The sequence below is a fragment of the Amia ocellicauda genome, chromosome 4 (genome assembly GCF_036373705.1).
Source record: "Amia ocellicauda isolate fAmiCal2 chromosome 4, fAmiCal2.hap1, whole genome shotgun sequence".
Classification (NCBI taxonomy): Eukaryota; Metazoa; Chordata; class Actinopteri; order Amiiformes; family Amiidae; genus Amia; species Amia ocellicauda.
In genome coordinates this window covers 4870231-5446946 of record NC_089853.1, presented here as the reverse complement: position 1 = coordinate 5446946, position 576716 = coordinate 4870231, and the positions used below count along the sequence as shown (strand labels likewise).

Sequence of the window (576716 nt, the reverse complement as noted above, 5' to 3'; positions counted from 1 at the left end):
TTAAGTAAGCAAGTCGATTTTCTATTTATATGCACCTGTAACTTGTTTTGTATTCAATGTAAATGTATATAATGTTTTTATTTCATGTTTAATAAAAACAGGAAGTAGATCAATATAATCTGCATGATAAAAATAAAGCTACTTCATGGCAACTACCAAAATATCACACACAGTTGCTTTCTCCATATTTGTATACCTGTGTATACATTTATTTACAACAACGAGAATACAAATGGCAGGTATTTACTTGTACAATGTCCCAAGGTTCAGCTTTTGTTATCATAATGGGATTGAATACAAATGACTGGACCGCTAGTTACTTAATTATCGTCTGTCCTGGTCCATTGTCCCTATTCAAAGCCTGGGCTCTTTCTGAACTTGTTGATTCTGATTGATTCAGAATAATCTGTTTTAATATACCCGGCACATTCATTAGATCCTGCCTTTGTAATCAGAGGATTGCAGTGTGGCCGTGATTCATTAATAAACCAGGTTCTGTGAGGAAGGTATTATAGTACAGCATTGATTTGGAGAGAACAAGAGGAGAGGCAGTCATTAAGGGACACAAACAGCTCGGCAGAGATAAGGAGGATTCCCAGCTGAGGTTCAAGTCCCATATTCCCTCTCTTTGTGTCTGTGTGTGTTCACAACAGCTCATTTTGCTGCAGGACATCAGATTTTTCAGAGTGATTTACGTGTTTTAGGGCAAAATTATATAATAATTATAGATCTATCTTCTATAAATTGAAGCTTCCAAAGGTGAAGGTTAGGTGAGTAAAATATTCCTAGTTTTGAGTTGTCTTCGGCTTGCTGACTTGATTTACGATCTACCGAGATTCCTTTACAGACGTCTCCAGACTTCTCCAGTGTCTTTGTGTATCATCCCTAATGTGAACACCAGATCTTGAAAAACGGAACAAACAACGTGGGGTCCGACGGTAAAAGAGGAAGCTGAGATGTTGCTGACAACCTATACTTCCTGGTATTGATGAATTGGGTACATACGTTATATATATCATCTTGGTTGATGATTTCCATGTCAAACCTGCTTTCAATAAGCAAGTCACGGTTCACGGTTCCTGGAGTGAGTGTCCGGTTTCTGCGCCATGTGTTGGAAACTCTTCATTGACAACCTGATTAAACGCATCTGATTTAAAACAGCAAAGAAGCACACATGGGGAGGAAAAAGTCTGGCTTCAACTGCCTCCAAAATAAATATTTAATTCTACCTTTGTAACAGCAAATTTACAACCCTGCAAAGCCCTGGTCTTCATGTCTTGTTAATGTCTCCCTCGGTGCTGAATTACCAGCAGAGTGGCCTGGCCTCCTCCTCTCCTGGTCCCAGCACGGTGTGTCTCAGAGACGGGCACTAAGAAAGATAAACTGCGCAGATTTACGTGCATTTCCCCGTCTGAAACCTCACATAACTCCCAATCCCAGGACCCGAGCAGCGAGGTATTTGTAATCCTCAGCGTGTGTTTATAATTCATTAATACCTTTTTTATTGCCGGGCTCCGCGATTACACATGCAGCAGCGATCGCCAGCCCTCCCTCCAACTCGCAGCCGATGTGGACTCTGAGGGCAGGACGTCGACGTGATTTAACACGAGGTTACTCTGGGCACGACTCGTCTCTTGGCAGATTCTTAACCGGGAGCGATTTCTCTTTTCTCCTTTTACTTGTGCTTAATAATTGGAGCAAAGTGTTCCAGCTTAGAAAGGGCAGAAAGCGTTGTACGTCTCACCTCTCCGAAAAAGAATCACATTGACTAAATTCCCGGGGTATTAAATGTCTATTTGAATGGCTTTCCATCTGTGGATTGACTGTAAAGAGCCTTTTCAACATTTAAACTGCCTGTGGGTTGTTTTTTGTACTTGGATGTTAAACACACAATCGTGCCGAAGGTATAGGTACTGCAAGCCCGTTACGCTCAGTATATCTTTGTTTTTCTGTTCATCATTATTTCTATAGAAAACTACTGAAATCAAGATCCATTTTCATTACAGATATTTTGCCATATTTTGCCTGTAACCCTGTGCTAAACCTGTATTGCGTTATGGCGTGCATCCAGATCTAATATGACAGTTTACACTAATTCTCAGCTGGGGAGACTCGACCGTTCCGCGCGCCGCTCTTTAATGACCGAGAGCAGTTTCAGCGCACTTTAAAAACTCTTTGAAGAACGAGACAATGTCCCTCCCGGGAACGGCCACCCCTGTCCCATCTCGAGGGGGGCGCTCCCAGGGTCTCAGCCGCCTGTTCCCCCAAGTGGGCGCCATCGTGACAGAGGCTGCTTTCTGCCGCCGCGTTTCCTCGGGAGACTCAGTAAAGTTACAGAGAGGTCATCTGCACGTACAGGAGAAATGAATGGCTGGGGAGTTTTACGACAGGGGTGAAGGAGATCGTCAATTCCTGTGCAGATTGGACGTCTCCCATGGGCGTCCGCATTCCACGGGTCCGAGTCACATTTTCAACTGAGTAATTTGCGAACGCTTTCCATATGTATCCGTTTATTTATTTATATTGGGGTATTATCGCGGGGTTGTGCTGCAGCCCTCTCCTCGGCCGCGGTCTCCGTGTTATTTAAGGCTGAGTACCCCGACGCTGAGCGCTGGTGGTGTTCCCGTCTCGGAGCTGTCAGTCTCCGTCTCTAATGAGCGCGGCGAGCTGCAGGAGGGGGGGAGCGGTGGCCGGTCATTAGCTCTGAGAAAGTACAGGCTGAGCTGCAGTCATCAGGAGAGGAGACGGCTGCCTCACTGAGTCACGGCTGCCCCGGTGTCTGTTTCCATCGGCAGAATCCATAGGAAAGCGAGGGATTTCTGTACTGAATGCAAAGCTGACGATCCTATTCATGTAGCAAGACTACTGTACTCTATTTATTTATTTATTTATATTTGTGCCTAATTTTTTCTGTCCCTTCTGAATGTGATATCGCAGTTTAACCTTAGTGCCGCAGCTCAGAGCGTGTGCCCATCCTCCGGCCACACTTCGGTCGTTTTTCACGGTCTGCCAAGGTGGCTCAGCATCACCTCGGACCGACCTCCACCCGAGCCATCTCTACCTGGCCTCTCCACGGTGCTGATTATTGGCGGTTTGCCGTGCTGTGATGGAGTGCATCCGCCCCGGCCAATTATCCCTCCCCCGCGCTGTCTTTGAGTGCAGACAACAATGTCGCACTCCCACCGGAGCCAAGGCTGTGAGCTCGGCACAATCAGGAGTCCACCGGACGCACGGCTCCTTTGATTGACACGGCAGGCAATTTATTACCGCACTATTGGTGTGATGGGGCTCCTGTGGAAGTGTCTCCTTGCGTTCTGCTGAATTTAAATGCGGACGATGCTGAAAATGAGCATCGTCCGCATTTAAATCTTGGTCTTGGCGCGTGAAGCTGTCGGACTCTGCGGTTGACTGTGGAGGTGAGCAGGCCGATGCGATGTCAGGTGTCAGGCTTTCACGGCACAGCCGGCTACCACTCGTATCTCTGACTTCCTGCTCTGAATGTCCAATGTGCCGGCGCACGTGTTTGTACTGCAACACCGAGAAACTGCCGCATCATATTTCCTTCAAGAAGAGTGAAAAATGCTCCCATGATGCATCGGGATCTTCGCTGGCCAGGCATACGTGGTTGTCTTTCACAATAAACGTGTCCTGCTTGATTGTTTCGCAGCCTTTTCCACCAGTGTCTCTATCCAAACCTGGTGATGCAAGATAAGAGCAAATTAGAGAGTTTTGGGTTTATGTTTTCTTAACTGAAGAAAGAGATGGTCACTCGCCTGGATGAGATGTTGAGCTCAGAATTAATTAAAGCCCGAAAGCCACCCCAGGACCGGAGGATGTAAACAGATATATCCATTAAGATACCAGACCGCTGATTCACACTTTAATTATCCTAACTGGATAAAGCTGGAGGAACTGAGAGTGCTTGCAGATGTGAAGGTGATCTGTAAGACTCCTCTTTGCCAAGATCAGGAATTCCTGCATGCGCTACGCTTTGTTGTGTGCACAACTTTGAAGTCAGACATAGTCCTAACGTGTTTTCCTCAGATAAAGGCTTTCGGTGAAACATTGTAGACAGCTAATGGTGGCGACACATTTTTGTGGGCTGTTTTAAAGTCTGATAACAAGGGTTAGGTCATAGATCAAGTTCAGACCGAGCTGAAATGCAGTTTATTCCGCCATAAAATTATGAACTGTAAACTGTTGCTTGGACTTTAAAGCATTCGCTTGCATATATCCTGTGAATATTGAGATACATCTATATCTTGTTGAGGTACTTTGGGTATTACTTTCATGATTCAAATTTGCAATTTCCCAGGAACGAATTCCAGGTGCTCTTGTTGTCCCTTTAACACATACTGTTGGTTGAATGTGCGGTAACTTGCTTTTGTCGAACAGGGCGAGCGTTCCTGACGTCTGGCGCAGACTAGACTCTTTTTTTTTACCCTGCGTTACAGCTGTGAGACGCGTTACTGCTCACTCGGAAACAGGCCCGGTTTACTGACCTCACGGTGTGAACATCCAATTAGCAGAACGGGTAAATCATTTACTAGCTATCCAAATTGTTAGGAGGAAATCCGTTTAATTTAAAGCTGACCATTATGAAATCCTGCTAAGCTTCTTATGGCGGCTGAAGAGAACTTAACAGAAACACTTGATGATAAGTACATGGAAACCAAATGTAATTACATATCAACTAAAATGTTGTCCTGTTCACTCAAATGTAATTAAAACATCCAAATATGTATTTTCACCAGATGCATCATATTCTCTGTCCTTCTGCATTTCAATTTTAACTTACTGTAAAACTTTTGTGTAAAATTTGCTTTTGTTTTGCAGTATAACTGAGAATTTGTATTGGCTGTATAGCAATACAAGCAGTTCCAGTTGTTGCACAGTCAATAAAGTGTTATTTAATCAAAGGAACTGAACCTGGACTGGTCATCTATACATTTATTAACAGTCACACAGCACTAACGTTCCCCATTAAGACTTTTGCTCACATTTTAAAAGAGAAAAATGTTGGCTGAGGCTGCAGTTCAGCATCCTGGGTTTGGGGTTTGATGTATTACCTGTAATGTTATGTCCACTACAATCTGCCCAGCGCTTTTTTTGCAAACGTACACACATTTTGTGATGAAGAACGCAACGCAACAGGAAGAGATCGTTTGCCCGGACAGGCGGTTCTCCCGGTCCCTAGGGTGACCTTTTCCCCGGTGCCTTCCCGGCGCCGTTTTCAGAGCCTTGAGACGCAGCAGTCCTCGAGACACTTGCCCGTCCGCTGTGCTGTATTCTCTCAGTGTCTGCTTAGAGGGGATTACTGGGAAATTGGATTCAATCAAGCCGACAGCAGGGCCTGGCGCAGCTTAACCGGCAGTGACAGAACTGTGTTGTAGCGTGGCCTGGTGTCGAGTCGGTAATCCCTCCCACGGCGTGATAGGGCAGCCGGGGGAGACTGTGAGACACCGCGGCTGACAGCACAGACTCCTGGCAGATCACTCCATCCCCAGGGCTCGGAGGAGGCTCGCCCAGGGCAGGGGACAAAGGGCAGGGGTGGCCAGAAACACGGGTCAGGACGCGCTTTCACTGGGGAATTAACCAGACAGGATTCCTTGGCGCTTTTGTTTCTGCCATCTACAAACAAAAGAATAAGTTCAGGGCCTCTTTTCTCTCTCTCTCTCTCTCTCTCTCTTCACGGTGGACTTATGCTACAACTCTTGATATGACATGGAAAGGTGTGTGCAATAGCAGCTCGGGGAGAAAATCGATGGTCTCCTATCAGAAAAAGTAAATAAATAAATAAAGGCTAGTATGTAATCTTATCCAGAAAGCACAGGTCATTAGAAATAGGTGAGTGGAACAGCCTGACAGCTTCGAGTTTCGAGCGAGTAAACAAGTTGTTTTCTGTGGTTTGATAAAATGATATTGTTGTGTTTATATCATTGATGGTTCGGTCTTTTCTGCCGTAACTATGTACACGTGTATTGTCCTCTTGTGACAGAAACCGAGGCGTTTTGATCTAAACACACCATCAGTAAGGAGATAATGAGAGCAAACATCTTAAACCTGTTTTTCTCTTGTGCCCCCCCAGGTCTGAGAAGACTGCAGTGTGCAACGCAGGCAAAGGTAAAAAGCAACATTTAAATGCTTAAAAGAAAGTGAAAAGAGATGTTGTGAAGTACAATTCTGTACATGAACTGCTAGGATTGCTCAGAGATGGTCCTGTGAAAATCCCCACTTCTTTGGGCAAAGTCTTCTTTGTTTTGCTCTGAATGCAAATCTGTAAATATCAAGTGTGCTTTTCTGTTTGACTTCCAGACAGATTATGAAATACATGCCTTTCTTGAATGTATTTTAATGATTCTCTATTAATTAACTTCTGCCAAGAGATGGTAGATGTTATTAAAGTCGCTCCTGATCTGAGATATTAACATGCGGAACATTTCCATTCTGCCGGGAGGAATACATTCGCCGGAGTTTTCTGAATTCCTGAGACACAACAATACCGTCTTCCTTTTGTTTGCCCGGATTGTATTAATTCTGTGTTCAAAGGAGGCATTGTAAAAATGACATTACGATTTCAGTCATTCAGGTATTGCTTTGCGTATCTCAGTCCCCTATCTATTCTATTTCCGGAGATTCAATTTGTTTTGTTATTTAAAAAATATACTTAGTGAGAGAAACCGGTAGGAATCCAAAGATAATTATCCTAATTATTATACACACAAATATTGCAATAAATATTGAGCTCACAGGTGGTGTTGTTTATGTTACAAAACGACACTTGTGTACTACTTAACACGAACCTGTTTGTGTCATTTTTCTTAGTTTCTGCAGACGCACTAATTGAATGTGTGAAGAACAAGGACCATCAAAAGGTGAGCACGAAACAGCGTAGCCTAGTAGTGTGAGTTTCTCGAGGCGCACTGTGATTTCTCAGGTCTGCAATGTAATTGGCACAGCTCGGCTGGTACACAACAGTTAAATCACCGTGTAAGAAGCAGTTTTTTGTGTTTCTCTCATCATGGAAAGATCCAGGGCGTCACGTTGAAAGTTACTCCATTTCCCAACTGAAAGACGTGGTTTAATGGACATTTGGAGGCCAGTCACTTGATAAATCTCCACCGACTCCAGTTGTCACCGCGGTAATTTGTTTTAATAAAAGGAAAATGATTCCGCGGTGACTGCTGCCAATGTCCTTGGCCGGCACTGTCACCGCACATGTATGTATTAAAGAGAGATAATATATGGCCTGTTTTGTGCAGCAGACCCACGGGGGGAAGAAATTGCCTACCGTGGCAAGTTCTGACAACAAAGAATTCCAGAACCTCTCGCGGTATAATAGCAGGGTGTTGAAAAGGTAATAAATTATACGTGCTGTCAAGTGACCTCAGATCAGATTCCCGATAGGAAATTAATGCCACGCACATCACAAACAGGCCCTGGAAGACGGGGACAAATATCTGCCATCACAAGTGGGTAAAAATAGTCAGTATTTCGATTCTCTCACACACACACACACACACACACACACACACACACACACGCACAAAAAGCATCACGCGGACAATGCTTCCTTGTTCCCACCCTTGCTCTTACTTTTAACAGTGAGGATTATGTTTCAGCAGAGGTAGGGAATTGTAATTTCTTGCTGTAAGCTGTACACAACAGACAGTAAATAAATGAAGTATGTGACCTTTGACAGCAGTTATGTTGTGTACAAGAGAAGCACAGTTTGGGTTCCTAGATTCAGTGAGTTGTTGGTGGAAATCATGGGGATCTTTATTTTGTGTTTATTCTACATTTGTTTTTGATCTGTACCCTTTGATTTGAGTCCTGGTGGACATGTGAGCTTAGCTTTACCAGCTGTGATTTGCCATTATTATTCTTACCACTTTGTGTTCACCCATTTAGCAAATATTGGTTTCATTAGATGAACCAATTAAAGCTATTCGTCCTATTCGGTGGACAGAAGATCCATCGCATCTCAATCGATGACCTTTGCTCAGAGGGTGAGGTGAGAGAAAGGTCCGGGTAGAGAACTGACGTGGGCGTTTGTTGCTGTTCTCCGTTGACAGCTCCGAGAGTTGCACAGGCTGGGGGGGGATCTGTCGGTGCAGGACTCGGCTGGGTGGACGCTGCTGCATCACGCTGCCGACGTCGGGAGTAAGGAGATTGTCAAGTACATCATCGACAATGGTGAGACCGACTTTCAGTCCGTTAGAAAACCTTCAGTACCTGATAACGTGTAAAATGCATTTCCTGTCAACAAACAGTCAATGGTCAACACAGCAGAAGAGAAATTGTACAAAACTGTTCCTTAGTGCAGAGTTAGTCGTATCTTTGTTTATGTTTGTTGTTTTTGTTGTTGCATTGGTACCTGGCTGCCACCTGTTTTCCGCCAAACCCCCAGCCGTACAAATATTGTATATATCAAAAGTGGCCAAGTATTTGAGCAACTCTCGAGTTCTAGCCACGTAAATAATTTATTGGTTTCAGGATAGATGCTTCTGGAAGATTAAGGACACAAAGGCAGTGCAGCGGCCTTCCTGGGAATGAAATTCATGCATTAAAAGATTTAATATTCTCAACTCCCCGGCAGGGCGATGTATGTGAAAGGAAGAAATATCCTGAAACTGATGGTCTTTTGAATTACTTTCAATCTTCAATAAATATTACGTCTTTGAGTTCTGACATGCACACACACACTGTGCACCGCACACACAGTAACTGTCCACTTTCAGAACAGAATTTGAGAAATTAGATGTAGATTGCATATGTTAAATATAAATAATTTGAAATGTATGAAAAGTGTTAACACACTGGGGGAAAATTAATGACTCTCCCATTAAAAATACATCTCACAGCACAAAGTATTTCTCATATGCAGTTTGCAGCAACGACATCAATCCCAGCCTTCCCTGGAACTCGTCCACTAGATAGAACAGACTGATTGTGTCTCCAGAGTTGTGTTGCCAATCTGAGCTAAATGACTGGAAACTATGACAAATTGATGCAATTAAGATGATAGTTTCTTTTTAGAAATGTAAGACCTACATTAAAACTATCAGGGTGTAAAAAATCACATTAAGGAAACTGAAGCAATAGGAAATGTAAAATCTAATCTTACACAGACATTCCTTCGATTAAAAGATCCTCTTGTTCCTATGCAGTTCTACAAACAATTGATTGTTCACAATGTTCAAACACTGGGATATTTCTATGCACATTTATATTAAAAGCAGTGTTGTGTGGGCCTTAAACAGACCTCTGAAGAACTGAACACATCCGCAGTGATAAATGACCTTGTTAAAGGACAGTGTGTGTTGTGTGTCCAGCTCACACAAGCCTTGCTTCTCATCAAGTTTCATTAACTTTCCTCTTCCTTGTTTTGTTTTTCCCCGCTCTATGAAAAGCAGCCAATAACCCCAGGCTAATATGATTTGTGTTCCTCTTTTTCTTAAAACAGCTCCACAGGAGCTTTTGGACTTAACAGAGAAAGAAAAGTAAGTAACGCCACAGTCATTTATCTTCTGCTATGATGCTTTAATGTTTTAATGGAGTTTCTGGGTGTAATGTTGTCTCGACAACTGGTATTGTAGCTAGTATTGTTTGATAAAGGTGTCTGTGATCGTTTACTTCTCTTGTTTACAATGGCATCCATTTTCAGCAGCTTTTTTAAGTGAATCAGGCGTTTACTGTATTGCTTATTGGTTACAATTCATGCACATTGTCTTTCTAAGAATTGACATTCCCAGACTGGGCCTTAAAAGTGTGTGCGAGGGGGTCATTTGAGAGTCTTAACTGTATAGTAAGAAAGCTGATCGGAGTTCTAGGTGCAGGATGGTTTCTGGTTCTCGACCCCTGATCAGCCCGTGCTCTTCTGTTCTAGTGGAGAGACTGTCCTTCATAAAGCTGCCTCGCTGTGCCAGAGGACCATCTGCCATTACCTGGTGGAGGCCGGAGCGTCGCTAATGAAGACGGACCTGCAGGTGTGAAGGGTTGGGGGGCAATGCAGCAGCTTGGCGGTCTGTTTTACGGGGGTGGGCGGTGTGTCAGACACCTAAGTCAATCTAGATGAGATAAGCCAAGAATTTGGTCTGTTTCCGTTTAAGAGCTGGCTACGGATTAGGGTGATGGAAGTGGCATGATATTGATAGAAAGCAAGAAAAAACAAATGTCTTTCTTCCGACTCCAATATGATATCTCTGGAGAAATGGAGATAACATTACCCTCAGAGGCATTTTGATTCACTTGACAGTCTAAAGACAGAGATAAAAGCCAAGCCATTCCCCTCCCCAGTAAAGATGATAACAATGTCACTAAGCACTGCCAGACATCGAAAAACTCTCACAAATAGTGTGAGACTAATACAAACTAATGTCTTCATATAGTTTAAACAATACCAGCAAAACAAGCCTGAAGGATGGATGGAGAATTTGTATAAACCTCGTGTTGCTTTTTTGTATCGGGAGTACTTGTCAATGTGTCTGTTGTGAGAAACGCTGCTTGGATTAAAATATAAAAGCACAAAATGCTTAATGATTGAAAAGGAGAAACTTGACATGAAAACGATAGGTTGCAAATGCAACCCCAGTTATCTGAAAAAGGAAGCACTGCCCAAGGGGGAGGGGGTTTCTGCGCACTTCCGTAGGAACCCGATCGAAACGTCTCTCTATCAAAGCTGCCATTGGCCCCTGCGCTCGTCACTCAGAACAGGTCCCTTCCACTTCCTGTTCTATAAAATGTGACGTCAGCGCAGGTTGGTCCTCTATTGCTGGGAGCCAGAACTCCTGCGCGATCTTGCAACCCTTGGGTAGTGCTTCCTTTTTCAGATAACCGGGGTTGCATACGCAACCTATCGTTATCTTTGAAGTCGGAAGCACTGCCCAAGAGGGAGGGGGTACAGTATTACAAAACCGTCGCAAGGGAGGAGGAGTGAGCTGATCAGGGAGCCTGCCCCAAGGTGCACCGCTAGGGGGCTTCAGCAACAACTCCAGACAGGAGGCACAGAGGCCCTTTGGGGCCAACCTGGGCTGCCCAGGAGCGAGGACCGCAGTCACCCTCTATCAGGAACTGTCTTCAATCAGCATATACAAAGCGGGGCTACAGAGGTCAACTCTTACGGCCTCCACTTACAAGAGCAAGGCCGGCATCTACGAGTGAGGCCATATATCTACTTGCACAATATATGGTGCGGGCAATCAAGCAACTTCTGCGCCCTCCACGCATTAACGTGGCAGTGAACCCCTGATCCTGCAGGAGCGGACCACTGAATAACACACAGCTGGCTAGTCAACTGAGTAGCCACAGCTGGACATAACAGTATAAACAGTGTGGCAGCAGGAACATTCATGCTGCCTCCGCGCAGCACAGGAGAACCACGTTCACTGAACGGTACAGAGCGGCCAGCCCCACTGTGCTGTCATAACAACTATACACATTGCGGTGTGCAGGGAGCAGATCATGCACCACTGCATAACACAGGAGCAGTTGTCACCTATTAGCGCAGCTAATGCAGGACAACAGCAGCCTCTACCATGACCATCAAATCATAAACATTGCAGTGTGCAGGAAAACCCTTCACGTACTCTCCGCATAACATGGGATCATTGGCCGCTTGCTCCACTAGCCCAGCTAGGACCGAGGCCACACCAGCTCTACGGTGTCCTACAAACGAACTATATACACCACAGGGCACAGGAACCAACTTGTGCGCCACCCGTGGGACAAAGGAGCAGTTGACGCCTGATGGTTAGACCGGCTAACGCAGGTCAACATTAGCTCTACTGTGCTGACAAATGAACTATGTACACATGAACACGAGAGCCGGCTCGCATGTTTACCGCTGAGGGCAGCAGCAGCGGACTCTTGCTCTATGGCACACAGCCAGAGCGGCCACAGACCTGCTGACCAAGGAAGTATACACACAGCGAGGCAGCGAGAATAACTCGAGTGCCATCAGCTGGGAGCAGAGGCAGTGAGCTCCAGTCTACACAAGCTAGAGCAGAGCCACAGTCCTGCTGTTTACACATGTTATATATACACATAGCGGGGTACAGGCCAGGCGCCTGCACCACCGCAACACAATGCATAATGAACTTTATACAGGGCGGCTTTGTAAGGCAATGTACCTGGAGGCTGCATGGCAGACCCTGCGACACATCGACAGGCTGTCAGCAAGTGCAGGAGCAGCTCGCGTGGGTGCTCGAGTAAAAGGCATAGTCTGGTGGAAGGGAAGACACGGTTCAATAGCTCCATCAGAATGTGCTTAACAGGGGCAGACTGGGAGAGGAAATCAGGAGCCAGAGCCTGTGGGCTACTGGTGCTCGACTGCAGCCAACACCGGGTTCCCAATGGAAGGGACCGGTCCCATCACATCCAACCTGTAGAACCAGGCAAATGTAAGCGGCGAGGCCCAAGCTGCACCCGCACAGATGTCTGCCATTGAGGGTGCCTTAAAAAGGGCCCATGATGTGGCAACGCCTCGAGTCAAGTGGGCCACCAGGTATTCAGGTACCGGTGCACCGCCACAATAGCTGGCAAGGAGCATCCGGTTGCCCTTGCCCCGTGAAACATCACATTGGCGCCCGAGCCTGGGCGGGGGCAATTGCCGGAAACTGAAACCGAAAGCGCAGCCAGAGCTCTGGTGCACAGACGGACAGGATCGAGATTAGCAATAAATATAACTGATAAGACACACAATAGAGACAGACATGTAGCGAAACGGTGGTGAACGACACTATTAGTGAAGCCAGCCAGACGAAATACACAGTTTTTAAGGTCTAATGCAACACACAGACACAGAGAGCTCATGTTCTCGGGTCCAGCGAAATGGCAAAAGAAGAATCTGCACAGGCGACATGTTTTATAGAACAGGAAGTGGAAGGGACCTGTTCTGAGTGACGAGCGCAGGGGCCAATGGCAGCTTTGATAGAGTGACGTTTCAATCGGGTTCCTACGGAAGTGCGCAGAAACCCCTCCCCCTTTGGGCAGTGCTTCTGACTTGAAAGATAACTAACTGAGCAGAGAAAGAAAAACACAAACGTTTACCTTGTAATAAGAGAAGAAAAAGGGAAATGTCTTCTATATCAGACTAAATGTGACCTTGTGAATCTACAGTAGGGGAGTGAGAGTGACATGCATCTCGGAGAGGTCTATGTCGGATAGGTCTAAATAAAAAATAAAATGCACCACAGCATGAACATACATGATGATGCAGAGGTAATGTCCCCCCTGCAGGCAATCAGATGAGCAGGTTATTAGGTAATTAGAGGGCACAGGAATAGCAGGGATGGCCATAAATGCAGGGGAATTCACTGCATCAAGCTGACCTGAAAGCTCACATGTTTCTCAGGTCCCCTCCAGTGAACATCTGGAAACAAGCTCCCCACTCTGTGATTAGTGATTCAGCATCTGAGAATCAGACTGGGAATAAAATAGAAGCAGTGACACTGCAGCCGCTGCGCAGTAAAGCTGCCCAGAGAGACGCCTCCAACATTTCCATGAGCTCAGCATTCCTGCGGAAATAAAACATTCAGAATAATTATCACATTAGTCATGATTAAAACAAGTGGAACCATAAGGTCTTGCTTCTTTTTCTTTCCTTTCTTTTTAAAAGCTAGAGCTTGAACTTAAAATACTGCAAAACCAGGCTAATTATATAATTTGAGCTAGTATGATAAACGTGCGTGATCTGGACAGGGGGGCCTGGTCTTTTATATCTTTCAGTCTGCCGGAGGGGTTTGGTGAACCATCGGAGATTCCCCCAAAAAATGTATATAGTCCTTTCTGTTTTCAGAGTGGGGGTGTTTAAGTATCGCTCCTTACTGTGGATTTAATACAGTCAGGGGATTTCTGTGAATCCCCCACTGAACAGAGCGACCTCAGTCTGATGGGAACAGCTGTCTCGCTTGAACACACTGCCACTGTTGTTCTCTCTTGTGTAGCACTAGTTTGGTTTGTGGGCATTTCAGGTCATCTTCATGTTAAAAAAAGAATAAAAACGTAATTCCCAGTTCCCCATTCTCAGTCCTCGGCCCAGCGCAGGACTGGACGTCCCTCGAGCCCGTGCCAGCTGTACTAACACGCTCTCTGATGACCATAGACGTCTGGTTATGTATGTATTAAGTGATCGCAAAGACTCGAGTCTCTCTCCCTCCTCCAGTAATCAGGCCTGCTGTCTACGCTGGTTAAAAAGCGTGCGCTCGGCACTTCCCTTCATTTTCTCTTCAGCAGAATAAGCCCCATCGCTGTTGCGCTCCCCAGCCTCTGCGCCGCTGCTTTCGCTCCTCCGTGTCCTACAGGAACGGCCCAGATGATGAATGTTAGCCATCAGTGAAAAATGTAATCCTGCGGTAGCCGAGACAGGCTGATTTATTCGCTTGCCGGGTCTGGATAGTGTAGAACCTGCCTCCCTAAGTGGCCAAAGAGGTGCGGGGGGGGAGGAAAATGTGCTCGGAGAGGAGAAGTTGTCTTCTTCAGGAAAGAAAGCCATTGAGTCAAGACAGTGTCCATTTCCCCCTGAGACAGGGTTTCTGAATGGGCTGAGACACAGTTTTTACACCCAAAATATTTGCCAGTAGCTGCGAATTGAGCTTAACAGACCTCGGTTATCCAGTAATGAAGTGGGACTTTTTGTTTAGGATTATTTTCCATGTCCGTTAGTTGTATGCTGTCTAAATTGATTTCCAGGTAGCCAGCAATAATACCACATTAGCTTTTTTTACTTCCTGGTCAGTATCTGTGTATATACATATATGATGAAACAATATATACATCAACATCCTAGTATGTAGTATTTACTTATTGTGAAATTGTTGACACTGCTGCCATTGATTGATATGATGACAAGAGAGACCAACCAGCCAATCACAAGGCAGGGAACATAACACAGTAGTTTTGAGAAACACTGGTTTTGTGGTTGTGTGTGTTTGTGTGTACAATACATTGCGAGGGTATAATAATACAATACTAGTGTATAATACGGAGATGATATAACACGTGTTTAATAATGTGACACGTCTCCAGTGCTCAGAACAAAGACGGTTCAGTGAAGAGCTCTTGTGAAAACCCACCTGGTTGCAGTTCCCCAGGTTTGCCTCAGTAAGTCAGAAACGAGACAGATCACAACAGGAGACCTGAAAGGAAGAAGCAGGGTGAATAGGCAGTGTGGTGCAGGGCTCGGAGGAATCTGTTCGACAGCTAGAGTCAGACTGAGTGCCAGGAGAGACAGCTTCCTCGCTATTAAGAGATGGAAAACGTAATTACTAGGAAGGAGAGAGGAGAGGGGGAAACGCAGCTGGCAGTGGGCTTCGGATTTGAGTCCTTTTAACTTTCTACCTCAGCTCTCTCGTACTTTATTGTATATCTGTGTTTATTCTAAAAAGCTAACCCTGACCCTAGCCTGACCCAAAGTCTAACCCCGGTAGGATTGGCTCAAACAAGCCCGAGTTCTGCTCATGGCTGCAGCAGTTTTTAATCCAGTTGTGAATGGGAATGTTGTGTGTGTGTGTGTGTGTGTGTGTCTCTCTCTCTCTCTCTCTCTCTCTCTCTCTCTCTCTAACTAGGAGGGGAAGAGAAATGACTGGCTGATTATTAATGGAGTCAACTTGCTGAGTAGGCAGTTTCCCAGAACTGTGTATCCATGCAGCAGAGACTGAGAGAGCCAGACAGGAATGACGTTTATAAAAGCAACGTTTTAAAGACCTGCCCTCTCTCCATCGACTAATTAGAGTTTAATTGTGGTTTATTTCTTTGTCTACGGTTTCACAAGAGTGTAGGAATGAATGAGGTAGAGTTCTTGAACAAAAAACATCTGGAAAAGGGACTCTTTCTCGACGGGCTCTGCTTAAGTGGAGAAAACTGCCTCGGTGCAGTCACAGTTTCCAGACGTTGTGCAGATTGTCCCCTGATAAAGTCTGCAGGCCTGTGTCATCTCTCCCGACTTGCTGCATTGGTTGTCGAGCTTTAACGCTGATAAAGACAAATTTGCATCGTGTCCTCTAAATAACTTGTGTAGAAGACAGAGCTGTTCCTTCCAGTTTTCTTTTTAATTCTTGGTCCGTTTTATCAATACAATCTAGTTTGCCTTTCATTTACCTGCCTGTGACCATTAGTGCTGTCTTTAACAACAGACCCAGGGCTGTGTTATTCATTTCGGTGAAAGCCTGACTGGACAGATAGTCTTATGAAAGCTTATTTGTTGACAGAATGAAAATCCCTGCTGGTGTAGAATATAACTGGACTACAATGCAGTTTTGGCTCTCGTTTTCTTGATTATAATCTAGATGTCCTAATTAATCTTTGAAGCACTTAAACATGGTGTCATCTGTCTGGCATCTTTGAGGAGTCACACGGTGTTGCATCATTCCCCCTGCTGAGCTGTGGGTGCAAAGGGGATCTCGTCCCGTACGTACAGTATTTTACTTCTTTAATAATAGTTTCTCAGTGCAGTTTCCAGAACTGTTAATATAGTGGGGGGGTGTCTTGTTATAGTGCCATTTGGATCTGCTTAAAACTGTCTGCCGATCATTAGTACTCAGTCCATTAGTGCTCCCGAGGTAGAATCCAGGAGCAAGGCGGAAATTTGTCATGTCTTGAGTGTTCGTGCCTGGAGGGGCTACAGGCATAACTCTGTATAACCTTCAAAGTCTCCCTTCCCCCTGTGAGTGTGTGTGTTTTATCTTCTCCCTCGGTTGTGAACTTTTTAAAGGGGAGACGCGCATAACTTCAGTGCTGCTCCTAAGAATAGGCTAAGCCTCGCTGGCAGCGCGAGCGCCGTAATTGAGTGCTGCTAACAGATTTTGTTTTTATGAAGTGACAGAGCTCATTAGTGGACACTGTCCAGCTGGCAACGAGACCCAATTAAAACCTGAGAAACTGGTGAGAGAAAGGAAGATGGATGGAACGGGAGTCAGCTGGTACCGACCGACACGATTGTTAACTCTTTAGACTCTCGAGAGCCGAGGGTTGTAGTGGAGAATTGGGCAGTGTCTGATGCCTTCCTTCAACAAGTTTAAAAAGTGAGGGTAGCATTCAGATTCTGTTGTTGAAAGTCTTAAGTTTGATCTTACACAACCTCAAAACATTTCTAACTTGATTGTAACTCTTAATGAATCATAAACGCTCACGTTTTTTTTACTAGGAATTGTGATTTTGAGACACAGAAGATGCCCATACTGTGTCCTGTGCTGATTGGGTGACAGTGATGGTTTTAAATGCCCTTGAAAAGGAAAGACAACCACAATCAGTAAATAAAGAAATTAATCGAATATTGAATCGCACAATTAATGTAGTAATTATTGTAGGTTTTTATCATTGAAGCCTATTCATCATTCTCCGTCAAGGATAAGCAAACTCAAACTCTGCCGAGTGGAATATATCCAGATGAAGACAACCATCCTCACAATCGATCTGTGTGGGGGGTGCATCTGATAGTCCACTGTCTTGTTACACATTTACATTATCGTTCTGTGGAGAATGCAAATACAACGCATTTTCACACCAAAACCCACCTGCCACAGAAAAAGAGAAAGAACAACAAAACGTGACACCTACACAGAGTTTATATTTAAAGGAGAGAAATGCCAGCGCTTTGTTTTAGCTACAGTGACGGTATCACAAACCGTAGGAAACAGGAAATAATATATATGAAGGGGGCTGCTGCTGGTTCTTAAAAGAAAAGGTGTTCGAGAGTTGAATATATTAGCCTCTATGCGCTGAACCTGTTGATGAAATCTCAGGTTGAGTAGTTTTTCCGTCAGGACTGATTCCCAGTGACATCTCCCTGCCGATCAATCAGTCACCGGGGTTCAGAAATTAGCCTGGGTCGGCAGAAGGGATCAACAGGTTGGGTGTGGAAGTGACTGTTATAAAGCTGTTGACTGCAAATAGACTTCTTGCTGCCTAGCAGTGTCTACCAAGCACCAGTTTCAATTTTTAGGTTTTCCACCCACATGATTTCACTGGTCACATGTTATCTTGTGCTGTCTTAATGTGTCCTGTTTATTTTGGACACAAGTGGTTGTTTGAAATTAATCATCCCAGTCTGCAGCCCCACACAGTTCTCACGGCGCATCCATCTGTCCGTGACATAAGAACATAAAGTGTACATAAGACATAAGAACAACATAAGAAAATGTACAATCGATAGGAGGCCATTCTCCCCATTGTGCTCGTTTGGTGTCCATTAATAACTGAGTGATCAAGGATCCTATCCAGTCTGATTTTGAATGTTCCCAAATTGTCTCTTCAGCCACATCGCTGGGGAGTTTGTTCAGATTGTGACGCCTCTCTGTGTGAAGAAGTGTCTCCTGTTTTCTGTCTTGAATGCCTTGAAGCCCAATTTCCATTTGTGTCCCCGGGTGCGTGTGTCCCTGCTGATCTGGAAAAGCTCCTCTGGTTTGATGTGGTCCATGTCTTTCATGATTTTGAAGACTTGGATCAAGTCCCCACGTAGTCTCCTCTGTTCCAGGGCGAAAAGGTTCAGGTCCTCAGTCTCTCAGTAGGACTTTCCCTTCAGACCTGGAATAAGTCTGGTTGCTCTCCTCTGAACTGCCTCTAGAGCAGCGATATCTTTCTTGAAGTGTGGAGCCCAGAACTGTCCACAGTATCCAGATGAGCTCTAACTAGTGCATTGTACAGTCTGAACATCACTGCCCTTGTGCTCAATTCTACACTTTTGACAATATACCCTGACATACTGTTTGCCTTTTTTATTGCTTCCCCACATTGTTTGGATGGAGAAAGTGAGGAGTCCACATAGACTCCTAGGTCTTTCTCATGCGTTACTTCATCTAGTTCTGTTCCTCCCATAGTGTCATTATAGTGGACATTTTTGTTACCTGCATGTAATACCTTGCACTTGTCCACATTGAATTTCATCTGCCAGGTGTTGGCCCACAACTGAATATTATCTGAGTCCCTTTGAATAGCCTGTGCTGCCGAGACTGTATCTGCTGAGTCACCTATTTTAGTATCATCTGCAAATTTGACAAGTTTGCTAACTATCCCAGAGTCCAGATCATTAATATAGATTAGAAAAAGCACAGGCCCTAGTACTACTAGTACCTAGTAGAACTCCACTAACAGCCTCACTCCAGTTAGAAGCGACTCCTCTTAGCAGCTCCTCTTGATTAGTTCAGTTATCAGTTGTATTTTCCTTCTCTGAAAGAAAAAACATTCTAATAACAAGAATAGTGACAAACCGAGTGTTTTTAACATTGTTGGTAAGTCAAGAATGGTGACTTTACTTATTTATTTAGTTTTTAATGTAATTAAATTTTGTCCCCCCCCCATTCTCTCTTTATTTATTTTGTATTATCTCAGGGTGACACACCGAAACACCGCGCCGAAAAAGCCCAGGACCAAGAGCTGGCCGCGTACCTGGAGAACCGACAGCACTATCAGATGATCCAGAGAGAGGACCAGGAGACGGCCGTGTGACCCACCACGAAGTGCCAAAACGATCCTGCACCAAAAGAACATACACGTAGTTAGATAGCAGATTCAGACATGGGCACAGAAGGGGTCGAGCAACGGCTTTGCCAGGCAGGCGGCATGTTCTTCAGGAGAGGAGCAGACGCCGCGGAAAATACAACCATTTGTGTGGAAAGCATGGCGGGGACGTTACTGTGCTTTCTGTATGATGAAGGAGGAGATCCCTGGCGGTCTTCTTTAGGGCTGGGGGGTCGGCACCGCGGTCGGAGCCATGGCGAAGGTTTGCAGATCAGGGAAGATTGTACAGAAGCGTTCAGCGCAGGCGAGGCGATGGTCAAAATTTCTAAGAAAAACGTTTTTATTTCATGTTTTATTACGGTTTTGTAGGCTCAGCTACAAAATGTAACCTGTAAATATATGAATAATAGTAATATTAATAATAATAATAATGCAATCTTTTCTTCATTCTCAAAAATGAAGAACTGTAATGGTTATTGTAATGCAGGGAATTAAGTTAAAAGTCTTTTAAATGTCAACCTCCTTATCGGAAGACGCATATTTTGCTTTATCTTTAAGAGAGGAGAGCGTCCGTGGTGGCTTATGTTCAAACGAATGCTGCAAATGGTTTTAAAGTAACGTTGTAGTGATTGGCTGACTTCTCGCTGACTCAAACTCAAGTCTGTTGGCTTTGTTCTAAGTTTAGAAGGGACAGTTTACAGTTTTTTTTCTATCATTGTACAATTTTAACTTTTAAGGACAGACGCTGTTTAGAGAGCAATGTGAGGCGTATTATTCAATGCCATTTTGTCTTTTTTATTTTGGTCCCACCCCCCCGCCCCCCATCAGACTTTTGGCTTCCGATACATGTCTGGTACTGTAAACTTATATTAGTAGCTTTGTGTCCAAGCAGGGTTTTTAAAACTAAATAAAAAAAACAAAAAGAAAATCCAACGAAAACGGGGGGGAGAAAAAAAAAACTTTGCTGCTCTGAATGCCTTGAAACTGTGTTTTTTGCTAATTGTTTGGATTTCAAAATGGTGTACTTTAGTCTTGGCATACTTCTTATTACACAATGGAGTACATAGATATTTATATAATGCATAGCTGTAAAATATATTTGACATTTTTGTGAATTTGTTTTGTGATGTTGAGACTTTGTAACATAAAAAATGTAAATTTTATATTTTTTTCAGACGTAAGTAGCGGTTTTCTTTTCTAAATTACTGTTACATATTATCCAAATAGCTTTAAGATGTACTTTCTTGTTTACTGCTTCTCCTTTTCTTCATACTAGTAAGACATACACTTCGGACGCATTGCTCAGAAAGGCAAGGGTCTTGTTTTCGCAGTTTCACGCGATTCCTGCCCGTTTATATTAGACTTCCATGTTTCAAAGCCAGGATTTTATCTTCCAATATCTTTATTCCCTTTCTCCATTGTACTGCAATTTTGAAAAGACCATAAAAGCCTATTTATTTCTCAAAATACATGCTGTGTATGACATTAGATTGGCATTAAAAACAACTATTTAATTAAACATTTTTAATTTATAAAAAGACCTTGTTGGAATGAAGTTCATGTTTCATTGGCGAATGTTTTTATTCTCTTTCTTTTCCCCCTCTCCTAGAGTAAATCATTTATTTTATGCACCTAAACTTGTCCGCTGAATTCTTGTGTGTTTGCTGGATACAAGGCCGTTTGTATCCCGTCCGTTGCTTGCATTCTGAGCGTGATGTTTGGGAAACCTACTGTATATTTAAAGTTTGAATTATTCTTATTAATATACTTATTTAAATGAAATGTTTATATACATATTTGTTTCTCCAAATGTGTTTCACTTTGAGCGATTCGACTGTGAACATGACCTTTAAGTACATCTGAGGTGTGTGTACTCCTGGGTTTTTGTGCAGTGTGTAATAAGTCTGCAGTGTTCAGACTGCGAGGCAGGATTCGTTTAGCGGGGCCGTGGTCAATTACAGCATCGTTAACCCATATTCCCAAGCAATTACAGAAACACAAAGGAATATAAATATATAATTGTCGTGCTGGTAATTGAGCCGGTAATTGACTGCGGACCTAATAAAGTTGGCATCTCACCGCGAATGTTTTTTTGTTTGTTTTTTTGAGATGGTTTTTTCCCTTCTGAATACAAAATGGTCATTTCTTTCAGCCAGTGAAATGTCTCGAGTGATGCCATCTTTTGTTTTTGTAAATGATTTGATAGTTAAGTGAATTTCATTTCTTATTTATTTTATTGTATAATATGTGTATGAATACATATATATATATATATATATATATATATATATATATATATGTGTGTGTGTGTGTGCTTTATAGTTATTCAGTTTCTTGCCTTTCTCATGAGATCCACTCATCAGCTCTTCTCCTTCCGTCTCAGACAGCCCTCTTATATATATATAACACCCTGGTGTACTCTGAGACTGTGTAAAATACGATCAGGCCACAACCTGCTGTAGTTAAATATCGATGTACAGTTTCTATCTCGGAACTGCAGTGAGTGTCTGATGTTTATACTAGATATACTGACTGAATATGAATACGTTTGTAATGAAACTAATAGCTTTACCTACTGTAACTTTTTTACTCTTTACTGTTTCTCACGGTGTGCGGTTCTTACACTTTTTGTAGGTATGCATGTGGTCTCCGCTGAACTTTTGTAACCTCTTCCTTGCAAAAGGTTTGGTCAAAGCCATAAATTTGACAGCGCCATTATACTGTTAAACAGCTATTTAAAATCCTTGGAATTAATATATATATATATATATATATATATATATATATATATATATATATATATATACATACATTTACATATATATATATATTTATAAATATCATATATATATATATATATATTAGATAGATAGATAGATAGATGTACATTTCTATCTATATATATTTTAATTTACAGCCTGTCAGTATTTTTCGATGTTCCCTTGACAGTTTGGATGGACAGTTTGGTTTGGACTTCTTGTTATTCATCACAAACACCCGGCAGAATTCCTCCCAGGGTTTCCTCCACCTGTATTTAGTCTTCAGTTTGCTTGAAACAGTTAATTTCACATTGTGCGCTTCTAATCATTGACGTTATGGGAAAGGACTACGGTCGAAATAGCTGTACTGCAATACCTTTCCCTACTGCAGCTTTCTGTCCGGTTGGGTTCTGTTTCTGTCTGATTGAACCCCCTGACAGGAAAGTCAACACGTGCTCCAGGTAGATGGAGACGGAGGCGACTTCTTCACGAGCCGCAGTCATCGAGCTCTGAGTTTGTGTTCCTCACAGAAATTATCCCGTGGGGATTTAGATGCACGTAGAAACACTTTTTTTTTTTTCCTAGTTTGGATCTATTGATACATTTTTGCAGCACACTAAATATTAAATGAAGTACTCGATTGAAATGTCCAAATAAAACAATACTATTGTTATCTGAAAGTATAACAGCTCTGGAACCTTTGACAATTCAGCCTCTAAAGTTTTTGCAGAAAATGCAAGTGTGTTTCAGGGTCAGGATTGTAATTTGCCATTTGCCATCAGAGTGTAAAGCTAGACTTCCTTTGGGAAGACCTTGAAAAGACCAAAACCAAACCCCAGTGATGCATCTGTATTATTATTAATAATAATAATAATAATAATAATAAAATAAAGCTCAGTTCAGATCATAACGTTTTCATCCAGGCAGTGTATTCCCACACGGTCAGCATTTCAGCAATAATGTGTGTGTTGGACACCATGGAGGCCATTGGACCATTGGCAACTGACATGTAGTCCTCAAACACATCATCATTTGAATCGTGTGCATCTTCTCTGTTCCTCCTCCCTTTTCTTTGACCTCTATCCCACGGTTCCTGATTGCTGCCGCACACAGAACACAGTATGGATAATCACACTCTGTATCACTATCCACTGTCCTGGTTCATGGGCTTAATCCGCCTCTTGCTTTCGGATGTGGCCGAATGTATCGCAGCTCTTGCCTCAGCTGGTCACAGAACCCACATTTCTGTGCCGTGCTGAGAGCGGGTCTCTGTGCGACCCAGTTTGCAGGTTTGCGTCAGATTCAGGTAACAGCGATTCAGTAAACCAGCTGTCCGTGCTCTGGTTTGCCAGTTGATTCTGGGATGTTTGGGAGAGATGATTGTGTTAGGACATGTGGAACAGGTGGGAATGATCCACTGTCATTCCCATTGAGATAAACCCGAGTTGTAAATACTGTATCTGCCCTGTAGGCCACTGTTTGCTTTAGTTCACTTGGTTAATCGACACCAGATCCGATCTGCAGGATGCAAGGCTATACTTTCAGAGGTTATTTATCTGCAAGTAATGTTGGGCTTATTGGAAACTGTGTAAAGCGGCCCAATTACATATAGTTTAGTACACTTATAGTCACAGAGAGTCATCTAAGATCTGAAGTTCTTGTGGAGTGAAAAAAAATATTTAACACCTTCAGCTAGTCATTACGGTTCTGGTTTAGTCCTCCAAATATCCAAATATAATCTATTATATAATCTAGTCGCACTGGATAAGGGCGTCTGCTAAGAAATAAATAATTTATTATTAAAAAGCAGCCACTTGAAAGACTTGTCACACCTAATTGGTAAAGAAGTATTTTCCCATCTGATAAAAGCTATTTCGCTGTAAATTTATTTGTCTAATTCTACACTAATAAATTAATCTACAGAGCCTTTTCTTCAAATATATATATTTTTTTAAAATCACTCCATCCCTTAAAGGCTATGAAAGCATGAATTGATGTGAATATCCTAACGCAGCTTAATCCATCCTTCATGTGTTTGTTTGCTGTTTTGAATCTTTGAGGGAGAAAATTGTATTTAGTCATAGAGCTTTTGTGAACATCCTTGTGAAGGCAAATTAAAACGTGGAAAGGCAAAGAGGAATGTGAGGATTTTATAGAGGAGCTTGTAGTTTGGGATCAATTGTAAATCAGGAGACACATATATTTGAGAGATCATCATTCTCAGTATCAGAATGTCAATTGAGTTGTTGGTTTCAGGGAGAGCAGGAGTCAGAGAGGTTTCCAAGTTTCACTACAATACCAGTAAGAGAGAGAAATGAACCATCACAGACTTTGAACCAGTGTTTCCAATAACCCAAGCAAACCGTAAAGTCCACGTCTGTGAATCAGTGAACTAACAGATCCACTTTTTATTCTAGATATAAAACTCAGATCAGTGAAGAGACATTTTCTGTTGTGTTTCTTTCCTTCAAACATGAGAGAAACACAACCTTCTGTCACTCATTTGCTCTCATGTTTGTCCCATGTTTAGCGTGTTGCCATCAGGTATAAAGACAAAGAAATACTGTATCATGTCCATTGATGAGGACATTTTGAGAACTGGGTGCTTTTCTCATAGCAAAACAAGACTGATTGAAAGCATGTGTTGAAAGCAATGGATGATAAAGCTATCTCAAGTAATAGCATTTCCATATGTGGCTTTTCACCACGAGGGATTCTTAATGTGAGTATAATGGCTATCGACCAAATCAGGTTAACATGCCAATGGAATAAGAATTATTTATCTGGGCACCTTTATTAAAGCATTTAAGGTCCAGTGGAGCCATTCATGTTTGAATACCATATACATCAGTCACCGTCCACTTCACTGAAAGACTCATATCCCTTCTGTTTCAAGATATTTGTGTCCAGAAATAAATAAATAAGTGGATTTCAGAATTTAAATTTCTGTTTATGAAAACTCTTTATGTTTTGTTTTGTTTTCTACTGGAGGAAATGAGTTAAAATTCTGTTGCATGAGAACATAACAGGCGTAGTTTTTAGTACCACAAACGCAGACGGACTATAATGTTTACTTACTGCCTCGTGTCTTACGTTTGGGGAGCTGTAGTCCTAACATTGGTTGTGTATATTTTCTGTGGTTAGTTTTGAGTTGCTGTGCAATTCAGGGTTAGTAATATATTTATCAAACATTTAAGGAGAATGTGTGGACTTTACTGTGCAATATACAGTTTCTGTAATTAGAAAGATTTAACTTTTTGTACTTATAAATAGTGACCAAAATTATAGACGAACTGGTGTGAGGTGTAAAAGATATATTTAATTAATGTTTGTTGTATGAGCTGGTTTTGTTACTGTATGCTTGAACAAAATAAATATTTTAAAAGTTGACTGTCTCTTTCTTTTCTTTCATCCTGTAGAAGAGTAGTGTGTGTTTATCAGCCCTGTTTCAAAGGTATTAAATCGAGAAGTATGTGTCACCAGCAATGCCATGTGATCTCTTAAGCCTTATATCAAACAATAACACATTTGTTTTTAGTTTTTTAAAGTGAAGTTACGCTTGTTCTGCATTTGACATCATGCACTGACTGGAAGCCTGTGTGGCACGAAGGAGGTTATCTGAATAAACAGGACATTACATGAAATGCTGTGTGGGTTTTCATCTTATATCCTTTGTCTGTTTTGACTTCCTGCTTCTCAGAAATGTAGCACTTGTGGCTGTGCATACAACCTATAGATAAGACCCCATTTCCCCCCTGTAGTTCCCCTGTTCCTACATGTTCTTTAGCTTATATTGACTTCAGTACAGTTTACAATAAAGTAACAAACTACGACCCCAATTCCCTTCCCATACCGCACACAAACATTGTTGTGGTCCCAGGGGTTAACTACAGCCCAGGTAGGGTCCCCACTGGAAAAAGACTCGCCCAGAAATCTGCCCCTGCACACACACACACACACACACACACACACACACACACACACACACACACAGTTTGGTTCAAGCTTGGATGGTTGAGCTGCAATTGTACCATTAAGTCTGCTGGTGGGAGAAAGAAGGACAAGTTTCCTGCATCATTTCAATACAAAGTGGGGCTCAAGGTTGGAGCACATGGGACTCAATAATGATTTTTCCTTGCCAAACCTCATAAATCTGCGTTTCTCACCAACACTGCCATCGAGTAAGTGACGGTGCAGGAGACCTGCTGTTGTGCTCATCGAGATGTTGTCAACACTAATAACTAACTACAGCCGGCTTCACTGGTAATCATTATTTAACTTGTGTTCTTTGTGGCTTTGAGATGATAATCTTGTCCATTTCTCTTGCAATGAGGCTTTCTAAATTTAACAAGTCTGTGACTGTAATTTTTAGCTGAGTAAGAGCCCCTATCACTGCTAAATATATATATATATATATATATAATCATACTATTGCATTGCTTTCATTTCATTCTTGTGTACAGTTCTGCTGTCATGTACACTCACCTAAAGGATTATTAGGAACACCATACTAATATTGTGTTTGACCCCGTTTCGCCTTCAGAACTGCCTTAATTCTACGTGGCATTGATTCAACAAGGTGCTACCATACCATATTGATAGGATAGCATCTTGCAGTTGATGGAGATTTGTGGGATGCACATCCAGGGCACGAAGCTCCCGTTCCACCACATCCCAAAAATGCTCTATTGGGTTGAGATCTGGTGACTGTGGGGGCCAGTTTAGTACAGTGAACTCATTGTCATGTTCAAGAAACCAATTTGAAATGATTCGACCTTTGTGACATGGTGCATTATCCTGCTGGAAGTAGCCATCAGAGGATGGGTACATGGTGGTCATAAAGGGATGGACATGGTCAGAAACAATGCTCAGGTAGGCCGTGGCATTTAAACGATGCCCAATTGGCACTAAGGGGCCTAAAGTGTGCCAAGAAAACATCCCCCACACCATTACACCACCACCACCAGCCTGCACAGTGGTAACAAGGCATGATGGATCCATGTTCTCATTCTGTTTACGCCAAATTCTGACTCTACCATCTGAATGTCTCTACAGAAATGGAGACTCATCAGACCAGGCAACATTTTTCCAGTCTTCAACTGTCCAATTTTGGTGAGCTTGTGCAAATTGTAGCCTCTTTTTCCTATTTGTAGTGGAGATGAGTGGTACCCGGTGGGGTCTTCTGCTGTTGTAGCCCATCCGCCTCAAGGTTGTACGTGTTGTGGCTTCACAAATGCTTTGCTGCATACCTCGGTTGTAACGAGTGGTTATTTCAGTCAAAGTTGCTCTTCAATCAGCTTGAATCAGTCGGCCCATTCTCCTCTGACCTCTAGCATCAACAAGGCATTTTTGCCCACAGGACGGCCGCATACTGGATGTTTTTCCCTTTTCACACCATTCTTTGTAAACCCTAGAAATGGTTGTGCGTGAAAATCCCAGTAACTGAGCAGATTATGAAATACTCAGACCGGCCCGTCTGGCACCAACAACCATGCCACGCTCAAAATTGCTTAAATCACCTTTCTTTCCCATTCAGACATTCAGTTTGGAGTTCAGGAGATTGTCTTGACCAGGACCACACCCCTAAATGCATTGAAGCAACTGCCATGTGATTGGTTGGTTAGATAATTGCATTAATGAGAAATTGAACAGGTGTTCCTAATAATCCTTTAGGTGAGTGTATATTGTTAATTTACTCTAACACTGCATGATGGGAGTCTAGCGCTATGATGCGTCTTCGTGAACTTGAAGTAAAAGTCAAAGCAAAAAAGTAATTGAAAGCTTAACCTACAGCTCTGATTAAATAATAAAGCCTTAAAACAGTAATTTGGTGCCATAAAGCTGAAAATGAAGTGCTCGGGTTTTCGAGGTGACCCTTTAAATTCAGCTGAATCCAGCAATATTATAATATGGATATATGTGAATAAGTTTTGCTGGGGGATATGCAGAAGACATTATGTAAAAGAAAAAAACGCACTTATTACACTTTTTTTGCAGTTGCACTTGCAGGCAATTTCAGATGGAATGAATATTACAATATTTCCCTGAATTACATGAAACATTTTCTTTCTGTGTTAGCGATTATAGATGAACCTACGGTCGATGATTAGACCTTGTGCTGATTCATGTATTTGATGGTTGTGAGAACAGCGCTTTCACAACTTTCAGTGTAATAAAAATATAAGTAGATGGTTTGTGAACTGGTTGAATAAAGAGAGAATGGGGGGGACAAAATCTAATTACATTAAAAATTAAATAAATAAGTAAAGTCACCATTCTTGACTTACCAACAATGTTAAAAACACTCGGTTTGTCACTATTCTTGTTATTAGAATGTTTTTTTCTGTCAGAGAAGGAAAACACAACCGATACCTGATCTAATCAATTAGAGGAGTCGCTTCTAACTGGAGTGAGGTTGTTAGTGGAGTTCCACAGGGATCAGTACTAGGGCCTGTGCTTTTTCTAATCTATATTCATGATCTGGACTCTGGGATAGTTAGCAAACTTGTCAAATGTGCAGATGATACTAAAATAGGTGGCTCAGCAGATACAATCTTGGCAGCACAGGCTATTCAGAGGGACTTAGATAATATTCAGTTGTGGGCCGACACCTGGCAGATGAAATTCAATGTGGACAAGTGCAAGATAATACATGCAGGTAACAAACATGTCCACTATAATTATACTATGGGAGGAACAGATCTAGATGAAGTAACGCATGAGAAAGACCTAGGAGTCTATGTGGACTCCTCACTTTCTCCATCCAAATAGTGTGGGGAAGCAATAAAAAAGGCAAACAAAAGTGTAGAATTGAGAACAAGGGCAGTGATGTTCAGACTGTACAATGCTCTAGTTAGAGCTCATCTGGATACTGTGGACAGTTCTGGGCTCCACACTTCAAGAAAGATATCGCTGCTCTAGAGGCAGTTCAGAGGAGAGCAACCAGACTTATTCCAGGTCTGAAGGGAAAGTCCTACTGAGAGACTGAGGAACTGAACCTTTTCACCCTGGAACAGAGGAGACTACGTGGGGACTTGATCCAAGTCTTCAAAATAATGAAAGGCATCGACCACATCAAACCAGAGGAGCTTTTCCAGATCAGCAGGGACACACGCACCCGGGGACACAAATGGAAATTGGGCTTCAAGGCATTCAAGACAGAAAACAGGAGACGCTTCTTCACACAGAGAGGCGTCACAATCTGAACAAACTCCCCAGCGATGCGGCTGAAGAGACAATTTGGGATCATTCAAAAACAGACTGGATAGGATCCTTGGATCATTTACTTATTAATGGACACCAAACGAGCACGATGGGGCGAATGGCCTCCTCTCGATTGGACAATGTCTTATGTTCTTATGTATCTTTCCTCATAGTTCGAGTGTCTCCTGGTTTTGTACTTACCCACCATTTTGGAGACTATTTCTCAATCACGTGCAGAATAAAAAAATCTGGAAAATGTAAATACATTTATATTTAAATAATGCTGTAGCTGGGATTGGTTTCTGCCACACTTATTTCACAGAAAGAATGAATGAGAAAACCCAGCAGAAGGAAAACAGGGCTCCACAAGCACGGCCCCAAATATCCAACTCCCTGGACTGTGTGTTTGGTGATTGACGAGGACATTTGCTGTAAAACTCACATGGAAATGAGAGGCAGAAGATTAGGACACTTGAGAGACGGCTCCTAATGTTCATCTCCAGGGCCTGTTTTCAGATGCTTCAAACACATGGGCTGGAGCAGAGAAAACAAAAAAGAAACGCAGTAACATGAAACAGCACGGCTCCCAGCTCTGCCTTCAATCTGTTAATAAGTTTGATGAAAATCTGTTAATGGCCTGAGGGAAGCAGCTCCACATTGTTAATATTAGTGTTTTTCTAACCGGCTCAGAGAGTAGTACGGATACCCTGAGGGGGTCTGTGGCTTCAGTTTAATGGTGTAACCCCTCTGTGGTGCATAGAAGGAACAACATCCGCTGAACAATGTGCAAACTGTTCATCTCGGTAAGAAAACTGCGCCCATTGAGGTGATGCTTAATTGCTTTCTCTTTGCCTTCATTCCTCCCCTCGTGCTCTGTGGTTCTGCGTTCGCTCAGATTACGCGATCATCCTTTTTACAATAGCCAGTGACTGAGGAAACTCAGAAGACTGCACGTTGGGTTTTCTGAGTCAGAGGTCTACGTCTGAGAAAAGACTTGAGCTGTTGTGATTGATCATTATGTATTCGAGGTAGTGCTGTGGTTTCAGCTGAGGACTAGTGAGTGTCTTTTGCACACACCTATCTCAAGATAAAGGCAGTTTCTTTGACTCACTTTTACTCATATACTATTATTTTTAAATGTTTGAAGACGTAAGGACTGTACTTTCATGAGTTCAAAAGTCTATGTCAGTATGCACCAACAACTGATACAAAAATATAAGGACCCTGAGCCCCAAAACCTCAAACTGTGCAAGTGCATCTTGTCCGAGTAAGGAACAAACTCTCGAGTGATAAGCTTTGCAAGTCCTCCAGTAATCCAAGCCACACAAAGTCGTTGTTCAGGAAAGCATAGCCATAAAAACAGACCAAGGGCTTTTCCCCTTTCATAGACTGAACCTTTTCACGGCTCTCGGGAACCGAAGCAGTGTGCAGCGCTGCGGAGAGACTTCCTCGCTTGGCTTGACCTCAATGTAAACTTTCCGGGCGGCAGGTTTTATGGATTTGGTAGCAGGGACTAACAATGAGACATGCATGACTGTCCCGTTCGCTCAGACGCTACCAGGCAGGGGGGGAGCCTAGTGGGGCAGCTTGTTTCAGAGGCCATGGCGCACAAAGCCAAAGCCAGCTAGGGAAGCACAACCTCTGCCCCTCGCTTCCGCCGCGCTCGGCTCCCATCGCTCCCGGTGCGCCGTTGTGTGGCTTCTGCTGGCGACGCACCGATGCTCTCGAAACTTAATAACACAGTGGAGGCACTGAAATTTGTTGGCTCCCAGAGTTGTTATTGTTGTGTTGATTGACTTTTCAATCAACATGAATCTTAACCCAGAAACAATTGCTGAGCTTTAACTGGTCATATGATTTTAGTCAAAGAAATCTCCACCGAACCAATAGTGACTGAGGTCTTGTCTGTCGGTCTATATAGAGGGAAAAAAAGAGGAATCAATTAAAAAGACTAAGCATTACAATGGTCTTGAGGCTTTCCTGTGAGTGATGTGTCTCCTGGCTGTTGTTCTATATGTTCCCAATAAAGCATCCGAGGGAAGGAGTTGATGAATGGAGCTGATGTTGAGGTGCACAGCAGGCAGTAACAGACGATCCCCATAATGATGTAAAAAGTCTCAAAATGGCCAAGATTAATTTATCTGTAACGAAACAGTCAGATCAACAGACTGTGCATCCTGTTGATCTCTATCAAACGACAACACAAAAGCACTTGAATCTTGATTCGCTCACGGGGAAACCATACATCACACGTGTAGTCTGTGCTGAGAGATGGTATCGTTCCCAGACACAAACAGAGTTTTAATCTATTTATCACTTTATTCACCTGGGACTCCTTTGGTCCTTTGTCAGCATAAAAAAAATACAATCCAGGTTGTTATATTTCTCTGTGTTTTTTGTCATTCAGGAAAGATACATTCATTATTTTTGTTTCTCCAAAAGCGTGTGAATTGTCACTTGAAAGGCCAGACTTAAATTGTTGTTTTAATTGCGAATGTTGCCAGTGGTCTAGGATACAGAGGCGCTGGGTTTCCGCTATAAGGAATAAACACAAAACATAAATGGGTGTTTTGCTGAGATTGGGATCGACGTTCTTCATTTAATTATTGCTTTTTCAGTTACCCACTTTTTCACCATGAATCCTGATGAGTAATGTTTTAATCATCCATCAGCTTGAATAAAACTGAATGAAAGGTTTTGAAATGCATTTTAAAGACATTCTAACAATTAAAATTAGGAAAACACAGATTGATTTATTTTTTATTAATATCAGTATAATTCATTTTCAAACATGGTCCACGAATCTCATTTTGCAGGGATTCATCTTCATTTCGAATTGGACCACAAGAAAAGCTCTCCGTCGCCCTTACAGACGAGATGATGAAAGTGTATAATTTGCATTTAGGAAGTCTGAATCATTCGCAGCACAAAGCAGCTGTCAAATATCTTTAATCATAGCTAACCTGCCAAAAGAGATACTCCTTTGTTCCCCGTTCAGATAGGACTGCAGTGTAAATAACAGCTGCACCTTAAATAAAAGTTCCCGGCGCATCGGACCTCCCCCCTACTTCAGCAACATCCCCGCAGCTTCCTTAGGGTTGATCGTTTGTTGTTGATTTCATTGGATGGCTGCTGAAGGAAAATTGATTGAACAGTCCTGTCACACTCTCATCACTGACAGCAGTAATGTATTCATAATTATTTCCAAGTCTTCGCTCTGCAGGTAATACTGTAACCCAGCTGGGTAATTGTGATTGCCAGTGAATAGCGCACTGCTGCGTCAAAAGCTGGTGAGATTCCTATTTTGTAGCCTTGATTCGCTGGAGATAAATTCTCCTACTAATCAGCTTCGCGAACAGATGCTGGGATTGCTGAGTGAGTCAATGCCTTTAATGAATCTCAACAGGTTTGAAGTCTCATACACTACTGCTAGACCCTCCCTGCAGACGATCGGCCAGCAATGAAAGAGCGCTGGGCATCAAAGCGACCTAAAGAAGATGACTGGGGACATTTGAAGGACTTGACATAGGCTCCAAAGCTGTGCCTTGCCTCTATTGGAGTGTGCCGTTGTGTTTTTACACTCATTTATAAATTACCCTTTGGTTTTATCATGCAAATACCATTGACTTACAGTGTCTGCCATCGTTTTGCTTTACTGTACCTTTCCATGCTTGGCCTGTCTTTTTGACCGTGGGTTCACTAGACTTCGCCACCTTTCACTGTGGTTGAACCCCAGTCTGTCACAGTAATTGTCAAGACAAGACAAGGCTGCACAAAGGGAATAACTCAGACCTCCAACGAGATGGACGAAGGCCTTTACTTCGTACTTTTCTCCACGTCTTGTGATTCTTGGTGCGCTCAGGGTTTGCCGGGCCTCGTGTGAATGTGGGTAAATCAGATTATCTAATGCAAACAGCGCGGGTGTAGCAAAGGTAGGTCTGTCAATTAGTGGCTACCAGCAGATTAGTTACATAGGTCAGGGCTTTAATGATACTGTCACCGCATACACAGCTGTCCCACTTACCACAAACCTTTGTGAAAACACCAGGCTTTTGTGTCGGCTCACATTAACAATGATGCCCTATTGGAAGCAAACAACGTCCAACACACATTCCCCCGCGTGTGTATTGGCTGGTCAATTATCCATTTAACAGGCGAGGTTGTAACAGGAGGTTGATTCAGCAGCCTTGGCCATCGTTGATAGTGGTGACCAGGTAAATGAAAAGACAAGGACAGCGAGCATTTTAAAATGGGCTGGGGGAGAAGCGAGTACACCAGAGAAGCAAAGCAGTGCTTGGTGGGCCTGTGAGAGGGTCTGTTGTTGTCGTGTGGGAGGAAGCTAGTAAAAAGAACAGCGAAGCCATTTGAGAACGCACAATTACGCGCACACCTAGCCATTTATGTATTTACTGGAGGCTGTGAAGATTTCCGACTGCTTCACATTCCAGCAGAAGCCAGCGCCGTAATCACAGGAAATCGCAGTCGGGGCTAAACTGTTAATGATCAGTTTCTCACATTTCACTGGTACACGTTAATGAGGGCTTTTATGGCTGCACAATGGCCATGGTTTGCCTCTGCACAGATTATAACCACTCTGGGGGGGGGAACAGTTTTGAGAATTTTGATCTGGGGAATACAGTAGGTACAGAGAAATATATTTCAAATGAGTCTAAGCAGTGGAGAGGAGAGGATATTGAAAAGTTACACACTGAGCACGTCTGCCTCCATGCTTCTGTTATATTGTTATCCCAGTATATACACTAGGAAAGGAAGTCATGATTGAAAACCATTCAGTTCGGTCATTGTCCTTCCAGATCATTCTTTCATCCTGAGTTAAGGGTTAAATGTATAAAAGGAAGGACATTATCAGGGGGGAGCTTCCCATCAAGAAAACCATTGTTCTGCAATATTGGACCTGCCTTTCTTACTCTTAATGTTCTGGTCCAAATGTAAGTACTGTGGACAATGTCAAGGTTAGGCTCTCTGTATTAGCCCCTGGTGCTTATATTATGTCAGCAACAGACACTAGCTTTTTTTTCAGTCTGTTGTCTAGATGGAAAGTATTGATTTCAGATGCAATGAAAAAGAAAAAAGAAAAAAAAAAGCTTAGCAACAAAAAGAACAAGAGAAAAATCATGTTCAACAAATTCTACCTTGGAAGAAAACTCCCCTATTAAACGATCATATTATTTATTTAATGTTATGTTTATTCAAGCCACTGGTTCTTTGTCCAGGGTCTAGAAAACGGAAAGAACATGTTTTAAAGTTATTGTCACGTGGGTCAATGATGTCACGGGGGGGGCTAATTTAAATGGTGTCCATATGTGACCAGCTCAAACTAGTTTGGAGAAACAAAGAGCTGGGTGAGAGATAAGAGAAAAGCAGACTGGAGGCTTGGTGAGGATCGGAGGAAGTGCAACAGAGCAAGAGCTGAAATAAGAAATCCGCAAGAAAACAGAAATCACCAAGTAAGTAGGATTGGATATTGCAGAAAGTGAAGGGAAATGCAGTTATTACTGATTTAAACTTTAGATTTTCCCTTTTCACTCCTGGTAAAGTGAAATAAAGATGCGCAGTGAGTTCTACATATAGAATAGTGTCAGCCGTAGTGTAGCTATTCATGATGCACTTGTATGAAGTGCTGTCTTTCAAAATGCATGCATATGTGTGTGTGTGTGCGTGTGTGGGTTTATATTTTGCTAAAGAAACGACGTTGTTCCACTTAAAACGTTAGCATGGGAAATATGTTGTATTCAAAATCCTGTTTTCTTCACTGAAAACAAATATATACACTTCGTTTTATTTAACCATGCGTGGGAGCATAATTGGATGCAGAGGAAAAAAAGAAAGACAAAAAACAAGTTTTGATGTCTTTCCCCCATAAGGTGCGTGGTGAATAAAATATGCAATACTTGATCTGCCTGACCTGCAGCAAAACCAATACATAAGTGACCGGTTTTGCAGATTGTTATTATTTTCTGTTTTAAAACATTACTATTCAATTAACAAAGGTGGAAACTTATATTAACTTACATTGTCTTGAGTGAAAACGGCTGAATGTGAGAGATGTTAAGGGGGGGTAAAGTGAAGCTACTGAAGCGAAAGACGCCCCCGACAAAGGCGCAAAAAACTTTCCCTAAAACACAGACTCTGGGCTGCGGCTGGTTTTAATACATGGTGCGTCTGCCAGGGTCTGCGCACAAACACACAGCAAACAGTTTCTGTCCAGTTTGTATCAAACTACTCAGTTCACTGGAATCTACAGAGCTTATTAAAACGAGGACTCTGTATTTCCGTTTCATGTTACATTGTAAGTTACAACAGATACATTAATGCAATTTCATAATTCGTAGTTGTATATACCGAACTGCACATTTATATTAGTGCGTTTATACAGCCTATTTACACAATATATTTGGTGGTTCGTTATTTTAATTGCTAAACTTCGAAAACTGATAACGATGGAATATGTATATACAATATAAAATATATTCACACACTCACGCACAGTGATTCAATGGCACTTTCCATCCCATTGTGTAAAAGTCGAAACTGACATTTTAGGAATAAATAGATCTGCCGAGGAGAGTCATTGTTTAAGGCATGACTAACATCAGCTGTGACAAAAACAGCAGTGAGGTGGCAGAACAATGGGCAGACAATGGGCAGGCTGGGCAGGGAACCCACTGGAACAGGGAGTCGGCACTTTACACGGCCGTGCTTTTCATTTCAGTTGATGGTTCAGTTTGTCACCAACACAAAAATAAAAACCATAAACTGCACCCTTAGAAAGAGCTGAACAGGGCGCTTACAGCAGCTCCGTCCGGATTATACCCGTTTGCGAGTTGCTTTTGCTCATGGTGACACAAATATGCGGGCATGGGCACTGTACTGTCTGAACAGCCCGTGATGGGGACGTGGCACCGCTCTGGGTGTGCAGAGATGCCCTTGTGTTCAGAGGACCCTGCAGTGTGCAGAGATGCCCTTGTGTTCAGAGGACCCTGCAGTGTGCAGAGATGCCCTTGTGTTCAGAGGACCCTGCAGTGTGCAGAGATGCCCTTGTGTTCAGAGGACCCTGCAGTGTGCAGAGATGCCCTTGTGTTCAGAGGACCCTCCAGTGTGCAGAGCAGCTTCACGGCCGCAGTAATGGCACCTTCTGTGGGACAATGCGCGCCGATTCACTAGCGCTGTCAATTCAAATGCTCAGACACCTTTACGTGGCCATTGTCAGTACAAACTGTGTATGTGCTGCTGCTAATCCCCTGTGCAAAACAGCCTCCCAGTGCAAACAGTGCCTGATTCAGAGGCATGCTCGGATCCGTCCCCCGAGAGGGCCGTGAAAGGGCTGAGTGTTAACACACTTCACTTCTTTCTGCCATGAACTGAGTGCGCCGACAGAAAGCGCCGGGTCACAGCAACACTGGCCAGCTCTGCACTGAAGGCTTTCGCTTTTCACCCGCCAGCGTTTGTGAGGCTGCTGTTGATTATGATGCTTTTATTTGATGGATATGAAAGTGTGTGATTGGAGAGGAGGATTATGATACAAGCATTAGTGCATTCAGAAGTATACATATATTTTTGTTAAGAGTCTTGATTTTAAATTAATACATAAATCAGTGTTTTCAGTTTCTGCCCCCTAATGTTTAGGGCACAATCTGGTACTATGGCTAGGCTGTATTTTGTTGTTGTTGTCAAGACAAGAACAAAACACTGAGCACTTTGCTTTGATGACTGAGAATCATGTGTCTCAGATGAGGGAGTAGCAAAGCAAATGCAGTCCCAGGCTTTAAAAGCACCGAGCATCTTCCGCCCTGTGTGATGTGCTGGCCGTGTGGTTTATGGACTGCTGAGTCCTGCATACTGGTCTTTGTTCCTCAATCAAAACTGTTTCAATACTGAAATTCTTTGGGCTGTGCAGGAGGTTGTTAAAGTTTCAACAACGGTCTGTCTTAAGGGTCGCCTGCTGTTTTACAGCCCCGATGCTTGTGAAGGGACTTTTTTGTGGCATTGCAGAGTCTCAATCCTACCTTACAATTTTATACCCACACATTAAATTGTTCCCAGTAATTAAATTCAATCATACCATCACATTTAATACATGATCCCATGTTTCCTTTTGATGTAAGTTCCTTTCCTAGGATTTTTTTTTCTGTTTGTTGGGATGTGTCCATGTTTCCTAATCTCCTTATGCTACAGGAGAGATTTAGTGTTGTTTGCTTGCAGTGTCAATATTAGAGGTTACTTCCTTGTATAACTTTATTTCTGTGTTTTCAGTGTCCACAATGCAGATGGCACTGTTGAAGGCAGTGTATTACTCTTGTTTTTCTCTGACCTTGTTCTATTTATCCAGAACATCTAATTTAACAATATGGTTCTTGTGTACTCAGTGCATGCATTTACTCTGCTGTTTCCACCAGCTTCACAATCGCTCTGCTTCTGGCCGTCTCGCACAAATGTCACAAACCACACAATGCTGATTCCTCTGTACAAATACCATTTCAAAGTGAACACAATTAGAAATACAAGGTTGTGCAGAACAGCAAAGACAGAAAAGGGCTTACTAACAATGTGTGTGACACTTCATTTTGTAAAAGGTACAAACCAAAGGCAGCGAAAGTAAATGTTTATCTCCCTGATTACCCTGCGCCCCATTTCGAGAGATTTAGACCGAGATGACAGGTCACTTCCTGAGGCTGATCAGGTGTGATTATCTCTGGAGCGCAGTTTGAATGGCTAAGAATTTCGCCCATCTAATTGTGTCTTAATTGCGAGGGCTAACTCAGCTAATAGGGGCTGACGGGATTAGCTAAGTGTTTGCCAGTGCTTGGCAATGCCACTGTCACTCGTAGTCAGAAGACCGGTGCTGAGGTAATTGACCCAAACTCTTGCCACTGATTGTTTTCAGGCAGGAGTTAATCAGCCAATGTAAATAAATGTGCCTCTAATATTTTAACAGCAAGAGTTCAAAGGGACTCCAGTCAGGAAATCGTTGCAGGTGATGCGACATCTCATGACCCACTTGTGTCGCCGTTCCACAGTAAACTAATCAATGCAGTTTGTATCACTGCGGATGAATGAGTCGAAATGAGATGGAGATGTGTTGAGATGGGAAATCCATCAATTACCCTGTGAGCAGGTTTATCACAGGTTTCCTACACCATTAAAAAAAGACAAACAAGAAAAAATGAAGACGTCAAGCATGTACAAATGGAAGTTTAGTGGATGTGTGTTTAGGTTAGAAAATGGTCAGACTTCTTGAAGGTAGGGTATGTTCTAAGCATGGATGCACATTGCATCGCCACCACATCGCAGTGCTGCAAAATGTATTTCGACAGAATCGGCCATGTACCTGAAACCATAAGCCTAGTGCAGGAAGGGGAGTTTTTTGTTTTATGGAAGGCGCAGGCGCTCCAGATCAGTTGTCAGGCACGGCCTCTCCTTCAGGCCTGGCTGGGTCCTGTCCAAGCACTGCTTCTCTTGGGCGACTGGATTGTCTTCAAAGATGAGGAGGTTTCTCCTTTGAATAATAATAAAGAAACACCGGGGTTCCTTTATTGCGCAGGGTTTGTTGCTTTCCTTTCCCATCGGATACATTACTGGGCTGAACATGTCGGAACAGGAAAGTGGCATTTCTGAGGAATCGTGGCTGTCAGCTGACACCAGCGGTGTGTCTTTTTTTTCCGATAATCCTTAATTAAAAAACAGAAAAGGAAAATAAAACATCAAAAGGTCAGTCACTCCAAATATGTTCATGGCACAGCGCTGATGTTTTTACCCAAATCTGAGTAACAATGGGGAAAGGAATTCAATTAAGTAGGTCTGTGTAAATCAATGCAACTTTATTGTGGAACGCTTCAGTTTGCCAGCACATTAAATTAGAAAACCCTTCGGTGGGTTTCAACCTCTCTCCCGACACGACCTCCCACCCCCTCTTCCTGGGAAGATATCTGAACGCACGTTTGTGTGAAGCAGGCGGAGAGGCTGGATCTCAAGACCGGAGCAGGGCTGGCCTGTGTTTGGCCCAGGGTCCCTCTCGGGCCCAGCATGGAGTCAGTCTTTGCCAAGGGAAACGGCCGGGCAGCCAAGTCTCCTGCGAGAGGTGGAGGATGTTGGAGCTCCTCATTGGTGGAGCGTGACTGAGAGTGGACCACAGACCTGGTTTCACCTGGAACTGACAGGTGAGAGTCACCCAGCACTGCAGAGAAACTCCCAAGGAGCGCAAGGAGAACTGGACTTCTGTAGCTGTTTCGTTGGGGAGGATATTTAGGTATGATGGCCTATTCTTCAATTATCTAATGCCAGGCTGGGGCAGTATTAATCAATAGTGCTTTTGTTGTTGTTGTTTTGTCAGAGGCTGATTAAATGATGGATGAATGGCAAGTCTAGTAATATATCTGATGTTGTTTCTGTACTCAGAATGGCATAAGTGTTTCTGCTCCTGAGGATAATGGCAGGAAAAAGCCCTTGACTGATGGGAAGCACTAGTCTGTGGTAAACATGGACAGATTGTGTAGCAGGGCAAAATGTTGAACATCTAACAGAGCAGACAGACTGAGGGTGAATTAAAGTTGGTGGGCATCATACGGGGGTCTCGAATATGAAGATATGAGGGAGACATGTACTGCCCATTGAAAAGGTAATTAATTCAGTAACTGAGGAAAAAGTTCAGTGTCAAAACAAACTAAACCGCAACATTTCAGATTTTTGATTTCTTTTAACCGTGCCATTTTTTGCGGAGGAGTTATTTTTGCTCGTGAATCCTGAGTTTATTGAAAAAAGTAAATACCATTGCATATTTATTTTCATGTAGGTATTTAATATAATAAAATATTTTAAAACATATATAATTTTAAAACTCACATTGTCAGTCATGGCTCTGTTGTAGTGTTTACAGTGTGTTGTTTTTCTCCTAAATCTCTAAGAGTGGGAGAAGACGTTTGTCAGGATCTATAACCACTGAAGCACCGCAGGAAGTTTTCAAAACGTACCCTGGCTTTTAAAAAAGGCTGCCTTCAGTTTTCCCAAATCTTTAGAGTTTTTTTTTCTTTTTCGTCTAAATATGCAAATGATTTTACATTCAGCCATGGGGAAGAAAGGCTGGGTTCTAAAGCACGGCATGAGATCTCTGTTGTAGAGCTTTTAAAGGAAATAAAAGGAGGTAAAAAGGCCTCATTTTAAACCTTAGAATCTGTATTCCTCTCCGAGTGTGATAAAGGCTGCTTAGACTCAGCTAGGCCTCAGTCATGGTGGCCCTGGTGTGTGAGATGAAGCCTGCTGAGCACTTTTTCTGCCCAGACAAAGGTGTTGCCTGGAGAAGCCCTCAACTTTTATGACTGGGAGAAGAATGTTATTGGAACTGTTAGCTGGTGCGGAAAACGGTTGTAGAGCTCGCCTTTTAAAATGGAGGGACACGTCCATAATTTTAAACCGCGGCACAAAAAAGATTTATGGAGTTGGAGTGTTTAGTCATGCTCCGCTGGGTCGCTGGCGGTTAATTATGTTAGGAACAGTGCAGCAAGATTTAGTGGGTCAATAGAATATTTTATGAACTTGTTTTAAGAGGGTATTAAGTGCGTGTTTCATCAGATTCAATGCATTCCCTTTGTTTGGTCACAATTTAATTTCCAGTGCGTTTTGTTTGACAAGGGCTCGCTCGAATCAAGAGTACTTTATAGCCGTCGGGCCATAAGGGTGTACAATAAATCAATGGCACTTCAGCGATAGGGAAGTTCAAGGAACCAAGCTGGAATAATTGTCCGCTTCCAACTGAAACTGAAGCAACCTGGTAAATTAAAGCAGGAAATTAATTACGCATTTAAATGAATTGCTGCTAGAAACATCTGTGGGAGGAGAAATTCTCCACCTGTTACAATTATACATTAAGAGAACAAGACCAGGTCCTTATTGACATAACTCTGCTGTGCTTAAATCGTAAGCTGGTAATAAAGCTTGTAATGACCTGAAATGGCTTAAGTGGTACCAGAACGTCCTGTGAAATGCCTCAACAATCTGAACACCTTTTTCTCATTTGACATATCTGAGAAATTGATCTTCCTGGTCAATGGCACACACACACACACATTAAATACAAGAACACCTTTACCAACCAGAACTCACTCCCAGAGTCGGCCAGCCACTAACCAGATTCATATCTAGCCAGCATTATCTTTTTAACTGGAGGTTACAACAGTTAAGTGTTACCCCGGCAGTAACCAAATCTAAACCTGTATTTGCATCCTATTCAGAAGGGAGCAATATCAGATCAAAGCTCCCTGATCTGAAACCAATGGTGTGGTTTCCATGCCGTGTCAAAGCATTGCCACCTACAGCCCCAGATTAATGGAGTGATGACTGTAGCTTTGTGCTCAGACGTTCCCCCGGGCTTCCTAAGAGTTTAATCAGGCAAGGTCACAGGTGTCATACCCGCTCAGGTCCCATGTTTGATTACATTGCTTTCATATCAGAGTGGTCGGCCAGGTCTGCATTACAGTGGTCTGCCGATCACCCGATTCTGGCTGCATTGAAGCTGACATGTTGATTAAATAATCTGAATTTCGCAAAAGGACTCAGACGTGATCTGGGACATCCGTTTGGCTAGTACTGTAGTAGTGGAAATACAAATAAGTCTCTTAATAAGACTGTTATTGAAGTATTTGTGCATTGTCTATGAAACAGCATTGCATGTGATCCCTGTATTCGGCTTATTGCTCACTACAGAGAATATTTATTTTAAATATGCGTATGATGTGTCCTAGTCTCTTGGCTTTACTAGTGGAGTTTTCCCGCTTTCGGACTGGATGCCAAACACCGCTGATAAAACTGATCATAAAACCATCAGGACTTCCGCGTGTCCCGCCCGTAGCTCGTCTCCTGTTTCCTAAGAGCTTGCAGATCACCTCTTAAGTACGGATAAAAACTTCTATCCGTATGGAAGTTCATGCTCCATTGGTACGATTACGGTTCTGGTGTAACATTTGCTCCGGATTTGATTAGCGTTCAACTAGCGCAACTGTGATGCACTGACCCATGTGCAAAGCAGTGCATTCCCCGAGGCAGGGAAAGTTCAATAAACGCTCTCTGATGTGTGCAGACTTCTTGATGACCGTGTCGATTGCCTCATGCCTCCCTGGACTGCACAACAGCCATCCAATATGTTTGTGTTCGTAACTTGGCTGATCGAATCCATTACGTAAGCGTGAATGTCATGCAGTGCAAAGCAGCACAGGTTACGCAGCAAGTTGGGGTTTTGTTCTTTGAAGGCACTTGTTTCCCATAGTCGGTTGGATCGATTTGTCTCCTTGTAATGCCCTCTGCAACTTTTAATTTGCCAATCCATTGGCAAACATCAGCTAAACCCCTTCGATTCGTAGTTGGGCCGTAGAGATTTCGAGTCTTAAATTTCATGTGATTCCAGAGCAGAGAAAAAGATGGAATAGTGGAGCGAATGCTCTTGGATAATACTCTCCAGTGACCTTTCTTCACTAAGTATACCGTTTGGATCTTGTCCAAAAGTAAATTGTTATATTTGAAGTTAATGCCCGAGTAGGAGGCATGGCATTTTAATGGCACTAAAGTTAAAGTGGATCTGTATATAAAAAGTATATATTATGAGCCAAGCATAACTCTTACTCTCTTACAAATAATATATTTCCATAATTCATGTTTTTCTTAAACAAGCCTCTTCTGGAAACACTTAAATCTATCAAAACATGATCTTTAAAAATCTTCCATGAGGGACCCCAGGGTCATGTGATCCTGTAAAGTGTAAATCCTGATTCACAGCTGACCCAATGATACTGACAATATTTTCTCAGACAATGCTCTGTAATTGTCTAATGGTCTCATGTTTTTTATTTTATGTTGGTTTACTTTATTTTAGTTTATTTAATCTGTTTATTTATGTATTTTGTTGTCTGTTTGTAACTCTGTAAAGTGCACTATGGCAGTAAACATGGATTGACTTTCTCCAACATAAGGAATAGCATTTTCAAATAACTGGAAAACATGTATTGCAATGTAAGGTGTCTTGCCAAAAGAGTAGCAATATTTTATTTTTCAAACCAGATGTAACAACACTAGAAAAGGGTGACTTCTTCTTGAAGCTTATTCTGTGCATGGCCTCCATTCATGTCGAGGTTTTCTTCACATTTCAATCTGTGAGAACTAGAACTATTTTTCCAGCACTCACAGTCCAAGTTAATATAGTTGGGTTTGCGATGTGAGCTGTAAAAGCTTGATTATAATCCCCTGGCAAGTGCTCCAGCGCAGTAATTACCGCGATGTGGGAGCTCAGAGATTGCTTTACCTCTCAGAAATGTGTTTTTCCAAGGCCACACATGGCTGGTAAAGCAGGGGATCGATTCTCCCCATTATCTCCCCAGTTCTCCTGCACAGCTTGGCTAATAGGTGCAAAGAGAAGGGATACATGGAAAAATCGATCCTTCTATTCAGTGCTCGCGTATCGATTGAGAATCGCCCCTGGTCTGTCTCGTCACATGTTGTGTCGATGGGTCACAGGGCCACTCGGAGTACCTGTTATATAGGCAGAGCGAGAGACGGCAGCCTGTGCAAAACGTGCAACAAAAATAAATCGCAGGAACTAAAAGCTTTCGTGCAGAGAGATATACATCTGCCGGCGTCCCATTGATTATGTGAAAATGAAAGGCACAGTATTTAGCAGAACGCTACTGTGGGGCGTGTTAATCCTTCACCGCCGTGCGATAACTCTGTCCCCTCATGCGTAAAGACTGGGAACTGAGCATGTGCTCTAGATTGATAGCAACAGTCTTTGTAGTTTGGTCTGCACAGTGTTTGCATAAGGTGACTTCTTTACCATTTCCTTATTATTTAAAAGCCAAGTACAGACATTTATGACCGGCTTGTTTTATAGCTCTAATGTTTACCAGTGTTTTTTTACAGACTAACGATGTACTGTACTTGGTTATTCAATGATGTTTTCCTGATTTCTGCTGTAAAATCTGTCCATTTGCTGAATGTCTGCCTGTGTATGTCGGCCTCATGGAAATTGGTCAAACCGCACTCTTATGAGAAGATGACTAAACCTGCACTTTCAACAAATTGACCTTGGAAGACATGTTTTCCAGAACGCGCTGCCAAAACCCCCCATGGGCGAAACTCGTTAATTAAAGGAATGCGAGAATTCCTGGTGCACTGTCTGCGTTTCTCCCTCGTGGCACTGTGCCCCTTGGCTGTGCGCTTTGTGTGAAGCTTGCACACCTGGATCATCCATCCTGGTGAGATATTCATCAGTCCTCGAGGCTAAGGTTTCCAACCAGGTAATTACTGTTTACATAATACAGAAGCTTCTCACGCCAACCGGGTGTTAACGAGAGGAGCTGTCAGCTTTCTGGCCAGGTCTCGTCTGTGGAATGCGAGACCCTTCTTGACCTCCTGACATCACCGCCCAGCAAATCGCTTCTGCGTCTCGCTGACAGATCTCCAGAGGTGTTGAAACTTTTAAGAAGACATCACTGCATCCTTTGCGGTGATATTTAAGTCGAAAAAAAACCCACACCAAACTAGAACTATGAGTGTTATCCTAGCAGTGCATTAATGCTCTTCTCAGCCTGGGAAGGTTGTTTTCAACTGGAATTAATGCCACGAACCAGCGGTTTTCTCTCCGTGCCAGTGCTTCTTCATGGTTAACCTTCTCTTAGTGGTCTAAATATTTTCCCTGGTGACACACGAGTATAACTCATGTCTTTCTTTTCCCTCCTCAGAATGCGTGGTCTTTTCGCGATGATTGTTATCCTGCTGGTGGTGCTGATGATGGCGACCACAGAAGCAGGGAAAGAGAAGAAAGGTAACTATGAAAAGTGTACATTTGTAATGAATACTCATACTGTAGCTTTGTATTAAAATTAAATTGGTGGATTTATAGGACTCTTGAAGAATCATGGGTTGTTATCTTGAATTAGATAACTATTATAGAGTGGCGGTCAGGGCTCTGGACAGTAAAGTGGAGGGTCTTGAGTTCAATCCCAGGTGGGGGATGCTGCTGTTGTACCCTTGAGCAAGGTTGCTCCAGTAAAAAGTCAGATGTATAAATGGATAATGGGAATAATAACATGATGTATTGTAACAATTCTTACAAAAGTCACCCTGGATTAAGGTGTCTGCTAAGAAATCTAACCATACTTGTTTCTTCTCCAGTAGGTAAGAAGAAGCCCAAAGGCACCTCTGACTGTGGCGAGTGGCAGTGGGGCGCCTGTGTTCCCAACGCCGGAGACTGTGGCACAGGGATGCGAGAGGGCACCTGCAAAGACCAGACCAAGAAGCTCAAATGCAAAGTCCCCTGCAACTGGAAGAAGGAGTTCGGAGGTAAGAAAGGGAAACGTTTTACAATACATACCAGCAAGAGTGTATCTTCATTAGAAGGCCATCACACAAGCAAAACCTAAATGTCATCAATGTTATATAAAATGCAGTGCTTTGCCTACTTTAATGGAAGCTTTCTAAACAGTCTTTTTGGATCGAAGTGCATCTCATGTCGTCTCCTGACATCAAGCGTTGTGTGCCTGCTTTCCAGCTGACTGCAAGTACAAGTTCGGGAGCTGGGGGGAGTGCGACACCGTGACTGGGGTGAAGAACCGCTCTGGGACCCTGAAGAAAGCGCTGTACAACGCCGACTGCCAGCAGACCATCAGTGTGTCCAAGCCCTGTCCCCCAAAGAGTGTCTCAAAGCCCAAAGGTCGGTGTATCTCTTGCCTGCACTGAAACTCACAGCCAAGCAGGTTTTTCCGTCGGCAATTCACTCACAGGCCCGCACGTGAATGAGAATAAATTGAGCCGTGTCAATACTCTAATGCCGAAAAGAGTCACGAATGATACGTCGGGGTTGCAGATTTATGCAGTGAGTTACTGTCTGTGAAGTCTGTACTTCCTGAATTCCTGCTCCGAGTTTGGAGTGTTTTTTACGAATGTTAGGAAAGAGAAACGGATTGGTAGGGTAATTTCCATAGATGAAAATAATTGGATACTCCATTTTTTTAATATATATATTTTTATAAAATCGCCACGTAGTAGAAATTAATGTTAGTATTAATGAGGAAACATCGAAATTAGGGAATAAAACATTATTGGGTTATTAAGCCCATTTAGTTTTTTCTGCTGCTGGTGGCTTCTCTCTGCTATTTTGATGTGTCACTTTACCATTTCACCTCCTGCAGGAAAGAAGGGACGAGGGAAGGAGAACTAAGGACGCCTGGATGACTTTGATGGAACAATTTCATCTCCCTCTGCTTCGGGCAATAGCACAATCCTCACCTCCCTGCTAGCCAAACTTCTGAGACAACTGTGTCACTGCAGCTTCATGGTCTGCCTCCTTTTATAAAACATAAATAAATGAGAATTTTGTAAGTCTTTTTATGAAACATTTGTTTTTAATGTACAGTACTTTTTTCAACAAATATCTTTTTTTGTAGGCTGATTTATTAAGGTGAAATGGGTGGGTTGGTGGATGCCTGCATCTGCTTATAACTGTGGTTAATGATAATAATGAAACAAAATAAATCTACAGAAATAGAGTTGGTGTGGCAGTTTGGATATTACGCAACACCTCAGTGGACAAACGTAAATCGAGTTTAGGAAAATTTCAGTGACATATGAAGTGTTTTTTTCACTACCAGTTAGTATTACTAACACATTTCAACAGGGTTTATTCACTGGATAAAGAAGATGGTTTGATACATCATGAATTACTAAGATTAGAAAACCCCACATTTATTTTGTGCCTGTTTATTTTAGATGGCTGGGGATAGTTGGGTATTTGTGATATAAACTATGGAAGAAAAATAAGAAAACTAGGGCTTTTAAATCCACAGGAATATCCAAATCTGAAAACTCAAAATTAAATGTAATTAGGGGAATAGATACTTTAAGGTGAAACCTTGAGAAGATTTAGAATAATCTGTTGTACGTGTGTATTTATACATATGGAATTTAGACACAGCCTTTGTATATACATACACACATTCACATAGTATATTTTTCTGATTCAGGTATGCTGTCCACGCAAGTTTTTTTTTTTTTTGACAGTTTTCAATAAAATAAACTTTCTTGAAACACTCTGGAATGGCGTTTTTATTCCTAATGTATTGTACAACATCGGCTGTTATTTAGATCATGTATGTAATTGATATGAACTGCACATAGACGTACAAAATCAAATAATAATCTTGTGGCACAGAATCACCGTGCCTACTTTTTACATGATACAATGTTTTCCCTTTCCGAAAAAAAAGTAGCCCCTAATGTTTCCTACATTTATTTCTTGGCAGGCTGTAGTTTTTTCATCAGTGTTACATCCATTATATTTCGGAGGGTTGCCATCTCTACAAAAATCCTCCTTTCCAGCCCAAACGAGCACAGCTACAAGTGCCCAGTCCCTTCGGTGTCAGATCGCATCACTTAGCTGAAAATGAAAAAGAGTAGAAGAAGAAGTGGTCTCCAAGATTCTGGGTTTAAAAGAGAGAATGTGCCTCAGGAGACGGAGGACATCCAAGACATCTAACTTAACCAAAGGGGACAAGTCTGTTAGTGTAGCATGAAATGGCCTAGTTGTTTAATGGATCATGGAGGCTTTCTGTGAAGCGCAATCCGGATAACTGGTCCTCGGCCTTTACAGAGCATCTCACGTTACTGTTAACTCTCGAATATGGAAACTATTGAACTGTAATTATGGACCCCCACCCCCTTAATTGCCTACTAGTGTGTATTATTATTATTTTTTTCTTCGCCATCAGATCTTTACACACAATGCAGTGCATTCAGTTCTGCTCTCTGGCCAGTTTCCATTCCCCTCTGTCGGGCACAATTTGGAAAAGACGGCTGCGTTTTCCTTAAACACCATCGGAGCTGCGCACACATGCAACTAATTTGGTGCTTTTTATTTCCCTCCAGTCTCCATAATGAATAGGATATTTGGAGATGTCAACTCATTCATTTGTATTATTCTGGAAACTGAATGGTTTTACCAGGGCAGCTAATGGCAGGAGGTCTGGGTTGCAGTTCACTTTCTCAGGGGACTTTTGGAGGTATATTAGATTAGTTATGAATTCATACAACATATTTTTTAACAGAGCTCATCATTGTGTGCATATATATTAACACAGGTATCGACCCCAGTTCCACATGGATCAAGCTGTTACTGCCCAACGTGGTGATCAATCTGTTGCAATAAAAATAAAACAATTCCAGTGTAACAGCTTCCACATGTAATATGCTTGACCAGTTGCCAGGAATGGAGTCATTGACAAGAGGATAATTAGAAGACAACTTGAAATGAAATATATATGAACTATAATATATGTACAAATACATAATGTTCAGACCTAGTCCTAGTTTACTAAACCGAAATCTTTTTTATATATGCTTGTCCAAGTGAGGTAATTAATCGTAAACAGATTTTGCTTTGTAAGTGCCAAGTCTCCCCCCATAATTTTTATATATATACAATGTGCTATTCTTCTGCATTCTCATTACAGCTATATCTCACTGCACATAAATCACCCTTACAACTCTTTGACTCAAGTTTTAAACAGCAGTGAGAGATGCCAGCGCTCATGTGCAGCGGACTGAAGTTACACAGCCTTCAAAACTGGGGAGACAACGGATTTCAATCCCGTTTGGGCGCCGGAGGAGCGGGGTCGAGGGGCCGCTGACGGCTGCAGACCCACCTGCAGGAGCAGATAGCGCCGCCGCATTGTGCGCTTTGTCCTGAGAGGTGCTGGCATCTCCTCCTCACTCAGACTCATTCAGTCAGGTCCTCAGAGCACTGAGTCTGGAGTACAAGGAGCTATTCAGTCACAGTGACTGACAGGTCCTGATCAATGAGGTTCAAAGATAACACATTGAGACTGGGTTTGAGCGTCTTATAGACAGGCTGTGCATAAAAAAACTGTTCATGTTGAATATGTATCTGTGCAACGCAAATATCCTACGAATGCTTTTAATAGCCGAGGCCAAACAAATCAGACGTCTTCTTCCCGGCACAATGTGCACTCATTACTGCAAAATCAACTATTTCCAGCACTTCATAGAAACTTTTCTTTCCAAAAGCATTGCACGCTGTAATTGGGGGCAAGTAGGCTGAGAAAGACTGATTAAGCAGGTAACAGAGGAGCACGGAGCCACAGCTTTGTTGAAGGATGAGCTTCAGGGATCCACTGACAATGCCATAATGACTAAAGCAGAAAGCAATCATTTGAGGTCTGGAGGGATAGTGGCGTCCTTCACAGATCCTGACAGTGATTTAAGCTCTGGGATGTGGGCGACGCTCACCCCAAATGACTAACTGGCTTTCACAAAGAAAACAGTGGTGAAGTTTCTGCAGCCATGTGTAGCTGCTTCTTGCTGTGTTTTACTGACGGCCACATCCATTCGAGCGCATACAGTTCCTGCACAAACACAACGCGCAGGCAGCTCCGTCCATGCGTGCGATGCCTTGTTTCCACATTTCCTTTGAGAATGTATTTTTAAATCACTTGCAAGGCACCTAAATCAACAAGCCTTGAGTTTAGAAATGTGCATGTGCTTCAATAACCTAGTGTTGATCTATAAATACACAAGAGCTTTATAAATATCTCCGTGCATTGCCAATACAATAGCAAAGTCAATCTGACTTGCTATGAGTTATTGTTCAGCTGTGAATAAATCAATACATCATACCTGCTTAGCACTCTCTACTCCTCACAAAACCACCAGACAATAAATATATACAGCGAGTCTGTCCTGGGCTGCTACTAAAGTGAGAATGAAATAAGACGGGAAAACAGCTGGCAGAAGCACTGCATGTAAACAGAAACAAATAGTTCAATTAGATCTCCGAGCAGTGATTGAATAGATCTTCTCCACACAAATACCCATTCACATCCATCAGCTAATTGGAAAGAAGGAGTTGTGCGGGGGGTGAGAAAATGTGAGCGATTTCTGCTGTGGGCAGCACAAGGAAAATAGGTGATTACGTGCTTCGTGTGTGTGGATGCAATCTGTTGTTTATTAATCTTGCTTCTCCTGAGAACTTGAGGAACTGCATTCACCACACCACAAAATGCGCATTTGCAAGATATTTATTATGCATTTAGGCAATAAAAAAACAAAACAAAGCAATCTTCTTCTACATTGCCTCTGGGTTTGTCAGATGTACTAACACAAAGTAATCGACTCAGCAATGACTTTAATATGGTTTATCGGTATCTCCTCGCATCCATACATTGGGGGTTATCACTTTATAATAAGTGAGAATAATTCCAGTGTCGTTATACATGGTTTTCTACCGAGTTTATATTGGATGCTTATGAAGTAGACGTGTATTTTACATATGCCTAATGTTTTCCCTTTTCCTTCATTCAATGTGAATCATTATGAACTTGTTATAAAGTATTTACGGTGACACTTTGCAATAATGGACACCAATTCTTGAATGAATGTATGAATCCCACACTGAGTTCTGCTGTTGATGACATGATGCATCAGCCCCAAACCCAAACCTAAGCCTGTCCCCATCCCGGACCTGAACCCTTTTATACATGTGATTAACAGCAGATGAAGTTCATAAGATATTAATGAGTTATTCCTGTGGTATTCATGCATTAATCCATTAAGACTTAATGCCCATTGTTGTACAGTGTGACCATATTCACATCTCTGCCAGGTGCTGCCGTTCATCCTGGCTACAATGAAACAGTCCTTACATGCAGTTATACAATTTTCACAATTAAATGATGGCTGTCTGTAAAATTTATTTAATTCAAGACAAACTCAAATTCAGGTCCTTGGCACAGTTAATTAAGGCAAAACTATGGCAAAAATATGGATCATGGAGATCAAAAAGTGGCTTTTCGTCTTATGTGAGAATTTGATTTGTCTGTATGTTATGAAGCTAATGCAACTTAAGCCACAAAAAAAGAAGGAAAACATTGAAATGACAGCATGGTAATCTGTGATTTTGCAAAGTTTAAGTCACCATAAGAATAGCTGGTGTTATTTAAAAGAAAATAATAGTTTGGAGTCTTTATTTTACTTGTCTTACATAATATAATTCCCACCAAGGTGTACATTTGTCATGTAATATGTATGACTCATCTACCCCAACCAAAACAAGCTGAAATACCTTTTCTTTTCCTTGCGTTAAATCATGGTTATCAGTAAAAAATTAAATACAATAAAATTTGAGATATATTTTCTTCATTACATTTTCTTTTACAGACAAGGCAACTTTACAATATTGTCAACTTGTGAAATAATATCACTTTTTGAGATAAAATACAATGAATGCGAAAACAAGAGAAGTACAAACATCCAGATACTTATACATCAGTGAAACTGTAGTAATTATTTATAGGCATGTAGGAAGGTCCTTATTGTATATATTGGCCTGATATTTACATATCCTTGTTGAAGCATGAAAGCAAAATAGAAAACAAATAACCTTTTTATGTTTTTCTGGTCCGTAAGACATTAGAATCGGCACATGCTTGAAACCTTGCTTTGCACTTTCATATGCTGGGTTTCCGAGAGTTAAAATTGTCTTGGAGATGCTGGTAGCTGACTGAAACAATCCTAAAGGTTATCAATTTTGAACATCCATTTTGAAGCAGACTATTCATGTCATATAAATAATTGAGATGAAATTAATATTATTTTACGGTTTGACTGCTTGCTTTCTTGGCTTGGGGTAAAGTCTGAGCATTTGAAAGGTCAACCTGGTTTGAGCGTATTTTTCACGAGAAGAGTTCCAGCAACTTGCAGTTTGTCAGACTTTTCTAGAATCGTGCTGGGGGTGGATTTGTACATCTGTAAATCTGTAAAGGAACTGGAGCTGTCATCCAAAATTAGAGAATTAAAACCTGAGTGTCACTTCGTAAATGTGATCGAGATACTGGATGGAGATTTTGCTGCCTTCCACCGTCTCCTTCCGCACTGGGAGTTGGTCTTAGCCGTGACTTCCTCTGTAAGTAACTCCACATCGTTGATAAAATCTACTTTTAGCAATAACCCATAGTGCTGTTAAACCTATGAAGCTTTTTTTCTTCCTGGTGCTTTTAAGTTTTCCTGCTCCGTTTTCTATCGGTTAATAAATAACCAATGCCTTTTAACAACACAGATTTTTCTGCGTCTCCAGAGAGGAGTGACATTGAGATACCCTGTTTCTTTTACCCAGGCAAGACTAAATAAGTTAAACCAGCAGATGGGCATTGGAGCATGGTACCTTGCTATTTGCTTGTATAAGTAAGGGGTATAAGTGATCAATTCCTTTACATCAAGCATTGAAGAAATATCCTTGAATTATATCCTATTAGATCTTTCTGTCTTTTCTAAATTCCCACCCTGGCTGTTTGATTTGGTTGTTCATTGTCTGATCATAGGGCGGCTTCAAAATGTGAGAGCTGAATGTGTTTATTTTGATATTGTTCTGCCTTGTGTGCCAACTTGATATTTTAGTAGTGAGGATTGTTCCGCAGTGAGTCCCCTTTAGATCTTCTTCCCTTTGTCAACAATTCATCTTAGACCAGTGACTGTGAGGTGAGTGAAGGCAGCTCCGTTGCTGTTAGCTCAGTTTCTCCAATATCAGAGGACGTTGCTTGAAAATGTTATTACTGGGCATTTCAAGATGTTTTACTGATACAAATCACATAGTCCTTCTCCATGATGTAAGCATCTCAGTTGTGATGGACAAAAGAATCACCTGACACACACCTCAGAACCGAGCTTTGTTCAAAAAGCACGTCTGGGAGGTTAAATCCACAAGCAGCGGCTGATACCATCAAACGTTTCAGCTTGGCATCAAAGACGAATCTTTCCTCCGGTTTATCTCGTGCCAATGTTTTTATAATGACACGTGAGGAGGTTCTTAAAGGTCTTTTTGAAAGTGACGTTGCAGAGGGCATAGCACGCGGGATTGATGGTGCTGTTGACGTAGCAGAGCCAGTAGCCGATGGCCCAGACTGTATCTGGAACGCAGGACTGGCAGAACGTGTTGATCAGAACCATGACGTTGTAAGGAGTCCAAGTTACAATGAAAGCCAGAAGGATGGCAAAGATGGTTCTGGTTACCTTTTTCTCTCTTGCTGCCATTTGTCGTTTCTTTCTAACTTGGCTTCTGGCAATGCTGGCGAATTTGCGTGCCACCGTGCCAGGCCGGCGCTCGGGGACAGCATTATTGGCAGAGCCTCGTCCCGGGACGATCTCAATGGCAGTGACGCATTCGTTCCCAGTTTGTTTGGTGACAATCTTTATCTTGGACCATCTGGAGGTGGGGTTAATCCTAACGGGGTTAAGGTTTGGCACATCAGAGATGACTTCACTGTTGGCTCTGTCCTTGGTGTCCTTTGGGGCTATGCTAGCTGTGCTGGAGTCATTGGAGCTTTCCTTCTCCTCCGTGTGGGCGGTGGACTCCACCTTGGTTGCGACAGATGGCTCCAGCTTGCCATTCTTCACCGTGTCCGTGCTGACCTCCGTGCTGGGCTTCGAGGAGTTGTTGTTGTTCTGTTTGATCATGTGGCTCTTGAGCAAGCTGGTGGACTTTGACGTTTTCTCTTTTTTCACCTCCGGGCGGTTTTTCCTGACGCGACTCCTGCTCGCCACGGAGACGTGGATGTAGAGGACAGTCATAATCACCACGGGGAGGTAGAAGGCCGCAATCGCTGTCCCAAAGGTGACGGCGGGGTTGGATAGGAACTGGATATAACATTGCTTGTCAGGGACGGTGCGCTCCCCGACTATAAACTGCCAAAACAAAATAGCAGGGGCCCAGAGGATGAAAGAGAGAATCCAGGCTGCAGCAATCATGAGCCCGGCCATCTTTGTGGTCCTTCTGGCTGGGTAGGTCAGTGGCTTGGTCACACAGAAGTACCTGTCGAAGCTGATGATGAGCAAGTTCATCACCGAGGCATTGCTGACCACGTAATCCAACGCCAGCCACAGGTCACACACCACCGCGCCCAGCGGCCAGTAGCCCTTGATGATGTACACGGTGTACAAGTTCATGGAGAACACGCCGATGATCAGGTCCGCACAGGCCAGGCTGAACAAGAAGTAGTTGTTCACAGTTTGGAGCTGCCGGTTGACCTTGATGGAGAGCATCACCAGGATGTTGCCCACCACAGTGACGAGACTCAGGGAGCCCGTCACAATGGCGATGAAGACCAGTTCCACGGCCTTGTAGGGACTGTCCGGTGGCTCCTGGACCGTGGAGCTGGACCCTCCATAGCCACTGCTGTTGTCCAGGCAGCTGAGGTTGTCCTTACCGAACCGCAAGGCATGGCCAGAGAGGTTGTACATGGAGCCTGAAGAGAAACACAGAAGAAAAAACAAAGCTGTTATCATACAGAAGGAAAACGGAGAAAAGCTACAGGATTGGTTCTGAAGTCTTCCAACGTTACAAATCACAAGACAAGAGCACCATCGATGTGTGCAAGATGTTACTGGCTCTACAAATGTGGGGATGTGGCTTGTTTGGAGAACCACAGCTCCATCGATCTGATTGAAAAGCAAGTCGTCTCTCATGCGTGTCTGAGCATCTGTTCAGATTCTTCCATCGCTATGCAAAAATTCAGAGTCGCTGAGAGTCTTTTTATTTAAATGCACCGCATGCGAGTGATAACACGCCCCACCTTGCTGTCAATGCTCGAAACGTGCTCAAAGTAATTTCAAGTTTAAATTGAATTGCTTATCATTGATTGATACAGATTAGCATTTAAACAAATACTCTTTACACGCAGAAAGCTCATTAATGGATAGAACTGGACAGCATTCAGGAAGAATTTAACTGAGCTGTGGTAGATTAAAGACTGTTCTGCCTAATTAAATTCCCACATATTTCTAACAAATCCCCTAATCTAAGTGGCTGGACATTCAATTTCCACCGAGATTTAGCTGTTTTAGGCTCTTTGATGGAAAGGCAAGCATTGTGTCAGAATAAAACTTTTTCAGTTAAAATGTCACCGTCTGTGTATCTGCTGATTCATCTGTTCACACATTATCTTGTAGGCTGTGAAGGAAGTGTGAAGAAAAGTTTTTTAAAAATCGAATTAAATAGAAAATAAAATAAAGTTTTATTTCTGTGAAAAATATCATTTCAACAAACTTCACATGGAAGGCGTCGATTAAATATATATTTCATGGCATTTATTTGACACGTTCTAAACTAACACACTGTTTATATTAAGTAAGTTAAATATCTCATATAAAAAAGGATGTATTCAATATTTAGAGTTGTATTTATTTTTCATCCCGACGGAGAGTGATAAGAGACCGAGCATATTTATCCTCATTGTGTTCGTACAGTCAGAGATTACTGTTCATTCCTTCACTTTCCATTTCATATGATTTATGTCTTCCTACGATACTGCACACAATTACTGTAATTCTTTCAAGGATACAGATTTGAGCGTCAAATAACACCTGACACACACAGCGTGCTGTAGGGGAGCGGAAATAGATGAAATGAACGAAACGTGACACAAAACCAGATCGATTTTGAACATCTTGTAGCGGAACATTTATATAAAGAAAGTATTTTACTTGTCAAGCACAGTGGCAGGGACAGATGTTTGTAATGTTTGCGTCTAAAAATAAGATGATGTCGAAGTAGAGTCTCCGTCAGGACTTGGTATAAGGATGCTGCAGAACTGCGAGATGAATCCTGAATTAATTTGATTTGGATTTTATTGTGAATTGTACATGCAAGGGTTTATTCTTGATTTGTGAACTGAGAATATCAAGTACATTTCTTAAACGTCCTCCCAGTAAAGATAATGAAGGATATTTTAAGAGTTTGCATTTAATAATCTAAGGGCTGGGCCGTGGACAAGCCAAAGAACGAGAAACAAGACCCAAGCGATCCTTTATTTTCTGAACCGTTTAGTAGGCGTCCCTCAAAAGAATTACGTCAGGTGAGCTGGGGTCAAGAAATACATTATTTTTTCCACTTTCAGGGGGCATTTTTATTATAGGCAGCTGATTTAAAAATGAAACTATTGTGTAGCAAAGGTGAGTCAGCATATTAATCACACACCAATTAAACCTGAATCCTGTCCACGTCATCTTTTTTCCCTCTCCCAAGTGTACTTTGTCATAATAGCTTGCGAAGTATAAAGGACTTCAGACTTCGCGGTAACACTTTAGATTGCGTGGAACAATTTAATATTAAATATAAAGTCAGTTGAAAATCTATTAACATTCAACTACTTGATAATTAAAGTTGAATAGCATGTTGATGTAATATCTATATACCAAAAACGTTGTCAATGTGAAAAAAATAACAATGGCTGGATATCTTCACTTTAGATGGTTGAGCGATTTTTCATGTTTTTGGTATAGAGAGATATTACATTAACATTGTATTGTTATTTATTTAGCAATTAGTTGAATTTTAATAGATTATCAATCGAATATCTAATTAATATAAAATTGGGCCACATAATCTAAAGTGTTACTGACTTTGCAATGAACAGGAGTGCAGGCCGAACAGTTTATTTGCTTTCCTGAAGAAACTTGGGTAGAAAAGATAAATTCCTTGGGATGGCGCCCTCTACTGGTAAAATAACCACATTGAACAAACTTTCACAGCTGCACGTAAAATCCTCTTAGTGAAAGTGTACCTTAAAAATACATAAATAAAACGTCAACATTCAAACAGTCTGCTGCGTTGAACTTCTGCCCTGGTGTAATCTGAAATTCAAACTTCTCTGGGAGATAATATGAGGCAGAATGATGTAATTTTAGTCTATAAAAAAAGACTGTGATTTATTCCAGACGTTTTAATTTGAAGTAGGGAATTTACTGCCTTTTAACTCAAGTCATGACCTACACTCTGTGTTTAAATGACTGTTAAGTCCAGACCGATATGTCTGATGTCTTTTTTAAGGATTGATCACTGCTTATTAGCAAAGAGGCTGTATGTTCTCTGTGAGGTTTGTGTTTTAATTTGCCTTAAATCTATCTGATAGGATTGTTTCTATAAAATTATTACATTGTGTTCTTAATGACCAATTATATATATATTTAGAAACGTGTATAATAATCCTTTATAAAAGCCAAAATGGTTACATAATGCTCATAATGTAAAGAGGCGGTGAAGTTTCACATTGTGTCATATTGGACATTGTGCCTGAACCTTACACAACTCTTTGTGGAATTGTTAACATTTTACAGCCTTAAAAACACTCAGGAAACAGCAACCAAACTGCATCCCTCCCCATCCTAGATCTCAGTTTGAATGTTGTGTTTTTTTGGACTTTGAAAGAAGATATTTATCATAGTTATCATTGTTTGTCCCACACCAGATATTCAGTGAGTGGCCTGTGTGTTTGAGCGCAGTGCAGTGAGCTTATCCACATGTGGTTCCAGGTTTGTTTGTTGTTGTGGAGTTTCTTTTAAATATCAAAAGATAAAGTGGAACTTTCAAGTTAAAAATACATCTAAAGAAGTTTGTCTTTGTGAATGTATATTTTATCCCAGCAGGCAGACTGGAAATAACAGAGTCTTTTTGATTCTCATTTCATATCAATACTATAGGCATTGGTTTATTTCATTTCGTGTTTGTTTCTTTCTTTGTTTATTTGTATGTTAGTCAAAATGGCCCGAAGCCATTCCAACCTCGATGGTTTGTTAGTTTAGGAGAACAAACCAGAATATCCTACAATGTCTGTGTAAACAGATGCGTCTGCAGCATCTGCACTCTATCTTGCTCTATGCGATACATCTACCAAACATTAAAAGTCCTGAATGCAGAAATAATAAATAAAACAATGAATAACTGACATTTAATTAGTTCTTTCTTCCTCCGTTCGGCGGAGGATGACACGAGGACGCATTTTGTTTCCTATCACATATAAATCTCTCCATTAGCTTTTTCAAAATTAAATGCTACTGAAAGATATATTACTAAGCAGATGCTCTTAAACAATAGGGCTTGCTCGGTGTGCGACAGGAGATGAATTACAGCAGGCTCTGGGAACTTCAGAAGTAAATCCCTGGTTATTATTAGACTCAAGGGCCCCATAACGTTTATCAAGCACACAAACGGTTCTCTGTTACAGGCACTTGGAAATTGAAGTTGTTTGATTTGACTAAATGTTGCAGTTTTAGCCTAAAAGGTTGCTTAGCAAACCATTCTAGAATGTGACAGAATAGAGCAAAGTCAACAGAGAACAATGAAAATGTGCAATTATTGTGATTAGTATTGGTACGATACTACAGCGGGGGATGCAATATCCTCGCTAAGCCAAAAAATAAGTCAGGCCAGTGCTTTACTCTCAGGGTTCCCACTGTCCAGCCAAACGCTCATGCAGATAAAATGTGTAAACACGATTTAATTGCCAAAACACAAATCAAAACAACAAAAACAAAACACACTAAAATCTGTCTTTTTAATTAAAAGAGACTAGGTTCTAGACTCTAGAGACTGAACAACAGGAAAATAGCTCATAAAATGTATTAAAACTAAAAGCACAGAGAGTTGGACAGTTAATACTTTCCATCAGAATTGAGCCAACAAGAACAAACACAGTGTACCCTGAATTTGCCCTTAAATTACCTACATTCGTTCAGCCAGGGGTCCCTGAAGGCAGCTGTGACAAAGGACTATTGTTTTGGCCTCTGTGTTTATGAAGGCCTTCACAGTCCGGGGGCCCAGCTCAACATGGGACCATTGCTTCCTTTCAATTTGGAATATGTTTACCAACAACATGGGAACGATACAGTGACCCCAGAAGAAGGCCATGACTCCACAGTGTCTGAGCTGCTTTCCCTGGTTGATTAAGGTTTGCCGGCAGCGAGGGAAGTTGAATCTGGAAACTACATTGCCAGCACGTTCACATCTTCTTCGGTGACATGACAGCCGAACAGAACGTCACCTCTTTGCCTTTGATTACTGTACGCCGGTGTATTTGGGCAGATAGAGGGATTGCTCTAACACATCCCACCACACTGACCTTAGAAGTAGGTGCTGCACACATATTGAACCTCAAAGCTGGATCCTAGTATGTCTCTCCCTGTCATTGCTTCACACCTGTCCATACAGGCTCAGAACTGGAGTGATCACAAGACCTTTATTCTTCACAGCGCCACAGCTGGAGACGAACTCCAAGAGATCAGCCAACTGACAGAAGTTGCCAAATGCGTCTGGGACTGTAACCAAGCCTTTCTGAAGCACTGTAACCCCCCCTACTGAGCAACTGTACTCATTAACTCATCTTATTATAATCCTTTTAAGCCAGATGTATGTTGATAAGCAAGTCTCAGCAGTATTGATGTTACTGTTGTTGTTTCGTGACCGCGGTGCTTAATTTACTTACGGGAGCCAAGGGTGGCCATTGTGCCGCAGATGAACAGAACTATTGTGGCATATAAAAGCAATACTGTACAGTACAGTAACTTGTCTTTGGAATCATGACAGAATGAAACCACACATCTCCCAATTAAGACTCTATAAAAGACTTTGATCACAGATTGCTGCTGCAGGGGCGGGATAACAGCACGTGCTCAGATAGATATTACAGATTGCGTGGATGTGCCTGGGGGTCCCTCTGGCATTCCAGCTCTCGCACACAGCCCCCAGAAGGACCACAATCCCACCATCTCCCTTTCTATCTGTCAAGGGCAAAAATGAACCAACGCTGTGAACAATACTCTTGTTCTGCATCTTCAGAAGGTAAACAGTTTAATGGGCATACTTCCCACTCCTTGATTACACCTAAGAGACTAATACATATTCAGTAAGACGCTCCATGACTCTTCACATTAAGGAGGCACAGATTTCCACCTCTGCCACACAAATGACAGGAGTCCCCGAGATATCATTAGACATGAGGGATGTTATTGGTTGTTATTGCTGAACACTGTCACTTGACACAGCCTGCCTCTCACACCAATCCTGTGTCATCAAGTCTCCTGGTTCTCCGAGGAACTTCCAATGACAAGCCAGCAATCACCCGTTAATTTCTGTGTCCCCACTGCTCTTGAAAAGTCCCTCGCTCCTAATTGACAGCATTGTCCTCCAGGGTAACTAGATAACTGCGGGTCCACTTGTATAACTCGTGGCAGTCCTTTAGGCCGGTCGGACAGCGGCGACTCTGTAATGAAACCGTGTTTGGATAGGGTGGCATCTGCGAAACCTACTTTGAGCGACGCCCGAAGCACAAAGCTCTGCAAATGCCTCACAATTGCATCAGAATGAGTTATAGTTTTCGCTCGGTAAACACAAAGAGCTGATAGAAGTATCACGAGACGACATATCCTGGTTACTGTGTACAGGTTTTTAATACCAGCCCTATGGAGTTACATTTACCTGTGTTTTTATTTGACGGTTTCCGCCGTTCCCCACCTGGATGTGGACGCACAGTAAAATATTTAACAGTTTTGCCAACAGTTAACAAATGGCAGCCGGTAGAGAAATGTACACCTGAAACCCCCCTCCCCACCATGTAGCGTCTCTGGAGAAGCAGCGCTTAGACTTAACAGACCTCTGAATTCAATAAGCCTTTATCTACGCCCGTTCAAGGAAAGGAACGATCGTGGCTTCCTGCCCAGTGTGTGAAATCTTTAGGTAGAGGTGCTTTCTCAGCATAAATAAGACTTAATAGGTTTCAGTCTTAAGAGTGGTGAAGCCGTCTCAGACATTTCAATGGCCGTTATGCACAGAGACCCTGCTTTAGTTTATTTAATGTTTGATAGATTTTTCCCATCAATATTCTGATTCTGATGCTCATCATTATTCTTTATTTCTTAGTAGATGCCTTACCCAGGGTGAAATATAGTGTCCATGGGCTTAACCACTCCTGTCTACATCCATGTTATTATTCAAAGTATCTTGCTGAAATGTGTCCAGTCTATCAGCCTGGTATTCAGCTCTCCAATATGAGATCCTGAGATCCATCGCAGGCAGTTGTTTGATGGATTGCCACTTCCCAAAGCAGGATTCGGTAAGAGACCCGGATTGTTGTCATGATTCTCCGGTCTACAACTGAAACTCTCTACTGCTCCCGGGTCATCTGTATCGGGGACTTGCGTCTCTGAGGAATCCAACTTAATTGAGCCAGTAAGATAGCTGAAGCTTTCCATCGCCCGGTTCATTAGAACGCACTGCCATGTTTGTTAATATCTGTTTTACTTTTCATGTACGACTTCAAAGCATAAACAGTTCACACTCATCTTCAATTGTTACTCGAACAGTGACAAACAAACCAGTGCACTAATACATATAACAGAGAATTAGACATGAAACACTTTTGAAGAAAAGAAAAAGCAGATTATTGAGATAAAAGGAAGACAAGGGGAATGGGGTTGAATAGCACTAATAACTGTTCAGCAGTAACTCCCTCCCTCCTCTCTTTTTGGTTCACACAATCTGAACTGTACAGCAACACACAGCAGATGCTTTATAAAGAAAAAAATACCATGGCAAATGCAAGAAGCTCTTCAAACTAAATATATATATATATAGATATGTGTGGCGTCGCTGAGGGCGGTGTAAGGGCCACATGTGTCTTTCCAGGCCCTGCATTTCAACTTCAAACCCCTCGGTGTTTGTACTACCAGGAGTGGGAGGTGTGCGTTTTTCTTCCCCTCTGTAAATGTGAAAGCATCAACCTAAAGCAATGCAGCCCAATATTATCATAATTGTTTTCAGCAGGAGACGTTCATTCTCGAACATGTTACGCAATGAGGGCACCGGCGGGGTTGAGTGAATTCTCATTGTGTCCGTCTCTTTAAAAGCCCGACACTGCCACCATGCCATCACAGCCTCGGCAAGATTTTAATTATCGCACTGATAGGGCTCGACTCCTGCAACTGAGAACCCCGAGAAATACAGGTGGGCCAAGCAAATTATTTAAAAATGCGTTTCTCTGAGAAACGTTCTTTTGATCCTCCAATTCTTTTTTTAACAGGGTGAAATCTGACGTTTATCCTCGACTAATATCCCGCCACACTTTCCGCGCTCGGCTCTCATTTGTCCTCATTAGCTGTGATCCCCTTTTCTGCACTGTATATATTTAGTCTAATAGATGTCTTTCTTGATTTTATGAGGCTCTGTTTTCAGTCGCTAATGAGAGTTGCCCACCTAGGGAAAGCGATGGCACAGCGAAGAATAAAAAGGACATAATCTGACAAGCTGGTGGCTGATCCTGATATCTGAGCTTTTGTAAACACGCTCTCTGTTGAGAAGGTTTGAAGATGACAAGAGATCGTTCAACTCAAGGTAAGATTTGTCACATTGATCTCGGACCTGCCATTAGTGACGGTTTGTTCAATCCACTGTCTTTATTTAAAGTTCAGCCTCTTCAACACAGAACATATTTTCGGTACTTAAAACCTAAAACCTCTTGTAAACAGCCCCATGCCCAGGTCATTCATATTCCTATTACTTCCCTTGCCATGTCTAAGTTTCCTGTAAGAAATGGCTTACTTGTACAAGCTAATTAAATTAATCCTCCTGATAAATAAAACTGCCCGGTATTGGTCTCATGTGATTTTATTAGTGGTAGAATTGGCTAGATTAATTTAGAAAAATCTTTAAAGACTAGTAGAGCTGTCAATGGATACTTAAAGAAGCATCCCAGGAGACCAGTCATTTCATCCTTTCAGGAATACAAATTCCCTCATGGACAGTCGCTGCTGTGTTTCTCTCTCCATCTCCTTCCACAAACAGACAAGGAAGTCGGAACGTGCCTTTAAATTCAGGGCTTGATTTTTTGTTTTGTGGCGTTCTTCTGTTCAGTTGCTGAATCACAGATGCGAAAGGACTTCAACCTGTCCCCCGAGAGGGTCTGTGTTTGTTTTTCCCCCTTTTTTTTTAATGTTTGTTCTTGTTTTGGGAAATTGAAAAAGACAGCTCCCTGTGCTATGTTTGGCTTGGCATTCTGGAAGTTGGGCAATGCATGGGCATCCGCTGAAGTCTCCTTTCTTTGTATCTTTTTAAATGTGTTTATAATTATGCAGGTTAAAACCCTTTACAGTATCAGCCAAAATAAGAAAAGAAAAGAAAAGTAAGAGGACAGTAATTGGTGTTGAGAGGCAGAAAGCATGAAGGTTATAAATAGAAACATCTCAGCGCAGCCTAGGTATGACAGTCATTTTGGAAGTATAGAGTTGTATGTGCGTTGGACGGCGCGGTGGGATGGATTGGCGCTGACACCTTCCATTACAGACACTGTTCCAAGGGCAGACAGCTCTGTGACATCCCACGACACGGCCTTTCTGTGCGGCTGAACCGGGTCAGCAGAGGGGATGAGAATCGGGCCCTTCTCATTTCATTTTGGATTAAAAAAAAAAGTCAATTTTTGATCATGCGTATCAACTAATTCTTCTTGTCAGCTCAGGAGCAAACACGGTAACCCAATGAGATAATTTCTGCTGATGCCATTGACACTGCAATTAGGATCATTCTGCTCGGCAAATCTTTTATGGAACCTGAGACTGTCCTCTCCTGTTGTTATCAACAAGCTCAAATGATCTTTATTTCCCCCAGTAATACAAGAAAAAAGGGACACTGTGCTTTAGATTGCTAAGTATATCAATGTATGCTTTTGCCATTGCTTCATCTATATTATATTAATATTATTTTAAGTTGAAAATGTGATTTTCAGGAATGCAACATTATTAATAATAATCATCATCATCACTGGTAAAAACCAGAAGGGGTGTTACGAACATTTGAAGTCTACAGTTGATGTCCGTTTGTTTATTTTTTATTAGGAATGTGAGCCGCACCCAAAGCCAAGACAATATCTTATAAACCGTTAAACAAAACTTGGTCATATTGTGGTTTCTAAGCAAGGGCATTAGGTGTTGGGGATATGGATGCAGTCAGGCACACAGCAGTGAAATAATAAGGCAGTTCTGCAGTAACTAAGGTGTTTGATTAAGTGATTCTCCAAAGGGGCAGTTAAGCTCATATCCCTCTAAAAACATCTGGTCACAGAGTGTCAGTTTGTGACCAAACAAGCCGATCCACTTGCTGCCCCAGACGGCATCTGCTGAGAGTGATAAAGACTGCAACACTACGGCAAACCGTCCACGGCGCCACGTCAGTGAAACACGCCTGGGTTTCTGTTTCTCGAGCCGATTCATCACAGGACCCTACGAGCGGGGTCTTTATGCAGCGTTTCTCACGTGCAGGATGTGCACTTTTTCATGCCACAATTAGATACATAATCTCTGATGGGAAACTGGCTGAGTCTCTTCTCAGAGAGATAGAGGACTTGGCTCACTGGTTATTATGTCGACCAGTGATACTCACTCCCGGTCCTGGATGGTCACTTTGTCTTCTAACATCCCTGACACTGGAGCCACCATTGATTTATTGACATAATCATTGTGGCTTGACGCTGTTTGCAGATCTTTATCTATAAGGGTGTTAAGTTATCTATTGAACCTACATTGGCTGTGGTTCACTAGAGCCCTCAGGATTCAGTCTCACTGGTCTGGACCCTTTCAACAAAATAAAATACGAGCCCCACAAATGTGCCGGCAGTAAAACACTTTACGGCATTTCTTATCCCTTTCAAAACGAAAATGTAGCAGAAAATAATTGGAGAATAGCAGTGTTAAATATATATAAATATACATACACACATCACCCATATCAATCCACTGCTGGACGAAGGCATACTTAAGATGTTTCCACTCTATCTATCTATATATAATATATATTATATCACCACTGGACTATAAAGGCGCCAGGCTAATGCCATTTAACCCAACAAAGGTCACTGCAGACTGCAGGACCTTAAAACTGATTAGACGCTACAATAATAAGCATTTAAACAATTTTTCCATCACATTCTAGTTTATTAATAAGCCTTATCGTGCCACCAAGGGATTTTAATTTGCCTAAAGGCCATTACACTGTGGTTTCCCTAGCTTGCAACATCTGTGGCTGGCTACTGCAGAGCCTTTGAGTGGCATACTTTTCACAAATTGGGTTACTGCAAAGGCAGGGCGCTCTGTGTGCTGGAGGGTGAGCCGAGCATTATGGGAGAACCATGGATGAAATGAATTCTTCCACAGTTCTTCGTTCCCTGCCTGGCCTGAGTGTGGCGGGTTCAGCACACCGGCTGTGACTCCAGATATGCAAACACTTAAAGGACAGAAGGGAGAAAAGCACACACACACAACATCGGCATGGATTTTCCATCTAATGTTTTGCACTTTCATTTAAGGCAAGCTTCAAGCATAAATCATTAGATAAGCTATTACTATCATCATGTATTTATTCAAGAAAATGTGTTGTATCTGGGGATATCTAAAAACTATTTGGTTGTACGTGTTTAAAATATTTTGCCTTCTAAGGAATCGGAAGCTCTTTGTGGCAGGGATACACATATATATTTGTATTTATAAGTGTAAATAATGTATAACTCAAAAGTCAGACTTCATTCTTACTTCTGGTATGTCTCCATGGCATGCAATGCCCAGATGAGACATTCATCAGCTCGGGAAATACTCATTTTGCCATTTCATCTCACCTCTGCAAGCCTTATCACGAGGGAGTGGGATTTAGGATTTTGGTTTTCTTTCTGACAAGCTGGTGCCTTCAGACCTTGATGCCTCGTCAGATTCTCTTTAATGAGCCCAGTAACATGGGGACGCCCTTACCCGTCTGTGTGGGCCTCATCACACTATCCTCCCTAACAAACGTTTGGGATCTCTGACTGAGATGTGGCCGGCGGGAGGGTGGGGATGTGGTGGGCAAGAGCAGTGACTGACAGAGACGGATTTATGAGTAGGCAAAGAAAAGTGGGAGAGCAACTGGAGGATTGGGAGTTTTAGGAGAAATAAATGCTTCAGTCTAATGCGCTCTGACAGAAATGTGGCAGCACTTCTATTACTGGACTACATTTTTGAGTTAAAGAAAAATAATTTGCAGTGTACTAATAATGCCTGAGGTTGCCTCCTGCCATTTCTGTCACTAAGCAAAGCCTGGAATGAGAAACTCGCCTCAGAAACCCAAGTAATGGGCAGCTTCAGGTAGGAAGGTCGTTGACAACTGGGCTGGTTGAAAAATGTATGAAATTGAGGTGCCCAATAATTCCAAGCAGTTGAAAATGCCAGGAGCTGAAATGTTTATGCTTGAGGGGGAATCTACATTCCCCGGGGAGGTCGTTGTATTCCAATACAATTGTGAACCTCTTGATCATAGACGAACTAAAGCAACTGCCTGCCAAGCTATTAAAAAACCTTTTGGGGAAGGGATTAACTAAGTCATATGTTCAAAAGCATAGACCCACTGAGGGCGATAAAAGGTTATGAACTAATCCTGTAGAGAATTCGGTCATTCTCTGTCTTCCGTGGACACATCAGTGAAAAAAAAGGTTGATTTTAATTGTACACTTGTGAATTATCATGTGATCAAGTAGCATACGGCAGAACAATACAGATCATTCCAACAAGTGACTCTAAAATAGTTTTCATTAGTCATGAGTTTCCAATCTATTAATTAATTTAAAAGATATATATATATATATATATATATATATATATATATATATATACTTTACCAGATAATTGGGTACTTCTTGGTTTCATTGTGGCCAGAGTAGTTTGTTTGCCAGGGAAGTGAACATTTAAATTTGACAAGTGACTCACTCAGTTGGAAATCACTTTGCTGCACAGAAATGAATTCGGTTTTGTAATGTTTCTCGCAATTCCGTTGGGAATCAGGTGGTACTGTATATATACATACATATATATTCTTAAATAAGAACAAACAGAGTTCCTAACGAGCTTACAGTGATTTACAGACATCGTATGCTGTGCAAACCAGGCCCTAGACCGAGGCGATATGTGGGTCAGATCCCTGGTGTGCTCTTACCAATTATTGGCTGATATAATAACGCTGGCCTCAGACATTTCCTGTAATGGGAAGGCTGGGCAAAAGCTCTGTCTTTCTATTTCAAAGTGAATTTATATTAAATGCTTACAAAAGAAAAACACGCAGCTGCAAAAAACAAAAAAAATGTGTTTTCTTTTCAAAGTAATATAAATGTGCCCAAAGAACTACACCCCAGTTATTTTAATGATTCATTTCTAGGCTGTTTGAATCCTGAATACAGAAGATGCCATACATACATGGTTTATGTATGTATGTATTTATGTATGTATCTGACCCCACGTCGGCACTTCGTCAGCTGAAAGTAAGTACTGCAGAAATGTAAACCTCCAGATGAGCACCGTGTAGTAGCCTACTGTAGACAGGATTGTTTCCCATCCTTTTAATCCTTTTCCCTGGACTGACAACTGCGTCAGATCCTTCTCGCATCCCCCGTGGATGTGCCGGCTCGGATGAGCCTCTAAGTGCGGCAGTCCTGCGAGCCCGGCGGGCCTCTCTCCCTCCAGATACGCGATGCCGCATCTGACTAACAATTTGTATCTGACCGTGGAAGTCAGACATCCTCCTGGTCTCCTGCACTCTCCAGTGATCCTGAACCCGAGCCTGCCCACATGCTTTGTCCTTTCAGTTACTGGCAAAGTACATAAGCCACTGTCTTAGTTCCCTTTGCAAGACCTTTTATTTGAGGTGGAATATACATGTCTGCCTTACTTCCATCTATGAATTAGCACTGCAGTCAATAACGGTCAGTGCATGGATGGCTTATTATTACGCAGTTCAAGACGTGGCTTTGTTGCCTTTTTCTTCTTCTTCCATTTAAGTCCTAAAAGCGGCGTTGTGTTGAAAGCAGCAGACGGGCTCTGTTGAATTCCCAGAGCAGGTCATTAAAGTGGGGATACACTGCATTTTGATAAGTTATTGAAGATGTGTTTAATTCATTATTAATAAGGTGTTTAAACGGGAGTGTTGCTGCAACAGTAGAAAATGGTTATCATCAGCAGATGGATGCGCATCCTAGGAGCAGTCCGCCGACGCCGACAGGAGAGACACCAGAGGCGAATTCATTATTTAAGGACAATTTTGTTTAACCTCTCTTTAAATGATTCAGTGTCATTTTATTAGTTGCTACAAAACATCCTATTCCACTTGTTTTTGTTTTGCGTGAATAAATCTCAGCGAATATAAAGAACAATTCAGGAAACAGGCTGATGACCGTCTTATTCAGTCTCATACGAGGATGAAGAACTCATTTCAGTAGACGAAATTATTTAATTTTTAACATTATTTTAACAGTCAAATCTCCCCCACTGGTTATACTATATACAGGGGTGTCAGACTCCAGTCCTGGGGGCCCGGCTCCTTAATTGGTCTAATTAAACAATTAACTGAATGGATTCAACACCTCTCTCCAGACTCTGAAATGTTCCGTGTGTTCAATGTTTTGAGTCATCAACACGCCGCAGGTATAAAAATAAAATATGAAAGTTATAAGCCTACGTGAGTAAATAATGACATTAATTAAGTAATTGGGAGGGTCTCTTGGAACAAAACCCAGCAGACACTGCGGCCCCCCAGGATTGGAGTCTGACACCCCTGAAGGACAGATAATGCGGACAACACAACGGCCCGATGTCAAGTCCGCAACAGGCATGAATGGAAAGAGCAGAGGGCAGCACTGTTGAGGTCTATATACCCCGACCACACAGTATAGGTTACTGATAATTGTTAGCATCGTGTAAAAAACGTTTTTTTTTTTTAACTGTTATTCCTGCATTTGAAGGCAATGCCGCGTTGGCTCAGTTACTGAATAAAACTCACAGTGCGTTGTGTTAGTTTTCTCCCCCTACTTCGAGAGCAAACAATTACATACTGTGTCACATTTGCATGTATTTTAATATGATTATACAATTATAAAGTATGTGTTTTGTACACCTGCCAAATAACTCCCTCTCTCTCCTGTGCCAGAAGGTGCGTTGTATGCATGGCGATCCTGCCAGATTACTGTCGGGTTGCAGGCTGCGGGTTTTAGGAGACACTTTTCTTCAAAATTCCCCCAGGAGAAAACGTCACTCCACTATTCTGCACAGCAGTCCTTTGCATTGCTTAACACTCCCATTGTTGTCATTGTAACACACATAAATACCGAAATATATATATATATATATATATATATATATATATATATATATATATATATATATATATTGGATACATTCCACAATTGACATCTCTGTGGCCACCCATGCTTTTAAAAACCCTCCAAATTGTTTTGCAATACAAAGGTACGCCGTTATAACAGACCAAACATGTCAGTCAGTTAACATTGTGCAGTTTCTTGCATAATTCCATATCGATCCTGGGAAAACGTTTGTGAATGAGGAAGATGAAGCGCTTTTCTTCTGGTTGCAACACTAAGGAGAACTTCAGTTCTGTTTGACATATAGATATTTGAGCTCACTGTAAAAGTTGCACTGTCACACCTTATGGGAAATTATGACTTCTCAGTAAATATATAAAATTCAACCCCCTCCCTACCTTCACCTCCATCCCCACCCCTGTCACTCGGTCCTCCTGTGTCTCTTTCTATGTATTGATGTGTCCAAGTGTCTCCTTTTACACCAGTACAGAATGCTTCCCAGCAATATGAGGTTTTAATTGAAACTTCCCCATGCTTAGCAATGTATTAAAGGAAACAATTGTATTTGTTTAGGGTACATGGGTGTGTTTTTAGAGGTATTGAAAATGGTGCTCATCTCTTAGCTTTAGATTGGTTCACGTCTATATAAAGAGAAATGTGTTGAGGTTATTGTCGTATGAAAAAATAAAAATAAAATAAATTGCATTCCTAGTTCTGTGCAGCTATACATTAATTTTACTTATGTATTTATTTAGTTTCCATGCTTAGAATACAACTTCCCACATCAATGACAAATAAAACTGACTTTTATGTGGTGTAAGAGACTTCAAACGGCAACTTCACAAAAAACAAAGACACTCAATTCATTCAAAATACCTGAGAATTTAGTTTTACTTCAGCCTCCCAACCAGTCATTGACATTCTCCACAAACTGCTCGACACGTAGGATCCCTAATGATTTTAATTCCTTGGTAATTTAGTGATAATAAGTCCGACTTCTAACACTTAAGCTAATTGATTTCTATCTGGAGCGGCAGCAGAAAAGTCTCCAAAGAATCCCCTGATGCCCGAGCGACACAATTGCAAGACATTAATTAATTAATTATAATTAAATAATTAATTGTTTTTTTCATTCTATACATACATTATAATTATTTTTAGCATACGTTTGGAAATTTAAAATACGTGGGGATAAATTGTCAAATGAACAACCAATAGCTTTTAGGAAGTACAGTATAGTGCAGTATATCTTATTTATTTATTTGGTGATTGATGTATACGGAGTTGAACCCACATATTCAAGGGAGCAGTATGTTGAACCCAATGTAATGGTGTTTTGATTTTTCTCTCACTGAGCTGATCCTGCGCTGTGAATCCTCATCACCTCCGGTTTTAAATGTGTTTAATTGGGGTCTGTAATCCCTGCGCAAAAATGCGAATAACCAGCAGTATCAATACATTTACAATAGAAAGACACATGAGTAACTTACCGGATAAGTTCCACGTTGCCAGCCCGTCTGCTCCAGTCAGGTTATTGCAGCTCATATTGCATGGTTTTCCAGTGGCTTAACCAAGCAGAAATCCCCCTTTTTAACAAATAAAATAAATTATATTTTTTTACCAAAAAAGACGTTACCGTTCACGCGTCTGGAAAATTATCATCTTCATTTTAGGGATATAGTCCCCTTCTCCCTCTCTCGCACACAGCACAGCCTCTAGAACATGTCTAATTGTGTTTATATGTCCTATTTCATTCCAAATGATGGTGAACCGAATCGCCTGGAGCGGAATTACCAACTTGTTTTAAGAAAGAGCCCGTTCAGATCCTGCCAGATGTGCCTCTGATCTGCGAGGATCTGGGTTGTTTTACAGCTCTCAGGCACTGGAGCAGCCAAGTGCAAGTGATGTAATATAAGAGTAACCAATCACCTGGGACCTGGATCTGCGATCAGACCTGATGTTCATCCAGACGGGGGTGACTGTAGATTTCAGTACAGTTTCCATTACCCGTGTTGTGTGGATGATCACCTACAGTCCTCCAGGTGACGGGACACTGCCACAGTGTTACCTGAGCCTTAGGTTTAGCCCCGAATGATGTCCACTAGGGCTCAAGACGTGGAGAGCAATGCTATCAGAGCAGCAGTGATCTGATTTGTGATCTAGAGACGAGTGAGGTGTATTAAGACGCCTCCAAAACGCATGCATGCATGTTTTTGTCATCAGCAGAAAAAATAAAATGTGTCCGTTGGTCTGTCCCAGAGTTCAATATTGAAAGGTGTGTCGGTTCACTGCACTGTTCTCGGATTCTATAGATATGAGCTTATTTCCGTTTCTTTCATGTTCATTACCATGTTTTCAACGTCTGTTTAGTTTGACTGTTGTTTGTTTCAATCGCCCGGATATAAACTAAAGGCAGTGAATGAGCGCTTGGTAAGTTCAATATTTGTACTCATTACCAATAACTTCACCGATGAACTGTCTTTGTGTGTGTGTGCAATTGCTTGTAAAGCAGTGCCTCCGCATGACAAATATATTTCTGTTAGTTAATTAGGTTATACAAAAACAAGAAACTCTTGTGAAAGACAGGACTCTGTATGTTCAGCACCGGCGGGCGCTGGACAGCTCCACAGCCCGGCTCTGCGCCTCTCCGCGCAGCCGCAGACTGGTGACTGGGACCTCAGAACCGGTCCGGGACAACCCCCTGCCCTGCAGGTTTTGGTCCATACATCATTGAGTCTTATATTTTATATCTAGTTAAATTAATTATCCAATTAAGCAATTAAGATCTCCCTTTCCCTTAGCTCTTAACTTTGACATAACATATTCGCGTTCACAGGTAAGATGATTAATTGCGTTAAGTGATTATCTTGGACTACAATTATATATGTGCGAAAGAAATTCCAGCAAAGATTTTTAATTTTCCTGATTAAAATAATGCTATATGACTTTAAACCAGCAAGCAAAACACTTGCAGTTAAAATGCGCATCTCCAATATGTCATTTCACGTCTCTATACATGTATTGATATTCAATACACCTCAATCACTCATTTAATTGAACACAATCCAATGCCCCTGCAAGGTAAACTGGAATACCATTTAGTTACAATTCATCAGACAGTAACATTAGTAAATGTATATATTAAAAAATCATGTCTTTTGGCTTTTCTGTTCAAAGCAAGAAACTGGTAAATACCTTTAGACACACTATGCAAGAGTATGCAAGGTTTCCAGCTGGAAGACACTATGCACAGTATAGGCAGCAGACAAACAGCCTCCAGCTCCACAGCATTGAGCTTGTGTTCCTCACCTGCCTTGCACAGCACCCTGGTCACTTCAGTATCGGGAGCCATCAGACGTAGTCCCTATTAGGATGCTCGAGTCTGTGTCAGGCTGTCTTTTCATGCAATCTGTAATGATAACCCTGCCTTCAAAGGGGTTAAGAGGATTACCGCAAAAGTAGACAAGCACCAGAAACATTTAGTTAATCCCAATACTTTGCAGTGAAAATCTAATTTCTCTAGCCTGGTATCGAAGGCTTTCTCCCAATTTCACAGACTAATCCGTCCTCCCTTTGGCAAACGTTTCGCCAACAGTCTCATAGCAACAGAACATTAGATAGACGTCAGTCAGAGAGGGTACAGGGGGAATATTTTTAATATGAAGTCTAAATGCAAACCAGCCTGTCAGTAGACATCCCCCTGAACCAAAAATGAAAAGATAAGATAAGCTAATAGCCACTTCCAATGTCTCTTTTGAGCTTTTGTTTATTTAATGTGACAGGATGACTTTATGATGAAATGGAGAAGCACGAGCTTGGGCTATCTTATCTTGGGCATATCTTTTATGGGTTAAAATATTACTTATTACTTATAGTTATTTTATTTTGCAGTAGCCAAAAAAGCATGTCAGCTGCTCATACATTTCTGTCTCAGAGGAACACTAAGGTGTGTCTCATACTGACTTTTTCTATGGTCTGTGGCCTCATTATTAATCAATTTGTGTTCAATTGGTTTTGGGGTACATCTTGTTTTATATTGAAGAGGCCCTTAAAAATATGTTGGATATATTCTGTAGTATGCTTTGTGTCTATCCTATTGGAAACATATGTTTTGAAGACAGTTTGAAAACGCTTTTTAAGAAACAGCTGTCTTAAATGCCAAGTTACTTTCAAGACATGTATTTATTTATTGTCACTAACAAATGTGTCTCCAGTACAGTAACACTGAGAAATCTGGATGGGGCATCATTTAAGAATCATATTTTTATATATTTTGGAAATGTAAGACTGTGGGAATTGACTTTTTATTTGAAGGACATGAGTTTCTGGAAATACAGGCTGATGAATAAACTATCCTATAGTGCTACACAAGAAGTTGAACCACACCAAAGACTCTCCGGCACTGGCAAAGACATGGATGAGGGGCTACATTACTCTCTTTGGCTTCTCTGAGTACACTTTTGGTTGGCCTAATGTACAAAACCACAAATGACAAGACTACAACAACATTGTTAGCAACATCTTCTTTAGCCCTGAAGGTCGAACTCTATCTACGAGAGATAAACTTCACATTCTCAGCCATTGTCTCTTAGTTTAAAATCACTTCAACCCTAAAGACACATATATTGTATATATTACAATTATGTATTATTCAAGAGAGCTTAAATTCTCTTGCAGCTGAAAGCTCAAAGCCCCTTCCCCTACAGCAAATGTTAATATACACATATTTAATTATGAAGGTCTTGCAGTTTCACCTTGCCTACATACATTAGCCACGCAGCCTCCAACTGATTCAGATTTTATAGACATCCTGTCAGCACTGTAACTTAAACAGAAATATATAGTACATAGCCAAGTGGAATCACAACTAACAGATCTATTTCCATATTATCAGAGACAACAAATGACCTTCACTCGTTTGAAAATGACCTTACCGTAATATCTGAACTTATGTCACAGTTTGAATTTAACACAGAGATGAGTACAATTCTGTAAACTTCTGTGAGAGATTATAAATTAATATAACGTACTAGCTCCATTAATCCTTTTCTTATTTAGATGAATGAATATTGCCAATTACATTTTAATTATTTATCAATTATGTGTTCCAAGGTTGATTGAACACAGATTCATGCTCGGAAGAAGTAATGAAGATTGCAGGTAAATTATTTGAGTTCAGGCCGAGCGTGCCTCTACTTTGAGCTAAATTTAATCATTAGGAATCTGTATTACTGAAGTAACGTCACACAGATACGTTCATAAACAATATTAAAATTATATATATGTGAATGAAATTATTTATAGACAAACATGCCTGTCAATACTTATGTCTGTGACTACACAAACATAAAACCCCACTAGATCAATGATAATTACCAGAATCTGATCCCATTGGGGTTATAGGATGCATTCAATTTCTCTTGCTCTAAATAAGTTAATAATACAGTATCTTGATCGTTGCACAAGGTGACACCTGGCTGAACTGTGAAAAGAAAATGCAGCCAGAACAGCTGCAGTAGTGTCACATTTTTCAGTCACAGCAGAACTGTGTTGAATCAATATGATTGCATCTCAATGGCATTTGAGCAGGTTGAGGAAAACATGAAACATTAGCTGATGAAAGCAGTGTTGGAACGTAACTGTGTAATCAAGCATGTACTGCACACTAACCTTCTAACTGGGTGCTTTAATTGTTTTCTGTGTTTGGGGAAAGTTTACAGAACATTTCGAATCCTAATAAGCCAAGGGCTCAGGAGCAAGTGTGTGATGAGACAATAGTCAGATGTGCATTGGCGTTAAGCTGAGCTGGTGCTTAGAGACAGAAAGGTCACTGGATTACAGGGACTCCAGGAATCAACTGGTTTAAGAGACGAGCCCATGTTGTGAGTGCGCTGCGTCAGATTCATTTTAACTGAGGCTGAAGAGAAAGTTCAGTGCTTTACAGGAAAGCAGACAATGTTTTGACAGGCTGAATGGCCATTGCCTTGTTTACATCGTTTCTCATGTTCTCGAGCTGTATACTAGCAGAACAGTCTGTTATCCTGAATTGAGACCAACAACAAAGCAGCAAAGGAGTAGGAAACCTAACCTGTAGGGATGTAAAGCACAACTCATAGGAGTGAATGCATGTTTATAATGTATATATGCATCTTTACCATTCAGAGGGAGCTGTCTTTTGTTTAAGCGATGCAGCTGTTGATACACAGCAACTATGTCCTGTAATCAGAGTGTGATATTTAATAGGAGGCTTACAAAGCTTTGTCTCTCGTAGCCAATAGATGGCATTATCTTTCTAGCAGGGGACTCTATTATATGTCAGCCCCACTATTATTTAAAATCATCCTGGATAATGTTCTAAATGTCAATCCTAGGAGGTACATTTTCCACCACCTTTATTAAGTGAACACAGGCAAACTGTGCCATGTCTCTAATAGAGCAGTTTCTGGTGACATTGATTTGCTTTTTCAGTCTGTGCTCTGTGGGATTTAGTTAAGTACTCTGAGCAAGTCACAAACGTATTTCTCCTGGAACTAATATGAAATGAAGCAATTTGAAACATGCATGGTGCATGTATGGGTCCTCACTTGATCAACTCTGGCAGGGAGTGTTGTTCAGCGTTGCACAATGTAGCCCCAAACCAAAAACGTTGTGCAACATTGGGGAGAACTAGATTAAACTGGATTCATACTTAGATGTATACTGTACACAGCTCCGAGATAAATGGGATTTAATCTTCAAACACTACCATTGTATTTTTTTCTGATGATAATGAATAAATTGCCCATTTGACCTTATTTCTCCACGTCCTACACTTCTCTTAATTATGTCTATTTTTAAATGATCTACAGTGAGGTAACTAATGTGCACGAGCGAGACGTAAGACTGAGTTAGCCCTGGGTCAGATTGGGTATTCTGTGTAATTTGTGTTGATAGGCTGAAGCTGGTGAGCAAGGATGCTTTAAAGATCACAAGTCTCTGAACCTGGGTTAGGAGACCCCTGGAGGCTCCTGGAGACAATCCAGAGTCTCAGACAGAAAAGCCTGGAAACACTTCAACGAAAGAGGAGAAGTGAGGCCAGTCTTTTTCCAAAGCCTGTAAAGTTTGAGGTGCAATATCCATCAGACAGCGGTTTGCTAGGAAAATACAAACACTACGAGGTTTCTACTTAACCAAGTGAAGTCTCACATCTGCCAGGTGTCAACAACGTTACGGGAAAGCTATCCCCGAAGGCAGTTATAACACCGAATTAAATGAATTGTAGCTGGAAGGCAAACTGATTATACTCCAATCGTTTAACCTGATTTAACCATTCCCCTGCTGACGCTTTTTTAAATGATGGTTTTCTCTATGACACATGGTTTTATTTTTTATTTCAGCAAGAAGGAAAACAACCAACTGACGAAAGAAAGGATACAAGGTTTGCAATCTTGTCAGTCCTGTATCCATTTGAATGGTTAAAAGTCTCAATCAATGGTGTTCAATCAGAAAAATAAATATGGGAGAGATATCGGGATGGAGGAGGATAAAAGCTATACCCTAGGCAAGGACAACATAGTGCCCATAGTGTTCTGTGGTCATTGATTAGCTATATCAAAATAATTTAACCAGGCTGTTGTGATTCATTAAATAATTGGAAGCAAATCAGAACTTAACTTTCTAAACCAGACTTCACTGCAAATTTAGTGCTTTATATAAATAAGATGGATTTGCAAAAGCTAGAGTTAATTAATCCCATACAATATATATGCATCTTCACAATAAAGAAGCTTATTATGCTGCCACTGGGAATTTATAAAGTTTACAATGTCACTTGCATATAAAGACATAAATATCATCTGTCTAACTGAATAGGTTTTGCATTTTCAGCTACCTGTCGTTAGCTGTTTACATGACGGACGTGGTTGGAGGCTTAACATTCCCAGGCCATGTCTCTCTGACTCCTATCTCTTGGCACCAGGAATGTTTTGGATTGGTTGGGGTAGGGGGGGATAAACCAAAACAACCAATAAACGATTCAGGAATGTAATTTAATCGAACATAGTAAAATACAATTGAATACAATAGAGCAGAATGGAACTATACAAACAGCCTGGACCAAGATATGTGATACATTATATTCCACTCTCACTCACACAGAGAGCTTGTTTACAGCTTCCCGTTGGATTGTATTTTCAATGGTCAGGTTTAGAGTGACAAACTTGCACTGTAATTTAAAGATATATCTCAATCACCCGTCTGCAACCTACAATTTCCCTCTTGCATTTCAATCTCTCTTGTAAATTATAGCAATTTAGAGGAAGCGAAAAACATTGATCAGGCCAGGCTTTGCATCTCACGCTATGAAAAGGCATTCACTCCAAAGGGGCACTTGATTCGAACTCCTGCCATTAAACAATCCTGAACCCGTTGCTTTAAGATGCAATTAACATACTGGCGATCACTCTAAATATTTATTTCATACGCGGAGATCCTTTCACTGGGCCGGTTAGTCTTTGATAACGTGTTCAAAGGTAGAGTTGAGAGACATGATGGATCTCAGATGTACAACTAGGGGCTGCATGTTTTATTCAATTAAATGTCTGTTTAACTGGGGCTTATCAAAGACAGCTGTGCAGTTAGCTTTCCAAGCTGCAAGTGACATTTAGTAAAGGACTAAAGTGTATTAGTTTCAACTCAAGAGAAAGGTCTTGGGACCTGTGCTATTACACTATACTGTGATTCAAGCTTAATAAAAGACAACAAAGAAGAAAAAACATGTTAGATAAGAAGGATACTGTTTGCTCTTGGTCAAACTAATTCACCCTTCAGCTGTTTAGAGAGGCTTTCGCTGGCATATAAATGAAACACTGGACACAAGTTGAATTTTGTCGATTGAAATATCTTTCCTGACAGGGTACACATGCAGTAATGCATTGCATCCTCATACTGAATATGAAACGACGTGCTCGGACTCTTCTGAAACCTAAAGGATCACATGACTCTACCACGCCCATGAAGCGCATAGCCGACTGCGATGGCCTTTGAAATCTGACCTCGGGTTCACGCCAGCGCTCCAAGCTCCCGAACTGAGTCTGACCATGGGTCACGACCTGTGAATTGGGTGGCGAGGGCGAGCGATACAGATGTAAAAGGTACTCTCCACACCATCAAATCCCATTTCGACTTCTTAAAACACAAATCATCATGTGTGCCTACATGCGTGAAGCTGAATCAATGATAACATGTTAATGAAGGAGGTGGGTCTAATGGATATATTATTATTATCATTATTATTTATTTCTTAGCAGACACCCTTGTCCAGGGCGACTTACAAAATATACACAGTTGATTCTGTGGGGCCGAAAGCAGAAAAGGATTTCTGGAGGTTTGCTGTGAGCAGAAAGGTAACGCTGGGTTTTTACAGCTCACTGTGAACCATCCTGGCTCATGCCCAGATGTTGATTACAATGCCTTTCTATTTCTACACTGCGCGCTGATGTTACGGCTCTGTTGTGTATTGAGGCTTTAATTCACTGCCTTTCCCTATTCCCCTTGTGGCCAACAATAGGACTTGAACAGCCCTCGATGTCTACATGAAAAACAAGGGAATGCGTGCGCTATATGCTGTATATGTGGCAGAAGCTATAATGAAGCCCGTTGATGTACGATCATTCATCTTGAGGCGGTTCTACACAAAACAGCAAAACCTTTTGTGTGTCACATGATAGATTGCACAGTATATGGCTTGGGGGTAATTCTATACATTTTTACTATGGTGTCTATAAGCCAATGAATGGGAACAGCGCATCAGTAACTTTTATATACTACTAGGGGAGCCCAAAGCCAAAGACTGCCATCACACAATATTTCACAGTAAACTCAAAAACATTGTCAGTACAGGCTGTAATTGGTAAGAAATGCAGAGCAGCCAGGGATATCGGGCGAATGTGTCTTTATATGTTTTAAGGCCAATTATTTGAGCGACCAATGCCAGTAAAGAGGTTCAACACCATATTTTGGGTGTAAAATAAGCTATATTCTCTGCGTTGTCCCTGGGCGTTGACTGCTGCTTATTTAGAGTGATTTCTGTATGCAGTGTTTATTCTTTCTCCATGCGTCACACTCAATTACTCTCAGAAGTCACTTTGGTAATTTCTGAAACCAATTAGTTATGTTGATGTAGGAGTGAAGAACATCAGACCTAAAAGAGATTTTCCTCTGTTCTAGCCCGAAGTCAAAGCCACAAGATTAAGTAGTTCCTCGTCTCCGTTGTGAGTTATGCCCGCCGACTTGATTGCAAAACCACAGAAACAACAACCAAGAATGTCACGCTGAAAATGCACTACACAATCTCATTAAGAGAAAAGGTAGTTGAATTCTAAGTTAAACACAAATGTGTGACCTGTCATGTGTTTAAACCATAGAAAAAAGCAACATAATTCTTCCTTGAGACACTTCTTGGAGAATTGGCCTGATTGGAGCACCTATGCTTCTTTGACAATACTGGTGGATGCAATAAAACAATTTGAAAGTGGAGTAAACTAATGCCATGCAAAGTGAGTCAACCACACACAGGAGAACTAAAGCTTAAAGCTGTGGGGTGGATGATTCAAGAAAAGCCTAGTTTTATGATTTCCAAGATCATACTGGCAGTGAGATTCATTTAATCAAAGCTGAAAATGTGTCGATTTGGCACAAAAACCCCAACAGGATGCGACTGCTTTAACGGCTTCACTCAAGAGCCCCTTGATCAAGACCCCATGGACCGCTCTGTGACTGAACTGGAACCGTTGGCCGTGTTGAGACTTTCCAGTTTCATTGTTGTGCCCAAAGTTTGACATAACACACATGGCTTCTAATTACATTTCCACTAAATAAAAAGTAACTCTGCTGCCTCTAAATGAGGAAAATATGCCGGCATGTCATCCTGACACTGCCACTCTCTTCCATCATGGAGAAGTGATTCATTTATAACTCAAATGCCACGGGTGGCTGTGGTCCCTGCCAGTACCCCCAGCAGAAGCAGATGGTGGGGAAGCCAATGCAAGCCATCATCTGGAGGTTTGGGAGCTCGTTGAAAGCCCCCAGTGCTCTGATCATCAAATCAAAGAGTCACCAGCCATCCTTCCTACCCTGCAAACTCATACCTTTCCAAAGATTAATACAATATCAAAAGACTGCTCGCCTTCCTGTGCAATCCTGTGGGTGCTGTGATCTGATAGCGTTCATTTATAATCTCCAGTGAGCCCCATATTTGATGTCTCACAGGTGGTAGACTTCCTAAACTCTTATGGTTGACAAAGCCTCTTCCACGTGTGTGGCCTCACACTTTGTGAAGGTGTAAGAGCAAGAGTAAACACACAGAAGCCATTCCAATATGCGTGAGTATAGTGCAAGGGTCTCTGGTTATCCGTGGGTCTCTCCATACTTCCAACAGTTCCTTTTCTCTTCAGTCCCTAATCTACCGGGAATGTGGAGCTCAGGGACTTCATTATTTGAGGCATGGATGTGTCAGCTCGTCACTTATACTGTTGAGTTAGGATCTCTGCACTGTGCATCCTGTCGGCTTTAATAGCCATGCGGAGGGAATCAAGGACATTAAAAATATATTACCAGTAAGTCATGCTTTCTAAATGTCTAGTGCTGCACAATTACACTACTGTGGGATGGCCTCATTGTGTTCTTCCTGAGTGAGATAATCATTTCTGATTAAATTAGATATCCCTGAAGCGACTGGGAAAAAAAGACAATCTTGAGATAAATCAGTGTAATTTGGGGAATGGCTTGATCTGGTCATTTCACAGCAGGGCGTCTCTGTTGGAGATACAAGTGAAAAGCAAATGAGAGTAAGAGAAAAAGATGACAAGGAGTAAAAACTCAATGTTTCATCTGTGTCACCACTATCATTTGTTTGATTATTCACCCACTGACTTGCAGAGTCAAGATACAGGGCAAACACCAGCCCAGCTAACCAAATAATGTGGCGGCAACGTTAATATAATGATAAAATTATATAAGGAAATAATCTAACTGTATATATACATGCTAAATAATAAAGTTGTGCTTGATATGTATGGTTGCAGAAAGGGACATTTGATATGTGCACACAATGTTATTGTGCAGCAAACAGAGCACATCATGTCTCAGTCTGGTCAGGGTAATACATCCATACAACATTTTCTCACATCGTCTTGAATAACCAAAATACAACCAAACTACAACTTGACACAATGTTGCCAGAACTAATTGTGTTCGCAGGGCACAGGGGGAACCCTGGCCTGTAGAAATAAGTGGGTGACAGCCTTTCTTGTCTTACAGATATTAATAAGAAATCCTCCTTAAGCTACAAGCCCCGTTGTTTTGTGTAACATGTCCAAAAACAGCGGGACAGGTTCTCAACAATAAGAACTGAAAGCAGGGTCTAATGTAGCAGGCTGCCAGGTAAAGGCAAGAATACAATACAAGTATTGGCATGCTACGATGGTAACCGCATTAGCATGGAGTAAACAGCCAAGTGGTGTCTGTAGTACAGTGTAATTAAAATGAGAGAGTACCTGTATTACAGAGATACAGTAATACATTTATCCGAGCTTAGCCACAAAATGCACGTGGTTCTGGTCTCTTTTCAGTTCAAGTGATTGCAAGGAAAACAAACCGTGCAGCCAACTTTGTTTGTGAGCTACAGTTGCCTCAGACACAGCAGGAACACTCACCGTACGTCTTCAGAACCGGGACTGGCTTTGGGGAACTTCTTTATGTACATAACTCGTCTTTCATAAAGGAAGATTACACAGAATACTTCAGTGCCAGAGAGAGAACCTGCACTCAGCTTCAGCTAATGGACAAAACAAAGTAAAAAAGAGACACGAGTGTATTTCAGCACCGAAAACCTTCTTAAAAGGAATGCGGGAGAAAAGCATATTAAGCTGAAAGGATGTTTATAGCATGAATTACAAACATCAGATTAAAAGTGTCCACAAACTCAGAGCAACACAAGCGCAGCACAGCGAGAACCATGTGAGCATTTTCCAACGTCAACTCTTTTAAAGTTGATACTTTCCTTGCTTGTATTTAACAGAAAAATGTAGTATAACAATATTATAACCCTCCTAAAACATACCTTAACATACAGAACAACAAGGTCAAGAAAGTTCATGTTTTGCAAACTGTTCATTGTGACACAATGAGAGAGAATTAATGTTGCCAAACAATATGATAAAAAAATGCATTCACTATACTTTCATTAATCTCGAGGGTACTAGCGATCACGTGGGATTGTGCTACTCTTATTCAATTGAGGAACAATTTTATCATTTAATATGCATTTCAAAGAAATATCCCCTTTCCAGGTTTGATGGATAGCGGAGGCTTCTGGCCCGAAGTGGTTTTAATTCCTGATCTCTTTGCAACGTTTTTTAATTCTATCATCTGTGATGGGAACCAGGTTTGCTGCGACCGTCCCTTCGAGGCCGCCGTGATGAAAACAAATAGTTGGCGAGTGTGTGACGACCTCCTGAATCCCATTACAGATGGGAGAGATGCAACAAGAGTGATAACAACAACAACAAACAGTGACATTTCCTCTGAAACAACATCCGAAACTTTCAGGAACAGCTAAATGGAAAAGAACTTCAGTTACAGCATTAATCCCTCCTCCCCTTAAAAGTCCTGCAAGCAAAGACCCCTGGGATTCAGTAACAGCCCTCTCAAGACCTGAATGACCCCTCTGCACCGCAGCACATCCACAAAGCTTTCATCCCCGCAGCCCCTTCCCATCGACACACACACCGAGAGCTCTCCGGCCCGGCCTGGCAAAGATCAGACACAGAATTGCATTAAATATCGTAAGGGGAGCAGGAACCTCTCTGGTACCCAGGTCATGTGCTCCCCGTTCTCGCCTTCATCCTTGTGCTCCTTTCTACTTCTGTCGTCGGCTCTCGCAGCCCCGGGGGGCTCTCTGCTGCAGTCCGAGCAGGGGAGTTTGAACTCGGGAGGAGAAGCCAGGGCGCTTTGAGGTCTTGATCAGGGCCTGTCGGTGGATTATCCTTGCTATTCGTGGATAAAGTGGTTCAACCCTGTTTGAAGGTGCAGCATCCCACATTGGCAAAGTTAAAAAAAAAAAAAAAATGATTGGATCTTAAAAATAGGAGTATTTTTACAAAGTAAATACGTCTGCAGTAAGTTATGCGTAAATATGTTTGAAATATATTACATATGACTTGCAAGTGCATTGAAAAGTGTTAATCTATCTGAACAGAATTGAAAGAAGACGTATATCATCTTAGACCTTCCTGCCATGGGCATTTATCCAGCAGGTTAAGTTTATTTAAGTTTATTTTATTTAAAGCCTTACAGCTTGAGATGTGTGTTGCATTCCCATTTGGTTTCGTGTGTCCAAACCAAACAGTTTCCATCTAAAAACTGGCTTGATTTTAATCTGTGCTGGGAGTTTTATTTTATTCAAGTCATTATTTATTTATAAGTAATTGCCGTCTATTTGTAAAAGTGTTCGCTGCCGAAGCCCTTTGACAGGTTTTGGCAGAAGTGTGTCTTTACATGACGTGTGGGAGCTTTCCAACAGGAACCTGCTGCGCTTCTCCCTGGCTGCCAAAACAACTCCCACACCTCTCGGATGTGCCGCACACGCGCTGAAAGTTAAATCAAGTGTTTGGACAGAAAATGTCAAGCCTGGTCAAATACAACACCGTCACGGATCAGGAACCCCAACCTGGGGTGTGAGAGAGTGAGTTTCTCCACCTGATGCTGCAAGAGTCACTGATTCATTATTCATTATTACAGTATCATCCTACCCTCAGTTTCCCATCACTGGAACATCTATGGCTCGATGCCTGCCGAGGTGGCAACCCTGTTTATTGGTTGAAAACAAGGTCTAGTCTCCACCCCTTTCAAAAACCAAAACAAATATTCTAAATCAACCACCTTGCTCAGGATTTAATAGATAATTAAATAAATGAAATCAGAAGAGTATTGTAAAACTGGAAGGATCCCATAAATACTGTACTGACTTGATTTGGCCGCAGTAATGTGCAGTGAAGGGGTAGAAAGACCAGCGGCAGTAGACGTATGATAACTGAGAACAGATGTAAACAGGCAGAGGATAAAATCAGTCAGTCGTGTCAAGTTAAGGTGGGTAATGTAGGTTTCTGTTACCTGGTAAAGAAAGAATGAATAAAATAAAACAAACACAAATCCTAAGTTATAAAACAAGCCCATTAGACCATCCAGTAGCACATTTGAACTTCCTCTGTGTGGGTACAGCTCATAAACATGAACGTAACAGAACCTGCCAAGTTTCCAGAGGCAGTTTATTTATGAGAGTCATGATTCAAGAGGGCGCGATGTTGGGAGCTGAGGTTGGCCACCTAGCATGTTATTCTGCCAGAGAAAAGCACACTCCTACATCAGCTCAGCATGAATAGCTACCCCAGGCTTATTTTGCCTGCTTCCTGCATGGATCCATGACATTTCCCTGCCCCTAAAAGGTAGCTCCGTTTCATTTAGTTTCTTGTCTAATTGCAGAAGAGTAGGCCGCGGATCGCAGCTCGATAAGGAAAGGAAGGCGCTCTGTTAATTGAAAAACCTAGCTGAGTTATTTTTAGTCGAGGGGCGAGTGTGGATATCAGGAAATTAAAAATAACTGTCGTGGAGTTTTCTGTTTTACATTTCAAAATCGCATTCCTGCGACTCTCAGATCATAGTTTTCCTTCCGCTCCAGAGAACTCCCTTCGCTTTATGGCAGTGGCAGAAACTGTACCGTACTTCCCATCATGATCGGCTCTTCGAAAACTGTGCTATACTGACCCACGGCTGCTGTGCATTCGTTACATGAACCCAGCATTTGTGTGGAGACTGCGCGGGAATCCCAATTAATGAAAGACACGCCACACTTGTTAATTATGATCTTGGAAATCGTTAAAATAAATTAAAGACTAAGAAGAGGATGGGAACCGAAATGTAATGATCCATTGATGGAAGATGTCAGTTGGACATCATTCAAAACTCATCTCCCGCTCCTAGAAACAGATATGTGTGATACATGGCCCTTCCTCGATCATGTGGGATGGATGGGGGGCGGTGTGTGACAAAGACAGGAGAGACCGACAGCCCAGCATCGCTCTCAGGATGGGACACAACCACATTCAGTTTGTTTTTTATTGTCGTGAACAGTATCTATGTTTTTGTTCAGCAGAAAAAAGACCTTCAGTTTAGTGTAACTCCACTGACCAGAATATCAAGCAGACAATTATGAAAACAAATGACATATTTAATTATTTAAACTTTATTTAATTTATATATATTTAAACTTGTTGAGGATGTTTTTTTGTTTTTATTGCACAATGATGTCATGGAATTTGTAGTGGTGTTTGACAGGCAATCAAATGGAAATCAAAAACATAGACAGATGTAGTTAAATTGGTGTATGCACACGGGATTGTACAGGACTAAAACAAAGGCATGCAAAAACATAACCATACATCAACTGAAAAAAGCAGTTTCAACTTAAAAAAAAAAAGATGGATCGCAACACTGCTGTATTTATTTGCATGCATTGGTACTTACTTAGTTATGTGACAATTAAAACCCCAAATATAATACATAAATTGACTTTATTGTTCAAAGTCTAAAGGATCTGCCAGGCATTTCAGCCACAGATGCTTATGCTTGCCAGAACATGCACTTATTTCCTGGGTCACGATTCTAAGACACTGAGACAGATGAGACAGCAACTGGGAAAATAACTCACTTTCGTCTCGTCTAATTGAATCTTAATGTGATTAAAACCCCAGCCGATCAGGTCAGGGGGAGTGCAGATCTAATTACATAAAATTGCCTGGCTTTGAAAGCCATGCAGAATACATTTGAAAGGTGAAAGGTATGCTATCTGTCCATCAGAAGGCGACCAGTTGCATGAGACAATTTTGCAAATGGGAGAAATTGGGTTTGTGGTCCTTCCTGGTTTATGGGATTCCATATTTGAGAAGCCATTCTGATTGTATATATGTTTTAATGAGACTGGCTGGGAGGCTTATCAGCACAGCTTACTTGGATGCTTATTTAGTCTGGACAGGAAACTTTCAAAAGCAAAAGTGAAGAGCTTAGGGCTATGATTTCAGATCTCCTGTCTGTTCTGTAAAGCACCGGTCCCCTCCCTCGTAGTGCTGTAAGATAAGGGGTCAACGTGTCAGTGATGGTGCCGTAAACCTTATGGCCATAAACGACAAGAATATATATGTAACTATACCAAGAGACCGGAGATTGCCGATCTAACCCAGCTGTAATCAGTTATTGTTTCTGTTCAGAGAGACGTGTTGCTCCGGCTGCAGTTCGAACGAGATCAATGGCAGTTTTCTCATAGAATGTAAATCTCGTCTGGAATCAATATTTGCCATATTTCTTTGGTTAACAGAGGTTTTGTCGGCGTGGTTTGAAATGGCACATCAATGAGGGTCCAGGTGAGGCAGCGGTCCTTCTTAAGCATCTTAAGAAGTTTCTATTTTTTTAAATGTATTTGAATACAAAGTTGGTTTCCACTCACAGATTCCAGTCATGTCTCTCCCACATCAATGTGGGGAACTGATCTGTTTTTTCCACACTTACAATAATTAACATTGATGGTTTTGCATTAGGTTGTTGTTGTTTGTTTTTCCCACCTACTCTTGATTTTACTTTCAGTGTATCTTCCAGGCTGTAGAATGTTGTATAAATGTTTACATGCAAGTTTAGTCTAATTATGTGTAACATTTAATATTATTTATTAAACTATAGCATGCATTTCCCTTAGGGTTGGCTTAATAAAGATGTGGGGGAGGCCTGTTCACTATTACTGCTAACTGAATAATGAATAAATCATAAACTACAACTTCTCCTGGGACCAGAAAATCGAAAGCTCACTTTGGATTTCCAAACCCAACATCGGATGGCAGTATATATATATACAGGGATGGGCAGTATTTACGATACATGTATTTAAAATTGGTATTTCAAATACAAAATAGGATTTTGTCATTTGTATTTGATAGGGTTGATGAAAATGGCTTCATATTTTGTATCAAAATACTTTAGTATTTTGTAGTTTAAAAATACTGTAAAATGCTTTGTGAGAAGTCTAAAAATGCTGCCTCTGATTGGTGCCTACTCAGTAATTTGACCAGACTTGTTGGGATCAGAACAGAAAATTGATCCATTTCCGAAGAAGGTGAGAAACATGTAGGTTCCCAGCTTTCCATCGATTTTTAGCAGAAATTGATACAATTTTTAACAGTTCATGTTAAGTTTTGGTGTTTGTTTTAGTAGCCTAGGCTAAATCGTTTAACACAATGATCCCATCCTCAGCTCCAGTAGAGAGTTTATTTTCCTTTGCTGGACTGATTATCGATGACGTCTAAATGCCACACATTTTGAAAAGTTAGTTGTGTTTAAAGGCATCAGTAGCTAAAGAGACCTCTGCAATGTAGGACACAGGGCACACACTCATTCAATACACTCCCTCTCTCACACACCACACACTCACTCAATCACACGCTTACTCTCTCACCCACACTCACACATAAGTTTGACTGTTTTTGAACTATTTTGGAATACCTGGTCTGTAGTATTCTCTGTTGGAGTTTAAGTAATTGTTCTTACTACACTATTAATGTGTATGTGTCGTCTATACCTATATACTGAGGCTCTCAATAGATTCAGTGGTTGGAGTTGGGTTAATACTCCTTGACAGGTTCTGTTGTTACTTTCTGATTATGTTTCTGGCTACATTTAAAATAAAAAAATATTGATAATTTAATAATTGATGACAAAGTGCTAAAATGTTTATTTTCCACTTCCAAATAGGTGTCCAATGATTGATAAATAATTGATTGCTAAATGATTGTACCCTAATTGAAGTAGCTGTTTAGTAGGATCATGATTTTGCATACCATTGCATGAATGACTGCCTGACACATAATTTATTATTATATTTATGATTAACAATCAAATGAATAATTACTTAGAAAGTAGTTGCTATGAATAAAGGTGTCGTCAGTTGTCTTCTTATGAAAGACTGGTTTGTCATTGAGTCAGTGTTGCTGATGCAAAGTAGGCCCTTAATAGTACATTGCATTTTCAATAGAGCATTCTTTTTTTACAACGGTAAGTCACTTACCTGTAATTAATGCCTACCATTGTCAAATTTGCATCGATTTCAGGGTAGGCAATATCCCTGGATATCTTGTTCATACCGGAGAAAATGGTTAATTTCCTTTAGCATTCCCCTGTCTTATCATGAGTAAATAGCTATGCAGCCGCTCCTTAAATACCCCTTTGGGTGCATTTCTGAGGGTTAAGTATGAGGTGTCAAATAAATTAGCCAGGCCTCTCGGGTGAGAAATGAAGATAGTGTTGCATATTAATTTCCTCGGGTCTGAGTAATTGAGGTCTACCTTGCCACTGACTGAGACCTGGCACAGTCCCTCAGGGCAGAGTCGTTCCCCGGCCATTAACACACAGCCACACAGACCGCACACCGACAGGCCTGCTCTGCCACTGATCGCGTCATCCGCTCCTCCTCCATTTATACATGAAAACAGCAGATCTCTGATCTCGCTGGCCCCCCTGTTGTTAGGGGGGTTTCCCACTGAAATGATTTATATTCTAAGGAACGCTTCCGTCTCATTAAAAGCCTCTTCACAACAGGACTGTGTTTGTCATATGGATCATATGCTCGGCTCAATTAAATTAATAGACACTCACTGTATCCCTGTATCCCTTCAAAGACCTCATGAATTAAGTTATTGTAAGAAATGGGGGTTCAGGGAAAAGGAGGAATGTATATATGTGTGTGTATGTATGTATTAATGATAATAATAATAATATAACTTTTACTGTAACTTTTTAGAATAACGATTATGTGGTGCCATCTTCTTGTGTAATTAACGGCGGGTTTAAATGTATTAAATGCCACATGCCCTGTGTCATTATCTAAGCACACCGAATTAAATGTCACCAGGGCACTTTCCGAGTGTCCAGAGAGGTGATCAATTGTTTTACAGCGCCAAACGCTGCTCTTTGTAAAAAACATTAAAATGCCAATAAAATCAATGACATTAAAAGCGTGCACAGGCTGAGAAAGGTCACTTCCTCCCCTTGGTGTTGTGGGTAAAGCTCACTCTCTGAGGGGCGGCAGACCTGCAGAAGAAAGTATTCATCCAACAGAGTGATCCTTTCTTCCTTTTTTTTTAAGGCTCATAGTTTACTTTTTAATTTCTGTAATACAAATGTGTCATTTGAAATACAAGATTTGCATAACAGATAAAAATGTCTGAGCTGTAAATGTAATTTGCAGTTCATTGCTTTGAGTGGTTCGTGATAATTGCTTGTATAATTGCTGCTCAAACAGAAAGGAGTGCAGCGAATCAATAAGCTATGCTGAGTCCAAATTATTCCTATTATTATTTCCTGCATCTCTTTAAGCACCATACATCTAATTTAAGAAAAGTTTCTATTTAATTCGGCTCTTTCAGCAACTGCTGTGAGTCACAGTGAAACACCCGGAAAGGCAAATCAAATCTCTTTCTATATCGTGTGCTCATCACAAGCAAGAAAGAAAACAGGCACGAAAAATGATATTCATTGATTTATACACACACACACACACTCACGCACACAGAACACACAGACAGACATCCAAACACAGAGACATTCACAAACACACACATTCACACACACAACTTTACTTACGTAGCTTGAAAATGAATAGATGCATAAATAAATTATTCTATTTGTCAAGGAAGTGACCAACTCAGCATCAAGTGGAAACCGGTAATGTTTTCAGTACTATTAACTGAACAAAGACACAGAAAGCAAATGACTTACAAATCCACAAGTCTTATCTAAGAAACTAATCGCCCCAGAGAATGCAATGCATATCTTTAGAAACAGACAACATGTTACACACAGGTGTCAGGCACACTTCACATGTGAGGAAGAACAGCTACTTCGTGTCACAAAGGGTTAACTCGTCTGTTCCGTGATTTCTAGATTCCCAGTTGAAGGTTGAAAAAAAATCATATCTGCTACATGCACAGTGTGTGATTTAAGTTGCTCTTAATTTCCTACAGGGATTAAGTGGTTGGCAATTCTGTAATCCTTCTCTATGAACCATGATACCTTATGCCCTGATGTAACCAAAAAGCCAGTGTCAGCAGGGTATCATGTCAAGAGAGAAGTTATTTAAAGTCATACTGGCTGTAAGCTCCACATACGATACAGTGTAGGTGCAGTACTGAACAGAAAGACTTATTGATGTTCAGTTCATGCCTGCATCTTTAATAATGACAGATTACAGCACAAACAAACACACACGGACATCTAAATAATATTAAATAAAGCTACTGTTTCATATAAAAGGGAGAGAAAACAGGCTGCACAGCGGGGTCTCAGTAACAGGAGAAAGAAAACAGGCAACCAGCTCCCTTAATCCTTCAAAATGACAGACCATGGTGCATTTATTGAAATACTTCTTCATCCTACTACATTGAATTAAGGATAAAAGGGCTGTTTTAGAACAAAAATGATTCCAAAAGAGCTTTCATCGTCAGTCTTTCCAAGGTGTTAACACATGTGCCTGTCGTAGGAGTTTCTCCTTCAAAAATAACTGTGCTGCATGAGCAATGCCTCGAAGACAGTTCACTTCAGATGCAGATTTCTTCTCTTTTCACCTATTACTCAATCCTCCCGTCTCTCTCTCACAATCCCTCGGGCAGGGCTGCGTTTTGGATGCTCGGATATCTGTGCATTAAACATTTTCCATTGATGTGGTTACTAACAAGGCCATAACGTTCGTACCTTTTTCTTTGTCAGGGAAAAGCATCCCAACACAAGGATTGTACTGTTAATTAGCCAAGGTTCACGCGATTCTTTTGGTCCTCATTCTGGTCCCATCTGTGGTATCCGAGATGAATTGCTACATTTAAAAAACCCTTATCTAGGTTGCACGATGTGAAGAATACACAACAGAACTGGCTTTTTCAAGTACACATCTACTAGCAACAGCAACATGAAAAACGCTTTGGCTGTGGAAAAAGTGAAAAACGGCTTTGAAGTCCTTTGGGGTGAATCCAAACACAATGTTCCTTATCTGCCTGACATGGGCACAGCATCCTCTATCTCACTGCTAAGGTTATAATAACACATTTTTCTTTCTTTGGAAATGCACACATAAAGGACCCAATAATAAGCATCACCCGAAGGTTTTACAGCAATGCTTTCAAATGTCTCACAATTCTGACAAAAGTCTTGAAATAACCAAATCAAAACTTTAAACAACCCGCGAATCACAAAGTACAAACCTGCATCCTATCAAGGTTTAATTTATTGTCAAGAGCTACTTTCTACAACCTATACATCACAACGAGATAGGGAACAAGTCTGTCATTTACGTTTTGGTCTAGTCTTTTGTGAAACAGGAACTTCTCCAGAAACCGCTCAGAAAAACCCATCCAATAACCCAAAGTTATTCTTTCCGTTGAGTAGCATAACAAACAGTATATTTATTTTTAACAATTCTGGTATGATTGATATTTTCTCCTGTCTTGCAGGCCAGAGGAATATGAAACTAATGATCACAATATTTTGTATTGTGAACAAATACAGCTTGACTACAATACCTGACACTGACATAAACCCCTTTGTTGCCAAGTGCAATTTGTGCATCACTGTATCTTTTCAAGGAACGGTTCAATAATGGAGGGTGTCGATAAGAGGAGCTGCTTCTAACTGGAGTGAGGTTGTTAGTGGAGTTCCACAGGGATCAGTACTAGGGCCTTTACTGTTTCAAATCTATATTAATGATCTGGATAGTTAGCAAACTTGTCAAATTTGCAGATGATACTAAAATAGGTGGCTCAGCACATACAATCTCGGCAGCACAGGCTATTCAGAGGGACTTAGATAATATTCAGTTATGGGCCAAAATCATGAAAGGCATCGAGCACATCAAACCAGAGGAGCTTTTCCAGATCAGCAGGGACACACGCACCCGGGGACACAAATGGAAATTGGGCTTCAAGGCATTCAAGACAGAAAACAGGAGACACTTCTTCACACAGAGAGGCGTCACAATCTGAACAAACTCCCCAGCGATGTGGCTGAAGAGACAATTTGGGAACATTCAAAAACAGACTGGATAGGATCCTTGATCACTTAGTTATGAATGGACACCAAACGAGCACGATGGGGCGAATGGGCTCCTCTCGATTGGACACTTTCTTATGCTCTTATGTTTCTTATGGTGTTGCCAACAGGAGCTAATAACTAAGAGGTCAAATGGCAGGTCAGGTATCAGTAGAACGTATTTCCTTGATCTTGAATCTACATGCCGTTGCTTTTGAAAAAGTCCGGAACAGATTGATAGGATTCTCTCTTCAGACACCGCATGCTTTGCAGGTACTTTGTGAGAAACTGCAGTGTTGGCTCAGCAAAACACACCCAATTCTGAACCGCCGGGTAATCTGTCACTGTCTCCTTTAATAGCGCTAAGGGGGGTTAAAGTAGTTTTCCTCTGTTTATTGAACATGGCATCATAAACGCTGGGTCACCGTCAGCATTAAACAGGATGCGCCAAAGTGACAACCTAATTAAGATGACAACTGGGAGCTCTCAGAGCAGGTTCAACTAGACAGCTTTTGTTAATATCATTACATTTCTTCTGTGAATTCTGTGCTTATCTTATTTTACATTTAATACAATTTTTCTTCTGCAAAAGAAACCAGGACCTTTGCCAATGGATTATAAAACATATAGAGAAACAGCTAATTTCATATTATCAACATGCATTCATTATTTGAACTAATAGTCTACCCAGAGAAGGTACTCATTAGCTGTACATTGTAAGTGCCTCTGAATAACACAATCTGTTTGGCTTTTGTAAATTGAAAGCTTTTGCAACCTGTTTCTAAGTGTTACACCAGCAGTGGAGAGATACAATGTGTCGACACGCTGGTCCCTGGTGTGGATATTAGGGTAGCTGGCAATGTTAATCATTAAACCAGCCGGGGAGCTGACACTGTTCGGGTTTTCCCTGTGTCCTGACAATGAAAGTAGTCACCCCTTGACCTGCCTTCAGGGGTCAGACTCACAGGCCGGTTAATGAGAGCGGCGGCTAAGATCTCCGACTTCCTCTGCTCTTGTGTACAGACACTAATAACTCTCTGTGTAGCCATGTCTGCTCTCCCCATCCGGCTCTGCAAACCCGAGGCTCCTCCAACAATTATCATTACTGAAGAGCGGCCCGCGTTGTCACTTGTGAGACACTTTCGATACGTTAAAGTGACATTAGCCCTCTGACCTGCTTGGATTCTCTCAGAGGCGATATCTGATTACCTAGAAAACACATCAATTACTGTTGAGACGTTCTGGCACCTGACACAATAAAGCATTGCCATTTAAAAAGACCACAATGTACACCGTGGAAACCGCGCAACACAGTCAAGAAGATTGTGTGACTGCTGCACATGTTGCGGTTGTTATAATGTGTTGTTTTATTGCAAAGTTGAGAAAAAGCAAAGTATAAACACCATGGTTTTCTCTGCAAATTGGCGATTTACTACACAATACCCTCTATAAAAGAATACACTGATGTATCATGGTAAAAGCACAGTAAAGAGCATGGCAAACCATGGAAAGAGGTTTTGTAAACCATAGAGATACCACTTTTATGACTGTTATCTCAAGATGTTTTAAGTTGCATAAAAAAATATGAAACTTAAAAAAAATCTAACCTGCAAAAACACTGGCATGTGATATGTATATAAAAAGGTTAAATGATACACTTGCAGTTTCTCAAAGTTTGACAATAATCCAAGTTTTGCATTAGGCCACGGGATGAAAAATAAGACATGTCACCAGCTGTCCAGATGATCTGCAAGATATACAAGAGCATGCATCGTCGAGTGGACACGGCGCATACGAAGCACAGCCACTCCGGCGATGTCGGCTCGTTTGCAGAGGATTTTATTCAATGACCAGTACAGATAAATGATAAAATAATCAAATATCCAATTAACATTGCCTAATGGAAAACCAGTCAGGGTTACGGGGAGAAACAGTGACATTCAGACTTAATGGGACATTCGGCTGAGTACTTAATCTAGAAAGCAACCGGGCACATAATCGATTATCTTTGACTCAGCGTTGGATGCCGTGGTAGATCCAGGATTGAAAAGGTATTTTACATGCTTGAATAGTTGATTCTAGACATAAAAAAAACAGATGGTAAACATCATTTTCTACTTCTGAAAAACATGAAAGCCTGCAGGGCAGAAGATAATTTGCCATTCTCTCCGAGGCTTTGATCAAATCCCTTGTCATCTCTCTCTCCACCCAGACAATTGCACATGACAGAACCACAACACAGATCCGGACCTTCATTAAACTGTACTTGTTTAGTGCCGGTTACACTTTCACCTTGTTGATATTACACTACAGTGAATATGATCTATAAGAGGTTTGTGTGAAGATTGGTGTGAACTTGTTTCCTCTTATGTCAGTCTTGCAATTTCCTAACTGTAATAGGTGTCCCTGTTTCTCAGATTCAGTGGGTAGAAGACTATAAAGATAACTGTATATGTCTGTACATAGATAGTATAACTAGTTTGTTAGCAGACTATATATATGTGGGTCTGTTTCAATTCTCTTGAAATCTGTACATACAATACTTGCCATTAAATTCAGTTAAAGTATGTTTGTTTTCCAAAATCAAATTGTGGATGAATTATAATTAAGCAAAGTTTTAATTAATTAATAATAAACCATCCACACTGCATAGCATGACAAACCCTTCTGCTGGTTATTACTACCAGACTGTGTTAAGAAAACTGTCTGCAGATAATTACATTTTCTGGGTGAGCAAAATACATTTTTAAAGACGCTGGAATTAAACTAATACCAAGTTTTCCCCGGAAATCATTAATTCAATGTTGAGAAAACATAGATTATTACTTTTTATGTTATTTTATTTAAATAGCCAATATTACAGTTATGGCCCCCTGCAGAGAGCAATTTGAAGAGAATACATTTCAATCCCCTGTTGCATGGGAAGTAATTTAAACATGAAAAGGACAAGTGCCATTCATATTGCTCTAACTTGGAGACTGATGGTCCTCTAGACAGTTTTAACAGCCATTATTTAATCCCCCACATCAATTTTAATGTATGAAGTCTTCGAGGTATTGAAGAATAAACTAATAGTCCACTACTAATTAATTAATTTTACCCGCCATGGCTGCTGAAGGACCCTTGTGAGTTATTATTTTCAGTATTTACAGATTGCTGTTCATAATCCTCCATCCCTGGCAGGTTATACTAGCATTTCCCATGAAAAAACGATAAACATGATTCACCGTGTGTAACACTAGTGCTCTTTGAACGGAAAATCTCGAAATGTGCGGATATAAATCCTCATCACGGCTAATGTGCAGCCCCTTATTAATGCAACCATATGGCTAATCTACGACGGCATCTGTTTCATAAAGATAAATACCGGAAAAGAAAAGGCAGGCAGGAGTATTTCAGTGGCGTTCCTGTCCTTTTAAGTATTTACTTGTTCTCTGCCACAATGTACAACGAACACATTTTGTGAAATCCTTAGTATTAATATTCACGATAAGGAAGGACTGTCAGCTTAATACTTTCAAATGCAATCAAGGCAAGACGGTTTGTGGTTCATGAGATGTCATATGGACCTTTTTAACTGCTTGAACACAAGGAAAACTAAAAAGAAAAGAAATGTAATACCCAGGACTGTACGTGTGTTTCAGGGGTGACCTTTCTGGGTAAATTTGTCAAAGAGAAAATGTCAAATACATTAAAGAGCCTTTCTGATTGTAGGAAAACAATTACAAGAATGGACAAGAAGTTATTATTAATCTCTTCCCTCCTATCAGCTTTGACCCCAATATCCCACTCAGGACCCAGGTCTGAATGCTCCTGGTGACTTTGGATCCTTAGCCGTGCTTAGCGGTATAATGCCCCCAAATCCCTTCTTGTGAGCCTGTACCTGTTTGTACCTCAATGCCAGGAGTTAAGGAACAAGATGTTAGACCTAGAAGCCACAGTGCTGCCGTGTGACTATGATGTTGTAGGAGTGGCAGAAACATGGCTTACAGATCAGCAGGGACACACGCACCCGGGGACACAAATGGAAATTGGTCTTCAAGGCATTCAAGACAGAAAACAGGAGACACTTCTTCACACAGAGAGGCGTCACAATCTGAAATAAACTCCCCACCGATGTGGCTGAAGAGACAATTTGGGAACATTCAAAAACAGACTGGATAGGATCCTTGATCACTTAGTTATTAATGGACACCAAACGAGCAGGATGGGGCGAATGGCCTCCTCTCGATTGGACACTTTCTTATATTAATATTATTGGCTTAAAAGAATCCAGCAGTACAAAGTCATAAACGAGACACTTCAATCTAATCCCAAACTTTTCTATCAGATTTCCGAGGCTTGTGTAATGACTTGTAATGAATAATGATCCATCTGGAAAAGAGGAAGTTTTCAAGGCTGTCTTTCTGTAGGCATTAAGAAAAGGGGGTTCTCGGGATTAACACTACTGGAAAAAAGTACTCCATGGAAGAATACAGAGATGAGGCATTTAATACACAGATGAAACAACAGACTGCCAGCTGAGGGACAAAGTGCTGTAAGATGTTTGCATTACAACGCTGCAGGGCACAAAAAGGCAAACAGTGCCACATGCCACCTAGACTGCGGCGCACGTCACTGCAGACTAATTAAATCCTCACCCCGGCGGGCAGGGAGGTGGCTGTTATCCTCACCTAGAGCAGGAGAAGAGGTCAGGCCATGACCGTGCAGCCAAACACCAGCAAATTAACAACAGTGTTACACAGACGGCGCAAGCAGACACTTTATTTTTTTACCTTTAAATAATTGGAATCATGGGATGAGAAGAAAACAAAAGTCCAGCTGGACGGGGGGTGGCAGGACCAGGTCTGAGAGATGTGGTTTGTTTGTTTGTTTGTTTGTTTGTGTCATATAAGAGCACATCATAGAGGAGTGGGAGAGACAGCTTAGCACTGGTACTGTATTATATCAAGACTTTTACTCCAGAAAACAACTATACAAAAGGCGAAAGTCAATGATTCGGGACACCAAAAGCTTGGCTCCTTTTCCCAATTGTTGCCAGAGTGAGTCCCACCCGTTACAAGGGCAGCACATCACTAGATCATGTCGTAACAATGTTATAACTCAATGAACACCGAGATTCTGAAGAAGCAGCTTGATGGACTGTTTCTGTTTCCTTTCACATCCCTTGACGTGTTTTCTTTCTTTTTAATTTTATTTGTGGGAAAACCGGCCTAGACCATGTTTCAGATGGCATCGTCACCAAATAAAGTCAATCTCGGTATTAAAGAGGTATCTTATTATGAGCTGTTGAGCTGCCCAGGAACTAAAATCAGACGAGAGCCGTTGAAAACCATCCTTTCATGACTTGAGGCTGAAAGAACTTCACTTTAGTCCCAGGAGTATCCAATCACAGCCAAGCAAGACATGGTATAAGAATCAAATAATTAATTCTGTCATTTACAAACCCTAAACAGACCCCGTGGCACGGATCTGTTTGTGTTCATCCTTTAATGAATGCACAAATGCTCAGCCTACGGTTTTCTTGTGAAACTAATAAATAAAATAAAAAGTGTAAGCATAACTGTAACAGTAACTCATCTAAATCAGGGGATTAATGTGTCTTAATCATCTTAAAAAACACAACAACCTGCAGAATGATTTTAGAATGATTTGCTTTAATGCAAAAAAATAAAAATAAAAAAAAATAATATATATATATATATATATAAATATATATATATATATATATATATATATATATATATAAATATATATGAATTGTTAATTCTGAAAGGAAAACATATTAATATTTCTAAATTGCATTCTAACACTCAAGATAATTAATGTAATAGTGTGCCATGGTTTGGAGGCAACAAGGAAGCCACACTCAATTCAATTCATTACAATCTGCAAAAGGAAGCCATGCAAGATGATTTTTCCCCAGTTGGATACAATTTAGAGATTAAACATTTCCTAGGGATTTCTAATAAGACATTAAACTGCCAATATTGGCTACAGTTTTATAAGTTACCTAATAGATATTAAGTGAGAAGTAATTTACATATGCAAATGTATATACAATATATATTTGTGATTGATTGTATCATGTGATAGAACTCATTATATTTAAATTACTAGTATTAGTATTTTAATATTTCTTCCAAAGTACTTTTGAAACGAAGAAGCACCTCTTTGTGATGGAATATTTTATACAGCACTGCAGCGTTTACTCTTGAAAGATACCAGATCATTGTGAGTTCAGACATGTCTGGTCTGTGACTTCCCAGCTCTCTGGTCTGCGGATTTATGCTGGAGTTTCCCATTTTAAAAGGACGTTGACTCAATAGAGATTTGCTTTCAAGCTCAGGTTAAAAAAAGGACGACCATTGAAATGGAGAGAGGGAAACGGTCAACCATTCAAATACATAAAACAGGAAGTAAAAATCATGTTAAAAACGATATACAAAGCAAAAGTGTATATTGCTGCCTAAAAGGTGAAATAATAAACCCGTTGTGTACTACAAGCTTAACGCAACTGGATGACAGAGAGCGGGGGGCCCTTTCTTTGTTTTATAACGCCTGCCTTTATTCCCAGTGTGAGAAGACCTCGAAAGGGCCAAATCCCGCCCTGATGTATCTCTTATTATGCCTCCAGAACAAAGGGCTGAACACAGTGATTTGGGATGACAGCAGCCATGTGGTAGTGTGGTGCTCGAGTAATAGAAAGTTAATACAGTGAGGGAAAAAAGTATTTGATCCCCTGCTGATTTTGTACGTTTGCCCACTGACAAAGAAATGATCAGTCTATAATTTTAATGGTAGGTGTATTTTAACAGTGAGAGACAGAATAACAACAAAAAAATCCAGAAAAATGCATTTCAAAAAAGTTATTAATTGATTTGCATGTTAATGAGGGAAATAAGTATTTGACCCCTTCGACTTGGTGGCAAAACCCTTGTTGGCAATCACAGAGGTCAGACGTTTCTTGTAGTTGGCCACCAGGTTTGCACACATCTCAGGAGGGATTTTGTCCCACTCCTCTTTGCAGATCCTCTCCAAGTCATTAAGGTTTTGAGGCTGACGTTTGGCAACTCGAACCTTCAGCTCCCTCCACAGATTTTCTATGGGATTAAGGTCTGGAGACTGGCTAGGCCACTCCAGGACCTTAATGTGCTTCTTCTTGAGCCACTCCTTTGTTGCCTTGGCTGTGTGTTTTGGGTCATTGACATGCTGGAATACCCATCCACGACCCATTTTCAATGCCCTGGCTGAGGGAAGGAGGTTCTCACACAAGATTTGACGGTACATGGCCCCGTCCATCGTCCCTTTGATGCGGTGCAGTTGTCCTGTCCCCTTAGCAGAAAAACACCCCCAAAGCATAATGTTTCCACCTCCATGTTTGACGGTGGGGATGGTGTTCTTGGGGTCATTCCTCCTCCTCCAAACACGGTGAGTTGAGTTGATGCCAAAGAGCTCGATTTTGGTCTCATCTGACCACAACACTTTCACCCAGTTCTCCTCTGAATCATTCAGATGTTCATTGGCAAACTTCAGACGGGCCTGTACATGTGCTTTCTTGAGCAGAGGGGCCTTGCGGGCGCTGCAGGATTTCAGTCCTTCACGGCGTAGTGTGTTACCAATTGTTTTCTTGGTGACTATGGTCCCAGCTGCCTTGAGATCATTAACAAGATCCTCCCGTGTAGTTCTGGGCTGATTCCTCACCGTTCTCATGATCATTGAAACTCCACGAGGTGAGATCTTGCATGGAGCCCCAGACCGAGGGAGACTGACAGTTATTTTGTGTTTCTTCCATTTGCGAATAATCGCACCAACTGTTGTCACCTTCTCACCAAGCTGCTTGGCGATGGTCTTGTAGCCCATTCCAGCCTTGTGTAGGTCTACAATCTTGTCCCTGACATCCTTGGACAGCTCTTTGGTCTTGGCCATGGTGGAGAGTTTGGAATCTGATTGATTGATTGCTTCTGTGGACAGGTGTCTTTTATACAGGTAACAAGCTGAGATTAGGAGCACTCCCTTTAAGAGAGTGCTCCTAATCTCAGCTCGTTACCTGTATAAAAGACACCTGGGAGCCAGAAATCTTGCTGATTGATAGGGGATCAAATACTTATTTCCCTCATTAACATGCAAATCAATTTATAACTTTTTTGAAATGCGTTTTTCTGGATTTTTTTGTTGTTATTCTGTCTCTCACTGTTAAAATACACCTATCATTCAAATTATAGACTGATCATTTCTTTGTCAGTGGGCAAACGTACAAAATCAGCAGGGGATCAAATACTTTTTTCCCTCACTGTATATATATATATATATATATATATATATATATATATAAATAATGTAGCGATCCAGGCCTGTTGGGGGCTGGGGCAGATTGTTTGGGGATGTGATTATTGTGGGGAATTATTGCAGTCTCTTCAAGGGAGGTTCAGAGGTTCAAGGGAACAGGGAGGCACTGTGACTGAGAAAGGGGGGGCGAGGAGATACACAGGGGTGCCACGGTTCCCACCAGGGAGAAATAGTTTGGAGCGAGAGCAAGAATAGAGCTGCAGCTTAAAAGCTACTCTGAGTGTAAAACCTGTCTCATTGACCCTGAATCTGAAATGGTCGGGACATTGAACATTTTTAAGGTTGAATTATATAATTGGTTGTTTATATTCTTACCGGGAAAGAGACTCAGCTCTCTATAAAAGTGGTTCTCAACCCTGATCCTGGAGGAGCTCCTACCCTGCTTATTTTAGTTTCAACCCAACTCTCAATTACTTAATTGAACCCTTAATTTAAGTAATTTGCTAAAATTTTACTTTTTAAACTGTAACTGATCAATAGTTGGTTTCTTAATAAGATACGTTCCTTATACAATTGTATACTTAATTGTAAACTTAAACCACCTACTATAATTAAAAGGCTCTGATTAAGGAAATTAGCAGTTCAATTAAGGGTCCAATTAAGTAATTGAGAGCTTGGTTGGAACAAATACCAGCAGGGTAGGGGCTCCTCCAGCACCAGGGTGGAGAACCACTGCTTTATAAGATGACATGACTGAAAATCTCAATTAAAACAAAGACTTTAGAGACAGTCTTCCCAGTTATTGAAGCAGGTTGGCAACCGTGCATTACCAGAAGCCAAACAGTTAAAACGCAGACGCACACGAGGCTGCCGCAGCGAGAGTGAGGGCCATGGTAATTGCTTCATGTTTCTATGACAATGACAAGAAGAGCAAATATCAAAAACGCTTCTGTCACGTCTCCCATCAGTGCTGGGCCAGGTCTGCCTGCCAGTGACATTTCCAGCAGAAAGTACAGATACCAATTAAAATACAGCCACCGCCGCCACATCCGGGCTTAATTAATATTAGTTTTTTGTTTGTGTTTTTCCCCTCTGTGAGTCTGGCTCTTCTGTCGTGTGAGCGGTGCCAGGCACTCAGCAGAGCCGCTGTTGGCCTGACTGGTCTATATTCAGCTGGCACAGATTTAATGTGACCCTCCAATTTTGTATTCTTCTTTAACCCAACCTTCCCCTAGACCAGGGGTGTCAGACTCCAGTCCTGGGGGGGCGCAGTGTCTGCAGGGTTTTGCTCCAGCCCAGCTCTGGGATACTTAATTGGTCTAATTAAATGTTCTGTGGGTTCAGAGTTTTTAATAAATCACCAAATTGTCAAGTATCGGCTATGAAAATAAAATGTGAGTGTGTTAGATAAGCCTACCTGAGTGAATAATGTATTTAATTATGTAATCGGGATCTCCTGTTGGAACAAAAACCAGCAGACACTGCGGCCCCCCAGGACTCAAGTCTGACACCCCTGCCCTGGACACTGGTCTGAGCGCTCTCCTGGTCCGGGGCTCTGCAGTTTAAATCTTATTGTCCTGGTAACTCCACATGAAAAACCAAAAGAGCAAAGGATGGCCTCACTAAAGTTCTCTCTCCCCGCCCAATCCTGCAGGGGAGTCAAGGGCTGTAGCAGTAAAAACATAAAGAATTAAACAGAACATAAATAGTTCCCTTTTGGGACAAATCGCCAAATATCGATGCTTACTGAGACTTTTTCAAGCCTCCTCTTAAAGAACAGATCAGCAGGAAATGATGCAAATCCTGAAAGTCAGGACGGCTCTCTCAGGTGCCCGAGGGTCGCCTGTTGCTCTTTCTGAATCAACACCAGAAGGCCAGAGCGGAGAGATGTTAAAATCCTGCAGCTCAGCGATGGTAATACACTCACCTAAAGGATTATTAGGAACACCATACTAATACTGTGTTTGACCCCCTTTCGCCTTCAGAACTGCCTTAATTCTGTGTGGCATTGATTCAACAAGGTGCTGAAAGCATTCTTTAGAAATGTTGGCCCATATTGATAGGATAGCATCTTGCAGTTGATGGAGATTTGTGGGATGCACATCCAGGGCACGAAGCTCCCGTTCCACCACATCCCAAAGATGCTCTATTGGGTTGAGATCTGGTGACTGTGGGGGCCAGTTTAGTACAGTGAACTCATTGTCATGTTCAAGAAACCAATTTGAAATGATTCGACCTTTGTGACATGGTGCATTATCCTGCTGGAAGTAGCCATCAGAGGATGGGTACATGGTGGTCATAAAGGGATGGACATGGTCAGAAACAATGCTCAGGTAGGCCGTGGCATTTAAACGATGCCCAATTGGCACTAAGGGGCCTAAAGTGTGCCAAGAAAACATCCCCCACACCATTACACCACCACCACCAGCCTGCACAGTGGTAACAAGGCATGATGGATCCATGTTCTCATTCTGTTTACGCCAAATTCTGACTCTACCATCTGAATGTCTCAACAGAAATCGAGACTCATCAGACCAGGCAACATTTTTCCAGTCTTCAACTGTCCAATTTTGGTGAGCTTGTGCAAATTGTAGCCTCTTTTTCCTATTTGTAGTGGAGATGAGTGGTACCCGGTGGGGTCTTCTGCTGTTGTAGCCCATCCGCCTCAAGGTTGTACGTGTTGTGGCTTCACAAATGCTTTGCTGCATACCTCGGTTGTAACGAGTGGTTATTTCAGTCAAAGTTGCTCTTCTATCTGCTTGAATCAGTCGGGCCATTCTCCTCTGACCTCTAGCATCAACAAGGCATTTTCGCCCCCACAGGACTGCCGCATACTGGATGTTTTTCCCTTTTCACACCATTCTTTGTAAACCCTAGAAATGGTTGTGCGTGAAAATCCCAGTAACTGAGCAGATTGTGAAATACTCAGACCGGCCCGTCTGGCACCAACAACCATGCCACGCTCAAAATTGCTTAAATCACCTTTCTTTCCCATTCAGACACTCAGTTTGGAGTTCAGAAGATTGTCTTGACCAGGACCACACCCCTAAATGCATTGAAGCAACTGCCATGTGATTGGTTGGTTAGATAATTGCATTAATGAGAAATTGAACAGGTGTTCCTAATAATCCTTTAGGTGAGTGTATATATACCGATCAGCCATAACATTATGACCACTGACAGGTGAAGTGAATAACACTGATAATCTCGTTATCATGGCACTCAGTGAGTGGGATATATTAGGCAGCACGTGAAAATTTTGTCCTCAAAGTTGATGTGTTAGAAGCAGGAAAAATGGGCAGCGTAAGGATCTGAGCGACTTTGACAAGGGCCAAATTGTGATGGCTAGACGACCGGGTCAGAGCATCTCCAAAACTGCAGCTCTTGTGGGGTGTTCCCGGTCTGCACTGGTCAGAACCTATCAAAAGTGGTCCAAGGAAGGAAAAGCGGTGAACCGGCGACAGGGTCATGGGCGGCCAAGGCTCACTGATGCACGTGGGGAGCGAAGGCTGGCCCGTGTGGTCCGATCCAACAGACGAGCTACTGTAGCTCAAATTGCTGAAAAAGTGAACGCTGGTTCTGATAGAAAGGTGTCAGAACACACAGTGCATCGCAGTTTGTTGCGTATGGGGCTGCGTAGCCGCAGACCAGTCAGGGTGCCCATGCTGACCCCTGTCCACTGCCGAAAGCGCCTACAATGGACACGTGAGCATCAGAACTGGACCACAAAGCAAAGGAAGAAGGTGGCCTGGTCTGATGAATCACGAGTTCACGGTGTTGACTTGGCCTCCAAATTCCCCAGATCTCAATCCAATCGAGCATCTGTGGGATGTGCTGGACAAACAAGTCCAATCCATGGAGGCCCCACCTCGCAACTTACAGGACTTATAGGATCTGCTGCTGACGTCTTGGTGCCAGATACCACAGCACACCTTCAGAGGTCTAGTGGAGTCCATGCCTCAACGGGTCAGGGCTGTTTTGGTGGCAAAAGGGGGACCTACACAATATTAGGCAGGTGGTCATAATGTAATGGCTGATCGGTGTATACACACACATAGATATATTCATTTGCATAGCAATTCTGTATCTCGAAAGTGACATCACAAAACAGAGGATTTGAATAGTTAACTTGAAATGTACTTTTATTTATTTTTTTGGCAAATTTGATCGATTAGGCTAACGGCTCTGCATCGTCGTTCAGGCCTGTGATATGGCATTGAATCGGCAGACTGGGAGATCAGGTATGATTCCTACCCTCCAAGTGAAATAGGCAGCACTCAAACACAGGATGTAGTTTTCATGACTTTTCACTCTTCCAATGGCTTGAATGAACTAATCAGGAACTGAGGTGGATTGAAAAGTTCACTGGGGACTCCTATCCAAACCCGAGCAGGGACCAACGTGTGACCCTCATTTGTTTGCTGAATTGAGTTTTAGTGTGTAAACAAAACTTAAAATAATATTCAGATTCTTTATTCCCAACTGAGAAACAGCCTGAAGCAGAACTGCAGGTAATAAGGCTCGTTTCACCTGCCCTCCCTGCTTGAGACGCCGAGATGTCAAAGTGCAAATATAATGTAAATGTAAAATGTAAATTTGTGTTCCATGCCATAAATGCCATAAACCTTAGATGCAATTATAAACACAGCAGATACATGTGTGTTATAATGAAATACGATATTTATAAACTAATTTACACAGATTTCACTGACTTACACAACTCTCACTCCATTCAACAAAAAACGGGGACTTTCTGATACCGTGGGCTCCTGCTAATTCTCTGTGCAACAAAGCGATTCACACCTCGTTCGGAGGCGATAAACTAACACTGCAGCCTCATATTGAGCTGAGCTGGGCGCAAGATTAATTCCCTCCTGAATATTCATGCTCCAGGTTCAGAGAGGCGTCGCAGGGGACGCGTGGTCATTAAACCGCTTGTCAATTTACGGTTTCAGTCTCTCCGGTTGTTGTCGAACAATAAAGTAAATAAAGTGGATGTAATGACTTTGCAAGCTCTGTCTCCTGTCACATTAAATGAGGAGAATGGGGGTTTTATAAAAGTGTAATGCTGATTAACAGCATCTAGCACAGCACATTTTAACAAAATACGCTGAGCAACATCAAGGGTTTTCCTACAAAGCCAACACACCACACTCTCGGAAAGCGAGACTTTTTGTCCATTCAGTGAATTCTGGTATCCGCAAGCATGTTGATGCAACTGTGCGTAATGTCAAAATCTCATGAGGTCAGCAGTCAGCGCAAATCTGGAAACGCGACATCCTCCTCCCCTCCAATCCATGTTTGATTTGAGGAAGGAGTAGACGTATGAATTGAACATGTTCTGCCAATCAGTTCCCTCAGGGCTGCAGTCTTCAATCCCAGTATTGGCCAGACTTCAATGTGTTACAGGGTCTTCACTCAGCAGCAAAAGGACCTGTTCATCCGGTCAAATAACCATCTCTATGAGGTATATGATAGATCGTACAGAATCAAAACCAGTAGACACTCGCTCTTCATGACCAAACTTTGTAACTGGGCACCATTTTTCCAAGACTTTTGACCCTTTGCTTAAAAATAGTCCCCCAACATGATCATTAAGTAAATGCATTGATAAAAAAGACTGATGTCTGCCTTTGAACTGAGATATTGATATTTAGAACAGGTGGATATTCCCTCAGGGCAGGTCTGTCCTCCAAAGCCATCCTTTACCAAAGTAAAAGCTCCGTCTTTAACCTGTGTGGTCGGAGGTCTCACTCCACTATATCCACTGCTCATGGAGACAGAGGTTCATGAGAAACACTGTAGCCTGGTGAAAACGTTGGCGGCTTGGCTGTGCCGGCGTCTCCGCTCCTCTGCCTGGAAGCAGGAACCCGACTGCCGTGAAAGAGTGAGTGGCCGACCCGGGGGAATCCTGACAGCATCTCCACCACGAGATCAGCAGCAGGAAAATGATTTCAAACAGGAGGGGTGAGAAGCTTTCAGGTGACTGGCTTCATTTTGATCTCTGTCACCATAATGAGATGCCAAGGCCTTCGCAGATGAGAGAAAAAGAGCGCGAGATACACGGGGAGGAGCGGTTTTGTTATAGTGACAGATGAGGAGAAAAACTAAACGATGTAGGGAATGAGGTCTCTTGCTGCGCCTTTTATCAGCCTGTAGCGCCCCGACATCATTCAGATCCGACTGAAGCGTCCTCGTGATGTCGGCGAGATAAAGGCGGCAGCGAATGAGAGAGATCTGTCAGACAGGCTGTGGATAACGTCAATATATCCATATCACGCCGGCATCAGGCTCTAACGAACGGTGTCGTCTCCTCTGTCCCAGCGGGAGGGAAATTAGCAGCGAACGAGACGAGAGCCACGCGCAGCGCCGTCGCCCAGATGTGCGAAAATCATTCCCGTGGCGTCGGGTGAGAAAACCGGTGGGAATCTCTCGTTAGAGCGAGCATTTTAAATTAAACTCCACTTTGAGCCCTTATAAAATATTAATGTCTCCTTTTAGACATGTACACTGTCTAATTTTCAGACAGGTTTCGTGTTTTTTTTTTTTAAGTCCGTTTACAATCCTGTGAAAGCATTATTAATTTCTCCTGGGGCTGTGCTAATTAAACATCGCTTTCTGCTTGAACACCAAGGTTTATGCAAATAAATATCTAAATGGCAATAACGCAGAAAAGCACAACAGCAAAGAAAACACAACAGACATTCACATATTCTTGTTATAAACTGTATATCTTGAACGCGGGAGGCTGAACTCCTAAACATTTTCGATCAGTCACAGATTATATAATGAAGGTTAAATATATTGTATTAACTTCAGCGTTGTATGAAGGAATGAAATCAAGCTCGTATCTTAACCATAAAGAATATGAAAATTAATTTGAGCTGAAGCCGAAACTGAAATGCACTTGCAGTTGTAATTGACTATATTAATTTAAACATGTATTCAGTTAAAATGGTGGCTGGTTTTATCCTTTGTCTGTTTGGTTGCACATTACAGTAATGAGATTTTGTGTCAGAGATTTCTCCTATCATTAAGCAAACAAGGCCCCCGATCATTACAGTTTGTGCAACAGACACGGAGCACAATTAACCGTCTTCCCGGTTGTATCACGAATAATCTGTTCCAACGATGGCAGCAAATGTGTGGAATGGAAGTGAGAAGCGGAGGCATCACTCGCTGTTTTTGTTACAGCCATTAGACTGTCAAAGGTGCGATGGATCAGTCAAGGTCACAGCCTCGGCAGAATCACAGCTCAAAATCCCTAAATATTCAGTCCTCCTGAAAAGATCTCACATGGGACTGTAGACAATAGAGCCCACGTGACTGTGCAGCAATTAAAAACACAAAACATTCTGGCAACTTTGTGCAACTTAAAACCACTGTGAATGATTTGCATATATTTAAAATACAAACCTCTTCATCTATTAATTGGAGATTTATTCAAAGCTCCTTTTCTTCTCGCTCACAGATGCTTCACTTTGTTATGCCAGTATTTCTTATTCACAAAACTACGGCACTACGTGTTATGTTGAAGCGGTTTGTGTAACACATTTTAGGATTGGTATGAAATTTCATTATAAGGATGCAAATAGTATCCAGAGGCAAATGTTCACCCCCATCAGCTGAAACAGTTCTTTCATCACCAGCTACCTAGGGTCGCTGCTTCAGCATCAACTTGGCTTTGTACACGTGTGTGTGTGTAAAACAGTCATGCGAGGAACTTCACATACATTATTTAGCAAATGATGTGATTTTAAAAAGTAAGGTATGACTGTTGCAAATCATATGCTAATTCCCACAATAAATGAATGTAGAGATGAAAAAACAAACCTGTTCAAACACTTAATCACCTATAATTTATGACAAACACATGCCGTTACACATAAAAAGCACCTGAGGTGTGTTCGTTGCCATCACTTCCACTCAAGTGCAAATGGCGTTTCCAACACAATCTTCAAGTCACTACATTATGGTGTGTAACACTGGGGTTTAAAGTGTACGTTCAGTCATTAAACGGTTTTGCACCTTCCTGGGCCTGTGAGCAACTGTGGGTTCCTGTGAACGAAGGCAGAAATGGTGCCGAAAGAGTTACAAATGTTTACAAAGGTTCCTAGGCCACACAACTTGTGCACCGTATGAAACACGCTAAAAGATCACGCTGAGGCCTGATCTTCTCCCATTGCATTTTGAAACGAGGCAGAAGATTTTAATTCCGATATGAGACACAGTAATGGAGTATCCAGGGTATTGCAGGGCTACAGTTGAGACACTGTGATTGTGTCTGTAACATCTCTCAGGGCCGCCCGTCTCCCTGCCTGTGACTCCAGTCTGACCTCGGGCCCCCGGCACAGGGGTTAACAAGCCTGGCATTTCCACAGGAGAGACCCGCGCCTCACACAGAGCGCTCCTGCCGCCAGCGCCGAGGAAACGGGGCCGTGCACATTCATATACCCTTCCCTCGTCTGTAAAGAGAGAGGTCCCCCACTGTATGACTGTCCTCCACGCAGAGATCAGTTCACTCTGTGGTTCTGTTGTCACACAGCAGACGACCGTGTTTCCAAGATTGAAGAACATACTGTCACGGCCAAGGATTATATGAAGACGTTCCTGTCAGTCACTCCATAAATGCCGACTCTACAAACATGAGGATGAAACGCATCGTGTTGCCGTTTACGGACTTGTTTATGCTGTAGTGTCGGTGTTACTACAAACGTTAACAAGTACAATGATATTTCAAAACCAACACAGGATGGGGGGATGGGGAGAGAGAGAGAGAGAGTGTGTGAAAGAAACACTTTCCTGTTGCATATCTTGGCCATAAATTCTTTATTATAGTACTCCTCTGTGACAGTGAAGAGAAACAACAGAGTCTTTGTTCTTCATGTTAAGGTACAAACCCCCCCCCAAGGAAACGCTTTGTAGAGGCCTCTCGCCTCCGAAGCCTTTGATATTTTCGAGACGGACACGCCTTGCCGTTGAATAAATCCCTTCGGCTTGTTGCAGGCAGGCGATCGTCTCTTCTTCAAAGTATCTCGGATGGCAGCTATCGTAGCAGAGACAATCCCTTTTCCACTCCCGGCCAGACGGGGATGTTTCTTTCTAGGCTGTGAAATTTGGCGGGTCCGGTGCAGCGGCGCAGGCAGCCAGAGCAATTTCCCCTCATGCAGTCCCGTGCAGAGGACATTAAGAGGGCGGGGCAGAACCTAATTACAGAGAACATACATTTCCAGACGTCAATCTGGTTTTCCCCAATGGCTTTCATTTTTAACCTTGGTTACTTGATTCTGGGGGGAGTGCAAAGTGAAGAGACATTTCTTCCGATTCCTGTAAACAGCATCATAACGAGCCGGGCCGTGGTGAGAGTCTCTGAAGACATGATGAAGACTAGTGATGACAGTGATTTTGGAGAGGTTGCCGTTATTGGTTGTAATTCAACTCAAGACATTGTAGCGTGTTTTAACTAACAGGAGGGTAAACCAGCACAGGGATACAAATAATTGCACATCTGTCTACCAGTAAGGGAAAAAGGGCAGTTTTCTCATCTGATATATAAGAGCAGAAATGTATATGATCTAAAAATAATAAAGATCATAAAAGAAAAAAGGTGCATATACTCAAAAGCTTTATTTATTTTGATTTTGTATGTTTACCACTCGGTAAAGTGCTTTGTGGCTACCTTGAGAAGGGCGCTATACAAACAAAAATGATGCAAAGATAACTATTTAATTTACTTACTAATCTGGTTCCTCACAACAGGAATAGGGCGCCTAGCTCTCTCTGCGTGAATGACCACAGCCTTATCCGTGTCTGCGGTCCTGTCCTCCCAGGAAAAGGCAAGCAAGGCCTCTAAACTCACCATGAACATATCTTTGCTAAACAGTGCTCTAGCTCTACTCAAGAAGCGGTAACAAAGGCAAGCTATATAGTGGCACATAAAATTGCAAAGCATGCTAGCCTTGTGTTGAAGGGGAGTTTGTGATCAACTGTATGGTGGAGACTGCTAGCATACTTTATCCTGATAGTAAAAGCCAATTTGAGAAAATTAGCTTATATATCACGCCGAACTATCACTAGGCTTGTAGATGGTGATGGGAGAGGAGTTAACCTCCGAGCTGAAAAAAAAAAAAAAGCAGGTGGCTTCAATCTTTTTTCTATTGCACTGGATGAGAGTACTGACATCAAAGACACTGCCCAACTTTTAATTTGTGTCAGAGGAATAAATTATCAATTTGAAATAACAGAGGAACTTCTTGGAATGGGATCGATGATGGGAACAACCAGGGGATCGGACTTACATGACAGGGTGTCTGCTTGCTTGGAAAAAATGTATGTACCATGGCGAAAACTGACAAACGTCACAACAGTCGGTAAGAACGGTAAGGTCTACAAAAAGATTAAAACACAAAGTAAAAGAAGAAAGTCCAAACTCAGAGGAATTGATATTTCTTCAGTGTATTATTCACCAGGAAGCCCTGTGTAAAAGTGTTTTAAAGCTCAAACATGTCGTCAAAGTGGTTGTGAAACTTGTGATACGGGCAAGGGGCTTAACCAGCGTCAGCTCATTCAGCTGCTCAATGACACGGAGGCAGAGCACCAGGAGGTGTTGTATCATTCAAATGTGCGCTGGCTAAGCCTGGGGAAAGTCTTTCGCCGTGTGTGGGAGCCGAGAGAGGAGATCTGTATGTCCATGGATACTAGTGGTAAAGCAGACGACTTCCCCGAGTTACAAGACACAGACAGGCTGGCCGACTTTGCTTTTGGTGTGGACCTACATAGGCATCCGAGAGATCTAAACGTGAAAGTCCAGGGAAAGGGTGTTTTTGTGCATGAACTGTATTGCAATGTGAAAGCATTCAAGGCCAAACTTATGTTGTTCTCCAGTTCTCTCTTGCTCATTTCCATACACTGGCAGCACTGAACGCGTCCCTGTCGCAATGCGCACGGAGACGTACAGCAGCACTTTGATCAATCTGCATGCCGAGGTTTCTCGCCGCTTCTCAGACTTGACCAAGATTGAGACCGAGCTGGAGCTTGTACCACGCCCCGTCTTTCGACAGTGAGAAAGCACAACTGGAGCTCATCAACATGCGTGACAGTGCATTGAAGGAGAAGTACAAAACAGCCACAACAGACCAGTTTTATGGGTCACTAAATGAAACACAGTTTCCAAACATTAAAAAGCACGCCCAAAGGATGCTTGTTTTATTCAGGTCCACGTGTGTGTGAACAAGCGTTCTCAGTCATGAACTACAACAAATCCCATCACAGGTCGAATTTAACAAATGACCACTTGTCAGCTGTTCTGAGGATCTCCACGTCACAAATGACACCCAACTTTGATGCCCTTGCCCAGAGAGGTTGCCAAACCCATTGCTCAAATTAAGATTCAAATCTCCAAGACTGGGGTAGGCAAGACTTACAGTTTTTTCTCTACAATGCATTTGGATACAGGCCGTTCATTATGAACCAAATTCTCTGACTATACAACTCAAACGGTTTGTTTTTTTAAATAGTGCTGTATATCAGTAATTTGCGGTCATATACAGTACGTCATATATGCCTACTTTTGTTTCCAGTCTTATAATCATCCCTTTAAGTTTGGACTTTTTGTGGCTGTGAGTTTAACTGTACTTTAAAATGGTAGAGATGTGAGAACTGCCACTAGGGATGGGGGTTTGTGTGTGTGAGTTTTATCATGCATATAGTATGTGGCCCTTCACTTGGTTTCAAAAACTCCAAAACGTTTGCCCACCCCTGTTCTAATGTGATACTTTAAACTATACATCGATTGCCAGGCGCCACAACATTAAATGTAGATTGAATAGGATGAAGAACTCTCAGAAACTCATAGGAAGTGTTTATCGAAGGGAAACAATTATCCTTATTTAAAGGACAAACTGGACTGAAGCCAAACATCTCTAATATCCAGCATTTAAACCACTCTGATGCAGGACATACAGTATCAGAACTTTTATTCCCACAGCATTTACTATATTCATCACATTTCAGTTTTCGTCATCAAATAATAACATGGAGCACTCTTTCCAATGAAGTCAGAATTGAACAGCATTTGAAATGTTGCGGTCAAATTGCAATACTGTAACAATTCACGATCGTCCCATTTCCAATTTAAAAAAGGGTCATAATCTCTAAAAGTATTTTTACTATATTCAGACATTTTGATTTTCACAAACCTTTCAGTACACAGATGATCAATAACCCAACTTAACAGGGGAGGAAAAAAAAAACGACCATTTGTTTTATGTTTCCCGTTTTTTTTAATTTTATTTTATTATTATATAGGATCTTTGGTGTTCCCACAGCACTTAGTTGCACTTTGACTATTATTCTCCGTTTTGCATCTAAAATAGTTACAAAAACCCTTAAATCACATTTTTTCCTACAAAAGAAAAACAAAACAAAAACAAGACACTCTCGTTTTCACTAGAAACTACACAGTCAGCTGTTTACATGCAGTTGAGGGATAGAAAGACACCAGGGACTTCGTCTGTCCTGCACAAAACACCGCCCCATCATTTGGAGGTACACAAGACTCCAAATGATGGCGCAATATTTTCTCTACTGATGTTTTAAGTCGCAAATATTTTCTCTACTATTACCTTTATCCTATAAGCAAAGTTGTGTGGTTAACTGTTGTAGACTTAAGCAATACCGGTGGTCTTTTCATGATTTAAAAAAACAAAACGAGTGGTTAGCATGAGATTAATGCTGAAAACCTTATGTTCAAGTTATGTATTGTGCAAATCCAATTACACACATTTTAAAACAAAAATTAAAAACCAGAAAAGAAAATAAAACCTTGCACATCCAACGCCTCGTGACAGGGTTCATCGCACAACCACCAGAGATCGTCTGTATACGTTTAACGTCATACAAAGATATGAGACTGGTAATGGTGTATTGGAAAGCAGTAGCAGAAACTTTAATTACACAATGTTTACCTGTTGTTATTTACAGCAATATGATGTGATGCAAAAACTAACCTTTATGACAATCGCAAACCTAACTGGCTGCGAGTGCTTTACTAAATCCAACCGTTGTGTCGTAGCAGTTTGATTGGGTTCGCTGGGGTCCAGCCTGGACATCCGGATGTATATTCAGTTCTCACTCTGAGCTGCTGTAACGGCTCAAGATGATATCAGATGATAATGCACTTAAATTCTGAAGCGTCATTGTGAATTCTGAGAAAAGACCGGGCTCAGATTTACACAAGAAAATAAATCCTGGGCGTATTCTGTAAACTGTAATTGGTTGAGTGAGAACAACTGTACAAGAAAAAAGGAAAATTAAAAACATGCTCGGGGCTGGATCTCCTCCCCTACCCCCAGGTGTATCCCGAGGGTTTGGGCTCAGAAATGAACCGCCATGTGGCATGAATGTGTCGGGTGTCCCGGTGTGGAATCGATCACGTCTCCTGTCTGATCGGGGGCATCTTTTAAATGTGGAGTGGTATTGTTTTTCCAATAGATTTAAGACTTGTAGACACATTTCAAGAGTAGGTTGCCCGTATTTCTGTCATGCGAAATCGCAGGCGGAGTGTTAGAGGATGCGAGAAGATGGGAGATTAATTGTTTATCTCTCAGGTGCACCCATTGTACCGGCTCTTTGCCATCAATATATTGCCTTTCTGACGCCATCTTCCAAAAGGTGCAAGATTCCCATGACAGTGGCCTAAATGTTACACAGACAGTAACCCTTACAGCATTACTCTGTCTCAGAGTGGAAGAGAAAAAATAAAATAATGATTTTCAGATTCATGCCACTCCATGAGGAACAGAAAATCCTCTCCGGCCTCAAATGTTACAGAAAAACACCAAACAAAGCAAAACAGGCTTTGAAATTAGCAGTGACCTTTGCTTCCAATGCCGTTGACGATCCAGACAACCGGTTTTTATGTCTGACAGGAACAGACGAGTGGAGCTGCCCGCCTCGTCAACGCCAGGCTAATGCAGTTAGTGTTCTCAAAACCTTCAAGTCCTCTGAAGGCCTGTCATGCAGGCTGTTGCACGCATCGCCAATGGGTTCAGCTCCCAGCTGCATGTTTAGGTATTCAAGGCTCGTCCACAAAAGATACAAAAAAGGAGGTCTGAGCGGTGCTGAACCACGGGCCTGGCTTCACGTGTCACAATGGTCCGCCGTGTGGGTAGTGCAACAAGAAAATAAGAAAGAGCGAGACTTATCCCCGGTGTCAGTGCCTGTTCACTGCTAATTTCCACACCAGAAAGCAGACCAAAGCTGGACAAGGTCATGCAGAACAGTTACATTTAACTTTCACTGAAGGCTTTGCCAACAATCAATCACTTTGAATAGCGGTACAATATTGACAAGAGCCTCGATCAGTGAGCTTCATCAGCAGGACACCCTCTCCAAGGACCCCCATCCTCCAAAAAAACTAAAAAAACTAAAAAAAAACAACTAAGTTATGGATTGATGTATAAATAAATGCTGGTGTGTTTTTCCATTCACATTGGGTGATGTAAACCCCTCATTTTCAGGAGAAGTCCCAAAATTCAGGCAACACCAAGGATACAAGCCAGGGGCGTTTAATTCAGCCCTGCAGGGGGTCACTCTGAGTGGGCATACAATTCACAGGGCCTGCAAATCACTGTCCACTCGCATTACAGATTAGAATTTTGTGCGGTTTTCCTCTGACAGTAATGTGACCATAATTAACAGCCGACTTGCAATACAAAACACTCAATTATTGAATAAGTCAATTGGCTTTATTCTGCATTCAAATTGCAGCCGTGCGCAGCTTGCGTGCGCTTTTCAGAACCGCAGAACTCCGGACAAGCAGACCAATCACAGCCTGAGCTGTTCAGAAACACACGGCACATGTACAAATTGACAAAAGATGACGTGTTCACGAAAGCGTACTGTGACAGCAAAGGAAAATGCATTATTGGCAAGATTAATACATACACTTTATATCTATTCTACAGTGCAAGAAATAAAGAGCAACGAATAAAACCAAAGAGTTATTTTTCAACATGGTTTAGCGTTCACCGTCATATTGTGTGTTGTGTGTGTATTGGTACAATGAATGTAGCTGGACCCACTATATGATCAATCAGGTGTAATTCCTCATAAAAACAGGAGAAAAGCAGTGATTAAAGAGCTGTATTTGAACAAGGTATCGCACGTACTGACAGAATCATGAGAAATTGTGTGTGCGTGTGTTTGTGTGCTGTATGTAAACAAAAGCTTTCATATGTACCTTCACAGTATGTGTACCCAGTATCCCTGTGCCAGTTTTGTTGCTTATCCTCCCTTTTCAAGCTAAACGACTGTTACACAGCATTATGCACGGGCAAAACCTGCCGTTTGCGTGTTCTCTTGCACTTGCTGTTACATGCCTTTGCTGTCCACACACTTTCCATCACAGCTGGCAGAGAAAACCACACAGGAGCACGCAGCCCGTCGCCAAAGCGGCCGTTTGGAATTTGCATACATCAAACCGAATTAAAAATCAATGCTGTTTATTTATTGATTGACTGATTGATAACGAATTGTATGGGTTATGCATCAGGATTTCCGTAAGGAGACTCGGAAGTGACACCCCTGACTGGCCTTACACAAACACACATAGAAGGAGGGGGGAATAAATAAAACAAACCTCGCGTCGAGATTAAGAAATAAGTATATGCTTTTATGCTGATATTTCACTATCCTACTCAAGTTTTTCTATCACACAGGCGTTTAATTCCGATTACAGCCCCCCAATAAGGTTGCGTTCTTCCCTCGTGACAGTGTGGGTCGCTACATTCTTGACCTGTCCATCTCTTGCCTTCAACAAAAGATAAAACCTTAAAAAAATCACCCCTCTGCCAGTACAGTAATAACATGGGAAACACGGTACAGTTCGGTGAGGCAGAACATCAATCAGCTGGGACAGATGGGTGTTGAAGATGTGTGAAGGGGGAAGACCGGGGTGATAGAACAGGGGGGTGACAGGGTTACAGCATTAACAACAAACCTACACACACACTACCTACTGGTTAAAACAATAGCCAGAGTGCTTCAAAAAGTATCAATAATCAAGTAAGGCCAGGGGAACATTCCAGACCAGTCCTCTCGCGTCGCCCCCCCACCACAACGAGGGTCTCTCGAGTCCTGGGGCATAAAGTCATACAGTCGACAGGTACAGTCTGCGTCCGTCTGTGATCGTTGAGATATGGAGCCATTGTGAGCCGTTCCTTCATTTGTTTGTTTATTTTGTCGTTTGTATCTTTAACCTGTAGGTACTTAGAATAGATGTTACAATGATATGGGCAGAATTAGCATCCGACTGTTTTACAATAAATAGTATTAAAAAAAAAATTAAAAAAATCAAACCTGAAACAGCCAAAAAAAAAAAAAAAAAAATACTTTTTATACCAACATACTACTTAACCGGTTAGCATAGCATAAGATCTGTATTACTCATTATTAGTGATAAGCAGTGTTGTGAGATTGTGTATCTGAAGGACGTGTTCACTCGTGGTGGACTTCTGTCACATTGTTCTGGAAATTAGTGAAGATGGATCGATTCAAGTCTGTGTCCGCTGCGGCATTGCGAGGTAGACCAGTCCGACCGCAGGCTGGACTCGGGATAGGTCGCCTAGGCCGAAACGCTAAAGTGCAGCTTGGACAGGATGGGATCTGCCGCCCGCCGCGAGAAATCGAACGGCATGATGGGAGTCCCCTTCTGTTAACTCTACCGCTCCGTCACCGCAGCTCCACCGGCCGGGCAGCGCGGAATTTAAAAACAGCAAAAATAAAAAAAACATGCTTAAATAAAATAAAATCGAATATGAATTCAAGTTTCTTTTTTTTCCACCCATCTTTTTTCGTTCTTTTTCAGCAGGGACAGGTTCGGTCTGTTTTCAGCGATTCGGGGGAACGGATGCCTTCGCCACGCGACGTTTAGAGACGGTGTCCGGCGTTTCCAATTTAGTTTTTGTTCCGTCTCTTCTGGTACTTGTGAGCGGATGCTTGCGTGTCTGAAATGCTCGAGGCGGGCTCTTCGCGCTCCCCCGCGTACCAGCAGACGCACTCCTACCGTAAATTAATACCGTGCTGCCGTTCGTCAAGTTTCTCCGAATTCTAGTGGTAATGAGGCTCAGGCAACCTGGGTTTTTCCAATCTCAAGTTTTCTCGTAAAGGACCAGTGGTTGGTACTCGGAATATACACGCGTTTGAGTTGTACAGTACGACGCAGGGCTACAGAGGCAAACTGCAGATCCGGGAAATGTCCTTTTAAAAATAGCATTAGTGCAACAGGAGAGGAATGACCATATTTTGTAGATGGAATAGACGCGATGATCGGGGCCTGTTTTGTTTTTTTATATATATGTTTGTTTTTAAACATATTCCCCGATTTCAAGTTCTGGTGATTAACGCTACTTGTGACGCCACATTCCGCCGCTAACCGCATGAAGCCGCGATACCTAAACATGCGCGAAACGTACTTCCATGCGAGTACCAGGGCAGAAATCTTCACAGACGAAAGGGACGTCACAGAATCGATGCTTCCAGGAATGCGGCCACGTTTTAATAGTCTGTACTTTGTCATGCTTTGCATCGACAAAAAACCCCGCAATGAACTCTTGGACGTTTTTCTGTGTCACCTTAAAAATTACAATAAGGGGCCGGGGGACACTCGAGAAATGGGGGTTTACCGTTCGAAAATTAAACTAGCACACACCCCTGGGACCCGAATTAAAAAGAAAAGAAGGCTAATGCTTTTTTTCAAGTGGCAACAACTGCTGTACACCTCAAACCTCTCGTTAACGTCTAGGTATTTTTTATTTCCCCATTGTTTTTTTTTGTTTTTTTAACAGAACCGTAGGTGTGATTGTAATATACTTACATGGCACTTGGGTCATAAACGACCCTCACATCAGCCTATGAGATACCACAGCGAGACTGGCACTGGTACCCCCAAAATTAGAACAATTCAAGTACAGCTCTGGACATGGAATGATCGTGGTAGAAGGTTATTGGTATCAGGTGGGTGGAAATGAATTGGGCTCTCAGTGCAATGTAAGTAAATTCATTCAACCGCAGGAACGAAACAGAATACCTTTGTGATCGAGGAGAAAACGTCATCGAACTCTAGCTGTGCCCCCTTGGGCATGGGACCCCTGTGAAACCGGCAACCCCGGCTGCAGATGTAAAGACTGCAGGCCGGCCGAGGGCCCAGAGGAGCAGATTTAGTGAAACACACATCGCAATCGCACACCGATCCCAGTCAGTCTCGCAGTGGAGTCAGTGTTCCTGCGCGGCCGTGTGCGCCGAGCCAGTCAGCTGGCGTCGCCCTCTCCCCCGTTGAATAAAGCACTGGCGGGGCGGGGCGAGCGAACCCTATCGGCTGTGAGGGTCTCCTGAGTAGCTGTGGTTATTGTTAGCAGGAGAGGAGGCGGAGGAAGAGGCGGCAGAGGAGGAGGAAGAGCCGCGGAGGTCCTCGTCGTCCGCCTGGATGTTCTCGAACACGTCATCCGTGTCCATGGGGGCGGCGGCCTCCGCGCGGGACATGGCCGCCCCTTCGGAGGAGAAGAGGGTGGAGAACTGCAGGGAGGGGAGCGGGGCGTCCGCTGGGGGTCGCGAGGGGTCCGTCGGGCCGGCCGGCTCGCGAGTTAATTGCAGCGTGCGCGCCAGGATGCGGCAGCGGCTGGGGCCCGGCTCCGCGAGGGCCAGGGTGGTGTGGGGAGAGAGAAAGGAGGAGGAGGCGGCTGAGGAGGTGGAGGGGATGGGAGAGGAGGCCTCCTGGGCCCCCTTGGCTGCCCGGGCCCCGGCTGAGTCGGAGCCGGTCTGTGAGCCGCGGTGGATGCGGTGGCTGACGATGATGTTGTTGCCGAAGCCGCCCATGGACGCCATCGTGGTGCTCTGCTCTCGCTGTACCACCGCTGTCATGCCACCCTCTGCGATCAGCCGACGGATGCGGGACAGAGCGTCCTCGCTGGAGCCGTACTCTGAGCCCTCGCCTGGGGGACACGGAGACACGGGGGGGCGTCAGGAGACAACATGAACTCATGTACAATTAAAGAAAAACAAAGAAGTAAAAGAGTCACTTACCAGTCCCTCATCCCTGACACTGAGTATTTTATAAACAGAGATAGCTCATGAGCTGCACAGTAGTTTCTACAGTATTCACACCAGAAAAAGCCACCAACAGCAGCCCGAAACCAACACCCGTCTCCTGTACTTCTGGAGTTTAGAAGGGAGTCATAAAGCAAAAGATAAGAGAGCCCACATGAATCACTCGAAAGAGAAACAATGTGCCGAGTTGGACGCTTTCCTTTCCTGTACAGGCATCTCCCGTGCTGTAGCGTACGACACACAGCTGCACCAGGGCAGATAAGCAATATGTTGGGCGGTTTAAAGAGGAGTATCCCAGAAGAGCGCAATTCATGAGGCGGGTCGCTCTTGAGCCCCTCCCGCTTGCCAAAGAGGTGCTCAGCAGGCAGCTCAAACGGGAGGTGCTCAAGAGCCTCATGAATTGCGTGGCTGGGATCTCCACAGCACGACTTTGAAATCTGGCACCCCAACCATTATCTAACCCTTCTCACATCTCTCCAGACAGAGGCCTTGCAGCGACCCACTCTTCACATCATAGAGAGAGAGAGAGAGAGAGAGAGAGAGAGAGAGAGAGAGAGAGAGAGAGAGAGATACACACACAGCCTTGACAACCTCTCTAACAGAGCAGTGGATTTCCTCCTCAACAGGGAAATCGAGAAGTCTGCTTTAGCTATGGGGCTGCTGGGTGCTGAGAGACTCCCACTCTTCATTATTATATGCACGGCACATAGTTTAAACACTATTTGAACTGCAGGCTGCGTCTTGCACCATAATTGCGGTTTTCATCTCGGCTGTGACAACGGCCCTCTCCTCCTGCACTCGTTTGTGTTGGATCAGGCGCTATGTAGCCAGGATGACTCTCAATGTTCACCTGCAATATTTAATCTGCTTAAACTGGAGGGAGATTCTGTTTTCCGTAACCAGGACACGCAAGAGAGGAATATTAATGTGTGATTATAAGGAATGCATGGAAACAGACCCCTGTATTTTAGTAGTTTAATTTTAGTCTCTGGTCCGCACTCAGGAGATGAGAAAACAATAATATAGCTCTTAACCAAATGTTTTGTACATCTTCTGTAAATATTAAACACTTTAAATTCTCAAACCGTTCCAGGACGTCTAAATAAAAATCTTTAGGCCCAATTTCAGAGAGTGAGGGCAAAACCCTTCATTATCACAAATCGAATCTGCCTGCCTAGCAAATTTAAAAGTGAAATCTTAAAAACTTCAATCCCTGTGGCAAATTGAGGAGAAACTATAGATTTGTGCGGCCCTGTGTTGCCTTGGTTAAATCATACAAGACACCCATTTAACTATAGCTATTGATTGTGTTAAGAATAAGTCCAAAGTACAACTATTTGTGACATTTAAATATAATTTGAAATCTGGTCAGAAGGTTAACCTAATTAAAAATGTGTAGTATACAGGAATTAAAGTCCAGTGCGTCATATTTACACCAGAAGACAAATAAATCCCGGGTATGGGCCTGCTTGCTACCAAGCAGACTTCCATTATATTAAAAAGTATAAGTGTTGGTACTGGATTACATTTATCAATCTGTTGGTGGGGGGGGTGGCTTGAAAGATGTTTGTACCTCTAATAAAAACCCTGGGCCATTATTGATTAAAAAAACAAAAATCTCACAAAGTCCTAAACAAATTACTGATCAACTAGGATTGATTTCAGCAACTTTCTATTAGTCTGCTCAACACTTGGTGGGAGTGTTACTGTCAGTCATGTCTTGCATGAGTCATTTAAGGATAACAATAATAAAACACAATGACATCATGGCTACTGCCCCGCTTACATCTCTGAGCCGAGGGATGCATTTCATTGCCGATCGGCACTTCAATTGTCACTTTTCCAATCAAATAAGTCTTAGTAGCAGTGCCCTCTACAAATACATGTCTAATACAATCATTAAGGCAGAAAAGCAAAATCCCTCCCGACTTCAGATGCAGCTGTCAGCTCCACAAAACCGGAGACTTGAATGTGAGGGAACAGGTAGGGATCATATCACCACTTCACCCACCCAGCCAACTGCACAATAAACACAGCGCTCGAAGGTGCTTCACTGCATCCAGAGGCCTGTTACCTCCGTCCAACGAAGGCTGCTGGTCTGGTCGAGGCTGGCACTGATAGTTGGGTACGTGGGCTGCAATTCCGACTTCAAAGAGGGATGATAAACTAAAGGACAGCGAGCGAGACACACTCAGTTTGACCTCAGGTAACACAGAGCAGAGGTCTGAATCTCACTGACCCACTGGCGGCACAGATCTGATTCACAGTTCAGATTCACTGCTATATAAAAAACAAATTCCTGCACAGAAACAATCATTCAAAAAAGCACTGCTGTGGCTCAATCATCCGCCGTCGAGTGCTTCCCACTCCAGTGCAAGGCCTCACTGAACCGGGTCCCGAAAGTCAAAAGAAGAGACCAGAGAGAAGGTACGTCTCTAGAAAATGGAAAGATGAAGTCAAGAAACGTGCTGGAGGCAGGCGGATGAGCCAGAGACAGGAGTTTGTGGAAGAAACCATTAAAGGCCTTTATCCAGCGGTGGATTGAAAGGGCTAATTTCCTTAGAACAACTGATTTCCAATTAACACATTGCCAGGATACTATTCCTCAAATACAATTTAATTCAGCGCCCACGACTTTCTGCCACCGTCAGATTTGCACTGGAATTTAAACTTTCCAAAATGCTTCCCTCGGATACAATGCTTCTCCTCACAGGTGTTCCCCAAGGCTCCGTCCTGGGCCCGCTCCTGTTCTCTCTCTACACTCGCTCCCTGGGCCCCCTCATCGCTTCCTATGGCTTCTCCTACCACTTCTACGCTGATGATGCCCAGATCTTCCTGTCTTTTCCCTCTTCTGACCCTCTCATCCCCTCACGCATCTCTTCCTGCTTGTCTGCCATTTCCGCCTGGATGCACTCGCACCACCTCAAGCTCAACCTCTCCAAATCAGATCTCCTCTTTTTCCCCCACTCTTCCTCACCTTCTGCTGACCTCCCCATCTCGATCCCCTTGGAATCCACCACACTCTCTCCTTCTTCTTCCGCTAAAAATCTAGGAGTCACCCTCGATCCTGCGCTCTCCTTCTCCCAGTACATCACCACGCTGACGCGCACCTGCAGATTCTTCCTGAGCAACATACGCCGGATCCGTCCCTTCCTCACCGACTACTCAACTCAGCTACTCGTCCAGTGACTGGTCCTCTCCCGCCTGGATACTGGATTAAATCCTGGCCGGCCTGCCTGCATCCACTACCCGCCGCTCCAGCTCATCCAGAACTCTGCGGCTCGTCTGGTATTCTCTCTGCCACGATTCGCACACGCTACTCCACTGCTCCGCTCCCTGCACTGGCTCCCGATAGCGGCACGCATTCAGTTCAAGACTTTGACCCTCACCTACCGCTGTCTCGACCACACTGCACCAAGCTACCTTCAGTCACTCGTCTCTCCATACATCCCCATCAGACCACTGCGTTCCTCCAGTGCCAGAAGGCTAACTCTGCCTCCTCTCCACTCTCCTTCCTCCAGAGCCCGCTCCTTCTCATCCCTGGCCCCTAAGTGGTGGAACGACCTGCCCACCGAAGTCGAAACAGCAGAGTCCTTGACCTCATTCCGGCGCTTACTCAAGACACATCTCTTCCGACAGCACTTGTAATATTAGTCCTTTTATCCCTGCTAGATAGCACTTCACAGTTTTATTATGCTTCTCGCGTTCTTGATCATTTTCCTCCTTGCTCCCTTTCCCGTAGCCCTCGTCTGTAACCCTACATCTTGACAGCACTTAGCTTTCACCGTCCAGGATGTAGGACCTCACTTACTGTACTTGTAAATTGGAATTTGTAAAATGTATTAGTTTGAATTGCTATGTTTTAGCTAAGTTGAATTTGTAATGATTGATGCCTTGTACTTCTCTGCATTTTTGCACTTATGTTGTAAGTCGCCCTGGATAAGGGCGTCTGCCAAGAAATAAAAATAATAATAATAATACAATTCATATATTACCGAACAAATGTTTAAAGCACATTTTCCAATCACACACCCAGGCCTCAAACTGCACATGCTTTCTTTGTTTCCCGCTTTTGACTAACGGAAGAGTAACTATGTTTAAATCCCACATCATCACACCGTTCAAACAATTCCACTTACAATTCCAGAAATACGTCTGTCCAGAGCATTGCCGACAATTAAAGAGATGTCCCAGCCCTGCGTGGCAGAGAAACACAAGGTCCTTCACAAATGTTTAACCACAAGGTGATTACATAAATAGAAAATTGTTTTTGCAATTCAAAGGCAGGACATTAAGCCATTCTCACAGGCCCAACAAAAAGCACACATATATAAAGGGTGTGGGGTTTCTCAGAAAGCGTTGGAAATAATTGGTATAAATCAGGCTGGCATCTAACTAGGGTGCTGGGAAAAGAAAATGTCTCATCTTACAATAAGGACGTCTTACACCCAAACAGATAATTAATGAGGAAATTACTTTGTGTGAGATAAACCCACGGCAGCGCTATGACGGCCGACAGGTGTAATTTATACCGTCACCACATTCGGATAAAGGCTCCTTATTAACGGGATTAATAAAATGCTCTCCGTGGTGCCCAATAAATAAAGTGTTGGGATTCGAGTCCACCCAGAGGCCCGACTCAAACCCACGCTTTTAATGCGGAAATATTCTGCACCTGAGCAGCTCGGTCGCTGATTAAAGACGCTCCTGGACTCCAACGACCGAGTGTAGACATTAAACCCATCGTAAGATTGTGCGGAGAAGTCGTGCGGTGAGATCAGCGCTTCTCAAAAACAGCGACTTCGGGAAAATAATAAAGCCAATGAGGATAATAAACTTTTTATTTATTTAAAGTAGATCCAGAAAGACAGAAATCGGTGTGTCTCCAGATAAGTTAAACAGGTGTGCCTTATTGTACAAAATCAATAGGTCACCGTCTGACATTTAACACAGAAATCACTTCACAGCGGGATAAAAAAAACAATACAACACAAATCAATGCATACACACATGGCAAATGGAATAATAATGAGAAGGCTAGTGCTGAACGGTGACCGGTAACAGAGAAGTTTCTCCTTTCTGCACTATGGCTTCACATCAATAGGTCGCTGCCCCCTCTAAAGGCCAAACCACAGCCTGGGCCTTGACCGTCAACTGTACCAAAAAAGCCAGGCAAAAACAAACGCTAGCCTTAACGAAACGCTACATTTACTAGGGACTTAAACCCTAACCCTCCCAGAACCAAAATGTAACCCTCATTTGATCATTACATTTCAATGCAGTGAATATTTTACATAAAATACACATGAACACACTCTAAAAAAAACCTGATTGCAACTGATAAGTCCATTCCTTCTTTCACTCTTAATTATGGGTCAATTTCCAATAATTAACTTAACGATCAAACCGTCTTACTGCGGGTGTGACATGGAACCACAACTACACACTCTGCACACATCAGGACGAGTCTCTCTCACACAGTTTCGGTGTGAAACTTGACACCGGGGCGGGCGGGCAGACGGCGCTGGTGAGACGCTCAGAATTTCACGTGAAGGGGGCGTGGCCTGGGCCTGGAAAGGGTATAAAGCACTGGTGCAAAACCCCTAGGAAGATCAAACCAGAAGTAAAGAGACATTAAACCTTCAACAGCCTATATTATTTGATGACGTCAGTAGCAGCAGCTCGAGTGAGTAATAAAGCCGGCTCTCTCTCTTGCACGGATAAGGCTGGGATTCCCGACACAGACCTTGATGTGTTCAATTTCAAATGACAACTAGACTAGTCAGTTTGTGTGAAAGAAACTATGATGGGAAGCCAGTCACCTGCCAGTCCTTATATCTATTTAATGGCTTCTTAGTTTTGAGGAAAATAATTCTCTCAATTCCCACTGATGCTTCCCACTTCCCAATTAAAAAACAAACCCTCCTCATTGCCAGAGATTTTAATTAGATATCATGGGCCATTTCTATGCTTTGGTACATAGAGGGGCTCCCTTAGCCCTCTACACCGCACAGTAGGGTGCTGCGTCTGAAGCACAGTGTCCTAGAGAGTTACCGGCACTGGTGCCCGCGTCCGCCGGCGCGTCTGCGATGCCTGAGTCCTGACTGGGGCTGGTGGAGGGCATCTCGGAGCTCCTGTCCGTGCTGGTGCTGGGGCCCGGCTCCTCCGATGGTCCCAAGAGCGCTGGGGAGAATAAAATGTGGGGATTTGTCATTTCGGACTTCAGGTTAATGAGGGAGAAAGTGATGTCAGACAAACTGTGGCCCCCGGCACCCCGCTACCGTCACCCCTGGAAAGATCAGCCTATATATGTAAGTGTTAAGAGATATTTCAACTGTAGGATGCCCTTCAGATGCAATATAGATCTGTGTATGTATTTAAGGCTGAAATTGAACTCTTTGCCATTGTGACCTAGCCAATTAGGGCCGAGGTTTAAATGAGCTAATTGAAAGCATTGTATTTGGCCTTTCAAGGCAGATAACGAAGGTGAAGTGGTCTTCACACCTAGTCCTTCTGTGATGTGGAATTAAGCTCACAATAGACTCTGTATAGATAATTAAACTCACGTAAGTACGCTTGACTGGCAAGACTGTAAAATAATTTAATTAAAAATAATAAATGTAAGAGCCGACTGGATATAAGCCCGCCATCTCCTCAGCGGCATGAGCAATGCTATTTTTAATTCAAACACAAGGGGACCAAATCTCCCGTCAATCCACAGACACAAATAAGTTTATCCATGTGTGGGCAGAAAATGTTTAACCATGTCTACAGAACACGTCAGGTAAAGATATAAAGTTTAATGTGAGCAATCAGTCTCAAGTCTTTGGGGAAAATAAGGGATATTTGCCAATGAAATCTGTGATTCACACGGGTTTCCTCTTAAAAATACGAAAATCCTGCTTCCTAATTCCTTAACTCACTGAAGCCTCTTTCATAACTCAGATCGTCAAGTCATATTAGCCTGTCTATGATTCACACACACTTTAATTCCTTCTCAGAAGTGGGATCTTCCCGGAAGAACCCAAAATACATTTCTTAACGAGAATGTTAAATTGTCGAGGAGCTGGACGGGCTTAATATAGACGGAAATCTTCCCAGTGAACAGTCCCTCGTGGTGATCGTTACTGAACCCACAGTAATGATCGTTTTACTCTAAAGTAAATTCACGGTGGTCTTTAAGAGCGGTGTCATTCTTGATTAAATCACATTCCTCAGCTTCAAACTGTTATTTCTGTTGAAATATCCACCAGTGAAGCATTTACAAAAGATTCCTCATGTTTATAAAAAGGTGACCAATTTAATAAACCATCTGTCATTTCCCCTAACTTCTGCATTTCAATTTCTCAGTGCTAGGTTTCCCAGTCCAACACCAAACCGGTTGTTATTTCACACGGGATCCCACTTCTTTAAACAAAGCCTCTCACAGGGCACCAACCCCACCTTTGTGTCAAGAAAGAGGAGGATGAGAAGTCGCGGAAATTAAATCAGACAAAAACTCCAGTGCCATCATAGCAACACACCAGAAGCCGTTCACACCCCACGCCGCAACTGACATACAAATCTGAAAGTGCCCATCTGTAGAACATTAATTGGATCTTTGTAGCTGAAGAAGCCTTTGCACTTGAGCAGTCAGCGCTCCGTCTGTGGAGTAATTGGATGGGGTGTCAGTCAGGCAGCGCCGGGGGACTCGGGCGATCTCACTCCTCCATTCAAGACCCCATCCCTATGGAGAGGCGGATAAAATCTCACCCAAGACTTTTACGTAAGGCGGTAAAGAGAGAATCCCCCACGACAGATATTCTGGGGTCTGCGTATTTGTGCTCCAGCGACAGAAAGCTGTGCTGTGCCACCTGTGGGCCGATCAGTTACCATTTCAAATTAAACTTCTCCCCTTTCCTTTCTTGCTGATCAATGTGTGGAAGCAATAAAAAAGGCAGACGCAATGCTAGGGTATATTGTCAAAAGTGTAGAATTGAGAACAAGGGCAGTGATGTTCAGACTGTACAATGCACTAGTTAGAGCTCATCTGGATACTGTGGACAGTTCTGGGCTCCACACTTCAAGAAAGATATCGCTGCTCTAGAGGCAGTTCAGAGGAGAGCAACCAGACTCATTCCAGGTCTGAAGGGAAAGTCCTACTGAGAGACTGAGGAACTGAACCTTTTCACCCTGGAACAGAGGAGACTACGTGGGGACTTGATCCAAGTCTTCAAAATCATGAAAGGCATCGACCACATCAAACCAGAGGAGCTTTTCCAGATCAGCAGGGACACACGCACCCGGGGACACAAATGGAAATTGGGCTTCAAGGCATTCAAGACAGAAAACAGGAGACACTTCTTCACACAGAGATGCGTCACAATCTGAACAAACTCCCCAGCGATGTGGCTGAAGAGACAATTTGGGATCATTCAAAAACAGACTGGATAGGATCCTTGATAACTTAGTTATTAATGGACACCAGACGAGCACGATGGGGCGAATGGCCTCCTCTCGATTGGACACTGTCTTATGTTGTTCTTATGTTCTTAACAAAATAGTCCACTAATTTGTTTGTGCTGTATGTTTTTTCTCATGTACCAAGATAAGCAGATCTTTGTTCATACATAGCTCCGCATGAAGCACATTCGCAAATTTTCCTGACAACAACTTATATTAGTGATTTGTACGCCATGTGTGTGGGTCTCTCTCTACCCCAGCGTTAAGTGCAGCACATAATAAACTAAACAGTTTCTGACAAAGGAAGAGCAGGCAGGTGTTCAGGTATGAGAACCTCAACACGGCCGTTTAGGAAGGAAACTGTGAAACTGCTCAGCAAAATTGATCTCTTTACTTTGTTTTTCCAACTCAAATGACCTACAGGGAATGAGTGAAAGTAAACTTAAAATCTTGACAATGAAATGTCAAAGTCAGCTGCTGGGGAGGGGAGTCGTGCTCCAAACCCACCTTCCATACATTTCTGTAAGCATCAGAAAGCATCTTATGCTTTCTTTCACTGCAGTAATTATGGAGCTCATTTAGAATTTGCAATAATTGTATTTGTTCTGCTCACCTTTCAACAGTGGGGGTGAAAGATGTTGCTCATTATAAAGTACACTGAGGAGAAGCCTACACAACAGATGTGCTGTTTAACTGTCAGTCGGATTTCATCTTAACAAGCGCTCTGCTCATCCATTCTCTTCAGATCGGCTGGCTGGCTTTCCCCTTGCCTCCCTTAAACAGGATCCCGACTTTCATGAGCGCAAACATGACGTGGGATGGAAACTGCGGTCTTGGATCTGTGTGTTTGGGCACAAGGGACTGGGGCCTTAACGTAGACACCAGAAGAGTCCGCAGTCAAAGAGCGACCGTTCAGTGTTGGCTTTTTCAGAACTCTCTGCCGCTGTTATTATAAAGTTAATGAAAGTGCTTCACTGAAGTCAGAGTGCACTTAATCTCTCACCAATACACTTAGTTAAATGCAATCTTTATCTACAATTGGTAGTAACTTAAAACACCATTAACAGAAAACTCCTTCAGGCACTGAATTCACTTTGTCCATCTAAAACCGGCCTGTCTGACAGGGTGGCAAGAAGGAAGCCATTACTAGAAATAATCCACCAGATAATAATAAGTCAATCCAGAGACTGGAAAGCTTGTTGGGATCGAAGGACAAACGGATGGAGCAAAGAACGGGCCATGAAGACCAAAGAGCATCTCAGGGAGGTCGTCATTCATAGGTGGACTGATACAGATGGATGGTGACGGTGATGATATACATATAGGCACAAAAAACACTGCTTCAACATCGTTGTATCCCAGCTGCTCATACAAGAGTACTGAACCGGCCCAGTGACGGTGGTGTTGACCGATGGGGTCTCTGAGGCCTGCTCTCGCTCCACAGCTCTGGATCCTGAGGTCCTGACATCACTGACACTCCTCCCTTCCAGAAATATGAGGGATGACCGTTATACCTCACATATCAATAATGGATTTTTGTCGTTTGTTTATCAGTATGACTAGTTTTAAAGCAGGAGTCTGAACTGGTTCTTTCTGTAAATATATTCCTGTTATAGTTCCTTTAAAAAATAAAATAAACGTCCTATTTAAATATATTTTTTACAACAATGAATAACATCAATCTAGAGGAGAACAAGACTCATTCTGACTGGAAACCAACAACGCTCTGTTACAAATGTCAACAAGCCTTGTGCCTCTTGCCTGATTTTCCAAGGTAGTTCCCCGCTACAGCAGGTATCGTTGCACCCCGTCTAGCCCCACGTGGGGGCGGACGACACCGAAAGCAATGGACGGTGAACCTGGGCTTCTGCCTGCCAGAGCTGCTGCCCCACCAAAACACTGACGTTTCCCCATCGGATGTTCACCACCACAGGGTGACATTCCCTTCGTCAATCACAAAGTCCCGCGACGCACCGACCGTGCAAATTCCCCAGGCGTTAGATAACAATTCCAACATGTTATTGTTTTACTTGCTCCTTTATCCTCTAGGCTGGATAAAGATAAACATTTCTGTTAATCTCTTTCTAGGTGAGAAATAGAAATGATTCACCTAACCTGATGTGGTTGCTCATGAGCTATCTTGCACTGTGGAAGATAAATCCTTCAGTTTTAGAAGGTCTTGGTTGTGTGTCAAGGTCTGACATCGTCGGTGTGAGTTTATAATGCTTCTTAACATAAAAATAAATTGTACTGGTTGAAAGTCACCTAGGATAAAAGTGTCAGCCAAATGCATAAATAATAAACTACCGAGTGCAAAGAACTCTGCTTGTAACCTGTACTGCCACCCTATTTCCATGCTTCACAAAAACACCTGCAAATATCAGCCAGGAAAAACGTTTCGATCGGAAAAAACGTGGAGGGCCACAAAAAAAAAAAAAAAAAAAAAACTCCACTTCCGATAGGTTTACCTTGATGTGCCGTTAAGGAGTTGGCTTTGTAAATTCAGCCACCAATTCAACACAGGCCAGAATAAAAAGCAGTCTTTCATCGAGTAATTTTGCTTTCCCCTGACACTTGGATGGAGTTCATTCATTCTGCCTTACATCACGCTGATGGCGTTTCACAGATCCTGAAAGGCTGCCAGCATCTCGACCCCTGTAAAGTGATGTGAACTTCATCATGCTCATCTCTGTGATTTAGGAAGGTACGAGAGACTGGGAACGTCAATTCCTGCGTCCGCACCGAGCGGAGATGAGCACAATGGCAAATATGAGGTTATGGCCACAGAGTCTTTACACGTGTTTAATGGCATCTTTAACAGCAGCCCAGCGAGTTGAGGCAGCAGCGAACAGTTACAAATGGATGTTCACACTCTGTAAACACTTTCAGCAAATACACCTCTCTCTCTCTCTCTCTCTCTCTCTCTCTCTCTCTCTCTCTCTCTCTCTCTCTCTCTCTCTCTCATTGGGAGAAAAGACAACAGACACTGGGAAGTGCATTATGGAAATAAAAGCTTTACAATTCAGCTAACAGGTAACGATTTTCTAAGGAAAGGTAGCTAATGCCTCGGTAGAGCATTCAGGGGAGAACCAAACAGCGCAGTCTGGAGTGAGTCGAGCTCTTTACACATTGATGACAAAACACAGCACAATCAGTGACACCAATTTTATTACCAATGTGCTAAAACCCTCAGGTTACAGCCAATGCTTTTCACGTGACTCTCCGGAGTTCAGACATAGATCAGTCTCCTGCAGTTTGTCTGCCCTTGGAATTAAATATTGGAGCACTTTATATATATTTTCTAAAGTATTTATTTATTGACCCAAATCCCTGAATCTTGAAGTGTATTTGACCTTACATTTCCACCACGGAGCAAAGGAATCGGGCAGTGAGATAAAATGAAAAGGGTGGAATGATACTTAAAAGGTCACAGCAGTTAACTTACACGAAGAAGACGGTGGGGGGGAAATAAGAGAAGAAAGAAAAGCTACAAGGCACTCCAAGACAAAAGGAAGGCCCACGCAAGTCAGGCCAGATAACCATGTCGGATCGGTAATCTGTACACAACTCGGACATGTTCACCAACAAATCAGCCATTCTTATTCATCATAATCGGAATTCATTAGACCACCGTACTAAAGAAAAAATGCAATCCGCCAACGAGGAGTAACAAAAACAACTCCAACCAACTATAGAGTCATTTCCTAAGTCCCCAAATCTCCTACTAGATGACTTCAAAAGATTGTGAATAATGCATAAGTGCACACCGACGGGTTTTGAAGAGGATAGTCTTGTAGCTCTTAATAAAGCTATTGAGTTCCTTGTCCATTTCTGTACGCAAGTTTCCTGGCATCCTGCTTATCCTAATATCCTCTGGCAATTGCTTCTGCATCTTATGTGTTTTATTTGCTCGACACCAAACAGTGGGAGATATAATAAACGTAGTCTATTTCAAAACCTTGCAGGTATCCTGGCTCTCACTGCGTTTTTCTTCCACACAAGTCACATCAATAACGCAGCGCTGAGTTTTCAAGCTCTTTGCCAACACACATCTCGAGTTGCTCGTTAGGGGAAAGGTTATGATTTTCTGTGGCCTCATAAAAAAGTAATCATTAGACAAGTAATTTGGCTCCAGCTGGAATTACTGTGCAATGTGGCAATAACATAAATCTGGTTTGATATTACCTCCGTTTGAAGAGGAACATTTGGTTTAGTGCATGCGAGAGGAATCGTATAGTCTGTAAAGTGTACGGCCGGCCTAATAACATTTCTAGGGTTCAAACAGTAGTATCTGAGAAGGAACAAGTATGAGTGTGTGTACAAAATGAATATTTCTGTATTTCCAAATATCCATTTTCCAAGTTAGGTTAGTCTATAATAGCTCGACTCAATTTGGATGGACGTGTGGCTCTTCTACTCACATTACTATTGAGGAGAACCAGGTACTGAATGTAATGAACAGGAGATCACTTCAGGTCATGCAGTTGCACTATCCCATCTGTGTTTGTTAAATAAAGGCCCAAGATTGTGCACACAAGTCATGCATGCTTGTGAAATGTGTGTTTTTTTAGGTGCAAACCCCCTAGGATTAATTGATCATTAGTTTATTTCCCCCTGTTTTAGGGTATTGGTTGATTGGTTCTGGAAGCGTAGGGCACAAAGCAGAGGATTTACAGTTAACGTTGTGCCAAATAGACAAAGGTTTCACACAGATAATCTAGATCCTGTCATTCTGAGGAGACTCTGTGGTGAGGAGGGGTCCTTTACAGTCACAAACGTTCGAGGTAATAAAGAGGCAGCTGGCTAAAGGCACCGGGCCGAGCCGAGACACGCGCCATGGGTCGGCTTCCCTCGAGATCGACAGACGCTGATCGGGCACCCTGGCCTTGCTGTAGGACATCCTTGTATTCGTGGATGAAGTCACTTATCTGTGCTACACTATGAGTAGACTATGGGATACAGGGGATGGGAATTTTCTCCTTTTTCTACCTCACACATACAGCACCCCCTTGCTTTCCAGGCACCAGTAAAGCTGTGCTGGTCCTCCCTATAACATCTCAGCCCTGCTACGATGGAGAACAAGCCACGGACTAGCACGGGTGTCAGAGTAGCAGGCCGAATTGAACTGCAATCTCCTAGAGCAAACTGTGAAGGTATTAATATTAATTAGAGAAACACTGCACTGCTCCTACCCTCAGTGGCGCGAGACGTGCTGGGCTCCTGCAGGTCGCGGTCGGTCTGCGTCTCGGCGTTCTGGAGCTGCAGGATGGGCGTCTGCGTGCCCTGTGAGGTCACCGAGGGGGCGGGGTGACGGGGCTGCAGGCCGATCGCGTTCATCAGGCCCATGTCCCGGTCTGACCGCCAGTTGGCCCGGCTCGTGCTGTGATATGAGGCGAGGGAACAAAAACAACAACAACTAAGCGAAGACAAAAAATGTGCATTCTGCCACAGGCAACAAAATTACAAACAATTCAGGGACATTTCTGTTCAAGGAGTGCATTAGCACAATCACAAGGCGTCCATTAGCGGAGGAGATGGGGAGACGGAGGCCGCTTCGGAGCAGATGAGCACAGTCGTCCATCACTCCGTCACACCAGCCCTGCAGCAGGATGGCGCAGGTATGTTGGTGGAAGCGGATGATAACGGCTCTGATTAAAAGTAATCCCTGCAGATTAGTGGCGAAAGCAGGGGAGGAAGGCAGGCTTGGGCTACAGATAACAGGCTTCACTAATGCCATGTTTACACAGCATAAACGCATCCCCGTTGCAGTGCCAGGGGCGGGGGGGCACGGGGGAGAGACAGGACTGGGCTGAGCCGTTTCAGGAGAAGGAAAAAAAAAAAGTGCACCCAGCTCTCCCTGTAAAGCAGATCATTAAAAAAAAAAAAAAAAAAAAAAAAAAAAAAAAAAAAAATCAAACAAATCACTCCATTTATCAGCCTGATGCTCGTCCACTTGGGTCGTTAGCAGCATTTGTACGCATTGTCGTTGCGGTGCCGCTCATTAGCTCTCAGGGCCTCAGTGCAACGGTTGGCATTAAGTGCAGATCCAGTCGGCCGTGCCTCTCCGGTGCCGGTCGAGTCTTACCCGGCTCTCTCAGCGCTGCGCCCCACTGTCCCACCACTGCTGTTGTTCACCACAAAGATGGGCTCGTTCGGGTGCTCTGATGGATTGTCTCCATCGGACCGGCAATCCCTACAATACAATAACATTACAATTATTTCAATACCATGGCATTTGATGTGCTTCCCAACTCTCAAAACCACGCAGACCCATTCTCCGGAGCACCAGCATTCATGCAAGTCCACACACATCCATGTTATCAGAACAATTTAACATTTACATCTGAACGACCGATTCACATTGAGCGGTAACACAATTATGAACCTCGGCGCAAACCCGAAGATACGAATAATACAACTTTGCTACTCCTTTTAGATGCACTCTGCAGAACTGCAACGACTCGAAGCGGGGCATTGTAAACTGCAGATGTAGAGAGCACACGTTGCGAGACTCTTAAAAGAAAGTCAACAGTTCAGACTAATCCCTCTCACCTGCAGCAGAATGCAGATGGAAATTAGTTTTTGCAGCGAAATTTCCCATCTCAAATTCTATTCAAATTCTTTTAATTTAAAAGGCGGCTTCTTTTGTTAATGTTACAACTAACCTTTTGTTAATAGCACAGTGGCTTGGAAATATCCAGGCGTCAGCAGTCGGGAAAAACATTTATTCGAGTATTTACAGATAAGACATGAATTTTATAATTTACATACACACACATAAAAAAATTGATTTGTCCATATTTTCAGGGTGTTTGTGTGTGTGTGTATATATATATATATATATATATATATATATATATATATATATATATATATATATATATTATATGTTATGTAAGATATATATCATCATCATCAGCCTATATCAATCCACTGTTGGATGAGGGCCTCCCCACTTGCTACAATCCATAGTTTCTCTTTTCCACGTCACACCTACAAAGTGTATTATTTAATCTTCCCATCTTGTTGTTGTTTGTATGCATCCATCCATCTCTACATTTAAACATATAGCACAGTAGGTGTAAGTGGTAGATAAAAAAAACTGAGAATACATTAGTATTGAAAGAAAAATGTGGATTTCAATATAATTATAATAATCTTGCGTTCTGCCTGCATGAGTACACAGTGGTTCAATTCGTTTGAGTAGTTTGTTGATGTAATAAAGGGGCAAGTTAAAACTGGATGAACTTCACTTGTTACTGGCCTCGGTTCCTTCACGGCTGCCACGAGCTCAGCAAAAAACTAATATTTTGACATTTTCGCTTTCTGGAAACCTTCTCCTGTCAACGCAACTGTAACCGAAGATCACTTACTGCACATCCGCACAGTGTGCACACAGAGAAACGGTAGCTGTACGAAAACCTTTTCATTCCCAGTCGATGAACAAAGCAATGTTTTTTATTCTCCTCCTCTCATTTACATAAGACTGACAGCAACACTCTCAACTTGGGTGGTTATCAAAAGCAGATCTCCAGCAGGACTGAAACAGTTCTGACGTTTGCTTTTCCCTGAGGAACGCGGCACCGATTTAATTTTCCTCAGCACGACGTGGCGATGTTTACCATTGCAGGTCGGGCCAGAAAATGATAAATCTGCTTAATTCGGGCAGGAATAAGCCGGGCAGCAACTGAAATGTAAATATGAGCTCTGTTTATCCCAAATGACCAGCTCAAAAAATCCTCAGGATCACAGCTCTGACACAATAAGAGACATGAGAGGAAAAGCTACAACATTTCTCCAACCTGTTTGTCATTATAAAGGGGTGGAAATATAGATCTGAATTAAAGAGAACGCAGGCAAGCCAAGAGGGCAAAACTTACTCTGTGTTACTAGAACTTCAACACAGTTTGCGAAATGTATTACAGGAGAGGGGAATGACCGTCATCGAATCTCTCCCAGCTCTCGTTCACTGTGCGTGTGTTACAGTCTCTACCGCTGGCGGTTGTCGTCCACAGTCTTTCAGAACTATTCAGAAAACTAAATCTTCACTTAGCGGTTTGAAAGCCGTTCAATTTAAACTGTATATTACAAAATTACTCAGAAAGGTAAATGATATCAAGTGAAGAAAAGGGAGAACCAGGTGAGTCATCACAATCTGGTTCACAGGCTACGGCTTGCTGGCTGTTCAGGTATTTTACTGCTAAAAAGATGTTTATTTCTCTTTTGAAGTCCCTTGACTGCGAACCTCAATGTCTAGGTGCAGCTGTAGGAGGCGTTCGGAGGAGTAGGAGTACTTTTACATCTCACTGTGCTCATGCCATGGGCGGTACGTTGCCTACAACAAACCAGACTTCATGCAGAACGATAGTAGCAAAACAAAATCAGAGAGAAAGACGATACTGGCATCTCTTTTTTTTGCTCGTCTTTAGGATTTTATTGCAATTAAAACCCTTGGCTCTGCGGGGCCAAACTAAGACCAAAATCCTTTAGCACAAGAGCTACACGGTCCATTAGACACTGATTGTATTTCAACAAAGTACAGCCATCTGTCCCAATGGCGTTTCTATCAGACAGGAGTTTTTTGCGCTTGCGAATGCCAGTAAACCACATTTTGCAGTTCTGGCCCACAGCTGCAGCCCTATTGGGATATATTTCAGCTCAGAAGATCTCCAAACCCTGTTTTGCTACAATTGGACCCAGGCAGTGTTACTTTCAACTGATACTCCAGCTTCTGGTGCACAAGGCGTAAATCTTAAGATGCTTAGCTACACAATCATTTCAAATGGAAGTCCAACTGGGAACAAACCTCAAATCTTACTACACAGGGAATGTGCTTAAACCTTCTTAGCTGTAATATCAGACAAATGCAGACTTTATATAAGAAAAAAAGGCTCCTCTTAAGCTACATGACATAAAAATAACTGTTTTTTTCCTCTCTCTTTCCCTAGTATGGGCATAATGAGGTAGGGTTCAAAATGAGCATGTGACTGGAAGGCTGCAAAATTAATCCACATTCAAGACCATTGCCTAGGTGTTTTAAGTTATCTGGATTTGACAAAGTGGAAATGCCTATTTCAGGAACCCCATGAAAACAAAAAGTGTTTATTTTAATTCTTTAGCCGATCAGCGCCCCTTTTATTAGAAACTGTATAAATTGAGTTTTAACTTATAGCACAAATCAAAATGGTAACAGATGAGAACACATGCAGACAGTTAATATCTTTCCCCCTCATTGTTCATTTTACTCATAATTTAAGCAAGGCAATCAAAAATACATAAACGCGGGGAGGGAAAGAAACTGAGCTGGCGAAATGAAGTCAGTGGTATTCATTACCTGCCAACTACAATGCTGACATTTTTATTCTATATACTCTCTACGTTTGAGCTTGAGTTTTCTAATTGGTTGGCAGGTCAAATCCCCTTGCTGACAAGCACGGACAATATCGCCTGCAGTGCCCTTTTGCTCAGGAGTGAGTCATGAAACTTTCACAATTTCACAATACAGAGGCAGAAACAATCAATTCTTTTTTCATCTTTCGCATTTTTTTTCGTCAGTCAGTTTTAGTGTCAAGTAGGGCTCCTCAGGCCCAGTATTCAAACAACTGAGACATCATGCTAAGTTGACCACTTCTAAAACAATAAACACTCAATATTAAGAAAGACTTTGATTACTTTGATTAATTTAAGCATTCTGAAAAACGTTATGAGACTTTTGTTTTTGTTTATTTCTCAGAACATTTCATACGATGCGTTTTCTATACTATTCCATGTGGTTCACATCTCAGTGCTACAAAGATTACCACGCATGAGCAATGTGTTATTTGTGGACTTTTAAATACAGTCCTTAAAGAGCACGGGGGGAAAGCAATTTCTTTATATCTTTCCCATTCATTATTTAATTAAAAAAGTAATCATCTCCGTGTGTCAGAAACGGCAGATAAAAATAGATTAGAGTAGCTTTTCAAATCTGCCTGCAGCAACAACACGTGGCGGCCATGTTTTGCAGCCAACCATAAAATTAAATTTCAGGAAAGTGTATTGATCCAGGATGAATTCCCCGTTCCCATCAATACCTGTGGTACTGGAGCTTCTCACCTGTAAACCTCTGAAAACAGCCCAAATCAACATGTATTTCTTCAACATTTAAACATGGCCTGCAAAACAAGTGATTGTTATCTTGTCTTAAGATTATGTTTATTTCAGCACAACAGTTAATCTTCCTGCCAGCGACGCTATTACAATACGTCGGATATCTTGTTTTTCTTAGGCCATTATTTATTTTTCACTTTCAACACTAATGTGTGTGACTATTTAAACACGTATCTTCTGTTCGCCTGCCACAACAATTTACTTTAATTGAAGAGTATTTAATTACAAGCTGTAAGCAACAAATTATTACAAAGGAGTGTTGACTGAACAATAAATTACCAGTACAAAATTGCAAGTAAAGCTTGAGAAGAGGAACAAAATCGACAGGATTTTAGAATCAGGCTATTCCCGCAGCTTGACAAACACAGCGTTCAGGGTGCTGTGAATGGAGAGTATTTGGACAAGGTTCACACGCTACCGTTTCACCAGCAGAGACCCTTAGCAGTCAAAAATCAAGAATCTTTATTCAGCTGCGCTTCTGGATAATTATTCTTTGCCCCCTAGTTGAGAAACATTAGCATTAACAAAATCTAACAAACTAAAAAAGAGGAAGGAAGGGTCAGCTGCTACAATCGTACAAACTAAAACTGTCATTTGTCACTTGTCGGTTTTGGAAGTTCAAGCTGAAGACGTTAAGACTGGAAGAAAGCGGAGAAGAAACAAGTAAAAGGTCCATCAGTGGAGCAGGTGGTGATCAGATCTCATTAAAGTACAACATCTCAATCAATGAAAAAGTGTTTTTTCTAATGACACCGGGACAACGGGGCTAGTGAGACTTAACAGCCTGAGAGCTGAAAAGAATCCCATTGATTGCACTAAACTGTGATGCTCATTAACACGGGGAAAAACGCTTAATCAATCAGGAGTCGCACCAGTTCTCATCTGAAAAAGCACAGCGCAGGAGAGAGGCCATTAAACACATAAATAAAACCTTTGCACGGGTTCCAGTACAGTTGGATTCTTATACACAGGGAAAGCAGGAATGTTTTGCATGTTTACACATTTAGAATCAACGTTCAGTAAAAAGATAGGCAGATACGAAGCACTGCCTTTAAGCCTTTTGTACTACATACATACTGATGTAGGAATTATCTTCAGAGGAAAGTTTCTGGAGAAAGAAGGGTAAGGAACATCACACTTACTTATCCATTTACAGTTCATTTTTCATTTTCCAGGCTAAGTTAATCTATTTAAACTGTTATGCTAAACTGACAAGAAAAGCAGCAGAAAGCCTTATCCCAAGCACCCAAAGTCAAACGACACATTATGAAACCACTTTCAACTACACGGTAATAAATAGCAAGACCCGAATCAGGTGACAGGGGAAGAATAATGCTTCGGCATGTGGTTTTAAACTCCAGACTGAAATTAGCACAGAAAATTCAGAAAAATAAACGAAAGAATAATTGAATACATTTGAATTCTAAGCAACTGTTAAAGCGCTGAAAGGTCGGTGAAGTCTCAGTGCCTCAAACACCGACACACAAAGGTGATCAAACCCAAATCTTTTGAACTGCTCCAAAATTATTAAAGCGCTGGGAACCTGCGATGGTGTGTGAATATCGGTTCAAAGATGCACCCCTGATCTATTATTTTCTTTGACAAATGATCAAGCCCAGGAAAAAGCTGCATCTCAGATCGGATAGTTGTAAGGCTTGCGGAGATTTGAGGCATGAGGCGGAGATGACTGGGCCCAAACCAGCCACCCACGTTAAAATAAAGCCCAAACTCAGGATTACTACAACTACATGGAGCTTTATTCCCTGAATGTTTCCTAGAAATGCTCACCAAGCCTACTGACCCACACCAAGGGGTCGAGAGTGTGGGTCACTTAGTCAGTGTGGGTAGTGTTTCCTTGCAAGTCCATTCTTAATACTCATAACTTGAGCTTAAATACTAATCAAAAGAGAATAAATGTCACTAGATATAGGCAATGAGGGCCAGATTAAGAGCTCGGCTAGACATCCTATCAACTGACTACTGTATGATCCATCTGGAAAGATAATTTAGTACTACAAAAATGTATTTGTGGTTCAGAATCCTATCAAAATGGAGCGGGGAGAAATATATTTCTGGAAATCTCTCGCTGTGAGCTGGTGCTGGACATTATACATGGCTTCTAATTTAAATTAAAAAAAAGCACATCAAAACATTCTAAACTGGGATTTAAAAAGCTTAGACAGATTAATCTTAACAGAGAAACTACAGATTCTCAAAAACAGGTGGAACCGATTCCTACATCTGTGCAACTACACCGAACTTACTTCTTGGGAAATGTGCCGAACATACATCCAGAATACGATGCACAAAACATCGCAATCCCTGATATTTTCCTTGGTTATATAAAGCAAACAATGCTTCCAGAGCACAGCGAGAGATCAGGTAATCGATGAGATGTTAAGATCTTCACATCTGTTGGGTAAGCGAGTCAAATACACAGGAGGCCGGCTGAACCCGAGGGCAGCAATAGCGAGTTCATTTAAATGTTGTCTTGAGCTCTTTTTTTTGTTTCGTAATGAGATTCAGAGAATGATCATAAGGCACAACAGCTGTTTTTCTGCTTTTTCCCCCCCTCGCAGACATTTTAATGAAGGAAGAAAAGAAAAACACATTTGCTAACAAAAGGGACGTGTAAACAAGGGCTTTCAGACGATCGGACCCCAATGCCAGCAGAGTTGTCTTTGGGGCACAATCCCAAGTAGAGCAAACTGCACCTCAGCAGAGGCTGAGTACTAAAGGTTAGGCACTTTAATTACACCGCGAACACACACTGTGCAAACGTCAAGACAAATTAGGAGGGGGTAAACAAGAGCCTCCTTGAGTCAATGTTTGCCTTTCCCCCATCGATTCATTAACAGGGATTATTTGCACTGATGAGGTTTAAAAGTGACCCTGTTTAGAGCAGAAACCTGAGCTACAGATTGTGTTACAATAATCTGATGAATTGTAACTTAACATTCACCACACACACACCCCCAACCCTCCATTACCAAAGGGGACACAGACAACACTGGGTGGGTCAACACTCATGATGCCAAACCGTCGTGCCGAACAATACAACGTTTGTTTTTTGCTTATTTTTACATTCAGGGACTTCAGACAGCCATCACCGCACTAGGGCTGCTGGTCAATCTCCCGATAGTGAGAGCTTGAACTTACACAGGCCTGCAGATGACCAGATCCCCTTTGTTGGTTCCGTAGGCCAGGCCCAGGCCCGGCTCTGGCAGCCATCGCGCAGAATTAATACTGACGTGCCTCCGCTGGTCTGGAGCCATGGGGTAAACAACGTTGAACACCCTCTGTGGGGAGAGACAAACCAACAGAGAAAGAGACGTTTAAATCCGCTTTAATAAAGAGCTTGACACGAGTTACACAAAACAGACAGGCAGGCAGGCGGGCGGCAAAAGCCGAGTTGGATAGATAGAGATAAACACAGAGAAAGAGGGAGAGAGGGAGGAAGGGAAGAGAATTGTAATTCAGTCTTTGCGTTAATCCACAACTGCCGGTCCTTCACAATTCTCACAGGTATAAGCAAACATCAACGGCTAATACCCAGCTGGAGGATAATGCCATAAACATTAACTAATACCAAACAGCTGCAGCCGAGCTAAACCCAGTCATTGTCTGAACATTAGGCTCATTATCAATGGTGCTCATTAGTATTGCCACAATCAGTGTAAGAACAACATGATGAGGGAGGGAGGGGGAGAGAGAGAGAAGGGGGGGATGCATCTTTCAACATGAATATAAAAGGAAAATCCAGCATCATGTTGAACAAGGCCAGCAGACAGCTCTGCTATTGATCACGCACACATGCAAAGGGCCTCACAGACTCCACTGAGGAGAGAGATGACATTTCAGGCTTTACGGGCCCCTGACTCAGGAGACAAACGGAGGACCCGTCCTCAGCACAATCTGACTGCACACGGCCCGGACAAGGAGGAGGGAAGTTGTGCCGGCCTTCTGTGATCCCTGCCTTTGATGGGGAGACTAAATATAGTTGTGGAAGCAAGTTAAAAGTGCCGAGCGATGCTGAGGCAAAGAGGTTTTGTAAATGTGTACCGACTTCACTCTGTACTCAAAAATAAAATAAACTCTTCCAGTAAGTAATATTGGAAAGAAATGTGTGTTAAAAAACCCTCCTCTCATCATAGTTCACCTCCCGGTTAAGTGAAAAGAAAAAGATAAATGAAAACCGAAGTCTGTGACAGTGGAGAAAATTATCTGGCTAAAGCAGGAGGGTAGGAGAAATCTATAACCCAGCAGCTGATGGGACCCTGCGTGTCGACGCACTGGGAGTTTAATCTCGAACACATCAATGATCCCAAGAGCCGAGAATTACAACTTCAGCCGCTCGGTAACTTCATACGGCATAAATGTTTGCATTTATTACAAACCTAGAGAACTACCCTAAATATTCAATAATTTGCGTGAACAAAGAGGGAGTCTTTCTTCTGAGGAAGTTCAAAGGCTTCCCCCCCACTCCCCTCACGATTGTGTGCACACACACTGAGGGGCATGTTTGTTTACTCCACATCTCAATGTCTATTAAAACACAAGCCTTCTCAGGAGCTGGAAAGGATTTTCTTAACGGAGATAAACAGTCATATCCTCTCTCACCACAGCTGACGAAATTAGTTCAAATACTGTACCAGCTCCCTCACTCCCAGCCTTCATAAAGCATGATCACAACTACACACACAACGCCGTACTGTGAGCAGACAAATTCTCAAGCCACTTAGCCACAGACCCCATCCCTTAATCCACCTCGATGACTGACTGCTCCTGCCGTTCTCGGTATTAAACACTTTGTAATGGAAATAGGCCATACGAGCGTCTGACAGAAAGAGGAAGGAAAACAGACAGAAAAAACGTTTTAACTCGTCTGGAAACAAGACGAAAAAGCAAGTCGGTTACATTTTCTATGGGGTGGAGGCAGCAATAAAAGCTGCTCTTGTTAATGGGGGGTGGAGGAGTACAGGGAGAGAGCCCTGTAGGTGTCCAGTTCTGTCAGAAACATCACCGCTTCAAAATGTTTTACTCTGCTGGGCACGAATGACACAATTACAAATCTACTACAAAAATCCCCCTTTCCGAATTCTTGGCCGTATCAGATTTCCTCCCTGGTGGAAATCGCTTCAGCGCCACGTTAGGAAAATGAGGGATCGTTTCCTCTTGGAACTGTTAAAACACATTATAAAAAAAAAAAAAAAAAAAAAAAAAAAAAACGAACGAACGAACTTCACGTGGCAAAACTGGCAGAAGAAAAACGCTGTAATGTCCCTTTAATACGTGACAGTGTACGGCAGGTCTAAGAATCATTAAAGGGCAATTTACTTCAGCTGCTGAAAGCATAAGAAATGAGGTCAATATCACAGCGGAGCAGATATAAATTGCAGAGGGTAAATTAGCTAAGCTGGGCCTTTGTATTATAATATAGCATTGTACAGCAGAATATACAGACTATAGAGAACATACAAAGAGGCTTGTGGTCAGTAATAGCTACGAGTATTGTCAGGGTGATGAAATTGATCTATGTCCGAAAATCTGCTCGTTAAACAGGATGTAATTAGCACAAATTCCCCAAAAGCCCAGTCACTGTACCTTGACTTGAAACATAATTTGGACTCTTACCAATACCGAGCCCATAGCCATTTCAAAACCAAAACCAAAAATAAATAAAAGCATAAAACAAAAAGCAAAACACAGACACAATGTAACTGCAGTTGCTAGTTACTATGGCTACAGCTGGAGAGGGGGAGCGATCTCAGGTGGCGGACTTTGCATATTTTATTAAAGAGCCGAGTTTTTATTAAAGCAACAACACAATAATCAACGCTTATTAAACCACAGCCAAGAAAAACTTAGGAACTGGGGCCACGAATGCACTTCGGGACACAGTCCAGGTACCCACGGTGTTTAATTGCTATCAGATCTTTAATACTAAAAAGGAACAGGAAAACAAGAAAATGCTGGATATATTTTAACGCGCAGTGAGGCGTAGTGGGTCGTGGGTTCAATCCCAGCTGTGGTACCCTGCCTAGAATCTGATTGATGTAGTAAAACCCAGCTGTACAAATGGGTAATTGTATGTAAAAATAATGTGATAACCCTGGATAAGGGTGTCTGCGTAGAAATATATTTAAAGGGAGCCCTTTCCTTAGGTTTAATTCTGTCATAAAATGTAATAAAATGCTTAATATAACAAAACTGCAGTTTCACCAGATCCCCCACACCTATTTTTCCAATAACAATATTTTTCGTAAGGTTGCATTAAAGATGGAAACTAATGAAAACACAATTACTACTGATAATGAGCATAAAAACAAACAAAAACTAAAACAAGCTGTGGAACAATTACTGACTCATTTAATAAATATGACATTTGCAGACAATCACCTACAGGACGTTTAATCTAAATGGAGATGCTGGTTTTGATTTTAAAAATAAAAATGGCACGTTTCAATAATGTCAGGACAGCGACGCTCTTTGTTAAGTCATTCTGCAGATACAGAGCTGCTGGCAATATACTGTATCAGCTGCTTGGCTGTTCACCGTCGGTTAAAGAGAGTAATGTTTTAATAACCACCTGCCAGCACCTGAAAACGGCCGCAGAGCCCAACACAGCCCGCCTTTATGCCTCTGTTATTAAATCTGTGAAAGCGAATTTTCAATATAGGATTAAAACCTCACACGTCCTGATCACTGCAGCAGGTCGGCTGGATTGGGAATGAGGTCCCCCAATAAGAAGAGATAAAGACCCCGAGCCACGTTCCCATTTCACTGCGGGATCGGCAGCATCTCGTCTCTCCACAGGTAGTGTGACGGCGAGACAAACGGAGAGACAGTGCGGCCTAGTGGTGACAACTGAAGGGAATGGGCCGTGCTAGTTCTGCATCAATAAAGGCCTAATGAGAGACTGTTTTACCTCACTGTACAAGAACCGAACAACCGAAACTAGCTTCCAGAGCAAACTCGGTCAAACAGAAGCAGCATCCTCTCGTCTCTCGACTTAAAAAACCTCTCCTGGTCTGTGTGACAGAAAAAGCCTCATGCAGAGAGAGATGCATCCCCTTGCAGAAATCTAAACAATTTGTTGTTTGCAAGGTGAAGGTCAACAAGGCTCTGTCTTGACCTTGGAAATGCTTCAAAACCGCCGAAATAAGGTTTAAGCTTGGCCTGAAAGCTCCAGTCTTAAATACTGAATACTAACACACCAATAGAAACATAAAAACACTGACATCAATGCAAAATCCCCTAAGTAACAGAAGCCAATATATCACAGTTTCACGGACTTATATTGTGGAGAGAAATCTACATATTATTAAAGGTTTATTTTTAGTTTGATTTAGTCAACATGAATATAGGTCACAAACCCTGAGAATAACCGATGAAGTGAATACAACTTATCTCTGTGCTGAATGAATAGATTTACTATCCGGAAACTTCATTACGACTGTCAGATCGTCAATGCATCCCTACACTGTGGTTTTACTGCCAAGACCACGAGCGCGGATAGAAAATCTATCTATTGAGCACCGCAACAAAAGGACTGGGAAATGCAGGAAAAACACGGCAAAATTATAATCTATGCATATTTATTTAAAAAATATACAATTGCCATAAACTCTTACAAAGGCAGAAACTACTTTTTCAGTGCCTCTTTCTTCAGTTGTGAAGTTCACATTTGTTTGTTTGTTTCTAAGATGTTCTAATTCAAAGGACTCCGAGTTTCAAATAAACATGAAGCTGCCCTGCAGGTACTGTTGTTTATGCTCAAGACTAGTTATTTTCAAATAGCATAACAAGGCGTCGGAGAGGAGAAATTACTCGGTGAATCTGTTTATTTTTTTTTTTTATAAGAAAGTTTTAGATGATTAAGGCTTTTGTGAGGGGGGAAATAAACAAGGCGAAAAAGAGAAACCTTTTAAAGGTGACAACAATGTATTAAATAATTCTCACCATCCGACTGAAACGCAGTGCGGTAATGGCGGCTGTTAGTGTGATTTTCAGCAGTACATTTTGAAGCTGAACCCCTTTCAAACTCACTAAAAGCACAGGATCAGCTATCACCCTATATATCTTCAATTGTGGTCTTGACTTAAAAATAAAAATAACTGTCAGCATTTTTTTAGCCGATCTTTGCAGTCTAGATGGTTGCACCTTTGTGGATTTAATTCCCTTTGAACGCAATCCAAGCATTTACACTTTTATACACCTAATTAGTTTCTGTGGCTCCAAACACCTGTAAGAGGACATGTTTGAAGCCAAACTTCTGACACTATCATCAATTCAAAGCTGAAGATTTCTGCACATCATTTGAAAATCGGAGGACACCTCCTCCTTCAATGGGTCATTTATTTTTCCCATGGGCGGACCAGGTACTTATTACAGATAGTTGTGGAGACAATGTACAAGGACAGCAAACTTTGAGAGCAAACCCCCAAACATTTGAAACGCATCTACATCCTCTACTGCTGTAAAGGTGATAACGGCATTTTTATTCACAGAGAATGGTGTTCACAGTTTGGGAAGTTCACAAAACTAATTCTTTTGGAACAGATCAAAGGCAGAAGTGAGGAAAAAGTCAATCCCACACAAGATACAAACAAAGAACAGATGTGGGGAATAGACCAGAGGAAGAGGGACGGTTGAGGAAACAGATCTCATTATGATATAGTGCGACAGAGGACATCATTTCCTTGGGCGGCCAGCACAGCAACAAAGGCAGGTGGTCCTCTCAGCCTCCCACGTCCCTTTGATGAAACGGTTCCTCCATTTCATCAAAGGGACGTGGGAGGCTGAGAGGACCACCTGTCCGTCCCGCCGACCAGCGCCTGTGGGAACGGAGGAGGACCACGGGGTCCTGGACTCACCCTCATGGAGGTCTCCCCGCCGTGGGGCTGCTGCAGGCGGAACACCTGGGCCACCATGTGGTCGGTGGTGGGGTGCAGGAGGATGCGTCGGGAGGCCAGGCCCACCATCACGTAGCGGCCCATGGGGGACAGGCTGACGGAGATTGCATTGGGACCTGCGGGGGAGAAGAGGAGGAGGTCTCTCACACGCGCGTGCCGGACAACGGGAGGTAGGAGATGAGGCACTTTAAGGACGCCGTGTCAACAAACTTCGAAGTCCTCGACCACCGCAAAGTATAAACCCAGTAGCTGATGTCATGACTATTTTTCTCCTTCTGCTTTTCATTTCCCGTTCGGTTTTGTCAAAACGCTTTTATTTGCATCGCTGTGGTATCGAGGGGTTGCCTTTTTCAAGCTCCGGGGTGGAAACCGAAGTCGGCCGGAGGCGCGGTTTATCCCACGTGGCGCAATAAAGTGGGGGTGTGGAAAAGCGATACTTTGCTCTCATCGTGAATGTCCAATCAGATTTCGGCGGTTTGTCAGTGACGCTCAAAGCGTCTTGCAATGTGGAAGGGGGATTAAAACGGGTTCATAAATAATGTATTGTGAAATTGATCAGAATTTAAAGCATTGCTTCAGCCACAGACTTCACAATGGGATGCAAAAGCACATAAAGAGCCTTAAGACAAAGAGATGGTTTTATTTTTAAGGGTTCTGTAACAGAACTGAGAGTGAGAGATAACGCACACCCCCCCGACCTGTAATAGACCCTGCTCTCTCTCCGTGCCACAAGTACTGCCTTTTCCTCCCCCGTCTGTATTTTCACTGCTTAATTAAGGCTTTTTCCCATGGCGACCAGCCTGGTGCTTCCAGATTGTGAAGTATGTGAAGTGAAGAGGGTGCCCATGGTACTAAAACAAGGTCTTAATTGGTATCGTCATCAATCTAGATCTTGTTAAGAGCCGGGCATAATAAAGCATGGTATTCAAAGACCACAACGTAATCTCAGCAGAGAAGGATACATTTTAAATGAACAGCGTTTTCCAGCCAGTTTTCTGCCCAAGTGAGGCATTTCAGCTCATTATGAATAGCGTCGAGCCCCTCAGTGCATCCTGGGATCTTCCTAGCTTCCCTGGTTAACCCACCACACAACGGTGCAGAAGCATTCTAGCCAGGGCTCGACCCAGAGGCCGGGCCACAGAGCACAATCACTATAGTATCCTTGACAGCAGCAGGCATTACATCGAGCATGTTTAAGTGTAGTGCCCGTGGAGGCTGTTATACCATCACACTGGAATTCCTGAAGCGTTTCATTTTGACAAAAGGCCTGATTTTTATTCTTTAAGGAGCAAAGACAAGTAATTTCATTGCGTGTGTGTGTGTGTGTGTGTGCGCAGTAAATTAAGTGTTCCCAACTACTGCTGCGAGAGTCTCACCGAATCTCTTGGAGTAGAGCATCTCTCCCAGGTTGTGTGGTGCCAGCGAGTACACGGCCAAGATGCCTTCGTCCGGGAAGCCCCGCTGACTGCTGGGAATGAAGACGGCCAACAGCTGCCCATCCGCAGAGATGTCACAGCTGGCGTCGTTGTAGATCTTGCAGTTCTGGACCAGGACATTAATGGAGGCTGCGGAGGCAGGTGGAGGGGGAGTGGGGTAACGAGAAATGTTAATTTGGTATTCCTCCGCATAACAAGACTTTCTACAGAATAGGCCACTGGCTTTAGAAACAGAAAATAGCAAGGCATAGCGATTGCTTGTGAAATTAAAGAGCTTGTGTGAATGATTATATGTACAAAAAGGGCTGGCTGATTTTAACAAGGTTTGTTTGTTTTTGATTAAATTCATTGCACACTGGAGCAAATTGCAGAGTCAATGGTCTTCTCAGTCTTGATTATGATCCTGGTTATGGATTGTAAAACCCTTTTACAGGAGCACCGGGTTCTCCTGCCTCTTTACAGCCCATGTTTATTACTGTGCACAGCAACACGGCGAGTCATGCAGCCGTGTAAAGGCTTCCACACGGACCGCACCTTGACACACATCAAAGACATGTGCATCGCTAACAACACCGTTTCACAGCATCCGACTATACTAGCACGAAACCCCGAGCTTCATTTAAAATTACCTATTCCCAAGTAGTTTTTAATTTTCCAATTCCCAGAACTATGCTGTCATTGATCCCACCAGAGGAAGTGGAGCTGTGAATGACACACTATAAGACCTGCTCACTGACAAAGCACACTGCCAACATCTCCGCACGTATTCGGATGATTTTGTTTTGCATATGCTCGAGAACCAGGAAGTGCAATTACAGGCATTCGGCATTAACGAAAGATGGCAGAGGGAATCACAGAGGTCTTTAGTGCTCCGCCTTTAATTTGAGCGCATTAAATGTACCCACACACTAGGGAAAAAGGTGGCTAGGTTTTTAAATGCACACAGAAAATAGATACAGCTACATACATGCTCTTTAGTTTCCCCGAGGATTACATTTCACAAATTGCATGTACGACAATGAACTGTAAAGGAAAATCTTATTGAACGCATTTGTTTTGAGAACTGTCAGCAGTAGAGTAAAGGATGCTTTAATAAAATGAACAACCCTAACCCTTTGTGAAACGGTTGCTTTTTTTAATAAGTCGATGCCACTGTCCTTATGATCATTTATATAATAAATTAGGTCAATTCATTTTAAAAAAACGAGGCTGTAACCGAAGACCAACGTCATCCACAGAAAGGCAATATTACGGTCAGGCCATTGAAGTGTCAAGCAGGTTACTCTCAAAGGAAATCTCTTCCATAATGTCCGCTTTGAGGTTAGGTTAATTAGGAAGAACGCCTTTCTGAAATGGTCTTCAATCTCCGCAGATCTGCTGTCTAACGAGAACTAATTTCTCACAGAATTGGACTTCAGGGACGGTGAGACAGACAGAGACAGACCACAGTTGGCTAAGCACTTCAAAGTTGACATCACACTCCCTCCGCCCCCCCACTGCAATCAGACTGAACCTTTAATCTTGGGAACTTTATTCTTGAGGCTGTGACTGGTACCTTGTTTATTATGGGTTATTATAGCAGCTACTCCATAATAATGGCTCTGAAGAAGAATATCAGTAATAAAAGAAAAGGGGGAGACGGATGGGGTGGAGAGACAGTTTATAACCAGCGTTTCTCCTGTTCTCTCAGATAAACCTTATATGTCAAGCCTAAGCTTTATGGAAAGAATGGACTCTATGGATGATTAATTTAGGGGTCTGTTAATTGCGCGGAACAACAAATTGCTCATATTCCTCACAGGAGCTGCCAGCCCTGGGGTTGTTCAATAGCTGGTTTATTGATGTAGCTGTCTTGGCATTAAAAAGAGCACAAGACAGAGATAAGCACACTGGACCTTGATAAGGAAGAGCACAGAAACCGAAATCTCCAGACTGGTGCTGACATGTGAATACCAGCAGTGATCGAACAAATAAGGAAATCTGAATTTGCCTGTGCAGGAAACTCATGAAACTACTCCATAACTAGTTGTGTCAGAGATTGCTCAAGTCTAACTGCTGGATAAAAAATAAAAATTATTAAAAAAACTGTGCCTTCAATCCCTGTGGAAGGGAAACAAATGTATACATGTAATTATAGCACATTACCTTTTGCAGAGATACTATGAAATGTTGAAGGTGCAAATTAATCTGTATAACGGTACACACACGAGTTATGGGTTGTGTGGGAACACACACCCACCGTCACGACAGACAGAACTCTGCAGGCTAATTACAAAACTAATGATCTCAACCGTTTTTCAAGCAAGTCTGTTTGATTGACATGTTGCTTTCTCTTCTTCTTGCATAAGCAAAAAAAGATCTGAACCGCTTCCAAGAAATTAAAAAATATATTTTTACTGTGTTTTAGTCGAGTTCTACATCTGAGCACAACACACACACGCACACACTAATTGCTCCATGCCTTACACTTCCTGATGCTGAACTCCTATGTTTGAGTAAACAGTTTATTTTCAGGGAACATAGCGAGGAACACCACTACAACGTCCCACTTATTGAGTGAGCGAACAGCACAGCGATGATGTTGAGTGTCCTGCTTTAGGACTGGCTGCGTTTACCCAGAGCGTAGTAATCCTGCTCCTCACAGTCTCTCTCCGTCCTCCAAACAGACTGCCCAGGACCTCGCGCAGACGCTGACATTTTCAATGGCATTCGTTGATGTCCTGGACACACACATCTGGCAGGATGCGCCACTGGACGGAGGGGTTTGTTTTCCCCACTCTCAGGCAGCCTGGGTAATGCGCTACTGTGCCACTGCCTCCGATAACCCCCGGCTGCCAATAAGAGCACAGCTGTCTGGGGCCACATCTGCTGCGGAGTGATCAGGGCTGGTTCTATGAGGCTGCAGCCTTCAAGTGATTATGCGATATCCCTTCTCCAATCCCTGACAGAGACTATGTGATTTATCAGGAGTGCAGACGCCTCCCCTGGACTCTCCCTCTTCCCACCGGCCCTTGTCCAAGTCACTGTAGCGTACGGTTCAACAGAGTCAGGGTCATTTCAACCTCGTCTGTGACCGTCTCACCAGGCCAGGATAAAACCATGCTCTCTGAAACTGCATCGAAACAAACTCTGGCAATTTGTCATGTAGTAGCATTGAAAACCCATGAGGGGTATATAAATGTGCTTCTAATCTGGCACAATTCACCATTTTCGATCCTGAAGGCTAGGCAAACTGTGGCGGTCTTACAAGTTACTGATCTACAGCATAAAATGTGGTCAGATTGAGATTTTACTACGCTAAGACAAACTTAGATGGGTTTAAAAGAAATATACATCTATAAGAAGGGTTTATTGTGCCAAAAACTTCACGGACAACATCTAGGTGTGTTTCCTTACATCTCTTCCCTGTTTAAATGACTCCAGCCATTAATTAAACTGGAGAAGACGGAGGGAAACTGCTAACTGAGGCCTTTGTTTGACTTTAAATAATATAATCCTAATTTAACAACAGATGTGTTCTTTGATTAAAAATCTGTTTACTTCAGATGGGGTGGATCTGACCCTCCTGCAGGCATTTTCAGAAGCAGACTGCGACGCCCTCGGAGAAACGAAAACCACCATGGTATGTCCGGCCGGGTTGCGAATTGCCGCCACCGCCTGCTAAGTACCCGCACACTCCGACAGTGCCAGGCGACGCGCCACATATTAAATCACTCCAACCAACTTATCTTATTCAGTTATAGAAAATACAGAGAGGCCTTTCAAGCATAGTGAAACTTGTAATGAATCCAGCGTACGACTGAATAAGGTGAGTTATACTATTTGGCCACAGTGGAGTAAGCAGCTATTCCCCCCCGTAATCGATTCGGCAGCAGCGATTCTGAACACAGATCATTTACTGTCCACAGCGGTGGCTACATAAAACCATCCTATAACCGCACACAATTTTCACGGAGGCCTTTTCAATTTACACTGGGGGGATCATTTATTTTCGTCCCTGTAGCAGTGAAACCAACCCCGGTGAGAAAGGGGTCAACACACCTTATTGGAACGAATTTATTAAGTGGCAGAAACTACTTTCATGCTTAAAAACCATTTAGACCGACTCTTTCCACGCACATTTCTCCCGTATTTATAACACTCGTTCCTGACAAGTCCTCGCCTCAAGACAATCTGTGCTGTAAAATCGGTGGGATTCAAAGTAACGGAGCTAATTTTAAAATACAACTATAAAAAAAAAAAAAAAAAAATGATCGCAGACACCCACAAAGCATGTATTATTAATATCCAGGCACACAATCTTAGTGTAAACTGACTAATCATATTCTACTACTGCCAGACTGCAACAACTCCTCTGGTGAAAAAACCCTGCCAAGCACGTTACTCTGACATGTGTTTAACTTGAATTTATTACACACACAATCAATGCACAACAACAAACACTAAAGGCGTACAGAGGCAGGGTGTCATTTAGGCTGACATACAGTAATGGGAGACTGTAGGCAGGCTGACTTGAGTGGCTGTTCGTAAGCCACACGCGCTGAACGAGGGTGCGAATATGAGTAAGCGAGATGATGTAATTAAAAGACACGCCTGAGCTGAACACTACACTGATATTGACACAGGAAAGTGTTTTTTTCAGAGCTCTGTGGCTGTTTCCAGTGATACTGAGAGGGTGTGCAAAACAAGGCATTTAATTTATGCTAACCCCTGACCACCGCAGTCACACCCCCCTCACCAATGGGGAAGGCCAGGCATCGGTCTCTCGTTATACAAGGTGAGCTTCGTTAAGTCACAGACGCCCCGTCATCCCAGACCTCTCCTCTCTAATCACAGACTGGATCGCCCAGAGGCACCACAACACATTTGTTATTGCTGTATTCCCCGACAGCTGTTTACCACTTCCCGTAAAGCGTTACCTGCATTCATTATGAACAGGCAACATGTTAGAGAGGTTTTATCTGTCAGTGTCTAATCCCTGAGATTATCAAGTGTCCTAGTTATCTGGATATATTATTCAAAATACAAAAAGCAAGAAAGCAGTGGACAGCCAAGAGCAGTTTGTGGGTACATCTCCAGTCGGAAACCAGCCGCCAAATCCAAACACTGCGGAAATGTCTTCAGGCGGAGAGCATATTGTTCACACTCGGCGGCAGCTCCGGAGTTGGCATTACTTCTCGACACATTGTGATGTCCACAGATAATACTTAAGCGAGTCTACACATTGGTTTTATTTGCTTCACAGGAAACGCACTGAGCTCATAACGCTGTCTGCACGGTGGGCAATTCTTTCAGGGCTGGAGAGAAACGTCGACTGTTCTCCGCGGAGGAACGTTAACCCGGAGAGTTTTACAGCTGTGTGGGACGAGGTGCCGAAACGCAGGAGGTGCTTTGGGGAGAGATACAGAGCGGTGCATCGTGGCAAAACAAATACCGCAGTGAAAAATAAATAACGAATGCAACAACTTATATAAAACAAATAAACTGCGACTCCCTGGGTAGCCTGAGAACTATAGAAGAGTCACCGTATTCATTCAGTGCATCTTCACAGATCGTTAAAGGTTGGCCACCACTGAGTGACTCTAAAACAGTGCCAAAAATAACAAGTTTGGAGCTCGATAAAGTATCCATCACAAGTTAATAAAAACTGGTTTAGAAAAGTTGGATGTCATACAAAATATGGTAACGGCATTGGACCGATACACAAATCACGACCACAAACTGAGATCTGATTTGTGCAATTAAAACCTGAGTGTGCAGGTGTGTTGAGACTGGGAAGGTGACGTGTTCAGATTGACTTTGTTGGATCACCTCAGGGCTACTCCATTACATACACACCCCTAACTGCATGCAGGCATGAACACAAAACACGTTCCTCTCTGTCAGAGCAGCACGTACCTCTTGTAACAATCCAATACAATTCACCCCTGGGATGCTCAGAACTAAGTTTCATCTCACATCCTACAAAATATCCCTGGGCTAAAACGGCTCTCATTGTTGTTTGGCTTTTAAATTTTGATTTTTTTGAGAGAAAGAACAATTTGCCAGGAGGGAATCGGTTTTAAAGGCTCGATGCAGGTGTCCTCAGCGCAGGTGGTTTGAGCTCGCTGGAAACAAACGTCTAAGACTAATCCTCAGCCAAAACGAGACTGACATTCGGATTTGCTCCAACGTTCTGACATGTTGATTTTTTGCAGTTTTCTTCAGAGAGGCTCTTGGTTTCCATGAGGCTTTTAGCACCTTGGATTGAGTCTGAGTTTTACGTGCTCTCCATTCAAGAGTACACATTAATCAATTTAGTGCGGCCGTTTTTTTTTTCTACACCACCATATGTAACTTTAGACACGTGTGTGTTTATATACATATTTTTACAATTCCTTTATGAACGCAAGTCCCACAACACAATCGTAAAAGCCAAATAGAAAACATACTTCATTTAAATGCATGAATTATCAATCAGTCAATCTTGACAGACATTGGCCTATAGGCAAAAAAAGAAATCACCCAGGCCTTTGGGGTATTAGACACAAGCCTTAAGCACCCAGCTAAACACCTCATTAGCTCCGGGAGTGAGTGGGTCAGGGAGCTCTCACCGTTCATCAGCCACCACTAATCACCTGGTGTTTTTATAATTTATACCCGGGGGAGAGCAGCTAAGACCAAGAAACCCAATTCATCTGTGATGCGAGTCAGTGTGCGTCAGTGTGCAGAGGTGAGAGTCCTGAAGGAGCCAGAGGGTACATCTACCCATATACACCAGCAATTCGGCCCTAAATGGCCCACGATCAAAACACTAGGCATCGCCCTGTAGGTCCCTGAACGGGCTTTAATAAGAGAAGGGGGGACTCGTTCCTTAAGAAGTACCAATAATGCATCCAGAAAGCTTGAAAGGGAATTATTAAAGAAATGGCTTGTGCTTGGCCCTGCATCAAATGTTATTTAAACTACTACACAAATTAATTTTAATTTAGGTAATTAGATTTAGAAACATTCAAGTCTACTGCCTTTTATTCAATCTTAAAAATAAAATATTCATACTGGGATTACAAACACTGCAGAAATCAAATACTTTTGCTTAAGCAAGTCATTCATGTCAGAATGACAATTGTAAATCAATTTTCAAATCGACAAAAACAAAAACATTTCAGCTACAGATCAATCCGGATGAGGGGGCAAGAATGTCCGACCCCGAGCCACTGATCTGCAAACACGACAACTCCTAGTCAATGTCTTTTAAATGAACGGGCCAATAACACAAGGCTGTATCGGACAGCATCGACCGTGGACGCCACTTTCGAACACGACAATAAGAGTCAATAACCGGTTACACACGTTTCCCGATGAACAACACACTCCCTCCTGCGCCTATGGATCTCAACCAGTACAAAATTAACATCTAAATATGGATTTCCTTTCTTGTTTTAAGGCACGCAAGCTTTGATACATCTGTGTGGATGATTCACGCCTTTCGCTCGAGTGTTTTCTCCTGCTTATTTGCACATCCCAATGAATTCAAGGAAATATCAAACAAATGTCATCAACAGAAGCTTTGAAATGTGGCCTGAACCAGCCTTAAACAAGCAGCCATTAAAAACAACTTAAACCTCAGTAGACTCTTTAAACGAGCACCCCGACTGTTTAAACCTACTCAAGATCTGCGGCACTAAACTCCTCTTTGGAAATCAAGAGGTCACCCGAGGTAGAATTACAGGATTTTGGTCCTTGTCACGGCCTCCGGCACCATGGAGCGAAGTAAATTATTCAAACAGAGCAGAGCACAAGCGTTTTCCGGAGAATGAGTCTTAACCTTTACCAAAAACAACAATCTGGAATTTCACTCGTCTGCCTCCCGAGAGGAGTCTTCAGTGTCGGGCATCTCATCTGTCCCTCAATACTTCTTCAACTTAAAGAGAAATGTTTTCCAGTGTCTAAAATAAAGATTACCACCATGCAATATTAAATAAAATAAATTAGGGTCAGTTTCAATGATCTGGCCTATTTGTGTGGCTTGCTTACAAGCTTCACGGCAGACGTATGGAGATGTGGCCGAGCTGTACTGGAGCGGAGAGTAATATTTGAACAATGGGTACGAATGTTGCGGCCATTCACTGAGCTCAGCTCAGCATGGGGGCGGCGCAGAACTTACCGTTGCTGATCTCCGGAAGATCGAACTTGGTGAAATCCCACCACTGCAGCCGGTAGGTTGTGTTTGCGATGTTGCTGGCCACCGCAGACTGCCCGTCCCCGATCACGGCACCTGTAAGACAAGGTCAAATCAATCACTGGAGAGGGAGATGGCAAAACGAGTCCGACATCGTAATTAAGCATCACTTTTTACTGCCGTTGTAACGGTGCGGCCAACGATTAACCGTCGACATTCATCACCACGAATATGTTAGTGCGCCACAAAACTGCTGTGGGAGTGGCAGACTTACGTTTCTATCTCCGTCTGGAAAACTGTTTATACCCAAAGATGCCCCCCGATGGTGACGGTGATTGAGGTGCAGAGGAAAAACTGCCCGAAAATTAAGGAGTTTTGATGGTTAGATTTCACTATTGGAAACCTGTTGCTCTGGACTGCTTTCTTAAGTCCTGTCAGCGGATAATCAGAGGGCACCAGAGACTGACACGTGAAAGATAAACAGACTGGCTGGATATCGCACAGGCAAGAGCTGGGGATTACAAGTCATGTTTCTGTACACATCTGACAGTGCGCAAGGATAATTAAATACACGGGCAGAAACAAATGATGTGCATTTAACGGTCTGCCTGGGTATTTTGACAAACCACCCAAAAAAAACAGCCTCCCACCATCTACCTGGAGGATCTAAATCCTATAGGAAGCAGATCTGATCGGGGGAGAAGTTAACTCTTTAAAAACGATTTGGCAGATCTCAATGAGAAGCAAGGTACTCTAATGGAGAGAATAACTTCCACCGGTCAGGGCAACGCGGGATGCTTTCTGCTCACCTACATGCCATTAAAGGAGAAGATGGAAAGCCCACCATGCAAAGAGCAACAACACTGGTGGATTTGGATACCCTGAGCCTTCAATAAGCCTCCGTCGTCCCCAGGCCCCAGGCACGACTTGATCGGGAGAAGTGCTGTGTGACAGGAGGGGAGCGGGAGTCAGGTGGGTTTCTTGATCATGACGATATCTACCGATCTCTGGGAGAGGCAATAACAATACCTCCACATCCTGTCACACGGTGTATCGAAATTATAGCGGGGGCAACAACATTATATATGAGCTACTTAAAAGTCCATTTACACCGCCGTGGACCTGATCTCAACCCCTCTGCCTTACATTTCTGCACTCTCGTTCGGCACTTTAAAAACACAGTGCCAACATAAATACCCATTATGTTGTTGCTTAACATCTCTCCATTGATTACCAGGGGAGATGGTAACTAATAAGTTCTGCTGTCAGGAAGGAGCCTACAATAATATCTGCCATTACACATTGTAGGAGCAGCTGCAATACATATAATGGACTTTTCTTAACCTTCGCTGCTGCACGCATTTAATTTCACCAATAACAATGCAACAAAAATGACATGTAATTATATTTCTGTATACACGCTTATCTCCATGTAATTTGATTTCCTATTTCATACCTAAAGCCACTCGAGTTAACTCTCGGACGTATACATGAAATCCCCATTGACTGGAAATAAAAACAACGCGGGATACACAGCCGAGGAATGAATACACAATCTTAATATGCGTTCAGTGGGTAGGTGCAGACTCGTGTCGCACTGAACGCTACCCGACAGCGCTCTGCACAGCCGACCGGGCTTGCGTTTGGACGACTTGTCAACGTCCGTGTTTACAAACAATACAAGAACAGCAGCCAGAGGGGCGTTCATATCTGAATGATGACAGAGCGGCGGACACAGACCCGTCCCCTTGCCATTACCCTCCCCCAGATACAACCACTGCATCCCAACCCAGTCGGCTTTATTCACAGGAGAACGAGAACGGCCTCTGCTAATGGCCAGTATCGGCCGCTTTTCGGTTTATCATTTATGGTGCGCAACTATTGTATGGGGCACAAAAGGGCTGTGCATTGAGCTACTGCAAATCAATCAGGAGCCAAACATGATCTCAACTACATTAAAATAAATAAATACTAATTGAGATGTGTGAGGTCGTTTAACCTGTTTTCAAAAATCCTAAATGTCCCCTAATATGCAACAACAACAGGCAGGTTTCTCTGCTGCCAACATGTAGGTAAATGTACCCTTAATATCTGTAAAGAGCAAATCAACGCTATCAGTTTAAACCACAAGGAGCTGATATGTTGGCAGATATCACCCATCAAACACCTCTGCTAGTTCGATCTTAGTCTGTATGATTACAGCAGCTGACAGATACGTTGGTTTGCCTGCAAACACTTACCAAATCACAATGTGCTTGTGAAGGTTTCTGTAGCAGGGAATTAACTTCCCCTGGTATCTCAGTGCAAAATTCGGTTTAAATTTGGAGAGTGCGGCTCCAAACGCAACCAGAGCACGAAACATTAACTCTTTGTTATTTTGCAAACTGTTCATTTGACATGTATGTAACAGCTGCTTAATCTCAAGGAAGAGAAGGAAGCCATAAGCAATAAAATCATAAGAAAATAAAATATCCAGAGAAAAGACATATTATAAAAGAACATAAAACAGTCAATACACTGGCTATTTTACAGATAGAATGTTCTGCTTACTATATGTAAACAAACATTACATCGATTGACAATAACGCCTTATTATTGCCATTATTAGTTACACTTACATGACAATATTATCAAAAAATAACAGACGCCGTAAACAGTTTGAGGGATTAAGTACTTTTTTTTTTTTATCTTCAGCACCATGTTAATGGGCTAAACCTCTTTAAAGACGGCTGATTTTTGGAGTAAAATGCAACTATAAAATCTTGTAAACCCATATTCTCACAATAGAGGCTTTGGTGCCCACCAGTGTGAAAAGCATATATTTTATATAAGTTTAGGGCAAATAAAGAATATCAAATCTCTAAGCACCAGAAGTGATTTGAAATTGGAAGATATTGCGGATAACATTACAAACACCATTAAAATGTACGAAGCAGCCTGTTTTTCAAGAAGCTGTAGCTACAGTCTCTTTCAAGTACGAGTGAAATGTTTAAATTGTATTTGAAGTGGATGAGAGTGTAGCCTCTACCAAGAACAGTATAAAGTCATTGAGAGAGAGAGAGTGAGAGAGAGAGAGGAGTGAGTGAGTGAGTGAGAGTGAGTTTAAAAGGTGGGGGGATCCAAATCACCGAAGAGGCGGCAATTCATGCAACAACTGCTTTTCTTTAAGATAAAAGCAAGCCTGGACAATTTGGGCTTAGAATGTGTTGCTATAATGGCTTCCATCATTTTTCTCATTAGACCAGGCTAATTTAACCCTAGAGATCCCAGTTGGTTTTGACACTTTGTGTACTTGCAGATTATATACAGGAATTATAATTTTTTACATTTGCAGATTCGTGGTAAGCATTGGCAGCAGGTTTCAGTTTCCATGTTGGTAAGGGGTACTTCTGCACACGTTTCTTGCCAAAACATGGAAGTGCGGACAGATGCCTCCTGAGCTTGAGACGGCGTTGAAATTGATGTGGGTCATTATGTGTGGGGCACCGAATGAGAGAACAGAAACTGCAGAGCAACGGCAAACAACAAATAGGACCCGAGGCCACGAGGCGTTTTGCGTAGTCTACCCAGCGGTGAGGTAAAAGCCAGTCAGTCAAGCATCTGGGAAAAACACTTACCAAGATTCAAATGACAGGTGGGGACAATGACCAGAAAACCCAACAAGAAGAATAAATTGATGCTTTAACTCGGATGAGGCGCCGCAACGCAATCGTGTCCTACAGAGCTCAGTGCCGTCAAGCAATTTCCTGACACACGCGATCCTCCCGCGTTCCCGGGCAGCCCGGTCTCTCTGACAGATTGAGAAGCGCTTCTCTACGCATGGCTAGGCATCGTGACAGAAGAAGGACGCAGGGCTGCAGCTCCTGAGAAACGGCCTACTCTGAAGCCTCTCCCCGCGCCGTGCTCCACGCGGTGGCCCGGCCCCCCGAGGAGCGGCACCCTGGCGGCCAGACTCGGCCGCCGCGTTACGCTTGACAGGCGGCTTACGGGAGGGAAAATAACAATAACGGAAGAAAAATATCAAGCGAGCCCCCTGTGTGAGGATAAGTCCTTTCTCCCGCTCACGCTCTGTGTTGGCGCCCCGGCACAAAGCTATAAATAAACATGGAAACACTCAATTTCTCTCAACTTTAATTTCCAGTTCTTCTCTGCTACGCCATATTAGCGGCCGTGGCTCCCACCTTTGTGAAGAGTTTAGCCTCCAGTCTGCATGTTGTAGATATTCTAATTTATCAGGCAGTGTGGAGAAATAAGAGCATTTTCCATGGATTCCAAGCACACGGACGGGCGGGGGGGTGGGGGTTCTTCCGAGCCGAAGAGGAAAAGCCGGCCGACGAGGAGTTTTTGGCTTCACAGTGACATTTATGAAATAATTTGCAAGCGCATTCTGCCATGATAAAGGTTTTAAGTAAACATGAAAAGCAATTAGAATGAAAGCTTCGAGCACCCCACCCCCCCTTCCCATTTATTCATTAATTTAATGATACATTTCGGCTTCGTGAAAACGAGATGGAACTGCGCACAGGTGTCAAGTTCCTTTTAAGATCAGTGGCGTATTTTTCCCTCGCTGCCTTTTAATTAGCGGCAGAGTCTTTTCTCAAGCTAATCCTGTTTTCCAAGGCTATCCCATCGCTCCAGAGAGTCTGCTCTGGAGGAGCGCTGGACGCCACGCGTTTAGCCATGCAGCTAAGGCCAAAACACGCGGTGACTCCTTCTCCACGGAGGTGTCGAACCAGAGGACAGAAGGGGGAACAGAAGGGAAAGCGACCCAAGGACACAGATAGACATGATTCAGGGCAGTCTCTCATTATATAAACTCCGCAGACTTAATTCACCAAGTGAGAAGAACTAAACGTCTTCAGTACAGGCGACAGACCAGCAACAACAATTGCAACAGATGCCTAAAAGCTTTTTCTGGAGCAATAATATGATATAAAGAGATGGTTCCAGTGTTGACAGAGAGGTGGTTTGCCAATGGACCATCTCCTGCTCTATTGTGTCAAAGCAGCTGCAGAAAGGAAAAACATTCAAAATGACCATCAGCAGCAGAAAACACGGCCACATGTCAACCCGTCATGTAGGTTAAGCAGCGTGGAGCAGGCGGCGGCGGCAGCTTGCCAAATATTTCGCATCGGGTCGCTTCCCTACTGCGGCTCTGGAACAGGCATCGCTGAAGAAAAGGGGTGCGTCTTTTGTGGAAGTTGTGCCACTGCCTGACAACTCCTCTAAGAGGTCCTGAAAACTGAGAGAGCTTATAAACACTCTGGTTTGGCCAATGTCTCATTTTACAACGGAGGAAGCTGGCGTTTTTAGATTGGGTTTAGAGTTAAGTTAGCGTATCTGAGACATTGGGTGAAGTAATAAAACCATACCTCCTTTCTGTTCTCATCCACCAGCGGACCAGTTAACGATGCTGAGGGGAGAACGATGCTCTGAAGCAGACGCGTTGATAAATAGAGGTCTGATGTTGTGTGTTATAGACAATACTGCAAAAACGTGCATGATTAATATTCACATAAAGCGAACACATGCATCCCCTTCACAGAAGACGACAGCGTTTTCCTCTGCTGTCGGAATAATTATCTCCACGAGCCACTTTATTTCTCAGACAACTCTGTGCTACACACTAACATGCAAACAAGGGCAGCTCTTGTAGTCTACAGATAAAAATAAGACTGAGGGATTTGTAATCAAAAGCAGGCAGTTTTGGCACAGAGTCGCTCAAAGCCCATTGCCTCTTCAAGGTTACGGCAGGAAAATTCTGGGCAACGTCGGGGGAGAAAACGCATTACATTGTGTTTAGAGATGTTAAAAATCCCCTCTCCATCCCAGCGCATACAAATCGCAGCACGAAGAGGGACTCAGTCAGTGCATTGTAATTTACCGCCAACAATATCCAGGCCCTCGCCACATTGTAATGATAGCGTGAGCGGTGGAAACACAGCACAAGTGTTATAATGGGTCTGCCATTCAGAGCTGTCCGTGACAGATACCATGGTGCCGATAAAGGACGCATCCTATCGAGGAAACTTCAAATACATATATTTTCCTCACTGGCAAAACTGAATCCAGAATATTACATCTTAGCAATGTCCCCAAGTTGTGTTGACAAGTGTAACCTTTTGCCATTACCACAATAAACAAAAGCCAATTCCTTGCTCTTGGAAGGAGGTTGAGGATCTGTCTTGCACCAGAGACAGCGTTCAGAGCTATGAAGGACTCTAATGATGTCTGGTGATGAATTTGATCGCATTACATGCTAATAAACCCAGGACACCATTTAATACTAGCCTTAAATAGGCTGCTTTAAAAGTGTGCATCTGAAAGTAATCCAGCTCTGAAGCAGCTGTCCAAACTAAAAACAGTGTGTGCGGATTAAGTGGGAAGAAATTGGGCCAAATTGGGGAGGGAGGGAGAGAGAGAAATCACGTGATCATGTTTTTGGGAAGCATCTCTCTCCTCCTCTATCACGAGGTGAACCCTCATTTCTACCCGCAGTGCCGACTGACCAATTCTAACTCCTCCAGCTCTCCCTTCAATCACCTCGTTTTAAGACTGTTAGAGGCACAAGCTCTCTCTACCAGAGCTTGACGTGTTCAGCAGATACACAACAGCAGTAACACGGTTTCTGATGATAATATGGCACATAAACACAAGAATGTGTAAGCAGACTAGAAGTGATTCTGTGTGTGCGTGTGTGGGGGTTAGGATAAGCAGTGTCAAAAAATGCATCCATAATGTAGAAGAAAATTGACTTTGTTACAACTGATTAGACACTGTAGCTTCTGTAACTCCATTTCATGTTAGCATAACGCTGAACTGAAAACAGGAGAATGTTTTTAATGCCGCGCCAAAGCAGTGAATAAATAAATAAGTCCGTCAAGACTCCGGCTGGACTGATAAGGACAGAAAACAAACACGGGGTACCAAGCGCACGCATGGCGGCACATTTCAAATCACTCGACCGGCGACAGGGAGGGTCACGTGGCGGGACACGGACACACCAGGCCTCCTAGAGGATTTGGCGCTCGACTACACGCCAGAAGAGCACCGTTCGTCTGCGAGGCCCAAACCAGCTCAAATCATGCAAATATATGCACGGCAGCCTTCTGCAATTTCACTGGTATTATTTATAGCATCGGGATGGATTTCAATTACATGCTGGTTGAGACTGCGATGGCCGGCTTCATTAAACTCTCTGCAATGACACTGTGATTCTGTGTAACTTATATAATACAGCGCTAATTTTGAGCGCTAGTTAAGGCGGACGCTGCCGTTTAACACATTGTGAAAGACGGCAAGATCGTTTGGGCAGCAATTAGCCAATTTTCCAGAGGCGAAAACCCACCCGATGTCCACAGCTTCTCATTAGGGCTCAGTAAAAGAGCAGCGAGGGAAAGATTCATTAAAACCATCGTTCACAAACAGGACAATATACAGCAACGCATGTTCATGGATTTCATCTGAAAGTCTGCACAAACAAAAACCTGTAACAATTCAGAACACTAGTAAATACTCTGACACACTGCCAGTCAGCAGGGGTCACGATTCCCACGGTTCAGCATCAGACTTTCATCATATTCGCCCGGTTTTATATTTGTATTTAACACACATAGTACATAGAACACACTTACAACTGGGGGGGGGATTAACACTAACACTAACACAACGTTTTCAAGAGGATGTCTAAACGGATAAAGGGACAAGACGTACGCTGACCTGCTTAGAGACACTCAAGCGCACTCACAAATGTGTTCATACAGGAAAGGGAAGCATCTATCGTCAGTTGACGACACAACCGAGAGATGTGATAATTCAGCGTTCGGATGCACCAAAACAAAGTGGAGTAGACTTGTAAAACCCACCTGTTCAGTCTCTGCCGTCCCACAGCTATTTATACTCGGCTAAGAATATTTACCAAGCAATTTAGCTGCTGAACCAAGGATACGAGTTCATTATCTGCCAAGTCTATGTAGGTTCTTACTTTGTTTTTGGCTCGTTAACATTGATTTCCCTTCACCTGCAGTGCTACTTTTAATACATCAGCATCCTGCGAGTCAAGCTTGTTTCCTAGATTAATGTCGACATGCATAAAATAAATAAATAAAACAATTGCCACTGCACTCTAATTATATTGGCAGCAATTAGGGTTTTGTTCTGTGACTGTGCTGTGTACATTGTCTCCAGACTCTGACGTTTATCCAGAAAGAGTAAGCCAGCACCCCACACTACACTTCTGTGGGCGAGATGAAGAACGAAAAGCAGGCGTCTAGTGAGACTGTCTGGAGGAGAGAGGTCTTCTGTTGAAAGAGGAGGAAAATGAAGAAAAGGCTTTCACAATAAACACTCAAAACGAAACTTCCCAAGGGCAGAAAAAGTAACCGTATTAAATGAGCACCTCTTGAGAAAATTGTAATTCTAACACACTCGCTAGCACGACCGTGAAAATAGGTTCTCCTTTTGATACTGCTCCGAGTTTGGTGAACAAAAGCACTCATGCTAAATGAGGGTCAGTCCATTCAAATAAATTAGGTTATTAGGTACTCTAAAAAAAAGTCCTGGAACAATAAACATGACTGATAAAACAAGATTTTGAAGAAAGACAGAACAGACCATGGGGGCTTGTTTTAGGCCTTTCGTGTCAGCTGTGTGTAGACGTACGCATACCAAAGTGAGTGACTTTTAGTTAAGGAGAAGCAGATTCTGCTGAGGGGGAAATAGAAAGGAGAGGCAATGCAGGAATAATGACATCCAGACAATAACAACACTAATGGCTTTTCCATTAGACTGTGTGCATTAGACAAGCATGACCTCTTTGGACAGGACATGTCTCTATCACAACAACACTTCCTCGAGACTCGGGAAACCCCTAAGGCCACTTCAAAACTTTTAACCACAGAAAAGGGACTACATTCCTCTCAACTGGGTGATGGGTAACATCAGTTTCATTAGCAAAAATGCGTAGTGTGGCGAGACACGCACAGTGGGCTAAGTAAAAAGTAGAGGAGATATCAAATAGAAGGACTGATTTTAAAATCACTGTGATCTCCTGGCCACCCCATTTTCCTACCACTGTGCTTCCCTGCGTCAAGGAACATATTCCAGTTAGGAACCTGAAGTCAGACGTCCAATATATCCCACACAGCACCAAAGCCTGACTGTAAACCATCGCAGGAGATTAAGCCTAGCTGTCGATACGGCTCACTCAGTTGTGCTGCGGCCTTGTGCAACTTTACAGCCAGATTTAGGAATACAGGCCTTTTCTCAAAGTGAAAATGTATTTATTTATTTATTTATGTATTTATTTAAAAGAACAATCTGTTCTTCTTTAATCTGAAACCTATACCTTGTGGGGAAAAAAAAAAAAAAACATACATGAAGGAAAGAAAATTGCTAATTAGCAAACCACTGTCAAAAATGCTTCCTCCCCCAATTAAATGTTGGGGTCTTGGGAATGGTTTCAGTCCAGACGAATCCTATAGGATTTGGAAGCTTTAAAGAGCGAACACAGCAAGTGAGGCGTGTGCGAGTCTTACGGGCGATGTTTGCGAGACACAGCGAGAGCTTAGAAGTAAAATTGTCTGTTTGTTTCCTCTGCATCACTGGGTGGGGAGGCTGGAAAGGTCAGGGAGACAACAAGCGATTCTGGTTTCGTGTTTTTACAATACAAGCATCAAGCTTCGGCTGTGAGAAAGCTCCCCGGCTCTCAGTTTTAATTACAAATGTGACAAAGATGACGCAGCCTTCCTCAAACCGTACAACACTGTCACTGCACTGCCGGCTGTTACAGAGCCAATACAAGAATGATAAATCAAACTCTGTATCTCCAGAGAGAAGCCGTCACAAAACAAATGGAAAACAGATAAGAAAACAGCAATTTTTTCGTGGATTGAATTTTGGCAACAGAAATGATCGAAAATGAATTTAAGGAACAAACCGCCAAGAAGTGCTTGTGAAGGGTGACGCTATCCTGTGGGGTGCTCTGGAAATTAATCAAGCTGGATATTGGCCTTGTCTGATGAGTTTTGGTGGCGTTGATGAATGGACACACTGTAAAAGAACCTCTTGTCCCAGTTTTCCCATGAGGTAACGGGGCAAGATCTGAGGTCACGTGTGTTCAGAGATCAATTCAAGTGGTTTTGACCCCCCATTTGCTTATTTGTCACCCTGCCAATTAAACCTAGATACCCAAAAAGTGCATTTCCTTCAAATTCCACAGATATCGAGTTGGGTGGGTTTTTATTTATCCTACGGTCTTTACCACAAATAATTAGATCAATTTCCAAACGCTGACATTGAATTACCATTGTTTAACCACAGACTGCTGCATGGTCAAGCGAGGGGAGGTGAGCAGTCTTTCCCGGGGTCAGTGGCCCGGCACCAGCAGAGAGGAGAGCAATAACCAGAACCCTCAATACATGCCCTTCACGGCACTGGGAGTCAAGGCAGTGAGGGAGGGTAAATAGTGATATCTTAAAATGAAGTCTGGGCAGTACAAAAATGATATAATTCAAGATTTTAATGCAGTGTCAGAAGAACAGCCCCTCAGAAGCTCACACTTACAGAGAGGGATAAGCAAAAGTATCTATAAGCAAAAGTATCCATCTCACAGTAAAACAGCTGGTAGAATAAGATTACTGTTCTCTTAAAATGTCTAGGACTATCAAGATTGAACAAATATAACCAAGCGCTTATGATCCATGAACTTCAATGTAATATACAGTCTCTCCTTCCTTCCTTAATTCAATTATAAACCACACATTACTACAGTATTCCAGCTGTAAATACTACACTGCCTGTTAAATCACCGCATTTCAGAAGCGCTTGGGCCCTTACATACGAAGAGCAAAGGTTTCAAAACTCTCGGTTTCTTTCCTTCAAGTGGTCTGATAATTTCTCGAAGCGAGATGAAAACAAAGACCTTAAAGATGCTGACAAAGTCACTGGGAGAAAACCCTGTTTCAAAGTCACAGAACAGATCTGCAATGTTTATGTCCAAAGTTTTCCAAAGGAGAAAAAAAGTAGCCTCTGTCTCAGACTACGGCTTCTGTATTTTGACTGAACAGGACAGACCCACTGTCAAGGGCCAGCGATGAGGTGGTGGATGGACATGCTACATTATTAACTAAACTCAGCTGCATATTACTCATTCATTTGGCAGCCGCCTCAAAACTGTGCAAGGGAACAAAACAAAAAAACACAGTCCAATCCACACTGTCCAGATGTGAATATTGTGCACGTCCTACGCAAGACTGAATCCATAAAGACAAACCCCAGCAGCACCCTCCGCAGACACGAACCCAAACGTCACGTCCATCAGCCCAAGGCGCCGATGAACAGTATAGGATGATTATGCCGCAGAGCCCTTCAGGGCACCCTTTCACAGCGCCCCCCCCCCCATCCCCCTCCCAATTAACTGACACATTCGTTGTTTCAGCACCACTGATGCTTCAGATCGGATCTCTGAAATCAATCCCACGGATAATCAATTATGGATCGTTTTGAAAACTGGGTGTCAGCCATCGATTCAGCGGGGTAAGTGTCGGCCGTCTGCGGGCATCGGTAGGAACAGAGCGACCGAGCCACGGTGCCAAGAGAAGGGGCTCGATTGCGGCTTTGATTTTCTCAAGAGATGCACACAGCACACAGCGTGACCCTGGACTCTGCGCAGTCTTCCTCCCACGCAAATCAGAGGAGACAAACTCACTGCTGCAAGACCACTGACATACGCAACACCGGGTATAAAAGCCTGTAAAATCGGCCGAAGATTATAGGACTGGTTTAAAAAGTAAGGCCTTGGGATCTACATATCACTGTTGCTTAAGGACAGGGAAGTTCTGTCACGAGGCCGGGTTTACCTCCTGAGCGAGACCCGAGACACAGAGACGGGGCTGGCATTTAGTCATCAGCTGAGGAAAGGAGGCAGGGCGTTGGGGGTGAACTGGGACGGTCTTCTAGTGTACTGAGGGGTCAGAGTGACATACCAGCTTGTACAAACAAACCACAACTGGGGAAATCCAAACCTCAAACCAGATTAGGAGAAGCAATACTACAGAAAGTCCCACAGGACACCCCCCCCAAAAAATTAAAAATAATAATTCAAAACAGCATATGTAAATGTGAAAAACTGTGCTCCACAAAGCAGCTAATTAATAACAACGGGATAAGATGTCTGCCGTGCAGTAAAGTGTTTTTACCACCCATCTCAGCTGTGCCGCCCACACCCCTCTACTTCGCTGCGTTTTGGCAGTTTCGTTCGGTTTTCCCTGAAGGGCCGGTGTTTTGAATTCAGTTTGCTGCGAGCCGGAGCAGAGGGCCAGCAGCCAGCGAGTTCTTGCCATCGGTTCACAATCCGCTCCGGGGAAGATCCGACCCCTAGCTCTCATGCTCAGATGAAAACAACAAACTCTCACCGCCAGCTTATCTTGGGTGCTACGATAAATGCAATATTTGCTTTAGAGGAAAATGGGATTAGTTATGTTTTTTGGACAAGGCCTTATGTATTTATTTTAAAAGCGATATGAAAGCCTGCATAAATCATCAGTTTCAGGTGACAACCAATCGCTATCGTACCAGCCTGTGCTCATTTCTTTCTTCTTTTTCTAAACGGTTGTTAGTTTGTATTAAGCGTCACCAAACCTGCCTTGATACACATCTTTACAGATGGTGCATTGGGTACATAAGTGCTCATCTACTAAAAGTCAAAATATGGAGGGGGGGGACAGAAACTTATTTATGATAAAAGCTGGATTGGACCCGTCTCTCCGCAGCTTTGTTATATTAGCAGATGCACCGTATCTCCTAATCCCGAGAACACGAATCTCTCACACTATCAGCCTCGCAAAATAAACACAACAGAGACAACGGCACACACACTAACGCACTCCCAGATCCCCCAGTGCTTAACCTCCTCCTGTCTATTCCACAATCCAGTTGTTGCTGTATTTGTTGATGACTTTTCTAACCTTGCTTTGTTTGTTTATTCCCTCCACCTTCCAGTGAGTTTTCAAAGCCTGGATCTGCCCCAAGCACTGCTTACATAGTTTCTGTGCACAAGGGGTGCAAAACTTGCTGAACTGAGCCGACGCAGGCAGACTATGTGCTTCCAGAGATGTGTGCAGGCGGAGCAGCGAAACGCCAGTGGGGCTGAGCAAAGGGAGAGCACAAGTCAGGAGAGATAATTAATTCTGCTGTAAAAACCTTAAAAAAAAAAAAAAAAAAAAAAAAGGTAATTTATATATTTCATGTATATAACTAAAACAAATTCAGATCTAAATGGGTCTCCTCTCCCTTTCCACTCAACGCACCAATTACATTCTCTTCTGTTTTCATTACGCAGATCCTAAACCCGTGATTAAACACAGCATGAACAAGCATAAAGTGTGGAAGCGGAGAAACGCCGGGGTTGTGAAAACCAGAACAGGGCCTATTTAATCAAGTGTGAGGTTTAATCAGCTGTGAGGAAGTCTGTATATTCCTGCCACGAAGAATAAGCTGTGCTTGTGTTCATCTGAAGAGAACTGAGAGGAGGAATGAAAACAGTGAAATGCTAATTTCGCTTCGACGAGCAAAAAAGGAACAGATTTTGAACAACACTGCATCTTGGGTAACATATGCATTGTTGTCTCCTGCCATTTTATTTAATTATGGAAAGACTATCTCTTCTTTAAAAAGGAAAAATAATTAAATCACAACAGCCAACAATTCACCATCTTGAAACACTGCAAAACTGGGTTTCAGCGGATACAGCGTCTGCAGTACAGTATTCAGGTGATGGGCGAATGGAGCAGCTGATTCTTGCCTAGACCAGTGTGCCCATACTCTTGGATCTAAAGCAGCTGAGAGTTTGTCCGAGTCTGGGCCAGGCGGAGTGAACATTAGGATTACATAGCTGAGATCTAGAGATTTCATTTTAGCATATTAAATGGGGCTCTGCAAGACTGGGGGAGACTTTACCAGTGAAATGCGGGGGCGCCACAGTGGCAGGAGATGAACAGCTGCGCAGGTGGGTCCGAGGTACATGGGGAACAGTGCGAGGTTCAAAGGGCAGCGGCCACCAACAGCCAAGGACAACGCACCGAGACAGCGGCACCGAGCACAGGAGGGCAAAGGCCAGAATGATTACGCTCAGAGGTGGCAGGACAGGCCAGGAGCTGCCTGGTCCCGTTCATTCTGCGAAGCCTCGGCAGCAAAGGTTTCAAGGAGAGTGATCGGGATCCATCACCATTCACACAAACCTTCCCACAGCACACCGCCAGGCAGCTGAGGAGAGACCGTACTGGCCAGCCGTTTCCGAGGGTCAAGGCACGTGCCAGGAGGGGCGGCCATTACAGTGCGACCCCGCTCGAGAGAACCAGCCTTCGCGAAGAATCAAACACGACTCCCACCCTCCCATCCAGGGTCGCACCGTAACTCCGATACAGCTGCCGCGAAAACACCGAGACACAAAGGCGGTGTCCGTTGCCGTCCGTGTCTAATCGCTCCGAGCCGAGAATATCCGGCAGAGGTTTCACACCCCCTTCACACAACACTATGGTCCCCGTGCGTTACCTCCCAGAGGAGAAGGGGAATGAATGGGTTGAATGCATGAGAGCAGGGAGGGTGGGGGTGTTTGGAAAAACAGCATTAAACCAGTTTATGGCACCGGGACGAGGGGCCTGACTACACAGATTTATCTCACAGGATTATTTCAGCGTTTTGAAAAGGATTATTTTGGTCACCTATTCAAATTGAGCAGCCAGTGTCACCCCTCTAATGGTACATTCGAGCAAAGGATTCAACCTGAAGAGCCCCCACCCCCAACAATTATATCAATAAAATATAGATTTATAATAATGACCCTCGTATTACACAACACCTGTTATCTGACATTAAGGCGCGCTGTGCCATTAATACAGTTCCCACTTTCACCAATGCCGAGGAATGACACCGTGGAGGCGTCGAGGTCCTTCTCTCTGACCCAGTCCCCCTCCCCCTGCACTTCTCAGAGCTACCCTCGGAGACGAGAGTCCTTAAAAACCCACCATCTGTGAAGACCGTACTTAATAACCACCTCTTAGACCCCGGCACGTTCTTAATCAACACTCACACAGAGCCAATTGCACCGTATGAATTCTGGAATAGAACACATACATATATATATATATGTGTTGGTATGTACAGTCACTCTCTGCCCTCTGCTGGATAAATTGATCCACAAAGAGAACGGAAAATGCACAGGTTTGAAGAAAGGTTGCGTTTGTGTTATTCTTTATTATATCAAGCCATTCTTGTTCACCGTAACAGGGAAAGAAAAAGATGCAGCTTTCTAATCACGGACTGAGTAACAAAGAGATCTAATGGTGAATATGACAAACTTGGGTGAACGGGTATTCGAAGAAGGCAGAGCATCAATAATTGAAAGGCACGCAAAATAAATAGCTCTTAAGAGAACAAAGCAGCCTACATTAACTTAACACTCCCGTGATTCCTGCGCTATGTTCAGAGGTTTTATTTCATATGGGCTTGCAGGGTTACAAGAATAATCAGTCCGGTTTATATGAACGAGAAAGACTGCATTTCAAAGATCAAGAATAATTAAAATGTAAAAACTGAGACAATAGAGTCCTTTTGTAAACCCTTGAATATGTGTTAGATTGTGTGTGTATAAAAAAAATATGACTAAATATAATAAAGACAAAATGAAAGCTGTCATCCATTCCATGTCAAAGTCCTTTGTTATTGTGTTCACTTGTAGCTCACACCATCAATCACAACTTAAAATGCAGGCGCACATCATTACGTTCTGCGCTTTTGTTGAGCTACTAAACATGTTGTTTTAATAAAGCTCTGTGCTTTGTTTCAAGATCGACGCCAAACTCAGCCTTCACACGATGCTACAGTTCATTTGTACTTTTTGCTTAATTGTCAGGGGCTGTCAAGCACTTCCCTGCTGGAGCCGTCAGTGGCCTCGGACTCGGCAGACCAGTATAGAAACCCCCCCCAGAGGTCAAAGATATCCATTTCTTCTCTTAACAGATCCATTCGGACATGAACTTGTTTAAAAGGAACGGTTTCAAAATGTTAGCCTGGGATGTGGGCATATAATATACATTCATAGAAAGGAAACACAGAAAATATAAAGAGAAGCTTAGTCCAGTCTCTTTCTACATCAAAACAAACACAGATGCGATTAGTCACAAACTCTGGAATCAGATCATTCCTACTCGTTTAGAGGTTAATAAACACTATTTACTAATACAAAGTAAACTTGCTCCAAAAGCATCATTTTGACCCATAAAAATGTGAACTTTTATACATATGTATATGAAGAATAAAACTGTATAAATAAGAGACACTTTAAAAGCCACTTATGAGCAGACGGCAACACTTAATTTTAATGGAACTTTCCGAGAGCACAAGCGACGCGTTGCTGAAATCGTTTTAAGGGCCACTTTATAGGTCTCTGCGATGTTTGGCCTCAGCAACTTCATCAGTGGGGAAACTTTCTCTCTCGCTCTCTGTTTTAATACATGTCCGGCGCAGTTTAATTCTCTTATCCTGGCCTCCCCTGTGGGTGGCGAGCAAACAAATTGGTCCTTATGCTTCCAATTTCCATTTAGATTGCAAGGTTGGGGATTTATAAAAGACGGGGTCCACTGCAGAAGCGCTGAACTCGCGGCAGAGAACAGCACTGAGGACCGCGCCAGGTTCACACACACAGAGTACAGCCTGTAATTAGAGACCCTTTAATGAACAAGAGGCAGAGAGAGAGATACAAGTACCATGGCCGTCTACACATCAAGAACCAGCCAGCTAACAGGCAGCAGGAAACCGGACAGCGTTACTAAACACACTAGAATCCCAGCTACTCATCTCCTATGGGCACCTCGGCTCAAAAAGACAACTTACACCGACACGGATCGTGAAAGTGCGCACGTTTTTCACTTCCAAGGCAGTTTCCCGGCTGCGTTCGTCTCCAGCCGCGGACGCCGGTGTGTCTCACGGCACCGAGAGTACGACCGGACAGACAAGGCGAGAGATCCTTACCTGCCAGGACTCGGTTGACCGAGGAGTGGGTGGCCAGGCCGGGCTGCCCTCTCTCGTGGAAAATCCCGGCGTACGGCAGGTACTCGGGTAACAGGAAACGCCTACAAGGGAGGGTGAACAGTACACATTCATTATACACACATTATTGCCACTTCATTAGCACAAAAGGGAATCTTGCTGTTCTCCCTTCATTTGGGCTCATTCTCCTCAGGCCTTTCGTTTTTCTTTGTCCCCAGAGTCTGTTAGTTAAATACTAGCTGACGAGTTATACGGCCTTACCGTTATCGTTCTAATAAATTGTTTGTGAACGGGTACCGGGTGGTCTCACTCACCGTGGAACGAAGCGGCCCAGTGAGGGTGCAGACATGCGGGCGTTGCGTGGAGTCCGGTGCCGTGCTCTGTCGCCGTTCTCCCTGAGAGACGAAACAATAAGAGCCGTTAGTGTTCGTGGGCATCGCAGGGTCACGATGGCTGCAAGCGCCATACTGGAAACATGTTGACTGTGTTTCTATTGCCAGTGATCCTGCCTTATTCAATTTATTTTAATGGACGCAGATCTCCTGCCCTGGCACCTGTGTGCATGGCCAATTTAAGTGCTTCTGAACCCTGTAAGAAGTGTAATGATCTTACAGCAGTTTCACAGACACGGTTTAGCATTCATCTACAACTAGAGTGAACATTTCCTAGGCAGTCTAAGATTACTAAGCGAGGTCTGGCGGGGCTGTCCTTAGCCCTGGAGAACTGGCAGTTTTGACCACGCTTAAACTAAATTAATGAACAAGAGCATATGGACCAGAATATAGAACGCAAACAACATTCCATTTCAACTTCCAATTCTTTTCCACGATTAATTGATTGTGTAAAACCCCTCCGACTGAAATTCACAAATAGCTTCACACAGTGGCCCAACAGCGCAAGTCGAGTTTTAACGAACTCGCAGAAGATGCAAACATTAACATTGCAGTGGTGGAAGAGTCTTGTCATTCCCACAGCGCTCTCCGTTTCAGGGAATCACTAACTTCTCCATGAAGTATTAAATGTCAGAGACTTTTAAATCACTACAGAAACTCCCTGCTTATGGACAATTTCTGGGACTGATTTACAGCTCGAGCAGCGCTGGCTCATCTGCAGCGAGGAGGGAAATGACCACAAATCTGCAGCTGAGACAGGATGACTCGACAAGACCTGGGTGTCTGAAATGCTGTCAAATCACAAATAAACTTCTTCTTTAGGACTTCACAGACAAATCAGCACAGAAGACGGTTCTGAAAGATGACAGCGAGGCGGGGCTACAAATGTTCAACACGCAAGACAGACAACATCTGGAGTAAAGCAACACAAGAGACCCCCAGATGACAGTGAGAGAGGAATTAAACATCTGTTCATACAAAGAACAAGAACTGTGCAGTTTAAAGTTGTATATTTTACACACACACACACACACACACACACACAGATGAAAACAGTTAAAAATAGCCTAACAATAAGGGAAACCTAAGTAAAACTATTTAAAGACAAGAAGCTTAAGAGGTCATTGTGATGCATCCTGGGGTAATAAACCTGCCACTGAGAGATAAATATAAAATCAATTGCCTAGTGAACTGGTACTAAATAAAAAAAATTAAAACTGGAAATGCTCGAAACCGAAACGAATTTGTAAATAATGCTTTGAGCAAAGCCGGTTCATTGCCATGCTAGTGCAAGTTAAGGATCCCCAGAGGACTTCAGAAAAACATGCAGCAAATAAGAGATTCTTCAGGCCAACTAGGAACCAAAATCAATATTAACCAACTGCGATGTGAGCTGTGGCAGCAATGCTTCATTTTAATTGCAAAATTAAACAACTTATTTCATGACCTGAAGCAAGTTAATGTTTTCCATTTAAGCATCATTGCTGGGAAAAAGCTTTGAAAAATAAAGTACCTTCTCGAGACTTTGTTGGCTTTAAAACGTGGCTTATGCATAATTTCGCTTGATTATAAATTTAAACATTTAAAAAACACAGCAGGGAAACAAAACACCAGTGTTAGTATATATTTTGCTTATGGTGAAATAATGTATAATAAAAGGTTTTCATCTATTAATTTTCAGTTAAATTTGTTAAAAGTTTTTGCTTGACCTTCATTTAACTTTTTAAGGTTTACGCTCTATTGTATTCAATTTCATACAGTAATGCATGAATCAAAATAAAGTAACATGCAAAATTCTGCACAGCAAAATGCAAAAGTGTGTTGTTTTTTTTGACACTTAAGTGGTCTGTGATAAACACTTAAAATTTTAAGAAATTAAGCTGTGATTAAAAAAACTGCAACATACGAAACCATATGACCTGAAAGATCTTTCCATATGAAAAACCATACATCATTCGAATTTAGAAGGAATTCACTTAGAAAACGTAAGGATGTCTTTGTTCTTAAGATACCTATGGTCGGAACTGATACGTAACTGAAACAAAGGGGTTAAAACAGGAATAATTGAAAGGTACTTAGGAAAGTAATAAGTTACCGGCCAAAGGAAAGCGGAACCAATAAAATAATAAGTGAAATAAAATGTGGACCGCATTCCTGGAGGCCCTGCATGATGAATGACAACCAATAAAGAGGAGGGAGATTGATAGTTTTTTCAAGAGCATCTTTGCATGCACTGCTAACAATGAGGTCAGACGCTGCCTCGTTTGTAAAATGATTATCCCCTTCAAAGCCATTACAGCGTACAGCGAGCGCCACTCGTTTCAGACGCTCATTTGCAAGTTACGCAACATCCAACTCTCATAAAAAGTTTGCGGTTTCAGTTCCAGCCAAGAGAAAAGTTGTATTTTGGCAACAAATGCCTGTTGAGTGACAAGACAGAAATTAATCGAAATCCGATTTATTTTTAGTACTGAAGGAGAGAGATCTCTATGGTCGGGCCGATGAACAAATACGAATCATCATGATCATGATCGTTCTGGTTGGGATGGGAACTCAATTAAATATAGAAAACGTCATCTCATTCAATCCCTGGTCACTATCTCTAGTAATGCAGAATTCACCCAGATCCACCCAGTCTTCGGCACAGCAGAACACACTTAACGAGAACGGCAGCGCTGCACAGTCAACACACACAACAGGTGAACAAATAAAACCATAAGAAAGTGTCCAATCGAGAGGAGGCCATCCACCCCCTTCGTGCTCGTTTGGTGTCCATTAATAACTAAGTGATCAAAGGATCCTATCCAGTCTGTTTTTGAATGTTCCCAAATTGTCTCTTCAGCCACATCGCTGGGGAGTTTGTTCATATTGTGACGCCTCTCTGTGTGAAGAAGTGTCTCCTGTTTTCTGTCTTGAATGCCTTGAAGCCCAATTTCCATTTGTGTCCCCGGGTGTGTGTGTCCCTGCTGATCTGGAAAAGCTACTCTGGTTTGACATGGTCGATGCCTTTCATGATTATGAAGACTTGAATCAAGTCCCCACGTAGTCTCCTCTGTTCCAGGGTGAAAAGGTTCAGTTCCTCAGTCTCTCAGTAGGACTTTCCCTTCAGACCTGGAATAAGTCTGGTTGCTCTCCTCTGAACTGCCTCTAGAGCAGCGATATCTTTCTTGAAGTGTGGAGCCCAGAACTGTCCACAGTATCCAGATGAGCTCTAACTAGTGCATTGTACAGTCTGAACATCTCTGCCCTTGTTTTAAATGAAGTCCCTTGAAGCAGTGAATACAGCCAATGTTATGTTAATTTCTCATTGTTGCTCTGAAAGACCAGGGTGTGGGGAAGGAGTTTATAAATGGCTCTGGGTAAGTTGGGCTATCTTAATGAGGTTCCCGTGAACTTTATATCTTGTCTGTGTGATGCATGGGCTTGTGTGTGTGAGGAGAATTGAGTTCTCTCTCTTTTCCAGGTGGCTACAGGAGGCAGGGACATCTTCACTGTGAGGGATTCCTCTTTAATGGGGACAACATGTAAGTGTGAGCAGGAAACTCTACATTTCTTAATACATATATATATAAATATAAAACATCTAATGATTTGCTATTATAAAGCAATCTCACTGGATGCCTGCCTGGGATGCATTCCCTCTATCCAGTGCAGGAAACGGTAATTACAAATTGCCCTGTGCTTTGAGACAACATGATGAATGGAGCAGCATTGCTCCACCGCGGCCCTCGGGGAGTGAATTTCAATTACGCGCGGCTCCACAGCCGCATACTGAGGGGACCGCCGTCCCACTGCTCTATAACCCAATTTACACAGCGTCTAATGCATCAGAAACCTGGTTTACGCAGGGCTTACAGTACTCGAGCAGTAGTCGAATAATCTGGGTCAATAAGTACAGGCTCAGCAGGTGTTAGCGTCAGGCACAGAACAGAAACGTGATTCGGTGGAGAGGGAACGTGTTCTGGGTGAACGTTTTCCGGGACACTCGCTGGAAAAGGGGCAAACGTTCACCCAGAGTAAAAGTCAGGGCACGGTGGCTCGAATCCTTCAATCTGAAAGCTGAGATATAGACCAAATAGTGAAAAATATATGTGTTAATATATAAACCAGCTCAAAGATTAAAAATACTAATCATAAAAAGAGAATAAAAGTCGTGGCGTGGGTCCTTTTCCTTCACTGGGATGAGGCGATAAGAGGCAAACGTCAAACGCTATTTCAACCTGTCAGGGACGGGCTGAAGTCTCTGTTGAGCGCTGACAGTTATGGTAGCATGAAGAGACTGAGAAAGCCTTCTTAGTAACAGTCTACTTGTTGTGCGTGGGCTTCTCCCCTGCATTCATAAGCCATCCCCAGCTTTTCATATTTAAATCTCTTCATACTCATCCTTCAGCCGATAACTGGCCTACAACCAAGAATCAAGACACAGAGCAGACCTAAATATTAAGTGCCAAATAAAAACAAAATACTAAAAACTGAACCACAGATGGAACACGTCCTACAATACTGATGTAGTTGAAAGAAAGAAAGCCATTGAAATCAAAACTCTTAAACCATTATTATATATATATATATATATATATATATATATATATATTTTTAAATCTGGCGTTTTGAAAGCGTTCATCTTTAACTAGAATCGAAAGAACAGCTTCTCTACAGGCTGCCTGTGCCGAGTGTCTTATCAAAGCTGCTTTGAGGACACAGACGCAGAAACCCCATTCCCAAGACCCTCGTGCTCTCGTTCGGACATGTTCATCGGGGGGACACCCGGGGGCGGCTCTGCAGAGACAACGGGGACCCGGAGCACCTGAAGAAATTCCCCTCTAGGGCCTAAACTTCGAAATGATCAGAGCTATACCTCATGGCCACACTTTCACCGATTATAATAAGCCCTGGTATTTTCATTTTCCACTTGGCGTTACAGACCGCACCGTTAGGGCTCATTATTGTTGCCATTGAATTCCTCTGATGTGATAGAATACAATTAACTGCAAAATGAGCGCTCCGGCTTCTCCCTGAATAGGTGTTAAGATAATGCACGATTTTGCTCCTGTCCGGCTGTAACAATAAGCCGTTTCGCAGAAAGTGGCACACTTGTGACCGGTGCCTTCTGAAAGGCACATGCGCTGAACGAGGAGCCTGACGAGGCACAAGAGGAGACCGCACTCACTCGAACTCCTCGAACTCCACCTCGTTGTTCTCCATGGACTGGGCGGGGTTGCTAGCGGGGCTGTCGGCCGAGGGACGCAGTCGGTTCTGCTGGTAGCGCAAGGACCGCTGGCGGATGCTGTCCCTTCGGGAGAGATATTGGATCATCCTCTGGGCGTAATAGGCAGCTGGGGACAACCTGCAAACAGGAGCAACAACAACCAGCGTTATCACTCGTCTCTCGTGCCAAGGCCGGTCCAAGAGCTGCACAGCTCAGTGAAAGCCACAAAACAATCAAAACAGAACAATATCTGTCGCAGTTACGCTTTGGACAAAGATTAAGACTAAAGCCTCTTCACGGAAAATTGGTTTATTTCAAGAACTCTGCAACGACTCACTTTTTCTCGAAGTATAAGTTTGTGTTTGTGAGAGAGAGAGAGTTTTCATTTCATAACATCCTCAGCCTTGATGTTGTCTGAAGCAGAATATCAATCCTGCTAGCTATTAAATGTTCTCATTATTTCTACAGGATGTTCCAATAAATTCTAACTAATTTCATATCTCCCCGCCTACACGACTCCAGCACAGATGTCCACGACACAGAGAAACTCATTAAGGTAAGAAATAAAACAGAAACAATTAAAAATAAAATGTTTATAGCCCGTTGGTGCCACTGCAGGACACAGAACACGATGAATCAAAACAAGGGGAAGAGCGATTTGGTATGCCACCCACATAGCAGCAGATTCATCTCACCTGCACCCTGGCAAAGGCGGCCAATTCTACATTGTCATCTGGGGCTTTTGGGTTACAAAGGTACAGAGCTTGACAGCACTGATTCTCCAGTGAGGATCTTCATACACAGAGGACTGCATCGGACAGCCCAGAGTGAACATCTCATTTAGTCAACAGATCACTACCACGTTACTGGCCATGAAGGTTTTAAATAAATCAGCACATCATCACGTAAAGCTGTCATGTATGACATCACTATTTCATGCACAGGATGTTACTGTTCTTCTGTGAATAGATCATAAGCTTTGTGATGCCGTGTGCCAAGTGGCCAGAGATGGACAAGTCACTGTGTGCAAAGTCAAAGCATATTATTTCCAGTGTTGGTTATTTGGTTCTCGTTAGATGCAAGAAATTAAAACATTTACACAAATGCTTCGCTTTAATTTATAATTTAAAATTAACTTTCTACTGCCGCTTACAAGTAAGGGAACAAAGCAGAACAGGGATCCTTTTAATCTCACTTAGTAAACAGAGAGAAGAGAGGCCTACTCCTTTTATTAATGAAAGAATCTCATTCAAATATTTCAACTTCTTTCTGGAGCTTAAATAAAGAAATTTATTTATAATAGGAAGAATGGGATGAAATACAACACACACAGAAGAAAAATGAAAACCATCAGAGGTTGTCATCTACAAAACAATCACATTTCTTCTGGCTCCATTTCCAAGAAAGCAATAAAGGATGCATTAGGGGAACTTGTTTCTCGCGGTCTCTATCCAAGACAGGTTTGTCCACGGGCTCTTCCTGGCGTTTGTGACGAGAGAATCCACAAAGCTACGGACTCGTACCCTGGCCGGAGGGCAGGCGCTGACGATGTAAGATTCGGACATTACAATTATTTTACTTGAAGCCATTTGCTCATTTGAATTTCTTCCTTCTGACAGTCACTAGCCTCCGGACACTCTGAAAGATTGATTGATTGACTGACTGAGGTAGTAAAAGGGACTTGCGATCCCAATTCGCTTTTTCCCTGTTGCCATTCACCACTTCTTCTCCTTCCTTGGAGGATTGAACTTAAAGATGGACACCTTACCGTAAAACACTTCTGCGATGGCAAGAAACACACCAGGAAAACAAGAAGCGCAGTGCATTTGTCTTCATTGCAGCCCGTTCTTTTTCAAACCATGTCCGAGGTACAGGTTGTGGAGTTGGCTGTCAAAAGCCAAGATGGCAAATCTGAGACGGGCAGAAGCCATGGTTTGTATTGCAATTATACAAAGGAACATAAGCATAGCTTGTGGCCATTTGTTATGTAGAGAAGGAGTTAAAAGAAACCTCAATGAGTGTTTTAATAATAGCAGTAACACTTATTTATACAGGAAGGAGGTAGTGGGGGGGTGGGTGTTGCCAGGTGCAAGTAAACTTTAAAAACAAGTTTACACAATTTCTGTTTATGAAAGCAGGAGAGACAGAAGGTCAGTTCTCATAGATCAGGCGAGACAATACTGAGTGATAGGGCAACAAGGTCTGTAATCAATTAGGTGCAAACATCCTGGGAGACGCAACCATTCAGAGCGCCGGTGATTTTAATACCATTTATCAAAAGCAATGGCTCCCATTAATGCCATCGAGGGCAGCCTGCAAGACAGCTCGGGAAAAACAGACGAGAAAGAGGATCGTCAAGCCCTCAGAGAGCCTCATTTACATAACAGCAATAAAATATAGATCAGGGTACGGATTAAATCGGGTCACTTATAAGACATGGGGTGTTCACACTAAAACTGACCTTGTCTTTTAGCAAAGCGTATAAGGAAGACTAAAAATAAGTGATCACTTATTCTAATCTCAAGAGTCTGAATTAACTCTCGATATGAAGCATGCTTTTAAAATCTCGTTCAGCTGGTTTATATTTTGAAGACCCATGAATACCTGCTGTCGTGAATTCTAGCTAATGGCACCAGTCCTGGAGAAAACACTTTACACAGTCCAGCTGACACACAATCCTGATGACACGTGTCCTTCCTGTCTGAGTGCTGTCACTTCCTGTGGTGAGCATCAACCACATCAAGATGGCCGGCACTCTCATGGGGCACCAATCAACTCCAAGGCTGTCCACTACCCTTGGCGATTAGGACTCTCAGTCTGGTATATGTTACTGGCGGTGAGTAGGGAATGAAGAATTAAGACTTCCACAATACTACAGGCACCATGTTGCTCCATTCTGGCTTCACAGTTATGCTTTATCGATACTATTTAGCTGTAGGCCTGATCTACTATACAAAATCACTGCGTGCTTATACAGTCACTGAAATATTCCCATTATGTTCTCGTGAATTTTAGCCTTTTGTTAAACGACTAATACAACTATATACTCTTGACAATGACAATGAAAAAAATATATATGTTGCATACATCTATGACTGATGATTTTTAGTGGCCTAAAAATTAAAAACCACAAAGGAACCGTAGAAGTAGGTGTGGATTGTGACAACGTTGTCAAGAGACATTGGGGGCTGGAATTCAAAACAGGAACAAATGAAAGGGGATCAAATAGTCTGCAGTCAGGGCTTCGTAGGAATCAAGCTGTAATAACCGCACACATGATCAATAGGGTTCAGGCCCAGATGTGCTGAACTAACAACCGACACTGTGCCACAGCGCAACTGCAAGTGTCCCAGGAGGGTCACCACACAGGCTGATGAACGCAGTTCCATCCACAGCTTCATTTTAACAAGGCCAGAGCAACGTGATGTCACAGTCTTCCAGGTGCCCGAATCTCGATGATCCGCGTGCTTTGGGATACGAGGAGGACGGTTCTGAAGCCAGGATTTGAGGAGTGAGGACAGGCCTGGACAAGGACTCTGGGTGCCTAACCTGGCCTGAGAAACGAGTCGCCAAATCATCACTCTCACTGAGAGGATGGCATCCACGGGGAGCACTGCTATTTACAGTAACTCGGTCTGTTGGGCTCCAAGACGCTGCTGGCGAGAGATCGACACAGGATCGATGCCAAAGCACAGACAGGCATCTCCCAATCAATCCCTCGGTGCCGTGCAATGCTGGATAACAATGCTCTTATCTTATATCTCTTGAGGACGGCCCATTCGCATACATCCACAAACCCGCCACCCCCCCCACCGTCATCAGCCCCAGGGTCTCTAATCCACACTGACTGGCCTGAAGGAGCGAGACACCTACCTTGCAGGATCAGGGTAAATGGGGTGATCTCGGGAGCCTGATATGTCATAGCGAGACAGCGAGATAAGAGAGGACTCCAGAAGCCTCCTGGAAAACAACAACGACAAGAAGACAGGACAAAGTGTTAGGAGGCACCAGGTCTGGAAGACATCACTGATGTCCGAACCACGCGTGGCACGTATGATGAGATACCTCTGAACAGGCCCAACCCTGAGAGGTGCTTTCTGACCTGTATCGAGTGGAAGGAGAAAATGAGGAGGACACATTCCCAGGCATTGGTGTGACACGCGGTGCAAACTTCACAGGTGCAGACTAAGCGTCTCCCTCAGAAAAAAAACACTGCAGATTTCACCTGCCACACACTGCGAATTATCACAGCTGAAAGAAAGTGTGTCACCCCTGAGCACACAGGTAATCTTCCCCAGCTTCCTCCTTCCTCCCGACTTCATTCCCAACATCAGCCAGTCCATTAAATGCGGCGCTGATTAGTTGAACGAGCCGCAGCTGCTGGCAGTCATGCCTGGCGTGCTCGCTACCTAATTGGCAGAACTTGCACTTGCACAACTGCAGAAACTTTAGCAGCCCGTCTCCCCCAATTGTGAAAACCCAATTCTCTCGGGGATTAGTCGGATTTAGTCTAATGGTTCTGTGGATTAATAAACTGCCATCAGGACTTGCACTCCCACAAAGATGATTTCTCTCTCTGCCTCTCTCTCTCTCTGCAGCACCTAAATTACAGAGGAAAATAGATACAGTAGTGTCCAGAACTGTCCAGACAAGTAATGCCATCAAGTGTGCTGTTGATACTGACCACAAAGTAAGAGTAGCACGATTAAGCAACAGACGAAAGGGGAACAGGCCTGTCCTGACCTGAGCTCAGGGAAATAACTTACTCTATTTATTTATCTATTCTATTAATTATACTTATCGTAGTATACCACTGTGGAGTAGTGGTTAGGGCTTGTAACCGGAAGGTTGTGGGTTCAAATCTCAGGTGGGGCAGTGCTGTTGTACCCTTGAGCAAGGTACTTCACTTAGATTGCTCCAGTAAAATACCGAGTAAAATACCCAGCTGTATAAATGGGTACAAAATGTAAGTCACCCTGGATAAGGGCATCAGATAAGCGACGATTAATGTAATGTAAGTTTATGAATGTATAGTTTATGAATTAGTATCCTACCAGTGTATGTCCTCAAAATGTGAACGATTTAACAAAGCAAACGCAGATCTTATTCTGGTCAGCAATGTCTTCTCAGATAAGACTAAATACAGCTGGAGCTGCAGCCTCACAACCAGGAAACTCAAGGTGGCATTATCTTGGGACTTCACTGCTTTATCAGTTTTTTTTTTATCTCACTTGAGAGCAGAGATCTTTAGTGAAATTTCCTTATTTGAGGGCTGGCTGTGATCAGTCCTCGGGAGATTATAACTAAAAAAAGACTGCGCGTCCCACTGACGGCTCTGAACAATCTTGTCCGTCAAGTAATGAACAGCGCTGACAGTTTCCCTTTCACTCGAGCAGTGTAACCGCTATAAAACACGCCTCTGTGGATTTCAAACGGCGCCCCATCAGTTTTCTACACACGCTAAGAAAGAGAGGCCTTAATTCTATTAACATCTGTCTCGCGTTGTAAGAATTTATCATTCAAATTCCGCTGCATCGAACAGTGCGTCAACTGGAAATTCCTAGACATGCAGTTTGATCTATACTGGCTTCAGAGACGTACTGCAGAGTCCATTAATATCTCGGCAGAAGATTTTCCCCAGTGAGAGTCACTTGGCTTTCCTCGACCTGCAGGTCTTACAAGTGAAATTTAAGATGAATACTTGTAATCCCACAGCAATATCGAATGCCTCATCCAGAGTCAAGAACATCAAACCGGTGCATAAGACATTATACTGTGAGATTAAACTATTTTAGTTAAAGTTCGATTCATGTTTCACTTCACTTTACTGACAGGCAATTGCAGTTGTGGGCAAGAACAGAGAGGACTCCCCGCCCAACACACCTCTCTGCGTTTGAAGTTTTAAGGACTGGATGCGCTGGTATATCTGGCAGCAAATGTTTCAACTTTACAATCCAAACATAAGCAAGAACACTCCACAACAAGAAATGCATGAATACAAATGCCAACTGTGCTACAAATGAAGATCAAGCCTCCACTCAAAAGGTGACCTATTCCAGTGACATTAAAACAAGTGGTGAGTTTAACCCATGTGTTGACTGGAGCGTCCCCAAGGAACCATTAAAAGCCAAAGCAGGTGTTCCACAAAACCCCAAGATTCGTACCGCACCACGGGCCCCCCGAGACGGCACTTAGAGGCGAGATATGGAGCCGGCAGCCAGTCAATATTAGGCTAAGTGTCATCAACTTTGACATTACCTCCAGATATTAAGCATTTCTGCACAACCACGTGACTGCAGCACATTAAGCTCTTATCAGGTTTCAGTCCTTTATAGTGAAATGTCAGCGAACACAAAGTGTCCCCGATGCCAGAATGAGGCTCCAGGTATCCCTATTGTTAGTGTTTTAAGAGACGGGTGCCCAGGGCTGCGACAGCCGGCTTAAATCTCTCCATCAGTCCAGCATTTAACAACAGTTTCTCATTAACATAATGATCAAAGCCACCAAATCACTAATACAGTGGAACTCCTCAGGTTTCACATCTTGGCAGAAACATTAATCTACGTCTTCTTTTCTGCTCAGCAGAGCAAAGTCCCTTTAAGCACCGTTAAAAGTCATTAAAATTGCTCATTAAATTCCATGCAGGACATTAGTTTGGCCATTATCTGCTGCAATGTAAGCAAAAACCCACAACGTGAAATGTCTCCAGCCTGAGCAACAACCCATTAAATCGGCCCGATCTGTAACTTCGTTTTGACTTTGAGGCGCACTCACAAAGGGATGAAGGCCATCGAAGGAAGGACCGCTCTCACCATGAAAAGAGCTCCGGGGCTTTTTAAGTTGCAGGCTGGGATATATTTGGAAACCGATCCTTTAAGAGTTCTATTGCAGCTAATGAAGACCTTCTGCTCTGTTCTTGGGTTGTTTTTTCTTCTGTCTTCTGTTTTTTTTTTCTTTTTTATACTCAAGCTACACCAAAGTTTGAAGTCACACCTCAAACCTAACTTAGTCCGGCTTTGTTAACCCGTCACTAAGAGAAGTCAGAAATCTAACCCAAACCCGGGGCCAAAACCCATATCTTCCCCTAGGGTGCATCCAAAACAAAACCTGTAGGATACATCCACGTCACTTATACAAGCACTTCCTGCATGCAGTACGGAGCATCGAATATCCTGCAACACCCCCACAATCTGCAGTACCGGCACGCACGGGCAAACAAACCACACGGCACACGCGTGGGTGTGAAGCCGAGGTTTCCATTCACTCGGGCGGTTGGCGTTTCTCACCAGAGCAAGGGGTCTCAGTTTTATTTCACAAAGCGTTCCATATACAGGCCTGCTTCTGTTTTTGCTGAAAAGCGCATCATGAGGACAATGCGTTTCCAGCCCAGCAGTTCCCATGGAGACAGGAGCACAAAGCTGCGGCGATGGATCGAGCCAGACCTTTCTGCACTGAAGACAGAAATAATTTCCTGTTCAGTGTTGAGGGTGCTGCTCAATTTGGGACTTTGCACCTTTCTGTGAGTCAAACAAAGACATGTTCAGGGTCTGCTTGTCAACCAAGGAACTTCTCTCTCAGTGAACAAACTTCCAATCAAATGAAGTAAAAAAATGAAATGGGGAAATCGTAAAGATCTTTTATGAAAACGGCAGTAACTATAATTTGTGTCTCGGTTTGATGTGGCTGTAAACTCGAGGGATGTCTTTTTCACAGCTATAAAGCTCTGCTGAAACGGGCGAGTCGGTGAAGGAGCCACAGTGCCGTTCCTCACAGGTCGACGAGAACTCTCTCTTATTTTACAAATGCAAGGGCCGTCGAAAATAAATTGAATCCGCAAGGCAAGCACAACTGTATTCAATGCTGCATTTCAGTTGCTGCCTTCACTGCCGCCATTAAACAAATAGGTTTTCATTTTCCTCTTGCGTCAGGAAGCTTCTCGGGGGCCTTTCAGCTAACCGGCCGAGGACCGACTGCCACAAAGAAAGAAATGCCTGCCTTTTGGGCCCCACGATTTGCTTGGCAGTCAGACTTCAAAGACGAATGCCTAGGCTTCTTCCATCCCTCACCCGCCCGCACCGAGCTCCCTGCGCTACCCGAGGACTCTCGCCTGCAATTCATTTCAAGGATCCTCTGGGGAAATGTGAAAAAGCAAAAAGCATAAAGCATTACAGTCACCTGTCTGCCTTAATTCAGATTAGAAATGAGTTAATAACTCTCCACTATCTCATAATTCAGGGATAAATACGTCGGCTGAACGGTTGAATGCTCGAGCCCGAGGTAAACAACGCGGAGTGCACTGAAAAGCCATTACCCAGAAAACTCTGCTAGGCGCTCCTAACTCTCCACTGTGTTTAGACCGCGTTCAGGTTCACAAACCATCAATTTCATGCTATGCAGAATAATAAGTGTCCCAGGTTGTGCGAGGGCTCCTGTGAAGTCAGGTCACTGCAAAGTCTCGCAGCACAGAGGAAACTTCTTCACTCAAACTAAACATGGATCAACTTCTGCAATAACAACAACCTTTATTTTATATAGTGCCTTTCATGTCAAGGACATCACAAAGCACTTTACAATTAAAAAGTAAAAATAAGCAACATGCATGAAGTAAAATCAAAAAGGACTTGACACTCTACTAACTACTCTACAACATGCACAGAGTTTGTAGAGAAAGACAAACAAAGAATACCCCCTACCCACCCCATAAAACGTTAATTTTGTAAAACGCACTTTTCTGTCTGGTGCAGACTGCCGAAGAAACACCTCATCATGTTTGTGAATCAATGCGGCACTTTCTTCTGCACAGCTGGGCACAAACCACCGTCCAGTATTGATGTGCGTACCTCACTGGAAGACATATGTTCTCATAGAATGCAGAAAGAATATAATGGTAGTATATACAATAATGTAATCGTAATGTAAATAAATAAATGTAATCTCACCAAACAATTAACGAAAAGATTTGAAGCACTGTTTTCATGCTCTTTGCCTGGGGGTTCTCCCACAACACTAGGGGGAAAACTGAGATAGGGAGTGTGCAATAAAATAAAGCAGTTTAAACTAACTTTTTCTATTTCACATCTCCTGAACTGCAAAGCCATTATAGACGCACACCTTCAGTCGGGACAGAGAGAGTCGTTATACTCAGAGGGACGGAGTCCATCCAGTCAAGTCACAATATCTCATAATTGGGTGGCCGATATGAAGGGCAGATATTTGAAATTGGGAAGACAGTGTCCACAATATTACCTAAATGCAGGGTTGGAGGGAGAGGCATGAAGTTATGATAAAATAAATAAGCACCATTAACGATGCTAGAAAGAGCTACCTGCACTATCTACAAATGCAAAGTAGACTTTAAAGTCACAGATGCAGAGTGATTTACATCTCAAATGCCAGAGATTAAGCACGAGAACACTGGCAAAATTACAGATGATTCTCTAATTACACCAATTTCTGTTGCATATCATTATGTATTGATTGTTATTTAAATGGGACTGACACCTGTATCTAAAATAATGAATCCAGGGCTTTTGGAATTATTTTAAATGTCTGAAATGAAGCTGGAGTTCATCAGCACCACTGAAATCGTTTTGGTCAGACAATACTGTTCAGTTATCGTGGCGTTTATAGCTGTCGGTTCTGAGATCTGAACAGCTGGACATTCTTAAACCGTGACAACGAAATAGTCTGCCCGTCTCTTGATAATTAGTAAAAACGCACAAACATATGGCTTTCAGACTATTTCAGATGCACCTCGTCTTTCCCCTACAGAACACCACTGTCCTCTGTGGCTTGCGGTGGAAAAAGGACTGCTGTTTCACCAATTAAATGGTTTGTACGGAGACTTTAATAAGGCAATCTATCCCAATTAAAGCCCCAGTCCCCGTGAAAAGGAGGGACTCGGCGCCCACAACCCACCGGCCTGCGTTACTCGATACTACTGCGCCCCCTGCTGCACTCCAGAGGAAGACAACTGCACAGGGTTTTCAAGGCAAATATAAAATGAAAAAAGCGAGTTAATTCGTCTTCAAAGATCACAAATTACTTCCTTCACTTCCTACCAACTCCAGGGGGCTCCGCCACACTCTCACTGCTCGATGACCAGACTGAACTGTAATTTCTCAGTCTGAACACTTCTATCTTGCTATTGTTGGGCCAAACCTGTCTGTTAGTTTAATTATTTCGTCATTCTTGCTCAATGGTGAAAAAAACATGTGAAATCAGAAGCTAAAATAAATTACTGGTCAATTTCTAAATGCTGGCCAGACACATACTGGCATTTAGACGCCTCTTCCGTGTGGGATGATTAAAAACATGATGATCTGGGGGGTTGTCTCCAGCTTTGTTCTCAAGGTGAAACACACACACAAAAGAGATTTAAAAAATAAAGTTGGAAAGCAGACACCAAGAGGCAAAGCAAAAGAGTTCGTTTCTGACATTTGAGCTACAAAGCAGCATGCAAACACCAGCAACGGCACCGTCTGCTGTTGCTGGAGTGGACATGAACAGCGGGGATGTGCGGGGGGAGAGACCATGAAAGACACCGATTCAGACACCCAGGACTCTTGAAGGCGGCAGGGAGAGACGACGTGATGAAGAGTATTGTGGACGGTTAATGGATGCAGATGTGAGCTTCCTCCCCCCATAATGAAGTGAGTTATTTCAGGGCAGCTGCAACCCACAGGTCCTTGCTGTACTGCGCTCAGTGTGAACGCTACGTCTGGTCGTCCCATTGCGCGTTCTGTGGCGCAGCTGTGAAATCGGGAAGTTTATTGTCTAATCCTAAACCACAGATTGGTGTTGGCCGCTCCTTTTGAAGTGGTTTCTGTTCATTTCTTGTGAGCATAACTGCCCACAGACATGCTATCCACATCCCTGTAATACCACCTTGCATGTACAATAACATACATGACACCTGTACTAAAGAACTCCCATGAGTTCAGAAGACTAACAAGTTTCTAAACAGATCTATATTACGTGCAACTGGAGTTACTTTTCACAGCAGAAATTATAGCTATTTAACTATTCTCTCCCGTAGCTATTGGGCATCTTAAAATCCCATTGTCTAACTTTGTAATGACACTGAATCGCAGAAAGGAGAGCCCCAAAACTGCCTGAAAGGCCAACAGGAGCCCTGCATGCTGCATACATACTGAAGTGGGATCTGTCTACCACTAAAGAGCCTTTTATTTTATCCATGGTTTAGGTGAACTTGTTCCTGAATAAGGGATGAAAATTGGTTGCACGATTTGTGCCACACATTTAGTTAGCGAGTTGAAACATCCCACAGAGCTATTTCCCCGTCCACAAAAGGCAGCAATATCTTCCAGCCCCAGGCCCGTACCAGTGTGATAGTCTCAAGATGAATTTAGCAATTTAGTAATGCCGCCTGGAGTACGCGACAGATATTAGCGAAGAGATACGAGCGGTGTTCGTCGGAGGGAACAGATAAGACGGACGGGGAAACACAAACTCCTGAAATGGAGCCGTGTTGTTCTACACGATAAGGACGCGCAGATACACCGTAATCAATCTTAAGGAGGGCGGGAAACAGACAGGCGTTTTCAAAGCGAACACGGGGGGAATTTTATTTGGCTTTAAAGAGATAAGGCAAACTTGAAAGATGAGTCAGCCTGTGGAGAAGACTAGAGCAGTTTACAAAGATGTCAAAGTAAAGAATGGAGTGCGGGACTGATGTACGGTTCGATTCGGTGAATATATATATATGCAAAGGAGCGATTTGAGATGTTGGAGGCAGCAGGGAGACCGAATTCTTCCCTTCTGGCAAAAAAAAGATCCTCCACGGCACACAACCCCCCCAGCAGGTTTTCCACCTGAGCGAAATGAAAATCGGCACAAGAGTTAACACAAACCAACGGCATTAAAAGGTCACTGAAGGCTGGAGCTAAATCACTTTGTCTTCACTTAAATGGACAATCAGCTTAAGGCAACAACTTTAAATGTGCTGAGGAGAAACCTCAGTGTGAGTGACACTTCTTACCAAAAAACATTGTTTGCAGGAATACTGAAGTTTACAAATGTAAAAAAAAAAAAAAAATCTAGAATATCAATTAACTACAGAAATAATGGTTAAATGCAGACAAATGAACAGAGATTATGTAATCGATTACTACTGTAAAAGAAACAAAGAATATTTTGAATGTTAAGATTAAACCTGAAAAAACCCTTTACAATCCCCCAATTTCATCTGGTGTTAAATATGGACATTATAAGGAGTACAGGTATGTGACACCTATCAAACAAAACTAGACAACCTGTACTATAGTATTCTGCTTAGTGGATCATGATTAAACAAACTATATTACAGTATACAAAAATGCATTTTGAAATAGAATTTTTTCCTCCATTATAGTTTATTCAAAATCTTTTTCAGAAATGTTGAAATACCACTCAAATTGAAATGTGTAGAATAGCATAAGAAATTAAGGAATAATTGGCATTTGAAAGAATGTTGCCTATGCAGAAAACTGAGAAAATGTGTACCACAAGATACTCACAAGAGGGCCATTTCTTCATTATAAGGGCCACAAGCATGTGGAGCCACTCAAATGAAAGCATATAAACTACAGAATCAGTTTCTGCATTGCTGATCATGATTAGACACACTACCACCTTCTTTCCTAGATAAATAGAATAAAGAATGACTGTCTGATTTTATGAAAATCTTACAAATTCTTACTGTTCCCGTAAAGTACTAGTCAAAAAGACAAACTGGGTAAAAGCTGAAGGAGTTAAGAACAAAGTGTCCAATCGAGAGGAGCCCATTCGCCCCATCGTGCTCGTTTGGTGTCCATTAATAACTGAGTGATCCAAGGATCCTATCCAGTCTATTTTTGAATGTTCCCACATTTAAAAATAGTTATGGTCATTTATTTAAAACTGACCCAATATTGATTGGATCTGAGCATTGTTATATTCTTTTCCCTGCTTTTCACAGTCACTGTCAGATCTTAATCTTGGTATCGTCTAAAAGCCTGGGGGGGTTTACGACAAACGAAAGCGGGGGGCGGAGCTTGTGCGTTTGCTTTTTTAAGTTGAAGTTTTTTCGGTTGTTCAATGGTGGGGGAAACACTGTCCCATAATAGACAATACCAGCCAGAGGTCTCTTCTGTAACATGTAACTGAGGCAAAGAAGTGAAACAGGAGTGTAAGTTCACTTTAGGACAGAAATCTAATCCCTACCTTTCTTGGCAAAGATTCTCACAAAGGGTAACATTTAACTCCTTCACCTGCTACCCTGCATCACCTGCTACCCTGCATCACCCTCTTTTCTCATCTGTGACAAGCTGCTGAATTGGCTCTTTTGAAGAATTCTCTTCCTCACAACCCCGTCTTTGCAGTGGAGACATCTCTGTCCTAGCGATGCTGACGAGACGGTGCTGTTGCCGACAGACTCGCACCCTACGTCAGTGTCCGGGCAGGTTTATTTATTCGTTCACGAGTGACAGTGGTCTTAAATTAGCTTTCAGCGTGCTCAGTAGACCCACACGGCTCCCTTATCGTGTGTTCCCTGTCAATAATTCAGCAGCAAAGTTGTATCGAGTGATTGATGCCACACAGACTGTAAATGAAGGCCCAGGCTGCTCAGGGAACCTGTTCTGTTCAGATTGAAAGCCTCAAAATCTTCCCTTGAATTAAAATGACTGTTCCTTACCTTCTCAGAGAATCCTCGTCCGAATTCTCCTCAGGCATTTCTTGGTTTAAGGCCTCTTGTGATACATTCCCAGTTCGGCTTGTAGCGGAATGCCCGTAAACTCTCTCCCACTGCCCCGTCTCCTGGTTGTAGACCAGTCCCACAGTCTGCTCCCCTGCGGGGGCCGAGGAGCCTGGCCTGGGGAAACCGCTCTCGCCGGTAGGGGGCGCGCTGCTTGGCTCGGTCCCCCCGGCCGGCGCTCTCCTCTCGGGGGGCTGGGGTTCCCGCCCGCCCTGCCCCAAACCCTCGTAGGCCGGGTTAGGCGCTTGCCACGAGGCGCCCTCCTCAGAGGCGGCGGAGGTCTGGCCGGTCCGCTCCCAGCGCTGCGTGTCGTGGTTGAAGGTTAGCAGGTTGTGGCAGGCCCGGCAGCGGTTCAGGTGGCCCCGGGACAGGTTGGAGTTGTTCTCGCTGCTGTGGGGGGGCTGATAGTGGGAGGGTCCGGGCCGCTCGGGGTCGATGTTGTTGTTGAGCAGCTCCTGGCTCTGCTGCGCCGGGCCGCCCTCGCCCATCGCCTGCTCCACATCCTGCATTCGGTCGTACTCCATGAAGTAGCGGCTCAGGTTGCACTGCAGGACGTTGCGGATGGAGGCCGGGCTGCTGGGACTTGGCTCTCCCAGCGGGTGGTGCCCGCTGCTGGTGCCGGGCGTGCCGGCGTTGCTGCTGCCGGCACCACCGGTGCCCACGCCAGTGCTGCCCGCCGCGTGGAAGCCCCGGCCCTCGGTGGCGGAGGTGTAGACGGGGGCCTGGGAGCCGCCCTCCTGCTGCCGGAGCACGGAGAGCAGGCTGACCGAGGACGCGCTAGTCCTGGGGGGGGGCATGCTGCCGCCACCGCCGCCCCCCGTCTCGGTGCGGATGTTCAACATGCTGCCCGTCCAGTCGGCACCCGCCAGACGCACAGAAGGGTCCCGGCTCATCTGCTGGTGGCCCAGGGGCTGGCTGGCCATGAGCCCAAGCAGGCCGCGGCGCCCGGGGCCCGAGGACAGGTTCCTCAGGGAGTTGCCCGCCGTGCTGCTGTGGACGCTGCTGAACGCCGACGGCCGCTCGGCGCCCCTCTGCTCGGGGGCCAGCCGGGGCTCGGTGCGGGCCGAGGAGAAGGTGGTGGCATGGGAGGGGGGATCAGGGGGGGCGGGGGGGGCACCAGCGGGGTCGTCGCTGGGCAGCGGAGAGGAGGGGGACGCGCGGATCACGGAGCAGCGGCTGCAGAAGCACACCATGCCCAAGTGCTGGACGCAGCCCTGGTAGGCCGGCCGGTCTCGCAGGGTGGTGTAGCGGCCCGAGGGCAGGCTGGGGGGCACGGCGCCGTCCTCGCTGGGGGGCTGCTCCCCCGCCTGCGTGCCCGAGCTGCGCGACGACAGCATGTGCAGGAAGTTGTGCAGGAGAGGCGTCCGGCGCACCGGCTGGGACTGCAGGAAGGAGCGCTGCCGGAAGTGGGGCATCTCCACGCTGTCCATGGGGATCTCGGAGTCGTCCTCGTTCTGGAGGAGAGCAGAGAGGAGACTCAGCACACAGTGAGGTGAGGAGCAGGTACAGGGTTTGAAAACTCTAACGCTACCATTCACTACACCAACTGGATGGAGTCTCAGATTTGCTTAAACTGGTGCCATACAATAAGAATATTCTTACAATAATATATTTTTGGATACTTCTCGTATAAGAGTTATATTTACCTGCTGGTTTGAAGGGTTTACAATCGCTGTCAAGAGGTTGTGGCCCAAGGGATCAAACCTCACCAATCTGAAATAAACACGAGTCATTTAGTCAATTGTTTTCAGTGCCAAGAGAACCTCCTTTAAATTCATGCTCTCGTCACCATTAGTCTACTCCTTGATGTACTTTTAGTTAAAATATTTTCTTTCACAAACCCTATTTAAAAATCAGGATATCGAAACGGAAACTAATAAACCAGCTTCCAATCATATAAAAGTGTCTCGTATCATATCCTGCTCCTTAAAAACAAAACGCCCGGCTTACTCTGCTTTAAAATTGATTACTACGCTTACGCCCCGAGGAAACACTGCACTCTCCTCGCAGGTGAACAAAGACAAAGTGAGCTTGTTTCACAGAAACCTAAAGTCCTTCAATGTTAACCATACACACCATTTTCATTATAGCATTAAGATTATTATTTATTATTAAAAGTAGAGCTCGAGAGATGATGAATTGTGTCACTGGCTCATTTGTGTGTGTGAAACCAGTCAAGTGAACATCGAATGGGGTTTCATTATGATCGGAAAACGGATGTGGATGAACGGAATATCGAGGAACTAGAACTGCATTCTTCCACAAAGATTCTTCAGAGCACAAACATATCAGGGTTTCCCCCAGAAATGAACACTGGCATGGCATGTTACTGAATCGTTGACTGGTCCTATTCTGCACCACTGGCTCCTGACCTGACTCTCTCCATCTCGCTGGCGGTCTTCACCACCGCAAAGGGCTCCCGGCGGCTCCAGTCCCAGAAGTGGATCTCGTTGTTGGTGGCGATGAGGAGCAGCTGGGCGGTGGGGTGGAAGGCCAAGGAGGCAATGGCCACGTTGCTCTCGGTGAACCAGCTCTCACTGCCACCCTGGGGGGGAGAAACACATTCATACATCGTTATTTTGACCCTAATTGAACATAAAGTCAACACAATAAGAAAAGGGATTTTAATCCGACATGTAGACAACTTATGCACGTCCATCTGTACTTGAATATTGTGGCCACCCTGCCATGTCCGGACGAGAAAGGCAGACACTCACATGCAAGTCCCAGATGCGAACTTCTCCGTCCAGACAGCCCGAAGCCACGAGCCCCGAGATGGTGGGGTGAAAGGTCACGCACCAGGGGGTCCGGCGGTGGCCCACCAGCGAGTGGATGCACTTGCCCGTCTTCACCTCGGTGATGTAGATGTTGTGATTGACGTGGGTGGAAGCCATTAAAGTCCTAAAGCGGGAGAATAATTCAATCTAAACTGCCCCGGACATGGCATAAACAAAGCAAATTAATTTACATCTCACCATTATGCTCAATTGTAAAGAAAAACATTTCAAAATAGAAATGTTCAAGGACACAGATGACAAGCCCAACTTCATTTGAATACAGTTAACTTCTCAGTAACCTAAACATAAAAATAAGCAATTCTTTCAATGCATCTGTTATCCAAGTAGAAATCTGCTCCATTGAATCCAGTCCCCGTCTAACCCAGACAGCCCAGATCTGGAGACACAGGACGCGTCTCTGAGCCAGATGGGAAACTAGAGCGCAACTCTTCACACTTTATTACCTGTCGGGGCTGAAAGCCAAGAGGAATGTGGACCGAGGGCTGTCGGGCAATTCCACTTTCTATATATGTGAGAAAGAAAGAAAAAAAGGTAAATAACATTAAACATATAAACATATAAACAATCCTTAAACTACATTTGAGATTCCTGGTGGTGAAAACTGTGCCCTTGGCCTCCCTAGTCTGAAGTGAGGTATATCCTTCAGGTTTAATCCATTCAAGTCCTCATAACCATAGGGTCACATTTAAAATTGCACAGTCCACAGCATTAGCTTCAACCCACGACAGAGACTCGGACACAGGCCGCCAGGAGAAGCCCCTCTCACCTGACTCTGCCATTTCATCCAGCGGGCCTTCTCCTCCACCAGCTGCTGCAGGAGGCGCTGCGAGCCGAAGCCCTGGGCTCCGCGCTCCCGGCCCGAGAGGATGCGCACCGAGTTCTTCTGGTGAGTGACCTTCATCGCTACTTGAGGGCCTCCTCGCCAGCCTGAGGACCTGGGCTGCAGATCAGGGCAGCTACACAGAGGCCATGCAGAACCTGCAGAAGACAACAGTCCAGACATGAGCAGGAGCCGCTGCCGAAGAGATCTCTCTTAAACCACCTGCGCAGGCTTCGTCATCAGACCCAAGTGAGGCTGGCGCCACCGAGATGATATGTCGAAGTGCGGTGATGTTCACATGGTTCCCTTTGGATCATGATTAGTATGAAAATAAACTAAAACAGTTGGACAGTGACAGTGCACTTCAGAATAAATGCCAGTTCTAAAAACAAAAACCTAGTTTCATTTTGGTTGAAATACAAAATAAATGTGTGCCGATTATAACAGCATGAAACCAGCTGTCAGTCAGCAGGGGAAGACCCCTGTAGTTTTGAGGAAACTACACCAATCTGACAATATAAAAGAAGGCGGTAAAGGGTTAAATCTAGTCTCTGAAAACAACTGCTTGTTTGACAGGATAATTTATCTGTAAAGAAACCACTTTCTCTAGGCTTTAATGAATCACAGCTCAAACATTATTTTCCTCACAGAGTTATACTTCAAATAATGACATTGTCTTTGGTTTCAACGGGTTTGGAGAAAAGGTATTTAATTTACAGCCCAGTATGTCTAAGCTGTGGTGCTGGCAGAAAATACACGTCTACACAATGTTTTTGGCAAGATCCAAGTGAGAGCTTGCAGCACACTCGCTTGATCCAGAGCCACAACCAAGAAACAACTTGCGCAGCCACTAAGAAGAATTTGTACAATCGACACAAAATGACTCGGCCTCTTTGCAAGTTCAGGCAAGGGATCAGCCGATTGTTTATACTCTGTGGCTGCATAGATCCTGAAACAACTGACTGGACGACAGCAAAAACTGAATTGACACATCTAAATGAAAGTTAGTTCCAGTTCCAAACGACGTTTTAAACACCGATCTCCCTTATGTCAGTTCTGCAGATGAGATCTCCAGGAATTTATAATTTCATCATACTGGCGTTTGATGTCAAGAATTGTTTGGGGTTTAGACTTTTTTTTTTTATCACAGTTAATGTAGTCTAATTATTCTCTAATTTAAAAATAAATGAATACAAAATAAATGTGCCAAGCTAAAGATAACCATAAGAGCATCCCTACTTTCATGTGTACCCCTAATTAAAACATAACTTGTCAAATTCTAATTTTGAACAATTTTCAATTGTTTTATTTTCAAATTGGGAAAGTTCCCTTTCACATCCACACCTTCAGTTCAAACAGAGATTATAATGATGTAACAGAACACCTGCATAATACTGCAAACTGTGATATAGCCTGTATCTTAGGGTGTGTTTTTAAACCTCCTCGCTCTCTCTTTCACTAGACTATTAAGGGTCAGAAAAAAGTTTTTAAATCACTTTCTGCACACTATCATGACAAGACAAAGCCTATAGGTTGACATCTGAAAGACTAAGATCTCAAATAGATTAAACCATTGATCCGAGTTTTCCTTAATTGTTTTTTGGATCATATACCTAAGTGTGCGGGTACTAATTTATATCTATTATCTTTATTTTGTACATGAGACCTTATAAGATTTGGGATGCGTGTATGTTTTATAACCTTTCAAAACATCTCACATGCATTTGTGCTAACTTGCTGAGCAGCCAGGTAAGAAGTCTAAGCCTAGTTAATTTGAGGCCGCTGTGTAAAACATGATACAGGAACACCCAACATATAACACGTCACAACATTGGTGTGGGGGGGGGTGACATGTAGAACAGATGCTGCACAACTACATCGTCCTCCAATCCACAGCTTCCAGCCACAGTGGGATTGTTTTTTATTTTTCCATTTGCAGTTGGATCCAGTACATATTTAACTTTCATTTTTTTCCCCCCCTCCTATGATGCATGACTCTCTCTGCGGCTGCACACAGATGAGAGACGGGGTAATGCAGTTTTGGAACTGTGAAGGGAACAACTCAAAGTCACTGCGATCAGTCTGTGCGCGTTTTATCGGACTGTCAGGAAGGAAAGAATACATAGATCTCATCTGGCACACATCATACAACATCAGGCCACAGCTGTAATAAAAGAAAAAAGAAAAAGGCTGATTTCTTAGAATATATTCTCAGAGTTTTTTGCCAGAGATTCAAGGACACATGGATTGGCAGTAAAAAACATTAAGCAAAGAGTATAATGGCAAGCTGAAGCATGGGCAATTTGCCTGTGTACATGCCAGTATCGCGGAGGTCGCTGCAGCCCTTGGAGGTAGAGTCAGCCTGTTCTGGGAAACTAGTCCATTTGGCACAGAGTACCCATTACGTGTTTTGCCAGATTCTCATGCAATGCTGCAACGAATAACATAGCTTTATAAACAGCTCTGGGATTACAGCAAAAGACAAAGAACTGACACTTTTTTAGCATAACATAAAAACAATTACAAATGATTTCCACAGTGCGGTCGAGGTGCTAGTCTGAATTCCACTAGCCTGTACCGAATAGCCCCCAAACAGTCCTGCTCTGATTATTCCCATATCTATCCACACACAAAACATAACGTTTCAGGCAAAGATGAGTTTAGGCATGGGTTACATGCTCCAATAAACATCAAATGTGACCTGCAGAGACCTAAACCTGAGAAATACTATATAATTAATGACAGCATACTCAAACACAGAATATCTGTTTTGAAAATGTACAGTTACCAAACTGAGCGCAAGAGGAGCATTTTAATTTAATTTTGTGGCTTAAAGTTTACCAGAATTGAAGGAAAAATGCACTTATTTTGTTTGTCAGACAGAAATGCAGCCTAAAAGACTGTAAACTTGTGAATATAGATTTTTTATGTCTATTACATGAGGTTATTCTTTAGCCAATAGAAAGAGTGATACAGATTGTGTAAAATAAAAATGTGTTTCGATACTGATTTTAGCCTTCTGTAGACTCACGTGATTTATAATAGTGCCCAATGCTGCCAGGCTATACAGACGCATTATTTAGATTGTGCCGACAAACTTTGACTAAGAATATCTGGAGAATACAATTAAAATTAATGAAAACTAATAATTTGGGTCTACACAGTGCAGGAGAGATTTACAGAGCAAATAGACACATTCAACAAAGACACATTTGCGGCGTAAATGTCTAACGTGCTTCACTTCATTATTAAAATAACACAAAATAATATGACTGTTAATCTGGAAATTGTAGAAAAGTGCAGCATCAGCCTAAAGGAAAACAGACAGAAACTAAATTGTTAACATGGAGTCTGTAAAATGCAAACCTATGTCCCGGACCTCTCAGTGCCAGTGGAGCCATCAGACTGTCTACCGTAACAATTGGCAACAATGTATCCCAAAACAAAGCCTCTGTGACTACACATGCGCGCTTTGAAGGCAATCACATAAAGGAAACAATTAAAAATAACGACAGTCTTTCCTTTCAATTATATGCGAGAGAGAGAGAGAGAGAAACTACTTCAACGTCAACATAAAATACTAGCAATATATTATTCCACACTTCTCCTACAATAAGCCGGTCAAAAATAATAAAAGCACGATATTAAACCGCATCAGTCCACGCCGAGCTCTGCGTGAGTGTTTAAAACATGTCCAAGTGCCATCGAGCTATTACAAATAATAAAGGAAATAAAACCAACCCACCCAAAGGCCTCGGCCTACCTTTTTTTCCTGTATTTTTTGTTGGGAGTTTCTCCTAGACGCTGGGTATCTAGAAAACGCTAATAAAATATATTTTCTGATACAACTGGATAAAAAAAATGTCGCTCTTGTTCTGTATCGCCTATGTGTCTATCGTCTTTACTGGCGATTTGTATTAAAATGTTTTCTTAAAAAAACATTGAGGTTACAGCTTGTGCACACAGAGACCAGAATACATTCAAATAGGCAGACAGCAGCAGCCGCCCCCAGATCCGCAGGCCAGGCAGTCGAGCGCCGAGCGCAGCGATCGGCTCAGCGGCTGCGCTGCGTTAAACAGGGTTACTTACACAGAAACACATCGATTCACTGATACATCACATGTCATTGATATCATCTATTGCAGCATCTGTTCATAAAGATGTATCTACGCAAAAAGTCTGTCTATGTATAGGAAATGCATGCCCGGGCCCCGTTAGGTCAGATTACATTATATTAACTAGCTAATATTCACCTTTAAATTGAATGTGTTTTCCTAACTCTATGTTAACGTGTAATCTAGTGTTAAGAGATTATTAATATCACAAACTGTGGAAATGGCCAAGTTTGCTTCCAGTCTAAATTTGCAAGGATAGGTTGTCACCGTTTTTAAAGTAATGTGTATACAATGCACTACATCACATGTTTAGTATGAATGTTTTTCATTGCACAACTCTGTACAGTTTCGTATATGTTAGCCATTTGTTAATGTGCTGATTGTCCTACATTATTGCAGAACATAATAACCTTTTTTCAATTGCATGGTTCCCTGTTTTGAAAATTAAGAAATAGCTTTGTCGACATAATACCTATAGCCCATCTTAATTTCCCCCCAGCCTGGTTCTAAAAATCCATCACATATTTCCCCCCCAAAAAATTAAAAACATTTTTTTCGTACTGAAACTTGGTTTTAGAGTGTTACAGGAATATACAGGGCTGCTGATTTGTATACCGGGGGGTGGGGGTGCTGCTGAATTGTCCTGCTGGGTGGAATAAAGTATCAATAAGAACCTAAACACTCAGAACATAAAATCCCCCCCATTTCAAGCTGACCCCCCAGGCTTCTCCCCACACGAGTGTTGCCCGCAAACCCGCCCCTCTGGCTACACTGTATCTCTGCGCCGCCGCACTCCTGCCTGCCTGACGAGTGACGCACATCCGGCGTGACGTCACCGCGCCCGCTGGCTCGTCTCTCTCGGGTCCGCAGCCTCTTCCGGTTTGGTGCAGCGATGGCGCTGGGGCTGCCGTCACCGTCTCTGTCCTCCAGGACGCCGTCGCTGCTCTTGCTCTTGTCGGCGGTCTCTGTCGCGTCGCACCCCGCCGCCGGAGACAGGACGCTGAGGTTCGTCACTCTGGTAAGTCATCGCCGGGGATCTGGATACGCGGTTAATGACAGCGGACAGAAATGCCCGAAGCCAGACGGGCATCATTATCAGGTGGCATTGCTCTGGGCAGCAGGTACGTCTTCAACAGCTTTTCCCAAGATGGACACAGTGTCACCATCCTACTGCAGCGCTTAGTCCACCTGTTACATTGAATCGTCTACGATCCACAAATCAAACGGTGTCTTTTCTGCATTGCTTCCCCTACCATATGTTTGAGTAAAATCACCACAAACTGCAAATGCGCTGCCTTTGGTCGTGAGACTGAACTGAGAAGCGACACAAACAATGTCATGTGACCTGCAATCAAGAGGAAAACTCGGGAAGTCGACTTGCACCAGGAAAGGTGTGGAAATAATGCGTTACCTGTTTGTACATTGTAACGCATTTAGGTACCTGGGTAAGGGTGCTTAACAGAATCAGATTAAATCGGTAATCTAATCTGAACAGTCAATGATATATGACTGACATTCATATATGGGAATAATGTTTCCCATATAAGACTCGTCACGTCCCTCTGTCACATTGAGTCTTATGCTGAGAACAGTTTGAGAGAGTTTTTAATTTGCAATCACAGCATCCATAGTATGTCTGTTTGCATGTGTTATTCTGTTTAGTTCCAGTATTGCGTATATTCACTTCTTCTTCTTCTTCTTCGTCTTCCTTAATAAAGTATTGAAAGTGTTGTGCATTGAAAAGGCAGTTCATCAGATGACCAGTTTGCAGCATCTCCCCCCCTGTGTTTAAAATACCTTGCAGGGTTTTCATTTTCCAGGATAATGAGTAGTTGCAAGACTGGTATAATTGAAGGGCTGGTCTGTTCAGATTCCTAGATGGGATACAGTTTCAGGCCACCCAGCTGCAGAGCCAGGTTTGCGTTTTGTGCTTTTACAAGCATATGGGGGGGGGGGTCTGCTGCTCGCCCTCCACAGCACGTCCAGTTTAGTTTCCTGCCGAGGGTATTTGCTAAGGCTTTCTTTTGATTGGATTAGGAGGAGACCTGCAATGACTCGGTTTTTTGGTGTGGAGGTCAGATGACAAGGGACAAGGGAGGTCCCAGGCTGTTGGACATGGAGCTCAGGGCAAACGTTTCTGCAGCACTGTATCTGACGGAGAGTTTCCTGACTGAAGAACACTTGTTTGGGAAAGCACATTGTGTGTAGTGACTGCAAGGTTTCTATCCATGTTGAGGCAGTTAACTGGTTTTGTTTGGAATTAGTCATAGGCCTAGACCAAAACAAAACGTTGACCACCCCGTGAATAACTAAAACGCAGTCGGGTACAAGTTTGTTATTAGTGATTCACAAATAGGTCAAAGTGTTGATGTGTTTTAGGTCATAGTGGTATTGTATAGAAACACAAATAACTAGAAGTTGCACGCAATTTAAGGCTTCCGAGCTGTATCAGCAGGTTTCAGATATTAGCAGGTGTTTGTAGTTTAAATGCATGTCTTATTAAATGTGTAATTTTCCATGTCAATCCAATATAGTATACATTCTTTTGTCATTTGAAGTGCGTATTGCAATGTCCGTGGACTTTAATATTAATGTATTGTTTGCATGCTTCAATTATGTAAGGTACCATTGTATTTTTCACTTAATTGTGGCATTTATGTGAAGTTTTCATGGTTGTGGCATTCAAGATGCAGAATGCAGTTTCCAGGTTTGGCCACATGATGAGGTAGAGGTCTACATAAGAAATGTCATGATGTGGCTGAAATTAAATGCTGTAATTTTTGTTGGTGTACAGCAGCCGTGTTTTATGTCCTTTCAACTTGGCTTAAGCAAAGTGGCAACCGCACCGTGACAACATTGCTGAGAAAACTCACCACAGTCAAGCATAACATTGTCCTTTATTATTGTACCAAGTTTGTTGAGTTTTTGAATATGGCTTATGGGATTTGTTTAGGGTCAAATTTCACATGTTTATAAACACAGATATTTTGCATACGTGTGGCTGCCATGTTTTTGCATGCAGTCACTTGCCTCTTGCAGATGTGATAGATAGCAGGATCTATGTAAGATGGGCTTTAGATTTTCGGAGCAGTAGCCTTTTTCATATTCGCACACAGACACGTTAAATCCAACATTACGGCTTAAGCATGTACCCCACAAACTTAATTCTCTGGTTTTATGTTCAAGGCACAGACATAAACATATGTGCAGAGTTTCATGTGTGTACTGCAATCCAGTGTGCAGGAAATGTGTAACATGTGTGACACTGCGCATATGTTTCTTCTCATTGGCCCACGGCACCCATGTTTTTCATTGGGGCAACTCGCCTTTAACAACCTTGGTAGGACTCTGTACTAGTGTCTTGCATGACTATTTGTGGATCAGTTGGGTATTAGTGGTCTGGAGTAGAAGGCACCACAGGTTGAATCAGAGAACGCAACATGGCGGACAAAGCGTGGGACCAAGCAACTTCAGATGAACAAGCATAATAGTGGGGCAGAAGGCATGCATGAGTATGAAGTGACATATGCATGCGTCAGTTGGTTTCGTAGCATTTCACAATTTTGAGGCTAAATGCAATATGGCAGCAGCATCGTGTGACCAGCATGTGTAGTTTTCACTGCATTTGTAGGAAAGTGGTTTCAACAAAACTTGCGAGTTTCTTGAGTTTTCATGCATGTGTGAGCTTTTTTTTAGGGGCTTTTGAATTATGTCGGAAGGAAAGAAAACAATAATTAAAATCCTAACAAAAACAATAGGCTTCCAGCACTTTGTGCATAGAAGCCTTAATAGTGACTTAAGACAATTAAATGACAACCTCTGAATGACCATCTTGAACATGTTTCTGTGCCTCATGACACACTTGCATCTAAACAGAGACATGGAAACCCCAGACTGGGAGGTCTACACTACAGTTCCAACAGGTTTTGTTTGGTTTTCCCTCATTTTCAGTTTCACACTCAGAATAATGAACAATAGCTTCGCTTTTGTTTCTGGTATGTTGTGGAGGGGGTGGCAGTGGGGGGAAGCAAACAGTGGTGAACAGGCTAGCATCATTTCCACCACAATACTTCGCAAGGGGCAGAATAATGTTGCTTTTAACAAGCCTATCAGCTGCCCTGGGAGGCCGGCATATTCTTCTCTGCAGGAGAGTGCGTCCACAGTGCACTGGTGGGTTCTACATTACAGTCTCTGGAGGCTTAACCAAACTGCTCATCAGGAAATAAGCAGTTCCTGTTGTTCCAGTTTGTTACCTCAGTGAAACATTGTTTACTTCTTTGTTTAGATAGTACTGTGTTACCTTTGTCAGCGGAGGGCAAATGCTTGTTGAACCTAATTCAACCATACAAGCTCAAATCGCAAATCGAACTGGCACCTTCCACAAATTCAGGGCCAATCTCTGTGTATTTTCACAGCTCTCTTTGTAGTTGCACGTTTTAGTTTCTCTTTGCAGATAACTTATTTCATGCTGATACTCTACTAGGCCTGCTTGTTTCCTTGTTGCTTCTATAAATGGCTTTGTGTTGTTTCTATCGTTTAATTTGAAATGGATACACAATGTTTTAATCTACAGGAAAGGACGTGCAGAATTCAGCTGGACAGAAAGTTCAGTTTTTAGACCAACCTAAACGCTTGCAGTCCGGTGATTAAAAAAGACTGGCAGCTGCTTAAAATAAACTGCAAAAATGTACATCAGCTTTCAGTTTGAGTTTCCAGTTTGGAAATATGTAATGTTTAAAGTCTAGACATACATAACATTCCTTGAACGTTCGATTATTTCTCTCACTATGTTAGATATTATACCCACTTATTCCCAGTAGCAGAAACTGGAATGGCGGCCACTCTTTAGATCATGAACTGTTAAACCCTTTATATTTATACCCATAGATTTTCTTTTTAAACTCAATATTAAAGTATGTGGATATGAATTGAGATTTGTACGCACGCATTGTAATCACACTCACACATTAATCCTCTTCGATATAAAATAACAGCTTCTGTTATTGGCATCCCAGGTAGATAATCCCACGATGCAGTGCAATTACAGTGTGTGTCAGTGGAGCGGCATTGCTCACAGGTTCCAGCCAAAGGAATGTTAATATATGTGTCGCTCTGTGTTTAAGCTTGTCAACACCGTTTTAATGGTTTCACACATTCATTAGAATCACACGGTTTGTTCATGGGTTGCAAACCACTTGCCTTATGTAAGAGGACATTTTTGGAAGTCATATGATTTACCACAAAGCAAGAAATCCTTCATCATTTTCTATTTTTTTTTATGCACGGTATAAGTTAATTTTCCTTTTAGTCTTATTCAGCACTTTTTTATTTATCAAAGTTAAATTTTAAAAGCACTTTTCCCCCCATGTGTATTGATGACATTCACATAACCAGACACTATTTCAGTTTATTGTTTTAAATGTGCATATATATTTCGTGTTTAGTTTCCCTGCGGTGGGATGTGGGCTCGAGCTCTTGGCCCTGGTCCTAACCGAGTTCAAATATTTCTCTTGTACAGGTGTATCGACATGGTGACCGCTCTCCAATCAAGGCCTACCCCAACGACCCTCACCAGGAGAACGCCTGGCCGCAGGGCTTCGGTCAGCTCTCGCAGGTACGGTCCTCACAGCAGCAGCACGGGTCCGATGCTGACTTGCATCCCAGTTTTTATTTAAACAAACCACTCATTAACTGATACATACCGTGAGTTTTCTATGACTCTTGTTAATTACTGGTTACCAATGACCTGTTAGAGATGATTAAAACCTGCATTGTAACAAGGAGAAACAGTCAGTTCTGATTCTGTACAAAAGGGTCATTTATACATTTGTTCAGGATCTTTTGAAGACCATTTTTCCATCGTGTTTTTCCAGGAGGGGATGAGGCAGCATCTTGAGCTGGGACAGGCCTTACGAAGAAGATACAGAGGTTTTCTCGATGAAAGCTACAACCGGAGAGAAGTAAGCGATTCTGGACAATAAAAAGTGTTTTCATTCTAAACTGATCTCTTGCGACCATTTAAGGATGTCGCCGAGAGTAAGAGGTGAACGTAGACTTTCCCATTCCCTGTCAGTGATGCCTTGCTCTTCGTATATGTGTCACTCCTGGGCTTTCTATTCTGCACTGCCACTGTAGTGAACAAATGCCATGAATTCATTGTCCTTCTGCCTTTTAATCGGGATCCTCCTTTCCTTTGTTTGTCCCTGCCTCCAGATTTCAGTCCACAGCACCGATGTTGACAGGACCCTAATGAGCGCCGAGGCCAATCTGGCTGGGCTGTACCCCCCTAATGGAAGTCAGGTCTTCAACCCCAACATCACCTGGCAGCCCATTCCGGTCCACACGGTTCCTCATGCAGAAGACAAAGTAAGTCTGGGTCTCTGCCTCTCTCTCTCTCTCTCTATTTAAAATCTCTCCAGATTTAACCAGTGTCTCAACCTCTCATCCTGCCAGATTTATTCCTTCAGTTCTCCAAGGTACTAAGTGATCTCCACTTTCATCTCTGTCATTGTAGCTCCTGTCGTTTCCACTGCTGGACTGTCCGCGCTATGATCTCCTGATGAACGAATCAAAGAAAACGGACATTTATGTGAACCTGATGAATACCAGCAAGGTAGGAGCCCAGTCTTATCCCTCCTTTTAATAACCCATCCTACACGTTGTGGACGAATGTAACCGTGATGTCGGCGTCCTCCCCTTCTTCTCTTCAGGAGTTTCTGGACATGGTGAGGAACAACACGGGACTGAAGGACGCCTCTGTGGAAACGGTGTGGAGCGTCCACGACACGCTCTTCTGTGAGGTGAGCACAGCACCCTCCCCCGGCACTCATGTGAGCCGTGACACGCCAGGGCCAGTGAGGGACAGGCAGCATCGCGTCTGTGTGGATTGATTCCTCTAGACTGTGTTGGTTTTCGTTGGAGGAAGCAAAAACAGATTACACAATTACTGATAAAGCAGAAGTGAAAAAGCTAGTTGGGGCAGATCTCCTTCCAGCTGATCTCATGATTAGAGGAAGGAGGGGCTTCATGTGACCGAAGTTGTTTGTCACTTGCAGTCAGTCTTGACTGGTTTATTAAATAAACAATCAAATAAAAGTTCTGTAACTGGTGTTCTTTTTGGTACCAATATGGAAACAAATGCAATATTGGTCAAATTAATGAGACAAAAGAAAAGATTATGCCCAAAAAAATGCTATGCCCCTCTTCTAAGTATCCCATCCTCTCATGCTGGAGGTGGGTCTGATGTGGTCGATGTTCTGAGGTCACATTTCGAGGTGTCTGTGTTTACAGACTAAGCACAACATGACTCTGCCTGCGTGGGTGACGCCCGACGTCATGGAGCGCCTGAGGAAGCTCAAGGACTTCAGCTTTGAGTTCATGTTTGGGATTTACAAGAGGGAGGAGAAGAGCCGTCTGCAGGGAGGTGAGGGGACCCGCTGGGAATTTTGTCATTCTTATTTTCCTTGGGAATACTAGTAGACCTGTGCAAACCCAACACTAGCACACTGATTCACTTAATGGTCTCAAAGTACCTGTGCTGAATATGGCATTGTCTCCACTGGACTTGCTTTAACAAGAGGGCAAAGTTGAGACACGCAGGCAGAGGACCGAGGACTTTCCCAATTAAACAGGGAATTCCCAAAGCAGTGATGCTTCACGTGGTCCCTGGCTTCTTCCTTCACTGTCATTTACTTTCTGTTCTCCTTTGTCGTTTGGATAGGTATCCTTGTTGGCCATATAGTGAAAAATATCTCGGATGCTGCAAACCTGTCTGCTGTGGACCCTCTGAAGATGATGGTCTACTCGGCGGTGAGTGGAACCCCCACATGCTGCGCTAAACCCTTTGACCCTGTGTCTGCTAGTACACAAGTGTCAGCTGTGTTTTACACCTCATTGTTACTTGCTGAGGGGCAGTACTCCTACAAAATGATCAGCTCTCCGCAGACACAGAGAACCTTAGATTCTGGTCAAAGTGTGAATGAAATGCTTTAAAAAGAAGAAAGTTAGATGCAATATTTATTTAACTGTTTGTTTGTTGTTTTTCCAGCACGACACCACGATTGTAGCCCTCCAAGCGGCGCTGAATGTGTTCAGTGGCATACAGCCCCCATACGCCTCATGCCACATCTTTGAGTTTTACGTAGAGAGTAATGGGTGAGTAAATCCGTTCCTGTGAGGATACACGTCCCGAGCTCGGAGTGCCTCCAGTGACCCTTCACCCACCTGCCCGTCCACTTCCGCTCACAGGCCTGGCGTGAGATCGTAGCTCTCAGACAGACCTTCTCTGCCAATTCCAGTACCGTCACATCCCAGCAGGGATTGCAAAACACGGAGCAGGAACTGTGTGTCGCCACATGCTTATCAGCCCTGACTGTTCCTGCCGCTCGTGTCACGAGCCGCGTGCAGCCGGCCTCTTTCCTCTAAATACCCTCGTTGTGTAATAAGTCTGTACAGATTGGAGCCCATCTGATTGAAGTGAGAGTTGGGGGCTCTGTAAGGAACGTATTATTCTTTCTGGTGGTTAGTTACATTGTAAACCATCACAGATACACAGAACTTCAGTTTTACTGATTCCAGGACACAGGCGTCCAGTGTAGGGTGACCACTGCACTGTAATCACACTCTCTTCCAATCCAAAGCACTCAACACCTGGATCTGGAAATCGTAGCTCCGTTTTCCTTAGCGCTTTCCCCCTGGTTTTGTTCCCAGGTCCTTCACAGTGGCGATGTTCTATCGAAATGAGACGGGGAAGGAGCCGTACCCCGTGACTCTGCCTGGCTGCACCCAGTTCTGCCCTCTGGAGGATTTTATCCGGATCACCAAGCCGGTCGTCCCAGAGGACCGGGAAAAGGAGTGCCAGATCTCGCGCACGCTGAAGGACACAGGTAATTGTGTTTTTAGAGCGTCTCTCATTAAAGTTGTCTGTTTCCCACATATGTTTACATTACCTACACAATTAAGCCGACACAGGCCGGAATCTGCTGCCCAGTGCTGAAATGCGTAGAATATCCGTGATCTAATGCATGTACTCCACTCCTGTCTCTGTGCACGGCATAGCAGAGGTGGTCGTCGGGCTGGCGGTGTGTGGGTGCCTGCTGTCCCTGCTCATCGCGCTGCTGTTCACCGTGCTGTGCCGCCAGAGGGACCACGTGCAGGGGTACCGCCACGTCATCAACGAGGGGGACGAGCGCTCCTGACAATCACTCGCGCTACTGGGCAAACAGGACTCCTGGGACAGCGAGGAGGACCTCTGACGGAGACGCGCTCCCTGGGAACCGCTCTGTTGGGGGAGCGTCCCCAGGTCTTGACACGGGCATCCCCCACGCGGCCGCTGCCACAGACGGACAGGAGCCACGTTTGCTGTTTGTTGAGTGTGGCGGCGGGCGCGTGGGAGATCGCCGCCGGGCATCGTCACCCAAGAATCGCCTGTTCTGCTTCTTTAAAGATCTGTAGTGTGGCGTTGAGGTTGAGGTTATGATTTTGATCATATGACTTTGTTCCAATCTAGTTTTAATGCAATGAATGTTTAAATTAAGGGACCTTTTTTATTTTAAGGCATGTGAAAAAATTGCTTTTTTACTGGAGGTTTTTATCTTGATTTTATTTTGATTTCAACGGAATAGATTCACAGGCCAGTAATGAGATCACCTTCCCCTAAACTCCAAAGTAGGAACTATGTTTGAAGGGGAAGGTGGAGATTCCAGGAGAATTGCTCAATCACTGTTTACAGTTTCATAGTGGGTTATTGTTGACGATTGATGAATACTGTTTTCTCCCTGCAGTTCTGGCACTTCTGCTCGCCTTATGTCAGGTTGTGGTAAAACCCCTAAGTGTCTGACATGAAGATATTCCAGTTTGTCGTAGAGAAGCGGCAAAAGCCCAGCGTTAAAATGTCAACGGCTGTGCGGCCAGAGCCAGGGAAAGACATTACACGCGTCTGCCTTTCTTTTAAAAAATGTATTTCTAAAAAAATTGAGGATTAGGTTCATTATTAGCTTTGGTATCACTGCTAGTACTGTACGGACCGTTCTTCTTTCAGTGAGAAAGTAAGGGGGCATTGGGACGACAAGATGGGGGGGGCGGATTAAAGCGGGACACGTCGCGGCCTGGACGTTTTTAACCTCTTCAGAAGTGCTTCTGCACGACACTCTCACACTGGAGACTGACACATCACTACAACGACTGCCCCCCCTGTGCAAACTTCACCAAATGTATACGCTCTTTTCTTTTTTCTAATTGATGAATGACTGACTTAAATAAAGAGGCTCTAATGATGTGTTTGGGGTTCACTTCCTCGATACTGCCGGTCCTGCTCCGTCATTCCTACAAACGCACCAGAGCAGAGGCTGACAGTGTTTAACAGCAGAGCCGGCTCCATTCTGCTGTCCTCTGCCCTGCATCGTCCTTCATCATGTTACCTGATCGTCTGCAGGTGTCACTCAAATCCCCGTTCACCAGACGGACGGGACACAGAACGACGCTCATTAACTTGTTCTTGTTTTCTCCGGTGTGTTTTTGCACATTTTTTGCCAACATGATTCGTGATAAAGATGCATTATGCTTGTGGTTTTGCAGAAGACACTGAATGCTACAGAATTATTAACGCTAAGGTCCCTATTTTTATACAGAATCCATCTAAAGTTCGTAGTATTTCCTGAAGTTTTTTTATTCTTGTCCTTGGAAAATATGGTAAACTTGCAATGGGTAACATGATGCAAAATCTTTAGGGGGTGACACTGTCATTTTTTTACACTTGTGTAGAAGCAGTGCTTGCATTTTAGTCCAGGTTGGTATTGGGTAGAGAGAGAAAAATCAAGGCCTGTGTGAAACATGATTCCTTTTAAATCGCATAACATTGTTTTGTAAATAAAATGCAAGTTTCTGTAAGATTAATATGGTCTGTAAGCTGTGTTTCTTGCTGTGTGTTGTCTCATTGGGTTTTCTAGGGAAGTGGGAAATTAATGGCCTTGGTGTGTATTTAAGGGGGCTGATGATGTAATGAGCTCTTTGCTCAGTCATCCTTAATAATGTCGTAATTAATAATGCATGGAATTTATCAAAGACCCAATGATGCTTTACTGCTCTTTTGACATTTAAAGAAAGAATAGAAATCAAGACAAAACCACTACGGGATGACCTCGCAATTTGTCGACTCCTTTGTCATTTCAAACAGACGACACTAATGCATTCAGGAAGTTTGTTTGTTGTCATTTTTTCGTCACCTGTCCTCCCCGGCGGCTTTTGACGTTAGTACTGCAAAATCACTATGTAAGTATCAGCCCTGGATGGTGTCCAGCAGCTATTATAAATGATGTGATTATATGAAAATAATAAAAGAGAAACCCGAGTAGTCGAGAGCGAGCTGCTTCTCACTGCTTCTCCATCTTTGAACTCCTAATTTGTCTCTTCCCATTCTTTGTCCAACTACCGAGACTGTGAAGGTACAAAATAAGTATTTTACACTAAATCTTGAAACTGTTGCTAGACTCACACCCCCATCGTCTCAGACTGAACACTGATCCTGTGCGGTTAGTGAACTTTCTCTCAAATGCTAAATAAAAAGTGTTGGTGTTTAGAAACGTTACGATACTATGTTAGGTTAATTCACTGAAGTCATACAGTAATGGTTACACATTTATTTGTTTGTAAACTAATTAGAATGTAATTAATTATAAGTGTGGTTTATGGTGCTTGAAAGACATTTGAATGGGTACATTGTTTTTAGTTTGGGGTGTTGGAACGCGTCTTGGACTATTACTATTATTTCTTATGGATGTCCGTTACCCTTAATTCGTTGCGATTTTCAAGAAAACATTCCCGAATTTTTTCAAGGACCCCCTTTACAGACTGAAACATCAGAAAGAAGAAGGGTGTGGATTTGGGGTGGATGGACGAGGGGTCACGGATGGCTGGAGGGAGGGAGTGCCAGAGCCCAGGGGTGACCCTCAAAAAGGCCCTGTCGCCGAAGCGCTGGAGTTGGACCTGGGGATGACTAAGTGCCCTGCTGTGGAGGAATGGAGTGAGCATGTGGGTTTATTGGGGTGCAGGAGGTCTGAGAGGTGGCGGGAGAGGTGATGGAGGGATTTGTTGGTCAGATCTGGTACTCAATGTGTTGGGAGACAGGGAGCCAGTGTAGTTCATGGAGGACTTAGTGTGGGTGAGAAGTCGGGCTGCATAGTTTTGGACCATTTGGAGTTAATGGAGGGAGCTTATGTTGATGCCAGTGAGTAATGAGTTACAGCAAGATGAAGATGATGAAAAGTTGGGCGCTCAGCACAGAGCCCTGGGGGCAGCAGCTGAGTCTGAGGTGGGTCCTATGAGGGAAATGTAGTGGGTCAAATTTATAAGGTATGATTGAAGCCGGGAGAGTGTGGTGCCCTCAACACCCAGATCTCCAACCCTGGTAAGAGTAATTGGTTCTGAGATCGGCTGACAGAGGCTGAAGCAGAACACTCCCTATTCGAAGCCATCATGAAAAAGGGGGCACTGGGCTCCTCGGCCGACCGGCCCGGACCACGCACGGCCAGCCCGGGGGCCACATCCAGCTGAACGAGGAGATCACCGAGATCATCATCCAAAACACGCACAATTCAAAGTGCATCATTGTGGTGGAGAAGAAGCCGGATGGCAGCGTGGTGATCCTTCAGGAGGACAAGGGGCTGAGCTCGGTGGCAGAGACTGTGGAGATCGAAACGGGAACGTGAGCGGGGTCTAGGATGTCAGCATTTGTATCATTAATAATAATAATTTTTTTTCGCTGGTGTTTTGCTGAAATGGTTATAAAATGTCAGGTCCTCCCCCTCAACAGAGTCTCGCAATATTTGCCCACAAATTACATCAGGACGAGTTGTGACACAGTCTCCTCTCCACTCTGGGTTCAATATTAACCAGGAGATCTTTGATTTGTGTGTGTTTTTTTTTTTTTTTGGAGGGGGAGAGATTAGTTTTCTCCTGACTTGTCCTCCAGGCATCAGCAGCAATGGGTGGAATCACAGCGGCTGTATTTCTCATCTTTCCCTTTTCATCTTTAATCCAGATATCTGTCTGTAAAAATGGTAAGAAAAATATTTCCCTCTTCCATAGTCCAATTTATATATATAATTATATCAAGATCGATTTTTGTTATCTGGTTGAAAGTCTGAAAGAAGAATGGGAGAAACATTCAGTAATCAAATTACTTTTTCAACTGCAAGACTACTGTTCTGTTCAATATTGATTGTAAAATTCACAATATTTGTCTCCTACATCTTGCTGATTTAGTGTTTTTTGTTTATGTTTTTTTAAGCACAAAAAGCAAAAAAACAAAAATCAGCTTCAATCATGGCACCCAGTCCTGGCTCCTGGACAGACACTTTTGATTCTGAGATTTTGATTTTGAGATTCATCAGGTCAAACCATAATCGCATTTGTCTTTCATTCTCTGTTCACCAACGACACTGTGGCATTCGCAAAACTCAACTTGCTAGAGATTAAGGAACCCAGATAGCCTTGAATCTAACGCCACAAAAAATAAATCTAAGCAGGAACTAACTAAATACATGTGTTGATATATAATAAAATTTAGAGGGTTTTTTTCTGTGAAAATGTATTTCATGATTGGGTTGCTCTTAGTATTTCTTGACAGCAAAACAGCCTCAACGGTTTTGAACCGTGTGCGCCGCGCAAATTCATTTTTTGAGGAGATGAAGCCAGGGAATCTGGAACGAGAATGTCTGGAGGAGATCTGTGACCACGAGGAAGCCCGGGAGGTCTTTGAGGACGTGGGGAAGACCGTGAGTAGTAGCAGACCATCATCTACAGTATTTCATGGACAGTCAGACTACACCTTCAAACCTTCAAACTCTGTCCATTTCCCTCGGGAGAGTGGTACATAGTGGATCAAACAATATTTTGTGAACGCTTACCTTTCCATAACCATTCTGTATTTTGCAAAAACAAAATTTCAAATCTGTACAAACCAGGGCACTCCTGTAATGATGGAGATACTATCGCATTTGGACAGACTCTCTAAACCAGTGGTCTTAAACTCATTTCCTGGAGGGCCGTGTGTGTGATGCTGGTTTTCATTCTAACCGAGTCCTCAATTACTTAATTGGTCTAAAAACCAACATCACACACGGCCCTCCAGGAACTGAGTTTGAGACCCCTGCTCTAAAGGCAGTCTATTTCATGCTTGACTTTTGAGTCACACCTAGATTTATGTCCAAATGCCATTTTAATCTTTCCCAGCTCTTGTCTGAAATATGTGAAATGTCCCAGTGCTGGACCATTGCCCAGTGTTGGCCACACTGATTTGTGGTTAAGCTTCATTAGCATTTACTCGTCTCTTCTTCTCTTTTCTTATTCAGGAAGTCTTTTGGAAGAGATACGTGGGTAAGGGTTTGTTTAAGTAAAAATGTATGTCATTCTGTAATGAACTCTAAATGCCTGCTATTGAACCTGGTGCAAAGTGCAAATGAGAGGAGCTGGCAACAGTTCTTGTGTTTCTCTTCCTGATATCGCCAATGAATGTCATGTGTAATACTGACTGCCACAACCTGAAATGAATTCTGTAATATACACGTGTCTGTCTGCTGACATTGCTGCTATTGTTACATTATTGATCAGGTGATGATCCTTCCAAGACTATATGAATACGGACTGAATAGGTCATGGTTCATAAGATAATAGGTTGTGTTAAAGGTGTCTCTAATTGTATGAAAGATATCACCTCAAGCAGTTGGGGAAAGAGGAGAGTGCTGGCTGCACAAACTGCAAATAACAATAAGATACAGCCCTTAAATGACTATTAACTTAGTATAAATAAAAAACAAGATTAGACACACAAATACCTTAACAGTGAATATATATATATATAATTTTTTTTGCTGGTTAAATTTAACAAAACTATTAAAAGCAAATGTACATCCTGTGAAACTATCACCACTAACATTAAGTGCCCTGAAGGCAACTGAACATTTTATAAATCCTGATGATTCTCTGCACGGGATGACATTGATACACAAGGTAGGAGGTTCAGGAATGTTTGGGAATGCTGCTGTATGATTGGCTGGTTTCTCACATGTGATTTATAATTAACGTTTGAAGGAGTGACCTCTCTCAAAGACCGGACCTTCAGCAGGAGCCATCCTGTGCAGAATGTATTGTGTGTTAACTCATTTCCATTTCCATTTATTTTCCTTTTTTCCAGCCTGTTACGGAAAACGAACCAAGACGAATATACAGCCACTGAGGACTTGTTTGGACGGTATTTGTGTTTGTTTTTATTATTGCCACTGTAATCAAGAGATTGCACTGCAACTAAATACTCAGATAAAACATTATTGTATTTGATCCTATTAAACCTTGGTAATGTGTAGGAAGGCAAAATTAAATTGTGATAAAGCATAAAGAGGTATATCAACCATAATGCAAAGCATGTCAAACCATGACAAAGCAAATGACATGTATGTTAGTCTGTAATCCATAGATTTGTTTTATATGTTCAAATTATATGTCAGGATTAATATCTACCTTATATTTGGAATATATATTGTATATATATATATTTGTTCCACAAGGGATGTAAGTGAAAAATGCACCTGTTTTTTTGTTTTGTTTGTTTTTGTTTTTCTCCAGGTCACTGTGCATCAGGAAAAGGTGAAAACTACAATGGCAATGTCTCTGTCACTGTGAGCCACAGAGAGTGTCAGTACTGGTCCAGTAACTTCCCACACAGAATCACGTAAGTGGGGGGGGGGGGGGGGAGGGGTTAAGATTAGTCTGTGTTCAGCATCGTATAATTTTATGGAATGTGTTACATATTGGAATACACACTTCCCAGAGTGACTGCGCAACACAATGGCTCTGGCCTGACACTGATCATGCTTTCTAATGGGCTGTCTTCCAGAGATGTGAACGTGTCCTGGTCAGATAACTACCTGACAGAGAACCACTGCCGGAACCCAGACAGCAGCCCGAAAGGTCCCTGGTGCTACACTAGAGACCCTGCAGTGAGGAGAGAGGAGTGTCTGGTCCAGAAATGCAGTAAGAAGTTGCCTCCAGCTCACAGAGAGCATCGGCTGTCTCTCACAGAAATTACAGATAGATATGCTGATAGAGCTTATGTTTCGTGGTTAAATTATGAGATATTGATGCCTCAACTATTATTATCTATAGATACTGAACCAAAGCATACAGCAGCTCTTATTTATTTTTTGAGTAAGATTCCCATCCTAAATACATAGTAACCAAGACCAATTTCACTCTCATGAATGCATTTTCTTCAGCGAATTCCCCTGATGATTTGTTCATGCTTCCCCAGGTGCACCCCCTCTTCCAGAGTCTACCCCTCCCAAAGTCAGGACTGTGTATGTTAAGAGTAACTGCCTGACTGGCGCAGGCTTGGAGTACGCTGGGAACCTCTCTGTCACCGTCACCAACAAGACGTGTCTGCCCTGGAAGTCACCCCGCGCTCAAGCTCTCAGCAAAGGCATGGAGTTCCTGCCCGAAATTAAGCTTGTAGAAAACTTCTGCCGCAACCCTGATGGTGACATGGAAGGCCCTTGGTGTTTCATTGACCATCCCAACACATTTGAGTACTGTGGCATCCAGCTGTGTGGTAAGTTAAATGCTTTTATAAATGCACGCAGGCCAGGCTCCCATGCATGGTGGCATTTGCACATGTCCCTTCAAAGTACTGCCAAGATGGCAAGATTAATTCCAAGACCTTTGTTTCGATGTGATCAGACTCACCTACATGGGGTCTTTTCCATCACGTCAAAACTGTCAAAAGCAGAGCAGCACACAGTCCAGAGGGTTTGGACCGAATTCAGTTCTCAAAAGGCAGGATTATAAATCGTCTCACCCTGATGAATGGGAAAACTCATGCCTCATCAGGCATCACAGATATGGTTGAACAGCTGAATGCATTCATTGAAGACAGGAATCTGGACATCAATACCAGTGACTGTGCACCTGTCAGGGATGTTGTAAAAATGTAACAGTGATTTCCTTGAACTCAATGAAGAACAGACAGCTTCTTATAAGTGGATTAATAACCCCTTTATTAAAGCACAGAGGTTTACACCCAGAAACCACCTTAGAACATAAGAACAAAAGAAAGTTTACAAATGAGAGGAGGCCATTAAATCCATCATGCTCATTTTATGTCCATTAATAACCTAAGTGATCAAGGATCCTATCCAGTCTGACTTTAAATGTTCCCAAATTTTCAGCTTCAGCCACATTGCTGGGGAGTTTATTCAGATTGTGACAACTCTCTGTGTGAAGAAGTGTCTCCTGTTTTCTGTCTTGAATGCCTTGAAGCCCAATTTCCATTTGTGTCCCCGGGTGCGTGTGTCCCTGCTGATCTGGAAAAGCTCCTCTGGTTTGATGTGGTCGATGCCTTTCATGATGTTGAAGACTTGGATCAAGTCCCCACGTAGTCTCCTCTGTTCCAGGTGAAAAGGTTCAGGTCCTCAGTCTCTCAGTAGGACATTCCCTTCAGACCTGGAATAAGTCTGGTTGCTCTCCTCTGAACTGCCTCTAGAGCTTTCTTGAAGTGTGGAGCCCAGAACTATAGTGGACATTTTTGTTACCTGCATGTAATACCTTGCACTTGTCCACATTGAATTTCATCTGCCAGGTGTCGGCCCACAACTGAATATTATCTGAGTCCCTCTGAATAGCCTGTGCTGCCGAGATTGTATCTGCTGAGCCACCTATTTTAGTATCTGCAAATTTGACAAGTTTACTAACTATCCCAGAGTCCAGATCATTAATATAGATTAGAAAAAGCAAAGGCCCTAGTACTGATCCCTGTGGAACTCCACTAACAACCTCACTCCAGTTAGAAGCGACTCCTCTAATCGACACCCTCTGTTTCCTAGACATCAACCAGTTCATAATCCATCTACTTACATGACCCTGAATGCCTACAGCTTCCAATTTGAGGATCCGTCTTTGGTGTGGAACCTTATCAAAAGCTTTTTGAAAATCTAAGTATATCATATCATATGATTTCACATGATCTACAGCTGCAGTTACATGTTCAAAAAATTCTAAAGACATGATCTGCCTCGTCTAAACCCATGTTGACTATCTCCAAGAATATGGTTTTCATTAAGATGCTCCTCTATTTTCTGTCTAATAATTTTCTCCAACATTTCACAGGTGATGCAGGTGAGACTGATTGGTCCGTAATTTCCTGGCTCAGTTTTTTCCCCTTTCTTGTGGATTGTTATGACATTTGCCGTCTTCCAGTTAGTCGGCACATCCCTGTTCTAAGTGTCATTTGGAATATTTGACTTAGCGGCCTATAAATAATTTTCCAAATTTCCCTCACCTTATCCAAACTCCTGGGATAACTCACAGACTTATCATCTGACGGCACACTTAGAGCTCGTTTCAGTGAAGTGCCACTGGATACATTCTGGTCTGAAGGTGCAGCTGAGTACCAACACTGTCATTGTGCAGCAGTGAGGGTGTTGACACATTCAGTACCACTTACCTGTGTGAGTCAGGCTTTTCAGCCATGGTTGGCAGACGTCAAACTCAAACATTTGAACATCAGCATCCTGTATGGTTCAGTATGTGTTCTGTATGAGTGTGTGTGTGTGTGTGTGTGTGTGTGTGTGTGTGTGTGTGTGTGTGTGTGTGTGTGTGTGAATTCTTTAACTCAACTGACAGAATCACACAGGTGAGGATAAGAAATGGAGAGCCTATTTATCTCTCCTTCTGGGTAGCAAACCTCTCAATTAACTTTGTACTGATCTCTGGCATGTCCTGTAGAGACAGCATGTCGTTCAATGACCTCTCTTGTTTGATCAACATTTATTTCCTAACCAAAATGGCAACAGCATTAATATAGAAATATATTATACGCCACCATCTAGTATGTCCAGGTGGTAACTGCATTTCTGCAATTCTGGCCTAAATCGTCACTATGCATGTTCATAAGCGGTCATCCTCTGCATAAAATGAGCATAATTAATGGATAGTTTGGACATGTGTGTCCCACAGTAGCCTGGAAAGATAAAGGTGCAACACTCAAACTCTTCCCATCCTGTCTTCTTACAGATGAACCACTTGACAAATACGATGTTGAACAGGAGACCCTTTCTGGCAGGACGGTCTCCTCCGGACCACGAAAAACCTTCTTTAGCCCCAGGAGTTTCGGGAATGGAGAGGCAGGTATGGATCTGATGGTTCAGGAGCCATAAGTATGTTTAAAACACGAGGAAGGCAGGTGGTGATGGACAAGCTGACAGGATCAGGCATGTTGTCACTGCTCAGGTAACTCAAGCGGATCTCATAGTGTCCGTTACATGACCTAGACGTCTTTCCCGCCAGAGGACGTGGCTCCTGATTACAGGGCAACATTTTTCAATATTGGGAACGATTTCCAATACATGAATGCGAGAGTAACACTGCTGTTACCACTGAACTCCTCATGCACTGTATCTGGGTTCACCCTGTAACCCTCTTCCCTAATTAACATCACGACTCAGAAGAAGTGGGTGTTATTCCGGTGGAACTCATTACATTAATTTGTTAGGAATTTGACCCCCCTTATTGTAAAACGTAACCAATTAGACTTTTAATGTTTTGGGGTCATTGCATCCCCCTCTCCTCTCTTTCAGAGTGTGGACTCAGGCCCTTGTTCGAGAAAGACAAAAAAGAAGATCAAACGGAGAGGCGGTTGTTTCAGACTGACCACCAGAGACTAACTGTGGATGGGGAACTGGGCAGTGCACCATGGTACACATTTCAGAGATCTTTACATCCGTAAAGTGTCAGGAGCTGTCGCCAAAGCAGTACCTGTCTCATTTCAAGCTTTTCATTTTGGTTGTTTTTGTTTGTTGTATATTTTGTTTCATCGGCTCCACCATGACTAGTTCTCATTTCATTTGCAGAATATAAATTGAAATAAGTTTTGCAGAAGTCAAAAACAACAAACAGCCTTATTTGCTTGCTATGAATTGGATTGGTTTTGCAAATATACTGATATGGCAGTAGAATATATTTCTGTAGCATGAGTCCGATTCATCGAAAGGTGGGTCCAGTATTTTGAGGTTAATTGCTGCTGCAACATGTTTGGTTTGCAGGCAGGTGATGTTATACATGAAGAACCCTCTGGAGCTGCTTTGCGGGGCCAGTCTGCTCAGTGACCAGTGGATTCTGACGGCTGCTCACTGCATTTTATACCCCCCTTGGGACAGGAAATACACTGCGGATGACATCCTTGTGCGACTGGGAAAGCACTCTGCTGTCGAGTAAGTAGGAGTCGGTGGGATGAGATTCTCAGATACTCCTGCTGTAATTCTGGGGTCTATTCTCAGTGCACCTCCTGCCTGGGACAATTCAGGTGGATAATAAGAGTAAGCAGTAGGGCAATGTAATTCCTTCCTCACTTGCTACAGAATAAGATTAATATGCAATAATAAAAAACACCTGAAAGGAAATGTGCCTTTTGGGGGGAGAAACACTGTGTTGTAGGAGCTTTGTTTCTTTAGTTATTCATATGATAATTTATACCCTTATGAGCAGGTTACATTTGCAGCAGAATGAACAAAGGCACGTAACAGTCATAATCATAACAATGGGGAAGATTACAATCAAGTGATGCATTCTTCACAGCTTTTACGCGATATGTTCATGTAAACGATTTCTTAGATGGAATCTTGTCAAAAAACAACTTTATCTTTATTCTTATTCCTGTGTGGATTCAACACGTTTCCCACAAGACTCATTAAAGACCTATATGCTACTCTCCAGTTTTCTGACTGGAAATAAGATCAGCTTTGTATTTTTGATAATGCCCAGGTATGAAGAAAACCAAGAGAAGATTGTGGCACTGGACAAGATCATCATCCATCCGAACTACAACTGGAAGGAAAATCTGAATCGTGACATTGCCCTTCTGCATATGAGGAAGCCAGTTACCTTCACTAATCATATTTCTCCAGTCTGCCTGCCCACACAGAAAGTGGCAAAGACGTAAGACAACAGCTTTACAATAACAACCGGGAAACTGGGAATTCAGATTCACTTTTAATGTAAATCATGTAGATTAAGGTTTTCTTTGTGGGAGGGGTTGCATCTCTTTTCAAAATAACTAAACATCCTTGGGGAAAAATACCAGCATTAATGCAATATATGTATTTGACCAGAGCACATTTTAACAGCTCATGTTACCCTGCTTGCAGTAGAGCAAATTATACTAAACAAAAAAATAAACACAACATGTAGTGTTGGTCCCATCTTTCATGAGCTGAAATGAAGGATCGTACAATTGTTCCAAATGCACAAGAACGTAAGACCATAAGAAAGTGTTCAATCGAGAGGAGGCCATTCACCCCATCGTGCTCGTTTGGTGTCCATTAATAACTAAGTGATCAAGGATCCTATCCAGTCTGTTTTTGAATGTTCCCAAACTGTCTCTTCAGCCACATCGCTGGGGAGTTTGTTCAGATTGTGACGCCTCTCTGTGTGAAGAAGTGTCTCCTGTTGAATGCCTTGAAGCCCAATTTCCATTTGTGTCCCCGGGTCCGTATGTCCCTGTTAGTGAGCATTTCACCTCTGCCAAGATAATCCATCCACATCAGAGGTGTGGCATATCTAGAAGCTGATTAAACAGCATGATCATTACACAGGTGCACCTTGTGCTGGGGACAATAAAAGGCCAGTCTAAAATGTGCAGTTTTGTCACACAACACAATGCCACAGATGTCACAGGTTTTGAGGAAGCGTGCGATTGGCTACTGGCTGCAGGAATGAGCTGCCAGAGATTTGAATGTCCATTTTTCTACCATAAGCAGTCTCCAACATCGTTTTAGAGAATTTGTCAGTACGTCCAACTGGCCTCACAGAGCACGTGTCCAACACCGGCCCAGGACTCCACATCCGGCTTCTTCACCTGCGGAATCATCTGAGACCGGCCGCCCAGACAACTGATGAAACTGGGTTTGCACAAACAAGGACTTCCTGCACAAACTGTCAGAAACCATCTCAACTGCAACTCATCATCCTCACCAGGGTCTTGAACCAGCTGCAGCTCTGATGGACATTCCTGTGGTCAGCAGGCCAATCGCACACTCCCTCAAAACTTGAGACTTGAAGTCCATAGATTGGGGCTGCATGTATTTATTTCAGTTGACTTATTTCCTTATATGAACTGTAACTCGGTACAATCTTTGAAATTGTTGCATGTTGTGAATTTTTGCTGAGTGTAGACCAACGGTATCCTGTGTGCAAGTCCAAGTGTTCGAGTCTGGCGGCAATGTATTTCTTCTGAGGAGTTTTCACACTTTCTCTGCAGTGCTCAGTTGTCATTTAAAATGAATTCTCAGAATGACTGAACTGCTGATGTTGGTTATGACTGATAACCATTAGCACAAAACAAAACATCCCTGATTACATTTAATCTCCTGTGGTCTCTCTAGATTGATGTCTGCCGGTCACAAGGGGCGTGTATCTGGATGGGGGAACCTGTTTGAGACCTGGACCACAACCCCCCACTACCCCCCCACAGTCCTGCAGCAGACTCACCTGCCCATTGTGAAGCAGGATACTTGTCAGGCCTCAACCTCCATTAAAGTGACCAACAACATGTTTTGCGCAGGTGCGGTGTGCCACGGTCTAGCACTGTAACATAAATATTCTGTGTATTGTATTTCTCAGCAGACACCTTAATCCTGCGCAACTTATTATTGGTACCACATTATGTTTACATACAATTACTCCTTTTTACCACTGGGTTTTTACTGTAGGTACAGTACCTTGCTCAAGGGTATAACAGCAGTGTCCCCACCTGGGATGTACCCCACGACCCTCCGCTCAGAGTCCAGAGCCCTGACCACCACTCCACACTGCTGTCATTTATGTAGTTTTCATGCATTCTCTTTTTCTTTAAATTGATTTAAAAAAATAAGACAAGAACAAGATGATTGGCTACTGCTGCAGAAAGATTTTGCCAAAACATTCTGGTAGCAGGTGGCTCCTCCTGGTGGCTTGTAGGGGTGATGATACTGCCAAGGGGTCTCATGAAGTGGAATGTCTAGAAAACAAAAGGCTACGATCCTCGAACAGTGAGGGAGAATGAAAAGGCTTTGAACATGCAAATTAACTACTTTAAAGTAGTTCCATTGTACCCTTAAGACGACTCTGTAAATGAACGTCCTCTTTGCTGCTGCACATTGCCAGGGTTCGGTCCTGACGACACCACCAGAGGGGATGCTTGTGAAGGGGACAGTGGAGGTCCGTTTGTCATGAAGGTAAGTGAAGCAGTGGCAGTAACTCTCTCATTTTGTGTTGTTGGCCGACAAATGCATCTAAAAACCTGCTGCTTCCCTAGGACATAGTATATATCTGTGCTACCATGGCAAGGGCTGAAAGGTCAGTGAGTCGGGCGTTGCCTGTCACATCGTTTTTCAGTTCTGTTTGACACTGCACTGAATCTTTTAACTATAGATGCAAATATGAATTAGATAATCACACAGCGTTCCCACAGTGGAGATTGGACTCTACATATTAATGGTGACTCCCAGCATCATTGGAAACAGCAGCAAATATGTGTTGGACTGGAATGACAGTAATAACCCTGTTTCACTATGGATGCTGTGCACACATGGGGACATCTACAGTATAAATGTCCTGTAGTACTAGTATCAGCTGCTTTATCTTTCAGAATCCAGAAGATAACCGTTGGTATCAGATTGGGATCGTGACGTGGGGAGAAGGCTGCGACCGAATCGGAAAATATGGGTTCTACACACACGTGTTCCGCATGAGAAAGTGGATGTTGAAAGTCATCGAGGGTTTGGGTACTGATTGAGCTGGACCGTTCATAAAAGGCCTTTCTTTGAGCAAACTTATGAACAAACCGAGGATGTCAGATTTTGTTAAGTTAGTAGTATGAACATTGATACATTGTTAGTATTGAAGTTAGTACACAACTCATCAGAGATGGACATGAAACCAACCATATCAGCAGCTCAACTTTTATCCAATCGCTGCACTTTCCCAGGTAAACCCACACCGATAGATATGGAATATAATGATTATTTTATAACATATATTTGCAAAATACTGTAGCGATCCTGGTGTGGGTCTGTGTTAGAGACAACCAAAGGGATGGAGGGGTTGTAAAAGTGTGCATGGAGGGTGGGTGTTCAGTTCGGGGACCCTGTCTGTCTGTGTGTGTGTGTATGGGGGGTAGTGTTGTGTTGGGTTAGGGAGGGATGTTTGTAGTTATAGGGGTTTTGTGGGTGGTACTGCCGGAGAGCAGTGATTGCGGGGTTGCGGTCACATGACATGGGGGTATGTAGAAGGTTGGTGCTGCGCCGCTCAGAGAGTTGGAGAGGGAAAGTTGGAGAAAGCAGCTGAGTGTCTTCATGAATGAGAGCATTGGAGGGAAAGTTGAGGTACCTCGCAATCCTGTTAATAAAATCTTGGTTTTGTTTGGAAGTCCTTGTTTCTTTTGCATTTATTTCAGTAATTATCTCAAAATGTTACAATACAGTTTGTGAACCCTTTTGAATTACCTGCATAAATGGCTCCTAAAATATAGTCGTATCTTCATCTAAGTCATAACAACACAGTGTGAATTAACATAACACACAAATGTGTACTTTTACATGTCTTTATGGAACACATTATTCAAACAATCAGCATTGCTTTCTGTCTGTTTTTAAAACAAAAAACAACAATATCCCAATCGCTCTGCTTCCAAAAAGCCCTGGAGCACGAGCCATGCTTGTGTAATGAGCTCCTTGCACTGATGTAAGCCCTCTGAATCGAGTACATAACCCTGGAGAGTGGTCTCTCGGCGTGGCGGTTTGTCACCGCCGGGTGCAGCCCAGATGTGCACCTGTGATGGTAGACACGGCCGGCCAACTCCTGCCTTCCCTGCGCCATAGGCGGACATCCCAGGGGGGACGGGGGGGTTGACAATGGTTTGATCCACTGCCCCTCCCCCCCAGTCCTCAGCAGTGGCCCATGATGCAGGTACAGCGCATGTGTGGGAATCTGACAGAGTCTGTCATTGCTGGCTGACCTCCAGTAAGTAGTTAAAACAAAGGATATGCTAGACATTGCTTTACTTCTACCACTCAATAAAACACATGTATAACCATCACCAATCTTCATTTTCGCTGCAATGAATTACAGGTCTCTATGTTAGCTAGCAGTTGGCTGCCGTTTGCTAGCTCGCTACAGTAACATCAACCAGTGTTTGCAGCTGTATGAATTAGAGTAATTGAGAGAAGCTAGCAATGCAATGTAGTCTTCCTTAGCTGGCAAGGTGACAGTGTTCGTGTCTATTGTCTGAAAGGCACTCAATGCACTTAGCTAACGTGAGCTAAATCCAGTCAGTTGCACCATAGTGAGTTAGTTTTATGTTGGCAGGGTTCACACACACAATAGCTGTTAGAAACCTATTCCATTTATGTGGCGTCGTCAGAGATGGAAACTTTGCTATCGTCAGTTTATTCAGTTTTATCAGCATGCAGCTGTAGTGCTTCGAGTCCCTGTGATAAGGTTAGCGATAAACTGAACTCCAAACTGAGCAGAACTACACTCTCTTCTACCAAGTCTTAAATATCTTTAATGGTCTTGTTGCAAAAGCTAAATTGTCTCTAGGGGACTTTGCAGCAGCTGTGTGCTGATCGATAGCAAAGATTCTAGCAAACACCACAGAAACGGAATTGGTGCTCGCTAGCTCTCCAAATTCAGCTATTGTGTGAAGCCAGCCAATATAAAATGAAAACATAAACTACATTAAAATTACAAAATTGTGTAAATGGTGAACTCAGACAGCTGTCAACCCTTGTCATTGCAATCCGTTTCACATTTTCTAGCTGACTATCTAGCTACCTGGTAGATCGAAGCCCATTATAGAATGATAGAAGATAATAGGTGATAGAAGCCCATCTCCTACTGTAAATAACCTGCTCAGTGTGTGTGTGTGTGTGTGTGTGTGTGTGTGTGTAGCCGGCCAGCCAGGTAGAAAAATGGCAGAAAAAATAAAAAAGACGGACATCAGAGAATTTTTCAGTACAAAGTAAGAACCCTAGTAGCCTAATATCTCAAAGACTAGTTGATAAAATGTTCCTAATAAATGCTAATGGAAATGTACATTTAACATATTACAATGTAGGCTCTGTGTTACAGCACTACTTTTGGTGTCCCCCTCAGGAATTGCTCTTGAGAAAATTTCATGTAATTGTCCCGTCCAAAGTTGATATCAGATTTTCGCCCCTGCCCTGCGCCCACTGCACCAAGACCTTATGTCAGAGAGGGAACCTGCTGGGACACCTCCGCATCCACACGGGCGGGAAGCCCTACAACGGCGAGGCTCTGACCAGAAGGACAGCACCGCCCCACCCAAGGAGCAGTCCGTAGTGTACATGCACGCTATCGAGGCCGTGGCGATGGGGCCCGGCGCTGACGAGAGACAGGTGGTGATCAGAGCCGCTGCCCCGTTCCAGAACAGCGTGGCGTTCGGAGCCGAGCACGTCCTCCACGGGGCGGTGGGCTCCTCGGACGAGCTGGCCCGGACCGCGCACGGCCAGCCCGGGGGCCACATCCAGCTGAACGAGGAGATCATCGAGATGATCATCCAAGACACGCATGACTCCAAGTGCATCATCGTGGCGGAGGAGAAGTCGCACGGCAGCGTGGTGATCCTTCAGGAGGACAAGGGGCTGAGCTCGGTGGCAGAGACTGTGGAGATCGAGACGGGAACGTGAGCGGGGTCTAGGATGTCAGGATTTGTATCATTAATAATATTTTTTTTGCTGGTGTTTTGCTGAAATGGTTATAAAACGTTGGGTCCTCCCCCTCAACAGTCTCTCAATATTTGCACACAAATATTTAGTCAGGCAGGAGCTGCAGGAGAATAAATAAGCATACCTGTTTGGAGCTGCAGTTCTCCGCAAACATTGAGTTTAACCTGTGATGTTCTTCTTTTCTTTTTCAAAAACAAATTACAATTTTGTTGCAAGGTGTTGTCTCCTAACCCCTGAGCAGCTGTGCCAAACTCCCAGCCTCAGGATCCATGGGAATGCTTTTTAAACTTAATTTCTTTTTGGCCCATTCATTACATTAAGATCCAGAAAAACATTACAGTAAAGTCATCAGCCTGGGCTGTAATAATTATATTTCTAAAGTTATATCAAAGGTTTCTAGCAATTCCTTCATACATGTGGTGCTTCAGCATTTATAGTATATAATAGTGAATATGGACTTCACAATTGTAATACACTGCATACGGCTTTAGATAACTGATCAAAGTGCTGTGGTACAGTATGGACATGAGGACCTTAAGGGAAGGGAGGGAGCAGTGGCCCTGACGAGTTGTGACACAGTCTCCTCTCCACTCTGGGTTCAATATTAACCAGGAGATCTTTGATTTGTGTGTGTGTGTTTTTTTTTTTTTTTTGGAGGGGGAGAGATTAGTTTTCTCCTGACTTGTCCTCCAGGCATCAGCAGCAATGGGTGGAATCACAGCAGCTGTATTTCTCATCTTTCTCTTTTCATCTTTAATCCAGATATCTGTCTGTAAAAATGGTAAGAAAAATATTTCCCTCTTCCATAGTCCAATTTATATATATAATTATATCAAGATCGATTTTTGTTATCTGGTTGAAAGTCTGAAAAAAGAATGGGAGAAACATTCAGTAATCAAATTACTTTTTCAACTGCAAGACTACTGTTCTGTTCAATATTGATTGTAAAATTCACAATATTTGTCTCCTACATCTTGCTGATTTAGTGTTTTTTGTTTTTGTTTTTTTAAGCACAAAAAGCAAAAAAAACAAAAATCAGCTTCAATCATGGCACCCAGTCCTGGCTCCTGGACAGACACTTTTGATTCTGAGATTTTGATTTTGAGATTCATCAGGTCAAACCATAATCGCATTTGTCTTTCATTCTCTGTTCACCAACGACACTGTGGCATTCGCAAAACTCAACTTGCTAGAGATTAAGGAACCCAGATAGCCTTGAATCTAACGCCACAAAAAATAAATCTAAGCAGGAACTAACTAAATACATGTGTTGATGTATAATAAAATTTAGAGGGTTTTTTTCTGTGAAAATGTATTTCATGATTGGGTTGCTCTTAGTATTTCTTGACAGCAAAATAGCCTCAACGGTTTTGAACCGTGTGCGCCGCGCAAATTCATTTTTGGAGGAGATGAAGCCAGGGAATCTGGAACGAGAATGTCTGGAGGAGATCTGTGACCACGAGGAAGCCCAGGAGGTCTTTGAGGACGTGGGGAAGACCGTGAGTAGTAGCAGACCATCATCTACAGTATTTCATGGACAGTCAGACTACACCTTCAAACCTTCAAACTCTGTCCATTTCCCTCGGGAGAGTGGTACATAGTGGATCAAACAATATTTTGTGAACGCTTACCTTTCCATAACCATTCTGTATTTTGCAAAAACAAAATTTCAAATCTGTACAAACCAGGGCACTCCTGTAATGATGGAGATACTATCGCATTTGGACAGACTCTCTAAACCAGTGGTCTTAAACTCATTTCCTGGAGGGCCGTGTGTGTGATGCTGGTTTTCATTCTAACCGAGTCCTCGATTACTTAATTGGTCTAATTGTTTAATTAGCTAGACAGATTTAAACACCTATCCAGGCCCTGGGATATTTTATAAGCAACTGTACCATGAATCAAATGCACTTTTAGACCATCAACCGTAAAATGCCTCGCAATATATTTTATAAATATGTGAAATTGACAAATTATGTAACTGAGGACTTGGAACGAAAACCAGCATCACACACGGCCCTCCAGGAACTGAGTTTGAGACCCCTGCTCTAAAGGCAGTCTATTTCATGCTTGACTTTTGAGTCACACCTAGATTTATGTCCAAATGCCATTTTAATCTTTCCCAGCTCTTGTCTGAAATATGTGAAATGTCCCAGTGCTGGACCATTGCCCAGTGTTGGCCACACTGATTTGTGGTTAAGCTTCATTAGCATTTACTCGTCTCTTCTTCTCTTTTCTTATTCAGGAAGTCTTTTGGAAGAGATACGTGGGTAAGGGTTTGTTTAAGTAAAAATGTATGTCATTCTGTAATGAACTCTAAATGCCTGCTATTGAACCTGGTGCAAAGTGCAAATGAGAGGAGCTGGCAACAGTTCTTGTGTTTCTCTTCCTGATATCGCCAATGAATGTCATGTGTAATACTGACTGCCACAACCTGAAATGAATTCTGTAATATACACGTGTCTGTCTGCTGACATTGCTGCTATTGTTACATTATTGATCAGGTGATGATCCTTCCAAGACTATATGAATACGGACTGAATAGGTCATGGTTCATAAGATAATAGGTTGTGTTAAAGGTGTCTCTAATTGTATGAAAGATATCACCTCAAGCAGTTGGGGAAAGAGGAGAGTGCTGGCTGCACAAACTGCAAATAACATATCTTATACAACACAGTAAATTCACCAGTGTTTAATTAACTCCAACAGTGTTAAAATTAACTCTAAAAAAGTGTTTATATAATCCACACTCACCAAGTAAAATTAACACTTTCAACAGAGTTGGCATTTTTACACTGCCTCAGTGAAACGTTATTACATTACATGAAACGTTCTGCTCTCAGGGAGTTAAATAAGCAACTCTTATAAGTGTTTATTTTATTTTATTTAACACTGCACTACTCTCACCAGTGTTAACTCTGTTACTCCATTAAATTGTTAAACCCCTGTTTACTCTGCTTTTATCAATCAAATGATAACTAGCATTACCACAAGATTTGCTTCTATACACTCTGGATGATCAGAAATGTGTGCCAGTGTATAATTGATACTGTGTATTAAAATCTAGCAGTCCTTTGTTAGAGAGAGAAAGAGAAAATATATATTGGTTTACAATGTACTTTTCAGTAAATAAATACCCAGACCCAATCATACACACAATCTGGTCAGACATACACAGTTAATGCTTACAAGCACCACCACAAACCGATAAATAGCCACACATTCTGGTCTGGGCTTGACTCAAAGACTTGAGTTCAAAATTAGGGTAGAAAAATCTGACAACACAAATATAAATACATTGGTGGGTAAAGATACATTTTACCCTCAAACAATAATTAATGTACAATAATTAACATTTATACAATTATTAAGAAAAAAATCTAATAAAATAACTTAGTATAAATCTATGGCAAGCCAAATTGTCATTTAGAGATATCTCAAAATACAATTCAAGATATCTTGAATTGACGTCCTGTTCTATTTCAGATATCTGAAATTGAATTTAAGATATCTCAAATTCAATTTAAAATATCTCAAATTCAATTTAAGATATCTTGAATTGTATTTTGAGATATCTCTAAATGACACTTTGGCTTGCCATATAAACCACACGTGCAGATTAGACACACAAATAGGTTAACAGTGAAAAAGAAAATCTGCATTTTCATTAAATTTACCAATCAACCTTTCTCTCCATGTGAAAATGTTTTGGTCCAGGATCCGCTGGTTCTGACCTACAGAGTTGATCTGTGTTGTGTTTTCATGCTGGTTAAATGTTACAAAACTATTAAAAACAAATGTAAATCATGTGAAATTGCCCCACATTTTATAAATCCTGATGATTCTCTGCACGGGATGACATTGATACACAAGGTAGGAGGTTCAGGAATGTTTGGGAATGCTGCTGTATGATTGGCTGGTTTCTCACATGTGATTTATAATTAACGTTTGAAGGAGTGACCTCTCTCAAAGACCGGACCTTCAGCAGGAGCCATCCTGTGCAGAATGTATTGTGTGTTAACTCTTCCACTTCCATTTATTTTCCTTTTTTCCAGCCTGTAACGCTAATGTAGGAAAACGAACCAAGACGAATATACAGCCACTGAGGAATTGTTTGGACGGTATTTGTGTTTGTTTTTATTATTGCCACTGTAATCAAGAGATTGCACTGCAACTAAATACTCAGATAAAACATTATTGTATTTGATCCTGTAAAACCATTAAATTGTGATAAAGCATAAAGGTATAATAAACCATAATACAAAGCATGGCAAACCTTGACAAAGCAAATGACATGTATGTTAGTCTGTAATCCATAGATTTATATGTTCAAAATATGTCTGTCATGTCCTTCTTTTTACACACAGCAGCTGGGAGAAGCAAGCTGAAATTTGTCACCCTGGTAAGTCAATGTTTAGGTATTTCTACTGAAGAAAAGTCATAGATCTTGACGTCGTAACCAGGACCTCGATGCTGTTGCCAAAGCACTAAGAGGCACCTAAAGCTCTGTTTTATTGCCTGAATGTGTTGCTTTTATTTATACTTATTTTAATATCTATCACACAAGTCAGCCTGTTCTGAAAGAGGTGAATCATGTCATCTGACCGTTTAGTCTCTAACCCAGTTCATTGTCCCTCTTGTGTCACTAGGTGTATCGACACGGTGACCGCTCTCCAATCAAGGCCTACCCCACTGACCCGTACCAGGAGAGCGCCTGGCCGCAGGGCTTCGGTCAGCTCTCAAAGGTACCGTCCTCTTATAGCTGACACAACGCGTCTTCATATCAGAAGGATGTGTAAAACTGCTGCTATAACCTAGTAAATACAACACTGTTGAGCATTGTGCTGTGCAAATCTTTGGAACATCACCTTAGCAGATGATGTGATCTTATTGATCCAAATATCCAGAGCATACCAACGGCTGTATGAGCTTTATTAGTTTTGTAGTAGGTTCTATAAATTAATGGACATGGTGGGTATTAAAATGAACCATGTATAATGGAAGGTGGAATTGTCTTGACCGTGTGCACAAGTTACCAGAGAACCACGAGGTGTCCCGAGCTGCCGTTAACTATTCACTATACATGTTCAGGTCTGTGTGACTTTTCCTAATGTTTTCCAGAAAGGGATGAAGCAGCATTTTGACCTGGGGCAGATGCTTAAGAAACGCTATCATGACTTTCTCAATGAAAGCTACAACCGAAGAGAGGTAAGTGCCTCTTTGAAACAACACTTGTTATTAATGCATGAGGTTGATATTAGACTTGTTCATTCTCTCTCATATAATCTATTCTAGTCTAAAACAAACATGAATGTAATTTTTTACTGTTTAAGTTACACAATATTATTATTCATAGTAAGCAGTATGTCACAATGAATATAATTGCTCAAGCCTAGTTTCATGTTCCTGGAGGAAAACTGGAAGTCCTCCCCATAATGTACAACTTTAAGACCACTGTCTATTACAAACTTTTTTTTGCCCTACCTGTAGATTTTAGTCTACAGCACAGATTATGACAGGACTCTGATGAGTGCACAGGCTAATCTAGCAGGCCTGTATCTGCCTTCGAAAGATCAAATCTTCCATCATGACATCAGGTGGCAGCCCATTCCTGTGCACATTGCACCCAAAAAGGTAATACTGAACTCACTCAATTAAGAGATAAAATATAAGCTTTTGGTTTGAAGGTATTATTGTCCAATGTTTCTACCTCATTACCTCATACCTCATACCTCATTGCTTTGCCGATCGTGTGTGTGTGTGTGTATATACACCGATCAGCCATAGCATTATGACCACCTGCCTAATATTGTGTAGGTCCCCCTTTTGCCGCCAAAACAGCCCTGACCCGTCGAGGCATGGACTCCACTAGACCTCTGAAGGTGTGCTGTGGTATCTGGCACCAAGACGTCAGCAGCAGATCCTTTAAGTCCTGTCCTTTAAGTTGGGAGGTGGGGCCTCCATGGATCGGACTTGTTTGTCCAGCACATCCCACACGTGCTTGATTGGATTGAGATCTGGAGAATTTGGAGGCAACACCTTGAACTCGTGATTCATCATTGTAGGCCCTTTCGGCAGTGGACAGGGGTCAGCATGGGCACCCTGACTGGTCTGCAGCTACGCAGCTCCATACGCAACAAACTGCGATGCACTGTGTGTTCTGACACCTTTCTATCAGAACCAGCATTCACTTTCTCAGCAATTTGAGCTACAGTAGCTCGTCTGTTGGATCGGACCACACGGGCCAGCCTTCGCTCCCCACGTGCATCAATGAGCCTTGGCCGCACATGACCCTGTCGCCGGTTCAGCGCTTTTCCTTCCTTGGACCACTTTTGATAGGTACTGACCACTGCAGACCGGGAACACCCCACAAGAGCTGCAGTTTTGGAGATGCTCTGACCCAGTCGTCTAGCCATCACAATCTGGCCCTTGTCAAAGTGGCTCAGATCCTTACGCTGCCCATTTTTCCTGCTTCTAACACATCAACTTTGAGGACAAAATGTTCACTTGCTGCCTAATATATCCCACTCAGTGACAGGTGCCATGATAACGAGATTATCAGTGTTATTCACTTCACCTGTCAGTGGTCTTAATGTTATTGCTGATTGGTGTACACTCACCTAAAGGATTATTAGGAACACCATACTAATACTGTGTTTGACCCCCTTTCGCCTTCAGAACTGCCTTAATTCTACGTGGCATTGATTCAACAAGGTGCTGAAAGCATTCTTTAGAAATGTTGGCCCATATTGATAGGATAGCATCTTGCAGTTGATGGAGATTTGTGGGATGCACATCCAGGGCACGAAGCTCCCGTTCCACCACATCCCAAAGATGCTCTATTGGGTTGAGATCTGGTGACTGTGGGGGCCAGTTTAGTACAGTGAACTCATTGTCATGTTCAAGAAACCAATTTGAAATGATTCGACCTTTGTGACATGGTGCATTATCCTGCTGGAAGTAGCCATCAGAGGATGGGTACATGGTGGTCATAAAGGGATGGACATGGTCAGAAACAATGCTCAGGTAGGCCGTGGCATTTAAACGATGCCCAATTGGCACTAAGGGGCCTAAAGTGTGCCAAGAAAACATCCCCCACACCATTACACCACCACCACCAGCCTGCACAGTGGTAACAAGGCATGATGGATCCATGTTCTCATTCTGTTTACGCCAAATTCTGACTCTACCATCTGAATGTCTCAACAGAAATCGAGACTCATCAGACCAGGCAACATTTTTCCAGTCTTCAACTGTCCAATTTTGGTGAGCTTGTGCAAATTGTAGCCTCTTTTTCCTATTTGTAGTGGAGATGAGTGGTACCCGGTGGGGTCTTCTGCTGTTGTAGCCCATCCGCCTCAAGGTTGTACGTGTTGTGGCTTCACAAATGCTTTGCTGCATACCTCGGTTGTAACGAGTGGTTATTTCAGTCAAAGTTGCTCTTCTATCTGCTTGAATCAGTCGGCCCATTCTCCTCTGACCTCTAGCATCAACAAGGCATTTTCGCCCACAGGACTGCCGCATACTGGATGTTTTTCCCTTTTCACACCATTCTTTGTAAACCCTAGAAATGGTTGTGTGTGAAAATCCCAGTAACTGAGCAGATTGTGAAATACTCAGACCGGCCCGTCTGGCACCAACAACCATGCCACGCTCAAAATTGCTTAAATCACCTTTCTTTGCCATTCAGACATTCAGTTTGGAGTTCAGGAGATTGTCTTGACCAGGACCACACCCCTAAATGCATTGAAGCAACTGCCATGTGATTGGTTGGTTAGATAATTGCATTAATGAGAAATTGAACAGGTGTTCCTAATAATCCTTTAGGTGAGTGTATATATATATATATATATAGCATGCTTCTCACACTTTATCTATCCCCTACATTTAACAAGTATCTCAGCATATGCACAGGTGACAAATTAAAGGAAAAACCAACATAAAGTGTCTCAGTAAGGTGTTGGGCACCATGAGCCACCAGAACAGCTTCAATGCTCTTGGCTCTGAACTCTACTGGAGGGATGAACACCATTCTTCCAAAAGATATTCCCTCATTTGGGGTTTTGATGACGGTGGTGGAGAGCGCTGTCTAACATGTCGGTCCACAATCTCCCATAGGTGTTCAATTGGGTTGAGATCTGGTGACTGTGATGGCCATAGCATATGATTCACATCATTTTCATACTCATCAGACCATTCAGTGACCCCTCATGCTCTGTGGATGGGGCATTGTCATCCTGGAATAGACACTCCCATCAGGAGAGAAATGTGTCACCATAGGATAAAGGTGATCACTCAGAATAACTTTGTCATGATTTGCAAGTGACCCTTCCCTCTAAGGGGACAAGTGGACCCAAACCATGCCAGGGTAATGCCCCCCACAGCACAACAGAGCCTCCGGACCCCCTCACTGTAGGGGTCCAGCAGTCAGGCCTGTCCCATTCTCTTGGTGTCCCACACATGCCCCCTTGATGAGAATATGGTGAAGGATGACTCATCTGACCAGATCACTTTGTTTCACATCTCTGTAGACCAGTGCCAATGGGTTTTGAACCACTGAACTCTCAAATGTGCATTTGTTTTTATAATGAGGGGTTTATGCACTGCAACTCTAGTATAATATCCCTCTCTGTGTAGTTCTTGACGGGCTCTTCTTGCTGACAGTCTGATCGTGTCCTGCATTGACATTCTCACTCACCTGGGAAAGACTTGCTCTTCTGTTGTTCCTTTCATATCGCAGTAATGCACGAGTATCACGGTCATCGAATGTGTGCTTTCCACCACAGTTTCCAACCCTATTTACTGATGTCTTTCCCATAGATCTAAATGCAGATGTAACTTCAGTCACTGTTCCTATTGAAACACGAGCCAGTTGAGCGTCTGTGTGACTGAAGCTCCTTCCATTCATGCCCCAGTAATGACCCCTCTTTCAAAGTCACTGAGATCCTTTCCTCTTGCCATCTTGATCCAAAATCGAGGTCAGCTGGGCCTGCTCAGCATTTGTATACATGCCACAGATCATGATAGGATGTTAAATGCTTAATTGTATCATGCAGTGCACCTGTTTGGAGGCATCTTCATTCGTTATGTTTCCCCACTCATTTATTCAGGTTTTTCCTTTAATTTGTCACCCGTCTGTATGTCACTGCATGTGAACAATACAAAAGCTCCCTATGGAAATTCAACGCTCTTCCCTTTGTTTCAGCTGCTGTTCTTCCCACTGGCAGGCTGCCCTTTGTTTGAGAACCTGAGAAATGAAACTAAACAAACCGATGAATATTTGAGCGTGGCTAATGATAATGAAGTATGTGCCGGTTTTATCCAATCTTTTTAAGATATTAAAACACTAGCGCTGCTTTTTGGCTCAATTTAACTCTCATTCTTCTTGTGCTTCAGGATTTTCTTAACGAGCTGATGAACTACACTGGAGCAAATAACCTCTCTATTGACAACGTCTGGCAGATCCACGATACTCTCTTCTGTGAAGTGAGCCTTACAGTTGATTCAGTTATTTAGGTGTTAAAGCACTAGGAAGTGACAGTTGTTTTTCCTTCAGGTTCACGGGGATCATTACACTATTTCTCTTCAAGAAAAAGTCGAATTACTGACAGGCAATGCTGCTGCACTGCTACTCATTGTTGCTGGGTTTTACTGTAGGACTAAAAGTTGTCGCTTCATGTAACTTACATTGTTGCTTGGTGTCTGCTAGAGGTATGCGAGGGATTCTCTCTGTGCTTGGGTCATGTGCAGTCTTATTTCTACAGAGGCAACACGGTAAGGAAACACCCGATTGGTTGACTGACGCCATGATGGACAAATTGTCAAAGCTGAGTCAGTTCAGCTACGAACTGCTGTTCAGAGTCTTTGATACAAAGATGAAGTCCCGTCTTCAGGGAGGTGAGAAGACTTGCGTCAAGGTGCCATGTCTATCAGCTCTGGTTGTTTTTGATTCTTCGGAAATAAAGCACCAAAGCATCATTTTCAGTATCGATTGTAACAGACATAAATCATAAGTGTCTCTCGTCAGATTTTTGGCTTTCAGCCCCTACCTCTGGTATGTAGTTGATGTAGCATATTTGACTTGCTTTAATGGGATGTAGGACATTTTTGTTTACAGAAATTAAGCCTTATAGCTGTTCTGTAACTTTCTTATGTTGTTTCCTATTATAGGCTTACTCCTTGGTCATATATTGAAAAATATATCAGACACGGCTGACAATTCTTCTCTGAAGATGTTGGTTTACTCAGCGGTGAGTCCTTCTTGTCGATGGTTCAGTGCTTTACTGCAGTGGGCTCTCTGACCCTGCGTATCTTTGTAGGGAAACGTACAAGTTGTCGGACATTACTCCTATGAGTTATCAGAGCTCCCAGCCCTCCACACACCACTTTTACATTAATGACTATATCTTTAGAGGTATGTAGTTCAATAAGCATCTCTAATAGGGTAGATGTTATAGTTTGCCTGTAATGTATGAATATGCTGGGGCTTTTTGTTTATTGAAATGCCTTTGCTAACTGATTTTGTTAATCAGGGAGGGATACTGGCAGCTAAACTAACCTATGAATGCGCACCACCAACCCCAACCTACATGGCAAACTCATGAGAGTGCTCTCCCCTGCTCTGTTTCCTCCCCAGCACGACACCACGATTGTGGCCCTGCAGTCAGCACTGGACGTTTACCAAAGAAAACCTCCCCCGTACGCCACCTGCCACATTTTTGAGTTGTATGAGGACGATTACGGGTGAGTGTGCCAGTGTCGGCTCCAGGTGTGTGTCTGTCTATGGGTTGCGGTGGCGAGGGTCAACTGTTCACTACACCCTGGATCCCAGGACACACCAGTGCATCGTGTCGCTTCACCTCACCTCAATTCTGAATATGTTTGTCTATGGACAGAGACACACCAGCGTGTCGCATCGCGTCAGATTTCTCCCAGAGCGATTTTTGATGTGGCACTTGAGAGCCACGCGTCTCTGGACCAATGGCAGTCCAATCCCGAGTAATGTGACCACTATGATGTTGTACATTATCGCACAGATGTATTAAGTAGTTTATAATTAGAATCATCATCATCATCACTGGTTTTCATAGTTGGCTATGGCTTTTGTATGCAATGTCTCCTTCATATTAGGAAAGGAAGTTGATCCCTATATAGCCTATAATTAATATAATTAATATATCTCCCATCTCCACAGCCATCCGAGTTTATACGTTGTTTAGCAAACTCTATATATCGCCGATTGGAGATTTGTTTTAACCGGGATGTGGGTCCTGTTCAAAACAGCACACGCATACATAAATATGCACATACAGAAAAAAGCACTTCATTACCCATGTTTAAACACACACAGTACAAATGATTATTAAATGTTCTTTATTTTTAGGACTGTAAAATTACGTATTTTTCTATTACAAATCCAAGCAAGATTACGCTTACTTTTTTACACGGTATGCGGTGAAGAGCATTTGTTCAGTACAAAGAAAACAATTGCCGAGCACCGCTACACCAGTATATTCAGGATCATACAGTGTATCCCTCACTCTTTGCGCTTGCATTTCCTCCCTGATTAGGCAAGGGATTCCCTGACAAAATCTCTTCATCTTCTTCCTCCACCTCCTCTTCATCAGTTGAGGATTCAGTGGAGTTTTCCCAAAACACTTTTAACTGTAAAATATAGTTCTGTAATTGTATTGTTCTTTTGCACAAAATGGGATCTCTGCCTTTTGATGCTTGGGAGACGCGTTGGTGTGACACTGTCCACAGTGCATCAAATCTGAAGCGATGCGCTGCTGTGTCCCAGGCTTCACACTAGAGGTCTGATTTAGAACAACCAACACTTTTCCAGGTGTACCTCAGGTGGCGATTTGAAAATAAATGTCCTTTCTCCTGGACTGCAGCTCCTCAGAGCAACATTGCTCTTCACAGCAGTTGCATCCTGTATCCATATTTGAACACAGATGTATTGAGTTGGGCCATACAGAATCGAGTGACTGGTAGGGGCTTTTTCTGTGGTTGTTTGCAGATTATTGACAGTGGAGATGTTCCATCAAAACAAGACCGGGGGGGAGCTGCTCCCACTGCGTTTGCCAGGCTGCACCCAGGCCTGTCCCCTGGAAGATTTTCTCCGGATCACCCAGCCAGTCATCCCAGTGGACTGGGAAAAGGAGTGCCAGATCCATTATTAGCACCAAGAGCTTAATTTAATTTACAAAAATGTGAGTCTGAGACCTTCACGTCATGTCCCACTACAGCGCTGAGCACCACAGCCCTGCTCCTCACAATTTATCAAAGGTTTAAAATGTTTAAGAATGGAAAAAAAATTATACATATGGATCTGTTATTAGCGTTTCTTTAAATTAAGAATATCATGAATACACACTTTGCCTTGTGCGGCTTCTCGTTCTAGATCTGCAGAGGCCATACGGCAGGAGAAACAGAAACAACGCATTTCACTAAATGTACTTCAGTCGCTGCGGGACAGTCTGTGTGTGTAGGTCCGCCGCACTCCCTTCTCCGCAGCCCCCCATTGCTGCTCCCCCGCTCACCTCTTTGTCATCTATCCCCAGCAGGAGCACCCTCCCTATGTTGTCCCCCGTTACCACCACCCCGCTGCTTAATGACACGTCGACACTGCAGTACCAGAAACTGGGATAGGGGTAGGGCAGACAGATGGAGGGGAAAAAAACATATTAATTGTGCATTTTGACTTTGATATATGGTATTGATTAAACATGGAGTCACTTTGGAGAACTAGACTAACACCTCTCCCCCCATTATCAAGAACGATCTTATGACACATACATACACTCATATATACTGCACTAAATGGTCATGAGGTTTGGACAGACCACGTCTTGCTTTTCATGGCCGTTACCACTTTAACATTGTCTTGGCAAAGGAGAATCAGTTGTAAGCTCTTGAAACACTACTCTTCCCTGACCTTTGTGCCGAAACACGAGTCCAGCTCACAGCTCAGCATGACATTTATCGAATGATCGTGGAGCATCTCTCATAAAGGCACGGAGCTGCAATATCATGAAAACCAGACCTTTTCTACGATTGCCAAAGTACGCCCGACAATGTAGAGATGTGGAATTATAGGGATGTGCTTAGATTACCAAAGCATAAATCATACTCTAACTCCACATCGTGCTTCTGAGAGCTTGTTGCAGGGATGACAATGATCCAACAAAAATCTCACGCTGAGCTGATTTCAGGAATCACACATCAAAGTGCCTCCACTGAACTTCCAAAATACTTTCTTACTTAACACAACAACTTCGCAGAGTTGCCAAAATTACATGCCTGTGTATTTTCCAGTGAATTGCATTTTGCATGTTGTCAATTTTTTGAATGAAATATTCTCCAATAATAAATTAACCACACACACACACACACACACACACACACAGATATGGGTAACCCCCTCCCCACACACATACAAACGTTCTTAAGGTCTGCCTTTCTTTTACCAAACATTATGGTGTTCATGGCCACAGGCTGGTGCTGTCGACAGTATCTGAGCCGGACCGCCAGCAAAGTCGTGTAGAGTGAGCCTGCCGTCACCGGACGCCGTGTAGACTTTGGACGAGTCAGTGGGACTGAAATTGATGCCCCCAATAAAATGTCCGGCTCCATTCTGCAACAGACACAGGCACGCCGGCTGAAAGGGCCACATCGGGACCAGGATGCATTGCACATCGCTTGATATAATGGACCCCAAACGCACAGCACAAGCGAACAGAGACACTAACTCGCGAGGTCGCCATCCCCGACAAACCCCAAGTGGAACATCCATCAGCGCATTCTGTACAGACAACAGGGACACAGCCTTCGTTTTTGTTTTGTCTTCTCGGTTATGATTAATTTATCCCCCCCCCCCATTTTGTCAATTAACATCATGGGCTGAACCACATGCAGGTGAAACGATTAAAGAAGTCCATGAATGTGTATAGATATGATTGTTATTCTTCAATATAAGTTACAAGATGTGACCTTGTTGTTTGGCAGGAGTTAGCCAATGAAGTGCACACAGTCAATCAGAAATGCACTCAGCCTCTCATTGGGTCTCAGTGTGTCGATGTTCGTCTGTGACCCACAGATCTACAGAGAGATGCATCCACCTTTGCGTCGTTATTATGAAAAACTATATGGAATCGGTTTCTATTTCGGTGTGGATTGAGATACAACAACAACAACTAAAACCCTTTGACAGCGAGCTAATTACTGAAAGGGATAAACCTCTTAATGCTGTATTCTTGTAACTGAAAATCCCCTCTTCTAGGGGAATCTTACTGTGACTAGACTACACTGACGATGAAGACTCTTAACTGTTAAAGACGACAACATTAAACAGAGACAGGAAACCAGATTGTTTTTTCATCAAAACACAAATTGGGACTAAACATTATTATTTTTCAAAACCCGCAGACAGATATTTTGACACTAAAAGATTTTTTAAACCTTATAAAAGTTTTACTGTTTTTTACAATACCATAGTACTGCCAGATTTAAGACATTAAGTAGCCAATTACCATTGTCATGCATTGTGCAGGTATTTGTAATTTGCCTCGAGAAGGACTGGAAGCAAACAACTGAATCTCCATTTAAAAAAACCTACAGCTGCCCTGATTATTCTGTTTCATGAGTTTCATATGTTTGAACTTGAGAAGTGCCACTATTGTCTACACTACCGGTCATAAGTTTAAGAACACACAGTTTTTATAGAAATGTAAGCAGTTCAAGTCCAGTGAATAACCTGCAATGGTACAAAGGTAAGTGATAAACTGCCAGAGGTTGAAAAAAGAAGTTCAGGTTACCAAAAACTGAAAAATAATGTACATTCCTTTGAAGCATTATTTGGCAATGTTACCGCAGCTCCTGTGCATAGAAGTGACACTGTATTCCTACAATGCACACATCGTTTGAAAGCTGATTCTCTTGACTCCCAGCGTGTTTCATTCTCAAACACATCCGATTCACAGTGTCCGTGTCGCCGCTGCCATTCAGAGCCCGAGGGGGAAACGCGCAGTCTGCTCAGGGGGGTCTCATTCAGACGGCCACAGAGCACTCCGTTTCGGATTTAGGCTTGTTTTGTTCAGAACAACCCAACGATGAATCCAGTTTATATTATTTGATGTTCTTTCATACACAGAGAAGTTCAGACCCAATTCTGTAAAGTCATTGTGTATTAGTACACTTGTAAACAGTTTTCCATCTTGACGTTTTGAGCTCTCTACAGGTGTGTGTTGCTTCTACCAAAACGTGGATGCTCTTGTTTTGATCTTGTTCCACAATATGTTATACTTGTCAATATTTTCTGAGATTTTGTATCCCCCACCCCCCCATTTCAGAATGCAAAATTGAGGTGTTAAAAAACTTTTGACCAGTAGTGTATATAGGCATTTTTGGGTAATAACTGTTACTTTATATGGATGATATTATTGTGAATAACAATTATATTCCTTTCTTTCCTCCTGCCAATTGAGCCTTTTTGTATTTATTAAAATATGCAGAGGTTTCTTTCTTACTTCGATAGTTCAGTGCTGGCAAAGACCTTAACAGTGCTCCCACTGAGATCCTGTAAGCAGGTGGTGCCTCCAACAGATGATGTAAACAGCTCACTGGGATTGAAAGGGTTAAACTTCATGTCTGTGATAGAGCCCCCAGCTCCCATCTAGACAAACAAAACCACAGGGTCACATGTCAGAACAGTCCACATTTCGTTTCCTCCCTCTGGGTTTAAGTGGCTTCCTTTCAACTCTTAAGGAATTCATGGCTGATAATCAATGAAGAAATACAGCTGTACAGACGGAGAGAGAAAGAGGGGAGAGAGAGGCTGGAGAAGAGGAGGAGATGAGGAAGAACAACCCTTCCTCCCAGACGAGAACAAACGCACGACTGGACTCGTCAGACAAGCCGCTGCGGGTCAGCCCCCCGTGACGATGCTCACCCCATGTATGAAACACGTTTGCTTTAACAGCTCGTGGTCCCACAGGACAATGTCCCCGCCCTAAAATAAAACACCACCACCACTCCAGGCAGGTCACCCTGCGGTCAAACGGGCTGGCCGTGTGGAAGAGCTTGTAGGAGCTCAAGGAGCGCAAGAAGGGCTTCTGCAGACACTGGAAAGAGAGAGAGGAGGCGAGACCCAGGAGAGTTTCACTACAGAGCTCTGTCCAGAAACATGCAGGGCATTGTTTTTCAGTATTTACATGTGTACTGCGTTCAAACCAGGAGCTTCCTGCTCATGACTGATATCCTTAATGATTCTGTACACAGTAGTACTAAAGGACCATGTAAAAAAGCAGCAACGTGGCCAGACTAGTGGATAGCCTTCATTATCAAATACAGGCTTAACCGTGAGATTTGGGGAAATTGGCAGCTATACCTGGCGCATCTGTGAATGGATGGTCTGACCCAGTGAGGTTTTATAAATAAGCTGCACGACCTCTGTGTGGCTGACTTCCGCAACCCCACACGATCTACACTGTTCGGGAGAGCGGATGTTGTAGCTGCTGGAGGGGGTTGGGGGAGAGAAAAGCATGGTGGAGGGGACAAGAGCGCCTGGACGTGCAGGAGCTCAGGTCGTCATAGTCGCCTGCTAGGGCTGACACGATTAAGCAAATTATTGTCACTAAAAATAAAATCATTAAGAGTGGTATATAGTGCTCAATTAAACTGACCCCCCCCCCCCCCCCACCTTATTAACAAAGAAAAAAAATCAGGAGGCATTATAAGTTTTAGTATTTTACTATATTTAGCTCATACAGAAGTTGTATTATTTAGCTCAGTCATAAGTTTAATCTGAGTTGTCATTAGCTCCACCCGTCTTGACAACCCTACTGACATCTGTCCACATCTGTGCACAGCCGGGTCACCGCGCCGGCCGCTCGTACCGTCTCTCTTCCTCCTGAGCTTCTTGCAGAGCGGCTCGGGTCCCGGGGGCCCCTCGGCTGACGTCACTTTGGCCCGTCTGGATCCGGGGGGCTGCGGCTCCTTCCTCTTCACCACGGCTTCACCCGACTGAACACTGTCGCATCAAACAGCGGGGTTGTATCTGAAAGTGTTGCGAGGACGTCTAACATCAGTGCAGTCAGTGCGGATTATTATTCCTCAAAAAAGCCCAACTGTCGCCGAAATAAACAAGAATGCAACCGATGAAACACACAACACACCAAAGCCACGCGTTTAGGCATTTTCACACGCGTTTAAGAGTCGGGTGACAGAAATGATGCCGTCAATCATCCCACCAGCAGGCAAGGACAGTGACTCTGAACACAGCTGCTCTTCTGTTCCTTCTATCCATGCGCAATAAAAACCACACACACACAATTATACATACATCAGCACAGGCTGAAATAAATACAGGGACGTTATCTATTTAGGTATGTATGTATTTCTTTCTCTCTGTGTATGTATTATTCGTGTATGTGTGTCTGTATTCTTTTCTCTGTGTATGTATTATTTTTATTTTGGCTCCATAAACTCGCAATTAAGCCTGGGAAAGAAATGGCTTTGAATGGACCACGGAGGGTTAAAAAGCACCCGATAGCAACGCCAGTGAATCAACGAGAACACAGTGAAGAACTGGGTTGTGTAAATGAGTCATTGGCTCAGCCTGCTTTCTGCCCTTTGCGTGCCTACAGTCGTGTCATACAACTTCGCGTACAATGCAATACATTAAAAGGCTTAACATTTAGTAAGTTAATGCATATATCACCTACATCCCCTGTGTGCGCTTTGCTGTATCCTCGATCTCCCTCGATATAGTGTTGAATCGGTTTTCACTCCTTCATCTCATCCCTCCTTCTTCCACACGTGGCTGGAGCTGTTGTGATGACGTCAGAGACATGGGGGTTTATAACTTTGTATTCCTTTGTAAGTAAACATTTAGTCCAACAGATGGCAGTAATATACCGTCTCTGGATTGTGTGCGAGGGATTCAGGGTCAATTATAGTAATAAATACTAAATTAAATATATGGACTGTCAAATGCGTGAATTAGGCTATAGATGCATAATAAATATTTTGTAATATGTTTTACAAATACAATGTTTTATTTTATGGAATGTCTTTTACTTATTTTAATGAGATCAGACTTTTATTTTTAAGTTTTTTACACTTATATTTCACTGTATATAAATTGATCAATTCCATTGACACTTTATAATAATGATATACAACTATTTGTGTCTTGTGCCATTATACTTTTAAGGGTCGGTAAAGCTTTACCATTATCCTGTTGCATGTAAAAACAAAATAATAAAAGAACGGCTGGTTCCACAAATCCAGATTAGGAGTAGTTTTAATTTAGAGTAGTGCAAGATTCGATACATGTAAATTATATTCAATTAATTATGTAAACTGGTATTTTTTACATTATTCACCAGTAAATAATCTATATTATATTATCACCTACAGATAAGAACCTTGTATCGTTCAAGTCATACTTTCTTCTCACCACACATGAGAAGGTATCCAATTCAAATTGTGCAGATGCAATGTCCCGCCCGCAGCTCCAGACCTCTCACCTCTGGCAGGACAACATCAAATCACAGAAACAAAGCAAACACATTCACCCTCGCCTGGGAGACGCTCACGCCAGGGACGTGGCCATTGCTGACCATTAGTCGAGTTTGGCGCAAAAAGCCCGACCCGGACCCGAGGATCCCTGGCAGTGCTTCCCTCAGCGCCGAAAGGGTTAACGTCTTTAATTGGCTCAGGGGCTGGAGCCGCCAGATCCAATTACAGCGCCGAAGACCCCCCCGCCCGGAGAGGCTGCCTGCCGCCTGCCTGCCTGCGGAAAACAAGGGGCACTGCCGGTTATTAGTTGTGTGCATTTATTTCTATTCTTGCATTGATGTCGGGCCGTCGTCTCCGGGTCGCCCTGCCCTGCCGGCATTAAATCCAGGCGCTGCCGCTGCTGAGTGCCCGGCTGCCGCACAGCTCGGCGGCTCGGACGCGCTGCTCCTGCTGGGACTCTTCCAGATCCGAGGCGATTAAGGCGGAAACATTTTCTCCACATTCATTTATCAGAAGGGAAATGGTGCACGTTGGGTGTTGCATTACGGGGGGAATCATCTGACTTTTTCTTTGTCAAAAGCGTGGCAGTGGTGAAAGTGCGGGATCTTAAAAGCGCCGAAGCAAAGGAAGGAGCTGGAGTGGCAACAGGTAACGTGCTTGTTACAGTGACGCTTTCTTTACAGGCGGCAGGGCTATAATGTAACCGCGTCCCGTCGACCATTAGTCTTATTAATAACAACACGATTCAGTTGCAACTGAATCCTTTAAAATGTGAATAATCTCCACATAGATGTGCTCCTGCACGGACTGTGCTTCAAATAATCTAATGATGTTGTGCAGCTGAACGTATTGCAGGGTCCCTGGCCATGTTTTTGAGGCAACTTCTAGTTCCTACAAAAGTACTGTAGGGATATATAGTAACAACTTCATTTGGCCCCATAGCGTATGGAGATGTGGAGCACAGACCAATGGCGGAAACGTCTTTATTTTCCTTGACGAGCTGGCTGTGTCGTAGTGTCGCAGATCTGCGCTCTCCGTATTGCCCGTATTACCGTTTAGTATGCAGATCTGCGACGCGTTTGCGCAGGGTGTTGAGTTATTAGTGTTGCACGCGTAAATGAGCGTGTGCGCATTACACAGGTTTATAACTGGATTAGTACTTGATTGCTGAGCAAATGATGGAGGTGGCCTCATCACAGCAACTTTGAAAAGTATCGCATATCATTGAAAGCGGTTCTGTAGAAAGTCCGTCCATGTGGGTGTCAGGACTGAGAAAAATGCTGTGAGTCAAGGATGGTCCAGGGATGGTGTCTGGTCAGTCTTCAGCTGTCTTGTAGCAACATGGAGATTTCATAAATCCTAACCCTGTTGGATGAAGCTGTTTCTGTTTTGCCCTAAAATTAGAGGAAAGTATTTTGTTCGTCCCGCTGATCACCTTTTCACCATTAGCCTGTGTGAAAATGCTGTAATTGGGACTAAGTTCAGATGTGTTGTGCAAGTGTGCGTTAGTCCTCATGCTGTGCGTTATCAGTGAAGTACACGCAAACGGTGCTATTGCTGCAATTGTTAATCAGCATGGGCGGAGGGGAGTTCTTCCACAAGAATACATTTCATTATGTCCTGCGACACAAAGTTAAGCAAAATAAATACAGGTCTTCTCTATTATTTCCATATGCTCTTGTACTCCTGCTCTTGATGGGTTTCATGTTCGCTTAGCCTCACTCATTCAGCAGAGCTCTTGTGGTGGGTTTATCTTCTTGCCTCTTCGGTTCAGTCCCTGGCCACCCAAGTCACTTCCAGTGTGCCACACCTGAGTTTCTTCCAGGGTGAACCGGTGAACCTGCGACCATGTCATGGTGGCTGTATGAGTTTAGGATCTTTGACCTGAGGTGAAGCATGCCAGTCACTCGTTTGCATTCCTGAAAGTTTCTGAACTATGTGGAATGGCCATAAGGTTTAATACAAAGTGAAACTAGTTATTTAAATGTCATATACAGTTCAGTTGTTTTAATGGGTACCAGGCATTGTTGCATCTCCAGTTTGTAGAAGGATAGTGTTTCACATTTGCATGTGGGAATGTTTGTATTTGAATGTATTCACTGTAATGACAATATTTGGTCATATGTGCTTCCAGCAGAAAGTACAGCCCTGTTTTACCTGTTCCCATTGGAGGTGGCAGTGTCTGAGAAACCTTTTTGCATACAATCCGTTTATGAATTAAATTTGCTCTCCAGGATATGTTAAATAATGCAGAAAGTAAGGTTTGGAAATATGTGTGATGGTCTTCTGTTTTATCATGCAGTTCATGTTTGGATGTGACTTCTCAACTATATTTCTCGTACAGATGGATAAATACTCCACACTCAAGTTATGTAGCAAGGTTATTTGGGTTTTTTTGTCCACAAGAGGAATGTAAACCCTTTGGTTGCTTCCTGGGGCCATGAGTTGTTGTCATGCACAGTTCAGTGTGCCTCTAGGACATGAAAACAAGGGCAATTTCTCTACTTATTTGGAAGCAAAGAAATCATAATTTTAAAGATCTGTGGATCAATAAATATGATTGACTGCCTCTTCGGATTTGCACCACTAGTACATCCTTGAGCAGCAGTTTGGAGTCGGCCATTTCACTCCTCGGACCTGGGATTACAGCATCTTGAACAGCTCGTCTGTGTTCTCCATTTAAAAAAAAATGCCCCAAGTAACATAAGCTGTTTCATTACCATAACTCATTATGGCAACCCTTGGGGCAAATCTATATTTTGTTAAATGATGTTTTAAAAAGGAAAGTTGATCCGTGGATGTTTGAGCTGGACGTTGCAGTGTTCGGGAGCTCTGAGATGAAGTGGAAAATGAGGTCCTTGCAGGAGCTAAAGAAACATTGTGTGCCTTTTTTGTGTGTGTCTGGCATACATTTGAGGGGAATGGGTGTGGAACAAGTGTCCCTTTGTTCCCGTGCCTACCGAGGGATTTCAGAGACAGTGAGCGTTCATGAGCTAGCTGTATTGAGCCGCAAAGGGCTCGGACAGAGGGTCCTTTTACCATGTCGGCATCGCGGAAGCTGCTATATGTGAGGAAGGGTTGGGGGGGGGTTGGGGACTCAGTCTTGCAAACTAAATGGCTCACTGGGGACACTGGCATTCCTGCTGGCATGGAAGAGCGTGAATGCTATTTTGTCTGTTTATTCTTCTGCCCATTTCTTTTAGAATAAACTAACTGTTCTAATAAATACAAATGTTTTATTTATTTTATTATAGATGATGTTTGTCTTCAGTTCATTGCAGGTACAGTAGATCTTGGGGGCGTTAAGGTTGAGTCTTGTTTGACACACAGTGCGTTTTGCTCCCACTGGTCACCACTGAAGTTACAGAAGCTGGTTTTTCCTGTCAGTTGTGCCCATTGAAACGTGCGTTAAAGTCTGTAATTAAGCCACCAAAACAAAATAATAATCCTATTGTAATAGAGTTCATCATTTTAAAGGAGTAAATCCCCGAAAGTGTTCTACAATAACGATGGAGCACATTTTCGTTTATGTATAGAAACGCACCTAGGAGGTCTATTGTTGGCGATGACTTGCAGCAGGAAGTTCCTTGTCGGACTATCAGGGGAGAACGGGAGAACTTTAAAACTCGTTTGCATAGGCTAATGCAGTTGTGAAACTAGTTTTGTAGCTGTGTCTCCGGTTGCGCGTGCTGCCGGAATACACTGGAATCCAGAACGGGGGCAGTGCGCTGTCTTCCCTCGGCCTGTGCTTTGGGAGGTTGTCCCAGGTTGGTGCCGACCAGGACCTCTGCTGAAGGGTTTGGTGGGCATTGGCAGGTTTATTGGAAGCTGGGTTTGCGGAGACGCCTGTAGAATAAGCCGGTCTCGCCCTAATTTGCAGCTGGGGCTGGCTGTTTCTGCAATGCCTGATTTAGATATTTTTCTTTATTGGGTGGACTAGAATTGGCGAGGCCTAACCTTCAGTTAATTGCACATATGCCAGCCAGTCGCACCGCCCAGCCGCCTATTTTAAGCGCACTGCTGCTTCAGTCATGCGAAGGTACCATGGCTCGAGTGAAAAATAGCCCGCTTGTTCTCTGTCTTGGGAACTGACGACTGGTCTCCCCTGGTTTCGTGTGTATCTTACAGCGGAGAGCTGTTTATAGACCTCTGTTCTTGCTCAGGTAGGACAGCCACCTCCTGCTGGAAGCTCCGTACTGTGAGAAGTATACAGCTTCTTGTACGAATGTGTATGTTTTGTATTTATCTTCCCCAAGACCGTATGACGGTTTTAATTGCCAAGAGTGCACTCTTATGGATTCAGTTTTATATCTGCTCCGCAGGCAGTAGTTATCTCTGGGAACATGTTATTTGAATGGTGAGCTGAAGTTGGAGACTCCCTGGTGTTGCACCTGCGTGTTTAAACCTGATAGGTGCTGGAATGCCTGACTGTGCTGTGTGTGATATCGCTGGCCACAGACACGCACTTCGCTGCTCTCACTCGTAACACAAGCGCTTCTGCTTTCTGGTGCTACAGGGACATGTATTACTTACAGCGCAACCTGAAGCTTTCTGCTTAACTATTGATATTCCTGACATTTTCCATGCTGTGATGTATATGCGTGTGTGTGTGTGTGTATATATAGATATCCATATATAGAGAGAGGTAGATATGGTTATGTATATAGATATAGATAGATATAATGTAGATGATATGCATTTTCTTTACTTTTTTCAAAGTGATGTGTGCATTATCTTTAGAAAGACATCTGCAGGGGCACTTTCAGGACAAAAAACAAAAGGCCGAAAGTGAAACCATATAATATTGAATGTGTTTTTGGTGTGACTGTCTCGGGGAGTTGCATAACTGTCTCTCCTGGGCTTGTCTGAACTCATCTCTACGTACATAGCACTTTTTTATTTCATCAAAGATGTCATTATTGAATGTCCCCTCCATCACCTACAACTTTTGTTTCTCTTGTAACCCTCATTGTATGTTTTTTGAATGAATTGTTCTGCATTGTTGTACAGATGTGGTGTTATGATCCCTCTCTCTTTGTAAATGACTGGGTGCACTCCTTTGCTGCAGGGACATTCTTGGTCTGCTCATGAGACGCGTGGTCTAGTTTTCTAGTTCCCTCATTAAGATTTTCCAAGGCTGCTCATACTTGTGGCATTTCACTGCCGAACCCAGAATCTGCCACCTCTCCGCTGTGCTGTGTATATTAACTGGGCCCTCTCTCGGCCCCTGGGCCCTGTTCAGAGGAACTGGTCGCGTCTGAGCTGAGCGTTCCTCCTTCACAGACTGTTTTACTCTGTTGCAGGAGCGGAAAACCGAGCCGGATCCATTTAGGGAAAATTTCCACTTCTTTCACTACAGCTGAGGTAAGTGGAACTGTTGAACCCCTTTCAAGATTTACTACTGCTTCACTACCTTCTAGTTTTAATGTATTTAGGTGTTTTATGTCTGAAAGTATTGTAGGTTTGTTAGATTTTGCACTGTGCAGAAGAGAGAGGGGAGGAAAGGCTTTGAATACAATTTTCAGATGCAGCCGTCTTGTATCTTGAGAGGACGGTCAATCGTTTCTCCTCGGCTGGCCGTGGGACGGTATAGGTTACCTCCGTGTCTGTTGCTGGCAGCAAAGTGTTTACAAAGTGGAAACCTGTTAACCACACGCAAACGCACGCACATCCTGGGGGATCACCGCCTAAAACCGAGACCAAGGTTCTCCTGCTCCGTGGAAGGTGGAAGACTGCTTACTTTAAAAAAAAAAAAAAAATTATCTTGCATAATATTGTTTAGTCTGGTCATCGAAAGGGGTCATTCATTCAAAATAGCGTGTGAATCGTTACTCTTGACTGCCACGTTTTCAAAGTGTCAGGTCTGCATCTCTCAATGTGTGTTTTAAGACCAAAGTCTGACATTCTTGCAAAGTCATCTTGTAGTTTTCCACCTTTCAATCCAGGCCAAAGAGGACAAAAGCTAAAATGATTCTTTGCCCATGAGATAAAGGAAATTTAACTTTTAAAGTTTTTGCTACAGACATTGTACAGACCAGTGCTCCGAGCTCAAGCCTGTGGATCAGAACCCGAGAATACTTTACAATTAAATTATGTTCCTTCATATTCCACCCAGCGAGTCTTGGGTAAGATACATAATCGTTTATTCCTTTCTATAAAAATAAAATCTGCAATTGCTGCTCAGTTCTAGCCAGAAGATAACCATGTGATCCCTGTCAAGCTCCAGGTTTTTCTCTGGCATGTTTACATTGAACGTGTGCTCAGCAATGTAAACACTGCCCTCAGAGGTACGCTCTATGCAATCATTAATACTACTCTTAAAACTTTCAAGTAATTGCGTACTTACATTAGTCTGATTGTAAATTTCACCAAGAAAAGTCACGGGAGCTTTTGGTATGTGGAGAAAGATGTTTGTTATGATGCTACCAATATAACCACATTGAATTAATAAAACACCTATAATTTGCAGCAAACTAATTTTAGTTAATCTATTTATGAATCGAAGGAAACGTATCTGCAGAAGACACGTTTTTAACATTAGTTTTGCTAAACGGATGAGTCAGTAGAGAAATGATTTTTCCAAAGTCTTGTTTACACTGACTGAGTTTGTGACGATAAGTTTCCACCACCATTATGCAATCTTTTGGCATCTGCACTGGACACAGCCATGGGACAGACGAGAGGGGGGAGCTGGGTTGTGATCTTGCTGCAGCTGTCTGAGCTTTTAGCTGTGGGGTTCGGTAATCATTCGCAGCCTGTTTTGGCTTTCCAATAAATGTTCGTGGTGGTGACTGGTGGTCTATATTTGAATTTATCCCAGTATACGCTGGTTCCCTGGCTGGTGGCCGCGCTGGGCATGGCTTTGTATAAACCAGATCCACATCCCGCCAGTCTTGTTTTTAAACCCACATCTAAGACTGGTAATAGTCCTATAATGACTTTCAAATGTGCTGCTATTTGACACACAGTCCATGCTGTGTACTGTATTGTTATGAGCCGTGAGCGCAACTTTCCCCTCCTGGTCAATGAAATGTCAGACACTGGCTTGATTATGAGCGTAGGGGTATGTTTTCCATTCTTCTTGGAACCCCTTTCACACGCAAAAGAATCTGTAATGTCGTCTGGGCTTGTCACACTTTTTAATATTTCTTAGCAGTTAAAAACGTTACACGATCACATTTACATACGATGACTAATTTATACAGCTGGGTATGTACTGGTGCAATCTAGGTACAGTCCCATGTTCTGTGGTGATTTTAGACCTAATTTTTAAAGAAAATTGAATGGAAACAGTCATGTTCATGCTTTATTTAATATATAAACAACACGGCAAAATAAATCCTAACCAGAATCAAACGGATGCAACGATAGGCCTCATATTCAGAGTTCTGGTTAGTTTATATACCACTGTTCCTGCCAGCACACTCCTACTCAAGAACAGGTCATTATCGGTCCCTTTTTAAATGGCTTTTGTTGTCTCCGGGAACTAAGGATTCAAGGGTCTTTTTCAAACATTTGTCCTGCATTTTAATTTGCACAGGCAGAAGATTTATACAATCTACCTAATTGTTCTTTGCGTGGCTTTGAGAATTTCTTTGCCTGCTTTTGGTGCTCATTTAACAATGAAATACCCATTGATGGCATTCTCATCTCGTTGATGTGGATGGTAACTGGAATGGAAGGGCCCTTGGGAGCTTCTGTAAAGATGTAAGCATTAAATAAGAGGATTTCCCTGCCGCGTCTAGACTGGCTACAGGATGTTAATAGCTTGCCTTAAAGCCACAGCTTTGTGTGCCTGTAGCCAGGGACCCACGCTAGCAGATAGCCCCAGCAGTCGGGCTCTATAGCTCTGTGTGGTGCGTGTTATTTGGCCAAGACAACCTGAAAACTGCCGTGACATGGGATTCGCTGTAAATATCTGAATTGCGCTCTGGGACGGTCAAGGTTAGTCTCGTCTTTCATTTTGTGGCTTTCAAGGGTACACTTTGTTCTGCTCTGATATAATGAATGATTTATTTTCCAGTGCTGCAGTTTTCTATTAGGATATAGTAGGAGAGAGAGAAAAGTAATTGTGTGCATCTCCAATAGCCTAATGTGTCTGTAAACCTGTTTTGGACGTCGTGAGATGCTTTTACTTTTATTTTTTCTTCCTTACAAATGGACATGCATCATCATTTCATCAAGTGATAAGTTTGAATCTGTCGGAAGCGCAGGGAAGTTCTGTAAGTGTTCCTGGGGCACACCCTGACTTTGCTCCTGGCGCAGCATACCTACCCAGTTGTGTCTCGTCTCTCCTGGGTGCAGCTGCCTCCCTACCGGGCTAACCTCCAGTGCCGGATTACACTTTGCTGACTACACACCTATCCCACTGTAAGCTGCTTGCTTTCCCTTTGTCAATGGTTTCCAGAGGATCGCTGTAATTGCCGATCCCATGCCTGTGTTTTTCAATATTGCATCTCCGCCCGTTTTTTTTCAGAGGTAAGAGTAGGAGGCGTCACACACCTTATTCGCTTGTTATTCACTGTTGGGTCTTGTTCCATGAAGTCTGAGTACCATCCCGTGCACCGCATCATGTGACTGCCATTCTCAGGAATGTACTTGCCTGACTACTTGGCCTGCAAAATGTAAATACCCAGTTTTACAGGGTTTTTGTTGTTGTTGTCATTTTGTTTTTTAAGTGGAGGAGATTACACCTAAATGCCTACTATTCCCACTTAGTTTTTAAGGATTTGTCTCCACCACAGACAAATACCTCACTCTCAAACAATTCCCCCGTTTCTTTGTTCTCGGTTTCATTTCTTGAATTCCTAAGCGTTTGGGCTGCAGGGTGCAGCTGCTGCCAGACGGTTCCCTCGTGGGAAGAGGCAGGCGATGACACGGCGCGCCCACTTTCTCACGGGCCTGACGATGGCAGAGTACTGTTCATCCTGTGATCTGCAAATGCCTTTTTTAAAAAGGTTCAATTCCTGTTGCTGCATAGGTGAAGGTCATTCAGTACAGTCTAAGCCTGAAGGCCATGGCTGTTTGTCCAGTGGTATTCAGTGCTTCATTCCTTCCTTCCTTCTCCTGCTCTCAAGAGCTGTGATGTCACCTCTATGAGATGTATTGTAGTGTAAGTCCTGCTATTTTGTTTGAGACATCTCTTACGGGCTTATTTTGCTTTGCACGTTAGACATGACATCATATTTCAAGCTTTCTCAGTCTGTAACTCAGCATCAAACCAAACCACTGAAAAAGTGCCCGGCACTCCTCCTAGAAGCCCGTAGCCTTTTGTGAACTGTTGGTTGGCTGCCTGTGTGGGGGGTTATGTTACTTGTACGGTTAGTTTCCAGGCACCCTTTCCATGCTGTGCGCTCTCTTCGGTGAAGGTTTGAGCTACTCAATTAGCAAAAGCAGGTCAAGCGAGTCATTTTTAGATGGCCCCTTCTTGGCACGTCTGTGAGAAATGCCCTACCCCACATACTTTCCTGCAACACTGTGCACTGTGTTGACGTGTGAAGCTGTGTCTTTGCTCAAGGCTTATTCATCTGGACCAATGAAACTGCCCTCAGTGATATGTGATCTCCTAATGAAAGATTGCCATGTAGTGCATTAAAAATACAGAAGCACTGCCCTGGGATTTGTATCGTCTCGAACCGCTAAAAGAATGTGAAGCCGGGCTGACGTCTCTACCCATGGAGGCCCAGAGGGAAGGGCTGTGCGGGGAGCCTGTGGATCAGAAGGAATTCCAACGTCCATTCAAAGTGGTTAACTTGCCTCTGACTAATAAGGTGATAAGCACACTTAATCGTTTTATAATCGTTGGGAGTGATTTGCTTTAACACCAGTACCTAGCCATAAAGCAGAAAGAGCCTGTACAAAATAAATATCCCTCTCTTCCCAGAGTTATTCCGTCTGTGGCAGGAAAAGGCACGAACAAAGACCTGACTGTCACATTTCGTGTCCGTGGCCATGTGCTACAGGGAGTACAATGAATTAGTAAAACGCCGCAGGGGATCGGGTTTATTTACATTCTGTGTATAAGGTAACGGGGCGAAGGTGGCTTCTGCTGGACTGGACTGTCAGGGGATTCGCCTTTATTCAATCAACGCTAGTTTGTAAAGATGGTAGCAAACAATGTTTCCACTGCTCGTTCCCGGGAAAACAGACACCAGGGATTATCTTGTATACCGTTTAGTTTTTGTGCGGGGAAACATTTTGAAGGTAGAACACGCTACACAGGCTATCAAACGTTTCCGCACACAGTAAGTCATGCGTGTAGCTGCCAGCCTCGGTGTTGTCAAACTTTAAATGAATATTATAAGTGGGCTTGACGAGAGGATATCTGTACCTGTAGCTTTGCTGTCGTGCCGCCCCACCCACGCGTCCAGACCCGTTTCTCTGTCAGCGAGCCTTCATTTGTCACAGGCGCTGAGAAGGGAGCACTGGCTTTCCTGCAGGGAGCAAGGCTTTCTGGGTGAGTTTAGATACTGATAATGTGGAGATAATTCAGCACAATATCTCAGGAAAACCTTGAACGTTGTGCTCTGTCAAAGCTCTCAAAGTGTGTGGGACAAAACTGGATGGCAGTGCTGTAGTTGCAGAAGACACAACAAGAAAACGAAACAGCTGGAGCCCTAGAAAAGAAACATATGTTTTAAATGTTTATACAAAAAAAATGTAAGGCTGCAGTTTGTAATTTATTACTGGGGGAGGACCCACTAAGTTCTGATCAGATATGTCAGTCCCCCAGGTGAGTCTAGGGTCTATAAAGTCGTCTGCTTTTAATGAGCTAGTGGCTTGATGTTCTGAAGTTGGCAAAAACACTGCAAGTAACCTTTGATGCAGTTATATAATCTTTGCCATCTTCATTTTGTACATTCAATTAAAGTGTGCTGATGCTTCGTAAATAAACTATTTTTTAAAACATTGCCAGGACTCCTTCAGTAAAATCTACACCAAATGGCCACCAAAGTTAAAAAGCCGGCGGAGCAGTGGTAATGTCTGTGCTAGGCTCTCGATCATTTCCTCTGCGGTGCTTCTGCTGCCTAATTGTACAGCCCGACTCCTGAGGAAAGCGCGTTGATAACCGTATGAGAACGCTGGCAACGCCTCTGTTGTGAGCCGCGCCGCAGACTCCGCGTGACTCATGTCTGCAGTGTTGACACAGTCGACGCACACAGTGATGTTTTTTTCGGTGTCGCCTAGTTTTCCAGAAAGCCGCCAACATTCCGTGCTGCGGGGAAGACCCCACGATGTCGTACGACGGCGACCTGAGGGACATCGGGAGCAGTGACAGCTTCTGGGAGGTGAGTGAGGGGCTGTGGACTCGGGGCTGAAGGGTCAGGGGTTCACATCGCATGTTAAGCTGTGGTAACCCCTAGCAAGTTACTTCACTTCGATACAAACTCATCTGCATTGGTAAAGGGGGAAAAAGCTTTGGCCAGAGACTTAATAAGGTAAGCTGTTAACAGCCAGCGTTTCTACAGCCTTAACAGGGAGGCCTCGCAACTTGGGTGTGCTCCAAAGTGCTCAGAGAGGTTCTGCACTTGGCATATTAAAACGCCACTCTGTTAACATTTGCATAAACGGACACGATACGCCCTGCCTCCAGTCGGGTGGGTTTTAATCCGGCCCCTTTTCCTTGCAGGGCTCTCCCATCAGTTCTTGGTATTCATTTTCCTGAAATTGAAATAGACACTCGTGTGTAACCAAATCCACCCCTGATAAGCATTTTCAGTGCTATAGAAATATCCATGTTCTAATGTATCATTTTTATATTTACTTTTAAAGTGTAACTGGGGAAAAAAGATTACTTATCTGACCTTGCATTTGTTTAGTTTCTCATACTAAATGAGTGTTGTTTGTATGTTGTTTCATGTTTGCTAATCTATGCATTTCATGGATTTTTGTGCTTCTCAGCCTGAAGTACAGTACCTGTAAAACATTTCCAGCTGAGCGTCTGAGGTAGATGTCCGTAAGGGGGGTGTTTCCCGGCTCTGTGTTTAAAAAGCTCTGACTCAATTTCATCTCCTGCTTCCTTGCACCATCAGCCGGGGCATTACAAGAGGACGGTGAAGCGCATTGATGACGGCCACAAGCTGTGCAGTGAGCTGATCGCCTGCTTTCAGGAGCGAGCGAAAATAGAGAAGAGCTACTCCCAGCAGCTGACGGACTGGTCCAAAAAGTGGAGGAGCGTGGTGGAGAAAGGTGAGCCGTGGAGACCGAGGTGCAGGTTTTTAAAGCCCGTTCAAATGAACTGATTGGATCCAACCGAAATCTGTGAGATACTTTGAGATTGTGTTTGCGAGGCGCTGTGTGTCCATGCAGTCTTGTGATCAGCATGTGGCTGGAGGTGCTGTCACAATGAATTGGAAACCAGTGTCGCTTCAGACTCACTCCCAGCAGGGCAAGGTGGAGTATGTGAGGCTCAAGGCCGACTCTATTAGGAGTGTGTGATAATCATCAGTGCAGGACAGAAGAAGGTGGTTAGGAAGGACACCTATGACACGTGAGATTTCATCTTCACGTTACAAACCAGGAAGGTAGATTTGATCAAAATCAAATGATTGTCTTCATAACGGAAACAAAGTGTTGCTGTTTCAGGGCCCCAGTACGGCACGCTGGAAAAGGCCTGGCACGCCTTCATGAACGCCGCCGACCGGCTGGGTGAGATCCACTTGGAACTGAGGAACAACCTAGGCATAGATGACAGCGAGAAGGTGCGCAACTGGCAGAAAGATGCCTTCCACAAGCAAATGATCGGGGGCTTCAAGGAGACCAAGGAGGCTGAGGATGGTTTTCGCAAAGCACAGAAGCCATGGGTCAAGAAACTGAAAGAGGTGAGTCTCCTTGAAACGTTACGGAGCATTAAACATCGCGTTTAATCCCCTCTAACCTTTAAGCGATGTGTCCGAATGCTTTGCCGCTTGATTCACGTGGCCGGTCTCCCCCTCCCAGGTGGAGTCGGCCAAGAAGAGCTACCACGCGGCACGTAAGGAGGAGCGCACGGCCGCCACGCGGGAGACCCACGCCAAGGCGGACGCCTCCGTGTCGCAGGAGCAGGTCCGCAAGCTGCAGGAGCGCGTGGAGAAGTGCAGCCAGGAGGCCGAGAAGGTGGGCTGGCAGGAAGGCTGGGGGGCCGCCCCTCTGACTCGCAGTTCTCTGCTCAGGTGTTTTCACAGTGATCCAAACGGGGAAACCACTTCGCCAAGGGGTCCTAATGCTCACGCTGTTAAAGCGGTTTATCGATTTTCCTGTTTTTGATTCACTTTGGGTTGTCGATCGAGCAGAGAATGCTATGGAGGGGTCTTCTTGCGGTGTTAAATACTGTTCATGATTTGCTTAATTACACTAACAAGGCAGTTAATTCAGCATTTTGATTCAGTTTCAGCTTGGATGGATAGATCAGAGCACCGATATTATCGGCCGATATTGGCCCGTTACAGAAATATCGGTATCGGCACATATTCCTCCGACAACACACCGATACATTTTCTCAAACTATTGGCTAAATATTTTTTCAAATTACCATAAAATTCTTTCAGACTTCTGACAAAAAGTAAATACATGTTACATACAATTATTATATTGATTTACTTAATTTATTTAAAAATATTTTTTTTTTTGCTGAAGATGTCTCTAAATGACGAGCAAGTTCAGATCAGATCACAGAGATCAATCTAAAGGAAATGAGTGAAAAAAGCACCTCCCAGACAATGTTGGATAAAACTGAAACTATACACGATGTTTTCAAATCCTACATCGTGTTTTGGCTGTGATTCGTATTGCAATACTTTTTTACAGGTGCCTTAAATAAGTTACTTTAGAGGCCATTTTTAAATGAATTCATAAAAAAAAAAAAAAAAAAAAAAAGTAGAAAATAGAGAAGCTGTGCGTCCTGCACTATAAGTTTAACTTGTCACTTTTGGATCGGCAGTATTGAGCACTGAGGAGGACTTGAAAAATGCTAATATAAGCCAGGCCAGCACTTAACACTATCTTATTTGCTCTAATGTATAGAACATGCATATTTTTATTTATTTTTTCCTTTGTCCCTTATTCTAATGTACTTGATTTGTTTTTGCAATGTAAAAATCCTACATGTCGCAATTTCTATAAGAGCCAAAGTTGAGGGATCTGTTTGAGGGATGTCTGTTTTGCATGCTATCAAAAAAATGTATCAATATTGGCAGATATATCGGTAATCGGGAGATTTTGCTCCCCAATTATCGTTATCGGACCCAAAACACCTGTATCGGTCGGGCTCTAGTAGTGATGGTAGTAAAGTGGATTTGGGGAAGTTGCATATAGCTGGTTTACTATGGTAAACATACAGAAAATACTTATTACTATTTATTTATTACTTATTATTTCTTGTGAAACCTGGGGTAAGGGTGTCCAAGAAACCTTTTCAAAGCGTTGCAAAGGGAAGTAGATACAATAAGTGCAAAATCCTCAGTAAACCCACATTAAAGAGAGTGTAAATATCCAACGGTATATTTCCCAGTTTTAAACTCTCCCAGAATGCCCACGGCTCATGGGCCCGTGAATTGAGCGCGAGACCCCGAGGTTAACGTGCCGCCTGTGCTGCAGGCCAAGGAGCGCTACGAGAAGGCCCTGGACGAGCTGAACCGCTGCAACCCACGCTACATGGAGGACATGGAGCAGGTGTTCGAGATCACACAGGAGGCCGAGAAGAAACGGCTCTGCTTCTTCAAGGAGGTCCTGCTGGATATCCACAAGCACCTGGACCTCTCCAGCATGGACAGGTAGCCCTAGCAGCCCATGTCTGTGCGCCGTGCCGGCATCGCACTCTGTACGACTCTGTGGCAGTTTGGCCCCGGCCTTCTGTGTTGCATTGTGGGAGGTTTTGAAGTTTCTGCACCTGGAACCACCCCCAGGTTGTTGTCGCACTTTTGAACCACCCTTTAGCAGCGCATACCTCAGATAAGGCCGTACAAAGCCTCGAGCCAGGCAGCCTTCTCACGTCTGTTAATTTTTTACTTTTAAATCAATGTGTTTGTTTTGTAGTTTTTTTTACAGAACAATACAAAATGACAGGATTTTCGCATTGTCAGCTGTAAAAATGTACACATAGCCACCCCCCCTTAGTTTTAGAGGATGTAAAGATCTAAACGATTGCTTTGCAGACCGTGTGCTTTTGAAGTCAATGTTTAACTGTTTTTATGGACCATTAACTTGACCCCCTGCCCCCTTTTAAAATCAGGAGAATGTGGTGAAATCTGTGTTTCAGTTCAGTCTGTTACTGAACTGTAGGTAATAGGGATGATGCATTAGTCTAGCTTCAGAAGGGAGCTTGCAACTCCCAGGAACTACATTTTTAAATATCTGTGCTTGATAGGGAGAGAGAGACTATCAAAACTTATCTCCCGTTTTAATGTTTGTTTTTATGGTCAGCAAAGCATATGAATTGTTATTTGTTTTGTGTGCCAAGGGTGTGCCGGTCTGTTTTAGGAATTTACTGCCCGTGTGATTTATGAACAAATACGCCCCGCTCTCCTCTGTGAGTGGCATTCGAATCCATGAGAGTGTAATCAAGGAGAATAAAATGACACCGAAAGATGGGAAAACTGATAAAAACACGTGAATGATCTGTGAGGGGAAGAAAAATAAGCCTATGTAGTAAAGAAACATTTTGGTAATTAAAAATAACGCTAAGACGCAGAAGAAGAGATGGCAGTGCCTGGTAACTTTGGATGGGGTGCGGGGGTGGTTCCTAATTTGTGTAATGAAGGAAAATATTACTCGGCTAAGATTTAATCCCACAATGCTTCAGGATGGCACATGCTCGGCCTGTTTGAAATGGTTGTACAGAAATAGAAATGTTTTCTGGGTTTCAGCTTCAGAAGTCTCTATCGAGATCTGGGTCAGACCATTTCCTCCGCGAATGACCAGGAGGATTTGAGATGGTGGAGAAACACCCACGGCCCTGGCATGATCATGAACTGGCCACAGTTTGAGGTAAAATAAAATAAATCTGTGTTTTTGTGGTTTTGTTAATGATGATTTTTGTATGGTTTGACTTTCTTGGCTTGCAGGTTGAGTTGAATTCCAGTTTGGGGGGTCGATGAATAGCCCCCTGTCTGGAGAGGCGCTGTGTGGGTTCAGGAATGCGGTCACAATCCATGCACCGCCAGATCTCTCCGGCCACCCCCTGCTTTCTGTCAAATCTCTAAAGACTGCCGACCAAACTAATCTGATTTTCCTTCCTCTCAGTGGGAAGGCGTCTGTAGCGGCAACTTTAAAAGCGGTCACGTGCTTTAGTACTTCAGTGCCCGTGCAATAACACGTCCGCAGCAGTTTAGTATTATGGTTCTAAAGCCAGGTTTGAGTGTCTGCCTCGGACAACCCATCCTAGATTGTCGTTGGAGTCCTGGGTTTTACTGTCGATCAACCGATGACACTCGGAGACCCAAACCTGGCAGATCGGGTGCTGCTGAAATCATGCCCATCGTCACTCTGTAACTGGCAGCGTGTTTTGGCCCCGTTAGGAGTGGTCCCCCGAAGCGACTCGCTCCATCAGCCGGAGGGACAGGAACAGCCGAGCGGAGGACGTTGTAACCCTGACCAACATTGTCCCCGCAGCAGGAGAGATGGCCTACACCCCCCAGGAACTCAACAGGTAACCGAACGGGAGCGAAAGCAGCCCCTCAAGAGTCGCGTTTAGTAGCCACGATACGATTGTCCTGTTATTTGTATTCATATTATCTGCAAGTGTGCGCAGTGCGTGTGTCTTTTCTCTCGTGTTTACCTCCGGCACAGTTCAAACCCCAGATGAGAAATTTCCATCCAATGTATTAGAGGCGTGAGTCCATAGAGGCCTAGATGTGACCGTGGGTCCATGGCTACCTGAAGTGAACCTTCACTCTCGCTCCACCCTGCTTAAACACTTAATTGTTCACAGTATCATATCGGTAAACTGCAGTTGAACACCTAGGGTTGAATCATTTGAGCTAATAAACGTTGAGGTCGCTTAACTAAGGTCAGTTAATAAAATCATTTAATTAAGCAACTCTCCACAAGTAGGTGCAAATTAGTTTTCAAGGATAGCTGTTAGAGAGACAGTTATGTATGAGGTACACTTTAGACCAGTAACAGGCCTTCACTCTGTGGGAGAGTATTTATTTAAATGTAGTGTTAATGACAATTAGTGTTATTGTGCCTCTTTAACCTTAGAAAGAATATTTAATGTATTTCATGGCTTCATATCTTTCAGAAATATAAAATTGAGATATTGTCGGTAATAGGCAGAAATGTCCCTTTGTACAAGCCTTCAATCTCAATGTTTAACCTGTTTCTCCCCCACAGCCATTGTTTGCTCACTGTGATTTCATTTCACAGAAAACCATTGTACCCTCGGGATATAACTTCCTGTTTCCTTGAGCAAAAAGATTATTAATTATTCATTTTTGCTCCAGACTCCAGTTTAGGTGACAGTACAGCAATACAGGGACGCATCAGTTTACAGTGTTTACACCGGCAAGAAAAGTCCAGCGGAAAAGTCCATTCGGAAATCTGATTTCCCAAAATGAAATGCAGTTTCAAAAGATGTAACGGAATATTACAAACCTCAATTTTCAGAAACCACCACCTAGAAATTTAGATTATATTCTGAAAACAAACTTTATTTAAATCATTTAACCCCCTGTAAAAGCACATGTATTCTGATACTAAACTGCACGTGTGCAAACTGATATTAATTTCTACTCCACGTACTACCTTGTTTGCTCAAGTGCACTAACCTTTGGAACTGGGCATGAAAACTCGGTGAATGAGAGTTTTATGCAACACCAAGATCTCCGCTCAGAAAGAGACCTTTTTTTAAAGGGGATTTGTCTAAATTAACTGTTTTAAATCCACAGGTCAAATAGAGAGGATGACCACTATGAGAGCATTTCTGATCTGCCCGATCCAACGTTCGTAAATATCTTGACATTCTCGTCTTTCAACTAATATCTCTCGCCTAACACTAGGACACAGAAATAATCCTGACTGGGTCACCTGGGGAGCATGTTTCTAGACTAGTTCTCGTTCTTTCACCTTTATGTCCTGCAGTAGCTTCCTCTCCAGCACGCATTTTTAATCCTAAAATTACTGTTCACTCGTCTATCTGTAATTTGAATCAGTTGTGTTCGACCAGTATTTGGGCTTTTATTTCCAGATTTTTCTACACTACTTTACGTTTTCCTCACAAAATTAACTTTTTCTTCATGTTCTCGCACCTGCTCTCGGAAGGTCCTGGTTTTCTGCATTTTGATTGATTAATGTCATTACTGTGGATTTAAAGTGTGCAGCTGTATAGGAACAACAGTAAAGAGATGGATCAGCTTAGATATCCAAAAGTATATATATTTTTACTTTTGCTTTAAAGTCTAATGGTTTCTGTGTGCATTTATTCACTATTTTGACCGCTGGTGTCCTGTTAGTGTTACAGAAGTGTGGCGCTGTCAAACAGGCTACAGCTGTCATGTATCAGAAGTATATTCGTGCACACATACATGACCACCTTGTGGGGGGGAAAAGTAAATAAAAAGGTTCCAACAGTTTACATTAATCAGATTCAAAAGTAATACAGCCACATATTCTAAGACATATTAACCCTTTCATATGCATTTCCAATGTGAAGATCATATTAATGAATAGAAAAGGCACCCCCCCCACCCAAATCAGCTTTTCCAACAGTTTAAAAACTATATACAATTTCTCCTTTAAAAAAAAAGTGCTTGATTGTTAAGACTTTCATTATATTTTCCTGGACCAAGATGATTGAGATGATTGTTAAATCAGATTGAATTGAAGCACCAAAGCGATATGCTGTAAATATATTCAGCAAAATCTTTTTTGTTTTCCCTTACTGTCTTTCAGGACGATGTGATTTATATGGCACTTCATTTTTGCTTTTTCAACATCATGGTGTATTGCTAAATGTGCATGTGTGTGTTGTGTGCCTGTGTGTGTGTGTTGTGTGTGTTTTTTTTAATAGAAGTGGCAAAGATTACTCCTCAGACTGGTCCGACGAAGAAAGCCCCAAAAAATACATTGCTGCCAACGGTGTGGAGGAGGGCGTCAAGGTACCAGGAGTGCGGGTTAAAGCATTGTATGATTACATGGGGCAGGAGGCCGATGAGCTGAGCTTTAAAGCAGGTATTAAACCCACTAATGCTTATTAATGCCACCGAGAGACACCACTGTGCATGATAACTACAGTAACTGTTGTTTGCATGATCTGTCACCGTGCAGGGGTATGTAGATAGTGGTCATTCATGTGACATTTGCATGTACCCTGCACTGGTTGGTATGTTGTGAGAAGGTGACAAAATGAAACCTCTAACGTAAACGCTGGACGTGTTGCTGTACAAACCAAGAGCCATCAAGAAAAGGGGTCGCGTCAAAGCGTTTTTTAAGAGAGGTTTGAATTTTCATTTAAAACGTTGCTTTTGTTTATAGCCGTACATTTTATGTCTGATCAGTTCTGCCATTGCTTAGAACGGTTTTGTTAAACAGTCCTGGAGAGATGCGGTGGTTTATAGGTTCTCTGCCCTTCAATAAGACTCGACGATTTGGGATGTGACCAAGAATTTTGGAAATGAGAAATGAATGTTAAATGTATGAATCATAGCAGCATCGTACAACTCAACATCAGGACCAGCTCGAGTTTTGGGCTGGAAGTAAGCTCTATTTTAAAGATTATAAAGGGGTTGGAAGGGTGGGCGTGTTGGACAAAACCTTATTTTAAGTAAGTGCGTCTTAGGCTGAATAAAGTTGGGAAATACTGTTCGGAAATCACAAGCCATGCATTTTACAAATCTATTCTGGTTTGTCAGTTTTTTCTTCATTAGAGGACAGTGTTTCTCAGCAACAGCCTAATGCGTTTGCTGTATGCAAACAGATGTATGAAGAAATCCATTTGGAGAAAATGGAGAATGCGTGCAGACACGGCCTTCATACACATTAGGTCTTCTGCATGCGATCTGCTTTTTATAGAAGGAGTGGCTGTTTTTCTAATGCAGATAACCTATCTTTTTAATTGCTGTTTATACCTCTTTATGACCCCTCGACAATCATACAATAATGGGCTCGGCACACTTATTTATTCAGAGCTTATTAAAGTTAGATTTTTATAGCAAGGAACTGATATGGGCAGAATGCTAGTATATATTGGTTCTCTGAATCTGTGGAATGTTGTTAATGAATACTCTGAAATAGTGTTTATTATTTTTCAACGGCTCTGTTTGATATGCAGTGTCATCCCAGATAAGGGGGTATATGTGATCCGTATGTAGTTTCCAAATCGTCATCACAGGAAAAACGAAATGTCCCTGAAGGTAAGTAGAGCAGATTCGTTGAGGTGTTTCTGAAAGAGGACAATATGACTCCATACCAGTCCAAATCCTGAGTAGTACTCCAGTGACCCAGGATTTATGAGCTTATCTTGTCTTTATTGTACAGCTTGTCGTTTGATTACAATCCATTTAATAACTTGGATTCAAAGTTATTGGGGGGGGGGGAAATCAGTATTGGACTAAGTAATACATTAGCCCTGATCTTCCAGAAACCGAAACAGGAAAAAATAGAGCTTAAATGGCTCGGGAAATTCCTTTACTGACCGTGGCTGGATGGCAATGCATGGGATCAGAGGGTCTTGTGGCTCCTCTTTTTGTATCCATAGGTTTGGAGGCACACAACCCTTTCACATTGGCTGTCTCTCCAGCAGATGATCGCTTGGTCAGTGGTCAGTGGTCACTGTGGGAGAATAGGACGGTTCAGTCCACCATGATTGTGTATCAATGAGCCTGTATTCATTCATTTGTATTTTCTCTGATTGAAAATGCCAAAGATGACCCCTGCCACTGGTGGTCGTGGATGCAGATTCAGTTTGTCCTTCTGTCCTCTTCTCCAGGGGAAGAACTGTTGAAGATGGGGGAGGAGGACGAGCAGGGCTGGTGTAAAGGCCAGCTGGACAATGGACAAGTTGGACTGTACCCTGCTAACTACGTTGAAGTCGTTGCGTCGTGATGACCGTTCCCCTTGTCTGGAGCCATTTACACGGAGGTCAATTGAAGAGCGGATGATTGATCCTCCAGAGGCTGAGAACATCTCCACGCCCAACCCTGACGCCCGGTGCCGGCCGTGTGGCGGAGGGGAGGATTTTCTGTGAATTTCAAGTGAAATAGGTTTTATTTTTTTATACAAGACAAGACTACTGTTCACAACGAGGATGCCTTGCGGACGAAATCCTATCTGCTGGGGTGGATCCTCGCTCTCTGTTAGAGATGGTTCGAGGATCAGTGCCTTGGGATGATCCCAGTACTGCTGGGACCGATGCATTTTCCCATACAGAATATTTCCCATTCTACACTACACTACACCGGCACTTTCAGGGTGTGGAGGCCTGGACACAGCCCTGGGGGAATCCATAGCACAGATAGCTTAGCTACCAGATCATTCAAAACCACACGTGTAATGTATACCACCTTTTATATATATATTTATCTAATATATATATATACAGGTCCCAGCTTGACATTTCGTGCCTATTTAAAGTATAAGCTGCAGGTTTTTTTTAAACGCTGATTTAAAAAAGGATTATTTATTGGCAGATTTAGAAAACGTTCATTTTCAGGTTGTTCAGCATTACATCAAATTTGTGAGGGGGGGCTTATTAAAGATTTGCAGAAATGTGTAAATGATTATTTTAATGATTTATTTTTTTCCTAACACATTTTATAGAAATATAGATTTGCTTAAAAACATTGAGAGACTGGTGTGCTGCGATTAGACGCTGGTGAAATAATTAACCTTGGATTAGAGAGGAGAGGTTGGCTGGCAGGCAGCCAGCGAGGCGTGTTTACTGGGCACCTTATCGGCAGGTGCCCCCAAGGGGTCTTTTGTTATTGTTTTTACAGAGATTCCAGTTTGATCTTTTTATATGCGTTGTGGGTTTATTCCCATGTAGTTTTGAATTGGTTCGAAGGGATTTATCACTGTACTCTTAGCAAGTTGTGCTTTTAAAGACAAAACTAAGGAGCCCCCATATAGCTTGTTATTCGCAGTGCTTTTTATAATTCTGCAAACAGGATTGTGATGTATGTGGGGTATTTCAAATACCAGGATACATTGGCCCGGCTCTTCTAGTTTGCTTGAATTGTGTATTTTTGTTTCATTTGTGCTTCCAAGCATTATTTTCTTTATTTGTCTTTAGGATCTCAGTATAACCAGGTGACTGACTAATTCAGTTGGTTAAACACTAAACGGACTAAAATGGGGCAGTTTGAGTTACGTGACCTGAGAGGGTTAATCCACTGAAACGTTTTGAAATCTGACGGGAATACGCAGATCTGTGTTTGCAGGAGTTGGGCTTCTGCTAAAGTCGCCACACCGATGTCTCCATCCTACTGTAAACCTGGCAATATACACCGCCCTGCTGTAACCTCCTTTGAGCTAATCTTTGTAAAAAAAAAAATATATATATATATATGTATGAAATAAACAAATTAGAATTAAGCAGGTTTTCAGAATTTTTCTTGTCTTTGGATTATAATCTTCCAGTGCCAATGCAACTTGGCTTCTGTGTTATTAAGTACAGACCTGGGACTTAAATTATTTCCTACTTCCTTTGGACCAGAACAGTCATGGGAGAGAAGAGAGAAGGAAATCGTCGGCTGCTCTTTGTCTTTGCCTTCAATAAAGTGTTTTAATTGTATAGTTCCAGTAGCCAAATTGGAGAATTCGATTTTGTTACTGGTTTAGACTGCACCAAATCCTGTTCCTAGTTTTCCAGGTTAAATGGAGTTGCTAGGACACAACAAACTGTCTGAAATACATCACGGCAACATTTGCGATTCTTAAGATTACAATCATTGTATTTAACCCATAAATTCATAACCCTGACATATTTGTATACCTACATACTGACTGAGCTGCAGTTGCTTGTGTTATTAAATCTCATGATCCTAAAATCTCTATTAAACATGACATTATTACTTGTAGACTAGTATATGCAAGAACAGTCCGTGTAAAAGACTGCCAGAGTTGTGTTGATTTATGGGCTTGGAGAAGTACCACTGCACATTTTGATGATCAACTCAATGTTTGCATTCATCATTATTGGAAACCTTTTCAGAAAATGTAAACCTCAAGCTGCCGGTCTGCTGAAGTAAGGACTTGGGCAAAGGCAAGAAAGAAGACCTTTATCCAAACACCCTCGCTGTAACGCGCCAAGCTGCCAAGTTGGGAGAATTTATAGAAAAATTTAACTTGACTGTGTTTGGCGTCCTGCGCTGTGGATAAAGGAGGTTTTTGTATTCGGGGTGTCTCGTGGTCTGGCACAAATCATTAAAGAATAAGCATAATGTTACAAATACTTGAATGTGTCGTTGATTTACAGGGTTGGGGACTTTCACACTAAGGAATGACACACCCACTGTCAGTGGTTTGAGTTAATATTAGTTATTTAATATAAACTGGCATAATTTATTTGGATTTGTTTTTTTCCCAGTTAATTTTGTTCAGTAGCTCAGATCTTCCTTTCTGGGTTAAAACAAATGGGGAGCCTTCTGTTTAAAACATGGAAGGTAATCTATGCTATGAAATATATAAATACTAATGGAACAGTATTGCAGTTTTCAGATGTTGCAATATCTTGTTTCAGCACCTCCGCAGAAACCATATAAAAGTTGAATTATTTAGACACTAATTGTAGTCTTGGTAAGGATTACTTAGGTCTGATTGGCTGATTTACCATTTTAGTTTCTAGTAACAAAAACAAGTTCATACGTTGTGGTGTGCAAATTAAACCGATCACGATTTATTAAGCAGCAGCGCCACTTAGTGCTTCAAGAAATGTGTGTGAATTATTTCAATTAGTGATCAGCGGTTTCATACATTTTCCTGAATCAATTAATTTGATTTTCTTTAGTCTATCAAAACGATTTAAAAGATTAAATCTTTTGTTTGACTGATTCACTGAAATTTAGGGATAGACTCAAAGGATTCTGAATTGATTATGGACAGGGTGGAAGTATTCCCTTCTTATACACTGAACAAAACATACAACAATTTCAAAGATTTTACTGATTTACATTTCATATAAGGAATTTAAATAAATGATGTCAGCCCTAATCTATGGATTTCCAGTCTCAAATTATGAGGGAGCGTGTGATTGGCTGCTGACTAGGGATGTCCACCAGAGCTGCAGTTGGGTCCAGACCCTGGTGAGGACGACGAGTAGCAGATGAGTTTCTCCGAGACGCTTTCTGACCGTCTGTGCAGTTCTTCAGTTGGCGGCTGGTCTCAGATGATCCCACAGGTGGAGAAGTCGGACGTGGAGTCCTGGGCTGGCCTGGTACACGTGGTCTGTGGTTGGACGTTCTGCCAGATTCTCTAAAACAACGTTGTAGGCGGCTTATGGTAGAGAAATGGGCATTAGGTTCTCAGGCAACAGCTCTGGTGGACATTCCTGCAGTCAGCAGGCCAATCGCACACTCCCAGAAAACCTGTGACGAACCTGCACAGTGGCCTTGTCCCCAGCACAAGGTGCACCTGTGTAACGACCGTACTGTTTAACCAGCTTCTATATACGCCACACCTGCCAGGTGGATGGATTATTTTGGCAGAGGATAAATGCTCACTAACAGGGATGTCAACAAATGTCTGCACAAAATTTTAGAGAAGTAAGTTTTTAGTGCAAGTGTAACATTTCTGGGATCTTTCATTTTCAGCTCATGAAACACGGGACCAACACTTTACATGTTCCGTTTATATTTTTGTTGAGTTTAGATTTGATTAATTTTGAAGGCTTGTTTGGACAGGAAGTCACAACACAAAATCAGGAAGTTTATACTTCATTAACACACCATTAAATGAGACATCAGGTTATCAATATCATTGCAGTCATGTCCTTAAACTGCACTTTCCAAAAGTAGTCAATATCTTAAAAGTAAGTAATTTACCCTAATTCACATGGAATAAATGTCTGCAAATTAACATATTCATGTCATTATTACTACTACTACTACTACTACTACTAATAATAATAATAATAATAATAATAATATAATGTGTGAATGAGATCCCCCCTGTCCCTACCCAATATCTGACACATCCTCAGTGAGGAGCATGAGCTCGGTGTAATACTAATACTACATTTATCCACACTAGTTTTTCCACAAATCAAAATGTGGTTTGAATTTGTATTATTATAACTGATCATACAGTGGCAATGTCCCCCAAGACTTAATTAACCTTTTTACATTGTAACTCCTTTCATAAGCAAATACAAGACCTATACGAGAAAGAGTGTAGTATAGGACAGTTCATACATGAGCAAATAAAGGAATACACAAAATGTCACCATATTGTTGCATGGTATGGGTGAATGCTTGTGATAGGCCCGACATCATGATTTAATCTGCACTGATCATCATAAAACAACCCGATCTTCAAGAAATGCAGCTCGATTTATCTAATGCTAATATGCTTCATTATAATATAGCATACTATCCAGTTTTTAAACCAGCAAAAGCTTGACAATACTTAGTCACAGCTAACCTGTATAGTTGTGTGTATATTTAATGTATACTATCAGTAAATATGTATCTAAAATAGAAGAAAAGCACATGACATGCTGTAGCTCCTACGTGGCTACCGGCAAGCGAAACACGCGTCACGCTGGTTGAACGCGGAAGTCGTCCGTCCCGGGGTTTGACCCGCACGGCTACCCGTAGTTCTCCTAGTGAGTTGTGTGGAAAGGTGGCAAGATGGCGTTGGAGCCGAATAAGACCGAGATTTTAACCATTTTTAAAAGGCTTCGGTCCATTCCGACGAATAAGGTAATATAAATATCTCTATATATGTCTAAATGCATGGCTGCTGTGTGTATGGGGTGTCGAGGAGCACATGTGGCTGTGAGTCGTGCTGTCCGTTCCCATCCGGTTGTTGCTCAGTAAGCCGGTAGGATGGACTCGGGCCTGGCACTGTGGTTTTTAAAATAAATTATATATATATATATATATATATATATATATTACTGGAGCAGCTACGTGTTAAATCCACTCAAGGCCACGTCCTATTTGATGTGACTCAATTGTGTACACTAGTTAACATGTTAATACTCTCGATCGCCATTATACTGTATGTAGTTTAATACTGTGTTTAGTTGTCCTCATGAACCACGGCGTTTTGCTTGTGTTGTGCGGACAGGTGAAGGTTTTCCACATGACAGATCACAACGACGTGTTTTTATTGTATTGTGTTTATGCTGTGGTCTGTGACGTCAGTTACGTCAGCTGTTTTTAGGTCAATTACAATTGGCGCTTCCTATCCTGCTCTGTGAGCTGAATACAGTATGATGTCAGACAGATGTGGGGCAGTGCCATCCACCCCGGTGCTGTGTGTGCGGCTCTGGCAGAAGCAAGCCCGATTGATCATTAATATTGATCATATTGCAATGAAGCAGCTGTTTGTGTCCGAGGCAGGGATTTGTGGTGTGACGTGTAATGATGTCGCCGGCCCACACAGTAAAGTCGTTTAAATGAAGATCAGAAGTTATGTTCCATTCATTGAAACAATGTAATGAAAGAGAATCCCTATTTCATGAATGTCATATCTGTGGTTTGCATTTAAATTATTAAACTGCATTTTGATTTGTAGGCAAATTAGTGTTTCTGCTTAAATGTATCATGATTTTTATTGTTATTGTTATTTTATCATTATTATCCATTTTAGGCTTGTTTTGACTGTGCGGCTAAGAATCCCAGCTGGGCCAGTATCCCCTATGGAGTCTTCTTGTGTATCGATTGCTCTGGGATACATCGATCTCTAGGAGTGCATCTTAGCTTTATCAGGTATGCATCAGCTTGCATTGATTTTCCATCATGAAACCTTTCTCCTGCGTTTTTTGAACTTCACAAAAGCAACCTGTGGGGTGCTTGTAAAAACTGATGCATTTCAATAGACCATACTGTAGCTGTATAGGGCCAAGGATATGAATTAAACAGCCACATTCTGTAATGGTTTAAAATACCTTTCTAATAAATGGACCTTGCATCTGTGTGCTGATTGTGAATTGTGAATACACTGCTTTCTTTTCAGATCCACAGAACTAGATTCCAACTGGAACTGGTTTCAGCTGAGGTGTATGCAGGTTGGAGGCAATGCCAATGCAGTAAGGGCGGCCTTTTTCTTTTCTATAATCTCTATAATGACCAGGGCAGCAGCTAAGAAGAATCTCCAGGACAGGCAGAACGACCGCAATTAAAAAAAAAACACGATCAAGATTGTTGATTATAAATGCCAACAAAAATAAACAAGAGTCAAGAGTTTTCTAATACTCAGAGATGAGTTATTTCAGGACAAGTATTATAGCTGAGATGTTCTCCTAAAGTGGTATATTGTGTCTGCACTAGTATACCTGTGCAGGGCTCCTAATAGGGAGGGAGTTTTTGTTTCACAGAGCTGTAATCTTGCAAAGAATCGGCCTCCAACTCTGGTCCTGGAGAGAGACCCGGTCCTTCTGGGGCTGCAGTCAGTGGCTGAAAATCATGTAAATCTGGAATTGGCTCGTTTAGGTAAAGAGCTCCCCAAGGCTCTCCAGTAGCAGGGTTTCGAGACCCCTCTTCTGAAGTCAAGCTGCATATCGTCTTGATCCTAAACTTTTTATTTTTTAGATGGCCTTCTTCCGCCAGCATGGCTGTACAACCAATGATACGAATGCAAAGTACAACAGTAGAGCCGCACAGATGTACCGGGAGAAGATCCGACAGCTGGCGAACGCTGCCCTCTCTAAACACGGCACTGATGTGAGTACATGGTTCATCGCAGCGGTGACGGTCCATGTGAATACCAACCCAGCGCCGTGTATTTCCTTTACAATCATTCTTATGCCCACTTTGTAAATATGTTGATTGTATATGAACGGACTGTGTTGCGGTTTAGGTTGCGATGATTTAATGCGGCCAATCTCTTTTAAAATGCGCTCCATCTTTGTGTTTAGCTCTGGATCGAGGGACAGAGCAGCACCCAAGGCCAGACTCCTGAAAAGAAGGATTGCGACTTCTTTGCTGAACACACTCAGGTATTTATGGAGTGTAATGTGTGCAGACCTTTGGCAATGTTAATGTTAGTGTCACCCTGCAGTCGCTCAGTGAAGGAATGAGCCAGCCTAGGCTGTCTGTCAGGTACATAAATAATGAGGAAGTAGACATTTTCTTGACGTAAAAGCTGAATTACAAGCTGTTATAATCCCTCGTGGAACACAGTTGGCAGCTGGGGAGGCGATGTGTGTTTTGTGAGCCCAACACACATTTTACAGGAGACCAAAATATTTGAGCTACCTATCATTGTCTGTTAATCTGTCTTGTCACACTGTAGCTCGCCAGCAGCTGGGATATGAGCCCGTCCTTATCGGATCAGAACGGCACCATCGCTCCGCAGGTTTTGGACGAGTCACCAAAAGTACCGGAGAACCCGAACAGCCGTGAGTTTGGGCTTGGGTGTCGTATGGCAACTAATTACCTTCAGGTGGGAGGGAAACTATAGGGCATGTGAATAAGTCGCTGTAGTTGGCGGGGAAGATGCTTTAAGAATATGAACCAAAGCCTTGTGTTTTTAATAATTCAGTCTTTTTTTTTTTTTATTAGAATCGGAAGAAGGGCCGAGTATTGAAGGCCTGAGCACGTCTCCCATCAGCACTATTGGTGAGTTGTAACCACTAGGTGTTTTATAAAAGTAGAATTTAAAGGTAGAATAAAATGCCTGGTGGAGGTGGTTGTGGGTTCGGGCCCGTGACCGCAGTTAAACACACACAACAGTGTGAGTTTCGGTCGGCCTGCTGTTTGTGCGGCGATGTTCGGCTCATCTGTAATCCATCTGTTTTTGTCGTGTAGAGGACTCGATGCGTTTGGCATCGGACCAACCTCAGTCTTCAACAGGTGATTTGAGAGCGTGACGCTGCTGCCGGCCGGACGCTGCCGGCCACAGTTTGAGCATGATGCTGTCCTTGGTTAACTCTGTCCTAGAACATGCTTGCTTCACATCCCTCACCCACGCATCCGTCCACGCTTCATGCTCTGTGGCAGGGTGGTGGTCTAGGTGGTCTCTGTCCAAAATGGTCAGGTTTCAGATACGTTCTGTAACGGCAAACTGCTTTGAATGTGTGGTTGATCACATTTTCCTCAGAAAAATGTAGTGTCCGTCGGCCTGAGGCATTCGAAGGCTGTTTGTGATGTCTGTGGGTGTGACACATTTCAGTGCTTCTGTTGGGTAGACATGCACATTATCCCAGTGACGGGACATTCCTGTGTTACAATTTGAGGGACAGAAGGGGTTTGACAGGGAGGTGCGGGATGTCGAGGACCGTTCGGGCTCTCTTGCATCTTGCTTTGCTGATGCATGAACTAAAAATATTCCTCCTATGAGAGCTGTGACTAAAGCTGTTGGTGTCTTGTTTCTTTAGTGCTCAGCTGTAGTTGTAAAATGTCATCCAGGAATGATATGGACGTGTGCATCTTAGCTTTGAAAACCTTGTGTGTTCAGCCTGGATTGTGTTTCGATGCCGTCTCTCCAATGTCTTTTTCTGTGTTTAGAGTTGAAGCCCTCCATTATTGGGAAGAAAAAGCCAGCAGCTGCTAAAAAGGGGGTATGTTTTATTTATTTATTTTCGTTTTTGTGGCAGGGGAGCATCTTGTTATAATGTTCAGCTCCCTTTCGGCAAGAATGTGACTGAACAAAGCTGCGCAGTGACAGTGCGGTGATCTGCGTTGTGGCCACAGGATGTCACTCTCGCAATGTCTGTTCATTTTGTAGACACGCTTATTTCTCAAGCTACCGAAATTCACCTTCAACGAGCAGTGACTGCAGACTCTGCCAAGGGGTGAATGTATTTCTTCATTCGTTTTGGGGTTCTTTCTCCAGCTGGGCGCTAAAAAAGGTCTCGGCGCGCAGAAGGTCAGCAGCCAGAGCTTCACAGAGATCGAGAGACAGGCCCAGGTGGCCGAGAAGCTGCGGCAGCAGCAGGCCAGTGAGGCCAAGAAGCAGGAGGAGGAATCCATGTGAGTCGGACCCGCCGGTGCAGCGCTGCGTCCCTGGCCACGCGGTCGCATTTCTCAGCCGTGCGCCGGCCCAGGCGGCAATCATTAAATGTCAGTTAACCCGTCTCTCTCTCCGACGCTCGCAGTGTGGCCTCCATGCGTTTGGCTTACCAGGAATTGCAGATCGACCGGAAAAAGGAGGACAAGAAGATGCAGAATATGGAGGGGAAGAAGAGAGAGCAGGCAGAGCGGCTGGGCATGGGATTCGGCAGCAGGAGGTAAAAAGGATGGATTATTTTTCACGAGGAGAGAGCTGTAGAAGTTGATGAAATCTTGAGGCAGAAGAATAAAGTCTGTGCTGTTTGAATCTCTTCTGCTCAAACGTATTTTCGTTTTTGCTCTTTTCTAGTGCGGTTTCTCACTCCGTATTATCAGAGATGCAAGTTATCGAACAGGAGACCCCGGCGGCTGCCAAGTCCTCCCGCTCCAAGCTGGACATGTTTGACGAGCCTGGATTCACGTCCGGACCACCGAAGTAAGACCCTGAAATGATTCTGGACTCGTTCTCCCTTGTCGGCTGGATGCTGTATCCAACGGCCGTGCAGGCATTTTTAAGAACTCCTGTCCTACCATAAAAAAAAATGCAAGTGCAGTCCTGAGCTCTTTAACCATGGTCTGTGTTCTCCTCAGGTACAAGGACAACCCGTTCTCCACGGGAGATGGCTTCGGCTCACATTGGGATTCAGACGGCAGTTCATCGTTCTCCTCTTGGGCTCTGGAGAAAGAGGAGCCAAAGGACAGCGAGGTGACGATCTCCAGCATCCAGCCCATCGGGGAGAGGTAATCACTCGGGGTTATCTAAATCAGCCGTGTGGGTTGGCCTGAGGCTTGAATGAAGGTCTGAGCTGGAGAATTAGGATGCGATTGCTGTCCCTCTTGTGTCGTATGGATGCGGTTTATGGTGACTAACAAAACCAAGCGTCCAGCCATTTGTACGATCCTGTGTGCCTTTCTGCGGCACCAGACTGCAGCGTCAATCCCATCTCTCTCTCTCTCTCTCTCTCTCTCTCGTCCCCACAGGCTCCCCAGCAGACGGAAGCAGGAGAGCGCCGTGACCATGGCGGAGTCCAGTGAGGCTCGGCAGAAGTTCGCCAACGCCAAAGCCATCTCGTCCGACATGTTCTTCGGCAGGGAGAGCGACGCAGAGGTGAGTGTTCGTCGAGTGTGGTGTGACATCCCCCCCTTTTCAGGAACGCCGCTGTGCCTTGCGTGGCGCCTCGCGGTCCTGGCGGTGCCGTAAACCATCGCGGTTCAATGACTGTTTCTGATCTTGCAGTATGAGGCCAAGACCCGTCTGGAGAGGCTTCAGGGCAGCACGTCCATCAGCTCTGCGGATCTCTTCGGGGACGGGAGTGACCACTCCTCGACAGGTCAGTGTGTGAATCCCATCTGAGTAACCGGCCAATCACAGAGCAGCCTTTCCCACCAGTCCGATACGTCTTGTGTATAAATATCACCGTGGGGAAAAATATATTTGTGTCTCATCCTGGTGTGTGTTTTATAGTATGTTAGTAGGTTGTGTAAAGCCTGTCTGTTACTGTGTAAGAGGTGTTTTGTGCAGCTCCACTTCACTGCGCTGTCCTCTGGATCAGACGCAATTAGAGACGCCCTTCACACGACCTGCCATCTTAAATTTGCTTTCTTTCATCAAGTGTTTAAAGGTTACTTTCATATTTTTGTCTCCCATTTATTGTTTTTAACTATTAAGACTACAACCAAATGTATACGTAGGCATGAGACTGCGTTGTTCTTATCTAAGACGAGCCCCTCGGCCTCGCGCGGCTCCTGTGTGTGCTGCTCTGAGCGCGTACGGGTGTTGACGTTCCTCTTCATCTGGTCCAGGGGCGTCCTCTCTGGAGAGCGTGCTTCCCTCCGGGCCGGATATCGCCCAGTTCAAACAGGGCGTGAAGACGGTGGCAGGGAAGATGGCGGTGCTGGCCAACGGGGTGATGAACACGATTCAGGCGAGTCTCGACAGGCCGGTCACGTGCTGCAGTTGTTCTGACTGCTTGAGACGTGTGTCTGAATCGCTGAAATGCACATATCTGTACCTGTGGCAAAGCTGTATTGAAAACCCCAGAGCTCGTAGTATCGATCAGCCTCCACCCGAGTGCGGTGTCAGATGCTGCAGACGCCCGGCCGCCTCACGCTCTGTTTTCTTCTCGTCCGCAGGACCGCTACGGCTCTTACTGAGGACGGACCCCCGCGCGGATCCGGGTGTCTTGCTGTACCTGCATTAAAACGAGCGAGCAGCGGGGGGGGGAGCGTGACTGCGATCTGGGGAACCTCGCGCCCCCTTCCCCGTCTACCCACCCGGCCTCTGTAGAGAGATGTGTTGAAACAGTATTTTTTTTTTCCGGAAACATTTCAGTTTTCTTTCCAGGGGATCGCACTGCTAGATAGTTGTTTCTCAGATCTGATCACTAACAGTTTATTCAAGCCGTGGTGCGTCTGTTCTTCAACGGTATTGTTTTCTATATGAAACGGTCACCATTTAAAAAACCTATATAATAAATTTGAAAATCTGTTAATATTTATATCCCAAGTTATTTCAACCTCCTCTCCTCTTATTACCCATTTTTTGTTTAGTTTTTTTAACCGAAGATCTTTCCAGCATGAATGTACCGCTCGGTCCCGAACGGGAATCCCTCACCGAAGCGTCTTGACAACTCTGACGATGTGTGTTTTAGTTCAAGGCTCTCATTTTGTGCGATCGTGTTTCTCAAGCTGCTTTTTGTTGTTTTTAGTCTCTGACTGGATAATATTGGATATTTATATTGTCTAGAATATATACAAGACAAAAAAAGCCTTTTACAGCTGAACAAATTAAGAATTAGCACTGAATTTTTTTGATTAAATCCTAGGACCTGATTTTTAACTGTAAAATGGTCTCTAACCGCAGATTCAAAGGAACAAAAGAACTGAACAATGAAAATAAAAGCCTTTTATTCACACATTTATTTAAAACGTTGGTGCAATACATCTGCTTTGTCATAAACCTCTTCCATCATAAAGCCATAAATCGCAGTGTGATGCATGAGTTTTATAACCTTGTGTGCGGCTCATTTACACGCATATTAATTTTGCCGTAGAGAGAGAGAGACATGATGACTGAAACCGTCTCGTTTTATTTACTGGTGCTTAATTGTCATGTACACGGGTGGCGCAGTCCGGCCCAGGTTGAGAAACGACCCTGTTCACTGAACTTCAGTGTCCCATATCGAAACTGCCCCCACCCCCCCCCTGGGCAGTGTCCGAGTTTGCCAAAGACGTGGAAGAATGTTTATTCTGTGTGTTTTGACTATTTCGGAAGCGTAGTGCTGCGGTTTACAGGCTCACTGTGGTTTTTACAGGCCGGCCCGATTCCCCCACCGCCGTCTGCATGAGTCTCCCGCGCCGGGCTGTGCCACGTGACGCAGAGCCGATCGAGTGATGTAAACCCTGGTCGGTCACAACACTGTCTGCACTATGCCCTGGCGTTGAAACGAGCTGCGGTCGAAAGCCGGATCTCTGTCTCTGTCTCGTTCTGTCTATTGTATGGTCCCAGGGAGGGCCGTGTTCGATTCTGGTCTTTTAACCAGTGCCTACTGTGGGCCCTGGGCCGTGGAACAGCCACCCCTGTATGTGACGAGCCCCCCGTATTATAACCTGCGTCAGTATATTTCATTATTTATTTTTCACACCAGAAACGGACCCCTTGAGGTGTTCTCTGGTCATTACAATCTGTAATTTCTGCAATACCACAAGCCTAACCGTTCACTGCGTGTACATGAATGAACCGCCAGCTGTTTGCAGTGTCATGTTCATTTATCGTTATGATTTTCAGGTCTCCTGTGGATATTTTGGGAGTTGTGGGAAGTGGTTCACAATAAGGACCCTGACGCACATTGATGGCTTACCGTAGAAAAGAGACTGTTTGGGTTTTAGGTGTGATGTTTTGTAGAAGGAATGAGAAGCACATAATCTAGGAGTAAATCAGTGTTGAGGCTTTGCAACTTGTAAATCTAAATGGCCTCAACGTTTTCTTCCTCACGTAATTCAAATGATAGGGATCCGTTCTTTAAAATATGAAGCCAAGGAAATCAACGGACATGTTTTTAACTGTTTTAATACGTTTACCAGCGTTGTCATGCGAACACGGGGATGGGTTTTGTGTCGTAGCCATGCCCTGTCGGTGTAATTATTGCCCTGCCTGTCTCATCTGCTCCCCATGTGAAAAAGTGATGATATAAATCCCCCCCCAGGTAAAATACAAGTCTATTGTAGGTAACTTAAGAAAATACAAAGAACTTTGTGTCAATAAACCTTGAAACCCAGCTGCGCTTTGAGTTTTCATTGCAAGGTGTCGGAAGACCTGAATGGCATCCTGTTCCATATGATTTTTTTTTTTGGTAGAGATTTAATGAGCACTTTAATATTTATATTGTATTTCATACTTCTGGTTTTATTAAGACTCTGAAAAGCAGTAGAGTGGATGGCGCCTTAATAGAGAAACCAGTGAAGCACAAATTCACAACAGCAAGGGCTTCAGGTTTCTCTACAGACTAATTGACTTCTTTTCTCAGTAATTCAGATGTATATTGTTTTAAAGCTTGTCTGATCGTGGTGCATTGTTGGCTTAATCATGAACACATTGATTAATTCAATATAAAGATGCAGGAGTTGTACAGTTCATTGGATCAAGGTGATATTTATTTCCTTTAATTGAAATTATCATGTACAATTAATGGTTTAAAGTGGTTACTTTAAGCAAGTTTAAGAAAATAACACTTTTCAAAACACATGAATGTTTAGACCATTAAACAAACACAATATTAATCTGTGCAGTTAGTGTAGAAAATATGGCGAATGCCAATAGATCATGTGCAAAAGAATCCCTGCAAATCGCAAGCATGTTGAAAATGTTTTACTAAATGTGAACAGAAGAGGTAGGTGAATAATAACAGCAGAAACACTTCGTCTTCTTGAAACTTAAGACTTAGCTTTCCCTTTTTCAGTTTTTTTTTAATGATTATCAAAGTTTTCTGAATACAATAATGATATAAAGTAATGGAAGTAAATTATTTGTCACTGATACCTTACGCTTTATTTTTTAATGAAGCTCAGGTATTAATCATCCCCCCCATTTTAACAAGATACAGATTTTCTTTCCTGAGAGGAACTTAAGAGTTGAAAAGATGAGGACATGATAATTGAAGACCTCCAGTAGTGTTTGAAAATATTCTTATAAGATTAGAAGTAGAAATAAAACTTCCCTTTACATCCTCATAGTGCATGCTTTAAAAATGCATTGAATGTATAGATCATAAACATTGAAAAACAAACAAGCATGGCTCTCGTGTTTAATATGAAAAGGTGAATCTAGGCATGTGTGCACGCTTTCAGAGCGTTTAGGAATAAATCCTCAATGAAGTGGTAAATCCAACTGGGTCAGTTAATCCACGCGTAGGAATAAAATCCACGGTCCTTCCAGAACTGGCAGCGTTCAGAAGAAAAGGCCTTTGAGAGGGAGAGGTTGTTTGAAAGCAGGGCAGTCTGTGTTGGGTACCTCGGCCAATCGCTGGGCATCTCCCCTGTAAAGCACAACCACAAATCACAAGACGGACACAAAACGATGGCGAATTTTCTAATGTATCAGTCTTGGAAAACATTTGGCATCTGTGATCTATTTCAGCACACAAATGTAAGATATTTACAAGACCTTTGTATCCTTCGACCTAGGACTCTATGTGGACTTCTCACTTTCTCCATCCAAACAATGTGGGGAAGCAATAAAAAAAGGCAAACAAAAGTGTGAAATTGAGAACAAGGGCAGTGATGTTCAGACTGTACAATGCACTAGTTAGAGCTCATCTGGATACTGTGGACAGTTCTGGGCTCCACACTTCAAGAAAGATATCGCTGCTCTAGAGGCAGTTCAGAGGAGAGCAACCAGACTTATTCCAGGTCTGAAGGGAATGTCCTACTGAGAGACTGAGGACCTGAACCTTTTCACCCTGGAACAGAGGAGACTATGGGGGGACTTGATCCAAGTCTTCAAAATCATGAAAGGCATGGACCACATCAAACCAGAGGAGCTTTTCCTGATCAGCAGGGACACACGCACCCGGGGACACAAATGGAAATTGGGCTTCAAGGCATTCAAGACAGAAAACAGGAGACACTTCTTCACACAGAGAGCCGTCACAATCTGAACAAACTCCCCAGCGATGTGGCTGAAGAGACAATTTGGGAACATTCAAAAACAGACTGGATAGGATCCTTGATCACTTAGTTATTAATGGACACCAGACGAGCACGATGGGGCGAATGGGCTCCTCTCGATTGGACACTGTCTTATGTTCTTATGAGTGTCAAGCGCTTATGGAGACTGTTGCTGGTGGAATTTTGTCACTTACCTTTTTTGGCAAATTCAATAAAATTGGTCTTCACCACCCTCTGGAAGTCGAGGTCTTCTCGACTGCTCTGCCCCAGGATGGACTGCAGGGTGCCGAAGAAGCCGAAAGCATCCAGGGCGTGAAACGCGAAGCGACTTGGAAAAGGCAGCAAGCTGGAGGTCTTGACTTCCCTAGAAGGCGTGTACGTCACCACGTAGCGGTACACCGGGCTCTTCAGAGCACCTGGGGAGAGGAACAGAGGTCTGTCTCAATCCACCGGCTCCGTCAAGCCTCTCTGTAAGCAGCCATCACACTGTAATCAATCTGGCCGGGGGAGTCATTTGTCTTAGAGTTCCTCAGCTGACAATAAATCATTTAGCTGGGTTTTTCCTCAGCCCAGGAGAAGTACAACCTCGATGGCATGTAAGCTTTGCAGCCCGATTAATTTATAACAGCCTTCTTTCTGTGTCCGCCGAAAGAGGGCAGGGAATTTATCAGAAGAGAGGAAGAAATAAAGCCATAAACTCCATAACAAAACATAAGACTCCCTCTGTGAGAGGACATCTTGTCCTGTAACACTGCAGCACAATCCATCTAACGATAACGATCTAAATATGGGGTTTTCATTTGATACACTTAATATACATTTATAATCTGGGTGTTTAAAAGTAAATAAGAAAAAAAATACAAAAACTTATGACAGAGGGTTTCTTATACAATGAATCAATTGGTATTAGTGAGGTAGAGGTTTCAAAGGATGATGGGTAATAAAATATATCCCTCTTACTGGCAGCTCTCCTGGCAAGATCGTTATTGGGACAGGTGACCCTCAGGTCAGATACCATGGTGGTGTAGAGCCGTTCTGGGCAGCGGTCCGGGGTGGGACACTTCTCTGTACTGGGGTACAGTTTCAGGGCTTGTGTGGCAACATCCTCCCCAAATGCCTTCAGTTTCTCTGCCACGAAAAAGTTTAAGCTTCAGCTGCATTGTCACTGAACACAAACATCACAGGTCACACAGATATACTTCGACCAAGTAAGGACATTTGATCAAAGTCTACTGGCTAATCAGTAATAATGATGAACCAAGTTTCAGTTCATAATATATGTGCTCAACAGCGTTCCAGCTTTTCTTAAAGTTTTATTTGGTCACACTTCGGTCTTTGGAAAGTGTCATGGAAGACTAGATTAAAACACGGTTGTTCCCACGAGGACATCCTGTATTTGACGTTTACCTTTCACAAACCACCGATAGTCATCCCAGCTCCAAGAAGAGATGTTGGAGTAAGCAGGGCTGCATTGGAATTTAAGGAAGAGTTACTTTATTGTTACTCTGGATCCCAAAGATAAGAATTGAAATCACACAGTGCTTGTCAATATACATGGCCTTTTTAGCTTTTGATCTGATCTGGTATTGTACAGTAGCTACTAGCATTCTACCAAATTTATTTCAAAGATGATCCCATGCCAAGCTAGCATGACTCAGAAGGATGAGGTCAGGCTGTTAAACAGGCCGGTCCGCTGCACACCAGGCCCCCTGACCCCCAACTACAGCGATTTCCTCCCACACACTTCCCGAGGCAGACAGCGGGCATAAATGAGTTGATGCAAGCCGGCCAGCGCAGGCAGTTATTTCAGAGGAGGAGATGGGAGAATTCTCATGGAAGCGTTACCCAAAATCAGCTTCTTGGTGTGTAGTGCCGACAACAAAGGGGACGTCATTATATAAGGATGTGTTCTCCCAGAGCTCGAACGGCGCCGCAGGAAGGACGTGGCCGTCGATTACCGCCACCGGCCCATCGAAGTGACCCTTCTCCGGCAACTCACAGAGGTCCTCAGCTGCCCAGTAGGGATATTCCTTCCATGGTATTGCCTGCATATTTCACAGAAATACAGCTTTTATGATTCTCTTTTTCCCCCCATGAAAGGTTTTACAGTAATTCTCATCAGAAAAACTGGAAATACAAGGCCGTGACTCTCACTGGTGAAGCCCTTCTGCCACATTTCTCTAAAATCTGAATCTAAACAGACCGGGACAGTCCCGTCTGAAGCCGTGGCCTGCTCAGCCTCACTGCGTACCTTCAGGATGTGCTCCTTGGAGAGCGAGCGCAGACAGTTGAGGTTCTCACACCCAGAGTGTTTCAGGAAGACCAGGTTGTCTCTCTCGGCCTCCTCCAGTGATTTGTTGTAAATGTACGAGCCGCTCATGTCGATGGCTCTGTGGAAGAGGCCCTTAGCCAGTGGTGACATCATAAGTGTCCAGACCGAAGTCCCACCTGCAGACAGCGAGGGGATCGGGATGTTAACTGCAGTACAACTGTGACCTGCTTTTCCCCTCCCTCTCTCCCTTAATCAAACACTGTACACTTACTCAGCCCTGAAAACAAACTCTTACATTTTCTTTTCAACAAACAGAAATCCACCTGGCCAACATTTCAGTCCAGTAAAAGTAAAATACTTTTTCCCCCCTTAACAGGAACCTGGACATACCCGAGCTTTGTCCAAATATCGTCACTTTCCCCGGATCTCCGCCAAAAAATTCAATATTCCTCTGCACCCACTTCAGAGCTGCAATCTGGTCCATGAAACCATAGTTGCCTGCAAAAGCAAAACGAAATGGCACACAAGGACGGATTGTCAGCGAGACACACATTTAAAAATCGCCCTCTCGATCGCATGGTAGGGAATGCCTCTTGCTTCACTCACCGTATTGTCACAACTGTAAATGCAATTAAACGACTTACCGACGGTCTGAAGTGCACCGCAAAGTAAGACTTTTAAAACGTAAGACTGCATCAATATCCTTCTCAGCGCAAGACCCTTAGAAAGGTTCAAGCAATACATTTCCCGAAGCATCTTCAGTCAATAACACACTATTAGTTGATGTATTTGCTGGGGCTGAGCTTTCTTTATTCCTTTCTGGCAGGCCTGTGGATAATGTCTCTGCTGGACAGTGGCTAATAAAGGCCAAAAATCCATTGCATCTCAGCGACCGGGAACATAAGATAGAAAGTGCCTCTCAATCTTCAGGCTGCGAGGCAAATGTGATCTCTTTAAAAGAAAAGAAAAAATGCCAAAAGAGCTTTTTGTTTTATGTTTCCCTTAACCAACAAGTTATTAATACCATCGTATCCCACGCGGCGTTTACCTGCCGCCTGCTGGGGCAATAAAGCTCCCTTTATAGTCTGTTATTGAGTCAGCTGTGGCCGAGTTATAGGGGATTAGAGATGGTTGTGATCCAATCTCTGGGCAACACCCACCTGTGCCAACCCACTGTCCCCAGATGAAGCTTCTCTCACCCAGGGAGGTTTGTTCTACTGTTATGAGTTAATATAGCTAATCTTATCAATCGATGGGGGTGATAAAATACTGTTGGGTCATTGTATGCCCACTCTGTTGCCAACCTGCACATTTTAAATATATATTCATTTAAGATGCGTCTTAAACTGTTTTTTATATTATTCTGAGAGTTAGAAAGTCTTACAATTGACTGCATTAGTGAGTTTCTAACCTAGATCAATGTATTTGAAATGGGACACTGCAGACTCTCCTCAGGGTCTCTCCCAGCTAACACACAACGTTGTAATAAGGTTGTGGGTCGATGGGGGGGCAACACAACGTTGTGACACCCTTAGAATTGTTACTTGACTCAAATCAAACCACACTTAAAACCGCTGTAGAAATGTTGATCAACGTTGTGGTAAGGCTGTGCTTTGTCTGTGAAAAAAGCAATGGTGTGACGTCGTTACATATAGGCCTATCATTTGTAGCAACATAATATTGTAAGCTGGAATCTTATGGTTAGCACTCACCATTGTGGACAATCAGTTTGTTTTTTCTTTCAAAAAATAATTAAATAAGAAGAACAAACGCTTCACACAAGAACCTGAAGTGCCTCCACATCAGCACACAATACCTGAAGTATTGGTGGGAGACCCTTCTCTGAGGAGCTCCAGGGCCAGAAAGCCGAAGGCATTGAGGCGGTAGTTGAGGCTGACCAGCACCACTTGCTCCTCCACCGCCAGCTCTCCCGAGGGTCGGTAGCCTTCCTGGGAGCCGCTCCACATGTGCAGGTACCCCCCGTGGATCCACACCATCACGGGCAGCTTGGCGTCCGAGCGGAGGGTCGGGGTCCACACGTTGAGGTACAGGCAGTCCTCGCCCCCCATCACCACCCCAGTCCCGTCCAGGGGCTGCACCTGGGCGCACTCCTCCCGGAACTGGGTGGCGTCATAGGTGCCCTTCCAACAGGAGCCACTCTGCTGGAGATCCACCGGGGGCTTCCATCTCAGGGCACTGACCGGGGGCACGGCGTAGGGGATGCCCCTGAACGAGAAGGCAGATCGGGCGTGGTGGCCCCGCACCACGCCGCAGTCGATGCTCACCTCCACAGAGGCCTGGCGGGGGGTCTGCGCCAGGTAGCACAGGTAGCCCGCCACCCCCAGCAGCGCCACCACCGCGCAGCCGATCAGGAAGATGCACTGGCGGGACAGGACCACGGCGGGGGTCACGTAGTTGCGCCGGATGTACCTCTCCTCTTCCTCGCCATCCTCTGGGACCAGATAGTGGTACTCGATGTCTTCTCTGGCGTCAAAGTGATCATCACTCATCTTGGATCTGCAGGCAGTGGCGCCAAAAGGGCCGAGAATAGAGGATCAATTGAACAGGAGTTGCAATGAATGAATTATCCTTCAATGAATGAGTAAATCTGTCATTGGCATTCAATTGGATTAGTTAACACCTGTCCAAGATGAGATCAATGCAATTGAAGTCAAAGCTTGTTTTGATTGGTTCTGTTAGCCAGGTCGGTGTTATAAGCGGTTTTAATATTTGCATAATAATGCCAGCCTCGACTGATAAACGATGGTTTTATTATTATTATCAGCTAAAACACGATCAGTGGGGCAGCAGTGTTTAAAACTCGGTATCTTTCTTAAGTGTGAGTCAGCAGGCTGGCTGTGGCGCGTCCTGTTTCGCGGCAGACAGACACGTTTATAATGCGTGTGTATGTATTATATATATATATATGGATACTGGATACTCTGGATACTGGATATATATATATATATATATATATATATATATATATATATATATATATATATGCGTGTTTATAGGCACTGCGGCTACAATGTTTCTTCGTGGTTTCTCTCCGACACATTTCACTGCACTCCTGCGCCACGGCGAGCCACTGAGCAAACTTTCACTTTCACTTTGAGTTCAGGGCAAGACGAGGAAAAAAAAACAACCTTCAAAACGATACAAGTTATTTAATTGAATAATGTTGCGGTTCTCTTTAATTAAAGCGCTAGAATTAATGCTGATTTTAATATAACTTGGCGATGGTGCTGCGTTATAAAGACTGCACACATGTAGCCTAGTAGTTACATAACCTCATCCACCTCTGCGCTGCAATACTCCAGTAAGGACATCTGACATTTCAGTTTTAAACTCACCATTATGTTTGCAGAGCTCCTTTGAACACCTAACAACACAATATCAACTGTTATTTACTGAATACAATATGGCTGCCCGACTTCCCAATGTCTCAATGCCACCTACTGCCGGTGAAAGTGATTAATTGATTTTCTCAAGCTTTAGGACGCCCCACACCCATTTATGGCAGGATTGAATTGAATGATCTTAATTTAATTCATTTGGCATGCCTTGTGGATGTGCTTTATGAGAAGTTTGTTTCTGTGACAAATGCAGCGTTACTACCGGTGCATGCGCAGTGGAGAGGCCACACAGACACAGCTGCCGCCGCTGTTCAGATAGCACGCTCTTTATTACAGCATCTGCACATCCTATCCCGTTTTCCCTAAAACATTCCGATACAAGCGTCTGGATACTTTTAAACCACAACAAATAGATTTCATTACATTTTCTTGCAATCAGCATTAACGAAAAAAAGCAATTATACACTTTTCACATAGTGAAAATAACGGAGATCCATAAATTCCGGGCTGGTTCTTATTAGCCTTCTAACCCTGTGGAAATGTCTCATTAGAATTTAAATGCATGCTCTTGGTTGGAAATAAAATGCTTATTAGCACAGACAGTCTTCAAAAACGTTGCTACATTTAAATTTGCAATAATAACGGCGGCTGCAGACAGAAATATCCATTTCATCATGTGACCCCAAACCCAGGGAAGAAGGATGCGCTTTGATTGAAGGTCTCCTGGGGGCTTTTCTTCAGATGAATTACCAGGTGTGTGTCTGGCATCATGCATGCGAACAGGTGTCTTTTCCACAGTGTACAGTCCTTAATAATCCACTCTCTTATCCGAGCTTTGGGTTCAGCCTGCAGTTGTGTGTCCTCTGACTGCAGCTTCGAGACGTGCACCTTGCCATTCGCTGGAGAGCGTCTCCCCACCCAAAAGCAAATTACAAATCAAGACCCCAGACAGACAGACAGACATCAGCCTGGCTGCCTGTGAGGATGCACAGTACACTGCCGAGTTTAAATTTAGGTGAGCAGGCAAGCAGGCGTTTTTTATACATCTGCGATTTCATTTAAGAAAAAAAAGAGAAGAAAATTGATCATATAGAATAGATTGTCCACCACCAAAGACCAGAGTAATAAAAAGGCTTTGAAGCCCAGAGACCCGATTACCTTCACAGGGAATTCAAAATAATAAGAGTTATTGCATATAGATTTCAGAGAAAAACAGACAGTGACTGACAGGGACTGCGTGAGATATTTGATCAGCGCAGGGAACTCGAAGGCTCTGGTGTGGGGGAGATGGTATCGAAGTAGACCAAAGAAAAACACAGATATACAAGTGTACAGAACAAACTAAACCCTTCATTAACAGCAGCCCGTCGCTCAGAAGGATCCTTCGTTTAAAAAAGTAAGTGGCACTGGTTTTGACCGAGTTCCCGCCAGTTCGACGCCTCGTGTCTCCGTCTTGGGTGCGGCCGGGTGTCGGACCCTCCGTCGACGGAGCCCCTGGAAGAGATGACTTCATCCCCAGTTGTAAAAATACACTTTCTGCCACACGGGTAAATAATCCATCAGGGGGCCTGCAGGAGACAACGAGCAGAGAAAGACGAGGGCTGATGCAATGGTAACAATCACGGTTCCAAAGCAGGTTATTGTCTGAATGAAAGACAGACTGACAGCTGGAACAATCAACATCAGGCTCAGTGCAGCTGCATCCAGACACCAAACCGGAGCGGACAACAGTCACGTCCGTGTGTTACCTAGGATCGCACTGAGCCTCAGCCCGTTTACTCTTCTCCCCAAAATACTCTATGAACACTCTACTTACGTGCGACTAACCCGACACCGGGGACGTGGTCTGCCAGTAACCGCAGCAGAAACAGGATCTTTGTTCTGAAAGCAACAGCAGAGATCACTTGGTCAGCACTGCGAACGCATCTCACCTGAGTCCCACCGAGAAGTCCGTTCAAAACTATTCCTTCAAGCTCTAAAATCTATCTTGTTACTGTTTGACGACCAGCAACAAGCAAAGAGAAGAAGCAGCACTGGCTCCCCCCGTTTAGTCCTCGACCCCCGAGCGCACAGCTCTTACTCTGAGTATCGGTCGTAGAAGGGCGACCTCAACAGGTAGTAGAGGAGCAGGAAAGCCCGGCGCCTCATCTCCGCCCGCTCCCGCCGGTTCATGGACCTCGTGTCACTCATCAGACTGAAACTGGGGGAAGGGAAGAGAAACACACAGGAGCAGGTGAGAGGCCTCACCACTCACACATCCCCGAGTGTCTGACCCTTTATCCGGCTCAGCACAAAATACAACACTACACCAGCCAGGCATCTTATTCACAGAACACAATCAAGTGGTTTAAGATGTGATATCCACCAGTTTCCTGTGGAGGTTCCTGTAGAAATGAAGTACTGAGCTGACTGGTGGTATTTGGGGTTTTACGTAACTGGGATAAGCAATAATAAGATATTCACTCGCTAGATGTTGAATTGTTACGGAGCTCGGGGACAACATGTGCTGTTCGAGAGCTTCAACCATAAACCGAAAATGAAATCAGAATATTTCTGTCAGAAACGGGAGTTTCCATCGCCTCCCAAATGACGCTGAAGCTAAAAGGAATTGGCTCAAAAACGTAAACTTAAAAATGACCCCCAAAAAGTGGTTTGTTTGCTCGTTTCACTTTGTTGATTAGACGCCAGCGCAGGATAACCCGTACCAGCGCTTTCTGGGTTATGAGACGCCACCTCAGCAGAGGGTTGACAGACGTGTCACAAGAACAGGTCTGTCGACTAGTTTTGATATGGCGTGTTTGTCTTCAGTTTTTGTTACTAGAATCTGACGATAGCTTCTAGTCAGGGTCTGAATTGAATCTCAAATTTTTACCAGCCACTTTTTTTTTTTAAATCTGCCACTCATGAAATCTGGTAAACGCTTTAGAACTGTAAACTGTTGGCTACCTGACATTTGAAACATGGTACCTATTGTGTAACCTTAATCCCTGATTATTCTTAGTTATTCTTCTATTAATATTATTATAAATTATCTGCCATGGTGACCTGAAATGTTTACCTGCCACAGCCAACACTGACCCTGTATTTAGCCGGTGTTAATTGCATTCCCTGTTCTAGCTAATTGATACAGAATATTTATTTTGAAAATATTAAACCTAGTCTATGTATCCCACTGGATTTACATTGCTTATTTGCAATAGAGAAACGTATGATAAACGCTATTATTAAGACACAGGGAGTTTAAAATGTTTAAAATGAATGAACGATGAAACAGTTTGTTTACTTCGAACCGGAAATAACGCCCATAATTCGCACATCATGGGACACTGGAAACTCGTGAATAAAACACTGCATTTATTTTCATGTTGTAGGGCTTATACAAAATATCCCGTAATACTCCTCTAGCACCACACAGCGAGGAGATTGAATTTCAGAGAGATCGATTTCAGCAGTTCGGTTCGGTGCTTCTTTACCTCGTTATGTCCAGGATTCCCGAAACGAGCCACGGCTTCCAGGACCTCGTTCCACACAGGCCGAGGCACAGCACTGAGGGAGGGAGGGGTTAAGGAAAAAACACATTCGTCCTAGACAGACAGACACTGACGGAAAAGGAAGGAGACGCAACTGAAGACCGACGCCGCGTCTCGCTCAACACCAGAGTGCCGAAGGGCGGCGCGTAGGATACAGTGCACCAGGGGCTGAGCGATGTGCAGGGACTCGGCCACCGTCTCCCTGGGGGCCAGGGGCGTCGGGCTGGGGTGGAACTCGTCCTGTGAGCTCCGGTGTCTGTCCTCGGAGCAGGGAGCTCCCCAGAGCCGGGACCGCAGAGACTGGGCTGAGACACAACGACGGCATTTAACCGACCTATCCGGACAACTTGGGCACAGGCGTAGGCGGTGCCGTCTGGATTCACAGCAACTTAAATACTGAAGAGAAGTTGAATCAATGCTTACTGGCACCAAGTGACCTCATGACCCGTCCAGACCGCTGGCCCACAAACGCGGGGTCCACCTGCGACTGTTCAGTGTCATTCTCTGGGGGAAAGAAACAATGTATCTGTGTAACAGCATACCTGGATACACACACACACACACACAGCAAACATCAACACACATCAACACACAGCAGCACAGCCCTTTTAAAAGGTGTGAAAAGGGAACAGTCTGCTACCACTCCGTCTAAAATTTTCCAGTGGTCGCTTTGACAGATCCTAGAGCCAAATTTAGACAGACACGAATAATTAAGCATTCGTGTTCGAGTGGTTGTCCACAGAGCCTGAAACGCAGCTCCGGACGGGAACGCTTCCCTTCCACGCACGAGGAGAAAGAACGGTTCCTGACCTCCGCCACAGAGCTGCGTCTCTCTGTCCAGAGGGATGATGGGAGGAGACGTCTGTATTCCTGACTTGTACCATAACAGCAGAAGGATTCTCAGGATGGCTCTGGGGGGGAGAAAGGGATATTCCCCAGTGAGCCCTTGTCACAACCGGCTGAATGGATCTCATCCAAACACGCCGCGGTCAGATATCACTCTGTCAAGCCTTGCCATTTCAAGCGTCTCAGTTTTCCCCGTGTCAGAGTCAATAAACCCAGGATGTGGCTCGAGAGCTTATCTCCTCTGACTGCTTAATGATTTGATGTTGACACAAACATTCAGCGTTTTCTGCGCGACTGAGGGATGAAACAGCAGGCTCAGCAAATAAAGAAACAAAAGCATAACACAGTGACTTAAAAGATTTGTGTGCATTTAATGACCGAAGTCCTGGAAAAGGCCAGGTCTCCAGGGAGTGATTGGGAACCCTAATGAGATCTGCTGAAGTAGAGCTTTTGGAGGTCAAAGGCCATACAGGGGGCCTCTAACTCCTGGTGGCCTCTTGTCGGCAGCTTTGTTGAACCTCCAAGTCTGCTTCAATGAGTCGGAGAACAAAGACCCTTCACTACTCTGAGGGAAAATGCATGTGACTAGCAGCGATTTAGAAAGCTAATGCTAGACCTTCCTCTCGCCACCTACGTCTATTCTGAGCTCTACCTCTAGAGAGAGCAATGACAATGTGAGATCTTGTCTGGCTCAGGTGGGAGGTGACTCTTCCACAGTTCGTGCTTCACCAAGAAATTATATTTACACCCTCCCACTTGGCAGTGGCTGGAAACACATCACGCTTTTCCCCCCTGGGCATCAAAAGACACCGCAGCCTTTGCCTTCAAACTACAAGATCTCATTCCCAGTCAGACCGAGGGGTTTCGGGTCACGGACTCCGAGGAGCGCCTCACTGTGGTCCGCAGCACGAGATTCAAGTTTACATGACAATATATCTTACAGCTCAACCTCCTGCTGGAGTCTGCGGCGGAACAGACGAATCCGGAGAGTTAGGGGAAAGTCTAACAGAAGCCCTTACTTGGCAATCTGGATGAGGACGATAACCAGCCAGCGAGCGCCTTCTCCCCACAACTTGGCGGCCCCCATCTCTGTGAAGACCTCCACGTACTCCAGGACCGTCAGCCAGGTGAGCAGCTTCTGCTGCGAGAGCGACTGCACAGACAGGACACAGGTGTTCAGGCAAAACAACATGAAAACAGAGAGACTTTTTTTATTTCCACCAGTGTGGGCACGGTCCCCAAGCATCTCTAAAGTCACGAACAAGATGGCACGCCACGCATCTCCGCCGGTTCAACCCCCGGAGGTTAAACGGATCCCAAAATTTCATCTCGATTGTCTCAGCTGTGAATCAGCAGCAGCAGCAACATGACAGGGGGAAAATGTCACGAATGCCCTGGAAGAATTGCGATCGAGGCGTGTTATGTACATATTCTTATTTATAGATCCCAGCTCACATTAAAGACCGCAGATATTATTGTGCATTTCTGTTCAAATCACAAAATGCTGTCTGTTGTTTGTTTGTGTGCGTTTTGTTTTTATAAAACATAGAATTGTGTTTATAAGATAAATAGGTTTCCGTGACCCACAGATCCAGCCAGCTCTGCTCTGAAAGAGCACAGCGAGTTTCCACTGACCACTAGAGCTAAAGATGCAGCAACTGTGATCAATTTGACATACCGAGTAAAACAGTGATTCGGTAAAGAAAATAAAGTGAGAAGAGATGTAAAAAACCCTGACTCTTTGGATTCAGCAAAGCAGAGATATTAAAAATAGCGGCAGGAGGGTGGTGGCGTCTCCTCGGGACGCATCAGGAATCAGATATGATTTGTGGAAGACCCTGACAGGTGTCCCCATCAGCCATGTCCTGATTTTACATTCTATATTCATACACAAGGATTTTAGGAATCCACCTTTAACTCTGCTACTGTAATCACTATGATTCTTTCTAGACTGGTTTTAAATTTACAGTATACTTGTACAGGAGCTGGATATTAATCATAATGACTGATTTTTGACAGGCAGTATTTATAGAAGAGAATGGTGCGACTGTGAATCACAAAGCATCTTTTCACTTCCAAACTTCAGTGTTTTATGCGCCGTCTGACGTCAGGAGAACTCCTGAAACAAGCCTCTGGCAGCGCAAGCTCAGTGGGCGTGAGAGAGCGACAGCTGAACTTTAAGCATTGTACCCCTGGCTCACGCAACCTGGGGCACGAACAGGTTCTGATTCCCAGTAAGGTGTGTGTGCTGTGCGTGTGCTGTACATGGGTGATGCATGAACCATTCTAGGTCACTGTTCTAGGTAGGCTCTATGAAATAACAGACAATAACATATAGATATTCAATGTAATTCCAGGGGTTACAAAGACTCTGAAAGTATCCATGTTAGTAAGAAAATATATACTTGTGTGCTTTACCCTGTAATGTATAGTGAAGCTCTCATATAGATCTGCTTTAAACACACTTCGGCACACTTACCATAGGCAGAGTCCTGCTGAGACCTTTGCGCAGTATGCCATCGTTCAACAGCACCAGCAGGTTAGAGGCGCTGTACACTGAAGGACCAAAAGAGGACGTTTACTCTCTCTGGAAATCAACACGAGCTCCGTCTGTGCCTCGCTGGCAGTGCATGTCATGAAAACACATCTTCCCGAGCAGGCACACAGAAACATCTTATTAACCAGCATGTGGGTGAATCTATGCAAAATTCTCCTGAACTATGTAGAGGTTAATGCACAAAATGAGTCCACAAATATTAAAGGGGTTTGAACAACTTTAGCAATCAGATACATTATTCCTAATATAAACAATGCATTTTCTATTTATAATTTATTTTAAACTAAAACCATTTATTTTGTTAAGTAGGCTGATAGCAGGACTTGTAAATATCCCGTCAGCAGCTCGGCTATGTGCTGCCAACCAGTCTAGTGTGGCTTTTGTATGTTTCTCAAAGAAACCATGATTTATCTATCGAGGGGTTAGACTTACCTAGTTCTGAAAGTTCGTGTGAATCAGCAAATCGTCCTTTAAAAAATAATATACAAAAAATTAAAACAATAAAAAAAAACTAAAAAATAAGTTCAAGAAATATGTACATCTTCAGAATAGTAGACTATGTCAACCCAGGTGGCAAGAATTTAACAATACTAATCATCATCATCATCATAATAATAAACTCCCTTGGCTGAGGTTTCATCAGATAGTAGTGTGGTACGGTACAGCACAAAGCTGTACATTATAATAATAGTCTACAGTGTATTATAGTAAAATACAATATAGTGTATTACAGTGCAGTACATAATATAGTACAGCACAGTGTAGTTTTATTCAACATGTAAATAACGATGTGTAACAAGCAAAACTAACTATATAATAATGTGGATGCATTTTGTCTGTGCACTGTGACACGTGTAGGCCACATGTGACAATTGTGACACCTTTTAGATCCGTATGGCATCGTTTGGTCACATTTTTTGATCCAGATTACACCTGTAACACAAATTTCTTACTGGACTTCTATGTGCACACTACAGGGGTTATGATGTAAAATCTCTGGAGCTATATCCACTGCATGATCAGCTATCATGAGCACCAATTATTAGTAGTAATAAATGCTACATATTATTATTATTAATAATACATATTGTACTGAATGTTTTGTAATGTAAATGCATGCAGTCTAGTTGTCACAAAGTCTAATTCTACACTTTCGATGCGTCACTTCAGGAAGAGGAGGTTTCGAAACCCTTAGAAATGACAGGAGCTTGTTTACATGTGGAGTGTTTAAAACGGCCCTGAGGAAGGAAACACTCTCACGATAAGTGTTGTGGAGATCCTAACAAATGACAACATGCATTTAACATTATATGAATCAGTTAACCCCGAACCACTGAACCCCATGATGATCAATGGCAGGTATTGTCTGGTTTGCCTGCCTGGAAATATGTTGCATAAGAGCAAGGATGCCCTTAATCCAGAACTGAGGGGCTGAGAGTTCCTTACCAAGCTCTGCACCGATAATGTGTTAGGAAATTAAATCAGAGCTAATCTTAACAACGATATTTATTAACAAACCAATATCAAACTTACACTGGTGAGCGACACTTTGCGACACAGTGCACCAATCTGCAAAGCAGCCATTGCTATGATATCGCAACATAAATAAACCTCCCAAATCACAGTTTCGCTTATAGACGGAAATGCACAACTTTCCTCCCGACCTGCGATGAGGTACGACAGCGTCCGCACGGAGCTCTCAAGCTGGGCCGTCGCCGCCGGGTTTTTGGTCACGTAGTCCTGGTATCGCTGGTAGAGACTCAGGAGCTTTTCCCGGCACAACAATACCGACATGGTGACAGCCGGGCATAAAGAAAACCAAAATCAAAAAAACAACACAAACACAACCGAGCTGATTTACAGGCACTTCCGCATGTGTGTTCCCTTCCGGTGTCAACGATTCCACTTCCGGTGCAATCGAGAACGGGGGGGGGGGGGGGGGGGGGGAACAAAAGCGTGAGCCCGATTTAAAGAGACAGGCATTGAAACAGTAACACGTCACTGCGGCCCGCGTTCATAACAGCGCTGCGGCAATGGCCTGTACATGCAATGCAATACACACATAAGGGGGTCTCTGTGTATGATACTGTATGTAACAGGTGTTAAAAACGCAACACTACTGTACTTTGGTGGCTACTAACTGAAAATATCTTATTATTTAATACACCCAAATATTTTTGTTCACATCCTGTTTGTTCTCAGCTGTTCCTACGCACTGGTTTACCACATTAAACATGTATGTTGTGTAATTTCAGAATAAACAGTGTGATATAAAGGTGTTTCTGTGTGTGTGTGTGTGCGTGTTGGGGGGTTACTGTGGCAGTGCATTTGCTGACCTTTCCCATCTTAATGTTTGCCAAAGAGGATTTTCAGATATCAGACATAAAACCAATAATCCCCATCGCTCCACTAATTTTCGGGATGTCATTTTCAGAAGCGATTTTTCATCCACTGTCACATGATCTTTGGAAATCTCCTTTCATCTGGGCTAAGCTATAGATTTTGAGGCTCATGATTTCGCTTTATTTTCTGTGTATTTTAGGATAATCAGCAAGAATGCTTTCTGATGAGGATTATGATCTGGTTAAGCAGTGTAGGGATGTTAGCCTAAACAAAGTATGGGTACAGTACCTTTTACATATATAATCACTCCCTGAGATATTCACTTGTGTTGTGTACTGATAACATTGTGTCTCTGAGTATTTTACACAAGGATCATACCCCTGTGCTATAATAATTGGTCTGGTTTGAGTTTTTCTCAGCATTGTGCACATGGCAATTTTCACTTTTAATATCGCTGATCATGTTTATTTTGTACATTTATTTCTTCAGATTAATTGCAGATTATTTTTTTCTGATGGGAATGTATGACTGCCATTTATATCATTACCAGATTCATTACTACTACTACTTCAGTCTTTCTAACACTTGCATGTAGTGTTAGTGAGCTTCTCCCCTTCAGATGAGTTTTCTTTGGCTTTGTTTTCCATCAGGTTAAAAGTTGCAGATTTGCTTCTTGAGATAAAACGGTCATCTTGGCAGACAGGGACACGAACACACACATCGAATAACCACAAGCACAGCCTAAAGGTTGTCATATAACCGTATGCATTCAAATATCACATCATCATCACTACAACTGAGTGAATGTGCGTAACAGTAACAGCTGGCTGGCAGAATAATGGAAGTACCTGGGCTTGACTGTAAGTGTTGCGAGATGCGCTGCTGTAGAGGCGGTGACATCACTGGCGCTGGTGTGTCTGTGTATCAGTTTCTGTGAGTGAAGCCAGTTGAATCCCACAGACACTAGGCGATGCGGCGGCCGCAGATGAGATTGTAGCCCCGCGTTTGGCCGGCTGCGCCGCGGCTCTGCGCTCCTGGAGGCCATTGGCGCACAGAGTGGCAGCGGCAACAGCTGCTGTTTCCACAGCGGCGCCGATAGCCGCTCAGTCGATGGATGCAGAATAAAACAGGTCGGTTGAATCGATTGCAGAACCAGATGGCGTGGGAGACTGGAAGCGGCTGTGTCAGAAAGCAGCAGCGTGTTTAAACTGGGGATTTAAACTGGGCTTCCCTGGGATTGTGACTGTCGCCGGGAAATAGTGATGGGCTGCCTGCGCAGGATGTAAAGGTACGTGGGCTCGCATCACAGTGTGGGGAAAAAAGCACCAACTTGCGGGTTTAGTGAGACACTTAGAGCCGGCCGGCGCGGCTCACACTGATCTGCGCAAATAAAACGCGCAGCTGGTGTTAGAAGTGGCCGCAAACAGACCGGCGCGTACCGCACTAAGTTGGGCTGCGCATCGGGCAGACTGGCGTGCAGTGCAAGTGCCCGGTTTCATTAATTAGGTTGAATCGGCATTGTTAAAGTTTTTGTTGTTTGCATGGGTTTATTTCAGCAGTTTTAGGAGGCGTCACAATTCAGAGCATTTCCCACGTATTCATGCATTTGTTTACTTAGTCTGTGTTTGCATGCACATCTTTAAAATGCAGTTTTAATAACTGTATAAAGTCTGATGGCATATCCTCTGTGTAGGCTATTTTTCCTCACACGGATCTCAATGCACAGTAACATAACAGTAACAGTAACAACATTGATCGATACTGTGGGGGGTTTAGAAAGGGGTACAGTCAGATACCAGGGGGGCTGTTTAGTGCAGGTGAAGACTGCTGCAGGTGTATTGAAATACTGCCGCTCCACGGACACAGTGCAGGAGTGTATCGCGCCGCTGTGATGTGAGTGTCCAGCCGCCAGTCCGCTACAGTGACCTCAGCCAGCGGGCTGTGCAGACCGTGACGCTGTTAATGTAGTGATATTAACACGTTACACCCGTTATATGTTGAAACGCATTGTTATACTCGCGTGTCTGAGCAGGCGATACATAACCGGGTCTGCATGCATGCGATTGGCAATTGTCTAGTGCAGGTCTGCACATTGTGCAAGTAACAGCATTGCCCCTGTAGCCCGACGGCTGTTCGCAAGTCGACACGCATCATGTATGTGTCATATTGGTTTCACTCCAACTAAACTTATTGAACTTCCTTCTTCTTCTTCTTCTTCTTCTTAATATTATTGATATCATTATTGATAATAAATACTATTTTGGCATCAACGTTTAATCGGGTCACAGTTTCATGTAATTGATTGCTTTACCGTTACTTCAATCAACTATCATTACACTAATTATCATTGAAATGCCCCTTGACCCCTTTGAAATAAAGACATGCCTGCCAATTGCATGTCAGTGAACACAGTGCAACCCATGACCAGTGCGGGCGGCGCAGGGATTAGCATTGTGATAGATGCCAGTGTAGACCTTTTCAAACTCTTTCTACATTGTTTGAATGTGTTGTGACCGGATTTTAGACTCAGTGAGCTCAAACCATCGCGTTTAAACTAATTCCCAAATTACGCGTGTTTACTTATTTGTTGAATAAACCAACAACTATCATTTTCCGAGTTTGTGTCGGATGCTTTTATTTATTCTTTTCTTACTGGAAATAGATTTGAGATGTTTTGCGTGTTTTCTTCCTTCAGTCTGATCATTAACTAAGCTAGCTATGCAATGCCTGCACGACGTATTAAAAATGAAATTGCACCATTTACAAAACAGCTTTTATGGCTTTGCGAGATAAACGCATTAGAGATTATGGTGATTTAAAGGCTGATGATAGATTAGCCCAGCAGTCACATAAAATGAAGAGAGATTCTCCTGAATATTATCAGTACTAGTGATTTCATACACACACGCACATATGTGTGTGTATATATGTGTATGTATGTGTGTGTAATATATATATATATATATATTATACACACACGCACACATTTGTAATCCCCTGCATTAAAGCCTGAAAGGTCTATTTGTATGGCATCAGATCCTCTCGATTGTACTGAAGAATTTCCACTTGCTGTCCACCACTGCTGTCCTCTTGCTGACCCTAGAAACTACATATTTTTCAGCTGCTTTCCCTTGGGGAGACCTCAGCAGTAATGTGTAACTTGCTTGGGACAAGCAGCGCAGTATATTGCCCCAGTGAAAGTGCATTTTCAATTTGCTGGATTTCTGATACACTCACAGCTCTTGTGTCAACCTAAAATGTATACTTGTAGGGAGTCAAAGTATAAGGCGTGCCTAACCAATATGTAAAAAGACAATATTTAAAGTGACAAAGCTTTTGGTTTATTAGTATAGACTGCCAGGCTTAGCTGATTCTGTACTGTATGAGGGATGCTATTATCAGGGCTTACGTATTTCCCATCCTATTTGTGTTTTACAAAGGATCAAGGATATACTGAATTTCAGTCAAATTATGCCCAAGCTTAACTGCTTTGGTCAAAGAGGAGCAATATATACATTTTTAAATACAAGAATGTTCATATTATATTTGAAGCAGAAGGATATTGTAGCCACCCCATGCGAATTTGTACTGGATTGTCATCAGAAGTGTGTCAGGTGGTCAGAACAGATGCACTCTGATACAGATCTCTGAATTCAGACTGAAGTCGTCAGGTTTTCTCCAGTAACCCAAGTTAGTGGCCTCCTGTTTGTGCCAGAGAGCATCATTAAAATAGTCTCTACACATACCCCCCCGCCAGTCATTTCAGAATAGTCCCACTGTTCGCCCTGAAATGAATGCATCCTTTTAAACGTGAAAGCAGAGATTGTGGTTGCCCCGGGCAACACAATTTCCACTATCTCTAAAGTGACATTTTTCAGGTAGAGCAGCACGGCCGGCTTTCTGTGCGGCGCCACTAAATCACCCCGTACAGATGTTAATTGATAATGGACATAATACCTCATTCAATCCAGTCCAATCCCAGGGTTAAGCAATTAATTTCATGAGTAGATGTGGTGGGTTGGGGGTGAGCAGGGTGGAAGCCAAGACTTGTCCTTCCCTGTTTTTATCAAAGCATTAGAATGAAAACAAACGATGACAGTTCCCTGGTTACCCTCACCGTGAAAGCTGTGAAGAGACTGGTGCTCTCACAACGGCAGTGTTAAACCACGGCTTTGAGTTTGCCGTTCCAATGCTGAAAAAGACTGTGGAACCAGGGGCTGAGGACAAAATAGTCTCAAAATAGTCTTTATTGATTGGTGTGAGTTTACCCAGACTCTGCATTACTGGAGCAGTTGACAGTATTGTCCAAGGCAGGCGGCTGTGTCGGGATCGGTGTTTCCTGCTGCCGTGGATGGTCGGCGCTGTGGTGGAAAGCTGGGTCACTTCTGGTTCATGTTTCAATACGCTTCATGCTGCTGGAGGAAGCCTGCATGTTCTGCCAGGCTTGCCAGCTGCTATCCAGTTTCAGTTTCAGTTTATGCACTGTTCCTCGATGTGAACAGTGTTTTTTCTGTTGTCCGCGGGCTTCCGTGATGCACAGAAACCGGTATGGTCAGCCTCCAGCGAATGGGACGGTCACAGACAGACCAGTACTGGTGTCATTCAGTATTCATGGATCCTGTGTCTTTGCCATGGCTGTCTTTAGACTGAGTCTTATGTTGGCCTGTGCCTGTTATAGACAACAATCATGTGCTTTCCATGGGACTGCAACAGCTTCGTCTGTTTCCTTGTGCCAGGTCCCCATCACATGTACAGGCCTGAATGTATTGTTACCAAATGTGTTACTCTTGTGTAACACAGCAGTCCTAATATAACACAAAGATGTCTAAAAGATGCATATGAAGCACTTAGTGAATTACACACTTTTCTGAGAAAATTACTGTAATTTAAGATGGATTATTAAATATATACATATATTTAAAATCATTTAATAAATGCTTAATTGAAAAGAATGAACATTTGCCTTAAAATAATACCCTTGATGCACTGTGCGCTTCACAAGCAAATTAAACCATGTCTCAGGCCGTTCTTAGTGATGCTGTCCAGGGCTTTGCGGTTTTGAAATTCAGAATGATAAATGTAATGCGTGACGAACAAAGAATGGAAGTTTTAAATGAGTAGTACAGTACTTTTTATAATGTGCTTTGGGGTCACAAACATATTGAAGGAGGCTTCATTTGGAAGAAAGTTTTAGATAAGCTGATTGAATGTTCACTTGGCTAAGTGAAGCAAGTCTGTGCTTGATCGTTTCCACATGCACAGGAGTGTCTGGCACTGAGAAAATGTGCTGATAAAAATGCAGTGCAAAACCGAAAAATGTCTGGTATCCTAGGGACATGCTGTTGGATGTGGGGCGCTGATGTGACGGCCGCTTGTGCCTGTATCTGAGATTAAGGTGTAATAAAACACATTGCATTCTCAGTACTTAATTTGATTAAATTTTCTACATTATTGAAAATCTTATTTCCTTTTGTATTAAACCTCAGGACAGGTGTCTCCAGCTACCAAAGAGCTGCCAGCATCTCATTCCAGGAGACTTCTCCATTATTGAACCAATTATTGACCTAGCTGCTCAAGATTGGCAGAGTCACTGATTGAAGACCACTATAAGACCTGAATGGGACCAAGGATTGGCGATTTCTTTCTCCTGCCCTGTAATCTATGCTCCCTTGCAGCTTATAAAGTGCAGGAGTAGAGATTTCGGGCTGCTCCACTAATGGAAGCTGGCTCTTAGCACTGTTCTACCAATCACACTTCTTCTGATGCCCAAAATCCTTCCTTCACTCCCGAGTTGCAACTTCTAGAGGTAGTGTTGAGTCACTCCATCTATTATTTCAGAGTAGAACAGAGGGCCCCACTTTACGCTTTGATTCCCTTTCTGTGACTCCGGCGTGTCTCGAAGCGGAGACCATTCTGTGACAATAAGGTTTCTGCTCTGCTGTGACCTCCGGGGATCCTACTTTTCACTGCAGGCATGCATTTTTCTATTGTGTTTGTCATAAGAGGTTAGTGCAGCTAATAGGAGGAGAAAAGCAGATTTGAAGATCTTTTAAATTGAACTGGAAGAAAAAATCCTCTCAATGTGTGTTCTGTTCTTTAACTGTGGAATTCTTATGAAATAGAATACAATGCTAGTTCTTCATAATAACCAGAAATCACTTGACGGCCACAAAAATGTACCCCACCGACGAAGCGGCAAAGCTCTCAACTGTTTCCTTCCAAAGAATGATGGAAAAAAGTTTTGTGGTGCAAGAACATCAGAATTAAACCGCACGTGCTCAGAAGGAACCCTTCTTGGGTGTTTTCTGCTCGAGCTGGCTGAGGACCAGGCTCGTCGTGAGGAAATCATTTTCCTGAAGGCGCAGAGGTCTTGATTTCTCTCTGAGGAGGAGGAGGGCACTTCATCTGGATTAGCATAACGATGCACTGCTCAGTCGTGTCGACAACACTAACCAATCCTAAGTGATCTGTAAAATTCATTAACATTACAAGCAATGAGGGTGAAATATGATATTGAATCCAAAGAATGCAGCTCACCCTTGACTACTTCCAATTCTGGTGAAATATTAACATTTTATTACAATTGCATCTCAAATGTTTCTAATTTATTTCAAAACTGATTGCCATTGCCATCATCATTCAAAACCAATAATTTTCAATGTGGCGGATCTCTGCAATGTTGGATCTATAAGCTGATGTGTTTATTTATCTACTTTAATCTTTTATATAAATCATATACAGTAGAGGTATTTGATGTGATTTTGCAGAAGATTAAAAACAAATCGCATTTTGGGGTTCCTTTTAGGTGTCGAAGCTGTTTTCTGATGCAGTGCGACAGGACACTTTATCTATTGTAGGTTTGATCCTGAGATATTAAGGTATGGTTTAAAGCTGAAGGATGGTAATTCAGATTGAACCGAACATTTTTATGATATCTGTGTCCCTTAGCCAATCCACCAAGGGGCTTCCATCAAGAATGATTGATTTTTAAGATCGGAGAAAGTACAATTTTATTTTTCCCTCTACAAGCAAGTTGACTCTTCCTGCCTCTCAGGACCCCAGTGCGTTGAAAGCGAAGTTCTTTCTGAATCACTTTTGAGGTGTTCTGATGTCACAATCTCCACATACCCGGTTCATTTTAAATTCCCTTTACCTTGTGCTTAAAAATGCCAATCCTGATTGCTGTGACCTTTTTTTTGTTCTTCAGATAAGCTCGTCAAAAAGAAAAAACTTTGGCTGGTTACAACAATATGTATGGTTTAACATTTGTACCTGAAGGTCACGTTGACCCTGTTTCTCTAAAACCTGATGTAATTGTGCTGGAAAACTTTGCATTTAGACTGTGATTTAAATTCCTACATCTGCTTGTTCACCCGAAGAAGAGGAAGTTCAAGCGGTCACTTTGTTTTATGCTACAAAAATACTGACACCCATTTCTCCCGTATCTGGTGTGACTTCCATGTAGTATAATATCCTCTCTGAATATGGAAAAACATTGACGCCCCGAGTCTTCTGGTTAATCAGTTCTGAGATCCTTTGTGTCCCTGAAAACCAAGCCCTCAAGTAAAAGACCGGGGGCTTCATAAATGTACGCTTTCACGGTGTCTGCTAAACAAATGGTGTGATCTCTAACGGGCGGTCTGAAACATGCAACAGGGAACTCCGTTTGACACCACCAGTGCGTACGGGTATGTGCTGAGTTGCAGCGCTGTTAATTATATACGCATTGCCCTAAATAATTGATCACTGTCTAACTAAGGTTAGGAAAATTTTAAAATATTAACTATCTTGGTCCTGTTTTCCCTTTTTATGGATTTGTGCTAGCATTAGTCTTATTTTCACGTGGTCTTTTAAAGGTGTATTTCTCCTCAGTGTGGAGAAAGTGCTAGTTTCCATGGTTTGGTACCGTTTTATTTCAGACACTGTGGGTCCTCTCCTGGAGAATAAGTAATAACCAAATGACTGCTTAACACGGGACAGCTGCTAATTCAGAACTTCATATTTATTTAAAGCATGCAGTGAGAATTCTTTAAAACCCAACGGACACAAGTAATAAGCGTAATATTGCTTAAAAATATTGCTTTCCAAACCCACAGCTGGTGCAGACCGCAGAGCTTGGGATCTGCACCATTGAAGGTGTCCGACCTTATCTTTAACTCCACAATAATATGGGTTTTGTTTTTATTGAAAACTGCAGTTCGCTGTTGCAAGTAATGGAATAGGAACATATGAAAGAGTTGACTGCAAAACCACATAACAAAATACTCTGAACTGGCATTTTAATTTTACTTTTTCATTTTGTAATGTTTGTCTTTGTCTTTTCCCCTACTGATTTGAGTGGATATTGGTAAATTGCATTCCAGTTCCAATAGGTATCAATCCTATTACTGTGGAATACAGAATATATACACAGTTTTTAAAAACTAATTTAGTAGGTTTGAAATTGAGTTCTGCCACTGAAAATGAGCTGTTATTTAAACACAGGTAATTATCCCACACAATGGAGAATTGCAATGTTAATCAAAAGTTGCCCCCGTTTTCTGTAGAAGAAAACCTATAATGAAAGCAATTGAATAATAATAATAATAATAATAATATAATAATAATAATGATGATGATGATAATCAATTCTGAAATGTATCAGGAATGCTAGTAATATAGTGTGTCATTCCTGTATTGCAATACTTTGTATTTTGCTGTGGTTGCATCCATGGCACACTGTGCTACTTTAACAATGTATATGTCCGTGAGTTATGTCATTTTAATCTGAGGACAAATTAAACCTGGGTATAAACTAAGTTAATCTTTTTGGTTTTCTTTCACTTTTTTCATGTACGGAGGCAGTTTATGCCCAGTCCTGCTGTGGCGGGTGGGTTTGATTATTACCTTATATTGATGCTGTCTTCCACACATTCAAAGTGCTGAGGGACCTTGACAACTGTGTCTCTCGCTCTGTGAATCTCAGCATGCACCACTGCTAATTTTAGCCTTTTTAACTTTCTTAGGATGGTTTCTGCATACTATTTGCCAATCTACTAGTACCTTGCAAAACCTTCAGGGCTTTATTTATGTATTTATTTAACTTTCAGTTATATATCATGTGCTTTACTTTCCTGGGAGTTAATCTATTTGATGATCTAATGCTATGTGATTCAATTCCAATCATGTCATGTACAACCTAAAAGCAAAGCCTGATTAATGGGATGGAATTCACCAACTGCAATGATACCCTCAATATCGATATGTATACGTTTTAATATTTCTCAAGTGTTTAGTTTATACTTTGAGATCTGTGGCTGCTCAAATGGTATCTGTCTGAATATTTCACCTGCTCTGTGAAAGTGCGCCTTCAGTGCAGGTGTTAATGGAGGTAACCGGCTTTTTGGAAGCCAAAAACAGCATCCCTTCTCTTTTAAACACAAGCAATGCTACACTGGCCTGTGTCTGTATCTATTTCTGTATCTATTACATTTTCTGCTCCGTCAAATTTAAAAATAATAGAGGGTATCAGACTGGGGCACAGTGTCGATTCTCTCAATTGTTTTTCCATGACGGTAAGAAAAACAACAAAACAAAAACCACTAAAGGGCTGCGGGGAAAAGTGACCCATCTGGAAACGAAAAAAACGGGGCAATACTGGTCCGTCTGCGAATGAATTGATGGCGTTTCAATTGAAGGAAAATGACTTCCAGTGAATGGTTTAGACTATTCTCACCTGGATCGATGACCATAACCTTTTCTGGCCTCAATAACCGAGGACTGGCGTTTCATTATTTACATTTATTTGCTAGAACCTCCGTCTTTCAGAATCGGGTTATAATTGCATTTTGAGAGACACAATCCTGAAATATGTTATAATTATTCTGTAACGTATGCACTGTGTCCCACCCCCATTCATCAGTGTTGCTGTTTACTGTGATTTGTTCTTTTCCCAGCACTTGATTTATCTGAGCCATTGGCCCCCCTCTTTGAGACAGTGTCATTATAGGAAAATCCTGAATGATGAGTGTCTCTTGTTAATAAGGTTAGATTAAAGTTCCAATACCAAAATGAAAGCTTTTGTGAATGGGATGGAAATCAGTCATATTGAAATGCATGTATTAACAACACAAAGGCGAATACCATCGAGAAATACAATGGATACAATATTTTCCCCTGTGTTCGTAATTTCCTCTCTGTGTTTATGCGCACATCTGTCTGAATGATACGGTTGTAGGTGTCATTAATAGTGGACTAATCATTAAGTTTTTAGACATGGAAGTCTGTGCTTTGAAATACAGTACAAAGCCTATTACCATCCATTACACTAGGTCCCACGCTGTGATCAATTTAAATAAGCTAATGTAATTTATTTCTAAAGCAGAAACTCTCGCCCCTCCCAACCCACCAATCCACATCTGGTAATGAACTGCCGTATATCAGCAAAAACACTGCCTTTCTCGAGGAGGAAGAGAAACGGAGCCACACTAGAGATTCAAGACAACACTCGCTCAATAATTTATAAAGTTGAGTAATTATTCACTGAGGGTTACATGCTGAATAACTATTTTTGTTGTTGTTGCCGCTGAAGCTCATTTGGCTGCAGTGTCTCGCATGTTGTCTTGCACACAGCGTCTCAACTCTGATGTGCCAGAAGCGAAGACCACGATCTTCGGTCCGTTGGTTAATTTTCGGTTTCTCTCGGTTTCTGTGGCGCACCGAGAATTACTCCAACCACAACCTAAGACCCTGTCCGTCCTCTTACCTCTCCCTAGCGCATTGTAAACTAAACTTTAAGCCTACCTTGAACCCTAAATAACCATAATAAGATCAGAGCAGATGAGCCCAATTCATTGTAACATTTCAAGCATGGATGGAACGATCTGGAAAGTGACAATAGGATACATAGAGTTTAATAGACATTAATATGATTCCTTGGATAGTTCTGCTGCTAACGGTTCTCTGGAGATCAGTTCATGGAGGGCTGGCAACTACTACCACTGTCAGTAGTTCGGCCAATCTGTAGTCATAAGTGTGGCACATAGTTTAATGGTATTCAAAATGTTTGGAAATGGTATTTGTCCACTTAGTAAAGTCTTGTACATAATTTTTCAGGAGCTGCATTTACAGTCTAATACTGGGACCGCTGGGATTGGCATATAAGATTTCTAGTTTCCCTATAATAGAGAGATTTATTAATGTTTATTTATTAATGTTTTTCCAGGTGCACAAACTGGAGTGGTGGCGCCAGTGAGCATGTGAACGAGACTCTTAATGTCTTATGTAACGACTTCATTCAGTACTGAGTGGCATTACATTGCCAGTGACTGGATGTTCTTGTTAAATATTTAAATGGATGAACTAAAGCATTAACCCAAGCACATCCTAGTTAACATGCCCGCAAAGAGATCTAACTGGGTGTGGTGGGACGCTGCATACCGAGTGGCAGACAGAGCTCACAGGTTGTCAGCACAGATCTGAGAGCAAAGAACTAGGATAACGGTGACTTGGCTGCGATTCATTTCTTGCATTAGGCACCTGAAAACCCGAGAACGTACCAAAACCGATGAAGCTGTTGAGGCCTTTGCCATTTAGAGCTATTCACGGTGTGTCTACTACAATTAGCATCTTCTGTAGGGTATTATCTTTGTATATTATTTTTAAATTGTAAAGAAACAAAAGAAAAAAGTTTTTGCACTAAGACTGTGTCCAGGCAATGTGTTAAAGCAGCAACAACAAAAGCAACGCTATTGAGTTTTTAATAAACAAGATGCCAGACGTGTCTCCACAGGGCAGGTCTGTCAACACGCTCCTGATGTGTTCCTTAGCGGTCCTTCACTCATTTCCTTGATGGGTTAAGAAGAATGACTGGATTTAAAAATTATAGGCCATGACCAGCTGCATTCTTCACGGTGAACTGGTGTTGCTCCATCTGCATTTCTAGCTGCGAAGCCCAGTTCATGAACTCCAGCAGGAACTCTCTTCCCACCAGAGAAAAAGCGCCACGATGTGAAATGGCAATAATACATCTGCCGTAAAGATGATCTGCAGTCGTGTCTGCCGCAGCTGACATATCCCTGTATGGTATCTGCAGTACAGATGGTACAGTACTGTATCTCTGTCTCTGTCGTGCAAAGAGTCGCCCCCTGGGATCTGTTGTCAAGCAGCTCGGCAAAGCTTTCAGACATCTTCAAACCTTTGTGTGTCTTGAGCTCCATTAAAAAAAAACAACCTTGCAGCATTTCAATTACTCTGACATTCCTTCAGGTGTTTTCTGTCGAAGGACGCTGCGTCCCTCCCCAGCTGGATCCTCGCACGCTATCCAGACGTGCCGCTGATGGAAGGAAGCAGGGACTGAACACACAAACAAACCACTCCTCTCCTCTGTGATCATAATCTGTTCTTAGCCGTGCTCACATTACCGTGCCGATCCCAGCGTTTAGCTCCCTGCCTTTGATCGTGTTCCCGTCTCTTGTCATATCCTCTCCTCTCCCGGGAATACTCGTCTCCCCGTGTACTTTATTAACTTCCCTCCTGCACCTCCGACTGAGAGCGCGGTGAGAAATTATCTCCATTGTCGACGGCGAGGCGTAGGAAACTGGCGTTCAGTCACTTTCGCGCAGAGTAGGAGATTAAAGTATTAACGGTTAAATTTTACATTTGTGAAATCACTGAGGGGAGAAAAAAGTAATAACATGCAGGATTTAATTTAAAAGGACAGCGGGTCCCCTTTGAAAGATTGAGGACTATACCAATATTATAAACCGTCTCTTTTTTTGTTATGCATTCAGCATAACTGGGTGTGAATGTATCAAAGGCATTCTCCACTTTTGCTGGAGAGATTCCTTTGGAGAAGCAGGTAGCTGGGAAGGGACATTAACATATTTTGTCTTCAGCAGCTGAAGCTCAGCTCTTCTCTCGTTCAATTTTGTGTCCTAAAAAAAGTTTGTGTTGCTATTTGTGACTCTAAGCTCCCACAGAAACGAGGTTTTCATCTAAATCATCCTTGCCTGACCGCAGGTACACTTATCTCTGTAGTTTATGATCTATGAGGGAAGCTATTGTCTCTGGGTAAGAATCGGTACTGTAAGCTGAAAAATCTGGTTATTTTTAAGGAGAGAACTGGTTCTATATTCAAGTAAATCATTAACTAAATTGGTCAATAGTACATTATATTCTCAGACTCCCTCAGCTTTAAGGTTTGTGAAGGCCATTTTATTTTGAGTGAAGAGGTAATGGTTTTATTTTATATGTTGCATTTGTTACAAAAGAACTTTCAAGAGCTATGAAGGAGTAGGATAATTGACTTTTCTTATCTAGGTGATAATGTTCTGTCCGTTATTATAAAAGAATAAGGTGCTACATCCTTCAACAGTGTACTAGCTGGCATGAAGTATCTTTAATGTTTCTAGTAGTTGACTAAACCGCTGTATATTTGGATTTTGACCACCATATTAACTACAGAGTTTTTGGCCATTTGCTGAATAATCGAAATCTTGTCTCTGCCCCAGTTGGTGAGATTAGGGTAGACTTTGGGGATAATGAAGGTAGACCAGCCCAAGGCAGATCAGTCTGAACAATGCCTTGAATGTTGCTAGAAATAAGCTTTCTTTAACAAAAAATAACAATCTGTTGTGCTGTGACCTCTGATCTTGACCAGAAAAATTATCTTGGGCTCAAATTCGATGGTACCATCATTCTGGGTTTGAAGAAAGGCAATAAAAAAAAATATACTATGTGGGCCTAATTTAGTATTGGTAAGTTTTCATATGAGGGATTTGTGATCTACCCTTTTCTAAGATACAGGTACTAAAATACTAAAACACAAAATACAATTGCTGTAAGAACCTTAGGTGTCCGTCCCAGATAGTGTTACTGTTGGCTTCAAGTCCACTTGGCTGCTTTAACAGATTTGGGCAGAAATGACTTCAGAAAAGGCTCTACCAAATCACACACAGATATTTTGGGATCAATGCAGATGAGCTCTAGAAGAATCAAGCTATAATATCATTTTTTTGGGGTGTTGGATTTTGGTTATGGTGGGGGGGGGGTCTAAGGTATCATTTGATCGTAATACATGCTGGCACTCACTCTGGTTGGCCTAAAATACAGCATAGGGTTGATGTTTTCTAGGTCCCAGCTGGAAGGGACTAACATTATACAAATTCAGTAGGTCTGTAAATGAAACCCCCAGGTGATCTTTTTTAGATAGTTGGACAACAAACTGTCCCTTTTTCTGGTTGAGCTGGCGCTGAGTGACCCATGCATTATTCATTCATTGGATACTTCATTTCAGAGCTCTGTTCTTCATGCATGGACCACAGACGCTGCTCTCTGTGAAGTCACAAGGCCTTCGTCTGCCCATCCCAGAATGACTCACTGGCATTGTGATGTTCTGTTTGTGTTAGTGAAGGTTACCCACATATCACTAGGACATGTTAAAAAACAAAAACAAACCTCAAGGTGTCTGCTAAAGGTCTCTACACTAGCTGGACCTTCCTGAGCCTATACAGATGTCCTGCAAACTGTATTGCTCCCTCAAAAAGCATGGCAGTGTTCCCACCCAGATGCACAGTTGGCTGCTTAAGAAATAAATAAAATAATCAATGGAAAAACGACAGCTTAATTGGGTGCTTTTCTCCCCAGGTTCTTGTCGTGCCGTGAATCAGCGATATTTTAAAGGCCATAAATATCAAAGTATAGAATCTGTAATGAACTGTGAATCTTCTCCCTGGCCGTCCCCATTTATATCTCATCGTCTCGAAGCGGCAGCAGTCCTTCAGTTAACGATATAATAAGAGCGTTCAGCACAAAGCCCTGGGCACGGCGGCTGATTGATGGGCATCGCGGCTCTGACATCCAAGAGGCTGTGGGTGTCTCGAGATGAACGCTTGCGTCAGACCTGAAATTATTAATCATTCATCGGGCACTCCTGCGACTGGAAAAGTTTGCCTGCTATAGGTTGTGGCATCGCAGGTGAAGGCGCTGCCTCGGCGGTGATTGAACTCGCGGGTAAGTGATCTCGGCTGGCTGTGTGGGGAGACTAATTGCACGTAGAGGAACGCTCGTGTCAAATTATGGTGATGGGAATGAAATGAAATAAAAAAATAAAACCGGTAATTATTAATGTAGGTCTGTAAGCCAGGGCTGCATTTAATTACGCGCGCTGCTGACGGGTTCCTGTCAGAAGTGGGCAATCCCAGAAAGGCCCCAGCTCGGCCTAGAAACATCACCTGAAAGGGAATGGCGAGTTAATTACCTCCCGGTTTCTACAGCGCTGGTATTCTGCACCGGCAGGAATTGTGAAGATTTATGGATTATTATTATTGAAGTTCGGTTACTTTTGACAGATTAGAGAATTATTTACCTGAGATCTGCCAGGGCTTGGTTGTGTACTATTCTTACCGTGGGGCACCAATTAGTTTACCTAGCCCAGCTGTGAGCACAGCAGTGTGGGAGAGGAGGATGGATGAAGGACCGGGTGTTTACCTGCGAGTGCAGCTGGCTGAACACCTGGAAGGGAGGTGGGGGATCGATTTTTGCTTCACCAATTAGCTTTTTACTACAAAGCGGTGTAGCGGAGTCTTTCACAGCCAGAAATGTTTGCTGGAGTCGTTGACGATGATGATGATGATGATACTAATGATAACATTTGATCTTGAAAGATGCTTGTACATGAAATAAGTACAATTAGGAGCCTTCATTTATATTTGCCTCCATTCTAATGCTATTAAACTACTTAACCTCTCTGTATTTGGGCAGATCAAGATGTTTAAGGTGTGCTATGCTAATTCCCGGCACAAAGACGTCTACAAATCACACAAGATGGATGACTTGACCTCTATAGTTAACATCATGTAATGTAGCAGACGGGACACTTGCCCAGCTGATGGGAACATTAGTTAACATCGCTGAAATCGGGTTGTTCTGTCTTGGTTTTTTTAACAGCACAGATTATAATTCCGTTTCCTGAGGTCAGTGTCGTCTCTAGTTTTGGCTGGTCTGACACTGTCTGACTGAACACAGTGTGATTGAACTGTATGTGTTTTTAAGGTGATTGTTCAAATTGTAGGAGCTCTGAGGGATTTACAGGTGGTCCACACGATGGGGGAGTAAGTTGGGGATGTGGGATTTCTGTAATTAAGTAAATGTCTAGGTGAGGCTTGCCCTGTTGTCCTCTATTCCCAAGGTAGTGAATTCTGACTGGGTCTGTTGTGTGAGCGCTGAGCATTGGCTCTCAAATATCTTCCCTTCTCTCTCTCTCTCTCCTTGACTTTTTCACTCACTCCTGTGGTGTTACGGCATCACACACACACGCATGCACACACACATACAGACACACACAGCCTGCTCCGATGTGATGCCGTTCGACTTAAGCAAGATTGTTTAAGTTGTTGCCTAATAGTCTTATTTATCAAAGCACTGAATAAAAAAAAGTGTATGTACATTTTTATTTCTTCTGTCATAAAAAAGCTTTTTTTTCCTCCTCTGGACTTGTCTGTGCAAATCACATCGGGCTTTTGAGCATCAGAATAGCCCGGGAGCCTGCAGGGGTGAGATCGTCCTTGCGTCAGTACGCTGGCGTCACAGTTCTCCAGCTGACCTCAATATGTTGAGCTTTGAGCTTAAATTGGATTGAGCAGAAGGCCCTCAGTGACATGTACAATTTGTCTGCTTTTTAATAAAAACTGTATTTGCCTTTGAAATTAGCTTTATAACAGTCTCCAATCTGTATTTTATTTTTCTCTCTCTGAAGATCCTGAAAGATCATACAGTAGCAAAAGAAAATGAAATAATCTTAAAATACTTCAATATAACTCTTATTTTTCCTTCTACATTTTTGGGAGTAGAAATGAACTGGAAACGACTCACGTAATAGTGTATATTAGGTTTGGCAAACTTGGCCATTTCTGTCACTTTTTTTGTGTTAATGCAATAAAACAAATTCCACAATTACAATTTATAATGCAATATTGATACATGTATATTAAGCGTATCAACTACAATTGAACATTTGGATAGAATTTATATTAAAGCGCATTCCGCCTGAAGGTATGAATATAGAAGTATATTAAATGTGGATTCGAGTTATAAGTTCTAAATCAGGTTGTGTGGCTGTCAGTGTGGTTTGGATGGTTATGGGTGTGTGACAACAGTATATTTGGTACCCACTGTAAATCAATTATGCCAAAAGGCCTATGAAAATGTGACATTGTAAAGAACTATGATAAGTAGTTTTTTTCCTCTGGAGATGTAGGTCAAATGGGAAGCATGGCTGTTACTGGGAATCAGTGAATTGTTCGTCGTATCAGCTGGTAAACGATGACAAAAAGCAAAATAAATCGATGCATAACATTTTAATACACACACACACACACACACACACACACCCTTATAGTCTTTCCTGGCAGCTGGAATAGCTGTGAGATCATTTCGGGAAAGCAACTGTTGATGAACCCGCTCTCCTCCCCTTCCCTTAGGAGGCACCTGGGAAGACACACTGTCTTATCCGTTGATTGATTTGTGAATTACATATATATGTATTTCTGTTTTAATTGGATTTCGCAGTCTTTCAGCTTTTCTATTATCACTCGCACTGTTCTTTTTACCCAGTATCACTAAAGAAAGAGTCTGGGGATCTTGTTAGCGCCGGTCTTGGCCGGACCGAGTGTGGAGCAGAGATCTTTTTAGATTTGTGTGTTGTACGGGGCCACAATGAGCTTGTTCACACAAATCGCAACACCTGCACTTATTTGACTTCTTCAATCTCAAAATAATTCTGTATTTATCGTTCATATTCTGTGTTTAGCGTTCGAGAGATGGCACGCTTCAATGTCATTGTAAGCTAAAGTTAACTGCTTTTCTGCTGAGTAATGGCCCACAAAATCGCCATAACAATGAACATTTTTGGCACAAAGAGTAACTTTTGAATGAATTAATCTCAAAACACAAGTGTTCCCACACTGTGGCACGGAAATCATGATGGATCTCGCAATTTGATTGATGAGAGCACCAAAATAGTCCAGTGGCCAGAGCAATTAGTCATTTTGAAATATTTGCCTGAATGTCCACCTTTTCATGGGATCGCTCATTTGTTACACTGCAACGTTATTAGTCATGTAAAATAAATAATGAAACGCATGCTTTACCTGAGATACGCGGAGGGAGAGAGGGAGAAAAGGAGGGAGGGAGAGACAGATTCCTCCTGAATACAAACCAATTGTTTAACCAAATGAGGAGATGAAAGGGGAGACTCTTTTTGTGATATTTAATGAGGGTGGAGAGGAATTCAGAAAAGGTATGGTTCTTATTACCCTTTATTGGATCTGGTCAAGCCCTGCAAAATTCATGAGTTAATTGAGTGACTTTCCACCGTCGCCCAACCCCCAGAAACCCCAAGACTTTAATCAAGGCCTTCCAATGAATGCTTAAGTAATCAATACATCAGCTGCTGGATAATTATAAAACACCCTCTAATGGTGTGAGGCCAGTTATGGTCCTCTTCCAGCGATGTGTTTAGGGAACGTTAAGCTTCACCTTCTTAACACTTTCTCCCAAACCTTTTTTAACTTCCCTTAAACACCTGACTTTAGAAGACCCTTAATTATCCCAATGGTTAGGTGATGTTTCATAAATAGTTGATAGCTCATGTGTTTATTACTTGTTTAAAATCTGTTTTAGTGGAGTGGTTTGATTTTAACATCAAGTTTCAGAAGCCATTCATTTTTTATGATCTTAGAAATGCTAATGTGGTTGTCAACCTCTGTGTCTATTTACTGTAAAAATCCTGTAAAACCGCTTCACGTTGGCTACATCCTGACTATTATGGGAGCCAAACACCAACCAAAATGAAATGTTTATCAAACTTTCTCTGTGACCGAGCCATGGGCACGAGCCAATGTATTAAACATGAAAGGTTTTATTTCTGTAGTTAAATGTATCAGAGGTCTGTGTAGGTCTGATTGAAATCATTGAAAGTAAGCACTGTCATTTGCATTTTCCAACAGAAGAAATCTTGGTGTAGAAAGCCTCCAATTAATGATCTCTTGGTCATTTCGTTCTCACTGTTAGTGAGCCAATAATCCATAGGGTTCCTCATAATAATTGTATTCTGGTCACCAATCTCCTTTTAATTTCACACACTTCCCAAGTAGCAAGTTCAAATGAATCTTCACAACCAGCGCTTCGCAGCCGAATGTTTGCCATCTTTGATAAAAAAAAATCTGTCATCAAAGTTTAGATCTCGATGGGGCTCATCAATTATCTGTTGACGCTGATAAATATCCGAATGCCGAACTGCCTCATTGACAAAGCTTTGTTTCCCCTCTCTCTCATGTTGTTGTTTTTAAGTTGTTCTTGTTTGTGCAAATTGATCACAACAGACTGCAGTAGCTCCCAACCCTGCTGGTCCGATCTGTATGATGTCCAATATGATTTATCTGCGAGGCTCGAATCTTAAAACGGAGTGATGTTTCGTCTGTTTACAGCGCCGTTTGTTTTCATCAATAGAAAATGGGCTTTCACGATTCCTTATCTGGGAGTTTTCTGCTAGAAGCATCCATCAACTGATGTTTATCACTTAGAAGGAAAAAAAAGACCCAAAGAAAACCTTTAAAACCTTAAGCAGAGTAGGCTATACCTAGATCTGCAGTTTGAGTCACTTTCCAGCCCGAGACCTGTGATCTACACTGTTCTTAATGCTTACTTAGAAATAAGGCTTCCAGATTTTTTCCAGCCACCAAAGCAAATAACCTAAGTCTGTCTGATTGTATCTGTCCAATTGACAGTCGGTCTCTGATGAATTAAAACTCAATTTCCAGAGGTTAATGATGAGGAAATACTCCTCTGTCTATCTGCGTCCGGCAAGTTTGCGATATCCATGTTTAATAATTTGTCTTGAATTGTTTGTTGGGTGTTTCAGGACTTAGATAGAGAGACTTTAGTGTTTTTAACAGATAAAAAATGAGACCCTTTTTTAAAAGAAGCTTGAGCAAATCCAATAAAGGGAGTTTATATGGGAAAATAAGGAGCAGAGATTATTAAAGACTGTGATGTTCACTGTAGTGGTGCCAAAGTGATAAATGTACCAGTGAATACAGAGGACAGAAAGTTCTGGAAGCGACTCTGGTCTTGTTAGTAATTTTCACAGCATCTCTTGAAGGAACCCCTTGGTGAAAAGTACCCAGTGAATTAATATTAGAAAGGTCAGCTGGTCACCTAAAACTGAATTTAGTCTCCGATTCCTCATTTGTTTACAGACTCGCTTGTGTGCTTTTTGTTGTTTGGTGGAGGGTAGACGTTATACACGGACCCCAGCATTGTTTCTGTCTTTTGTTCTAAGACAATTGCTAATTTCATCTTGATTCCTGATTGAAGTTTATTGATTGGGCAATTTTTTTTATGGTTAACGTGATATTTTTCTTAAAAATCCAAATCTTCAGTTCATAAATTCATGGCCATTCATTAACCTGTCACCTAAATAATGATTTTAATCTTTATCCTGGACTGTGATACTGCATTGCGGCAGAGGGAAATGGTGAAAAGTCTCTCCTCTCATTTTATTGCATCGGGTTAATTGCTCCAAACAGCCTGGACCTGAATCCGAACCCTAACCCTTACACTGACATTGTAAGCTACAAATGTACTCCCAGGTCAGTGAAGTTAATAGTAAACAAACACTGAGCAACACTATCTGTGGGATAAAGTGCTACTGTATTTCACTAGTGTGGGATTTGTGTGCTCTGCTATTAGCCTTCTTCTGCAAAGATGCATTACTTTCACTGGGAGCGCAGGTCAATTACAGCAGCAATATTGTGACGGCAGGTGACTACGACCTGTCCTTCGTCATTACTTTGATTTAAACTGAAGTAAAGCAGGTTGAATACTATCGTACAGTTGCATTTCTCATTTCCCTTCTCCATGCAAAGCCACAGCTGATGTTTTCTTGCCACAATCCACAGTTTGGGAAATCATGTCACACCGTTGGGATGCTTTTGGAAGTCATCTGATTGGCCCAATCTGCTTACTGAAAAAGTATGCCCAGGTGTGTGTGTGTGTGTGTGTGTGTGTGTGTGGGGTAGTTGGGCAATGGACGGACGACAATATTTCCCTTTCAAACCTCAATCCACTTGCCAAGATTTGTATTTCCCTTTGAAACAACACAAGGTTAAGTCTTCAACATGGAATGGAGTATTTTCCCATATTTATATATTTTCTCTGCCAACTGGAAGGGCATATTGAAGACTCCCCTGTGATGGTGTGAACAATGACAGGACAGCTGCAGTGGGTGGGACGTGTCGACCGAGAGTGAAATGTTGTCACCGAGATGAAGAGTGTGGCAGGAGCAGCGAGAGGGGGGGAGGCGCTCGGTGTTTTTGCTCAGTTGGCGGCTCTGTGGAACCAGGAGATAGGGTGTCATTGTCTCCTCTGCCAAGTGTATCATTAAAGTCTCCACTAAACCCTTTTAATTTCCGAGAATTATATCTGCCTTCTATTTCTGCTCCTTTTAAACCTGGCGGCTTAAAATAACGAGTCGCCACAGAACTCTAACCTCTCGTACGCACCTTGGAGAGATTGAGAGAGAAGACGGCAAACAAGCATCCTGGCACACGGGCACTGTTGGGCCATCTGCTCTGTTTTCCCCTCTTTTTCTCTCCCCCCCACCCCCACCCCCACCCACCGAAAGTCCAGAGAGCAAAGCGCACGTTGGATGGCAGCTCTGAATACTGAGAGCACAGACTCGCCGGCCCTGTTCGGTGACAGAGACGCTATAGCTCAGTGTGTAAATGACTCCCCAGCTACTTTCACTTCCCCTTGTCTCCCCCCCCCACCCCACCTAAGATCCCCTGAAAACGGGCAGCGAGTGGCACTACACAGCATCAGTTGCGTTGGGGAACGGGGGCTTCCTCTAGAATTCATTTGTGATGTGAAGATCCCGTTTGAGCAGAAAGTGGCAAAGACCCTCGGTGTGCAATGGGCCGTGACAGTAACTGCTTTCAGCGCTTCAACTAAAGAGAAATGAGGGGAAGGTTAAGCCCTGCGTTTGCAATCCAGTGCGCCGAAGGGGTAATGCTCTGAGATGGAGGTGGTTTGTGTGGATGATATTAGATTCAGCACCAGCGCTGTATATTATTCAGAATTATGGAAATTGCGCCGGTTGTTTTTTCATTGCTGACCCCCATGGGATTGCGGCTATACTTTATTCATGCTTTTGTTCCTGTGCTTTGTCTTGCTCCAGGTATATCCTGTTCTTTCATTAGGAGGGTCTGGCTTAAACTTCCTGAACTCCAACATGAGTCAAGGATGAGTTGGGCAGTTAGTCTTATATAAAAACACATAACATCTTCTATTATTTACATTGTGAAGTTACATTTATGTACTTTGTGATGTTACTTGTGTTATTTATGTGTCTGTGTAGGTCTGGTTAAAGTGAGTTACAGTCACAACACCTTTGCATTATAGCAATGAGTTGCCCAACTACTGACACCATTATGAGCCCAAATAATAGCAAGAACCTCCACCTTGGCCAACACTGAAAGTTCAAGATAAGCCAAATGGAAAAGCAACCCCAACTGCACTGAAAGTCATAGTGTACTGGAAACCCTGACCCAAACCCGAGCCAAACTCCAAGACAAATGCCAAAATGATGCAATGGGTATAGTTTCTAATAACTAAGGAAACAACCATGAGTGATATCACTGCTCTAGAGGCAGTTCAGAGGAGAGCAACCAGACTTATTCCAGGTCTGAAGGGAATGTCCTACTGAGAGACTGAGGACCTGAACCTTTTCACCCTGGAACAGAGGAGACTACGTGGGGACTTGATCCAAGTCTTCAAAATCATGAAAGGCATCGACCACATCAAACTAGAGGAGCTTTTCCAGATCAGCAGGGACACACGCACCCGGGGACACAAATGGAAATTGGGCTTCAAGGCATTGAAGACAGAAAACAGGAGACACTTCTTCACACAGAGAGGCGTCACAATCTGAACAAACTCCCCAGCGATGTGGCTGAAGAGACAATTTGGGAACATTCAAAAACAGACTGGATAGGATCCTTGATCACTTAGTTATTAATAGACACCAAACGAGCACGATGGGGCGAATGGGCTCCTCTCGATTGGACACTTTCTTATGTTCTTATTCCTATCCTTCGCCTGTATTTTTGATGATGCCTTATCCTAAACTCTGTGTTAGGTATAAGTACACACACAATCCTAACCATGAAGCATTATACATGTACTCTTAGGGAAATATAACCTTAACACCAGCTCCAGATAGTACCAGTATGATTGCCAGTAGGGAGAGTGTAGCTTAACTTACATCTCAAACATCGATGTGTGAAACTACAGAGAACTGAAAATGCCTCTGAATTGCTGCTCTATAGATCTTTTATACAACTCGTCCATATCCCTTTCCTCCCGGGTTGCTCCAGCTGTATCCCGGAGATTAATCTCTGATCCTGGACACTCCAGCACAATCCGGGAGGGCGATCGACGCTAGCAAGAGCCGAGCTGAAGCCAAGTGATTCGCAGAGGTCTCTCCGTAGGTACACACTTGATTGTAATTCATGAGGGGGGAAAGAAAGGTGAAATCTGTATTCATCCGTCAGAGCTGCAAGCCAGAACACGGTGTTTTTCCAGTAATATTAAGATTTGAAGTGTTTCCTTTGGGTAGCCGTTTGACCTTTAACGGGGAGTATATGTGGGGTGTCTGAAAAGGTCGGTGCGCCATGTAAAACTTCTCTTCCTTTCCTTGGCACTGACATCTTCGCATTGTTGCTCTGTTGCTGATTTTAACCCTGATGGAATTAATCTGAAACTCGGTCTGCTATACGGTGGACATTGCAAACAAAGCTTTCATCTTTATAGCTGTAAATCTCTTGAACTGAATTGATTTACTTATTTACCAATCCACTTCAGTGATGTGACGGTGATGCGTTTCATAATAATTCAGTCTGGTTTACTTCCCTTATTGTGTTCTGTATTCTGCTATTGTAATTATTATTATTGAAGTTGAGACAGACTAGTCCAATATTTATTATTATTATTACTGAAGGAGAGATTGAATAGTTAATTGGGTTTAATTCTTGCAAGCATTGTAGTGGGAACTCTGGCTGAGGATTACATTCCAGAAACAAAACCTTTTAGATGGTGCTGAAAATCAATACTGCAAAGAGGATGATTTTCTCATTAACTGAGCCTCAAAGTTATTATGTTTCCCTCTCAATGTTGCTGAAGACATCACCAGAAAGTGATGTAATTGAGTAAAAAGAAGATATCCATTCTCTCAGAACAGCAGGCTTCAGCTATTGTGTTAATAAAATAATACGTTTTAGCTTTCCGTACATTATATTGTGTAAGTGAGACTCTTCCCTGTTTTACAGTGCTTCTTAAACACTCTTCTCTTACTAAACCTGAGCGGACTACAATAACACAATCGGGTCTTACAAGCCATTGTGTGAAACAATTAGTGAATTTTGTAAAGAAAGAAATGAAAATGGTTTTGTGGAAGTTTTGAAAAAATGTATCTCTTCTATATGGATATGGGTTACAAAGTATTTGCAAGATGCCTTCTATAATTTCTCCAGGCTGTAGGTGTTGGGTTTCTAATCTTCCATGTCTGTGTAGTATATTGCTGTACCAAAGGGTCTAGTTGTTAATGTGAAAGAAGTGGCTTACACTCCTCGGAAACCCTGCGAATCAGGACATGCTTTCTCAGATTGCCTGCACACCACTGGCTCGCTGGGACGGACCTTGCAGTTGGCTGTTAATGGAGAAACAAATCCTGCAGGATGAATGAGGGAATGTCTTTCAAACATATTAACAGCTGCTGAAGACGGGGGGCCACCCAGGGATTTGGGAAGCCGTGGCATAGCGCTGGCGGGCAGGAGACGGGAGTAGCGCCACCAGACCGGGTTCGGGGGTGACTGCCTCTGCGAGAGTCTCCTCTGTGACTTGGGCAGGTGGGTTTGAAATGGGCACGACTCAGGAGTGGATGCTGTTGGCTGCTCAGTGGATTTGCTGTAGGCTCAGCTTCTGTGGATAATTTTACTGCAGGTTGGTGCCTAGTCCTGTTTCTGAGAGGTGGTGGGGGGAGAAGATTCACAGGGGATCTTCTGTGGCCACTCAAGACAATTTTATGGCAGCTTTTGCACGGTTTCCAGCCATGAGTTATGAGTTGCGATGTTTTCAACACACTAAGCCCTCTGTCACTGCCTCTTACAAAGCCCTGGTTCTGATGGGCAATCTACCGTCCGAGCTCCGAGAGCTGCTTCTCCCGCTCTTACTGTGGACGGGTGAGTGAGTTTCTAAAACCGCCGCAGCGATATTAAGTCTGGGGCCTTGATCAGGAAGATAGTTGTCTGTTTACACTGTGTTAATTGTGTTTAGAAGAAAATAAATATTCTGTGGGAACTTAAATTCCAATTTATTCATGGAGCTGATTAACATGAAAAAGCTGTGCTGTGTGTTTTTTTCCTAAATTAATTTTTAAAAGGAATTTCCATATCGTATCTCGTGGATTTAGAAATCTGTTCACTCGGGATTGCTTGGAGTTCACAACCCTGAGCGAAAGCAGATGCATGCTGCTGTTTTGTAAACTATATTAATAGCATCAAAGATGCAGCATTTGTTTGTGTTTTATTCTGGGGGCGGAAGGGAAACGATGCACACTCTTGTAAGAATGTGTGACAAATTAATTTGACTGGTTCGGGAGTGGAGTTGCACTAACTGTGCTTTTTCCGTTGAGGGTCAGAATGTTTTATTTTGAATTATGTCAATAGGGGTGACAATTACTGTAGTAGCAATTGTTGAAGCTATGAATAATATGTGCAATTTCCTCACTGTGTTCGAGGTCAGATTTACTTGTTAATATGGTAATATTGCACATTTGATGCACGACCTTTGGGGAATCTGATACACTGAGTTTGAAACTGTGTGTTGCCAGAAATGTTCACTTTCCAGACAAATCCACTCGATCTGCTGAGATTTATGATTTGTGTAGTAATGCTCAGATATCTCTCGAGATCAGCTTTGTGGGGCATTTAAACAATATGTAAAAAGCCTTTGAGATTCAGTGATCAGAACATGAGGGGTGGGGTGTGTTATCTTCCTCTCACTGTCTGTCTGTAATAAACATATGTTAGGTTTTATTTGTGTTTCATGTGGTATACTATTATTATTTATATAAAAATGTATTTATTAATTTGCAGAAGCCCTGACAGTTTTCATAATTAACCAGTTCACAGTGTTACATAGTACAGTAATCGCAATAAGTGCAAAATCCAATAAGCGTAGATTCCAGTGTGAACGAGCTGAAACGAGTTCAGAGCAGAATAGCGTCCCATCCCTGCTGTGTGCCAAGGGAGAGGGCCGTCAATAGTACACCAGTAGTTACAGTAGAATTATTAAAAGTGCTAAAAAGCAAAGGTAATTGGGAGCACAAGAGATCATATCAGGTGGCATTATGTGTGAGAGATGTTGGCTGTGGTGTTACAGGTACAGTCTGAACAGGTGCGTCTTGAGCCAACACTGTGTTAAGGCAACATAAGCATTCAGTCAACATTCGGCTTTCACTCAAATATAACTGGACTTAAAATAAAAGGAACTTACAATTCAATGGTGAACGTATTGTTTATAATGTTTCCAAGTGATTGAAGACTCCTATATCCAAATTTGTTTAAGAAATATTAAGTCATCGTTATTTTTCATTTGAGTGTTTTACTGCAGTATTTGTTGTACTTGATTCTTTGCTATTTTTTTCTTTGTCAAACTTTGTTCCCTCCAGCTCAGTCCATTAACTTCCTGATTCTGACGCAGCAATGACAAGGGCAGCCATTCACTTTATTTGTGCAGGTTTAATTAGGAGAGTGATTTTATTGCATTATAAGATGGGGACAAATTCCCCATTTAAATAACAAATATATAAATCCAATACCCCATACAGCTCTCCCAGATGGAAAAGGGGGAGTGTACTTTTAAAATTTTAATTAGGCATTTCTGTTTTTGCCTTGGGCTACAAATAACACCAAACTGCTTAGCATAATGAGTTGGTATGCAGCAAGGTGAACATTAATGGTGCCCTTTGAAATGAATGTACCGCATTCGTTACTTTCAATTAATATGTCAGTTTCAAGTCACAGAAGCACCAGAATCCTCCAGCGTGGATCACGTATGGTTTACCAATATTTTGAAAATGTTACGCTACAGTGTCGCCATATTTGTTTTCCATCTTTTCCAATAGATTGTTCTGGATCTTCACGAGATGTCAGTCAGAGATATAATACTTAAATCCTTTCATAATCTGAAACCTTGAATACAGACGGGCAATACAAGGAAAGAAGGAAGGGTGGGGGGATGTAAAGTTTTTAAATCATTACACCTCTCTGCCGTGTAGCTATGAATGATTCGCAAGATGCACCCAATATCCAATATTCAGATTAGCGTCTTCAATAACCGGTGCCATGACTTTGCCTATGAGCACGTATTGTTTAAAAGGCAGCCAAGGGCAGAGAGCCCCAGCAGCCTGACAGATCTCTTCTCCGAGAGTGGCAGATATTCATGTACTGCGTTTAATTAAGGTTTATTCCTCTCCAGTGAATCCTGAAGCTCCAGGTGTGATGCCCAGCCGCCGTGATATCGCGTTAGGCGCCACATCCTTTGTTCTTCTCTTAATTGGGAAACAATGGTTGATCGGTGTTGGGCCGCATCTGTAGACTGGTACGGTGCTGTGGGGGGGGACCTGGGCTCGCCTCGGACCCCTTCACAGCCATCGAAGTCCTGAAACTGAAGTGAACAACAAGTGTTGACTGAAATTCACACAGACTAGAAATGTGTCTGGAAGAAATAGATTCAGATCACGGAGTGGAAAAGGTATTTTTTTAAGAATACCTATCATTAACGTCAAGAAGGACATTCCACATTTGAAAGCAACTGAATAGTAAAGTTTTAACACATTCCGCTTCAGTTTTACCCCTAACAGCTAGAGTAGAAGCAGAAGGAGTTTTAGCACCTCAGCTGAAATAAACAAGTGCTGTCAAAGTGAGGGGAAAGCAAGGAAAGTCCATTGTGGTAGCTGTCCTACTCAATCGCCTGGAAAGTGTTCACAAATTGATACCCTGAAGCCGGGGCAGAAGCAGAGGTCTTGTGAAAGTGTGTAGTTTAGTCCCAGGTGTCCACGGGTTTTGGGTAAAGTGACATCCAGCAAAAATACAGCAATAAATATATGTAAGTGTGTGTGTTCTAGATAGTTATTTAAATATTGTTGAAAGGGAGATTGTCTGATTATGCTTATCAATGCGTTAAACTGACATGGACTGTCGGGCTTATTGGAGAGGAAACAGCCCTGCAGACAGAGAGGTAGTTATGTTCCTTGAGATCGGCGCGCCTGTAGCCTGCTACTGATTTGAGTTTGGCCTGTAATTCTTGGAAGCCTATTTGAAGGGATGACATGCGATTTCTTTCTGCTTAAATTCTCTCCTCCAACTTCACAGTTTGACAGCTCGGAGCACTTTACGGTGAAGATTTGGGAGTGTTTTTTTTTTTCAGTGGAACAGCCTTGTGACTTGCATAAAGCCAAGGTGGGCACGAGGGCAGGATGGTGTCTGAACAGAAGCTAGATCTATTCTGAGGTGATCGCTTTTGTGTTGTGTGAAAAACCTTCACTGCCACGCATTGTGTAGTCTGATGGATGGCTCTTAACAGCTGAAGATGTTTTGATTAGTATGAATAAGGCCTGTTGCTGCTCTCTCCCAATGAAGAGATGCTGCATCTTATTTTTTTGTGTAAGCAAAACAAAAGCAAACCTGTTTTTCCTTTATTTATCTTGTGCTTAGTTTTCTTTTGATTCATTTGTCTTAAATATGAAGGTATGTGTCTGCTACTAGTACTAATACTAATACTAATTAATTATGTATTTTATTTGTAGTGAAGATGGCTAGATTGGCCGTGGTTGGTACTCCACATGACTTGGGATCTGCAGAAGTTGCCCAGAACTCCTTTGTTGACATTCCTGAAGATGTTTCTTCTTTTCTTTCTCTCATTTCATATTCATTGGGGTCTGTACGCCTACCCAGGATGCACTGCAGGGGCTTTGTTTTTGCGTTCCTTCCTGTCCATGTGTCTTAGTCCTTGACTGCACTGTACGAAATTGCTACTGCATATCCATTCTGACTGTTAATGATGATGTGTTGTCCTTGAGCAAGAGTGGCTTATAAATGTACGGCTGTTTGAGGGTTATTTACGTATTTGCAGAGTCCCATCGAGAGGAATGAGAATGAAGTATTTATTTACATACTCAGAATAAGCCCTCCTAAATTATTACTTGCCTATTCCCCCCCTTTTCTTATGGCACTACATGAATGTGCTTGGAGGACACTTGAGTTTCCTTTCTAGAGTCGCATCCCTTGTTGGAGTTGATTTTGTGAGTCTCTTGCATAGAGATGACTCGACGGGGTGCAGTACTGTGGGCAGGGTTTTTATAATGCTTGACATAATCACACCCCGCACGATTCACTCTCCTAACCCAAGTGACTTGTGCTAAGGTACAGTGCGAGGCTGTGGGCACTGAGCTATGATGTGGGGCTGGAAAACTGCTTACCACTGGAAAGAAAAGCTGCTGGATCCATGACTACTTTCAGAAATCATTATCTAAACCCTTCTTAACACTCGGATCAAAATGCTGACCGCGGCTATTTATAGGTAAAAAAAAAAAAAATCTCCCCTGTTTGTTTTATCAAATAGGAAAAATATGTGATCTATATATTCATATGAAACATAGGCAGCATGTTTGTCTAGAGATAGAAGTACCATAAGCGCAGCAACAAAAGAAATCAAGATGGATCAGTCTGCGGGACTCGGAGGTTGTTGTCAGGCAACACAAAAGTATGAAATTCATTTTAAAGAAATGTGTTGAGTGGCACCTTGGTCTGGCTGCCCTTATTGGTCGACAAAAAGCTCCACAGATCGAGAGAGCTCTTTCTCCACAGGGCAGCTTCATTCTTCTTCCTACAGCAGTTCATATTTATGTATCTGTTTTATTCTTTGTGTGGTGCACTTTGATCAAATGGTATTCTGTTCTGTTATAAAAGCAAATTTCAGTCTCTGATCAGGCTGTTTCTTCCGCCCCCCCATGATTGTGTGACCCCAGAACGATCCACTACAACCCAAATCCATGACCTGGCAATTATTTTTAATATGGCCACTAATAGGCATTGGTTGCCATGTATGAACTATGTTGTTGCTTTCATCAGGCTTGAAAACGTCTAGTCTTCACCATATCTCTGTTCTTATAAGAACTGTTTGAAACTGAGGATGGACTCGATACAGTGAGGCCGACACACGTTTCCTTGAAAGTTTAAGGAGGGTTATAATTCAGGTTTAGTGCAAGGAGTAACATTCAGTGCAGTTAAATAACTCCTTTATTTCAACCCAGAACCTTAATAATAATCTCAGCTCAGAAAGAATATTCACCTTTTGCTCTGTGTTTTGTGGGCTATATATTTAGATTCAGTTTGCATCCGTATTTATCCTGTACTACAAAATGTGTTTTGTGTGATGCATTTAATAAGCCTTCAGTGCTTCGGAAAGCATCTATTTATTAGTCATTTTCCCAAGTTGATAATGGGTATCTCTGTGGAAATATGATGCATCGATCATCATCTCAGTTTTTGTTTTGCCTACAAATATCTGGTTGTTTCATTGATCCATGATTGGGAAATGGAGTTTCATTTTGTACCGCAAATTCTCCCAAAATCACATAAAAGCTGGTGATTTTCCTTCTTTTTTCTCCTTATTTTACATTTTTAAATCTTAATTAGACGTCCCTAGGGAAATCTGATGAAGTATTGACTGTTTTTCAGATGCATGTTATCTGAAGGGGGCTGTGTGTTCGGATTGGGGTGGAAAATAATTGATTTCACTTGAACTGGAAGATAAAAAGGTTAATTAATCGGTTGTACTGAAACCTGTTTCTTCAGCACTTTTTTTTTTTAAAAACAAGTCATTCACTCGTTGAGGTTTTCAAGCATAGTTATTTATAGTCTGATCTCCATAGGGGTTAGTCTCTGTCACTGCTAGCACACTGTGTTTTTTCACACTGGATAAATAACTAAATCTGGACAGTAAATGAGATTGTAATCTAGTCAATCCATGGATTTATTGACCGCTGTAGAGCGTCCTTTTTGAAATTGACAAAAAGCTATCGGGACATAATGACATGACACTTGTTCCCATGCAGTTAATTATGTGCTGGTTGTATGTGAATCCCCCCCTTGCCGGGACATAGTCAAATTAACAGCTTGTGAGCAGCTCAATATATCTTCACTGTGCAGTCTTCCAGATACTGTATATATTTATGGAATATACATTAGACTATAAGATATGGAATTATAGGCTTAGTTGCAAACAGATGGGGCTGTTTTTTTATTTATGTTTTGCCTAAGCTTAAAATACCAGTGTGGAGTAAGAGAAGCAGATTATATTTTACTTCTTGAAAATCGCATGTACATCACTAGCTGTTCTGCTACAATCCAAATGCGGTGGGATCCTGAGACATTTCTGTGTCACCTCTGTGTGTGTGTGTGTGTGTGTGTGTGTGTGTGTGTGTGTGTACACATGTACGTGTGTATATATACACCGATCAGCCATAACATTATGACCACTGACAGGTGAAGTGAATAACACTGATAATCTCGTTATCATGGTACCTGTCAGTGGGTGGGATATATTAGGCAGCAAGTGAGCATTTTGTCCTCAAAGTTGATGTGTTAGAAGCAAGAAAAATGGGCAGCGTAAGGATCTGAGCGACTTTGACAAGGGCCAAATAGTGATGGCTAGACGACTGGGTTAGAGCATCTCCAAAACTGCAGCTCTTGTGGGGTGTTCCCGGTCTGCAGTGGTCAGAACCTATCAAAAGTGGTCCAAGGAAGGAAAAGCGGTGAACCGGTGACAGGGTTATGGGCGGCCAAGGCTCACTGATGCACGTGGGGAGCAAAGGCTGGCCCGTGTGGTCCGATCCAACAGACGAGCTACTGTCAGGGTGCCCATGCTGACCCTTGTCCACTGCCGAAAGCGCCTACAATGGAAACGTGAGCATCAGAACTGGACCACGGAGCAATGGAAGAAGGTGGCCTGATCTGATGAATCACGAGTTCAGGGTGTTGACTTGGCCTCCAAATTCCCCAGATCTCAATCCAATCGAGCATCTGTGGGATGTGCTGGACAAACAAGTCCGATCCATGGAGGCCCCACCTCGCAACTTACAGGACTTAAAGGATCTGCTGCTAACATCTTGGTGCCAGATACCACAGCACACCTTCAGAGGTCTAGTGGAGTCCATGCCTCGACGGGTCAGGGCTGTTTTGGCTGCAAAAGGGGGACCTACACAATATTAGGCAGGTGGTCATAATGTTATGGCTGATCGGTGTATCTATATCTATATCCATCTTGTATTAATATAATTTTTATATTAAGGAGAAGGTTTAGATTTGTATTGAGTAGTTCATGTGTCAATGTTTTTCCAAGGAGTAGTTTGGCTACTTTGTTTCTTTATGTGCTTAGTTTTTAGTTACGAGTAAAGTAACACATATGGCTAAGTATAGATGCTGCAATAAAGAATAACTCGAGTCCAGTGGGAGTTTAGTTCTCACTGTTTTCTGTGGAATTATCACTTCACTTCACCCTTGTGTCGACTGAAGGATTGAACTAAGTGAAATGCATATTACAGTCATGTACCCCGGCTCCCTTGTCTATTCCACCCGTCCCATCACTGGTACCAAGCAAACTTAATGTGTCCACTTCAATTAAACATCAAAATGGCTTTTGTGTTTCGCAAGACTTACTTATGAACACCAGCGAACCGTCTGACAAACCTCGTTTTTGTCGAGGGGCGCGCATTTGTGGACACGTGTGTCCTAATAAGTCAAATCTGTGCTTCAGAAACGCAGTGACCTGTCCAATGCAAAAATCCAGCATTAATTAGCAGGAAAATTGCCAGAGGAAAATGGCCTTGGGGAAATTTTGGAGAGATGAAAGTAGACATTTACATGCTTAATTTACTTTAGCTCATTGTTTTTAGACTCCCCTGAGATGAATACTGCGTCTTACTCTATAGAAGACTGATCTTGATAACTTGTTTTAATAGTTTCACAAATTGTATTATTTCAGAAAGGCTATTAGCTATATTAGATGTATATATAAGGATATCGTCTGCCTCTGGAGAAAAACAAAGCCTATAGCAATCACTCGCATATATTTCTTGGTAATGTGTTCAGTGGGCAATGCCTTTGTATATTTCAGAATTCACAGCTAATGCATCTAAATTGTTAAAGTTCTGCAAGAGGATATTTTTATCCGCCACCACTGGGCTGCATCTGGAAATGGTATAGTGTTTCAGCTACAACAACCAGCGTTTTAAACGGAAATGCATCTCAAATAATATGTCTGAGTCAAGATCACATTTAAAAGTCAATTTTTGGAAATGGCATGGCGTCTGGGAAACGCTATTACTGGAACTCTCTTTGAAACACTTCAGGGACCATTAATTTTGAAATCAGTAAAAGGAGGCAACTGGTTGATGGAGATGGGGGTATAATTAAAAAAGGGATTTATGTTACTATATAATCTTAGGATTAATGCTTTTTTTCTTTTTCTTTTTTTTAAACTAAACCCATTTTAATAATTATAATGATCTTGTAAGGCAAGAAAGAGCTGTAATAATCAGAGGCCTTGTCCTCTGTTTCTCTGTGTAATCTTATCTCCAGTACACACAATCTAACAGTGTGATACAGCACTTTATATACAAACAGAAATGGCTTCTGAAAGAAATAGGATTGTCTCTCTATGAGCTGAATTTTCTAAGCGAGGCCTGCGGCTGAAATCCTAAATCTTCAGAAGGGTACTTTGTCCTTATTTGCTAATGGACTGTGTACTGTAAAATAAAAACACACTTACATGGTGTACTTTAAATTGTCCTTGGTGTGGCCATTACCAACAGATCAGTAAAGGTTTAAAGGGCCGTATGTACAGTGAAAACCTGTCCGTCATGCTTTGATGGACACTTTCCTCTCAGATTTCCTCCTTTGGTTGCTTTGATAAACAATGAAATGATTATAGCCTGTAGTATTAATGAAACACTGATTCTAATGGGTGAAAAACAAGAGTTTAATGGTGCGCTTCAAATGGACTCCATTTTAAACTAATTCTCTATTCGCTGTCCCTCGGAGAAACCTATTAGCATTTCATACACAACAGATGGCTAATAATAAAAAGGGGCGAACTGATCATTTTTGCAGAATATATTTGCTTAAATGACTGTTTCTCTCTACGTTGGGGACATGTTTTTAAATTGTTTTTTTTTTGTGTGTTCTCAGTGTATTGACATCAAAAGACAAAGTAAAAAAAAAAAAAAAGGTAATTATTTGCTAATGTATTTCATTTTTTAGTAAAAGATTCCTCACTCCGTATTTGACTACGGTTTACCATACTGTAATTTGTTGCCACTTGTAAATTGTCAACATGTTTATCAGCCCCAGTGGTAAAATATTGACATTAAAAAGATGAACCACAAAATATATCTTTCCCAAGTCATATTTTCACTGCCGGTGTCTGCAGAAGGCTTCCCAAAGCTTTCTCTCCCGTTTTATACTCTTGCTCGTTTCGGGTTTTATTTTTTCGGTGCAGCTTGAGTGACAGCTCAGTATTTTCAGTTGATCTGGCTGCAGGACATTGTGCAGCGAGTCTTGCTGAGTTGGCAGAAAAAACGTACAGTACAGCTTGAACACAGAGCAACACGAGAGAGAGACTTTCAGCAAGACTCCCCCGGAGAATTCCCCGCCTGGCTAAATGGGCCCTTAAAAAAGCTTAAAGGAGATCCGAACTGAGGCTTTAACAGTCTGAAGTGCCATGGAGGACCCAGAGAGAGGACTCACGAGGGCCAGCTGCGATTCAGGCGTGCGCTGTCTTTAAAGGCAATCTCTGTGCATTTTAAACAGAAGAGCGTCGTGCATGTGCCCGTGTGTTCATTTATTTATCTGTTTATGTGGTCTCCCTGCCTGAGCTTCTTTATCTTTGATCCGTTTAAGTCACTGTACCTCGTCATCTTCTTAAAATAAATCTTCATTTCTGAGAAACTGAATTTTAATTTGGCAGAGGAGAGGAAAATGAATGTCCTTGCAGCACAAGAGGTTCTGGATTTGGCAACGTCCTCTGATAGCGTTTTTTAAAGCTAAAGTGCAGTTTTCGGTATTCAAATGTAACTTATGTCTGGTGTAGTTTGACCTAAATAATTAACATGTCCAGCAAAGTGTGAATGTAACCGTTATTGCATACAAACATTAAGTAAGTTTGCTAATTGTCCCTTACATTTATGTATTTGTTGTTAACTTATCTTTTAAATAATACATATCTATTTCATCGAGCGCAAACATGAATTGCTAATTAGGCGAAGGTGGAGGAAAAGCATTGTTCAGTGTGGACAGTTTGGGTCACAAGGTTTGCTCTGGTCATACAATACAACCCACTCCCTCTTATTTATTTCTGTAATAATCCTCCTCATCGTAATATTACTACTAAAACAACAACTACTACTAATAATAGCTTTGTTTAGATCCATTGCCAGACTATGATTTGATAACTGTCAGTCACAGCACATTTCTTCCGATTGCTTTCTCTCCAACAGCCGACATACGACCTCCTTCACGCTTCACAAGATAAGGAGATCGACTCAAAGTCGCCCTCGGCAAGAACTCGCGTCATTTTAACCTTGTGACAACACTTGCAATATTAACAATGGGAAAACTCAATTTTCTTGGTCTCTTCCGTGTCTGAAACTGAATTACCTGGGCCGAGACCAGGAGCTCGGTTTGACATCTGCATTTCTCGTTTCTTACGAGAGACTCAAAGTCCCGACTGAGCCAAAGCAGCCGTCTGGGGTCTGCGGCCCTCCTGTGTGATGGAAACATTATTATTCCCCCTCTCTCTGGAATAGAATGAAAGACAAATTATGTTGCAGAAACTTCATTTATATATATAAAAATCAAGCCCATTACAGTGTTTTAAGTCAGGCTCCCTGCTGCGGCCGTGTGTGAATGGTACACATTTAAGCACTTAAGCAGTTCTCCCGAGCACAGGATAATGGGTGAATCCAGTCACAATTTTGGGCTGTTATCATGTAACCAAGTGAGGATAATGAGTTTGACCAATTTTTGGATTGTTTCTTAGCAATGATTTGGGAGCTGACATTAAGTATTTTAAAGAGGGGGGACAGTAGAAAGTTAGGCTGTTTTAGTTTGTTTTTGTCTTCCCTTGCGCCTTTCCGAACATCAAGTCTTAGATAAGAACATAAAGTGTACACACGAGAGGATGCCGTTCGCCCCATTGTGCTCGTTTGGTGTCCATTAATAACTAAGTGATCAAGGATCCTATCCAGTCTGTTTTTGAATGTTCCCAAATTGTCGCTTCTACCACATCACTGGGGAGTTTGTAACGAGATTGTGACGCCTCTCTGTGTGAAGAAGTGTCTCCTGTTTTCTGTCTTGAATGCCTTGAAGCCCAATTTCCATTTGTGTCCTGGGTGCGTGTGTCCCTGCTGATCTGGAAAAGCTCCTCTGGTTTGATGTGGTCGATGCCTTTCATGATTTTGAAGACTTGGATCAAGTCCCCACGTAGTCTCCTCTGTTCCAGGGTGAAAAGTGTGGTGGGATTCACAGGCGTTCCAGATCGAACCTCATGTTTCAGGGCTGCAGGAGGGGGGATATGATCGGTGCCCCCGGGCGATCACTCGACACCCTCTTTTGAAGGAACACAAGCGAATCTCCACTCCAGACACATTGAAGTGGTTTTTCAGCCTCGGCCCCCCTGCAAAGGCCGACCGGAGGCAGGAGCTCTATTGCCCGGTGCCTGTGAGCGCGTGCTAATAAGCCGCTCTTGTTTTCAGCAGTTTCACTAATGATATTTCACAGGAGATTATTTATGTCCACTGGAGGCATGTATTTATTTTTCATAAAGGCTTTATTTATAATAATGCTGATCTGGACGAATGTGCCGTGCTGGTCTTGTAATTTTGAAACTTAAGTTGTTACAATTGTTTTGTTTCTTTTTTTTGTTTGGTTAAATCCTATGGGCGGTGTGTGTGTGTACGGTGTGTGTGTGTGTACGGTGTGTGTACGGTGTGTGTGCGGTGTGTGTGTGTGCGTGTGGTGTGTGTGGTGTGTGCGGTGTGTGTGTGTGTGTATGTGTGTGTGTGGTGTACGGTGTTTGTGTGTGTGTGTACGGTGTGTGTGTGCGGTGTGTGTGTGTGTGTGTGTACGGTGTGTGTGTGCGGTGTGTGTGTGTGCGGTGTGTGGGTGTGTGTGCGGTGTGTGTGTGTGCGGTGTGTGTGTGTGTGTGCGTGTGTGTGTGTGTGCGTGTACGGTGCGCATGTGAGCGGTGTGTGTGTGTGTGCGGTGTGTGTGTGTGCGGTGTGTATGTGTGTGTGTGTGTGTGTGTGTGCGCGTGTGTGTGTGTGCGTGTACGGTGCGCATGTGAGCGGTGTGTGTGTGTGTGCGGTGTGTGTGTGTGCGGTGTGTATGTGTGTGTGTGTGTGTGTGTGTGCGCGTGTGTGTGTGTGCGTGTACGGTGCGCATGTGAGCGGTGTGTGTGTGTGCGGTGTGTGTGTGTGTGTGCGGTGTGTGTGTGTGCGGTGTGTGTGTGCGTGTGCGGTGTGTGCGTGTGTGTGCGTGTGCGGTGTGTGTGTGTGTGTCTTGTCAGGTTTTTTTCTCCAATGCTATGTGCAGAATATTAACTCACTTGAGTAAACATTGATATTTCTTGTTTCATTGTTTTTCTTTGTTCCAAATCATGAAAATTGTGCCATATATTCATATATACATAGTCTATAATTGGTGTGATGTATCATTCTCCAATTACATGTATGTTCAGTAGGTCTTCAAGGGGTCAGATCACAGTTCTACCTTTTGCGTTTTTTTAACCCCTTCTTTTCCTGGAATGAACCTTTTTTCCCTTGCTCAGCTTTGTCTGGGGTTTCATATTCATCGGAAGGATATGTTTTCAGTCCTGCAGTAAAATGAAGTGGCTTTTGGGAATATTGGAATAATTATACAGTTTTTATTTCAAATCTTTAGTAGTTGTTTCCAATTCTGACTTCAGTGTCAATCACCACCTTGTTACAGGTAGGAGAAAATAAGTCTGGGTCCCTTTCTCAACTACCTCCCTCTGAGGTAATGGTGGCGAAGATATTTAGGTACATGAGAAATGGGGTGGGAACAATATGATCTTGAGTGGTTTCCTGCAGACCTTTGCGGACATAAAAATGTATTTAAATCCGAGCCGCTTTGAATGGCTGTGGGGGGAGAAATCTTTGCATCGAACAGCTTTCAGACGCGCAATGGGATCGCAATAAAAATGTCAGCGTGAGTGCACTGGGTTTAACGAGAGTGTGTAATTAGAAGCTACACAGAAGTACAAATCTCCGAACATAAGCTTGTGGGAGAAAAAAAGAAACGGCAAACCCCAGCCCTGGGGGCACAGGCTTGGTTAAACAGAACTCTGTTTTGTTTTTTTCTCCCCACTTTATTAATTTATTTAAACAAATGTATCTGCTATTTTCACTTAATGGGTGAATGTTTATCTTCGAGCACACATTATGAGATATGATGGTTGATCATTTACGTAAGAACACTTTACTTGGTGTGCATTCCTATTAGGCATCATTTATAGGCAGTGAATTGATTCACCCGTCATGTTCTCTGTGCTGTTCTCTGCTGAATCAAAGTTGATGGGATTTCAGACCAAATGACTCTTCCTGGGAAACTGAATTTAATTATTTGTGTTTCCAGTAAGAGGGACCAAAATGGGGCAAACCATCTGTCTCCAAGGAATTCTGAGATGTGTTTTTTGCCCATAGTAATACATGGATCCTGAGCATATCTTGTGATGAATGGGTGTAAATTAAGGACTTCATAAAAAGGTATGTGTGCGGAGTCCTTGAACAGCAGAAGATCTGATGCTTTGTAATCTGTGCTTGAGGTCGTAAGCATTTCATTGCTTGATGTGCAGGCAGGCCCAGTTTATGCGAGGGGGGAAAAAAGATAAAAATAAATCCCTGAAACGTGCCTCTTCACTGAATAGTCCGACTACAAAAATCAGTAACCATCTCCGAGGTGTCCTAGAGATTTCGTGGTTGCTTACGTGGGCAATAATTAAGAAGGATGAAATGGACTACAATCAGGTGAGGATAACGACAATCGACAATGTTGCTTTTTGTAGTCCAACCCATCCCCCCCAAACATCTTAAAGCGTCTTGTGTCTATTGGCGATCAGAGCAGTCCGCTAGGTGAACCAGAAGGATTTGATACCTGTGCAATTGCATCATTTGACTGCTGAGCCGAACACATCACCTACCGATGGAACGACCCCATTAATCCACTGATTAACCTTTTCATATTTTCCATCCTTCGTCTGTTGCATAACCTGTGGAAATGGAACTGGAACTTGGCTTGTTGACGTACCGTTGAAATCTGGGCGTGATCTGTGCAAGGGATGCGTTTCTGTATCCTGTATTCCTTGGCCACATGTTGCTGGAGGTGTTTAGTCTGGTGGAGCCACATTCTGGTGAGAAACACTGAGGTTATCCAGCTTTGGTACCAATGGGTTTAATAAGGCATAGAGCCCAGTCACGTTTATTCTCCATTGGGATTTTTTTTTTTTTAATTGGGTAGGTCAAAGGAATGAGTGCCAGCTCTGACCTGCTGAAATCTTATCAAGATCTTGACCCGCAACTATGAATTTGTTGACCTGTTCTGTGCAATGTTTACTGCACAAATGGCAGCAGACAACAACAACATACTCATTCTTATTTAAATAGCGCTGTTGTGTGAATGGAAACAATTTGCGGCAGACGAACACTTGCGACTCTCAGCAGTGCCGTGGAATTGGGTAACATCAATATGAGCTCTAGAAAAGGATGCAGTGCTTGGAGATGAAATTAAAGTAGTACAACCTGAGGGAAGCTGAAGGATTCAACCCCAGGAAAAGATTACTCTCCCAAAAGCATTTACTTATCTGTCTCTCCTGCCGGAAAACACGGTCATATATTAATACTTTTCTTCTAGACTCAAAATAGCATCATTTTTATTTTTTCTTCTTTCTTTCAGAGGGGATTCGAACTTCTGGGACACGGCTGGACAAGTTGGGTTGGTCCTGAGGTGGACATGGAGCTTTTACCCTGAGTTGATATCCTTCAAATAGGTGAGTTCCCTCTCTTTCTCAAAAACACTCCTGCTTTTAAAACAGAAGATTTCAAAGAGGCAAACCTTACAGAAACGGGGTTGTCTGGGTAATTTGCGTGTGACCAACCACAAGGTCTGATTCATTCACATCGGTTTGAAGTGGAGGGCATTAAAGAGTCAGAAAGGAAGGTAGATTAATGCGATTTTAATTTGCTTCTTTCACTTTCTTTTGAATTTCTGTCCCTGCGTATTCTGTTTTTTTTCTTTCACAAGCTTTGTGTGGCTGAAATAAGCCATCGTGATTTATTGACAGCACTAATGCTGGCTTTTCAAAGATTTATTTTACTATAATCGTACACTGCCTCTTAAGAACAAGCTGTACACGAACGGCCTTTATGCATCAGAGAAATCCACAACGGCAGGTACTCACAATGCATCGAGAGACTTGGGGGGGGGGGGGGCACAACTGACCTCATAGACGGCTGCAATCCGTTTGATCGATGTTCAGCGGAAACCTGTGCTACTTTCCCAGCAGTGCAGTTTCTAGTGGATTGAGAGGAATGGGTCTCTGCAGCCACGTCATGTGATTAAGTCTTTATCTAGGGGGGCAGTAGACTGTAGTCCAAAATATATCTATGTGTATACTGGTGAACATGGTCTCCTTGTTACAGTCTATGTCTAATCACATGATGGAGGCTCGTCACATGACTTCTGGTAAAACCGTTTGCTTCAGAGCTTCTGGACATTGCTTAATGATTGTGTCTTTTTCTCCTAACCGTGAACGCAGTCTTAATGAAAGGGCATTGACGCTCCAGGACTTGGAAAGTAAATATCCAGTCGCCGGTTGAATGATTACACAGCAAACACGCCCACAGATGGTCTCTCAGCTCGGTGGGAATAAGGCACATGAAACTTCCAGGTCTTTCTTCAGCACAGTTCAGCAAGAGCCCCCTTTATATACACCCGTTTAAAGATTATTTTATGTTCTGGCTCATGGTCGGGAGTGATTTGGGTCTTAGCGTTTATTCTGGGGGGACCCTAAAAGACCAAAACTGCTGCTGCTGGAGTTTTTCTCTGGAAATTTCACTCCTGTTAAAGATGTAAAATAAATAAAGCAGGCAAGCGATCTATAAACCTCACATGGGGTTATTGTTTCATACATCCTGGGAAGCTGAAATTAAAGTGGTTTCATGTGGCTCAGCACTGTGGGGAAAAAAACTGAGATTTCTCTCTCTCAACACGTTACCTCGACGGCTGCACCCTTGCTAAACTGCTGTTGTGTGCATTAATTAAGGCGCTAGTTCAATTAACTTCCTAATTACTGGGATGCACTTTTGGGAAATCATAAATTCAGTCAACTAACGGGACAAACGTGCAGTGAGATTTATTTTGATTCAATGAGCGCTCAATTAGTGATGTATCAATAATCGTGACCAGCTTTGGCCTTGCGTCTCGTTTGCATTAGGCATGAAAGTGCACACTTCACTGCAGGCCTGCCTGGATTGTCAACCGAGGTACGGCCTTCTCTCACGCTGCTGTGCAAATAAATAAACAGTGACGATGTTCGGCGAGCGCAATGCGGGATAAATACGATGAACCACTGATGGAGGCGAATAGAAAACGCCTAGTAATCATTTGAAATGACAACGCAAATGTATTCCTTTTTGGCATTTTAAGTGAAGCATAAAGGTGAAAGTGGAGATCTGTGGCAGCCGGGTAATTAGCCCAGTGCTTGTAATTTATCCCACGATAGCGCTGTCTTTCTGTTGGGTCTTTATCGCACTCGTCTAATGTGTTTCAGCTGAACCGCTAAACATAGCATAAGGAATTAGGGCTGAGGAATATGCAAAAGAGATGCTAACAGCTTTAGTATTCCTAATGGCCAAAAGCTCTTAATTAACAGGAAAACAGACTGTAAAACTTTGTGTGAGCGATGTATCCTGCCCATTAGAGAGAGCAGCACTTTAATACAGAACAATGGTACACGAGAAAGTGAATAAATATATCCTGCAACTAGACGTATTATAAAGACATTAAATCGGGGGCTTACAGGGAAACTAATGTTTCCCATTCATTCTGCAAAGCAATTAGTGCAATGTTTATCATTATTTGTGGAGAAGTAGACATACAATGCTTTAGGTACATCTGGACTCTATAATTTGTTTATTTATGTACTGTATTCATATTCTGCTCCACATTAGAACCAAACCAAACGAAACACCCTAAAAACAAAACCTAGAAACTTAATGTTTGGTAAAGTTTTGCTGAAAAAATCCTGATTTGGTCCTCTGAACTGTCTGTAATTGTGTTCTTCAAATGTCTGAACTTTACAATTGAGTATCTGAACTTTTAAAGATATCTTGCGAAGCATCGAATGGGTATCAAGTCTCTGAGTGTGAGGAGTGTGGAGCATCTGGAATATCCACCCTGTCGCTCTGAAAGTGAAATATTTAGGGGTAAAAAATAATTTAAATGTATTGCCTCATTTAGTAGGTTTGGCAAATACAACACGCACAGCTGCAAGACGGCTACATTATGCAGTTTGGAGAAAGTCACGGTGTCCTTGGAATCCATGGGAGAGACGCAGAGTGACAGGTGAAAGTAAAAGGCCCGTTTCCTTACTGACTGCAAACATGTCGCTCGTTTTTTTCCCTTCTTCTCCTGAGTTCTATGCAAATACAGACACAGAGTCCGCACACATCCCTAACCTATATGCACTGCTACCAAGTCTCCCTTTAATCAACTTAGATGGGGATGTGAGTGAATTTAAGAATACATTACTGACTCATGTCTTGCACCTGTTTATTCTGCTGTTAATAGAATGCCTCGTCTCTCATGACTGCATTTGCTCAGAACTTCAGATTGCTTCAGTCTGAACACATTTTAATTTTTATTTTTATTTTTGCGTTCAACTTCCGTACACAGATTGCCTAGTTCGTAATTCACCCCGCTGTCTTACCAGATCTTGCCTTCACCCTAAGAAACATGATCCTTAGTTATTTAACCTGTGAGGAAGCAAACCTCTTAAGCCGGGGTCTCCTACACTACACTCCTACACTTCTACAGGAATAGAACTAGATGAAATAACGCATGAGAAAGACCTAGGAGTCTATGTGAACTCCTCACTTTCTCCATCCAAGCAATGTGGGGAAGCAATAAAAAAGGCAAACAGGATGTTATTGTCAAAAGTGTAGAATTGAGAACAAGGGCAGTGATGTTCAGACTGTACAATGCACTAGTTAGAGCTCATCTGGATACTGTGGACAGTTCTGAGCTCCACACTTCAAGAAAGATATCGCTGCTTTAGAGGCAGTTCAGAGGAGAGCAACCAGACTTATTCCAGGTCTGAAGGGAAAGTCCTACTGAGAGACTGAGGAACTGAACCTTTTCACCCAGGAACAGAGGAGACTACATGGGGACTTGATCCAAGTCTTCAAAATCATGAAAGGCATCGACCACATCAAACCAGAGGAGCTTTTCCAGATCAGCAGGGACACGAGCACCCGGGGACACAAATGGAAATTGGGCTTCAAGGCATTCAAGACAGAAAACAGGAGACACTTCTTCACACAGAGAGGCATCACAATCTGAACAAACTCCCCTGCGATGAGGCTGAAGAGACAATTTGGGAACATTCAAAAACAGACTGGATAGGATCCTTGATCACTTAGTTATTAATGGACACCAAATGAGCGCGATGGGAAGAATGGCCTCCTCTCGATTGGACACTTTCTTATGCTCTTATGCTTTTTTAACACACTCCAGTTCAGTTGGAATGGGGGCCCGTGCCCTTGGGGGTAGTGCGATCGGGGGTTGTGGCTCTGTGTAGTGAAGGATTTTAACCATGAGAGAAATGGGCATCCTGGCTCAAGGGATCTTCTGCACCAGTTCCTCTGTGTGCTTTACTGAGAATGTGAAATTGTATTCTTGTAAGAAGCTTGTATGCTTTCGATTTTGTCTTGCAGTGCCGTTAAGAGCTACAGACTGCTTACCGAGACAGTGCATGGATTTAAAACCCATGTTATTCCTCTGAGAGACGGTTGGTTTCATATCCGAGAAGTGAATTAGTTCTCGGTGTTCTATAACGTGTGCAACATGGAGCGCCAACACGCAAATCTAATGTTCCCGTGACGGTGGTCTGCTTCACTTTCTCTCTCCTCCGTTAATACACAGTGCACTGCGCTTACATCCTGATGCAGTGGAATTCATTTTACATGAAACAAGTTGGGTTTGTTTTCTTTTGTGCGAGTCAGTGTGTGTGCGGAGGGGTATTTCGTTTTTCAGTAACAACTAGTTGTCTAGAAGGGATACACTGTACATTAAATATAATGAAACCTACTCGACACATTCTCCTGTCTACTTGAACACTGATATTATAATTATCTTCTCACCAAGGAAGGGAGTAGCCGTCGGTGGCTTCATGGAGAATCTTTTGCTTTCAAAGAAACGTCCTCGATCACTGTCGCGCACTGCCATAAGAGCAGCTTTCCCCGCAGGTTCCTGCATCCGTCCATGCGTGCAGTGGAGTGTGCGCTGTACCATCACCAGGGCTTGGAGCCGACCCAAATGTCAACTAATCGGCCAACCTGCAAGGGGTGGAAACCGATAAAGGGCTGCTTCTAAAGACCCAGATTAACACTAGTCTTGGACTCCCCAATGTTATTTTAGGTAGGGCAGTCCAAGAGTTATGCTAATCAGGTTCTGTGAAAGCTGCAGTTAAAGTTTAGAGGGGTTTACAGTGTAGGCTCCACGTTATTCCCTTCATCTGGAACAATCTGAACAAACTCCCCAGCGATGTGGCTGAAGAGACAATTTGGGAACATTCAAAAACAGACTGGATAGGATCCTTGATCACTTAGTTATTAATGGACACCAAATGAGCACGAAGGGGCGAATGGCCTCCTCTCGATTGGACACTGTCTTATGTTCATATGTTCATCCTCCCTTGCGCATCAGATCTAAACCCTTGTAGCTTTGAAACAAATGCAGTTGGTGGGCCACTAGGTGTGTTCCCCCGAATCGCAGATATAGGAGAAGCTTTCTAAATCAAAGTTCATGAGCTGTAAGTATGTTAAATGAAGTTAGCGTGTTTGTTGGTGTGTCTATTTTGGAACAAACGCACATGAGAAAAATGAATTAGTTTAAATACATTAAAATTGTATGTGTATGAATGTATGGATGATATTTCTACCAGAAGAGAACAGCTTTGTGCAGCAAGGCAAGCTGTGAAAGTTACTTTTGTCTCCCCCCCAAAAAAAACATTAAAATCTTCAGACAGGGATAAGGATCAATTCTTAATTCTGAAGTGTGATGCCGCAATGGTGGCAGACCGAGGGAGCTGTACACCAGTTTCCCCACTACCGTGTGAACGGGCGGCTGTGGCAATGTGCAAGAAATGAAATGATAAGTATGTAAGGAATCAAATTATCATTCGTCAAAACTAGAACAATTTGAGTGAAGTATCTGCGCCCTGGGCTTTGAAAAGGGTTTGGAATCACTGATTTACAGGGAAGAAACGGTTACCTTTGTTTTCAGCACAATTGCACAGGAGATTAAAGTAATGGTCTGTGTAGGAGTCTAATATTCAGAATGAAAAACAAGCGGGCTAAATCACTCTCTTATATAATGTTTTTTTAAAATAACTTTTTGCGGTTACTTTATATTCACTCAGCTATACAGATGGTGCCATGCATTTATAATTTTTTTTACTGAGTTAAGGCACAGCATATGTGTTTTAATTATATCTGTACCACTGTCTTGTCACTGTGGAAACAAACCTATTGTTGGGTCTGTACCTGCGATGGTGTGACTTTAAATTAAACCCAAACCACGGCCCGCCGGAGAGAAACGCAGCTGCCGACCGCATTCGGGGTCCCTGTATGAGGATGAACAGATTGTTTATTTAAACTTTGAGACTTGAATATAGCCTTGGGTACATTTTTTGTTTGAACAGAGCAGGTTTCATGTTGGAAAAAAGGAGACGACCACATTCAGAAATGCATGTACAGTGACAGTTTGAAGGAGCCGCGGCGTTATTGTGCAGGTCAGCTCTTCTGGGCTCTTCGGTGTCAGAGCACCTGGCGCTTTTATGATGTGTTCGGCCTCCCTTTAGTGGCTCCTGAGGGGCACAGTTGGATGCGTTTCATTAAGCAACAAATAGGAAAAATTACGTTCCACTTCCTGTGCTAATATGCCTCTCCATCATAGTTCCTGCCAACTCCCCTCCTTGCTTTCTTTAATTGCACCTGAGGTTCTCGAAACATGTATTTTGTTTCTTTATTCTTCCCCTTTGTTTTTGCTGACACGGTATAACATTTTAATTAGTGCCGCCCCCCCCCCCCCCCCCCCCCCCATGGTCTCGGGTGGTTGTCTCAACACTTTTCCTGTAATCTGCAAATAGACAGCACTCTTAATGAAAAGGCTTTACTGGTGTTGATTAAAAGACCGGACCGCCCCTCTCCTGTCACAACAGCAGGACAAGCCTCTGTTCATGAGTACTGGACCCGATCCAGATGGCTAAAAGGAAGTGGACAGACTAAATTGGATGGACTAGTTGGATTCAGACCTTTCCTCAGAATATACCAAGTTTGCAAAAACAAAATCGAAAAGCCCTGTTACAGATTATATTCGTGAGCACTTGATAATTGCAGGGGCTGCCAAGAAAAGCAAGCTTATGAAAATAGGTGCATGTAGTCACAGAATTAAGGTTTTCTTTAATGCAAGGCTGTGAAGTTAAAAGGAGCAAATTGCCGGGCTTTATTGAAGGGCACTTCATGTTTCATTGAGGGCGTTTGATCTCTTTTCTAGTTTTTGAAATGCAATTTTATACTTTCGTCAGATGTAAGACATGCCAGAATGTGTGTGCCGTCTCCTGGAACTGTGCGGTACTTAAAAGGAGTTCGTTGAGTGCTAGATTAAGGTGTTTTCTGAGGTTGTTTGAGCAATTGTTCTCAAATGTGACATTTCTATTGTGCGCACTGCATACCTGATGGTAAAGGACATTTCTGTGATTTGGGACAAGGGTTTGCCAAATGGGAGAACTTGTTGTTGTTGTTGTTGTTGTTGTTGTTGTTGTTGTTGTTGTTGGTACATCACCAGGACTGTGTTCACAGGCACTGTGCCCAGCAGAAAGTATACATGGATTGAGTTTGGACACAGTGGGATAGTCATTTGTAAAGAAAGCCTTTGTCAAACAAATCATTTCAGAACTGAAAGCGGTCAGTGGATTGGACGATTGAGATTCATTACAAACATGTGCACTGCTAGTTTTTGTTTTCCATCCATATGCAAAATAAATACACAGAGGTGAAAAGGACACATCTTGCATTTTTTATTTTAAGTCTTTATTATGTGTTTTGTCTTCACCCTGATTTTATCGTAATATAATTCAGTTTAGGCTGGACCGTGACTTTCCACATGCCAGACAAAGGGATAATTAAGCAACTGGTGAATCTAACACCAGAGAGAATTTTTTGTTGTTGCTCATTTTCATCCTAAAAACACCCACATTGTGTTGCACAATCCTGAGGGAGGTATTCTTGCCACATGCTGCAAACGGCTAGTGGCATTTCGGCACTGATGCTCGCAATGTGCACAACTTCAAGTACACCTGCTTTGTGCCGGGGACAGTTGCCAATATAGCTGCCCAAATTTCTGCTCATAAGTCTCCCAGCTGTTCCTGCTGGAGCGCCGGAGCAGCCGTGCTGGAGAGTCACTCTCACGGCCAGATTGTTGCTTAAGGATCTGAAATGTATGATCGGGGGGCTGACATGTCGCCCAAGCTGGGCTGTGTTTAGGGTGAGAGAGAGAGCTGTGCTGATTGGATAACTGAGTCGATTGCATCCTGGCCACAATATTCCAGATTTTTTATTTTCCTGCCAAGGCATGTATGCATTTACTTTGTTGGCATGTTTTATAAGTGAGTGTGTGTTGAAGGAAGTGTGGGTCGAATGGCCTCCTCTCATTTGGAAACCTCCTTATGTTAATGTTATGGTGTTCTTATTTATTTTGTCTTCAAGGAAATTGTGGTTCCTATAATTACTCCTCACGACTTTTTCTCACGGCTGCACTCCAGTTAGACGTAAATTCACCCGAAACTCTCCTCCACCAACCGAAGAACAGCCGTGTCTGCTGTCATTAGCAGTGTTTTGCGAATTGACTATTAACCTCTGAGCCTTTTGCCTTTCTTCCTCTCTGGTCATAAATTAGACAGTGCCGTTGCTGTGGGGAGTGGGCATCAAAGGGGTTCGCCAAATGGTGGGAACTCTTTAATTAGTCTGGATTTATTGCCAGGTGCTTTCAGAAGTGATGCTTCCCAGCTCCCAGGCAGCCCGGGGCGATCACCTCCGCGCCTGTCAGCTGTGTGGACGGACCCGGGGGGAAGCCCACTGCGCCTTGACTGATTGTTTCCAGTTTCCCTCTCGGTAATGAATGGCTGATTGCCGATGGACTCTTCGAGGACTGTCCGGGCCCTGTAGCAGACCCAAGGAGATATTGGGAGAGAAATGGTCCGTGTCTCGCGGTGCGTGCCTCGCTAGCTGCGGTTGCCACTCCCCCCGACGGAGTGAAGGAGTTTGATATTAAACGCATTGAAAAAGGAGGGAAAAAAAACTGCCATATGGGTCGCAATATGATATTATAATTATCATTCTTACTTAGCATGAAAAGCACCATAAATCAGGCATGGCCAACTTGTATTGCACTCAATACCCAACTGATGAAAATCCAATGTTTTAATTGATGTGGATAAACCTATGAGGCCTAGCTAGAGTCCTGCTTATATTACACAGAAAACTGCGTGCCTTTCTAGTAGCTAAAACGGAGTATGACTGGAGGTTTGGATGTTTTGATGTCTGGAGTTGGGGAGGCTGCATATAGTTAATAATAACAAAATGTAACTTTTGAAGTGTCAAGCAAGTTATTAAGCTGATCTTTCATGAACTAGGAGAAGATCAATCATTGTTCTTCAGAAGGTGTATAGATAAGCAATCCCTGAATGCACAGCGGAGACCCAGGAACCCAGCGATGAATCTGTGCGGTGTGTTGAGCAATGCTAGGGCCCCACTGTAAATTCCCATCGCCTTGGGTTTGCTAGTGCTTGAAGTTATACAAAGCCATCCGCCGTGTTCCACTCTATATCTTTTGACTTCGTAATGAGAATATATATTGCTTCTACAACAAGACACTCCATAAATTCTTTCTTGTGCCGATTCTCATTCGTCACACTGGGTCGCAGCCATCTGAGATTGACATCCGTGGACTCGTTTCTCATCACATTCAACATCTTCAGCTCATTTCCAGCTTGCCAGGCTGTGTCATCATTTCAAGGAATTCGGTGACATTGACATTTTGAAGCAAACATCTCACTTTTGGACTGACGCCTTTCCTTGCCTCAGAAACCTTGCTTTCAAGTTACAGATATGATTCCAGAACTTGATTTATATAGAGTACACAATGAAGAATAAATATTTACCATTCCTGTCAGTAAGTCCTTGGCCAGAGTCCTTTCTGTGACTGATGAATGTCTTTAGCTTCCAATATCTACACATTTTTTAGTTTTGAATGCTGTAGAGAGAGACTATAGGGATGTGTGCAAGAAATGTACTACCAGTGTTGTTACTTTGACCTTTCATTATCATCATCATCATCAGCAGCAGCAGCAGCAGCAGCATTATTACGCGTGACATTAATTTTAACCACGACTGGGAAATCTAAAGAACAGCATTTGTATTGTTCTTTGGCATGACCTGAGGATAAATCTACATTCCATGAAGTTTGCCCTTTGTCCTAACTAGGATAGACTGGACAGTTGGCCATCATCAACCAATAAAGGTCTGTTAAATAAAATCTCTCTCAACCAATCGCTTGCCACCAGATAGCGAGATGGAAGAAAATGCGTTCACCGTTGATTTTATCCTTACAGTTATCTTGTTATCCATATTGGAATAGCGTTGTTTTCATCACACCAAGAGAACATTTATGCCAGCCTTGATAGTGTGACATATATGGTTTTGTTAAAAAAAAAAAAAAAATCACAATTCACTGCATGATGTGCCAATTATTTTTAACTCCCATATGCTACCAAATACGAGAAAAAAAAAAAAAAATTCAGTACCATATGGATTGTCTGGTGTGTGGGTTGCTTTATTCCTTCAATTTATTTATTTATATACATGTTTTCCCTTCATGAGCAATGTCTGTATTTTATTTAATAAGTTGTAGATGATAATTCTAATTAAATGTACTGTCTTGCTCTCTATCCCTACAAAGAATGGTTGGCTGTTCTCTATGTTTTGCCAGAAGGTCAAGGATATCTGGTCGCCCTACTCTGGAGTCATGATGCCAGTTCCCTGGTACTGAAAGCCGAGGGAACAGATACTTAATTTGGTACATGGACCTGCCTGACCCAGTCCTTCACTTATTCCCGTACAGATCTAACGCATCCTCGCCGAATGGAGTTGCAACAAAGTGTCCTATTACTGGGCAGCGACTACAAATGTTGACTTGGCGATGTGCTCTAATGATTTGCTTTTTAAAAACTACCAAGTGTAAATGAACACAGGGCAGCAATATACTTAAACTCTGCTCCCCACATCTATTTATTTTAATTCTAATCAGCAGAAAACAGTCAGGATCCGCGTAATTGCCTGCTACAGTGATCCGACTCTCGCCTGTCCTATTTTTAACCGAAGCAGAGAAGAAAATGCGAACTGGAAATGTGCTGTTTGCGGTAATGAGGGAGACAACTTTAATAGGTCCTTCGTAATTAAAATTTTGACCTGGAATGAGTTTGATAACCATTTCCTTGAGCTCCATTACCTATATTTACTGCGCTTGTGCTCAAATCTGTTCTCGTCTGATTTGTCTGTCTCGTCAGGTTCGTAGGTCTATAAACAAAATGTCATGTTGTTTAATCTTCAAGAGAATTAAGCAACAAATTAACAACAATTGCATTAACAATATGTTGCTACATTAAGCAGCAAAATTAAATACTTATACAAATTAATCTCTCATGCTGGTATGGCACATGTACAGTCTGCCACTGGTGTTAAGTGGAAATGAAGGTGGAATTTTATGGGGAGGGTAATTCCAAAGCAGTTTAAAATAAAGCCCTGAAATTGTTATTAACGTTGGAATTCAGATCAATGTAATTATAATCCATCTACCTAAAATAACAATACGGCCTAATTATATAAAGGATTAAACAGTATCAAGGTATTTTGCATGAGAAGCTTGGTAGTTCATTTCATCAGGACTTTACTACTGCTGATGATTAGTTCTTTATTTTCTTCTGTTAGTCTTTTTTTAGTTTGTTATGTAGACGGGTAACCTTTCTAAAGTAGTGTAGCAGATAATCAGTCGTATTGAATGGGAATGCAAGAACATTTTATTAAATACAGTTTTGCAAACCATTTAGTGGAGGTGATCTAATCTTTTTTGTTGTCATTGTCGTTAATGGCTTGTTAAACACAAGCATTCCTACTTTACTATTTTCCACGTCTTTATAAGTGTTTATCTGTGAATGTGTAGCCTATATATGTGGGGATCTCCTGTAATAATCTCTGGAAGCGATTTAGCGATAACTAATTAGAGTAGGCTGATGAATCACATTTAGCAATCTCGAAACGTATTCATTTCCTTTGTGTTCAAGTGGCTGAGTGTATTCCTCGCCTCTAATTGTGGCGCTAAGTGAGGGATGCATTAAACTTCTGAGACAAATCGCCAGCATTTGCGCTTTTTGTTTCCGTGCTTTGTGGATTACAGTCATGATTCGGTTTGCTTGTTTGAACGTTCGTTGGACTCATTCCAGTGATTGTTGGGTTTCCAATCCCATAAACTACTGTGAAATAGTAATAATAACCGTTGATTCGAGTAAAATACCCAGCCTATGTTTCCTGCACTACTGTATAATGAGGCAATGTAGCCTGTTTTGCAGGTATTCGGGAAAGCAAGGTCAAATATAATGCCCTTCATGACTTCCTGATTTAAAGCAGTCAACTTGCCATGAACGGGCCCCCAACGGCTTTAATAGCACGACTCCGCAGGCTTGGTGGAGGCCATGCTGTTTCAGCCAGGTGAGCGCTGAGATTAAATCATTTCATAATCTCCAAATGAGGCCGGTATGCCAGAAATGGTTTGGGCCAAATTCTTCTCATCTCTTTTGAAAGGTCCTTCCACACAAGACTACCTGTGGTTTACAGAATCCCTCCGGGCACCAACCAGCTTTCAACGCTTGCAAGATCTGAAACAGGGTATGAGGGTTTAGTAAATCAAATGTATAATCCACATCCCCAGATCATTAAGAGCCTGAAATGTAATTTGGCAATTTGGATCATTCTCAAATTTGTGTAGGGGCCTCAATCTCAATTGTAATTAATTCCACTGCAGCTACATGGTCCAGGGACGAAACGGAGCTGCTGTTTGGGTTTATTACTTGTTGCCGATCCCAGAGAGTTCCTCGGTCTCTGCCGTATCGACTTTCAAGAACGGTGTGACATCGGAGACGGTGATTTCTCGGCTTCAGCCCAGTATTCAACCAGTATTTTTATCTCACGTCTGCAGTGCTCCGACAATGTGGCTGCCTTCGGGCGTAGTTGTACAGGAGCCATTGTGTGCTCCTGTCTGACAGGTTGCGATCTGAATTGCTACACTGAAAGATGTCAGGCTCTCTGGAACGGCACAATGTGATGCACAACCTAAGAGTTTTGTGCACTTTTGTGTGATCGCCACAAAGAGTCAAAACCTTTTTCTTTTAAATGTAAAAGTCAACCATGATCTGTACATGAAATGCCACTGTTAAAACTGGCAATATTCTCTGTCATCTTTTCAGAGACTCTTTGAAACATTAATATGTTACATTTACAGTTAAATGTATATTTGATATCTAAATGGGTGTTATTGTCGCTCAAATGTAAACTGACTTGACTGGTAAAATACTAGTTGCAAGACGCTTCCTGGTGAAGAGGTTTTGCATGTTGAATTTCAAACACTTGGGCCCTTTTTAAAGCAGCAGCTAGAAGACTGAATGCATAGGTGCACAGCATTCTCAAGGGCTTTTTGTTTCAAATCTTACGAGTTTTACCAGCAGTTTCTTAAATATATACACTGTGCTTGTGAAGCTACAGAAGATCATTTCTGCCTAATCTCTGCCGCGTTTCTAAATCCTTCAAGCTCAAGCAAGGCCTGCACATTTCTCTCTCATTAGCACATACGAGTCCCTGACCTGAGTGACTGCTGTCAGTCACGCTTTGATCCTACAGTAAGATAACCTCTGGCTGACGGGGTATCGCCGTCCTCGTATCCAGGACTAACATCGTTTCCATTCCCTGAGCAGCTGGTCCCCGGCAATAGATTGCTCTCGGGGCAGCAGTACTCCTGTAGTTGGCGGCCACTGTAACAAACAAGAGGAGGATGCATATCAAACACAGAAGATCTCGGATGTATTTTGCAAATCCTCGACTGCTTCTTCTAGTGCTTAAATGAGGAGTGGTGGGAGAAGACTCAGGGAATCCATCACAGTCAGGGCATTGATGGCTTGATCCTGCTTAGGAGACTGCACACCGGGGAGGGGGAGCTGTGGCAAAACAAAAAAAATGCACACAGTGTTGCCCTCCGAACAGAATGATATCAGCGCTACTAATTCTAGCCGTGGGTGTCCGGCTCTATTTAGAGACGTTGCCGGACGGCTTAGGTGACCCGCTTCGGATCATAAACCGAAAATAGTTTTGTAAAATTCCCGTGTTGGCTCCGCCAGTCTTCAGAGAGTGACTGGGGGATCATTGAGTTTAAGAAAAGGTTAGATGACAGTGCTCCTTAATGTAGGAACTGCCATTGCATCACATTGCTATTTGGGTTATTGTCCTGTTATAGACGGACAAAGGCAAGCTGTTGACAGGGAAGGCAAGCACGGTTTCTGTGTCTCTCCATTGACTCGTTGACTGTAGTGTCTGGAGATGGAAAGACCCGGTCAAGACACAGGGGTTTGTTTCTTGTACAATGCATTTTAATTCTGCTTTCTCTATCCAACATTTTCTCCCATTATGAACCGTTGATGGTATAGTACACTGGATCCTGGTCCTGGGAACCTCCTGCCCTGGTGTTTTTTGTTCCAACTGAGCTCACAATTACTTAATTGAACCCTTTAATTGAACTAACTTTGAACTTTGCTTAATTTGACTAAAATGTGAAGCTTATAAAAAGTTAAAAAGATTTCAAGTTCCATCTACAGGAATCTATAACTGTTTAAAATGTAAAATCTCAGATTAGGCAAATTATTTGTTCAATTAGGGTTAAATTAAGTACCCTACTAGTATTAAAGTAATTGAGAGCTCAGCTAGAATAGAAAAGGGCAGGGCAGCAGCTCAGGACCAGGATGGAGAACTACTGGTGTAGTAAGTACTGTAGGACGCTCAGGACGGAAGGCACTACTGCTGTGTGAATGCAAGAGATTATTTCATCATCGTTAGGATTTCTATTCCAGTGTAACATAATGCAGAGAATGTGTTTTATATCTTGGTTCTCAAAAGGATATTTTCTCATGATGGTTTGAGTACGTTTGAAGATTACTTGAAATAAACAAAATCATTAATTGAGTATATATTACAATTGTATTAAGAGTACAAAAACAATGAAATGTTAAACGGTAGCTGCTCTCTCTGTCTGAACGCGGACATGGTCGAATTGCTCCTAGTGCCTGTGTTCAGAGGAGTGAGGGAGTGGTACCTGAGAGACATGATAATGCGGTGAGAATTGGCTGATTGACAGAGGCTGTTATCTGGCCGTGTCACGGTTCACTGCGCCGCCTCAGCGCGTCTGACGGTTCCTGGGTTGGAGTGTTCTGCAAAAATTCACAAATGAATATGCAGAATGGAAAGAGAGAAATCCAAGTTAAAACATCGTGGCTAATGAATATATTGGATTCTGAGTTTATCAATTACCTGTTCTGTGGAATTCCTCGTGATGGATTTTCATTCTGTGGAATAATCCTGAGGGAGCATGTGTTGTGTGTTTTTGTTTCCCCCTTTCTTTGAGAGTAAATGTTTGTTTTGTTAATCATACAGGAGTGTGGATCGAGCCACAGGTACTGTTACTGGTGTGCGTTAAACGCACCGAGTGAAAAGATGAACATTGATTTTGCTTTTTCCTTCTTCAAGAAAGCGATGGAAATGGAACCTCTGCTGTTCAGAACGGTTTAATTTAAACTTTTTAGTATTTTGAATTACTTGTGTATTCCCAAAAAAATGAAATGACAGAAGTGCGTGTAGATATTTAGAGAGATGTAATTTTTACGTCCTGAAATACCTGCCCTGAATACACGGTCAGCTGAAAAGTAGAGGCTTTTATCTTATTTCTTATTTTAAAGAGAGAAAACACAGTCCTAAGGGAATGGTAACCATTTCAAGCAAAACATGTCAAACATGACACAAGCAACATTTTAAAGAAGAAAAAAATCAAAGCCTTAAACAGCAAGTTTCTGGAATGATGTCTAAATATATATATTTTCTTTTTCTTTTTTCTTCATCGAATAACAAGAAATTTACCCGCAGTGGGCCGGTGTGGAGTTCCCTGTTTTCCGTGTCCTAGTGGAGTTTCATCCCAAAGACAGGCTGCTTAGGTTGATTGGCTTCTCTAAATTGCTGTGTGTGCGTGTGCCTGTGCCTGTGCCTGTGGTGAACTGGTGTCCTGCCCAGGATGTGCCCTGCCTTGCACCCTGTGCTCACTGGGTTGGGCTGTGGCTAGCGGTGCCCCCGTGCCGAATGAAGCTGTTATTGTTGATAGATGGATGGAAGGTATTTATCTTTGGCAGATCCTTGGTATTTTGTTTTATTGACAATGTCTTGTGACTCCGTCCTGGAGGTCATTTCCTTAATTGTGTCATATTATTTGATTGTCTTGGCACTGTGTGCAATAAAGTACTCCAAGAACTAATGTACATTGTTAACATTTTGGACACATGGCTGGGGAACGCTGATGCATGTTGGCCATTTTCATTGCGATGTGGTATAGACATCCCTAGAGCAAATCTCCTTTCTTGTGTAAAAACGCATTGGAATTTCCGAGACTAAACCACATTTGAAATCTACTATCTTTAAAAAACGATCTTGAATCGCTTACATGTTAGTCCGTCTCTACGTCCAATTCTCATCTGAATTTCTTGGGCCTTCTCCTCCGAGACACCATCTGAATGCCTCAGTGGACAGTGGATTTGGAGTTGCTTTTGTTTGTGTTTGGGTACCTTTCAGACCGGGATCGGGGGGGTGGGTGTCTGGTTATCTGCAGGACAGCACTGTAAAAGGCTATGTCAGTGCAGAGCAATGTCACTGACACCTGAAGCGTCTGCGAGACAAAGTCCTGAGGAGTGTCAGGCAGACAGAAGCGAGCGAGATTGAATCAGGGCAAGCCGTGGTCTGAGGCTCGATCCTATCCCCCGGCTTCTGTCAGCAGCCGAAATACACACTTGATGTGGAAGACAGAGCTGCCAGGGCTGAGATTTCAGGTGTCTGCTCACAGATTCATCCGCCGGAGCGCAGTGTCCACGATTACTGGGGAACTGCACTGTCCTGCAGCAATCCTCGGAGCCGTTGATAGACACCTGCCTTGTACGAAGCCCTGATCAAGTCATAGAATTATAAATAAGATGAATGGATATCCATACATCTTAATTTAACAGAAAATGTTGATGAAGTTTACTAGTGTGCAAATTAAAACTATGAGTCCGTGTATTTTTATGGGATAGGCTGGAAAAACATATTTTATGTTTTTTTCCAAGAAAACAATCTGCTTTATGTATCAGTCAACGTGACCGTATTTTGACAGGGTTGTGAATTGCCATAACATTCAAGCTTTGATCTGGGGGACTAACAAACGGGGAACCTTCTGTGGGTGATTTATGACATGTTATTACTATCCGGTGCAGGCAAATGTCAGCCGCCCCCCCGCCTGCCTGCTCCCTAGGTGGCACAGCGTTCAAGTGGAGCCCGTGATGTAGGATGCATAAGCTAGCAACCAGGGGGGAGATGTAATAGAAAATGTAGATTTCAAAGCTGAGCATTGACTCAGTGGCGTTTGCACGTGTGGGTAAAAGCACTTTCTACGGGAATTAATAAAAGTGTGTGTCCTGCTTTGAAATCCTTGCTTATCTGCAGAGAAACACAAGTCTGCAATGTCTGAATCAAACGCAGCGAAGACACGATACGACTCGCCTCCCTGACATCCACGTGTGCCGCACCATTCATTGTCATGCCTGTAGTAGAACAAAATACAAATCCTGCTATTAGAGGGTTTGTTCTTCTAAAGCCTAGTGTTGCCCAGATAAAGAGAACAATAAGACAAAAACAATATCTTTCCAAGGCAGCTGCATGTCCTCACCTTTGGTTTTCCATTCATTACACTCCCGGGATAATAAGGCTTCTGCTTAACAGTAGAAAAAACATATTTGTCATGCTTTGTTACCAATTATTTGACATGGATATCTTCCCTCTCTGTTGTGCTTTTACGTTAGTGCCTTCTTCTTTGCCCGTTCCCACTCGGAAACATTCGTCAACAGAAATACGTGTTTGTGCCCGAGGGCTTTTCCGAGTCGTGCAGATAGATGGTGTGAGCGTCGGCAAGGCTTTCTGTGCCAGATGCTCCTTCACATCTCAGTCCTGTGAGTCACTATAGCCCCTGTCCATCAAAGTCACCGCTTGATCGCCTGTCAAGAGCGTTGTCGGCAGCTCTTGCCAGCCTCAGCTGTTTTATTTTATTTTATGACTGTTTTGTCGCAGTTAAAAGTCCTCTCTCCTGGATGCAAAGCCACTTTCCTTGCATGCCCTCTCTCCCATCCCTCCTCTCTTAAATCAGAGAGTTAATCCCGTGACCTCCCTCTGTTCCCCGACACCGGCCCGCTGCCTCCACACAGAAATGTCAACGACGTGCCCAGCCTGCTCCATTGACCATTGGAAATTACCAATTGTTTTTCATTAACTATGGCTCCCCCCCCACACGAGTCCTGCGACGCTCTGCACCATATTATTCTCATAACATGCTTTTCACAAATGGGTCTCGTTGGTTGCGAAGCACGTTCACCGCTCTCTGCAGCAAGAACATATGGGGGAACAGACTTAAAATAGAAAGGGAAGCAAGAGGCGTCATATTGACCGCAGTGCAACGTGTGCCTATAACAGGATGTTGGATTTTTATGAATTTATTATTTGGGGGTTTTGGGTTCAGACTGCTTTAGTGTCCGGTTTCACAGACCCTGATTAGCACTAGTCTAGGACAACTCTGCCTAAAATAACATTGAGTAATCCAAGACTAGCGCTAATTTGACTCTTAAGTGGCACATGATTGTCAGATATAATTTAAGGTGGCCACATCGCCCCTGCAATCGATTAGGAAGCCATTCAAAACATATACATCTGCATTTTGGTGGTTATTTTTGCTGCCTACCACTAGACCCTAGCAAAGCACAAATCAAAAGCAACTATTGACATTTCAGACTTCGACACAAAAAACAAGCCAATATGAACAGGTGTTATCTGCTTGTCCTGGAATTTAATATCAAACAAAGCAATGCTGCATTTGTTAATGGAGTCGGTTTTACAGTTCTGAAGCGGATTGTAAATGTAGCTGGACTTGACCGTCCTAGCCGCTGGTTATCCGAGCCCTTTCTTGTCAACGGCTGCTAAATCTCGATGCCTATCTTCATAAGCTGACAAGAAGTAAAGTATGCATTTGGCCCTTCTCTTTCTAAACGCCAGATTTCTACTGCTAATTCCCCTCGTCAGCTCTGAAAACACGATTCCTTTCTTTTTTCCCCCTCCTTTTAAAGATTGCCAGAGTTGTGCTGTCGGTGTCGTCGAGACCCGAGCGCATACCGTAATCGAAAGAGATGTAGATATGAGCCGAGGCACTGCTTTGCTGGTTTTAAACCGCCAGGCTGTGATCTGGTATTTAATTGCTATGCCATGCTTGAAAGAGTTAGTTTGTCTCCTGTGCCAACTTGTGAAGAGGAGACGAATTAGCGAAAAGGTAAAATACCAAGAGGGTTGACGCGAACCATGGTGTTCTTGAAGCTTTATGGGATTCACTTTTGATGCATTTCCTAATGGGCTTGTTTTACTGGCTAATGGTAATTCTGTACGGGTGTTAATATGTTAATGAACCGCAAGAACCTGCTGTTGTCAAAACGGCACCTCGGAAGATTAGAGGTTTCATCTCCAAAGACTGATTTTGATGAGGCCCGTTTCTTCTTTGTTTTTTTAATATACTTCCGTGTCTGATTTTCACTGTGCTTATTCTGAGTCTCGATTCTTTAATTTGTTAAGATCTGCCTGCTCGTGTGTGCTTTTCCGTCGCTGACAAGTTCGGCTCGTGTGTGATCTTGTAGGATGTAAAAAATAATAATTCTATACGGGTGACTGCTTCAAGAAGTACAAAGCATGTCTTCAGCATTATTTATTATGCAACTCATTCGTGCACAAATGTGACATGTATTTGTTTCTTTATTTATTCATTTCGTTTTTGTTTTGTGGGCTTAATACATTCTGTCAGAGGCAGGCTAAATCGAATGGCTGAAATGTGAAAGATCAACGTAATATCTGGGGTGCTTTGTCAGAGCACCAACACTACATTACCAAAAGTATTGGGACAAATCTTCCTCCACTGGCAATGAAAGACATCAGAGATCGTATGTTGTGAAGAGACTGAGTCTGTTTTTTTTAAAAGCACCATGCCTCCGAGTATGTGTGGTGTGAATTTGGGACAATGGTGTATTTCCAGGACTAACTGGGTTTTATGGAGAGGGTGGATACCTACACCCATACAACCCCCCCCATGTCATAATGCTAGATGTGTACATAGGAACATAGGGTCCAATCGAGAGGAGGCCATTCACCCCATCATGCTCGTTTGGGGTCCATTAATAACTAAGTGATCCAAGGATCCTATCCAGTCTGTTTTTGAATGTTCCCAAACTGTCTCTTCAGCCGCATCGCTGGGGAGTTTGTTCAGATTGTGACGCCTCTCTGTGTGAAGAAGTGTCTCCTGTTTTCTGTCTTGAATGCCTTGAAGCCCAATTTCCATTTGTGTCCCCGGGTGCATGTGTCCCTGCTGATCTGGAAAAGCTCCTCTGGTTTGATGTGGTCGATGCCTTTCATGATTTTGAAGACTTGGATCAAGTCCCCACGTAGTCTCCTCTGTTCCAGGGTGAAAAGGTTCAGTTCCTCAGTCTCTCAGTAGGACTTTCCCATCAGACCTGGAATAAGTCTGGTTGCTCTCCTCTGAACTGCCTCTAGAGCAGCGATATCTTTCTTGAAGTGTGGAGCCCAGAACTGTCCACAGTATCCAGATGAGCTCTAACTAGTGCATTGTACAGTCTGAACATCACTGCCCTTGTTCTCACTGCTACACTTTTGACAATATACCCTAGCATTTTGTTTGCCTTTTTTATTTTGCTTCCCCACATTGTTTGGATGGAGAAAGTGAGGAGTCCACATAGACTCCTAGGTCTATCTCATGCGTTACTTCATCTAGTTCTATTCCTCCCATAGTGTAACTATAGTGGACATTTTTTTTTACCTGCATGTCATACCTTGCACTTTTAATGGGGGGAGAATAACCGAAGCAAAGCCCCTCTTTTTAATGATCTGTAATATTGTATAATTAGTAGGAGACTGTTCCACTCATCGCACCACGAAGCGGTTCTTCTGCAGGAATGGCACAGCATTCCTCCAGTCATCCATCAACACAACTTCAGCAGACCACAGAGCCAAGAGTGGGCCGACACCCTCTTAAATACCGTCAACAGATTTTTGGGGGGTTTGCTTGCTCTCTTAACAATGAAGTGAAGATCGAAAGGGGCTTCTCCTCTCCCTTTTCCTAATGTCAATCAAATCTCAGTTATGTGTCTCAAGATGGGACTGGGAGAAAAAAAAGGGAATGCATTTGTCTGGAGCAGTCACGGGAGCGGCTGCGGCGGCCGCGACTCAGCCTGACTAATTAAAAGTCAGCTTGACTAATGTTTCGGTGGAAATTGAAGGAGTGTGCGGTGAAAATCGTAGATTACTCTTCTGGGGAAACACGTTAAATGTTGCCTTTGACGAGAGCGCCTGTGTTTCAGATCTGCCTCACTCAGCTCCCTCGGTACGGAGGCTGCAGCTGACCTCTTTTCTCAGAAGCTGAACACTTAATTTCTCCTTTTAAGGGATAATTAAATAATCTATCACTGGGCTGTCATAATCATTATTTTTATGCAGGTCGCCTTAACTGGCATGATCATGGCATAAATCGCTGCCATCATAATCAATAAAAAGGAGTGTGTGTACCCCCCAGTCCCCCCTCCATAAATGGCTGTAATTGAATGCTGTACCATGCACTTAATAATGTACTAACAAAAGCACTAAACTTCTGACAGTGGGTATTTTCATACGGCAGATCTAACCAGATTTATATTTATCTTCTCTGCCCAAGTGCTGAATTCACACGTTATCATTCCATGATGCAGCAGGGCAAATGTCTGGCTAAGTTGCCTCAGCAGCTGCCTACCCTCACTCTTATACCACCTATTTGCAGATGATACTAAAATAGGTGGCTCAGCAGATACAATCTTGGCAGCACAGGCTATTCAGAGGGACTTAGATAATATTCAGTTGTGGGCCGACACCTGGCAGATGAAATTCAATGTGGACAAGTGCAAGGTATTACATGCAGGTAACAAAAATGTCCACTATAATTACACTATGGGAGGAATAGGACTAGATGAAGTAACGCATGAGAAAGACCTAGGAGTCTATGTGGACTCCTCACTTTCGCCATCCAAACAATGTGGGGAAGAAATAAAAAAGGCAAACACAATGTTAGAATGTTAGATCTCACAATGTGAGAACAAGGGCAGTGATGTTCAGACTGTACAATGCACTAGTTAGAGCTCATCTGGATACTGTGGACAGTTCTGGGCTCCACACTTCAAGAAAGATATCGCTGCTCTAGAGGCAGTTCAGAGGAGAGCAACCAGACTTATTCCAGGTCTGAAGGGAATGTCCTACTGAGAGACTGAGGAACTGAACCTTTTCACCCTGGAACAGAGGAGACTACGTGGGGACTTGATCCAAGTCTTCAAAATCATGAAAGGCATCGAGCACATCAAACCAGAGGAGCTTTTTCCAGATCAGCAGGGACACACGCACCCGGGACACAAATGGAAATTGGGCTTCAAGGCATTCAAGACAGAAAACAGGAGACACTTCTTCACACAGAGAGGCGTCACAATCTGAACAAACTCCCCAGCGATGTGGCTGAAGAGACAGTTTGGGGACATTCAAAAACAGACTGGATAGGATCCTTGGATCATTTACTTATTAATGGACACCAAACGAGCACGATGGGGCGAATGGCCTCCTCTTGTATGTACACTTATACAGTGTCGCCGCATATAGTTTAAAATGTCACTTCTTCTATTCCAGACCTAGTCCTTAATGGACACTTCCTATCAGAGACATCTGGCCAACACTGGGTTTGGCATTGTGTGGCTTGGTGGTGGTCGGGGTCAAAGTTTTGATTTATCACGGCCTTTTGCACCTGTATACAGCAGCGGCTAGGCTCTGGCTCGGTGATAATTTATGGACCTAAAGGGACCTCTACTCTTGCTCATGATTGTAGCGGTACAAGTGACTGCACCAGGTGGCCTCTTAGCTCCATGAGTGCGGAGACCCAACCCCCCACCTTCCCGTGGGAGTTGCAATTTTACAACCGTGAAATAGTAATCTGTGAGTTTCCTTCACCCTCTGACAATTTAAAACAGAAATGGGCCGTTGCTGGATGTTGTGCTTCAAACTTATTTCAAGCGCTTACTGACGCTTGCCGCGGAACTGGGGGGAGAAAAAGAAATGAACAAATGCAACGCACTGCACTTCTAGGGTGAAAAGAAAATAAAGGTTAAAGCAATCTCTCTCCGCTTGAGGAGCAATCAATGTAAATGGATTTAAATCATTACTTTCCCTATAAGGAATTTATCAGTGTATTAAATTGCTTAATAAAAATAGAACTGTCTTTTTTTTCCCTGCGTGTTTATTGTTATTTAACAGCCAATGCTTCATATTGACTTTTGATTAAACCGAACAAGAATCGTGTTTTATTGGGTGGAATTTAATTACTAGGGAGTTTTTCAAAAGTGCTGCTCTCCCCGGCAAAAAACAATAGAGACTTTGATCAATCTCCGTGACTTTTCGGTTTACATCAGCGGCGCTGCAGCACGGCTGAGTGGCCGAAGGGCTTTTCTTCCATCTGCAGCTTTAAGGGATTCGGCGGTTGGCTCCTGGACCTTGGCCGTTTCCTGCACTTCCAGCTCCTGCTCATGAAGCGATATAATTAGGAATATCATTCATAATTATTACTACAGATAATTTTGTTTTGATCGGTGTTCGGCAGGGATGAAAAATCGAATTGGCCATTTTCATTTTTTTTTTGTATTATCAAGTTTTTTTTTCTTCTGTTCATACGGGGATAATACTCGGCCTAACCCCAAGTCTAGCCGACACTAAAATGTGAGGCTAGTCCCTTACAGATCGACACCAGATTGAGTTATCTCTGTAAAATGTGATTCTAACCTTTGTTAAAGTCGAAGTTTCTTGGGGACTCGAACCCCAACTCAGTCCAGCGCAAAATGAAACCCTAACTTGATTATATTTAACTTAATTACATTTGTTTCCTTCAAACAAATGCACGTATGTGTGTTCTAAATGCAATACAATGTCAGCTGGCCATACTTCATATTGTGGTGGTCCTCGATACTTTCATTCCTCCAATAGCGGTCTGACGTGTGAAAACTTTTGCCCTACACCCTTTTTTAATACTGCGCTCCATCCAAAGCTGTAACCAAACAGAAATGCAACACTTGCACTAAATCCTAAACCTAAACCTATTCTGAACCCCAAACTTAATTTCGGTGCAAAACTGTGTGAAATGAAATGATACAACCTAAATATAAGGGTTTGGTATCATGTTATCCAGTGCAATGACTGAGTTAGCTTTGTGGTTGTGTTTCTATGTTGTGGATTCAGACTCGTCTGGCATTTCCACAGAACTGCTTCTGGGATCTGCAAGCAGTTTGCAAACATATCAAGGAGAACTTTACAGCCAATCAATGCTAATTCAGCGTCTACTAACAGATTAATGCAAAGGTCTCAAAACTGGCCTTGTCAGCAAACCGTAAATCCTTCTGTTCTTTTACCCTATCTAGGATTTCGTTTTTAATGATTCCGGGGTGATAAATTATTGAGAAGCGTACCTAGAAAGACGCAGAATAATACCAGAAGTGTTGTGAGCCATTAAATAATTGATGTTTCTTCAGCATCTTTTCAGGAAAAAAGAAAGAAAGAATGAAAGAGCATATTTTTTTTCTCCAGCCAGTTGCAAAGAAGCATGAAAGTTTAAATAATTTCTTGATCTATCGTCTGTTTCTGCTTTAATGATGCATATAATGAAGGCTGTGCCCTGTTGTTGTGCCACATAATTTTCTCAATTATTAACTGGTTTAATTGTGTCCTGGACATCTTTGATAAGGCCGAGGCTGTGGTTCTCCCGTGCTGGCGGTCAGGTCCCATATAAAGAGCTTCTCAATGGCAGAAATGAGCAGTTTTAGAATAAGTCATCAAAGATGTTCAATTTCTATTAATGTGCGCTAGAACTCTGGACCGAAGGAAATGATGCAAAGCCAAATACAGAATCATTTTCCTTGTGTTTGCATTTGAAAGTGGCTGAGATTTGCTGACTTGTTCCAGGCTTATTCCTGACGAATGCAACTTGATGTTAAACTGTGACAACCTTTTCTGTGCAGTGTTTTTATTAACCATCCGCAGGTTTCCAAATGTTTTCATAAGAGAGCACTTAATCTATCGCCGTTTAATGAATTCTGGAGAAACACTGAGGCGAGCCAACAAGAGCAGAGTTTGAAATCTGATTTAAAGTAAAGGCTGCTTCCTATCTCTGTATTTACATTTCATATTTATGTCCAAAAACCCAATTAGTCGGATGTCTCGAGTTATCTGTGTGCAAGGCGTAGGGAGGCCGTGCTGATCGCGTCTCTTTTGGGACAAAGGCGGGCGATGAAGTTAAACACACTTTACAGAACATTAAACAGAGGAGAGTCAGCAAAAGAAACATTTGTGGCAGTTTTTCATATTGTTTTTTCATAGCGGTTTCATGGTTTATTTTCTCATGGCGTTAACCGTTGCAGCAGCTTAAAACGATGACAGTCAGAGTGCTGGATAAATAAATACAAAACTATCAGTCTTTTAAGAGTATATATATACTGTTCAGCTATTCTACTGGGACTTCTGTCTATCATTATCAATGTGGGATTGATGTTTTTAAACCCTTATTAGATAGACTCCTAAAGTTGACAACTGGGGAACTGTCTATTGTGGACTTCAAAAGCATTGCAAAGGCAAATGGACTAACACTCCGGGGATTTTTAATTCCATATGTTTCGACTACATGTCTACGCTTAATATGAAGGAAAGTGTTTCTTAAAATAGAACGTCACATTTTTGGAAAAATGCATGTATATTTTGTAGAGAATTAATGATTTATTGATATGAGTAGCATTGCTTGAGTTTTCAGAGCAGATGGTGCAATATGCATTAGCAATGCCGTGGTACTCCCTCAAATATCCCATGCTTCCCTTGTGTTTCTAAATTAGCTTAATCAGTCGTAAATTGTTTTTTCAAAATTGTAAAATGACACATTGCGGGGTGATTAGACGCCACGGGGATGTTTCTTATAGGGTCCTGAAGAGGTTCTTTGAGACGCGGTGCTCTGAATTTTGTAGACCATAAACAGCAATGTAAAAATAAATAGGTTGTTGAGATAAGCGAAGTCTGGATGATGCTATTTAGAGCTGGATGTGAAGGCCAGGCCAGGATATTGTTGGTGGCACTTGTGGTTATTGTGTGTATTGTTTTAAAAGGCTGGGGTAGGCTTCACAACATGTGTAACTCTGAATGCCTTCAGAACATGAGCAGGTATGTGTGTGTACCATACTATCAGATCATATTTGGTACATGAGCATCTCGCATGTTGGGAGACCGGTCTTTGGGTGTGTTGCTCTACTGGGTGTAGTGGTGTGGTGTGGAGCTGTTGACGGAGCGGTTTGAATGTGAGCGGGCGCTCAGACCTGTGCATGTGCGTGTGTGTGCGCGTGCGCGTGGATTTAATTATACAGAGTAAATTACACCAAATGCATGTAGATGTTGGATCATAAATGCAATGCAATTAAATCATTAAGTAATTCATCATGAATAGTAAATGCGATGATACCTCTGCATTTCTTGTGTGTTCTTTTCCCAGCATGCCTAAAGTATCTGGGAATAGTTTCAATGTAAACAAAGCATCTGAACTTTTCATCTGTGATATGTAGAAAATAAATAAATAAATAAATAAATAAATACTTATATATAATTTGATTACAGCCAAATGCCTTCAGGGACTACAGTGCTGCTGTATGATACTGTAGTTGTCAGACGTTACTGACATTTGACTCCGAGATCTCCCAGCCCGCTATTATGGGTGGTTGCTTAGCAACACCAAAAGTTGCAGCTTAAGGAAAATGGTTTAAAGACACTGGAAGGAGAAGGTCAATAATCACAAGGATGGAGTGAAAGTTAATCTCATCTTTCTGGAAATGGCCAAGCCCAATTTCCTTAAACAGTATTTTCTCTGACCCACTTATCCAGCAGTAGAGCCCCCCTGCAAGATCTGAAAGTTTCAGGCGATACTATGATGGGAGATTTGACTTTTCCTCGCGGCTCAATCACTGCCCACGAGAAGGATGTTGTCATCAATATTGTAACAGGCTTCCAAAAGGGCTTACTACTATTATCATAGAGAAGGATTTGTTTAATAGAGATGGGAAGCAATATTTTGACGCATGGCACTTAAGAAAGAAGACCGACTGGGAAATTCACAGCGCGTTATTTGCAGAGACGGACCAGAGCTGATTCTGAATGGTACGGCAGCGAGCGCTGCCACGCGTTCCACGACTAGACAAACCAGTAGACTAGTAGAATGTCATCTATCCTTTCTTTTGTTGTTAATTTCGCCTGGAAAGATCAAACTAATTTCCTTTGCGATTCAGATGGTTTATATTGCAGTTCTGAAGATTGTGTGTTTTGTGAAGTCCAATATTGATCACAAGGTATAGATTGACATGCTGCTCTAGTCTGTATGTTCCTAGTGTTGTTTTCAGTCTTTCTATTCTGTGTTCAGCACCTTCTCTCCTGTGTAGAAGAGTCCCTTGGCTTGCTTACATCTTTCACAGGTCTGCCCCGATGCTGAAATCTGAGCTATCCTGCCAACCTGGAGGTAACTCTTGACAAGAAGACACCAGCAACTGGTTTAAAGGCATCCAACGCATTACTCTGAGCTCTTAGCTGTACATTCCTCTGTGGCACGCTGAAGACAAGGTCATCTTTTGTCTCCCCACACAAGGGCCTTGTTTTACAATCACAGCAACTTATTTAACCAGAGCGAATGACATTCCAGGCAGAACTGGTATTGTTATGCATTAAGTTAAATTATATACAGCTCTGGAAAAAATTAAGAGACTTGGAGTTGTCTCTTAATTCTTCCAGAGCTGTATATTCAAGATATTCACGAAGTTATGCAAAGGGTTCATGCCGAATTGATGGAGAATGTGACAATATTGGGCCAGTACTGTGCAAGACTTGTGCCCTTGTGACCCAAACTCCTGATGGGTTGGTGGAAATACTACCCAGAGGGATGTTTTGAAATCTTTTTCCCTCCATCTCCAAGTTTCTTTACGAGAAGAGATGTGAGCCTTCAGCATCTACCACCCTTTTTAAACCTGGCAAACCTTTGCTTGTGCTCCAGAGAATATCCGGGGCACAGACACACAGACGACATGAAGGGACGTGGACAGAGAGCGTGAGGTATTGTGCCATCCTGGGTGATGGGCTGATCTCATCTCCGCCTCAGGCTATAGTTGGTTGGGTTTGGGGCACAGCTTGAATGCCAAGCGTACATTTATAGTCTGTAAAATCTGTCCTGCTGACACAACCCCGAGAGATGAGCTCTGCATGGTGCTGCCCAGACATGAATTCATGCAACTCTGGCCTCATACACTGTATACATTAGGGACGGGCAGAGGAATGAATCCGACCGAAGCCATTTGCATTCTGGTTCACAGAGACCGATAGCCGACCTGCTGTAGATGAATGTATATTAACGAAGTGTATATGAAGATTTTTGCTCTAGATTTATAGAGCTGTCGTCTCTACTAGTTTATAAATAAAATAAAGCTTAGAAGATTTGATATTCTCCATTTGCCCTTCTGGAATGATCCTTTTCAATGAAGATCGTTGGAAGAGATGTGGACGTATGAAAGCTTTATGGCAACAATGTGTGATGATAAAACGGACGATCCACTCTCTCCTGTCAGAGTGGCTTCTGAAAGTGGGCTTTGAAAGATTGTAAAATATGCCTATTTTTAGATATTTGCTCCAGTAGGGAAAATATTCTGTATACATATTCGGGAGTTAAGAGGCAAACTGCTGAAGTCACAAAACTGCCGAGATCTAGCTTAGTTGTGCGGCAGATGGACAGAAATCCTATTCCTGGCTGTATAAGTCAGTTAACTTTCAACGTACCAAGACATTTAAAAAAAACTTGTATTTATTTATTTATTTATTTATTATTCTGCTGAGAAAGGGGGAGTAACTTTTGCTCTGGTGCAAGGAGTTTGTAGGTCATTCTGTGCGACTTGCATCTTCAGCTATATTTTGTCATATTTTGACGCAGACATGTACGAGTGTTTCGAAATGCAAGATGGGGTTTGACCAGCAGCTGAGGAGGGGAATGTTATATTGGGCATTGCCACAGGGAAGTCCGTTAAATATCACTTAAAGAAGTGGCCCACTGTTGAGTACGTTTTCTCCCTGTGAGAGATTTTCTTTTCTGTTCCAGTAGTCTGAGAGGCAGCTCTTAGGAGCATTACTGCATGCTGTATAATTTGTCACAGTATTCAAGGGCTAATCTTTATAATGACAATAGATCCAAGGAAAGTCATGAGTTGTAATGCGCAGAGGCAGTTACGCAAATCTTTATAATCCCAACAGCGGCGCAAATGTGCATTTTCTCCTACTGAGTGAAATACTCCGCAAAGGAGCCTCAATTAAATAGGATGTTTGTGTTCTCCGTGAGATTCTCCCTTTGACTCTATCAGTACATGAAGCTGAAACATTTGTTTAACTGATTCATTTTCCTCTCAGAGCCACTGTAGATTTTTGATTAACAGTCTTTAAAGTTATGGGTCATCTTCTTTTGTGTGAGAGCCTCGTCGTTGCAGTATTTATGGTAAAAACGAGACTGTAAATGTGAAGGGAGCAGGCAGGCTTGAAGAGCAGACAACATAATAATAAATTATGTCACACCTAATGCTAGCAGCTTTCCAAGAATGAGAAATAGATCTGGCGCACAGCTTGCTAATTACTCACATTGCATTGAAGCCTGGATGGGGCTTATATATCCCTTTGGCTGCAGTCACATGTATTATTGTTACCCTGGCTCCCTGTATAACATCAAACAGAAAAACAAACTGACAGTGCTCCACTCTTCTGGCACCGACTCAAGGTCACCCCGGCACCCTGACCGAGGGTAGAGTGGATGGCTGAAAGCACCACAGGGCCACGGTCCATTCGAGTGACCAGTGGGGTGGCCAGTGAGTGTTCACCTCTGCTTCATTATTTCTCCATATCCTCTCTTCACCAGATGAACATAATCAGCAGGTGTGTCTGAGCTGCTGACCCTAGAGGGAAGCTTCGGTATTCATGAGGTTTCTTCATGACCTCCCATAATCCTCTGCTCAGCAGGAATAACGAAGGCAGCCAGTCTGGTGCACATGTTCAGACCAGTGGCAGAGTTGCCTTCAGGTCAAGAAAACCTTGACGTTACCCAGCGTAGTGCGTAGCCACCCTGATCAACTGTGGCTTCAGGTGCAATCGGGGACATGCTGGGAACAGACTGTCACATCCTGTACTCGGTGTCTCTCCAGTCCCCTGTATAACAATGGCAGTATTATGTGCTCTCTAATCTCTCTCGGTGAAAACATTGGTTTTAATTCCAGTGAAAAAGGTCTATTTTTGTGCCAGCTCGTGTGAAAGCAGCACAGCCACTCTTGTTGAGCAGAAAATGTTCTGCTGCGGTACGTTTAAAATATCACATCTCAAATTGTTTGTGTATTGAGAGGAATGGGAAAGAAATAAAGAAATACGTCTAAAGCAAGGCTAGTTCCAAATGCTGCTGAATTAAATATATATATTGATATGTGTGTGTGTGTGTGTGTGTGTGTGTGTGTGTGTGTGTATGTGTGTATATATTCATTAGTCTATGCTCGTTATTCCAAATTTAGATATAATGAAGCTGTTGGACATGATTGTGATTTTACTCAACTAAAAGGTATATATAATACATATGTATGAGAAGCCACATTAAAGAAATTGGATAGTAGAAGATAAGAGAGCATATATTAAACAGAAACAGGGCCTGGTTTAACAAGATGAAAGGTGAGATGGTGAGGATGAAAACGAGCATTTGGCCCATTCTTGAGCTTTATTGTGAACCCACAGTGATCAGATGAGATTTCAAACCCAGTGAGTGCAGAATGGAGATTTGTTATGAAGGAAGAGGGGCAGACCTACCATTTTATGAGAGTCATGTGACAGCGGTTCATTAAAACCCACCCTTCCTGGTTGGCTTATTCCCACCGAGACACTGGATCCCACTCATCATTTATGATGCATAAGTGAAGAATTGCACACAAGAGAAACCCTGCCAAATATAGATACGCATTCTTCTGTCTTCGATACATCAGCCCAAGACAAATCTAAACAATTACAACACAGAAATTCTGTCTATTCATGTAGGATATGCTCTGCTAATGGTTAAGCAAATCTGGACTGAGTTCATGGGTTTCATCTCACTGCGTATAAGGGGACCTTTTCTTGAAGTATCTGTCAGTGAAGATGGGGATTATTGGGTGTGGGGGAAGTTTGAAGTGTCTTGGCTTTCATAACAGGATGATTAAATAAGAAACATGCCTCTTTTTTGGCCAATGCACTGCAGCTGTCGTCGTATGAAAGTAAATATGACTTTAAAAAAGAAATCCTCTTCTGGAGAGCCAAACTAAATGGATTTCATTATTTCAAAACACACTCTCCAGAATTGCTTTGAATAATGAAGAGCCACTGAGCTATATCCTTTTAAAATGATATACATATATATAAAAAATGCTTGCATGAACTTAATATCAATTATTAAGGGTAGATCTAAATATATGGAGAAATGGATAAATAGAGTTTTAAAGAGCCACAGGAGTCATGGATTACAGAAAGTTTTCTCTTTTAAAAGGGAAGTTTACATTTTCTATAAAGAAGGACAGACAAATTGGCTTGGGGGAACTTTGGGGGATTTAGTTTTGTAGATCGTTAACTGCCTCTTAAACTGAAAGGACCGTATTTCACCAGTTTATGATGCCTGTCCTAATGTATGGATGCAACATTATAAACCTAGAAAGTGTAGAAGAACTACAGATGAAAAAAAAGACTGAATTACAATTTCGTACAAATGAAGTACAAATGCAAACGAGAAGGCGTCACTGAAGGAGTAAGAAGACCAAAATGGCAACGGCACGGATGCTTAGCAAAATGAAATTCTTTCTGGGACTAAGGGGGGATACTAGACTGGATCCATAGAGATAAAAGCAATCAAGATGAAGACATCCTGGAAGATGGGGTGATGAAATTTGCAAGAGCGTGCTGATTGAGGGTAGACGAAAATACGTTCTTGGATGGATCTTGTGGAGGCCTCAGTCCAACAGCTGCCACTAATATTATACACACACACACACACACCTCTTTGAAAGAGATTGGCTTTAAATGCTAGTATGCCTAGAACGAGGAGTTGCCCTAGAAACCAGGGATCGGAGAGCATTGTAAAGTAGTGCAATTAATTAATGTGTTCTCTCTTTGTTTCTAATTGAAAGAGTGTACTTTTTGTTTAATTTTCCGGTGAGCCATTGTCTCTCCTCTCCTCTGAAGTCGTAGAATACCTTGGCTCGTTTGTGCTCGGCAAAGCCATTAATCACTGTCAAGATTTGAGTCCACATCGAGCGTTCGCATTGGTTGAGGGGGTAGACAAATGAACACCAAAACACTCTGAAAATTGGAGTCTGAGCAATAAATAACGATACCGGCAACTTACTAATGAAATACATGTTGTGAGTGTTATTGATTATGAAGTCGGATCGCAAGCGAGCAACACCGCAAAAGCAGAAAACACATTATGTTTCAATCCCTGAGGTGTCATTCACGGATTTCAGAGGAGCCGCCGCTGAGCATGTACACATACCCAAAAATGACATGCCAAATGAATGAATGAAGGCATCCAGAATGCAGATTAATCTACACTGTAAAACTGCATTTTGTGACGGAAGATAAATTCGCAAGCTGTGAAGAGTGGAGGGGTAATTATTTCCATAAATGTCTGCGGTGGCATGTACTCAAGGAATGGGCCAGGACCTTTCAGCTGTGATGTAACTCTCTCCAGAGGGAAGCAGCGAGCGAGTGCCGACATCTGACTTTCCTGTAGACCTAGCTGGGAAATAATGAAAATTGACTGTCATTTCCATAGAACCCCCCATAGATGTGACGGGGAATTAAAATGAACTTAAGTGAAGTGATTAAAGATCGGTCCCCATGTCTTACATAAGGGACTGGTTTCACGGCTCCAGATTAGCACGGGTCTTGGACTCTCCAGTGTTTATGTAGAGTAGGCCAAGACGAGTGACAACCAAGGTCTGTGAAACCAGCTGAAGGAATACTATTTTTAGTATTTTTAGTTGGGAGGGGGGGGGAAGCAGGACTGGGAAATATTCTGTGTTGCCTTTTCTCAATGGCTCCAGACATCAAACCATTTCCCTCTTTGTTCATCTGTAAACGTCAGATTTAATTCCTCTTTTAAAAGACCTTGAAACAAAGTACGAAAATGAAACCAACAAACCAACAAAAAGACACATTTCAATAAAACACATTTTCTGTTCCAGGCATTCACCCCATCGTGCTCGTTTGGTGTCCAATAATAACTAAGTGATCCAAGGATCCTATCCATTCTGTTTTTGAATGTTCCCAAATTGTCTCTTCAGCCACATCGCTGGGGAGTTTGTTCAGATTGTGACGCCTCTCTGTGTGAAGAAGTGTCTCCTGTTTTCTGTCTTGAATGCCTTGAAGCCCAATTTCCATTTGTGTCCCCGGGTGCGTGTGTCCCTGCTGATCTGGAAAAGCTCCTCTGGTTTGATGTGGTCGATGCCCTTCATGATTTTGAAGACTTGGATCAAGTCCCCCCGTAGTCTCCTCTGTTCCAGGGTGAAAAGGTTCAGTTCCTCAGTCTCTCAGTAGGACATTCCCTTCAGACCTGGAATAAGTCTGGTTGCTCTCCTCTGAACGGCCTCTAGAGCAGCGATATCTTTTAACCTTCTTCAATATAGTTGAATCTTCCTGTAATGCTGGTCAGTCCGCTTTGAGATAATCTTGATAAATATTAATCATTGCGATACCTACATCAGTTAAGCAACAGAAAAACTGTCTGCATGTGTGTTTGTAGAACTGGGTCATTAAACCAGTTAAATCTTAAACTGGATTGTCTTTGACTTTTCTATCAGATCACAAATTAACCTAACCAGTCATTGTGAATCAAATGGGTAATGTGCTTAATATGCATGAACACACATGACCCAGGAATAACACATTGGAATCACTCAGGATTAAAGCATTGTTCTGGGTAATCTTCTCCCCTCCCCCGTCTCCCGTCCCCATACGGTGTAATTTCTAATTAGCCGACAATATATTACGTTGTGCAAACCTCTCATTAATAATTCACTCTATTGATGTCTTGGAACATCTCGGGAAAGAGACGCAGAATGAAGAGTTACGGTTTGCAAAGTACGCTAATGAATATTTGCGAATATCCACAAGACTGCGGTGAATACAGACTGTTAGGCGGCTACTGCCAATGATTCACTAACGCACAAAGTTTGCCTGTGCCGGTGTGTATTGATTTTATAAGCGTGCGTGCCAGTTATTCAGACAGCATTTAGATTTCGTATGACTATGTGAAGTACTGTACAGTTTACGTATAATCATATTAATATGGCTGAAGAAAGAATCAATTTCTATTTCATTAGATGTATTAGAACTGTTTGTTGAAGGATACCCTATTTTTAGCGCACAATTGTTTATACCGAATCTCTGTGCTGTGTTTCTGTAGCTTTCAGACCAAGCATCCAGACTGTATGAGTCATGGATGCAAGCCCAGAGATAAGGCATTGATAGATACAATAGAACAGTAGATTGGCTATATTTATATTGCTCTGAATGGGAAGGATTGCTTGAGACCTGGAGGCTCAGTCTATGGACTTGGTAAAGACACAAACAGTCAATGACAATTTGCCCACGCTATGCATTAAAACATCGCTCCCAATCACACGCTAATAACTGCTCCTCCTACCTTTTTTCTTCCGTTTGAGGTTGTTCTGTCATAAAGGTGAGGAGGGAACCGATTGTTTGAAATCAAAGAAAGGACATGCATACAGTCCCCAGACAAACAATAAATTAAACCCCGCCGAAGTGAAAAAGGTAAGCTGTCAGAGATTACTTGAATATGTCAATGGATTCTAATTCAGCGACTCTTTCGGTCATTGTATTCAACAGCCTCTCTGCAGTGGCTCCCAGCTGCCCGTCTGTACAGGTATGCGGTCAAGCTCCACTGATCCGCAACAACCTGGGAAATAAATTCTTTCTTTTTTATTTGTTCTGTCATTTTTCTTTCTTTTATCGGGGGTGGTACATTTCTCACTTCTCTAAAGCCGGCGGAGTTGTTTACGTCTCCAGAAACATTTCCGTGAGCAGACCCTTAGTGCGTCGGGTTCAGGGCATCAGAGTAGATTTGACATTTCACTCCTCTGAGCACCACTATTTCTCCTCGGCAGCCGGACGTGGGAGCAATTACTCCGACCCGCAAGATCCTTTGTGGCACTGGCCAGGAAGCGATGGACCTTTCATTGGTTTGTTTATTTCAACAATTGACAGATGGAGGAATATATCTAAAATATATATATATAAATAAATGCTGTTTACGACTGGGTCATATAATCCAGTGGTTCCCAAACCAGGTCCTGAGGAGCCCCTACCCTACTGGTTTTTGTTCCTACTGAACTCTCAATTACTAAATTGAACCCTTAATTGAACTACTAATCTCCTAAATCAGAGCCTTTTCATTATTTTAAACAGTAGGGGTTTTAAGTATAAAATTGTATAAAGAACTTATTAAAGAACCAACTCTTTTATTACACACTTTAAAAGGTCAAAACTAAGCAGATTGTTACATTGATTAATGTTCAATAAACTAATTGAGAGCTTGGTTGGAACAAAAAACGTCAGCGTTGGGGCTCCTCCAGGACCAGAATTGAGAACCCCTGAATAATCAATGTGATCCCAAACTATTTTGTTTCCGCAAACTGCTTGTTTACTAAATGCGGTCCAGAAAAACAATTTAGGCTTTAGACTTCGTAATAAATCCTTTTTTCTTTATTCTAACAAGTAGGTTTCCACTGTTTCTTCCCTCTAGTTTCAAAGATCTAATGGGCTGTCTCTTAAGTATACACGTATTTGTCTCGCACACATGCTAATAGACAAGGAAACGAGATACTTCGTTCTGTGTGGATGAACACGACAAACGCATCTTCTAGAGTGAGAAGACTGGCGATTTCAAAGGGGGGAACACAGAAGAAATAACTCAGATAAACCGTGCTCTCCTTCCCGTTCACAGAGCAATGTTATAAAGGGCAGCAGTCTCGTATAAATCCTCTCATGGCGGCCTGACCAGTGTCTGACCTACCCAGAGATGATGTATGTTTTGGCAGCTCTCGAGATGGTTTAGAAGTGCAGGAGCATTGATCAAACGCTCACCCCCTTGACCGCGGGGGGAGCTTCTCTCTCCTCTCCCCCTCTCTCCGAGATCAAACCCCTTCATTAAATGATATTCGCCGAGCCTGCCGAGCCCCGACCCATCACTTTCCCCTAATTACTCCAAGTCACTGGCTGGTTTTACAAGTGTGTCCCCCCCACCCCTGGTCTAGCAGAACAGTCAAATCCCAAGTGGAAACGGGGGACAATTAAGGCAAAGCTAAGTGTTATTACCTCAGTGTGCCGCAGTTCGTGTCGTGTCTCTTGAAGAGCAGCAGTAATGTTAGATGAATGGAGAGCTTTTTCACTCTAATGAGGCCCGAGTCATGATCAAAGACTCTGATTTTTGCTCCCTCTCTGTGTCGCACACACACACAGGTGCACGGGCCCTTCAGTGCGGCCCGCTTCGTCATGTAGACCCGACGTTACCAGAGGTTTGTTTTCTACCTCAGGGTTTTAATGTCTACATAAAGACCTGGAAGAAAATAATGGATGAAGGTGCATTTAATGAAGCCGGAGACTTTGATGGCTGACCCCGTGCCGTAACTGTATCCCGTGCTAGGCTTGCATCCAAATCCTCCGTCCGTTGGCTTCATAAAACTTTACTGCTTGTAAAGTACATACTATAAAGATGATACCAAGGGGGGGTGCTGGAAACATTTAATATGCAATAGAAAATGTTAGGACTGCCAGGCATTTAAAGTATCAACCCCCACCTCCCAAGCAATGGTATAATTTGTTTCCTGGTATTTTCTTACCTAATCCAAAAACCAAAGCGGGAGGAGGATGTAGGAGGATGAATGAACAGTTTTTAACACTGGAATTTTGCAGGTTTTTTTGTATTATTATTATTTTGTGCTGTTTGTAAATCTTGTGTAAACAACTCGACACATTCCCCAAAGCTGCTTCGTAAGCATTTTGTTTCCCCGGGAAGTTACGGTTTATAATCATTCATCCTCTTTTCTTCTTACATTCATCCTGTGTTCTTCTTTCGGTTAAAAGCGCGTGAAGTCAGAATATTCAGTATCATCTGAACATATGGCTTTCAATAGATTTACATATAGATCGCTGGTCTTCACACTACTGTACGTGTGTAGCTGATAGAGCCACTCTTTTAATAGAAATGTACTGAAATGAAATAAATAAACAAGCTCAATTTCATTTACTTTGGGCAATATCGTAAATACCTCCAGTTTTAAAAGCAATCAGTCCATTAGTACTGTTGACTGCTATTGAAAATGTCAGGCTGTGATGGCACTTAAATGTAGAATTGTGGGTACAATACACATTCATATTTAATATATTCTTGGGCACTCGCGTCCGCCTACAATATATTAAAAACACTGATCTCTTCTGAGTCCAGATTTCTACACTGGACTGTCAGTCAAATGTCAGAGGATGGATTCCCTCATCCACTGCCGAGCTGCTCCGTCGGGTTTTTCTCAGTGGATGTCACGGGGGTTGTTTATTTCACCTCCAGGGCGGCGCCACTTCCTTCAGGCCCTCCTCCCCCAGGTCGGTGTCTAGCGCCGTGCTGCCTCGATCTCGCCAGACCCGCTCGGCCGAGTCGGAAACTCCCCGGCGTTGCGTTCGTTCTGTTTACAAACTGGTGCAGCCCCTCACTAACTGGCACACAAAGATCTGTTTAAGCTTATTGCACTGGAGTTCATCTGCAGTAATTTGATTAGACTGTCTCTCTCGTGAATGCAAAGCAGCGTCTCCTTCTCTCTCCCTGGTTCGATACCTCGCCCATTTTATCGGTTTCTGGTCTTAAGTGCTGGCGTTCTACAGATGTGCGCCGTGAATCAAAAGCCATCATCCACCATGGATTTTGTTTAGTGTGCACTGATCGTTTCATTTGCTCAACTTAATTGGAAGAGAGCTGTTACACCGTTAACACACGAATGCCTTTTGCATTCTCTCACAGCTGGAGCACAGCTATCTTTAGAGTGTGACTTTTAGTTTTCATGTTTGTTTTTTTTGTCTCGTGCGGGGGAGGGTTAGTAAACAGCCCAGCTGTTCTTAGGTACACTGTACAGGGTAAGCCTTCTCAAAACCAGCAAGTCTGTACTCGGGTAGTTCATCTGTAATGAACCAACAACAACAACAACAACAAAAACAAACTGCATAGTGGATTTAATTTAAATAGATGCTTCGAAGAGTAAAATATTTTAACCAGGTTCAAGTATTCCCAGATTGTTAAATTGCAACCATTAAGATCAAATATGCCACTGAAAAAAAATGCATATTGTATTTTGTAAGAATTTCTTAAGGAAAGACTAAATTAAATGATATATAATATCTTTGCAAAGTGTAGCTTGCCTTCTACCTCATAATAAATGAAAGTGTATAAATATCTGTATTGTATTCATATTCTGTGGATGTATTTAAGTGAATATATCCTGATATATAGTGTAAAATTAAATGACTAAAATTTCCCTGAAATAATATCACACTGTGAAGGAGCGGGTTTCACAGAATCACATCCAGGTAAGAAGCCACGGTTTCTTCTGTGAAATCTGACGGAGGCCTGTCTGAACCCGATTGTTCAGAGCTCTGATAACTGATGATGGATAACATTTCCATGCTTCGCTCTGCTTTTCTCCCTTTCTCCTGAACCTGACACATTCTCTGGCAGCTAAATGAAAAGTGACAGGCCTGAGTCCCACGTATTTCAACTATAATATATAGCACCGGGGGGAGACGAATCTGCAGAATATTATCTCGCGGTCGCCGGGTCCTCCGCGAAGGGGGAACATCTCCACGTTCGTTTCTGCTCCGTCAGCTTTAGTTGCAGGTCCTGGCCCTATCTTGCAGCGCCCAGCACTTTTGCAGAAACTGGCAAGCAGGTCGCACACCTCTGCCCATCACTCCTTCCCTGTACACATCTAATCGTTTTCCTCTTGCACACTGCTTTCCGAGGGGCCAGATTATGCTTTTAAAGATACGGTCGGCTGTCTGCCTGCCATAAGGAGCTCAGTTTATGGAGACCCTTTTATCCAAAGTGACTTGCAGAGTCTGTAAAAAATGTTGCTGCCTCTGCTGAGTCACTTTCCAGAGGACGGGACTTTTCTTCTGATCTGAAGGACGGGGCGCAGGGAGATCGAAGACTGGGTTCAGGGCAGCGGTCTGCAGCACAGCCGTCACAATCAGGAGCTGGGCAGAACCATTGGCCCACTTTAACGATGAACAGGACAGAATGACATCAGCGTGAAATTATAATCTGTCGGTTCCCCAGGTCTTTGGAGGGCAGACAGACACAATGTAAATAGTACAGATTGGAGTGAAACGAAGATTGAATATATATAAATAAATGTATATAGCCTTGCCAGTTTATTTTTATTACATATATGAATTTGGTAATTCTCATTTAGTTACTAATTTAAGCAAGGTTTACATTTTCTTGACAGTCAAGGAGTAAAGATGTGTAAATCATTTACAAATCCTTTTTAATTTACCTGACCCCAGAACATGAAAGACAGCGCTTCATTTAATCCCAATAAATTATTAAACAAATGCCATTGTAATCCAGTTGAGCAGCTTTGCAATACGCTAGTTTTTAATCATTTTAAGAAAACAACATTAAAAGCGGTGAGACGATGATAATGGATTTTCTCACTGTTCTGACTGCAATTCATTATTTTTTTCTTTACGTGTGTATTTATTTTCAAGGTGATAACTGGAAAAAGCTTTAGCAATAGACATTCTCGTAATCACTTTATATTAACTGGTACTTAATTGGGAGAGAATAAGCTTTTCACCCACACATCCAACTCAAGGCAAGAACAGGAGCCTTGAGTCTCTGTGGAAGGAAAGTACAGGTACAGATCATGTGTATCAAAATGATATTTAACCCCGTGGGAGCTTTCTTCTGTACACTTGCTTACTTGTCTGTGCTTTGTCGTGCCATTTATGAGGCCATTTATGGTCATTTTCTCTCAGGCACAAAAGCCCGAACCCACTAGTCTGTGTTTTCGGTTCAAACCGTGAATGATTGACACCAGGCACCAGGCTTTAATGAAGGGCAGTATTTTGCAAAACTTATTATTTGTAAAACCTGGACACACAATAAAATGCTGTGAAACTACATGTGTGGGAAGATATTGCCATGGAGATGTGGACTGTTAAGCATGGCTTGGGTTTTGTCTGAAGTTGAGGGACACCGTTACAATTTATGCACGGTGACATTTTACCTTTTAGTTTCTTTGTTGTTTGAGAAAAATACTTTGAGGTCAAGGGCGGGTTTTATAAATGAATGGACGGCCTTGTGAATCCAGGAACACATCCTTATGGGGGTGTTTCAAGGCAGTTGTGATTTCGCTAGACATGAAGCTTCTCACCTGAGGAATCGGCTTTAAAATCGCGGGATCTCGGAGAGCAGAATTTCATCAAGGGGTGTCCTATGTGTATGCCCTGTCTGGTGAGAAGATGCTGTCATGGGCTGGTGGCAAACAGCAGGGGCTTTTCTTTTACTTTATTTTGTCGCAAGTACAACGCTTAAATAATTTATGGCAATTCTTCTCAGGAAAGGAAGTGCTATATTTGTAGGCCAGCAAACTAGCTTCCCTGAACCCTGAATTCATGTAGGAGAAAACACTTGGTGGAAAACTGCTTGCAACTGATTTGTGCCCGAGTCAATGTGACTGATTTAGGAGGGAAAACATGAATTTGAACTGGGTTTGTGTTGTTTGCCAGTAGAGAGCCCCTGCTTTGGATGGAGAATGACTTCACAGATGTTCTTCGGTCTCATCCGTGGAGTCGGAAGCCAATTCTGATTCTCAGAAAGAGGCTGATGCACAATAGACCACATTTAAAGGAAACCTACGGTATTGAAAGTTAAGTGCCACTCAAAACAAACATGTCTGTGGTGTTTATTATGCAATTCCATAAAATAAATAAAAAATAAAGATCGGCAACAGAAGAGATATTTTAAACAAGAAAGAAAAAAAACCTTGCATTCCCAACGGGAGGAAGACTGCCCAGCAACTGAAGTACGGCAGAGAAAAATTAGTTGTCAGCAACTGGCTTTGTGAAGACGTTACTGTGAAACTGCACCGTTTAATGGGTTTGTAAGACCACTTGGCAACAGAGGAAAGCACATGGAGGTCTAACAAATCAATCACAAAATCAGGAGACAGCCTAAGTTCTTAGAAACGGAGAGTAACACTGAAGCAAGTAAGTATCATATATTTGATGTTGTTGGTGCAGGAATAGCCCTTGCCCTGGTCTTTACGAATCACAATTGTCAATATAGACCGATCGCGTTGTCGCTGCAGTTACAGGAGACGGGAGTGTTAAGGGTCAGTACTTAGTACTTGCTTTTTCAGGGACATGAAGGGATTGTCGAGACCCCCGACGCTGTGGGAAAAGCACAGATAAAAATGCGATGCGTTGCTTGGCCTTGAAAGTTTGTCTACAGTTGAACTCATGTTTGATTAAACTGAAGGGATTGCATTAACCTTTACCACATTTGTTTAGCTGGTACACCCAGGCTTCAACTCTGTGATCTTTTATGGGTGTGCAGGCCTTCAGAGCCTGTTGTAAATGCCTACAGTTCTCCTAAAGGTCACTGTGCATTGAATGGCCTGTTTAATTCAACGACGGGTCCCGAAGGGCCCAGTAAAGGCAAAACAAACAGAAGAATGGCGAGATGGTGAAAAGCCATTCTGGATTGGCAAACGCTTGGCTTGGCGCGCCGGGTGGAAACGCAGCGTAACGGCCATGCTGCAGCTGTCTCAGCAGTCTGACATGAACCGTGTCCTGTGCTCTGTCCTCCCTGACCTCCAGGAGCACCCAGTCCGTGAACGCCTGCAGAATCTCCACTGGCTTCTATCTGGCAGCTTCCTTAGCCATTTGTAGCAAAGGACAATTGAAGTGACACAGCAGTTTAAGCAAATGGTAAATGAGCTAATTAGGTTCATTCGATACAATGCGAGGGGCCGAGACAGGATTAACCGCTTACCAGGACAGACGTCCTATCCGTATCTGTGTTGTTACCGCATCGGGTTCAGAGGAACTTCAGACGCTTCGGGTTGCAGAACTCACAGAATACGCCGGCCACCATGTTGACGATCATGAAGACGTATCCTTTCTTATGAATCAGTATGTATGCGTGTTCAGATACCAGTGCTGTGACTCAGTGAAACGACCTTTCTCGATCAGTTACGGGGAGTTTGTTAGATCTTTATAGGAGTGGCATTACTATACAATGTGTGGTGACACATTTTTACAGCTGGATCACAGACGCTTTAATATATCCCCATATAATCGGGGATTAGTGTACATCATACGTGTTAATACCGCTGCGACAGAGCGGCAGCTGAGCGGACGCCCGGGAGCGCTGAGATGCTTCATTCGGATGCGATAAGGATCAGTGGGCTTTGTCTTGTTTGGTTAAGACTTTCAGTACCAAAGTGCTCTCGGAGCGAGTCTCATTTCCTGCGTAATCCTAGTGGGACGCCGTAAGTGAGTGGACACGGGCCGCGTTAATGAGGGCCTATTACCAGTTTCCTTGAGCTGGAACAAAAATGAGTAAGTGGGTAATACCGTATGTATATTGTATTTCCAGGTCGCCCATAATCCTACAAACACTTAGCTTGATAAAGATGGAGCGCTAAGTACTGTTGCCTCATCGCTCTCGCATATCTCTCCTCTGGGCTTTGCCTCCTGGTCGTTTTACGCTGTGGGTATGATCCAAAGAGATGACATAATTAAAACACCTGGTCTTATTTACCATGTGCTGGATCATCCGTCTAATCTGTGAAAACATTCAGTGTGTTTTGTTATACCCCCCCCCCCCCCCCCGGAAAGCATTTTAAAATCCATATCCCTGCAGGTTATCTTTATTATTTCCTCCAGCTGTCATTCATAGATCAAATTTGTTTACAGCTCTTTCAGTATTATCCATAGCAATTAAAGTAAAAACAACAAATCCTCATGAAAATTAAACAGGATATTTTAACTTGTGCAGAAAAATGCTATGAATTATAAGCTCGGATCAACTGTTTATTTTAGCTGAAAGGGATGTGAGTTTGGGAATTGGGCCCCAGCTTTGCTTTTGAAAAGCAGTTTTACATCTGCTGAGAAGTCATTTAAAGTTAGTTCCTGATACAGCAGTTCTTTGGGAACAATTCTCCAACTTCCGAGTGAAAAGAAATCTGCATGACTCTGTTTCAGTGGTGTTCGCGATGTCTGCATATGTACGTACCTATGCTCCTGCGCATCTTTTAAATGCCACATACATTTAGAAAGTACCGCGTCGATATTTTGGTTACAAAAGAGTTTAATCAGCTTTAATCACTTCAATCAATTTGTTTTTAATCGGTGACCTGGAAATGTCGCAGTTTACAGGCGAGGACATTACAAATGTAGAGTAATTACCCGTCCGCTCCCACACCTGCGTGTTTGTCATTGCTGTGCCACTTGTTTTGTGTTTTTTTTTTTTTTTAATTCCTATCTGAGTCTTAAGTAACCACCTGTTGTCAACCAGTGCCAAGAATGTGTGTCTCCAAGTTAGCGCCACAAAACCCGCCCCCCCGCGCTGGACCAGCTGGCACGCACTCGCTCGAGGCGCCACTTGTTTTTATTTGGAGCATCTATCTTAATCTAGTGATGTCACGCTCTGTCTCCCGAAGAATCGCGGCTAATTGCTCTTCTGATCATAAGTGGATCATGTCCTGCGCGAAGCAGGTGAATTTCAGGGGGTAGATTGATTGTGCCTCCAGAGAAAGCCTCTCACTCACCTTTGCAATTTAGATCCGTTTTAAGACTGACTGTAATTGCTCATCAAGGTATAGTTGACAATGCGGGGAAATCACTCCGTATTAATTACTTAATACTATCCTTTCTTCTTTCCACGGGTTACTGCCGTGTGACAAATTCGCAATAACAAGCTTGTATCTGTCAAGGCGACGCGTGACGCCCAGCACAGCCGCCGCTCCTGCTCTTTTATCGGCTGTTCTCTGCTGCATTGCCCAACCGCAGTGAAGATAAAAACTGTCCGTGGATTGTTAAATCACTCGAGTAATTTCGTGCGCTGTGATCACTTTCATCCTCCTGGGTTCAGGACCCAATGGACATTTGCCATCGCCTTGACTACGTAGCAGGGCTCTCTAACACATCCCCATGTGCGTCCGCATCTATTTCAGGAATGGGCCGCTAATCTCACTGTCAGTTTTCAGACTCAGAGTTGCAGAATGTCTCTCTCACCGGAGCCTGCCTCTGCACAGCTGTCAGGGTTGTGCTCGTGTCTGTCTGGCGTAAACCCACCAGTTCTCTCATGCCAGGACTCTTTGCAGGCACCTGTTGTTGCTGGGAGATGGGGTGTATCATTGGGCTTCTTTCCTTGCTGTGTTGAGGGATGTCCAACAGGCATAAGCCTCCTGAATGCAATGAATCGAAACTCTGTATGATCTACCACAGTGAATGTGAGAGCTCTGGACTCGTGAGCTGCAAAATGCGTAAGAATGGGAACAATGGCACAAAAGCATGTTGTTTAAATACCTATGACAACAGAGAAAAAGCACACACACACATGCAAATGTATATGAACATAAGAAAGTGTCCAATCGAGAGGAGGCCATTCACCCCATCGTGCTCGTTTGGTGTCCATTAATAACTAAGTGATCCAAGGATCCTATCCAGTCTTTTTTTGAATGATCCCAAATTGTCTCTTCAGCCACATCGCTGGGGAGTAGGACATTCCCTTCAGACCTGGAATAAGTCTGGTTGCTCTCCTCTGAACTGCCTCTAGAGCAGCGATATCTTTCTTGAAGTGTGGAGCCCAGAACTGTCCACAGTATCCAGATGAGCTCTAACTAGTGCATTGTACAGTCTGAACATTACTGCCCTTGTTCTCAATTCTACACTTTTGACAATATACCCTAGCATTGTGTTTGCCTTTTTTATTGCTTCCCCACATTGTGTGGATGGAGAAAGTGAGGAGTCCACATAGACTCCTAGGTCTTTCTCATGCGTTACTTCATCCAGTTCTATTCCTCCCATAGTGTAATTATAGTGGACATGTTTGTTACCTGCATGTATTATCTTGCACTTGTCCACATTGAATTTCATCTGCCAGGTGTCGGCCCACAACTGAATATTATCTAAGTCCCTCTGAATAGCCTGTGCTGCCAAGATTGTATCTGCTGAGCCACCTATTTTAGTATCATCTGCAAATTTGACAAGTGTGCTAACTATCCCAGAGTCCAGATCATTAATATAGATTAGAAAAAGCACAGGCCCTAGTACTGATCCCTGTGGAACTCCACTAACAACTTCACTCCAGTTAGAAGTGACTCCTCTAATCGACACCCTCTGTTTCCTAGACATCAACCAGTTCATAATCCATCTACTTACATTACCCTGAATGCCTACAGCTTCCAATTTGAGGATCAGTCTTTGGTGTGGAACCTTATCAAAAGCTTTTTGAAAATCTAAGTATATCATATCATATGTTTTCACATGATCTACAGCTGCAGTTGTATGTTCAAGAAATTCCAATAGATTATTAAGACATGATCTGCCTCGTCTAAACCCATGTTCACTATCTCCAAGAATATGGTTTTCATTAAGATGCTCCTCTATTTTCTGTCTAATCATTTTTTCCAACATTTTACAACTAATGCAGGTGAGACTGATTGGTCTGTAATTCCCTGGCTCAGTTTTGTCCCCTTTTTTGTGGATTGGTATGACATTATATATATATACAAGTTATTTAGCCTTTGATATTTTCCTTGGAGAAACTCTTTTGGTTCTCTATTGCAAATGTGGCGAGATACATAATAAATAAATGAATCAATTAATAAATAAATAAATGCCAAGAACATTTTGCAGAGAAGTATAAAATATTCATCAATTTTCTACTTCAATTCCTGCAATCCCAGAGAGTTTTGTACAGCAAGTGACTTAAGTGAATATGACAATCTTTTGTACCCTTCTGTCAACTAAATGTACCTTTTGTGAACTTACAGTAACTTTCCACAGTCAATATGGCAGCTGGTGAAGAAAACGTTGCATCACTTTCCCGCTCAGCAGTGGTCTGAGTGGGAGCCGACACCGCTGAGCACCAAGGAATGTACCGATGACTCGGGTCACGGCACTTTCCTCTCCTGGAGACTGTCCTCTGTACAATTGTGCACTGAGGGCTCGATGAATCATAACCTGCTTTTGAGATGAGTTGTATTTTCCCTTTTAAAAGGTTTGTTTTCCGTCTGCCTCTTTACAAAACCTCGGGGGAGTCGAGGAGACAAAACGGCCACAGTCCATGCAGGGACACAATGGCTGAACTCGCACCATTCATCACACTCCTGGCGAAGTAACTGATTCTTCTAATTGCGATCGTCTCTAGTGTGCGCTTGTTTTTAATGGGTGGCGTGAGGCGCTGGACAGAGTCGTAACTCGGGACAGACCGATATTTTTATTAATTGCGACGTTCTGTTACAGGCCCTGTAAAGCTGTCCCTTTCTCAAAAACAGAGGCTCCTGGTGAGACTTGCAAATGAGAAGCTGATCACCGCTGTCGTCCGTATAGATGATGGTGATCAAGTGGAATTGATGAGGATGATTAAGCCAAAATGACACGACGGGCGAATAAAGAATAAAGCTGAGGCAGTTCCCCGCCGTTGCCTGCCGTTGAGAGAGAATAAATAAAGCATATGAGTGACTTTGAAAAGGTTATAATTAACAAAATCATCAGAGAAAGGAGAGATAAATGAATCGGTGCCGAATAAATACAGGACGGAGAAAACACGGACGCCTGCGGGGGGTTTCCCTTCTTGCTCTAATTTCTCTTCCAGGCAGTTTTATTTTAATAAAAGTGTGGCTGGCTCTATCCATTAGTCTTCCAGCTTCTTCACATCCCTTGGAAACAAAACGCCCAGCCCCACGTCTGTCGTCATTCTCTGAACCTCCTTGGGACTGTGTCCATCACAGAAAAGCACCGCCGTTTAACTTTAAATGTTTAACTTTGTTTTCCTTGAGTCCAGACAGACACAGGAGACTGATACACTTAAATTCATGCCGCCCTGCCTGTCCTGTCACCTGCTCTTACCACAGAGCGAGCGAGCGAGCTGCCGTCTCCGGTGTGCTGGGGTGACAATATCGATGTTCCCATTCAGGAATGGCTTGCAGGAGGAAGGTCGGCCGACCAGAAGACACCACAATCTTATTCATGTCATCTTCCGAAATTAAGAGGCTCACTCTTGTTCAATTAGGCCGAAAACTTATAAATCCGCAAGCCAATTTATATCCCTAATCCCTTGATTTTATCTGAAAAACGAATAGATTGTGGAACTGAACATTCTTGTTTGATTTTTATTATTATTCTTTTTTATTATTTGGTGCTCAGTCTGAAGATCACTTGTATAGTTTAAAGAACTTAAAAAGCCATCCTTTGCAATTAAAATCTAATCCGAGACGCTGTTTGATGTGTTCTCATGATAGAACAAACGAGAATCCGGTTTGCTTAATATTTACAGATCAAATAGAAAATGCACTCTTGACTATTCTTAAAAAATGTTTCAAACGGTTTAAGATTTGAGTTGTTTCTCGTTGCGGTGTTCTTTGAGTTGTTTTAATATGGTAATGGTACCTTATATAATCTAAACATAAGGCAATGTATATATCTCATACATTCTATATGAATATCAAGAGTCACAGCACTGAGAAACTATTTAAACTGTGCCAACTCTCAGAATTGTACAGAATGGCTAGTGTTTGAAGTGATGAGCATTCAATCGACTCAATCCTATATACTTCCCATTCTCTTTTACATCATTGTGTGTAGTTTGATAGTGTAACGACGTCTGAATCTACCCTTCAAAAATTGACACGAAGCACAGAGTCCTTCTTCAAATCATTGTTGTTTCCAGTCACCTGACAGCCCATAACTGTCAAACTGCCTTTAATCTCCGCGTCATGCTTGGCAGGCGACTCATTGTTGTAATTCTGAGTTAATCTGCGGGGCTAGCATCATGAATTACTACCTAGACAGTTGAAATCTTACATGAAAATGTAACTTGAGTCTCACATGCTGTTTGTGCTGATGTGTGAACAAATACCAACATTTCAGAGCGTTTAATTTAAATTATTTTAACTTATATTTGCTTTTTCAATATGAGCAGTTGGAAAAGCGCACACGGCTTTAAATAATTTAACATCATATAGAATTAAACTCCGTAAAGTAAAACGGCATTTATCTCGCCTGAGTTTTATTGTTTTTATAATTTATTTTTATTTCGTAGACTATAAATTTATTCATTAAACTAGTATTGTTCCTTAGTATTCCACATCATTTTAAAGCAATTTGTAACCCGAGATGAAGTCCAATTTGCAGAGTTTAGCTTTGAATAAATTAGTTCTGAATAACAGCCAAAAGAAAATTCTAGGTTAATACTGCTGGCAAGATCAAGATTTTTTCTTTTAAAAAACAAGTCGTTTCATGTTTATGCTTCTAAGCACATATTTTCACCAGTAGGGATTAGAATTTAAAAAGTTGTTATGAGTAAAAACATTAGGAGCACAATTGATTTTTCATTTAAGCCTTGCAGACGCGCATCCTTTTGCAACCAGAATTGACTACATAATTTTAATAGATAGGTTACACACTCATGCTTATAGGCTACAGACTCACGCTATGGACCTGACTTTATTACCTCTGATGCACTCAAATCCTATGGAGAAGCGGCAGAAACGGACTTAATTGTCCAGCGTCAACAGCATGGCGTTTCTCCGGCGCCCTGCAGACGATCCAGATTTTGGAGCCTGATAATTTCGCCAGTTAACTGTTCATCAGTTCCGCTTACATTTCCTCTTTTCATCCCTGTGATTTAATGACCCATTTCCTCTTCTTGTTGAGTTTGTTTTAATTGTGAGGCAGCATTTAAACTATTTCTCCAGTGAAGTTAATTGTCTGTGCCACTGAAATATAATACTGAAATAACATCTCCTTGAAGAAATTAGGTTTGTCATTTAGTTATCGCAAGTTTTTTCTTTTCTTTTCCTATTTTTATTAAATTAAAATACAAACAAAAGATGTTACGGGTGTATGGAAGTTCCCACCTGTTTAAGAACATGGTAGCTTGAGAAATGACATCATCCTTGTGCCATGTGTAGTGATGTCACAGCAGAATTATTGCTGCTGCAGAAATGTGCAATCATTTCAATTACAAACGCATACATTTGCTCTTTATTCACAACATAATGTAATAAACTCATTAATCAAATCGACTGAAAATAAACTAAGCCTCTTCTACCTGAAATAATCGATTGGTAAAACCAAAACCAACTTACGTCTCTATCTGAATGGCAGATGTATTCCCTCTCTCTACACAAACTCATGCTCTCTCCATCTCTTTAGCGCTCTCTCTCTATGCAATATATATTTATGTAGATGTCAATACACACACAATTCTTTTGTGTGAGATGGCAGAATTGAATACGCTTAATGATATTACCACAGGACTACAGAATTGCCCGTAGCAAAACATTTAATTAGAAGTCAAACACGCCACTGTCTCTGACCTGTTATTGATCTGGGTGTATTGAGGATGGTTTGCAATGCTCTTTACAGTCCTGGGGAGGGCAGAAATAGACGCTTGCCTCCTGAACAGTAGGAGGGGGTCCCACTGAAACGCCACATCTGCAGTCTGTGCTCGGAGGTGTAGCCGAATGCAAAAATATGAAAATACCAGCCGCCTTTCACAGGAGCCAGTTACTGCGAGGCGCCATAGTCTCACAGGAGACGCCAAGAGACGAGACCAGCCACCGTTGACAATCGATGCAGCATGAAGGTTCCCCGTGGCAGACGACGGCGGCGTGGAGGTGTCTGGATGTGTGATGCATTAGTTGTCACTCACTCTGAGGGGCCCCGGCTCTGTTTAATACACTCACCAAAGCGGGCAGCTATAATACTGTGTGTGCAAAGTGTGTGCTTCAGCTAAGCCGGCATCCGTGAGTCTGTCAATCCCAATAATACCCCTCGCAAGCAAACTCCAGGTATTAACCTCTTCTTGGAGACTTCTCCTGCTTTTCCTGTCACTTGACAGAAGAACTGCAGGCTGACTATGTGTGTTTCTGCCAAAAGCTGAGGAGACAAAGGCAGCATCGCCGACCTATTTGTGTGTGTGAGAGTGTGTGAGTGTGTTTCCCACTCACACAGACATGTATATTTTCTTCAGTATCATTTCTATTAAATGCTCACCCTGTATTTCACATTATTTGCACCCTGTTGTATATTAACAAGCAATAACCATCTGTTCTTTCTCTCCATGATGTGACAGTGCTGATAAGTGTTGGTAAATGTTATAAATGTTTGATTCGAAAGCACATTGTAAAAAATGTGCTTCTTATCTGGGAAAACAACACATCGCTCATCGGCCAAACCAGCTTCCTGATTGGTCCTCTCTGTCTCCCATTATACGGACGTGATTATAGCTTCCCGTGGTGCCCTTGAGACCCACAATGTACAATTGATTACCTACTTTAGCATAATTGTTTTTTCTCCCTATCTTTTTTCTAAATTAAATATTTATATTTAGTTTCTGACTGGCATTTTGTGCTTTTTTTCTGTGGCCTTTAAAACACATTGACGGCTAACATGCTGCATTTTTAAGGAGTTCAGTCTTACTATTGCAGTGGCACAATTTAATTTATTACTGGGTTTGTCTGAGTATCTGCGTGTCTGTCTGAGTGTCTGCGGGTCTGTGTGTCTGCATGTCTGCGTGTTAAAAACGCATCTGTGGAGCACGTGGATACCTACTGGAATCACGGTTTGTGTGGTCAGTTAAAATGCTCTATTTTACTCTGTGCTGAGAGGTCGAAGAATTAAAAAAAGATTCTTCCTCTCTGTGCTGCTCATTAGCCTGTGTAATTAGACTGATTTTGCATAAACAAAATGTAAGAATGAGCGGAGGGCAATCGGTCCACTCGTCTATTGCAAGCACTTTCATTTTCTCCCGGGAAGTTTTCCAAACTGCATGCCAAAGGTGCGTTTTCTTTCTGTCACGTGTTGTATTGCAATGGGGAAGGTTTGGTACCTTTCACACGTATATAGATAATTATTGATGTATGTATTTATTTATTTATTTTACTTTGGAGATGCTGGATAGACATTTATGAGCTAACAACACGCATACCATTTTTATACTGGGTTCCTGCTGGTGGCATCAATACATTTCTCAGTCCCAATACATTCTTAACACCTTGCACTGAGTTCCCTCTCTCTGTTCATGTGTGAGATTAGCAAGTAATTGCAAACTCTTAATTCTAAGGTAAATTGCTGCCTTCTGCTTTAGCCTCTTCCCTGATTTTTCACTTGCTGTCCTTGAATCTCTGCTCCATCTCTTTCTCCTTCTGTATCAACCCACAATTAGCGGGAACAAGGGATAGGCTGACTTCACAGGCCATGGAAATCCAATCGCAACCCCCCGTTATCCATCAAACTGTTCAGCGTAATCGGGTGCTGCTGCTAATTAATACAGTATTTCATATTGATATTGCAGAAGGTGTCATCATCTCCACCACTTCAACTCAGTAATTCGTTAAGGAAGCCAGAAGTTACAGCTGAAATTATTCATGTTTAGCACTGTCGGCTGAGCGAGAGGAGGATCCGCGAGTCGCGTCACGGCTGGGAAGGCAGATAAACTAACTGTATCGGGAGTGTGAATAAGGCAGCGTTTGATTAATTGATGGTGTGTTTTTCTTACTGATATCTAATCAGGATTGAACAATATACACTGTCTACTTACCGGTACTAAATACTTCTACTCAATTACCACCCTGGAAGTCGAGCGGGGAATCAGGAGGCGCATCTTCTGCGTGGAGATGTGTTGGGCACTGGCCTCAACGCCACGGGGACCCAGCATCCCTTGCCCGACCGCATCGTTCCACTTCCTCATTCCTGTCTTGATTCCTCAAAGAGGTTCCGATAAGCACTAATAGCAGGGGCCTCCCCGGAGAGCGGGAAATGTATTCTGCAACTTCATGTTAGATTTCAAGGCAGTAGGATTTGATTAGCTTCAAAATCAAGAGTATTCGAGGGCAGGAAAAAGGCTGTGCGGGGTGGGGCTGGGATAAAAAAATAAGTGTAATTTTCCCTTAAGGGCATCTATTCCCCCACCACCACACCCACCTGTATAGCTCCCACCCTCTTCTTGTTGTAGGGATAAATTGCACTCAATTTCTGGAAGAGAACCCAGAATGGCCAAACTCTGCTCTGTACTCTGGATGTATTTATATATATATCAACCACATCAAACCAGAGGAGCTTTACCAGATCAGCAGGGACTCACGCACCCGGGGACACAAATGGAAATTGGGCTTCAAGGCATTCAAGACAGAAAACAGGAGACACTTCTTCACACAGAGAGGCGTCACAATCTGAACAAACTCCCCAGCGATGTGGCTGAAGAGACAATTTGGGAACATTCAAAAACAGACTGGATAGGATCCTTGATCACTTAGTTATTAATGGACCCCAAACGAGCACGATGGGGCGAACGGCCTCCTCTCGACTGGACACTGTCTTATGTTCTTATGTTTCTAAAGAACAATAATTGAAGTAATTGTAATACTTATAAAATGAGTTAAACTTAAGCAAAATTAGAGGAACAACTCAAGTCTTGCTCAGCTTGCAGACTGATCCCGTCAGGCGTGTGTAATTGTGAGTCCTCCTACGCTGTGCAGATTTCTTCCTTATGCTTGCAGAAGAAAAGCAGCCCCCTCCCACTTGTTTATTGCTTTCTTTCCTCTGGTCCCATCATAAAAGCCGTAGATGAAATGAGGCATCGTGTTGCATGCTGTTCGGATCCTCCAAACATGATTCCAGGACTGTGTTTTCAGGATCTTATTACTTATTTTTATGCCGTAGCAATATTATAGTAAGAGTGAGGACTGGTGAATTATTCCCCTTGGGTTACCGCCACACACATTGAATATCTCATGTGTTAAAGACCTGCAAATGAATGATTCTTCCTGCTGTCCACCCTCGTGCTTCCAGGTATTGATCTGGGCTGGGCTGATCTCCCCCTTTCTCTTGCTAAGTAGCAAGACAAACTGCTGGGAAAATACCACACACACACACACACGCTCGCGCACATACTGCCCTGTCTCCACACTGAAGTAAACAAATGCCGGGCTCGCGGTCTCCCTAGATAATATTAGCTGTCGTTATGTCATGTTGTAGCGCCATTCGTTATTGAATCCAATCCTGGATAGTAAGTTTCCATCCCCTATGCAGATAATGAGACATTTTAATATTGATGGCAGATAATTAGGTGGTTTACAAGGAAAGGGGGGTGGAAATCATTTAAGAGGCTGGAACACAATGAAAATCAACAAAGAGATCAAGCTTATTAAAGAAGAAACTGTTTGTTTGTTTTGTTTTTCAGCTTCATCCCCCTGTATTTTTTTATATTAACCACATAAAACCATTGATATTAGCCACTGTGTTTCACATCATAATTTTGCAGTTTGATTTTTATATATCCATCATCTGAAGACTTGTGTGCAACTTAGACCCATATTGTTTGTTCCTTTCCCTGGGAGAATTGCTGCACTTGAAATGGCAAGGGTGAGTTTGGTTCATCTGTGCTCGTCTTGTGATCCCGCCGGGCCGCACTTATCTATTCTGCTCAGCATGTGCGGTGCGGCGCTTGGGGGACATGGGTGAGCATGAACAAACAGCAAAAACCCCCCAGTCCTCAACCCCGCCTTTACTGTTGCATTAATGATGGTGTCCAAGCTGTCTCTGACATGCCGGACTCTGATAACCACTCTTGTGGTCATTAGTAGAACTCGGCTTCCACCTCATTAATTTTGACTTGTATCACAGTCTTATTGATTGGCTGTCGTTGGAGCCTCTCCGGCATCATTCTGATCGCCACAAAGATTATGCCTCCTCCAGGTCTGTGGGATTATTCCCTCTCCCGGCACAGGTAACTTTTCAAATAAATTCAGTTGCTCGGGAGGGCGATGAATAATGGTCGAGGCCTCGGCCGAATTCATGGATATTTTGACAAATGCGACTCAGAGAAAGTAGGACGGATGGCTGAGGTGAGAGGTGACAAACTTTGTTATTATTTAAATAGTTGGGGCGATGTTTAATATGCAGAGACATTTCTTTGGCACTTTGACAATGTGTGATTTTGCAGCAGTTAATTAAACCGTCACAGAGGGAGGACCACGCTGGTAACAACTTCGAAATTAATGTATCTTTTCACTTTTTGTGTGGCCTAGCATCAAAATCGGGAGATTATCCGTTGTCATCTGCTGTAGGATTTTGTGTGTAATGAGTAGCTGAACTAAAGCAGTTACAGGTATAAATTCTAATTTGTATTAATCGTGCTTTAACGGATTAGATTCCTGTGTGTTTGAAAGTCCTCAGCAGACATTGTTTATTTGAATTCCGTCCCTAATTGGGAAGATGTTTTAACAGTATAGAAACACAACTTTGTGAAATTTCTTTAGATCAAAGGTGCTGGTGTGTGAATGTAAGAGGATTAAGTGAAGGGTGTCTCCAGTTGTGAAGTAGGTGAGTGTGAATGCTCTTCAGCCTTAATGCTAACATTATTTATGTTAACCGCAGGGAGGATTTACACTTGAATGCACACACGGATCATGTATGTATGTGTGGGTAATCTTCGTCTAATGCCAATGTCAGGTTAACGCCTTTGCGCTGAGATTTAATGATATGAATGTATTTTTCATTGCAGAGCCGAGCCATGCATCTAACCCCCGCCTTCTAACCCGAGCAGAAGAACGGAGCGAGGCGTAAGTTTGAGGTTTTTTTCTAATTTGTTAAAGCTCAAATATTGTGGCAGAAGAATGACTCTCGTTGCCAACGCCACTGTATTTTGTAGATCAGTCTATCAATCAAATCTCAGGGAACGGTAGACCTTCAGATGGCATCAGACACATGGCTTTTGTGCTCTGTGCAGCTGAGACGCATCATTCTGTGCTTAGCTTCTGTGATCGTGTAGAAGGTCCTGGCTCCCGAGAACAGCCCTCTCATCCATGCCAGCCCCGTCTGGTTACACACCGTACCCTCGTGACACAAGAGCCAGGGTCTCGTCATCGAACCATGAGTCCATGATGCACAGTCACACACGGCTGGCTTCCCCCCACCTCCCTCGCATCTTCACTGAAGTAGCTGCTAATTTTAAAAACAAACCATGTACTTTTTGTTCCAGAGAAAATGATGTTGAAAACAAATGCTCCCGGTGTTTCATGTTGGTGGTTTAAATGCCCATTAGATGTAAATGTTTTCTTCATAGCAGAGGGTTTCCATCGCATTCCCACTGTCACTAAAAGCAGGCTCCAGTCAAGTGAGATGTAATACCAGCTTCCGAAGGCAATCGCACAGAATCTTATTTCTTGTGCTTCTGGAGTTCCACTTCTTAAAAGCCAACCTCGGAGCTGGATAACCGAGCTATGAATTAATAATGTTCTCGTCTGTGTTGGTAGAGATTTCTACAGCTTCATGCCGTGTGTGTTTGACTTCCGTGTTATGCATCGCCTGAAGCACAACGCTAACGAAAAAAAAAATCTAGATTTCGAAGGACAAGCTACCTCAGAGTTTCTGGTGTGCCTATTTTTGGGGCGGGTTCTTATTTTTGGTGCAATCAGTCATCCAACAGTGAGGGGACATGGCAGGGATGGGTAAAGTGCAGAGGAAAGCGGAAGGTGACGGGGCAGTGATTTTAATCCAAGCTGATTTAATGGGGGATGTGGAAGGATGCCAGAATCACTGTCCAATCCACTGTCGGGGCCAGTCAATCAAACGCCAATGATTGGAGATGTGGTGGGAGGTTTGAAGGCATTTGGGACTCAGTATTGATCCCTATGAGGTGTCTAGCCAGACCACTCCACACTTTGATTGGTCCATTTATGTGGGCGACTTTTTAATTGGAATATAAATGCCTTGTTTTCTGTTGGGAGGTTTACTAAATGCAGTGAAAGTCCTGTTGTGTTGCCAGGCCCACGAGTCCATAATATTCTTTGTATTATAGTCCAATATGGTTGTCCAAACTGAGCAGAACATGTATTTTATACATTATTAACTTCTGGATTTGTTAGGTTTTCTTGTTACAGCACCATGCACAAAAGTATAGAAACAATAAAAGCACATTGCTAATATATGCATTATATGCAATGTTTACTATAAAACAGGTTCATTTTACAGTATTGTTTTCCCCTGAAATTTCCATATATTGTGTTTGTTCTTCTTTTAAGCAAACATAATATCACATTCTCTGCAGAATGCTATTTTCTTTTGTTACATTTCTGATTCACAATAATTGAATATTAGACTGATTCATTCCCAAGTCGGAAGCCTGTGTTTTTTTGTGTTTGTTTTAGGGCTGAGCTCATTGCTAAAACACAAAGCTGCTGTTTTGCATAAGAGAGATGCATTCACAAATAATTCTGCAGTTCAGAACTGAAAAGTGAACATGTGGGGTGTGTGTGTCTACACTACTGGTCAAAAGTTTTAGAACACCCCCATTTTCCCAGTTTTTATTGAAATTTAAGCAGTTGAATAACCTGAAATGGTACAAAGGTAAGTGTACAATAATGTACATTTCAGAGTTATATACTGTGTTCCTACACCCTCTTAAGCATTATTCGGCAGTGTTACGTGCAGCTCCTGTGCAGCTCCTGTGCATAGAAGTTAAACTGTACTCCTACAATGCGCACATCGTTTGAAAGCTTATTCTCTTGGCTACCAGCGGTTTCATTCTCAAACACATCCGCCGATTGACAGTGTCCATGTTGCCCGCCGTCACTCGGAGCCCGGGGGGTAAACGTGCAGTCTGCTCTGGGGGGGGTTTCATTCAGACGGTCACAGATCACTCAGTTTCGATCAGATTTTTTTGCAAATAGAATTGTGTTCAGAACAACCTAACGATTAATCCAGTTTATATTATTTGATGTTCTATCAGACACAGAGAAGTTCAGATTCAATGATGTAAAATGTGCACTGTAAAGAGAGTTTTCCATCTTGACATGTTGAGCTCTCTACGGGTGTGTGTTGCTTCTACCAAAATGTGGATGGTCTTGTTTTGATCAGTAGACTGTCTGGTTCCAGAATATGTCATAATTGTCAATATTTTTTATGGTACAAAAACCAATTTTTTTCACATCAGAGAATGCTTCATATCATTAGAAAGCTGAGAGTCTCCGCTTTCATGGGATACCAAACACTTGGCGAACACAACAGTGGAGAGTACACATGGGATTAAAGAGAAGCACACGGATTTGGTGCCCTTAGGTTACCAGAGGGGTTTGTCAGCTTAAGGATTAAATTTTGTTAAATACAATGATTCCATGATTTATTTTTTTATCTCCAATTGTTTATTTGTTCTATGCTTTAATTTCAGAGTACACTGAGACATTTAAACTGCGTAAATTTAAATAAAAACTGGAAATATTGAGGTGTTCTAAAACTTTTGACTGGTAGTGTATGTATGTATTTATGTATATATGTATATGTATACGCACACACACTATAGGCTATAGGAAGTTACGACCTGAATTGGTGTTGCATTTAAATGAGATTTTTCATCTTTTGATTTACACAACCTACTCAACACCTGGAAGAGGCAAGATAATTTGTATTGTGAAGCAACAGTTCATGGAAAAGTACAAAATTAAACTGAAATGTCTTGGTTAGAGAAATATTTACCCCCATGAGTCAATACTTTGCATAACCACCTTTGGCAGCTGTGAGTCTTTTGAGAGTGAGTCTCTACCAGGTTTGCACATCTGGATTCTGCAATATTCTCCCGTTCTTCTCTGCACAATTGTTCAAGCCTCGTCACGTTTGGTGGACAGCAATCTTCAAGTCTTGCCAATGATTTCGTCCAGGCTTTGACTGGGCCACTCCAGGACATTCACTTTCTTGTTTTTAAGCCACTCCAGTGTCGTTTTGGCTGTGTGTTTGGGGTCATTGTTCTGCTGAAGGATGAATGTCTCATTCTTAAGTAGTTTGCAGACTGAAGCAGGTCTTCCTCAAGGATTTTCCTGTGTAAAGCTCCATCCATTTGCCCTCTACCTCTGACAAGGTTCGCATCCCCACAGCATGATCCTGCCGCCACCATGCTTCACAGTGAGAATTTCAGAAAGGGCTTCCTTCTTGTCACTCTTCCATACAGGCCAGATTTATGTAGTATCTGAGCTATTGTTGGCACATGGACAGTTTCTCCCATCTCAGCCATGGGACGCTGTAGGTCTTTCTCAGTTGTCATTGGCCTATTGGTGGCTTCTCTGACCAATGCCCTAAGCTGCTCTAAGCAGATTCTCGGTGGTGCCGTATACCTTCCATTTCTTAATGATGGCTTGACTGCTCCAAGAGATATTCAGTGTCTTTGAAATCTTTTCATACCCCTCCCCTCATCTGTGCCTTTCCACAACTTTATCCCAGAGTTGTTTAGAAAGCTCCTACATCTTCGTGGTTGTGTCTTTGCTTTGTATGCACTACCCAGACCTTACAGAGACAGGTATATTAAATCTGAAATCATGTGATGCACCTTTATTGCACATAGCTGGAATCCCTTCATCTTATTGTGTGAATTCTGAAGGTCACACCTGAGCTTTGAGTGTCAAAGCAAAGGGGGTGAAAACTTCTCTAATGACTTAGAATGAAAGTATTATGTCATTCTTGTTTTGTCTCCTTTAAGCCTTCATTTGATGACACAACTCCAGAATGTGAATTAAAGTATCAAAACAATTGTCACTATCTTAAAAATGTAATTCCTGATACCAGCAACTAGGTTGTGAGTTGTGCTGTCAACACCACAGACAGAACTGTAACACTTTAAAAACAACTATCATGTTTTTAATATATATATATAACACAAAAGCAGTTGGACATGTTTGGTCTTTCATCTCTTGAAAGACGAGGTGTTTCACAAGCTGACATAGAGAATGATATATATTATTCACCCCGAGATCACATCCTGTGGTGATTGCAATGTTGTACGACATCTTCCTGGAATAGTTTAACAGCCTGGTCCTCCGGTGTCAGTTTAGGATTTGTGTGAACATCACAGCGGCGGTGAAAGAATGTGTGGGAAGAGACGTCTACATGCTGAGCTTTAATGACATAATATGTACGGATTGAAGGCACAGAACCCTCCAGTCCAGTTGGGCATTCGTCAGTCTGTGAGTTTATAATTTGTATTGCCACTGTGTAGACATGAATCAAGAGTCAATTCAGTGACTCAGTTTTTCAGTTTTCTGATGGTAGGAAGGAGTCGCTCACTTAATAGCCTCTACTTTAAAAGTGCACAAATGTACCTGTTGTATCATACTGGGGAAATATCAGTGTCCCTTTATTGTCATGCGGATCATTGCTTTCACTTTCAGAGCAGAGATTTTAGGAAGAAAAAGTCATTTTTTTTTATCAAAGGTATAATTAAATGAATCAATGTGTCCATCGAGAATTGTATTTGAATAGCTCAAATATGAGAACCAGATTAACAAAAACTAAAATCATATCTTATTACAAAGACTGAGTAAAATACTCAGTTATTCTGAGCCAATTGCCCCAGAATGATAGAGAACCAAAATAATGCTTCCGTCCTTTATCTCAGTGGAAGTGAAGGGAGGTTACCATGAATAAAGAGATCTTCCTCGTCTCACATGCAGTTTGACATCGCAGGGCTTTATCCAGGGAGCCTTTTTGGTGCCATGCGACGACACGTCATGTTACTGCTAGTATGAGGTTCACATGAAGGCCATCGCTTCTGGACAGCAGATCCTCAGTTTGTCAATGCCTCGGAGTGGAGGAGTCACAAACCGCCTGGGAACAAACCGGCGAACGCGGAGAAGGTCATGCACATGTCGAGCTTGCGATCCCATAGTGCCTTGATCTACTTGTTCGTTCCTATCGATTCAGACGTGGTTGTAGCGTCCATGAAATTGCACTGGAAGTGGGAAATCCATTTAACACATTAATGACCTACCGTACCACAGACGGATATCGCACTCCCTCCAGAGTGGTTAAACAACTTGTACAACAATGGCCTGTTAGTTTAAACAAGACAGAAGAGAGAGATCCTGTTATTTGGCAGCAGCCAATGGTAGATCAGGCAAACAAAGCCATACGTTTCTCCTGCAATTCTCGTGCTAATTGAATTTCACACTTTGACGACCTGTAGTTCATTGGATCAGACCCTGACACTTTACAACATGCACATTAATCACCTGAGCTGACCTCATACGCCACACAAACACCTCATTGCTCTTTATCATATTCTGTAGACATTTATATTGGAATAAGTAGGATTTTCCACAAGGTCTCTATTGATTTCTGCAGCATTTATTTATTTATTTATCGGAGGGGGTGACACTACACTAAAGTATACCATTAAGCTTTTACTATGTACATACATAAATGTTTACACTGACCATAAAATAATAGATGGACTGTAAACATAGCACAAACATTTTTCTTTATTGTGTTTCACCCCGTGTGACTCGGCATTAATCTTGAAGAAGTGTGTAGTGACGCCTGCTCTTCTGCACAATATGACTGAGGGGCCCTGAGCCACTCACATGCCTCTCGATGCAGTCACTGTCACTTAATTGTGACTTTTCCTGGCTCCGGCGCACGATGCAAGGGGTGCTTTTGATGGGCGGATAGAAGTGTACACCTTAGTTGAGCAGCTGTGATAATAACAGCATTATTTTTTGTATTCTCTGGCTGTTGACATTTTCTGTATTGCTCGGTTTATTGTGAACAAAACGATGTTCCGAGAAACAATGCGCATACAGAGAAAATTAGTTTCCAAACATGGTGCCCGTAACTATCTTGCTTCCCTAGAACAAGCGCCAATCAATAATGGCAAATAAGTGTTTTGCCTGCATTGCCTGGGAGATTAAACTGACATATTGAGGCTGGGCAGACACAGTCAGTTAGGGGGGCAGTGAACAGATTGTACAAAGCACATTAAGTAAGGAGGACAGGAAATGTATTGCCTTTTCAGAGGCCTTAAATGAATATACGGTGTAGACTTGGTTTTGTGTTGTTGTTTTGAACTATAATGTAACTTTTTCAAAGCCTGTTTTAATTGAGTGCAGTTTCAGGGTATTGCATTTTAATTTGAGCACTAACAAGTCTTCTTGCGTGACTGAATTATCGTATTAAGGTACAGGCTGTCAGAAATGCAAATGTCAATGACATGTTAAGCTACATAAACATTTACTTGCAGTAATCATGAAAAAATGCATTTATTTGTGTCTAGTTATTACTTCATGTTGCATGCTGGATTATGTGAGAATAAAACCATTGCCTCTTTAGCATTTTTTCCTTTAATAAAGTGTTTAATATTATTTCATTAATATACACTGATCAGCCATAACATTATGACCACCTGCCTAATATTGTGTAGGTCCCCCTTTTGCCGCCCAAACAGCCCTGACCCGTCGAGGCATGGACTCCACTAGACCTCTGAAGGTGTGCTGTGGTATCTGACACCAAGACGTTAGCAGCAGATCCTTTAAGTGCTGTAAGTTGCGAGGTGGGGCCTCCATGGATCGGACTCGTTTGCCCAGCACATCCCACAGATGCTCGATTGGATTGAGATCTGGGGAATTTGGAGGCCAAGTCATCACCTTGAACTCGTGATTCATCAGACCAGGCCACCTTCTTCCATTGCTCCGTGGTCCAGTTCTGATGCTCACATGCCCATTGTAGGTGCTTTCGGCAGTGGACAGGGGTCAGCATGGGCACCCTGACTGGTCAGCGGCTACGCAGCCCCATACGCAACAAACTGTGACGCACTGTGTGTTCTGACACCTTTCTATCAGAACCAGCATTCACTTTTTCAGCAATTTGAGCTACAGTAGCTCATCTGTTGGATCGCACCACACGGGCCAGCCTTCGCTCCCCACGTGCATCAGTGAGCCTTGGCCGCCCATGACCCTGTCGCCGGTTCACCGCTTTTCCTTCCTTGGACCACTTTTGATAGGTACTGACCACTGCAGACCAGGAACACCCCACAAGAGCTGCAGTTTAAATTGTTAAATTATTATTATTATGATGATTTGGAACTGCTGTACTTTGTAATTTTACAAAATAATCAATTTATTCCTTTCCCCCAGTGGCCATTTCCACACTATATTTTCTCTTCTTATTGTAAATATTGAAAAGCATTACTTAAATTCAAATATTGTAGCAAATTATGCTGTAGTCAGGGTTTAATACAGCAGGATAGCAATGCAATCAGCACTGCACAATTCAATCAAATGGCCCTGCAGGTGTGGAATTTGTTGTTTGTGTTTTAAATGTTAGATCCTTTTGTTTTCCACTGCTCTGCTCTGCACAGATTGAACACAATAACTAGAATGGGATAGCAATAGAAGAAGGTTTGAAAAGGTTGTATTCAGACCATACCGACGCACAGACAAAGTGTGACAAACATCCGGGAAACAGGGAAGCGAGGGCCTGTACGTCTCCTTCCCCAAGTTCACCGCACTCGGATCCAATACGCACCTCCCAAGTGAGCTTTCAACTTCCCGATGCTGGATACATCTGTTTGCAGCTACATTACCCCACCTGTGACAATTAAGAAGCCCGTCGTCCTTGTGGGGACGAATGTGTACAGTCAGCGTTTATTAAATCTACTCGCATTGACATAATGTGCTGTGAAAAACTGTATTAAACAATGCGAGCTGTAAGAAACGTATCTTGACCGTATATATTGAATTGTTTTATACGTTTAGAAGTGCTCGGTGTGTTAAGAAGTTATTACTCAACTGTTCTATATGCTTTCATTCATCCTATTTAATTTGAAGGATTACGATTTGTTATTATTATCCTACATGATTATTATTATAATCCCAAACTAATTAGTCATTATTAGGATTTTATTAGAATAGTGTTCGTTCATATTTGTGTAGACTACTTACTAACACCTCCTACAGTATCATTTACTCTAATCTCCTTCCCCAAGGCAGTCAAGTATCCAGGTACCTGCACTCCTATGCGCAGCCCATACTAAATTATTGAGTCTGTATTACCATATTCCTCTCCGATTAAAAATACATCAGACAGAACAGATAGATCTATAAAGGTCAAGGATGGATGTATCACAAATACCCGTAATGTATGCTCAATTATTTTTTCAGGCCAATCAATATTTGTTAAATTATACCCCTTAAAAATAACCGCTTCTGCCATAGTATTTTTATACCTTTCTTAACTGATCTCCTGCTGCCATTTAGTTATTCACTGTTAGCAGATCCCAGAAAATGTCTGGTCTATGAAAAAGCGGTTTTATTCATTAGTTTTATTTATTGAGATTATTTTCTCTTCATCACTGCAGCAAGAATGCTGTCGGAGTATCCCCTAGCTTGCACAAATCACAGCTGTTTGTCGTTATATTGTATCTCGGGAGTGTAATAAACTGGTTTTACACCAGCGTGACTCCTGGTGGCGCTGTTTGATGTGGTAGTTTGTCTTTGAAAGAAAATGACGCTTTCGTTTTTTCATTGGTGGATGAATTGATAATGCCATGAACCTCTAAAATGATATACTATATGGACTGACTGAAGTTGTATCCAATCTGTGTTAACACTAATTCTAAAAATCAGCCTATATGTTTTTTTTTCTCAGTATAGTTGTAATTTGCAAAATTTGTGTGTTTTGTAATCGTAATTGTCAGTCATTATTTTAAATATTTGTCAAATTGGAATGGAAGAGCAATCCGTTGCAATAACAGCGATAATGGACTAAACAAAGATACATTTTTATAGATGGCCGATGAGCTTAAATGTAATACCTCCTGGGATGAAAGGTGTATAACAATAAGGGTAAATACACGACAGACGTGCACAGATACTGCAGTGGGAGCCAACATGATGCCCTTGATCTGCCTTCCCTTGTACGTGGGCTTGAGTTCCCATCAGGCCCTGCTTCTGAGCGAAACCTGAGTCATGGTCCAGTAAACAATTTAATTGATATTTATCGCCTGGTTCGCTGAGGCCTTTCCAGGTGAACTGTTGAATCTTCAAGAAAACCTACTTCAATAATTAAGTCAAAGCTACAGTTGATTGACTGAATATTCACTCCAAAGTGTGGAGTGGCCTTACTGTCCCAAGGATGCCTTCCATATAGCAATTTATATAAGCCTGAAACGGTTCTAGTCACCTTCAGAGTCCGTCTCCACTACAGCAGTTCATTTTCGGAGCGTGAGAGTGGGTCACAAGTTAAAGCCCAAGGAGGTCTTGCAGAAAAACACACAACAGGCACTGTTATACTTCAGTTTAATCTGTGGCGAGATAAAAGTGCCCAGTGGAAAAATGGAAATGTCAGCCACACAATGCCTGGTAGAGGAGGGCAAATGGTAATCAAGCTTGAACCTTTTAGTGGCATTCAGTAATGAAGTTTAAATACCATATCCCTATTTTTACATCCAACCCCCTGGGGATATTGAGAAGTCGAAACTCCATTAAGTCACCTACATCTCGATCTCTCGTAGCCTCTCCGAATGTAGTGTGTGCTCGGATCTCACATCTTTAATTAAGAAAACCACCTTCCTGAAATATTTTACACCACAAGGAGATGGAACATATACTTACATTTTGTATCATGTTAATTAGAGCTTGGAAATTGTAGCCGACTGATTTCATGCGGTGTGAGTTCCTGTGAATTTCCACGTTGAATGTGCATTTTTACAGCATGATTATTTTTTTCTTGTTTTTCACAAAATATAATAAATTAACCTCTTTACTTAAATCTTAGAAACATAAGAAGAAATATAAGAAAGTGTTTTCTGTCTTGAATGCCTTGAAGCCCAATTTCCATCTGTGACTTTCCCTTCAGACCTGGAATAAGTCTGGTTGCTCTCCTCTGAACTGCCTCTAGAGCAGCGATATCTTTCTTGAAGTGTGGAGCCCAGAACTGTCCACAGTATCCAGATGAGCTCTAACTAGTGCATTGTACAGTCTGAACATCACTGCCCTTGTGCTCAATTCTACACTTTTGACAATATATCCTAGCATCCTATTTGCCTTTTTTTTGCTTCCCCACATTGTTTGGGTGGAGAAAGTGAGGAGTCCACATAGACTCCTAGGTCTTTCTCATGCGATACTTCATCTAGTTCTGTTCCTCCCACAGTGTAATTATAGTGGACATTTTTGTTACCTGCATGTAATACCTTGCACTTGTCCAGATTTAAATAGCTTGGTAGTAGATGTAAGTAATTATAAACATGAGAAACGTCTCTTCAATAAGTTTAGAAAATCTGAGCAATTGATTTAGTAAAATTTGTAAACTACGGTGCTTGACTTTAATGCTGAGTGTGAACAGTGTTTATTGGTTGAATGCATCGAGCTTTCATTGCTTGAGCACAAAAAGAAACTGGATTTGAGATACACAACAACAAAATAAGTGTAACTTCTGGGACACAACTGTGAAAGAACAGGAATGTAATCTTGCCTAGTTATGTCCGATGGAAAGCAATCTACATAAAGCCCAAGTTTATGAAGCACTTCTTACTCTGAGTCTATCAGATGAGGAAGAAAAGAAAGCTGGTTTGGAGCTCAGGGCTGCTCTCAGCAGGTGCAGTACATCACTGCATGTATTAAGTGCGTAGAGTCGCGTACAGTGAGGCTCATGATTGTGCATCAGCATTGTGATGAGGCGGCTCTGTGCGATGTGTCTGGTGTAATGCGCCCGATTAAAATATTACAGAAATGCACCTTAAAATTCTCTCTGGGAATCTGTATTTCCTGCTTATTCATGTAATGGAAAATCCCATTGAGTGGATGCTGTGAAGAGAGAGAGAGAGTGTGAAGGGGGAGGATATGTCTTGGTGTTTATCTGGCACTTATAGGAATCAAGTCCCAAAAGCACTTGTTTCTATGAACTATTACTCAAGGAGTCAGCTCTTGGCTAATGCTGAATAGGGACATTTATTTTTTAGGAGCAGAACGCAGCTGAGATAAATACGTTTCGTAGACCTTAATGAACGGGGCTTTACTAGGACTCCCAGCGCAGTTGATGAAGTCAAGGTTTAGATAACAGTGGGCTGGCCAACTACACTACCCTACTGGGGTCTGTATACCCTGCTACGTCTTCTGCTGTGGCTCATCCTGAAGCCAAATTTCATTTTCTTATGCTTGCAAGACTGAGAATGAAGCATAATAATTGATTGGCAAACTGGTGGATAGAAATTTTCTGACCCAGTTAGCCGAGCTGTCGAGAGCTGCCTGTTTGGTCTCGAAAAATCCTGCTGTGTACTTTCTCTGCTTCAGAAGACACTGAAGTTTACCCCAGTTCAGAGGGTCTGAAACACGAAGCAAAGCACCGAGTCGCGATCTTTCAAGCCCGCATGCGCTGCGACGCAGCAGATGGAGAGGAAAGCACTGCCTGTTGCTTTGCCCGCACAGTCCGTCCCCACTCCTTCTTCTGAAAGTGAATCAATATTTTTGATGTCTTCATTCTCTGCCCAGAAAACAGGAACTGTGTCCCCGACTGTTTTAGCTTGGGAGAAGTTGTGATAATGTGCGGTTCGTAGCCATATGGGGAGCGCAGCTTTGCCGACTTGAAGTGAGCCAGCTGTCAAGCTCACTTCTCATCTTAGTCTGTCAGCTCTTTGGATGGTGTTTTCCGAATGGTTTACACACAGAAAGATGGAATGAATTTTCAGAGGCCCCTGTGATTTCACTGGGATGTGTGAGTCCAGTTGCGCCCCTTGTAGAAACACAAGTCATGAGTTTACACGTAAAGGAAAAGTACCAGAGAGCAGAGAGAGCAGGTCTCGTTTCTTAGTCCTGGAGGTCCCATGGTCCACCAAGTAACTGAACTGGTGGCAAACCTTAATCCAAACATCCAGACAGAGACTTCGCTCAGTTGAGTCCATTGGAGATCATTTGCAACAAACCTCCTGCGACACTCCAGGACAACAGTTCGCCACACTGGGTGTGCCTGATCCACTGAGGACTGTATCAGATAGTTCATGGGCTACAAGTCTTCACTAGCTGGTCATTGACGCTGATGATGAAAGCTGCCTGATGAAGTGCATGCGCTTTGTTTGCATTGTGTGCTTTGTTCAGAATCCTCAGCATTGCCATTACAATAGAAGACAAGCCTAAGGACAGCGACAAATTATTCCAGGCTTGTTTCCTTCCTATTGTGTAGCTGAATAACATGTTTTATTATTATTTGATTAATCTCGTATTGTCTTAATATAGCTGATGTAAACACTGAGCCATTTTCCACTCACATCAATTGACCCATCAGCCAAAGATGATCACCTCTGCTCACTTTGCAGTGTAGAAACAGTTTGAGCTCCAACGTTTGGCCACTTTATTTAACCTGTACGCACATGGCTGCACGGTGTCTATAATGTTATTACTCTAAATGCTACCCCTAAACTGTGGAATATGAACAATTAGGGACAGTGTGGAGGAAAATGCCAACTCTGCAGATTTGCTGTACAAAAATGTCCAGAGTAGAATAATTAAATAAAAGATATTAAAACTAAAACATTACTCAGTGCCATCTATACGTGAGGTATATGATCCCTTCCTGCTTTAAATTAACTTGTCACTTTTGGAAGAACAACCATCTCGCCACAACGCTTGCATCATTTTAACGCTTGCAGTTTTTTTTTTTTTTACACAAAAGCTGATAAGACTCCTATAGTACAGCACATCATGTGTTTTAAGACTTGCTATTAGTCTAATTGGTTGTACAAAAGCCTGTGGGCAGTCTTTTGGGAAGCGTCTAATTATGTTAATATGTGACTAATTAATTTCTTAATAAAGATCAAACCTCTTTTATGCTCTGGCATGGAGATCTTGGTCTGTTGTTGTTGATTGTATAGAGAGCACAGGTAGTGTACATGTGTACCGTCACTCACTGTGCTGTACCCCTCGGTGTCACGGCCGTCTCGCTCTCAGGCCTCCAGACGGTTTAAAATGAAAACAATGCGTCATTTCAAATCATTTCCAGCCATTTGTGAGAGAACGTGTGCTACAACTCCCACACACCACACTGCAGCGAGATTCAAATCAAAGTTCATCCGTGAACATGAATCACAACAATGAGATCACTTCCAAACGATGTTTATAAATATGTTTTTAATTGATTGTGTTGCATTACAGCAAATCGTTTCTGATTCTCTCATTATAGCTCAGTACTTAAACATCAAGGGCATCTGCTAAGAAATAAATCATAATAATAGTAGAGTAATAAGAACAACAATTGGAATGAGAAAATAATGCACAAATACGTAAATCTGCACTAGGACTTGGTTTGGATCAAGGGTTAAACCTTAATGCGGTCTTTTTATTTATTGATCATCTTATATTAATTTAATTTGTATTTGTCATATTTTATTTTAATGATGCCTCCTATTATTTCCTCCTGCAGCCCTAATCAATGGTAGTAAATTCAAGGTTTGGGATCATGTACTTGTTCCCTCATTTAGCGTATATTCCTTATTATAAAATAAGGAATGAATAACTCAGGAACTTTTGTTTTACAGTTTTTAAATCATTCCCCCGAGTGTGCAATCCAAAGCAGATGTCAGAGAGATGTTTTTGTCACAGAGTTGATGTCTTCACAGCTCCTCAGCCCCTTAAGTTTGCTGTTAAACTGAAAGCAATTAAAATGCTAATTGGATTCAACGCACGGTTTGGAGGAAACCGCAATACTTAATCCCACCCACACTCCTCTTTTCAAAGGAGCGCTCAACTCTCAAAAACCCAAGAATCTCGAAGCTTTACATTTCGGTACGTGTCTTATAAATATGAAATTGATTTTCAATGTGCGTTTGATTAATCCTATTAACAATAAGAGATGGCGTGATGAGAATGAAAGCGCGTTCTTTGTTGTTTTTTTTTTTCTCTCAGAATGCTTTTATTATTGTTATAATCACGGTTACATTTATAATTCCATCAAAACGGTCTTGTCCAGACGGAACACATAAAAGATAGAAAAGTTTTCTTTTCAGGGCTGTGATTAATGTCAGAAAGTTTGGCATACAATGAAGTCTGACAATTCTTAAAATAAACCAGTCAATCAACTCCTTTATTTAACCTGAGAACGGGTGTTCGTAGCCTGGGAAACGGGGAAGGAAGGTAAATGGAGACCTGATTTGAGGATTAGCCCGTGAACGGGGGCTTGAGCCCAGCTACGATCATATTGACCAGATTTTGTCTGCTTAGGTCAACTGAAACCGTAGCGGCCCGGCCGGCGTCGACACTCCCACTCTCTCACCAGAATGAGGGTCCTCGACAGAGCCGATGTTTTGTTGAATGTGTTTTGGAGTGGATTTACATCATTTAAGAACTACCCCAGCCAGAAGGCATTTCGAAACCAGGTGTGGATTTGGCTTCACTAGTAAAATCTGTCAAGCCGAGCGCGAGGGGCAGGAAGCTTAGATTCCCGGTCCCTGAAAAATATACCAGGCCACCGCCGTCGCCTCCCCGCATGGAACGATGATTGCAAACAGAAACCTAATTTCCTTTGTGCACATATAAACAGTCACATCCCACATGGGATCTCTGAAGGAGGACATGAGGGAGTTTCGTCAACATATAAAATCCTCCTTCTCCTTTAGAATATAAGAAAGTTTCCAAAGGAGAGGAGCCCATTCTTCCCATCGTGCTCGTTCGGTGTCCATTAATAACTAAGTGATCAAGGATCCTATCCAGTCTGTTTTTGAATGTTCCCAAACTGTCTCTTCAGCCACATCGCTGGGGAGTTTGTTCAGATTGTGACTGTGTGAAGAAGTGTCTCCTGTTTTGTGTCTTGAATGCCTTGAAGCCCAATTTCCATTTGTGTCCCCGGGTGCGTGTGTCCCTGCTGATCTGGAAAAGCTCCTCTGGTTTGATATGGTTGATGCCTTTCATGATTTTGAAGACTTGAATCAAGTCCCCACGTGGTCTTCTCTAGCGGGTGAATCTTTCCGTCTAGCTTTCCTTCAGTTGCACTTATTCGTCGGTGTGTCTCTATCTAGAGGAGGCCACGTGTCAGTTTGTATTCATGGGACTCTTGTAAACCCACCTTATAGTATAGATCCCTAACAGTGTCAAAATGTCAGGTTAATTTGTTACATAACAGCATCTTCAGGTAATGTTCTCATGCCAACATGTGGCTCATGGTTGACTGCACTGTTTAGTCCATGAAAGTTGCCATTTGTAACAACAAACCCCTCACACATGCAGCACTGATCTCAAATTGGACTTTCATTTTGTACCCTCTTAGAGACAAGCAATTGAAACTGATATTGTACACTTGCCCGCTGCTCCTGCCTTTTCATTTACATATAGAACATATCTGTACTTGTTAAACTAAAAATTAATTAAGAAACAATACCAGATAGCAGCCGGGCACCTTCTATCTGACCAGTGAGAGAGCTGCATAAATGATGGCATTTAACAGGGTTTTTTTCTGTTCGAATGACAATAACGAGTCGGCTGATGTATTCGTGTTTGAAAACACTGTACTGACTGAGAAGGAGAGAGAGTACATATCGGAAGCTTGTATGAGAGGGACCAGATTACCTTTCATGTTATCCGTGTAAATATTGTGTGAATATTGGATTGAATTGATGTGGGAAATCTCAGGTGCTGTCTCTAATCCACGTTAATCCACTCGCTCTGCCATTTCTCTGTTGGTGGCGACCAAAATTGTTTGGAGAGTGATGATAATATTTAGGGTCATTCTGATTTAAACCATTGGGCACTGAGGTACGACACAAGGGAGGGCAGGGGTTCCTTGTTTTGCTATTGGAAGGGCGCCCTGCTTCTGTTTTGCAACAGGCTTCCCTAATCCCTCTGTTTTGCTCTCACTGTGATGAGATTCAACTTTCTGAGCAAGTAATTTGATGCCACTTTGCAATTGAAGATTAATTGCCATCTGCTTCTCTCGCCACCTCCATCTGCTTGAACACTTTTTAGTTCTCCCTCACATCGGGTCCCGTAATCCTATCTGTTGGTTCCTAGCTTGATCTACAGCACGTGCCGGGGGCCGGGGGTGTGGGAGGTTTGTGATGGGGCCGCTGTTCGTGTTCATTTTAAGTTTATCTAGGATACCAAAACCAATACCATGGTCATATTTTTAAAATGAATGTTAAGATTTAGTTTTCTTATTATCGCATGATAATGTTTCCCTGATTTATTATGTGGTGTAGTAAAGTGAATTACGGGAATCTAGTCGAATAGTCAGTCGACTCCACAGTGATGTCCTGGAAGGATGGTGGTCAATCACACCTCAATTAGGCATCGCTCCGAAGAATAAACCACCGATGGAGATGTCCTGTTCTTCCAATCCTTGGCTCCCCGTTTGAAGGATGGTGCCGTTGACAGCCGGTACCCACGCTCGCGCCCTGACGGCCTCATCTGCAGACGCCGTGTCATTGCGGCTTAAGTCACAGCAGACATTGATCCTGTGACCTTCTGTGGCCGCAGCAGGGTTGGCTGCCTGCAGTTTCTGTGACACATTCAGGTTTGCAGACGTCTGAACCAGAAACAGAGAGCGTGTTTCCTCTTGTTTTTGTTTTTTTCTCCACTCTTGTCGTTCTGTTTACTCAACCTCAGTCGTACCTTGACAGAGAAGTGCCTCTCCTGCATGGGCCACCATAGCTGGTGAGACCAGGATTGCAGATCACTTTCAAATCCATGGTGTCTTATAAAACATAGCTGCATTGGTGTTGCCTATGCATATTACCTCGATTTGCACATTTAACTTCAACCTGAGGTCGATGAGCCAAAAGCAAAACAAGATAACATACAAGATAGGTTACAAAACCCAAATTTCTGAAAACTTGTGGAACAAGGAAGATGTTTTCTAATCAATACAAAATGTATTTACTCGTAGCATGAGTAATGCACGTCTATTGCACGGGGGGTGGAACAGTGTGGGGTGTGAGTGTGGACTGTCTGTCATACGTGTTGGGAAACAGGTGACTGAATGTGTGTGAAATCAGTCCTGGTTCTTGGGTAGGTCAACATCACCTCCACACAGGCAGGAGACCCCCAACAGGCCGATGACGTCCGTATGAGAGAGATGGACTCCCAGCCCGGACATGTCAGAGAGGAGGTTGGGGTAAATCAAAGACCTGGCAAGCAGGGCCCCCAGGCTGCGAACACTGTGTGACGTCTCCACGGCTGTGTGACACATTGTAGATTGCCATGTTTTAGATTTTCATTCTCAACAAGCCCCCGTGTTTTAAAAAAAAAGTATTTTTCCCAAGAACCTGCAGTATATTTGAGTTCTATTTTTCCTTTCTGTAATGTATGTGTTTTTTTAAGCTAATCTCACGAGAGTAGGCCAGTAAGATCTCTCTCTTTCACAGCAGCTTGCAGATATGAAGTGTTATGACTGGTTTCTCTCAATTAGTACTCGGTCTGCGTGCAGCGTCGGCTAGTTCTCTGACTTAACCGCGACCAGGTGTTAGTTTCTTATTCACCGCAGAAGGAGTCGGCGGTGATCGGCCATCGGGGGTGAGGTGTTTGCAGCCGTTGCAGACCTTTGTGTGTGTCTTCTTTCTCCAGCGCTAATGGGCTGTGATGACTAATGCTTAAGAGCTGCCTTGGGCTGCGCTGTTGCTCCCAGCATCCCACTGCTCTCCGAGAGGGGCGTGAGAATCCGCCAGTGCCCGCCGCGACTCGGGGGCCGAGAGCTGCCGTCTGATTGGTGAAATAAAATGAACTTGTTAGTTTCTGTGTTTGATAAACGGTGCTGCTGAAGAAGTAGTTCTGTGACTGTGCTGTAATTATAGCCCGTTATGTACATTGGGCTTCTGTCTGACAAAAAACAAAGTGGAAGGGATGTTTTGAAATGTGAGCCGATAGTTCACACCAGGCTGCAACTCTCTGGGGGACTTAACTCAACCTTTGTGATGCGAGCTGGGTAGTTGGCTTTTGAGGAGTTTTTTAGGGGTAAAGATATTCTGTCTCTGTTGATATTGAAAGCTCTAAGATAAATGGGTCAATGGAGGTTTAAAAGAATATATATTATTAATATAAGAATAAATCTTCCTTTTACTCCTTGAAAAGATGAAAGAAAGGTACCCGTCTGTCTCCTGGAGATGAGATTAAACATTTACAAATTACAAGTCACGTCCTGATTGCTTACACTATAACAACATAAAAACTGTCTTTGAAATTATGTTGATATTCATACACAGTAGATATTAATTATTACTATTTATGTTTAGCCTCCAGAGACATAGATTTTTCGGTTTAATCTCCTTACATGGGGCCCTCGTTAAATATTGATTAATCAGATGGATATTGACAGCAGCAGCATATAAGGAAGTGAAGAAGAGATGTATGAGGTAGGGGGGAACAGGCTTCAGCTGTAATCTGTGTCATCGTTACATGCAAATAGACATGTTGGGATCTGTTGTGTTAATTGTCCTCCATTAGAGCCCCCTCTGCCCCCTTGCTCCCCATGACACACACAGCCCCCTCAGGGTGGCAATCAATATCTCACTCTCTCGTCTCACAGCTGTTAACAAACTGGGTATTTTCACAGTTTGTGGTCAAGGGAGCTGGGGTTTGAAGTCTCTGGTGACAGCGCTTCTCCGGTTTGTGTTCTTCCTCCTCTGTTGCTTCCCCTTTCCACTGCTAACCTCAAGACTTTAAGAATGAAAAAGTGTCCCGGCTGCTCGCTAAAACCCCCACGTCTCGTCATTTGAGTGTAACGTCTTCTGACTGGTCCCTAGAAAGAGTCCAGTGTGAGCCAAGGACTCTATGGATGGGGGGATGTTTCAGACAAACCAGAGATGATTGTCTCATGGCGAAGGAGAGTCAACGTATGTTTAGTTTTACCTTCGAATGTACCGGTGCAGACTTTTTCTTCTGGGTTTCTTCACGCCTGGTGCGGAGCTCTTTGTTTGTTTCAGGTGAAGTCGCTGCGCAGTTGCCTTTTGAGCATTTGCATATGTTTGTTTGTTTCTGTTTATTTATTTTCATCTAGTTCTTGATGAGGAATGAATCCGAATACAGGAAATAAAACTAAATTACCACATTAATGGGTTATTCGAATATGCTGCCAAAACAAAAGTATTTATGGCACTCGCAGTGACTATTGTTGTCTGGTTTTGTATTTTGACTAAACCTCTCTTTCTTGTCATTCTAGGATTTACTCACCGTAGATACATGTTCGCTGCTGTCTCCTACAGCTTTATTTTACGTAAATATAATCAAGTCAATATTTTCCAAATGAATAATTCAAAGCCACTGTAATAATACACAAAAAAACGGTATGAGTTTTTGATGGGTTATTATACAATATCGTAGGAATAACATTTTCCAGATATGGATTTTGTGTGGCGGCTAATATGATTACAAAAGATGTAAGGGTCCGCAGTCTCCTCCGTAAACAATTTGCAGATATATAACGGCATTTGTCATTCCCTACCTGCCAATTACGGCATCGCAAAGCGCACTGTTCGGTTCTACTGGGGGAGAAAGACGCCATCTGTAGATTTAGTCTCCTGTGCTGTATATACAATGCAGATTCATGAAGATCTAAATCTATTTTTGCACTCCCCTACCCCACGTAGATGAAAAAAAGAGTGACAACATAGTGCTCACCAGTGTTTACACACAGAGAGAGAGAGAGGTGAGGGGGCAGGTCTTTGTGTTGAGGAAAATTTAAAATGGGTCTTAAGAGAAATGCTCGATTGACAGTCTGAGGGTCATTCTTCATGTGGGAAAGTTGTTTTGGCGAAACTCCCCCGGAGGAGGTCACGAACTGAAATTAATGGTCGTCGCCCGAAGACAGTTGTGAAGGCTAATCACTTTGGGTTAAAGTTGTGCAGCTGAATATTACCGAAGCTGACCCCTGTGAGAGTGTGTGTGTGAGTGTGTTTGTGTGAGAGAGAGCCTCAAGCACTATCTGTGACACTTAAGAAAGTAATTTCACCACAGATTGTTGAGAAGTCCCAGGCAGGGAGGCAGCGATGGGGGAGGGAGTTACTAATGGGTGTTGGGTGTGTGTAGAGGGGGAGGTGATGACCCTTTAATTGTAGATTTGTCTCGTGGGGGGTTTGGCAGCAGGAGCTGGTCAGTACTTCCTCGCGCTGGAGGAGCAGCTGTCCCTCACTGCCTTCCGCTCACACCTGCCTGGCGCGGGTCTCTCTCTCTCTCTCTCTCTCTCTCTCCCCGGCCTCCCCGGGTCGACCACTTTGCTGAGCCAGCTCCCTGGATCGCTTTGCAGCCAGATCACAGCTTCCCCACTTGGCAACACGGGGATTCCTTCACAGAGATGTTATCCACCTCATTTTTAGGATAATTCTGTTGCATGACATTTTATTTTGTGTGTTGCATTCGACAACAGCATAAGTATTTAGTTTTTAACACATACAGATACATTTGCAGCTTTGAGGGTTTGCTTTGTTGTGTTTGGGACTCAGCACTACGACTCACACCTGGTGTTCGGTCCTGCTGAGTCGGAGGCACGTTAAACACCAGTTGCCTGTTTGGATCTCCCCGGAGGAGGTTGGGTGTCAGAAAGGACTTGAGGACTTCTGGGGAACTGAGGATCAAACTTCAGATGTACGGATACTGTACAGGTGAGGCAGAGAGACACTGGATTACAGTTCCTCACTCTTTCTATTGTTTGTGGTGTGTAATTACTCAAATGGAGACAACATTCAGGAACTGATAAGCCAGATCTTTAAAAAAGATGCTTATGCTTTTTAAAGGGGATACTATATACAGTGTTCATCTCATGACCATAACAGCCACACGTGCCCCAGCAAGTGTCTACAAAGCCAGTGAAGAGCAGGGATTTGACCAGAGCGAGCGGCCAGGTGGGATAATATGTGAACTGGGAAACACGTGGCTGAAACCCTGGGGACAGTAAAGGTTAACCTGTCTTCAAAATGTATATTCGTGCTAGATTTTGACTTTAGAAGCTTCCTTTTTCTCTGACGCTATTGACAGGGGTGATTTCAAGATTGCATTCTGGGATTTTAGTCTCTGTATTTATACGTTTCATTAGCTTTATTCCTCTTTTGACTAGAGGACTCTGTTGGATGTTTCAGGTTGTCTCGGTTTGCTAAAACGAATCACAGTCAAGGGGAAATTGACTAGGACAAAGGGATTCTAGGTATACAATTTTGAAAAATACTTGTATTATGTTTATATCATCGTGAGATCTGTTAAATTCCATTTTTTGTTGTCAACATTGTTGTGCTCAGTCCATCCTGCTTATTTAACGTGCATCTCTGTAGCAAAGCTCTACAGCGTTCATCGGGAACCTCACAGAGATCTAAATGGGTTCATTTCCCAGGTAACCTATTTAAAAGTGGGCTGTTACGTTAATCATTACAGGGGAAGGATGGAAAATACTGGGAGATTAGATATTTTAAAAGCCTTCACCACTTAATAAAGCTGACTGGAAAATTGAATTTCCGCTCTAGCACAGTGGATTATGTTCCTATTATGTTCCTTTGCTTAAAGTTGTACCTGTCTGGACTATCCGAATCTCGGGAAGTTGTTTTGATGGATGAATGCTGCAGAGACAGGGAGAGAGGGAGGAAGAGAGAAGGAGAGAGAGTTATTTCAGTGGAGAGAGTGAGAGGGAGGTTCTCTGTAATGCTTTAGCGGAGTGGACGTTTATTAATTTATTCAATCGTTAAATGACTACGAGCTGAACATGAATAAACACGGTAACTGAGGTACAGTGGTTACTCCCTAAAACTACAGAAAGTGCACTATAGAGGAGAGGAGCTGAATACAAGACTGCAGGTCTGATGGCCTAAGCCTGAACCTCTCTCCTTCCTTTAAGGAATTAGAAATACGACTGTGGAGTCCCACGTTGGCTGTTTATTTGCACACTGGCTTGGTTTCCTGTGTCATTACGCTGTGAACTGGACCAGAGAGTGTCATTCAACATCACAGGTCCTCTTTTGTCACCAGTGATCAAAAGCAAATAGACACCATGGGCTTTATGTACGTTCACTTCAGTTATAATGCATCTTCCATTTACACATAACAACAACCAAACAATCATATACATGTAGGATGTGGATGTTATTGGTGCCATTATTCTGTCGGGTCGACTGTTTGATTCGGGCTGAAGAACGGCAGCAAGACTGATCGCTGCGCCCTGTAGTTAATCATGGTGTGATTTATGTACACAGGCAAATGTTTTTGATGCATTTCAAAGGGAAATATCCCTTGTAGATTGGAGGTTTCTGTTTACTAATGAGAATAGAGAGAGAGAAAAACACTGCCACAATGAGGAATGACTGACTTTTTTGCACCAGGTACCCAGATCTTGGCTGCCGTGTCGATATCGTACATTAGCTTGCTTTCACCTCACGGAGGCTGGAATAGGCACAGATGTTTCTCCTGGGCTTTTTTTTAATGTTTTAATTATTTACTCTCTCTGGTTGAAGCAGCAGTGATTGTGTGCGTGTTTACTGCTCACAGACACATACAATAGCTAATTGACTAATCAACCATAAAAGTTGCCAGCATTAAAAAATAACGTGTTCACCAATGTAAGGAATTTTTAAAAAAGACGCCTTGCTTCATTTGTTCTAATGGAAACCGTAGCGCCACAGGGGCCGCGTTTCACGTTACAGCCTTTCTAATGTAAACTTGTTACGTAATACTCACTTCGCATTGAGCTCAGGAAGGAAGCCTAGCACAAAAACACTGGCAATTGTTTTTATTTTGTATTTTCCTCCCGACCATTTAAATAATTGAATAACTCTTGAAATAATCATCTTCTCCATATGCTTTGCTCCTCCACCCCCACACCTCCATATGACTTGTGTTCATGTGCATTATTGGGGGCTAACAAGCATCCATTTCGATCAGTTATTTACTGGAGACGTTCAGGTACATCACACTATGTAAACCGTTAAACTTGATTGTGTTGGTCTTGCTCGTGACTCCAGACAGGACTTGATTTAATTTTCATTTCATGCACATTAAATGTATTAGCCAAAAAGTCAAAAGACAACCACTAATACATTTTGGGAAATTGGGCAGATGAAACAAGATTATTTATCTGAGTGTTGCAGTTAGTTTATTGGAGAGTTCTGAGAAATGTATGTGACAAATGAAAATACAGACTGACGTTAATATATTGAATTAAGCATCTGTGCTGGGTATTGGACTGCACAGGACTTTCTGAGGGATAATAAGTCTAGATACAGGAGCTGAAGACGTGGTGAACTTTGAAGGTTAATATGCATTAATAATTCAACCAGTACATGAAAGTACCATTAAGCTGCTGCAACACCAATTCTGATCAAATATTTGGGCTCAACTGATGCAACTTTTCAGAGTGGCTTAGTCAAAATCTAAACCACTTATCTGGAAAACATCATTAAAGATCAATTGCATAGCTATAAGTACATTTCATTTTGTGACTTGCAAGCCATACATAAAATAGAAACATTGTAAAATCGACTTTCTAAATACCCAGAAGGCCCTGTTCTTCGGTCAACGGATGCACTTGTGTGCCTTCCAAGTCATTTTGACATGTTTCATATATGTACAGGTCAGGTTCTGCAGGCAGGGTCCCCAGCTTTTTGCGTCCGATTAAGTGACATTCAGTATTATTCAAATAATTGAATTCAGGAGGCTGTCGGGTGGAATTAAAGTTGAGAAAGAAGGAGCTTGTCAAGGCTGTTCACAATCCACATCAATGGCTCTGACCTGCAGCCTGCCGTCGGCCAAAACCCAACCGTTACACATCCCTGATCCTCGCCAGTACGCCCTGTGTGTGCGTCGCTGCCATGTGCTGAAACCTTGTGCCCATTCACTATATTTCATTGCCCCTGGCCCGGGGGGTTTGTAGTTTCCCAAATGCAGCTTCAACAAGTTGGTACTGGCAAAGGAAGGGGGTACAGGATTACCCACTAAACAAGATTATTTGTTTTGTTCTGGGTGTTTTTACAACCTATTCCTCTTCAGTGAAACATAAACACCAAGTTCCTGAAAGAGAAAATCTTCAAAAATAGTGCATCTACGTTGGCTTGCTCTATTTCCAGCTTCCACAAAGTGCGATAGGCGAGTGGGCTCTCTGCTCTTTTAGTGACGTGCGGGCAGACAATTATAACAATTATGTTTTTTAACTGAAAATGTTCTTAATTGCCTTTGTTTTTGTAATGGCGCAGTAGCCCCCGAGATGCAGCACGCACAATACAGAGTGCTAATTTCACAGCCCTTTCTTATTAAACGCGAGGAGGACGGTCTTTGTTCTGACGATGTGCTGATTGCCATGGTCTTTGTTCCGGTGACGTGGTGAGTGTGTGTCCACAGGAAACCCCAAAGTGGTGACTGAACTGTGCGGGGGGTGGGGACACTAGGACGACACTGTCAGATCCCACCGGAAAACAAAGGCCAGCTAATTCCACAGCCTCGACAGAACAGCTTCTTTTCAAGAGCAACTTTCCAAACTGTCTTTTTGTCCCTTTGCCAGCGGCACGTCAATTACTTTTAACCCCCGTTCACCAGCAGTGTTTGTTTTTTTGTTTAGATTAAAGAAAACAACCTGCAATTATTTTATTTCAGTCTGAGGGCTGACTCATTTCCGGGAGGGAAATCTCTTTAGCTCTGTAATAACGCAGATCCTTTAATTAGGCCGTGTGCGTCTGATTTTTTTTCTTTTTCTGCGCTTCAGAACATCACAGCCATTGATCTGCGCTCGCATCTGCTCACATGTATCCCTTTTTACAGTGCCTTTCCTTTTGTTCCTCGCTTTGTTTCAGTTGACTGTAAAAATGTTTCAAAAACAACAACAAAGCATTCTTTAATCCATTGCTTTTCTTCTCTCCTGAGCGAGAGACCCAGATCCAGCAGGTGTGCTTCCTAATTATTACAGGCTAGTGTTCTTGGGAGTGAAGGCAGGGATTTTTTTTTGCTTACTCATTAAAGTCATTTCCTTTCTCGTCAAAGATCTACAAGATCTTTGGGATCTGTCTCCGCTTTAAATAAAATGGTTTTGGAGCATAGAAGTGTACTCTACTGTATTTATACTTTTGTTTTAACTTTACCTGTATAAGATGTTGGATGTGTGTGTTTTCTTTTTCTTATTAATGGCTGGACATATTCTCTGAAATTTGAAAACAGTATGTGAAAGGGCAGGCTGTTGTTGATTGTTGGCCTTTTTGTGACATCATATTATGGAACAGTGAGTATGATGTCTTTTTCAGTGCAAGAGAAACAAGTTTATGCTTTGTGTGTGCGTGTGTGTGTGTGTATAGTGTATATGCGTGTGTGTGTGTATATGCGTGTGCGTGTGTGTGTATATGCGTGTGCGTGTGTGTGTGTGTGTGTGTATATATGCGTGTGTGTGTGTGTGTGTGTATATGCGTGTGCGTGTGTGTGTATATGCGTGTGTGTGTGTGTGTATGTGCGTGTGTGTGTGTATATGCGTGTGTGTGTGTGTATATACGTGTGTGTGTGTGTGTGTATATGCGTGTGTGTGTGTACACACTCAGCGTAGGGGGATGCTAGGCTGAAAGCCTGGGGCGCTACACTGCGCAGGGGTTTGCGTTTGCCCACAGTCAGCACAGGGAGAGCACCGTTCCTGCCAAAAATTAATGTAAATAAATAAAAATACATTACTCTCCGCTTGGGTGAAGGAGGGCGTCTCTGCGTCACGGCCTGCTGTCTCTGCTGCAGTCGGTGAAAACTCCCATAACATTCTTCTGATCTCGAGGAGCAGTCAATCACACTGAGGTAAAAATACCCCCCCACACACACACACACACACTAACAACCTCTTCCTAAGCTAGCTCGATTCTAACCACTGAAATAAAACAAGGTGATCCAGACACGTCCTTCGATTACCATTCTGAAGTATTTCTTATGTCTAGTGTTCGGATATTCTTTCGGATGTTTTCTAGCCATTATTTCTCTTGGCACCTTTTTTTAATCTACATAAAGGTTCGATAGCAAACTCCACGCAAATAACGGTCGTGGGAATCGCAAAACGCAGCCGAGAGAACCTATAATTGGGTAGGGGTTGCGTTTTCTTTTCCCCAGTTAACTCCCGTAGTATTATTCCCCCCTTCGACTATATGATTTTGAAGCCTCTGAATGAGCAAGATGAAAAGTATAGGTGTGGAAAACGCTAGACAAAATTGCTCGCGTAGCGTCAAAAACAGACGACAGATTGCTGGGAAATATAGGGCTGTCTAGAGATGCTGAGTAAGGAAGGGAATCTATCACACTTCAGAGTGACAGCCTTGGCTTTGAAAAACTTTGAATATTTCACCAGGGTTATGGAGTGTTGCTTAATGCTCGAACATAAAAGCTGGGATATTCTTCCTGCGGATCGCACGTAGGCTGAGGGTTTTTTCGCTGTACTTATGAAACACCAATATAAACAACATGCGTGACTAAGACTGGCTCATCAGAACTGATATGATTGCGCTTTATTGAAATGCAATTCACGGTATTAGAATAAAACCTCGCAGCCACAATGCGATTACGTTCTTCTCGCTGAGCTGAGCGGATCTAACATGATCAACCACACACCACGCACTCTTAAGTAAATGGGATACCTTTTTCATAATAATAATGTCTCGTGTTACCATTTTTCTCCAGCATCTCCTGCTATGACAAATCTGTGTATAAGCCCGGTCTTTCTGAGTGTTCTGTGAGGATCGCTCTCTTTTCTTGTTCCTTTTCATTTTCCCATACTGTCTCTTGTGACTGAGGCGATTATAATGTTAAGGAGACGTCAGTCCTTTCAGTTTTGTAAGTGACACAATTCTATGGCCATTACAGCCCGCACAAGAACAAGAACAAGAACAAGGACAATAAACTCATGCTTTTGAATTCTCCCTACTGTAATGGTAGGGATCCAATATGGTGACTCATCAAACACATCTCCGTATCAAGGCAATGGATGTCAGTAGTCATTTAATATACGCCTTTGGGATGAATCTATCTATTTATCTATCTGTCCAACCATCCATCCATTTTCAAGTTACTACCATTATAGGTTGGCATTGAGTCGAAGCCCAATCTGGATAACACAGGGTACACAGCCAGGCATATCACTGGGTTGTTTGTTTCTTTTTGTTTCTACACAACTGTCGTATCCAAAGGAAAGGTGACAGAGGCTTTTGGCGATTGGTGAGGCGGGCTTTTGCAAAGGCGCCGAGAATAGGAACAGGCTGTGACAATACCTCACGGGCCGAATAGAGAGTATGACTCTTCTATTGGCTCAGAGATTTCATAGCTGTCTTTTTTTAATGCACCGTCTTCTGGTGGGGTTAGGGAATGCTCACCAGTGAGGGATCTGTCGAGTAAATGAATAAATGCAGACGGTTAATCGTCTCCATCGTCAGCGCGGAAATGAGGCCGAGATGAGAAGGAGACTCGTCCATTTGAAGTAGCTGCGAGGAGGCAGTGGCGTGAGAACAATGCGGGTGACTTCTGACATATTGGCTGCACATGAAAGACAGCAGGAATCCTTTCACGTGTAGCTGGCGATTTCTCTGAAATTCCCCCAAATGAGATTGAACCTAGTTTTTGAAAGGTTTTTTTTTCCCTCTTTTACTTTCACTAAACCTAGTTTCTGTTTGTGTTACTGCTTCCGTGGCACCATGTAGAACAAATGATGTTACTGGTCACACAGAACAATCTTTTATAAATGCCTGTTTTGCATGTATAGGTTATATATTATGTATTTATTCACTGGACCAGAGTTACTATTTCATTTTGTGTTTTTGTTGTAGAGTTATTTCTTGCTTTTGGAAGTTCAGACAGTCACCTTTTTACTGAAGTAGAACATAAGAATATAAGAAAGTTTACAATCGAGAGGAGGCCATTCGCCCCATCGTGCTCGTTTGGGGTCCATTAATAACTGAGTGATCCAAGGATCCTATCCAGTCTGTTTTTGAATGTTCCCAGATTGTCTCTTCAGCCACATCGCTGGGGAGTTTGTTCAGATTGTGACGCCTCTCTGCGTGAAGAAGTGTCTCCTGCCTTGAAGCCCAATTTCCATTTGTGTCCCCGGGTGCGTGTGTCCCTGCTGATCTGGAAAAGCTCCTCTGGTTTGATGTGGTCGATGCCTTTCATGATTTTGAAGACTTGGATCAAGTCCCCACGTAGTCTCCTCTGTTCCAGGGTGAAAAGGTTCAGTTCCTCAGTCTCTCAGTAGGACTTTCCCTTCAGACCTGGAATAAGTCTGGTTGCTCTCCTCTGAACTGCCTCTAGAGCAGCGATATCTTTCTTGAAGTGTGGAGCCCAGAACTGCACACAGTATCCAGATGAGCTCTAACTAGTGCATCGTACAGTCTGAACATCACTGCCCTTGTTCTCAATTCTACACTTTTGACAATATACCCTAACATTGTGTTTGCTTTTTGTATTGCTTCCCCACATTGTTTGGATGAGGAAAGTGATGAGTCCACATAAACTTGTCCTAAGTATATCAGAGACTCTTATTTTGGGCCTGGATTTGTAATTATATTCCTTATCCTTAATATCATTAGAGAAGTGTTTTCATTCCGAGCCCAGCAGGGCTGTGTACTGAATTCGGAAGCTTTGTTGTTGCTTGACGTTTCCTGCTTGTGTCTCATGAGCATCGATTGAAAGCTTTTCTTCACACGAAGTCTGTTTATCATTTCTTTCACTCGTTAGTAATGTTAAGTGCATGGCTGCATCTTTAAAACAGCGGTAATAAAACTCCATAATCTCTCGATCTCTTCCCATTATGGTTGCTGGTTCCAGGAAGCCAGGTACAATAATTTACTCTAACCAGCAGTTTTTGCCGAATATATCTTTTTTAATGGAGGAGGTAATGGATAATGGAACTATTGGAGGCAGATCTAATTTAGCTGTTGGGGTGAGATGTAATTTACCTGCAGGGTGGAGAGAGAGAGAGAGAGAGAGAGAGAGAGAGAGCACTTGAGAACAGACTCATACAGGCCCACAAACAGGAAGAGGCCATTTGCGATGGAGGTGGAATTGTATGCTGTTGTGATGGAACATATGGTGTGAGCATTTTGTGTGAGTGTGTGTCTGTGTAACCCTTACTCAGGTGGATAATTGAATCACACAAGTATACAATTCAGATCGAATACGGCAGCCGGGCCTGTGCTATATGTGTATAACCACCGGTGGCGATTTGTGAAAGTACTGTGCTAGTGAAGTTGTCGTTGTTGTCCTTGAGCTGGTAGACATTGTGCTCTCATTGTGCTGAGGGTGCGAAAACTTTCTGGGTGGTTCCTCAATCTTCAAGGAAACTATTCTGTCAAAGCAACACTAGCAGCCAGTCAGCATTGAGACGATTGTGCCGTCTGTAAACAAACGGCACTGCTGCCTCAATTACATAAAACCGTTCTGTTTCCATTTACCGGTTTCCTCATCCTAACGCCGGGCTCACTTTCTCACACTGACGGCAATTAAACATTTGCGTCGCCTTCCCACTTCCTGCGGGACGAGGCAACTGTGACTCTGTATTCTCCCATGTCTGCTGTGTCATCATTGCAGCAGTGTGTTATAACAGAGCAAAGCATTTAGGAACCCCCCTCCTCTCCCTTCCCACACACGCACAGACTCACGCACACACACACATTATGTATTCAAGCACACAGCGCTGCGGAAAGTGGCTCTCTGCCAGATATCCAGCAGTGTTCTGGTGATTGCTTTGAACAAGCCGGTCTCTCGTCTCCGGTGGGTTCACAGTATTATGGCTCTTACCTGTTTAACATCCTAATGCGAGAGACTCTGCATCTTTTTGCCATATGATTTGTGCCGTTTGAATTGCCCCGTACACACATGTTTGCACAGCTTCCTATCCTTTCACTACAAAGTGCTTTAATTAATGCAAATATGGAAACGTCAAAAGGTACTGTAAATGTGCTTCAAATATAATTACATCTGTAGATTTGGAAAATATCAAATCGTATCTGAACTTCAAAATATGATTTCCAACTAATTCTGGAAAGTATTAATAATAAATTCATGGATTTTCATTAATTCCCTGATTGATTTTTGAGTAAGAACTAGAATGCCTTAATTGGAAAACACAGGAAATCTGCTTAATTAAAGATATGATTGTTGTTTTTATCTTAACTACTAACATATTTTACAATCAAAGTTCTCACAAATTGAAAACTACAGATCTGAGAAGAGTTTTCATCAATAGCTTACTTATCATTTTTTCCTAATTGGTCATATAATCAGCATGAATTAAAGCACTTTCCATTGAAAAGCTATGGGTCTGAGTACTAAGATTACATATAGTATAGTTACCTAATGATTTTACCTTCAGGCATGTTCCCATCGGTACCGAAGTTATGCTTTGGGCAGCATCTAAGATGAAGATTAATTAAAACTGGGGATTTACAGCCACAATGAATTCAGCGTGAATTGTAAAAAAACTCAATTAAAAGCATTAACCAAAATATAGTTTAATCATACAAAGCAAACCAATGAATTAATGAAAACATGACCACACTATCAATTTCATTCAGCTCTTGCCTTCAGCTTGAGATACTGATGCTAATACTGTGCATTTGTATGAAACCCATGGAGTTGTTTTGTAATATCTCTGCTTTCAAATGAGATTAAAATTATTATTATTATTATTATTATTATGTTTAACCCCGTGAGTGATTCTAAAGCCAAATCTAGCAGATCCATTCAAAGGGCCTGATTTAATCCCCCTTTTCACACACAGTCAAATTACATTTTCATTAAATAGAAACATAATCAATTTACTAATAAGGCGCGTACGAGTGTGTTAGGGAAGCCGTTTCTCTGTGCTGTAGTCACTGGCAAAACGGGCTGAACTGAGAGAAAACCTTAGCGTGGCACAGGAGTCTGAGAGATCAATACATTACTGCAGTACTGCGGCATGCAAAGTCTTCTCGTCGATTAGAGTTGGCTCTTGGATAAAATACGAGTGAGTGTTGGGTGTGTTGGGTGTGTTTTATGAGCTTATTACTGTGATGTATGTTTTGTGCTTTGAAGTGTTGACTTGACAGACATAGATGCTTTCCTCAAAACTCTTTTGTTGAGATGCAGTGAACAGATGTGTAACTGAAATGTCTACCTTTAGTAGTAATAATAGCAATAATAATAAGCCAGGTAATATTTGCAGAATTCAAATTACCTTCACCGGTTTGTTTCCTGATGTTTTATTACATCTTTGCACCCTTTAACTCCCCCATTGGCACTATTGAAGCTTTTCATATTTCCTGCTGTCCCTTGAGATTGGTTACCACATGAAAACCCTGTATCTTTCATGCTGCTGTATGTGTAAGATCCTTCCTGCTTTCTGTGAGGAGAGAACTGCCTCTTGGTGAACTCCCTCACCCTGCTGTATTGAGTACCACCCGAAGAGATGGTGTCCAACACAGTAAAACATCTGCTGGGAACCGCGTAGTCTACTATCCCTCGGCATTTGGACAGAAACACCTGCAAGGCGGCAGTGTGTCTCTGGAGTTGGTCTGCTTTCAAGGTGTTAAGAAGTTGCTGAGAGTCGGCAATGAGCCCAAGCGACGGTAATTTATACAGCGAACAGATCAGTGAAGCTGAAAATGTATTCTTAAGTCTCTGGTTTTGATCATAGTTCTTGAAAAGGCCTCTTATCTGATAATGCAATTATTCTACTTCAAGGCAGTTGGCGGGCTTTTCACGGTTTATTCTTGGATTGTTTTCTCAAGCATACTTGCCATGCATTTGGGTTTGAGGTTGACTGATAGCTTTAGATAGCAATGTCAACAGCTAAGAAAGGAACTTGGGCTGAGACGCACGTGGCAGACTGGCTTTCACATTGACGCCGCTGTAATCCCTAAAATAAATGTGCTCTTTGATTAAGAACCAAGTTTAAGGCTTCGTCTATGGCCAGTCTTTCACACTTCTCAACTTTGATAAGACCCAATCAATTAATTTGGACAATAACAAGAACACACCGGCCGGAAATAGAATATACGTCGCTCCGAAATCTCGTAATCTCTCAGTGAAGCACCTGCTGGCACCACTCCGATTTGGGATCTCTGGATTTTAAACGGTGCCTTCTCCTATTGCAAACTAAGCTTTCACTGAACGTATCCTCTTCCCTCCATGTGGCTCAGCTGTCGATGATCTCCCTAATGAAGTTCAGCTCTGTCACTGTCAGGTCTCCTTCGGCTGCCATTAATCAGTCCCGGCTAAACGAGAAGAGTCAGCTGAGAATTGGCTTGTGAGGCCAGTCCGTGAGAGAGAGTTAACCATCAAGTGTGGGGATGCAGTCGCAGCAGCTTCTCAAATCAAACCTGCATCGACTGAAATGTTGTTGGGCTTTACTTCATTGAAACTTCATTAACCTGTCTGGGGAAGGACGTGTCTTCTGTGTGCATCCCCTTTAAGACCATCCTGCAGCTCTGCGAACCTCTCTGCCCACGGCCCGATCACTGTTAGATCCTCCCCGGTCTGATCACAGTGTACAGTATTTAATGAATGTCTTTGTGGAGCCACTGAGAGCGAGCGAACATGATGCACTAACCAAACCCGTCAACGCCGTGCTAGAAATCAGGAGACACTTCTTCACACAGAGAGGCGTCACAATCTGAACAAACTCCCCAGCGATGTGGCTGAAGAGACAATTTGGGAACATTCAAAAACAGACTGGATAGGATCCTTGATCACTTAGTTATTAATGGACACCAAACGAGCACGATGGGGCGAATGGCCTGCTCTCGATTGGACACTTCATGTTCTTCTTCTTATGTTCCTTTTGTGTTTACTTTATAAAGTGGCCAATGGAGTCATTCTGATTCACCCAAAGTAGTCACTCATAAGTCTTCTACAAAGACAGGTCCTTTGTCGGGAACTTTCATAAGACTGCCATTAAACTGTGCCATATATTTTCAGTTTTTACAATATTACTTTTCTCATATAGAGAATATGAAAAACAAATAGCATGGCAAGTCCAAACAAATATGCGATTGCATTTTCAATCGTGTTTCATTAGATTGGGTTCGGCATCTTCTTCTATTTCTGATCTTATCATTCTTTTTTTATATATTGTCTGTCTGCTCCCCGTTTCTTAACTCTGTTATTGTGAGACGACTCAGAAAGTGATCTGGAGGGTCAGAAAGCAGACAGGGCGACTCCAGTGTCTTTCTCACAACCAAAGCCCTGCCATGGTTTTCACAAAAAATATATATATTATTGTTGCTTGCTTTAAGTCTGTGTAAGGAAAGCCAATTATATGGCTAATTTGTTTAACAATACTGGTTATATACATCACATCACCATCAGCCAATATTGATCCACTGCTGGTCAAATAAATGAGGTGGTTCTTCTCATCCTCTACTTTTAGAGAGAGAGAAAATGCTGTGTGGAGATTATATAAATTAACTGTTTATAGAGTTGTTTTCTTCTTGTAGAAACTGCATGTAAATAATGCAGATCTCCCAGGTTTCTCCCTCTTGTTACCTTTGTAAACACAGTACAGTATTTACATGGAGTTTTAAAAAGCATCATTAGGTGTCTGGTTGGCCTGCCTTGTTAGACCGTCTCGTGTTGTTGCAGATTGATTGAGCAGCATCGACGCAGTGGCTTGGCAAGCCAGTCCTTTATTAACCTGCGGTTTGTGCCGAGAGGCTCAGACGAGGCCTTCCTCCTGCCCTTTCCCTGCGGACGTCAGAGAGGCGTGCCAGTGAAAGAGCGTGCGGTTTGCGCTCCGCCGTTTCCGATGGGTCAGAGACACCGCTGCGCTGGCTCCACACTCCCAGCCGCTGAATTGATTTCAACATTTTCGGAAAATAAAATCTGAAGAGGAATAAAAGACTGTGTTCCCGTGGGGGGGGGGGACCCCTGTCATGCGTTCCATTAGCGCCACTTCAAACGGGGAGCTGAATAATTATGCTGCTTTACTTCCTTGATGCTTTACTTCATAAACTGTGTTGATAATGGGCTTTAGAAGGAGCTGTTATACACCTAATGGTGCCCATATTGATTTCTTGTAACCATTTTTAATTCCTTGCTTTTGTTTTTTAATTGCATTCTACCCTGTAATGGCTTTTTCAAAAGGTCATTTTTAATTACCAGCTGGGCTCAGAAGCTAACTGTTTTGTCTGCGAATCTGCAGCTCTGCACTAAATACCCCAACAAAATGCCACTTATTGCGCCCGTGTTCAGACAATTGCCTGAGAAGAGTTTCTCAGATTCACCTAATGTGATTAAGAGCCGTAAATAAATGAATAAAAAGTTTCATTCAATTAAAGAAAGTTCCGTTTGATATCCTTTGGAAACCTCGTCTGGCATTACTCCAATTTTCTTTGCACTTATCTCATAATTAATAACTTACTACAAGTGTATTCATTATGTACTGACGACTCTGTTGGACATGAACAGATTTATTTTCTGCAAGAGTAGATCACGTATAAAATAAGCAGTACACTGGGAAGAAACTTGATTTAATTAACATTTTTGCCAGGATTAAAGCCGACTTCTGCTCATACTTCAGGACATTCAATATCCTTTAGAAACCCCATTCCTGAACCAGCTATTGTCCTCATGTGAAAGTGTTTGAAGTCATGACAAATATATACATAGTGTTGAATGTTGTTCATTTGGGTTTTATTTTCTCCTTTCTTGGACAGGCTGAAGGGTGAGCACGAAACACCTGCGTCTGCTTAGTGGTCGGAGCTCACTGGAGTGTTTATAGACGGATTTCAGGAAAAGGCCTGGTAAGTAACTGTAAAATTGCCTCTTAAAGTGATGCGTGTCATTTAAAAAAGAGATTCTCACCCTCGGGCACCTGTGTTCCTCCTTCGCCAGTTTCTGCTTTCATCCCTTGCTTGACTTGGTGTACATTGTAAGTATATTACACACTCACACACACGCACACATTAAAAGTAAGCATACAGAGACTTCAGCCCCTTGGTAATCAATTTACACTCTTTAGTTACACATTATTATCGGTGTGAGTCTGGGTTTTGAACATCCTATTATAGTTAATCCTCTTACTGGAGTCTCAATTCATACGCAGGCTCTGAAACTCTTTAGAATATATTTTCCTATACCTCCTCTGTGTTTAACATATCATGTGGACAAGCTTCTGTTGCCTAAACCCAGCACAGATTGTCATCTGATTGTGTGCGAGAGAGAAAAGCGATTGTGTTCTGAATCTTCGCTGTGAGGAATATGGTTTGGGTCCAGTGCCAGGGACCTAAGCCGGCTAAGAGGAAGAGGAAGAGAACTTGTGGAACGAACAAGAGAAACAATACACGCAACTCGGCCAGCGTGCCAAGCTGACCTTTGCACTCCAGAGTTACAGTGTGTTATTCTGAAATGCCGGTGACCTGTGACGAGCCGGGGTCACCTATTCGGGCACCTCTGTCCTGCTCACTGACCTGGCATTACCACGTGGCGGGGTGTGGTGTCCGGGGTCACATAACTCCTCACCTCTCCCACCGGGATTATGTGCCTGTCACCCAATAGCCACATACTTCACGTTCTCCAGAGCAGCCTGGTTTCGCCGAGCAGTGTACAGGGGCCTCCTGTCTCCACAGGCAAACTTATCGGCAGTGAATAAATCATAAACCCGAGCCATCGCCGGGGACGGGTGATGCGTATCGAAAGAGGAATGCATGATTCAGGCAGGTAGGGCAGGAAAGGATATGCGAACCTGGACTAAACACGGCAATTGAGTCCCGGTGCCTGTTGTGAATGGAAACAAAGCTCAGCGTTTAGTAAGAAAGATAAACACAGTTTGTTTTTTGTTATCGTGCAAGACAAGCAGTCAACCTGGGAAGATGTATTTACATACATGCATTCTACATATATACATAATAAGAAAGCCATTTAAAGTATGCAGATTCCTCATGGTCAGTGACAGGGACTAAATTGTATTTTGGCTACATTTATACCACAAATTAATGAGATGATATGATATTATTTCCATGCATAATGTGGATTTCAACAAACCCGTCTGCAGACCCGAGAGCGCGTTGCATCGTGGAGATATGATGTGTGTCTGCAGGATTCCATTAGCACAAGGGTTAGTGTGCAACGATACACGTCTATGTGTCACGCAGTTCATTTAGTAGCGATAATTCAAACCCCCCACAGAAATGGCCAATTACAGTGCTTCCCCGTGGAACAGAAACTACCCTCGTTTGTTGACCTCTTAATGCGTGTTTTAACATCTTCCCTCTGAATTGTAATTAATCTAAGGGAGAAATAAAATCCAAATTCCCAAGATGAAAGATTTCCAGACCTGATGAAGATCTGGGTCCGTATTCTGTTGGGACTCAGACCAAATGGCTCGAGTGAAGAAACTCTGAAATCTGCCGTAACTTTATATTGCGTACTTTATAGAGACTGCGTGTTATTTGAATAGTATTATAGTATTCTTCATCTCTCTAACTCCATATGAACATATCCCTTCAGCTAAGAGCAAACCTCACCATCAAAGCTACAGATCCCAGAGTCTGCGTTGGTCTGGAGAGGGGGGGGAAGTCATCCCTTTTATCCTGAATGATGCAACGTGTTTTTTTCACCTTGTTTTTGTACTTGTTGTGAAATAAGTAGAGCTGACAGCTAAAATGTTGAAGGAATTTCAATTCTACCCTCACAGGTTACACAACAGGGTTTATTTTTCACAAATGCAAATAGAGGAGACTTAAAAGACTAGTAAGATCAATATTTTTATATATTTATATATATATATATATATATTGATACCAACCAGTCTATCTATGCCCTTAGTGTGAAGAATAATTGCTGTTTGCTTTGTTGCTTTCTGGACCTCAGACTTGAATGATTAAGGATGATATAGTGTATGACATCCGATCCGTCTCTCGTTCTGTTGCGTCTAGTATTTCATGCTCAGAGTTAATGTGACATAATTTAGCATTCATTGTTAATATTGATTGTTGTATATGATACAGTTCTCTGATTCTTTAAGGACTGAGAAGTAGGTACCCAATTCTGCCTGAATGAGGAATGTACACCATTTGCATCCACTTTGTTGTGGCGCTCACCGCTCAAGAACACGTTTGAAAACACTTTGTTGTGCACATCATTCATAATTGAATGTGCTGTGATGATTAAAGTCATTTTAATAGTAATTCATTCTTCATGAGATGTTTGAGGCTCTCGCCGTGCCTTCGCATCTTTCCACTCTTTAGCAGAGCTTAGGAATTCCTGCGGTAACTCGAAGACAACGAAGAAAAGGTTTCCAAATCCAATTAAGCCATTCATTATTTTTGCTGAAATAGTGACAGCTTCCCCCTCTTTTCTGCATCTTTCAACATAGCAGGAGTCTGCTGTGGAATTTGGTTTAATGCCCTCCTTTCATGAGGATTTGATTGCCTTTTTAAATGAGTTTTAAGCCAATAATAGTCCGTCCGCAGGTTGCTTCGTGTCAGTTCACAGAAGTGTTTTGTTGCTGTAGATATGCCGGAGGAGATTAAGTGCAGAGGTCTGCCAGGAACGAAAACCGTTTGATCACATGGGTCTTACCATTTGTTTTGTAAACGTATATCATAATTTGCTTTAACTGTACTAGTATTCCTCTACACTAAATTATCTTTGTAGCATTTGTGACTGTGTATTTACATCCTTTAACTGCAGAAACCATAAATATCTGTTATTTGGACGGCAGAGGTTCCCCTAGCTTCTGTTTCTCCATACTGATTCTCTGTTAACTACAGTCCAACACAGACGATGTTGTGCGGTCACACACCACAAACTGCCACCGAAGCACGAAGAGACCTCAAGCCAGCTTCACAAATCTCTTCCAAATTGGACAGAAACCGAGCCGTTGTACCGACGACAGATTATCCAGAACATTAATAAAGCACACGGAGCACTCAGACTCGATGGCTCTCTTCACAGTTGGAGTGTAGGGCTGGCGGTGGGGATTCCTTATTTTATTTTTATTTGCATAATTCTCTGTCCCTCTTCTCATCGGCTGTTGTAATCTGTCACTGCCGAAGCTTTATGAAGGGAAATTCAATAAATATAAACTGTCTTGTTAGCAGTACAAGCGAAACCAGGAACAATTGGGATCCAATGAGATGGATGGCTGATATCCAGTCTGTAGATCGTCTGTTGTTGTGTGATTTTCATCCTCAGGTAATGTGAAGGACTCGGCTATCTCAAGGGAAATGTAGTAGTAGTAGTGAATGATTTGTCAGGCATATTTCTCTCTGCAACTATACCTAATTGAAAAGTTAACGGCTATAAAAGTTGTCTTTGTATTAAAACGCCAATATCTTTGGATAAAATGGACGAGTAGAACAAATCCTAACCAGAGTGAGGAAGCTGGAGTGAATCTCTCCTTCTGATGCACAGGATAGGAAATGGGCATTAAAGGATATAAAATTACATTTGTGACCTATTAGCAAAGTGTAAATGGCCATAATTGGGTTAATGCAATTTGTGTGCCTCTGCCTCCAAAAAAAAAAGAAAGAAATCGCTTATACAATGAAGAGGAAATTACACAATTGAGAGCAAATGCGTTATTGACTGCAGGTATTGATGGGACTTCGAGTGCCGAGGAGCCATTGAGCGTTCAGCGCATCTCCCAGCTGTGTGTTTGTGGCGACGAGAAGCCAAAGTAATGCGTCTGTAAAGGCCAATTGACTCAATACTGACTCCTTTGTGTAGCCGGGGCTCTTAATGTGTGTCTGGTTTGTTTCTGTCATGATCCTGGAAGTGGGGCTAATGGCCTGAGCTCAGATAGGACCAGCTGATCCATCCTGTTCACACAACCTGTTGTTCTCTTTCAGAGGCTCAAAACAGACATAGACCTGCATCGAAGCCCACCTTTACATGCTGTTTATACCCCTTTAAAGCCGCGCGCTACACTTGCTTTGGGGATGGGTTTTGTCTTTGTTCTCCGTGCGATTCAGCTTTGTCTGAGTTCTCTGGGCTTTTCCAGCCTCGTAGATTGTGCTGCTCTGAACCTCGATGACCCACAGACAGCCTGCTTGTCTGGGGTATCATCACACCGAGTCACCCGACCCCCCGAGAGCCTCCTCTTGACACAGTTTCACAGGATCTGACGAGCACAGTCTTACAGGTGAACCAGTGCGTCCTTGGGATTTAATTTGTCCTCAATCTGGCTGCATTGTGATGCTCCTTTATGTCCTTAATCATGTTTTGTTCTAAAAAGAAATGGACAGAAGCAACCAAAACTGATTTTGCTTATACTTAAGGTAGTTAGATCTGCAATGATGCTGAGGTATGAACTGCATGTTGAAACTGTTCAACATCAGTCAAACTAAGAACAGAATACGATACTAAAATACTACTATACTAATACTAAAATATCAGGACAATTCCTAATAACCTCTGCAATGGGTTTGAGCGCTACAGAAGACAAGAGTTTATCACTTCTAGAAAAGTAAAGTGAGAGTTACGTCACCTAAACAGTGATTTTATAAAAATAAATAAAGTGGTATAATAGTTACTCTGCGTTACCATATGCATTTGTTAATATATGCATTGCAAGAACCTAAATCAAGCAAAGTGATACTTTAATCTGTAGGAAAACTTATCATGAGGCATGGATAACATTTGCTTTGAAAGCTATGTGGAATACTTTCAGAAAAACGTGAACAAGATTACCTGAGAGACCACAGCGTGGAAAATGTGTGGAAACAGTGGAATTCAGTGAGTAAAATGTAAAAAGCAGTGATCTGCTCGTGTATAATAAATTAATCAATAAATATGTAATATATACATCCAATGGGGATAAAAAATCCCCTGTAGTACTTCATTAATTCTCCGGGCTTGAATTAAAAAAAAAAAAAAAAAATACGAAGTACATAAAAAATACGAGTAAGTGCTTAGAGTGGGAATTAAGAGATTTGGAGTTAAATTAAAATAAACCCAGCTCGGATTTTATGTGCAGAAGGAGAAATCGGCCACCTAACACCTCGGTAATGAGATCCTGAGGAGCGCTGTGTGTTGCTCTGCAGACAGGAGCTCTGACGGCCGCTGAAGGCTTGTATCCCCAGCTTTGAGCCAGCGGTTCTGCTGCATCTCAGTGCATCTCAGTGGCAGCTGTTTCTGCTCAGGCTTTCTGGGTCAAATTAAACACCGCAGCACCTAGAACTACTTGTCCCTCACTAGAGTTTCTTTCCACCTGAAGTGTGATGCGTATGGTATTGTATTTTCAGTTCATCTGAATGGTTTAGACGTAAACCCGATGGTAATATAGTATCAATTGATGGTGTTGATTTTTAGCCACCTGCAGTGTTTTTGCAAAGCAGTTTCCAACAGCGAGCTGCTCAGCCATCGGTGCGAACAGGTGTGACTGGAATTCCTGAAAAGTCGCACAAGAAGAAATAAAAGAGAATAAATCAATAACTTCTCATTTATTTCAATTAAATACATTCCTTACGGAGTTGAACAAGGACTGCAAGTAAAGTAGTTGTGCCTCGATGTATCTGTAGGTGACCTACCTACTACAAACATCGAAATCTTCACTTCGCACAGGAATACTTTTTTTTTTTTAACCTAAAATCTAAATAGTAGTAGTTACTCTGAACAGTGGTGTCACAGGGGGCTTGATAATGGGTACCCTTTCAGTCAACCCATCTCTGCATCGGTGTCGCCCATGAAACTCCCCTTCCAGGAAAACACCTCTGGGCAGCGGGGCTCTCGTTATGATCAGGTCATGACAAATTAAGCCCAGGGACATGTGCAGCAAGTTGTGCAACATAACAGATGTGATAGGTGCAGTGACTCACGTTATCCTCCCGTATTCAACCAGACATCTGTTTTCAGCTGGGAAATACGAACCGGGATGGTCCTCAGAAGCAGGTCAAGTGTGTACAAGTGTCTCACCAGTAAGGAGGACAGGAAGCTCCTCCAGCCAATACAGGGAGCAGCGGCCGATGGAGGAATGTTTTGTGTTCCCATGAGTCTTGTGTGACCCTGCTGGCAACAGATGGAAGGATTAGGATATGATCGTGGTCTCATTAAGCATCCGGTCCCATGTGTGTCTCACCTGGATTGTAACAACTTTGTGTGAAGAAGTGTCTCCTGTTTTCTGTCTTGAATGCCTTGAAGCCCAATTTCCATTTGTGTCCTGGGTGCGTGTGTCCCTGCTGATCTGGAAAAGCTCCTCTGGTTTGATGTGCTCGATGCCACTTTCATGATTTTGAAGACTTGAATCAAGTCCCCACGTAGTCTCCTCTGTTCCAGGGTGAAACGGTTCAGTTCCTCAGTCTCTCAGTAGGACATTCCCTTCAGACCTGGAATAAGTCATGCACTTCATATATGTGATTGTGTGTGCTTGTAGGTTTACTATACATCATGTAAATAAGAGTAAATTGGCTTTGGTTGGGGGTAACTTATGCCTGCTAACCCTGGAAAGGTTTGTATTCAGTGCCAGTAATGTAGTTGTGTCAGCAATGGCCCACATTTTTTGTTTTCAGGCATTGTCTTCTGTGTCCCACGATGATCATACGGCCACAACACGTCTTTGTTTTAAAAGGGAGCTAAACTCAACACTTTGGTTGAACAGGGTAATCAGAGCCTCGCTTGCTGGTCTCCCCGTCTGCATATCTCTTGATTAACGCTGAAGTAAAGTAATATCTGTACGAGACGAGACTGGTTTGATGCATTTTTCCTTGCCAGCTTTGATTTATTCCTTCAGGAGCCCCTTTACATCTTAAAGATTACATCCCTTTCAAGTTATTCTGCTTGACACTTGTGTGACAGGCTATTTTGAGGTCTGGGGTAGCGGAATCAGACTTGTAATTTAGCGTCTGTGCTTACTCACTAGATAATGCAGTGCCAGCGGAGGCAGGCATCCCCCCCACACATCCGAGATCTCCTGATAATTCATAACCTGCTTGCCTGTCATTATGTTTTTTCAACAGTAAACCCAAACCCGAAAGTGTTGGGGAATAACACCGTCTGCTACCATTAAATGCCTCAATAAACCTTTAATCGGGAAGATTGCGATCACCTGTTCCCCGGCATTCATTTTCGCGATCCCCCGGCTCCTCAATTACCCACTTCAATTACGCTGTTGTATCAGAAGTTTAATAAAACCGGAGTTGATTAAAACTTTAGCATGAAAGGAAAAGGTGTTAGGAAATGCAAACAATATTCTCCGTGACTGTGAAATAGGTAAATGCGTTTCCCTCCAGGATAATTTGGCAGTTTAGAAAAACAAAGCTCTCGGATCACAGCAGGCATTTTGCCATCTCTCCATTTATCCATTATTTATGAATATTCTGCATTCTCAAGGCTGGAGAAAAACACGGTTAAATGAGGCTTAAACAGCCCTGCGGTACTTTGTTGTGCCCTGATGTTCTGGCTTCAGACTTTGTCATCGGTAGAACCTTTTGGTATCCCCCCCCACCGAACACGCACATACACACTTAAAGGACATGTGGTGTATCGACAGCCGGCCACCATTACTACTCACGGGAATGAGAGAAGGGAAATGCAGTGCTGGGAACTTTGCCTAAATGGCTTTTATAGCAGGTTTTTAAAACTGTTCAGCACAAGCCTGACACTGTACAATTGTAGAGGTTGAATACCGAGGTGTGTGTGTGTGTATATATAGCAACACAGTGCAGGGTGTAGTTCTTCATGGTGGGTATATCAGGCGGTGTAGGCGAATACCAGACGGATACCTGTTAGGAGAGCGCACTTGTAAGGAGCACACGCCCCCTCATGCATCGCTCTGTACCCAAGGGAAATGCGTCTGGGGGGTCTGGAGCGCTAGGAAAGCAAGGCGTGCGAGACAGGGAACATTCTGTGGCTTTTCAACCATTTCTCTGACTGACAACACGCTTTGGACATCATGGTTCTTCTCCAACCCGTGGTCGATCGCGGACATGACCCCAAACGCCTGATTTGCATATAAATCTGACCCTAGAGACCCAGTCTTCTGGTAGAGCCATTCAGTAGAGCTCTGACCCCTGCAGGCACGCAGTATCACCCCCAAAGATGGACAAAAGAAGCTGTGGAATGGATCCCAAGAGATTAAACAAACAATACACGAAGACTGACACACTAAAGATGAGGAGATGACATCAGAAGCTTTGACCTGGAGCAGAGACTCTGTGCAGTGAGACAAGTGGAAACATCTTGTGAGGGACTTCATCTATCAGTAGTGTGTGTGGGTATATATATACTTTACACTTTCTGGTCTTCTCAAGGGAAGGGTGTTAGGAAGTACCATAAAATGATAATGGTTAAAAAACATCTGGACAAATATAATCTTGAACGGCAACACTGGTGCAAGAATTTGCTGATCTTAATTACTACTGAAGTGAAAAACATGAAAGATGTTGCAGAAACAGCCAACCGTTTTCTTAAATCAAAGAACCGAGCGTGTTGCTGAACTGATTCATTTCCCCCGTATAGTTAAGGTAACTATGTATCCGTAATACATTTCTGGTCCACAGCACAATGATTCGATATAAATCATTTCATAACAGGAAAGCGCCGAGCCGTAAGATCGCGTTTACTTTGCTCCGGTTGCAAAACGCAATGTTTCGCTAACCTCTGAGAGGGACCAGCCGGGAGAGCTGGGGAGGACTAATCTTTGACTTTGAGGCCTTGCTCTGCAGTTCAGCCCTGGCGTGTCGGCAGGAATGTGTCTGAACCCGTGGCATGTCTGAAAGGAAAGGTGAGAACAGCAGGTGCGTTGCTAAGCTAACTCAGCGTCTCTTGTTTATGTTCAATATTATGCAGCAGAGAAATGTAAGGCTTTTTTTACTGCAAGCATTTTATTAACTCGCTAGCTGGCAATGTGCCCCTTGAGTTTTAATTGCTGATATGCATTAGTTAATTCATTAATAGTAAGTCTGAGTTAGTCTTCATTCAAAGTATGGGAATGTACACATGCACACACATAAGAAGAAAGAACATAAGAAAGTTTCCAAACGAGAGGAGGCCATTTGACCCATCGTGCTCGTTTGTGTCCCCGGGTGCGTGTGTCCCTGCTGATCTAGAAAAGCTCCTCTGGTTTGATGTGGTCAATGCCTTTCATGATTTTGAAGACTTGGATCAAGTCCCTACGTAGTCCTCTCTGTTCCAGGGTGAAAAGGTTCAGGTCCTCAGTCTCTCAGTAGGACTTTCCCTTCAGACCTGGAATAAGTCTGGTTGCTCTCCTCTGAACTGCCTCTAGAGCAGCGATATCTTTCTTGAAGTGTGGAGCCCAGAACTGTCCACAGTATCCAGATGAGCTCTAACTAGTGCATTGTACAGTCTGAACATCACTGCCCTTGTTCTCAATACTACACTTTTGACAATATACCCTAACATTGCGTTTGCCTTTTTTTATTGCTTCCCCCCCCCCCACACTCACACACACACACCGTCACTCACTCTGGCATCAGTTGGATTTCAAATGTAGTTCAACTCTTTGCTTTATACTTTTAACTTTCACATGCAAAGAGAAATAAATTCTTCAGATGCGAGAAGCTACACCTGGAGATTCTTTTAGGTTGTACTTTACATTTGCATGATTCCCCGTGGAGTAAAAACCTCGAGTTCGGCATGGAGAACTCTCTCTTTCAGCTCCGACATCTCGGAGGTTGAATCCAGGTGAGAAGATACGATTTGGGTTTTCTAGGCTCGTTCATTATTATTCTTGTAAGACATCGCAGAAAGGGTTGGAAACGACGATGAGAACCCCTGTCTAATTGGAGCAGAGACATTAGATAAAATACACACACGATTCCATATTAGCAATTATTTCCTCTCACTTTTTCTCAGGAGTAAGAAACCTGATCCCCCTCACCAGATAACCTTCATTAATTTTGCTCTGCCACAGTGCTTCACTTTTAATAATTTCCGGTGGGGTCACATTGTACAGTAATGAAGACAAGCTTTTTTTCCTCCCTCTCTCTCTCTCTCTCTCTCTCTCTCTCTCTATCTCTCTCTCTCTCTCTCTCCCCCTTGGCCGGTGAAGTCTCTGAGATAGTCAGCATTCCAGCTTTCTGCTTGGAAAATGTCTCTCTTTTCTTTTGTCATGGATGGATAATCATTCGCAAGACTCCACACTCCCTACCCCCCTCCCTCTGTTTGGCTTGAAGAAACCAAGTAGAAAATAGAAGTAGCGAGAGAGAGAGAGAGAGAGAGAGAGAGAGAGAGAGAGAGAGAGAGAGAAAAAACCTGAAATCTGATTCTCCGAAGGGGTGTGCTTATCGAGCCATTGTGTTTACAGAGGGAGTTGGAAGTTTCTTGTCAGCCGAGCAAAGTCAGTGCAGAACATGAAGTGGCAGAACCTTTAAAGCTAAAGGTTACGGAACTACACGTTATTCTACAGAAGCAAGGCTTAGGATTTCTCTTTCTTTTAAAAGAAGACACAAGGAAAGAGATTAAAGGAGAAGAGTGCTGATTTGGCAGTTTTTTTCTCTCTCTCGCTCTCTGCTAATCTGAGGGAGGGCAGCGCTATTTGAAGTGAGCAGGGCAGGGGAGAGGGGCGGCCGCTACGCACAGGAAACACACAGGTATGGCAGGTCAAAGGTCGCCGGGTAAAGTCTCCTCTCGCTGGGAGTCTGTGAAGGGAGGCTTTGTGGATCTGTTTTCACTCTGTGGAAACGGCGTCACCTCTGCGTTTCAGGTGCAGGCAGAGAGACTTCCAGGTGTGGATTTGAAGGCAAGCTTGTCTCGTTTTGATGTTCATTCTGCGGTATAACTGGGGGTAAAGAGGGTGAGCGCGCGGGTTCCTTATCTGCGGGAAAGCTGTCGCCGGTGCCGCTCAGACAGGTTTCTTTCGGACGTGCCGCTGGAATGCAGTGCAGACGTCCCGATTTGTGTGATTCCTTTACTTCTGTGCCATGGAGAGCAGACGTGCCAAGATCCTCCTGTTCCAACAGGTTGTGTGTGCCTCGCGTGTTCCTGCGCGTTTGAAAGTGCTTTGGAAGTTTCTGCAAGGTTGCTACTAGGTTGTGTGTTTATCCATGTGGCTTTCAATACGCTCCTACAGTGGTCAATTGAATTAGGCTACGTCTGTTTTAATCTATCTTTCTGTGTGTCTATTATATTATGGGGGTGATGATGATGTCACACACTGCTTGTGGAATAGGGAGAGTTGTGACATCCTTCTATGGGAGATATTGTAAATAAATTATTCTAAAGCCCCAGTCATGGTTTAAAATCCAGGACTAATTCTGTGTTTGTATTAGTTTTCCATCTACTGATTTGTTTTCAATCCCTTGATGTGAGAGTTTGTAACCATGACGTGACCTCCCCACAAGCCCGTTGGACCCGGGAAAGAAGAATCTGGTCCACGGCCACAATTTTTTCGGTCATAATCCAACATCCGAGTGTCCTTGAGACGCAAGGAACTGATCGAAGATTGAACTGAGCATCTCTGATGACGACAAGGGTTTCTGTTGTCCAGAATAATCTATACATTATTAGGCCTCAAATTTACTTTTAAGGTTTTTTTTAATGTCTTTTTAATGAGCCGTTAATTGATCAAAGAGAGGTATTCCCTAAAAGGTACGTTTTAATACTGCTGCTCACGGTTTTAATTCTCCTTATAGAAAAACAATCAACACCACTGCATTTAGACGAAGATAGTAAGATTGTGAAACACCAGTAATTATGTGTTTTATACTGTATATATAAAGGCAGCCAGGAATTTGTCATCTAAATTGCTCCCCTTCAATCCATTTCAAACGTGGACAATACGCTTCTCTAATCCGCTGTTTGTGGGTTTGCGTTTTTTTCATATCGCACCCTCTGCTTTGGCCTGTTTTTGTTCATATCGAGTGGCTGCGTGAATACCAATTTTATTAATTAGGCATACTTTGCTGGCTTTCTAATTAGGTTTTGATTGCTTTTATTACACCGTTCCATGTTTTCTTTCTCTTTTGTCTTGCAAACATCAGCGGCGTACGTACTGGTATTTAGGTTATACGATAATTATAATGTAATTAGTTCAGTAGAAATCGGAGGCCTCGGTCTCACAAAGGCCTGTGAAATGATCCTGTGGCCCGGCCTGCGCATTCCCGACCGCAGTAAATAAATATGCAGGATAAGTCTACTGTATTGATCTAAATGAGTCATTTATTCCTGCGGAGACGTGAGTGTCTCAGGTTAAGGAGAATGCATAAAGGCCGGGATTGAGATTCAGTTGGCAGACCCGGCCCGAGTGCAGAGGACAGGCCGAGGTTTAAGTGACACTTAAAATTCCTTTTGTTATTTATCATGGCAAGGCCAAGGGGGTAGAAAATAATGGCCTATTAAGAAAGTCATTCGATATTAATAATTAAAGCCGGGGTCTCTGAATCGTATTTCCTGTGGCTTTCCCAGTGGGAGCGCTTGTCTGCATTTGGGTCGTGAGTTTTCTCTCGTTTATTGACTGCATGAAATCAAAATAATACAATTATTCTACAACACTTGCTTAACAAAACATAATTAAAGCGGAACCGATTACTACATGAATTGACTCGTATTACCTTGTGTATAAATATGCATAAATATTTCAGCAGACGTGGGAAAATGTCATTAAATAATGACTGCGTGGAAATTTCCAAGGAGCAAAGTCCAGCTCAGGTAATGGATGTGGGGTTTTTTTGGTGGAAATCGGAGATTAATGTAACTGGAGGTGAGGATAATAAGCCTTTACTTTTATAGCTGGTAGGAGATACGGCTGTGCGGTCTGCAGTCTTTAAATCGTTTTAAAAATCTCAGAGAGCTCCACCTACATACCGGAGAAGAGCGGTTATAATTGTTACCTGAGGAAAAAGAACCAAAAAAAAGGCCCTGAATTGTTCAATCTAACTAAATAACCGCTGCTTTCCGTTTATACCGTCATCCAGGGGCTTTGACAGGGGGCCACAGGGGCCGGCGCAATGTTGTGGATTCAGATTATGCAAGAGGCATTGAAGCAATAGGTCCTCGGTGAGATTTAATTCAGATTGCGCGCATCGTTGATAACTGTTGCCAATTCAAAAATAAAAAAAAGTAATTTCTCCCGGGAGCGGGGGAATGGCTATCCCAGACGGGCGAGTGCTCAAGTCAGCGTTACGGCCACAGACCCTCACACTAGCCGTAAAGAAAGCGATTACTGTTATTAATGTTATGAAATCCCACCTGACAAGGGCTGCCCAGCTGTGGAAAAGGCTAAATAACTCCTCGGCACTTTGCATGTATTACTGGGGGAAAAAAACACAAATAAAGTCCTTAACGTCTGCGAATCCAATTTCGAAATACAGCGTGATTCATTACCAATTTACAGCACAATAGATATTGCAGGGCTTATCTGAGCACCGTGGTAAATTGAATGAAACATGATCAAGCCAAGGTTTAATTCCAGGATACAATTTGAATTCTAAGCAGCGTACGTATACAAAGACCTGCGCAGTGTGGACAGTGGGACAACCTTTTATACGCACTGTGCGCGTCACTCTTTGGAGTCCGGAGGGAGCGAGATAAAGATTGCAATTCTTTCTTTATTAGGCAACAGCTTTTCCCGTTTATATGTGAACACACGGCTGGCTAAACCTAAGGCATCAGGTCTGAACGGTTATTAATGTCGCAGATGGTATTTTATACACAGTCGGGCCTCATGTTTTCCTCTTACTGTTTTCTTAGTTCATGGTGTCTCTTGCAGAGCTTTGGCTGTAAACCGCGCTGAGCTGTGCTAATAATGATGGAAATAAAAGCAAATGTTCTGGGGATTGAAGGCTTGTATAGTGTTTCTCTTACTAATGCAGAAACAACACAAAACAGGACCAAGTAATCCTGGGGGCTGTATTCACAAATATCGCTACATTCATTAGTTTCCTTCACTGCACACTTTGTATGGCCTTGAGTCTTTTCTGGTTAACAGTTTTAAATGCATTTAAAACCTTTTGAAGACCAGAGCAAACCCCAGCCCCCAAGGAGTTCACCTGACACCTACTGGGGTCTGTCACTGCTTCGGAGGACCAACGTTTCAAGAAAGATATCGCTGCTCTAGAGGCAGTTCAGAGGAGAGCAACCAGACTTATTCCAGGTCTGAAGGGAATGTCCTACTGAGAGACTGAGGAACCGAACCTTTTCACCCTGGAACAGAGGAGACTACGTGGAGACTGGATTCAAGTCTTCAAAATCATGAAAGGCATCGACCACATCAAACCAGAGGAGCTTTTCCAGATCAGCAGGGACACACGCACCCGGGGACACAAATGGAAATTGGGCTTCAAGGCATTCAAGACAGAAAACAGGAGACACTTCTTCACACAGAGAGGCATCACAATCTGAACAAACTCCCCAGCGATGTGGCTGAAGAGACAATTTGGGATCATTCAAAAACAGACTGGATAGGATCCTTGATCATTTAGTTATTAATGGACACCAAACGAGCACGATGGGGCGAATGGCCTGCTCTCGATTGGACACTTTCTTATGTTTATATGACGAGGAGTTGGACATGAGTGCTTCAGCAACAATCCTGAAGAGTGTGCACTTTTTCTTGCCCTGTAAGATAATCATCGTGAGTGGGAAGCCAACTGTCAGAGGACGTACAATCTTAAGTAACTGCTCTCCCTGCAATGGGTGGCTCCCAAGAAATTGCTTCTGTCCCCGAGCTCCACTGACACTCTGCTGTTGAGCTTCATAACATCGGCTGTAACAAATTGATTTTCTCTTTTCTCTCTGGGATACACTCCGCAGACAAGACGGAGCACCGGCCTGTCTCAGAAAATAATGCCTGTGTTACGGTTGATATTACAAGTCCAATAAACGGTGAATTACATCGTCCAAGAGATTGCTGGAAAAGCCAATAATTTGTGTTGTTCTCAATCCCAAAATCACAGTTAATAAAGTGAACAAGGCGAGAGTGCGGTTTCTAACATGGCGTATCTTTTTACTCGCCACAGATTTGATTGCTTTAGTGTGGGTCCGTGATTTTTAACATGCATATGTTACTGCATTTTACCTGTGAAGCGTTTCATATGATTTTACTTTTTATACCCTTGTACATCACAGAAAGTCCACTCCTCGATATTTACTTTTTAATTCATGTTTTTTCTATTCTAATGGCATTACCTCAGATCCCAAAGAACAGCAGAGAATAGGTAGTGTAGCAAACTCAAAACTAGAACAGGCGTGTAGGGTAGTGAAGGGTTAAGTGTGCTAACTAGGAGCTGATTGTGATTGTGAATTATAAAGAGAACAGAAACACTGCTTCAGGACAATTACCCAAGCTGTTGTCCCATACGAGACGTTTGCTCGTGCTATTCTTTGCTTCAGCTGAAACGCCCTTTGTAAACCCATGTAAACTCCAGGAATGGCCTTGTTTTCAAAGCAAGGTCAGTCAGGACCACGATGGGAGACGGTCGGGGCTCAAATGTGAAAGCAGGACAGAGAGAGACGGAGACGCCCAGAGATGCACTGACATGAAGTCTGGCTTGCGATCCACCTTAGGGTGCCAACTCTGGGAATACAGTCTGGGAGGTTTAATCATGTGACCCCCTCGCGGTTCTGAGTCTTGGCTGTGGACGTCTATGAAATCTGTTATATTTATAATTTTATCAGCATTTTCAAATTGATTATTTTATGACAGACAGGTGTTGTTTATGTGTTTGTTTGATTTATTTATTTTTTACGATAAAGCAGCCCAACCAAATCCAGTCACTCACCTTAAGGCATAAATGACAGATGGAGTAGGGTTAGGGTTCGAGTTTCCCGGATGGGCAGAGAACACAGCCAGGTGAAAGATATTTTAGATGGAATTAATTAATGAAAGATTGGAAAGGGTACACAGTTATCATTTCACAGTGTGATGGATTTATTTATTTATCTTGCCCTTGTTGATTTTCCAAACATCCTTCACATTCCTTAAAAGCTTTAGGAGACATAGCTATACATTACTGTGAAGTGGATCTAATCCTGTACAGAAGTACAAACGATAGTACATGAAACAAACAACGCAAAGCTCGGGGAACGGTGTGATTTCTCCCTCCGTCTTGTTTTCGAATCGGCTGTGCCATCTGCCAGTGACTTGAAAAGGGGCCCCAATTTAAATCAGTTAACCCATTTTCTGGTTGTGTGGAGAATAGTAACTCGCTCATTACTGCGCTTTACTCGACAGTGACCTTGTTTAAACCGCATTAGAAGAGACCTTGTGCCGAGCTGCTGTTCCCACCGAGAGGAGAAAGTAACACGCGTGACTCATGGCTGATGAGGAGATATGTGTCTGAACACCTTTGATTTACAAAAAGGCCCTGTAATCATTTCACACCATAGTTAGATAAGGATACAAGGTGTGCTTTTGTTCTGTGTGTTTTTGTTTTGTTTGGTCACTTCACTTCTCAGAGAAGATACTCTAATAAAATCTCTTTATTTACTCCACCATGATTTTTAGTGAGGAACTCAAAATGTGTTTGTTTTGTAAGTAATAACACCTCCCTGGTGGTTTTGTTCATGTGGGTGTAATACACACAAGACTGTATTGTCGGACAACTGAACTTATTCCACTAAACTGTTCGTGGGAAGTTTTTGGGGGGTGGTGAGATTTTGAAGATCGACCCGGATTTGCGAAGTCCAAGAAAGGACACAGAGTAGATTAGCCTCCTTCTTTTCCTTTTGCAGTTGAAAGGGCAACAAAAACCTGAAAGGAAGATAAAGAAGAAAGAGCTTTTAGTGATTTGAAGATTAGGGTGGTGATGCGTCCGGGATTAGGCTTGTGACCGACCGGACTTCGTGGCTATGATCTCCGTTTCAGATCTGGGTTTAGATGAATAGAAAATGCTAAGTTAGTAATGTTTGTGTGGTGAATCAGGTTATACTGGAAAGAAAAAAAGTTAAAATAAATGTCAACAATAAGCAATACAGAAACAGAAATATGACAGTTCTCACCAGCGTTGTCATCTAAGATCACTTGATGTATTATTTTACAATAACATAAGAAAGAGCTCTTGTTTTAAAGGTCTGGTGATAATTGGTTAATTGGATACTCCGAATTTGAGTTCCTTGCACATGGACACAGTACCAAAGAAAAATCCCTCAGCAAACTGTTTTATTTCTTGCTGTTGGCAACAGAATATGCTATATAGATGGATTAGATTTTTTGATTAAACCATTAAACTCGGAATATATTAACAGCTGTGTAATACAATTCAATCAATAAAGGACCGAAGCGTTGGGATCACGCAGATTTCCGAAAGTACCACCGGCGTAATGAATTCCTTTACTTCCCCTTCGCTGGCATTTAGAAATGTTACACCACCCTTTCTTTCTTTCCGTTTAATCAGATCTCGTGGAGACAACAAGAAAATGTCTCATTATCAACTGTTCCCGTTCGAGCGGTCACCTACTGTGTGGCAGGACTTGAAAGGGTTCTGATGAGGAAAGAGTTATCAGAGCTTATCAGAGCCGTTGCTAATAGGGAAAGTCTAACGTTGATTATTTTTAATCAGTAAAATCTCCTTTTCTGATTATTGTATTTGTAACTAGGTAAGATCATTTTAAACAGTCCAATGGATGGGGGGGGGCGCTGTTTCAAACAGGTTTCCCTTACATTGATTACAGACTAATCTAATCTAATAAAATCCAAGATCGTTCCACGCCGGTGTTTTGTTTTCAGAGAAGAGATGTCAGCATTCGTCTTTCTCCTCTTTCTTCTCCTCAAAGTAAGTCCATTCGGTGAAGATAATTGACTTACCCACCTTTAAGACTAAAGAGCTGTCGTGCTTAATGTAACGCACAGGCTGTTTTCTTTTCGTTTTTTATCTCTTCTCGTGGTGCTTTCTGCCGCTCGCTCAAGGTCTTATCTTTGGAGATCGATAGCATGTTTATTTGAGCAGGGGAAATGAGCTATTTGTGTCACAGGTAAGTCACAGTGACCCGGCACAAGGGGAAATCAATGACCTCTGTGTATACAGCCTTTAAAATACTGCATTCTTTCTGCTGCTTTTCATATCATGCAGAAAAACACACACAATATCACAAGCCCTCTCCAAAACATCTGAAGGCAGTTTCCACAAATGACGATCTCTAGAGGAGGTTTTTAAAGTATAGCAGCTTCAGCAGGAAGTCAATATTTCAACAAATCCTTCATTTGGATTTAAATTGATACTCTATCAGATAAGACTGACAATATTGAATCCGATCACCGGAGGCGTAAAATTGAAAGCTTTTCCACCAAAACGCCCACAGCTTGCCTCACAATGAATGGTTGTCAGGCGGTGTCATCGGAAAATTAAGAAAATGATTTACTACCAAAAGAGGGGAGAATAAATCTGCTTCATCCATGTTCTTTGAAAGTACAAAAATATCACTGAATGAATGTGTTTAAACCAGAGCCAACAAACAAACTGCGGGGGAGGACAAATCTTACTTTAAATCCGTAAATAAACATATAAATAAACTCATTTTGACTGCCTTATATTAATACTTTAATGCTTTTAGTACTAAATTGTCATATAAAGGTTTCGTAAGCTTAAACTGTTACACTTTAATGATCACATTGACTGTAATTATACCACGGTTGAGCGGGGACGAGCTTTTCAAATCGAGGATGCTCAGAACTGCTGAACACCGACTTAAATAGACTGTATTAAAATGGTGAATCCAAAATCTCAAACAGGAACGTCTACCAATTAGAGTTACCATCCACCCTCAGGGGCTCGATTAATCTGGCAGCATATGCTGATGTCAGTCCTCTTCCACAGTCTGTAAAGAACAAATCCATCCCCGATGATACATCATTGTTTGTAAGGTAAAATACGGCTCGCAGCCCTCATGTATGTATTCATAATTTTAAATGACTTTGCTGGAGATAAACGTTTAGCCATTCTGTGCTCCGCAGCAATGGCCAAGTGATTGGTGGACCAGCCAGTGCTTTAATAAAAGATATTTGAAAGCGTGCCCGTGGATTAGAATTTTTAATCACGGCTCTGTTAGACGGTGAGTAGCAGCGCATAAATCCAGCGCAGGACAGCATCGTGCGAAGCTGTGGGTTTTATTAAAATAGCCAGGTACTGCGGTGTCCGTTTATACCCTCTGCCCATCGCCAGAAGCAGCAGACAAATTTTTTAGGCCAGTACTCAATCTGTTGCAAGGAGACGCTTTTCTGCCAAGCTTTTTTTTATTTTATTTTAAGAATACTGCTATGGATTTTAAAGATAGTTATTTAGTTATTATTATTATTATTTGGTTCTTGCTGTATAATGGTGGTGCAATTTTTTTCCCTCTTCTGATACTGATTTTATCAGCCCAATAAAGATTATTGGAGGCAAACCATCCACTTGCATAAGCCTCAAACCCTGTGGACGCATAAATAACGGGAGTGAAACTGTCCTTTCATCGCAGAGAGTTCGAAGCGTTTTGACAGAGCCGATCTTGTAGTGTCGGAGACGTTTAGCTGTGCAGGATAATACGTTAAAAGACATAGCAACTGAAATTGCGGAAATGCATATTTGTTTCCAGTATACAGTGAAGTGAACGCAGTCAGAAACACCTCTGTGGCCAGTTGTGAAATTCTCACCAACGTCTGCCCGGAGACTATGGATAGAAATGTATTAACGTGAATATGCATTTTTGATCCTTCTCTTTTTTATGCTGTTATGCTGTGAAGGGTGTAATAAATAAATCAACAAAGATGTTTAGCTTTTTTCCCCCTCTAAAGCAGTGTGAAGTGCTTTCTAATGTTCGACTTGGGGGGAGAAATGAAAAAGGAAAAAAAAGCTTTTGTTTATGTGACTGACCTCCTGCTCTCACAGATAAGGCTGTTTCACTTGGTAAATTGAGAAGAAATGCGGCGCAGCACCACGATCATAAATCACCCAAGGACAGTGTATGACTGGCAAAATATTTGAGTGAAATTTAGCCTGAGCACAAACTGCTTCCGTGCCTTGTCAGCACTAAAAAAAAACAACAACAAAACAATGGCATCTGGAATGATGATAAAAGTTTCCAGACCACCGTTAGTCTGTCATTATCACTCCTCACCGAGAAAAAAGGCAAATTGTCTTGCATCCGATCTTACCTTTTCCAGTCATGGGTCTAAATTGTGTTTCTGAGAAGCTCGGGTCACAGATTGGAGTGAACACACAGGGTCACGGGGGAATCGTGTGTGTTCATTAAACTAGGACCCAAAGAGCTCTGGCACTTTTGGAAAATCTAAAAACACATTTAGGTAATCTAATATAATGCACAGTTTTTATTTCCTCCCTGGAAGCAAATGAGCTGATGGATTCCTAATTATGTGAAAGTGCTTTTCTAACAGGGCTCCAAAATGGTCTTGGAGTTTGACCAAACAAGGCACTGGTGGCACAACTATTTGGCAAAGCAGCAAACTGACCCTGTTCCATGGTACGCTTCTTTACGCTTGCCCATGTGCACAGATGAGTTTCTCAAAGGAGGTTTTTTGGGTGACTCCTCCACGCACACACAATTGTACACTTTGTTCTATCGCTGGAGACACAAACAGAAGAGCGATGTTATGATGCTGGTTGGGGGGATTTCAATCTATATTTGTTTGTGTTGTTCTATAGGCAGCATGTAGTTACAGGTCTTTGTCTGAGCCTTTTAAAGATCACGGAACCAGCTCTACTTTGCTTGGATATAAAGACTTTACCTTCAAATAAGTCTGTCAAAAGAGACCCAGAAAAGACATTTGGTGTCGTATCCAGATGTGAACGGAAAGTGTCTCTCTCGTACCCTTCTCTTGGTGTCTGTTGTTCTGTTGTTTTCAGTTTATCGTAATATGGTTAATTACATTCCAGGGGCCATTTTATAATCCGTGCCGGCTCACAGAGTATCTTTGTTGTTTCAGGCAAATTATGTAAATGCTTGTGGAACATGCCTTAAACTTTACCTTCAACTGATGTCATAAGAAACATAAGAAAGTGTCCAATCAAGAGGAGGCCATTCGCCCCATCGTGCTCGTCTGGTGTCCATTAATAACTAAGTGATCAAGGATCCTATCCAGTCTGTTTTTGAATGTTCCCAAATTGTCTCTTCAGCCGCATCGCTGGGGAGTTTGTTCAGATTGTGACGCCTCTCTGTGTGAAGAAATGTCTCCTGTTTTCTGTCCTGAATGCCTTGAATCCCAATTTCCATTTGTGTCCCCGGGTGCGTGTGTCCCTGCTGATCTGGAAAAGCTCCTCTGGTTTGATGTGGTCAATTCATGATTTTGAAGACTTGGATCAAGTCCCCATGTCAAGAGGAAACAATCTGTCACTTCTTGTGTAATCACGCTGGAATTATAGACACTTACTCACAATCTGTGTGATGCTTTCTGCTGGTCGGCAGCAGAGGGTCCAGGACGTTATTCACTTATTTAGGTGTTTGTTTCCCACTCTAGGTTGTGTTTTTCCTGATAAGCTGCAGCTCAGAGAGCATTGCAAATCAAGGCAAATTGCCTATCAGCGCCATTTATTGGATTTTGGAGGCTGATAGGCTCTTCATGTGTTTACGTATTCACACAGCATTGTAATTTCACCTCAGAATAATAAAGATATACAGGATCAAACACACTGCTGTGAAATTAAAAACAAATTGCTTAGGGCACCTTCATCTGCATTATTTGTGTGGGATTTAAGAGTGTAAAATCAAGACGAAGCCCATTATGACTGCAGCGAGCTTCTGTTACTGATCACATGGTAGTGGACTGTTGATTGGAGCATCTCAGCGGTAAGTATTACTGGAGTGGACAACGGCACGGTGATCCACCCGCTTTATGTCTGCTTTATTACCGCAGCCTCATTTCATAGCCGTGGTTTTAGGCGACTGGTTTAATACAACTCTTGACCTTACTGTCAAGGGGAGAGAAGTTCAATCATGATACCAAGACAACTCCCACGGCATTTCAAGCCTATGGAGGTTGAAAGGGACATTGTTTTGTATGCCTGTAATTCATCAGAGTAGCGGTGTTGTGAATGATAACTGGATGATTTCACAATCACTTATAACTATTCATTTTCTTACGGCTCGTATTTAAAAATCAGTCAATCCCATCCTTCAATTAAACACAATCCAAGTAAAGCAGAAGGGATGTAAATCCTGTCTTGCATCAGATACAGACTGGAGATGAATTAGGGGCTTGTGCGGTTCTTGGAAAGAGGAACCCACTCACAGGAAGTCTTGCAAGAGACGGTGCCGTGCAGGTGGGCCTCTCCAGTGGACGCAGTTGCCGGAGTGAACTGTAGAAGTATTCCCTGGTGACAGTGTTAGTGCTGCCTGGCCGAGTGAGCAGAGGGCACGTCTAATAGAGGAAGTGGAATTAAAGAAAATGGCAACTTGAAAGCCTGAGGTTTAGTGCCCAGGAGGGCTCCACTAATTGCTTGGCTGTTTAACCTTTCTCATGGCACTGTCTACCACTCTACTCTTACAGCTTGTCAATCCCCCTCCCTGACGCCTGATTCCCAGTCAGTTCATACAGATCCCTCCATCCTCACCCGGACAGTACACGGTCACCCTTCATCTCGGTTGCTGTGTGGTAATCCCGTGTCTGTCGGGACTTCGTAGCTGTGGAAGGAGCCGAGAACATGGTTAATACATTGGAAAGACTGCTCAAAAGATGCCGTTTGTGCTGTTGAAAGGAGTGACTCAGTGACTGTTGATTATAGAGACTCTCGTTGTCCTAAGTGCTTGAGGGGGAAAAAAAATAGAATATTCAAACTTTGTTCCTCAGTATATTTTTTTAATAATGACCAGAATGACCACAATCCTATCCTTTCGATGAGCCGTGACACATAGAGCTGCATCGTTTTAAACCCTCTTAATCGTTTAAGTGTTCGGAATGGTCTTCCATGTTTTAAATAATAACAAACCACAAGAACATGAGGTCTTGGTTTTGTCCCTGAACCAGCCTTTGTCGTGTTAAAAAGCCGAACGCTTTTATATCCACGCTATACAGCAATTACACTGCAGACCAAAACAGGCCACCATAACTAACATTTACAGACCATAACTGACAACAAAGTCTGCACACAACACACACGAGTCAGGAAATATTTTCAATTAGAAATTATATCGGGGGGGGGATTTAAGTTACAGCAAAAAGCGCGGGGTGGGAATTGTGAGTGATTTTTCTCATACCACATGCTTGAGGAGATTTGTATTACTTAACTTTTGCTGGCATGTCTACCATTGAGTTTTGAGCGAAAAATATTGAACACTCAGCTATAATCATATACAAATTAATAGCCTGTCAAGAAAACAAAGGTAGGGTCTGTGGAGCTGCCCTCCACCATGGCCATAATTGCCCGAGGCTAGCTGGGCACGTTTCTTAATTAACAAATGCACCAAAACCTATTTATCTGAGCTCCGATCATTGAATAGCATTGACTTGGAGTCACCATACCTTGGGCTGGAGGTGAACGACTCCATACATTGACACACAGATAAGAAAAGCAGCTCAATATGCAATTATTTGTTTTGTTCTGATCCAAAGAGGGCAGGGGGGTGACAGGGCAGTAATGGCAACACAGGAGAAGAAAAATTCCCATCAGAAATGTGATATCTGTTAATGCGTACAGCTTATGCAAGGATACAGCGTTCAGCTCGATGTGTCTGGCGATTTGCATTTGACGTGTGGGTTCTTTGTCAGTGTTGAGCTTGTTTTGTGCGTTTCAAGTATGGATTTCTACTGAAGGTGACCTTCCCTCGGCAGCGCTGGATCACTGATAAGTCAATTTGATTGTAAACTTGGTGTTGAGGAAGGATAAAGAAGGAAGGCCGGCTGTAGACTGATATGCCTTGAAGGGTATCAGCTCCCCAGAAAGCTCAGCACATGTACCCTCATCTTGATGAAAGCAACTCTTTTTCCTTTAGAGAGTTTCTGTGCCAGACTATATATATATATATATATATATATATATATATGTTACCCTTTTGCTATTTTTGTATTTTTGCAAAGATCTTTTCCTTTCTGGTGTCAGTAAAGTCTGCTCTACATCAGGATGCTCGGAAAATGATTCCTCTCAATGACATCCAAACACGTTACAGGAGGGTTTAGCCGGCCGGGGGGCAGGCTGAGGTCAACGTGGTCACATGCTCTATGTTACAATCCGCTCGCAGGGAGGACATGTTTATTATGCATTTGTTATAAGTGGAGAATTAATTTGAATGTGCCACAGCGTGCCGGCGCTTTGTCCCGTGTGGTCAGCTCCCATTGTTACCCCTTGCCCAACTGTAATGTTGGGTTTACACTAACATACCCGAGCCGTGCTGGGACGGCACCATGCCAGCCTGGTATGGATCGGCACGTTGGGCTCGCATTGACGCTATGGAAAGGCAAGCCGAGCAATTGATGTCGCGAATAATGAACGAGCTGAGAACCAAGATGATGATGAATTATGTATGTGACGGCGAAAGAAAGTGAAATCATGAAGTGGATCATGATGTTCTGGTTGTGTTTTACCTACCGAATAACACGGTTGAAAATCATATAAGACATAAGACAAATAGGTATGATTGGTTTCGGCTCGGCTCGGGTATTTGTTAGTGGAAACACACCCATATCGTGAGGGCCTAGACCGAGGCACAACACGGGTTCCTCAGCATGATGATCTGATCCATACGTGGCACCCACCATCACGCCTGCCTCCCTCACAGCAGCTTTGCCTCTTGCGCTGGCAGCCTAGCATACTTCATTTCAGCTGGATTTGAGCCCAGACCTCCAGAGATAAAAGGGTAATGCATTTATTAGCTCCACCATCTCCGATGTACATGAGATGTTGAGAGGAATTGAGTCAGGGCACTGGAGGCTGTATCTCTGCTGTTCCTCAGCAAGCGACACAAGCGCTCAAAGATCTATAATAACCACTTACACTGCAGTGATAGAGTAAGATGGCAGTAAGCCCACTTAATCCCCCAGGCTGGGTTTTGAACCTGTGATCAGCCATGTAGGCAGGTCTTTGATCACGTGGATGGGTTTGGTGGTTAATCTTTACTCCTCGTGGTTGAGCTCTGTGAAGTGTTTCTCCGGTCTGTGGTTACAGATCAGTGACTGTCCTCTAGCTTTCTTCTTCAAATGTTATTGCTCAGGCACCCTCAGCTTTTAGTTCTACATGACCTTGACACGGACTGCGCTGACTTACTGTACCTTCAAATACAGGAGTGACGGCTCCAGAGCTACTGGGGTACAAATAAGTCAGTCCATGCCATCAGTCATCTTCCGCCATTTTAACCGATCCCTGTCATCATGTCCATTAATCAAGGCCTTATATTTTCAGATGAAAATGAAAGCTATAATTACATAAGAACATGAGACAGTATCCAATCGAGAGGAGGCCATTCGCCCCATCGTGCTCGTTTGGTGTCCATTAATAACTAAGTGATCAAGGATCCTATCCAGTCTGTTTTTGAATGTTCCCAGATTGTCTCTTCAGCCACATCGCTGGGGAGTTTGTTCAGATTGTGACGCCTCTCTGTGTGAAGAAGTGTCTCCTGTTTTCTGTCTTGAATGCCTTGAAGCCCAATTTCCATTTGTGTCCCCGGGTGCGTGTGTCCCTGCTGATCTGGAAAAGCTCCTGTATAAAATGTCTTGCCTTTCAAAATGATCTCTAAGCCATTTATTCAGAATTATCTCCTGGATTCTGTTCCCCGGCACCCCCTAAATACCAGGGCACTCTACCTCCTGCAGGCGCCATTTATATCGTGCACTTTAATTCATGGAGTCTGGGTTAAATGCTAATCTCTCTTGGCCTGAAGTGAAATCGTTTAACTGTTCAACAGAGGGGGAATGCCAATGACGGTGCAACACGGAGCGCATCGCCAACAAGACTTTAATCAGCTCCGAGAGGAGGAGGGGGAAGTGAGGGGGTGTCCTTAAGAGAAAAGACGAGTCGCGATGAGTGATTGCAGCAATACATCCATCCCTCACCCCCACGTTTTATTGACAGAGGCCCAAATTCTGTGTGACTAGACCCAGGGGAGACGGGACACTGTCTGTCTCTGCACCTCGGGATGCTTGTCGGTCGGTGGGTGGCGTGGGGGGAGTGTACGCACACCAAGTCCCTGTTTTTGCCTTCAGTTGATCACAAATAAAAGAAGCGTCAAGTGCTTATGACACAGAGACCCCATTACAGTCGGAAACTGTCTCCCTGCAAGCCGAGAAATGAGCGGAGAGCATGGAAGGCAGGCGGACTGCTACATGATGGTAAATGACATCCCCTAATTGCCTGCTCTCTGCTCGCCTCGTCGCGATAAATCAGATGTGACTGGCTGGAGCACGGAGGGAGCAGGACTTAGCAGTCCCCTATTAGGTGCGATGGAGAGAGCAGGGAGATCTGAAGAGTAAACACAATCACGGCACGTTTTTCTGGCAATTTACCACCGGCTTTCTGGAATTGACTTCTTTAATTGTTTGAGAAAGCGAGAGAAATGAGATGAGACAGAAAGTTATTGCGGCAGCCTCCGAGGGAACCGGTGGCAGTTCTTTATATTCACTCGGAGGCCTCGCGCTTTCATCGCAGGGAAGCGCCGCCCTTCTTTCCCAGCGGCAGCGGCAGCAGGACTGGGTTTTAATGCCGGACTGTTAAGTACAGAACACTGCCTTTTATTCATACTTCGTTCCCAAGGGAGTGGGACGATTTCTGTGCCTCTTCGCGGGGCCCAGACCTCTTGAGTGGTGTGATTCACAAAACACAGGACCCGGTGAAAAACCTTGGGTGGAAAATTAGTCTTGATTTCTTAATTTTGTAATATGCATTCTCTGAAAAGAAGCTGCGTAGATGTTTGTACGTTTCTATTTTTTCAATGACGTTAATTATTTACAAAAGTATATATTTTAAAAGTATAAAATGACAAATAGTTTGCGGTTTCCCTACGTCCGTTCAGTGCAAGTTTGGCTTTCTAGCATCATGAGATCAGAAACCAAATTGTACTGTAGTTGCCCTGAGATTAAGCTCCAAATTATTGACACCCCTCTCCCCCAAAAATACACCGTCTCCAAATACGTGAGTCAAACTCCTTTTAACATTTACCGCAGCTCCTATCAGTCGTATCTAATCCTATATTCTAAAAGGTTGTGTCTAATTAAACCCAGCTGTGATTCATTAATCTAATCATAAAACTATAAAGGACTAGAAGTTATTCATTTAATAATCCACCACCTTGTATTCAACAGAAAGCACTTCACTGCGAAGAAAGCCTACAACAGAACAGTCTATTTAACTTACAAGCCTAATTAAATCTGCAGAAGTCAATGTCTTTCTTTGCCGGGTAATAGAGCGCTGATCAAAGTTTGACTGTTGACTGGATGAAAGAGCGCCCTGGGTTAGGGTCTAACCATGTCTTCCTTTCTGTGTTTCAGATGTTAGGATGCTGCAGCTAGCTGGCGTGGGACTGAACCCCACCTGAACATCTCCGGCCCTTTAACCCTTGCCTTCCCACAATGCCCTGCCCTTGCCGTGGGAAGCTCAAGCTGTTGGTTGCCTCTGTGACGTTCGTGGTGCTTCTAACATGGCTGTATCTCTTGGTGGGGAACTTGGAGAGTAAGTATGATTGGCGTGGACATGGAGTTTGAGCATGTCAGATTGGTATATTAGATTGATTGATTGATATCTTGCGACTACTTTTCCTGCGTTCAGTAAAACCATCTTAACATATTTACATCGGAAACAAGTTTATTGGAGCCAACAGAACATTTTAAAACATCTATATTGATACCTAATATTATGTCTTTAAACTATTTATCAGTTTGTCTATTTATTTATTTATTTATTTATTAATTAATTATAGCACTCAGCTCTTGTTTTTTGTTGGTATTCAGTGTTTCAGACTATTTTCCAGCTCAGGCTGTGCGGGGGAATCTGGACTCCCCTGCCAAGGTTGATTTGTTGAAGCACCAGTTTCATTTCATATCAGTATCAGTCAAGGGGAATAAAATGTCATGGGCACTTATATTTCCTAACTAACCACAGCTAATAAGATCATCTCCATGCCAACTGAAATGGTAAACAGCGTATGTGTTTTATCTTCAGCTAGACAATGAACCCTCAGTACGTTTTTGCTTCCATCTTTCTTCAAGGTTAGCGTTTATAAGACAATGTTGCTGCAGACCCTGGTGTAGTTATCCTGGGGAAAACGCATGTATTCTCACTCTCTGCTGGAACCCTTTTTGATCACAAGACTCTAACATCCCCCCCAGTTCGAAACGGAACAGGAATAGAACATAAGGAATGCTTTTGAAAACGTATTACTAGGATTTATAACAGCCAAGCTCGCGGGAAAGCAGTGGGAGCTGAGAAATTGCAGCGGGAAACACTGTCTGACCTTCAGAAAATGGAAAACAAAGCCCCCCTAGCCCAGGCCGGGAAGCGCAGAGGATTTTTGCCTAAAAGCCAACCAGTCCCAGCTGACGCCAAACAGGGCAGACCTGTGAATAATGTTTTTGAGCAAAAACAACAGACCCACTTAATAAGTTTTCTGCAGCTACCACTGTTGAATAGTTGTTAAAAACTTGTTAATAGTTGCTTCCTTGGCTGGCCAACCGTGCGTTATTGCAGAGGTGATTAAAAAAGACTACTAGTTTGCTTGTTGAGATCAAGACCATATATGTAGTTTACAATTGAGCAGAGGTGGGATTTAATGAACTGAGAGGTTATTTGCAGAGATTTCCAGAGGCATATTGCCTTGTAATGGTACAAATGATAATAATAGTAAAGAAATACGGGAGAGGAGAGAATGCGTGAAGTAATATGGAAAGTTTGTAAGCTGTGGTATCTGAATAATTGAAGATGAGATTCAAAGTATTAAAAATGTCTAATCAGAAACATAGGTAACAATGTTTCCTTTTCTCTTGACATTGAGAATCTCTGAAGGTGTGGAATTTCTTGTCCAAAGACATTATTTTTTAATGCTGTTATGAAGAGAGGGCCAAGACTAAATGTAGCCATCAATAGCCATTTCTATGAATTAATATATATATATATATATATATATATATATATATATATATATATATATATATATATATTATAAATCTTTTTGATGTGTGCTGTATATCATTTGTAAAAGTAATTCCTCCACACACAAAATCTACAGTATGTGCACGGATTACAACAATGGGAAATGAATAGGAAACTGGTGCATTTACTCAATAGTTTTTTCTGCAGGTAGAACTGCAGGTGTCCTTTGATTCGGTCATGTTAAAGCTGATTTCTTCAGCTGTATCACCGAATATCTTTCAGATTTTGTCCTCTAATACAATGGGTTTTCTGTGTCAGTTGTGTAGCTTGATGGAGCAACACTGTGTGATTTCTGTGCGGTTCTGTGAGACGCTTGGGCAGGTTGAAAGTCTCAGGGCTGGCTGCTCAATGGCTGTGCAGACACGTACTAATATAAAGAGCTGGCTTGCAGGACTGTGTAACAATTTGCTGTTAAAAGCTTCCCTGGTTCCAAGGCAATAAAGTATAATTTAAACCTAGGCAGTAATAAAGCTACAGTCACGGACGGGTCACGGGAGGTCAGATGTTCTGCCTAAGGTACTGAAAATGTTTCTGTGCTGAGTAGAGCCGGTGTGCTGCACCCAGCGGGGGGCAAGACGTGTCCCCACAGCCCAGAGGTGAAGCCCAGACATGGGGTTTTGTGCGCTGCTCAGCAGCACAGCGGCTCTCCTTCCTCTTTACCTTGTAGCACGTTGCTTCTGTCTGGGAGGAGACGCAGAGGGGGTCTCACGTCATGGAAGCGCCGCCTTCCAGTCCTGGAGGGGCACTTACGAGATGAGAAATAACCTGGACATTGGTTCCTCGACGAGTACTCCTGCGCTCTGTCGTTAAAAGCGAGTTGAGAGTAGTCAAGGGCCCTGACTCAGTGAGGTCTGCTGGGGGCAAAAAAATGAAATCAAAATTAAGACATCAAAGGACTTATCTTTGTGTTTTTTGTTTGTTTTGTTTTAAGAAACATAAGACAGTGTCCAATCGAGAGGAGCCCGTTCGCCCCATCGTGCTCGTTTGGTGTCCATTAATAACTAAGTGATCAAGGATCCTATCCAGTCTGTTTTTTAATGTTTCCAAATTGTCTCTTCAGCCACATCGCTGGGGAGTTTGTTCAGATTGTGACGCCTCTCTGTTTTCTGTCTTGAATGCCTTGAAGCCCAATTTCCATCTGTGTCCCCGGGTCCGTGTGTCCCTGCTGATCTGGAAAAGCTCCTCTGGTTTGATGTGGTCGATGCCTTTCATGATTTTGAAGACTTGAATCAAGTCCCCACGTAGTCTCCTCTGTTCCAGGGTGAAAAGGTTCAGTTCCCTCAGTCTGTCCGAGTCTATACTAGGAGCCGTTGTTTTTAGCAGGAAATATCTCAGAGTATATTTTATTTTAAATAGACTTAAGCATAAGCAATTGCTTATTTTTTGTGAGTAGTGACACAATATGGTGCCTTCCTACACTGTGTAAACATCATAAAGCCTCTTCCGGCAATTCAGAAACGGGCTTTACAGTTTAATGGCAATATCCTGAGATTTACCCTGGTTGTACATTAACATGAGTGCAAAGCCATTGAAACTTCCATCTGTAATTCTACGGTGATCGGTACAGAGGGGTCACGAGAGGATACAGACGCCGACGTGTTTAAACACTATTATGACTTGGCTGTTAACATTTCATCACTTCACAAAACCGCAGCGAAAGACAAGAGCAAACGAAGAGCCGTCAGTTGACTTAGCCTCTAACACCTCTTATATGAGGCAGCGTGGAAGGCATTGATATCTCCGCCTGTCATGTGTGAGGAGAGCGCAGGAGCCGCTCACTGAAGAGGGGTTATTCTGTCGGAGGCTCGCTGATGCTTCAACAAAATCAGCGTCAGTTGTTTGTGTTTGTGTTTTACGTTTCTGCCTTATTTCCCCCAGTGTGGCAGGTAAAGTGGAGGTACAAGTTTCACAATTGCAGCTCCCTGTGTCTTGAAAGCCAATGAGCCAGTTGTGATATAGGGTGAACATTCCCTAACGTTTCCAATCGGTGTGGGCTTTGAAAGGCTGGTAATTTATAACGGTTGATGCAACCCCCGAGTGACTGATCTTCAGCATCTGGAAACAAATGCTGTTCCACTGATTTTGAGTCTGCAGTAGGTCATTCTCCGCTGTTTTTAAAAATTGGAGACTGTATTTCTCCCAGGTAGGAGGCGAATGTTTTGAGTGGGGACTGACGGATGCTTCCCCACTTCTCTTGTAGACGGGCGGTCCTTACTGTTGTCTCCATGTCTCGGTGACCAATCGGAGCGCTACCTGGAAAGGGACATCCTGGAGTCTCATGTCCGAGAGGTGGAGGAGGAAAACCGGCAGCTCCGCCTGCAGCTCAGCCAATCGCAAGGTGCCGGGCAGGAGGGCAACTACGGGAACCAGCAGTGGGTGGCATCAGCAGACACGGGGGCGGAGGACGGGGAGAACACTGCCGAGGAGCGGGGGAACCACACGGACTGCGTCAAGAGACCTATGGTGGAGAAATGCGAGGTAAGCCTTTCAAAAATCACGAATCCCATCTTCTCTGACAAAGCAAAGCCACGCGGTGATCCTTTCCGCTGCTTCTATTACTTGGAAACATGGAGTACTCTTCTTTTTCCATGCAAGATCTTTTGAATGAAGAGATTGGTTTCGCTGAAGAGGAGAGTAGACCGTCTGAGAGCGCTGACCCACAATGCACTGGATCAGGGAAGGGTCACGCAGCGGGAAGCTTCTCATCCACAAGGGGTTAAGCGAGAGCATTATGTTCACTCATCCCCGTCACTCCTTCCCCACACGTCCCTCTGTTGCTGTCTCCTTCCATCTCTCTCGCTCAATATCCCTCTCCCTCCCGCCGTGCCCCCCTCCCCCTGAGAGTCGAGCTTCTTGTATAACAGACAGACTTCTGCTCTGTGCTTCCTTGGGGTTGATTTCTATGAATTTTAATGTGATAGAACGTCAAAATTGGTGAGGGAGGCGAGATTCACACTCTGGGAGGAAAAAAAACGCTGTCTGAGAGCTTAATAATTCATTTCTAAATCAAAAATGAATGACTTACTACACATGCATTTTCCGTGGCGTTGCACGTCTCCGGCACAAGTCATAACCATTTCTTAAACGTTTGCTTGAATCCATTGAATTTCTTTTGTGTAAATACCTGGCATCATGTGCCGTCCCTCAGATTAATTGACACACAATTTATGTAGTGTTTAACTCTTATAGTAGAGGCCAACTCAGGAAACAAGATGGGCCAAATTGACTCATATTGTTTGTTTCCTGCATTTTTTCCCCCGTGTTTCTGTATTTACCCCATACATTGGTGCCACAATTCCTCATTTTTATCTCTACCTGCATTCTTCCATGATAGACCTTCCATAGAGCAGTAGGGCAGTAAACTTGGCCTCTGGTGGTCTTTATTTATTCATGTATTATTTTATTGATGGTTTCTGTTACTCATTAGTGGAATCAGCACACATTGTGAGTGTGTTCTCCTCTGAAGGAATTTAGATCCACATGATAGTAAAGGGTGTGGATGTAGAGACGAGTTGAACGAAAGCACAAACTGAAGCGTTGTGTGCTTTTCAGACACCCTGAGGCACAATTTTCATAACTGAGTCGATCTCTTTTAATGACATTATTATTTATTAATGTATTTCTTATTCTTAGTCAGAGTGACTTACAGATCGTCAAATCAGCTTCCTCATGTAGCCTAAAATCTTAGGTTAGAACAAGTGTACAAACGAGAGGAGGCCATTCGCCCCATCGTGCTTGTTTGGTGTCCATTAATAACTAAGTGATCCAAGGATCCTGTCCAGTCTATTTTTAGCTATAGTATGATGGTGTTAGAGAACAAAAATAGGATATGTGTCCATTGTTTTGTTGTTGGAGAGAAACTCCTGGCACACATTGTCCTGACTAATCAGAATTTGGGCTCTGAAAGCACTTTTGAGTCAGGCCCCCTCTAGTGGAGATGTGATGCCATTTCACCAGCCCGCTGTTTCGTTTACTTCTTAACAACAGTCAGAGATGTTTAATTATGATGAATGTATCAGTTTCCACAGATGAAAAAATGAATTAGGTGTAGTGCGAGGAAGCTAATGATATTTGCATTATAATCAAGACTGTTGCTTTAAATACATTTAGTCTAATACATTAAAGGAGGAATGATTATTAAAGTCTGATGTTTTAGTTTTTTGTTTGTGTTTTTTTTCTTTTTAATCAGATGAGATTCAGCAGAACATCTGTTCCTGTGATTAATGAACAACGTTTGTTTTTTCATCCAGGAACAAAACCCACTTGGCAGGCTTTGCGTATTGGAGTAATGTTTCTGTGATGTAGTTTACAAAATAATTGAGTGGCACCAGTGTAGAATAGAATAGGATGTGAAGGATTGCTGGATTTAGTTTTGAATCATTGTGTTTGTTTGGAGAAGTTGTGCTCAGTGGGGTTTAAATGAGGACGTTTAACATGATAACGTCCCTTCAGCACAGGGGTGTGACTCCAGTCCTGGGGGGCCACAGTCTCTGCTGGGTTTTGTTCCAGCCCAGCTCTTGGTTGCTTAATTGGTCTAATTAATCAATTAACTGGATGAATTGAACACTTCTCTCCAGACTCTGAAATGATTCATTGTTTTGAGACATCAACACATTTTCAGGTATCGGCTATAAAAATACAATATGAAGGTTTTAGATAAGCCTACCTGAGTGAATAATGGCATTCATTAAGTAATTGGGATCTTCTGTTGGGACCAGTAGACACTGCGGCCCCCAAGGACTGGAGTCTGACACCCCTGCTTCAGAAGAATCACATCCCTGTAGTCTTATCTTTGTAGATTTGTCATGATCTGTGCTTTGTTTTTACACTGTACCTGGTTAGCATTACATTTTTCTGCACACTTCAGATAACCTCAGAGTACTTTTAATCTGCCGTCTCTTCTACCTGGCAAAAGTGAACGGATGCTTATTTTGCCAACAGCCAGGATGCTCCGGATCGTGTCTCTGATTCTGCACAACAATAACTGCACAGCAACACAACGCTTTCTCTCTCTCACACTTCTCGATTGTCTTCTCCACAGCTCATCCATGTTGCGTGCGTTTGTGCGGGTCACAACGCCAGCCGAGATGTCGTCACCCTGGTCAAGTCCATTCTGTTCCACAGGTAGGACAACCCGTCCTTACTAGGGCATATGGTGTCACAGCCCGGGACCACAACTGTGTCCCCGGGTCCATTTATGTCTACAGATATGGCTAGAGTTGGGGTTAGGGTTGCAACTTCACTACAGTGTTCTCCACTGGACTCGGGAGCTGTGACAGTCCCTCCCCGGGTCCAGGGCAGAGATGTGTAGGCCCAGACACACACAGGAACACACTCGGCTCAGGGCACCTTGTCTCATCTCCACCCACCTTCCCAAAGACACGTCCTCCTCGCTCCTGGTAATCTCCAGTTGGCAGCAGGGAGCAGTCTCGGAGACTGAAGGAAATGTGACTCGCTGGAGGTCAGCCTGTCATTTATATCCGGCTCTGCAGCGGCGCGGCTTCCTGTCCTGTTCGGAGCGAATGTCAGCGAGACAGAAACTGCTGAGTCGGCCAAACAGGCTGGGAGCAGGAGTGGGGGGGGCAACGCAGTGCCAGCATAGCTTTCCAAATAATCTTTCAGGCCCGTTTATTTATTTACATTTAGCTGCGCACGTACCACTGAATATTAGCATTTGACATCAAAACAGCAATACAAACTCATATTCACGTAAATGAAATTAATTCCCCTTTTTTTATTCAACAGTCAGGTGATTGTTGATGTTAATTTCAAAGACCAGACCGTAGAGTAGCCCTTCTTTATCAGTCTGTTCTGAAGGAAAGGTAACATAGTTTTCCTGATGCTGGTTTGTCACTCTGGCGCAGGAAGAATCCCCTCCATTTCCACTTCATCACCGATGCCGTCGCCCATCAGATCCTCAGCTCTCTGTTCCAGTCCTGGATGGTCCCCTCAGTGCAGGTCAGCTTCTACGATGCGGATGAATTGAAGGTAACCCATATTTTTAATTCTCTCTCAGTGTGTCTGTGAGCTAGTTTACTATGCGGGGTCAAACAGCGACTACATAAGAAACAATTACACACCTACACGCCTGGCTTTCAAAACGTTTTGCACCCGTGTCAAATATTCTACACTTTTTCTAAACCCAAAGAGATCTGTTTTTCCTGTTTCTGGTGTTGGCTAAAAGTCTAGCATTAATCCTTTAATCTGATTATTAACTCTAATCAACAGCCAGCAACTTCAGTACCAGCCAACACCAAAATATGAAGCTTCGCCCATCCCTCTGCCCAGCCACTCTTAGTTTAGCAATTGATGTTATAGCCTGAATTCAAAAATCATACTGGGTCCAAAAAGAAATCCAGCAAATAAACACGGTCTTGTGTGTAGCTGTAGACACGGCCCAGAAACCCAGAGGATGCCTCTGAACAAAGACAAGTCTCCTACAAGGGGAATTAATATAAATCATCTCGCAAAAGGAAATGTGCGACACCTCAGATTTGATTTTCAAGAAATAGGAAGCAATTTATCTGCTGGGATGCATCTGTCACCTGTTAAATGTTTGGCATTGGAGTCTATTCTGAAATGTAAATAAATAATAACAGGATTCTGATCCATGCTGATGACAGAGTGCACAAATAAAATGGAAATGAGTCGTTCCTCGGAGAGACTGAATCGGTTTAGGTGTTCATCTCGTTAGGCTGCTGCAGAACACGTACAGTGAGAGACGGAAATACATGTCACCGTTAAGTTATAAAACGCCGTACGTTTTATAGTTCAGGTGATTTGAGGTAGACTTGTGGTCTGTACGAATAATGAAGGAAGGAAGGAGACGAAGCGCATGGGGCTCGAGTGAATCACGTCTTCGGTTTTGTCTTGCAGTCGGAAGTCGCTTGGATTCCCAACAAGCACTACTCAGGGATATACGGATTGATGAAACTGACCCTGACCAAAGCACTGCCCTCTGACCTCTCAAAGGTCATCGTCCTCGATACGGACATCACCTTCGCCACCGATATCGCTGAGCTGTGGGCCATCTTTAGGAAGTTCACAGGTACTTATCTCTTCCTCTTGGGCCGTATAAGAATGCTGGCGGGAGTGTAGAGGTGATTTGTCAGTGTTTTTTAATGATCATGTTGATACTCTTTCAGATAAGCAGGCGATTGGCCTGGTGGAGAACCAGAGTGACTGGTACCTGGGGAACCTGTGGAAAAATCACAAGCCTTGGCCAGCTTTGGGAAGGGGATTCAACACAGGTGTGGACACTCTTCTCGCTTGATGTCTTATTGTCGTTTCTGAGACCCCACAGAAAACGAACCACGCTGTAAAGACCGTAATCATCGTTGGCAACTTCCCATAATTCCCTGCAGAGAGATCCACCAGATCTGCATTAAATGACACTGGCGGCGATAGAGACACGTTGGCCACACTCCAAACCCAAGCTTCTGCTTTACAAAGCCTCCGAGATGTCCCTGATGTTTGTTAACCAGCCGTGTATTGTTTATTCTTCCACCCACGTGACCCTCTGTGCTCACCCACTCAGGTGTCATCCTCCTGCTGTTGGAGAGGCTGCGGCGGATTGGCTGGGAGCAGGTGTGGCGTCTCACGGCGGAGCGGGAGCTCATGAGCATGCTCTCCACATCGCTGGCAGACCAGGTCAGTCACACCCCATTTCGGGCATAAAACACACCTCCACCTATCTGCCGTGATTGACAAATGACAGTCGTGCACTGAATGCTTAGAGAGGTGCTGTAGATTATTTTACAAACAGTGTCTTGGATTCGTATTCATCTGGTTCTCCTCAGCGAGTATAAATCAAGTGTGGATTAAATGTCTCGCACGCCCTCCTGGTAATCACTAGAATTACTGATGACAGGCTGCGACACTCATGTCGTGTGTGACTGTTCACCCCCGTGTCGTTCGCAGGATATTTTCAACGCTGTCATCAAGCAGAACCCGGTCCTCGTTCACCAGCTGCCCTGTTTCTGGAACGTGCAGCTGTCCGACCACACACGCTCCGAGCAGTGCTACACTGAGGTGTCCGACCTCAAGGTGAGGCATCGGGAGGCTGCGGCAGGCGCTACACTGGGTCATGTCATACGTGTCAGATAACAACATTCCTGACCAATTTATCTGCTTGTTTATTTTCCGTACAAGAAAGTGTGGTTCAGTATCTGAGAATAAGATCCCTTTGGTTAATCAAGCACTGATTTATATCTGATGAGTTTCTGATTTGGCCATACGCTAAACCCACAACCAAATGCTGTTGGCTGGCGGTAGGTTTTCCGTTACAGATACAGGCAGGCAGTGATGGTGTTGTGATGCTTCCTCCCAGGTCATCCATTGGAACTCCCCGAAGAAGCTGCGCGTGAAGAACAAGCACGTGGAGTTCTTCCGCAACCTGTACCTGACCTTCCTGGAGTACGACGGCAACCTGCTGCGGAGGGAGCTGTTCGGCTGCCCGAGCCAGCCCAGCGCCGAGAGCGTCCGGGTGAGTGCGACGCCGAGGCCCGGCTTCCCATTCCCGCCGAGACCGCTCAGGCCGAGCACATGTGTGGCGGCCGTCTGCGGCGCAGCTAACGGCGGGACTGTCTTGTGCTCCAGTTGCAGGCCGCCCTGGAGGAGCTCGACGAGGACGACCAGTGTTACGATTTCCGGCGTGAGCGGATCACCGTCCACAGAGTCCACCTGTACTTCCTGCAGTACGAGGACACGCCCCCTCTGGACAACAGCGACGTCACGCTCGTAGCACAGCTCTCCATGGACAGGTAATGTCCGACTGCCCACCAAATCAACCCTGCCACACAGAGTGCAAGAGAGCCCCAAACTTCACAGAAATAAGATGCATAGTGCCTATTGACTATGGCACGGCTGGGTAAAAGCACAGCGAAACTAGTATAACAAATGTAAACTGTGATGCAAACCATGATCGCGGAGAATGCTGAAACCTACTGGTCCGCTCCTCCCTTGTTACCCAGATTACAGATGCTGGAAGCCATCTGTAAACACTGGGAAGGGCCCATCAGCCTGGCGCTCTACATGTCTGACGCCGAGGCCCAGCAGTTCCTGCGCTACGCCCAGGCCTCCGAGGTGCTCAAGAACCGCAAGAACGTGGGCTACCACATCGTCTACAAAGAGGGCCAGTTCTACCCCGTCAACCTGCTGAGGAACATCGCCCTCCATCATGCCAAAACGCCCTACGTCTTTCTGGCCGATGTAGACTTTTTGCCAATGTATGGACTCTACGATTACCTCAGGTGAGATTTTGGGGGCTATCGGGTTGTTTTGCGGATTAATATGACACTCACGTTAGCTGATGCAATTCAGTCATGAAGGACCTCAATCACGTAAGCCTTGTAAAGCCAAGCAACGGCACAGATACATTATTTTCCATTATATATCTCTCTATTATATATGAAGCTAAAGCAGAGAGCAGAGAGCGTGCATGTTCAATCATTTTATGTATTCACAAGTAGTTTGGTTTCCAACTATTTAATTATCAAGGTTATAGAGCCATTTTACTTAGCTCCTCTCTTGTTGTCCTTGAGTTAACAAGACTCCGTCCTTTCATGTTGCCCTTAAAACTATGCATGAGTGATAAGTCTGGGTCCAACGATTTCATTTTAATTTTTTAATCAGAAATGTCATTGTCCTTTTCACTCTTCAGTGACTGTTAAAAAATAAATAAAAGTATATTTTCACACACACACATCCATTATATATACAGCTCTGGAAAAAATTGAGACCACTTAACAATGATTTCTGAACTTGGAGTGGTCTCTTAATTTTTTCCAGAGCTGTAGGTGTATGTATACATATTTATATATAAATGTATGATTATTTAGCTCACATTCCATTTGTCTCCATATAACCATATCATCTGTGCAGTATTGCCTCAGGATTGTCTCTATTCCAGTAATCGGAGCCTCAGTGAAAGCAGTCATGGTGTTTGTCCGTTTCACAGAAAGTCCATCCTGCAGTTGGACATGGCCCATGCCAAGAAAGCCTTGGTGGTGCCGGCATTCGAAACGCTGCGGTATCGCCTGTCTTTCCCCAAATCCAAGGCCGAGCTGCTCTCCATGCTGGACATGGGGACCCTCTACACCTTCAGGTTTGGATTTCATTTTTCCCCGACTGCTTTTCTCAACCACAGGGATCTCAAAGCACTGCAGAGATCAGATTGGACTGGAGAATGTACTGATACGAAGTGAATTAGTATTCTTGATTAAAAAAAAAAAAAAAAAACAACACTTATTATAATCTGTAATGGAGGTTCAACACCACAACCTCTTGAATCTACACTAGTTTTCCTCTGCACTTAGATACCAATGACTGTATTTTCTTCTGTTTGAAATGTATCTGCCGGAAATTTATGGAACATCTTTAGGAATTGCGGCAAAATTATTTTTATACCGGTGTACACTGTGGAGAACCGTTATTTCATGTCCACGTCCATGATGGGTTGGAAATTGCTGGATATTGTTGATGAGGCACAAAGAATGGCTACAGAGTCAGTCCCTTTTCTTTCTGGGTGCCTGTATATGGTATTAAGTCTTGGTTTCCACCTGCTGGAAAAACACAGCATAGCAGATTAAACGTCACTGAAAATAAAGCAATCTCTTGCTACAACATCCAGTAATTTATAATTATGCATTTTGTGCAATTTGCTGTCTGTGTGTGTGTGTATGTCAGGTACCACGTGTGGACCAAGGGCCACGCCCCAACGAACTACGCAAAGTGGAGGACCGCCACCACACCCTATAAAGTGGAGTGGGAGTCGGACTTTGAGCCTTACGTTGTAGTGAGACGAGACTGTCCTGTGTACGACCAGAGGTTTGTGGGTTTCGGGTGGAACAAAGTGTCCCACATCATGGAGCTGGACGCACAGGTACCACAAACATTATGCTTGTAAATGTATAGATCAATGTATATCTAACAATATACTAGGGGCAACAGGTCCATCTTTGGTGTGTGCCATAAAAAGATTGCCCTTTTGTTTAATTAAAGTCTTGTTCATTGCTTTAAAACTGTCACCATTCCACAAGAAACTGGGGATAGTTACTATTATACTAATTGTTTTTCAACTTTCAAGATCAGACTGAGTTGCAAGTATCTGCTAAAGGTCTCCCTTTGTATTCAGGCTCTTGTGTGAGCATGTTCTCACGGATCAGGTAACTGCTAAATGAAATACAACTCTTCCCTTCTCTTTAAAGTGGTAGGTTTTAATTTGAACACCTCAATTTTCCTTCCAGGAGTACGACCTTGTGGTCCTGCCCAACGCCTTCATGATCCACATGCCCCACGCCCCCAGCTTCGACATCTCCAAATTCAGATCGAGCTCCAGCTATCGAAACTGCCTGACCACGCTGAAGGACGAGTTCCATCAGGACCTGTCCCGCAAGTACGGATCGGCCGCTTTGAAATACCTCACCGCCGAGAGGAACATTTAAAGCGAACGGAGCCGAATTGGCCTCCTGTCTGACAGCCCTCCCGACCGTGGGTATCGGCCAAAGGACAGCCCGGTTGGTGGGGTTTTGAGGCTGCCCTCATGAGGCATGGGTGTAAGCATTACTGACCCGAGAACAAGATTCAGATATTTATGAAGGCCTCGATAAGAAGGAACTGCACTCGAGATAACTATCCTCTATCACCACGAGAAATACCGAGCATGGAGCAACAGGGCACACGAGTCTGCCCCCCCCGCCCCACTCTCTCACAGACCGCACACCGCTAGGGTGACGGGAACAAGATGCTAAGGAAGGGAGGCGACTGAATTCCGCAACCAAACGCTCAACGGCAGCGTGGTTGGGGGGGAAAGGAAAACAAATCTAAACTTGCTTTAAGAAATTGAACAAATATATATATACGTACTACTTTCTTTATTTATATTTTTTGACAATCAGTCTGTCCTTGTTGGTGTTTCACTGGCACCCCACACACACACACCTACGAAAAGTTTTACTGGCACCAAAAGTGAACGGAAGCTGTGAACGAAGGGACAGGAGACGAGATCCGCGGAGACGGACAGACCTACGGACTATGGACTGGCTTTTTCTGCAGCGCCAGTTCGAATCAGTGGGTGGACTCTGCAGGAGCTGAAAAGACGAGATGACTGGAAAAAGACAAAACATTTAGCCTTATTATTTTTCTTGATATTTAAATTATTTAAGATATTTTGTTATTAGATGTAAATGATTCATATAACGATGTATAAGTTTTGATTATACTATGACATAATAATTGCATTACTTTTCTATTCCTATATTTTGCTCTTTCAAAGAAACCGTATTGCCCGTATTTAGTCGAGTGCAAGTGTTTGTCTGGGAAGGATCCAAAATGGTGTCGGATCTGTGTTCTACACCCTCCAGAAATGTTCAGACGGTTTGGTAACTTTAATTTCCTTTGGGTGCATTTTGATTGGCCACTCAAAATCTCAACTGTGCTTCATTTAAATTATTTTTTCCCATATCAGTCTTGCCATCAACAGGAAGATGCTAAATGCAATTTATTGCATTTAAAAAACAATTGCACTATCAGCCTTTTGAGCCAAGAAAGTGTAATAAGTAATTTAAAAACAAATACAGGTATGATATCAAAGATACAGCACAAATATATACATTTTACACAGGTAATATATTTATGAAGTTACTACAGAACAAATCCACATTCATGAAGAATAAACTCAAAGTGGCTTTTTCTGTCACTCAAAGAAACACGGCTGTCCTCGCCTCCCGTGTATCACATATGTGTGCCGAATTCCCACTCGAGAGTAAACAGATTAGCATTTCACACGGAGAAATCCACATCCCATATCTTGTGCCAGAACTTTCCAATCATCTAGGAATCATTTGTTACTTTTAATTATATGTTAATTGGCAGTAAATGCAAATGTCCTTTACGGGGATGTGCCTGAGATTATATTAACAATTATTTAGTTATTAAATACATTTAAAAGTAGTCCTCAACTGTTATATACAACTGTTGCCACCCTGGACCAAAACAAGCCCATAATGGATGCAAGACTAGCTGTGGGTTTGTCTTTCAATCCACCCACATTGATTCAACCCCCTCGCCTCCCCATGAAAATGATTTTGCCTTAAAGCTACTGAAATATCTGAACGCGATATTAAGGGACTTGTTTGGCTAAATGACCCCTTGCAGCCGCCTGGAGATCTGGAGAACCCGAGTGCATTTGTTTTGTTGGTGTTGCTTAACAATTTCTTTCATGCTGTTGAGGACCAGATTATTTTTCAAGGACATATTTTTTTTATTTCCCAAATTGAAGCGATAATGCAGCGTCTGTTCTATATTGACTGGAAATGAAAACGCTGAAACTCCTTAGCTGTCCAGTACATTCTCCCCTCCATTTGAACAGTCCATTTCAATATTAATAATCTGTTTGTAGCCCAAAGACACAATCCTAGAAAAATATCCCTGGAGTACCCATGTCGGTATTCTTGGAAAAAGCATCAATTTTTCAGCTACCTTAGGACACATACATGGTAAATGTCAAGCTGTTTCAACTGGCAGTGAAAATAACAAGATGGAATCACCTGGAGAAATGCACCTTCGCCGCTGAATAGTGTCTCCGTTAATCGGGACAAAATGCTTATAGTAATAGGACACCATAGAACTAAATGTGCAAAATGCCGTGCCACACACAGCTGCTCTTACAGGCCAGGGATCAGCAGTTTTCTGGGAACACAGGCATGTCTGGATGAGTTTTCAGGCAGGGAAGCGGTCTTTTTGACAATGAGTGGAATAAGAGGATTTAAACATAAATACAGCCCATAAACGCTAAAGGGAGACAGGGGGCGGGGAAAGGGTTCATGCCAAGGTTACGGAATCATGATTTGTGTGCTGTGTACATAAATCCTGCACCCCCCACCTCTGCATACCATCAGCACGAGGCCCCCCGTTTCTTAACGCTGGCGTAAGGCCTGTCCCGATTGTGGATTTACTTCACTCTCAAAGACACTCGTAAAGGAAGTTCACATCCGAAGAGTAAAGCGAGGGAAACAATGCGGTCTCAATCGGTGGTCCCGTCACCTGTACGAGGGCCGTAAGATGACGTTGTGAACGCTATCACCCCCACCCCCCCCGAACCCACACCGTGATCCGTGTCCCTCCAAACCGTCCACTTTTCGTTTCCTGCCAGTGTCCGGTCATGCGAGTGCCTTTGCTGTATCGTGAAACTGGGTATTGATTGTACTTCTGTACTTTGGGAGCCTGATAAATGGCAGGTTCTGTATTTATTATTATTGTTGAGTTAAAACAAACATATTTTTCTATATAGGGAAAAAGTGCTTTAAATAAATTTGCCCTTTCGTATAACATTGTCTGTTCTTTCTGTGTTTTTTTCCCTACAGACTTGCCCAAGCAGAGGTTGTGTACTAAATGTTTGTTGCCACTTTTAAATAGATGTATTCTACAAAGATGTATTGTACTTTTGTACTTTGGGAAGGCACACATTCATGTTAAGACTAACCAATCAATATAAAAGACAGTAACAGAGTCCAGAGTCAACACTTGAAAAAGGCCTCATCTGCTGTCTTAAAACAGAAGAGTCTTCAAGGTCCTGTCAATGTGATGAAAATTTAGTTTTCTACCTTCAGGCATTTATTGTGACTTGTCCATCATCATTCTCTAGCTACGGCTCATCTTCTTGCTGGTGTTATTTGATGGGCTACCTCTTCTTCAGATGAAGACACCATTAATTAGAGTAAGAAAAAATACATTTAATGCAGAAAACTGCTAATTCAGAAGTATTGATCGTGTAATGAGCAAATAATATGTCAAATATAAATGGAAAAACTTCACATCTAAATATTATACTTATTTAGGCTTTGCTCCTCCATTCTCGGCTAAATTAAACACACACTCCTATACGTTGCGAGCGCAGATGGAAAGAAGCAACATGCGCTCGCTTGGCCTAACTCAAATGTAAATAAACTGAAATCCCGCTCCAACCTGTGCCTATTTGTTACAGACGACGGGGCTTCGAAATGTGTGTTGCTGCTCTCGTGCATCAGATCTCTTAAATCCTTTAGGACCATCAATTTTCTTGTCTCCTAACCATTCAGGGTATATTTCCAAATTTTCTCGTTTACTTTAAAACCAAAAGCTAAAAGCATCAATACTGATTAAAATATATTTTATTAATTTACTGTCGTTCACTCGATCAGATTTTTTTAAACACAGTAAGCACTAAAAATCATCTCACACACACACACACACACACACACACACACAAACTCAAAAAAGACAACCCACACAGCTTAATTTTGCTGTTGTGTAGGTGTTTAAATTATCTCCCATATGGCCTCGCACACACCAGCTCAGAAGTGATTTCTGGGTAAACAGCTTTGCGCAGAGCCCTCAGGAGACCACAGAGCCGCTCTCGGGTCTTATTTTGCATTGTGCCTACCTGTCGGTTTGCAGTTTTCTGTTCTCTGCATTATAATCACAACTGACGTTATCCTTAGAAACAGAAACGGATGGCTCACAATCTCGCATCCAGAGCCAAGATAAACATGAAGATTGTGTGTAAACCCGGCAGATTTGTTTGTGAATGTATACACAGTCCCAGGGGTCGGTTGAGGCGTTTAAGTTATGCATACATGCCTTTTTGCAAATAATGTAGCAGGATACTATATTTTGAAATGCCTGTTTAACGTATTTTGTCCTTTTTTTATTGTGTGCTTCTAAAAGGAAGACAGGCTAAAAAGCTCAAGCGTTGCTCCAATGTGTTGGCATTAATGTTCTGAAATGTGTTGATAGTGTTGTGCTAGGGTTGTCTATGGATGGATGTGGTCAACAGGGCCTTCAGCAAGAAAGTCCTCCTACAGCAGCTACTCACACAACAGCTGGTTCTCCTCCGCGTTGCATCCTGTCATGGGTCGTGCAGAATTTCCCCCAAAACCCATTCTGACCCATTTCACATTCTTTCATTTCTAGGCGATCGTGCGGTTTTTGGACTGCTGTTGAAGTGCATCCCTTGGATACACACAACCGCACCTGTGGACTGGAATCCATAGCATTATTTTATTTTTTTGCTCTAAGGTATGATTGGTTTTTGAGTCCCGGATTTTCAGGGTGTCATCGGTTTCCTGGAGTTCTGTTAGAAAAAACACACATGTACACCTGAAAAATCTATAAATAAGAGATGCATCAATAAATACACAGGAGTATGTAAAGTGAATTAACGCCCAACAGTCTTTAATACAATCTTTTTCAGTTCAAGACAAATACAGTTTGTGTTTCGCTCCCTTTTCTGGAAAATATTTAAAAATCAGACGTAACTCAAGACCTTAGTTCTCCTGGTCTTAACAGTGATTTAAGTATGTTTCAAAGTAAATTGGAATTGTTTCCAGTAGTAAAATAGATTACTTAGCATTTTAAAAATCTCGTTCTGTGTTTGTTTTCACGAATGGCTCCGTGCAGGAAAATCCCAGTAAGGCGTCGATGCAGCCGACAGCCCTCCTATGTGGCCGCCTTGTTTCCCGGCCTATGCCAGATTGGCAGCATTGCTCAGCACCCCACCACACCGGCACATGGAGAGTTAGTTGCTTCTGCACTATTTCTGCCATTTTATTAGAACATTTGTAGATCCAGATAATTTTAGAACGGTTACCTAGCATTTGAAAACCCATAAAATGCTACATTTTTTATAAAAACCACGTCCTCCTTTATATGCCGGTGCATGTAATTCTGCTACGTATGAAGTATGTTTTCAGCTCACCAGTAAGGGAACCTAAAAGATGTTACCAGTTTAATCTCTGAAGCAGGCATGTCTATCCATTGAGATGAAGCCAACGGAATCAGAAATCCGTCATAGTCCGCTAGTACGTGCTTAACCATTTTTCTCTTTGACAAAGAAGTGTTGTGTTTCTGCTGGAGTTCCTCACCTCACCAATCAAAACTTGAAATGTTATCTATGACAGGGAACCTTTACAGTGATCTCTCCCACCCCCCCCCCCCCAACCTACATTCCCAAAAACTCCTCCCACAGCAAAAGCACAGAAAAAATACATAGATATGTACGTTTTGGTAGAATTTCCACACAAAAAAAAAAATATTCGACGTATAAAAGTTTTGCAACCTAAAAAATGCCAGGCACGAGGCGGTACGGCACGGCATCTGTGTAGCGCTTCCAGTCCTTGCCGTATTTACTGGAGCAGCGGTGCTCGTCGCGAACGCAGCGGTGCACCAGCAGGATAGTCATGTAGATGATGTAAAAGTAGGGCAGCAGGTGACTGAATCCGCAGGCCAGGCAGTAGGACAGCGAGCCCAGCAGGTCGCCGGTGTAGTTGAAATGCCGCGCCACGCCCCAGAAGCCGGAGATCATGAGCTTGCTGCGGTGCTTTGTGCCGTCCACCAAGCTGTAGCTGCACTGGATGTATGCCGGCTCCCTGCCCCAGATCGTGCACTTGCCCTCCGTGCGCCGGAACAGGTCTTTCTGGTGATTGGTCATCCTGAAGATGTAATAGGCCACCAGACCTAAGAGCAGGACTCCCACAGCGTTGGCAGTGGAGAGCTGGACTGGATGATAGACCAGGTACAGACCCTGAGGACAAAACAAGAGGAGACACACTGCCAGTCAAAGAACGACCAGGAAAGGGTTCAGTGGCCCTTGTTGTCGGGATGTTTGTGAAGATGTGACTTGGATTATTACAGTCCTTGGCTTTGGCATGTTTTTGTGGCCATGGAAATAAGTGGAATGGTGACGAACCTGTAGTGTGTACAGGAAGGGCAACCAGACGCAATCGCCCCAGCCCAGGTACCAGCCGAAGTGGTCGTGGCAGATATCGATGGTCTTCAGGTACCAAGCCTCATTCCAGAAGAAATCCAAGACATATATGGCCTGCAGTTAATTAAAAACAATTCATTAGGATAACAATTCAGCTGGTCTTTACTAAATACTGTACGAACACACTTTCTCGGTCCCCAGAACGCAGTGTAAATAGCGCAAGACTGCGGATGAAAAAGCTCTCTCTCACCTGGAGAACGTTGACCAGGATCATGGAGTTGGTCACCTGACCGTAGAGCTCCTGCTGTTTGGCAGCGAAGGAGAGGTTGACGAGGGTCCAGGCGATGATCCCCGGGCGCCCGTTGAAGAACAGTTTGAAATCAAACCACTTCCCGATGCGGGGATTAAACTCAATTCCCATCATGTAGTCGTAGAAGATATTGCCAGTAAATTTGCTGCAACAGTTTTAAAAGAGTTATTAGAACAATTTCAACCAGGATTTAGTATTTGATATGTTAACAAGATTATATCAGGCTTCATGTGCTCAAATAATAGTGATAGTGGGCTTTTTTGTACTTTTAATTTGTATAGCAATGGTTTTACAACTCCAGATTTGCAGGGATGCGCCTGTATTTATATTGTTTGCAGAGTAATGCGTTACTTAAGTTTGTTCACTTAAGAGAAATGAAAACACATACCAGTCTTTCGAGTTGGTGGGGAACAAGTAGGCCTTTATAAACACGAACGTGGACACTGCATAGCCCAGGATATTGGTGCACCAGAGCAGAGGAATCCAGTTGTCGAAGATGATGGTAGGAGAGAACCATCTGAAGTAATACGCGTTTGCAAACCACAGGGTGTGAGTTAAAATCCAAGACTGCAAACCATTGATCTCGTATCTGTTTACATGACCTGCCAGGGGAAACAGAGACACAGAAGATGTTACTACAAAACCGGAGGAACGTCTTTTTAATCTTTTTAACCTGTTAACTATTATTTAAAGGGGTCAAGGAGAGGGAAGGGATGAAGTGACAGACTGGTAATGTCTCATCATTATGTAAGGCCCTACCACCTTATAAATACACTAATATATTACACCAGCTAAATTAGACTTTTTACATTGTATTACTAAAACCGTAATACTTCCCTTTAATGGTTAGTAAGTAAATAAAATCTTGCTGGGATGGGTTAGGGACTTAAGACGCGAAGTCTTAAGTCCCTAACTCATCCCAGCAAAACTGTATTTACAGAAGCAGCGGACAGTTTTCCCGCTCTCTTCATGACTCTCACAGACATCTGGATCGTACCTGCTGGGGTCCGGGCCCCGTCCTGCACTCCGCCCATGTATCCCGGCAGGACCTGGTGGCACACGTCTGGGATACATATGTACAGCAGGACCTGAGACGGACACAAGGTCTGCTTCGTTAGTGCGGAGTAATCATGTCCATTACTCACCATGGCAATCGCAACATGATCCACATGAATTATTAACTCTGGGCCACGTCTCCAGAATGAGAAATTGACTAATTCTGCGAAATAACCAGTTTCCCCCTCATTAGTTACGGCGTCCGCGTAGAAATACAAATGTCTCGCTGAATAAATCATTCTGCGGCAATGTAATTTCTAAAAAACTAACAACAGGCACAAAAAGCAAAGCTGGAGGTGATGAAACCAAGGTTTTCGATTAGCCATCAGTCTCCAGACATCAATCCAATACCGAATGTATGTTATGAATTTTACATGCTACACCCCCCGGAGGAGCTGAAGAGATTCTATCTGGAGGAGTGGCCGATTAGCTGACGAACCTATAAAAGGGTTCTTCGCCTCCTTCATGTTATCAAAGCCTAAGAAGGATTCACAGAGTAGGAGTAAATTTGAACATGGAGTATTTAGAAATTGCACTGAAAAATACTGAGTAATATATAGCTCTAGAAACAGACTGAATTACTCAAGAACATCAGAACATAAGAAAGTGTCCAATCAAGAGGAGGCCATTCGCCCCATTGTGCTCGTTTGGTGTCCATTAATAACTAAGTGATCAAGGATCCTATCCAGTCTGTTTTTGAATGTTCCCAAATTGTCTCTTCAGCCACATTGCTGGGGAGTTTGTTCAGATTGTGACGCCTCTCCGTGTGAAGAAGTGTCTCCTGTTTTCCATCTTGAATCCCTTGAATCCCAATTCAAAGAAAAGTTCACAGATGTGCGTGCTTACAGCGGATCATTCCACCATGTCAGTGTCACCTGCACATCATTATGCATCCACGTTACCCTTTTCCTTACCTGGAAAACGACCCATATTGCGTAGATCTTCGCAGCCGTCCAGCTGAAGGAAGGAGCCCTATTCCAGATCTCCGAGAGGCTTGTCTTGCCGCTGTACAAGTCCAGTGCCGGCGCTGTCACAGAGCACTGATACTGGTCACAGGCCATCACAAAATAAAACACGATGAAGGGCGCCAGGCAGAGCAGCGAGATCACAGCGATCAGAGAGCACCAATCAACCTCCCTACACAATACATCAAATATGAATGTCATTAGTCCAAGGGTCAAAGGTAAGCTGCAGTTTCCAGATTGGTATTGCTGCACTACAAATGTACGGCAGCTATAATGGTACTTCCTGATAAACGAGCATTACAATAAATTCTGGCTTTGACTAGAGATAAATGCCCAGATTCCACTAGCTTATTCATCTGGACGCATCCAGGTTTTCTAGACAGTTAACTATCTGGTGCCAGACATGGCCATAAGCGTCCGTCACCCCACTAAGGAAATACTTTGTTTTCAGAAGTGGACATGTGTGCTTGACTGAAGAGAAACGTGTGGTGTGCAGGTCTGTTTTACAACAGCTCTGCAGAGACTATCAGTGCGAAGCCGAAAATTATTTAGTTAACGTGTGGCCATTTATGAATACATAAATACACCAGATCTGGGTTTCCCTCTTACAATTAAGGACTGGTTTAAGGTCTCAGAAGTCTGTTTTACAATGAAGCAACACTATCCCACAATCACTCTGGCTCCTCCCACAACAGGGAGTGGACAGGTTCCTACAATGGCCAGGTTTTGCAAAAAGCACTGGAATGGCCCGCCAGTGAAATGTTTATTGAGACGTTTATATTTTGCCTCTAGTCCCCCACGCCACTGAACACTTAACTATTGCTATACATCTGAAAAATACGAAAGTGTTATTACATGGAATATCCTTTCAAGACATTATGACGTGTTTCCAGTTTGATGATCACAGGAAAAGTGAAAGCAAACTATTTAAAATGAATGCAAATGGTAAAAGTTGTACTTGGGAGGGAGGTCCGTCCCCCCCCTAAACGAGGATTCAAATGTGGTTGACTTACCAGGCTCTTCCCCACTGTCCCAGCTGTTCCTTGTCAGCGGACCCCACGCCATTCGCTGGGTTCCTGGCCCGTCGCCTCGCACTCCCTGACGCCTGGGGAGCAGCCATAGCTATCTGAGCGGTGAAGAGGAGAATAACGGTTAAGGGCCGAATCCATAGACGCAGGAAGGCAGGCGCAGTTTCTGGAGGATGAGCACATTCTCAGAGAAATGCTCTTTTATGTACTATAACTACAAGTAAGCTACAAAGAAGTATTCTAGCCTAATATTCGTCCCTTTTCATTGATGCTGTAGATATGACTTTATAATAAATTGCCACATGCACTCAGGATAAACAACAGGAACAAAAATACAATTAACACATTTATGCAGTGCCATTTATTTACCCTAAAGAAACACTGGTTCCTTATGCCCAGGGGGGTGTGGTGAATACAGGTTGGCAACACAGGTTTATAAAACAAACTTACCCTTTAAAGTTGGCAAACCTGAAAGGTTACATAACATCACTTGGCTTATTGATAAAGGAACTGATACCAAGAACCACATTAAATTAAAACCAATGGATAAGACACTGTTACAATAAAGTTCAGTCTTCAAACCATTATAAGCTCATCCTTGAAAATAAGTAATGTGATAATTGTCTTGTTGAAAAAAAGATATTGGAGAGATATACAATAGTTATTAAAATCATTCTTCAGAAGCAAAGGATATGCATATGAGCTACAAGTGAAAGATGTACTTTGTCCACATAACTCAAACTACTGACTGACACACAGACTCCTTCAGAGTAATTTTGAGGAACTATGTCCTGCCTTTCCTCGACACAAAACACATTATTATCAACAAGACAAAAACATTGTGCCGCCTTCCTGCGATTTACTGTGGTTTAATCAGAACGTATTTCACAAGAGGACATTAATGGCCCTGTAAATAGGTTATCATTGAACAAAAGCTAGTTGAAGACTTTTGTGTTTCTCTTTGTTGATTTGTCATTCTCCAGACACCTTAACTGCAAGTCTTATTCAGTATAAAACATCAGGCCCTCCCATACTCAGCTGAAAAGTGTAAACTCCAGCAGACTAATTCATTTACCTAGATCTCCTACTTAGAATGGGTTTTGGTTTGTTTAATTCAGGCAATCGCCTGTATGTGGGGTAAAACAATCTAGGTATTTTGAATGTGTAACCAAATGGACTTTCTGCAGTCTACAGAACTAGCTTATTAGAATTCAAACATATAGAATCTGTATTCGAACGATGGGCATTTCAAAAACAAGAAACGGGGAGGGACAGCCAGAGAAGGAATGGTCAACACTGAGGAAAACTTTGCTCATAGACAGTGTTTAGTCCGGTTAACCTATTTGGAGGGCATCCAAGTAAGAGAAAAACAAGCCGAGCAGCCTTTGGGACTTGTCTGCATTGGGTTACACATCTTGCAGTTTTATGAAGATGTTAGACAGCTATGAAACTGATGCTCTTTTGCGTCTGTAAACTTAAACATGTGCACAGACCCTATAGAGAATGCTACCAGCAGACATTAATAAATCATTACTGTAAAATACACTGCAAATAAAGTTTAGGAAGGCCACAGTTAATAAGTGGGCATTTTGGTAAAGAAGGAACTCATGCCAGAGCTCTAGTTTGCAATGCTCTGGGAAGTCTGTCTGTACCGCACAGCATTTCCCCTTGGTTTCCATCACTGGCATGTTTTGAAACTCTGACCCATGTCTATGAGCAGTTCAAAGACAGGGCCTTTTTGTTGAGCATGTGACATTACTGAAACACATGCCCACTCTCTTTGACCCATGTAACAATCTCTTACATTTCAACAGTGTTCACAAAATGCAACGATACATTCTAGCAAAATTCTAACAAAAAGCAGATTCTGTTATTAATTGGATAAAATGGAAACGTGACAATGTACACACAGCTGCTAATCTCAATGAACAGCAGCATCTAGTGCTACAGAGGTGTATCCGAAGCTTTGTTTCTCAGTACTTCACAACACCTCATCCTAGGGCCAGTATACAGTAAACAATGATAGATAAAAGATAGTTTCATAGAGAACCATAGAAGTAGGAAAACAAAATGATCAAACAAACGTTTATTCTGTGGTACACTTTTAGGAAAGTTAAATACTGTGTGAAGTGTGAGTGATATGAAACCCACAGTGAAGTAAACAGGCAGAACCACAAGCCTTGTCTTTGGCTTGAGGTTTTAGACATTGACAGCACGGCCTCCTTTTGTACGACAGGAAAAACTCAACAACTTGTATTGACTGCTGGTAAGGATATTTATGCATTAAATCTCTTGGGTCTGCTTTTCAACTGCTTGTACTTTATCAGCACTTTATTTTACAACAGCCCATTGGACGTGATAACATTTCACTGGAAAGCGGTGTCACAGTTCAGGAGGTCTTTAGAGACAGCGGCACCAGGCAAGGCATTGGGCCGGATCCCCTTGACTTCAGGAGGTTCACAACAGTAACAGAGACTGAAATGAAAGTGCTGTGTAAAGGTGCAGCAAAAATAACAAACACTGGGCATAAGAATCTTTCACTTTTTCTGCTTTACAAGTACAATCTATCCAAGAGGCTGAAACGTGACTTAAACAATAATGTGTCCAGTACAAACTTCCTGCTTTCTTCTAACAAAACGTTTCAGTGAAAAGGATCTACAACATCCATGGCTTGTGATAAAATATATCTTCTATCAGGATAGTACAATAAAATCACAATGTTCCCTTGAACAGAAAATGCATTTGAAATATAACCCAATGCAGAGGATAGCTCTATCAGGCACTGCAACACAAAGTGCACTACATACACCAGTACATTATTGCAGCAGCAGCAGCAGCATGTAGGAAAGTAAACCAGCCTCAGTTAACATCTGACATCACCAGCCTATCTATATAGATAATGAATAATGTGAATCAATTTCCGATACATCTATTAAACAATATACCACTTTGAGATACGGACTGCCACACCACTAGCAATAACACTAGGGCTTGCAAAATGCGTTTCCACCGTAGTGACCCACTTGTGCCATGCCCTCGAAACGCAGTGCTTTTAATATAAGCACGCCTGATCAGTAATGTCGCAGAGCTCTCTGTGGAGACGGTTGATCGTGCGTTTAGCCGGTGACCTGCCACTCGTTTTTCCCGTCTGCCCTTTAAAGGGACAGTTACAGTGTATCGTATAGTCTCCATTTTCATATACTTCCCCAGATGCTTTTCTTTTTGCAACACTAGGGAGCACAGCCTTATGCGAACAATTCAGCGTCATAACAAAAGGCTGCACACAGACCATATGGCAACTCTAGTATTTTAAAAACATCGGCATCCTGTCGCTTAGCTCATATTGTACATATTCTGCTGTATGACTGTAAAAAAATAAAACCCAATGTAGCCCACCTTCCGATTTGAAGGCTTACCTACAGCACTGGTAACTAATAGCAGTGCATTGCGATCAGAAAAAGCGGACCAAGATAATAATGTTAATAATTAAACTAAATTCAATTTTTACACATATATATAATGCAATCTATGTACATGGATGAATATAAATATGAAACAAATCTTCATCAGAGCACTGCTAAGTTATAATGTTTCACTTACCGTTTGTATTTCCCGTCCTATGGAAAAGGGCTACTTTGGATTATAATGTGCGCCTCCCCCCAGATGTTTGTCACAGGCGGATAAAAGAGCACCATTCATAACACAGTGCCACTCCCTCCTCCTCATGTATATTCATATATCGAGAGGATCCGACCAATCGCTGCATCCTCCTCATGTATATTAATACAAGATCGAGAAGCCACGCCTAATATCCGCCTCCTCTTCGTGCATAGCGCAAGGAGATCTGACCAATCAGCGCCCAGCTCGCCCGGACGCCACACCGCCCTGCCTCCTGATTGGACAGAGAGGCTGAAGCCACCAGCGTCTGATCCGGCGGCGCCTCCGTGCCGCCTCCTCGGGTGAGGCCTCAGATAAGTGATGCACAAGGGTCGCCCATAAAATACACTAAGCGTGTGCTAAAGCAATTAACACCAAGATCTTCACCATTCCTGCTGATCAGTGCACAGAGAGAAGATCTGGCCCTACAGTTCCACTAAAAATAAAGAAAGAAATAAAATCAAAAGAGCTTTATTGGCATGGCAAGGTTAGACAAGGGCAGAGCATTTACAGCAGTGATTCCCTGCCCTGGTCCCGGAGGAGCCCCTGCCCTGCTGTTTTTTTGTTCCAACCGAACTCTCAATTACTTAATTGAACCCTTAATTTAACTAATGTCCTAAATCAGCTCTTTTATCACACAATTTAAAAAGTAAAATCTGAACAGGTTGTTACTTCAATTAAGGGTTCAATTAAGTAATTGAGAGCTAGGTTGGAACAAAAACCAGCAGGGTAGGGGGGACCAGGATTGGGAAACCCTGATTTACAACCAACAATTAAAGGTAACATAGATTAAGTCCAAGGATACAGGCTGTACATTTACCAGAATAATCATTAAAAGAAAAATACAATATATTTTAAAATACATACAGCTGATTAACCTGTTGCAGTTAGATTACCAGGGTTAGACATCATCATCATCAATATCGCAAAAGGTCACGTAGATCAGTGGTTTTCAAACCGGTCCTGGAGTACCCCCTGCCCTGCTGGTTTTTGTTCCAACCTAGGTCTTAATTACTTAATTGAATGGTATATTGCTTTGTTAGGTCAATTAAGGATTAAATTAAGCAATTAAAACCTCAGTTGGAACAAAAGCCACCAAGGCAGGGGGTACTCCAGGACTGGTTTGAAAACCACTGATGTAGATTTAAACGTGGCAATCTATGCATATGCACTTTAACACTCAGCTATTCAATAAATAGGAATGCCCAATTTTGGTTGTTTTTTTCAGTAGGACCACTCTGCAGGTGTCATTTTTGCCATTCACCACCGCTATAGATCATATAGCTATACATCAGGGGTTAAAGGGTTGATTGTAACAGATCGAAGATTTAAAATATGTTTTATTGAAGCGTAAGCATTAAACACGTTGTGTGTGGATGCATGTTGCGTTTTCAGGAGCGTGGTTATCACCCAAGATGGCGTTTTGTACTCTCACCACGGCTGCGCAAGTCAAGACAGACCGGTTTAGTTCGGGCGCGTTGTTTCATTCACCGGCTTCCCCACCGGTGAGGCTCTCTGCAAGTTCGTAAAAAGGGCCACACGAGGCTGCTTTTGTCCCCTGCACTTTTCTTTGTCCACTATGACACACTACAAGATAATTTTAACATATTCTGTATTATTTGCATTACATTTTGTGATAAACTCAACTTATTGTAAACACCGGAGTATAAACTAAATACTGGCAATAGCATTCTCAATAAAAGTGCAATGCAAGTACATACATTTTCATGTAGCAATCTATATCGACTATAGGCTCCGTGGAATCAGAATAGATCGAGATTACTTTAATTAAATCAATCAATTAACACATTATTGAGAAATTGATGTATTTAACTGTTATGGCAATTTCAAAAGAAAGTGTGTTTATACAAACAGTATTTATTTTCCATAGTAGTGTTATAATAGGGTTCAGAGAGATAATAATTATTTTAATGTGATACTGCACAAAAGACTTGTTAGACTTGAAATACCAGTTAATAACCTATAATTACATAACGTGACCACAGTCGCCAGCAGCATCACGTGTCGTGTAAACTGTTTCAGAGCTGACTGTCCGTGTCCCTCAGCAGACAGATGCTCCCTCTGCACGTCTGGGTCCTGCTCTGAACCCGGCACTGCGCAGGAAAGGTGAACGGCCCCTTTAAATCCTGACCAGGAAGTTATCGTGGCGAGACCCGGAAGTGGCAGTCGCGTAACGCAGACTTCCGCGCGTCTGCGCAGATCTGCAGGACGCCTGCGATCCCATTGGCGGAGCCGCGCAGCGCGGTGGGATTACGCTCCCTGCCGCGGAAGTGTGCGCTCCGGGGGAAGAGAGCCGCCTGACGCGCTGCACCGCCGGGATGGGTCGCAAAGTGACTGTGGCGACCTGCTCGCTCAATCAGTGGGCGCTGGATTTCGAGGGCAATCTTGCAAGAATTGTGAAAAGTAAGAGACTTTTTAAGGCATGTGTTCAGTATGCAACAGCCGAAAAGCAAAACACAATATTGTGTTAAGTAGCCTATGCAATAGCCTAAAAGCAATATACAATGTGCAATAATTACTAAGATAACTGGGACATATTATTGTATTATTATTATGTATTGTATTTTTGACATGCGCAGCTCGGCAGGGGGCGTGCAGGGGTTAAACAGTGTAAACACATTTTTCTTCAGTGCTTGCAGACCAGTGGGACTAGTAGGTTTTAATGTATTTGGTGTGAAACCGCGTTTTCGTTTAAACTAGGACAACGTTTCGCAGATTGTAAAATAGTGTATCTGTGCCAATATGTTTGAAAGAGTATCCCAATAAAGTATCTGAGTTCTATAATAATATTCGTAACTGATAGAATCGTAACATGTATCACTGAAGAGTAACCTTCACCAAGGCTGCTGTCTGAATGCTCTTTCGGTATTTCAGGATTAAGCTGATTTCATGTTTGCGCACCAGTACTATATACACATTTATCTATGTATTTAGTTAGTGCGATCTGAATGCAGGCTAAAGGATGGAAAGCCCAAACACCCTTTCTTTGACAGTAGATTTGCTTTCAATGGACTTTGTCCCCCTAAAGTGTAAATCATTCAATTAAACTGGAAATGTGTTATGCAGTTCACCCCCTGCCTCCCCGAGAGAGAGAGGGAAACAAAATCATGTTGCTTTCCAATATACAGGCATTGAAATCGCAAAATCCAAAGGAGCGAGATACAGACTTGGGCCTGAACTGGAAGTATGGTGAGTATCTGCCTTTTTGATAATTACTGCAGCCAACCTGTCAGACGGGCATTTGAAGAGACCACTTTCCTGACGTGCAGTGCCATTGTCCTTAACACAGCGCTAGGTGTCAGTCTGTTTGTTAACTTCATAAGCATCAGCTGCACGTTTTCACATCTCTCTCCTCTCCCACCAGTGGTTACGGCTGCTCGGATCACTTCTACGAGACGGACACGGTCCTGCACTGTTTCCAAGTGTTGAAGGAGCTGCTGTTGTCTCCGGTCACTCGGGACATCATTTGCGATGTGGGCATGTATGTGTGCCGGAGGCCATCAGGATCTCGTTGTGTCCAGTTAACTTTAAAACCTTCCGGTGAATCAAGGCTTATTAATGCTGTCCTTTTGTCCTCCCGATCGCAGGCCCGTTATGCACCACAGTTCGCGCTACAACTGCAGAGTCATATTTCTGAACAAGTAAGTGCTCGAGTTTCCGGAAGGACTGTTCTAGACGTTGAACCAAACTTAGATGCACTCAAAATATGTATTTCTGAACAAGAGCAGCAGATTTGATGTGGATGAATTGAAAGTCAAGACTAAAAGACTTAGAGAAATACCTTAAAACTCTAAAGAAACAATTCATCTTTTTTTTTTTCCCCCACAGAAAAGTCTTATTGATTCGTCCCAAAATGCAGATGGCAAATTATGGCAACTACAGGGAACTGCGCTGGTTTTCCCCGTGGAAGACAGCCAGGTACGGGAATAGTGTCTTCAGTGTCTGTTTGGTTTGATCGATATGTGTCCTACGAAACGGTTCAGAGGACAAAGTGAATGTGATCTGCTTTCTCTGTGTGTGAGATCACTGTATACAATGTCAAGCTCTTCTGGTGTTTTTGGCGATGTAGTGCTGTGATGTTTTGATTAGAAATTGATTAATTTGTTGTGTTGTCTCTTGTCTCTAGACATGTGGAAGAATATGTTCTCCCTAGACTGATCCAGGAGGTGACAGGGCAGGTGAGAGCAGAGGGATTAGAACTGTTAAGTTTGGTTTGAACTGTTTTAGGGCGTAAATGACAGAATCAAATGTGTTCACTGTTGTAAATGTCCACCCCTCGTGAAGACGCTGTTTCTTGCAGCAGTTCGTGGATCTAGGTGTTCTCCAGTATCGCGTCTCATTCCAGAGCAGGGTGTCCTTCTGTGGCCGTGTTCTCTTTTTAAGAAGTTTTTCTCTTTTCAAGCAAACCGTGCCGATCGGAGACGGGGTCCTGGCCACCAGAGACACGTGTCTTGGGAGCGAGATCTGCGCCGAGCTGTGGAATTCGAGGAGGTAAACTCTGCCCCGACGGGAGATTGCGGCTCTGCCCGCAAGATTTCAATGCAGTGAATCACAGATATATGGACCCGTCAACCAAATCATGAAAAAGCATAGAAAGTGATGTAAACTGTCACACTGTCGCGTGTGTTCTGCAGCCCCCACATCGACATGGGCCTGGACGGCGTGGAGATCTTCACCAACTCCTCGGCCAGCCATCACGAGCTCCGCAAAGCCCACCGGCGAGTCGCGCTGGTGAAGTCGGCTACGGCCAAGGTGAGCGACGAACACGGATTGGATCGTGCACGGTCGGATTGGTAACCGTTTTAAGTCCTTGGTCAATCGAATTATTTTTACACCGGACTTAAAACATGTCAACAAAGGCATTGTCTCCACCAGGTGGCGGCATCTCGTACGGGTTCTTTCCGTTGCGTGTGACTGGGCCGGGCCAGACGAGACGAACTGAAGTGAAATCTGTGCCTCCGCTGACTGTCCTTTCCTTTCCTCCGCAGAGTGGGGGGGTCTACTTATTGGCCAATCAGAAAGGCTGTGATGGGGACCGCCTGTACTACGACGGCTGCGCCATGATCTCGATCAATGGGAGTGTAGTAGCCCAGGGACCCCAGTTCTCCTTGGAAGACGTGGTAAGAGCCGAAATCCCTGTGAATCAATCCAACTGATTTTGGCGTTTCCCCTGTTACACTTGAAATAGGGCATCTGGCACAGAAATGTTATTTAAATATTGGGTATGCTTAAGAATCTTCAATTGATAATGATCAGAGGAGCACGATGTTCTTAAGACAATTGCAAGTTTATAACCCAGAACTTAATTTTGAATTCCCCAATTTATTTACTCATTAAACTTTTATATTTAGTTTTTTTAGTTCAGACTTACTATTGTAAAACCAATAAACACAACTCAGAAGCCTTTCTTCCCTCCCAGGACGTTCTCACTGCCACGGTGGATCTGGACGAAGTTCAAAGCTACAGAGGCGAATGCATCATGGTATTTATTCTAAAGTTTTGTCCCATGTGACATGTTTGGTGGCTGTTTAAATAACCTGTGTTCCTACATGATGCGGTTTGTATTCTTGTGCATCGTTCAGTTTGAAGTTTGTTCATTAGGGTACATTTTAACATCCAGGGACGCAGGTGATTGATGTCACAGAACTATTTCAGTCCTGTGAAGTTATATGCAGAGCTCTAGTGCTATAGAAAGTAATATGTCCCGAGTCAGCGGGTGTTTCAGTGCTTGTTCTGTCTTGTTTTGTGTAGGAAAATTCTTCTGAGCTCTATTACAGAGTTAAAGTAGACTTTGCCTTGTGTGACAGCAGCGATCTCTACATCCCATCCATCGAGCCGATTGAGTGGAAATTTCACACACCGGAGGAGGAGATCAGGTGAGCCCTGGAACGCGATTATGTATTAAAACAGGGGTGTCAGACTCCAGTCCTGGGGGGCCACAGTGTCTACTGGTCTTTGTCCCAACAGGAGATCCCAATTACTTAATGAATGTCATTATTTACTCAGGTAGGCTTATCTAAAACCTTGATATTGTATCAGCCATAAAACTACATGATAATTTGTCAATGACTCAAAACACTGAATATCTTCAGAGTCTGGAGAGAAGTGTTCAATTAATCCAGTTAATTGATTAATTCAACCAATTAAGGAGCCAAGAGCTGGGCTGGAACAAAACCCAGCAGAGACTGCGGCCCCCCAGGACTGGAGTCACACCCCTGTGTTAAAACATAAGTTTAAAGCACCTATAGACCTGGATCATAATCCTGGTCCCGGGATCCCCTGCCCTGGTGGGTTTTGTTCCAGCCAACCTCTGTCATTTAATTGCACCCTCATTTGAACTAATTTAATCAATTTGACTTTAAAATGTGTAGCTTATAAGTGGGAGATTTCAAGTTCCATCTACAGTTCCATACTTTACATGGAATCTACAATAATTTAATGTAAATTAAGATCTCAGATTAGGCAAATGATTTGTTCAATTAGGGTTCAATAAAGCACCCTACTAGTAATTAAGTAATTGAGAGCTCAGTTGGAACACAACCCAGCAGCACAGGGCGTCCCCAGGACCAGGGAGGACCACTGACCTACAGGTTAAATTTGATCTCTTGCTTATTGTGTAAGAATGCGATTTTGTAATTTTTGCTTAAATTATTCTCCATGCTGATTTCTGGTATAAAGTACTAGCAAATGTGTATGTGTTTGATTTCGGCTAAGTCTCCTCAGGGCTAAATTACATGAAATGTCACGGAAAGGTATTTTGCAAACACTGGCCCTTCACAGGATTGTATAGTTTGGTGTGACACTGATTTCATCCAGTTTAACTCATTTTATAGCAGCTGGAGTGTAAAGGAACTGGAGAAAAACAAGTAACACCCAGAAGTGTAGACAACCCAAGAAAGAAAGGCTATTTTTAGTGTGTATAGATTATACATTTTATTATTTATGAATTAGGACATGATGTGATTTACTTTCCTTCGTTATGTCGTGTCTGCGAAGCCTGGGCCCGGCGTGTTGGCTGTGGGACTACCTGAGACGCAGCGGCCAGGTGAGGGTGACGTCCTCATGTTTCTCCTGCACGATTTGAAATATTTTATACAAGAAACATTGAAATTCACGTGAAAGAATAACAACGATCCTTCATATCTCGACATCCCGGGTGTAAGTCACGTAGCTCTGAACTGGGGTTCTGGATGGAATATAATGTTCTTATAATCCATTCAGATTATATGAGCGTAGAACCCCCCCCACCCCCAAAGACGTGAATATTAGCCGTCAAGATCATGAAAGGCATCGACCACATTAAACCACAGTCCCGGACCTGCAGGGACATCTCAAACTGATTACGAGTCACTGTTTTTACATTGAAGTGCTTCTTCATGCGTTTCTTTTTGGTAATGAAAATTGGACTAGAAGAATCCACACGAGACAACCTCTGAATGTTTTCCGTCTGTCTCCCAGGCCGGCTTCCTCCTGCCCCTCAGCGGGGGGATCGACAGCTCGGCCACAGCCTGCATCGTCCACTCCCTGTGCCGCCAAGTGTGTCTGGCTGTGCAGAACGGAAGTTAGTATTCGGCACATCTAAAACTGTCCCACTGCCTCGCATCCTTGCAGCAGTATTAGACTAAACGATGAATTAATTAAGAATACCTTCCTATTTATCATCCTCATAAATCATAACAGAGACTGAGTACATAAATACTGCCTTTTTTCTGTTCCAAATCTGTTTCAAGTTTTAATTCCTTAATTTAATGTTATATTGCCTCTTTAGTTCAATTAAGTATTCAATTAAGCAATTAAGACCTCGGTTGGAACACAAACCAGCTGGGCAGGGGGTCCTCCAGGACCGGTTTGAAAACCAGTCATAGAGTAGTAATTGTAAATATGACAAACCGCCCTGCTTTGAGAGAGACACTGTTAATATCACCGTTCTGACACGAAACTCAGTCCTATAATCTGCTGACGAGAGCCTGATCTCTTCTGACCTTTTGCGTGAGAACAAACTTATTCAAGTGAAGCACAGAGTAGCAGAGCCTTCCACGGACCTGGTGATTCTCCACGCCGAATCTGGTTTAATCCCCCCTGCCTCTTGTGTGTTTAGATGCCCAGGTGTTGGCGGATGTCCGGAGGATAGTGAACGACCTCTCCTACTCTCCTCGGGACCCCAAGGAGCTGTGCGGCCGGATTTTCACCACCTGCTACATGGCGAGTGAGAACTCCTCCGCGGACACGTGCGGCCGGGCCAAGGAGCTGGCCGCCCAGATCGGCAGGTGAGATCGAGGGCCTAACGCGCTTTTACTAACGCCGCGTTCTCTTCAAACGCTGCTCTTTGGCTACGCTCCGGTTGTTTGCTCGGCTCCTCCCGCAATCTCAAACCAGTCTTTGGTGAGAGATTCAGTGTCGGCTGACTCTGCGATCTGCGCTTGTTTTCTCTTGTGCTTCTTCAGCTATCACTTAAACCTCAACATTGATCTGGCAGTGAAAGGCATGCTGGGAATCTTCTCCTTGGCGACAGGCAAGCTGCCGCGGTTCCGTGCGAATGGCGGCAGTCCGAGGGAGAACCTGGCTCTCCAGAACGTGCAGGTGGGGGTTCTCTGGGGTTCTGGAATAGGGACGAAGGCTGATCTTATAGGGAAGATGGAACAGGTGGTTCTTATTGGATTTTTGAGGTGTGGCCTTTCTTTCTGCAGATATGATCAATATGAAAATAAACAGAAAATCTATAGGATACTTTTACTATTATTATTGATGTGTATTAACTATCAAACGGGTATTTGCAGGCTCGCATCAGGATGGTCCTGGCTTATCTTTTTGCTCAGCTGAGCCTCTGGTCTCGGGGCAAACCCGGAGGACTGCTGGTCCTGGGATCGGCCAACGTGGACGAGTGGTGAGTGAGAGAGAGAAGGGTGGCTGTTTAAGGATACGCCGGGAAATGTCATCACAGGCACAGCTGCCATATTTCTTTCTGTAATGCACTGGTGTTGCAGATGGCACATTCATTGATATGCAAGCTCTGAGGACTTCAACAGCAAACTCATAATAAGTCTGCAAGCCTGCAAAAGCTGTGTCTCTGACTCGCTGAGCGTTCTAATAGCTGACATTTTCAGAACCACATTATCGGATCACCTCACCCTTCTTTTATCTCACCGGTTTCAGCCTGACGGGATATCTGACCAAGTACGATTGCTCCAGTGCCGACATCAATCCTATCGGCGGTATCAGCAAGACGGACCTGCGGGGCTTTCTGCAGTATTGTTTTGACAAGTTCCAGCTGACTGCCCTGTGCAGGTACGGCCCAGGAGAGCAGATGTGTAGATGTGTGTGGCAATAGTGCGTGAATTGTCTTGCCTAGAACCCCACGCAGCGGTTTGGAGATCTGACAAGTAGAATCTGGGTGATACAAGTGGTCCTCACCGCCCCCCCCCCCCCCCCGAATTGGGTTAAAGTGTCAATGTGTCCCCACACGGTTTCCTGTTTCCTGTTTTTCTCGCAGTATCATGTCTGCTCCTCCCACAGCCGAGCTGGAGCCGCTGTCAGACGGTCAGATTTTGCAAACTGATGAGGTCAGTGCCGGAGTGTTTGGTATGCTAATCAGAGAACTGGATATCAGCAGATAAACCCCTGCGAAGCAAAATGTTGTTTTATGTTTTGTGGTTTGATTTTTGTTGGGCTGAACCATAATAAAGCAAAACAACAGAGCAAGAACTCTAACAGGTATCGGTTAACAACTGTAGCTCCATTAATAGCAGAGTTTACTGAGCTTGTTTTGCCAGGGTTTTCTTTTTAAGGAAACTGGAACGTCTTAAGTTTGAGCTTAAAACAGAACCTTACTGATTTATTCCTGCCCTTAAGGGTCTAAAGCCAAATAATATACCTTTTCCACATCTGGAGTCATTCTCTCGGGAAGCCGTGCTCATGAGAATTACCCGTTCTTTCTCTCTCTTTCTTTCCACCAGTCTGACATGGGCATGACCTACTCTGAGCTGTCCGTGTTCGGGAGGCTGCGGAAGATCGCCAAGTGTGGGCCGTACAGCATGTTCTGTAAACTCATCCACACCTGGAGAGAGATCTGCTCCCCGGCGCAGGTCAGTCATTAATCCGTGGCAGCTGGTTTCGGCAGGACATGGGCTGGATGGCACATTAACACACAATGCGTTTAGGAGATAACGCACTTAACTACATAGCTGGTTATGATAACCCCGGCTGATCAAGCAGGCGGTTGATTGAGGCCCTGATCTCTAAGAGGTTTAGTGATGCATTAACTGGCCTTGATAACGGCATGATCCCCACAGGCTGAGTGTCTCTCGGGATTTGCATTTTGTTTTCCCTCTGAAGAATAATATTCATATTAAAAAATACCTAAATCTAAATATAACCTGATTTTCCAGTGTGGTTGTTGCTATATATATATATGTATTACTTGATCATAAGAACTTAAGAAAGTGTCCAATCGAGAGGAGGCCATTCGCCCCATCGTGCTCGTTTGGTGTCCATTTAATAACTCAGTGATCAAGGATCCTATCCAGTCTGTTTTTGGATGTTCCCAAATTGTCTCTTCAGCCACATCGCTGGGGAGTTTGTTCAGATTGTGACGCCTCTCTGTGTGAAGAAGTGTCTCCTGTTTTCTGTCTTGAATGCCTTGAAGCCCAATTTCCATTTGTGTCCCCGGGTGCGTGTGTCCCTGCTGATCTGGAAAAGCTCCTCTGGTTTGATGTGGTCGATGTCTTTCATGATTTTGAAGACTTGGATCAAGTCCCCACGTAGTCTCTTCTGTTCCAGGGTGAAAAGGTTCAGGTCCTCAGTCTCTCAGTAGGACATTCCCTTCAGACCTGGAATAAGTCTGGTTGCTCTCCTCTGAACTGCCTCTAGAGCAGCGATATCTGTCTTGAACTTTGGAGCCCAGAACTGTGCACAGTATCCAGATGAGCTCTAACTAGTACATTGTACAGTCTGAACATCACTGCCCTTGTTCTCAATTACACACTTTTCACAATATACCTGAGCATTTATGTTATTAGGAAGTTAATTGTCTTGTTTGATCCTTTCCAAACCACTCACTTGATCTCTTTCTAGGTGGCTACAAAAGTGAAGCACTTCTTTCGGATGCACTCCATAAACAGACACAAAATGACCACCGTGACTCCGGCCTACCACGCCGAGAACTACAGCCCCGACGACAACCGCTACGATCTGAGGCCTTTCCTGTACAACACGCGCTGGCCCTGGCAGTTCAGGTGTATAGACGAGCAGGTGAGACTGCCGGCCTATCGGTCAAAAACATAATTTGTCAATCTTTATATCAGAAGATTATTTCTTTGTGTAGACATTTACCTTGAACAAGGAACTATTCAGCTTCCTCTGGGGGTGTCCATTGCGCTGTTATCACGGTTTCTTCCATGAAACTACACGCAGGGCTGATTTGTCTATTCCCTTCTTGTGTGGACAGGTATCGAAACTGGAAAACGAAGCTGGCAACCAGTTTCACGATGCCTTGAGCTGAATCTCATCTGGAGCTTGAGAGGAGTCCGAGTACAGAAGCTTTACTATCTCGGGTTGTTACGCTTTACCTACAAATGACTATTCTTCTTATTTAGTATATGAGAATGTGTTATATTTCACATCGTTGTGTTATTGTTCCATGCAGTTGTAAATAACAGATGCAATAGATGTTCTGTATATCGAACTCGTTAGACTCCATCCACCTCGGATAGATTCACTCTGATTGTGATTATACTCGTAGTGTACTACAGCTGACAGGAGAAATGGATATTCCACATGAGTGAAGCGTTTGTCACGTCCTTGTGTAGGTAACACCCTGTATTGTGTTCAGTTTCATCTTCATTCTGTCATTGTAGGTTGTAAAACAATTGCAAAACAACAAAAATCTGTCGTTGTTTTTTGTGCATCTTGAAACATTATATATACATATTTTGAAAGTGTTAAACAAATATGGTAAGTAATGAGTTGCAAGACACCCTCAAACTGACTCAGTTTCCCCAACACCGTCCCCCTCCCCAGCAGGAGCTTCCGCATTGTGTTTCCGAATTGATTAACATAAGATGAGCTTAACTCAAGGAATCAGGGTGGTATGTTTGATAAACCAAGGAAGGCAAACATATGCAGTGTTTACACAGGGTAGTAAACAGTGTTTAATTGATGTAGATCTGGGATCTTATTTTTCTGCTCTGTCCACTTTGGGGACGGTGGGGGGGGGAGTCACCTGGGAGTTGGTCAATCAGAAAGCTTTTGTTGGCAACACAACATTGCATCACCTGACATTGATTGGACGAGAGAAACACGGGGAGGTTCTTTTGAGCATAAAACCTGTGAAGCGATTTTGCATTTAAGAAATATATTAACAAAGCCCTTTTTTAGGAAAGTAAATGCATATATTTGTCCTATAGCTACATATGCAAATCCCATAGGCCCAGAAAGAAAGGCAGGGTCATCGTCACGCCCTGGAAAATCCCTTTTAACAAGCTGTTCCATTCCCTCCATCGGTCCTTTAGTCACTGGCCATTTCCAGACCACAGTGGAAAAGTGTGTTAAAGTGTGAAATACTTAGTGTGACATTATTAATCTGGCCTGAGATATTGTTCGAAATCATGCAAATAATAACTGCCATCATGTGTCCTCAGAATCATTTCATCTGATAGCTGCCCTGAGACTAAACAATGATGAACATGTTTTCAAAAAGGGTCTCCTTTTACCACAAGCATGCAGGTAATAAAAATGTCCACTATAGTTACACTATGGGAGGAATAGAACTAGATTAAGTAACGCATGAGAAAGACCTAGGAGTCTATGTGGACTCCTCACTTTCTCCATCCAAACAATGTGGGGAAGCAATAAAAATGGCAAACGCAATGCTAGGGTATATTGTCAAAAGTGTCGAATTGAGAACAAGGGCAGTGATGTTCAGACTGTACAATGTACTAGTTAGAGCTCATCTGGATACTGTGGACAGTTCTGGACTCCACACTTCAAGAAAGATATCGCTGCTCTAGAGGCAGTTCAGAGGAGAGCAACCAGACTTATTCCAGGTCTGAAAGGAAAGTCCTACTGAGGAACTGAACCGTTTCACGCTGGAACAGAGGAGACTACGTGGGGACTTGATCCAAGTCTTCAAAATCATGAAAGGCATCGACCACATCAAACCAGAGGAGCTTTTCCAGATCAGCAGGGACACACGCACCCGGGGACACAAATGGAAATTGGGCTTCAAGGCATTCAAGACAGAAAACAAGAGACACTTCTTCACACAGAGAGGCGTCACAATCTGAACAAACTCCCCAGCGATGTGGCTGAAGAGACGATTTGGGAACATTCAAAAACAGACTGGATAGGATCCTTGATCACTTATTTATTAATGGACACCAAACGAGCATGATGGGGCGAATGGGCTCCTCTCCACTGGACACTTTCTTATGTTCTTACGTTCTTAAGCATCCGTTTACTGTTCAAACTGGTCTAATTCTAGCTGGGTGTGGTTTAATGAAGTCTTACTGAGTGGAATTGTGCTTCATTACAATATTGAATATTATCTCGATAGGGAATGTGTTCAGTTTGTTTGGTTTGTGATGCATTTGGCATAATGACTTTACCCCATTGTGCTCTGCACTTGATCAGCAGTTATCTTTCTCCTCTTTCCTAAGTGTCTGCAACGTGACACTGGAGTCTGTGCAGTCAGTTGTCGAGGGCTTTTACGCTCATTGACATGAGAAATAGCTGAGGAAGTGCTTTTAGCTCTGTGGTGGCAAACCTGGTCTATACGTGGTTCATCAAATACTCCTGAAACCTTCGTTCATGAAAGCTCCAAAAATGAAGATGAGTCTACTCACTAATGTAACTCAGAGGAGTTCGGCACCATTTTAGACACCCATAGTTGTATCAAAGCTTAATGCAAGTTCCTTTTTGTTCAGCCTTAAACGGTCACTGACTGCCCACTGAAGAATGAAACCAGAAGCAGAGCTGATGCTCTGAGGTTAACACCCAGCCGTGGCTCCTGGGGTGGGAGCTCTAGCTCACATTTTTCAGCAGGTACCATACAAAAAAAAAAAGTGATTAAGAATTATTATTTTTAAATCTACTCCAGTAAGGAAATTGCAAGATACTGAAATGGTCCACTTGCAGTATTTTGCAGCATATTTATAAACACAAAGGTGTAGATTGGTTTATTTTGAAAGAAGACAATGATTGACAGGTGTTTGGGGTGTTTTTAAATTCTGACTGACATAAGTGGAAAATGTAAAATTGTTTCAGGGGATAACTTTTTACACTTGTCTATTGCTGCTGCATTGAAAAGAAGATCCCGACAAGACATTTAAAAAAATAACAAATAACTACACGAATGTCGTCATGGCATCAGACAGTAGACTTGAGCAAAGAAACCCTGAGTGACATCCGCATCAAGGGGCGATTTGGAGAAAGAAACGTCATATTTGTGGCAGCGAACAAGGCTTTTGGTGAAATGTTATAATTGTACTTCGTTTCAATCAATCAATATAAATTGATTAAAGTATGCCTTCGGGAACGATTTCCGCTTTTTCTCTGTGGTGCCAAACGCGGTGCATTGACACGTTTAATTTTCCCAGATGCAGGAATTTAGCAGGAAACTTATTTTATATAACCTACAGTTTGAGTTTTTTCAGATTTTGTTCAATATTTTCCTTAATAACAACGGCTGATCCTAAGGCTTGCTGCTGAAATCCTGAAATGTTTACTGTATCAACAATATTAATAATGCATAAGAGGGCAGACAGCACACATATCCTAACGTGACCAGATTCAAACAAGATCAATGAATGTGAAATGAAAAACGCATGAAGCATGTGTGTGTGTGTGTGTGGATACTGGTCCCGGACAGCTGTCTTGCTGGGTGGGGTCTGTCAGGAGTTTGTGTCCTCCTGGAGTCTGACCCCCGCCCGGGTAACAATGCAGCTGTAATTGCAGCAATGTTGTTAAATGTGTGACTAGGGGCACAGTGATTACAGCAAGACTTACCTTTATGAAACCCACACACAGAAAAACTTAAACTAGCCTTCTATATTAAAATGTATTCTACATTATATATATATATATATATATATATATATATATATATATATATATATATATATACACATTTTTTATTTTTTTTTATTATTAAATTATTCCAAAAGTAAGTTTTGCATAAGTTGAACTCATCCCAGGAGAGAGCACGCACACACACACAAAACACTTCCATACAACATAAAGTATACATTCAGCAAATTAAAATTAAACACATGAGCATTTTTATATGATTTACCTATCAAAAGGTACGACAGTATTTGTTATATATTGTTTTGTCTGCTATTGATTGCATAGTTCAGATTAAAGTTGTGAACTGAGACTTTATACCTCTATGCTCTTCTTGACCTGCGAGATAAACCCACAAGTGAAGCACCTACACGTCGGTTTCGGTGAGTGTGAGCTGCACAGCGCTGTGACACAGTGCTCTTGTGGCGCAGATGCCCGCAGTTCTGCGCAGATCTGCACAATCCCACTGATCCCATTGGCGGACCCGTGCTAATCAGCGCAGATCTGCGCTACACTTACGCAACCAACACTCTCCTGCCCTGTCCCGCACCACGCCTACTGGCAATGCTTGCTCAGTGGAAATGCTTAGTGGGAAGTGTAGTTATTTAAAACCGGGTCCAGCCACAGTGCAATGCCTGTGAAACTACACCTCCCACACTGGTCCGAGTTCCGCAAACTGAAGTTTTGGTAAAGAGAAACTGGTTTGGGCTGCTATATAGGCTCTGCGGGACGGGAGGCAAGCGACCAGCAGCGGGATATGGGGGGAGAAAGTCTGGCAACAACACAGTGCCTGTGCTGTACGTAGTGTCTCTGCTTTCATTTGAGTTTTCTTGATGAAGTCTTTGGTTTCGTGGGCTGAAGCAGAGCAGACGGCGCTGGACAGACTGGACATCAGTGCGGCTGATGCAGAACAACACGCTGTTGGTGGCAGGTTAGATGTGTTACATTTGTAACGGCACACTGGTGTAAAGCTTACAGACACGTTGCTACTCAAGCCCAGAAACAAACCCGTGAATGGAGACCGACGCGCTGCTGCCGCCCCGAGCTGCCGGCTGGGCTCCGGGGGACGTGTTCGGGTCCGGCTTCCAGACGGGGAGCCCCGGGGGTCGCCCCAAAGCCAGGACCCCCTCCTACTCCGCGGCCCGGGATGCCTGCTGCATAGACGGAGGTAAGAGCTGCAACACATCGCATAAGACCGCTAAACCGAAAGCGACTGGAAGAGTGCGCTGGCTTTGGTCCACACAAATTATTATGATTATGATTATGATTATTATTATTAATAGGTCCAGAGACAGGGACGGGTTGTACGGTGGCTCATTGCCCACTGCTGTTTCCGTTTACACACATCACCGGGGCAGAACACTTCCAAAATCATTGACAACATGTTTTTAGTGTACTAACTACACACAACTAGGAAAATAACTTTTGGTTACACTTCGGACTTTTCCAAGGTGTAGATATTTTACCTAGATATAGGCAACTGGTAACCAGGCATTCCTATCAACCGACCATCAATTAGAGACGCATAATTAAACAACAGTAATCAAAAGCTGAAAGCAAAAACATTGCACATGCATGGATATGTATGTTGTTGTAGTATGTGAGTAACAGCGTGCTGGAGTGATAATTGGACAGTCTTATTCAATAGTCATCTTTGGCTGTAATTTAACTCAGGCACTGCCCTTCTGTAAGAAACCTGTTTCATTACAGAGTCAAGACCTCAGAAAAAGGGGGAAAGACCATTCAACTTCAACCAAGACGTAATTTAAACAATATTGATGTGATCAAAAATATTCTGTTTCAGTTTAGTCTCTGTGTAAATGTTTTGGTTACTCTCTTAATCTGGTGTATTCTTTTTTTGATAGCTATTTGTTACAATATTTTGTAGAATTTATGATACACAAATGTTTATGAATATCTTTTAAAGGAAGCAAGTACTACTGAAAAAATCCCCATTGATATTCTAAGCTGAAACATTGAGCTGGAAAGCAAAGACCTTTTCAAGTTCTAAGTACAAGAAACTTGCAGTTGAGTCGAGGATTTGGCCGTGAGAAGCTCTGCAGGTGTGGTTTGTAAGTCTACTTGTTTGCCACGAAGTGCTGCAGTAGATGCGAAGCCAACGGTCAAAATGGAAATTAATGGTCAACCACATGAAATGGTCATATCCTGTGACAGTTGTATTAGGTTTAGTCATAGAAAATGCACTTAAAATTACCAAGAAGAGCAGATGGAGGTGAGGAGGATACAACAGCAGGTTTAAAGTGATTTCTATTCACAGCAAGAACAAAAATAACTTTGATCAAAGTAGAAGTACTTTAAGTAATTAGATCTTTTCCATAAAAAACATAACACACACACTTGTGACACATGATAGATGTTCTTTGTTAATTTATTTTGAACCCGGATCTTATCCTTGAAAGAACTGAACTCTGTTTGGAAAAGGAAGGATTAACAATACATATTGAACATGAAATAAATACAATAAACATGTCCTAGTCTCTGTGTGCTTGGGCGGATACATGCCTTTGACATGTCTAACACGTGTCTTTGCAGAAGAACAGCAGCAGCCACCCAGTTAGAAATCTGCTACGAATGCCTCTGTTTCTATATCTGAAAGGTTATTAGCAAGGCGTGTTGTGGGCTTGACCTGAGGATACTTAAATAGTGTTGACTATCACAGCACGTTGGGAAATGCCAAATATCTACACAATTGCATTCATATTGAACTGTCTCTGAACTGCTTTGATGCTCTGTCCACACAGTGGTTACCAATAATGCAAAAAAGCAAAAGGAAAAGCATTGCAGGGGAACTTGGTGCAGACTTTATTACCTGCAAACGCGTATTCCTTTCTTAAAAAATAAATAAATGGTTTTATATTTGATATGTTGGCAGCCATCATCTCAAGCCACCCCCACCCTCCCCAGAAAACAGACATCTAGTGAGAATTTTTAAGGGAGAATTATACAAAGAAAAGAATATGAAACCCAGGGAGTGCATTGTATTGTTTCTTTTGTACATTGCTAGTTTCATATTCAGCAATTCATCCTGTGGCCATTGTTGCGTCCGTAATCCTCCAGAGACCGAATCCGTTCCCCCATACTAACCGATTCTTTTTTTTTTTTTTAATTCACAATAAATCATTGGATTTGTTTTGGCATAACCATGAACAAATAACACAATAGATTGGGGTTGGTTAATAGAATTTTAGATTTAACAGATCTGCTATAAGCGATCTACAAAGATTTAATAACAAAAGGTCACTTTAGTCAATGAGAGCAGAACACTGAATTGCTTTTTTGGGAATGATCTAATTGTATTGTCACACTGAGCCAGTCAGAGGGTTGGTATAGATGTAGTTGTAATCCCAATTTAAATGCACCATATTCCTCAACACAACCTGACTTCTGCATTCAGAACATTTCTTTGGATTATTAAGTTAGTCTCTTGTTTTCAGGCCATAATTGTAAACCAGTGATTTCAATTTTGTGTGTTGAAGCCCTTCCTGATTTATTAGATTGTACATAATGATTTTATTGATCTGGCTTTTGTAAGTGCGTGTTTACCATTCCTCGGGTAGGAGCAGTGAGAAATGTTTCAGTTTAATATCGTTAAAAAGGCACAAAGCGGCGACTTTACAAACAGCTGGTGAACAACAGTGGGTTAGAATAGACCCAGACTAGCTCGGGGTTACGAGGGGGCATTACGTGTCAACTGTTCACTTTCTTTATCATGTGAAAGCTAATAAAAAGGCAAAAGTGTTTAGTTGTAACATTTAGAAAAAATGAAAAATGACTTCTGGCCTTTGTCCTTCACCATCATAAATGAGGCTTGTACAATATTTAATAAGTGTTTTTTTCCATTACTTTTCATTAAATTAATAAGTACTAATTTATAAAACAAATACGTATATAATCGTTTCCATCATATTTGGTGACTAATGTGTATTATTTTCTAATTTAAAGGTGATGACGACCTCTATGTCCAGCAAGCTGTTGTGTTCATCGAGGATGCCATACAGGTGCGCTCTTTTATTTCCGGATCAGATTAAATATGATTTTTTACTTATGTATTGTACGTTACAACGTTGTGGTGGTCAGGTGATTCGAGTCTGTAAGGTGTTTACTTACTATTCAAAAGTGTTTATCTCATTTTCTTAATTGGATTTAGTGTAAAAAAACAACAGATTTTTGTATACATTCCCTTATAGTTTATAATTGTTTTATTTTTCCATTGCAGTATCGATCAATTAACCACAGAGTAGACGCTAGCTCACTAAACCTGTACCGGTGGTACTACTCCAAGATCTGCCAATGGTAAGAATCCTGTTATTTGGGGGTAAACTGGGAACTTCTTCTCAAACCAGTCCTTTAATAATGATGCAAACATGTAAAAGCGGTACCGGTCTCTGCTTTCAGTTCACTGGTACTAAAAGAGTCTCTCCTGACATGACTGTGTATATTATATAACTTCTGCTGCACTTGTTCGTAGTTCATTTGTTACTCATTAACGAAGGGAGAATAACGAAACTGTGTCTGTGGGTTTTATCTTGTGCTCAGGGGTCTAAGTGTTGCCATTACAGTCATATTGGCCCTGGCGTTTCTAGAAAAGCCTTCGTCTCTGACAGCCACGTCAGACCCTCGCTACAGACTGCCTGCCTGGGAGCCCCCCTGTGGGCTGACGGAGAGCATCGAAGCCCTGTGCTTTCTCGTGTTTGTGGTGGACCTGGCTGTGAAGGTAACTGAAGACACAGTATATTTATTAGCACACGCCCTTATCCAGGGCGACATACAATTGTTACAATATATCACATTATCTTTACATACAATTACCCCTTTATGCAGCTGGGTTTTTAGGTACAGTGCCTCGCTCAAGGGTACAACAGCAGTGTCCCCCACCTGGGATTGGACCCACAATCCTTCACTCCAGAGTCCAGAGCCCTGACATCACCATTATTTTTTTATTAGATACATTAGAAAGTGTATTTTCTTATCTTTTCAGCTCAATGAAGGTGTCAGACACATTTTCTTTTGTTTAGCAGTGAAATTCGCAGTGTAGTTGTTTTGAAAGGTCTAGAAAGTCTTAAGTCCTTATTTCTACATTGTGGACAAACTGCACACTACACTGTATTTTAATTTAATCCACAGTAAAATATTGGACCCATAATAATCACATAACAGATGATGGTTATAGTGTAAGGCCTGGAGGGTATTAGTGAACCATTTTAAAAAACAAAATCAAGCTTCTTCATGCAATAGACCCATGCTGAAACAAAAGCTACACAATTGTATACATTGGGTTTACTTCCTGCTTCTCTTCTCAGAGTTATTTGATTGGCTGGGAGGAGTTTCGGCAGAACAAGTGGCTTATTGCGTACATCTTTGTGATCGCCGTGTCGGTTGTGGATTGGATCGTGTCGCTTACTTTCCTTTGTAATGAGGTGAGAACAATATTTTATGCCTTCTTTTATGTCCCATGTCAACATAATGAGAATCGTGTGTTTTGTCGTTCCTTAATTGATAAACTGCCGATCGGTGCTGACGGAGCGGCGCACTGACTTCTGAGATTACGACTGCTTGTCGTGAATTAAGACTAAAATGTCATTCTAGTATCATGTGCATCCCTGTGGACACCTGATGAACACCAGCTTCATAGATGCAATAACAAACTGATCGTTTATGTCAACGTTGTTTCATTTGACACCGCTATCATAATACGCTGTGTTCTGATGTTGTATTTGCTGTAGCAGACGTTTGAAATATATTTGTTTTTATGTATGTTTTTGTTCCCTTTGAAGACTTTAAGAGTCAGGAGACTTTTGCGACCATTTTTCCTCCTTCAAAATTCCTCCCTAATGAAGAAAACCTTAAAATGCATCAGACGGACGCTCCCAGAAATAGCGAGGTATTCTGTCTGCACTGGTTGGTTATTATCAATGAGAAATGAGTGGGTTTTATTATACTATGTTTGACCTTTAAATATATTTTAAAACAGGACAGCATTGATATCCTTATAGATCTTTGAAAAAAAGTCTTGGTCTCAGAGTCTTATTTATATTTCAACAACAGAGTTTATAAATTATGTACAAAAGCACGATGCCTTTAAGCTTCTTTTTAAACGTTTTAAACATAATATGGATTAGAGAACACAACACACTGAATCTGAATATGTATTTAATGTGGGTCTTTAATGTGATCTGGTTCCTTCTCAGCGTGTTTCTGCTCTTAGCGCTGCACCTGTGTCTGTTCACCATGTTCGGGATGCTGCTTTTCGCTCGAGGAAAGGTGAGAGAGAGATTTAAGAACTGCATTATTATAGTCTTTCCATCTTTAATTTATTTGTCCATCTCCTATCCTATCAGTGAGGGAAAAAAGTATTTGATGCCCTGCTGATTTTGTATGTTTGCCCACTGACAAAGAAATGATCAGTCTATAATTTTAATGGTAGGTATATTTTAACAGTGAGAGACAGAATAACAACAACACAATCCAGAAAAATGCATTTAAAAAAAGTTATAAATTGATTTGCATGTTAATGAGGGAAATAAGTATTTGACCCCTTTGACTTAGTACTTGGTGGCAAAACCCTTGTTGGCAATCACAGAGGTCAGACGTTTCTTGTAGTTGGCCACCAGGTTTGCACACATCTCAGGAGGGATTTTGTCCCACTCCTCTTTGCAGATCCTCTCCAAGCCATTAAGGTTTCGAGGCTGACGTTTGGCAACTCGAACCTTCAGCTCCATCCACAGATTTTCTATGGGATTAAGGTCTGGAGACTGGCTAGGCCACTCCAGGACTTTAATGTGCTTCTTCTTGAGCCACTGCTTTGTTGCCTTGGCTGTGTGTTTTGGGTCATTGTCATGCTGGAATACCCATGCACGACCCATTTTCAATGCCCTGGCTGAGGGAAGGAGGTTCTCACCCAAGATTTGACGGTACATGGCCCCGTCCATCGTCCATTTGATGCGGTGCAGTTGTCCTGTCCACTTAGCAGAAAAACACCCCCAAAGCATAATGTGTCCACCTCCATGTTTGATGGTGGGGATGGTGTTCTTGGGGTCATTCCTCCTCCTCCAAACACGGCGAGTTGAGTTGATACCAAAGAGCTCAATTTTGGTCTCCTCTGACCACAACACTTTCACCCAGTTCTCCTCTGAATCATTCAGATGTTCATTGGCAAACTTCAGACGGGTCTGTACATGTGCTTTCTTGAGCAGGGGGACCTTGCAGGCGCTGCAGGATTTCAGTCCTTCACGGCGTAGTGTGTTACCAATTGTTTTCTTGGTGACTATGGTCCCAGCTGCCTTGAGATCATTAACAAGATCCTCCCGTGTAGTTCTGGGCTGATTCCTCACCGTTCTCATGATCATTGAAACTCCACGAGGTCAGATCTTGCATGGAGCCCCAGACCGAGGGAGACTGACAGTTATATTGTGTTTCTTCCATTTGCGAATAATCGCACCAACTGTTGTCACCTTCTCACCAAGCTGCTTGGCGATGGTCTTGTAGCCCATTCCAGCCTTGTGTAGGACTACAATCTTGTCCCTGACATCCTTGGACAGCTCTTTGGTCTTGGCCATGGTGGAGAGTTTGGAATCTGATTGATTGATTGCTTCTGTGGACAGGTGTCTTTTATACAGGTAATGAGCTGAGATTAGGAGCATTCCCTTTAAGAGAGTGCTCCTAATCTCAGCTCGTTACCTGTATAAAAGACACCTGGGAGCCAGAAATCTTGCAGATTGATAGGGGATCAAATAATTATTTCCCTCATTAACATGCAAATCAATTTATAACTTTTTTGAAATGTGTTTTTCTGGATTTTTTTTTTGTTATTCTGTCTCTCACTGTTAAAATACACCTACCATTAAAATTATAGACTGATCATTTCTTTGTCAGTGGGCAAATGTACAAAATCAGCAGGGGATCAAATACTTTTTTCCTCACTGTAACTTGTCTTGGATCATTTGTTTTGTTTCTAAAAAATGTAATGATTTGAGACCCATTTTATTTTATGCACTTTTTAATCCACTTTAATCTTCACAGGATCAGGAACGTAACGGCGAGTGGGAGTCTTACTTCAGGAGCTTGCCCCAGTCCCTAACATCTCTGCTGGTTCTGCTGACCACAGCCAATAACCCTGATGGTGGGGTTTGTTTAATTATGTCAAGTTTCTCCAGCACTGAGGGCTCCTGAGTACATCGTTAGGGTTTAATTTAGTCAGGTCACTGTTCATAGCTCCAAAGAGCATGACAAACATTTTTTTTCTACAAGGTTTGCTAATTCATCCACATAAATTGGAAATAAAAAGCGTATACACAAATGAACACCTATCATGTGCATGAATTCATATACCGTTCACATCATCTCTGGGAAAATGTTGAACTAAAAACACTGCAGGAATTAGCATTTTATTCCAGGATATTGTTACACTTCAGGGGGTCGTGCTGCTGTAAGGAAATCATTTGCCTTGACATGCCACTCTTTGTGATTTTTGTTCTGGCTCCTCTCTCTGAACAGTAATGATCCCGGCCTACTCAATGAACAGGGCCTATTCCATTTTCTTCATCCTCTTCAGTGGCTTTGGTGAGTATTAAACTGGACACATTTTTAAAACCCGAGTTATTTTGCATTCTGTGCTACAGATGCAGCTCACGACGTTCATGCAAAACATTGGCTCCTTTTACATGCATATAGATGGTGACTGTAGTACAAAATACAGAAAAAAAAAATGTATTAACTGATGTATTAGTCTTTCAACAACAGCTTTCTCCCCCCACCCCCCAAACTTAAGTATGCACATTTTCTTTGCAGGATTGTATTGTCTCCATTTTTAATATTTGTGGAATTTCCTCTTTCAGGGACCTATATCTTAATGAACCTGCTGACCGCCATCATATATAACCAGTTCAGAGGGTATTTAATGGTGAGTTGGAGAGTTTCTGCTTTTAAAATCTGCCATCATTTTATTGCCAAGACGCATGACATCATTGGGAATGGCTACATAACCTAAATCTGTACAAAATACACACCGTATCACCGTACTGGGCCTCCATTGGTGCTTTAGGGCAGTGGTACCCAGCCCTGGTCCTTGCTTCAATTAAGGGTTCAATTAAGTAATTAAGCTTGACTGGAACAAAAACCAGCAGGGTAGGTCCTCCAGGTCCCAGGTTGAGAACCAATAGTGTAACAAAGTAAAGCGGAGGAGAGTCTGCCATCCTGTCACTGGGAAGTGACTGAAGACCTGGCAGTTTTTATTGTCACTGCGCGAGGCTCCTCTGTCTGATCCTTTGTGGAAGTGTGTGTTTATGTGGTCTCTCTCCTCCACTGTGAAGATCTCCATTCAGACGTCCATCCTGAGGCGGAGGCTGGGCATCAGGGCAGCGTTTGAAGTCATGTGTTGCCAGAGGCAGCATAAGATGGGCATCAATCAGCACGTGTGAGTCAGGAAAGAGTCCGATACAGGGACAGAATTGTAGAGCTCTGTACCGAGTTTCAATAAACAGTTGAAACGCTTAATTAACAATAAATACATATTAGCAATGTAGTTTCCTTTCAAAAGTAAAAAAATGTATAAATACTTTCGACATGCCTCTCCTGAAAGAAAGTTGTAGTGCAGTAGTATCTAAATCGACATTATAGTTTATTTCTAAAAGAAAATGATCTCCGTCTCTCTCAATGTCTGTAATCTAGTCTCTAATCTGACCAGCGCTTTGTATTTTCTTTCTCTAGTGAGAGCGTCCCCACCGACATGGTCCTACAGGTGATGCAGAGGGTGCAGATGAAGTCTTACTGTAAAAAAGCCATTATCCTGGTGAGCGAACCGTATCAATGTCCTCCACTCCCTGTCCAGTCATGCATGGCTATATCACCGCTGTGTCAGAGCCGGTATGTTGTGTTTGGTGTTCATGTTCTGATATACCGGTTTATTGAAGTCTCTTTTCTCTTTCCTCAGAGAGCTCAACAGTTCAGCAATGACAACATAACGCCCGAGGAGTTTCAGAAGCTGTTTGAGGAGCTCGATAAGGACCAGATCAAAGAGGTACTGATGCAAGAGGGGCAACGCTTTGACATCGCAAACGTAGGACCGCCAGCTTTCGACATGTTCGGGACCTGTTCGACCTCTGTTCCAGACCTGCCTTTAAAGCGTGAAACGGCATCCCAAAACCAGATCCGGTTGTTGACGAAACAGGGCTCGAGTATTTTTCAAGCTGTACCTTCGCTCAAGAAGTTACGTTCTCAGACGGTTTTCTCTGTGGAGTGAAATTGGGAATCTGTCCAAATTAGATGTCTCTTAAAGGCAGGTAGTTTTAATAGGGATAAAAGCTAGCAATCTGACACGGAAGACACAGTATATGCCATGATATTTGTGAGTCTCTGTAACACAGGTCAACAACCATTTTCTTTGAGCTGGAGTCCAGCTTACAGGTGACATCCCACTGATAGACCTTTAAATAACCTTCAGTGCACCTTTCTTCTCCCCCCCGCCCAGCACCCTCCCAAGCCCGACTACCAGAGCCCATTCCTGCAGAAACTACAGCTCCTCTTCAGCCATTATTACTTCAGCTTGCTGGGAAATGTGGTTGCCCTTGCTAACGTCGTGTGTATTTGTGTAAGTACTCTCCCGCTGCACAATCTCATTCGGGAACTCCGGACCGCAATGTGCCGGAGCACAGGATGTGTTCGTAACGGACCTGTGATGTCATGTTTTGCAGACGGTGCTGGTGATTGAAACGGACCAGGCTGTCTCGGAACGAAAGGACGACATTTTACGGGTAAGGAATAGCCTTTGCTTGTATGTAACGTGTTTCTAGTGAGTGTTTTACTTTTGTTATTGTAAACATAAAGGCCTAGGTGTTCAAGTGACCAGGATTTCACTTCCTGATGAATTTGGATATTCGTTGAGAAAATATGAACTATTTCCCTCTGTGCGTCCTTCGGCTATATTTAACATTTTTGGTTTTTCAGTGTGCCCTAACTTTAATTTACTCTACACTAATCTTCAAATTCATAAAAAATAAATGTGGAAAAGATTAATCGCATCAAAACTACTCCGGAAAACTACTCTTGCATGTATCTTTGAAGATTTGAACGAGGGACCTATTTTGATTTTGTTTTTCCAGGCAATCAACTGTTCCTTCATTATTTACTACCTGCTTGAAATGGGTCTGAAGATGTTTGCTCTGGGCTGGAAAGGATACTTGTTCTACCGAAGTAATATATTCGATGGGCTTCTGACTGTTTTTCTCCTGGTAAGTGCGGTTTGCGCCTTGTCTCAGATTGTGTTAACGTGACTGAAGTGATCTGGACAGAGTGCATTAACAACGGCTCGGTCAATCCCAGTACAGGAATCATTTACTACAGTAATTAAACTACAGTAAAATGTTTTTGATGGGTAGAAAACGTGGAACTCAGGATGGTTAAGGGCAGTTACGCAAACCTTAATCCTAAAAATATTGTTTAGCTTTCCTAGGCTGCTGGGTATGGCGTAATTTAGACTGGACAGGATCCTTTGATCACTTAGTTATTAATGGACACCAAAAGAGCACGATGAGGCGAATGGCCTCCTCTCCTTAGTAAACTTTCTGATGTTCTTATGTTCTTATTTGTAATCCTTTTTTTCTTTTCTTTTTCCCCAAAGGGTCTGCAGATTGCCATTTTTGTGACCTACAGGCTTGAACACACTACATGGTAGGTGCCCTCGGAAAATGCACAGGCATTGATGGTTATGTTGTACAGATTTGTAACCGGCCATGAACTGCAGTGAACGTGTCTTCTGATCCAGCGGTCCTTCACTCGGCTGAGCAGCACGAGCAGCATTTCATTAGCCAAATAACAGCTGCGAATGCCGAACCCGTAGTAAAGCTGCCTTAGAAAATGCCTGGTTCCTTAAAGCATGTTTTGGGAATTTGGCATTCCTGCTCCAGGCAGAGCACAGAAGCACGAGTCGGTGCCATGAAATCGGCTCAGTCGTGCATTGAAATGCATTGAAACTCATCTGGCATTGTTGCACAAATGTATTTACAATGCCAAGAATGTCACGGGGCGATCTCCTCGTAGATTAATGCCACTGCTCTCCAAATGCTTTAGTAAACAGCGATCATGTGATACTGCATAGATGTATTGCAACACAACGATCCTATGGTTCCTATGTCCCTGGGTAGTTGTTTTTTTAATCCTTATTTGTGAAAGAAGAAACTGGTGGGTGCGGTCGATCATTCCTCAGGTGTCGGTCGTGCCCTGAGTCGTCGGGTTTGGTAGCTGTGCTGCTTTGTGTCTGGCGTCGGTGACCGAGCCTGTGTCTGGTGTCTTTCGCAGGAACCCGGCTGCCAGTGGCTTCCTGTCTCTGTGGGAGATGGTGCGCTTGGTCAACATGCTTATTGTCTTCCGGTTCCTGAGGATCATCCCCAACATCAAGGTGCGCACTGTCCTCCCTCCCTGCCTGCCTGTCCGCTCCGCATGGGTCCCTTCTCCTGTCGTGGCGGCTGGGCGGCCCTGCGCTCATTTCAATGCACTAGGCCAGCGTTGTGATGGTCATTGGGTTTATTTTACATTAATTGTAAATTAGATTAAAATGAATGATGTCATACAAGTCCCTTCTTTCCTGCTGCTCAATTTCCAAACAATGTGAAATCAGGCAGAAAACATCCCATTCTGGACTGGTTTCTTGACCTTACTGTATTATGTTTCTTAAATCTTAAGAACTCTTAAGCTGCCCTGGGGAAAGGTTTCTAAGATTATTTTTTTTCTAAAATATATATTTGTAGGTATTTGTCTCCCCCTTGTGGGCAATTTATGTTCCTGCAATGTTTTTGTGGATTATGTGAACCAGCGGCATCCACTGAGCCCGAAGAGAAATTCATCTTTACCCTGAAAATCATCTCGCATTTTTGCTTTCTAAGGAGGATTAAAAAATCTCACCATAAATATTACAAGACTTATCGAGACCAGTTCATGTATTCGGTTTAGTGTCCTGTGTTGATGTCATTCCTCTCGTTGTGTCTCCTCTGTAGCTCATGGCGCTGGTGGCCAGCACGCTGTTTGACCTGGTGAAGAACCTCAGGGCGTTTGCTGGGATCTTAGTGGTAGGTGGTGGTTTACTTCTGTAACCACGGTTGGTCTCTTCAGGATAAGAAAATTGCTGTTTTGATTCTAGACAGAGAAATTCTGCTGTTGATGTTGTTCCCTCATAAATGTCAGAATATTCATCCATAATAGATAATGGTCGGCTGCCGTCTTTAAATCCATTCTGCATTTCATCCCCTCATCACCGTGGTGTTTAATATATAATATCCTCTTTTGAATCACAGAGATGCCTTTCTATAGACAACACATGTTTAACGAAAGGAAATGAAAACACACTGACACACTGCTTCTCTCGGTCTGTGCAGGTTGTGTACTATGTGTTTGCGATCCTTGGCGTCATGCTGTTTCGGGGGGTGATCGCAGCCCCTGGGAATATGAGGTGAGACTGCGTGTGAAATAACGAGGGACAGTAGAGACCTTGACACGCGTGATGTGTTGAACTAAAGAAATTATGTGGGAGTCATGCTGTGATTTTGATTTGTTTTTTCCAGCGTCGTCATCGACACGAGCATCGGCGACACGACGGTCAACAACACGACCGTCAACTACACGGCGGTGTGCGGCAGCTACGAGCAGCTGGATTACTGGCCAAACAACTTTGATGACTTTGCTGTGAGTTTGGACAGTTCCTCGTAATGTTTATTGCAGTCTCTCATCGCCAAGGATGTGACTAAGACATGACGCCATCAACGACCCCCACGATATGCCAGCGTACAGTAGAGTAACTCATTTGAGGAGAGGTTTAACATGTTTCCAACCTTCTCCAACAAGCTTCTTATGTTTTCCTCACTTCATTTCTTGTCCAGGCCACACTGGTGCTCTTGTACAACATCATGATTGTGAACAACTGGCATGTCTTCATCGAGGCCTACTCCAGATACTCGTCCCCGTGAGTGATTTAAATGTTATCTTTTCCATGAACTGTCTCCCAGTCACTGAGTGCGCGGACACCTTGGCACACTTTCAGACTTCACAGCCATGCTGCTCCTGCTATTGAGACCAAATTGATTTAGTTTATTTCCCTCTTATCCGAACTGATAACTAACGCTATCCTGCCCAGGTGGTCCAGTGCTTAAGGAACAACTGCAACTGCTAAAGCACTAATTATGATTACTTGGTGTGATTATCTGGTTCTCTTTTCGTCACTTCAACTTCACTTCTCTGTAACATTGTTGATTTAGTGGTTTTACTGCCGTCAGAATGAGTTTCTCAGAATCATTCATTTTTATGGGACTTGGATAATATTCAGTTGTGGGCCGACACCTGGCAGATGAAATTCAATGTGGACAAGTGCAAGGTATTACATGCAGGTAACAAAAATGTCCACTATAATTACACTATGGGAGGAATAGGACTAGATTAAGTAACGCATGAGAAAGACCTAGGAGTCTATGTGGACTCCTCACTTTCTCCATCCAAACAATGTGGGGAAGCAAAAAAAAAGGCAAACACAATGTTAGGGTATATTGTCAAAAGTGTAGAATTGAGAACAAGGGCAGTGATGTTCAGACTGTACAATGCACTAGTTAGAGCTCATCTGGATACTGTGGACAGTTCTGGGCTCCACACTTCAAGAAAGATATCACTGCTCTAGAGGCAGTTCAGAGGAGAGCAACCAGACTTATTCCAGGTCTGAAGGGAAAGTCCTACTGAGAGACTGAGGACCTGAACCTTTTCACCCTGGAACAGAGGAGACTACGTGGGGACTTGATCCAAGTCTTCAAAATCATGAAAGACATCGACCACATCAAACCAGAAGAGCTTTTCCAGATCAGCAGGGACACACGCACCCGGGGACACAAATGGAAATTGGGCTTCAAGGCATTCAAGACAGAAAACAGGAGACACTTCTTCACACAGAGAGGCGTCACAATCTGAACAAACTCCCCAGCGATGTGGCTGAAGAGACAATTTGGGAACATTCAAAAACAGACTGGATAGGATCCTTGATCACTTAGTTATTAATGGACACCAAACGAGCACGATGGGGCGAATGGCCTCCTCTTGATTGGACACTGTCTTATGTTCTTCTTATGTTCTTATGTGTGGTCCTCTTCCTGGAAACATCCTTCTGACTGAGGGCACAACAATCCCATCTTTCATATGGCAAGAATGCCCAAATGAGACACGATCTGGAATATGAAACGTAATCACTCTCCGAGCCGCTGAGCCGCTGAGTCTGCCGGGCCGGGACAGCCTGTAATGTTCCCTTCACATGATGTGAGTGTCATCACTCACTGACAAAGCGCCTAACTTAAAACAATAACACTGTGTTCCTCTCGACTGGACACTTTGTTCTTACATGTCAAGGAGAATTCTGCTTAATTAGTTGTTTTTTGTGACTTGAGAGGAACCCATTGTTACATTTAAATGTAAAGCTAAATCTGAAGGACCTTGTTTGACCAGTGATGCCTGTTCTCTTGCTTGTTCAAGGTGGTCTAAGCTGTACTTTGTGGCGTGGTGGCTTACCTCTTCCATCATGTGGGTCAACCTGTTTGTGGCTTTAATCCTGGAGGTGAGATCATCATTGATTGAAAATCAAACACTGAAACAGAAGAAATCATAGAACTGAATGGATATACTGTGGGTTAAAGAAGGACGTACCTTTCTGTGAAACACTTTATTGTTCTTTCTCTCTCTCTCCAGAATTTTATTTACAAGTGGGATAGGAGTCACCACTGTACAGTTTCTGAGGTTGAGCAGACTGGATACCAGACAACCGTGCAGCTGATGTTCAGGTAAGCAGCTGGTCCTTAATGGATCGTCTTGGTTTGGCTGCTGCATTTAAAAAAACATACTTCTCCGCTGACATCTTAACACTAATTCAGGTTATTCTTCAACCGGTTTCAGAAACCGAACACATTTGAATTTGAATCTGTCGTGTCTGTCCAGAGAGCTGCGATCCAGTCTTTAATTATTCTCATTTCAATGTCACTCTTCAGAGAACACATACAAGAACCTACAGAGGAAGAGCTTGTCTCCAAACTGCACCAGCACCCTCACCTTCACCTCATGAGATGACGACATCCCACCACATTTGTTACTGACATACGGGCGGCTCCTGTGCGTTAAATATAACCTGTTCTGGGGAGACGTCTGGGGAGTTTTTCATGCAATCCAGGGGTCCTGGCTTTAGAAGAAATTCTGTAAGTGACTGTGCTGGGAATGGAAGAGGCTACAGAGATGCGTCGTTTTCCTGCTGCTTGTGAAAGAATCCATACTGGTGTATCAACTGGTAGACCTACAAATGTGCTCTTAACCAAGAATAATAGTGAGTTAATTATCAGATTATCCAACAGATAATATTTCACCCCCCCCACCCCCTTCTAACTAATATCATCAGGGAAACTCACTCCATAATCCTCATTATTCATGAAGGACCTCTGTTATCTGAGGTTATCTTAGATTGTGTAAAAAGTATCAAAATGTGTTGCTCCCTGCAGTTCAGAATTAAATGCATTCTGAGGAGAGAAGATTAATCCTTATGCAATCGAAATATAAATGAGGAAATGTGATAAAAAGGTTTGCAAACGCCTACATATTTCAGCATGATCTCTGTATGTTGATGGCCGGGGGAGGGACTGTCTAGCAAAGTGATGGGAGAGTCTCTTGGAGGCATTAAAAGTTACTCCTCTGACAACTTCTAGAATAAAAAGGCGATACTAGTGCAATAATGCTTTTTTCCATTTCAAATTGTGATAAACTACAAGTTTAAGAACTTAGATTTTAAATAAAAAAACATTTAAAAGACTTAAATTAATCATTTTCCTGTGATTGAAGGAATTAGCTTTATTAAACGTTCTAAATCTTAGCACCTTCATCCATCAGTTTGTTGTACTTGGTTGAATAATTTGCCTTTTTTTTTGTATAAAAAGATTTTTAAGGCTTTAAAGGACATAATGCTTTTTTAAAAGTCAAATCACATGTGCCACTAAAACTCAATGTGGAAGCTCTAGACCTGGCCCGGACCTGGTGTCCTTTGTGGGTCATGTGATCATGGTGCAATTCTCAACCGTTTCACAGGTCTTTCCTAAGCCACTGCTCTGTCACTGGAAATCCACTCTCCACACCCGATTGTGCATTTTGTGAATATGACTGTAAATACAGGATCTGTATGGTTGGTTTAAGGCAAACCATAACACTAAAGATGTTTTAGTGTTTCTTATCCTAGAGAAAAGGTAAAAAGTGTGTGTTTATTTTCATGTATTTGAACTCGGACGTTTAGCTCTGCAGTGAGAGAAACCAGAAATGGCTCTTTGTTGTTGGTGCATGTTTAAGTGAAAACTCTGCTGAAGGGGTGAATGTGAAAGGGAAGAGACAGTTCACACACACCACCACCAGAGCTGCTCTCTGAGCTGAGCCTACAGTGACAATGTTATGGAAAATACATAATTCATCATATGCAAGGAGAACTGAAAGCACGCCTTGTGATCGAAGGTTTGATGCACAGTGTGGAAGGTGCTCTTTCCAAGCCTCGGACTTTCCTGAATAAAGGACAATAAAGAGCCATTGGAAGCATCGCTGGCAGTGTTTGTTTTGGTTGAAAAGCACCAGTCTGTGATGTGGTGTCTTCATCTCTGATGCTTTTCCAAAAGCTTGGGTTCTGGATTGCATGTGTTTGTGACAACCTGACTTAAACAAGTATGTTGTATGTACCTTTGAAGAATGTAGTAGCTGTGCAAGAATTACTTTTATAGCTACTGTTGGATCTTTGTTTATTACAAATAATTTAAATGGCTCCTGCTTTATGTATGTATGTGTATGCATGTATACATAATAGTCCAGCACTGTTTTTAAGTATATCAGGTATTTAGTACTTTGCTTATAGCTGCTGATTTGTATACGTTACCTGTATAAAGATATATTTTCCAAAAATATTATAATAAATTACGGATTCATCCTAGATCTAAAACGTACCGTCCTGGAGTAAGTGTGTTTTGGGACGGACGCTCCTGTGATATAAAGCAATGCCCTGTGAGATCCATGCACTGTTCACACTCTTGCTTGCTTTGCGGTGAGGAAATGACAGGAGTGACGATGCTGCACGCGGCCTGTCATTAGAATCTCACACGTGCCCCTCGCATCACCCCAAAACATAAATTACTGCCACAGTGACATGGCCACTTGAACTGAACTGATTTAAGCAACCAATACTCGACAACGCAGTGGCCACCTCTGGACAAGGCCGATGTGTTAGATCTGCGAATGTCTGCGCCAACCCTCCCTGCATCCTGACGTCTGGGGGATTCTGGGTAAAGAGCAAAGTTCTCATTATTGACTCCGGGACTGAACAAATAAATACTTTTCCTTCAGCGGTTTGGTTTACTCAAAACAGACGGCATGAACAAACACTCCCCTGAAGGTCAGACTTGAAAGAAAGGTCAATGTTTTGGTTTGTTTGCCTTTTTGTTGACATTGCAAATATTATTTGTTTACCAGGTAAAATAGTAATACGTTAATTACAGCTAACCACACGGACAACATAATAATAATAATAATAATATTATTATTATCATTATTATCATTATTATTATTATTATTATATCTGTTGCACTTTGTAGTGAAGTTATGCTGCTCAAACCCTGAGTAATGCACTGCAATGAACCCAGCCGATAAGTGAATGTGTTTGCTTTGTTTGATGACAACAGACAGGGAAAAAGGACGTTACAATTAGGGCTGAGTGCGATTGGATACCTTTTGCCCGTGGACAAATACAATGCTAATGATGTGCACTGATAAAACAGCCATATATTTTACCGGCCTGCCCCCCTGTTGCAACAGCTCTGTTTAGTACACAAGTACAGCTGAAATAACAGGAACTAGTTAAGAAATCCCGGCTTGTCGACTCTTTTGTTGATCCGCCTGCCTGGCTGCTTGTTTTCTTTTTATTAATGTGTTTGTTTTAATGTGGTTTAACAATTCGGACAGGGAATGATGTAATCGGGTTCAGGAGGTTTGGCAGAGAAAAGGAAAACTTTTGAAATAAAATTACTGTAGGCCTTACAACAGGCCTGAGAGGTTGTCTTGTAGTAGTGTAGGAGATCCTTGGTGTGTGGTAAAGCTGTGGTAAGCCATCGTTGGCCGTTGGCGTTTGAGGGGAGTGTAATTCACTACCTGGTCTTGCGTGTTACTGCCGGGGCTGGTATGTGGTATGAATGCAATGCTACAGTCTTTAGTATTCATCTCATCATTTCTGGTATGATTTTACACTAAATACTTTACTAAATCACTAGTAAAGTATTGCCTCCGACTGCATCCAGAATGAATTCCACAGATGGTTCAACAAATATGCATTTTGATGTTTGGGGCAAAAATTTTACTAATAACTGCGGCCCATTCTGCATTTTCTCCAAAACTGCTTCTGTCCTTCATCTCAGTCAATAATTGAATCATCCAGATCTAAAACTCCCCGCCTTCACATTGAGCACAGAATTGTCGAATATAAACTTAAACCTCATATTCCCTCATTTTGAGTTCCCCCTTGAAAGCCATAAAACACCTTTATTGCCTCTAAACAGTTAAAACGTTCACGCGCTTTCCTTTATGGGGTCCTGACTCGTACTTAATGGCTGTTTGGTTTGTCTGCTATCAGTTTGGTTACAAAGACAAACTCCTTGTGAAATCCCAGAGTGCCAGAGGTCAGCTCTGTGAAATACCTGCGCAGCGTCCTGCTCCGGGCCCCGAAGGGTGTCCCGCCGTCACCTGCTCCGATTACCGAGTCCGGAGAGCAGCTGTCCGCATTCTCCTGCCAAGAGCCTTTATTGCAGAGCAGTATCTCCGAGCGGACCGTTTCAATGCGCCGTTATCTTGAATCGTGCCGATAGGTGTTTTGTGCTGATGAAACAGCTGCTGCGGATATCTGTGCAGAGTGTGCAAGCCCAGTCTCTTTATACAGACATAATGCTGGACAGCTGAAAAGGCTGAGCAGTTTTTCAGAGATTATTACACTTTCTGTTCCCTTGTTTTGGCACAAATATTAATGAGGTAGTCATTAATTTTCTTATGAACGGAGTACATATTGCACGTGACTGGAAACATCGACAGGTGAAAGACTATATATGAAATACCAAGTGTAAGTTTCATGATTGTTTTGTAAAAGGTTTCCTTTAATGTCACACAGATCATTCTAAAACCAGGACAGTAATTGTAGCTTTTTATATTCTTACATCTTCACAGCTAATCCCATAAACATTGGTTTTATATCCCAGATAGCTGGAAAGTTGGTGGTAGGAAATTAGGAATGTATGCAACATGTTTATATAAGCAGAAGACTTTCAAACTAGCTGTAATCACTAGGTGTCAGTAGTGTGTAAAACATTATGGCTTCCCACAACCCCGAAACCAAAGGGAATATCTTTTTTGTCTTAGGTTTTCCTTCCCCCTCTTTTTGACTCATCTCAACACTGAACTCCATTATCCTTCTTCCTCTCCAATGATATTGGCCCCCATCGCCCCGTTCCCGTGTTCAGTGTGAAGGTGTTGCACCTATTTCACGGCCTTCTGCCTTTTCTGAAACCAATCCTGGCCCGATCTTGGGTTTCACCCGAAAATCGCAAGGATTTGATTTCCTGCAGTCTGGATAATTAAAGGACAGGGCTCAAAAGAACCCAAAAAACAATTATTGCTCGCTTTAATAAGGGGAGGGGATTTTTTTTTGTACAAGGAACAAGAAAGAAGAACTGAAGAAAGAAAGGGAGGGGGGGAAAGGTGTTGAGTCCACACAATACGGCTTTAGATCAAAGTGGCCAACAGAAGGCTGTGAAGAAAGGTGGTCTCTAGTCCTCGCTCTGCCACCCTGTGTTAGGGGCTACCTGCCACCCTCTCTGTAATTAAGTTTCCTACCCAGACCTGCTCTTTCTTTGCACAGTAATTCAATCAGCGCTCTTCGGCTGCCTCGGCACAGAAAATGCACCTGTCCCCGGCCCTGCCTTCGCCTCGTTGTAAAGGTTTACGCGACAGTCCTGAGGTGTCTGATACAGGCTGTTAATCCATAACCCAGGCATGTGGCTTCCTCGACACCTGGCCGCCAGGTGGGCCTGCTAACCTCAGAAGGATCCCCGCTGTCCCGCTGGCCTCTGATTTGTTTTCTAGCCTGTGACGAGCGGACGGATCAGTAGGTTCACAAGGTTCAGGACACTTTATGTCCAGATAGTATACTCGTTAACAGCTTGCTCTGAAAGTCGTTTGTTTGTCTGATAGAGCAGTGTACTCACCTGTCAGTTTTATAGGCAGCTAACTCCATCAATAACAACTTGTGTAACAAAATCAAACCATTTTGCAGGTTTTTCTCAGCTTTAAAATACAAGCTGATGGTTTGCAACTCGTTACTTATACCCCATTAATGGACAAACACAAACAATACAAAAACAACAAAGCAACTGCTCGGACGAACACAGTGATGATCACATCTCTAGTCTTTCAGATGTAATCAGATATTGTTTCTAAAACAATTCTGTTATTTAATGTGTCTCTGTGTGCTAGTTTTTAACAGTTTTGTTGTGTGATATAAATGCACCTTATCTTAGTATGTTTAGCGTAAAAATGTCTGCAAAAGCTATGTATAGGACGATTTGACAGCATAGAAATGTAGAGAGCAGAAACGCAGTTAAAGGAGAAGTGAAGAGAAGCAATATACTATTATAAACTGAGGAATAAATGTGTATATTGAGGTGAGCACCAACATTTGAACCCCCCAAAAAAATATCTTTAATAGCTAGTACGTAACATTGTTTATAGTATTAGTTTATGGTAGGACTCATTTTATTTACTCACTATTCTGATCCAGATATTGATAAAAACCTTCAAGACTATAATCCTTCAGTGACTGTAAAAGTATTCCTGCTTCTGCTTCCAAATTTAAGGAAGGAAGCATCTATTTAGCTTTACTGTCCATTTGTGTGTCTGTGTACATAGAGATATCCACAAACAGAACTGAGTGCATAACATATATATATATATATATATATATATATATATATATATATATATATATATATATATATATAATGCTGTCTGAAGAGAACTCGGCACCTCAAAGCTACTGTCAACACAGAACTGACCAGGATTGAAATACCAGCAGTTCAAAGTATTTAGGCCGGGGGAAAAAAAGGATCTTTAACAAACGCCCTCTCCACCAGCCTGTTTCCAGTAAAAATTAACTTGTGGCCAAAGTACAATAAGTGTTTTGTGGAAGAAAGCCCTAATAAAGTTTACTGCTATCACTGCTCCCTCCTGGATTAATGAATCAGAAACAACACGATTTGCATACAGGTGAAAAAATAAAGAGAGAGTACGAGCCAGGCTGAAAGAGAGAGGGGGAGAGAGAGAGAGAGGTGAAGTGAGTTTGTGAAAGGGTCCAGGTCAATATTGGCATTTCAGGAACTTCCAGCAGCTGTCTTCGGCTCTCTGTAATTAGCTGAAAGAAAAAGATTAGTCCTCAGCCCAGTGTTGGATGAAGTTTCTGAAGAAAATCCACTACAAAGGATGTTTCACTAGATGGCAGTAGTACGTCCCTCCAGCGACAGGTGGAAGGTTCTCCAAGACCGTCTTTTCTTTTTCTTTCTTTCTTTCCCTGAACAGAATCTACTTTACAGCATGTAGACTCTGAATAGTGAGGGGGAATTGTAAAGGCTGGACTTTCAGCGGCAGCAAAATGCTAATATTTTTATTCGTGAGGACTTGCCCAAACCCAGGAATCTTCTGTGGACAAACACAAACCAGTCTGACTTGAATGAATGTAATATGGGTTTTGAAAGAAATAATGGAACCGAAAAACAAACCATGCAGGACTTTTGAATCATATTTTAGCCCTGTATCACATGACCGTTTTGGACCGTGCTTTGTGTGCGAGTCTTTTTTTATCACATATATCTTAGGTAAAAAGCAAACCCTGAATTTCTCATTCTGTCCCATCCTGATAAGGGTTAATCGACTATCTCAAGGCTGTCTGCCTCACAATAAACATCCCCCGAACACCCACACATGCCGGCACAAATTACCACTTCAAAAGACATCGCTTATCTCTCTCCCCCACCTAGCTTTTTTATCCTATAAAATCTGCATTTTGGGCCAATCTCTCAATCTAGTGTCAGTGTACTTTATTAGATGCCTAGGATCATCTCCTTGAGCTTCCATATCATCTCTGCTAATGAAAACCATTTCATTTTTTTGCTTGCGTTCCTCGTCACATCTTTCGCAGATAATACCCGCGCAATGAAAGAGAGCCTATGTCATCTTATGTGGCAGGATGCAGATTTACATATTTCTGCTCATACAACAAAAGTGAGAAGGGTCAATGATATGGCATCTTAAATTTCCTAGTAATCGCTCTTGAAGGAAGTATTGTGAGTTTCCCACAGTGTCAGGACAATGTACCCAGTCTTGGCCAGGTTGAACACAGTTACCTTTTTTTTTTTTAACCTCTCTATTTTGGAGGGAATCCAACATATTTTCCCAATCACATGACTCTTGCTGGTCCTACAGTAACGTGGTATGGTATAAATATACTGTATATGTTGATCCTTCACTGGAAGAAAACAAAGATGAAAATATCCCCCAGAAGAATTAGTTTTCCTTGGACAATCACATACAGTAACCACATGACTGCCTTCAAGTTTCCTAGAAAGGTTCTGGCTGCTCACTAACTAACCGGAAGACTAAACATGTACTGGACTGCGACTTAACTGTTGTTTATCCTTCACAATACCACAAGGATTGTCTCAAGGTGCTCGAGAGTAAAGTAATAACCGGCATGTGGAGTCAGGGCAAGCGTCTACAGATGCAAATCTCATTACACGACAGCAATCACTACAGAGAATGTGATTTTATTTTGTATTTTGTTGACAATATACCTCGATCGTGTTTCTGTGCGAGACATCGCTACCGTATGCAGATGAGCAACACTGCATTGCGTTTGTTGAATTACTGCACTCTGTATGTCTTTCCTGTGGCTGCTGCTACATTTTAACCTTGCAGTGGCTTGCAATACTGTAGAATAAACATTGTGTTCACCAGATTGCACACGCTGACTAAAACCTGATTATATTCAGTTCCGTGACAGATTGAATCACAGGGCATTTTCTTCACATCGGTTCCCTGCGGTCATTGTGTAAAAGTGTATGATTGTAGCAATTGTCTAGATCACAGGCTGGGTGCAGACCTAGTGTGGCCACTGTTTGAAGAGACCTAGTGTGTTCATCAGGTTGAAGACTTTATTTTACATTATTTTATCCCCAAATGAAAATAAACTTTGGATTATAGTACATTAGTTGTACTTGGCCTAAACAGGTATGCTCAGTTTACGAGTGGAAACGAAAATGAAGAAAGAACATCTATGTGCACCAGACAGGTTCACACACTTTTATTTATGTCCTTAAGGCACTATTAACATCGGCGGTAATGATGCTCGCAGGAACCTGGGAACTTTCCCCTCCGCAGTCCGAACGACTCTAACGTTTCCTACATTAACACACGTGGGCCGAGCCAGGCTGTCTTTATCTCGTGGCGCAGGGAAAATCGTGGTGCGCGTCATGGCACAAACGCAGTGTGGACGTGAAAACATTTCACACTCTCCTGCCTCTTTCGGGGCTTGTCAGCCGCTAAAATGTCTTCTTGCAAGGCTAGGAATTGCGGAGGATTTGGAATTGTGTTTATTTTTTTATTGCTGAAGAAGAAAATGAAAATGGAATAAATTATGAACAACATTAAAGGGAATTCATGACCTTATCGCTGGCATCTAATGCCCCAGGGCTGGCATTTAAGTTATGAAGACAATCAAGGTGTGTTTTCCTCAGAAAATGGGTGCAGTAACTTCAACAGCATTTTATTGACAGACACAATATTATGACAGCTGAATAAATTAGCTTTAAAAACATAAAAAGGTATATGTAAATTGCAGTTTTATGTTAAATAAAAAAAAATATATATAGTAATTAATTACCATTTAGAATATAGGTCCGCTCCATCGAAACTCGGGTTATTAAATTAAACATTAAACAAGCTAACCATATGTACGAGTATTGCATTTCCTGGCGGATGCAAATTAAATAAATTAATGGTTTTCAATATAATATAAAAAAAAAAAAAAGCTATGGGTATTTATAGTTTAATTGCTATTAGTGTCTTCCACAAGGACGAAAAACGAAAAGGACGATATCTAAAAGCAACAAGGAAATCCATTAAAATCCATAAAAATGTAATTTCCATGCTTTTTTTTCCAGAAACGTCAGATTTTGTTGCCATCAGCCGTGCAGATTTTCCCACCCCGTGTTTAAGAAGGAGCTGTTTTACAGTAAATTCCTCCCTCTGCCCCGACTCCTTCAGGCATGTTGAGCTGGAGTCATGAGAGGTTTAGATCACCCTTGTCGTTCCGCGGCAACTCTGTGATGCTTTGCAGATGTGATTGGTTGTGCCGAGGCCATTACGATGCTGTGTAATCCGGAGCCGGCTCTGGGACCCGTTGACATGTTGTTAATGATGTCATTGGAGCTTTGATGCAGTTTTTTATTTTTTGCAGAAATTCTGAGACCTGCCACTAACTCCCTGATTTGAACAGGAATCCGTGTAACATAAAAACGATATAGGGATGATAAAGATAACGATCAAAACACGAATTTTTAAGTGGAAAACGCAAAAATGATAGAAGCATTACCGATCAATGGAGTTCTATGGAAATAAAACACTTTGGCAACACCAGTACAATCTTATGCAATGCCTTACAAATAACACTTTCCTACAGCTATCATGAATTATTGGATGATCTTGACACATGTTACTCCTTCAGAGAATCAAGATAACTTTGAAAAGACAAACCACAAGATTTGATTAGTCCCCACATGCTTCGCACCTGTTCAGCTAATTATTAACACCGAAGGTAAGTAGGGATTTTTTTGTTTATTTGGATCAATGCCATGTGCATCAGCTACATGTGGAAAGCAAAAAGACTTTACAGACAGATTTACCCAAATGGACACCAAATCACAACGGCATGGGTCTACCAAAGCTTGCTAGCTCGAGGTGGCTGAAAGACCAATGAAATTGCATTCTCAGGTTATTGCGTTATTGTTCATGACCATCGGCAGGTGACAGTGCAATGCAATACATGTTTTTGTAAATGCAACATGTTTTTGTGCTGGGGGAGAGAATAAAATGGCGCCCTACTGAGAGATTGACCAACATTTGGTTGTTCCTCCTGCTGGACACTTGTTGCATGACATCATCAGTTTGGCGGTGCGGTGCAGTAGGAGATTTGTGTGTCTAACATCTCCTCAAGCCCCTGTGAGCCATGCCCGCCAGGCATTACTTCAATTTATAGTTGTGAGAAGAACGGGCCAAGGTCAGGGTTTGGGTAGCTTAAAATATTCAGACCATGTCACCGCTTTGTGTGCAGTGACTTTGAAAGCGGGCCCCGTTGAAGAGTACAAGAAAGTCGGAAAGCACAGGCTGGGCTCAGACTTTTGTACTGTACTTGTAAACTTTGCTCCCGGACAACATTGCGAATGTCCCAAGGGTCGGCCTGTCGCGGCTCCAGCCATCTTTCTGGGAGAAACAGAAGAAAAAGCAGAAGAAAAACTCCTAAGAAAAAAGGAAAGCGAATGATGCTAAGGAAATGAAAGGCAAGGAAGGAAAACAAAACACGGGGAAAAAAACAAAAAACATCTCAACGAAATAAAGCATGCACAGCCATAGGGGAAGAAAGGGCATTTTTTTGTTCGCCTGATTAACACTGCCAGTATTTAGCACCCCAACACGCATACCTCACACAGTTGCCATCGTTAACAACAACCTGTCAACTATTCTTGTGTGCTGTGCTATGCTGCCTTTGTGTTTCCGAGCCAGCGGGCCTAGCAGCTGTCGTGAGGGCCGGCTTGACAGCCTCTGATCAGCCGGGCATGAAATCTGCTCTGAACAGCTCCATATTCACAGCCCCAATGAGCCCCGGCGCTGCCTCGGCCGCGCTGGCAGTAAATCTTTATCAGGCATGTTGGACTCGGCAGCCAGTGGCGCCAGCTATTTTTGCCTCTTCCCATCTCTCTGCCCGAGTCATAGCCCCGCTTTGCAGTTACGTTGCCCGCTTGCAGATTTGTCTCTTTGTTTTTCTTTTTTAAATGAAGTGTTTTGTGTGTGAGGCTCGCTCGACTGTTTCAGAGTCTGGGGAGAAGGCTACCAACAGGATGTAGTGTACAGTAAATCTTATTAGAGAAGGGTGAATATAAATTGTAAAGGTCGGGCTTATATAGTCGAGAGCATTATGCAGATCGCTATTTTTGATCTAGGCTTTGCCACACAAGGCATGTCTATCTTTATTAATTTGAGCGTCCAGAGTACAACGGCCGAGTGAGAACGGGATGACCATTTTGATGCAAAATTAGGGAGACGTAAGATAAATATTCAGAGGACTAAGGAGGACGCTGGTGTAATTCTTTAGAGGATGTGAATGGATAGATTTAATGTTATTCAAGGTGCCCAGTGTCTCTGACATCTTAACAGTTGCGACTGTTGAGAGAATCCCAACGTGACAATAAAGCGTTCTCCTGTGTAACAATCAAAACATTGTGCGTGATTTGGTGGTGGAAAATTACTGTGGTTCGGTTAGGCAAACACGTCTGATAAAATAATCTGATCGCTGGCAGCGGTGAAGCGGTCCCGTCTTGATCTCGGTGAAGAAAACATAAACTATAACATTCCTTAAGAAAGGGGGGGATCCAACATGTGACAATGGCTACTGAGTGTTAGGGTATTTTCCCACTGGAATCTGGATAGAAACCGCCTCATTGTAGTTCGAAATCTCCATGTCTCCATGGTTTATAATCTGCCACAATGGCACAGATTCATAATTTGTATTTCCTACATTGTGTTGGGGAGGCCACGGCCCATTACCCCACAAAATGAACTTTTTGATCTAATAATTATGGTACACCTCTTTTTTTTCCCTTTCATTTCAAATTCACCAGTTCTGTGTGTTACACTAATCTCAAATAAGATGCACGTTTAAAAACAAAACTGCTTAGAAATAGAGTAACAATTTCAAAATGCTGTGTAGTGCACACATTTTTTCAGTGGTAGTTTTGACCCACAATTTGCTTCAAAGACACATTTGCGAATATAGACAGTGGGGAGATGGGGATTGATACGTAGATAGATATTTATGTACTCAGGATGTGGACTTCATATTCACAAAGAAGAAAATACACCCGATTATGCATCTATCACCTATTGTCCTCGGGAGCCAAGGATGCACATTATGATCAAAGTGTGTGGCTTTATTTCTCAATATGAGCTATTGTTGTTTTGAACAAAGATATACTGGCTGTGTATAAGAGCCTGCACTATGATGGAACGCTTTATAATGAGGGTGAAGTGTATCTGAAATAATGCTCGGTACTTAATTATGATGGCTTCATAATGACTTCACACCCTTCCTTTGTGCTCGATGTCAATTGTAATCACATTGTCTCATTTGTTAGGATAAGCCAGACCTAGACAATGATGTATATATGGTCCTGCCTGTGTGTGGTCCTCTCCATTAGGAATTATGGGAACCTGATTTGGGTTTGTATGCTGCCCCCGATTTGAATGCTTATGACAAAGTATATCTGAATATTGATGACCCCAGTGAGAAAAATAACTTACAATGTTTTGCTGTCAGTTCCTGGGGTAGCATAGTTAATCGGGGCCACTCAGACCACAATCCCGCTCTTCAATCAATGGTAGGTAGTGTTTCACGCATTGCGCTCCTAGCTACAAGGCTTGGTAAGAAAAACACGTTTGGAGATTAAAATGCTGCGTTAATACTGAATCACACGAAGCTGCAGGAAAAATGCAGGTCTATTAAGAATTAAGAAGTCAGCGCTTCAGTCAAACCCCATCCTACGCCTGTATTTGCGCTTTGTGTTACTGCACTGATAGGAGTGTGTGAGAGAGGTTTTGTAAAGGGAAAGCTCAGAGGTGTGGCAGCCACAGCAATGTGAATGAATTCAGGTCAGGTTTGGAAAGGTCAGCGGATGCCATTCTACTTCTGCGAAGCGTCTTCATCGGACGTCACCGTTTCTCTATTTACAGATCGGTGGCCTGCGTCTGAATGTGCTTCTGAAGTTTTCCTCTCTCGCACTCCGGCTCAGGAACGGCCGCGTTGTTGCATCAGAGCTCCCAACGTGGCGGAGACTTAAATAAGCCCCTCGGCGCGTGAAATCTCCCTGCTTTCCAGGTCCCGTCCTTGGCAGCTTTGCATTTTGTTTCGGTTTGGAAATGTACCCATTCTGCTGGTGTCTCTGCTACTATGGAGATTTCCCGCATTTCCTTTCAAGATTTGCCAGGCTAAAAGTCTGCTAACAGGCTTTTTAGTGTTGTGTCTGCTTTCTCACCCAACCCCCCACCTTCCCCCGCCACACACACACACACACACACACGTTGTGTTGACGATAACCATCACATGCACTGGACCAGTTCATATTGAAACGATACTGCACCACATATCGAACAATTAAATTTTCTGCAATGAATGAGAATAATACTGACAAAACCTCCAAATGCCATGTTGGATGTAGAAAGGCTTTCATTTCATTGATATTTCATTTATAGTTCTGTACATTCAGATTCACACTGTCAGCCTCTGTAGCAATACTGTGTTGCATGTGTGTTTGACTGTCAGCTCATGGTGATGTCAAAACACTGCCGCGTCAAAACATCCCTCCGGTAAAAAGTGATGCTGCAGGAGATAACACAATCATGCTGCCTTTGAATGTACATCGTTGGTAGGGAGATTGTCACCAGACAAACTGGAAACCTCCACGCTGAGCCTCGACTTTATTGGCACTGGCGAGACGTTTTCGTTTCCCCACCTTTGAGGCCCTGAAAGCGAAGGCACAAGCGTCTGCTCTCAGCCATCCCAGCCCACGCGGTGCTGGGAGTGCAGGCTGGCATGGGGGGTGTGTGGGAAAGATGGTTCACTGATAACCAAACAGGTCAGAACTCGAAGAAGAATTTCCGCTGTCTAAACATTTGATTAACTGGAGTGTAAGCACAAAAAAGTTTCCGATACTCGTTATAATAGGTGTACTCCGATAGTAGTTGATAATATTCAGTAAAATAAAATGGCAAGGATCAGTTTATTTAAAACCCAGTATAGGCCCAATCTTTAATATCCGAGAGTTCTTATGTTTACTAAACTCTATTAATCTGATTCACTTGCACTTTTCCCTGCATTGTGTACCCATCCCACTATTATTACTCATCTCACATTGCAGGAGTCTCACAGTTTAGGTGCGAAGGACACATTTCACGTCGTTGATTATTTTGTTCATTTAATTAAAAGGATTCCATGCATTCTCAGGGTTTGAATAATTACAGTATAAAACCATGAGATCTTCCTTACGGGCAGCTGCGGGGGCCTGGCCTGAGTAACGGCGGGGGAACAAGGTGGTCCTGCCTATTTTTATGTGTTTTTCTTTTTTCTCTGCCGTCGTTTGAACTGCGCTTGTGGATTCGGTGCGCTAATTATTCGGGCCGTCTGGCAAAGTGACACTCGGATAAAAGCCAGGAGAGGCTGGTGGACTCTGAGGGCAGGGAAGGGTAAGAGGTAGACCTCAGCACAGCAGGCACAAATGTGAAGACGCAGTAAACAAACAGGACAAGAAAGGGCTGGTCTAAGATAAACAGCAGAGCAGGAGAAATCTGTTAACAGCACTTACAGGGAACAGCCAGAAGGCACAAGAGGCCTCAATCTGGGCTTTACATCAGTCGTTTGGTGGCCACCTAGTATTTGAAGAAACAGGCTGTTGAATGCAGTGACAATGTTTGAAATAGGCTAAAACTTAAAGACGCACACTCACAAAGATGTAATTATGGAGGAGGATGGAAGACAACGACTCTGCAAAGCTGTCCGAGAGGGATAGCTGTGGTTGTTGTATTGTCGATCGATCCAGGTGTGTTGAACTCAAAGGGAATTCACTGCCACCTGCAATTTGAGTTTTTCTTCTTGCCAGGCGAAACTAATATCACAGAACACTAATTGTGAAAGATATGAGATTTTAAATATATGTCTAAATGGCCAATTAGACAGTTCCCGTGTCTGATTACTTACACATGCAGGGAAAAGAAAACAACAATATTTTGAAGCTGACCTCTGACCAGGGATTGTGTTCCTTCAAAGCCCTCGTGCCACGACCCAACACGAGAAACGCCGACACAGGTTGTGGGGACTTTTGATCGCATGCGGTCACTCCTTATTTATTTAATTAAAACATATCCACAGCCCTGATCCTGGGTAAAAATGACTTCCTGGAAACAGCTGGGAGAATCAACTTCCATTGACGTAAACATTCCTGATTGCAGAAGACTTATTTGGACAAAGGCTGTGAAGATGTACGAGAGCAACGGTACAGTTCACCTCACAAAGTCCGATCAGAGGAAGCATGGGGGATTAAATATACACCTACGTCAACTTCAAACCAGTAACAATAGATTATTGTGAAGTTATGTGGAATAAACTTACTTACCTTTTATTCATACAGCAAAAGCCCATTGAACTTGTATTTCCAACACTATCAGCTAATCCCAATGAGAAACAAAAGAGCTACAATGATTCATCCAATGGTAAAAAGGTTTCAAAGTGTGTATATCAAACATAAAGATTCAAGATAAGGTGATTTCTACTTTTCATAAGAAGTGCAGCACAAGAGTCAAGTCAAGGACGTTCCTTCTGTTTTCTTCCACAGACTTCCAGGTCTGTAAGTAAACTCAGTCAGGGAAGGACAGCCATTTTTATACGATAAGGATGTAGATAAACTCAATCAAGTTTCCAAAACCTGGTGCAGAACCGTTCTGAGCAGATCTGAAGTGCAGGTACTTCAGTTTGTACTCCTTTAATTGCTGTGCTGCTTCAGTCATTGAAAAGGTGAGTGTGATGTTAATTCTACCTCTTTTGCCCAAGAGCAAAGAGAGAACAGGTTTTCCATAGAATGATTTTGCTTATAGGTAATTATCACAAATTGCTTTAATTTAACAACGTCTTGTGTGTGTTTTTGAAAATGTACTAACAACAATTGGAGTCTAAAGGAGAGACTATTCAATTCTGTATCACTCACCTAGACATTTGTATGAGTCCCCTGCAATGAGCCGAACGTCTTGCTCTGTATCGGATGCTCTGTAACAGTTACACTGAAGCGTTTTGATAACATTCCAGTGAATAGACACATTTAAAGGACATTGTAATTAAGGACTCCCATTGAATTTTGGATTCTACCTTTATTATTAATACTATTTATTTATTAACAGATGCCTTTATCCTAGGTGAAGCATTTTGAAGCATTCCAAATTGCAGGAATACAATCAATACAAAATACAATAAGCATACAACCTAGTACAATGAGGTAACAAGTGCTGACACAATACAAGTCCCAGGTATGTGTTAAGGGGGGTGTGTGGGTGGGGGCGGGCGGGAGTGTCAGAGGAGAAGTCACCGTAAAACTGCTAATTTATAGTCAAAGTGCTAATAATGTCTAATTATATGGGAACATAAGGAAGCATAGTTAATTATTTAGGTAGTTACTTAATATTGATATTGCTTTGTTAAAAGAATATTGCAGTAAAAACACATCTTTATTTTGTACTTTGAAAAGTATTGCATTAAAGACAACACAAACTTAAAAAAACTAATTAAATTCATCAACGCTTTTCAGACATGAGATTCGAGGAAATGGCGAATGAAACAGGGATGTAAGGAGATTTGCCAAGCAGGTAAAGACAAAGTCCAATAATTCATGCCTTTTAATCTTCCCTTACTTTAGGAGTGGGAGCTTCTTCCAGACAGCTATAGTGGTGGACAGCAAAGGAGATTTGAAGTGATAGCTAATTGGTGGAAAGAAAGAGCTCAATTGTCTTTTCCTCTCTGCAAACTGCCTTGCGTGCCTCAGAGAAAAGAAAAGGGGGGAAAAAAAGGAAAAGAAAGAAAGAAAGAAAGAAAGGAGAGTTTCGCTGAGCAGCTGCTCCTGTGGATGTTTTGGGATTACGTCAATGTTGGAGAAGAAAAAGAAAAAGGAAGAATAAAAAAGAGAGAGGCACACTTCACAAACTGGGGCAGGGTTTATGGACTTTGTTGCCTCTGAAGTTCCTTTGACAAAGCTGTCATTGTTAATCGAAGAGTGGGTGAGCTCTCTGTGAATAGCACATGGAGCTTCTCAAGTCAATAGTACAGTACACGGCCCAGATCTGTCAGCTGTATCGCCAGGATCACATGCTAGTGAGATCACATCGCCTGCAACTCTAAGAGCATTACTGGGTTACACTGCTGCGGCCGAGCGCGGGAGCAGGACGGGCGCAGAGAGAACCTGGTTTCATATCTCCCACTCGCAGGGGCGCGTCAGTGTAGCTGCGTCTTCCTCAACTTAAACATGTTCTCGGGGGTGTTGGTGGTGGTGGTTGTCATCGTCATCCTCACCCGATCCATCCTCTGGACCTGCATCAGTGAATTGATCGGGTATGCGATGGCCAGGAGACTTCCCCAGGGCAAGAGACCTTAGGTTATTGCCGGGTTGTGTTGTGTGTCGGTGCTGGCAGCCTGGCATCCTGGCATTGAGAGCTGGTGGAGTGGCTCGCAGGGTGATTCAGATGTTATGTATAGCTCAGCTGTTAACAAGCGGCAGCACTTGTGGGAGGAAACAAAACTAAATGTGCGACATTGCGCAATGTGACACAATCAGGATGAATACTTCTCCAAACAATGGGGGATGTAATGTTACTTTATTTAACTACTGATGGCATAGACAACGACCCCTCATTGGGTCATTTGCCTTTTGTCCAGAAAATGCACCGATATACTTAATTTTTTTCTGATTATAAGAAACTAACATCATTACTGTAGTCTGTTAGCTGTAGATTTTCTGGATTTTGATTTCTTCTGTCTATTTAAACATCCTTCCTAACCTTTTGTTTCATGACGCTGAATGTTTGTTGATCGTCTTTCCCCTCTTCATGCCCAGGGTTAGACCTGTTTGCCCAGGACTTCGGTCCACCCAGGCGAAGGCTCTGGAAGTGTAGTTCTGTGAATGAAATGTTCTCTGATGATTAAATTGATGTTAAATGTTGGTATGTATTCAGGAGGGTCCGTACTGTCTGAAGAAATCACATGAACCCATTCTTTTATGTTTTACAGTGGATTATCAAATATATATCCTGACCCGGTCCTTTGATGTAGAAAAACCGACCCCAGCACAAACCCTGGCATTTACATGTTGTTCCTGTATGGACCTCTCTTTGTCACATTGCATTATTTACATTAAAGAAACACGAACAAAACAACATTGATCAGATTACATCCCCCCTAGAATATTGTAGACGTGCAACATCTGTATTTCTGTTTTAGTGATCACTATATGAAAAACATAATTCATACAAAATGTGTGACATTTTTGTATTGAATATTAGGTTTTGTTGAAGATCTGATAACATTCAGTGTCAAAAATATGCAGGAAACCAGACGGGGCAAATACTGTAACCAACCCAAGTTGAGTTTGTAATAATGTGTTCTCATAATAGTCATCCTGTATGTTCTTACTTCCCTGGGTCTGAATTTTAATCCCAAAAGTAATTTCTTGTGTCAGACTGCACAGATGTAAAGTGAGAGTTTCATACAATAAAGATAAATAAAGATTGTACAAAGTGATACGAAAGAAATTTGCAAACTTAACAAAGATGATGTTCTCATTTCTATTTCAGTTTTTTCAAAGTAGCTTTTATGTAAAGGACACAATGTTATAAAATAGCTACACGGGACAAACTAAAATCCTTCTTCCTTTGTGATCCGAGTCAATAACAGAACTGTGATTTCTAATGATGAGGTCATGAGCACGTCCTGTTGTACAGTTCCAAAGCCGATCTTTATGAATTCATTTCATTTCTATGATTGTTTTGAAAGTGGAGACATTTGTGTCAAACTCACCGTGGGTGGTTAATGACCGCAGTGTCTCTTAGATGAAAAAACGGAAGACCTATGTGCACTGAAGTTTAAAAAAAGGGAAGAAAATGGAAGCAAATCATTTGTCTGCTGTCCCAGTTTATTTATAAACACTACCTAGGCTTTACAGAGCAGCCATCAATAACGCACATGGTCAGTAATCATGGGCTTTTCCTTATTCCATCTCTCAGGACTAGAGGACTTCCTCTCACCCTCCGCCCCTCGCACAGTCTCTCTGTTTACGCCGAGGACTGACAGATGTGTTCAAGCTCAGGCTGTAATTAGTGTACAGGGGCATACGAAGAATATTGCACAGAACAATGGTATTACCTGAGCCGTGATCCTTAACCCAGGAGAAAGATCCCAGGTTCTTCACTAGAGATGCACTTTTCACATGCGTCCAGATTTCAATGGCTAATTAGAGCCAGGTAATAATCAATTTTCACTACAACGTGGGCTGACGTGTCACTATTTGTGGGGCTGAACCTCTTTAATAGAAAAAACGCCTTCTTATGCTTCAGGAATCACATTTGTTTTAGTTGCCACAGATTTAAAATCAATAACTTTTACTCAAGTAGAAAACATAATTATTCTAACATATCTTCACTGCATATGTAGAAATATATACGCTTGTTTGTTTAAAGTAAGTCCTTTATCTTAAAGAGACGATACCTCCATGTCCTCAGACATTGAAAACATAAAACATAAATAGACAATATACACTAAGCCATTGCGGCAATAATTGTGAATATGCTAGTGATGGTGCTGTACAGTACCTTCTGTCCCCCTGTGTGTCTGCAGTGCACTGGCCCGTGGCAGGACCAGATGAACACGAGAGAGTGTGGGTGTCAGTCGAGCTTCACTCTTGATGTTCTCTGAGGTCTCCACGTCCACAGACAGGACACAATGGTGGGAGAACGGGCAGTCTGAGGGGTCTCCTGTGGGAAACTGTGTAACATTGTAACCCTGGAAGTGCAGCAATAAGGCAATCTATTAATATTGCCAGACATTCTTTTGGGTTTACCGTGCAGATAAAGAGCAAAACATACTGTTTAAGTAGCTAACTTGGTATTATATGCAAAGGGATAGGATTTCTAATGCTGTGTAAATGCTTTAAATGGATTATATATTTCGATATTGTGTTGCATATCCTTTATTCATAAGGAGTGGAAGTGATTCCAAATTAATAAAGGATAAATGGATAATTCTTTATTAAACGAGTACATAAGAACAAACAAAACAACCAAGACAGGCCTTTGGGACTTATTTAAACTATGGTTTTATAGTATTGTTGTTGTTATTTTTATTTTGGGAACGGTTCTGGTCTTTCCCTGACTTCGACTGTCATCATTCAGTCCTGTTTTCCACTGAAATGCAATTCCCAACGCTTTGTCTCTCTCATTACCTCATCAGAAGAAAAGCCCATCTACCTGACCAGAACCCAACAGGACCGCTTTCAGGTTCGGGTCGGGTCGGGTGTACGTTTTGTGTGGAGCACTGTTTTAGGTAAAACTATCTTTACAATGCTTAAAACTCACAGTGTGTTTTGTATATATATAGTTTGATCTCAGTCAAACACAAAGAAACAGGAGTTATAACTTCCACAGTATTTATAACATACAGTATGTGTTCAAATGCATGTTTAGGCAACAATACTCTCTGTTGTTTCTTTTGTAACCGTAAATAAAATGCCGGACTTGTATAATGACTCTGAGAAAAGGTGTTAAACAGGATCAAGACAGAGAGGAATTTGAGGGAAGGCAGCTGCAGAATAAAAGGGGGGGAAATGAATAGGGGGAAGAAGCAAAGGATCGAATGAATGTCGTGTCTCTTTGAAAGATGATCTCCCATGGTCTAGATGCTAATGGCGGGTACGAATGGTGGCAGATAGGGGAGATAGCTGGCCCTTTGGCTGCAGTCGTAAGCCAGGCCGGCCGAGGAATGTGAAGGTTCCTGCGAGACGCCAATTAGCTCGTCCCACAATAAAGGCAGGAGAGGAATTTGTGTGCCGGTCCATCTCTCATATCCAGTTTCACATGTAAATATTAAATACGCAGATCTTAAACATGGTGTCAGGGTGACAGTGGCGTTAAAGGCAATCGTTTCTGTTAATATAGATTCCCATCAATCCCATGGAAAACTCTTCAGACATATATACAGTGAATATTACCATTATTACAGGTGCACATCTCCTGGTATGTGTCATTATATTTACCAGTGGAAAGACAAACACTACAACGCCACTGCTTTCATTTTGTAGTTGACAAACAACATTCCCCCAGCCGGCCCCTGCATCCCTGTTTTGCATAAATATCCGTAAAATAACAGTGTTTTTCCCGAGGGTGTTTCTCAATAACGAGTCTGGAGTGATTAGTCTTTTCCTTAAGCTAAAGACCCGAGTGTTTTTCTGCTCCTGAGCTCATGTCCACAGGAGACCTTTCCACAGCCCACGCATGTCCACGATTATCATAGCGAGAAACCCAGACATAATGAAGGCATCACCAGCATGTTCTGAGTCAAGGTTAAAGGTCAGGCAGGATGCCAAGGCTTTTAAAAACAGCAATAAAACTAATGGACCCTAATGGGACCACCACTAGTATTCAGATTGTTACAGCAAGACCACCCCCTCTTCTTTCCAGTTACACAACCTGTGTTTTATAATAATATCATAATTTTCACTTCAGTGTGTCAATATACTTTTTAAACTGTTATATAATGATCCAATATTTCCTTTAAACTGTACATTTGGGTGGAGTTTTGTGAAGTATTTCTGCAGAGTTTTTGTAAGTTTGTGTAGAATATTGACACAAAACCCTAACAGATTGTAAAATGAGGGTGTGTTTCACAGTGGAGTTTAATGAGGCTGTTAATGAGCTTGTTTTTAGGAGGGGGGTGCAGTCGTGCTTAATAGAAGGAGGATCAACCTTCCTTCTAGTTTGCTTGCTAATGTGTTCGTTTGTGTGGTCGGTTTGAGTCAACAAAAAGCATAAAATATGATCTTAGACTATAACACTCTCCATTCAAAGGTGTCTCTTCAGTAATAATAACCCCCCCTCTCCAAGGTGTGGGAGATCTGTCTCCAGCAGTCATGGTGATATCAGACAAACGGGCGCTCCCTCCGCACAAACGCAAGTGCTCATCTTATACAGCAATGGCATCTGTTGCGTTTTTAATACGTCAGGGTGAGACCCCTCTGGCAGATAAAGGACAGGGACGTGGTGTCGTCGTGAGTGGCATTGGTGCAGGGAGGTCGACTGTAAGTGTTGAAAAGTGAGCGCTAGTTAAGGTGTAATAAAAGATGAATTTACAGAGGATGCTAAGAAGACTATTTTTAGAATAACGTTCTCTGGTTGTAGGGGTGATTGTCAGAGCTGGGCCTGGATGGTTTGACCAGTCTTAGTAGGTCGAACTCCTGTCCTGTCCTGGCTTGCTGTGGAAGACTCCGGTTGCCTACACCCACTCTTACAAAACATCTATTGTCCGTCTTGTTTTCAGGTGAAAGAAGACATCTATTTAATGGTGTTGTGCACAAACAGCAGTGTGTAGAGCTCATAATCCGACTACAACGACGTGAAACAGTGCACTACAGACACCGAGCATTTCTGAATGGCCGTTAAATGCTATGAGGGGAGGAAGAATAAGGAAGGAGCAATAAATCTTTGGCCGGCCCAGGCTGCAGTTAAGAGCCTGGCACCCCAATAATGACCCCATGGGGTTGCAGGTATCAATGACACAGAGCAGGGAAGTTCTTAGCATTCCTGTTCAGGAACTGGAACGGGGCGGGGGGGGTTTGTTTATGTTTCTGTGCGGCTCGCTCCTGGGAAATGCCCTTCTTCTGGAATGAAGGGAACACGGAGAGAGAAAAGCCTCTTTTACAAGTCGGCCGTAAAAGTTTGCTTTCTCGGAGTCGGAGCGTTCTGCACACTAGTGTTTTCCTCTTCGTTGACCAACAGTTAACCGGGCCATTCAGAATCAGTTATTCAGAAATGCAGCGTATTTAGGGATATGTATGTGCAACTGTGTTCATGTGTTAAATGTTCACCTCGAGTGGATCTGTTGGGCCTCAGACTGTGTGGGTGGCAGCTCCTGTAATTAAATTAAATTACATTTCTTAATATCAGCTCGTCTTATATCGGATAAGTTTGGGCAAAACCTGCGAACGTGATTGCTTCCGTCTCAGTCCTCACACGTGACGTCCTCCTCTCGGGACGGGACTCCAAAGAAGAACGAGCGAGGAAAAGAAAAACATCCACTCTACAGAGAGCAAATAAATCAATCTCGGAGGCCCGCTGTGACGCTTTGTTTAGGAGAGCCGTGTTTATTTTAGATTCTAATCTTCCTCCCATGCATCGCAGGCACCTCTGAGGGTCGGCACTTTTGTGGAGAGACTTTGACATCTCAAACATTCCACTTACACGATTTGTTATCTTTTGTGATAAAAATGCACCGAATGCCCCGTGCACTTCCACTGAGTCCTGATGTTGAGCGCATGTGTCACCCTGTCCCTATCCCTGACCCGAACCCTGTTATACATGTGATTAACAGCAGAACTCAGATGCGTTGCGTGAGGGGTTCGTGTGTTATTGCTGTGCTGTTCGTACATCAGTTCATTACGAGTTGGTGCCCATTATTGTCGAGTGTTACCCATGCGTTTTTATCTCAAAAGAGACAAGATTGTGTAAGTGGTATGATTGAAATGTCAAAGTCTCTTATCAAAAGTACAGATAAAGTGCGACCGATGTGTGTGTTTGTTTGTTTCTTTATTATTGTTGCTGAGTAAATGTAACTCATGCTAAGTTTGTCATGTCTTGGCATTGAAACTACAATTTAGTGAGGTTGCTACACCATAAAGAGGTGATGATATTCGCAATTATCCTGCTCTCTTTCTGTGAACTGAACAAATTAATTTGCATTTCAGAGCGGAATTCTTCAATGAAACCAGAATGAAAGTTCATTTTCTTTTTTTCCCTCCTGTACCATGTGGCTGGAACCGGTTCCTACTCCCCTCTCGTTTACCCTTAAGCAATGTCACCTTATCTACAAAATAGGATGTATGTTTTTCATCACAAAGACAGATGGCAAACAATATTGGCACGGACAGATGTGGAGGTTTGTTCAGAGATGCACCGGATGCCTCACGTCTAAATCTCCTCAACTGCCTGACCGGCACCAGAGCTTCGCAACTCGTGGCTGGGCATCGCACAACCTCCTGGATCTCAGCTGGTCGTTTTGCTGTCGGTGTCAGGTTTAGTGTAACCCCTGGATGAGTTGAGCTGAAGGGAAGGAGCAGACTGGAGTCCCCCCCCCACCACGACAAACAGTAAAATAAAGTAAAATAAACGGACCCACAGCTCCAGATTGCGCTGGGCAGAGAAAGAGAGAGGAAATAATCATGGGAGCAAATGACCCAGCCACCCTCCCCCTTCCTCCTCGCAGAGCTTCCCCCTGTTGTTTTCTTAACACAACTCTGACCCCCAGATGTTCACACATCATTGCAAAATAGAGATTTGATTTTATCTTTAAAATGCTTTATAAAGGAATAAAAATTAAAATAAAAATAAAAATAAAATAATAATAATAGTAAAAGTTAAACGGAATCCAGTGCCAGAATGGAAATGCATTCCTCTGGATAATGCGCTTCACACAGTGCATTAGTCTCTCTCGGAAAATAATCATCTCTCTGCATTTAAAGAGACTGTATTTGCTTTTTGCTGCCTTTGTCTTCTCTCTGCATTGAGGCGAATTCCGTCGATCAGCTGATTGCAGTTCTGTCGCCTTTCTGAATCGGGAAAGTCAGTTGTGTTTTTTTAGGATCAGAGTTCACACGCAACCCCTGGCTCACCATTTCATTTAAATCCCAAGCATGCCAAAGCATCACACCAGTATGACTCAGTACAGTGACCGCACAGAGCTGCATTGTGTACGCCGGGCACTGCTGGATTTGCTGGGGGAATAAAGTAATCTCTTCTAACCTGCTTCAGGCCCAAGTCACCATCATATCTACGTAATATGTTACCCCTTGTTCAGGGAAGGCAAAGAAGAGTAAACAAGGAAATTGACGCATTGTTTAAAGGGGCCACAGTATGAATTGAGTTAGGGTATTGAGGCCCGTATATTGTGTTACCAATAAACAGGTTTGTTACATCCTTGGCAATCAAAATACCAATTGATACATTAAGTGATTGAGAACGAACGTAAGTGTTGCTCAAACCCACCCTTCGGACACGCTGCCAGATACAAATTGAGTTTCAGTTTAATTTCCTCCACCTTTGGCTTTGTGCTTTAAACATGCAGGTTAAGACCACGTAGTGCCTCAGGTTGAATTCTTAACTGTCACATCCAGTCAATTTATGTAACTCCGAGTGCCGCTGGGCGTTGGGCTTAAATAGTAATCATGTCCTCCGAGTTGGTCTCTGGTCTTGGATTATTGGTTAGCAAAGCTCGACCCATAATGAAAGAAAAACAACGCTGGGTTGTGATGGAGTTAGACGGTAAAGCACCAACACTTTTTTTTCATGAGAGGGGGCAGCCTTCCTTATTTGACATCTCTCGGGGCCTCCAGTGGCGAAATGGGCCGCTTCTCTTTTTAAATGCAGAACAAAAGGAAACGGGCACATTTCTCAACTCCTGTAAACATTAGGGTCTGCTTTCGATTGCTGCTGACCTTTAATGGTATTAATGGCTTAGCACCACTGTATCTGTCTGGGCCGCCTATTCTCCACTCTCGTACCTATTCATTAAGCACACGGAGTCCAGGACGTCCGCAGGGGAGACCAGCAGCAGATCGCACAATTGTGCAAAGGGACCAAGAAGTCTATTTGTATTTTAAACCTCGTTTTTGCAAATATATTTAGATGCTTGCATTTTCTGAATAAGTAATCGTGGGCATTGTGTGTGTCAGCTGCGGCCGACTGATTGCCTGTCCACTTGGATTAGGATTACTTAATTGTTTGGTGTCTTAAACCCACATTCTTGTAGTGGAATTTGAACTGTACTGTGCTGCTTTTGTACTAAACATGGTTTTGCCGTTTCAGTCGGGGGCATTACAGCTGTGTCTGAATGCTGGCCCCACTAAAGAGACAAAGACACTTATATGTTTTAAGAAGCAACCCCAATAATAATGCCCAAATGCATCTCTTCACAATCACTGCTTTATGTTTCATTACATCATTTAGTGGCTTTTGATACATGGAAATCCTTCAGAAGTACTAAATATCTCATGATCTAACTTTAGGAGACAAAACTTCCAATAACTTCCAAACAAATTGAGAGAACTTACAAAGTGAAAGTAAAATGTATTGATTGAAACAAAATCTAAACAACAGCATACTGCGTTTGTTTCTAAAAAGGACGTTCTAATGCCAATTATTATAAATTACTCTCCAGGGCTTGTTTGTGTGTTTGTTTTAACAAATAATCTGTGATTATATTATATTCATTATTCTTATTCCTTGAGAAAGTATAGAAAGTCTTAAATGAGTCTGGCAACGAAGTAGATGCCTTAAAACCACTTCACTGTCTAACCATTAGATGGTGCTCATTTACAGATGAACTCTGATGTGGTTTCTCCTGGGGCACGCAGTTAAAGTCTACAGTAAGGACTTCAAGAGAGTACAAGTTGTGTAAATTGAAAACTTCTCTACAAAAGATCATCTCAATATTTAAATCATAATCAATCCTATCAATGAATTAAGAACATAAGAAGAACATATGAAAGTGTCCAATCGAGAGGAGGCCGTTCGACCCATCATGCTCGTTTGGTGTCCGTTAATAACTAAGTGACCATATACATATATATAGATTATTATATATACATATTCTTTTGCTGCTGTGCTCCACTGTCCATACAGGATGAGTTATGGGATCACGACAGTTCATTGACAGTCTGTGCCGCTGCATGACTTTGTGTTCAGGGGGTCCAAGTGTTGGTGGTCCTGCTGGCAGAGCACCACGCAGGTTAGGTGGGAACGGGCCGGCAGGGTGTCTGGAGCTCCACTGCCTCCCTGACCCCTGCGGTGGCCCGGGCACCTGCGAGTCTGGGCATTATCAGCAATGTCTGTGGGCGTCCTCTGCGTGTTGTGCTGAACTCTGCTCACACTGCAAAAAGAGTCGGGCAGAGAAAGTGACAGTGCATTTTCTGGAGGACATTTGTGTGTTGCTTTCATTTCTCCTGGGCTGCTGTTTGTCTCTGTGGGTGTGGGGCTGGAAATAATAACAGTTTTTGTCCAAGTTGGTGAGATTTCTGTGGAAAGATCAATTGATATTATAAAGCATGGCTCCGTAGTAGCACTGTTATTAAACAGGTCTGCTCCAGGTCTGGCTCGAATTAAATCTGAAAGAAGGGAAATAAATATATTTATTGGAAACTTAATTCTGACCACCGATCAAAATCCTGATCAAAAAATATTTTCCACCTGCACTCAATCCAGCAAATGCTTAGAAAGACTCCAAGAGCCATTCAGTCAAATTAAAATAAAATGTAAAATGGTCAAACATAAAATAGAGTAATATTTGATAATAAACATACATTTTCTAATCGCTGAAGGATTGTTCGGTATCAAAAAACATAGAAACATCTTTGAGATCACATTTCACTGCTGTGTAAATAACGTCATTGTGATCTTCAGTTCAGAACAAATTCCTAAAACACATTTCCTTCAATTCATCTCTCCTGTGCACAACCTTCGATTTATAAAAAGAATACATGAAATCAAACTTCTAAACCATTAAAACCTCACAAAAAAACAAACGTGGCGACTGTGTCTGTGAGTCATGCTATCAGTCCAGCCCGGGAGAGAGAAACCGTGATATCTAGTTGACATTAATGTTCGTTATTTGATTGTTAATTTGTAATTCCAGCATTCCCATCTCATGACTGTATCTGAAAGTGCCGCTCCACAGCCCTGTTCAAAGCGGCTGCCTTGATGCTCCCTGTATAAACAACACCACTGTCACAGGCTGTGCCTTTTTAACACGAGGATGAGACTCATTCAGGAGCAAAGGTTATATTATCTCAAAATAGTTCTCGCATCTCATCAGTATTCCTGCATTTTCTTCTCTTTTTATTTCCCTTTTCTCTGGTTATTTATTTTTTGAAAACTTATTGACTATTGACAGACACAATTTGATCCAGAAAAGAAAAATGGGAGCAGAATTGTCACCAGGCAATACAGTCTATTGTTAGATATTAAAAACCCACTTCAAAACATTTACCATTAATTACATGACTTGTGGCACTCGAGCTTTGGGTTCCTACATCACCTCCGACCATTTAAATGTTTGTTTCAGTCCATGTCAGGCTATGTCATGGTAAAGGATGTAAACTTAATATCATGTGCTTTCCCTACTTCTGCTTTTGAAGTGAAGTTTTGATTTCTCTGATCCAACCTGACATTTCTGTCCGTACAGCCACTGTGTTCAGTATTAACGGTCCCATGACTATATATTACTCTTTCTGCTGCTGGAAATCAGAAAAAATGTCAAGTATGTCTAAATTTGAGGTCCTTTAAGGTTGGGGAAATTAACACAAGGCACGTGTATACAGACATAAAGGAAAAACGGAAATGGAAATTAAGAGCATGATTACGGTAGAGTATTGAATTTATCTTTGACTGTGTGTAACTTCCCAGTGGTTTAAAACGTTTTATTTTTTACTTTTACGTCTGCAGTCAGTGATCTGTGAAAGATTGTTGGACATAGTAATTCAGCATTTTCTAATTGGCATTCATGAGAGTGGGGATTTTCTTTGAAGGCTACTGTAAAAGAAACTCACAGTGTCTGCTATGCTGATTCAAAAGAATTGCAGAAGGAGAGACAGACGTAGCAAAACTGACATGAGAAACAGCATTTCCGTTTCCATTCACAAGAAAACCGAGCATTATGGTTGATAGAAACATGGCATTAATATGAACAAGTAAACTTCATGTATACATATATTATAGATCTGTGTTTATGTAATTTAGCCCCTTTTTAAACATGACTCTCAACAAGTGTTTCAGAGAGCAGAGCTACAAGTCATGTGTGTCTCCACATGGGAGGATGTCAAAACATTGGCCATATGTCTTTCTCCTCATGCTGTCGGAGTTGGCAGAGGCTCCCTATAATGACACCTGCACGCCCCGAAAACCGAAACAGTGACAGTTCTCTATCTGACAAAGAATATGGACACAAGAGCACACTGGTGGCAGATTGCCTCGGGAACAATGCATACTATCATATAGCCCAGCCGCGAACAATGGGGACAGTTTGTTCCTGTCCTGCGTGCAAGTTATCAGGGGACTGGGACTCTCTCTTTTGGCGCGTATGAACTGGAACAGATGTAAAACCATCCGCTGCCGAGCTCCTCCGCCGTGACCTGGGGTGTGCCGCGGACCCCCAGGGGAACGAGTGCCGGGGGGGGCGGCTGGAAATTAACAACGGGTGCCTTGTGCCAGGCGCGTGGCACGGGAGTGCAGGGGCCGTTGTTAAATTTATTGGGGAGGGCAGTGATCTGGCAGGTGGTGCTTTTGTTTAAAGGCCGGCGCATCCAGACAATGGGCCCTGATGAGTCTCTGTCACTTTGTTTGGGCCCATTACAGTGCAGAGTTCAGTGATGTGACAGTAGTGGAGGGGACGGCCCGACTAACTGGCCGTCTGGACGGGAGCCTGACACAATTAACCCCTTGGTGAACCCATGCTTGTTTACCGTGACCGCGCTCGGTTGGTGTGCCGGGCAGGAGTGTACCGGGAGTCGGTCCCCGTCCCCCACGGTGTGGTGTGTTCACCTCAGTCCAGACCTCTCTGTGTGTGAGTGTTGGCTGATTTAGGTTTATGAAGTCTAATTTTAGACTTTTGGACTGTGACTTTCTCCCACACTTCATTGAATGCTCTGGAACAAAGCCATGCCAAGTATAGTGGAGACAATCATAGTCCTACTTTTAAACACAGCCTTCATAATTGCCTTTTTGTTTTCGATGGCCTATTAACAACACATTGCTGGGCTTGGCTTTGTCTCCTTATTGTCCCGACACTCAAGTTAAAACAGTGGGGCCTTTTACTGCCGGCTTCTCACAGTCCCCAAACCCTTGATTTTCACCATAAAAAAATTACTCTGGCCTCCGTGACTTTTCTATGGCTGCTGTATGTCTTCTAAGTCTTTTCTTCAGTGGAAGGACTGCCTTATAAGCTTTCTTTGACAATTAATTAGACCAGACAGGAAGTAACTGACACAAGTTTAAAGGCTGTCGAGAAACACAAAATCTCTGTCTAAGGATGTATTGGGTTATTTGACCTTTTACCTGAGTGGAGAAAAACTAAACTAAACAAAAAGACTTAAAAAAGGACTTCAGAAAGACTAAGGTGCCATTATTAATAACCCTGAAAAACATACTTCCCAGCTTCCCTTGAAAACCTTTAAGGAAAATATCTGTGAGTTCTTCAGAAGTTCATGACCCTTTTGCTACAGATTCACATACCTTTCTACCCTTTCTATAGTATTTCCACTCCTCTATAATGACTATATGTCAGCGATCCCTTCTGTTACTTATAAATCATGCTGCTTAACTTTGAAAAACATACAAGACCACGGAAATAGTACAACAGTCAAATATGCGACCCCTTTCTTGTATCCTAAGATAAAACTGTGACAATCCCAAAGGTCTGTAAAGAACCTGTTGATGACATTTGCAGTTTGAAAGAGCAGATGGAATCCATATCATCTGAAATATAAAGAGCAATTTTATCACTGGCACTACTGTATGTAATCAATACGAATTTGCAAGCATACCGTTTTACCATGTCTAGTGGACATGTATTGGTCAAATGTATTGGTAACTGTGCATGTATTTTAAAATGGCGGTACAGCCTATACGCTGGTATATAAACAAACGCAGAAAACAAGTGAGTTATGTTTCTCACAGGGATCTTTCAACTCTTGTTTGTATTCCTTTGCCTCTTATGGGATTTAATGACTTAAAAATATATATAGGTGGACAAGGGCTTTTATTACAACCAAACAGACACCAGGAGAGGGGAAAATTATGAACAGCTTTGCCTCCCGAGCCCAGTTTGGGGCTGATGAGTACCCCTTTGCTGCCACTCCTTGACCTTCATGCCATATTTGACAGGTTTGCTTTTCAGCAGATATGACAGACAGCAGTGGGGGTCGCTGGCCTTGCTCCACGATTGTGCCTTCAGCTCACTCCAAACCAGTGGCCTGTTAAAGCAGATTTCAATAGAGCCCATTATTCCCAACATTGCAACCTTGTTCGCTTCATATATGAAACATTCATTAGTCGCTTCTTCCCCGCCTAGTCCACAGCTGTACAAAAATAAAGTTCAATTTGAGGCGAAAAAAAAAAAAAAAAAAAAGTTGTGTGTGCGTGTGTGTCTATTGTTGCAAAAGGTTTTTTCCTCCGTCCTCAAGTGTCCCAGAGGAGTTGCAAGATTCAAGGTGGCCACCCGTTGCTATTTTGTGCATGTACGCGTGTCTCCAATTGAGCAATGGTTCATCCGAATATGAGAGTTTGGGTAAAGAAGGAAAAAAAAGATACGGGAGGAAGAAAAGATTTCGTTCATATGGAAATATACCTCAAAAGTACAATGAACTCATCTGTGCCTCAATCTGTTAAAAATAAAGCAGTACTTCTTCCCCTGAGACGATTCATTTCAAAAAGGCTTTGTATTAAATCTCGGAGGCATGAATGGCGAGGGAAAATTCTTGCCTTTTGTGTACTTTTTTGTTGTCTGACAAAAGATATTTTTATTAAAAGAGTATATCCTTGTGCCTCTCCTTTGGCTTGTGGGCATTCTGGGACGGATAATTACAGCTTTTACAGATAGTGGCAGCTGCAGGGACCACTGTATACTTCAAACCTCTTTTCTGGGCTTTGATGCTTTGTAAATCAAACAAGAGAGTAAGTTATTTATTAGCATGTATATGATTAATGAAGACACGGAGAAAGACTGCCGTTCGGTGTTTATATTTCAGTGTGCACATGCAGTGTCTACAGATAGAAATGTACACGTGTGGGTTCTCTGTTAAAAGAGGTGTATTGTAAGTGAAAAAGCAAAGTATTGTGAATAAAACAATAAGAAATCAATAGTCTAAGTTGTCTACACAAGACACAGGACACAATTCCACAGCAAGAAAAATGAAAAATGGGCAAAATCTCATCATAAATATATATGACTGAATAATTAATGACCAAAAACTGATCAAAACTGTTTATTAGGTTAACATACATGAAGACTAGCATCTTGAATATGAATGTATACTTTGTGTATACTTATAAGAGCACAGTGTCGTTTGCCTGTCTATTTCTGTTCATTGTAATCAACCAGGTCTAGTTCAGAATGTTTTTAAGACCTAAGAGAACAATTATAACCCTCACAATGGATTTAGTGATGGACAACCAGACTGATACCACAAAGCCTTTGACAATAATATCAATAACACTGAAAATGATAAAAGCCAAGCAAAAATAAACAGAATATTGACGTAGATTTGTGCTCGGTAGCATCACAAATAAGGACAACAAAGCAAAACAAATCGAAATGAAACGCAAACACTGCCACCGCGGGTGTCAAACAGCTGAGCTCCGAAACCCCCTGCACTACAACTGACATGGCATTGACTGTCCTGGTATGCAAGAGCCCAATGCCTTTTTTTTTTTTTTTTTTTACTTAAAGCTAAATGTTTTGTTGTAGAAATGCACAAAGGCCAAAACAAAAAAGGATTTAACTGTATTTTGTGGGCAGAGTGAAACATGTCTGTAGCAGCCCTGGTCTGTAATGGTAACATATCTGGAAGGAGTATCTTGTGACTCATTATTTGTCAGAGATTTTAAGAGACGATGACATTTAAAATTGAAAGGAATATATAAACTGAAAGGAACGTATAAACACACCCGAAAGATAAGAAGTTCTTATACATCATCCTTTGTCTTTTTTTTTTAACAGAACTGATTAAGTGAATTATGTAAGAGATAAAATATCTCTGAAAGTATAATAAAAGCAAGAAGATACAGACATTTTTTTAACCCAATCCAACAGCTTTCCCTCAATATGTCTCTCATCAATCCAAGCAAATAAAAAATCTTGTCTCATTTTGACTGTAGTTCAAATCGATACTATGACTCTGTGGCAAGTGAGGGAAAAAAGTATTTGACAAAGAAATGATCAGTCTATAATTTTAATGTTAAGTGTATTTGAACAGTGAGAGACAGAATAACAAAAAACAAAATCCAGAAAAACGCATTTCAAAAAAGTTATAAATTGTTTTTCATGTTAATGAGGGAAATAAGTATTTGATCCCCTATCAATCAGCAAGATTTCTGGCTCCCAGGTGTCTTTTATACAGGTAACGAGCTGAGATTAGGAGCACTCTCTTAAAGGGAATGCTCCTAATCTCAGCTCATTACCTGTATAAAAGACACCTGTCCACAGAAGCAATCAATCAATCAGATTCCAAACTCTCCACCATGGCCAAGACCAAAGAGCTGTCCAAGGATGTCAGGGACAAGATTGTAGACCTACACAAGGCTGGAATGGGCTACAAGACCATCGCCAAGCAGCTTGGTGAGAAGGTGACAACAGCTGGTGCGATTATTCGCAAATGGAAGAAACACAAAATAACTGTCAGTCTCCCTCGGTCTGGGGCTCCATGCAAGATCTCACCTCGTGGAGTTTCAATGATCATGAGAATAATGAGGAATCAGCCCAGAACTACACGGGAGGATCTTGTTAATGATAAGGCAGCTGGGACCATAGTCACCAAGAAAACAATTGGTAACACACTATGCCGTGAAGGACTGAAATCCTGCAGCGCCCGCAAGGTCCCCCTGCTCAAGAAAGCACATGTACAGGCCCGTCTGAAGTTTGCCAATGAACATCTGAATGATTCAGAGGAGAACTGGGTGAAAGTGATGTGGTCAAAATCGAGCTCTTTGGCATCAACTCAACTCGCCCTGTTTGGAGGAGGAGGAATGACCCCAAGAACACCATCCCCACCGTCAAACATGGAGGTGGAAACATTATGCTTTAAGGGTGTTTTTCTGCTAAGGGGACAGGACAACTGCACTGCATCAAAGGGACGATGGACGGGGCCATGTACCATCAAATCTTGGGTGAGAACCTCCTTCCCTCAGCCATGGAATTGAAAATGGGTCATGGATGGGTATTCCAGCATGACAATGACCCAAAACACACAGCCAAGGCAACAAAGGAGTGGGTAAGAAGAAGCACATTAAGGTCCTGGAGTGGCCTAGCCAGTCTGCAGACCTTAATCCCATAGAAAATCTGTGGATGGAGCTGAAGGTTCGAGTTGCCAAACGTCAGCCTCAAAACCTTAATGACTTGGAGAGGATCTGCAAAGAGGAGTGGGACAAAATCCCTCCTGAGATGTGTGCAAACCTGGTGGCCAACTACAAGAAACGTCTGACCTCTGTGATTGCCAACAAGGGTTTTGCCACCAAGTACTAAGTCGAAGGGGTCAAATACTTATTTCCCTCATTAACATGCAAATCAATTTATAACTTTTTTTAAATGCGTTTTTCTGGATTTTTTTGTTGTTATTCTGTCTCTCACTGTTAAAATACACCTACCATTAAAATTATAGACTGATCATTTCTTTGTCAGTGGGCAAACGTACAAAATCAGCAGGGGATCAAATACTTTTTTCCCTCACTGTAATAGTTGTATATGTGATGCAGAGTTTGAAATGGAAAACGAAGAAAACAAGAAAGTAAAAAACAACAACTTCGCCGTGGTCTCACTTTGGCGACAAGCATTGTGGGTCCTCAGGGATATGTGTCTGGTTCCTCCCTCTCCATTCAGCCGCAGCCTGAGCCCACATGTGACTTTGTCAGCCTTGACTTTGGTTCCTCCGTGGCTCTGATCCCTGTGGTCAAGAGCCAGCCATCCCTGGACTCTCTGGGGAGTCTTTGTCCGCAGTTCCCCTGTCGAAGGCGGTGCAACACAACGGCCAGACGCCAGAGTCACTCATGGATGTAGGACATCAAAAACCACAAATATTCTCAGATATTTAAATGAGTAGAAGGTATCCTGATAATTTATTAATAATTTCCCATTCACAATAGCTGAAACCGTGGCAGTCATGCCTGAACCACCTGGTTGAGAAATCAAAGAGTTTAACTTTAACTTTCAACCCATATTTCAATGGGAATGCATGTTTTTAAGTTCCTGTCTTTTACTTTATTTACTTTGCATGGTGTTTATGATATTGTACATTTACTTATTGTCGGTTTACCAAGGGGAGAAACCTAATGTTGACTAGTGTTATCAAAGGCGAGCAATATAAGTTACAAAGTCTGTTAGTCTTTGAAAAGCTCAGCCATTCATCTGCTTTTGAATTCAGCAAATCCTTAGAAACTTTGTATGGTTACACCCATCATTTCGTTTTGTCTTTGATAGTTTTCCCATTTTATAAAAACTGTAAAATGTACAATAGTAGGGATTGCATCTAAACTTTGTATTCTCTATTATTGTCAGTCATGACAACACAACACAAAATAAACACAAGTTATATATGTCATCTGGTCAGAGGGCTTTGTCTTAACCACTTTCAGTCTTCTACAGGGCCCATTATGGGAAGAACAGCCTTTTTGGAAGGCTATCACAATGGTAAAACAAAGACATACATTTTAATGTCAAGAGCAATGTGTGGATGCCACAGTCAAGTGTAAGTAAACAAGCGGCGTGCACAAGAACAAATGAGTCGCATGAATGCCCAAGTAAAGTTACAAGGACCTCTTTGTGTCGGAACAAATGGCAGCTCACCGTACAGTTAGCAACGACAAAGGAAATCAAAGCTGGAGTCCGTGAATGTGTATGAAGTTTTGGCACAGTAGGTGGGAGGCCGAGTGTGCCACAGTGAGAGTAACAGATGGGAGACGATAAAGGTGCAACAGACACGAGACCGGCCAAAGCCTTTGCGAGGGAAACAGACAGATTTTCACATAGATTCTGGTGGAATCGCCCAAAAGTGACTCAGAGTGACAGGTGCTCGACAGCTCCTACGTGGCTAATAGGAGACACACGCACACATTGCGTTTGGAGACTTTGAAGCACGAACTCTCACTGAGATGTTCAATTAGTTGGGAGTCCGGAGCTTCACAACTCGGCACACTGCTGGCCTCGAACCCATCACTTTAATTAGACATTGTAATGACAATGATATGATGATGACAAAGGGTGATAACAATTAAAATCATAATTATTCTTAGGCTTGTGTGCGTTTGCCAATGTTGGGTTAATCACAGTCTTCACATGCAACAATCATGCAATACATCTTTAATAATCGTATCTTTATGTCAGTTTACATTTTCTGATGATTTTGCTCTACATCATCAGAAAACATAACATGGAATCAATATTTAACATTCAAACCAGTGACCAGAGATGATATTTTAATGTAGTTTGCAGTCATTTTCAAAGACTCTATAATCCATGAGTTCTACATTTGAAATGTTTTATGGATTATGTGAGAAATTGGTCCTCTGTTTTGTGATGGTTAAGGCTAAAATGCATTAATTACTTATTGTTTAAGATACTGATTATTCCAATTTATAATCTATTTCTCGTATATGTTTGAACTAAAGTATAAATACATTGCAGCAACTACCAAGACAAACAATACGGGGGTCCCTATTTAACTATAGTCTTTAATGAACTGATTTAGGTAAATTCTACTATTATTTAGGGATTGAAAGAGTGTGTTGATTAAGCATTGGAATAACATATAATTAAATGTGAAAGTTGGGTAAAATAACCACAAAACAAATCTAATATGGAATAGTATGTAGAAATCCTGAACTGACATTCACACACACTTTACCTCACCTATAGACCCTCAGATAGTAGCGTATAAACACATATAGACATGTAAATAGCAGATTGTAATGGTTATTGTGCCCGACTGAATACAGTGCTGTTGAGACCTGTTTTACACAAGCCTATTATTAGGATCTAGTGGCTTGTATGCACACTATTTGGGTTTGTTTCCAAGCAGCTTGAGTTTTTATTTTGTCTGATAACAAATAAGTTTTAATCCCTGAGGTTCTATGAATCAACTTCTCTTTCATCTGTCTTCCCTTCACTTTGAAGTTGTACCCTTTAGAAATGTCATCTTGTCTGTGCCTCCCCCCCAACCCTCTTTTGTGCTGTAAGTCGAATATAAAAGTGCCTTGGCTCCTTTAGGGTAATATGCATTCAACATCACCCTAAGAATTGTTTGTTATTCCAAATGTGATTAAGCCAGAGACACTTTTCCTGAACTCAAGGGGATGGTATGGCACCAAGTTCCTCAGCGTTTTTCCCAATCCTTCCCCTCGGTTCGAATATAGTTCCTGTCATCACTCAGATGGACTCACGACACAAAGAATTGTTCCTGTTAAATCACGTTCTAATTATTTTGACAGCACTTATTTGTAGACCAGGCTTTGCCACCAACAGATAACCATTGTTCATTAATATCTGTCTGTTTGGTATTGTTTGAGCCATCGGAGTTGCGTGCGGTTTTGGGGAGGCTGCATCTGCACATCGGGGTTGTGGAGAATAAAGCAGGTTTCTATAGGTCACTGGGGAAGAATGCTCATGGCAGAGGATAAATGCACTCACTAAATGTATAAATAAACCATTGCTGACCCTGATGTATATATTACACTAAACCTCTGCTTCCCACAAGGCTGGTGAGGCTCTTCAGTACCAGCACTACAAGTTGACAATATTCTGTGATGCTTTCTGAGGATTGAAATGGTAACGTCCAGAGGATGAGCATCACTTGTCTTTTCAGTCTCACCACAGGCTGTTACTCGTAGATTTCCAAATCACACAATTAAGTGTATAATACTGTAGTTTGTGTTACCAAAAAGAGTATTGCAAACTGTATCTGATTAATTGTTACCCCATAAAAAACACAATTATGTAACAGTTACAAGAAACACTTCATAAAAGTATTGTTATTAAACCTCCCCTCATTTTGCATAAGTTGTTTTTGAGACTTCAAGACACAACTGAAAACATCTAATAATTAATGTTTTCTCTTTGTGTTTTTAAGATGATTTGGTTATACGCTATATTTCTGTTAAAGGAAACGTGAGCTTCCACTTTGCGACCATAACATTTTGCAACCAAAGCACGAAAAGATAATCTCCACTGTAAAACAAACTCCAACACGGAGAGCAAGTAAACCTCTCAATCCGTTCTCTTTGTATATATTAGGCGGACACAAAAGTAAACTTCCTTTAGTCATAAAGAGCTTAAGATAGGCCACTATGTATATTTTATCTAACGCTTAAATTATAGGTATAACTGAATGTGTATTAAATACTTCCTCCAGAGGATAGCTGACCATCTGCGCGTTTATAGCACCTCAAACAATCGAAGTGTCGGCTGTTCAGTGGGTAAATAGACACAACAGACTCAATAACTCGGCTCCAAGCTCCCCAGTTGTCTTGCTTTGTGGAAAATCCTTACGTATTAATGTGGAATCATCAAGGTAAAATGCGTGAACCGGTAAAGCTGTCCACTTTTAAAAAGAAAACAAAGTCTCCCATTGACCCAAAATTGTCTTTGTTGACATAATAATTAGGACATTTCAGTGCCTGTTTAAAACCTGTTAGACAGTGTCAACTATTTCCTCTATGTTGCCAGTGCTTCCAACTCATCTTTCATCATCTGTTCACCTTGGCTTGAAGAAAGTGTTTCTTTCCATCTGGAGACTAGATTAAATGAAAACAAGACAAGATCCCGTTGTCCTTCCCAAGGAGAAGCAGCAACAAGTGGCCGGTCATCTCTCTCCCGCAGTTTGATTGAAGACTCTAACCCGGGGACCAGGGCTGCGATGCTGCCGGTCACTTGCCTTCAGTGGTGCTTAATATACGACGTGGTGGAGGGTTTGAGACAGCTGAGCCAATTTCACAGGCATTAGGCTGTATTTCAGCGCGTCGCATCTCTCGGGGACTGGATGTCTTAGTGGATTTAAGTGGTCTCTTTCATCTGGGGAAGCGACTTTGAACCTGGGTTTAGCCCTGAGAGGGGTTCGTTTGGTGGTCTCGGTGCAACAAGTGGCGTGTGCAACGCAAAACCACAACGCAATCTGATGTAATTGGCAAATGTAGGGAGAGAGGGGAACAGTGAAATACCTACTGAGGCCTCGTTAAAGAGCCAGGCCTGGGGGTATGGGGTTGAGGATTGAGTTTGGTATGGAGGCATGGCGCAGGACAAGCACAACTGATAAACACTTTGTTTCAGCCACAAGTTGTAATATTTTAGTTTAGCTGGTTGTTTGCTTAGTTTCTCGAGGACCTTCTCGATAAACAAACATGGCTCAGGGGCGAATCAGATAGCATGTATTACATACACCTGTGCTGAATTATTTCAACACACCTTTATTGGTCTTCAGCACTGTAAATGTTTCTCTGCTGCATTTTGCATGCATTAAAGCACCCAGCTGTGATAATTATATCTGCATCCTTGTATTTATTTAAAAGTACTTGTGCATACAAATGCATCCCACGTGCAATACATCAATTAGCGGGTATAGTTTTTTGCTTTAATAGTCACACTCCCCCCCACCACAGTTTAAACAATAGGCTGAATATGGATACAGGAAAACATGTACATATTATTAGTATTATTATTATTATTATTACATGCAGCCTTCTTTACAGTACAATGAAACACAAAAGTAACGCACTGTTTCCCTTTTGTTAACATAAAAAGTGAAACCTCACAAACTTAGAAAAGGAAAATTCCAGCGGCGATGAGATCAGACTGAGTTTCCAAACGTGGATTGCACAGGAAACACAGAAACAGCCCAACTGCGGAGGAAGCCCATCCCTCACTTATACACATATAAAGAAAGTGAAACATAAAAGTCTTTCCTTTTGGCTGCATCACTGTATTGTGAGCAAAAAAAAAGAAGCTTTTCTTCTTTTTTTGTTGTTTCTTTTAAGTCAAGGACACCAACTGTTTTACACAAACATTTCTTTTACGTAATGCATTTCTTTTCTTTGTATTGTCGCCATTTCTCTTCCCGTTCCTTGTCCGATTATTTTTATATTATTTATTGCAGGAACTCATATTTAACTTCTCGGTGCATGTGCTCGGAAGCCCTACATGAAAGCTCTTTAGTTTTCTAATCTTTACATTTTATTATGTTATAATACCATAGGTTCAGGTATATTCCATTAATGGATAATCATAGTCTACAATGTTTTATTCTTGTTGTACCTTCCCCATGTTTCCAGATATTGACAGTTAGTAAGACCATGTCAATTGCTCCAAAGAGTGCCGTCGTTCTGGGCAAATAGTGCTGCAACTCATCTCAGTAATCTAGTATGAATGCTCAGGCTTTGTTGAGGCTTCTGCAATCATGAGAGTGGCTTCGCATTGTGTTTTGCATTGTCACCAGCCCCGATTCTGCATTGTAGAATGAATGCATTACTGGAATTTGGAAAACTGCAAACTTAGACCAGTATGGCCAGAAATAATGTTTGTGTTGTTTACAGTAAACACTAGTTCTGGTCATACAGGTCTGAGTCTGCAGTACACAGAGGAATGCTAACCTCTCTCTCCCACACTGAGGAATAAATCTCCTCCTGACACCTCAGTTGTACATGGGAGTTTGTGCATATTTTGATGGGAATTTAGAGATAGTCAGGATGTACTAGTGCAATGAACACAATTTAAATGAACACATACACAAGATCAAAAGTTGTAAATACGTCTTCACCTCAGAAGCCTATCTATTGTGAGCATTTTCAATAATGCATTGAAAAAAATGGCTCTGAAACTATAATTAATAAGTATCCTGTGCAGCACCACATTATATTTCATGAGTGAAAGCAAAGTCATGTTCCATCGCAACACAGTCGTCTCTCTGTTCCGTTTCTTCTGCTGTTCTACAATAAAAGCACCACATTAATTAAAGGCAGAGCAAAACCACAGCATGTAAAATATTCTCAACTGATGAATAAAACAAAGATATATATTAAGACAGAATTTCCATTCCAATAAACTGCAAGAGAACCAAGCGCGTCTGGACACGTGCAAAACCAAGAGGATTGTGGTCCGTATGAAGCTGCAGGTGGACGACACAAGCTAACTAGAATTCACTTTACTTTCATCCAATTGTCCTGGTGTGAAACAAACCGAATCAAAACTGAAAAACATGTTAAGTTGCAAGCGAACCACGATTCAAAGCATTTGCATGTGAACTGGTTGTGAACGTGCCCAATAATAGCAGCTATTTACGTAGTTTTACGTTGCTAAACAAATGCCAAAACGCTGTAAGCAATATCCCCATTTACGGAAAAAGGAGTGGCAGAATTGTTTACAGGAACTCAACAGTCAATATTTAATTTGATGTCTTGTCAATGAAAGCGACATACAATGAACAATCAGAGAAAGGGTATGGCCAGTAACTGATAAAACTGGAGACTTGCTCTCTATTTATTCTCAATATTTCACTACTTACAAAGGGCTTATCTTTCCCTGTTTCCTCTAGAGACCCAATGAACCCAGATAACTCCAAACACCTGCCTGCACAGAAGCAACATGGCAGGTTTTTGTTTCTCCCCGCACTTCAATTCTAAGCACCCCACTTGCTAAAGCTCTGGTGGGGTGGGTTTAGTTCACTTCCTAATACCATTTGGCTTGTATAAGATCTCAATGCATTCTTTTCACCGGGATGTCCCAGGGCTTATTTGTAGGGAAGTTCAAACAATCCCAAAAAAGACATCACTGGTATGTGGCTTTATATGTGAGACAAAAAGACTTTGGTTGTGAAGAATTGAAATATACAGGCTGAGGGATGAGACAGTTTCTCTTGAGATGGGAACTTGTAGCTTTCAATAGTGAGCTGTTAATACAGTCTCTGTTGGTGTCAGAAAAAGCCTTTTGGAGAAACATCTGGTGGTCTTTGTCTGCCTTATAGGAGGTCAGGACTTTCTGCTCCAAAACTGTCTGTGATTGGATTATAACACATTATTAGAGCCCGGGTCATGTACTGTAAAGCGTGCAGTGTGAGTCTGAGCTTGTGAAATTGGAGGTGAAGTGCATGGCTTTGAAAGAGCGGTGCCCGAGGATTGTGGGACACAAATACGGCGCGATACATGCGGTTCTTGGAGAACGAGGTCTCATACGTGCTGTCAGCGAGCTTTTTAATCCCCAGACAAATTCATTTGCAGAAACCAGGCTGGCAGCCATTAACAAAGTGAGCCGGGCTGTTCGTTTCAAAGCCGGGGAAGTTCATTTCCAAATTAAATCCAATGCATCAGAGTTGTAAGATAAATACCTTTCACCTCAGTACTCTGCATCTGTGTAATTATAAAGAAAACATAATTATTTTTAAAAATGCTCAGAAATGTCTACCATTTTCAAGAATGCTTGGATAGGTGTAACAGTGTAAATAAATAGGGAATGTCTATCCTCTATCTAGAAAGCTAGATAACATATGATGTCAAATATTAAATAAGCAATCAACCAAACAACACAATGACCTTATCAGTGAAGTGTTGCATGGACTGTGAACTTCAAAAAACAACAACAATACACACGAATGTATGAATCCTCACTGATGTTCATTTTCTTGCATTTGTATTTTCTACTCAGCAAAAACTGAAGCTGGGCATCGCTGGAAACCACAAATGTCCGACCCACCCTTTCACTGTCTGTTAGACTCTTGATACATGCTTTCACAGCAGAACGCGAAGTGTATATATGGATAAGGGATTTATCTCCCTAGAGCAGCTTCGGCAAGTGGTCCGCACTGGCGAGACAATGCCGAAGGTTGAAGAGCTGATAATATAGTCTGACAGATACAGTAAGAAGTGGCGGTTAATTCAGAAACCTCAGAGAGAGGTGCTGTTTTTTTTGGGTTGGATTCTTTTAATGTTAAGTTCTCGTTTTGCATGGTATCTGCCAATTCACGAGGAATCATTTCCTGTCCTTCCCTAGGTGATTTTATCTGATTGGTAGAACATTCCTCAGTTGTTTTATTTTCCATGCAGGGGATGGTAGTGCTGAATTATCTCTTATCTGCTCTCACCCCTATTAAAGGGAGTCCTTATCTATCACAACAGAACACATATTTTCTTCTGAGCCCTTATTGGACCCAGTGCTCATTGAGCAAAAGTAATAGACATATACATTACTGGCATGGCTGTTAAAGTCAAATTTATAACAGTGACTGTAAATGATTGGCTTTGATAGCAACTGGGGGAAGTTGTACAACACTAACCTCAATACAAATCAAATGGTTCAACTGATTTAAAGGGACACAACATTTTAATTAGATTGACCCTGCAAATTAAGAAGGTGCAGCTGTCCTTATCTTTCCTCCCACAGAAGAATAGTACATTTGTAATAAGTTGTGCTGTAAAACTAATTACATTTATTTTCGGAAGTGCAGATATTGTATAAGGAAGACGTGTCCTGGGAGGCTTCCTGTCATGTTGTTTTCTATGTTTTAATGACTTACATGCCTTTTAAGATGAGTCTCATTTCAGTGGACATTGGGTTCAAGGAATTGTCATTGAGGTTCTTGTGGTACATTTGCAATATTTGATATTCCCTCCTACCAACCGATATGGGTGGAAAACTGTGTACAAAACGATATAGAAACTTAATTTGTATAACTAAATGCATGTAAATAAAACGTGTCTGTGTGCAGAATTCGCCCCGATGGTGTTACACGTTCCTGCCACTGAATACCAATCATATTTTAGCCACCGTATATTTGGACTTTGCCAATTTTAGGATGGTGAGAATGTTTTTTTTGACTTGGATGCTTGAATAAACATAACTGGTCGGAATTTTACTTGTTTTCCAAACAGTTTCGACTTTGCCCATCAGTTAGATGTTAGTGTAGCTATTAAAACGTTAATTTTCAAACCTCACATGAGAACCGGCGTGTAAGAAATCATGGGATGATATGATGGGGAGATGGAACACATGCAGAAGTCTGATAATAGGATAAATAAACCCATTTGTCCTGCCTAAATATTTTGACAAGAAACAGCAGAGACTTTCTGCGCTCCTCGCTCTGACATCTAAGCAGCGTTTGCTGTTGACAGACTTTGCATTGTAAGGAACATAAACCACAGTTGCCAATGGCCTTTCAATCATTGACCACAGGAATTTCTTCCCTGCTTGTTTCTGAATTTTATTTTATTCCCAGCCTTTCCACATCACCACACTGCTTCTTTCTCACCTGCTCAGTGAATTCCTTGCCGAACAAACAAGGGCAAAAGCTTTCACTTTCTTGCAGCGCTGTGGGAGTGTTACGTGCTTTAACCAGGCTGTTTGGGTGGATTTGTTTTAGCATGGCACTCAGTGTGTGTTTCATTTATGTGTTGATTAGATTTTTTCAGCAGATAGGCAGGAGCTGTCAGGTGACATGTCTGCAAACATTTACTACTATTATTATGATTATTTGGCCTGTTTATAACTCTCACATCAATTACTTGAGATGCAACGTGATAAGATTATTCCCAGCAGACCTCGTGTTTATTTGACAGCTGTTCTTGTTTCTTAAGTAACGCCCACTAAGTAGTATTTGTGTAATATTCTGTACCTAAAGCCTTTATACTGTTGGATTCTGTTCCCACTGCTTTCATTACATGCATATACATATTGGCATTGGCAAGTAATCTCTCATTTAAGGCTTAGAGTTCATTAATGATAAGCCTGAAGAGACTGACTTGTCCGCAGTTCACACCAGCAGCTACAGTCTTAAACTTGCTGATTCATGAACTCTTCAAAACCCACTGAGTTGGTGCAGGAGCCGTGGCTGTCCATGTCCACGAGCGACTGCCCCTCTGTGATCAGTAAATGAAAACACACCGTGTCTGGAAAAACTATCCACTTGAGTTTGAATAAATCAAGCTTTTAATAAACCCTCTTGCAGAGTGGTGCTTTGCACGCTTTGATACCTAGTGCATACAGCTCTCTCATGCCTCCCCCCCCCCCTTCTCCTCGACTGATGTGAACTCTTAATTTGGCATTGCTAACATTTCAAAACAGCAGTTTTCGGGATGTGTAGCAAACACACAAGTGTGAAAACATGTCTCGCGATCGGCCACTTTCTCAGGGTCGAAACTAACAGAAGCTATTTAAATAAGTTGCAGAAATATTTTGAGCCTAGATGACAAATCATCTATTCAGAAAGTGCTTTGTGTTCCATTGTTTGGATTCCTGTATGACTCATAAAGGAAAGTGTTAATGTGTTATTGATAGCACAAATGAATCATAGTTTCTAAACAATCTCCCAAGGTTAGGTATTAAACTCTTTTTAGCCAGGATGCAAAACATTGCAAGGGCATTGAAAAATGAAGCCGTTAAAGCTGGAAGCAGCTCGGGTTCCCTTGCTTTAAATGGTGCAGAAAGGGGAATATCACTAAAGGGTGCATAGATGCTGAGATCAATTAAACTTATCTTTCAATCAGATTCCATAAACATGAGTCATAAACTTTTAAACTGGCATGACCCAGGGAAAGGCGAGTGAATAGAATTAGTCATTTAACCAGCCTTTACTTGCCATATTAAACCACAGGGCCCTACTTGGGTTTGATCAAAGTCAGATGAATAAATTAGAGAGCATGATGGCATCTGTTATATAAGGAAGATGGTTCGGGTTTATTATATGCTGATATATATACTCTGTGACCCTAAACAGAAGTTTATACCGAAACATTAGTTTTATGTGCTTTGACTCTGCTCTCAATTGACCCTTGAATTGGAAATGCCGTGTGAGAGTTTGTTCATTCAAAGCATCTCCTAACTAATGCACAATGTCAGCTTTTGCAATATCCGAAACCCTCTGAATGCCAATATGATAGAATTTCACTTTCAGTTCAGGCAGAACTGTCCGCTTCGGTCCCACACCCGTCTGATTGTTTCACCGCCGCGGTACCACCATTTGCCATGCTTGACGACTCTTGCAAGTGTAACTACCAGTCTGTCGCAGATAAATGTCCACTGTTAAGATTAAGTTATCTATATAAATGCCTTTGAAGATTTTGTTATGCGTTTTAGAGGTCGTTTTGGTGCAATAATTAACCGCACATGTGCCACTAGGCTGGAAATTGTAATTGATTTACAAAAAGCTAGAAGAGAAAACCAAATTGCGCTGTCTTGTGTGTCCGGGCTTTGCTGTGTCTCTGGAGTTTATAAGGTATACATGTGTGCCAAGACCAGAGAGAGAGGATAGAAAGAGGGGTGTTTGTGGTCTTCTGTCAACAGGAAACATGGCGGCACGTCTGTAGCCTCCTGGACGTGCTAATAATAAACATCGACCATTACGTATGTTAGATGATTCTTTTATCACAGTATATCTTCACTCTCTGTATAAAGTATAGTATTGGCACCAGTAATCTGTGTCCTCTGATGTTTACGTGTGCTTGGTTGCCACGTAAAAGACCGAAGAGCAGCAACGTTGCTTGTGATGCCAGCTTTGTCTCGTGTGTGAAGGAGTGGCAAGCCCTGGCAGGTGTGTAACGACTGCTTAGACCATTATAATTGGACTGGGCATGAGCAGTTCCTGGCACTGGCACTTCTTCCAACGCAATCATGACACACACAGGTGATCGGGCATAAAACTAACCATTATGCAATCCGCGGATATAAAACTAAAGTGCACAGATAGAAAATCAGTCAGAATCATAAACATTCACATCAAATGATTCCCCTGTTGAGATTTTGTTTTACAACACTTGAGGTTTGAAATTTTACATGTCCGATAGCAGTCGGTGAGTAAATACCTGTCATTACAGTCTTTAAAGAACAGGCTGCATCTGAAATCTGAGGTGTGGGTTTATCTCGTTGGTTGGTGATAAACTTTATAACAAACAGGACAGCCTGCTCTTTAAAAAGGAAGGCGGTAGGAGACGCACAGGCAGTAGTTGACCTGCACTTTACTTAATATGCCTGTAGGTTAAGTGGTTTTATCTTACAAGTCTTGCAGAGGTGTGTTCCACTGTTCCTGTTTCTGAAAGGGTTAATGAAGCGAAATAAATCTGCGAAATAGACCTGTTGCCTGAAGGGATAGGCTGCTACCCCATGACTTAACTGATAATGACTTCTCTTTATGGGTCAGTCTTCTGGTGAATGAAAAAGCCTCGCTAATCGGCTGTATTTCAACAAGAGATTTGGAAGAAATCTGTCATTTAAAATCATACCAAATCAAGGTATTGTGGAGAGTATTTATTGTACCCCTATCAGTTCCCAAAAGCATTTATGCAGAAGCCAGTTGGCATAAACCTGGCGTTCGATAATCTGCTCTTTACGAGCCCAGCGCTGTGACACATGCGTCGCAACTGTCTTTTGTCAAGGTGGTAATGATGCTGATAACGATAACGTCTCCCTCTCTCCCCCACAAAGCTTTTAGCGGTTTCCCGCCACACACTCCTGTTGTTGTCACAATACGTTTGACTCGGCAAAATTAAACACCAACTTTAACTCAAATCTGTGTGATAATAACAGCAATAACCTTCAGTTAAGAGACTCCACCTGCCGGAAACAAACTACGATTAGATAAACAAACAGAAAGGGCAAACTTACTCAGCTAGTGGAAAGTTTAGAGTATAAATGTGCGCACCTGGGAGGTTTTATACCAGTCTTGTAAGTCGTATACTTTTGCTTTAGGAAAGTAACAAATGTGAGAAGGCGTGGGTGATAGGGTTCATTTTAAGTAACTGAATAAGCTGTTAGCAACTTGCAATCTTTATCTTTCTGTAAAGATATTTTAACTTAAAAAATAAGTGTAATAAGTGCTTAAACCGACAAAGATAGGAGAAAACACAAATGTATTGCGTAGGAATACATTTGCCTGCAATAGTATTAGCGTGAAATCCACCTAATATGACACGCTTGCTTTGGTGAGTGATTTGCACATTTAACTTTGGGTTAAACTGCCCGGTGCTTCAGGGGGGATGCTGCCTGAGGCCAGGAAGTGCTTCTGCACAAAATACCAGCCACGAACGCCTGCAGGTGTTTTGTGTTAAGTGTAGGAGCCAGGGAGCCGGTGAGGGGGGAGTGACACGGCTGACGGGTTGGGTGGGCTGCTGCTCGAAACACTGTGGTAACCCTTCACGCCAAGAGCAAGAGATCAAGAGACCCAGGACGTCCCAGAGGTCAACGCTAAAACCCAGGCTTACTTGGCAACCTCCCAGGAATGTTCTCACGAAACGTGGTAGGGAAGTCAGGGGGCCCGAACAATTGGAAGAGAGTTAATATTGGCCTTCCGGGTCAGAGGTTAAATGTGGAGAGGTCACGGAGCGCTGGAATGAGCCGCTCAGCAGAGACAATACGGCAGCCCCGTTTTTATCAACTGCCGTCCCCAGCGTTTGTCAGAGGAGGTCTCTGAAGATTACTGCCACGCCGGGGCTGGAGTGGGGTGTGACTGTGATACTGTATGGTAGTTGAAAAGGTAAAGGCACAACTCATGTCAGCACAGTTAAAACACACACACACACACAAAGTCTTGCCCTGATTTGTATATGACTGTACAGACTTCTTTCTCTCTCTCTCTCTCTCTATTCGTGCATTTTCTTTTGATTCTGTTCTAGATTTCCAGATCTTTGTTTTAAGCCTCTGGTTGCCGGAGCTCACAGTGTTGACCGTAAGCAGTACGTGCTAAGCTGTTGTTCGACTCTACTTTAACGGTCTTCAGTGAGGTTAAGACAACTGGCACATCCTTGTTTTGAATGTGTTTAGTGTTGAAACTGGCAGCCTGCAAGATCATCACGCTCCCTGGTCGTGTTTTCTGGAAGCTGGAATGCATGAATGGGCGTCCAGGTCGGCACATTTTGCAATATCAAAGCGCAGATCATTCATTCACAAATATTTATGCGATTGTCTCCTGACCTCAGCCGAATGCAGCTGGAGCCACACTGTTCAAACAGAGCCGGATGCCAAGACGGGCAGCATTCGTACGGAGACCAATATCAATATTTGTTCACAGTGCATATTTCATTGAAGTCGCCTTGATAAAGAAGATAATAGCAAGTCACTTAGTTCCCCTGAAAAGCACTGGCTCCAGCAGGGTTTTTTTGTTTCCTGTCATCAGGTGGTACCTGAGGTAGCAGATAACCAATGTATGACTCAGATCAAGGTGGAGAAACAGGGGGGAGAACATTGAAGGCAATTGGGAATATGTCTAAATATTTATTTATAATATTTACACTCTCTAATAGTTCTTAGGCTGTACGAAGACAGAAATCAAGTGACAGGGAGTCAGAAATGGTATGGTGTAGCTAGAGGGCATTTACACTTAACCCACATCTCAGCTACTTCTCCTCTTCACATCCACATGGTCCAGTTTAGCAGCTCATGATAGCATAGACATGTGCAAAAGAGACAAAGGCTTTATTAGATCAAATCTGGACCACCAGATCGCACCTGACTTCCACCGTCCCAGGCTTAATTTCCCAGCAAAACAAGAACTTTCCCAGCATTCATTGTGTTGCCCTCCCTCCCCCACAGCAGCTCCTTTGGTAATTCCATCCAGTCGGGGGGTTCTGATGGCCTCGTCCTCATGGCCAGGTAATCCGGTCCCTTAGTAAAGCAAGTCTTGGCCAAAAAAGTCTTGGCTCTTTCCCTTCTACTACAGACGTCTGTCTGGGTTCTCTAATCTCCTGAACTGGTCGTGAAGTGAAACCCTTGATTAGATGCATTCGGAGGAGTGGGTCGGCTGTTTTGTGAGAAATATGAGAATTGTGTAGGTGATGAATCTCACAACACGAGCAGCATGACCTTTTGCTTGGCCACTATCGCTTCCACTTCCACTTCTTGTGTGTGAGAGGGTGACACCACTTCACTGTTTATCTTCCACACCTTCAACAAAGCAGCGGATCTATATTCACACAAAATTACTTTTGTGCCCGAAGGTTTTTAATTGATCCATAAGCTGACAGGTATATCTCGGCATTCAGGATGCTTTCATCTGTTCCTGTGTCACACTGCATTTCTTTATTAAAGCGCAAACTGTATATTTTCTCTAAAGATAAATGTCCACCTTTAAAAATCTAGTCAGAAAAGTCGATGGGAATAGGCTTGCGCTGGCACAGGTTAGTGAACTCGGGATTCGTCCAGTGATGATGAAAGCATTTACCCGAATTCAGCCGCCTGAGGTCTTTCAACTCCTTTATCAGTGAGCCTCATTCCTCTTCAAACTTAAAAATGTTTTTGTGCGCAACAGTTGTCCAAACCAATGTGTTCAGAAGTGTTGAAATTACATGAAGAAACCCACTGAAGAGATATTGTACAGACAAAGATCTATACAGACTGAGCAAAGGAAAAGTGGGTTTGTGTGATGTATATGTAGATTTACGTGATTACAAATAATGTGTGACAGAATATTTCTGACATCAGCTGTGTGAAAAGAACAGAAACATACACACATATAGGTAAGACTTTGAAACAAGTACAGGAAGGGACGAGGTTGTTGTAGGCGCGTGACAAACACAACTCTCTAAACTATTCACCAAAGAGAGAGGCCAGATACTTGGCATTTTTGAGAAATTACACCAGCAAACGAACACAAGTGACAGGCTTTGAACCGGACTGCACAATTCACTGATGTCCAATCTCTTTGCCGGTTCTCCCTGTTTTTCTAACCACATGGAGGCCACTTGGGAACAGCACACATTTCGCATCTCCTCCTATGAGCCGAGAGCGCAGAGCATCGCTGTGTGAGGGGACAGCAGGAGCCCTGCAGAATCGCTGCTAGGCCCTCCATCCCAGAGACTGCCTGCTGGTTGACAGCTTGGATGGCAGGCGAATCCGGAAGTACAAACATACCATAATCACGCTCTGGGCCACGGCGCTCCCAACCTCCCTCTCTGCAAGTGCTCAATCTCCAACAGGAAAGACTTTGTTACACTATGGCAGGCGGCAATAAATAGTACATCGACCAGTCTTCTGTCCGGCACAACGCTTCCCGTGTGGAAACGGCCCATCTGTGGGGATCTGCTCATAGAGCCAATTGTCAAATTTCCCACTCTAGTTTGCGTTCATATTTTATTAAATTAGTTTCTCCAGCATTTTGCATTCATTTAAATGTGACCGCGATACTCTGTGAAGACCGACTGGCAAAACCTTCTTGTGTTTCTGTGTGATGTACGTTAAATATTTGAAAAATCGGAGTACTTTTTTCAACAAACAAGCCTGCGAGAGCTCTATCTATATAAAGAAGAGTCTCATGGGAGGCCATATTTCATAGTATAGAAGCGGCAGTAAGTAAGCATGCTGTGAACATCGAAAAGCACTGAGAAAAATGGTTCCAAAACACTTCTCCTATCTTTCCGTTTCTTTCATTTTTAAGTTTGCACCCTGCCTCTTCTTCGTGGCCTGGATCTCAGTTTGAATGATCTCTGAATCATTCTGCACATCTTCTAGATGTGCACAAATATCCTACTCAAGAGATACTAGTCATGACCTACTAGTTGTAGTTCTTTAATATTATTTCCATTTCCTATTAACTCTAGACTATCTTATAGAGACAGACAGATATGTATTATTTATTTATGTATTAGTTATTATAATATTCACAGACTCATTCTGCACAATCAGATTAATAAAATACAACATACTCTTATCAATAACTATTAAACAATGCATGCCTTAAAAAATTGATGATTATTAGGTATCTTACTTAGTACATTGTCTTAACATTGGTATTTAAAATTGTCTTAGTAATACCTCTTAATTGCATGTACTATTTTACTGAAGTTAAACTAATTCTATATATTGTTTTAATATGGACAATGAACATATGAATTATATACTAAAATAGTTTTCTCTGCTGGAGATGTTGATAACAGTAGCTTTGCAATCACTTCCCTTCGAACCTGAAAAGAGAAGTTGATTTGCAAAGATCAGGATTACAAGGGAGAAACCAGGCTATTTATGCACAGTATTTGCTGAATGTCATTAAATTGTCATTGCACAATACAGTGACATATACTGTATTTATATATATACAGCTCTGGGAAAAATTAAGAGACCACTGCAATTTTTTCTTAAATCAGCATCTCTACAAGTATGGCAGCCATTCCATTCATATTTTTATTTGGAATTTGGGAGAAATGTTGTCAGTACTTTATAGAATAAAACAAAAATGTTCATTTTACCCAAACACATACCTATAAATAGTAAAACCAAAGAAACTGATAATTTTCCCTTGGTGTCTTAATTTTTTCCAGAGCTGTATATATATATATATATATATATACACACACACACACACACACACACACACACACACACGAATGCCTTGTAGATTGTATGTCAGGGGCATTGTACACCAATACACAAGATGTAAGTGAATATTTATCAGGAAAGTGAAATAAACTAGTTTCACTTGTAGCACGGCTTTAGAAAAAAGTTATATGGTAAAAAAACTGAAGCAATATTTTATGGTTTTCTGTGGGTTACTCTAGTATTTATATTTCACAATCTGACAGCAATGTTAACAGATACAAATATAATTACACGCCTGAAAATAATAATACACATTTAACTGCTCATTAATGTTAAGTAGATATTTTAAAATGTTAACTGACATATATATGAATATTATAGACCCATCTGACTCTACTGAACCTATAAACACTTCCCATAAGCTAGCTGTGCTTCAAAGACTCTCCTAGGCAGATATTTCAGTAATAAACAGAGAGAGATAAGTTAACTAGCTTTTGGCACTTTGTACTGACGGCAGAAATAAAGGCAAAGAGCACTAATCTGGCATCGCACATCGTGCAGTCTCTTTAATGAGAGTCGCAGAGATAACCTCTGCTCAAGTACATGGACTGGAAAGACCAATATGCGGAATTTCATACAGGCTTAGAGTTTTGCTGAATAAATCTTTTCTAAGCATGGAAAATTGTGATGTTTTATTATTATTATTATTGTATTGTTTATTATCATAACTATTAATATTATAACGTATTGTTGTTCTAACTACTACTAGTAGTATTAGTAGTAGTAGTTTTGTTTAAAAGCTTGTGTGTTCTTCTTGATTGCTTTTACTGTTTTTTATGTTTTATGAAATGCAATAACATTCAAGCTTTATTTATGTTGCATTGCATTCATGAACTGTAAACTGGGAATCTGCTTCAATTAAAGCCTCATTTCGTATCTGAGAAGCACATGTGAGAAGCTTTATGGAGCAATTAAATGAGCATCTGGGAAAACAACAACAGCACTAAAGTCAAGACATGAAATCAACCCGGTGTAAAAAAAAATATGTGTGTGAAAAAGACGAGATTAGCTGCAAGTTTTTTTGACTGCCGGTGTTTGAATGAAACGCCACCGCGACCCAGCGTGCTGCCGTGCGGATGTACTACCACCCGGGTCCTCTAGGTGGCGCATGCGCTCCAGGTCCACTGCGGAGCACAGAGGCTGGAGATGCAACAGGAGGTGAAGTGAGAAGAGAGGCATCCCTAGGAGAGAGAGAGAGAGAGAGAGAGAGAGAGAGAGAGAGAGCTTCCAGCACCCGTGCACATCGTCTGGCAAATAGCACGAGGCCTGTGTGAAGGCGGATGTTCAGCAGAGGTCAGGCATTGCCACTGTGCACTGTGCCTCAGTGGAAACCGAGAACTAGGTCGGATTTCATGTGACAGGGATGTCCCTCATTGGGACACAGTCCCCACTCATTAAGTACACATACCTCTGTGCTTGCCGTTGCAAACTACTATGAATGACACACATTTAGAGATGGAGTGTGAGCAGAACGAGCAGAAGTTTTTCAAAGCAAACACGGTGGCGATGGCTCACAGGTTGCATGCTCTCCGTGCTTTGCCAGGGCATTAACAAAAAGCTGCGAGGATGCGGCTGATGATATCACATGGCTGGATCACTGGGACGGGACGGGAAGGTTATTCTGCGCCGCACATTGCAAGAGGTGGAGAGTGAGGGACGATTCATATCCCCTCTTAATAATAACAGCCTTCACTGGGGTTTCGCTTTCTGTATATCAAAGGTTGCGAGTTGTATAGCAATTACAAGATTTACTGACAGATAAGATTGGTATGGCAAATTTCACACACAAACTTCAGTTCATAGAATAGTTTTAGTTGCTGCTAACCTTTAAGGAGTTATTGGTTGGACACAGTCCCCACTCATTAAGTACACATACCTCTGTGCTTGCCGTTGCAAACTACTATGAATGACACACATTTAGAGATGGAGTGTGAGCGGAACGAGCAGAAGTTTTTCAAAGCAAACACGGTGGCGATGGCTCACAGGTTGCATGCTCTCCGTGCTTTGCCAGGGCATTAACAAAAAGCTGCGAGGATGCGGCTGATGATATCACATGGCTGGATCACTGGGACGGGACGGGAAGGTTATTCTGCGCCGCACATTGCAAGAGGTGGAGAGTGAGGGACGATTCATATCCCCTCTTAATAATAACAGCCTTCACTGGGGTTTCGCTTTCTGTATATCAAAGGTTGCGAGTTGTATAGCAATTACAAGATTTACTGACAGATAAGATTGGTATGGCAAATTTCACACATAAACTTCAGTTCATAGAATAGTTCTAGTTGCTGCTAACCTTTAAGGAGTTATTGGTTGGACACAGGATATATCTATCTATCAAGAGATTCAAGAAGTAAATAAAAACTGACGTTAATGCAAAGCTTATTAAAATGCACAAGTTAGAGAGAGGTTTGCTGTACAATGTTTCATACTACACAATGTTTCTACACAATTCAGCAGAATCCATCCAACACTTTAATACGACCAAAAACTAAAAGAAAGATTCCGGCTGATCGGACGTTGTGTTTTATGCTTTGATTTGATGTGAAACCATTCTTCTTCATTTTCTCATCAAGATCACAGTTTCTTTTTGTTTTTGTCTGTGCAGGTATTCTTTGGGGCTGCTCTTGTCTGTCCTTTCTTTCTGTCCCTGGTTAGTTGTTGCTCTGGGTTCTCATGGGACAATAATTTGCAACAAAGGCTCCTGGGCCCACACACTAGGCTGTGTAATGCTCATACATAAACTTCCTGGAAAGACATGTTCTCTCTGCCTGCTTTGGTATTCAGCCTCTGCACATTCAGAGGACTAATCTAAGACACATTGATGCATACAGATCGCGAAGGGGAGAATTTATGGTATCTAAAATGCAACAGTCGCTCAAATAAATCATCAAAAGGTGCCTCCAGAATTCAGCGGCCAGCAAAAACATATCCCAGAGTTATCGCTTGCATGCTCACTTCATTGGTGCAATGTCTATCAAAATCCTGGAGACGTACCTTGTTTAAAACATGATAGTTATTACATCTTCCTATATATATTGCACACACACACACACACACACAGACACACACGTATACATTTACACTGTACATACGTAGATACACATGGTTTTCATACGCCATCTGCCTCCCTAATCCCGTGTTCCTCACTAAAACCGTAAAACTAACAGTTCTCAGTTCAGATTACCTAAACTCAGTAGAATTTTAATCTCTAAATCTGCTCGAGTGTTTTCAAGTATTGGCCTGCTCCGAGTTCCTCCACTGCAAGCCATCGAGGGGATGTGTTTGCAATCATTCACTGGAAACTAGTTTCTTCCTTTTTTCTCTCTCGTTGCCTCCACCCACTTCAACAGTATAGGCTTTCGGCTCCCATGACTGAAACATACTGTTCATTCTGCTTTTTTTTTTGTATTACATAAAATACTCAGGACTGCGGCACATAATGCAGAAAGTGAACATCCACTATCAAACAGCGCACGTAGGCCATAGAGATTATTTAGTGTATGTATATATCTATATCTATATCTACACCTACCTAATGCCTCAGATACTGCCATCCACCTTCATTCATTGATTTTATTTTTTTACAAGTCGTCTGCAGAATTGCATAGATACTCAGCGCCTTGTGTTTGCTCTCAGAAACAAAGGAAGTGAATTGTCTGGTGTCAGTGATTTATGACTGCTGCGTTGCATGCAAAGTGAAAAACGTTATCACCTCCAAAAGAAAGACCTGATCTTTCCCAAACACTGCGTTAACACCTTGTGCTCCAAATGAAGAAGACAAAGAAAAGACTGTATTGTGGCCTGACAGGTTATGTGAGACGATATCAACAATTCCAGTTTGTTAACGTTACAATATTAAATGCATTTTGATTCGGTAAAAGGGGAAACAAAAAAGCAGAACCTCAGTGTCAGAGAAGCTCGTTTTGTGCTGTAGACTAGAGTGCAAAACTCAGACTTTAGGATGCACCTGGAGACATCTACGTTCAAACAAGGATTTCCCTGCAACAGTCTTTTTTGTTTTTGTCTTGTTTTTACTCCTAGCCTGTGATATCAGCCCACGCTGCAATGAAACTGATTGCACTGCTAGAAATCAAATGAAACTCCCTGCCTGTACTCTGACTGTGCTCACCCTCCCATTCTTGCTTCTCAGCCGCTCTTCCTAGTGAGGGCTGTGGCTTTGACAATACTGTAAAGATTAATTTAATTGTCTGCAGAGAAGTGTCATAAATCAACCAAGCCCTTATCTTGCCCAATGGCAACCATGTTAGTGTTAATAATGAAGCCTGTTTACACTGCAGAGTTGGCAAGAGTCCACGCTGAGTGCCAAGGATTTGAGAGTCGGAGTCATTCGGCAACTATGCATGCGAACACACCTTGTCAACACTATAATGAAAGACTGTTTTCCAGCAGTAGAAATAATAATAATATGATAGTAATCATCATATTTTTGTAGCTTACACCCTGTTACTTGGATGATAAAAAACAAAATACATTGTGTCCAAAACGCTGAACTGCAGAAATGATCCGAAGGCAATTCATTTTTTCAGATAACTTGCTTTGAGTAGACACCAGAACCATTGTGCTCTGAAATGGAAATAGATTAAAATGAAACTATCAGGACCCCATGCTTTTATATCCCACTGTTTTCTGTGACTCTGGGGGCTTTAAATGGTTTTCCAGGAGCTCATTATGATGTTATAATGATGTTTGTACGGGCAGGCACTTTTCTGTGATTGTAAGCTGTGAGAGTCTGTTCTGTGGCCGTGGCTGACCTCTCCAGTGGACAAGAACGGTGTCCTGTTATACGAAGCCTCGGCAACATCTGTTCCACCTTCGGGCGGGCTTCTCTCAGGACAGTGAGCGCATTGAGCGGACGGGCACTCCTCCGACCCGACTCTACTGCAGGCGGCTGCCCTTCGCTGGGGGTCCTGTCTTGACAGGGAGGCCATCGCTCGGTACACAAGCCCCAGCGAGCTGCGGAGTTTGTGGAGGAGGTTTCTGTGGTCACTGCGAGCTCAAACAAACACAAAGGCTGTTTCCTCTCTCACCACAGACGTTAGAGGAGATACCGACCTGGGGACCACTGGAGCTGCATGACTCAGTTTCATTCTGACTCTGGCCCTTACTTCCCAGTAGAGGTCCTATCAGAGCTGGCAGCTGACCAGACATTCTCTCCGGCATGAGTGGGAAGTCTATCTCACTTATCAGGGATGGCTGGTGTGCAAACTTTCTCTGAATATGTTATCAGTGCCATCATTTTTTGTCTCTTTGATCAACTGCCCCCTACAAAATCTTCTGGGACGTCATAAATACAGCATCCCTGGTCCTCTTTGATCATTGCACAGAGATATCCCTCGCATCTTTGATGGAGACAGAACAATTTAGCCTTGCGGTCATAAAAAGGGGAATAACTTTTCCTGTTGTGAATGATGCTATGCAGGTTGATGATTGCTACAAGGTTTGACGTTTGACAGGTTGCTATAGTTGTGTAACACGTGAGAAGACCTCAGTAAATCAAGGTCTTTATCCCAGTGTTCACGCAAATCAGTTAAACGACTTAAGGTTATATAACAATACACAACAAACCCATTGATCTTATAAAGTGAAACTAGTATAGGAGGACTAGACTAGATTAAAGTAAATGTGCAGCGTATTGTAGTTTCATTTTCAATGTTGTTCCAGGTATGATTTCATATCTTCAATTCAGGACCTTCGACCTCAATCAAGTTGTCCTCCTTCAGGATTTAAGATATTCGTAGTAATTTCTTCCAACCATGAGCAGGCGTTTGATGCAGATATTGTTTCCGAAATTAGTGAATCGTCACAATTGACACTAGAAATAAATGCCATTTGATTCAACTCGAAGACAGAAAGCAACAAATCTGGAACTTGTTGTCACCCGTGGTTTTCAAAAAATGTTTGTCTTTGTATTTTGGCAAAACATTGATTTGAACAAGGACAGTAAGCTGTTTTAATTTAATCTAAATCTGAATAGTCTCTTATTGAATTTAGTTTATCCTGCTAATTTAACATATCTGTATTTCATATATTCTCTACAATTACATGAAAATATAAATTCTTGAACGTATAACTGCATTTGTCACCTATGCCACTCAACCACCAATCATTCAAATTTGTATGAAGTGGTTAAGATTTCCAAATAAAATACAAACGCTGAAGCTCTTGAAAGCTCTGCTGTGAACTCTGACTGAAGTAAGAGAAGGGGGATGGCAGAGAAATAGAAAGTGCTTTCTTCTCGGTATGCCTCAGTAAACAATTCACAAATATTTTCCTCCGAAGGTTAGACAGTGGTCAGAGAGCCGATGCAGCGAGAGCAGAGGAGGGTGCAAAGACCAGGAAGACCGACAGGAGTTACTCTGGGAAAACATCCCAGTGCCGGATTGTAAAATAAATCCGTAGCACTCGGTTCATCTTTGAAGTCTTTCCCTTGTTAATTGTTTCATGGCATTTGCAGCTCCGGGCAAAAAAACTAACATAAAACAAAAGACAAAGCAGAATGTGGTTTCGTTCCCAAAGCGTGGTTGCATTTTATTCCATGTTTAGTTTTTTTCTTCTTTCTCATATCTTTATACCGGCTAGGGTGTCAAGCTTATACCACATATAGCCAACACAGAATGGTTCCTGCTAATCAAGGGCTGACCTCTAAGATGTGACCTTTCACCTATTGACCTCGTGGTCAGATTTAGCCCAAACTGAAGTAGCCGGAAGTTTTTCTAATTGTGCGACAAAGGGCAGAGTTCTCTCCATTAACGGTTCCTTGAGTTGTGGTTGAAACGCTCCATTGACAACATATCTTTCAAAGCAGTTTTAGCCTACAGCACTTCATGGGTTAAATGCTATTATCTTTAGCTACCAGATGTTTACTTTTCATACGCTGATTAAATCAGATATTAATTATTGCAGAGGATGGCATTTTAATACATTGCTTTAAGCTCTGTGTCTTATTTTCCCGGCCCCCCACAACTGCATTAGGACAAGCTAATGGATTTCCTTTTCATGTCTGGGGTGTGATTGTGCCTTACCTAACAACATGTTGATTTCATTTTGAAGAGGATTTGATCAGGAACAATAAACAAGCCGTGAAATAAACAGCGCAGCTTGAAAACAATGGATGCCAGGCAATCTGTGCAAGAAGGGTTTGGCATTGTTCTTTCTCTCACAAATGGGTGAGAGAACAATCCCTGCAGAATACCTGCTCCGTCTTTAAAAACACGCTGCAAAGAATTCAGGTGCTTCTATGAGAATGCTGTGCAAAATAAATAAATAAATCATTTGCACATTATACAGCATCAATCTGAGTCCAGGGGGATTTAATGGAAACGCACTGTGTGTTTTCTCTGTGCCATCCAGTCACTAGTAGTTTTGATTTCTCGATAATCCCGAACATATGGAAGTGAAACAAGCATGGCAACAGCTTGCTCTATTTAAGGCCTATACCTTATTGTATGGCCGGTTGTATACAATAATGCATTATATTGCAGGAATGCCGCATGGAGACATGCTATTGCGAAACAGAAGTATTTATAAGTTGCCACAGACAGACACAGGAAAGTCCAGGTGAAAGGCAGCCATCTTGTTGTTTTCCTACTTTCAGACCATTCTTAGCATTCCTCATTTTGTTTTAAGTTTACCTTAATTGAAGTTAATCTTGTCTGTAGTTTGCCTTGAAGTCAATTCAGTTCAGCTGCTGATTTGGTGAAGGTAAATAGGTTGTAGAAAGGTGATTTAGTCAAGGACTGCCTTCCTGGATGATTGCCTTCCTGGATTAACTCATCCAAGAAGATTTCATTTGTGAACGTTGTCAGCAGGTTGAAATCCTAGAGATCAAGGTTCGTGATCTTGAGGCTCAGCTTGTCGATCTGCGCTGTATTAGTGATATAGAAGAATTAGTCAATCAGCCCATGAGAGAGATGGTGTGCAGCCAAAACCTAGGAGAGTTGAGACCTCAGAGCAGTAAAGTGGACAGAACTGCTGGGTTACAGTAGGTCGTAACCGCAGAAAAGGGTGCGCACAACCCCTAGAGACACCCCAAGAGCTTGAATTGCCCAACAGGATCCAACTGCTGGACACCGAGTTGGACAGTGACAGCTCACAGGGTGACGGGGGGGAAGTTGAGCACCAGAGCACCATGGTGCTCACTCCCCCCCAGAAGAGGGAGGTAGTTATGGTAGGAGAATCAATCCTTAGAGGCGTAGATCACACAGTGTGTTCTAGTGACAAGGAGACCCGCATGGCATCTTGCCTGCCTGGTGCTCAGGTTGCAGATCTCCCTAAACTAGTAGACGGGCTACTGGCCAAAGCCGGGGGGAATCCACAGGTCATGGTCCACATTGGAACCAATAACATATGAAGAGGTTCTGCAAGACAAATTTAAAGAGTTAGGTAAGAAACTAAAGCAGAGCAGAGCAGAACCTCCACGGTAGTTTTCTCTGAAAAACGTCTGGTACAAGAAAATGAAGGGAAACTGCTAGTAGGAAAGTCCTGAACTGTTTGTACCTCAATGCCAGGAGTATAAGGAACAAGATATTAAACCTAGAAGCCCCAGTCCTGGCGTGTGACTATGATGTTGTAGGAGTGACAGAAACATGGCTTACAGAAAATGATGGGGGGATGAATACAAGTTGAAAGGTTACACACAGTTTAGGAAGGACAGGCAAAATCAAAGAGGTGGTGGGGTAGCATTATATGTCAGAGAAAAATTAGACTGGAGCACACTGGATACAGATTCAGTTGAAAATGGATGGTTATATTTTAAGAATATACTACTTGAGGCTCAGGAGAAATTTGTACCAAAACATTGGCTAAAATGGTTTAATAGAAGTATGCAAAAAAATACCAAGAGAAAGAAAATGTTGAATGGCGCATACAAAAGGGATGGAGACTAAACAAAATACAAAGAATATATAGAACTACAAAGAGATCTTAAGAAAGGGATCAGGAAAGCAAAGAGGGAAATAGAATGAAACACAGCTCTTGGAGCTAAAACTAATGCAAAGAGCTTTTTTCAATACTACAACAGCAACTCAAATATTCCAAATGACACTTAGAACAGGGGATGTGCCAACTGACTGGAAGACAGCAAATGTCATACCAATCCACAAGAAAGGGGACAAAACTGAGCCAGGAAATTACAGACCAAGCAGTCTCACCTGAATCACCTGTAAAATGTTGGAAAAAATTATTAGACAGAAAATAGAGGAGCATCTTCATGAAAACCATATTCTTGGAGATAGTCAACATGGGTTCAGACGAGGCAGATCATGTCTTACTAATTTATTAAAATTTTCTGAACATGCAACTGCAGCTATAGATCATGTGAAAGCATATGATATGATATACTTGGTAGATGTGTAGGAAACAGAGGGTGTCGATTAGAGGAGTTGCTTCTAACTGGAGTGAGGTTGTTAGTGGAGTTCCACAGGGATCAGTACTAGGGCCTTTGTTTTTTCTAATCTATATTAATGATCTGGACTCTGGGATAGTTAGCACAAATTTGCAGATGATACTAAAATTGGTGGCTCGGCAGATGCAATCTCGGCAGCACAGGCTATTCAGAGGGACTTAGATAACATTCAGTTGTGGGCGACACCTGGCAGATGAAATTCAATGTGGACAAGTGCAAGGTATTACATGCAGGTAACAAAAATGTCCACTATAATTACACTATGGGAGGAATAAATCTAGTTAAAGCTCATCTGGATACTGCGTACAGTTCTGGGCTCCACACTTCAAGAAAGATATCGCTGCTCTAGAGGCAGTTCAGAGGAGAGCAACCAGACTTATTCCAGGTCTGAAGGGAAAGTCCTACTGAGAGACTGAGGAACTGAACCTTTTCACCCTGGAATAGAGGAGACTACGTGGGGACTTGATCCAAGTCTTCAAAATCATGAAAGACATCGACCACATCAAACCAGAGGAGCTTTTCCAGATCAGCAGGGACACACGCACCCGGGGACACAAATGGAAATTGGGCTTCAAGGCATTCAAGACAGAAAACAGGAGACACTTCTTCACACAGAGAGGCGTCACAATCTGAACAAACTCCCCAGCGATGTGGCTGAAGAGACAATTTGGGAACATTCAAAAACAGACTGGATAGGATCCTTGATCACTTAGTTATTAATGGACACCAAACAAGCACGATGGGGCGAATGGCCTCCTCTCGATTGGACACTTTCTTATGTTCTTCTTATGTTCTTATGTGTGGTCCTCTTCCTGGAAACATCCTTCTGACTGAGGGCACAACAATCCCATCTTTCATATGGCAAGCATGCCCAAATGAGACACAGTTGTGGAAACGTAATCACTCTCCGAGCCGCTGAGAGTCTGCCGGGCCGGGACAGCCTGTAATGTTCCCTTCACGTGATGTGAGCGTCATCACTCACTGACAAAGCGCCTAACTTAAAACAGTAACACTGTGTTTCATGTATGACTGCATTTGGGTTTCCCCCTATAGATCTTCGCCCCAAACCTTTAGCCCAAGACAAAGTGATTGTTACAGACCCTTGAAGGCCCCCATTCATTCTGGACCATTGAGGGTCTGTCTTTGAAGCTGACATAAAGAGTGAGATTGACGTTTTTCCCCCACTCTCGGTGAACCCCTGGATAATCTGTCAGTGTGTGAGTTTCTGAACTTTCATCGCGCATGTTCAGTTTCAGAAGCGAGGCGCCTGCCTGAGGCCAGGTTTCCACATATCAAATGTGACACTAATATGCAACAGGAGACATTAATATGAATCACAAAAAATGGTGTAGAAGCACTTTCGGACAGCTGCACCGATATGGATTATACATTAATCGAGGAGAACTGCAGACAAAAAGGAAACTTTATTTGTGTTTTGTCAAAAAAGTGCCAAAGTAAAGCATTGTTTATCTGAGTTTTAATCCAAAAAATCTGTATTTCTCTGTAGAATTTTAATCTGTAGAAAATACAAAATGACATTGCACTGGCAATAATATCTGCTGCAGCCTATAGGTTAACCCCGAGACAAACCTTGACATTCAATCCTTTCTTAAAAATATATATTCTGTCCTGACACCTTGTACCGAGCCTCCAATATGACCCACAGCATCACAGGGTGGCGCTGGATATTATGGGGGAATGTACAACCAATAGGGAGTTTATAAATCAACCACATTCATTCAGTGACTCTCGAGTAAGAATTGTATTTGCTTCGGTCGTAACTGGAGTCAGTGTAGTTGGCATCTGAGGATGTTTGTGGTTCTGAAAGTTCTGAAATAGGGTGTCAACCCTTGCCATGCTGTTTCTCAGAGAACACTGTTTGGATTAAGACAGAGAGGAAGTTCATGTCTGTGTTGTAAGAGCAGTTTCACCTTTATTTGCAGACTTCTCATTACAAAAGAATCAAATTGTGTGTATATAGCTGCTCAAATATACATTTACTATACCAGTTTCTCCGAGCAGCTTCCCTCTCCCTTCTCTTTCCCTCAGAAGCCCCTGACACAGCCGATCCATGTGACGTGGCTCAGAGAAACACACTTACTGGGCAAAATGGTTCTGGCTTAATGCTAATATGGCCTTTGCTTCCAGGAATGTGATACTAGAGCAGCTGTCAAGCCGGACTGTCTTGCAATTGGTTGTGGTTTTTGTTTAGTTTTATTGCATGATTTGAGAGAGTTACAACACCAGAACATTGTATATTGTTCCTGGATACTCGTCACAGGAAGTGACTGATGTTCACATTCATCCTTCAGTCGGTTTTTGGAAATAAATATGTAATGATGTTCCACAACCGATCCCAAGTGTACAGATGATCAATTAGGAGGAAACGGAGCATATTTGCCACCCTGAAAACCACTGATAGTCCTTCTAATGACTAACTTTCTAACCTTAACATGCTACCCCCCACATCAAAGTATTATCAACCAAGATAGAGTACGT

General features: G+C 42.6%; 15 protein-coding genes, 2 long non-coding RNA genes and 1 pseudogene across 36 annotated transcripts in view; 12 read left to right on the top strand and 6 right to left on the bottom strand.

The window, feature by feature from the left end:
* The window catches only part of dgkza (diacylglycerol kinase, zeta a), a 147402-nt gene extending 126316 nt beyond the window's left edge, over window positions 1-21086 (top strand). For all 5 annotated transcript variants that reach the window (XM_066700619.1, XM_066700620.1, XM_066700615.1 and 2 more), the window contains 6 exons: window positions 6089-6123; window positions 6826-6875; window positions 8076-8196; window positions 9467-9503; window positions 9890-9989; window positions 19327-21086. In XM_066700619.1, the coding sequence (XP_066556716.1) occupies window positions 6089-6123; window positions 6826-6875; window positions 8076-8196; window positions 9467-9503; window positions 9890-9989; window positions 19327-19443 (460 nt within the window). In that variant the 3' untranslated portion in view covers window positions 19444-21086. The remainder of the gene's footprint in view (window positions 1-6088; window positions 6124-6825; window positions 6876-8075; window positions 8197-9466; window positions 9504-9889; window positions 9990-19326) is intronic.
* A 13642-nt stretch (window positions 21087-34728) lies between these two features.
* Window positions 34729-47504, top strand: mdka (midkine a). Its single transcript, XM_066700614.1, has 5 exons — window positions 34729-34885; window positions 45158-45240; window positions 45591-45758; window positions 45967-46128; window positions 46607-47504. The coding sequence occupies exons 2-5, from the start codon at window positions 45159-45161 to the stop codon at window positions 46633-46635; spliced, it is 441 nt and encodes a 146-aa protein (XP_066556711.1). The 5' UTR covers window positions 34729-34885; window position 45158; the 3' UTR covers window positions 46636-47504.
* A 2986-nt stretch (window positions 47505-50490) lies between these two features.
* On the bottom strand, window positions 50491-71255 carry chrm4a (cholinergic receptor, muscarinic 4a). Its single transcript, XM_066700613.1, has 2 exons — window positions 70900-71255; window positions 50491-54724 (listed from the first exon to the last, which is right to left on the bottom strand). The coding sequence occupies exons 1-2, from the start codon at window positions 70952-70954 to the stop codon at window positions 53247-53249; spliced, it is 1533 nt and encodes a 510-aa protein (XP_066556710.1). The 5' UTR covers window positions 70955-71255; the 3' UTR covers window positions 50491-53246.
* A 39382-nt stretch (window positions 71256-110637) lies between these two features.
* LOC136748938 (general transcription factor II-I repeat domain-containing protein 2A-like) lies at window positions 110638-111770 on the top strand (annotated as a pseudogene).
* Window positions 111771-117802: 6032 nt separating this feature from the next.
* Window positions 117803-201126, bottom strand: ambra1a (autophagy/beclin-1 regulator 1a). The gene is made up of 19 exons (XM_066700612.1): window positions 200820-201126; window positions 197003-197214; window positions 196680-196738; window positions 196156-196339; window positions 195811-195983; window positions 195085-195151; window positions 193379-194892; window positions 183577-183663; window positions 179665-179841; window positions 174417-174497; window positions 174085-174185; window positions 157042-157152; window positions 148836-149024; window positions 147421-147575; window positions 141704-141843; window positions 134481-134588; window positions 133588-133775; window positions 126008-126136; window positions 117803-119838 (listed from the first exon to the last, which is right to left on the bottom strand). Exons 2-19 carry the CDS (start codon window positions 197135-197137, stop codon window positions 119219-119221), a joined length of 4218 nt encoding a protein of 1405 aa, XP_066556709.1. The 5' UTR covers window positions 197138-197214; window positions 200820-201126; the 3' UTR covers window positions 117803-119218.
* Window positions 201127-202030: 904 nt separating this feature from the next.
* acp2 (acid phosphatase 2, lysosomal) lies at window positions 202031-212064 on the top strand. 2 transcript variants are annotated; one of them, XM_066700644.1, is made up of 11 exons: window positions 202031-202189; window positions 206690-206785; window positions 207045-207131; window positions 207385-207537; window positions 207686-207784; window positions 207882-207971; window positions 208462-208594; window positions 208892-208980; window positions 209219-209325; window positions 209881-210056; window positions 210232-212064. In XM_066700644.1, the coding sequence occupies exons 1-11, from the start codon at window positions 202064-202066 to the stop codon at window positions 210366-210368; spliced, it is 1293 nt and encodes a 430-aa protein (XP_066556741.1). In that variant the 5' UTR covers window positions 202031-202063; the 3' UTR covers window positions 210369-212064. The 2 variants fall into 2 exon arrangements, with proteins under 2 accessions (XP_066556741.1, XP_066556740.1); XM_066700643.1 differs by having other exon boundaries at window positions 210229-212064.
* Window positions 212065-214070: 2006 nt separating this feature from the next.
* On the top strand, window positions 214071-225618 carry LOC136747644 (prothrombin). The gene is made up of 14 exons (XM_066700641.1): window positions 214071-214226; window positions 214783-214943; window positions 215520-215544; window positions 216362-216418; window positions 216790-216895; window positions 217061-217197; window positions 217475-217771; window positions 220231-220344; window positions 220794-220911; window positions 221259-221426; window positions 221977-222150; window positions 223596-223774; window positions 224356-224426; window positions 224840-225618. Exons 1-14 carry the CDS (start codon window positions 214151-214153, stop codon window positions 224984-224986), a joined length of 1830 nt encoding a protein of 609 aa, XP_066556738.1. The 5' UTR covers window positions 214071-214150; the 3' UTR covers window positions 224987-225618.
* Window positions 225619-228390: 2772 nt separating this feature from the next.
* Window positions 228391-241889, top strand: LOC136747643 (lysosomal acid phosphatase-like). 3 transcript variants are annotated; one of them, XM_066700639.1, is made up of 15 exons: window positions 228391-228720; window positions 229278-229438; window positions 230185-230209; window positions 231995-232060; window positions 232307-232341; window positions 232589-232684; window positions 233061-233147; window positions 233430-233573; window positions 237145-237243; window positions 237336-237425; window positions 237704-237836; window positions 238110-238189; window positions 238576-238682; window positions 239962-240154; window positions 240346-241889. In XM_066700639.1, exons 1-14 carry the CDS (start codon window positions 228645-228647, stop codon window positions 240122-240124), a joined length of 1362 nt encoding a protein of 453 aa, XP_066556736.1. In that variant the 5' UTR covers window positions 228391-228644; the 3' UTR covers window positions 240125-240154; window positions 240346-241889. The 3 variants fall into 3 exon arrangements, with proteins under 3 accessions (XP_066556736.1, XP_066556737.1, XP_066556735.1); XM_066700640.1 differs by having other exon boundaries at window positions 228392-228720; window positions 232310-232341; window positions 239962-241889; XM_066700638.1 differs by having other exon boundaries at window positions 228392-228720; window positions 239962-241889.
* A 2783-nt stretch (window positions 241890-244672) lies between these two features.
* Window positions 244673-246507, bottom strand: LOC136747628 (uncharacterized). The gene is made up of 3 exons (XR_010816534.1): window positions 246403-246507; window positions 245666-245769; window positions 244673-244998 (listed from the first exon to the last, which is right to left on the bottom strand). It is a non-coding gene; the product is annotated as an uncharacterized LOC136747628 (long non-coding RNA).
* A 469-nt stretch (window positions 246508-246976) lies between these two features.
* Window positions 246977-268970, top strand: pacsin3 (protein kinase C and casein kinase substrate in neurons 3). Of its 8 annotated transcripts, none has more exons than XM_066700606.1 (12): window positions 246977-247112; window positions 251768-251828; window positions 257652-257752; window positions 258497-258653; window positions 259050-259285; window positions 259404-259559; window positions 261039-261214; window positions 262307-262427; window positions 262958-263088; window positions 264329-264382; window positions 265450-265610; window positions 267367-268970. In XM_066700606.1, exons 3-12 carry the CDS (start codon window positions 257699-257701, stop codon window positions 267480-267482), a joined length of 1362 nt encoding a protein of 453 aa, XP_066556703.1. In that variant the 5' UTR covers window positions 246977-247112; window positions 251768-251828; window positions 257652-257698; the 3' UTR covers window positions 267483-268970. The 8 variants fall into 8 exon arrangements, with proteins under 8 accessions (XP_066556703.1, XP_066556706.1, XP_066556704.1 ...); XM_066700607.1 differs by lacking the exon at window positions 246977-247112 and adding an exon at window positions 250494-250627; XM_066700609.1 differs by lacking the exon at window positions 251768-251828 and having other exon boundaries at window positions 246990-247112.
* Window positions 268971-272167: 3197 nt separating this feature from the next.
* arfgap2 (ADP-ribosylation factor GTPase activating protein 2) lies at window positions 272168-280869 on the top strand. Of its 2 annotated transcripts, XM_066700600.1 has the most exons (17): window positions 272168-272296; window positions 273192-273310; window positions 273558-273630; window positions 274133-274264; window positions 274459-274539; window positions 274836-274941; window positions 275105-275161; window positions 275351-275395; window positions 276050-276102; window positions 276378-276514; window positions 276640-276771; window positions 276903-277028; window positions 277184-277333; window positions 277574-277700; window positions 277830-277923; window positions 278396-278517; window positions 278726-280869. In XM_066700600.1, exons 1-17 carry the CDS (start codon window positions 272225-272227, stop codon window positions 278744-278746), a joined length of 1647 nt encoding a protein of 548 aa, XP_066556697.1. In that variant the 5' UTR covers window positions 272168-272224; the 3' UTR covers window positions 278747-280869. The 2 variants fall into 2 exon arrangements, with proteins under 2 accessions (XP_066556697.1, XP_066556698.1); XM_066700601.1 differs by lacking the exon at window positions 275351-275395 and having other exon boundaries at window positions 272170-272296.
* Window positions 280870-281225: 356 nt separating this feature from the next.
* Window positions 281226-288585, bottom strand: LOC136747624 (para-nitrobenzyl esterase). The gene is made up of 9 exons (XM_066700599.1): window positions 288386-288585; window positions 286846-287546; window positions 285420-285527; window positions 285009-285205; window positions 284603-284802; window positions 284165-284223; window positions 283718-283885; window positions 282952-283173; window positions 281226-282126 (listed from the first exon to the last, which is right to left on the bottom strand). Exons 2-9 carry the CDS (start codon window positions 287537-287539, stop codon window positions 281984-281986), a joined length of 1791 nt encoding a protein of 596 aa, XP_066556696.1. The 5' UTR covers window positions 287540-287546; window positions 288386-288585; the 3' UTR covers window positions 281226-281983.
* A 1133-nt stretch (window positions 288586-289718) lies between these two features.
* Window positions 289719-297224, bottom strand: pex16 (peroxisomal biogenesis factor 16). Its single transcript, XM_066700602.1, has 11 exons — window positions 296986-297224; window positions 295754-295789; window positions 295244-295320; window positions 293784-293917; window positions 292729-292829; window positions 292342-292422; window positions 292074-292223; window positions 291862-291934; window positions 290469-290588; window positions 290205-290269; window positions 289719-289956 (listed from the first exon to the last, which is right to left on the bottom strand). The coding sequence occupies exons 1-11, from the start codon at window positions 297113-297115 to the stop codon at window positions 289898-289900; spliced, it is 1026 nt and encodes a 341-aa protein (XP_066556699.1). The 5' UTR covers window positions 297116-297224; the 3' UTR covers window positions 289719-289897.
* A 1398-nt stretch (window positions 297225-298622) lies between these two features.
* large2 (LARGE xylosyl- and glucuronyltransferase 2) lies at window positions 298623-470994 on the top strand. 5 transcript variants are annotated; one of them, XM_066700593.1, is made up of 18 exons: window positions 298623-298952; window positions 337795-337888; window positions 392590-392647; window positions 427423-427509; window positions 455010-455190; window positions 458867-459144; window positions 461708-461790; window positions 462531-462654; window positions 463543-463714; window positions 463812-463916; window positions 464204-464316; window positions 464587-464712; window positions 464996-465151; window positions 465265-465428; window positions 465639-465917; window positions 466625-466771; window positions 467353-467548; window positions 467913-470994. In XM_066700593.1, exons 5-18 carry the CDS (start codon window positions 455091-455093, stop codon window positions 468108-468110), a joined length of 2241 nt encoding a protein of 746 aa, XP_066556690.1. In that variant the 5' UTR covers window positions 298623-298952; window positions 337795-337888; window positions 392590-392647; window positions 427423-427509; window positions 455010-455090; the 3' UTR covers window positions 468111-470994. The 5 variants fall into 5 exon arrangements, with proteins under 5 accessions (XP_066556690.1, XP_066556691.1, XP_066556692.1 ...); XM_066700594.1 differs by lacking the exons at window positions 298623-298952; window positions 337795-337888; window positions 392590-392647 and adding an exon at window positions 413228-413415; XM_066700595.1 differs by lacking the exons at window positions 298623-298952; window positions 337795-337888; window positions 392590-392647; window positions 427423-427509 and adding an exon at window positions 437896-438258.
* A 1862-nt stretch (window positions 470995-472856) lies between these two features.
* Window positions 472857-481476, bottom strand: dhcr7 (7-dehydrocholesterol reductase). Its single transcript, XM_066700592.1, has 8 exons — window positions 481369-481476; window positions 477754-477866; window positions 476690-476912; window positions 475717-475807; window positions 475108-475321; window positions 474660-474864; window positions 474392-474523; window positions 472857-474226 (listed from the first exon to the last, which is right to left on the bottom strand). Exons 2-8 carry the CDS (start codon window positions 477858-477860, stop codon window positions 473762-473764), a joined length of 1437 nt encoding a protein of 478 aa, XP_066556689.1. The 5' UTR covers window positions 477861-477866; window positions 481369-481476; the 3' UTR covers window positions 472857-473761.
* Window positions 481477-483676: 2200 nt separating this feature from the next.
* Window positions 483677-493329, top strand: nadsyn1 (NAD synthetase 1). Its single transcript, XM_066700591.1, has 21 exons — window positions 483677-483849; window positions 484575-484635; window positions 484811-484927; window positions 485034-485087; window positions 485275-485364; window positions 485573-485624; window positions 485849-485937; window positions 486081-486198; window positions 486435-486566; window positions 486866-486928; window positions 487198-487322; window positions 488443-488491; window positions 488905-489007; window positions 489545-489713; window positions 489891-490026; window positions 490224-490330; window positions 490600-490731; window positions 490937-491006; window positions 491400-491528; window positions 492517-492693; window positions 492890-493329. Exons 1-21 carry the CDS (start codon window positions 483765-483767, stop codon window positions 492941-492943), a joined length of 2112 nt encoding a protein of 703 aa, XP_066556688.1. The 5' UTR covers window positions 483677-483764; the 3' UTR covers window positions 492944-493329.
* A 3805-nt stretch (window positions 493330-497134) lies between these two features.
* Window positions 497135-514486, top strand: tpcn2 (two pore segment channel 2). The gene is made up of 25 exons (XM_066700590.1): window positions 497135-497671; window positions 500467-500522; window positions 500741-500817; window positions 501061-501238; window positions 501825-501941; window positions 502299-502405; window positions 502713-502785; window positions 504544-504643; window positions 505018-505083; window positions 505359-505423; window positions 505833-505936; window positions 506230-506311; window positions 506453-506539; window positions 506990-507109; window positions 507213-507272; window positions 507621-507749; window positions 508139-508188; window positions 508816-508915; window positions 509511-509582; window positions 509889-509962; window positions 510075-510195; window positions 510390-510472; window positions 512017-512098; window positions 512230-512321; window positions 512526-514486. The coding sequence occupies exons 1-25, from the start codon at window positions 497518-497520 to the stop codon at window positions 512602-512604; spliced, it is 2328 nt and encodes a 775-aa protein (XP_066556687.1). The 5' UTR covers window positions 497135-497517; the 3' UTR covers window positions 512605-514486.
* A 13759-nt stretch (window positions 514487-528245) lies between these two features.
* LOC136747618 (uncharacterized) lies at window positions 528246-529975 on the top strand. Its single transcript, XR_010816533.1, has 3 exons — window positions 528246-528475; window positions 528856-528981; window positions 529368-529975. It is a non-coding gene; the product is annotated as an uncharacterized LOC136747618 (long non-coding RNA).
* Window positions 529976-576716: the final 46741 nt, after the last annotated feature.

What these genes read in the sequence shown, in the direction of transcription:
- LOC136747644 (XM_066700641.1), top strand. Translation starts at nt 214,151, where the DNA reads ATGGGTGGAATCACAGCGGCTGTATTTCTCATCTTTCCCTTTTCATCT. An exon ending in CTGTGGCATCCAGCTGTGTG is followed by an intron (nt 217,772 to 220,230) that starts GTAAGTTAAATG and finishes GTCTTCTTACAG; the next exon opens with ATGAACCACTTGACAAATAC. An exon ending in GGAAAGCACTCTGCTGTCGA is followed by an intron (nt 221,427 to 221,976) that starts GTAAGTAGGAGT and finishes GATAATGCCCAG; the next exon opens with GTATGAAGAAAACCAAGAGA.
- chrm4a (XM_066700613.1), bottom strand. Translation starts at nt 70,954, where the DNA reads ATGAGCTGCAATAACCTGACTGGAGCAGACGGGCTGGCAACGTGGAAC. An exon ending in GGCAACGTGGAACTTATCCG is followed by an intron (nt 54,725 to 70,899) that starts GTAAGTTACTCA and finishes GTTTCTCTTCAG; the next exon opens with GCTCCATGTACAACCTCTCT.
- LOC136747624 (XM_066700599.1), bottom strand. Translation starts at nt 287,539, where the DNA reads ATGAGTGATGATCACTTTGACGCCAGAGAAGACATCGAGTACCACTAT. An exon ending in GTCTCCCACCAATACTTCAG is followed by an intron (nt 285,528 to 286,845) that starts GTATTGTGTGCT and finishes TTGCTTTTGCAG; the next exon opens with GCAACTATGGTTTCATGGAC. An exon ending in CACCAAGAAGCTGATTTTGG is followed by an intron (nt 284,224 to 284,602) that starts GTAACGCTTCCA and finishes ATTCCAATGCAG; the next exon opens with CCCTGCTTACTCCAACATCT.
- arfgap2 (XM_066700600.1), top strand. Translation starts at nt 272,225, where the DNA reads ATGGCGTTGGAGCCGAATAAGACCGAGATTTTAACCATTTTTAAAAGG. An exon ending in GGTCCATTCCGACGAATAAG is followed by an intron (nt 272,297 to 273,191) that starts GTAATATAAATA and finishes TATCCATTTTAG; the next exon opens with GCTTGTTTTGACTGTGCGGC. An exon ending in GCAGGGAGAGCGACGCAGAG is followed by an intron (nt 277,701 to 277,829) that starts GTGAGTGTTCGT and finishes CTGATCTTGCAG; the next exon opens with TATGAGGCCAAGACCCGTCT.
- tpcn2 (XM_066700590.1), top strand. Translation starts at nt 497,518, where the DNA reads ATGGAGACCGACGCGCTGCTGCCGCCCCGAGCTGCCGGCTGGGCTCCG. An exon ending in TGCCTGCTGCATAGACGGAG is followed by an intron (nt 497,672 to 500,466) that starts GTAAGAGCTGCA and finishes TCTAATTTAAAG; the next exon opens with GTGATGACGACCTCTATGTC. An exon ending in CGTTTGCTGGGATCTTAGTG is followed by an intron (nt 509,583 to 509,888) that starts GTAGGTGGTGGT and finishes CGGTCTGTGCAG; the next exon opens with GTTGTGTACTATGTGTTTGC.
- pex16 (XM_066700602.1), bottom strand. Translation starts at nt 297,115, where the DNA reads ATGTCGGTATTGTTGTGCCGGGAAAAGCTCCTGAGTCTCTACCAGCGA. An exon ending in CGCTCAGCCCCTGGTGCACT is followed by an intron (nt 291,935 to 292,073) that starts GTATCCTACGCG and finishes TCCCTCCCTCAG; the next exon opens with TGCTGTGCCTCGGCCTGTGT. An exon ending in TTCTACGACCGATACTCAGA is followed by an intron (nt 290,270 to 290,468) that starts GTAAGAGCTGTG and finishes TGTTGCTTTCAG; the next exon opens with AACAAAGATCCTGTTTCTGC.
- nadsyn1 (XM_066700591.1), top strand. Translation starts at nt 483,765, where the DNA reads ATGGGTCGCAAAGTGACTGTGGCGACCTGCTCGCTCAATCAGTGGGCG. An exon ending in TCTGGCTGTGCAGAACGGAA is followed by an intron (nt 489,008 to 489,544) that starts GTTAGTATTCGG and finishes TTGTGTGTTTAG; the next exon opens with ATGCCCAGGTGTTGGCGGAT. An exon ending in AGATTTTGCAAACTGATGAG is followed by an intron (nt 491,007 to 491,399) that starts GTCAGTGCCGGA and finishes TCTTTCCACCAG; the next exon opens with TCTGACATGGGCATGACCTA.
- dhcr7 (XM_066700592.1), bottom strand. Translation starts at nt 477,860, where the DNA reads ATGGCTGCTCCCCAGGCGTCAGGGAGTGCGAGGCGACGGGCCAGGAAC. An exon ending in TCCTGGTCAACGTTCTCCAG is followed by an intron (nt 474,524 to 474,659) that starts GTGAGAGAGAGC and finishes AATTAACTGCAG; the next exon opens with GCCATATATGTCTTGGATTT. An exon ending in CCTTCCTGTACACACTACAG is followed by an intron (nt 474,227 to 474,391) that starts GTTCGTCACCAT and finishes TTTTGTCCTCAG; the next exon opens with GGTCTGTACCTGGTCTATCA.
- mdka (XM_066700614.1), top strand. Translation starts at nt 45,159, where the DNA reads ATGCGTGGTCTTTTCGCGATGATTGTTATCCTGCTGGTGGTGCTGATG. An exon ending in AGCAGGGAAAGAGAAGAAAG is followed by an intron (nt 45,241 to 45,590) that starts GTAACTATGAAA and finishes TTTCTTCTCCAG; the next exon opens with TAGGTAAGAAGAAGCCCAAA. An exon ending in CTGGAAGAAGGAGTTCGGAG is followed by an intron (nt 45,759 to 45,966) that starts GTAAGAAAGGGA and finishes CCTGCTTTCCAG; the next exon opens with CTGACTGCAAGTACAAGTTC.
- acp2 (XM_066700643.1), top strand. Translation starts at nt 202,064, where the DNA reads ATGGCGCTGGGGCTGCCGTCACCGTCTCTGTCCTCCAGGACGCCGTCG. An exon ending in CGCTGAGGTTCGTCACTCTG is followed by an intron (nt 202,190 to 206,689) that starts GTAAGTCATCGC and finishes TCTCTTGTACAG; the next exon opens with GTGTATCGACATGGTGACCG. An exon ending in ACGACACGCTCTTCTGTGAG is followed by an intron (nt 207,972 to 208,461) that starts GTGAGCACAGCA and finishes CTGTGTTTACAG; the next exon opens with ACTAAGCACAACATGACTCT.
- pacsin3 (XM_066700605.1), top strand. Translation starts at nt 256,755, where the DNA reads ATGAATATTATAAGTGGGCTTGACGAGAGGATATCTGTACCTGTAGCT. An exon ending in TGAACTGGCCACAGTTTGAG is followed by an intron (nt 262,428 to 262,957) that starts GTAAAATAAAAT and finishes TGGCCCCGTTAG; the next exon opens with GAGTGGTCCCCCGAAGCGAC. An exon ending in TCTGATCTGCCCGATCCAAC is followed by an intron (nt 264,383 to 265,449) that starts GTTCGTAAATAT and finishes TTTTTTTAATAG; the next exon opens with AAGTGGCAAAGATTACTCCT.
- large2 (XM_066700593.1), top strand. Translation starts at nt 455,091, where the DNA reads ATGCCCTGCCCTTGCCGTGGGAAGCTCAAGCTGTTGGTTGCCTCTGTG. An exon ending in ACGATGCGGATGAATTGAAG is followed by an intron (nt 462,655 to 463,542) that starts GTAACCCATATT and finishes TTTGTCTTGCAG; the next exon opens with TCGGAAGTCGCTTGGATTCC. An exon ending in CCACATCGCTGGCAGACCAG is followed by an intron (nt 464,317 to 464,586) that starts GTCAGTCACACC and finishes TGTCGTTCGCAG; the next exon opens with GATATTTTCAACGCTGTCAT.
- ambra1a (XM_066700612.1), bottom strand. Translation starts at nt 197,137, where the DNA reads ATGAAGGTCACTCACCAGAAGAACTCGGTGCGCATCCTCTCGGGCCGG. An exon ending in TTCGCATCTGGGACTTGCAT is followed by an intron (nt 195,984 to 196,155) that starts GTGAGTGTCTGC and finishes TCTCCCCCCCAG; the next exon opens with GGTGGCAGTGAGAGCTGGTT. An exon ending in CTGGTCATCTGCAGGCCTGT is followed by an intron (nt 134,589 to 141,703) that starts GTAAGTTCAAGC and finishes ATTGTATTGTAG; the next exon opens with GGATTGCCGGTCCGATGGAG.
- LOC136747643 (XM_066700639.1), top strand. Translation starts at nt 228,645, where the DNA reads ATGGGTGGAATCACAGCAGCTGTATTTCTCATCTTTCTCTTTTCATCT. An exon ending in ACTGAGGAATTGTTTGGACG is followed by an intron (nt 232,061 to 232,306) that starts GTATTTGTGTTT and finishes TTTTACACACAG; the next exon opens with CAGCTGGGAGAAGCAAGCTG. An exon ending in TTGTATGAGGACGATTACGG is followed by an intron (nt 238,683 to 239,961) that starts GTGAGTGTGCCA and finishes GGTTGTTTGCAG; the next exon opens with ATTATTGACAGTGGAGATGT.